This window comes from Chelonia mydas, chromosome 12, assembly GCF_015237465.2.
Source record: "Chelonia mydas isolate rCheMyd1 chromosome 12, rCheMyd1.pri.v2, whole genome shotgun sequence".
Taxonomy (NCBI): Eukaryota; Metazoa; Chordata; order Testudines; family Cheloniidae; genus Chelonia; species Chelonia mydas.
Window position 1 is genome coordinate 25,714,761 of NC_051252.2, and position 576,716 is coordinate 26,291,476.

A 576,716-nucleotide genomic window follows, 5' to 3' on the forward strand; every position below is an offset into this window, starting at 1 on the left:
GAAGGGAGGGCTGGGAGCTAGTGTGTGAAAGGGAGACTGGATGAGAAGTCATCAGGGCTGAATTAAGGTCCTTAATTCTCTTATTTCCTAACTTTTGAATGCTTGACTTTGCAAAATTAATAATGTTCTTTTGGACACATATTTTGTGCATAATATAGATATAAAAGCTGCCTCTGACATCTGGATTCTGATGGTGTTTTGTTTCTGAAACTACTCAAAGTTTGGATCCGGGGATTTATTTGGGCCTATCTCTGATTCAAATATCTGCTAGCTGAGGTAATGTGATTTTTTTGAATAAAGGCAGTTTCAAAACCAAACCACTGCAGTGTTAGTAATAGATTGTACCACTGTATTCTTTCAAAGTTTTTTCTGCATCAAAGGAAACAACAAGAGCTCATCTTGAATGCCTGTGAGCACAAGACTTTTGTCAATTGTCTTAAGTTACACTAAACCCTAGTTCAAAAAAATCTATCTTGGGCTGAATGTTGCAAAAATCTTGTCACAGCGAGAGGCTAGTATTTTAGCATGGATCTTGCAATCCTCTACATTACTTAATGATAAGGAGATATAACTACTACAGAGATAGGCATTCTTATCAAGGTTGTTTTCATGTCTGTAGATGAATGGTAAACATATATTGGAAAACCTCCTCTAGTGCTGGGAAGAGCAGATGTTCGAAGGAATTATAAAACTCCACAGAGAAGTCTATGTTACAGGCTGATCCAAAGCCCATTGAAGTCAATGAGAGGACATCGTATCAGACCTATGGTTACCTTTCTGGGCACGAGAGTGTAATTGCAGAGCTAAGGTATGTACAGTGGTATGGCTGTTAAATCAATTTAGATAAAGGAAATCATTTTGAGCACCTATCTATATCATGCTTTATGATGCATAACCAGAAAAATAAATCTTTGGGGGGAAAAAAGTCCCTGAAAGGTTTCAAGCTACTTGTAAATAGCTTGATTGTCTAAGATGCTGAAAGCCTTTTGGGAAATGCTGAATTCCTTCAATTCTCATTGATCCAGCACCTTGCAACACTAGGGCCAAAGAGAGGGAGTTATAAAATAACTACAGCTTGACTCTGTTCATTTTCAATACTTGGGGTATAAGCTCAAATGGTTTATTTTCCCCTCTGATGGTCATACATCCAACCTTGATTATCTTGATGTCCTGGGAAGCATGAAATACATTTGAATAATTGAGGGACTATTCAGTGTAAATGAAAGGAGTTTCTTTAGGAGTCTGGCAAGCTGAGTGCTATTCAAATGATTACTTTAATGCTGATGGGATTTTATTGTATCATCAGTGATATGTTAGGTTACCCAGAGCCTGGATAGGTGTCTCATTAAAAAAACTAAATAAACAAAATAAATACAAATCAAGGAACATGACCCTGCTTCAGTTAAATTAGTTTGGGAGAATCACAACTGTACTACATATTATTTGAGATGTGCCCATTAAAGTGAATTAAGTGGCATTTTCAAGAGGTTTGAACACAAGTTTGGTCTACATTAAAGCTATTACAATCCAAAGTGGTGGTAGGAGTAGTGGAGAATGTCACTGTAGTCTAGATGCCCACTTAAAATTAATCCATTCTACCGCCAAATAAGTTGCCAAAATAAGAAAAATTTGTAGTTTCCTCAAGAAGTTAGGGACCAAGTTTTCTGCAGTGCCTGTGTGAATTAGTGTGTGCATTTTTAAAAAATTTGGGCCTATGTTTTTTGTTCCTTCTGTTGCTTAACGGTGCAGGTAACTAACAAGAACTATATAAGACTCTACTACTGCTATTACTTTTATTATTACCAGGAAAGGAGGAATCCGAGTCAGTTGACACACTAATTGTGAGGACAGTAGTAGCTCAACTAATCAAAGCAATGAAAACTGAGTGGGCAAACCCAGAGGATCTGTAAGGGCGAGATAATGTGGTGAGCTTAGAAAGTGGAGAGCATAGGAGGTGCTGTTGATCAACCTTCTTCTTTGCTGTCCTATGTTCTAGCACATTAGTTTTGATACAGTGAAAATGGGCGAGGTACCTCTTCTTTAGCTAAACTCCTGCAGAGAGGACAGACTCCTGCAGGAAATACTAGGGCTTTGGAAGCAAGAATCTCAGTAGGAACCAACAATAGGTTTCATTGACCCCACTTCCTAATCATGTGGGGGAGCCACCTTTTGAAAGATAATCTGTGTTGTATGTCTCAGCCTGGTAACCTGGGTCCACGGTCGGGTGGCTAGCCTGAGTCTCCACTAGTGCAGTACTGTCAACACTGCTGTTTTTAGCATTCTAACTCGAGCCCCGCAAGCACAAGTCACTCTACCGAGGCTGGGAAGTTTGCTCCCAGCTGTGGGGTAGCCCCACCCAAAGAGGCTTAACTGCTGGGGGCTCCTGGATGGTATTATCTCTTTCAGCATCCCAGCAATGATATGAATGAAAATCCCATCATCCCACAGAAACTAGATGAAAAGAAAAAAGGGAATTGATGTCTTTTCCTCACTGTTTCACAGATCAGCCTCATTCCTGAAGGCATATGTTAAAGGGGCAGGTTATCCTCTGGGAACTTTCCAGATTCCTTTTTAAGTCAACAAGGTACTTAATACATAGAACCAAGCAGAGTTCTTCAATCTGTGGCTGTTACCATCATCACTAAAATGTAATCTGGACTAGATCCTCAACGGGTGTAGCTGGGCTTAGCTCCATTGAAGTCAATAGAACTATGCTGATTTATACGAGCTTGAGGAGCTGGTTAAATAGCTGTCTTTCCAATTAATAGCCAAATATAGTCCTGTGGCAAGCATGACTCCCATTGGCTGAAATGGAAGTTAAAGGTCATGACAGTGATTAGGCACATGGAAACACTCTCACATGAAGAGAGGTTGAAAAGATTGGGGTTGTTTATCTTAGAGAGGAGATGAATAAAAGGGGACAAGTTACAAGTATATAAAATAATGAATGGTACAAAAAATGTAGATTGGAAACTTCTGTCCTCCCTGTCTCATAATCAAAGAACATGGGGACATCCAGGCTATGTCTACACTACCGCTTATGCCTGCAAAATGTATGTTGCTCGGGGTGTGAGTATTCCCCCTCCTCCCCGAGCAACATAGGTTACGCTGGCATAAGCGCTAGTGCGCACAGCACTGTGTTGGCGGGAGAGCTTCTCTTGCCAACATAGCTTCTGCTACTTGTGGGTGTGGTTTTTTCCATGCCAGCGGAGAGCTCTCTCCCATTGGCATAGAGCATCTTCACCATACACACACTGCAGTACCAGTACAGCTGCGCCGCTGCAGTGCTGTAAGTGTAGACATGCCCTCCATGAAATGGAAAGATGGCAAACTGAAAACTGAGTGAAGAAAATACTTTTATACAGAGTGTATGATTAGACTATGGAGTTCATTGCCACGTGATGTCACACGCACTGTGGGAGAGCTATCCAGAGTGCCGTGCTCCGTGTGTCGATGCAAGCCCTGCTAGTGAGGATGTACTCTGCTGACACAACGAGCATAGTGGGGACACACAAGATCAACTTGCTTAAATCGGAGGGTCAATGTCGACTTTAGGCATGGTCTTAGATTGGTGGAAGGGACTCGGTAGTGTAGACAAATACATTATTCAATCAACTTAATATGGCTTGTGTTGACCTAAGATTGTAATGTAGACCTGGCCTAAGTGATTTGGATTGCTTGGTAAACTGGGCTTACACAAACATGTGTTTTCATGTGGCTAAATGTAAATGTATACATCTAGTGACAAAGAACATAGGCCATATTTACAGGATAGGGAATCTATCTTGGGAAGCAGAGACTGAAAAAGATTTGGGTTTCATGGTGGATAATGCAATCCTTGGGTGCATAGACAGGGGAATCTCAAGTAGGAGTAGAGAGGTTATTTTATCTCTCTATTTGGCATTGGTGTGTCTGCAACTGGAATACTGTATTCAGTATTCATATTTAAAATGATCTTAAAAACAAGTAAAGAAGTAGAACAAGCAGCATGCAAAATTGTGTAGTTGGTCACTGGGAATAGTAAAATGAACAGACATCATGGCATGACAATTAGGAAGATGGCCAGGTAAGCAAGGTAGCCTTGCTTTCCATTGCCATGTTGCAAGTTACCTGTGTAAACCTGCAGGTAAATACATGAATTAAACCTGGCTTATTTGTCTTCATCATGTTCTGAAACGGTTTATCCAAAGTTCTTCCATGTTTCTATCCCTCCCTTATGCAGGTTGTCAGTTTAGATGTATTTCTTTCTCACACTTAGAATTTGTTCCTACTATCATTCACTAACCTTTGATTACCAGTATTTTTAAATATGGAGTTTTGGAAGTGAGGGTAATTGTACAGTATTTGAGATTAGTAACAAAGAACTGACAGTTTGTATATCAGCTACATAATTACCACTTTCTGATGTAATGTCATCCCATTTGTTTCAACAACAATTCACATTATTTTGTTGTTTTATTATTATCACATCTTTCCATTAGACAGGTTAATAATAAAATGACAAAGCAGAACATCAAAGGCTGTTGAAGGAAATGGATCTCCATTATACAGAAAATAAATTCTTCAATGACTCCTAAATATCAATGTAACAAAAGCTAGGAATTACACAGAGCATATTTCCAATACAGTGAAAATGCTATTACAACTTTAAGTGATATACCATCTCTAACGATAGACCCACTCTGTGCCTCTTTCTCTCCCAGACATACAAATCTCTTAATTGAGTTCACAGGTAACATACCTTTCATCCTTAAAGGGATAGCCATCTACATTAAACTATAGCACAGAATGGATGAACTAAGGGTGAGATTTATTCTTCAGCCTTAGCTCCGAGACACATTTTCTTCCAAGGCTCCTTTTTGCACTTAGCTGGGGGAGGGTAGTTCTTTCCTACATCCTTTTTCATATTTAACATACTTACCTTCCTACACCCAACCGGTTTCTGTTGGCCAGGTTGAAAGAGGAGAGTGGAGCCATGTGTCTAACCACTCAGCATCACCACCTATTCCCTACCACTTGGTGGCGAGAGTGCCCAGTACCGGATACACAGCACGTATCACCTCACTGAGCCTGAAGGTGAATTCAAGCAGGTCCAGCATGGTTGTGTGGAGGACTGGGGAGTGGTCTTTACTCGTAAAGTCATCAGTAGTGGATATTCTAACTGCCTCTATGTTGTTATTGTAGCTCTCTTTTTTTAATCAGCTCTGAACCCTTCCTTTGCAAATGGCTTTACATCTTGGATCTGTTTGACTTTCGTCCTCCTCCTTTTACCTTCATCCCACATCTTCCTGTTTTCATTCCTCAGTGCCAAGATTTTTTACAACAAACTTGACACTATCCAGTTAGAACTCACCTTATCTTCTCCTTCATCTCCCCATTCTGCCACTACTCCTACCCACTTATCCTTCACCTCAGGCTCTCCCATGAACTTTCTCTTGCACCTTATTCTGTCCTCTTGGCTTCATCCTCTCAGAGTCTGCTTCATTCTATCCATACCTATCTATTATACATCCATGCCTATCCATACATATCTATCTCAGAAAATATGTTCCAATGCATTGAATGAGAAACTCAACATCACTTTAATATGTAAGAATGTGTGGTGCAAATAGAGTGCTGGAAAGTTGTTAGTGAAAAACCCTTTATTATATTTAAACAAACAAACAAACAATCCCCCCCCCCGCCCAAGTCCATAGATATAAACAAAGCCCATTTAAAAAGACATAAATAATAGGGCTGTCAAACAATTAAAAAATGAATCATGGTTAATTGCAGTTTTAATCCCACTGTTAAACAATAATAGAATACCCTCCCCATTGCCCCTGGTCCCCACGGGCTCCCCAGGCTTCCCAACCTCCCATCACCTGTGGGCCCTGCTGCCTTTCCCCAGTGCTTAATTTGTATTGAAAGCACAAATTAAGCGCTGGCTGGATGGGCAGTGCTGGTCAGGCACCCAGCTCTGAAGGCAACGCCGCTGCCAGCAGCAGCACAGAAATAAGTATGGCATGGTATGGTGTATTGCCACCCTTACTTCTGCACTGCTGCTGTGGCTCCTGGTGGCTGGCACTTGGCCTGTGGCTCAAGGCGAGCTGCATGTTGTTGCATGGAGTCTGCATCTTGCCGGAGCCGAAGGCCATCCCGCAGCTCTTGGGCCACTCCTGTCTCATTAGGGGCGCCACGTCAGATTTTGGTTTGGTGTGAGAGAGTGTGTTGAGGGGAAGTGTGTGTGTGTATGTGTGTGTGTTTTGCGGGTTTGCTGTCTCTTTAAGCAGAGCACTGAGGAGCCTGAATGCTTCTTCAGCCAGCAGCAGACAGGCTCCCCCTGTTCCCTGACCCCAGCTCAGCAGTGACCGGGTACACAGGCCTGGGGAGGGGCGACACCCTGACATCAGCGCCCCCCTCTGCTCTGTGCAATAGGCAGGAGTCATGCTCCTGTCTGGAGTAGCTTGGTCAGGGGCAGCTCCATCAGGGTGGGGAGCAGGCAGGAGCTGCAGTGGAGCTGGGTGGCAGGAGGACGGGCACTTCTGCCCAGAAGGCATGTAGTAGCTCCCCATGAACACGGCACCCTGGGTGGTGGCCCCCCTCGTTCGCCCCTAAGGCCGGCCTTGTCCAGCAGGGAGGGGATGCTACAGGTGGTGGGAGGATGGGCTCCTTTCTCCCCCCTGAAGGTGTTTAACTGGCTTTCCCAAATCTCCCACAGACTATGGGATAGGGTCATGATCAATTAGTGCTGCCAGCTGCTGCCTCCCTCCTTACCCAGCTGCCGCTGCGTCCTGTTTCCAGAGGTGTGCGACTAATGCTCGTTAAAAAAATGTTAATTTGTTCTGAGTTAATCACATGTATTAACTGCAATTAATTGAAAGCCCTAATAAATTATTTGGCCAAAAGTAAATAGATTTTCACCAAAGTGCTGAAAAGCACATTTCTGACTTAGGGAAAATTTCAATTTTCCGCCCCATGCCACTGAAACGTGAGAGTTCAAATAAAAGAATGTAATCTTTATTTTTAATGGCAGAAGTCTATTATTTGCACTGTCTTCATACTCCGAAACAGCTGAATCATTTTCAGTCAAACTTTTCATAAAAATATCAGCTCATTAATTATAAATGTAGCTATACATGCTGCACATATGTATATAGGAGTGTTTGTGTGTGAGAGAGATTGTGTGTGTATGGACATACGTTTGACTATTTAATATTTAACCCTAGAATTTAATACTGAAACAGGAGGTAAAAACGTAATCCTATTTTATTATCTGGCATCTTGGCTCAATAAAGACTTATAAAAGAAAATGTAATAAATAAGTTCAAGTAAATGTCTGCCTGTAATCGCCATGGTTCCTACCAATGATGATAATCTATTGTTGCTATAATGTAAGTAATATCTGGTAAACTGGAATTATGGTTTCATTCACAGCTGTGACACAGTGCTGTACTTTACTACAAGCGCAATTGTTTTTCTTTGGAAAAAGGCTAAGAACACTGGAATGTCCATTCCCTGCAGGCTGCATAGCCTAAGATAATAAAATCATGGCCCATTACGTACCAGGGAGTCTACAAAAATAAATTCCCTGCATTCAAAATGACATAATATTTACTTTTGAAAAGCTACATAAATAGAATTTGCACTGGAATATATTGATGTAAGGAGTTTTATTTTCTGCGTAAACATAAGTACACAATGGCTCAACTGTATTGATTTTACACAGATCATAAACTGTGAGCAAAGGTCCCCCACGTTTTTAAAGAACAAATAGGCTAAAAAGGAGCTACCATAGTTGTTGTTCCAAAAAATTATAAACACATTTCCAGCATTTTACTTGTACATGATCATTGCATCTGGCAGAGGGCAGGTTATAGGGGAAAAAATTTAAAGCAGGATTCATACGCTTCCTTTCTAAAAGACAACATTTTCTGATGAATAGTTAGACTCATTTAATTTAATGTAGCTTTCCTTTAAAAGGATTACATGAAACAATAGTTTATTATTTTAAATCTATGAAACAACTAAAAAATTAATAAAAACACAAGCAACTTTTGTGACGCTAAGTATAAGGTGACCATTTATATCACTGTCGTTACCACTGTCAGACAGTTTCCAAAAGTCTTGTACAAAGTATGTCATGTAAGGTATCAATGGAAAAGTTATGATTTGCTAAGTATGATTATCCTGTTTATGTGCATCCTGCTACCCTTTCACTACCCATCCATTAGGTACCCATATAGAGAGTTGCAGGGGAAATATCCACAAAGAGAATATTTCTATACTGAAAATAAATGGATTGGAAATTTATATGCTGTAAACTGTACCTCATCATGTTTACATAAGCATATGCTTCTTTCTTTGTTTGGTGTTACTCTACACTGCTCATCTAAATCTCCATAGAAGTGGAAAATCCCAGGAATGGTCCAGGCACAGACATAGCTGCTAGGACTGAGATTTTCAAAGGCGCATAAGAGAGTTGAATCTCAATAGGTGTTGGGTTCTTTGAAAATCCCAACCTAGAATATTTTCTTAGGTCAAACACTGGCATAGCATGGTAGAAGGCTGCTGGGGAAAATGACCCCATGGCGGCCGGATGATCAGCCTCATGCACTCCAGCATTCACTATTGAGCGTTCCAATAAGCCCTCACTTGAGACTGAACTTCCTGTCTGTATAGCAAAATATTTTGTACTGCACATAAAGGAAACTCATTAATTACTGGTAACAGCTTCATAGATGCATGATCATCATTGTGTGGGAGACAAAAACTGTAACCTTACAGAGAGCTATAAGTCATATGAATAGAAGAGTTAACTCCTTTACTGATCTTGACAGGGAAACACAAGTGAGACATTGCAAACAGAAAACTTCAGAAATGATAATTGTGCAAAATGGCTTCACCACTTCTGTGTTTTCTCTAGCCATAGAGAGTGTCATGTTGAGAGGACTAAAGTCCTGATTCACCAAAGTGTTGATTTAGGCACATGTTTAAAGTTAGATATGCGCTTAAGAGCTGTGTGAAATGTGCCTGAAGTATTTACTTGATGAAGCCAAAAGTTTCCTTGAATCAGTTCTGGTCACAGGGGTGTAACTGAGAGTAGAATCTGGCCGCTGTGTAGATGCAGGACCCTGTGTCACTCCCACTAAACAGAGCATTTTCAGGAGTCAGATACTTGAGTTCAGATCCTCTCCTTCTACAATGTAAAGACCCCTCTGTGGTCAAGCATTCTGTTACATTCCTGATAGCAATTACCCTCCTTTCAGGAATTGAGTATATTCTTTGATAGAAGCACATATATTCCCATAGTAATTGCCTTTTTCTGGGTTTGTTTTTAAACAATCTGAACTTTTGGAACATGAACTGAGTTTAAACAAAGCCAAACTGTATACAATTGTTTTGGCTCTTTCATTTGTGCAAGCTTACAGTAAGCAACAACTTCAGCAGGTGAAATATGTGAACCTTTAATACCGGAGAAATAAGGAATTATTGTAGAATGGAGATGCATACGCAGAGGACTGAAGTATGACAGTTTAATTGTTTAGCTTCCTGAATGTCTGCTGTAAAAATAGAGCTGTTTATAATTATGTACACTTTGTACATTGCAAATAGGCTGTGATTTATTAGCTAATTTGGGAGATCAGTGACCTTAGCTAATTTAAGTAATAGGTATCAAAGGAGTGTGTATAATCCATGAACACATCAACATTTCTGTGTTATCCACTATATAGCACAATTAGCAGTTAACTCTCTTGTTAGCATAACCAGTCACTATTCTCAGGAAATAAACAACGTTTCTGTCCAGTACATGATCTGAATTCAAGGAATTTGCTTGGTTTATGCATGCTGAAGTTGAAGATGGGAGAACCTTAAAATGTTCTAAAATATAAAGTATTCTAGAATTTCAACTTGAAGATTGGTGTGTTGTTTTTCAAACCAAATATATTATTTCACATCTTATGACAATAAAAATGAATGCACATAACAGAGTGAAAATTTTCTAGAAAAATGGCCCAGACTCTCAGCTGATGTAAATTGACTTTGCTCCATGGAAAGCAGTGTTACTGTGCTGATTTGTATCCTCTGAGGTTCTGGCCCAGGGTTCTCTCATTCAGAGGTGGGTGAATACAGCAGAAAATAAATTATGAATATTCTTGTGAATAATCTCTGCTGTTTCACTTTGCTTTCATTCACAAACATTTGAATGGGTGAGATTTGGATAGGTGAGATGGATGAGAATGTCTGAGGAAAGCTAAAGCATCACAGATACCATGGTCAGCTGTGTATTCACATCAAAATTACACACCTGGCCCATTTACAAAGTTATTTTCATTAATTGTGCAATAGTGTAGAACAATTACAAATGTTCATGAATAATTTGCTAAGAGAAAAATAAATTCCTTCTATTTATAAAGTTTAGTTCATCCAATCAGGGACCAGGAGCAATATTATATGAATTAGATGACCTGTCACGCCACTTGACTAACAGGTAATGAACAGCAAGTACTCACAGCAATCAGTTATGAGCTAAAATTTATTTGCCCAAACTATTTGTTGAAGGATCACCAATAAAATATTCATGAAACTTTTACAACTTGTTTGCAGATGATTTTCTGACGAAAGATATATTTGTAAGATGAAATTCTTCATTGCCAACCCTTTTAAGAGCAGTACTCCAAATTATAGATTCCTCAGCAATTCTTTTGGGGTCAGCTCTCTCTTTAGTTGCTTGCTGACCCACCTTTAGTTTATATAATACCACAGCTCTATGCACATTTTACCAGATAAATCTAAATGGACACAACGTCAATAACATCACTTTTGACTGATGACAATGAAGATTTTCTTCATGCAACTCTCCCCTATCTGCCTTAAACGTTTGGGTAAAGTCCAACTCTATAGAACGAGAAGGAAGTGAACATCAGAGTTGAGGGCCCAATCACTGAGAATGCCTTGTCCCCAGACACAGAAATCCAGGGACCAGCAGCTCAAATAACTTGGCTGATCACATTTGCTGTGAGAGTGAGGTGATCTCTCAGATACACAGGAACTCATACCCCACAAACTCGTAGGTTAAGAACTGTTGTTGTTCCCCACTTTTCACACAAACCCTGACATCTCTCTTTCTCTATGCACACCTTAACACACTTAAAACCGCCTCCACCAGAGAAGCAGATTACATCATGGAATGGGCCACCCAGATACACTGAGAGAACATATTACATTATGGAAAAAAAATCACCTCCAACATCGCAAGCCTAGTTGTCACCTATCACCCCATACTGGAACCCATCTAGAGTATTGTTAAACAATTGCAACCCATACTTGATGGTGACCAGATTGCCAAACAATCTGTTTGATCTTGTATTTAGCTGACACGCTCTGAGTACTTTTCCCAGACCTGAAGAAGAGTTCCGTGTGGCTCAAAAGCTTGTCTCTTTCACCACAGAAGTTGGTCCAATAAGATTTTACCTCACCCATCGTGTCTCTCTGTCTCTCTCTAGGCATTTAGGACAATATTTTTTTAAATATAGGCGCCTACAGCTATCCTCTGAAGTGCATATATTAGGCTCCTAAATAAGTAGCTAGATTTTCAAAAGTACTGAGCACCAAGCAGGTGCTGCTGACGTCAGTGGGTGCTCACTACTTTTGTAAATCAGGCCACTTGTTTCAGGGGCAAAGAATGGGTTTAGGAGCCTCAATTTAGGCTCCTGTGCTTTAAAATCTTGACCCTTTACGGCATGCATCACTGCAGTATCTGAGCACATGTATGAGTGGCTTTGACTGAAATCATTTCTTGCTTTCTGATTCAAAGACTCTTCTCTGCTTCTGCAGGCTTCTCTCTCTCTAACTAATATTCTGTGTTCTAAGACCGTTTTCCATTTCCCTGATCCTCTTACCTCTGCTGCATACCCTTCCTTTCTCTCTCTAATTGGGAGTCATTTTGGGGCTCTAATACAAGTCGTACAAGGTCTGTTTAACTGAATGTATAGTCAGATGGATTGTGGGAGAATTTGTGTTCTGATCTGTAGTGTAGTTCTTTTTAGAAGGTGCTGCATATCACCAGTAAAGGTTGTTCACTGCCTGAGTCTCTCTGACTGGAATCATTAGATAGATGCAGTGCTGATGCCTACAGGACTCCAATGCAAACGAAGGGAAAAATAAGTTACATGGTGTCAGACACATTACACTCCCCAGCTCTGTTTTTCTCCAGGCCTTCTCTTTAACCTGCCTTCCGTGTGCTATCTACCTCTCCTCTTGGCCTCTTTTTTGTGCTGACAATGCTCAGCTTTTTCATTTTTGCAACAATATTGCTTATTCAAGGGAAAGAGGGAGAAGGTCCTAATGTGCTCTGTTGATCTCCAGTGGCCTCAGCACATAGAAAGAAAATATATGGAGAAAGAGGGATCTTGGTTCCGTGAATGTCTTTGAATAGGTTTGAAATAAACGGGGATTTATTTTCCCATTCTTGATCAAAGTGAAGAAACAGATGCTGATTGTAAATATAGAATTATATTGTACATATACTAACAGAATTTAATTGTACATCTCAAAACCACTAGCTTTGCCTCATTTCTTTGTCAAGGAGTATAACATCTACAAAATCTATTAATCATTTTTTTCCAACTAAGGATACAGTTGTTTTCTTGGTTTCCAGTCAGAATGGACTGCTCTCCCCCATTCTTTCATCATTTCACATTTTACTGCCTGTCTTTCTTGGCTGGCGAGAGAAGAATATTTCTGGACAGTCCAGGGTTCTTAGCTGACCCAGTCTGTCTCCTATAATGAATGCACAGTTCTAAGACTGGTGACTTGGAGACGGCAGTCTTTCCCTTATGCAATAAAACGAGGAGGAAGAGGGAAGAGGAACATCCTGGCCATGTGCCACGCCAGTTCTCCATTCTCATTTACCTGCTCATACATAATGAGCATTGGGAACGGAATAAGATAAAATGACCTAAGTCATTTCCGTTTGTTATGATGTGATAAAACAAAACTGTAAACATCAGTTTGTGCAAGTTCTAACTTGAAAATTTGTGATAACTTCTAATATATTTGTTTGAGTAATGATATCTACTTTCTTTAGATTTCTCTAATGGACTCTGTCTAGCTTTTACAGGTGTTTAAAATATACAGATATGAAGGAAATTACTTCACGAAGAATATGCTATGAACACCAAACCAGAATGAAATATTTGCTAATCAAATAATAACCACTTACACCTGATCCCCACACATCCCTCAACCATTCAACAAATGCTTGAGCAACTAGATCAGTGGTTGGCAACCTGTGGTGGGCTGTGAGACAGTGTTTACATTGACCATCCTCAGGCACGGCCACCTGCAGCTTCCTGTGGCTGTGGTTTGCCGTTCCTGGCCAATGGGAGCCGTTCCTGGCCAATAGGAACGTTCCTATTGCACACCACTGAACTAGATGAACTTTGTCATGTGCCTAAAGGTTAACAAATCTGGGCTCTGCTTGGTATGGGAAAGGAAATGAGTCCTAAAATGAAAACCCCCTTATGATTTTTACTCTTGCCCCTTTTAAACCACAAGATCGTTAGCCTGGTGCCTCTGCTGATTGCAGCTGCAGTGGTATCACACAGGGGGCCTTCTCAGTCAGGCCCAAACCTTTAACAGGTCAGAAACAACAATTTAAACTTCACTTGGAATTCTTAGGCAGCCAATGCAGTCTTCAGTACTAGTAAAGTATACTCAATGTGTGGTAATCCACATGGGGGGCCATTACAGATGTCCTATCTCCTGGTGATAAAGGTATAGTAACTAACAAGGGCTGTATCGGAAAGAAAAGGTCTTTCACTTCTCACCAAGATCAGAAGGATATGAGTAAGTCTTGAGCAACGCTGCTACCTGCAGTATCAGAAACAGCAAGGAGCATCTAACATAACACCTGAAACAGAGGAGATGAATAATCAAAGGCAGGTGCACTCCTTTATCAAGGGATAGTTAAATTTCTACCATTCCTTCCAGCTGCTTTCCCCAGTCTCCGACCATTACCTCAATACTGCCAGTGCTGAATCCTAGCCAACAAGCTGTCATTTAGGTCCAGTCTTGATCTGGCTCTTGGTTAGACGTTCCACTTCACTAACTTGGTCAAACAAGATAGTGACGTAGAGTCTCTGGTTTCATGGGTTTTATCAGCCATCTGAGGACTCTGTAGCCTATACCTTCTCATTAACCCTTCTGTGAGGGGGTGTATAGACCCAAATGGACAAGGAAGGGGCCAGAGGGGCCCTGTTGGTAGGAGTAGCCCCACCCCTCTGGCCCTGTCAATCATGCGTGATAGGGAGGAGGCCTTTAAAAGGGAGGAAAGTGCAGTCAGTGGTGGAGAAGGAGCAAGATTGTTCTAAGCAGCAGACTGCAGGAGTGACTCCTGAAGCAGTGGCGGGAACTCCTGTCAGGACTTAGGGTCGCCAGGTGTCCAGTTTTAACCCAACACCCAGTCGAAAAGGGACCCTCCCCAGCCTGGTGAAAATGAGCGAGTGAGTGAGAATGGGGGAGAGTGAGTGAAAGAGGGAGGGAGGAAGATGAAGTGAGTGGGATGGGGCCTCGGAGAAGGGGCAGGGCAAATGGGAGTTTGGTTTTGTTTGGTCAGAAAGTTGGCAATCCTGCGGAGGACACCTTCACCCTGACCCTGGGAAGAGTACAGTGTATTCTCAGAGAAAAACAGACAGGCTCAGCCTGTCTCAGAGACCTAGCCAGAATGATTTCCCCAGACCAGTTATGATGGGCTGAATCACTGACAGCACTGTAGACTTGTCACCTGCCTGCCTTTGCTGGTATCACAAGGAGAAAGAATCCCTGAATGTGTGGGTATCCATGACTTTCATTTTGATCCCCCAGATGGAGACACATGAGAAGGTCCACAAAGGGCAGAAACCCCTTGCAAATAATAGGGAAGTGGGGCCTGTGTTGTGACCACCTAGTGTGGACACCTGGGCACATGCAGATTCCCACACCCACTAAGGGAGGAACCATCAAGGACTCTGTCACACCTTCCAATGGCTTTGTAAGTACTTTGAACAAGAAGGGTGAACCTTATTAAAATACACACAAAAAGACAACTCCGTCTACCCCAGCAAGGGATCACAGTCCTGTCATTAATACCTCATGGTCACCAAAGGTGTAGATAGGGAATTCTGGTGGGACCTGGCAGCTTCATATTTCCATGACCCTACCCAATTTGGTTGTGAAGCCTGCATGTGGTACAGAAATTGCTCTGGCGGTTCTGGTTGACAATCTCCTTCTGACAATAAAGAATGATCAGGTGTTCATATTAATTATTTTAGAGCTGTCACTTTCACCTGCCTCTGAACTCTGGGTTCAGGCTGGGGCCACATGGGCTGGTCTTACAGTATTTTCAGCCTAACCAGAAGCTAGGAAGTTACCAACAAGAAACCTCCACCAAGATTTTATTCTTGTGAGACTTGTGGCCCACTTTTGCATTGTTAAGAAATTCAGATAAACAGCAATATATCCAAACCAAACCTTGAACATTTGAAGGTTTGCCCATTGCTGGTTCTTAACTGATATTCAGTGACATCGCACCCCGTTCAATTGGCCAAATACTGATCCTGCTGAAATTCAGAATGAGTTTTGACATCGCCTTTGGTAGTATCAGGTTGGCATTTTAAAGAGTGGCTTTGAACTGAAAATGTTCCCTATTACAATGAACTTTGCTATAAAATTACAGTTAAATTAGCTTTCTTTGGAATAATCCTCACGTTAAAAAAATTTATAATGCTCAAATATCCCTTGATATTATTGTATCGCTCAGTTGCCAAGTGTGTGCTAGGCACTTTGCACACATGTAAGAAGACAAAGATCTCATCTGAATTGTACACAATTGGAATACACCTCACTGTGTCATTGTACAAGTGACTGAACATATTTTATCCTTCAAGATGGAATTTCCATTGGAAAAATGACAAGGAAAAGGTTTCTTCTGAACACTGCAGTGCATGACACACACTGCTTGTTTTGAGAGAACAAAATACTGGAGTATTGTTATATTATCAGTTTCTGGCAGACTAACAGAATAGTCTTAGTGGGATATTTATTAATAGTCCCCCGTGAAAGCATTTCAAACATGCACAATCATAAAATGACTACAATTTAAATGTTTTAATGTAAGACCCTCACCCCATATGTCTCAGTCTTTTTGTGTCCTATCTTCCCTCCTTTTCTGCATGCCATCAGTGCCTATAACTCCCAGGTGTCTTTACTCTGGGCTCTTACATGGCCTGTCACTGCTGTTTCCACTGCTTCTGTAGTAATAAGTTGCTTATTCATCTCATGAGTATTCCCAGGCCCTTATTCTATTTGTTTATCCAACATGTTCCTCAGTGTCTCTCAATACCTCTGGCAATTTGAATGCTTCTCTAAAATTATGCTTAATATTCGATGCCATTATGAAGTCAACCTGCTTTCTTTCAGTTCCAGGAAAAAACAGTACTCTGGCCAAGAACATCTTGGGACTGAGAGCTGTTTGCATGTGTATTCAGACAACACTAATGATCAGCAAAATAAGGTCACACTCTTCATTTTCCCTCTAAACTCCCCTACTGTTACAGCTAGAGAAAATTGTTAAATAGGTAATGAACAATTTTGTTGAATAAAAGATCCTATCAATAATCAAAGCCAGGAAAAGGATTTTTTAGTGAAACACTGGCAACCCATGGCTGATTGTCAGTGGAATAATTGAAAATGTATCAGTTGGATTTTTGCCAGTTGTAGAAGAGTCTTTTTGAAAAGACTCTCTGGAGAGATTGCCTTCTTTTCCTCCATCTACTGTATTTGAGCGAACAAAAGAATAATGCAAACAGTTAAAGATAATATTTTATATGCTTACTTTGGAGAAGAAGGGAGACCACCATGACAATAGTTCAAGTTTTTGTTTGCTTTCCTCAGTGGCCCACTGAAGAAAAGCAAAGATACAAAAGGCCAATACCCAATAGTAATAAAACAAATAAAGAATCCATAGCTAGAAAGAGGTGCACAGAAGTTGGGAATATGTTGTTCAGCTATGCAGGAGTCCAGTAGTAGAGGAGCTGTATGTTCTTTCAGCGTCCTGCCAAACGTGTAGATCAGCAGAGTGAGGGCTTGTCGTCACTACTGGGGTAAGTCAACCTAAGTTACACTACTCCAGTTATGTGAATAACAAAGCTGAAGTCGACATAGCTTAGGTCGACTTACCCCAGTGTCTTCACTGCACTGCGTCAATGGAAGATGCTTCCCGGTCAACTTCCCTTACTCTTTTCAGGGAGCTGGAGTATCGGAGTTGTCCAGAGAGAGCTCTGCCATCAATTTAGCTGGTCTTCACTAGACCCACTAAATCGATACCTGCTGCATCAATTGCAGCAGCATCGATCTCTCCGCAGTAGTGAAGTCAAGCCCTGATTCTCTTCACTCTCTGGGGAGAAACATATACACACAGTTTTTCAGTACCATCACTACTGTAACAAAGTGGCTTGCCCCAGGGGTTGGAGAGCCTGGGGCTAAGCCATCTCTGATTACAGGAAGAGTCGTGTCTTGGTTGAATCAGATGATCCCAGGATAAAAAGGACGGGACAAATTAACATCTCAATAAGAATGGGCAAGATAATGGTTGTTAACATGTATAAACCACCAAATACAGACTGGCCTTCTCTCATATTACCTACAGCCTATCACTCGGCTATGTACGTTAGTGATTTCAGTAGCCACCATATGATGTTAGGCTATAAAAACAATGATATTGCCGACAAGATCCATGCCTTCATTTTGATGTGAAAGACCAAGGCACTTTCCATTCTGAATCCCTCAGGTTCCATCCAAAACCATTCTTGGCAACTTTCCACATAGCATTGACTGGTGATAATCCACATTGTGATGGAAAGTTTACAAGACAAACTGGCGAGGATTGATTTCAAGAATTGAGGCCAGCATCAAAGCAATTCCACCGAAGCTCCTCTCTCATTGTTTACCTCAACAGTAAAGGGCAAAGCCTAGTCACTTATGAAAACCAGGAAAGCCACAAGACCTGATAGTGTCTTTCTAAAATTTATAGGACCTTGGAGCCAAGGGACAGAAATGGTTGGCAGCACTGTTCTCCAATAGCCATTCCTCAGGGTTTGTCTTGAGGATCTGACATGAGGCTATGGGCATTGCAGTTGCCAAGCTCAAAAAGCCAACCAGTAACAAGGATATTTCCAATACTTGAACACCTAAATAACATACAGAGATTCTGATTCAAATCCAGAAAACCTTTTTAGCTTGCAAGGCATCAGCTCAAAGTCTTGGGGTTTTCCCCCAGAGATCAATGGTGAGGAAGGTGGAAAACCACCAACATCCTGAACAAAAATCTCATCAAGGACCCAACCAAAGAACCCACTTACTTTTCACTCGCACAGAAATATGGCCTATTTTGAACCACATCCATGTATCACCTGGCAGATGCACCTACTTCATCCATAAATGAGGACTGAGAAAATCCCATTTGTGACTGCAGAAACAGATTTTAATCAATGGAACACCTCCTCAACCAATGTCCCAAAGGATCATATCCTGATGGTATCTCTGCTGTCTACTCTGTGTCACCTGAGGCAATTGATTGGATCACCAACTTAGACTTGGGCATCTAGCATTGCTGTTTTTGAGCCATACAAAGGAAGAAGACTGGAAAACCATATTCTTAAAGAACTTGAATATCACTTTCAAAGTGCTTTTTTCCCTGGTTTCTTTTCATGGCAGAAAATATACTTTAAAGTTTCTTCTTCTTTTTTTTCTTTTCTTCCTGTTAGGAGCCTGTGTTCTCCTGTGGCTTTTCCTATTATGGTTTACAATTACTACTCTGATTAGAGCTTGAAACCTTGAAAAATTACTTTAAACAGTGTCTGTTTTACTCAGGTCTTGGTATTTCAAAGTTCACACAAGTTGGGTATTCTCTGTAGACTTGAGTAAACATCTTGCTTGGTTTGCTTACTGAATACCTTTGCCCAAAAGCTAGATAGATCCGATTCCTTTTCTCTTGTTTTTGTTTTCTTGCCCTCTCAGTACTAAGCCGCTCAGGGTTAAAGCTATTACAAACCTTTAGGGGTAAAGAAACCTGTTGTCATAGAAAATGGGTAAGAAAATAACTGAAAACTGATTATCCTGTTTTGAATTTTGAAACTAGAGCTACAATACATTGTTCAAACTATTTTCAATATTCTAGGGCTTTTGTAAAATTTTTCTTTTGGGTATTTTAACTTGACTTATTTCATCAACTTTAGACATCAATAAATAGTACAATTTGGTTTTACAAGAGCCCCTAATTTAGTTAATGGCTTCTAGTTTCACTGGTGGAGGAGCTTCACTGATCTTAAATTAAGTCTTGGAGTAAATTTAAAATTAATGAAATTTAAAGCTGCAATTTGTTTAAGGATCCAGAACATTCATTCTTTCATCTATTCATAAAACTCTTTAATTACCTAGTATGCATGAAACCTGTATTGTCTTATTAAGAGATTAATTTGATGAAAACCTCTGAGTGATACATAATTAGAGTGACTCTAGGATAATGTATAGTCTAACCTTTTATGCTAATCCCACCACAAAGGGAGGAGAGAGTGAAGATGACAGCTCTTCACCAGCTTTTCCTTCCTACTGTTCCCCTTCAGAATGATCAATTACGTGGGATTGTCTCTCCTACTCTTTTAATTTTGAGATTCTCAGCTGTGTGGTAGCTGTTCATCACTTTCATTCTGAGCTGTGTGTTTGTGCAGGTACCAGTGGAAAAGGAAAACTATATTCCATTATAGTAGTATGTAGAGACCCCATTGTGCTGGATGCTATTCAAACTCCACTGCAATCAGAGGTGTGACTGCAGCATGTGTAGACATACTCAAGCTAGTTTTAATCCAGCTAGTGCAAGAACCGATAGCAGTGAAGCCATAGCAGCATGGACTTCAGCACAGGCTAGCTACCTAAGTAAGTATCCAGGATCCTGGGTGGCTTGTACAATCTGTGCTGAAGTCTGTGCTGCTACAGCTTCACTTCTATTGGTACTTGCACTAGCTACACAAAACTAGCTTGGGTAAGCCTACATGTGCTGTAGCCACATCTCTGATTGCAATGTAGACATATCCTTTGTAAACCTGAGACTCTGCTGCATAGAGTGTAGTGTCTAAATAGACAAGACAGACAAAGGGACAGAATCCCCCATTTTACAGAGAAGGGAATTGAGGCAGAGAGAGAGAGAGACTTGCCCAAAATCACACAGTAAGTCTGTTGTAGAGCTGAGACTTGAATCCCCTCTCCTGAATCCCATTCCAGTGCTGTAACCACACCACTATCTTTTCTCTTCCAGTTTGAATAGTTTGCAGCATAGAAGAGAAGCCTTCCCTTCATATTAAATGCGTTATCATTTTTTCAATAGCAAGTAGAAAGTAACATACTTAGTAGGTGGTTTCAAAACTTTACCACTTCATTTATTTCTTAGGTTATAAATTTGTACTATTTACTATAGTTGGTACAGTGTAAGTGAGAATCAATAAATACCCCTTTCATATTTTAATTATAGCTACCCAGTTGTTATACAGTTTGAAGATTATCCAGTACTGTACTGTATCAGGTTAATTACAGTGTCATCCACTAAAAGTGTTCCATGCCTTCAATGCAGTTGGTATGATCCTGGAGGGCTTCCAAAAGTGTACCAAACAGGCATTTTGCGGAGTACCTTGTTGGAACTAGTGTATACAATTTTTGTATGTCCATCAGCACTATACATCTTCAAAACTAAATCTTTCATCTTAAAGGCACCTAGAATCTCATGGAAAATGATGGAAACATGTTTATTTAAAATTCTGATTTTATGCCATGTATTCCTTTTCTCTTCCCTTGCTCATTAGATCAAAAACATTTTGTGTGGCAACAGGATTTTTGTTTCTTAAGCATGTAATAATCCCTGCTGGTATTCTTCACCTGGATTCACAAACATCACCGTATCACAACAGTGAGTTGTGGAGTCACAAAACCTTAATTATAACTCCAGGTGATGAATAATCAGCAAGACAAGATGAACTCTGTTACCAAGACCCTTGTTAAAGAATATGTCCTTAGTGATAAACAACAGGAGGAGAGAAATATACACACACTATATATGTATAATAGTTTGAATTTAACACACACACTTGAAAAATTATTTCTAAATAGAATGTTTTTCAGAATTTTCCAGGAGGCATCAGTTGCTGTTTTAGCAAAGGGCAAGCTATTTTAGCACACTTGCTCTATTTAAGAGGAAGGCTTCCCAAAATATCTTTCTTTTGGGCCCAATAAAAGGATTTCTAAGGTCTGTATGATAACTGTGGACATTGCATGACACATACTTTGGATTTCAGAGAGAAATCAAACCTTTTAGGAAGACAAAAAGATTGTCATTCAGTCCAAATGACCTGGTTAACAAATGCTTCCAAGGCCTGATTTCCACTTAGATGGAATAATTAGAACTGATTGAGCATTTTGATAAAATCTATCCAACCACTTAAACAGGATACATTTTCTAAGTGTTACACAGGGATTCAACTATGGTATATGACTCCTACAGAAATTTGTATGAGTCATGTGGCTAAATCTCTCACGTATCAGCTGAGAAATTTATCCCTTAGAGTTTAGAAACTGCAGCCCAAGCTTAAGGGAACATTATGAATTCTATGTCAGGTGAATGGAAATATTGATATTGTTTGCCCTTTGTGCCTGACACCTGGTAATACTGATTACCTAGATTGTCCTGGAGCATTCATGTTGATATGCTAATGTGATTAGAGTACAAGTGTAGTTGTTGGTAGAAGTTTTGGTAAGGAAGAAGTTAAGTATTATGGTGATGCTCTTTCCTAATTATTGTGTATTTTAGTGATGAGAATGACTACACTATTGCATGTATGCTTCCTGTGTTTGTCCTTTATTATTTATAATTATTTTATTTTACGTATATTACAGTAGAATCTAAAGGCCCCAACTCAGATTGGGGGCCCACTGTGCTGGCTTCTTTACAGGCACCTAGTGAGAGACAAGTCAGTTCCCCAACAGATTTTGCAATCAAAATAGGACAAAACCTACAAAGGATGGAGGGGGAAAAGAGGCACAAAGAGGTGAAGTGATTTGCCTAAGGTCACACACAATGTCAATGGTAGAGCTAGAAATAGAATCCAGATCTCCCTGAGTCCCAGTTTAGTGCCCTGGTCACTAGACCATACTGTCTGGACTGACTTTTATAAACTGGCTTAGTATGTTTGACTACTAGATTCTGTTAATGGGGATGTCCTCTAAGATACTAGAAAGTAGGAGTTTCAAATTCACTGTGGTGGAGACCAGAATGTATATATTAGACTTTTCCATGTCCTGTTATCTGCATGTTGAAGCTTCCTTTTTGAAATATGTTTTCATGCCTAAAGTTAAATGTGATAGTAGGAAAAATACAAATGTAATCAATGAGTATAGAAAGTGGGTGAATCTACTGGCCAAAATCTTTGCTACTTTATGTGCTACCCACATGCTAGTACTGGGTTACAGCTAATATAATCATTCAAAATCAGATCCTGGAGAGAACAGCCATATCATACATATTTGAGTGAGTACTACTTGAACCAGAGCTAATTTTAGAGAGAGCTGTACTTGCTTCTTGATAGAATATGTCTCAAAATCTCTGATAAGTGTGAATTGCCCCAGTCATTTCAATGGGGTGTTAACTCTTAAGCACAGTGAAAATCAAATGGCAACATTTTTAACTGTTTCACAGTTGGTTGTTTTTGAAAAAACACCCAGCTACTCTGGCATTCAGGAGAGATTTGTGTTTTGAGTGTAGACTAGTATCATCACTTTCCCCCCTAGCAAATTCCATTCCATAAAACTGTGCTTAGTTTGTGGATCTAAGATGTATAAACCCAACAACAAAGCATACCTTGCAAGAGATGCTCATTGTCATATATAGAGCTAAATGCAGCATACACATGACTTTTCTTTAATCACTTTCAGCATTTTTTTTCTGTTAGCACTGTCAAGGTTCCTTCCCCACTCTGAACTCTAGGGTACAGATGTGGGGACCTGCATGAAAACCTCTTAAGCTTACTTTTACCAGCTTAGGTTAAAACTTCCCCAAGGTACAAACTATTTTACCTTTTGCCCTTGGACTTCCACTGCCACCACCAAACGTCTGACTGGGTTTATTTTTGAGAAAGAGTTGTTTGGAAACACCTTTCCCCCCAAAATCCTCCCAATCCTTGCACCCCACTTCCTGGGGAAGGTTTGGTAAAAATCCTCACCAATTTGCGTAGGTGACCACAGACCCAAACCCTTGGATCTTAAGAACAATGAAAAAAGCATTCAGTTCTTACAAGAAGAATTTTAATAGAAGAAACAGTAAAAAAGAATCATCTCTGTAAAATCAGGATGGTAAATACCTTACAGGGTAATTAGATTCAAAACATAGAGAATCCCTCTAGGCAAAACCTTAAGTTACAAAAAGACACACAGACAGGAAAATCCATTCTATTCAGCACAGCTTATTTTCTCAGCCATTTAAAGAAATCATAATCTAGCGCATATCTAGCTAGATTACTTACTAAGTTCTAAGACTCCGTTCCTATTCTGTCCCCGGCAAAAGCATCACACAGACAGAGAGAGAACCTTTGTTTCTCCCCCCCTCCAGCTTTGAAAGTATCTTGTCTCCTCATTGGTCATTGTGGTCAGGTGCTAGTGAGGTTATCCTAGCTTCTTAACCCTTTACAGGTGAAAGGATTTTTCCTCTGGCCAGGAGGGATTTTAAAGGGGTTTACCCTTCCCTTTATATTTATGACACGACCCCCAAATCACAGCTAGGGTGAAACGCTGGCTGGGATTTCTTCCTGAAGCTCTTGGAAAAAACAGAGTTAATAAGACACACGTACCTCTAAATATACTACCAAGTATATAAAGACTAACAATATTTTCCACATCTCAAGGACGATTTTAAACAGTTGATTCTGGGAAACTTTCACGGGAGAGTGCATCAGCCACTTTGTTAGAAGGTCCTGAGATGTGTTGGATGTCAAAATCAAAATCTTGGAGAGCTAAACTCCACCGGATAAGTTTTTTGTTATTTCCCGTGGCGGTATGAAGCCACCGTAGCGCAGCATGGTCGGTTTGCAGGTGGAAACGCCGTCCCCAAACATATGGGCATAGCTTTTCCAGAGTGTAGACAATGGCGTAACTTTCTTTTTCACTGACTGACCAGTTGCTTTCCCTCTCAGACAGTTTTTTGCTGAGAAACACTATAGGGTGGAATTCTTGATCCAGTCCTTTCTGCATTAAAACGGCTCCCACACCACGCTCGGACTCATCTGTGGTTACTAGGAACGGTTTGTCAAAGTCTGGGGCCCTTAGTATAGGGTCAGACATGAGTGTCGCTTTAAGCTGGTTAAAGGCCTTCTGACACTCTTGGGTCCACTGAACGGCATTTGGCTGTTTCTTTTTGGTTAGGTCTGTCAGTGGGGCGGCGATTTGGCTGTATTGCGGTACAAATCGTCTGTAATAACCGGCCAAGCCTAAGAAGGATTGAACCTGTTTCTTTGACTTTGGGAGAGGCCACTTTTGGATAGCATCCACTTTGGCCTCTAGGGGGTTGATAGTTCCTTGACCCACCTGGTGTCCAAGGTAAGTCACTCTGTTTAGGCCTATTTGACACTTCTTAGCCTTAACAGTTAGTCCTGCCTCCCTTATGCACTCGAAGGCTTTTTGTAGATGTTCCAGGTGTTCTGCCCAGGAATCTGAAAATATGGCCACATCGCTAGGAGACCATCTACAAGTCTTTGGAAGGTGGCGGGTGCATTCCACAGTCCAAAAGGGAGTACATTAAATTCATACAGCCCGACATGTGTGGTGAAGGCTGACCTTTCCTTGATGACCTTTCATCTAGCGGTACCTGCCAGTACCCCTTGGTTAAGTCCAAGGTAGAGATGAACTGGGCCCATCCCAGTTTCTCGAATAGTTTATCTGTGCGTGGCATTGGATAGTTGTCTGGGCGAGTTACAGCATTTATCTTGTTAGTCCATGCAAAAACGTATCTCCCCATCCGGTTTGGGAACTAGAACCACTGGAGATGCCCATGCACTTCCAGAGGGGCGGATTACACCCATCTGTAACATATCCTGGATCTCCCGGTCTGTAGCAGTTTTAGCTTGAGGAGACACCCGGTAAGGTTGGACTTTAATTGGGTGAGCATTACCTGTGTCAATGGATTGGTATGCCCGTTCAGTCAGTCCTGGGGTGGCTGAGAACATCAGCGCGTAGCTAGTGCACAGCTCCTTGCTCTGCTGTCGCTGCATACGCCCAAGGGTCATGGAGAGGTTCACCTCTTCCACACCACCAGCACTTTTCCCTTTGTAGTAGACAACCTCAGACCACTCCCTATTACCGGGGGCTGCCCAAGGCCCCGCCTACCCCCACAGGAACTCCCCAGCCACCTTATCGTCCCTCCACACCGTTGTCCAGCAACCCACCTTGCCTTTACCCTTCCCTTTATATTTATGACAAGCACCTTGTCAGCAAGGAAGATATGTTTCTCTCTAATATATTTGTGTTGCTTTTTTAATTGTTTGTGGAATAATTTCAGCCAACTATTCTCGATCTGCAGATTGGACAGAAGCAGTTTATTGCTAGTATTCAGATACTTTTGACCATACATATAGGTCACATGTTTTCTGACCCATGACTGGGTGACTGTACATCTTGTAATCAGGTTTCCATTGTGAATCCTTACTTTACTGGAAAGAGAATTCATTTTTTGCAAATACTCTCCAATATTTTCTTAAAATGTGCAATTTAAACAGACATTTGGCCAGTAAACTTGTTTGCTAGAGTATTCGTGAGATGTCAATGTAAAATAGATTCAAACAGTCAAAGCAAACATATTTACAAGTTCAAGGTATATTAACAGGGTTTTTTTTCCCTTCCAGAGTTTGCCTACCCCATATCCCATGATATCAAAAGGCAGCACATGCTAAAGTGTGCTGCATTGCTCTCTGCAAGTATTAGGCACCTGAAATCGCCATCCCGAGTGTTACTGTGCTGTGTATATATTATGATTGATGCTACAGTGTGTATTGGTTCAGCTGTGACAGCACTGCTTGGATCTACTTTGCTTGCAGTATTTTTGTGGAGCATAAATTATAGTCCCCAAACTGTGTGTGTTGCCTTACTTGAAGAGAACGGTCACTATATTTGGTTCCATAATGAACTGATGGCTCATGACACTTTTATTTTGTACCAGCAGAGTAGTATATTGTGAAAACAGAACCTCTGGTCTTGAAATGGACCTTTAAACTGCTTAAAACCTACACATTATTTTGGATGCATTTCATTCCCACCTGAAAAGACTGACACTGTTGTTTTGGTCTATCTCCACTTTGTTGGGTCGCCCTCAAAGTTCTATAAGTATGATAGAATTATAATTATGTAGTAGTAGAAATAAAGATAGACAAAAGAGTTTATAGGTATTGTAAAAAGGTATGAACATCAGTTCCATGCTGTTGAATTTCACTCTGTAAAAATGCAAGGTCAATGTGCTAAATATTTCAGGCCGGTACAGGACAAAGAGTCTGTGCTGGAAAGTGATAAGAACTTTGAGAAAACAATGCTGTTCTTTGAAACAACACCCTGATGCTCTTCCCCTGCGGGGCCCCCTTGTCATGCCTATGTAAATCTTGGTATCGAAAGAGGGAAAAATAGATAGTGGGATAAAACTTGTTAAATGAATCAAGAGTCATAGATTGTGTTGTTAAGTAAAAGAATGAATGATGAGTGCATGGAATTGAGAGCCTGAAGCAGGGAAATAATTGGTTAGTAAATGGTGCCAGCCTAATCCTAAGAATTTCAACCTTGGTATCGATGGGCCGAAGAATATGCAAAGGGGAGATAACCGGATGACCCAGAGAGGGCGAACCGGAATCCACCCAAAACGCATCAAGGAAGAACAAGAAGATAACACCTAGCCATCATGGAGCCATCATGGATGTACCACCTGCTGATTGAGCTGATTGATGGTCATCTCAATTGTAAATTCAGCATGATGAAGCAACTTCCATAGACTTGTATTGAACCAGAGACGTATAAAAATTGGGTCCAGGGAGTCTGGTTCTATGACCACCCTCCAGGAGCATCGGATGCGCATCTGACAACGACTTGGCTCCGCTCTTGTGTCCAGGCCACCTGGCCGGTGACTTGGCATGAGCAACGTCTAGGCTGGTAACTATAACAACCTTTTTGTAGAACCTGTGTATGAATGTCTGTGTGTGTGAATGGATCTATATAGACATTGCATACAGGAATATTTTGTTGTATTTACAATAAACGTGGCAATTTGCCTTGTCCCTCTTACAAGATCCTGTTGGTATCATTTTTATTAGTGTAATAACTTGGGCATATGAAATTGCACTGAGTCAGACACAATGGTCTGGACAGCTGCATTTGTGAATATGGCAAAAGTCGGAAGAGCTATAGACCTATTGCAATAGAAAGTGAAAGTATTTGCCTTGATTTGTGGGATAAAGTGTGTCCCAAGAACTACAAAAGTTAAGACTTGCAGAAAAAGAGACAACACTATTCAGCAAAATAGGGTGCACAAAAGTAGCTCAACAAAAATAAAATAAAATAAGAGTGCGCGGATACATGCTATAGTGATACGTACCCAGAATTATAATGTGGTCCTTTTGTGTAAAAATTAGTAAACCATATTAATAACAGACCTTAATAAATCAATCTAAATTAAGTAATTTCAGACTATGGAATAGAAAGACCCTCACTGTAAATTATTACATGGGAAAACATTTGTCGGTGTGTGTTTACTACCCAGAGCTATGGGTAGTAAACAAACATCACAGATCTAAGAACAGCTTAATCCTCTGTTCTTATGGAATATATCATATGGAATATACCTTGCCCCAGTACATCAGGAACAGAGGATCTAAGCTATTCATTCTCTTTTGACAGACAGGACTCTGATGCTTGTTTGCCATCTATAGCTGTTCTCCTGCAAAATGAAGTTGTGCCAAGTTCCTGCAGCAATATAACACAAAGATCACTTGTTTGGACCAGAAATTATGTGCTGTAAAAATACATATGAACTCTTTGGTTGCCTTCTGTGTTCATGTTGACTTGTTTTATTATGATTCTTTAATATGTCAAATTGTTATTTTGGTTTACTTGTGTCTATATGTAGGACTTCGATACTTTTAAACAAATCAAGAGATACTATGGAACACTTTTATTTCTGTTATTGAAGGGGAGGTGTGTGATTGAGTTACTCTGGGAGCCAGCTAGATGGCACTTCATGCTTCTTTGTTGCTATACTGTGACTGTTTGAAGTATTAGCCTTGTTGCAGCTTAGAAGATTCTGGAGAAAGGAACTGTTAGTTGATAATTAAGTCTTCTCTCTCAGGGCTACATCCTCAGATCCTTGGTGTGAGTTGTCATCTATCTGTAGCTGGCAGCATCAAAGCTGATAGGACAGCCAATGAGGGACTAGCCACCACTGTCCAGAGACCCCCCTCAGTTTTGTTCAGTCTCCTGTAGTTATTAGCAGGGCAGTGCAATCCACAAGTAGCAGGTGAGACCATTTTGGGTGTGCACCCTCCCACAGTGCAGGTCTCATCCCCCACCCCTGCCCCTTATCTGATTGAGCAAATTTGTCTCCTTTCCTTCACCCCAGGAGAAGTCAAGAATTCTGCATGGAGGTTAGAAAAATGGCATCTTCTAGGACTCCCCATCTGACTCAGGTTCCCAATCCCCACCTGCCCTAAAGAGTAAAATTTTAAAAAAGGGAAAAGAGATTCAAGAAATTATCTCAGAAACTTACGAGAAAACTGGCCTGTTCTTCAGGGGATAATAGTTCCTTTGGCTCATCACCAGAGTATTCCAGAGCTAAAGGCTCTGCCCGCAAGGTCTTCATACATGGAAAGAAAAAGCATAACAAAAGGAACAGAATTTATTGTATCTGGTTCTTCATCATCATTTGACTCATCTTCCTGGGCGTCACCAAAGAAGTCTAGGAAGTCTGCTCAGTCTAAGTCCAGGAGAGGAAAAAATAAATCAAGAGGAAAGTCAGGATCCTCCTCACAGAAGGAAGGTGAATCTCAATCTCAGAATCTGAATCATGGGATGAAGTAAAGCAAGAAAATATTTTCCAGCTGAATCATTGGAGAAGATGTTATGAAAGGTGATTAGATACTCGGGATTCCGTCGGATGAGACCATTAGAAAAGATTGTAAGGAGGAAGGTGAGAGGACTGGTACAGAAATTACAAAAAAGTATTTTCCGGCTGGTTTAAAATCTGAACCTTACATTCCTCTTCACATCTTTTTTGAGGAAGTAATTAAGACAAAATCGGAAACACCAGCAAAAGTTAACGAGGTTATCCAAGAGTGAAAAAAAAAATTATACAACATACAGTGTAACAAAACAGATTTCATGTCTCTTCTCAAAGTGAATGGGGCAGTTTCAGTACTCATCAAAGACACCAGTATCACAATGGAAAGGGATTTTTCCCCAAAAGAACCCATTGGGTGAAGAATGAAAATATCACTGCACCATATGTTTTCATCCTCATCTTCCGCTCTGAGGACTTATGATGTGGCAAAAAAAAAAAAAAAAAAAAAGACCATAAGAACCCTCCTAATGCCAAATCCAGGAAAAGGGATAATTGGCCTTATTACAGGTCTAAATATCCTTTTTGTGGCTACTACTCTTAGTACAGAAGGTGAGACTACCACAAAAGAAAATGGAACAAATCTAAGCCCAGAAGGAGGACAGACCAGTCTTCCTTCAAAGCAAATTCCAACACTTGAAACAATGCTTGCTGCAGTCAGGAGAGCTTCAACAACCAGAACCTCGGAGGGAGACTATTAAAATCCAAAGACCAATATCCTCTCTCAATGTCAAACAGATGAGTCCTGGATGTCTGCCATAGAACTTCCAAAGATTCTGAATAGTTGTTTTTTCCTTTCTCCAGCATCCTCAAATCCTCAGAAAAGGCAAAATATGCTAAAGGCCTTAGATCAGCTTTTGTGAATCGCTGGTTTTTGGACTTACATCCGTGCGTTGAGTGCTTATGAAAGTCTGCTGTTTTGGTGGCTTTTCTCAGGCAGAAGGGATGACATTCTTTCCTGGATGACATTCTACTCCATCTAATGAGAGGTCCACTCAAGTGACTCATTCAATGATCCAAACATTGCAACAGCATGGATTTATGGTAAATTTTGGGAAAAAATATCTTCAGCCATCTCAGTGCCTAGTTTATTTTGGGGCGTTGATAGACACAGAGCCCCATAAAATCTTCCTGTTGGCCAAAAGATGGGACAAGATCAGGTCAGCAATTACCCTCTTGAGAAGGTGCCCAAGACATCAGTAGGCACCCTAGTAGGTGTTCTAGGGATGATCATGTCCCATACTGTAGAGATAGTGCCTTGGGCAAGAATGCATACACTAATTTCCCCATTATTTTCTGACTTTTTTTCCATCTCTGAAAGTGAACTGTTGTTCAATCACTTGTGTTGAAATCCTTGAATTGGTGGATGAGTCCAGAAAGATACCAGGGAGGAAGGACCATTGTGGAGCCGAGAGGTCTGTCATAACAGATGACAGTCTGGAAGAATGGGGAATATTCTCTGAGAAGTTGGTGGCTTAAGGGACATGGTCCTTCTTGGAATAAAAGAAAAACATAATTTTTCCAGAGCTAAGGGCAATAAAATGTGGCCTTCAGCAATTGGCCTCAGCACTGCCAAACAGTCATATTCTAGTAATGACGGTTTGTGTACACACATTGGCGATGGTGTACACAAACCATCTGGGGTGTACAAGATCAAGGGAACTACAAAAAAAGAAGCAGTGTCATTGACGCAGCGGGTAGAGTTACATGTTTGATCTGTCAGGGCCTTGCACGTCAAGGGCACTAGCAATGTGAAGGCTGACTGGCTGAGCAGAACGAAAATGGATCAGGTAGAGTGGAGTCTTCACTATGCACTGGTCATCAACAATTTCAGTGTTCCAATTTTGAATCTTCTTGCATCAAGACAGGAAGGTTCACCAATACTTTGCAAGAAAAAGGGAGCAAGGAACCCTAGGCATAGACGTCCTGTTGTTCAAGTGGCCAAAGGGCTTACTTTATGCTTTTTCCCCAGTGTTCATAATCACCAGTGTAATAGAGAAGATCACAAAGGAGGAAGTGGAAGTGATCTTAGTGGATGCTCATTGACCCAGAAAGCTTTGGTTTCCTGACCTTGTGAACACGTCAGTGGAGCCACCGTTTTTCCTGAATCCAAGGCCAGATTTGTTATCCTAGGATTCAGGATTCAAGTAAGTTAAATGAGGCAGCTTGGCATTTGAAAGGAAATGTCTAAAATGAAAGGGTTACTTTGTTGGTCTCTTTGAAACTCTGGTAGCGTTTAGGAGAAAATGAACACACTGGGTTTACATAAAGGTCTGGTGTAAATTCAAAGCTTGGTGTGGAGAGAGACATATTCAGCATCAAATAGCCAAAGTGTTCTGGAGGTTTTACAGACTAATATCTTGAAAGTACACATTTATTCAGTGTCTGCAATTTTGACTGTATTCAGAAAATCTTCCATTCCCATTATAAGGACATACGTTAATTCATTAGAGCAGTTCAGCTATTTTGCCCTCCTAAGGTGCATAGAGCACCATCTTGGGATTTGAACATTGTGCTCAGTGCCCTAATGAGTCCTATGAACCAGTGAAATCAGTTTTATTGTATTACTTGACTATCAAAAGTACCTTTCTGATTGCTATCTCTTTATCAAGAAGGGTATCGGAGTTGTGAGTTTTGTCAGTTGATCCATCCTGCTACATCATTCACAAAGATAAGGTCATTTTGAGAATGGATCCCATCTTTATTCCAAAAGAAAATTTGATTTTTCATTGACTACAAGATATCTCATTGCCTTGTTTTCCTCCAAACCCTTCTCACCCAAAGGAGAAGCTCTGGCATTTGCTGAATGTAAAGCAAGCCTTAAAGTTTTACTTGAAAAGAACCGAGAAGAAAAGAAAAACAGATTTATTGGTTTTATTTCATCCAAGAAAAAAGGGGTGGTAAGGCCTCTAAATAAGCTCCCAGTGGATATGCTCGTGCGTTGCTGAAGGGTATAGATCAAAAAGACTCAATCCTCTAATGGGTACCTGAGCTCATTCACTATGCGTGGTTGAGGCATTATGGGCTGAAAAAGGGCAGGCCCCTTTACAATGAAATCTCTAACCCGACAAGTTGGTCATCTTTGCATACATTTTTCAGGTTTTACAAGATAGTCTTCAGTCAATGCAGCCTTGGACAGGAGGGTCCTGCATGCTGTAGTGATTCCTTAAGGAAGGAAATCCTCTCTTTTAGTGATATTTTGTTTCCTCCTTAGAAATTTTGTCACTATTGAGGAAATTCCACACTGAGGACCTGTGGATCTAGCTTCTAGAGAAAACGGGAGAATTTGTGTTGCTCACCTGAAAATTTTCCCTTCTTTGAAGAGATAGGTCCCTAGATCCGGCCTCTCTGAAAAAGGGAAATCTGTTTAACTTCTAGTTACAGTTCTCTGTAGTAGTTTATTTTTTCTTGTTCACAATGTTCTCCTTGTTGAGTATTATTTTTGCAAGGTGCTGAAGCAGATGAGAGATTTTTTTGTTGGTTTCATAGTCCGGAGTGGCTAGTCTTTGGGGGTTTCTGGAAAGTGGGGGCATAGACACTCATCAACCGTCCAATCAGCTTTGATTCTGTGCCCTACCGCTACAGACTGATATGACAACCCACACTGAAGATCTGTGGAATTATCCCTTCAAATATTGAAAGAAGAGAAAATTTTCAGATTCTCCCATTCTATATAGTACAGTTAATACTTCTAAAGTCGGTGGGATTCTTTCCTGTATAAGGACTATAGGATCGGGGCCAGCAAGAATGTAAAATGCTGCAAAGACCATACATTTTAAATGATTTTACTGACACTATATTTGGTTGTTTCTCTGGGCAGTAAATACTCATCATTCCTGTCTCGCTGATCGCAACCTATGTGTTTACTTTTTTGACGGGTTCTTTCTTTCCATCAATACATCATTAGGGCTGAATCTTAGTCTTTACTCACAAAATTCAGATCACCATTGACTTCAGTGGTAGTTTTGCCTGAATACTTAGTCAGAACGACTTCAAGAACTGCCCTGAAGTGAACAGATCTTAAAAAATTCTGTTGCAATGCTACAGCCTGTATGGTAGCATGCTGAGATTGTATAGCAGGCCTTGGGGACCTCAGCACTAGACTCCTGGAATGTTATTTAAGTGGATGCCAGGTAGTCCCTGCCTAAGTTTCAGCTTGATCAGAAAGCTCTGGCCAGAGGTCATACCGATCCTCTTTATTCAGAATACATTAACCCAGATCTTTGGTCTCTGAGACAGTGCTCATTAAAATGTGCACAACTTAAAAAATTAATTAAAAAGGCACCATTAACTTTCAGAGCAGTGCATGGAAATGGCTTGTTTACCACATAGACCTATCATTTTAAATCTGTGTCTGGTCAACCTCTAAAGGTGTTGCAATGCTGGCTCTTGACAACTAGCTGGAAAACTGAAATTTTTTGGATACTATGCCTTGAGTCTCTGTGCCCCTCAAATCGGGCATGTATTGCCTGTGGCGGTTTGTGATGCTCGATCCATCTCAACTATTTAAAAATGAAGGCTCAAATCCTTCTTATTTTCTTTGGCTTACTCTAACTGACAAAGCTTTTCTCATGTGAAAGCACCTTGACACGCACATCTGGAAAGGCGCTATACAGTGTAAGCACCATTTGTGTTGCATCGTATTAAAGTGATGACTGATTTCAAGTGCCCTATTCCTGAAGATTTCAGACTGAGTAAAGTTGTAAAGGATTCAAGTGCCATCCTAAACCAAACCTGAAGATTTCCCTGTCCGCTCTTGTTTGTCTGCATTATCTAGCAAAATTGCTGGTGCAGCAAAAATGACTAAAATTTGAAATGTATGATTCGTGAAAATGATACAGTTGGTTTGACGCTAATGCAGTGACTAGGTCACATAATTGTATTCACTGTCACATTTGTAAATCCAGATATTATTCAAGAGCCTCGTGTTTTTAGATTAGGGTAAAGGTGAAACGACATCATTACAATTGTTTTGCCAGTGGCCTCTCCTATTAGGGATTTTTGTAGGTGAAGCTTCGAGGTTTCACAATTAGATTCCCTAAAATGTCTTCCTCCAGAGGTAAAGGACATAGGTAGATTAAAGTAAGTGTGGCATGTTAAAGTGGTTTCGGTTTTCTGTATAAGGATCACTTTATTTTCTGTGATACTATAGGCAGCAACATGAGCTGAAGGAGGCTGTATGTTCATCCCTCTAGTCCCAGTACATTTGCTTTACATTTTATAAAAAGTTTATTCTAATATCAATTGACAGGTTTCAAAGTAGCAGCTGTGTTAGTCTGTATCCGCAAAAAGAAAAGGAGTACTTTTGGCACCTTAGAGACTAACAAATTTATTTGAGCATAAGCTTTCGTGAGCTACAGCTCACTTCATCAGATGCATGCAGTGGAAAATACAGTGGGGAGATTTTATATACACAGAACATGAAACAATGGGTGTTACCATACACACTGTAACGAGAGTGATCAGGTAAGGTGAGCTATTACCAGCAGAAGAGCAGAGGGGAGGGGTGTGTGTGTGTGTGGGAAACCTTTTGTAGTGATAATCAAGATGGGCCATTTCCAGCAAGAACATGTGAGGAACAGTAGCAGGGGGAAATAAACATGGGGAAATAGTTTTACTTTGTGTAATGACACATCCACTCCCAGTCTTTATTCAAGCCTAAGTTAATTGCATCCAGTTTGCAAATTAATTCCAATTCAGCAGTCTCTTGTTGGAGTCTGTTTTTGAAGTTTTTTTGTTGAAGAATTGCTACTTTTAGGTCTGTAATCGAGTGACCAAAGAGATTGAAGTGTTCTCCAACTGGTTTTTGAATGTTATAATTCTTGACGTCTGATTTGTGTCCATTTATTCTTTTACGTAGAGACTGTCCAGTTTGGCCAATGTACATGGCAGAGGGGCATTGCTGGCACATGATGGCATGTGCCAATATAATAAATAAAATCCTTCTGCTAGGGTGGTGTTGGTAGGAACAGGGGCTGGGTTCAATATCTAGGGGATCCTCTTACCATTGCAAATCAAAACTGATTCAATCTCCCTTTCAGTAATCTGGGAAAACTAGACCCCACCCCTGGCCACTTCTAGGAGGCAATACTTTCCCACTTGCAAGCACTGAATCTGTGTATAACAAAAGAAAACTTTTATTGCAAGGGATAGGGAACTGAGTACCAGAACAATGATTCAAAAGCATGTAAACCATAAGTAAATACACACCCTGCTGTATGTTGGGCAGTGTGAAAGTCCATTGGATGAATGTTCCTTGAACATCCAGCTCTCAGGGTTCAGAGTAGCAGCCATGTTAGTCTGTATTCACAAAAAGAAAAGGAGGACTTGTGGCACCTTAGAGACTAGCCAATTTATTTGAGCATAAGCTTTCGTGAGCCACAGCTCACTTCATCGGATGCATAAAGTGGAAAATACAGTGAGGAGATTTATATACACACAGACCATGAAAAAATATACATTGTAAGGAGAGTGATCACTTAAGATGAGCTATTACCAGCAGGAGAGTGGGGTGGGGGGAGAGAAAACCTCTTGAAGTGATAATCAAGGTGGGCCATTTCGAGCACATTTCCAGGAGTTAACAAGAACGTCTGAGGAGCTGTGTGTGTGTGTGTGTGTGTGTGTGTGGGGGGGAATAAACATGGGGAACTAGTTTTACTTCGTATAATGACTCAACCACTCCCAGTCTCTATTCAAGCCTAAGTTAATTGTATCCAATTTGCAAATTAATTCCAATTCAGCAGTCTCTCGTTGGAGTCTGTTTTCGAAGTTTTTTTGTTGAAGGATAGTCACTTTGAGATCAGAAATCGAGTGACCAGAGAGTTTGAAGTGTTCTCCGACTGGTTTTTGAATGTTATAATTCTTGACATCTGATTTGTGTCCATTTATTCTTTTACGTAGAGACTGTCCAGTTTGCCCAATGTACATGGCAGAGGGGCATTGCTGGCACATGATGGCAATATATATCACATTGGTAGATGTGCAGGTGAACGAGCCTCTGATAGTGTGGCTGATGTGATTAGGCCCTGTGATGGTGTCCCCTGAATAGATATGTGGGCACAGTTGGCAACGGGCTTTGTTGCAAGGATAGGTTCCTGGGTTAGTGGTTCTGTTGTGTGGTGTGTGGTTGCTGGTGAGCCAATCTCTCTGGTCACTCGATTTCTGATCTCAAAGTGACTATCCTTCAACAAAAAAACTTCGAAAACAGACTCCAGCGAGAGACTGCTGAATTGGAATTAACTTGCAAATTGGATACAATTAAGTTAGGCTTGAATAGAGACTGGGAGTGGTTGAGTCATTATACTAAGTAAAACTATTTCCCCATGTTTATTCTCCCCCCCTCCCCCCACTGTTCCTCAGACGTTCTTGTTAACTCCCGGAAATGTGCTGGAAATGGCCCACCTTGATTATCACTTCAAGAGGTTTTCTCTCCCCCCGCCCCACTCTTCTGCTGGTAGTAGCTCACCTTAAGTGATCACTCTGGTTACAGTGTGTAGGGTAACACCCATTGTGTCATGTTCTCTGTGTATATAAATCTCCTCACTGTATTTTCCACAGTATGCATCCGATGAAGCGAGCTGTAGCTCACGAAAGCTCATGCTCAAATAAATTGGCTAGTCTCTAAGGTACCACAAGTACTCCTTTTCTTTCAACTCTCAGGGGTGCATTCATGCTGGTTCGCCTCCCATCCCTTAAAGCGGGGGTGACCAGCAATGACTTGGCTGCTGCTGCTGCCGCTGCCTGCAGTTGCTGCCGTGGCTGGCTGCTTACTGCTGCCTCTTCCCCTGCTCACCGCTGCCACTGTTATCTCTGCTTCTGCTTGCTGCTGCCACTGTTATCCCTGCCACTGTTGGCCAGGGCCAGCTGCTGTCATGGTTGCTCACTGCTGCCTCTGCTGCCACTTGCTATTGTTGCCCCTTTTGGGCACTCTCTGCCAGCTCTGTGACGCAGTGCTCTGAGGCTCTGTCATGAGGCCCAGTTCAGGGTGCTTTCAGCTCTCCGTGGTTCCACTGGGTGGCGGGGAGCCTCACTGCTCGTGTAGCCTCTGCATTGGTTTTCACTGCAACACTGCCCCACATCTAAGGCTCAGTCCACAGACCTGCTCATCTGTGATTTCAGCTCTCCTAATCACGGTAGAAACAAGGACTCTTCGTTGAGTCTCATCAGCTCTGACCCTTTAAACACTGCAGGGGCAAGGATTAAATGGTCTTTAAGACCCTTTAAATGCAGTCCTTGCCACCAGGGAGGAATACCTTCATTTGAATTTAGCATCCCTACAGCCAGCTTAGTGAATGAAGTTCAATTTCGGGTGACCTCTTCAATCAGGGTAGGCAAAGTACCGTTCTGCTACCCTTTACTTATACAATAAGGATAGCAATATTTCATTACCCCTGCATTTGATAGGAAAGGGAATTTTAACGCAAAACAGCCAAAACTGATTGCTTTGGCAAAGCAGCTCTGTCACCTAGGCAGAGTAGGTGTGTCTATGCAAACTGACACACTGTTCCTGAAGTCTTTCCCCCCAATTCATCACTAGATGGCAGGGGAGAGCTCATTCACATCCTGGCTTATATCAATAAAGGCCACATTTACAATTTGGAAACTGTTTTTGTGCTAAAAATGGGTCACTTTTGAATAATTACCCTGTTTGCCTTGCTACTAATGCTGAATTATGTTAGTGGTTCACTTATAGTCTTGTGGCATAGGAATGCTTACGGTTGACTGCTGACATTCTCAACATTAAAAGAAGAATTAGGTTTCTTTTTAGCATAACATAAAATGACACCACACTTTATACTTATGTATTTGATTTTTCAGGATATGGTTTGCAATGGAAAGCTCCTGTGCATCTGATTTTAGAATCCTGCCTTGTTTAAGAACATAATCTGCGGCGTGGACTGGCAAGGATGAGAACTGTTAACTAGAGAATCTTTGCTGAGGAAGGTTTGGGCACTGATAGAATGTTAGTTTGACAAAAGAGGAGCTAAAGTATTTCAGGGGTAGGTGATATACCACATGGGATTTAACATCCTAGTTTGTTATTCATTTATTGCCTTTGTTGCAAGTGGCTTATTGTTGTCTGTTGAATTGGCTTTGTAGACCCTGCCTTTATTTGATTAGATGTTTAAGCATGCAAGGCCAGATCCTCAGCTGATATTAATTGGTATAGCCTCGATTTAGACGAGCTGAGGAGCTGGTTTTCAATTTTTAAAACAAAAATTTGCACCCTCTCCTTCCAACAGATCTGTGTTTAAAAAAGGAGGGGTGGGGGAGGAGAAGTAATACAGAAATATTTTTCATCCATTTCCTTTATGTATTTTCTTAGATGATGAACTTCTTGGAGTAGGAACCATCTTTTGTCTTCTTGGAAAGCCCTTAGCACCTAGTAGGTGCAAGCATTAATAAATAGCAGTAATATACGAAGAGATTATAACAAAAAGAAAATGAAACGTTTTCTGTATAAATATGTTATGGTGTCAGTATCATAATCAAATAGAACCTATGGTCTATTGAAAACATATAAAGATGAAATTCATAAGAAATAAACAATTATTTAGTCATATCACACACACTCATAAGCAGTGGTGCAAGTAGAATCCATCTACTGGGGGGTCACCAGCTAAAGGGGGGCACATGACCTCCCCACGTGACCCTCCATGTGACTCCTCCCTGCTTTGCCCCCACGCTCTCCCCATCCCATCCCCATGATCCATCCCATGTTCCCTGCGGGGCTGGGGAGGGATGGGGGCTCTGTCCTCCTCCTGCTGCGCTGGAGACTTTGGAGCCGCAGCAGGGAAAGGAGCAGAACATGGGGCCACTGGGCAGCCCCACTCTGGCAGATCCTCTGGTGCGGCTGTACCGTCCCAGCCCCACCCCTGACCCTTCCACAGAGCTGTGTCTCCTCCATCTGTACAGCAGCCCCGCCGGGGGACATGGCGGGGGGGGGTCTGAGGGTGGTACAGCTGCGCCAGAGGAACTGCTGGTGTGGGGCCGCCCAGCGGCCCCACGTTCTGCTCCTCTTGTGTCTTTCCGGTATGCTGTACTGGCTATAAATATCCTGCTGGTACGGCGTACTAGACCGCCATACTTGCACTGCTGTTCATAAGTAAGAATGATATGCTGTTTTTCACTCTTACAGTGAACTTCTCTCCCAAATGGTGCACAATTTGCAGATATACATAATGGATTTACTAGACAAAATGTAGCTATTAAAAGTCTGTATCTCCATCATGCAGTATCTAGAAAACCAAACAGACAATTAAGCCATGTTAACAACTGATGATTGGTGTCAACATACTGATATAAGGACAGAAGCACTGATCGTTTATTCAGGGTATGACCCAGCTGCCATTAAACTCAACTGAATGGACATGAGGGGAATTGGATTGGGCCTCATGCTATTTACCTCACCATCAAATATTTTGAGTCAAGTGGGAAACTTTACAAATACTCCACATGAGTCATTCATGGCAATATCCATTGAAAGCTTGCTGAGCATTGTATTTTTAAAGCAGCTTGATACCCAGACAACTTCAGGCAAATGCTACCTAGCTGACATCTCCCATCAACAACAACAGAAAAAAAATGCTCAACATTTTACAGAGTAAAGAGAAAATGACAATACTACCTGTTGTGACAATATGTGTTAGGGGCAATCAAGCTCAGTTTCTAAAAATTAAAAGAACATAAAACTTTGATTACTGCTGTTATCAAGCACATGAAATCCTGTTCTCTGCGACAAACAACTGGATTTTGGTTATTTCTCCATATTGTAATCTGCATCTTCTTTCAGTTATGCAAAATAAATAAGGACCTGCAAATCCCTAGACATCAGGTCTTGGACCCACTGTTGATTAATGGAGAGAATGGCATGATGAGTTCTGAGCTTAGGAGTGTAGCAGGCTTGGCTGACTTGCAAAACATGTATGTACTTAACATGATACAAAGACTTCAACTTTGATCACGGTTCCTCAATTAAGTTTTTGAAACACTGGTCTTAAATAGTTGTCCACAGCATCTGATGAAGTGAGCTGTAGCTCACGAAAGCTTATGCTCAAATAAATTGGTTAGTCTCTAAGGTGCCACAAGTACTCCTTTTCTTTTTGCGAATACAGACTAACACAGCTGCTACTCTGAAAGCTGCAGTGTGTTGTTTAATTCCCCGATGACAGCTGAAGCTGCTAACACAAAGGTCTAGAGAGAAACATTTTTTTCATAAATTCATTTTTGCATTAATATTAGCAGTGTTATTTGTTTTTAATTCGTTCTTTAACCTTCAGTTTTTCATTGTGCAATGCTGTTTCCCTTCATTGTCTCTGCACAGTAAATGTCGGGAAACTAATGCAGTCACTTTTGAAAACTTTTAGCTGTACAGAGTAGTAATACCTTCATTCTACAGATGAGAGAAACTGAGGCATATAGCAGGGAAGTGACTTGTCTAAGACCATGCAACAAATAAGTGGCCTGGCCTGGAACTCAAGAGTGCTGAGTTTTCAACCATATGCTCAGTCCACTGGATCACAATACCCCCCAGATAGAAGCTGAATAGGTTTTATGAGCTAAAGTTTTTTGTCTGTGAAATTTAGAAAATCTTATCTCTAATGGATAACTTAGGAAAAATATACACTTTGCTTAGTTGTTTGAGAGAGCTGTTTGTCTCCCTCTAGGCATTAATGCCACACTCATCACTGTAGTATCTAATCACCTAATCTCAGTCTACTTTAACAGAATTGAAAATAGTGGGGAACTCATCATAATGTGAAATGGGTTGGGAGTTTGGAACTTGGCACCAGTAAGATTGAATATACTGTAGGAAAGTTCAGAACTAATTTTGTAAATCTAACAACAACAACAAATCTGACAACAAAAATCTTTCCTCACCAGCAAAGTATTTAGACCTGCTACTAGTCTTACTCAGCACTACAATCAAAACAACAATACAGTTAAAATGTATAACTGCCTATACCAAATCTGAGAAAGAGGAGGCTTTCTGAGATATGTTAGGAAAAGTATACATTAGAAATAGAGTTCAACTGGGACTTGCCCAAAGTTGTGTATATCACAGGTATCTCCTTGGTTTTTTCTAGAGGGTTAGAAAAATCACAGCTTTATTGCACCATCCCTATATTACCTTTCTTCAGAGCAATGTTTAGGATTCCATAGTTATACGATAATAGTCAGAGCCTTTGGTCTCAACCCCAAGTAAGGGGTGGCCCATAGCTGCTTCACCCAAAGAGGAGCAATGGGAAGGAACTCTAATTCACAGAGGCCTGATCCCTCCTTGGTTCTCTTGGGGAGGAGCAACTTACTTCACCCGTTTTTGGAGTGTAGGTTACTTCCCTCATTTTCCCGACCAGCTACTCTGACCAGTTAGTAGGCCAAGGCTCCTCCCACTCCCACCCACTTGCTCCCAGGGGAATATTGGGATAGCAGCTCTGGCTGCAGTGTGAACAGCCCTTCCTCGACTGATCATGGCTTAGTTCCTCTGTGATCAAACAAAGGTTGGGGATAATATAGCCCACAGTGAGAGAAATGCATCATTGCAGTTAAAGAGGGAAAAGGATATCTATGTCTGTCTGAGCCTGTGTGGGCGGGGAGGGGACAAAGGTGTATGTTGGACTATAAAGTTTGGTTTTACCAATTTGTGAACTTTAAGCTCTCAGACTCATCCTATATCTGAAGCCAAATGGCATCCAATTTGTCTTGTTTCCCCAGATCTGCAATAAGTGTGACTATTAGAAAGTAAAATAAAATAAAATAAAATAACCTCAGCAATGTGCTTTATCAAATAAGTTTTATAACTATCAGGGTTCCCTCCCCACTCTGAACTCTAGGGTACATGAAAGACCCCCTAAGCTTATTTCTACCATCTTAGGTTAAAAACTCCCCAAGGCACAAATTCTCCCTTGTACCTTGGATTAGGTAACGCTGCCACCACCAAGTGATTTAGACTAACTCAGGGAAAGGCCCACTTGGAGTTCCTACTCCTGCCTAATATCCCCCCAAGCCCCCGCACCCCCTTTCCTGGGGAGGCATGAGAATAAAGAAGATGAGCACAGACCAACCTTGGGTTTTTTTAGGACACAAAAAAATCCCCAATCAGATTCTAAAAGAAAGAGAACTTTATTAGAAAGAAAAAAGGTAAAAGAAGCACCGCTGTAAAAATTAGAATGGAAGATAATCTTACAGGGCAATCAGATTGAAAAACACAGAGGATTTCCCTCTGGGCCAAACTTTAAAGTTACCAAAAGAAAAACCAGGAATACACATTCCTCTCAGCACAGAGAAAATCACAAGCCAAAACAAAAATAAGCTACCACATTCCCTTGCTAGTACTTACTGATTCTAATGGAGTTGGATTGCTTGCTTCCTTGATCTGCATCCGGCAAGCACTCAGAAGAGACAGATCAAAACCTTCCGCCCCTCCCACCCCCCGATTTGAAAGTATCTTGTCCCCTTATTGATCCTTTTGGTCAGGTGTCAGCCAGGTTACCTGAGCTTCTTAACCCTTTACAGGCAAAAAGGATTTTGTGCCTCTGGCCAGGAGGGATTTTATAGTACTGTATACAGGAAGATTGTTACCCTTCCCTTTATATTTATGACAATAATGTTATAGCTCATCCCATAAATGCTTCAGTAGAATTTTTATTTGTATCAGCTGAAAATATTTAGACCTGTTTGTTGTTCAAGATTTCACTTCCCTGCTATAAAGTATGGCTTAATTGAAAGTAATACAATTAGAATGTCAAAACAAATTCATGTCAACAGACTAAATCGTCCCCTTGAGGATTCTAGACTATGTATGTTGTTTTAGTCTTGACGTGCCTGGGCTCTTTAGGAAGAAAGAACTAGCTATCAGTAGTTACACGGTGCGAGCTTCATCCGCTTAGAGCTTAGATATGTACATTGGGCCTGAGCCAATGCCCGCTGAAGGGAATGGGAGTCTTTCCATTGACTTCAGTGACGTTGGATCAGGCTCGTGGTGATATATACCAGTGGATATCCATGACATTATTAAAGAAAGCAAAGCCTTACTTACATTTCCTGTCTATTTCAAATAATTTTACAGTAGAGAAATCTTCAAAGTTTGTAATGTAGCTGAAAGCGACTTTAAAAATGGTATGGTAAGCGCCTATGACTATTGTGTCTCAGTGATTTCCCTATTAAATATGCCAAATTTACAAGTAAAAAAGATACTTTATTTTTTAAACTTCTAGCCCTTCGAAATCAGGGCTAGATCCTCTGCCAATGAAAACAGATTTAACTCCATTGTCTTCAATACTATTTTTTTAAAATCAACTTCTATTTCAGGTCACAAATAAGCAGCCATTTTATTTCAGAAATATGAGTATTTTCATCTGAGTCTCAATGTTAGCTTGTAACCATCTACCATCATATTTTTTTTTCAGAGTGAGTGTCTTTAATTTAAATGTACACTGCCCTACCTTTTTTTTAAGGTGGCAGTGGAACACTACCTTCCAGAAGGGAGTCTTTTTGGTAGGCCTAAACACAATTATTATTTTTATGAATGTTAGAAAATGAAAAAGATCTATATTGATTATAAATCACTTCTCAAAAAGGCATTTTGTCTCAAAATGCAGGGTTTACTCAATATTCTTAGTTGGTTGTAATGAGCTGAATTCACTGGTTAAATTAAAATGCTATTTTCCCATATTCCATAAATGCAGTGTATATGTAATTGAACTAAAATAAAATTAAAATTTACATTTTCATCAGATGAATAACCAGCATGCTGAGGATTGTTCAATTGCAATTTATGATTATGTAAATGAAAAAGGTTTTGCTACTTGAATATGTACAGTAAATGGAAGTTCCATTATTATGCATCAAAAAAGCTATTAACCTTGAAAATTATATACAATTGACATGAATATTTCTAAAATATGTTTAAAAGTTGCTAAAGCTCTGTCTTTCCCTTTCATGTGTGTGTGTGCTATATAGTAGGTCTGGGAAAATAATTCAGAGTGAATAATTTATTAAATGAATTCTGCCACTTTTTTGGTTTATGAATCATCCCCAACTTGCAATTTTCTTGGGTCTATTCATTATTTAAAATCAGTTAATTCTCTGAATAATTTTTAGTCTGCAGACAACATGAACTACAGAAGCAGTTAATCACGGGTATTTGCTATTGAAAACTTGGAATGGGTGTTTTGACTGGACAGTGGGATACACGGTAGCTTTCGGTTCTCTGCATTGGAATCAACTTTCAATTGTGAATACTTGCATATGAATTCAAAATTTGCTTTCTATGCATAGTCTCCAATATTTGGTGGTTCTTGGATAGATCTTGCTACCTTTACTCATGCTCAGTGGTCCCAAACTGTGTCAGTAGCCCTATTGAAACCACGTACTGCAAGTAGGAATAACAGAATCTAGTCCTCTTGCCAATAATCCGATTCACTAGATTATTTATGGAAAGTGAACACAAGAATGAGCATTTTTGTAGTGGTAACCCAGCAATACTGCATATATCATGTAAGCTTCTGTTCAGTTCCGAGATAGACAGACACGAAGGCAGAATTAACTTTTTCTTTTTTAAACATCAATTAAAGTGAGGCAATGTAAAGAAAATTTTCTGTGGTTTTCATCTTCAAAGACAATAATTTCCTTGGTACGTCCAGGGGTTTAATTTGCCTGTCTCGGTTGGCTTTTGAAATGAAACCACCTCATCCGGACATCAGGACAATCAAAGTAAAAACTTAACTGGACAATTCCAGTGTGTACCCACATTCTTGAAATGTGTCCAGCAATTACCCGCGTTCAGCAGTAGTGCAGTAGGCTAAGTTCACCGCGGTTGCTGTATATACTTAACAGATGTTGCACTTTTTATTCAACATCAGTGTTATTCTGAGGTTTCTGTAAATCTCTTTGACACATCTAACTCACTGCCACGTATTGTCAATCAGTGCCAAAAGTTTGAAGAGAAAGAAACAAATATTAACCACACACACACGAAATTGACATATAATCTAGTTTCTTCTATGTCTTTCTCAAAGTGAATGTGTTCTTTTGATGATTTTTTATTAGGACTGGTGTGGTGGAAGTGACACACTTTTATCTCTGTGTTTGCTCACAGTAATAATTCTACAGGGATCTAAGGGACAGATTGTCAGCTCCTTACCTATGTTGGATCCCATTTATTTCAGTGAGACTGTTCATAGAGTATTCTATCATTCAACAGCAGGAAAGGGAATCAGAATTTGGTCCTAAGAGATTGCTCTGCTTTTGAGATTTGATCTACTTCAACTTCACTCTGAAATAATTTTTAAATCCTTTTCTCAGCATCCATTTAGATGGCAGAGGAGAGTGGCAAAAAAGACCACTCAAAAAAACAAACAAACCACGAACACTTTTTTATTATTTCATCTTCATGTCTAGCTGTTGAGTGACCTGTGTCACCCTACATTTAGCAACCATTTTGAATAGTTCTCTTCTTGCCTTGTCTATTTTTCTTAAGGAATTGTAAGTGTTTTGTTTGTAAGTGAAAACCTTTGCCTTTGGAGTCTCAGCAGGGTTTGCTCAAATCCCATTGCCAAATATCAAGAAATTTGTAAGGATCTTGTTAGTAAAACAATGGAGGGGCCAAAAAAGGAAGGTAACATGCTCTGGAAGAAAGGATGACCCCAGAGAAAGCGTTGCAAGAAGGATTGGTCATCCAGACCTTTCCACTTGCATGAGATTCTGAGAATGAAGGTACTGGTGCATGAGAATTCAGCTGTTCAAAAACAGATAAGTAAACTACAAATGATTACTCTTTAAATTCAGAAAGGACCATCGTGATCATCTAATCTGATTTCTTGCACATCACAGGCCACAGAACCTCACCCACCCACTCCTGTAGTAGGCCCATAACCTCTGGCAGAGTTACTGAAGACAACAAATCTTTATTTAAAGGCTTCAAGTTACTGAGAAACCACAATTTACTCTAGTTCAAACCAGCAAGTGACCCAGGCTTCAGAGGAAGGTGAAAACTCAGGCTCTCCGCCAATCTGACCCCGGGGAAAATTCCTTCCTGACCCCAGATATGGTGATCAATTAGACCCTGAGCATGTGGGCAAGACTTGCCAGCAAAATACCTGGGGAAAATATTTTTGTAGTAACTCAGAGCCCTCTCTATCTAGTGTCCCATCTCTGGTTGTTGGAGATATTTGCTAATAGTAGTCATGGAGGGGCCGTATACCATTTTAGGCAACTTCATCATATCATCCCCTCCAACCTTATCAAGGTCAGTCTTGAAACAAGTTAGGTGTTTTGCCCCCCATTACTCCTCTTGGAAGGCTGTTCTAGAACTTCACTCCTCTGACAGTTAAATAATATTTGTTACAAAGGCAAAAGACAGTGAAACCCTACCACAAAGAGCAGCAGGAAAAGAGGAAAGATATCCTAACTGTTCAATATGTGCTTTTCAAAACTGTGTGCAAGGACACAGCTATGTGCCTTTATTAAGGAGTCACACAGTTAAATCTTTCTGCCCCACTTTCAAAATCTCCCCCTGAGTACTCTTCACTTTGATATTCTAGGGGATGGAGGGGTGGAATTTGTGGACCTGCCTTCGGATTTGGAAATTACATCCAAACTGCATAGCCTATTGGTGGCAAACATGGGGATATCGTCCCGCCATGAATTCCTAATTTTCCAAACTTTTCCTAAACTAGTATTACACGCATTTAATTGTCATTTGCTACATATTCAAAGTGTTATGCTGTGGATAAGAACTACAAATAGATCCTTTAGGCTTGGCAATCTTTCTGTTTTTTACTGCAAGGGTGGTTGAAAGTTGTGTTCTACAGTAGGTGTTAAATTAGGCAGAACTTTAAAACCAATTTAAACCCTTTATACAATATGTATAGAGTACACAGCAGAGGGCATACATTTATTTGAAGTATCACTCTGGCTTCATAAATGGTTTCAGCAGCTCTGCAGCACTTCTCGGGGTCAGAATTTAGGTAGTGTGAGCCTATCTAGATGACATACCCATGACAAATTTGTTTTCCCTTTACTGCTTGATCCAGCACAAGGACACAGATGAGAGATCTAATAGAATGATGTCTGCCTGTTTACTTGTAACTATGAAAAGAAGTTATATTACAACAGTTCTTGCCTAAGTTACAAAATAGAAATAAACATTTTTGAAAAGCAATATTATTGTTTTTAATCTCTTTTTACTCCCCCCCCCAAGATTGTCACAAAAAGAGTATGACCAAGACGGTTGTTCTGTTGTTGTTAAGTATTCCAGAGAACAGAAAGCAAGACAAATGTCTTATTTCTTGATTGCCTTTTTTAAACATTTCCTAAATTAATCTCATTAATAAATATCAGAAATGCTAATACATGGGCTTTGTGTATAGTTACAGTACTTATTTAGGTCACCTATTTGGGGAATAGATGCAGAGGGTGGATTGTCCATAATTTATAAAGAAAAATCCCTTTTTGACAACTTCAGGATACATTTTTAAAGCAATGTGCCATGGTTTAAGTATATAATTCCCATAAACGTACATGGCTACATTAACAATAAATAATACATGCTCAGAAACAAAATGGACAACATATCTGTCAGGTAACCTCTATGCCTGAAGCATGGGAGCTAGGAGTTGGGAACATCTCAGTGCTAAAATGGTGGAAAAAAAGAGCAATGATATGTAACCCACATGGCTGTTAGCTCATGCGGTAGAGGCTCATGCACTAAGCTCCAGATATGCCCCAGGTTTGATCTTGCCCGCCAACGATCGGGGTCCATCAGCGTTATAGATACACTTCCAAGCACTACCCAGAACCCAATTTTTATGAAATCATGATGACAAAATAAGAAGCTAGTCAGAACAGATTGTGCAGATCTTCTATACTCATCTCTCTCCTTTTTTGAATGCTCCAGTCAGCAGTGAAATAAATTAATTATATTGACACTTAACTGCCAAGGCAAATTATGATAAATGAACAGCCTGTTTAATGAATAGGAGAAGTTCACTCAAGGAGCTATTGTTTTAACTTGTCTGCAGACTCCGGCAGACATGACTCCAAGGCTTTACACTTGGTTCAGTTTACTGTAAATGATATATTTGGAACCATAAAAGCAGACTTTGGGGCAGAAGATGTCAGTCTCCAAAAAGAGTATTCTTATGCGTAGTCACCACAAGCTGGCCTGGTTCAATCGTTGCTTTTGCTCCAAAAACAAAGGGCCGCCCCACTTGATCAAAAAATAAAATCTCTATTAGTCTGAATAATATTAGAGTTTTTATTCTCAATAACTCTCCAGCCACTAGATGGTGAAAAAAATGAAAACTACATGAAGACTGATTTGATCCAGCAGCTATTGGTACACATACAGATGACCCAGAATACTGTATGTTGTACACTGCTTGGGAAGCTGTCGCTTGACCAGGTCTCATGGGACGTAATGGCAAAACGCCGAATTGACTTAAATAAGTACAGGATTTTTACCTTTGGGTATCTTTTGCAGCCCATTGTGGAAGAGGAAGTCTGCACCGATTCTGAACAACATTTATGAATGTAGGAGCAAATCTTTATTCCAGTGTCCATCTGAAATAGCTTGGCTATTTCCTGCGTGGACATTTGGTGGTGAGGGAGGAAGGCTGACTTAAAAATTTTATGTCAGGGTTATCGCTCTATTACATTTTATAGGACTATTCCATAAGTCTCTGTGTCTCTCGAATCCCCTGCTAGTACAGATTTTTCTGCCTTAATGTGAGATTTTTCACCTCACAACCAAGTTCATCTTCCTGTTTCATCTTGGAATTAAATCATAATCCCGTCTTTGTGACACTGGAAGCCTTCTGACAGAAATTACTGTGTTATCACCGGTTAATTGTTAGGGTAACGTCAATGCAGGCTTTAGGAGCAGGACAGTACAGTAATACCTTACATTTGTGCAATGCCTTTCATCCCAAAAGATCTCAAAGCACTTTACAACTACAGTGAAACCGTGCTGAGTTAATGGATAATTTGTCACAGTCCTCACTGTAATATTTAGTAAGCAGTCAGAGGGAAAACTGATTGGAGAGAAGGCACAGCACTTTGAGGTACTGTTTGTGCAGTAAATTAGACTTACTAGAAACATAAACTCATTAGCATGAGTAGAGCTATTAACTTCAATACAACTCCTCATAGCACTACTTGGTAGTGTTTTCATGACCTAGCTCTTAATCTGTGTATATATGGGAATCCATTTACCCATCACTGAAATGCAGCCACCTCTGGAATGGAAAGTAGCAGCTGTTCAACAGCATACAGCAGCACTACTGAGCAGATTGGGACAAGAAGAGAAGATGAATACTCTACCAACCTAAAGCTGCCAGGAGAATTTTGGTACCCAAATTGTAATTTACTCAGGATGCTAGAGGCAAACATCTCCACTATTGTGAAAAGTGCTGGGGGAATTGTTAGTAACAACAAATATTCAACACTTTACTCTACCTCATCCGACATCTGGGTTATGAAAGAGAAAACTGACACTAAGATTCAAATAGCTTTGGTAATTAGCAGAAACAGGGGTAACAGAGAGTAGGGAAAAAATGAAAGGTAAACAGATTGATATTTGCAGAGTTGCTTTCAGGATTATTCCAGTGTGAAAGTTCTTTTTAAATTACTGATTGTGATCACATATACATTGTCTCATGTTATGTACGCCCCCTTGTTCTTTTCTCATGCCTCTTTGTTATTGTGCTTTTAAACCTTAATCATTTTCCCACAGAAATGAAAATTGTTATTAGCATCTGTTATCTGCAGAATTATTGTGCCTGTTAAAAGGCTTATTTCTATTATTTCCACGTCTTTTCTGCAAGTCCCTCCATTGATAATTAGCGTATCTTTCAAATACCGGTGAGGGACAAGGGTCATGAATTTGCAGCATAAGACCAGAATTGTCCTCTAATGGCTAATACTGTAGCAGGTACCATTAAAATACAAGTATTACAAAAGAAGCAATAATCCCAGGCTGTGTTTTATTGTACATGTTGCCGAGGAGATCTGACTTTGAGAGTGACTTTGGGACCTTTGCCCCTTGTAATGGCTACAGCAGAAGTTGTCCAGGAGGTGCACGTCTCCTTGTTAACTCTATTGCTTTAACACTGAGCAGTGTGGTGAGACTGCTGACTTCCCATCTTGGCTAAGTCTTGGGTGACAGTGGGTGGTGGTGGTGGGCAACAGTGGGTGGTGGGGCAACCATCTGGGAAGGATGGAGAATTACGTAGGTGATAAAGTTATTGCTTAGGCAAAGCAGAGCAGCCAAAAGGCTGAGTTTAACCAGAGCATGGTAGAATCTCTTGTGGTTCAGAGCTGCTACGGCGGTTCTTATGAAACTCTTCCTCCCATCCCAGCACAGGGGTATGGCTTGGAGAAAGGGGATCTGGACTGGGCATCTCCACACACCAGTGATCCCTAGCTTTTGGAACAGTCCCTTGGAGCCTTTGGCAGCTGGGCATAAATTTGAGCAGCCCTCTGGAGTAGTTTGAAATACCAGATTAGGCTCAATGGTGTACAATGGCGAATACTGGAGTCAGTGGATACTAATGCTATCATTAAGGATATGTTATCCTTTGTAATCCTGACTAAAGTCATGTAACTGGGCTAGGTGTTAATTTGGTATGTTACCAGCACTCCTTAAATCTCACCCCATTATTACATTATTCACTAATACAATCCAGGTCTTAGGAAAACAGCAATCATGAGAGGCATTGGAAAGGGAAATTTGAATATCCGAATGTAGCTGTACAGTTCAGAAATACATGTTGATTGCTTGACTCTGGTGCCACAGCTAGAACTCATGGACTTGACACATGCAGGTAAATGAATAGAAAAGGCTCATATAACTTTAAAAATTCAAAAGTAATTATTTTGCTGGCAATTCTGCAGGTACAGATGATTTTCCCTGTTGTTTCTGTCTCTTTATTTGTATTAGCATTTCCAGGTGCACTTCTCTAGTCCATCTCCACCGGTTTCATCTGACACCTCCATATGTAACTAAACTTCAGAGTGAAATTGCCTGTCTAAAGAGAATGTTTGTCTTTTTTAACCCATCTTTCCCAAGAATTAAGATCAAAATTAGCTCCTTCTCTGAGTGGGTATAATATCTGAAACAAGTTTGAAAAGGACTGAGAAAGCTGCTCTGGGAAGAACTACCTAAAAAGTGTCTATGTTTCAGAGGTATGATGAAACCCCATAATTCATATAAATAAAATTTGTTTTTCCAGAACACAAGTTTTTGGGTCTAAAGGGTATCCCCTGAGAGAGACAGTGGGAAACAACCCATTATTTTTTTTATTACCTTTGTGTTTAGTTTTTTGCTTGTTTTACTAATTTTATGCTAATAACTTTATTCCTACATTAAGTTTTACTTTATGCTGCATAAACTAATGAGTAAAACAATATTTCTCAAACATAAATATTAAAAGCACTGTCAAGATTTTTAGACTCTTCTTATAATTATTAGGCTATTTTATCCCTAAATTATAATTGTACTACCACATCACAATTCAGAATTGAACATGGCACGTAAATGGCAAAATACCATGATTCTATTCCTTAATACTAGTAATTAATCACATAGGAAGCCTGTCTGAACAGAGAACTCTGTCTAAATTGTTGCTACTGCAAAGATAAGATTTACTCTTTTCTGTGGAAGTGTTGAAGCTTACTTATTATACCACAAACATTAAAGAAATGTATTGTCATTTTGATTTAAAAAGACAAGTGAAGTATGTACATGTGATGCGTCTCTGGTAAATTCCATATGCTGAGTGAACTCCTGAAGGCTTCATTCATGCAAGTAATCCTATGGCAGTAAATGAGATTACTCATGTGACTAAGGTGAGTAGGCTTTGGCTTTTTTTGATGATTTCAGATAGTTCACATATGGGGACAAGTTACATCCTCAGTTATACCTATGCACATTGGCTCCAGTAGGGTTACGTGAGCATAATGGAGAGCAGAATCTGGCCCAGTGTTTACAGAAGGACTGATTAAATAGATAGATTTTGTTAATTCACACCCCAATCCTGCAAACATGTGTTCAGTTTAAGCATGAGTAGTCTTAATGGAGTTAAATGGGACTACATGCCTAAGATTAACCCTATGTATAAGTGTTTGCAGAATCAGGGCCTTGATTTGTGACAGTTTGTGGTCTCATAGGTGCAGACGCCATGGTCAAACCTGATGGAAGAAATAATTATTAAAATCACAATATGTTTTGGCAGTTCACAAAAGTGTTGTAGTATTATAATTCACACCTCTTGTTCCCCTTTCCTAAAATACAAAATTTTCTCTGAAAATTGTGGGGTTTCAAATAAAGTTGCTTTCTCTTGAGCAGACATCTGTGAACTTAGAGTATTAGAGACACAAGATGGTGAGGTAATACCTTTTATTGGACCAACTTGATGTAAGAGATGAGCTTTCGAGTTTACATAGAACTGTTCTTCAGGTCTGGGAAAATACTTGAATTCTGACACTGAATACATTTCCCAGACCTGAAGAAGAGCTTTGTAAGCTCGAAAGCTTGTCTCTTACATCAACAGAGGTAGGTCCAATAAAAGATATTACATCATCCACCTTTGTCTCTCTAATATCGTGGGACTAAAATGGCTACCATAACATTGCAAACAACTTAGGCAGTGGTTCGCAAACTGTGGGTCGGGATCCCAAGTGGGTTGTGACCCTGTTTCAATGGGATCACCAGAGCTGGTGTTAGACTTGCTGGGGCCCAGGACCAAAGCCGAAGCCTGAACCCCACCACTCAGGGCTTCAGCCCAAGGTGGCGGGGTTTGAGCTTCGGCTTTGGACCCCCTGCCTGGGGCAGAAGGGCTTGGGCTTCGGCTTTGGAGGAGGAGGTTCTTCAGCAGGAAAAGGCACTGATTAACCAGTGCCTGGAGCAGGAGGCATGCCATAGAGAACAGGAGCATTCCCTAATGGAGAGGTTCATTGAACTGGTGACCGAGCGAGTTCAGGGTCCACCAGCTGCTTCATGCATGCAAGCCAGGATAAATGAAAGTTCTGTAACTAATAGCTCTGGCTCAATCTCCAAAAAGCTCCATGCCAGTCAGACCGTGTTGGGGAGTTTTTGTGTGATGATTTCTCTATTTGGTGCCTTTTTAAAAAAACTGGAATGAAATCACTCTTATAGATTCATAGCCCTGGTCTACACTAGGACTTTAGGTCGAATTTAGCAGTGTTAAATCGATGTAAACCTGCACCCGTCCACACGATGAAGCCCTTTATTTCAACTTAAAGGGCTCTTAAAATCGATTTCCTTACTCCACCCCTGACAAGTGGATTAGCGCTTAAATCGGCCTTGCCGGGTCGAATTTGGGGTACTGTGGACACAATTCGACGGTATTGGCCTCCGGGAGCTATCCCAGAGTGCTCCATTGTGACCGCTCTGGACAGCACTCTCAACTCAGATGCACTGGCCAGGTAGACAGGAAAAGAACCGCGAACTTTTGAATCTCATTTCCTGTTTGGCCAGTGTGGCAAGCTGCAGGTGACCATGCAGAGCTCGTCAGCAGAGGTGACCATGATGGAGTCCCAGAATCGCAAAAGAGCTCCAGCATGGACCGAACGGGAGGTACAGGATCTGATCGCTGTATGGGGAGAGGAATCCGTGCTATCAGAACTCCGTTCCAGTTTTCGAAATGCCAAAACCTTTGTCAAAATCTCCCAGGGCATGAAGGACAGAGGCCATAACAGGGATCCGAAGCAGTGCCACGTGAAACTTAAGGAGCTGAGGCAAGCCTACCAGAAAACCAGAGAGGCGAATGGCCGCTCCGGGTCAGAGCCCCAAACATGCCGCTTCTATGATGAGCTGCGTGCCATTTTAGGGGGTTCAGCCACCACTACCCCAGCCGTGTTGTTTGACTCCTTCAACAGAGATGGAGGCAACACGGAAGCAGGTTTTGGGGACGAAGAAGATGATGATGATGATGAGGTTGTAGATAGCTCACAGCAAGCAAGCGGAGAAACCGGTTTTCCCGACAGCCAGGAACTGTTTCTCACCCTGGACCTGGAGCCAGTACCCCCCGAACCCACCCAAGGCTGCCTCCTGGACCCGGCAGGCGGAGAAGGGACCTCCGGTGAGTGTACCTTTTAAAATACTATACATGGTTTAAAAGAAAGCATGTGAAAGGATTACTTTGCCCTGGCATTCGTGGCTCTCCTGGATGTACTCCCAAAGCCTTTGCAAAAGGTTTCTGGGGAGGGCAGACTTATTGCGTCCTTCATGGTAGGACACTTTACCACTGCAGGCCAGTAACACGTACTCGGGAATCATTGTACAACAAAGCATTGCAGTGTATGTTTGCTGGCGTTCAAACAACATCCGTTCTTTATCTCTCTGTGTTATCCTCAGGAGAGTGAGATATTATTCATGGTCACCTGGTTGAAATAGGGTGCTTTTCTTCAGGGGACACTCAGAGGAGCCCGTTCCTGCTGGGCTGTTTGCCTGCGGCTGAACAGAAATGTTCCCCACTGTTAGCCACGGGGAGGGGGGAGGGTTGAGGGGGTAGCCACGCGGTGGAGGGAGGCAAAATGCGACCTTGTAACGAAAGCACATGTGCTATGTATGTAATGTTAACAGCAAGGTTTACCCTGAAAGAGTGTAGCCACTGTTTTATAAAATGTGTCTTTTTAAATACCGCTGTCCCTTTTTTTCCTCCACCAGCTGCATGTGTTTCAATGATCACAGGTCTTATCCTTCCCAGAGGCTAGTGAAGATTAGAAAGAAAAAAAACGCACTCGTGATGAAATGTTCTCTGAGCTCATGCTGTCCTCCCACACTGACAGAGCACAGACGAATGCGTGGAGGCAAATAATGTCAGAGTGCAGGAAAGCACAAAATGACCGGGAGGACAGGTGGCGGGCTGAAGAGAGTAAGTGGCGGGCTGAAGAGAGTAAATGGCGGGCTGAAGACAGGGCTAAAGCTCAAATGTGGCGGCAGCGTGATGAGAGGAGGCAGGATTCAATGCTGAGGCTGCTGGAGGACCAAACTAGTATGCTCCAGTGTATGGTTGAGCTGCAGCAAAGGCATCTGGAGCACAGACTGCCACTACAGCCCCTGTGTAACCAACCGCCCTCCTCCCCAAGTTCCATAGCCTCCACACCCAGACGCCCAAGAACGCGGTGGGGGGGCCACCAGCCAACCAGCCACTCCGCCACAGAGGATTGCCCCCAAAAAAGAAGGCTGGCATTCAATAAATTTTAAAGTTGTAAACTTTTAAAGTGCTGTGTGGCCTTGTCCTTCCCTCCTCCACCTCCCCTCCTGGTCTACCTTGGTAGTCATCCCCCTATTTGTGTGATGAATGAATAAAGAATGCATGAATGTGAAGCAACAATGACTTTATTGCCTCTGCAAGCAATGATCGAAAGGGAGGAGGGGAGGGTGGTTAGCTTACAGGGAAGTAGAGTGAACCAAGGGGCGGGGGGTTTCATCAAGGAGAAACAAAGAGAACATTCACACCGTAGCCTGGCCAGTCATGAAACTGGTTTTCAAAGCTTCTCTGATGTGTGCCGCTCCCTCCTGTGCTCTTCTAACCGCCCTGGTGTCTGGCTGCACGTAACGAGCAGCCAGGCGATTTGCCTCAACCTCCCACCCCGCCATAAACGTCTCCCCCTTACTCTCACAGATATTGTGGAGCACACAGCAAGCAGTAATAACAGTGGGAATATTGGTTTCGCTGAGGTCTAAGCGAGTCAGTAAACTGCGCCAGCACGCCTTTAAACGTCCAAATGCACATTCTACCACCATTCTGCACTTGCTCAGCCTGTAGTTGAACAGCTCCTGACTACTGTCCAGGCTGCCTGTGTACGGCTTCATGAGCCATGGCATTAAGGGGTAGGCTGGGTCCCCAAGGATACATATAGGCATTTCAATGTCCCCAACAGTTATTTTCTGATCTGGGAATAAAGTCCCTTCCTGCAGCTTTTGAAACAGACCAGAGTTCCTGAAGATGCGAGCGTCATGTACCTTTCCCGGCCATCCCACGTTGATGTTGGTGAAACGTCCCTTGTGATCCACCAGAGCTTGCAGCACTATTGAAAAGTACCCCTTGCGGTTTATGTACTCGCCGGCTTGTGCTCCGGTGCCAAGATAGGGATATGGGTTCCGTCTATGGCCCCACCACAGTTAGGGAATCCCATTGCAGCAAAGCCATCCACTATGACCTGCACATTTCTCAGGGTCACTACCCTTGATATCAGCAGATCTTTGATTGCGTTGGCTACTTGCATCACAGCAGCCCCCACAGTAGATTTGCCCACTCCAAATTGATTCCCAACTGACCGGTAGCTGTCTGGCATTGCAAGCTTCCACAGGGCTATCGTCACTCATTTCTCAACTGTGAGGGCTGCTCTCATCTTGGTATTCATGCACTTCAGGGCAGGGGAAAGCAAGTCACAAAGTTCCATGAAAGTGCCCTTACGCATGTGAAAGTTTCGCAGCCACTGGGAATCGTCCCAGACCTGCAACACTATGCGGTCCCACCAGTCTGTGCTTGTTTCCCGAGCCCAGAATCGGCGTTCCACAGCATGAACCTGCCCCATTAGCACCATGATGCATGCATTGGCAGGGCCCATGCTTTCAGAGAAATCTGTGTCCATGTCCTGATCGCTCACGTGATCGCGCTGACGTCGCCTCCTCGCCCGGTATCGCTCTGCCAGGTTCTGGTGCTGCATATACTGCTGGATAATGCATGTGGTGTTTAATGTGCTCCTAATTGCCAAAGTGAGCTCAGCGGCCCCCATGCTTGCCTTAGTATGGCGTCCGCACAGAAAAAAGGCGCGGAATGATTGTCTGCCGTTGCTCTGATGGAGGGAGGGGCGACTGATGACACGGCTTACAGGATTGGCTTCAGGGAGCTAAAATCAACAAAGGGGGTGGCTTTACATCAAGGAGTATTTCAGGCAGGACTTCACGGAGGGTTCCAATGAGAAATGGTGCACCTAAGTTATTGTTCTTATTGGAACAAGGAGGTTAGTCTGGTCTCTGATTGATACATGGCTAGATTTACCTCGTTGCACCTTCCCTGTGAGTGACTACAGTGTGACTTAGAGGAATGAGTCCCCTAGATGGGGGGGGGGGGAAGCAAATGAGTACAAAACAAATCTGGTCTATTTCTTGTTTTGATCCACTCCATCTATCTTTTACATCTTTGGTTGGCAGCAGACGGTGCAGAAGGACTGCATGCCATTCACATCTCATGGCTGCCCGGCAGAAGATGATGCAATACGACTGCTAGCCATCCTCATCTCTTGCCTGCCCGGCAGAAGACGGTACAGTACGACTGCTAGCAATCCGTAACGCCTGCATGCTCACCATAAGACGGTTCAATAGGACTGACTGCAGGACTAAAGAGAATGACCTGGTCATGTCACTCCAAATTTAGTCCCTGCGCCCATGTCTGTCCAGGTGCTCCCGGCCGACGTGGCCAGGAGCACCTCAGACATGATGATGACGGCTACCAGTCGTATTGCACCGTCTGCTGCCACAAGGCAAGGGGTTGCTGCTACTGTGTAGCAATGCAGTACCGCGTCTGCCAGCACCCAGGAGACATACGGTGACGGTTACCTGAGCGGGCTCCATGCTTGCCGTGGTATGGCATCTGCACAGGTAACTCAGGAAAAAAGGTGCAAAATGATTGTCTGCCCTTGCTTTCACGGAGGGAGGGAGGGAACGGGGGCCTGACGATATGTACCCAGAACCACCCGCGACAATGTTTTAGCCCCATCAGGCATTGGGATCTCAACACAGAATTCCAATGGGCAGCGGAGACTGCGGGAACTGTGGGATAGCCACCCACAGTGCAACACTCCGGAGGTCGACTCTAGCCTCGGTACTGTGGAAGCACTCCGCCGAGTTAATGCACTTAATGCACTTAATGCACTTAGAGCATTTTCTGTGGGGACACACACACTCGAATATATAAAACCAATTTCTAAAAAACCGACTTCTATAAATTCGACCTAATTCTGTAGTGTAGACATACCCATAGATACTAAGGTCAGAAAGGACCATTATGATCATCTAGTCCGACCTCCTGCACAACGCAGGCCACAGAATCTCACCCACCCACTCCTGCGATAAACCTCTCACCTATGTCTGAGCTATTGAAGTCCTCAAATCGTGGTTTAAAGACTTCAAGGAGCAGAGAATCCTCCAGCAAGTGACCCGTGCCCCATGCTACAGAGGAAAGCAAAAAACCTCCAGGGCCTCTTCCAATCTGCCCTGGAGGAAAATTCCTTCCCGACCCCAAATATGGCGATCAGCTAAACCCTGAGCATATGGCCAAGATTCACCAGCCAGATACCGAGGAAAGAATTCTCTGTAGTAACTCAGATCCCACCCCATCTAACATCCTATCACAGGCCATTGGACCTATTTACTATGAATATTTAAAGATCAATTAATTACCAAAATCATATTATCCCATCATACCATCTCCTCCATAAACTTATCGAGTTTAATCTTAAAGCCAGATAGGTCTTTTGCCGCCACTGCTTCCCTTGGAAGGCTATTCCAAAACTTCACTCCTCTGATGGATAGAAACCTTCGTCCAATTTCAAGTCTAAACTTCCCAATGGCCAGTTTATATCCATTTGTTCTTGTGTCCACATTGGTACTGAGCTTAAATAATTCCTCTCCCTCTCCGGTATTTATCCCTCTGATATATTTATAGAGAGCAATCATATCTCCCCTCAACCTTCTTTTACTTAGACTAAACAAGCCAAGCTCCTTGAGTCTCCTTTCATAAGACAGGTTTTCCATTCCTCGGATCATCCTAGTAGCCCTTCTCTGTACCTGTTCCAGTTCGAATTCATCCTTCTTAAACATGGGAGACTAGAACTGCACACAGTATTCCAGGTGAGGTCTCACCAGTGCCTTGTATAATGGTACTAAAACCTCCTTATCTCTACTGGAAATACCTCGCCTGATGCATCCCAATACTGCATTAGCTTTTTTCACGGCCATATCACATTGGCAGCTTATAGTCATCCTATGATCAACCAGTACCCCAAGGTCCTTCTCCTCCTCCATTGCTTCTAATTGATGCATCCCCAGCTTATAACTAAAATTCTTGTTATTAATCCCTAAATGCATAACCTTACACTTCTCACTATTAAATTTCATCCTATTACTATTACTCCAGTTTACAAGGTCATCCAAATCTTCCTGTATGATTTCCTGGTCCTTCTCTAAATTGGCAATACTTCCCAGCTTTGTATCATCTGCAAACTTTATTAGCACACTCCCACTTTTTGTGCTGAGGTCAGTAATAAAAAGATTAAGTAAGATTGGTCCCAAAACTGATCCCTGAGGAACTCCACTGGTAACCTCCTTCCAGCCTGACAGTTCACCTTTCAGTATGACCCTCTGTAGGCTCCCTGTTAACCAATTCCTTATCCACCTTTTCAATTTTCATATTGATCCCCATTTTTTCCAATTTAACTAATAATTCCCCATGTGGCACGGTATCAGACGCCTTACTGAAATCTAGGTAAATTAGATCCACTGCGTTTCCTTTGTCTAAAAAATCTGTTACTTTCTCAAAGAAGGAGATCAGGTTGGTTTGGCACGATCTACCTTTTGTAAAACCATGTTGTATTTTGTCCCATTTACCATTGACTTCAATGTCCTTAACTACTTTCTCCTTCAAAAATTTTTCCAAGACCTTGCCTACTACAGATGTCAAACTAACAGGCCTGTAGTTACCCGGATCACTTTTTTTTCCCTTTCTTAAAAATAGGAACTATGTTAGCAATTCCCCAGTCATAAACCCCTGAGTTTACAGATTCATTAAAAATTCTTGCTAATGGGCTTGCAATTTCATGTGCCAATTCCTTTAATATTCTTGGATGAAGATTATCTGGGCCCCCCGATTTAGTCCCATTAAGCTGTTAGAGTTTGGTTTCTACCTCAGATATGGTAATATCTCCCTCCACATCCTCATTCCCATTTGTCATGCTACCATTATCCCTAAGATCCTTGTTAGCCTTATTAAAGACTGAGGCAAAGTATTTGTTTAGATATTGGGCCATGCCAAGATTATCCTTGACTTCCACTCCATCCTCAGTGTTTAGCGGTCCCACTTCTTCTTTTTTTGTTTTCTTCTTATTTATATGGCTATAGAACCTTTTACTATTGGTTTTAATTCCCTTTGCAAGGTCCAACTCTACTTGACTTTTAGCCTTTCTCACTTTATCCCTACATGTTCTGACCTCAATAAGGTAGCTTTCATTGCTGATCCCTCCCATCTCCCACTTCCTGTATGCTTTCTGCTTTTTCTTAATTACCTCTCTGAGATGCTTGCTCATCCAGCTTGGTCTACAACTCCTGCCTATGAATTTTTCCCCCTTTCTTGGGATGCAGGCTTCCGATAGCTTCTGCAGCTTTGATTTAAAGTAAGCCCAGGCCTCCTCTGCCTTTAGATCCATAAGTTCTTCAGTCCAATCCACTTCCCTAACTAATTTCCTTAATTTTTGAAAGTCAGCCTTTTTGAAATCAAAAACCCTAGTTGCAGATTTATTTTTGTTAATCCTTCTGTTCAGTTTGAACTGAATTAGCTCATGATCACTTGAACCAAGATTGTCCCCTACAACCATTTCTTCTATGAGGTCCTCACTACTCACCAAAACCAAATCTAAAATGGCATCCCCTCTAGTCGGTTCAGCAACTACTTGATGAAGGAATCCATCAGCTATCGCATCTAGGAACATCTGAGCCCGATTATTATTACTTGCACTCGTCCTCCAGTCTAGATCTGGGAGGTTAACGTCTCCCATGATCACGCAGTTTCCATTAGTATTTACTTCATTAAAAACATTAAAGAGGGCTCTATCCATATCCAAATTAGATCCCAGTGGTCTATAGCACACCCCAAACACTATCCCAGGGGAGGCTCTAATAGTTTTCTTCCCCAATGTAATTTTTGCCCAGACGGACTCTGTCTTATCCATTCCATCACTTCTTATTTCTTTACATTCTACCTCATCATTGATATACAATGCTACTCCACCAGCTTTACCTTTATTTCTGTCTTTCCTAAACAGCACATACCCTTCAATACCTGTAGTCCAGTCATGACTACTATTCCACCATGTTTCTGTTATCCCTATAATATCTGGTTTCACTTCCTGCACCAGTAGCTCTAGTTCCTCCGTTTTGTTACCTAGGCTCCTCGCATTGGTGTACAAACATCTTAATTTTTGCTGTTTGGCCTTGCTCACATGCTGTACCCTATTAGGCACGGTCCCCTTCTGGGATGTTGTAACTTAAGAGGCAGGTTTAGCTGACAAGGAAATCTGGAAAATAACACTGTAGTCAGCCAAAAGATCTGTTTAAAAAGAAGGGAGCAATACAGCATATGGTACTATAGTACAAAAAGATACTGATAGCTAAGAATTTGAGAAAGACAGTCAGAATCTGATCAGCTGTTTTGTGGGGCTGAATAAATGACTGAAGGGGAGAGGGATGGTGGTGTTGTAAGAGAGGCAACTGAGTAAGGGGTTAATGAATGGGCTAGGATTGAATATAGCTAAAGCGGTAGGAGAGGCAATGGTTGTGAACTAGACACTGACGGAGTGGTGAGGGTTGGAGAGAAAATATGGGATGGAATAAGCAGAGGAAGGGGAAGAAATATGCTACAAAATCATAAATTCGGCAAGGTACATGCCAAATATCACCTCAGAAATATAATCTTTCTTCTGTTTCCTTTGTGTTTCAGCTGTTATGCCACAATTCTTCGAAGGAGTGCATATGTGCTTAACTTTAAGCAGGTAAGTCGTCCTGTTGGAGTCTCTAAATCTTTTGCCTAAGTCTTTGCAGGATGACGGCCCTTTACACTGTAAGTCTGTTGTCCAATTTCAGATCTATAAATTGCCTAGCATATGTTGGCTACTTAATTAATAATCAAGTTTCAGGTGAAATAGAACAGTTTTAAAAAGGCAATACACGTCACTTCTGCATGTTGGGATCTAAATGATAAATACTTTGATGGCTATTGGAGGTATATTATAATTGCCAATTAAATGTTTACAATTAACAAGAAAAGATTCCACTATGGAGATTAAAAATCAGGTGGTAGGGGTTACATAACTAGCTGCAAACTGAAATCATATTTTTGTTGACAACCAACTTTTCTTTTCACCCATGCACACATTGATTGTATATATGTAGCTGGCATTCACACTGACCTTCATTCCCTGATGTCGTCCCTTCAGCTCTGTTTATAATGGAATAGCACAGAGGAAGAGTATGGGGAGACATCTGTCACCTTCCCCCTGCTCTACCAAAGTCCCACCACACCATTCTATCAAATGGCATTCACTACTTCTGAGATTTTTCTTATTTATAAAACTACATCATGCAAATGAAGTAAGACCTTTAAAATAAATCAAACAAGAATGGAGACAGCAATATTTACTCTTCATACCCACATGTAAGGGAACCACTACCTCCTTCCACCCAGAACTGCTAGAGAAAACACCTTCCAAGGGCAATTCCATGGTCCCTAAGTACTAACACAATTTGTAGTAACCACTTCATGCCTTTTAAAAGTAAATATTTTTATTAAAATATTAGTAGCCCTCATCCCATGAACAGATGCTGTAAAAGGAAGCATTAACTAAGAGTCAAAGCTATAGCATTATAACAGTACAGATTGCAAAGACAGATGAATTATGATCATTTGTCTCATGGTTGCAATCCAATGCCTTTAAAGGTTCAATTGTATTTTATATATGAAACAGAGGAATTCCTCATCTAGATGACCCATGCTTAATTTAATAAATCCTATCTAACATTTTACTTTTTGAATATTTCTTGTTAGTTTCAGAACCGAACCAAGCATACAGATAAAAGCGACCCTCAACAAAGACACTGTGAAATCAATTAATATTTCAGTAATTCTGAGTTTTGGAGTAACCTACCAAAATAAAAGGAAAACAGAATATATTCAATACAAGCCCTTAATGAGCAAAACATGTTTTTGAATTCAAACAGCTTGATAACAACGATATAACAAGGTTAAGAGATCACATCCACAGATCAGAGGGAAAAGGTTATGAAGAGAAAAAAGAGGTATAGACAATATACAAGTAAGTATGTTATCTTTTCAAAGGCTTGCATTCAGCCCATGATTTGCATTGTGCCTTAATACCATCATCATATTCCTAAACATTTAGACCCAAACAATGCTTTTTTTAGTCCTGTGAATAATTCTGTAGATACCTCTTGAAGTTAATGGTGCTAATAATGGGAGTAAGGTGAGCATTATTTGGCTCTTGGTCTGGGACTTACTGATTTAAATTCCTGTATTAGAAGGATCAAGTCTACTATTGGATTAAATGTTTTGGGGTATGTTTTTAGCTGTGTTAAGGCCTGGCCTTTCATTTTACAGGCAGAAGTTGCATGCACAAAATTCATGCAAGTATTTTGATACAAACAGAATGGATTGCTGGTACAAATCTCAGTATTTGGACCTCTAGTTAGCTGCACAAGGATTGAGATTTCCATTTTAACTTTGGACATGCATTTTGCAGGCATAACATGTTCCCCAAAAAGGGAAGCAGCCCTTCTGATTATGTGCCCCTTTGTATCACTCAAATAGTCTATATTATTATTTGCAATTACTTTTGTCACAAATGTCTTATGTCATCTCCAAAGCTTTTGCCATAAATTGCTTAGGTCCATTTCATTACCACTCATCGAGCTGGCCATAGCTGAATTTTTTGTAAACTATCTAGTTGTGTAAAGATAACTTGGCAAATTATGCAGCCATGGGGAAAAAAATCCTCAAGGAGCACTTTTTATCATTTGCGGAAAACACCCATTTTTTCATGGTTTGTGTGTATAAAAACATCTTCTGTATTTTCCACAGTATGCATCCGATGAAGTGAGCTGTAGCTCACGAAAGCTTATGCTCAAATAAATTGGTTAGTCTCTAAGGTGCCACAAGTACTCCTTTTTTTTTATGAATACAGACTAAGACGGCTGTTACTCTGAAACCTGTCAATATAAGACAATGATGATGTTTGTTATTATTGTTTGCTTTACTACAATTCTTATAATAAAAACTAGTTAGAACTCTTGTTTTCTCAGTTGAAACACTCACCACATCCCTGTAACTTAAAGGGGAGGGGGCAGAAATAATCTTTCGGAAGACACTGGTGAAATGGGATAGTTCAGACTTTAGGAATCAGATTCCCAGTGTGTTTAAATGCATTAACAATTCGGAGTTTCATTTTATAGCTAATTTTACCATTCACAGAACAGGAATGAACTTCTTTTGTATAAATGTAATTTGAAGCCACAGGCTTATAATTAAACATATATAACCACTTTAATGGTCAGTAAATGACTATATTAATGTTCAGATAGGCAATTGCAGCCAATAACAAATGAAATGCAAGTACTAGCTTCACCTCAGGCTGCTGACAACCAAATTAGTTAACTGCTGGTGGTAACCGATTTGTTGAGTATTTGAGCGCAGTGTTGTTTCTGGGCAGTTTACTAAAAGCGAGATTAAGCAGGAGATGTAGGATATGAGCCTGATTCTGAGAAGTGCTATCCATTATATCTACAGTTTTATGCTTGCATTTTTTGTGCACATATATGCTTTCATCCACCTCATCTCATTTAATATATTTATATGGCCCCCTATTGTGATAGTATCTGAGTGCTTCCCAGCTATTTAAAAGTAGACATATCAATTACAATTTCTCTCTTGCTTTCTTCTTTCCCAGTCTTCAGGAGAAATAGCTCAATTCATGCATCAGCTTTCATTGATCCATTTGTTTATGTTTATCTCCGTGAGTGTGTGGGTGTGTTGTATAAAGATGAGAATTAGGACTAAATTATTGAGGGAAAGCTAAGTTAAGTGATTAAATTTGAATTTAGTCAGACAGTGTTGAGGTACGCGGAGGGTTTTTGTTTTGTTTTAATTGCTTATAGGAGTGAATTCCATAGTCTAGCACCAAGTCAAGAGTAAGTTCTGTCTTCAGCACTCATTAGATTCTTCATATTAATTGACAGTTTTATTACTCTGTGGAACATATCTGTTGTGGTCCTCTAATCTGAAAAACCTAGAAAGTGTTGATTATATTAATATGCTACACTTGTAAGAAAATCTGCAGACTTACAGGCTAAATGTATAGCCATTTGGCCTTCCTCAGGAAAATTATAGTAGTATATATGCAGCCCAACACTTCAACAGGAAAATATGTGTCTGTGACAGACAGCTGGCAGCTAGCTGGTGAGCCAGCACTCTGATCACTTAGACACCAATCAGTTTCTCTGGAGAAGGCTGATTGAGGTTACGCAGCTAATTAGCTGATCAGGCTGGGAGGGCTAAAGAATCAATTTAGCCATCAGCTGAGGGTACAAAAGAAGACACAGGAAGGAAGTGAGGAGGGGAGTATCTGGGCAAGCCTAACCCAGTATGCACTGAGATCTCAAAAAAGGGAGCCCTTTGTTCCTTCCTGGCCATGGGGAAAGGGTGAAATGGGAAGAAGCTCAGTAAATACTTTGCTGCATGAGACTGTATTAGTGTTGGTGATGGCAACTCCGGGGGAATTTATTTATGTTCCTACTTACTGGACAGAGTCTGAGGGCTTGGCTACACTTGTGAGTTACAGTGCAATAAAAGAGCCCCGGGCGCACTAGCTCACAACCCGTCCACACTGGCAAGGCTTGTAGAGCGATCTTACTCCGTGGTTACAGCGCTGCTGGTACTCCACCTCGGCCAGTGGAATAACGTTTGCTGCGCCCTCGCTGGAGCACCGTGGCGTCAGTGTGAACGAGTTGCATTGCTGCGCTCTGATCAGCCTCTGGAAACGTCCCATAATCCCCTTAACTCAAGTGGCCACTCTTGTCATTGTTTTTGAATCGCTGCAGGAATGCGGATATGCCCTTTTAAAGCTCCATTTCTGACAGCCGGCTACTTATCTGCTCCGAGACAAAGCAACCATTACTGTGGAATGCTGTGTGTGTGAGAGAGAGAGAGGCGATGGGGCAGGGGATGGGGGTCTGCTGCTGTCTGAACTTACAAGACAGCATGCTGACATGCTTTCAGCCCCCCAAAAACCCACTCTCTCTCCCCCTACATACACACAACACACTCCCTGTAACACTCCACCGCACCCCCCACATTTGAAAAGCATGTTGCAATCACTTGCATGCTGGGATAGCTGCCCACAATGCACCGCTCCCAATGACACTGCAAGTGCCGCAAATGTGGCCGCACCAGTGCGCTTGAAGCTGTCAGTGTGGACAGACTGCAGCGCTTTCCCTACTGTGCTCTCCGAAGGCTGGTTTAACTCAAAGCACTCTACATTTGCAAGTGAATCCATGTCCTGAGAGGTTTCTGGGGCACCAGGGAATGGGGATGGAACATGCTGTGTTACAGCACCATATATGTAACCCTGTGATTGACTCCATGTCCTTGAATGTGGGCAAATTTTGTGATTCAATACAGTGAGGGGCTCTTTCGTGAATTCCTATTGCTTTGATGACTTACTCAAACCGTTTACAAATGGATTTTCAACAGCAACAAAGAATTATGGGCATAATGTTAACCTCACCCATACTGAGGTGATATTATTCTCAGTCCCCTCCATGTCAGACAATCTTCACAGAAAGGTATTCCCTGTCTTCATGGCAGTTGTAGGCAGACCAAATCTTTGCTCTGGGACTGGGCTTAGTGCTGTCCCCATCAGCCCCCCCAGAGGAACTCTAGAATTCTCTGCCTCCAACAGCACACACATTAGACTCCAGGTCTCCCTTTGTAGCAGAACTTTCACAGGATTTGTAAAAGATTTGTAACTAAATCTCTTCATTTCTTCATTGGTTTCCAGGTTTCTCTCAAAACTGCTAAATTCTGAAAAAAATGATGTTGGTTTTCTGAGGAGAGTTTGACTCAGAATGACAGATGGATGACAGCAAGAACACCGCTCCTAGCTGGTGTGAGGGCCAGGTACACGCTGAGTGAGTGGACAGGCCACAGCGAACTCAGCTCCCAGCCAGTGAGTGGGTGAAGCCCATGCTGAAAGAGTGGAGCAGGCTGCAGTGAACCCAGCCTCCCACCTGGCAAGTGGGAGAGGTCCATGCTGAGAGGGTGGAGAAGACTGTAGTGAATCCAGCTGTCAGCCAGCATGTGTCTCAGGTCCATGCTGAGAGAGTGGAGAAAGCGGCAATGAACCTTGCTCTCAGCCGGTGTGTGGATGAGGTCCACCCTGAGGTGGCTCAAGGAAGCTGTCTTCACTGAGACCAGGCCAGAATCAGTGGCACAAAACTGGGGGTAAGTAGCAACCTGAAGGAAGAAATTTCTGCTTCTAGCCAACAAGTGTACAAGGTGTCCATGCTGGGGTGGTTCAGGTTACAAAGCATCCCCCAGTCCCTGCAATGCCTCAGCTACCATGAAATGTGTCAGCATCTGTGACCTTTCTGATACCAGTGAGTCTGGCTCACTCCTCATTCTGTGCACTCCATCCCCACTCAGCCCAAACCCAGCAGCAAGGAGCATGGGGTGAAGTGATTCAGAACCCTTTCCTTGGGAAAGGATTTCTCTCCTCTTCCAGCCTCTAATGGATCCACAGGAAATCATGAAGTGGCTTCTGTTTTCCTTAGGGAGACATGCAAGATACATGCCTGCAGACTGTCCTTTTAGTGTCCCGGGTCATGTACTCACCCCCTCATAAGACCCCTCTCCCATTCTCTTGGTGATTTGGACCATGGAGGATATTGCTCACAGTTAACTCTTACAGGGGCAGCACAAAGTCTTAAAACTTTTTATGAGAGTCTCCCCTTTAGATTCTCCAAAGAGAAAAGGAAAATTTCGAAAGCTGGGGCTTTGAGCAAGATATTTCTGACTCTCAAAATAAGTTTCCCAGAATTAAGCACAAATGAGAGTTTAACTTCACAGGTCTTTATGTTTTTAGAAAATGAAACACCAAAAAGAAAGACCCCCCCGCCCCAAAAGAAAACAAAATAAAACAACTCCCCCACCTTCTTCCACCCTAGTTCTGCTGGAAATGGTTTGAATTGAATAACACTTTTAAACTTTTAATTTGCTACTGGCCTATACTAGTAGCAATTCAAAAAACTCCCCCAGTGCTGGAACAACTGGTTGGCATGTTGGGGATCAAGGGAGTGGAGTGAAAGCTGCCTAAATGCTCCTAGGGCTGATATGCCTTATGCATTTTTATTGTAACTAGTGTAACTATGGAATGTAGCAATATAACTCTTCTTTAGATTTCACTGGAGCAGTTTCAGGAGTGTGAGCGTCTTCAAATTTTAGTGTTCTATGAACCTAGACTTCAACAGATTCCTTTGCCATAACTCATTAATCCTTAGACACATCAACTGATTTCAGCACTTTTCTCAGTGTCTACAGTTACAAACACAGAGCAGAAAGGATTCTGATTTCAAATGGTGGACTCGGATAATAAAGCATTTCTTTAGTAACTTATTCAGTGCTTAAAAATGTTTGCATTTCATGTAGCAAGAATTTTGTTCATGGCATGTTTTGTTTCTGTGAGAGGTTAAAAGTACAGCCATGTTTACCCAAAGATCTTTTGGGTCTCATGAAACTTTCAAAACAAGGTTTGGGTGATTGGGAAGATCTTTGAAGGGGTTTGAAGAGGTCACTAGCTGCATTCCCAGCTCTGGAGAGACTGTCAGAAGGCTTTACAGGATCATTTTATATCTGGCAAAAATCTGGGAGACATATCTATGTTTACTTAACCTGACTTTGGCAAACAGATTTTGCTAAACTATAAAGTGTTGCATTTATGCCAGTATTATTAATAATCCCTTACATTAAAGACCTACATGCCAGTTTGGAGATACTGAACTTTGTTATTCATAATAAAATAGGGGAGGAGAGAGGAATGCGGAGGAGGAGTTGAACTATCTGATGGCACATTTTCTGTTGTCCCATATGTCTTGTTTTGCTTACTATCCCTGCAGTTAATATTGCAGTGACCAAAGCTTTAAGCTGATAAATGTGGTTGGAGGTGGAGGAATCTCACTTTCATGAGGACCATATGTCATCCCATCTTAAGCCAAAGAAATTAAAATGGGGCGAACAACATTCCTAGTAAAAATAGCTGCTATTCCTTTAACAGAAAAGAAATAGGAAGACATCACTGCTGACCTGCCTCCTTGGAAACTGTGAACATATCAGTTCACTCTCTCTGCCAAGGCAATTGGTAGCTGTGGCCTGAGAGTGTACAGGCAAGGCCTTCCACAAAGAAAGAAAAACAAGTTTTTGCAGACACAGACTCCCCATCTGATCACGGTTTAAATAAACAAATACTTCTGTCAGATCTACCAGTGCTACAGTTGGTTTCCCACTCTTGTAGAAAATTCTGGTCAGCTATATTTATGTCCCTCTGTCCAGGTGGAGATAGATCTTAGAATATTTTTGAAGTTTCACTTTTATAGTTTTTCCTTTTATTTAGTCTATTTTCAGAAATAGCTCAGTTCCTATGGGAATCAATATACAAAGTATTATTCTTTGTAAAGTACACTTCAAAGCAGAAAGTTCAAGGCAAATATTATGTTAAAAGGTAGAAAGACTTGGCTACTTTAGTAAAGAGGACAGTATGTGGTTTGAGCAAATTGAGGTGGAAATTAAACTTAAATTGACCTTTATTTGGCAGCCATTACATTATAAAGTAACAAGAAAATATAATCTACCCTGGAGTCTTATGTTGGCTACAGATGAAGAGAGTACACTGGATCTTAATAATCTCAGTGTATTTTTGCCATGGGACATTGTAAATACAGATGTTGCGTCTTCGGTATCAGATAAAGTAGAGTGGAAAGATCAAAATAGTTCTTGGATTAGATGTGTGGAATGGTCAGCAATGTGATGGGCATTGGATACTACATGACTACAGGTTTCAGAGTAGCAGCCGTGTTAGTCTGACACCTTACAGGTGCCACAAGTACTCCTCTTCTTTTTACATGACTACAGTACAACATGACCAACAGAGCATAACTCGGACAATAAGGAGGATGGATCAGTAAGTAGTTGGAAATCTCAAAATCCTATATCTACTCTATAGCAGAGGCAGGGGACCATGCGGGTGATTCTGGTGATAATGTGGATAATGATTTTGTCAAGTCAAGTACACATGCTGGCTGGGTCTGAATGAGTTATCAAGGCTTTGTTAATAATGTTCTAGTGATAAGCCATAAATCAAAGTGCAATCATCAATCCATCTGTAGAGGGAGACCCAGAATAGTTTAGTAGTAACCTTCTAGTTGGAACACATGTTAATATGAAAAATAAGGAGCCTGCCAAGTTAAAGTAGGGTTTGCCATGGATAAACAATCTGTTTAAATTTGGGAATGCTGAATAGTAAAGCCAACTGACAGATTTGTTTGTGATATCCATAAATGATATCCAATCAGTGCTTTAGAAAAACTGGCCGTCCCTTGTCAATGATAGCAGGTCAGCATGATAGAGAATATATGTTACTAGCAACAACCCAGTATAATCATAACAGTTGAGAGAAGGAGACGAGGAAGTGATTGCTGGGGAGAACCAAAGCTGGGGTTAGGCAGGGCTGACCTTGCAATGGGAAAGGAGCAAATAAAAGAGTCAAGAATGGAGGAGTGTGAATTCTGGAGAGAATCAACAACCATATCAATGGAAGACAGGGATCAGAGGGCTGAACACAGACAAGAAGTCATCAGTGCTGATAGACTGGAAGTCACAGAAAGGCCAAGTGAAAAGGTGGAAAGAGCGAGAGCTCAAAAGGAAAACTTAAGCCGCCCAAACTATTCTGGAAACTCATCTGTTAAATCTTGGACTATGGACCTTTTCACACTCTACAAGATGGTGGTGAACATTTCCCCACCATGGGACTGATTCTTCAAACCCTTACCTGTTTTTTCTCATGGAAGTAGCCCCATTGGCTTTACTGGTGTTTGTGCCACTCTGACAGTGAGGAAGTGTCATCATAGGACTCCACAAACTTCATTAAAACAAAACAGCAAGGAACCTAGGTGTTGGGAGTTCTGTTCCCTGAAAAGTAATTGTTAGCTCCAAATGGTTTTGTTCCAAATGGTCTAGTGTAGGCAATCTTCTAAAAATAAAAATGCGTTGGCGGGAGCAGAAAATAAATACATCCTGCAAATAGACTTTTCTTTTAAATTTCTTTTGTTTTTCTTTCCATTTGTTTTTATTATGGAGAACAGATTTCTGTTGCCTGTGAGGTTACTGCATTGAGGAAATTACTGACTAGGCACTATAATTACATTAGGAGAATGCCAAAAAGGACTGTTTCACATTATTTAGACAATTTGATTACTCTTACTCATGATTTGAGAATGTGATAATCTAAGTGTTTCTTTAACTTTAGTGCTCAACCATCCTCCACAGTCATTTATACAAATAAATGAAATGTCAAGTTGAAAAGTCCCAGTTATAGAATTCCTGAAACTCTGTGTTGGTGCCCTTTGCTAGAGATACCATGTAAACCTCCTTGTCAGCTAATGTATACTATTGCAACTGTGAGTAAACTATAAGGTATCTGTATTGTCTCTAAATTTAAACCAGGATCCTTATATACAACAAAAGAATTCACAAGAAAAGTTGACTTCATCAAACCATGTACAAAAACACCTGCAGCTCTATTTTCTTCTTTAAAAAACCCAAATACAAATTAATTTAAACAATAAAATCTCTGCTCAGGAGAAAAAGTTCTACAACCTTTCTTTTCCTAAGGAAAATTATCTTAAATCATGGCCGTGAAATAAATGGTTGCATGTCAAAATGTTATAATGAAACATGCAACTGAGAAATTGGGACAAGGCTGTTCTGTGGTTAAAATATATGAATGAAAAACAAGAAAATGCTTGTGAGCAAAAAAAGGCAGTTGTGATGATTCATGGGTGAGGAGGTTACGTGCATCTTTTGTTATGAAATTGAGCCTTGGAGCCCAAGCTCTGTGGTTCCCAGATCTTCTAGGCTGTCAGCTCTGGGGCGGGGAGCCTGGAAGCCCTGGAATCCTGGCTCCAAGGCAGTTCATATGACAGGGCTTCCCCAAAGCCCCTGTAAACCCTGGCATCCCCCAACTCTGCATGGTGGGGCTACCCTGGATATGCACACACTGGAAGCTTGGGCTCCTCAGTAGCTTGTCAGACAAGCTGGTAGGAAACCAGGCAGGTCTCCTGCTTGCATTTCATCAGAAGTTCATTGAAACTGCTTTGATGAACTGGGATTTTTCTATGAAAAACTTTAGTCAGAAAGTTTCTGAGCAGATCTACAGCAGACTTATCAAAGGAAAAAACAGAGAAGGAGAACCTCAGAGACGTTGGTGAAGTTTGTTCTGATGGAATGAAGAGTATATATGTCAGACTAGGGGACTCAACAAGGGAGTGGGAGGAGGTTAAGTCCAGGCCATGCTTCAAGGTTTGGGGATGAAGGGTAGAAAGTAGTTAGATAGGCAGTTCGGACTGAGAGAGGCTTTTTCATGATGGGGACTGTGACAAAGTTCCTGCGCTACCTTGGTGGGTCTTGCGCTTATTGGTGGATTTGCTCACCTTGGAGCTTCACAGTAGCCCTCAGCTTGGCCGTTTTTCTGAATTCACAGTCCAGGTTGACTCCTCCTGTGTCTGACCAGGAGTTGGGAGGATTTGGGGGGAACCTGGGCCCACCTTCTACTCCGGGTTCCAGCCCAGGGCCCTGTGGAATGCAGCTGTCTAGGGTGCCTCCTGGAACAGCTGTGCGACAGCTACAACTCCCTGGGCTACTTCCCCATGGCCTCCTCCCAACACCTTCTTTATTCTCACCATAGGACCTTCCTCCTGGTGTCTGATAATGCTTGTACACCTCAGTCCTCCAACAGTCCGCGTTCTCACTCTCAGCTCCTAGTGCCTCCCAGCTCCTCACATGCACACCACAAACTGAAGTGAGCTCCTTTTTAAAACCCAGGTGCCCTGATTAGCCTGCCTTAATTGATTCTAGCAGCTTCTTGATTGGCTGCAGGTGTTCTAATCAGCCTGTCTTAATTGTCTCCAGAAGGTTCCTGATTGTTCTGAAACCTTCCCTGTTACCTTACCCAGGGAAAAGGGACCTACTTAGCCTGGGGCTAATATATCTGCCTTCTATTACTCTCCTATAGCCATCTGGCCCAACCCTGTCACAGGACATAAACTCATTCTTGCAGACAGAGAAACAAATCAAAGCAGTTAAAGATGGAGAGTAAGAGAGGGAGCAAGGGAGAACAGAAGGTGGGAGGGAGACAGGTCAAAGTTCATAAATATAAAGGAATCAGAACTATAATAAATAGATAGGGTGCAAGGCAGATGGAAATTGAGAGATCAGTAATAATCTGATTACTAATTTCTCCAATCCAATGTAAATATATCCTTGAGAGACCTGTGTATGAGACATTTTCCTTCCAAATTGCCTCTTAGGACAGAGTGTCTGAAACTGGATAGGATTTATCTAACAGTGGTTCAGATACTGTGTCAGGTATTAAATGAGTTAACATGTCAGCATTGCATCTTCCTTTCTAAATTAACTAAGAGCACGTATATTTTTTTCCTACTAATGGAATGTTTAATTTGTTTGTCTAAGGCTACTGATAGGTCAATAAGAGGGTTAGTAGTAGATATTGCTTGTTTCCTCCAGGGCCCTGAACCATCCCTTGGTTTCATATTTCCTCAGACTTGACTCATTTCAAAATTATTTTGTAGACCGACAGATGAAAGTATGTCTTTCATTATTAGGACAAAAGGGCAAACAAAAGGTTAGGAAACTGATGGGTATATACAAACTTTTTCCTTAGGGTTCAGAAAAAGAGAAATCAATGCACTGTAGTCTTTCTAGTGCAATTAGTGGCTTTAATGGTGTGAAAATTGCTGTACATAGTTGCTTTAAGCAGATACAAATGAAATGCATTGCTCTAGGATACAGTACTTGCTCTTTATAACATTCTGAGGGAGCTCCAGGCTGGCTTGAGCACTTGAACAATGGGAAATGGGTTAGGGTTTACAGTGTCCATGGCTTTGGGGAAGCCCTGTCATATGTACTGCCTTGGAGCCAGGACAGTTGAAAAAAGGTATTTAACGAGTCGCAGATTTAGGACATTTTGCTTTTGAGCTAGTTGCTTATTACTGTTAGTCTTGTTTACTTAGAATGTAAATTCTTGAGTGGAAGTGGTTGGGAATTTTTTGCTGGAACCAAAATATTTCACAGAAATTGATCAGTTTTCCAATTTCCAGTCCTTCCCCTAAATCAGGCATCCCCGTGAGTGCACTAGCTATCAGGCTATTAGTTATTCTGGGGCTGGAATCTCTCTATCCTATTTTTTGTCATTTTTTTTAAAAGTCTCGGTTTAATTCTGATGAGGAACAAAAACAAATTTTGAAACCGTGAAATTTTTCACAATATGGAATTCTTGTTTTTTAGCCAGCCCTAATATCGAGGATTGCAATTATGGGTAAAATTTTTAAAAGGTATTTAGGTGCCTAAAGATGCAGATAGGTGCCTAATGGGATTTTCATAAGTGCATAGGTGCATAACTCCCATTGAAATCAGTGGGCATTAGGCTTCTAGGCTCTTCTGAATATCCACTACGTACCTAAATGCCTTTAAAAATCTGGCCCATAGGCTCTTAGGAATCTATGTCCGTTGACTTTGAGACACATTTAAAAATGTTACCGTATGTCTTTTATATGATTGTATCTAATGAAATGGAGGCACAAGGATTTATGATTGAGAGAGACAATGGAAGAAAACAAATCAAAGAGAAAACAGTGAAATATACTATGCTCGTATAAAATGCCAACATTTTATTTCTGATCACAATTATTGAGTTTGTGAATAAATCTAACTCCAGACAAGCTCCTTGAAGTTTTGGATAGATTAATTGGACAATCATTTATGGACTCAAAGATACTAAACTACAAAGGACCTCCATAGTGCTGATTTCTGCCCGGCTGCTGTGAAAAGCATTTGTAATGAAGCTCCAAAGAATGAGAAATCAATGTGTTCTGGATTTCTTTACAAAATCAAAATGTCTAGCCAGGTTTGTGAATCCCCTGGCCTTGCTCCCATCCCTTGAGAATTCCCTTACCAACTTATACCACCCTCAGCTGACTTTAGCATCCTGCTTTCCTTCACTTCTCATCCAAAGACCCTAAATTGCCTCACTTACACAGTTGTTTCTTGGGGAGTTCCTTTAGCCTATACTCCTATGTCCCAAGTTTTTCCATTCTTGGATCCTCTGGGGTGGCTGGCAGACATGGATTAAAAATTGATTTACATCCCCATTACAAAAATGGCTTTGTGGAGTCAAGGCACCTGCTTGCCCTTCTTAGCCCTGCAGCAGTATGCCAGGAAGCACATTCTTGCTGCTGCTCCCTATACTGATTCTTGAGCTTCAGGTGCCCCAAATTTCCCTGCAGTTTATCTATGCCTATTACTAGTAATGATGATATGAGTTCCACACAGTAACATCAGGCCATCTGGGTCATCTGAGCCCCAAGTTTCAGTGCCAGCAGAATCAGCAGTGAGCATAGGACAGTTTCCTAGCTATGGTGCAAGGGGTCCTGGGAAATTTTTCAGGCCTAAAGCCCACAGAGTCTCCTGAAATTTCTTGCTTTTGCTGCTGCAAGAGGAGGAGCTGTAATAGGGAATGCTGGCCCTCTGAGGACTAGCCCCACATCCAGCATTCCTCATCCTGTGTCAGCCCAGGCATTATAAAGGTGGTAGTTCTCAGACGGAATGGGGGAGAGCCCCACCAGCTATGTAACAGCTGCTTATCACTCCTTTTGTTGGGCATAACCTCTGTGTTTGTGCTGCAGGACACACTTCTTTGCTGGACAGACAGCCATATCTGCTGAATAATCTCTGTTAAGGGTCCTAGGTAAAGAGCTTCACAGAGGAATCCATTTGTAGTGTAAAAGAAGAAGAAGTGTCACTACTTTTACAAATCCCAGAATCCATGCTGTATATCTACTGCACCTTTATCTATTAACTGTTTACTGACATAGAGCATTCCTGTAACAACCTTCAAGCCTGCTCACTGCCATTCTGTGAGCTGCTTGCAAAACACACTGCTTCCTCCTTGGCCAGCTTCTGCTGCTGCTCAGAATCCTCTGGCTCAGCCGCAGCTTTATCTCCACCTCTTTCTTCAGCTAGGAGATGAAGCTGATGGCAGCTAGCTTCAACTCAAGGAGCTTTTCAGTATCCTTCAGGCTGCCACCTCCTCCTCCTGCTGCCACTGCCTCTTGGCTTCTCCAGCAGGGCATGCAGCGGTGCCACCTTCTCCGCAAGCTGTTTGAGATTGCTGGTCTCCATCTCCTCCATCCATCCCAGGCTGCTCTTCAGAAGTCCTGCTTGCCTGCTAACCTTCTGACAGGGAAGCCCCTATCTCTAGAAACGGCTCTTCCCAGGTCTCTCTTTCTTGTGAGGAAAGGAAGCTTATTTCTATCACACTTCCCAAGGGGCCTTGCTCTCAGCCAATAGTTCCTATCAGTCCCTCCAGGAACTCCATCTTAATTGTCTTGTATCTGGGATGAGATAATAACAGGAGTCCAGGGACTGGGCCCTCTCCTTAAAAGGCCAGCGTGCCCTTTTACAGGAGTAGGAGAGCACCGGGGAGTAAAGGGGAAGGATTGTAGCCACACTAGTTGCCTTTACTTGGGAAGGTCTCTGCAAGAGTAGATCACCCATCTGAAGAAAAGAACATGGAGGAAAGGGGTTTGCAGGACATTAGACAGCTCCTAATTACTTATCTGGATTGTTTTGGGTGGTTAAAAATCCTTCTGTGTGAAATGACCAATGTAGAGTTTTTTTGTTTCCTCTATTATTTCCACTGTGGTTACACTTTCTGGAAGTGAAATGTACCAGAACACACAGGGCAATACTCTGAGAAAAGGTTCTTTTAAAAGGGTAATCTAACAAAATGTGAAGGCCAGATATGTTTTACAGGGTTTGATTTACAGGAAATGTCGCATTACTTATGGGGCAGATCCTTGAAAAGGTTCAGTGGCATTTAAATAAACTAATAGATGAAGGGTCAGTCCTCTAACCCCAAAGCAAATGAAAGGCACAATGACAAATGAAAATTTTGTGCACTACAGTGAGAATAAAGTGAAGATATTTCAGAAGAATAGAAGGAAAACCCGAGACATTCCATCAGTTAAACAGTGAATCTTTGTATGTTCCTTGCTGTAGGAGAATGGATTTATGACTTAAATTAATTCATCTCAGGGAGAACAATGATAATCGAGACCTCTTTATATGTTTTATAGTCTGAACACTAATGTAATTAAATGCTTACAATTAAGAACAGATAAAAAATTGATCTGACAGTAATAACTCTGTAAATACAAATTGCAATGCACATAGCCAGTGTATGAATTTGCTATTTATGCGACTGTTTATAATGCACTGAATAGCAGCATGCTAATTATTATGAAAAGAAATTGTGTTTATATTAGCATATCTGAGGTGATTATTGAGTGCAAATAAATTATCTGAAGACCAATAGAGAGCATAATGAATTAATAACATTTATTCCTGGAGCTGTCCAATAAGTTTCAAAATGAAAGTGATACTGGCAAATTTTGGTTTTTATTGATTAAATGGAAAAACAAACAAACAAAAAGGTCTCCTCAGTTTTGATCAGGGCGGTTTTCTTGTTCTGGTCATAAACAAATAGCCTCTTTTATAAACTAAAAACAAATGTGTTACAAAGGTATGGAATGGAAAATGAAAGAGGAAATCCTTGTTTGTTCTGAAATGATTTCATTAGCTGCATTCACATTCTTTAGAAAGGAAGAAAAGAGAGAAAGGGAGATTAGTGGATAGTCAGGAAACTCCCCTTTAAAAACTACACATTTGCTAAGAAGTGATGTTAAATTGAGCACTTAATATACATCTCTTTTGTTGTTCATTATTCCCATTCAAGATATACAAAGTAGTGTGTGTTGCACATTGTTTAAGATTTTATTTTGCTCTTGTTAACTTCTGAGAGTCTGTTTTAGTGGTAAATATAGTGAGTGAAGTTGCAGTTACTTTTTATTCTTAAAAAAAGTAAAATAAAGTGTTATTTTTGAAAGGTCTATAGTTGGCACCTGAACAATATGGGTTGGGTAAACAAGCTGTCAGTCTTGTTTGGCTTATTAAACTGGGGGATGGGCCTGGTATCTTTTGTTCTCTTTTCCTTTTGGTTTAAATTTCAAGACCTCATGAGGGAAGTAGCAGACCCACACCGCCATTTTATTCCTTATTTTAAAAAAGATAATGCAGAATTCTACAGTAATGCCCCCCAGCATTGTGGTATCATGATTGTGAGATAGCAGTGTACTTGACCATTACTGTAGAACACTAGCAGTACTAATGGATCCTAAGAGTGTGGAACAGTTTTCTGAGGGAAGTGTTGAAAGCAGTGGTTTGCTATTGGGAAAACAGAAGCACTCAGAAAACGTGAGGAAAATAACATGAATAAACTACATTCGTTTTTGTTCAAACTCTCATACACTACTCATATCTATTAAGTTAATGTCGTAGATCTCCCATGTGATGGTCAACTGCTCAATGGTCCTGGTTGCTTAGTACGATGGGTGTATTGCACTAGAAAGTCTCAAAGCAGCAGGAGGGTTTCATTTTACAAGTTGGCAACCACAGCAACAATGGCAAAGTGATAGTACCCCCTTTCCCCGGCCCCCAGAGTGTCAACATAGAACTCCCATTAGGTGAAAGCTCAATCTCAGAAGACCAAAGGCTGGTCAAAGAACTAGAAAATGTATTGTAGGGGACAATTTTGTATGGGCAAGCAGATGGACTAGAAAACAATAATTGGCCTGGTTGTGTAAATGAGTTTCAACCTGGTCTTTTATTTTCTTGATGTAATGCTTTGGTCACAAACCAATGTACCAACAGTTTATTGTGATAACCCTCAGATCAAGTGATTAAGACATAAATATCATCCTTTACTCAGCCAATTATTCATAACTAAAATGTACACCACCAAAATCAGATACCATGTTTCAAAATCAGGCCTAGTAACTCTTTTTTTCATTGCCAACTGCTTTGATTATATGAAACACTTTTGGGGGGCATTCAGTGGTCCTTCCTCCAATGAAATAACACCACAACCTAGGTTAAGGCAGTACTTTCTAGACGGTTGTGGCTTACCTGCCTAAAATTTGTTTGCTCTGGATACTATTTGCCTCTCTTGCTGCTCCAATAAACAAAGATTTGAGATCAAATCACATGCTCCCTCACTTAAGTGTCAAACCAAAAGGGAAGAGGTGAGTTTCTTTAGTCTTGACTGTAGTTTACAGTTTTCTGAAATAATCATCTAAGTTTGGAAATTTCTTGCTCTGACAATTTTGTCCTTAAGTTTTGAGGAGGGAGAGTGGGAATTAAGGGAGAATTTCACTTTCTCCCTTGTATTTTCAATAAGCAAGACACAGAAGTTTTGTACTGCTGAAGTGCTTAGCTCGGAAGTGAAAAAGCACGTTTTTGGTCTTTGATTCTTAATGATTATTTTAATTGAAAACTGTCAAGAACTGTACTGAGACTTCAGTGTTTTATCTCTTTTGGTATGGTTGAAGAGATGGGATAAAAGCAACCTGCTATGCAACACAATAAAATGTAGAAAATCACAGAGGAAAAAAGACTAAAGCAGTATGCAATAATCAAAGGAGCATGGAAATGCAGTACCACACATAAATATCTCTGAGAAATTTGTTAAACAAACTCAAACCCTCATATAATTAGATGACAACATTTACTTTAAACTATGAAGTAGAATATGACAGCACTATAATTTATCTTAAATAATTTGTTCACACCCAGCAAGTCAAGATGCAGTCTTCAAAGTTCAATCTTATTTTGGTTTATTTTATATTTTTTGCATCTAAATTAGGAAAGTAAACTCTGAAAGGAAGCTTGCTACAAGTCAGATTTGTCATTTCCTTGTGAGATTAAAGAGGTTACTTGATTTGTGAGATAATTACTCATCTTTTGCTACCTGATTTACATGAATGTAATATTTTAGCAGCTCCTACTGTATTTTACCTTGAGTAGAGGGGATAAGTTGTACACATAGCTGGCTTAAGCATTTTGGAGCAGGATAGCTAAACAATTTTTGTTCTTCCCTCACTCCTAATGTAACCCATCCCTGTCCATCATAAGTAGTACAAAGTGAAGAATTCCCCCTGGGTAGGGGGAAACTCCTCTGTTATAAAGCTAGCAGAATCAGTGTAGGTGAATCCTACACCATCTGCTCTCCTTACCTGTGGCATAAGCATGTTGGGGGTGGGAGGGGATTTGGTGCAGCTGAACTCTACTCTGACTGATTTCCCACTGGTGTAAGCTCCATTACGGAAGTTGGAGTAGGCCGCCTGCTTCTTTAACTTCCACAATGGCTGAGTAGCGGGGGATGAGGGAGCTGCTATCTACCATGTTGTCTCCATCCAGTACTTGGATTTAGTGGACAACTGAAGCCAATATAACTGATTGTGGAGAAAGGTGCTATTGAACATGAATAGTGGTATCAATATCTGACCCTTGATTCCCAGATCAAGTTTATCATTAACTGTTTCTCTAGTTATTTATTTGTATTGCGGATGTGCCCAGATGCCCCAGTCAGGAATGAGACTCATTCTGCTGGGCACTATATATACTTATAAAAAGGCACCAAGACAAATTTTCATGAGAATATAATTGTTTTTGTGTTTTTTGCTTCTTATAAATTTAAGTGTTTGCATGGTTTGATACTTGTTGTAGTTTCTTCAATTCCAGAACACAAAGTGATATTCAGTTAGTACATGAACCCATGCAAACCAAAATATGAGAAGCCCTTAATGGAAACATACTACAGAATTTCATAGTGAATTATATTCTTATGATAATATAATAACTTTGAAGGATAATTAAAATAAAAAAGTAAGGAAGGATCTCACTCTCTACAACACACATAAGATTTTAGAGTATTTGTTCTATAACCTTACAGGTTTCTATTGTTGCTAAATTCTATAGGTTATTTTATAGGATATAGCAAAAATAGATGTGTGTTTTACAGCACAACTCATTCACAAAATTACCATAGATTTAATTATTTTTTCAATAATATTTTATTATAGGATTTTGAAAATGTAATGGTGTAAAATGAAACAAAAATAAAAAAGAGTGTTACTGCTTATTCAGATCTAGAATCTCTTGTTAGCTTAGCTGCATGCTGCACAGGACTAGAGATAAGGAGAAGCCTATATTGTATTTCATACTTGTGATTATTCATACAAGTTACAAGGTGCTGTTTCTTGACTGTACTTCTTCTAGGCTAAATATCCATGCATACAAATGGAAAGGTTTCATTTTCATGGCTCTGCAATTCACTTTCCATGAACATTCATGCTAGTTTCAGAGTAGCAGCCGTGTTAGTCTGTATTCGCAAAAAGAAAAGGAGTACTTGTGGCACCTTAGAGACTAACAAATTTATTTGAGCATAAGCTTTCGTGAGCTGCTGTAGCTCACAAAAGCTTATGCTCAAATAAATTTGTTAGTCTCTAAGGTGCCACAAGTACTCCTTTTCTATTCACGCTAGTGAAATTCAGTCTGTCAAACATTCATAGATAGATTCACCTTTTGTAGTTGCTATGTGAGCAAAGCAAATTCCTATAAAAATGAGTGAATATAGTAACTTTTTTCAGTATTCATCCAGCTCTAATTGTGCAATATGACCACAGATTTCATGATATTGTGGACACTTCTGGTTTGTTTTCTATTGTTTCTAGACCATGATATATTTTACACAAAAATACTCCTTGGCAGCACAAAAGAGCTATAAGTTTTCAATGATCCATTTGCCATCTAGAATAGTTTATTTAGGTTCAGAGTCTTAGACTCCCTTTTTTGTAAGCCAGTTTTTCCCTGTATAAGCTGTAATGAGCTTTTTCCTTCTCCCTGTGCTTTCATTCTTGCCACAAGGTCTTTTAAAAATCCTGCATCCATCACTGATATGTCATCAGGAATTTGAGATTTCATTGAAATGGAAGATAATCAGCTTTATGTTGTTTATGTTTTGTGTGTATGTTTTATCCTTACTGGGTAGAGCTGTTCTGAACCAGTGCCATCCCCCAGGAAATCATTTTCTCTGTGGTGACATTCTTTGTGTAGACTTCCTGACATAATACAACATTACTGTTCTGTGCTTTAGCTCTCTGGAGCTGGAATGCATATTCTCAGAGCTAGAGCTGTTATATATTCATGAAGCTTTGAACTATTCATTAACCATGAATCTGTTGCCTTTTCAAGTCTCTTACTAAGAAACCTTGAAATTCGGCCAGAGGGCAGGTGTTGTCATCCTCCTCAGATAACAGAGAAAATAGCCAATCTCTGAATTTCATGATCAGTAAAGATCAGTACGTATTAAGTCCATTCAAATACCTGCCATTCTGGTGGCTTTGCTGAACATAGCTTTCCCACTGAACTAGTAATAAAGAATTTCTCAGCTGCAACTAGTAAATTTCAGTATGCCAAGAAGGGCTTCACAAATCTCATAACTTGTAGAGTGACATTCCCTCCTATTTTTTTAACAGAACCTTTATTGAAGGGGCAGCAAAATTTCAATGACTATGAGAGATTACCCTAGGATATTCTACTTCACAATAGGATAGTGATAGGTTAATCTTCAGTCTCCCTTACTCCATGCTCATACTGAACTCCAGACAGACCCTGTAAAGGCAGACTCGGATACCTCACTTCAAAAAGCATTTTCAGCACCAATTATGGTGATTGATTCAGCTGTTTATTAATCATTTAGAGATCCTACCTATGTACAGAACTTTTAATAGGATCTCCGATGTTACTAAGCTCATCTATACACATCCTTTCAGATAGCACACCCCAATCATAGCATATTTGAGCAAACATCTACTTTAGATATTATCCTCTTTCATTGTGAAACAATTGTAGTCTCAACAGATTTGGACAGAGAATTCTACATGTGTTAATTTAGTGTGAAACAAGCATATAATGTAATGTTACATAGAAAAACAAACAAAATACGATGTTTAAAAGAACATGAAGTTTGCAAAGTCAAACATGCAAAAGCTAGGAAATTCCAGAATTCAGGTTGCCTGCATATTAATATGCATTATGATACATGATATATAATTAGACTGTAATGCATATGCACAAGGATCTAAATTAACCTTAATTCTACCATTTCCTAACTTTTGGTTGCTTGACTTTGCAACCTTAACTTTCTTTTAAAGAGAGATTTTTTTGTATGTAATTTCCTAAGTTTTAAAAAAAAGCAAACTGGAAAAAAAATCAAGAAACCCCATCACGTGGGAACCTATTGACAGTCACATTAGTTATCAGCAGTGTTACAACTTTTAGATCCACCACACAGACCTCTGCCACTTAAGCTGATGGAGTAACTAGTAGTAACAGGCTGTTAGCCTATATGTGGACCAACCACTAGAGGGGGATGTGATAAATATTTTGCCAGTGGGTTTCACAGATATTTTCTGACAGCAGAAGAATATCGAGACTCAGGATTTTTTGGTTCAGTTCCAGGTACTGGAGAGGAGTTTGCTGTAGTGTTTACAGACACTGGAACTGACCTAAAGAATCTTGCCTGATCCTTGCCTTCTACCTCCTTGGCTCTCAATCCAGTCTCTCCCCCTTCTCCTCCTCCCTGGCTCCAGTCTGTCTCTTCTCACTCCCCCCAGGTCTTTACCCCTGTGCATTCCAGTCAGGGTACATCTTTCTCCTCTATGGTGCCTGGCACAAGCAGCGGGGCATTGAGCACACAAGAGAGACTAGGAGTACTTGTGGCACCTTAGAGATTAACCAATTTATTTGAGCATGAGCTTTCGTGAGCTACAGCTCACTTCATCGGATACATACTGTGGAAACTGCAGAAGACATTATATGTATCCGATGAAGTGAGCTGTAGCTCACGAAAGCTCATGCTCAAATAAATTGGTTAGTCTCTAAGGTGCCACAAGTACTCCTTTTCTTTTTGCGAATACAGACTAACACGGCTGTTACTCTGAAACAAGAGAGACTATCTACCTGCTCTCATTTCTGGTTCCTGGTGGCTTTCAGTTGCTGGGAGGATTAGTTGCAGAGAAAGCCCTGCAGACCCAGGATGGAGTATGCTCAGTTGATCTGGGAGTGGGACATGTAAGACATGTGTAGGACATGTAAGAGCTCTGAGGAGGTGGAGCATGATCAGTGCAAGCAAAATCTTCTGAGAATGCAGCTACTAAACTATAGCATGCCTCCACTGAGCATGTGAATCATGCACTTTTCAGAGGCTCCTAACTTGGCTAAATTTGGGTGGATTTTCACAAGGGTGGAAAAAGGCACATCCCCGACACAAAGGTCATCCACAACCAAATTTCCAGTCCTTGTTCCAAAGCATGGAGGTGCTAGAGCTTTTCAATGAAACAACGGTAGGATATCTGTAAAGGAGCAGAGAGACTGCAGCAGAGGTTAAAGAACAATTGTGGGTTCAGCTAGCCCTGCCCCGTTATACTTGCAGCCAAAGCCAGGCCTGGAGAGGGGAGAAAAGAAGGGAGCCTGGCTCCGTCAGTGACTGACTGGTAAAGAGGCAGGAGCTCTCTCTATGCCTGCTGGAAGGCACAGATCAACAACCAGCCTGCCAACGCGGCTACTGGAGGCAAGTAAATCTTCCCCTGCCAATGGGAACCTACTGATAAGCCCCAAGTGTGGGGAAACTGGACTTGCAGGGCCATGCCCCAAACTAAAAGGAATTGCATAGGGAGCTGGCCAGGAAAACAGGCCCTGAACCTCCCTTCACGGCTGGGAGAAAGATCCATCTCCCCAGTTTAGGGGCTGAGTGACACAGGACTCTGGGCTAGGACCTCAGAGAGAAGGAGGGGTCAAGTCCCCCTACAGCCCCCCTAACTAACAATCTAGCTACTAGTCCCTAACCCCCTACTGCAGCCTCTGAAGGCCCTATCACAATTCTTTAACAAGAATACAACAATGTATTTTCCTCTCCTCTTCTTTTAAATAGATGAAACATTTTTGCTGAAACTTTTACATTCTATCGGTTATTGTATTTTTCCTTAAATTAAGAGAAGAGATTATCCAATTTCAACTAGATCAGCCTAAGATTAGTGACTATTGCTACTGCTTTACAGCTATATAGTGTTTTTTTCATCCCAACTGATGGTCCTGCAAGCCTCACAAGTGTGGAACTTCTTTTGAGATTGACAGTTTGAGCCTATAAACCGATGATGAACCCCAGCTAAAATGCAATGAGTTCTGGATTAAATGTGACATTTAACACGTCAACGTTAACATTATGCAACAGTTTAGGACAGGAAGTGGTAAAAGATATTGTGTACAACTTAAAATTTATACGTGCCACAGCAAATGGAGGATGAGGGGATGGGTATCTAGGCAAAATGATCAAGTTGGGACAGGGCCAAGATGCCATAGTTAATGCTCAGTGTTACAGAAGATCTATAGGATATTTACCACAAGGGGTTTGGACCTCTAATTTATCATCTTTTTATCATCTTAAAAAAAAAAAGGCACAATGCTCCTAAGGACCATGCTGGTTGATTGTGGCATACATTTGAATAATAATAAATATACTGGAGAAACATGAAAAGGAGCTGGGATAACAACCTAGAGTACTCCATTCTGTGCAAACTTATACGGCGAAAACTGAAGGACAACTTTGAGAACTTCTGGAAAAAAAAGCTCCTCAAAACAGCTGAATCACGCAAGAGCTTCAGGACATGCAAGCAGGAATTGACGCAGTATATATTGAGCATAACAGCACTGAAGAACAAGGACAGAGAGACAGTAATCAACAGAGCAGGGATGGAGGGGGTCTGCAAGGACTTCTATATAGAACTGTTCAAATCAAGAATCAACGTCCCTCTCCCAATGCTCCAAGAGTCAGAAGAACGCGTACCCCCAATAATTGTCAGCGAAGTCCGAAGCGCACTACACCAGATGAAGAAGGGAAAAGCTCCAGGCAAAGATGGAATAACATCAGAAATGATTTCTGCAGAAGGCGAAAAACTTTGGAAGGCCCTCACTTTAAGATTTAGTCGATATCTTGAAGAAGGAAAAATACCATCAAGCTGGAAGGAGTCAAATACCATCTTGCTGCACAAGAAGGGTGATGGAGAAAATTGTAAGAACTACCACCCTATATGCCTGCTCAGTCACATCTACAAGTTTTTTACAAAAGTGATAACGAACCGACTCTCGCAGAGCCTGAATGAACAACAGCCGAGAGAGCAGGCAGGGTTTTGAAGAAATTTCACCATGATCGACCATATATTTACCCTTAGCCAGCTCCAGGAAAGAGCTAGGGAATACAAACTCCTGCTGTGCATTGCTTTCATCGACTATGAAAAGGCCTTCGATAGCATCGAGTTTAACGCAATATTAAAGGCGCTCGCAGAGCAGGGCATTAACACGCAGTACATCAGTTTGTTGAAGGAAACGAATACTGGATGTACAACAGACATTACTCTCCTCGAAACTCCCCTCCGCATCCCAATCGAGCAAGGCATAAACCAAGGAGATACGATTTTGCTGAAACTATTCACCGCCTGCCTTGAAATGGTTATGAACAAGATCAATTGGAGGAGTGGTGTCAACATAAATGGAGAATGATTATCGCATCTCAGATTCACGGACGACATCATACTAATTGCCGAAAGCACCAACCAACTGCAGAGCATGCTACGAAGACTCGACAAGAAAACCAGTCAGGTTGGCCTGAAAATGAACCGCTGCAAAACAAAATACATGTGATCAGACATCTTACACAAAGCCTGAATAACGGTAACAGGAGAAGAAATCGAGGAAGTGGAACAGTACATATATTTGGGCCAAGAAGTTAATATGTGCCAAGACCTGAACAGAGAACTCTCGCGAAGGATTTGGGCAGGATGGTGTGCGTTTTATTCCATCAAGGACATCCTCAAAATCGACAAGACCACACGTACAAATATCTTCAATTCAACAGGGCTGCCAGCCATGCTGTATGGCAGTGAAACGTGGGCACTGACGAAGAGAGAAGAACAGGGGCTGTCGGTAGTTGAAAGGGCAATGGAACGAGCTATGTTGGGCATTTCCCTTCTGGATCACATCCCAAATGAAATGATCAGAGAACGCAGCGGTGTGAAAGATATCATGGAAAGCAGACATAACAAGATGCAATGGGTGGGCCACACAGCACGGCTCATGGACAATAGGTGGACTGCAATCATTGCTGAGTGGTACCCGCGAGAACAGAAAAGACCACCCGGTCGGCCTCCAAGAAGATGGGAAGGTGACGTTATTAAACGTTTCAGACAAAAGTGGAGAAGAAAGGCAAGAGTGCGAGAAGAATGGACGTGTTGTGATCGGCGCAGTCTTAACGACAGCTGAAGACCGATCAATCCAGGTGATACTGGAGTAAATTGCTGCAATCAGCTAAGAGAGATTCTCTGAGCACAGAAGGAGGATATATTGTTTGTTGTGAATTATTTGCTTAGTTCTATTATATATGCAATTTCCCCCGCGAAGCAATGTAGGTACAAAGCAAGTTTTATACTTACCAAGTTGTTGTTCCTGTATTTTCTGGTTTATAGATTTTTTTTTTCCATTACAAGTGTAAAAACGGGAGAAATATCTGGTGAAACTGTACTGTTTTAAAACTGACTACGTATTGCCAGTCGAGGCAGCAATTAGGAGATCTTACAAAAAAGCCTTGTCTCAGCATTAGAAGTGTTCTATTTAAGCTCCCCAAGAAATTGAGTCCATAATTAGTACTCTTTTCAAACCATGCACCTGTCAGAGAAAAATGTGGCTCTTCATCATACCTGTAATCATATTCTGTGTGAAAGTGGAATCATATTCTGAAGTGGAAACATGACAGGCCAAGCAGTTATTCAAAAATATTTAGAAATTGAGTATAATTGTGGGGAGTCCAAGTAAATAAGGCTTTTTCTTCCCACTTTCTTCACAGATATGATTCCTCTTGATGTGTAATTATCTCTTTGACTAGTACTGTACCATATACTGAAATAAACCTAGATATTTAATAATCTAAAGGTGCTCCCTGCAGAAGAGGTGATAACTGTGTGTATGCTGGCAGAATCAACTCTAGTGCCAAAGTCTGACTTTTTTCTCACTGCTTTCAGTGTTGCGTTTGTCTAGACTAAGATAAAAGGTGCTTTTAAAGATAGTTAGCTATGCCGATATATGTTTTAAATGTTGATCAGGTCTCAGCTATGTCAGACAGGGATTTGAAAAAAACACACCCCTCGTAACATAGCTATGCTGACAAAAACCCTAGTGTAGATGAAGCTATGCCGACAGAGGATGGCTTCTGTTGCCATAGCTAACTCTGTTTGGGGAAGTGATGTTACTATGCGAGCAGACCACCTCCTTCTTTTGGCTTCTAAACTAGGCGGATATTCTGGCATAGGGTCAGTAGTTTAGACATAGCCTAAATCCAAGTTACAGTAGAACCTCAGAGTTATGAACATCTTGGGAATGGAGGTTGTTCATAACTCTGAAATGTTCGTAACTCTGAATAAAACATTCTGGTTTTTGCTTTAAAAATTTATAACTGAACATTGACTTAATACAGCTTTGAAACTTTACTATGCAGAAGAAAAATGCTGCTTTTAATCATCTTAATTTAAATGAAACAAGCATAGAATCAGATTCCTTGCCTTGTCAAATATTTTATTTTAAACTTTCCCTTTATTTGTTAGTAGTTTATGTTTAACACAGTACTGTACTGTATTAGGTTTGTGAGGGTTGGTTTTTTTTGGGGGGGGGGGGGGGGGGTGGGGGTGGGATGGGGGTGGTCTGATGCTGCTTGATTGTGTACTTCTGGTCCCAAACGAGGTGTGTGGTTGTCCGGTCAGTTTGTAACTCTGGTGTTCCGTAACTGAGGTTCTACTGTAGTTAACAGGATACGTTACTTCCCTTAGTGCCTAGTATGCTCAGTTTAATGCTCTAATGAACTTGAGAGCTTGTGTTGTTGCCTAGGCACTCACCAACGTCCCAACATAGACAGCTAACATAATTGTAGAGGCATTAAACTGTGTCAGCGCTAAACATTAAATAGTATTCACATCATGTTAGCTCACTCAGTTTAAAACAGCACCTATTTCCTGTTCTGTTCCTACTTTATGGCTTGTCTATACGGGGAATGGGGAAGCTGTTGCAAAACAAGCTAGGGTGTGAATTTAAAGCTCAGTAATTATTCTGCACTAGCTCCCGATGTGGACACTTTTATTCCACACCGAGTGCCTTTTTGAGATTTAATTTAGTGGATTAAGCTAAACTACACAAAACCATTCTTAGTGTGGAATAGGTGTGGCCATACAGGGAGCTATTGTGCAATATCTATTCTGTGTTATTTCCTCTCGGCAAACCCCTTATGCAGTCAGTTACATTTGTGCAAATTGAGTTTAAAAATGCTGCCAAAATCAGTCTTTTCCATTCGCACTGCTGTCAGCATTATACATCCAGTTTTCATCAATGTAAAAATTACCACACAAGGTGCAAAGCAGTGTGAATCAGGCCCAAAATGGTTACAGCAAACTCTAAGGCTGGAGGCCAAGATGTTGATCAGCCCCAGTTATTTTCAGTTAAGTTAATGGAAAGCACATTCAAATTTTTCTTCTTATATGGAAATTAGCAATAAATATTCTGATTTCAAAGAAAAGAGAAGCAAAAAGTAAAAAAGATCGGCCAGTCAAACAGACCAATGGTAAATTGCTGGAAAACAAGTTTTAAAATATTTTTTGCTCTTCCTTCTTCATTATTTTCCTCCTTCCTTCCATCTTTGCAACATCTCCCCTCCCAGCCCTTCTTGTTCCTACACTGTTCTCCTCAGAGAGTTGCAATATAGATCAATGGTGGATAATCTGCGGCCCATGGGCCGCAGATTTCCCACCACTGATATAGATTGTCTAGCTACGCTGGGAGAAGGACAGGATGTGGTTTAATTAGGTCGCAACTTTAGCAACCACTCTCTGGGAGTACTTGGCAGATAGAAGTGTACAGTGCAGGTAATTCTATGATCATTTCAATATATACCTGGGGGGCTTCTGTCAGCCCTCCCCCTTTCCCATCCTGGTCCCCAGCCCACTCAGTGCTGGGACCTTACCATCCCCCACCCCTTGAATGATGGTTGAGGTGGGCTATAAAGGAGGGAGGCATTTTGGCTCCCTGCCGTGCCACTCATAGGAGCCCTAGCACCCTCCCCCCTGGTTTCCAGCTCATTTCATACCGGCTTCCTTTAAATCCTTTACCAGTCCATTTATCTGATCACTGTATCTCTTCCTTATGGAGTACCTACACTGGACATGCATCACAAGGAGGCACCAGCAATTAGCTTGTCTGCCTCCTGCCCCTCTCCATACCCAGTGGGTACCCAGATATCTTCTAATGCCCCTTTTAGTATCAGCCAAAAACGTGTCAGCCCCCAAGTCTGACAAGTGGACTCCATCGTCCCTGAATAGTTCTGGTGCCCCATATGCTATGTCTGGATGTGAAATTGCCAAGTCCCTTATAATCCCCATGAATTTGGACACCTCCCTATTCGCGTATCTCCTACCCTTGTCGGCCCGAGAGGGCTTCACAACTTCCTACCGAACCCTGTGTTGCAGCATGTCTGATCATACAATTTTTACTCCTGGAAGAAGTTCCAAGATCTGCCACATGTCCCTCTTAGCTCTAACAGGTAATGCTAGCCCTTTATATGTTTCCAAATCACTTTCCCCAAGGCGAACCACAATTATATCCGGTGTTCACTCACAGGCCCCCATGGTGTACAGAAGGGGCATTAGCTGGTCCCATAACATGCCCATCTTTCCATGCCAGCTCAGGAATGTTTCACTACTGAGGCCCAGCTGTGAACCTCCAGCCAACCTGGAAGCCTGCTTATGCATCCAGTAAACAATATTGTGCACACAGATCCATACCACTGTCTGCCTGGCCCCTCTGATGGCATCTGGAATGAAAACACAACAGAAAATGAATCCTGATTTCTCACCTGGGATCTCACATATGTTCGGTATGTTTCAGAATGTCAATGCCCAATTACCTGAATTGCCCCAGACCCCATACCTAGCTGGGTGTCCCAACCCCGTCATTCCCCATCTCAACACTGTAACAAACTGGTATGTTGTGAGGAGACCTCTGCCGCTGTGAATAAAGGGCCCATCCCTCCGTGGTCTTATCACCATGTATGCCCTCAGAGCCTCCACAGGGCAGATCCCAAATCCGCTACCCACCTATAGAATAACGGATTCACCCTGGCCCCTTTGATCATTTCTTGACCTCAAGTTTAATGTAACTGCTCGCCCCTCCCTGTGTATATCCTTCCATTCCAAGGCCCTTCCTGAAGAATTCCTACATGACCCAGATACTAGATCGCCGATCCTAAATGATCCAAAAAATGCTACCATAAATCCCACTTTGAACCAGCCACCTCCTGTCCACAATGACATATGAGGTCCAGGAGCCGCACCAGAACCCTGAGCCTGATGGGATGATGTGTACCCTCCCTGGGATCAGTGCTTTGCCACCACCCTGCTAGAAACCTTCAAACTAAAACTTAAAAACTACAAAAAAAAATGCTGTAAGGATCTGGGTAACCATTCAGCCTACTGGCAAATGTAAGGGCTGATACTCGATTGGAGATAGTTGACAGCAATGGTTGGGTTGCTAACTACACCATTTACTGCAGCACACAGTCCCCTCTAATGAGCCATATCAGTGACAGGCCTTCCGTATCCTGAAATTGCACAAAATCATGAAAACTTCTCTCATAGCTCTGCAATATTCACGGAGCCAATGACCTCTGTGCTCAACTGACAACCATCATATGCCAAGGTTCCATAGCGCTCGTGACATCCACGCAGGTTTTTTGCTGGCTTCTGGTGGCAGCTCCCAAAATCTGTCCATCTGAAAATGAGACAATGAATCTGCTATGGCATTATCAACCCTGGGCACATGCCTGGCAGAGAAACAGATGTTTCAAACATAAACAAATGCCCTTACCAACCTCATAACTCTGTGTGATTTGGAGGCCTGGTGGTTGATCAGACTAAAGAAAATACAACTTGTGGAGTTTTCTCTGTTTTACATGGATTATTTTCATACTGGGGTCATGGGAGCCCTTAGACTCCAATTGGGCAAAGTGTTTAAGCACATGCTTAATTTTAAAAATGAGGAGTCACAAGTCAATGGGTCTGAAGCACATACTTAAGCGCTTTGCTCAATCTGGGCCCTAGTTACTATGAAAAAATGAATCTTTTACAAAGTATTGCTCACAAAGGAGTCAATCACCAATTATTCTTTACTTTCTTCTAGATGTAATAGATAATGGATTTCTCTTGCATCACAGGTATAATTGCTCATAGAGCCTAGAGTTGGAAAAGGCATATTAGATCATTGGTTTCAGAGTAGCAGCCGTGTTAGTCTGTATTCGCAAAAAGAAAAGGAGGACTTGTGGCACCTTAGAGACTAACCAATTTATTTGAGCATAAGCTTTCGTGAGCTACAGCTCACTTCATCGGATGCATAAAGTGGAAAGTATAGTGAGGAGATTTTATATGTATATGTGTATATATAAAATCTCCTCACTGTACGTTCCACTTTATGCATCCGATGAAGTGAGCTGTAGCTCACGAAAGCTTATGCTCAAATAAATTGGTTAGTCTCTAAGGTGCCACAAGTACTCCTTTTCTTTATATTAGATCATCTAATCCACCCCCAGAACAATTTGAGAACTGTTATTTATTATACATTAGTAGGCTTTCACAGGTGAAGGGTCTTCCTCCATTTTCCTGGTGAGACTGTTCCACAATTTAACACAGCCATGTTGGTAAATGTAAATAGTACATATATATTCAGCCTAAATTCCATTTCTTCATTTCAGTGCATTACTCCCAGTTATAAAATTATTTTACTATATTACATAATTTCTCCCCTCCTTAGTGTTTACAACCTGCAGATGCTTGCAGACTCTTATCATATTTCCCCTTAGCCATCACTTTGCTAGGTAATATATTTAATTTCCATAATCTTTGCATTTGTATGGTCTAATGATTAGAGCAAGAGACTGCCACTGACCTAACATGTGACCTTGGTAAATCATTTAATAGCTCAGACCCTGAGTTTTCCTATCTGTGAAGTATGTACAGTACTACCTACCCAGTTCCCAGGGGTGTTGTGAGTAGTAGTGTTTGTCAATCTTTGATAGCTTTGGAGAAAATGCACTATATACAATGGGTTTTTAAAAGTCTGTGTCCATTTTTGAGCTTGTGACTTGTGGGTGTATGTAAGGTCACTTTGCTGGCTTAATCAGTTGCTTAGATATCCAAATGACTGTACATGCATTTACAGAATTGCAGATGCAAAAACAGATGCAAGCCTGAAATACAATACAGTATGAAACCTCATAAAATATTTTTCACTAATCACTTATTTTGTTAATATCAATCACATTTAGGTATAATGTGCATTCATGAACCTTAATTTAAAACATGCTATTTAACCTGGTGAGTCAGTAGGACTGGCACTGAAGATTTACAGGGTAATGATAATGTCATCTTGAAGACATTCCAGATGATATGGAAGATACTTGAACAGATATTAGTTTCCCACTGTGCTGAGTTGGTACACAGAAGCTAATTAAAAGGCATTTGAGAAGCACATAAAACTGAACAGACAATGTTTGCTGGAGTCCCAAGCAAAATAGATAACAACTCGAGAATGCATTTAGACCCAAACATTTTGACTGTAAATGGTTAATAAGATGTCTGTTGAACTGGCATATTCAGACATATTTCTACATAAAGTAGTACATGGGCAGTTAAACTTTTCCCCTATGTAATAAAATTATACAAATCTAAATTATACACACATTCCCAAGTTCCTAGACTTCATTAAATACTAAGGGATTAAAAACTTGTATAAATTAATCAATGTGCTATAATCCTAAAAATTATAAAATAAGCCCTTGAGGAGGTAATGTAATACTGGCTTTTTAATTAGCATGACACCAGAGATTCATTGTTCTATAATGTAAGTCATATGTTTATGAATTACTTTATCATTTTAAAATAGAAAAACCTACAGCATTTGTACAAGTTGTGAGTAGCTGGTAAATGCATTGGGGCTCCATCCTGCAAACATATCTACATGAGTAGCTTTTACTTAGGTGGGTAGTCCCATGCTCAAATAAGTAAAATTACTCCCATTGGTAAATATTTGCAGGATTGTTCCCAGAATGATTCCTGGGACCATGTTCTGAGTTCTTCTTATTGAGCTCAGTCCTGTAATCCTTACGCTGGACTGAATCCATATTGATTTCACTGGAGATTTTTTCCTTGTTAAGTACAGATTAAATGTGTCTATTTGTTTTAAGAATAACATGGGATGGTTTTTATTGGGTCAAGTGGTGAACTTGAAATGGGTATTTGAGGAGGGTTACAAGTGTAATTTTCTTCCAGAACAAATCACAATAATTCACATATGACCTAATCCTGTAGGGTGCTCAATATCTTCAGTTTACAATTGACCTGGGAACTGAGGGCAATGAGTACTATCACATAGAATTGGGCCTATATGCAAAACTCATAGAATCCTGGAAATGTAGCTCTGAAAGGATCCTTAAGAGGTCATCTAGTTGATCTGAAACAGAACTAAGTATACCTAGACCATTTCTGACAGATGTTTGTCTAAGTTCATAAAAAACTCCAGTGAAGGGGAATTCCACAACTTCCCTCGGTAACCTCCTCCAGTGCTTAACTATCGTTATAGATAGAAAGTTTTTCCTAATATCTATCGTAAATCAGAGATGCCAACCCTCCGTAATATTCCATAATCCTCCCACTTTTGAATGTAATTATGAAATTACTAGATGAGGCTTAAAGCTACAAATTTTGCAATTGTGTCACTCACCGCTGGGGATGAACATAGTGCCACATCTGCAGGAGGTGTTCTTTTCCACTGCCAAAGCCCCTGTTCAGCGGTGTCCGTAGCCCAGCCATACGCACGTCATGCATGGTCCATACCATTTGATTGGTGGAGTTGGGGAAAGCTCATGGAGCTTGGTTGCATTGGTGAGATCCATGGCAGGAGGAGCTGGTCCCAGGCAAGTGCATCTGTGTGGGGCTGGAACATGTGGCTGGCTGCTGCGCAGGGAGCAGAGGGCTGGGTCCAAGAGCACGAGCAGCAAGTGACGAGGATGATGCCCTGGCTCCCTGCGCCTTCTCCCCTAACATGGCTGCTAGTATCAGATGCCTTCAGCTCTGGGACATGCCGAACAGTCACCTGCAGCATCACAGTAAGTATTGCTCGCCCCAGCATCACCTGCACTTGTTGGTGCCTGATCTCCCCAAATCCTGCCATGAGTTTAGGAAGACCCAGCATGACACCCCACCCCCAAGGCCACATCCAGGAGGACCCAGCACAACTTTCCCCATCCCCTTGGGCCCAAGAGGGATGTGGTATGACACCCCGCTCTGGCATGACACCTCTGCTGTAGGCCAGAGCTGCCTTTCCCTTTCCTGGCATACAGTGAGAGAAATTTCTCGGGATGTCCCCGGAGCACACATGCAAACTGTGCAGTGAGGGGCACTCTGATAGGGGGTAAACCAGGGCAGTTTTGAATGGGTTGGGGTGCTGGATCATTGCCCAAGCCGCAGGCTGCATGCTGCACTCTGACGGCTCCGTGTGGACCTGCTGGCATGCTGAAGGTAACTAGAGTGTTTATGTGCTCCAGCAGGGTCCACACAGAGCAGTTAGAGCACAACATATAACCTGTGGCTTGGGTGTTGATCCAGCATCCCAAACCCCATGGACAGCCCCAGCTTGCCTCCTGTCAGACCCTCACTGTGCAGCCTGTGGGGCAGGAGAAGCCAGAGAGTGAAGAGAAGGCAGCCACTGAAGAGGAGGAGAAAGGGAACTCTACAGAGGAGGGAGAGGATGAGGAAGATCATCCTGGGAAGGACGTCTAGGCCCAGGACTAACCAAGGTAATTAAGGGCCCAAGGAGGCAAAGAAAGGCAAATTTCTCAAGACCAATCCTCCCCTTCTCCATGTTTTGGAGTGGGTGTCAGGGCCATAGATGGGGAAGGGAAGGAGGAGAGTTCCCAGTTTCAGAGGGGGGAGAAGAGAGGTTTCTGTGAGGAGGGGGGAGGGGAGGGGGACTGGAGTCAGGGAGGGGTGACACTGGTGCCATGGGGGAATGGGGCATGATATATATATATATATTATATATATATATATTGCTAAGGCCCAATGACTTGTCCCAAAGTTCACCAGCCACCACCGTCAATCAAAATGGCTGATACAGGTTATAAAAAATGAGTCAGATATGCAAAAAAAAACCCCAACAAAAACAAACAAACAAAACCCAGCCCAAATGCAAAATGAATGTAGAAGTTCAAAATAGACTACACAAGCAAATTGGAAGTGATTAAAATGTCAAGAAAAGGTAAAAATTATGTGTACTATGAACTATGTTGCATGGACATATCCATCGTGCATGGTGGTCATAATGACATGAAAATTCACATTGGCATGAAAAAGCATGTTGAAGCTGCAGAAACCAGCAGGGAGCAGCATGCAGGTAAAGTAGTTCTTCACCACACACATCAACAATAGTATGATCTATGCCAAAATGTTAGTAATGGGATTCATCATTGAGCATAACTGGCCAATTTTAGAGAGCAATCATATCTTGAAGCTGCTGAAAAGTCCTTTTCCTGATTCAGAAATCATCAGGAATCACGCATGTGCATGCAGAAAGACAACAGCCGTTATCAAATAGATGACAGCATGAACCATATAGTAGAAAGCATGCGTTGTTTGTTGTTTAGTCTAGCCATTGACGGCAGCAATGATGAAGGCACCAGCAAGCTGTTCCCAATTATCATTTGACATTTTGATGGATCAGAGGTAAAGTGATCACTTTATTGTTGTTAGGCCCCAATCTGAACAGAATATTTTTCAGCTTCTGAATTCAAAAATGGAGGCCAGGCAGTCAAACTGTTTGACTATTGGAAGTGACAGTGCTTCTGTGACGATGGACTTGCACAAGGGTGCTGTATCGTTTATTCGAGAGCAACATCCATCTGTTTTTCTCATGGGCTGCCCATGTCACTTTGTGCACGTCATGGCTGAGAGAGAGAAGTGTGAAGTGCCTGCCCACTACCGTAGATGAGCTCCTAATTGACATCTACTATTATTTCAGCAAGAGCACCGAGCAGCACCAGGAACTCAGCATGTCTCAGAATCTGTGTGATGGAGGAGTCTGTAAGATATTGAAGCACACCGTGGCTGTCTCTTGGACTATGTTTGACTCAGCTCATCCATCAGTGGGAATCACTGATCATATTCGTCAGGGCTGAAGTGGCAAAGGTGGGAGGATTTAATTCATACAGTACCAAGAACAAATCTATGTCTGTCTGTCTGCATGGTCCTCCTTCACAGCAATGTAAAACTGACACATATGCCGATAAGTTGCAGGTTAAGGTGACAGGCCAGCAAGACCAGACCATAAGTGATAACCTAGTGAAAATCAAGATGGGCCACACAGAGCAGAAATCAGTGACATCAGCAACAACCAAAAACTGAACCAGGTGTAGCAGTGACCAACAGCCAGTCATCAGCACTGAAACTGGGCGTTGCAGCAAAAACAAACATCACCCAAAAAGCATTGTGACAGAAAGCAGACAGTTCAATTTGCTGATGCCAAGTGTGACAAAGCAACTAACCCAACATCAAACATCATCACTGTTCCAAAACAAGTTGCAGAACTGGTTATTGAAAGTTGTTGTGAGCATAGGAGATGCTTACTGATTTCTCCACAAAATTATATTTTCCTGATCCATGAGTTCCAGTCCCTCACTGTAATGTGCCTCAGATAGGTTAATCATAGTTATTTTCTCTATTTGAGCAGGTAGGATGTAGTTCAGTGAACACTACAAACAAAACTTTAGTTAGCAAAGTACATCAGTGTACCTTAAAGTTAGACAAGTGAGCACTGTCTTAGGTTACCTGTTTCCTCAGGGAAAAAAAAACAATGGGATGGAAAATTTTGGGAGGATCCCTGGCAGAATTTCCCTGGCATTGTCTGGTCTGGAGGGAAGGGCTGGAAATGTCCACAGGTTTGTTTCCTTTCAAGTCTTATGGATCTATAAGGAAGAGGTAAGTGCCAACTCACAGCAATGGCTCCTGCCTTCCCCTCCCCTTTAGAAATCTTGTCATGATAAAAATAGTCTAGTCATCTATCTGTACAGAAGTCAGCAACATTTGGGTATATTTTATGTTTGTTTGTTTTTATTTACTGAGCCAATCCTCAGCTGGTAGAAATGTGCACAGTTTCACTGCCATCAATGGAGCTACACCCATTGACACTACCTGAGGATTTGGCCTTTTATGTTCTATATTTGAGCAGTGGAGCCACTATTTTAACAGATTGAAGCAATAAAAGGCCTTTAATCTTTCTCTGTATTGGCTTTATAGCACCTAAGTGAATGCTGTATAAGAGAACTGTCACACTGGTAAGAATGCAATTCTGGGGCCATTTCCTATCCTCATTAACAGCATTAGAAGCAGAGCCGTAATTATAGAAAAACATATACCATAAACTAACATCCAGTCATAAACAGGTTTCTGACAACATAAAGGCCTATTAAAGTCAGATACTGCTCTGTCCTTTCAGTTCAAATAGAATTTGTATCAATCATGAAAAGTAAAAGATTTATAAATTAGTTACATTTTGTGCCCACAAGCTGATTTTCATATTAGACCTTTTTTGTTCAAAATACTGGAGGGGATAAGTCAGCCTCAAGTTTTATCTTTGCCTGCAAGACTGCATTTCAAATATAAAAACGAACCTCTCACAATCTAGTGATTGCTGAAAGAACACTTGAAGGAAGTCCAAATTATGATTTTTTTTGGCATTCTGTGCTCAAAAATACCCGAGCAGAACCATTTTTTTATAAGTACATAAAAGATTGCTTCTAGACTACCAACTTGTATTTTACATTTCAGTTCAATGCATTTTGAAGCAGACGAGACAGTAAATCATGAAAAATAGTGTTTAGAAAAGTCAATTTTACTATAAGTATAATGTCTGGTAGAGTATATAAACAGGGCACTGGGCATATCTGTGGCCGGATTGTGACAAGGTCAGAACTGCTCCATAGCTACTTACTTTTAGGAAGAAAAATACAACCAACTTTGAGCCAAAAGCCACATCCAAAAATTCAGGTGACTCATCTCAGTAGACCTGAGTGAATACTATGTTTTCCCAAAATATTTGTTGGAATTTTAAGGAATATTCATGGACTTTTTTGCCTTTAATATTCATGAAAAATCTAGTGAATTTGCTAGTAGGCATATTCACTGAAACATGAGCTATAAAGAAGTAGTGCAGAATGTCTGTGGGAAGTGGATGCCAAAGTTTTATCCTTGAATATTCACATCAGAAATGTGATTGAGATGCACACTCACAGAGTTCAACTACAGAAACAGACCATGTGGACCTCTGTGTGATCAAAATGCCTTGAGTTTCAAATATTGAGTATTCACAGTGAAGTACTTGCAGATGAACGACAGACCAATAGATGTTCAGCAAACAATATTGATGACAATTGTTTTCAGAAATAAAAAAGAAATTCACTGTCTGCTCACAGACAATCCCACAGAGAAAAAAATAAGTGAAATGAATTAACTAAGCTGTCCATTGTGAATTTTTCACCAAGTGAACTACCCTACTCCCTCATCCCTAATTAGCTTATTTATATCACAAATGACATGGAGAATTTTCCAACATAGTTTGAAGAGGTACTTGACCTTTCACTTGCTATATTACTACTTCTTTAATCTTCAACCCCCAGCATTAACTAAATACAGACTTATTTCAATTTTTCTATGAATGTTATTTTAATATAGCAGCATCCATGTCTTAAAATTTACTTAATATCACTTTTTGGCCACTGATTAGAATATGAAATCCAGATTAGGTGTGCCTAGAATATAATATATTCTATTCTGTATAGTATATTCTGTATAATAGCTGTTGGACAGCCCACAATGAAGGTGACATGGTGTGCTCAGACTGACTCCTTGATTATAGAAGTCTGCAGAACAAAAACATCACTTTAATTAGTGGTAATTAGCCCTCTTGGCAGCTCAGCTGAGGAACAAACGGAGAGTGCATTATTGGAGGTAATATGTCCAGGTTTAAATGACACTGGTAAAGTTAAGGAGAAGTTACTAACAGTGCTGTGTGGATAAATGGAGGACTTCACATCTCAGTGCCATGAAGCTGTCAATTAGGACAACAGGAGATAAAGTTTCAGTGTTAACATGTCCCCAGCCCTGGCAATAGCCTGTGATTTCTCACTTTATACACTTCATTTTGCTGGCAATTGCATCTGATTCTTTGGCTATCTTCCAAGCCAATATTGCTGACCAAATTATTTTTGTAACATGCAGATGCTAATAAAAGGTTGCCAGGTGTTGTTTTTTTGTAATAAAGATGTGCAAACCTTTGCATCTCACCAAATTATTTACCCACTTAAATCATCAGGATGTTGAGCTCCCTGTCTTGCTTTAGTAAATTTTAATAAAAGGCATCAGCTGTTCTCAGTATGTGCCCTTCATTTTACAGCATATTTTGCTTTAGGCTTATCTGCCCTACTATGACCCATAGGGGCATTTACTGGGACCCCTTTCTGATTTAAACAATTACTGAGTGATGGGAAGTCCAGATGTTTAGTGGCTTATTTGCTAAGTGCTGTCCTATAAAAGAAAGTAGGCAATATCAAAAGGGAGGTTTTTATTGTGTATAAATCATATTGGTAAATTGGATGTAAACAGTGCCACTTAATGTATTTCTTAGGCGTGATCCTCAGGCTATAAGGTTGGGAAAATATCAACTGGTTTCACATAACATCATTTCCACTGACAGGCTCATCACAAGTGAAATATATTGGTGTAGGTGGACTTTTAGTCACTTGCATAGAGATTATGATGGTGAAAGGAAAACTGGGTTTTTTTGGTAGTCCTATAAATTAGAGTCACTTTAGCAATTATTTATTTACTTGTAGGAGCCCTAGTCATGGACCAGGACCCCGTTGTGCTAGGCACTGTACAAACAGAACAAAAAGACAATCCCTGCCCTCAAAGAGCTTACAATCTAAGTAAAAGACAAAACATAACAGATAGCGGAATACAAGGAAACAATATTGGTCAGCATGATAGACAGTGGTATGAGTGCACCAGCAACCAGACTATTGTCAAGTTTTTTGTAGGCATCCTTCCAAAGCAGTAATGTCCTGTAGATGACAAGGACTTAAAATAATCCAGCTTTAAAATCACTAATGTGATCTTGTGGCCTTTGAAAAGGATAAGGACTTTGATGGGGTCAGGATGATGCTAACTTCTCCTTGCCCATGCTGTCACTGTGGTGTATTATAAGAGAACTTCAATACTAGGCAATGATTCAGCACCTGTCCCAACTCTACAGTAACTGTGGTTTATTTTTTAGTGCTTTCTTTAATTTAGTTTATATGTAAACATGGGAAAATATCCCAAGCAAGCCAGAAATGACCTGCAAATGGCTAGTCATGTACAGTCAGCATTCAAATATAACTTGTTCTTTGCCTTCTCATTCAATGCCTATTAGGACTGCTAACCTCCCAGTGTTACCTCATTGAGGATTCAAATGGAAGGAATGAAATTTTTGTGAATACTGGTCAGCTCTCAGGAGTTCAATCAAGTCAGCGTTTTTACCATTGCTGTCAATAGACACAGCTTTTTCCAGTGAAACAAGTAACATTCCACCAGAGACACAAACTGTAAATATGTCACAAGTATGGTGTGAGCAAGGAGTGCAGAATCAAGCCCTCCATAAATACAAGTTCAGTATCATAACTGCTGAATTTCTGTAGTGTTGGTCAATATTATGATTTTTTAAAAAAAGTTTGTAAATGTGCCAACCAGTCTCATTTATTTAAACTGATTTTGCTAATATCTTATAGTTACTTGGAGCATAGACCACCTGCATTATTCATTAACTGTGATTCCCTAAAATTGTCCTCATCATGAAACCAACAGTTTCTATTTGTATTATATTAGTTTGCAGAATAAATGACACTTCAGTAGGGCCCTTGTGGGAATTCTAAGGGCATGATGATTCTATCTCAAAAGGATGTGGACAAAGGGTTAATTAACGTCTATAACATTTTTTGCAGACAAGCCACGCTAACTGAGTCAGGCAGATTGCAAAATCCAATTTAAGCTTTAATGATTATTGTACCTCATGAAATTACAGACTTTCCTGAGTTAATGCATGGACTGGTCATCCCCTTTTCAATCTATCTCTACCCTAATCACTCTCATTGTCCCCCCCCCCCCACATACAGAGAGAGAAAGGAAGGCTGAAAGATGACTCATTACTAGTCACAGCACATTGCTCTCACTGATTGGAAGGCAGTCACACTCCACCAAGCATTTATTCTGTTTACTGAGATGTAACACTCAGGAACAGCAATTCACACCTGCAGTGAAGCTGTTATACTTCCCATTTCTTTTCTTTATTCTATTTTTGTCCTTGTTCATTTATCTTTCTTCCCCCCATCTTCTCCTCTGATGGGTGCCTGAGTCTCATTCATGACACCTTCCTTAAACCTGTAGTAAAGAATACATGGGGTGGTGGCTTTTTATACACAATGCTGAATGTAACTGACTGAAACTGACACGCTTTTTATCTATGCTTTCTGGCCAAGGCATGCAGTACTTCCAAATCAAGTACTCCGTAGACAGTGATGCCTGTACAAGAGATGTCCCTTTCTAGGCACCATCTCATTGTAGGAAGTATTCCCCAAAGTACTGTGTACTATTTGGCTCCACTTTATTGGAAGGCCGACTGCATGAAATAAGGCTTTTTTTGGTCTCTTGAGTGGTTGCTTTGAACTGCCTAAATGGGTATATTTGTATTCTGTCTTTTAGGTTAGAGATAGGCTGTGTGCCATGTGTGTCTTCCAAATCTGACATTATTAAAATTAGCTTGAGTAACGTGAGAACCATTGAGCCAAATATTACCTGTGAATAATTGAGCCATAGTTTTTGTGGAAATAGTTCCATTAAATCATGGGAAGTGTTACTGACAAATGTGAATCTAGTGTAATAACTTTGGGCCTATTCTTTCCAAAAGGAGGGTTAAATACTTTGCAGGATTGGACCCTTTAAGTAACAACAATTTGAGACCTAAAAGGTACTCTGACATTTTTGTAACTGTCTTACAAAAACCGGCACAAACAAACAAACAAAACCCACAGAGCATAAAGAAAATTATTCTTGGTTTTATTATCAATATGAATTCATTTGGCTAGGCCTGCTTCCTTGGAGAGAATTGGGACTTTTTCAGGGAAAATAATGGGGATGCAGGGCAGTAGGAAAATAGTGTGTTTTAATTGGCCTCAAGTATTAAATAATGGATATGGGTGTGTGGAGTAGTCAAATGTTTGCTGATTTTTTTATGTTGAAGATTAAATTTTCCATTAGTATTCCACCTCTTCAGTTTTGCCTGAGGACTGTTAATTATATTTCTGAAATAGCTACCAAATAATAACTCCACAAAAAAGTAACAACTAGATAAGATTATAAGTAGCTGATTTTTACCCCAAGCAGTTTATCAACTATACACTCCTGGCCTAAAAATGTACATGTATTACACATGTAAGTCCCACACCCTGCTTCACCCCCATCCCCCCCCCCCCCCCACATTGTTGAGCAGAAGAGCCCAATTCAGGGAGGTGGTGAGCACCTACTTCAAAATTCTGAGGTCATGTGATGAGCCATTCTAAGTTTTGCTGAGCCATTAGTTAATAGAATGAAAGTCATTTCTTTTGAGAAAACTTTCTCTTTAATATTTCACTCTTCTAAACAAAGCTTTTATATTTGTGAGTGTATTTTAAAACCTGACTGACAAGGTGGGTGAGGTAATATCTTTTATTGGACCAACTTCTGTCGGTGAGAGAGAGACAAGCTTATACAGAGCTCTTCTTCCGGTGCAAGCTTGAAAGCCTGTCTCTTTCTCTCTCTCACCAACAGAAGTTGGTCCAGTAAAAGATATCACTTCACCCATCTTGTGTCTCTAGTAAAATAGTTGGAGAATTTTTTTTCTTCCTAACCTCTAAAGACAGGACAAGAAGCAATGGGCTTAAATTGCAGCAAGGGAGGTTTAGGTTGGACATTAGGAAAAACTTCCTAACTGTCAGGGTGATTAAGCACTGAAATAAATTGCCTAGGGAGGTTGTGGAATCCCCATCACTGGAGATTTTTAAGAGCAGGTTAGACAAATGCCTGTCAGGGATGGTCTAGATCAGGGGTCAGCAAGCTTTGGCATGCAGCCCATCAGGGAATCTGCTGGTGGGCCATGAGACATTTTGCTGATGTTGACTGTCCACAGGCACAGCCCCCTCCCTGCAGCTCCCAGTGGCTGCGGTTCACTGTTCCCAGCCAATGGGAGCTGCGGGAAGCGGCAGGCTGCAGGGACATGCTGGCCACCGCTTCCCACAGCTCCCATTGGCCAGGAACGATGAACTGAAGCCACTGGGAGCTGCAGTGGACCATGCCTGTGGATAGTCAACGTAAACAAAATGTCTCGCGGACCGCCAGCAGATTACCCTGATGGGCCGCGTGCTGAAGGTTGCCGACCCCTGGTCTAGACAATACTTAATCCTGCCATGACTGGATTAGATGATCTCTGGAGGTCCCTTCTAGTCCTATGATTTTATGATTCTATCCTGGGACTGACATGGCTACAATAACACTGCATATTTTAAAATCCAACATTTTAAACAGAAAATTCAGGATATTATTTTATCTGAACTTTTCTTTAAGAGTATCTCAGCCTGATTGATGTCTGGAATTCAAGACTTTTTCTTCACTACAAAATGTAGTACCTGTTTTCCAGCATCAATGTGACTGCGCCAGTGCAAGTCAACAATGTAAGTGCTAATGTGAACTGGGGCTTGTGACATTATGCCATAAAATACTGAGCCTGCCCTATAGTCGTGCTTACACTTTGAAGCTGCACCTGGAGAATGGTGGGAAATGTTGTGGAGTCATCCAGCCTGGAATGTGGTGTATGGACATAACTTCTCTTTTGGAAGAACTCATAAGAAGGCATTATGGAGTGTGGTAGAGTTAGGCAAAAAATAAATTCAAATCCAACTAGTTTGCTTAGGGGTCTCCTCCTGTTGGCAAATTGGGTCACTGTACAGCGTGGACTTCATAGAGTAGTCTGAGCACCAGTCAACCCAGCTTTGAGCCAAATGACATCTTCATATAATTTAGTACTTATGATGCGACACATTGATAGATTCTAATGGTATAATTGCCTAGAACGTTAATATTCCTACAGCAAGTTTATTGAAAATATTAATCACTGTTTTGAAAAGTTTGGAAAACAGATTACTAAGGGTGGGATTACTAAGGGTGGGCCAGAGGGAATCAGGCACCCAACTCCCTTAAACCCTTTAGAAATCCTAGCCTAAATGTTTTTTTTATCTAATAAAAATACCAGCAGCAAAAATATGCATAAGGGCTGGTGAAGATGACCGTGGACCCAGAAGTATTACTGGACTTTTTTTGCAGCTAATGCAGTGTTTATCTGCAGTTTAGCTGCAGTGCATTTTGTTGTGATTTCAATAACCATAGTTGTGCTTTATATTTTATTTGGCTACTTCGTGCCTTTATAAATGGGCTTTTTTAATTGCCTTTATTAATATGCCACTGGTTGCCAACCTGAAGCAATAATGATTTACCTTTGTTAGTTCACTTTTTATTGATGCTAAGTAACAAAAAACTCTTCACAATGACCCACATGCCCTTTCAATTGAATGGGACTTAACATTGTCTCTTCTGTTTCATAATGATGTTAATGTAAGTCCATGGGGAAAACTTTATAGTGTCAAGGTGAAATGAAACAACCTGAGTGCAATCTTCTGGAAATTGTTCAGATTTCAAGGTCTTGTCAAAATTATGCCAGAGTAGGTCTTTAAAATCATTACAATGGTTAATTGCAGGATGAAATGAAATTGTTTTAGGGCAGCTACATTAATAATCTTAGGCCACTATGATATAACATTAAAATAGTGTCTGTACAAGCTTTTGCAGACAATATTAAAATGAATAGCGCAAACAAATCTCATCGGTGTAGGTTTACAGATAAAGTAATGGTTATGTAAAGACACTGGCAAGGCATTATCAGTGCAGTTCCCTAGAGGTAACATCAGATATACAAAAAAATACACCAGGAAGCTGTCAATGTGTTCATAGAAAGAATAAAAATAGTTTTAAGTCTATGGACTCTGAGGTCCATTGGGGATTTAATCTGCTTTCAGCCACTGATATAGCTGGACCTGGACAACCCCCTAGTGCTATTTGTCCTGGTGGAGATTTTCTCAGTTTCAAATAGGCTGGTTACACTAGAGATTTGCACAGGTGCAGTACACTGGTTGCTGGTCACTAATAGCTGTTGTTTAATATGTTTTTATTATTCTGAGTTTGTGTGCACTTTGGGGAAAGGAGTTTAGTAGAGCTTGTGATTCTCTGATATGTCACCTTTTTCAGTTATTAGCATTATAGCCAACTAAAGTAGTCCACTGTTATGAACTCTTCTGGATAGACAGCATGTGCTGTAGTAAATAAAACATCTTGAGTTAAGTAAGGGTTGGGAGACAACCTTATCTTAAAAGTGAATTTAATTCTGAACTGGTACATTCAAGTCTCATGCTTCATTTTACTGAGATTTTGCATTTGATATATTTTGGTGCTGGGAATGATCTCAGTACATTCACTAGAAATTATTTTTTCTAGGTTTCACAATGAGCAACCAGTGTGTATCTTTAAGTTATAACCTACAATGTAGTGTTGTAGAAACTAATTCAGCGTAGAAGCATTCTTGAAATGTCTGACCTTTTACCTTAGGCAAAGGTTTTTCCACTGTGGCACAAACAAACTTGGATTCCAGTAACGTGATAGAAATAAATAATGACTGGTACTATTATGATGCATGTACCACTTTCAAATAATTTTTTCCCTTACAGACTTTAACAGTATAATTCACTTCACCCATATAGAACTTGTGTAGGCAGGCTTTGTGTGTGTGAGGTATGTGCTGGGAATCTGAGGAGAGGGTAGAATCCTTCCTAATCAAGGGCCAGGATTCGGGTTCAGGAACAATTTTTATAGTGTGGGTACTGACGATGGAAACCAAGCCGGTGGTGCAGTAGCACCCCTATTCCAGCACCAGTGGCCAGGATGTGGGTTTACAGTACAGTCCCATGCAACTTCTCTACCCTCTGGGTTAGAATAGCACCCACAGTCACTCCATGTCACTTGTGCAGATTGTCAGGGCTCCAGAGGCACCCTGCCCCAGATCTGAGCCCAAACTGCCTTCCACAACAACTTAAATAGGTCAGCATGTAGACGCCCTCCAGTGTGCCCAAGGGGCCAGATGCTGTGCTAGTATCTGTCTTCTCTGCACAGCTCTGCTGCTGCAAATGAGCCCCAAAGCAGCTATATTTTCCCCAGCTGGCATTCTCTCAGCATGGGGAAGCATCAGCAGGTGCAGATGCAGATCAGTAGGAGCAGCTCCTATGCTTTCCTCTCCACAGTTGATGACCTAGAGGATGTATTGGATTTGGGGACGAGTTTAGGCCACTGCACACTGCTCTTCAGCTCTCCCTGGCTGGCACACAGCATCTTGGAGGCTGTTACTAGCTGGTGTAAATCTTAGACCTATGCCAGAACCACAGCTGTCTCCCTTGCACTCTCAGCAATTGGTTTTGCTCTCAGTCTGTACTGTTTTCTGTCTTCAGCTGACAGATGGATTAATAATTTTCTTCTATCCATTATTGTGAAGGGGGGAAGTAAATTTGAGTTTTAATTTAAGCTTATAATATCTTAAATTCCTCCCATGCTACATTGGCCTTAACTGCTTATCCAGTTTACGGAGACATAAAACAAAAGAACAATTATTTTCACTAGAACACATCTGCGATAATGGCTCACAGAGTTTAATTTTTCCCTTGGTTTCCTGGAAGGCTTTGTTTTGACACCTGCAAACCACCTTTTCAAAATCAAAGTGAGCTTTTCTTGTCATGTCATTCTGCCACCCAAGTAGAGCCGACAATAAAATCCAAAGTAAGAAACAGAGCAATTATAAACACGGTTTCCTTCAGTGCTTGTGCTGTTTTTAGCTTTGTTATTCTCCCTAGGAGAAACTTGTGTCTGACGTTTGAAACTTAGCATGCAAAATTAATAAAAACTGACAATTAGACTGAACAATATAAAATACAACCAAGGGATCCTTTTCTATGTGATCTGTCTTGAAGACATCAGTTTATTCGTAAATTACAGACTCCTTGCTCTCGAACTCCATTACTAATTTATTTAACAAGGTAATGGTAAAATATTTACCTGGAATTATTTACAATAACCAGCTCTGAGCCAGCTTTTTTCCCCAGAGAAACCAAAACCAAAAATAGTTTTTATACTTCCAATAAGCACATGTTGTACGATGAAACTCCATTAAGTACACAATATTCCGTAGTGAAAGAGAAGCATGAAAGAGACCAAGTTGTAAACTGGGTGTGGGGGAGATTTAGTTGTTCTTCTGTATGCATGTCCACATAGGATCAGATGTTCCCGATGTCAGGACTGGGATGTGGGTGGTCTGGCTTAATGGTTGGAGCGAGAGCAAGGAGGGGACAGGAACTAGAGCTGAAGAGTCAGAGCTGTAGTTTGGAGCCAAGGAACAGAGCCAGAGACAGGAGCCAGAGCTGGTGTAAACTGGGGCAAAGCAAGAAATCAGGCTGGGAGCTCAGCAGGATACATCTGAAGCTGGGTTGGAAACAATGCAGGAGCAGGGCAGGCACAGAAGCTATCATAGCTGCAGGCAGAGGCATTGAGCTGCCAGCAAACTATTGCTGGCCTTAAGAGCCTGCCTGCTGGCTCCCTTCAGCCAGTGAGTGGGTCAGCCAACCAGGCGCTCCTGCCGCATGCCATCTGTGCTCATTAGTCCACCTGGAGACTGAGCTAGCCAGTCCTGTGCTTAGCTGCAGGCCCTCATTCTTGACACCAGACATATTGGGGGAAAACTATGGATTGATTTAAACCCAGTGCAGTTTCGCAGAGAACAGTGGAGTCAGATGAGATGTAAATCAGCACATAATTTAGCCCTTAGATGGTTTGAGAATAAATTAAATTTCTCTGGCACTGTTTTGAATGATCTTCTGGTCCCTTTCTTCATTTGCAATGTTAATGTTTACAGTATTCCCAGTTCTTAGCCTAATATAAGTGGCTCGCTGGTAGTTTGGCATTCATGGGTTAGATTAAGTTCACTGGAAGCGTATTGTTCTGTGGGCACTGCATCAACTGCCTTTACTGTTTCCACAGCACGGTGCCACTGAAGTAGTCCCACAAGGTTAAGTACTTTTCAGGAGTAAGACGTTTCATCAAAGTAGAAATATCTTCTTTTTTCGGTTGTTTTTCTTTCTCAATAGTTACTAGGAAGCTAACATGGTGATAATTCAGATTTAGAGCCTCAGTAGTATTTTTAAACTGGGAATTCCTTACTTACATTTTTGTTCTTTTTACACAAAACAATATATAACACCCTGCAACCAACAGCTGCAGAATTTCACCCAATTTATAGAGTTTTAGGAGTTTTGTTTTTACTTTTAAAGAATGATTTTGATGCACTAAAGTAGTATTACTGTCAAAGAATTGGTCACATGATCACTAACCACATTGTTGGATTTTATTGTATTTCCAAGCCATTTGCTATAATCATCAGTAAGCTATTGCTGTTAAAGTATGTTTTAAAAAAAAGTAAAGAAGAATATAATTAGAAAGGAAAAGGAATAGATTTGAGATTATCTATTACAAAACCTTTTCTTCAGAGACAAATGTGTTGAAGAATGATGACAACCTTCCATTAGTTCAATTAACTGATTCTATCCATGGCTTGTTTGTCTTATTGTAACAAGACAAAAACAAGTGTAGATTTCCTTTGAAACAATTCTTATATCAGTTGTTTCTAAAAGAAGCAGTTGTTCAGTTTGACAAATAACTATTTGGATGTAGACTGAACACAGGCTAGAAGACAAGAGCAGAATCTTTACGACAACTTAGAAGACTGTCTGGGAGTCTTTAACTCTAGGATAGATGGAGTTCATTCCAAAGCCCACTGCAGTTGATGAGAGTATCTCTCCTGATTTTGGTGGGCATTGGATGAGGTCCATGATGAGCAAAGCCTAAGATGAACTCCACCTTTCCCACATGTTCTGTGGCTGGTGCAGTGAAACATTAAAAATATAGGATGGTGAGCCAGAGTGCAGCTGAATTGCTACTGGAAAGGGTGACATTTCTTCTGTTCTTGGAGACTGTTCTTTGTGACTAAATCATGGTTGATTTAATTGGCTTTAGTGAGCAGAGTCCCAAATGCAAAGCCTGTTGGTCACGCTTCTGTGAAGAGCTCTGAGCATTTAGGAAATTTATAGTGGAACCCTAGCAACTTTTTAGAATTAATAATATCAAAAGACATTTACTGAAACATTGTAGAAATGCCTGGAAAAAAACGTGTATTAAGTGTTGACTTCAACTGCTCAGACAAAACATAAATAGTTGTTTGAAAAGAATGATATGGTCAGCTAAGAAACAAATTCATATAAGTAGTTCAAATGGTTGGAGGCTGAGTCATGCAGTTTACCTTGAATGGGTGTTCATTTGACTATAAGGAATTGTTTACACATACACTTATTTCTTGGCAAGCTGGTGTGTAAATCTAACCTTCCCTAGCCTGCTTGCACTAAGGGTCCATGCAGATCCTGCTGCTGTATACTAAAATTTGCTATGATCTACTTTTGTTTGAAAGTGGTGTAACCACACACTTTCTGGGTGTGGTGTTCTGTCCCATCTAGTGGCACCAAGACGACTTAGAGAGAGAGATTAATGAGTCTGCTCTACAGCCTTAGCTAACAGCCATGTGGGTTTTAGCTCATGCGGTAGAGGCTCATGCACTATGCTCTAGAAGTCCCAAGTTCGATTCTGCCTGCGGACGACTGGGGTCTGTTGGTACCACTAGATGGGACAGAACACCACACCCAGAAGGTGTGTGGGTTACAGTGGAGTAGATCAAAGTGCACTGTGGAAGTTTTAGTGCATGGCAGCTTGGTCCACAGAGACACTTAGGGCTTGTCTACATGGTGGAGTGATGCACATTACAGCACTGTGATGATTAAAGCACACTAGTTTGTTGTGCACTATTTGGACGATGTAGACTCTGCTGGCATGCATTAAATCTTCCCTAGTGTGCTTTAATGCAGCACTATGTTAAATTGGGCTAGGGAACATTTAGTGTGCAACAGCAGGGTCTACACGGATAATTAATGTGCAACACGTTAGTGCAGTGTAGAAATCACACCCTCATAGTGAGCATTTCCCCTCCATGTAGACAAGCCCAAAGTACGCAGCAGGCTAGCATAGGTTAGATGTATACTCCAGCTAGCTACAAACCAATTGTTCATGTTGACAAGGCCTAATAGACCAGTCCAACCAAGCCAATCTCAAGACGTCACCTATAGGGATCAGCTCAAATCACAACCTTATCTGTGGGTCAGTACACATACAATTAATACTGGAGAAAGAAGAGACCAGGAGCTCGCGCTAGATGAAGGCAGAGCCAGGGTAATCATTGTCATTCTGGGTTTGTTTGGTTGGGACAATCTGAAGCCATATGGACTTTGAGATGTATCATGTTTTGTCCAACTGCACTTGTTATACTTAATATAGAATGGCAGCCACCACTAAGTAATAAAAATAGATGATGTTTTGCTGGCTCACACTGGTATCCTTAACATGTAGTGTGCATTTAGGCACTGCTTGGACCAAATACAAATGACAACTTTTCCCCAGTAATGTTTTTCTGGTTAAAAATGTATAGAAGTCTTTACTTCTTTGTAATTGCTTTGCCTAGAAGTAGCACATTCCTGTTCCACTTGGAAAATACTTTAACTTGTGACATTATAATATTTTCTCTGTTCACAAACTTTCCATATTTTAGTCTAGAGCCTGCACACCTGAAGGAGTGGTATATTTCTGAGCAATAGTTTGTTAGTAGTAGTTTAAAAGCTGCACTAATCATCAAACACAAACATTAGTATCTCTGGGACTGTAACAGTTGCTGTACTCCAGACATAAATAGTTCTTTGTACATTGCTGAGCTTGTTAGTTTGTTACTCATGGGGTGATATGAATATTTGTATATTTGATTTATAAGTTCTTCATTAAGAGACTTGTCACTGAGGGAAAGCAATTTTTTCAGTAATGCGGAGAATACAATTTTCTCCCTCTAATATTTAACAAATACCAATGTTCTCAATTATCCCATCTTACTCCGGTCTTGGATCCTAGTTAAGAATTCATTACAGACTACTAGTAATAGTTGTTTTCATTTATATAGCACCAAATATTCAAGAATTTCAAAACACTGTACAAATATTTTTGCCAACGAAACACTCTTGTAAGGTAGATGGGGGAAATAGAATATAGAATGAAGTGTCACTTCATGCATCACTGGGGTGCGATGTAAAATACTACAAAATAGGTTAGAACAAGAATTGGAAAAGCAGTTGATTACTGGGTCTAAATGAAATTTCAATAATTAGCTGAGCTGGAATTTGTCCATGCTGAATGCCTCAGCTCTTATGAACAATGCTGTGAGATCTTTTTGTAGCCACACATAGTCAGGAACTCATTTTTAATATTGTACCTAAAAGATGGTGCCCCTAGCAATGCCACAGCACCTATATCCATACTGGGGCACAGGCCCATAGCTGACCATAATCTATGTGTTCCTTTTGGGTCATTAGCTAAATACGCAGCTGATGAGATCTATCAGGGTGCAGTACAGGATGTTATGGTGACTAGTTCCACAAAGTCCCTCTCCTATGTTATTCAAAAGCAAGGGAAGGAAGCATTGGACCCAAGATGAGTCAGACAGTTTGGGTGAAGAAAAGCTATGGTGAGTCAGAAAACTGCAAAGTGAGGAAGGGATAGGAGAAAGAAAGGAGGATTGGTGATAAGATGACTGGAAGCAGAAAGAAAAGGCTTTCTGAGAAGAGTTTTAAATGGAATTATTAACATGCACATATAGCTATAAAGCTTTGAAAATACAGTAATGCTGCAAAAACCCACCCATTTGTCTTACTGATCTAACTTACCCTAAAACAAAGGGGGAGGTAGAGGGAACCAGAGGTCGGATGTTGATGATTGGGTCTTGTCTACATTAAGAGTGCCATATTTTCCAGTGCACCATCTTGACAGCTGATAGCAGCTGGGATGTTCTTGCTGACAATCCGAAGCCTTAAACTCTGGGGAGGAGTGGGCTAGGAACAGTGCATTCCCACAGGAGGAACATGACTTTCAAATTTGCCCTCCCCGTTCATTCCACAGAACCTGAGTGGTGATTTTAAAATGTTGTGACTGCACCTAAAGGTTGTGTTGTGCATATATTGTATATATTAAAAACTTCTATTTGGGGCAGAAGTGGGGAGCAGAATTTAAGGGACTCAAAGTTGGTGACTCACATTATTGTACCCACATCCCTTTTTACTTCTTATATTGTCACTACACAACCTTTTCCCCATTGAGTGCTGGAAAAATAGTAGGTTTTGGTGGAGTTTATTGGGCCTGGACTTACCCCATGATGTTCCGCTTCGGGCTGTGCTGGATTCTGTGGCATGTGTTATACAGAGGTCTGATTAGCAGATCACAATGGTTTCTTTGACCTTGGAATCTATGAATCAATGTTAGTAGATAAAAGTTTGTACATTAGAAACATTCTGCTTGTTCTAACCATTCAATAAATTTTGACTGGAAAAAAATACGTTGGAAAATAAGTGTGTCCCCTTTCTGCAAGCTAGTGGCTCCTATTTTAAATGTACAGTGGAAAGGCACCACTTTATTGTTTATGTGCAGCATGTTGCTGTTTTGCACAACATAACCACATGCCTGGCCCAGCTCACAAAAACAGGCTCCCCGCTGAAGATTTAAAATAAAATGTACTGTGCATTTATTTTTAGACAGAAAAGAAAAAGTTAATTCTTCTCATTCACCAGGTGTTTAATAGAGCAATTTTTTCTGGTAGAAAGATGACAGATACTGTAAGGCAATGGAATGAATGATATATGGGTAGTAAGATTCTGATTTTGAGAAGGGAACTACCTAAAGACTGAGTGAGATTTTTGAGTGTTCTAAGCACTCACAATGAGAACCGGATTTTTAATAGTTCAGCTCTTATTTAAGTACCTCAGATAAAGTGGCCAGATTTTCAAATTTAATTGAGAATGGGAGTTGCTGGGCAGCACATTGAGCATTTGTGAGAGTCTGGCTGCTTTGTTTAGAGGTGAAAATGGGACCTGAGCTCTTTTTAAAAACTTGGTTGCTTATTTAGCTGCTTAAATGTTATTAGATGCTGAGGTCCTTTGAGAATCTGGCCCTGTACATTGAGTATTTAAAATCTTAAATAAGGTAGAAGCAGTCTGCCTGTTAATGTACATCCCATTAGAGTGCTAAAGCTTGACTGGGTTGGAACATTTGTTCATCGCAAAGTCCAGTCTTGAGGATATGGTAATCCAAACTTTGGACTGTTTTTTTCCTAAGGACTGTCTTACTGTCTTGTTTCTGATAAAATTTTTTGGTATGGTTACTGACCATTATGAGGCTGTTCAGCTGAAGGGGTGGTATACCCAGTAGGTCTGGTATCTGTTTATTGGTCCAACTTGACGTTCATATATTTCGTCTTGAGTTTACATTTTGTTAGATGCTGAAGGACCTTTGGGTATGAACACCTTAGTAGTTAAAATATATTGTTTTATAATAAAAAAAGGTATAGTGAGAGTGATGGGGAGCACACAGATTGAAGAGCTGTTTGTCCTCATCAGAGCATGTTTGCTCATACTGGCTTATGGTTGAAATGTCTCTTTTTAAGAACAGTTTGTGAAATGGGCTCTCTGACACACTTGGCGATTCCACTCTCTTTTTATCTGAAACAAAGATGTAAAAAGTACCTGACAATAAAATATAATTGAAGACACAAGATGCACGGTCCGTTTTCTACAATGTGAAGATAGAGTCTGGTTCATGTGGAGGCTGTTTGTCACTCCAAGTTCTCTTGCAGCCTAACAACAGCTGTATGTGCCAGAAGAAGGGAGTGAGAATACTACAGTTATTTACCATCACTACTTGCCTCACCAGCCTCATTCTCAGAAGTGTAAAGGAGACAAGCAGATGTGTGCTCTGAGATATTATCTCTCTTGGTGTGAAATGTTTTATAATTCTCAATGGTAATACAAATCCTGATCTGTTCTGCAAATGCTGTATTCATCCAATTTAACCATTCTAGCATGTATTATATTTTAAGCAACGTGTCATGAAAACATAGTAAACTATGCCTCGAGTAATATGTCTCAAAAGATAAGGTTCCACTTTCACAAACGCAATACTTTGGGCCGATTCTTCTACCTTTCCTTTGTTGCATAGTAATTTATTCTGAAAGTAGTCCCATTAATCTGAATGAGCATCATTGTATACATCTGGGCATATCTAGCACATAAGTGTTTGAAAAATTATTATAATATCAGATTAGCTCTACTGTTTACTGAAGCTCTAGCTTGAATCTAGAAATGTGTCAGGAATACTCATATTTCCTTACTGCATAACAAAAAGAAAATTTGATACACTGATAACTGGGTTTACTATTAATCTTAATTTGTAGATGTTCATTTAGGTTAAATTTGATTTTTGATCAGGTGTAAAAAGATTTTACAATAATATTTAAAATGTTTAAGTTGACTGTTATCTACTGTCCTTGTTATTAGTTGCAGATGAAATTTGGCCAAACATTGGCAAATCATTCCTAACCAAAGGATACTAGGATACTTCAGCAAAATTACACTGAATCTTTCTTTTAAATGCAGGATGGGACAATGGAAAACTTCATGTGATGACAGTTTATGTTCATCCTGCAAAACCTTTCCAAAGAGCCATTTAAAGGTTCCTTTCCCACTTCAGCTAAGAGAATCAACACATCGTTGGTCCTTGCTTCTGAAGGTATTGTACCATACCATGACTGTAGTGCACATGAATAAAATATCCTTTCCTAATTTTCTTTCCTGCTTTTGTAAACATTTACAGTTCCAATAGGATGGAAGCATGGTTACATTAGAATGAAATTTATGCTTTTTCATATGAGTTTTACATAATTCCCTTAAATATCTTTGAACAGACAGTCTATGGTAAAATAGATTGGTTAACCATGGCCACCATTTAGACACACAGGTTTACTATTCTGTACATTAGATTATGCCCCATTTAACTTTTTAACTCGTTTTTTGTGTATCCTATCCTATCCTAAACTACCTCCTCTTCACCCCATTAATGTGTATTATCTTTAACTTCTGCTAGCTTTCATAAACTGCCTTTCCCAACTTGCTCTAAAACAAATTTTGCACACTGTGTAAACTCAGAAACCCTTCCTTGTTTTATTATTATCAGTAACAGAACAGAGTTCAACTCAAACCCTCTTCCTGGGTTAAGTCGTTCTCAAGGTTCCGACAGTCTACCCCAGGCTACATCCTCTCTCTTTAATAACTCACTCTCACCTCCCTTATTTCAGGATAGGTTGAGGCAATGACCAGGCAATGAGTCAGAACCATTTAACCCTTTCCCAGCACAATCAACACTTGCTAACATAGTGGTGTGTTTCAGGCTACAAATATCAGCTTGTTGCAAATACATTTTTAATTTTCTGATCGTTCTGTGGCATAATATATGCTCTCTTGTGGTTTGTAAAATTTGATATTACTTTGTGGAAAAATAAAATATGCCAATAACAAAACATTATAACAATAAAGCAAGATGGTAGAAATGCCATAAAATTACATTGATGAACCTGAGAAAATTCCAAACAGCAGAAATCATCTTGTTAAGAAGTAAATCATGAAACATATCCATCAGCTTGTAAGAGAGTATGACTCATATCTACTAGCTGCAAGCTCTTCATTTGTCCTTCATTTTGCTGCAGTACTGTTGATTTAGAAATTGCTTTTGAGCAATTGTCTTAATTTAACTTTTAAAGTCTCTGGGTTATAAAAATGACAGTAATAGGTATATATAAAAGTTACATATTTTTGTCTCCTTCTTTGTAACAAACTGCCATCCAAGAACATTTGAAATGATAGCATACAGCTTCATTTTTTCCAATGAGCAGTAAAAATGACTAAACAGCAGAACAGTTAACATTATGAGTTGCAGTTAGGTATTGTGGTCCTAAATTGAGAACATGATAATAACTTTTCAGGATGTCCAATGTAGCTCTCAAGCCTGCCATAATGCATACTTTCATATAGTTTATCGCTTTAATATTATCCTGCTAGCTAGTTCAAATCATAGTATGATAAAATTCCTTTCAAGGAAATTCCAACAACATAATGAAGAACAATGTTTATATGAAACTTAATGATACTTTCTTTGGGCCAAAACTGAACATTTGGGCTGTTTACATTTCGTTAGCTGGTGATATACAAAGGCTAATCATTTTGGTCACGAAAAACAGCTTGTAACTTTTTAATTTATGTACATGTGCCAGAGGGCAAAACTGAAATTCTTTGCATTTCATTCTAAAATTGCACACTACAAACAACAATAAACAGTTTATTTCTGTGGGACTAAGAGACGCACCATGCAAGTTGAAATACCATAGTGCATAATTTCTGATCTAGATTTTCTTTTTTTTACAGTAATGGTGGCACTGGATTCTTACGAAGTTGGTAGGCATTCTTCACAGTCCATTCAGGATGCTGTAAACTTGAGAGCAGGTTCAGAAAATTAGAGATGCTACACAACCAAATGCTTCACTTAGTACATTTTAAAATAAATGAAGCTAGAGGGACAATCTAGCACAGTGGTGAGCTTACAGTATTGTTCATCTCTTCACTCATTCAGACACTTCTGCACTCTCTGTACTTTCCATACAAGGCTATTATGAAATCTGAAGGAAAACTGCACCCATTTTGCTTAGCCCCACAGTCTAAATGTTCACTAGGGAACTTGTGAAATCGATTTGGCTTAATAAATTTTTTAATTACAGTTGATATTTCTGAGACTACTGCTGAAAGAAATCATTGTACTGTAAAGAAATGTCTTGGTGAGACAGTGCAGGAGCCCAATGGAACATATTTTAAAACCATGTCTGCAATTTCAATAATGGTTCCCCCGATAACTGAAATGTAACCAACAGTGTTTAAATATCACAGATCTTTTTTGTTAATAACCAGTGCTTGGATGGTTGGCAGTGATAGTGTGTTCCAATTTTTTCTCCTGTTTTTCAGTCAGCAGCAATGAGAAGTGTGGGAAGCAATGAGAAGAAAAGTTATTGTTGCAAACAGGAGTTTTGAGAGAGAATTCTCATTAGACGGCTCCACAAATAGGTTCAGTGCCATGCTGTCCACCGCTCCCACCTCAAGGGTCCAAGGAAGGGTCTGTGGTCATACAGCATGACTGAGCTATGTAGCTCTAGCTTTATACCAATGAGTGGACAGGGCAAAGGATTTTGGCTATTAGTGTATTTACTGAACCTACATTGTTCTTGATATTATACTGCATGTAGTTGTCATTAGGTTTGAGAAAGATAGTTTCTTACTGTTGGATGCCAATCAAATAAAGTCTTTAACAGCTAGTCAATGTGAAAAGAATATTAAATATCCTCTCAAGCCCTAATCATGTAATCACGTACGCACATGCTTAAACACTCAAAGAGACTCACTGAAGACAATGGAACTTGTGTTTAAAGTTAAGTTTTGTCTAAATGTTTGCACTTTGATCAAATGCAATTGATTTGTACTCAGATGCATGTTTTTAGACTTTACCTTTTCCCAGGAGTTACTAATTAGTTTTTTAGGATTTACTCAGTTGTTGGTACTCAGCTGTCCTAAGAAAAATATTAATCTTTAGTTCAAATATACATTATTATTACCCCATATATCATGCTGGCAATTTAGCATTCTTGAACCAGAAAGATGAAATTAGAAACATCTTGAGAAGAGCCTTCTTGTTATCAATCATGTCATCTTGAACATGTTTAGAAGCTTGCTTCTGGCACCAGGAATGGATGTTTTATTCAAAAGAATGTATTTAAAGAAAGTGACAGTGCTTTTCAATTTCAACTTTTCAAACCCAGGAACTCTTTCAAGTCCTCCATGCCATGTGGATTCCAGCATTCCAATGATTAAGACCATTTTCAGTTATACCTGCTTTTTTCATTATTTTCTCATAGCTTTTTGGTAAATTTTCAGCACCCAGTGTGGGAAATTAGACACACAAATCCCTTGCAACTATGAATTAAAACTGCACAGACAGTGGGGGAATGGGCACATATCAAGAAGAACCAATACAAACTAGCCAAAACTTGAACAAAAGCTATTACAAGCTATGAAAAATGTAGACAGCCGTCTTTTTTATTGTTGTGAACCTCATACTTCCTACTTGCAGCCAGGGAAGTGAAATGCCCAAAGGATAAGAAGAAAAATTATTGTTGCAAACAAGGGTTTTGAGAGAGAATTCTCATTAGATGGCTCCACAAATTTCATGTATCCAAGAATTCCAGAGTTGTAACTGGATTTGGATAAACACGCAGACTCCTGGATTCTTGGCTGAAGTGAACGCTTCAATCTTTCCAACTTTGCATTTACCTAGTGCCCTTTAATTCTGATCTGAAATTCTCCCTCAGCTTCCAGTACTGGTTGTCAACACAAAAAAGATTACCATGGTCTTAAAATTTGTACAAACAAATTATCATTAGTAACTGAGACCCGTTTAACTCATTCAGATTTGATCTAAGTTTCATTTGGGCTTCATTCTTCACAGAATTCAGAATCAATTCATACAAATGGGAAGTGTTACTTTTCCCACCCATCTCAAATCTGAGTGTTTGCTCCTCTAACAATCTGATTGCAAGCCCAGGTGAAAATATGTTTTCAGTGTTTTGATACCATAATTGTATTTGGTTTTTTGCATGGCGAAAACCTGTAGTTAGCAGCTTTGCTCCTCGGAATGAATTCAATCATATAGATTCAGACTGAGAAAACAGACTTATGCTGAGTTTCTGTTAAACAAACAAACAAAAAACAAAGCCCTGAACCATAACTGACAATAAACATTTCTCTAAGATCTAAGTAGTTATACAGCCCATTAAGCAGAACTTAGAAGGCTGTCTGCAATAGTACCATCTGATGACTCACCATAATGTGCCACTCGCTACACCTTTCCTGGAGAAGAAAAAGAAACGTTACCAAGTTTACTAGTACCAGAGATATGAAATTTATTCTTAGTACTGAAAAAGTTGCCATTTAACTTCAAACCCTATTGAGATCTGAGTTTCTGAGCAAATATATACAGATTCAACCTCTCAGGTGTTTTTACAACAAGGTCATTGTGGATGTCATAATGATTGCCTATGTCTTTTATTTTCTCTGGGGATTCTCACAGTGAACCTTCAGTTCTGGTAAGCAGGTTTTGTAAACTTCTACTTGTGAAAAAAATAAACTGGTGTCTTGGTCTGGAAAGGGAGTTTCTTGAGTCATAATCAGAATTAAACTTGGCTTGCTGTAATTTGAGCCAATGTATTTGATTTTGCATTAAAATTGCCTGCTCCAGATAAGCTCTCATTGCAAGTGGGCTCTGATTGTGCCAGGTTGTCATTGCTGGCCATTGTGATTCTGTATGCGCACTCCACAGATCCACATACCCATGGGATCCAGAGTCAGAGTGGGCAGAGTTTAGAGTGAAACTCCTCCCAGTTTAGGAAGAAACAACTCTAAGCTGTATGGAGAACCTCTGTCCCCCACATAGAAATAACACATGATAGGCCACAGAGGTGCCCTTTTACTAAGAGGTGGAAGACACAGCTGGGAGACATGGGAAGAGAACACCTGAGAAAGGGAATTCTCACTCCCTAACCCAGCAGCTGGTGAAAGTGGTCGAGCTCAAGGGAGCATCTTCCAAAGGGTGCTGTACCACTTCAGCTACCATGTGTGCTGCCCATGAGCCCTTGGAAGCAGCCAGAGTAAAGTCCAAGTCAACCAGAATTCTTCCTAGTGTGCCCATTATGGTGTGACCCCTTCTCAATGTTCACAAAGCAGATATGTATTAAAGCGAGGTGTGTTAGTATGCTTTGTCTAGTTAGTTGTGTTCTGCAAAGGAAGATTTTTCCCAGTTGTCTGTACACGCATGTCAGTTAGAGAACTGAGGCAGGTGCAGATGTTTGAAGGTCAATGTCTGTCTCCTTAAGCAGCTGCACAGATGGCAAGTTCTACCTGTGAACCAATCTGAATTAACCTCATTGTTTTAAAACAATTAAGTTTCAGGAGCAATATGTGGCTAATTAACAGTACTGAAGCTTGGCATGGGAAGAGACTAGCTGTTCAATTTTCATTAAAAAATATATCAAGCTACATGACACAGTGTTAGATTGCTGTATATCAACTCCAGACAATGACATTGCTATAAATAGTATTAACAGTCTGACTTAGGAAAAAGCAAGAGAATTTACGAATGAGGTAGCAAATCATAGCTCAGATTTCAGCCTTCACCCATCCTGTTGTCAGAAAACATAGCTAATTAAGGGGAGAGGAAAGCTCATTAGCATGACATAAAATGGAGCTTCCATCCCAGATATTTAACAGGTCCCAACTTTTGACATACCCCGTAAAACTGCTTACTGATATCTCACGTAAAACGTTTTCAAGTGCTATGACCCCTATCCAGTAGCCCTTACTCAGGTAAGAAGACCCTTTACTTTAATGGGGATATTCACCTGAATAAGGATTGGAGGATCAGGCCCTATATTTGGAGAAAATTCTGCCTCTACTTTCCGTTTATGGGGGCAAGAGGGGTGAAAATAGAGGGAAGGAACTTTTCCATAAAAAGGCAGATCTATGTGATTAATGATCGGCTGCTTTAACTGCACGAACACCCCACTGGAAATCATAAGACCCAAACTTGGTGCCATCTATGGTATGTCAATGAGCATCGAGCTTTGTCACCATCTTATAGCTTCTTTCCCTTAGCTCTCTCTAGTCCTTCCAGTTCTCAGCTAGCCAGCAGCTACTGCACTATGAGGCTGAGTGCAGGCTGCAGGCACAGAGAATAGGAGAGAGTACGTCCTCCTTGTCTCCTACCAAGTTTATGCTCCACCCAGTGAGTTCTCCTACTCATCTCTATTGAGCCGTCATACCTGTAGAGGAGGATCCAGGACTTGGTAATGGTTAGAACCACTACCCCACCAGGTTAGTGGTTAGTAGACACTTAGACGTCAACTTTGTCATCCTGGCAAGGAGTCATCTCTTGGTGACCTGAATCAAGAGGGGTTACATCACTAAGCACAACTATCTCAGACAGCGTATGGCTCATCTGAGTAGGTCAGCCATACCCCTTGCTCTGTACACCTACAGTATAATGGCCACAGACCTACTGACAACCACATGAGATATGTATAAGGACACCACAGTCCAGGGCCTCACAAAAAAGTAAAGGTCTTAAACATGGATCTGAATTATGGAGGTGGCTCTGTCTGGGTCTAGTGAAAAGGAGATGTAGCTGAGTGTCATTAGCGTATTGAGGACATTGTCCAACAAATGCATTACAAACTCTTCTGCTAGCTTTACAAAGATTGACAGGACTTTGCCCTGTAGCACACCACAACTAAAAGCCCTCATGGTGGTGGAGCAGTCACCCAGAGCCAGTCTCTGGCCTCTGCTCCCTCTGCAAGGCATGAGCAAATTAGTGTTTGTGTACTCTTGCCCTGACATTTAGGGATGGGGCCTTGTGTGTGGCCAGAGGTGTGACCTGCTAATTGGGCCAACCCTGAGTCTGCTTCACTAGACATTGGGCTTGATAGGAAGGTGTCCCTGTCCCCAGGTGATTCTGCCTTTGTTTTCACATCTGTTTCCCAGATGTGAGAGTTGGCCATTTTAACATTCTTTTCCTATTAGCAGAGGCAATAGATGAAATGCTTGCAATTAGACTTTAAAATTAAGCTCCTTTTTGGAGAAGTACTAGAAAATAAATTCTGCATTTGTCTTATTATTGAAAAACAATAGCTTATTTTTCAATTGTAGATAAATAAAATAGATAAATTTGACAGGAATGCTGAAAAGACCTTCACTAGCTTTATGAATCATATCAGAAAAGTATGAAAACCAGAACATCTTTAAAAGTAGTATGAGGAGCATCAGACACTTAAAAAAATGTATACATTACTCAATCCAATTTAAATCAAATAGGCTTTATGTCTTTTCAGGTAGTTGCTTTCTAATTGGAACTGCATCCATTTGAATTATTGCTTTTAGAGGAAAAAGGATGAGAGACCACCTTGATTTGTAGCTTGATTTTCCCCACTGGTTATATGAAGAAGTGAGAAGCAGTCAATAAAGATAGTACTTTTAAGGCTGAACTGAATATAGAAAGCTAAAGCCAATAATTTGTCACTAATTATGTCTGATAGGGATAATTGCTCCCATTATATAACACCCTTTTATTTATCACCTTTCTAAAGCGTTACCATAGAAATCAGAAGGTTACACACACATATTTATTTGAGACACACTTATAGCTGCAAAAATAAATAAATAAATAAAATAAATAAATACATCCACATTTAATTTGTATTGCAAGTATGTCACATTTCTTGTTTTTATGAAGCTTTTAACTTTCCAAGTTATTGTAATTGAAGTTCCTCTTCTGACATCTGAAATGTATAGTAGTGGCATTGAAACGATTTCAGAGAGACTGTTCATAAATTTTGCATGGAAGTTTTTATCTCTGACCCTAACCACTCAACATCTATCCTTGTTTTATCCTCAAAGCTTTAAAAATAAACGCTTTTGATTATATGGGAAAAAATTATTAAACTGTGGAAAGTGCTGGTTCTTCATGTGCAGCAATGACCCTTCTACATACCTAGGTATATAGATGATAAAAATGCATAGATTCTAGTATTACAAGGAAGTGCTTGAGTCATCGACCAGTGCTACTCAAAGTGGTGGTCTGCGGACCGGTGCCAGTCCGCAAGCCATCGGCTGCTGGTCTGCGCGCACATTTGAAAAAAAAAATTTGCCGGTCCGCCACATCAGATAGCTTGAGAAGCACTGATCTAGTCTACCTTTCTACAAAAGTGAAGCACTGGAATCCTTCTGCCATCCATCTGAAAAGGGCAAATTGTCCCCATGGATGCACACATGGAGCTCCAACTGCAATCAGTTTGAACCCCAGGCATTCATCTGAAGGCAGATTTTGGTCACAAGTTTTAACTTTCTTTGGAATGTATCCAGTGATGTTGTGTTATGGTTCTTTCCCTGGGGGCATGATTCCTGTGCCTGAATGAGCTCTCTCTTTAAAATGTGTCCCTGGTTCCTAGTGTGAACTTTTTTTTTTCTAGCTGCAGTCCAATTACTCTTGGGCTTTCCACAGCTGACTATCCTGAGCAATTCCTTCCTTGTGTTGTTTTCATATTTACAACACTTTGCCATATCTCCTGTCTGCTGCGTCTTTGCGCTGCTACCTAGCTCCTCAAATACAATGGCCTACATCCTCAGCTGGTGTAAATTAACTTAGCTTCACACTGGCTTGGTGTAAGTCAGTGGAGCTACCACAGATGTACAGCATCAGAGGATCTAGAATAGTATCTTTAATTGTTTTTATAGCACTTCTCCAGGCAATCAAGGACATTACTGTACTGCAGAACCTCAGACTAAGTTGCAGTCTTAGGAGAAAATTCAAACTTTGGTTGCATGGAGACTCCCATGGATTTAAATAGATGCTCTGTGCACACATGCAAGGGTACAATGTAACCTTTCCTGAGACTGAATAGAGAAGAACGATCATTTATCTAGGCTTATGAGATATACCAGGATAACATTTGCTTTTTTTGGCAATAGGTTAATGCTGGATGTCAGGTTTATTTCTTACTTTCCCTACCCCCCAATCAACGTAACTAAGGCAGAAAAATTAGAACAGCTAACAGTAAATAAATAGATTAAATGAAATACAGATGAAGGGGTGGAGAGAGAGATGCATTAATTTTGTTCTTTAAATGCTACCAGATTGCATCTAGTTTTCAAATGTTTTCTGGGGGAGGGTTTCCAAATCTGTCAAATTAAGCCTGTTTCCTTGGTAACTATCTCACTCTCCCAACCTTCTGTAGGGACAATTACTTCTCTTTGCTATGCAAAAGGAAAAAAAAGAGAGGGAACAGGAGAGCCCAAGTGGGCAAATACCATATGGCTGAGGGGGGCTATGGGCCTAGAGCTCAGCATGGTTGGGCCTGAGTTAGGGAGCAGCCACTACATATGCTTTCCTCCTAGTGGCTATGATGCTGCTCCATCTGGATGCAGGTTTCAGAGTAGCAGCTGTGTTAGTCTGTATCCGCAAAAAGAAAAGGAGTACTTGTGGCACCTTAGAGACGAACAAATTTATTTGAGCATAAGCTTTCATGAGCTTTTGCATATACCATAAACTGCAGGCATAAACAAAATAATATGGATGTCTTATTTTCAGATATGGGAGTTCAGACAATATTTACTACATTCTACCCTTTGTGACTGCAGTTAATCACATAAATTTATGCCTAGAGTTCAAGTGGAGGCTCATTTGAAGATGTGGCCCTTAGAGTTCAAAAGTGTTCTTTACAACAAATATACAGCCAATGCTTTCTTCTTTATTGTGCCAGAAAAGTAGAATTAGGCAAGGCTTCAGTGTTCTAAACCTCAGTAAACTTCTACACCTTGGTAGACTTTTCCTCCATTTCTCCCCCAAACTTTAGTTAGGGCTTGAGGCCTTTGGGAGCTTTCCATCGCAAGTTAAAATCATAGTTTTCTTTCTCATCTGTCATGACCAATTTAGAATATTGCTCTGAAGACCTTCTCCACCTAAGTCTGGCAGGATAGTCTGAGCTTTACAACACTAATGGCAGTCGGCTGTCCCATATGATGATGTGTATCCTGCACATTATATCTCACTTGGTTGCTTTTCTGTGTGTAAAGAACCAGTTTGCCCATTTCTAATTCATTGAGATAGGCTCTCTCATGAGTCTTTCTTACTGCAACTGTAATGCCTATAAAAAGTGAGAGCCTATTATAACGGAGAGCCTAAAAACTATTCTTCTCTCTTCTCATCCCAGCAGCTGAATCCTGTCCGATTAACAAACAGATTTATTTATTTAAAGGAAACAGTTATTGTCTTCAACCTTCCCTACCTTCTGAGCTGCAGATTCCTGTAATCCCAGACCTAATTTAGTTATATTTTTTATATAACGGAAATAGATTTTTGGTAGTGCACCTCTCACATAAGCAGAAAAAGAGTGGGTGTCAGAAATTACAAGGTGCAGTAATACAACAGAATGGGGGCAGCATTGGTTATGTGTTAGAGGAAGCATGTGCTGTTGTTATAAAAGATATATCAATGATTTCTTTTTCTGTATTCTTCCTACTTGATCCATCTTTCTTCAAGTTCAGTTGTTCCCCCTGGTTGACAGAAATGTTTCATATAATGTTATATAAAGCTAGGAAACTGACTTGTCCTCAGACATTTCCCATATGGATTGCCCCGTCTTTCTGATCATTTCAGACTATTTCTTCTTCTGGGCGTGAATCAAGACTGAGGTGCTCAGTGATGGAATCATCAGCAGTGCACTTATAGAAAGAGCAACTCCATATTCGTGACGCATGATCAGTCAGACATAAATCTAATGAGATAAATGTTCGTGAACTTGGTCATCAGAGTTTGTGTCTCGAAAGGTTTACTTAAAAGCCACAACCCTTTGTTTCTTGAGATCATCCGAATGCTTTATCTATAGCTAAGAAGACAAACTACAATCCAAAAGACTACGTAGAGAGTAAACGGGAGGCTAATGATACCTCCAGTGTGCATATCACATTTACTTTGACTTTTATAAAGAGGTAATTTGCAAGAGTGGAGATAATCCCACTGTATTTTATAATTTAAATGTCAGTTGGAATGTATGCTGACATGCAACTGATTAACAGCAAACTTTGGTGGCAAATTAATTAGTATTTAATCCAGAGGCTGTATTAAGAGGCAATGTGATAAAAATAACTTTTTTTCTCCCAATAGTTGTTCAATTCAAATGCACAAACTATCTCTGTAATTTTTTGGAGTTTTGTATGTTTTATTTAAAAAACTAAATAATCATCTCTAGTTTATATAAAAATAGGCGTAAACACAACAAACAGTTACAATATAACTTGGATGGGAGTATTTTAATGGATTTAGAAGTGAAGTTCTTATGATGAAGGAGTAATTGTAAATTTTTAAAAGAAAAACAAATGCCAATAAACGTGGCAAAAATCTGGCTTTTTATTTGTTGATCTGAGCATCTTTTTTTTATTATTATTTATTTTCCTCTCTCTCTTCATTTCTTCCTGCCAAGAACAATGTGTGTAGTATTTAGAATATCATTTATCGTTCAACACCTCTTTGTTTCCACTTGGAAGTGTATGTGACTGTAAAAAAGATTTCTGTGCTCCTACATGGATTTTTGTGTAAATATTTTATTTTATTGCTTTCCCTTCTTCCTTCAAAATCCTTCCATTTGATTCTATCTTACTGGAACCCATAATGATATTCTCCTTTGCTGATAAGGTTTATTCTGCTTCATGCTCCCTGTTGGAAGAGTTGTGCCACTGTGGAAAGAAATTAATGTAGATTTCTAATGACTATGGCCTCTATTCAGCAGGAAGGATCTCCCAATTTGGCATTTTGGAAAAAAGCAACTGAGCAGAAAATGAGAGTGGACAATGGAGCTATCTGTCATCAGTGTCCATAAGTATCTGTCTGTGTAAGAAATTATTCAAAGGCATTTTTTTTTTATTCGATAGGACCACACATTTCTATACTGATGGCCAGGGTCACTAGTATGTGCCTGTTTCCCTGGTAAGCCAATTTGGCAAACTTTTTTTTCCAACTACTTAATTCCTTTCTAGTAGCATGCATTCAGACAAGGACATTATGCCTTAAATCAACAGTTTAACTTCCTTTTCAGTTCATTATTACTGATCTGCTTTGTTATTTCTAAAGCATGTTTCCCAAAATATCAGGGTGCTGCCCACGGAGAACAACAAACACAGCAATGCGCACAACATTGAATCAGAAGCTAGTATAAAAGAGAGAGGTATCACAATAACCCCACCCACCTTAAACCAGGAAGAGTGAAAGTAATGTAACCTACACCAAAACTAATGATCATAACAAACCTTCCCTCTGAAATAATGAGAAGATAGACTGAAAAACTGAAAAACTGTCTAGGCTATTTTATATGTTCTGGAAAACTCAGTGTAGTAAGCAAGATTGATCCTCAAGAACAATCAAAATTTCATTTACTGTGACTTATTGGGTTGCATAAGATGTGGTAGCATTTTAGGTTGCATATACCTGGATTGAGGGGACTTTTGTGAGATCAGGCCATTGTGATTTGCTTTTCAGAGTACTTGTCTACATGAGAATGAATCTTATCAAAATGTAATATGGAAACTTAAATGACGAGGTTGGTTTTGGTCCTTAATCTCAAGCATGTGTTTTGTAATTGCCTGCATGTACTATTATGACATGCCATCATAATCTCTGTAGCTGTGTTATAGTGCTTTGTATAGATCAGGGGCGATTCTGAAAATAGATTCATATCAGTGTAATTCTTGTAAACAAATTATTTCTAATGCTTGGACATTTGTGATTTTTCTTGAAAATCTAATAAAATTCTAAGACTAGATCCTTAGCTGTTGTAAATCTGTACAGCTCCATTGAAGTCAACACGGCTGACTTCACATCACACGATTTACACCAGCTGAAGATCTTGTCTGTACACTGGAGAACAGTAACAAAAATTAACTATGAATAAAAGCATGATCCCCTCCACCCCGCAAATGAAGTTATCCCTTAGAAAGCATGGAGGGATGTCCCATGGTTTATGTTGTCTGTACCGACTGACCATTTAAATAGCTAATGCTGTATTGCCCTTAATGATATTTGTACTCTGTGACTCTCCTCCTCTTAAAAATATTTTTCAGATATTGCAAACTTTCTTCTGAGGCTGCCTGGCCTATTTTCAACAATCCAAGTCAGACCTACTGTTGCTAAATGTCAGCAATGCAATCACGCACACTAGGAATCAACACCTCCTCTCTCTCTGTCTGTCTCCTTCCTCCACATGGCAAATGGCAAGTTTGCAGGAAAAGCACAACAGTCTCTCTCGTTCTCTCTTGTTCTCTCTCTCTCTTCCCTGCTCCCCCAGTACTTCTTGTTATTTAATGGATGTGAAATATCCACAGAATATCCCTCTCATACCATTTCCAGTGTCAGCCAAGCCAAGAGAGACACGTTATTTGAGAAAAGATCATTCAGTCCAAACATAAGCTAAAGCTTGCCCTGAAGTCAATGGACACTTTCCAGAGTGTGAGCTCTCTTTACAGGCTTGGTTTCAGTCTGAGGTAAACGTTTTAGAATATATTTTTATCTTACTTAATTTGCCCTGATGCCTACCAGGGAAAAACTGTCCTGAACTTTTACTCCACACTCCAACCAAACCTTTTATGGTCATTTTAAGGTTTGGTTGATTCCAATTACTTGTTGTTTTCCATTTTCAGACTGCCCTTGTACTCTCTAGTGCAGTTTCCAGCTTGAAGCAGGAGTGTCAAAATACCAGGAGGAAGCCTGTCTTTGTGAGGTCTACTGCCCAATTCTACAGAACCAACAGGTGTGGATAGTTCAGATAAGCATCCAAACGTCCCTAATATATAAGTTTTGCTCATTGCTAATGTCTACCATAATGGTGAATGGTTGAGGGTTCTGACTTTTAAGTGTGCTGGTGAAATCTAAGCTGAACTGAACTGAACTGTCAGGAGACAGAAAGTGCTGCCTTATGGCTTATCCCTGTTGCAATTTCATGCATAATGTTCCAAGCTAATTATCCAAAAAGCAAGAAATAGTGTTGTAGCATACACCTTTAAAAACTGCTAGGAAATCTCCACCTAATTTGAGACTTTGTTCTGATTCAGATTTATGGCATGGAGCAAGACATTCAGAATCACCCCAAACTTATGCTGGCTGGGAATTTTCAATCTTGGAGCACTGTCAAGATGTTTATTTTACAGGATCTCATCCTTTCATAGTACGATACTGCTCAATTAAATATTTAATGAACTGTTCACTAGTAGGATCTCTTTTATGAAACAAAGAAAACCCTTGCTCAGGTATTCAGTAGGGCTGTCAAGCGATTAAAAAAATTAATCTCGATTAATCGCGCGATTAATCGTGCTGTTAAACAATAATAGAATACCATTTATTTAAATCTTTGTGGATGCTTTCTACATTTTCAAATATGTTGATTTCAATAACAACACAGAATACAAAGTGTACAATGCTCACTTTATATTTATTTTTGATTACAAATATTTGCACTGTAATAAACAAAAGAAATGGTATTTTTCAATTCATCTAATACACATACTGTAGTGCAATCTCTTTATCACTAAAGTTGAACTAACAAATGTAGAATTATGTGCAAAAAATAACTGCATTCAAAAATAAAACAATGTAAAATTTTAAAGCCTACAAGTCCACTCAGTCCTTCTTCAGCCAATCACTCAGACAAACAAGTTTGGTTACTATTTGCAGGAGATAATGCTACCTGCTTCTTGTTTACAATGTCACCTGAAAGTGAGGACAGGCATTTGCATGGAACTATTGTAGCTGGCATCGCAAGATTTTTACGAGCCAGATGTGCTAAAGATTCATATGTCCCTTCATGCATCAACCACCATTTCAGAGGACACGTATTCTGCTCGATAATGATCCAAAGCAGTGCGGACCAACGCATGTTCATTTTCATCATCTGAGTCAGATGCCACCAGCAGAAGGTTGTTTTGTTTTTTGGTGGTTCGGGTTCTATAGTTTCCGTATCTGAGTGTTGCTCTTTGAAGACTTCTGAAAGCATGCTCCACACCTCATCCCTCTCAGATTTTGGATGACACTTCAGATTCTTAAACCTTGGGTCAAGTGCTTTAGCTATTTTTAGAAATCTCATATTGGTACTGTCTTTGCATTTTGTCAAATCTGCAGTGAAAGTGTTCTTAAAATGAACATGTGCTGGATCATCATCTGAGACTCCTATAACATGAGATATATGCAGAATGCGGGTAAAAGAGACCAGGAGACATATAGTTCTCCCCGAAGGAGTTCAGTCACAAATTTAATTAACACATTATTTTTTTTTAATGAGCATCATCAGCATGGAAGCATGTCCTCTGTAATGGTGGCCAAAGCATGGAGGGGCATTGAGGTATAGAATCATAGGACTGGAAGGGATCTCAAGAGGTCATCTAGTCCAGTCCCCTGCACACATATGAATGTTTAGCATTTCCAGCACATAAATACCTTGCAACGCTGGCTACAACAGTGCCATGCAAATGCCTGTTCTCACTTTAAGGTGACGTAAATACGAAGCAGGCAGCAGTATCTCCCGTAAATGTAAACAAACTTTTTTGTCTTAGCAATTGGCTGAACTAGAAGTAGGACTGAGTGGACTTGTAGGCTCTAAAGTTTTACATTGTTTTGTTTTTAGTGCAGTTATGTAACAAAAATCTACATTTTCATAATAAAGAGAATGCACTACAGTACTTATGAGGTGAATTGAAAAAATACTATTTCTTTTGTTTATCATTTTTACAGTGCAAATATTTGTAATAAAATCATAATTTAAAGTGAGCACTCTACAATTTGTATTCTGTGTTGTAATTGAAATCAATATATTTGAAAATGTAGAAAAACATCTACAATACTTAATAAATTTCAATTGATATTCTATTGTTTAACAGTGCTATTAAAACTGCGATTAATTGCGATTAATTTTTTGAGTTAATTGCATGAGTTAACTGCGATGAATCGACAGCCTTAGTATTCAGATTTTAAATTTCACCCTTATTACGATGCATATAGGTATCAGGAACATCATTTAGTTTAAGTAGGGCTATATTATTCATCAAAGTACAATCTTGTAAAAGGATTTTCATTGAGTTGATCAGTTACATTTGACTTTACTGACAGACTGAGTCGAGTGTCTTTTCATTTTGCAGATTGATTGGAATGTAAGATTAATTTAGTGGATTCAGAGTCACTTTGCTATAAAACCTTTTATCTGTATACTTTTTTTCCTGGAAAATCGTGAAGACTGATGCTATCTTTTTATAGAGAGCGTAGTAGAACAATATATGGTTATCCTGTATTCCTTTCTGATATAATTATTAAAAAACACAAATTATTATACTACAATTAAATTACCAGTAGTGGAACTGCAAAGCCCCCACAGATAAAGATGCTTCATCGACTGTTTATCTGTGAAATCTAAACCAGGAACAAACAGCAGTTTTTCCTTTTATACGTTGTTGAGGCACTTTTGTGTGTTGTTCTGATTTCAGTGCTATTTTAGAGGAGCCGTCCTTCTGTTTTTGGATGGAATCAAATAGTATCTGCAGGAGAATGCAGACAAATAAAGCACACGACCCATCTAGTATGAGTCAGTTAACATTTCACGTAGAGCCTCACCTCAAGATATTAAGCTGCAAGCAGATTTATGTAACCAGAGTCTAAGATCCTGTAGAAGGCAATATTGCCAACCTGAAGTGTTCAGAATTATGAATCAGGTCTCCTAAAATCAATTGATTGGCTTAAAAATAATGATACTTAAAAAAAACATTTTGAGCTCTTTTTATTTTCCTTCTGGTTTCTGAATCTTTAGGCGGTACGTGCTTCATGTTTCCAAGCTTTTTTCTGCAACCAGGCTACAGTACTTGGGAAGCAATAACCACAAACAATGGGATCCTAAACACTGTGGGATTGGATTATGCCATCCAATTCCTGTCTATTCCCCCTTCCCACTCCTTACCCCCATCATATTTCAGGGACCCCTCTCACAAGTCACTGCTCCTTCAGTAGATCCAGACTCTTTGCACTTAAACAGGATAGAAGAAGTGCCTCTTGAATATCAGCAAAGGGATTCTATTCCCACAAGTATTTGATCCACAAGTTCAAGGGAGTAGGTTGGGAAGTGCATCTGGGGACATTAAAAGTTCAGGGTTTGAGAACAGAACAGGAAGTATCTCTTCATATCAATGCTCTGGAGCTTCAAGACATTTACAATATGTGCCATGTCTTTCAGGCACAGATCAAGGGCACAGCAGTTCATATCCTCACAATCAATACAATCACAATGTATTTTGTAAGCAAGGCGGGAGGAGCCTTTTCCAATTAGCTTTGTCAGGAAGGAGTAAAGTTTTGGCAATTGTGCATTATGGAAAACATCATTTCCACAGGTTCTCAGAATCATTTGGCTGATCACCTCAGCAGGAACTTCTCCAGACATTGTGAGCAGTCTCTGAAAAGCAATTTTTAAGGAATGGGGGCATTCTGACGGTCAACCTATTTGCAATGAAAGCCAAAAAGAAATGAAGTCAATATTGCTCTCGAATGGGCTCTTTAACTGATGCTTTCTGTTTGAATTGAGGATCAGTCCAGATGCATGACTTCCCCCTGATCCCGCTCATCCCTGGTGATTCTCAGACTGAAGCTGGATCATGCCAAGTTGATACTCATTGCATTGGCTTGGCTGAGACAATGCTGGCTCTCTGAATTTCATGGTCTGTCTGTTGCATGGGTGGGCAATAATTTTTGCAGGGGGGCCACTCCACAAATTTTGGTAAGTTGTCACGGGCCGCACATTTCTACTGTATTAATGGAGAGGGTGAGGGGTCTTGGAGGGAGTTTGGGTGCAGGATGGAGCTCTGGGCTGGTGGAGAGTGTTGGGGTGCAGGAGAGGGTGAGGGATGTGGACTCTGGAAAGGAGTTTGGTGCAGGAGGGGGCTCCAGGCTGGCGCAGGGGATTGGGTTGCAGGTGGGGGTACAGAGTCTGGGAGGCAGTTTGGGTGCAGGAGGGGGTTCTGACCTGGGGGAGATATACAGATTCACTATAGCTTTTTTCTTACTAGTGCATGTCCAATTTGCTGTTATTTCCATTGGTAAATCATGTTATGTAGACCTATTCATAATGGACCAAATTCTCTGGTTTTGAGTGAGCAAAACTCCAGCTTGGCCCAATGTTTGCAAAAGATTAACACAACAAAAAGGACATTTTGGAAGACTTTCTTGTAGTTTTCTGCACACTATAATTCTCTAATTTGGTTCCATTGTTTTAGTTCTTTAATTATTTCTGCTAACACTTATATCCCACATCACCTTTGAGAGGAATGTATCTATATTAAGAAAATACATAAAAGCTGGCAAATAAATTGTCTTTTGCGGTTGTTCAGTTGTACAGGAAATGATTAGTGTCAATAATGGAGGAAGGAGACTTTGAAACAGGACTCTGTGCTTTACCGTTGTGATATCTTGGAAAATCTCACCTGTTGAATGAGTCTGAAAAAAACCTGGCAAGCATAAATCAATAGGGAATTTAAAGACGTGGACACATTTTAATAAAAAAATGATGCACTAGAGATCTTTGCTGTGTAAGAGAAGATGATTTGGAGGAGAATTATATGTCTTTTTGGGGGGAAAGGAGGTTAAATAACAGTCCACTGTTTTGCAAAAGAAGAAACAACATTGACAGATAGGAATTGGATTGACTCAACATTGACAGCTCACTCATAAGATGACCTAAATGCCTGCACAATAAGAAGGTGTAAGGCAATGGTTCTCAACCAGGTGTCCGGCATGCCCTGGGGGGCCGCAAGCGGATTTCAGGGGGTCCGCCAAGTAGGGCCAGCATTAGACTTGCTAGGGCTCAGGGCAGAAAGCCACAGCCCCATGGGGCTGAAGCCCAGGGCCCTGAGCCCTGCCACCTGGGGCTGAAGCCTGAGCAGTGTAGCTTTTCAGGGGCCCCTCTGGCATGGGGCCCCAGGAAATTGCCGTGCTTGCTACCCCCTAAAGCCGGTCCTGGCTTTTATATGCAACCCTCCCTCCCCCAGTTATTGTGATACAGGTGGGCCATGGAGTTTTTATAGCATGGTGGGGGGCCGGCTCAGAAAGAAAAAGGTTGAGAACCCCTGGTGTAAGGCACTCCTTACTTCCCTTTGCGGCTACTTGCATCATGGGTCACAATGAGGGGGTGAGGAGAGTGGCCAATGCAGAACTCCGATCCCCCTCCTGCATAGGTGGGCAGGGCAAGATCAGAAGTGGGTGGAGCCAAGGAAGTGGGAAGTAAGCTGCATAGGCACGGGAACTAGGGCTGCAGATGGTGCTGCAGCACCCCCACGTCCCCCGGGATTCCTGGCTGCCACCCCCGCACACCCAGGGTCCCAGCTGCCAGCCCCATGCCCAGGGCTTTGCTCCCAGCCTCAGTTCTGGGTGTGTGGGTGTGGGTGGGTGGACCGGGGTAAGGGGCTGGCTTTCAGCACCCATACTATTAAAAATGTTCCAGCGCCACTGATAAGCTGTGCAGGAAAAAAGGTGAGCACATCATACTTCTCTTACAGAGCAAGGGGGAAGCAAGGACTGACCCGTGACTTTCAAAAGACAGTTTGGTCCCTAGTCCAATCCTGCACAACTACTTGCTGCCCCTTAACTCAGGGGAGATTGTAAAATACTGCTACCAGCTAACGGAGGTGCTCCATTAACTCAAGTGGTAACAGCCTGTGATTTGCAACTAAAACTTCTAGCTCTGCTAATGATCTGTGGTGAGGGGAACCATTACACCAGCAGTATTTATCTGATAGATTAGAGGTTTTTGCTGTCCCCATTTGATCTGCTTCCAGCCTCTGGTGATTTACTGAACAATCATATGCTAGGGAACCCTGCTTTTTGGGAGCCACAATATCTATTCCCTGCCCCTTCTCCCCCTGCCTTCTTGGGATTATCAGAGGTGACCATTTCTCAGCAAGGTTAGATAATTGTGCCATGGTTGGCACTGTTGTCCTTTAGGATTTTTGTCAGCACCTGGTCTGACTTTTTCATCTGCACTGTTTTAGAATTCCACTTTCCCTATAGTGGATTTCCTGCTCTGCAGGATGAATTCCATTGAAGAACACTGAGATCCTGTACAGAAAAGACTAACTTCTAGAATATTTGCATTGTTTGTAATGTTCAAGTGGTGGGGTGACAATCAGTAAGGAATTTAGATATATAAGTTGAGCAGCTGCGAATAGTCAGCACAGCACATAGGTGCAGCAGCTCTGAGGATGGAATTGTCAGCTGTGAGTAGTTGTTAAGTTGCTAAGATCTAAAAACTATAAAAAGTTGAGCTTTGCTTTTAGATGGATGTTTTCTTTGCCTGAATTAATCTTCCTGGTTGTTTCAACATCATTTAGTGAGAATAAATAATGAAGAGAAAGAAGAGATGCTTTTAAAGCCACTTTACTCTTTACACTTTACTCTGCTTTCAAATGTGTGTGTTTGTTTGTATATGAACTTAACCAAACATTTCTAGGCTTTTTCTGGTTTAAGTATATTTCAGTTTTTTCAGAGAAGCCTTCATTATAATTAATTATTGTCACAGGCTTGCTCAGGAGAAATAGATGGAGTTAGAATAACATATTTTCTAACACATCTGATTTTGCATAGTTTGTAAAAAGTTATTTCTGAACATCACTGTTTTGAACTTATGAACAGTCTAGCTTTTTGTTTTTAAATAGACACCAGCTGTGATATTTTCTTTCATTCATTCAGCTAATTTCCCCATATTTAAATAGCTTGAGAGTTATGTTAAGGTTCTGGTCTGTTCAAAAATCAAATTAAAATTCTGATTTCTGCTGCATCTGGCATTTCTTACTCACATTTAGTGACTAGCTCAGATCTTCTTACATGATAGTTGCAATTCTAGAAGTAAAAACCAAACCAAAACCAAACAAACAAAAAAAAGAAAAAGACAAGAAAAAAGAATAGATAAAGGCAAACTAACAACCATTTCCCTTTTACATTTGCAACATACAACACAAAGTGATTTACTTTTTCATGTTGCTGGTATGGGCATGCAGTTCTTTCTTCCTTTAGGTAATTAGGAAGCATGAGATTTTATGTAATGTTTGAAAAGAAATATATTTTGGTGGGTTTTTTTGTTTGTTACATTGTTCATTGTATAATATGTTTTTGGAAAATATGGTATATGTCCACTCGAAAGAATCAGTTTTCCTAACTGCTAAGTACCCTCAGTTCAGAAAAAAATGGCATGTTTAATATGCCTGAATCCCTCACAGTTCTAACTGGTTGCTGTCAAACTAGTCAAAGAAACACCAGGCTTTCAAAGTGAGGGAAAGCAGCCTTTTTGAAAAGCTAAACGGCCTATCACAACTCCCACTGAATTCTCTCTATTAACTTCAATGGGACTTGAATCAGGCCAAAAGAGGCCTGAAAATAATGTGCCTGAAATAGGAAAAATCAATCCTTATCCTGCACATTTGGAAAATTGTTTAAACTACTGAGCCAAAGCAGTGGCTAGAAAGCTGTTTTGGATCAGAGTTGAAGATTTAATACTGTAACTTCAACTCTTCCAAACATCTGCTGTAGCAGGTTATATATTCTTGCCCTAATAAAGGGGAAATGATCTGCTCGCACAGATATTAGAAAGAAAAGATTCTTTAAAACTATCATTTCTTTCTGGAAGATGGAGAGGTAGTTCAGGTTAAGCGAAGACTACGCTGTTGGGTTAGGCTGGGGATCCACAGGGCTGTAGCCAGAGCGTTTTGTGGATTGCCAGCCTCCATGGACTGGAATGACCCTTTCACAAAGTTTTATCGGATGTTTGTGCCTCGGTGGCAAAGGAACTCTTGGCCATTTCAACTAGAAGGACAATTCACTAGTTTGTTGCAAGTAGTTGACTTCAGTATAAACACCCTCACAACATCAATGTACCAACCCCCGAGGGAACTAGTTAGATTTCAGCAGCTTTCTTGGTATACACATATACTAGAATGGAAGATCAATGAATTATGAAGTATGTTTACCAAGGGATGCTGGTACACAGCTGGCAAACACATGGTCACCAGAAGGTCTGTGGGCATGATAAGACTGCCAATGATGGACATATTCAGCCAGACGACCTTAAGGATCTAGCTTGAGACCAATCCGCGTGGCACTTGATCTGCAAGGAGATTATGTCCCTTTGCAGCATGATGATGGCCTCCTCAGACCCATTCCTTGTGTCTCACCGAGGGGATGAAGAAAAGGCTGTGAGAGCTTTGCATTATTTTAAGTAAATTTTTCACTGCTGTGGGTTTCTCCATGAAAGAGCTTGATCTCAGTCTTTGTTGTTCATTTGTGGTTAAATATAATATAATTGTCTCTGGAATAAGGTAGTATCATTCTCGTGGCACACCTATCTACTTTTTAAAAAAGATCTTGGGAAGACTATACTGTTAAGGCCCTACTTAACTTGCAATATTGTGGACTCTGCAAATTAGTCTTCCACTGCCCTGTTGACAGTGGGAGCCCCAGCTGCCCTGGGGCTGAGAGCGGGAGCCCCTGCTGTCAGCCCCAGGAGGCCTCTGTCAGCTCCGGGGCCCTGCTTTCAGCCCTGGGTGGCTGGCGGCGAGGGGAAAAGTCATAAGGGAGGGCACTACTGCAAATAATAAGGCCCATTTTTACTTTTCTGCAATTTTCCACGGCTTGCCTGCAATTCAGCCGCAATTTTTTGACAATCATCCCTCAGTTCAAGTAGGGCCCTTATATACTGTCTTATTTCAAACCAGGAATGAAGGTCTGTACTACTGATTCAGGCCTTCCTGCCTTCCTGTTAGATTTCGCTATTAGCAACCGTCTTGGTTTGGTGCTTAAAAATTACCCAGAAACTGAAGGGTGTAAATTCACAATGAGAGTCACCTTTAAACTTCCCAACGCCTGAGCCCATCCCGTTCCCAGTTCCACATGTGGCAGCTCCATATCTCTGGTAGTTTCCCCCGCTCCACTCCTTCCTAACTCTTAGCAGTTTACAGCATCTTCTCTTCCCATCTTCTCCACTGCATCCCCAACTCCTCCTGTATGAAATAACTGATTGCTTCTCACTGGTGTGACTGACTGTCATCAGGCACACTAAAAATCCAGTCATGAGAGTTGCTAGCTTCCATTGCTGGAGTGTTTTTCTAGTTAATGGTGAAGGATGGTCAAGATAAGGATTGGGACCATTTTTTTGGGCAAATTGTTGGAACGCTTGTTCTTCTCAATCCATATTATGAGCCCAGCTACCTTGCTGATAATGTGCACCACATCAATAAAACAGACTTGTAGAATAGCAAATATACGCTTCCTTAGTCTTAGCTTATCTAGTCTGATATGATTTTCCAATTAGAAAGAAGTGGAAAGGACAGACCAAGGGAAGACAGAACAGTTACCTGATCACAATATAATATTTGAAGCAACTGAAAAAACAATTTGGTTCCATTCTTCGGCTGTTGTGCCTGAGTTATTATTTAACTTGTCCAAAGAAGAGAGAACATTTCGGTGATGGTGCCTGGTGGATTAATCTAAAATATAAACTTTCCATCTTTTGTCTTAGGTTTTGTTTCCAATATAAACAATGACGTTTGTTTTAAGTAAAAGAGGGCAGGAACCAGAACATTCCACATCTCCATGTGTGGACTTCAGGTTTGTGTTTTAGTTCTTTCTCTTCTTTTACAGTTAAAGTGCAGCTTGTTGAACACCCCCCTTCCCCGGCCCCCCTTCTCAGCTTCCCAGGCTGGTGGTGGGGGAGCTTGGGGCTTCTGCTCGGTGGTGGGGTTAGGGGCTTCTACCAGAGATGACTGATGCCTGCTGAGAGTGGGCACAATTTAAAGGTTTGTCCCCACAACCAACAACTTGAATCAGGCCCCCCCCCCCCCCCCCCCCGTTACTCTTCACAGCCCCTCCCAGCATCTCCCAGGTGTTAGCTCTTTGTGGAGAGGCAGCTGCAGACAGCTGGGAGCTGCAGGGCGGGGCTGCTGCCTTAGCCTCACAGGGAGAGGCAGCAGCAAAAGCAGCAGCTCTCCCTGAGGCTCCCAGCCGTTTGTCACGGCCTCTCCCCACGGCCACAGCTCCCAGTTTGCTGATTCCAGCAACTGCTATACAGAGAGGGGACTCGGCAGCACATGTGACCGAGCAGGGCTACCAAATCCTGGCAAAAATCTGGGGGGGCGTGTGACCCTACGTATGCCCATAAACACTGCCTCTGGCTTCTGCTCAGTGAGGAGGGGGGTGTTGAGGCTTCAGTTCCATGAGAAACACCTGTTGGGGCTTGGGGCTTCAGAAGGAGTGGGGCTGAAGCCCCAAGCCCTGGCAGGTGGGTCTTGGCTTTCAAACTTCTGTGGTCTGGAGGGTCAGTACGTTTGGCCACCCAATAGGAAATGGTGCTTAAGGGAGGAAAAGTAAGTATTTTGCATAAGTTTTCTATCAGCCACCAGGCTTCACTGTCCCTTGAAATTTCACCTTATAGATTGCAATTTTTAGTACTGTACACAGGGGACCAAATATTTTAATGCTTCTGCATTTTATTTCCAATTCCCTCTACCTGGCTGAATAATTTTGCAAGAAGCTGCGGAAATATGTATTTTGCAGATGGGTAAACCATAGCATGAAGTATTCAAGTGACTTGTCTCAGGTCACTGGGAAAGTTAATGGCATGCAGCCTGATCCAGAGCCTACTGAAGTCAAAATGTTAAATTTTGATGAAAAAATTCAATTTTCTGTTGGGAAAATCAACATGACAGCTCCCTACTCATCTGCTGGGAAGACTGTTTTAAATTTCATCTTCCCCTTGCTTCTCAGCCTTGCAAGCTCAGCCCACGCCCAGCTGCCCGCAGAGCCTTCTAAACTGGGAGCTGGGAAGCCAATAAAATTCCATGGTGATTCTCCTGAAATACATTATTTTCTGGAAATCCCTTCTCATGAAAAATTTTGCAATTTTGACTTTTTATTCTGATTTGGGACTTCCCTTCCTCCCCCGCCCCAAAACATGAAATTTTTTGCAGCAAGGATTTCCATTTTCTGTCCAGCTCTAATAAGTAATTCCCTGTTTTGACAGTGGCAAAAGCAAAAGTTGAGACCAGTACCTTCACATACGTTATTTCACTTTCCCTACTGTGATCTACCACTGCGATGGTCAGCATGTTAAGTTCAAAGCTTCAATTTTTAAATTCATTTTATTTTACAAAATAGATGAAGGAAATGTCAGGGTTTGGAACAGCCTTGACAACATGAGCAGCACTAAAAAAAAAAGAAAGAAAAAAGCATCATTTCGGAGAACTTGTAAATACCATGAAGTTCTAAGCTTTTGCAGAGAGGGATACATCCCTACCAAGATAGAGGCAATATGTATTTATGCTAATGTTTTTATTAGCCACGGTCTTGTGGCAGCTCAGTCTACTTCTAGCATATAAATGCCTATAATTTTGATTCATTTTGACTTTTGCCTTTCTCCAGTAAATTGCAACTCTGTTTGGTAGTGTGGAGTGAATATAAACCAGTTTTTACCTTCTGAACTTATTTTCCCTATGAACTCAATATTGTGTGGAAAGGGTTCTTTCCAAGAACTCAGTAGTACCACAACTGCTAACCACCTATGTCCATCTGTGTCTCTTTCTTGGAGTGCTGCTGTAATGAGAACAAGCAGAATGTATTTTTGGGTTGCACTGTTCTGCTCTGCTTTATTGCTTGCAGTGAGCTCCTTACTTAAACAATCAAATACGTTTGCCATTTTTTAAAAAAGAGATTTTTGAGGAATTAAAGAGTACCATAAAGAAGTCTACAATAAACAGAAAACTCAAACGATGAAAGTGATTTAGGCCTGATCTAGTGAAGCACTTAAGGACATTTTTACCTTTAATTGGAATTCAGTGAGACTTAAGTAAGTGCTTAAGTGCTTTTGCAGAATCAGGGCCTCAATACTTAAATAAATTAAAAGCAAAGAAAATGGAGGTGACCAGTCACAGACTTTTCATCAGAGATTCACCCTCTCCCCACCCCAAAAAAATTGATAATAAAGAAATACTCAGCCACTGAACAAAATATTTTAATCCTAATTATCAGGCTGAAAATCGAAAACTGGTGGTATTGTTCCCAGGAGAAGTTAGTGTCGATGGTTTATTTTTCAATGAAATTTAGTCCAGAATACGTCAAAACCGATGGGCTGAAACTCGCAGGTCATTCACCTTGCTATGGTAAAAGGGAATGACTTGGACTCCTATTAGTTAACTAGGCTTTGCAATTTTGAGCATTCAATGCCTTCTGCTCTTGAACTTTTGATTATCAAGCGTGGCTTTAATAGATGCTTGACATGCTTATCCTGGCAGGTAAAATTATTGTGATATGTAGGTCAAGCCAAAAAGTAATGCTAGGTGGTTAGGTGAAAATTTGGAAGATTATTCACCATGCCACAGTTCTACCTGATAATAGCATTGTGCCATTTTCTGAACCTATGATCGCCTATTATTCTACTTTTTAGAGAAACAGTTCTTGGTGACTTATTCATATCTTTGTGTTATGTATCCAGGTGTTCAGCATAACAAATTCCGCACATGCTGTATTGCCCTGATCCGGATAGACACACGTAATTTGGAAGCTATACTAATTTGGAGCTCATTTTAAGACACATCCCTGTGTTGGGCATAGTAATTCACATTGCTGGAGTGAGAACTCAGGACAGATTATTCCTATAGATGTGCACTGTAAATCTGGCTATGGAGTTAGTCCAGTTTTACCCCTAAGACCAGGATTTGATCCCTGATAATAATTGATTGATGAATTATATGGAGAAAAGGGTAAATGAGATGCTATTTTTCTGATCATAAGGCATTTCCCGCTACCATATTTTTGTTTTTACATAACTGCTAAACTCATTACTTCAAAGAGCCATTGTTCTGTCTTCTGTTGTATTAAAGTGAGGATCCATTTATTGCATATTTCTGCCCATCCCCTCTGGTGCCAACTTCATTTCTGTGTACCCTGCCTGGTTATTCCCAATACTTTTTAAACCTCTTCATATCTTTGTGATTGTTCTGTTTTCCTTTATGGATTTATTAAATTGTCTCTTCTTTTGCAAAATGGGAACACTATTTGATTCCCCAATACAAACAATCCTCCTGTAAGCAGTCCCGTCCAGCATATAAAAGCTTCTCTGATATCGTATGGTAATATTTTCATTCATATTTTTCAGAACTCTTGTTTAATTCACATGTTCACATTCCCAATTGAATTTAGTTATGTTTTCCAACCATTTCTTTAAGAACATCTTCAACATCACAGCTTTAATCGATACACTCCTACTTAGGTGTTTTCCTTCCTACACTAAACACATTTATCTTTTCCTTTCCAACTGAACAAATTAGTAGGCTGCAAACATTTGATAAGACAATTTAATTGCTAGCATTTACTTAGTATAGCTACAGTCCTTGTAAAGGGGGCATAGAAGTGTTAGCAGAAGCACTTAATTATATAACTAAACAATGGGAGCAGATTGGAGATGGTATGCAGAAAATGACAAGAAATTCTTTCAAAGTTTCCTTCTTATGTGTTAAACTTTAAAAAATCACAAATAGTGTAGATAATACTATTTATAAATTGAAGGAACAAGAAAGTGAACATGCGTATGTGGAAAAAATATACCAGATTGCACATATTATATTAATTGTCAATCAATATTTTGGAGGTACGGTATCTTAAGAATGCCTTAAAAAGTTTATTTATATAATTATTACTATTACTTTCATGTGGCAGCCAAGAATGGTCATATGAGCTAGTAATTCAATTTGCTTTATATGAACCTATATACATCATTTATACTATATTTATTTAAAAAATAAATGGATTTGGTAACAAAATAGAAAAATAACGTAAAATGTACTGATATACACAAAATAATAGAAATCATCACAACACTCACTTTCTGTAATGTGGAAAAAGTCCCCAAACTATTTTAATGAAAAATATGATCATATTACATAACTCAAGTCAAGCTGAAATGCTGAACAGGAAGATTCAATTCCTTCTGATATTTCTTAAGCAGGAAATGTGGGTGAACTCATAGACATTAACTAGGCCAAAAGGGGAAAGAAAGTAAGGTACTGCAAAAATAAATGCTGGGTTTGCTTAGAAATTCTAGAAGCCAATCAGAATAATCTCTTGAGGCAAAGTACAATCTATGAAGAAATATGCAACAGCATATCCAGTGGCGAGGTTCTGGATTGACACAGCTGGAACTCGGATCCGAATCTGGCATGGGGTTTCTTGATCCAAGGTGTGAAATTCTGACTATTGAGGTCAATGGGAATTTTGCCATTGACTTCAACAGGACCAGGATTTTGCCAAGGTCTACAAATTAATAGATCAAAATCAATATAATCAATTCCCACCCACCTGGAACTGGCTGGTCATCTAAAATTGCTGTGGAAATTGCTCACATGCTGTTGAAGTATTGGTTTGGTATTAAAAAAAAATGGTACATCAGAAAGTGGTCATTACAGATGCTCAGCAGTGTATAGCGTAGAGTTCTCATCTCACCAGACAGTTCAAAGTCATCGTTGTTAGCAAAACTGTTATTAGTAGAAGACTGAGTATATTGAAAAAATGTAGAGCAGTTCATGATTTGAGTTTTTCTATTTTTCATGATATAGGTTTGAATATAGAAAACTGCTTCAAAGTGCCATGGCAATCTTTTACAGTCAAATTCATGAGTAATTGAAATTGAGTGCCCTTTGTAGCTAATTTTTATCTGGCTGCATCCAGCTATCAAACAAATCTTCCCATTAATTGTTAAATCACAATGACTTCAGAAAGCATTTCTTACATTACTGTTAATACTCTGATAACCTAATCTCTATAAGCCACTGTGGTTGCATTGAACAAGGCCGTCAATAGTCTTGTCATCTCTGGTGACTCACCATACTTGTGTAAGTCAGAGATGCACTCTCACACTTGTGTTGAAGAAGCTAACAATTTCTAAAGCATTTCTGCAGATAAAACTTTAGCAGATACAGTGGATTCTCAATAATATTACAGACACAAAATACTATCTGGGCCAGTCTGTTGTAATGTGTGTAAGTACAATAGGAATGAATCAAGGTTTAATCTGTATTTTTTTTTGTGGGAGGTACAGACTAGAAACCACAGGGGGCAAAGATATGTTATAGTATGTTATTTAGGAATTGTAGATTATAGGTGGACAAAGACGGGGATGATAAGCAAACACAACGCAGTGCATATGGGAGTGTGGGAAGGATTTAAATGCAGAACTTCTGCAGTATGTTTATACTTGCTAACAGAAATATATAGGTAGCAAATGTGCTTCTTGTCAGGATCCTGTATTCTACTAAGATGTGCCTATCACACTGTTATGTGACATCTTGATACATATTAATTTGATAGGAGCCTTTCATTAAAAATTACTTTTTTGAGATCATTTGTTTTAACATTCAATTCAGGAGTCTGACTTCATTTAGCTAAACCCCCTCTTAAGTACTGCATTCAACTGTGTTTTGACTTTTTTTGGTTGAGGGTGTTATTTAAAAAGTAACACAAGCAAAAACAAAACAAAAAACAAATGTGTTTTGGTACAATATATTTGATAACAAAGCAGTTGTGTCATTTGGAGAATATCCCTTTCTCTCTATTGCCTACATGAAGTACTCTAAGGATCATAGTAAAGTGAACTCTGAAAGGGTGCATCAGCTTGACATTGTCAAGATAATTATTTTAAAGTTTTGTTTGCAATTGTTGCCATGTGAGTGTCTCTCTGGCTGTGCCTCCTTTTCATTTATGACATTCAGTCGTGGTGCTTTACTCATGCTGAAATCCCTGAAGATGCAAAAAACCAAGAGATTTTTGAGAGAAAAAACAGCTCCTGTTCTGTTCCCTAGGCTCTCTGCGTAAGAGCCCTATTCACTTAAAAACCTTCCCAGCTTCTGAAACACTTGATTAAAGTCAATTGGCAAAAAGATAAACTCTTAAAAGTGCTAATTTATGGCTAGAAAACTTGAATAAGTCTAAATATGAAATTCTCAGTTACTCCGGATTCATGATTAGGGGGCTTGTTTGGAGAACGTTTTAACATTTCATTGCACGATCTGCATTCCTACTTCTACAGTATTTCATGCACTTTTTTACAGCACTCATTACTGTTGTTTTTCAGTTCAACTGTATACTCCCGCCATCTGTCTTTTGCCTCTTACCAGCTCTGGAGCTTTTTAAAATTCTCCTAAAGGTCAGAATTCATATACTCTCTTTCCATTGTCTTTCTTTGGTCACCCAAACACAAATACATTCTTCCTCAAAAGCCAGCCCTTCATCCCCTCTATATAATAACTAGTCAGTTAACTCAATGCTTGTGGTTAACATAATTCTACTTACTTCTCAGTAACTTCAGTGCTAAAGCCACCCTCCCCTTCCACACCCTTTTTTTCCTGCTTCTCTTGCAGGCAGTAAGATGTGTCTGATCAATCCATTCCTAAGATTCTTTTTGTGGAAAAAAAATTGCAGCACTTCCCTCCGACAGTCTGTATTATTCTCTCTCTCTGTGCCTTCTACTTTCAACTCAATTTCTCTCTTGGTGCATTTGTGCAACTCATAATATTAACAGGAGTTACATATTCACAGTAATAGGAGAATTTATTCTTTCATTGGACACAACTTTCAGCCTGCCCTTGGGCTGCTATCATACTCACATTGTACAATACATATTCACTCACATATAGATGCTAAATCACATTGAGAAAGTTATGATTCATTGACCTCCTTCTACACATTACTTCACATTTCTGCAAGTCTGTTTACTCCCACACTTAGAAAAGTTAATATTTCATATTAGCTCAGAGGTGCAACTTTTCATCTGTTCTTTTGTGTTCTGGTCATTGTGAAACTAATAAATGCATTCAGCTTTGCAGAGAAGAGTGAGCTCACAAGATTAACTGCAATAAGCTCTTGAGTACTTGAAAGCTTTTAAAAGGCCCTCCAAATGAATATTTAGTAATTCGGGGCCCCTTCTTCCATCCACACATATATCATACATCATATTAAGGGCTGCCCTTAAAATGGTCACTGCATTGCACTGATTCTGAAAATGGTTTTGCATTTTCCTCATCCAACTGGTAATGGCAATCCTTCTGCTTCCATGTCAAAGCTGCACTGAAAATCTTGAAACTTTAATTCTTGACTGTGTATTGACATGACACTAATGCAGATGTGGTGACACTTGAGACTACCAACTGCATGGATTAACTTTCTGAGTCTCTAAAGGTGCTAGTAAACACACGCATATGGCACCCAAATTTATAAAGGCCTGCAATGCCTTAAGAAGAAGATCTCCTTTGTGGAGCTCAAAAACATCTCTCTTTCGCCAACAAAAGTGGGTTCAATAAAAGATATTATCTCACCCACCTTGTCTCTCTACAATGCCACAAGGGCAGTTCAATGAATCTAGCTGCTTGTCTTTTCTTCTACATTTCAATGTAACCCTTTTTTCTATAAAAAGACCAATGACATCATTTAGACATATTTGTGAATTAATTACTGTACAGAAACTCAGGGCCACATAAATCACAGATATCTTCAAAATGATATTTAAAGGTAGAGGGACTGCTGTTCACGTGGGTGTTTCCCACACTCCAAATAAGTGCAGGGCCAACAAGCCACCAGTGTTCTGCATAACATGTGAACAAATGAAAATGTGGTCTTGATGGATGTTATAAAACTTCTATGTTCATAACAAATTCCAAGGTGCAGTTGGGCATTTGTTTATGAAAGTCATAATTTTTAAAATAGTTACTTAGGCTCTGCGGCTACAAGGTTCTCAATCTGCCACAGTCACATTGACTAAATACGGGAGAAATGAGCATGCATTTTCTCAGTGGCATGCCTTAATCCTAGCATATATATTAAGTAGCCATTGTTAGGGATTTGTCTGGATAGCAAGCACAAGAGCCATTTCTCCCCATATGAGTAGTGGGGACGGTGACATGCCAGAAATTGATAATTTCCTAGGGCTCAGGAAATCAAGATGGCTGACTTGACACATTTCTATTCCTTTGATTACACTAGACTCTTCAAAGCATTGGCCTTTCCAGAATATCAGCCCATTTGATATATTATATTAGCTACATGAGGAGAACAATAGTTTAACATCTAAAAGTAATGAGAAAAAAAAGCAGATACTATAATCTAGTAGCAGAGAATCAGAAAACAAGGATATGATCCAAAGGACTGGAATATTTTAAAGAGACCAAATACTTCTAAGAAATTACTATGGAAAATGGAAGGGAGATGACAGTTCCTTTGAAAGACAAAGGCTTCCACAGACAAGTAATAAAAACTTGGATAGTAGCATGACAGGAAACAAACTAGTAATAGCAACAACAACAGAAGAAACTTACATACATGAAACACTCAGAGAAATGTTATTTTATTGAATTATATCCAAAATACATGTGCATTTATTTCTGTGTGTTTTTTTTTCAAATAAGCATAGGACAATAAACCACACTGAACCCACTGTAATGTTTATCGATTTCTTGTGACCTCAGTAAAGACTTTGACACAAGATTTAACAACGTCTGAGCATAGTGACATGGCACTTAGCAAAGTTCTTTAAAGTACGTTATAGATTAACGGTCCCAATTTGGCAAAGTGCTGAAACTCTTAGCTCCCAATTGGGCAAATATGGGGCCTCATGCAGTGTCTTGATGGAGCATAAATCAGAGTGCATGTAAATATCAGGACACTAGCTACATTTCAATCCCTTTTGTGTAAGGATGGGCTAATCAATTCCAGTGTATCATTATATTCTAAATATTTTGTATTTTATGATAACCTTTTCTCTCCTTTACTGAGAAAAATTTTCCCCACCAAAATAATTGCTATGTATTATCTCTTTCTAATTGCAGCAGCCCTTACTTGCTTTGCCTAGCACTGAATCCTCTAAGCTTTCCCATTGATTTGAACGAGCCATGTTCTCTGATCTGCTAAGGTCACATTGTGTAAGGGGCCTAGTTAGAGGATCTTTGCTGATTTAGCAGTTTCCTGTGCCTTCTGGCCCTACTGCTGCTATGAGGGGAACAAGACGGATGGAGGGGGGCATGCTGGAGTGGAGCTCCATTATACCCAGTCCTCCACTGGCGTATGGCCCCTTATGGAAGCGAAGGGCTGGATTTATTGGAAAGCACCTATGCCAATGGTGTAAATAAGAACTACTCATTGGCAGCTCTAACTTGATTTGGAGTTCAGTGGCTCAGAATCAGAGAGCTGTAGCTGCGTCTTTGTCCTCACCTCCATCACTACTCCTTCTGAGCAAAGGTCAGTGGAAATGGGGAACTGAGCCCAATGCGAGTTCTTGTGTAAGCACTAATTGATGCAAATTAGGGTTGTAGAACTGGGTGCTTGTAATATTAATACAAATCTGCATTTCCTTTTCAGTAAATCGTTATTCATTTTAAAAAGTATCAAACTTCATATCTAGGCTTGAAAAGATTCAATTTTTGTAAGTAAAGGTTGATTTTACCATATGCACAGTAACCTGAAAAATATTTCCATTGACAATAATCAAAATTTACAGATTGACAAAGAAATAAAAATGCTGATGGATCTTATTAGAATTTGATATGAGGATATTTACTTTGTATATTTTGACATGTGATGTTGATAATTTGTGTTTTAATGATTATAAAGCTTTTAACTTTTTGAATCTCAACTTCTACTGTCATTAAATAGTTGTCTGAAAGACCCATAATTTCCTGCAACTGTGAACATTTAAATGGATAAAAATTAGAAAAAAATGCTTAAAATGAATATTGATATTATCTGTCAAAATTATAAATAAATAAAAATTGAATTCTGCCAAGCCTAATTATATGTGTTGCAAAACATTGAAGTGACTAGATAATATAACCAAACTGTAAAAAGTATTCTATCCTATTCTAGTTCTTATACCACCCTCATCACTGTAGTATCTGAGCACCTTCCAGTAATACGTTAAGGGCATATCTTCACTAGCTTTGTAGTTGCGGTACCAGTGCTGGGAGAGAGCTCTCCCAGCACTATAAAAAACCACCTCCATAAGGGGACTAGCTACCAGTGCTGGGAGTGTGGCTCCCAGCGCTAGTGCGCTGTCTACACTGGCACTTTACAGCGCTGAAACTTGCAGCGCTCGGGGGGGGTGGGTGTTTTTTCAAACCCTAAGTGATATGACTAATGTGTCAGATGCAGTCCATTCTTTCTCTCAGGGGGCAAATGGTGTGTGCAGTGTAGAGTTTTTGTTTTGGTATTCATTTTTATTATAAATTATACGCACACACCATTGTGTGTTTATGTTAGGGAAGGGAAGCAGAAGAAGAGCACCCTGTGCTCACGCAGAATGTGGTGAGGTTAATGATTCTTCGTTCCTGTGGGAGCTCCTTCCACAGTCTTGGACTGGTTCCAGAAAAAAGCTCTGTCTCTTCTACAAATGAACTCTACTCCCATGGTCGATAGCTCCATTGTTTGTAAGGAGTAGAGTGGTTGACCATGGTCCTCATCTTACAGTTTTAGGAGATCTTATTGGTATTCTGGACACAGCCCATTGATTGCCTTGTAGATAAGGACTAAGACCCAGGTCCTGAAAGGTATTGAGGTGCCTAACTTCCATTGAACCAATGGGAATTGGGTTCCTCAATACCTTTCAGGGCCTGTTCCTAAAATGTTGAACATCATTCAATATGCTATGGCTATTCTATCCAGCTCTTTAGCTTTCTGCAAGGTTTCACTCTTGGAGAATAATATCTCACAGAGATTATTTTTGGCTGGTTTCACCAATTATTATTTTTTCTCCTTTAGAGAAGCTCAAGGATTAAATGCTTTGTTTTAATAGTTAAGCGTAACTGATCCCCCATAATTAGCTGTCCCAGAACTACATTATGAGAGGGCTACAAGAAAAATGTCTCTATTTTCCATCAACAAATAAGGGTACAGGTATAATCACTATAATCTGCAAGAATAATGCCAGTTTATTCTAGGGCTTCCTTTTCTTAAGCAAAGGTAGAAAGATTTATTCCCATATGAATCTAGAAGGATTATTAGCAGAAACTTCCAGGATGCTTTAAAATGAAGCAGCTAGTTGTAAGAATGTAAATCATCTTCTATGGGAAGAAAAAAAAGTCAGATCAGTCTAGGAATGCAAATCATATTCAGGGAAAAATTCAGATCAAGATAAGAATCTGCCTTGTGACTGTAATAGCATGGTTATGGTTGAACAAAATCTGGTTTGTGGTCAGCACAATTAGTTTAAATTAGGGCTGTTGATTAATCGCAGTTAACTCACACGATTAACTCAAAAAATTAATCATAATTAATCGCAGATTTAATCGCACTGTTAAACAATAGAATACCGATTCAAATTTATTAAATATTTTTGGATGTTTTTCTACATTTTAAAATATATTGATTTCAGTTACAACACAGAATACAAAGTGTACAGTGCTCACTTTATATTATTATTTTTTATTACAAATATTTGCACTGTAAAAATGATAAAACAAAAGAAATAGTATTTTTCAATTCACCTCATACAAGTACTGTAGTGTGATCTCTTTATTGTGAAAGTGCAATTTACAAATGTAGTTTTTTTTGTTACATAACTGCACTCAAAAACAAAACAATCTAAAACGTTAGAGACTACAAGTCCACTCAGTCCTACTTCTTGTTCAGCCAATCGCTAAGACAAACAAGTTTGTTTACATTTACAGGAAATAATGCTGCCCGCTTCTTATTTACAATGTCACCTGAAAGGTATTCGCATGGCACTGTTGTAAGGCATTGCAAGGTATTTACGTGCCAGATATGCTAAACATTTGTATGTCCCTTCATGCTTCAGCCACCATTCCAAAGGATATGCTTCATGCTGACGATGTTCATTTAGGAAAAATGGCATTAATTAAATTTGTGACTCAACACCTTGGGGGATAATTGTATGTCTCGTGGTCTGTTTTATATGCATTCCGCCATATATTTCAAGTTATAGCAGTCTCGGATGATGGTACAGCACATGTTCGTTTTAAGAACACTTTCATTGAAGATTTGACAAAACACAAAAAAGATACCAATGTGAGATTCGTAAAGATAGCTATAGCACTTGACCCAAGATTTAAGAATCTGAAATGCCTTCCAAAATCTCAGAGGAATGCGGTGTGGAGCATGCTTTCAGAAGTCTTAAAAGAGCAAGTCTCTGATGCAAAAACTACAGAACCTGAACCACCAAAAAAGAAAATCAACCTTCTCCTTGTGTCATCTGACTCAGATGATGAAAATGAACATGTCAGTCTACGCTGCTTTGAATCATTAGCAAGCAGAACCCGTCATCAGCATGGATGCATGTCCTCTGGAATGGTGGTTGAAGAATGAAGGGAAATATGAATCTTTAGCGCATATGGCATGTAAATATCTTGCAACGCCAGCTACAACAGTGCCATGCTAACGCCTGTTCTTACTTTCAGGTGACGTTGTAAACAAGAAGCAGGCAGCATTGTCTCCTGTAAATGTAAACTAACTTGTTTGTCTGGGCAATTGGCTGAACAAGAAGTAAGACTAAGTGGACTTGCAGGCACTAAAATTACATTTTTTAAATTTTTGAATGCAGTTATTTTTGTACTTGATTCTACATTTGTAAGTTCAACTTTCATGATAAAGAGATTGCACTACTTGTATTAGGTGAATTGAAAGATACTATTTCTTTTGTATTTACAGTGCAAATATTTGTAAGTATACTGTACTGTACATTTTTGTATTCTGTGTTGTAATTGAAATCAATATATTTGAAAATGTAGAAAATATCCAAAAATATATACATAAATGGTATTCTATTATTGTTTATCAGCATGATTAATTGTGATTAATTTATTTAATCGCTTGACAGCCCTAGTTTAAATCACTAGCCAAACTGGGGTAAAAATGTTCATGAAAATTTGGATGCAGAATATTTTTTGTATATGTCAAGTATATACTTATATTATGATGATGGAAGTGAGGAGCATGTAATGTTGAGGGGGGAAATAACTTGATTATTATACTATACACAGGAAGCCAGATTTACAAAATATCTCAGCTCCTATTTAGGAACCAAAATAAATGGTCTAAGTTTCAAAAAAGCTCAGCAGGTTAGGTGCTCAGCTCTTTTGAAAGTCTGGCCACAAATATCACAATGGGAGTTGCTGGGGGCCAAGCACTTTTGAAAATTGGCTTATACTTAGGACTCTAAATGGTAAAGGAGGTATTTGGCAAATCTATCGCTAATATAGTAGAAAGACTCTTTCTAGCCAGTTATGTGATATGACTAGAGTTGAGCAATTAATTCATAATGAATAATTTTATTTTATGAAAATAGCCTTTATTTCTGCTCATTAAATGTCCACAAAGAGGTCATGATTTCGTTGAATTTGAAAATGAATTTAAAATTTGAATTCCACAAATATTCTTGCATGGAAATTGAAAATGCTCTTCCATGACCAATCTTGCAAATAAAATTTAATGGCTTGAATGTTTGTGGGAAGAGTGGGTTGCGCTAAAAAATGTGTTTTTTAAGAAATGAGCAAATATTTTCTGAATACATTTTGAAGTAATGTCCAACCTATAGAAATGACACGAGTAAATGATGAAATATGCACAAAGAGGGAAAGAAAATTAAGAATTCCCAGCACCTTGGCTATTTTGTAATACACCACAATTTGCAAGAACAGTCACCAAAATTGTGCATATAAAATTAGACATATTTTTGGCTACATTTTTTTAAGCAGACCCTTACATTTACAGTTGGAGAAATGAAAATAAGTTTATTTTGGGGATGAAATATAATAAAAATAAAAGTTCTATCCAGCAGACTTCACAACATATGCCGCATCTGCACCTATGCTCCAGAACTCATCTTCTCTCATTTTTCCATCACTGTTTCAAGATCATTTCATTTCAAGGTCTCTACCTTTATTCATACCCATCTGTTTCGTCAACTGGAGACAGAATGATGAATGAATTGAAATGTTTACTTCAAGTTGGACTTATTGCACAAATAGACGGTAACTACTCTATATACAAGTATTGTGTATGGACACTCAACAGTGATCAGAAGTAGAGGTGAACAAGATGTTAGTGGCCAACAGTGAATTCAGTGGGAATAGATTTAAGTCACTATTTAGTGCTTTTGAAAATCCTACCCCAGGTTTACAGCTGGCCTCAGATTGCGCTCTAAACTTTGTTTGTACATAACTTGCATTTGTACATTTACACTGAGAAGGTAGATATGCAATTACACAAAATGTGTATGCAAATTTCAGTTTGCATGCACAAATGTGTCTATTTATACAATTTTTCAGGTTCAGTCAAGCCAGAAATTCCTAATTGCACATGGATATACTCAAATATATGGCATGTTTCAGAGTAGCAGACGTGTTAGTCTGTATTTGCAAAAAGAAAAGGAGTACTTGTGGCACCTTAGAGATTAACAAATGTATTTGAGCATAAGCTTTCGTGAGCTACAGCTCACATCACATCCGATGAAGTGAGCTGTAGCTCACAAAAGCTTATGCTCAAATAAATTTGTTAGTCTCTAAGGTGCCACAAGTACTCCTGTTCTTTTTACTCAAATATATGATATTCTATGGCTCTTAAAGTACTCAGAGTCTAAGCCATCATGTCTGACACTGAAAAGCAATACTTCTGGGAATAATATCAGAATACCAGCAAATCAGCATTTCCGTGGTGCAGTGTCATTTCTAGAGCTACCTGTAACATGTGGGTGGGAATAAGAACTAGTTGGAATGACTGAAAAACTTGGTGTAAAACTTGATACGTATGTATCTGTGTATTTCATATACACAAGGACATGGGCTGCCAAACATCAACTTCACCTGGTAGCTTTCCTAGGACCCTTCTCCTCAGCACATTTTCAGTGCAAGCATGCCTATATGCAAATGTAAAAGTCCGTTTCTATGAATACTTATGCATGTGACTTTGAAATATTGTTTCCACAAACATTCATGACAGTGATCCAATGTAAAAGACACGTGAGCGTGGCTGAAGCAAATCCATTTGTAAATGCAAGCAGCTGCCAAGACCCCAGTCTAACAAAGCACTTAAGCATGTGCTTAATTTCAAGTACATTAGTACTTCAACTACTCCACATGCTTAAAGTTAAGCATGTGTTTTGCTGGATCAGGTCCTAATGGACTATTAGTTTGTAATATTTACCCAGCTATATAATACATACTATTTAAAAGTTAATTTTGCTTGGCAGATCACTTACATTCATATTTACAAGAATTACATATGCTCCATAATTACAAATGAACATCAAACAACGAACTCTGTGTCTAATTGGTGCAAAGGTAAATGTGGTGAAGACATACACCTTGCATCAAGGACTCTTACATAAAAAATGTACATTATGTTTCTATAGTCTAACAATCCGTACAAAACTTCCATAGAAATTATGGTCAAGACTGCGTATGTTACTATGTTTTAACACTCTGAGACCTTTACCTAATCCTCTTTGTCACTGAGGGTAAGGACACTTGACAGCATAAAAGTGCACTTCTCTCAGCGTTAACACAATTAATGGATATACTCTTGAAATGAATGAAAGAAAGAAAGAATAGCTCATCTCTCAAGGTAGTTTGATTCATCAAATGAAGTGAGATGTACAGAGAATACCCTTTCTCCCCCCCCCCCCCCCCCCCCGATTCATGTACATTTTCTGTTTTTTAAAAAATCATTATTTGTATGGGTTTAATAACAGTCAGATTTAGAGGCCTACATTATAGGGCAGCTAGGTTATCTGCAACCACAGACTTGGATTTCATCTACATAAAGTCCATAATAGCTATCATCTGTTTAAATGGCATCGATGGGACGGGTGCAAGTCAGCTACCCGCTGAATGACAGAAAATCCAGCTCTCAGGAGACTTTGAATGTTTTGTGTTGGAGGGTGACATTTCTTAGTGAGGTACTCATCTTTGTTCTGTTTTGTTTTTTAGGTTCCTAAGGTCCCAAGATGGATGGAGCTAGAGTAGAGAGAAATCAAAGGTACTGAATAATGGCAAAATGCCTGAAAAGTTTTGGGTGATGAGTTCTTAGGTTTAAGAAATCACATCTTGTTTATTGGTATTTGTATGGTTTGTGGATTTCTTTGCTTATTTTTTCATCTAGCCACCAATTTTCCTTTCCGCCTTAAATAATTCTAAAGCTATATTATCTTAGGCCTGATTTGAAATGAGCTAGGCCTATTCTTGGGGTCTGTTGTAGGAGAAGACCAGAGGAGGCAAAGTAAAACTTCTTCCAAGGAGGAGGCAAATGTTATGTACACACAGAGAAGTTAGATAAAAACATAAAATACTCTTGCTGGAAGGTTGTAATGTAACACTACTTTATTTCTTAGAATTCAAAACAACACACAAGAACCCAAAAAACAGAGAGAGGGAGTAGACTGCTTTGTATAAGTTAGAGATTTGCATGCCTCCCTACAGAGCCCTCTAGCCTGCAACCAAGACCAGAAATCCTCCCCCCCGTCCCCCCTGCAATCATGGTTTGCAATTCCCAGACAGCCCTCAATACACCACACCTACTTCCAAACATTTTGAGTATAGGGGGCATTCTGAGGCAGAGCTAGAAGATGCTCCTTCCACTAATATCTTGGAAGGTTGCTATAAAACCTGTGATTGATCTTCCTTAGCCTGTCATAAAGAGAAATTAGCTGTGTTCACAATCACTTTTAATTGTTGTCATATTGTATGTAGTCCCTTTAAGGGCAGAACAGGCCAGCACATTCCTGATCCAATTTCTGGCCCTTTAAGGATGGCCATTCTTGGAATAGTTGGTCCTGGAGAATTATGTGAGTGTAAGCAAGAAATGGCAGGAAGGGAGTTCCAGGGAATATAAGAGGGGGCTCTGAAAAAGGCATGTGACAAGGCAGGATATAGAAGGATCCCGGGGAAGAGTGAAGCAAATGAAGGGAAAAGACCTGGTGGCCGGGCCCTGGCACCTGACCTTGTTTAGGGTCCAGAGAGGCAGGAAGGAAGCCCCTGCTTCAGATCCCTGCGTCCAAGGGAGATACCAGTGAGGACATTGGCAAAAGAATTGTTGTGTGCAAGGAGGGCCATTTATTTTGTTTGGACTCTCTTATTTGCCCTGGAAGGGAAAATGTTTTTGATTTTGCAATAGGCCAAATTGCAAAATAAGGTTTATCAAATCAGCCTGGGAAATTCTGCCTCCAATGGGAAGCCGAAGCAGGAGATGTATCTCCGTGTTGGAATGGTAAGCTGCGGGTTATGTATTGCTGCATATTTCTGTCACAGGTTGAAGCTGACAAATGTTAATGAATTTTAAATTTTAAAAAAGTGTTTTCAGGTATAGCCCTTAGTCTTCACTTTCAGTTTAAGCATGAGCTTTTATCGAGCATATCTCCTGAATGACCGTGATGCCATTTAATTTTTCACCCATCTATGTATTGTGGAAGTTCTAGCGAGTGACAGTAATATGGGCATGTGAAACTGCAATCAAGCATATTGATACAGTCTTGTTCTATGCCAATGCCACAAATAATGCATGTTCGTTGGGGAGGTTCTGATCTGGTTCTGCTAAATTGAAAGCTTCTCTGTAGGTTTAAATGCTATTTTCCATAAACGTTCTAGGTTCCATGAGCTTCTCTTGCTCTAGTTGGTCTCCAGTAGACACTTAGCCACATTAGAATCGATATACAGTTTGGCAGCTTCTCTTCAAGAAAAGTCTTATTTTAGAATAGCATTGGTGATATAGCATAGGACCAAATGTGTGTTTTCAAGACTGTGTAGCTATAGTAGCTCACCGCTTGGGCTGATTATCAGACAGCCAGGAGATCTAAAATTGATTAGATTGATTCAAAACAATTTTAGAAGCAGTTTCATGGAAGAGTCACAAAAGATGTGGATGGGAAGAAGATATTTTATATCTCACAATAAACAGGAAAATCTCTGAGAATGTAATCTCATTTATTGGGAGAATCAATTACCTTTACTCTTTGTGAACTGAATATGAGTGATACAGAGTGGAGATGGGAGGAAAAGAGACAGTGCTGTGGAAGTGACAATAGTTGAAGTAATACTCCACTGATCATTCAGTAATTTTAAAACATGAGTGAAAACTTACCAGCTGCTCCTCGCTCTGTGCTCCAACTACACCATGTAGTGCCCTACTGCTTTACTGTCTGCTTACTTCTACACATACATGTAAAAAGACTGAGAACACGCTCACTTTAGTGCATTTCCCTGACTATAGCTGGTTGTTTATACTAGTGATCTGCTTCATACTTAATCATGCACAGGGAGGTGAACTTAGGGAGTTACTGTGCACAGCCTGCATTGACATCTAGGACAGTACAACATACTGTATCCAGGGCGCTCAGTTTGCTATGTGGATTGGTATGGAAGGGGACAGGGACAAGGTTGCTCCTACCCACTGCTCCCTTTGGAGAATTTATGTGGCCAGATGGTTCACAGAGTATCTGTGTGCACAGGGACTGTACTTATGGCTGCCCTTAGCTAGACAATAAGGTCAGGAAGATACCTCATGCCCTCTGCCCACTCCCTGTGTCCCTGCGCAGTCTGACTTATGCTGATTGTCTGATTATCTAGGTCACAGTATAGCAAACAGCCCTGTTCCTGGATCCCCAGTGGCCCCAGCTGGTAACATATCTCTACAATCAGAAATGCATGTGGAGATGGGGTTGGGGTTCAGACTAAAACAATAAAATAATGGAAATGGTGAGGCAGGAAAATTATTAGCAGGTCCCGCACAGACCATTGCTAGTAAGGAACCAGGCACATATCCAGGGATGCCGCCCGCTGCGTTCCGTTGTTCCTAAAGAAGACTCTGATAAAATAAAAAATCACTACAATATTTCTGAAAGCCTAATTGGGCTGGATTCTTTACAGTGCACCACTGTAAATCCAGGAGTACTTCCATTGAAATCCATGACCTTACTTTGGTATGAAGCTGGTACTAGTGAGAGGAGAATTGGGTCCATGATCTCTGGTATCTTTCCATCTAATTTTCCACAAGTATACACAGTAGGAAGATTATACTCTGAAAATGTGGACAATTCCCATGATATAAGCCTCAGGTTATTTAAAATCAAGGAGCCACCCTTTCTTTACTAAGAGCACAGTATAATATAGTTACAGATGAGGTGTTACTTTGAAGTTAGGATCTTGTCTTTGATCAAAAGCATACAGCCTCCCTCATGTCTCTCATAAAGAATCAGTAGTTATATTGCACTGGTGTGTTTTTTAATGTTTAGGACAGCAAAAATGACATTTACATGAAACAGCAATCCTGAGAATGTATGAGATAAGACAATTTCAGCTCTGGGTTGTGGAAAAGTTCTCTCAAACAGACTTTAAATCAAGCACAAGTAATAGCATGTCATACACACTTTGCCTCCCTTACCTGCTGTTAATTAAAGCACTGATAAAGGAGGTCTGTCAACATTAATATGATGAAAAGTAAAACATGTTTTTAAAATTTTCTAGATGAAAGTATGGTTAATCAGTATTACAGAAAAAGGTTTCTAGTAAGTGCCTCTAATTTGGTTTGCTTGATTCAAGAGTGTAAAGATGAGATGATAGTGTGGCTTTACAATCCACAATTGTGTAAGGGCATGATGGTGCAGAAAGACACTCCAGCAGTGTCTGTTCTCACAGAGGATAAAGTAGAGGATAAAGCGAGCAGAATGCTGCTGGAGGCAAAGGCCCTGAGTAGTGGTCCCTACTCCATGCACTCAGTCCACCACTGGACTTGGCAGCAAGCTATGACACTAACCACAATAGCCCCAGCAAGATCCATTGGGGTGCTAGTGCCACCAGTGGTCCTGATTTCCCGTTGCCTGTGCTCACCACATACATGTTGAAAGGCAGTTGTCTCTGACAAGTAAATAAAAACAATGCCTATCCCAGAGGTAGGAAAAACATGTAATCAAATATCAAGTTTCAGAGTAGCAGCCGTGTTAGTCTGTATTTGCAAAAAGAAAAGGAGGACTTGTGGCACCTTAGAGACTAACCAGTTTATTTGAGCATAAGCTTTCATGAGCTACAGCTCACATCCACTGAATGCATCCGATGAAGTGAGCTGTAGTTCACGAAAGCTTATGCTCAAATAAATTGGTTAGTCTCTAAGGTGCCACAAGTACTCCTTTTCTTTTATCAAATATCAAGGCATCATTGAGGAGGACCAGTCATAGTATCGTGTTTCACATTCTCACATGACATCAGTAGAAGACAAGTGATATTGACAAAGCTCAGTGATTTGAGCATTGGCCTGCTAAATCCAGGGTTGTGAGTTCAATCCTTGAGGGGGCCATTTAGGGATCTGGGGCAAAAATTAGGGATTGGTCCTGCTTTGAGCAGGGGGTTGGACTAGATGACCTCCTGAGGTCCCTTCCAACCCTGATATTCTATGACATTGTTACATAAATGGCTTTTACTACAATGATAAAACTAACATGTGCACTATTAACACTAATGAATGGAGCTGCTGTGCTGCGGAAGGGGTATGATGTTGCACTCTATATGTTCTACAGAAATATGCTTATGAGTGTGAATATGATGTAACTGGAATATATCTTATGCAAAAGGTCTCTTGTAAGGTATCATAATAAAGGTTATAACCTACTGAATATATTCCTCCTATTTGTATGCACATATCATTCTTTTATCTGAAGCTAGAAATATGAAGTATAACTCTGAGGTCCTATTGTAATTATGCAAAGTGTGGGCCATTAATGGTGGTTTAGAATCTTGATAGCTCCCACTGACTAGGACAACTGGTTGTAAATGACTTATTTACCTGCAAACCTTCCTGTGTATGTGTGGGCCAACCCAGGAAGAATGGAGACTAGGGGGTCTTACAGTGACATGTGACCATGTCACATGATACTGGAATCCATCTTAACCCTTGTATTTTTCCATTGATGGGATGTAGGTGGGGACAAGCACAGACAAATAAAGATTCCTGCCTTGTGCCAAAGCTATAAAAAGGGGTGCAGCAGGACAAAGTGGGTGGCCAGTCATGAGAAAACCCCTGCTTACCACCTGAGATGTCTGCTGGATCTAACAAAGAAAGAATAGTGATTCAAATAGAAACAAGTGTGAATGATGAAAATAAATGGTTATGTATAAAACAAAATAATAAAATATGAACTAGGGCCTACACTTTTTAATAGTCACCTTTCCTATCTAATAAAGTAGATTCTCACCCCAGGGTGTAGTCTTTTGCAGCGCTTGCTAGCCCCAAGGAGCTAGGGCCCAGTCTTTCATAAAGCACCCCCACTCATCAAGGGACCTCTCAATGAATGGATCCAAAGTGTCCTCCTTCACCATGTGATATATTGAATCAATCTTTTGTCTTTATTCTCAGACAGGGTGATCCCCTTGCTGTCATATCCTTCCTTTTCATTTCCAAGTGATTTTGATGTTTTATAGTTTGTCTTCAATGGCTTTCCATTGACTTTTCTGGGTTGGTGGAAAAGTGGACAATTGAACAATAAATTACATATCAGATAGCTAGAGGGAGAGGGAGTGTTGAGAATGGGCTCTCACTTAAATGTGCCATCCCTGAGACACATGTTGACTCCCTTTCACTCTAAGACCATAAGGGCATAATATTCAATATAGTTACATTATTCCTCAAATATTACTCATACACACATCTTGCAATGATTAGGAGTATTGATAAAATACAAAGTTGCAGGAGAGACCTCACATGCTACCCTTTATGGATAAAGACCATGAAAGCAGTGTATTACGTGTATTGAATCTATCAGGTCTAAGTCAGGAGTTGCTTGTAAAGAACAGTGACCTCTTTGCCAGTTGGCACCAATGGGGCCTCTGTGTAACACACTGGGTTCATGTGTTTTGACATTTTCTACTTTTGTTATAACCTTTCTCATGAGAACCGTGTTTAAATGCTCTCTATATTCTGGAAAAGATAACAATAGATGTCTTTAAATTAATACTGTTTAAACTTGTTCTTCATAATAAAATATTATTGACACAACTTTATTTATATGGCCGTAGTGATAAATTACATGACGTACTCTCAGCATACATTAGTTTAAAGAAAAGCCAAGAAAACAATTACATGGTTCAAAATTGTGTCCTGGATTGCTGTCCCGATTTTCAGAAGTGCTGAGCGCCCATAAATCCCACTGATGTCAACTGGAGCTGCAGGCACTCAGCACCTTTGAAAAATCAGACAATAGATTAACATTTTGTTTCATTAACAATATGAAATGGTAGAATAATTATGATGCATAATGAACTTCTCATTTTTATAAGACACTGTGTTTTAGTTGAAACAAATAAAACCATTGCCATTTTTTTTAACCCTTGAAGAACGGTTTTGACCTTTCAGTATTCTGTTTCAGGAATATCTTGCCATTTTATTTTTTCCCCACAGAACACTCAGGTTAGCATGGGGGAATGGGAATGTCTATCCATTCAAATGATGGTATATTGAAAAGGTCAAAGTAATACATAATCCTGTAATATTAAAAATGAGCCTATGAATATGGCATTAAAGTTCAGATACTGTACTTAATTTCTGAGAAAAAGGCCCTGTCTTGCAAACAGCATTTGGATTCTTACTTTCACCTGGTGTGTTCAGTGGGACATAGTGGGAGTAAGGGACTGCCCATGCAAATCATGCAGCAGGATTGGGGCATGCTGCTTCCAAGACCAGGGAAAGGTACATTATAGAACACTGAATAATAATACTACTCAGCAGCTAAATAAAACTGCACAGCGGGAACTTACTGAACATTTTAAGGTATTGCAAAATTCACACAAAACCACCTGCTAAGTGAATCTGAGCCTTCAAAGAGCTTAGGAAAGACACAGTTTTTATTTAAATAATATAATTGTATGATTACTTGAATGATGAAAGGGACTAGCAGTTATTTTGAGGGACAGGCTGCAAAGCCATGTGACTTTGTCACTGGAAATGATATTCAGGTGGCCTGTAACTGGTTTTTACTTCAAATTGTAGATAATGCACCTCTTCATTTTGGAATGATATCATCTAGTATTTTCCATGTTTATCTCTATCTACTGCAATGTGTGATATATAAATTAATTTAAGCCTCTGCTGTGACCTCCCAGTGCCGGTTAGTCTACTATGAGCTAGGAAACAGCAGCACAAGTTTCCTGCAACCTGTGACTCTTCCCTGGAGCCAGCCAACACATACCCTAAAGAGGGTAGGGCTGGGCAAAGAGGGGGCCTGGCCAGAAGAGTTGAGATAGTACCATATAATAATATGACAGCTTTTGCTCTGGATATGCTCTATGCTGATTGGCTGATCGCTCCATCCCTCTCTCTGTCTCTTTGCCTCAGCCTCACTTCAGCTCTTCTCCGTGCTCCCTTTTTTTCTTCCCCCTTTCTTCTTCTCTGCCCTACCCCTTCAATGTTCCCACTGCCTTACTTTGTCTATGTTCTGCTAATCCGTTGCTAACAATCCCATCGAAAGAATTTTAAAAAGACCCCAATCCTCCCCAGTCGCAGTTTTTGGCACTAACTCTCCTTGTGTTTTATATCCCTTTCCCTTACCCTTTGTCTGTTTTGTCCACTTAGATTGTAAACTGAGGCAGACTATCTGTTTGTACAGTGCCTAGCATAATGGATCCCTCTTCTCTATTGGTCCCTGGATGCTACCCTAATACAAATAACAACAACTTCAGTCTTATGACATTTTTAGCATTAGATCTCAAAGCAACTTTCAAAAAAATTAGGTATCATTATCTGCATACTATACATTGGGAAACTTAATGTTCTGCCTTCTCTGTAAGGACGAAGGGACTAGAACATGGGTCTGCACAGCCTGGGGCAGCTGACGTTCTCACAGTACCACCATGGAGCACTGTGGGGAAAAGGTGCCACAGGAAGAACCACCCAAGGGACCCAGCATGACATACCCTGTGGCCCTCTGATTGGCTAACCACCCTATTTAATCCTGGAGGGTGCCCCAGGAAGTTTTCTGGGTGACAATACAGACTTTGGGCCTGCTGCAATTCCAGACCTCATGTTGTCTCCTGATCTTCAGTCTCCGATCCCAGCCTGACTCCAACCTTGGCTCTTGCCTCCTGACTCTAGCCTGGTACTACCTCTGGTCTCTGACTCTGGCCCTGATTCCTGCCTTCCCATTCCGGCCTGGTACTACCTCTGATCCCTGGCCTGACTTTGACCCCGACTCTTGCTTATTGAACGTGGCTCTAGTGATTCCTCTGACCCCTGCTCACTGACTACCATCCCTCATGTGTGGATTCCAGCCTAGCTGTGACTACTAGGCCAGACCCTTATATCCTACTCCCATACGTTCTCCTTATTATTGCAGAATCAGAAGCCAAAGATTTCAATATCATGCTTCCCTCCTACATTGTAGCATCCTCTTAAGGAAGTTTGGGATGCCCTGAACCACCTATGAAGCCAGAAATAAAGCTGAGATTAAAGCTGATTTCTCCTTGAAATCACACTGAGTTTTGGCCCTTAGATAGAATAGAATAATAGAATAGAATAGAATAAATGAATAGAAAAAATGTCACCCCAAAGTTTTATTCTTCATTAGAACTATTTGCCAGGAGATTCTGCAGTAAAAGGAAATAGTTTTTGATATTTTCCTTTTCCACATGAATCCCCTGTCTTTGATTTTCTTCAGATGCTGGTTTCTTATCCTACTGGTTCCGCTGGAAGTGAAGAATGTGAGAAGGAAATGTTGGAAGTATTTTAACAAAGTAGATTTGGTGTTTTCCAATCTTCCCCTCAACTGTCGCTGACTAGACACAGCAAACTCTCCCCATCCCCTTTTTCATTATTATCATGTTATGGAATTTATAGCATAACTACACCCTAAAATGAAGATTGAAAGTAAAATTCTGTACTTACCTAACCAAGTATAAATCTCAATGAAGTCATGGCAGCGGAGTTATTCCTCATTTATACCAGTGCAGAATTTGGTGCTGTGACAGGGTCAGGCCAGATGGCTATAGGAGAGTAATAGAAGGCAGATATATAAGCCCCAGGTTAAGTAGGTCCCTTTTCCCTGGGTAAGGGAACAGGGAAGGTTCCAGAACAATCAGGAACCTTCTGGAGACAATTAAGATGACAGGCTGATTAGAACACCTGCAGCCAATCAAGAAGCTGCTAGAATCAATTAAGGCAGGCTAATCGGGGCACCTGGGTTTAAAAAGGAGCTCACTTCAGTTTGTGGTGCATGTGTAAGGAGCTGGGAGCAAGAGGCGCTAGGAGTGAGAACGCATACTGTCGGAGGACTGAGGAGTACAAGCATTATCAGACACTAGGAGGAAGGTCCTATGGTGGGAAGGAGTCCATGGGGAAGTAGCCCAGGGAGTTGTAGCTGTCGCACAGCTGTTCCAGGAGGCACTCTAGACAGCTGCATTCCACAGGGCCCTGGGCTGGAACCCGGAGTAGAGGGCGGGCCCAGGTTCCCCCCAAACCTCCCAACTCCTGGTCAGACACAGGAGGAGTTGACCTGGACTGTGGGTTCATGAAAACGGCCAAACTGAGGGCTGCTGTGAAGCTCCAAGACATGCAAATCTGCCAATAATCGCAAGACCCACCAAGGTAGAGGAGGAACTTTGTCACAGTGCTTAATCTAGATTTGGTCCTAAAATGAAAATCTTCTGAGGCTTGTCATAACATCAGAATCTTTTGAGATTTGTCCATCTCTGTATCATATTAGATAATAGAAAAGGAGTACTTGTGGCACCTTAGAGACTAACCAGTTTATTTGAGCATGAGCTTTCGTGAGCTACAGCTCACTTCATAGGCTATGCATCCGATGAAGTGAGCTGTAGCTCACGAAAGCTCATGCTCAAATAAACTGGTTAGTCTCTAAGGTGCCACAAGTACTCCTTTTCTTTTTACGAATACAGACTAACACGGCTGTTACTCTGAAACCTGTCATATTAGATAATGCCATCTGAAAAACTCCAAATGAACCTGTGGCTTAAAACTTATGGAGAAGTGTCCTGTAACTGTTTATGGACTAGAGATTCATGCTACAACATGCTTTGCATATACTCAACAGGAACAGCTGCTGCTGTTCTTCTTATGGTTGCATTATGAAGAACATAAGCCATAACTGAGTAGATTCTAGTATGTGAAAGTGTGTAGAAAAGAAAGGATAACTCTCTTTCTACTCTCTTTCTCTGGCACGCATCAGATGTCTCTGATACAATGTGTAGCAAATATATGGTTACAAGTTGCATGTCTGATAATGCTACTGACCTTTGCACACCTTAAAAATTAGTACAAGGCAAATTGCGGTGATTGCCAAGGGTGTTCCTTTTCAAGTGTTTGAGAATTTATAAAAGGTGCTGAGCATGTGTGTGTATACAAATGTGCATTATATATAATATATATACAGCCAGTCAGCATTGTTCTCTTTTAAATCCAGGGTACTATAGATATATAGTTTCTTCATGTGTAGAGACACTTTGAAAATTGCCATTTTTATAAAATAAATATAGTTCATGTACTACTTAAATCAATTGCTTCATTTGATTTACATTTCAATATCCAGAAGGTTTAAGCAGAACCAATGTTTGGGCCCTTAGGCATTTCCCTTGACTGCTTAGGAATGCCTACAGCAAAGTACTGTCTTGCTTACAAATCTGAAAGCACAGTTCATATGAATACTGCAGGTGCTGTTATTTCTCAAGAATGAGCAGCAATTCCAGAGCTAATTCTCCTAATGCTGATTTTTTAGAACAAGTCACACATGGACACAACCAGAAAATTTTCAAAGGAGCCTTTCACCATTAATGTAGACTCATGGATGGGGACACCTATCCTGAACTGGATTTAGGGAGACTGGCCCTTTTCCTTTGCAAAATTGTTCATTATATACCCTTGGGGAGGGCTACTAGTGGGGAAGGCTGCATCTCTTAGCACATATTCAGTTATAAAAAGTGCACAGAGAGCTGATTAATCTATGGGATTGCTAATAATTGATTCTGGATATTTTCTTCAAATGTTTTTCAGTGATACATGAAACCCTTATCAAAATTCAAAAGGCACTTCATGAATCAACCAGGAGCTAAAAAAATTAGCAGTAATGAGCTCATTTCCATAGAAATGGGACTAAGCTCACTGATGGGTCAAACTGTTTGCTGTACTTCTACTTCCCCCTCTCGTCTTCATTTCTTATGCTCTTATTTCACGCATCATTATCTTCCATCTTCTCTATATCTAAAGCATGCCTTTCAACTCTTTGTTCTCTAACCAGGAATTGCAACTTGTAGGTATTTCAAAATGGTGGTGAAAAAGCTTAAATATTTTCAGCTTTGAAACCCATGATGCAACCCATAACAAACCATAGTGCTAAGCAAATATTTATAGTGTACAATCCTCCCCATTCCCACTGAAGTTCTAATGGTACTGCATTTTTATTCTTTCTTCCACGAGATATCAAAGAAGCTAATTTGTGGTGTTTCTTTCATATGCCCCAGCAATTTAGTGTTTTCCATTCCTAGAGATTCACCACTAACAAAGATGAAAGCTGTGGGTCTAGTGAAACAAAACCTGATGCATCTGAAATGAAATGGTATCTCTTTGAGTTTCTCAATTTGTGGGACAGAAGGCATTAGCTTAGTTTTAATATACCATAGGGTGAGACTTTCTCTTTCACATTCCACAGAAATCATGATGCACTTACGCACATTACAGATTGGTACAGAAGGCCATGCTCCAGTGCTGGAGGAGCCCAGATTATACTGCAGGTTTCCAAGGGAGGTTGTGGAGGTTTTTAAGGGCAGGTTGGATAAACACCTGTCAGGGATGGTCTAAATATACTTTGTCCTGCCTCAGCACAGGGGGCTGGATTTTGTTGACATTTTGAAGTTCCGTCTAGCCCTACATTTCCAAGATTCTGTGCAGGAGCTAAAGAAGGAGCAAGAAAGGACACTATCTAGAAACAGTACATGCAAAGAACATGCATTTTATCAGGGAGAAACAGCTTATAGCTATAATAATTAGATATAGCAAAGCTGGCCTATGTTACTGTGATAATTAAAAACACTAATGAATTACAGAATTTGGCTCTCTCTCTTTCTGTGTGTGTGTGTGTGTGTGTGTATATATATATATATACACAAACACACACCTAAGTGAAGTATTACATCTTATAACAGTAAGTTGGGGTATAAATGTTGACTTTAAATACAATATTTGTATATTTGTATGCAATATTTGTAATAGGTATATTTTATATGTACTATATATAAATTGGGAATGAATCACAGAAATGTTTTAAGAGAGCACATCAACACTTCACAGCAGTTAGATTAGGAAATGAAGACTATCTGAATACCTTATCTATTTGAAACAGCATCTCTTCAAGAAGCACCACTTCTAAAAGGTCATACTTGCTGGACTAATATCTGAAGGAGAATTAATCAAAGGTTGCTGACACTGATGCTGTTCTCAGAACTACTATCTTCAAAGTAATATGTCAATAAAGAAGGCATGCAGGGAAATAAGATATTGAAATATTTCTAGCTATTTGCTGCTTGGCCTGCCTGCTGTTCAGATTTGGAGTTTGCTAGACTACCTAAAATGAGCGAATTATTGCAAAAAGGCTAATAAACTCAAGAGTCTTGCATGTACATTGAGATCAGAAAACAAATGTTGAGCGTGGAGTAGGAAAAACTTGTTTCAGAAAAATCTAACATAGTATTAATTTTACTTTGCTAAGAAGTCAGAATATTTATTGTATGTGACCTCATTATACAATTTATGCTTTAGAAATTTATTGTTATTCAGGAAGGACACTTATGCCCTTAAGTGTTTTCCTGAATTTGGGCTGTTATTTGTGAAGACCCAGTTTGCTTTTTAAAATTCTCCCGTAGATGATCTGAGCATATGTTAAATCTCCTTTTTGTTATACTATTAATACACATGAAATGATTAGGTAGTATACAAGGCCTCTGATGGCTTTTTATTTCATGGACAGAAATGAAATAGCAAACTAAGATAGGAAATGACACACAGAAGCAGTAAAGTTATATTAGAGATGTTACTGGTTACTTCAGGAAAGAGGCAAGGGAGTATTAAATATAGAATGGAATCATCAAAGTGTAGGTGGAAAGTACACTTAGTGGTTCACTACAGATTGGGGACTGTGGAGGGAAAATAAAACAAAAGTGTTAACGCACGATTGCAGCCGTGCTGGAACAGTTTTTATGGTGGGGGTACTGAAGGCAGAAACCACGTATTTGGGTTGTTATTATTACTTCAATGTGGCAGCACCCCCAGCACCTCTCGTTCCAGCACCCATGCATGATTGGCAACGCAGAAATAGAGTGCTCAGATCATTCACTGTGAGAAGACAGCACTTGGCAGACTACCACGGAATAGCATATATTTATATTCCTTTGTCTTACAGGGGACAAACTTTGTTTCCCAAGTCAGAGAAACATAGTGATGCACTTGGCATTAGAGAGTGAAGGGCTACTTTATTCCTATGGACCCCAAATCAGAATTCAACATATTTATTTTATACTAATACACTTTATACATCGTTTTAAGAAAAACACCTGTGTACTAATTGTATGTTACTTGTTAACCTGAAATCATGGGCAGAGACATTATGTAATCTTTGACTATTGGCTACTGTGCTTGTCTTGTTGCTAGACCTATCCAGGGCCTCGGGACCACCTACCCCATCATTTCCTTCCGCCCATGGAAAACCCATATAATCCATTGTAATCAATTGATTGGCAGTGTCTCTGAGCCTTATAAGCAAGGTGACACTCCACCAGCGCTGTGCGTAATAAACCCACGTGCTTGATTCTACACGGTGTCCATTTTGTTCCTTCAGAGAGCAATGAAAATTAGGGCTGGGTCTGCTGAAGTGCTATGTAACTCATAATATGGACCAAAATAATTCTTACTATAACTCCATTGAGGAGATTTAATCTCTCCTCAGATTTACACTGGGATAAATTTGAAATAAGAGCAATAGATTTTTCTCCATAGTTTTTCAGCAGTGATAAAATTACTTTGCATGAAAATAACACCTGTCATCTAATAAAGTATAAGAGCCAAAAAGGCAATCAATGAAGCAATAATAATAATTAGAGATGAGACTGTCTTCTCCTCTAAAAATGGCTGAATTAAAAAAATCACAAATACTTTTTTAATAAAATCACCAAATTTGATTGAAACTGATGCCCCTGTAGCCCAGCTATCATTGGCTGCCATAATGGTCCTTGGGGCTATTCGCAACTTTCAGGCTTGGTGAGAAGACCCCAGGGATGGGGTTTAAAGTCACTTTTGTACTCCATCTTTCTGAGTTGCACCAAGTGCTCCCCAGTAGGCCAGTTCAGTTCTGCACTCATTTTAGATGTTTGTAATTCCTGGCACAAACACTGATGGAGCTGAACTTTGTTACTAAGGGCAGAATTAGACTTAAAGTTTTAGGTGACCAGCTAGTTACTTGAAGTCCAGCTATAGCTCAGCTGAACGTGAATTAAACTATAATAAAGAAATGACACTCTCAAGTAGCACATCAAAAGACAGGACAAGATTAAGCTTTATAAACTTGTCTGTGGACAATAACTGGCATATTTGATCCTTCTAGTAATTCACTCTACTTACTGTAAAATTTGGCATGTAAGACATTAATGTTACTCATATTCAGATGTCACTCTGAGTCATACTGTCAGAAAGGATTTAATTTTGCTTCTTCACTTTCTCCTTGTGTAGTGCCAGAAACTACATATCACAACTCCCTTTACTTCCTTTGGAGCTCAGGGCACTCAGCATCTCACAGATGGAGTTTTGCATCTTACAAGACCAGACCCTCTACTTCTTGTTTTCCTTTTTTCCCTGTTAGCTATTCCATTTGCTGCAAAGTGTCTTTCATGCTATTTTCTACTTTACTGTATATCTGAGCAAGTAAATGATACTATTCTGCCAAAGTAGAATGCCTAAAGCAGTGGTTTTCAACCTTTTTTTTCGTTTGCAGGTCCTTAAAAATTTTTGAATGGAGGTGTGGATCCCTTTGGAAATTCTAGATATAGCCTCTGTAACTCCAGGGGTCTATGGACCACAGGTTGAAAACCACTGACCTAAAGTATCATTTTCTTTTCCTTATGCAGTAACTAGCCCCAACACACATTTGGTAGCATTCTTGCTTCTGGAGCGGAGGTTGAGACTTGAGGTACTACACCTTCTTTTGAGATTACACTCAGTGCTGATGCTGCGGGGGGATGCTATAGTATTAGAAGTGGGTTTCTTTGGATAAGATCTTAGACATCCCTTTTGGGGGAATGGAGTTGTTTATGACTGCTAATTCAGTTTGCCTAAGCGAAGACCTGTATTTCATTAGGGATAGCTTAACACATTTAGATATAATAAGATTTGACCTACACTTTCACATAAAACTCTAAAACTAAATGTAATAGCTGATAGTATTTATAAAAGGAAAAATGAAAAGCTTTCAAATAATTCAGGACCATCAAATTGTAACTGTGTGTTATTATTACTCTCATTCTCTTTGTCCTTTTCTCTCCTATCATGTGTTCTGCTCACTCATGTTTGCTTCAAATTAGATTGTAAACTCTACAGAGCAGGGGCTGCTGTGGGTATTTTTACTGCCCTACAATAACACAGTGGAGCGCTGATCCTGGTTGAGGTCTTGGGAAACCATCACAATACAAATCAACAACTATTGAGATTAAAAATAATTTGCTTAACTCTCTATATGCCAATTATTTTTACCCTATTAACTTCCTGGTTTCAACCAGGACAAACAGGCATACTGGACTTCCAGTCCACTATCCAGATATGCTAGGTTTACGTACCCTGGATAAGATTTGGATACTTGTATTAAGTAGCAGAAGGTTTTTCCAGAGCAAATCTTGCAAAGGTTATTTGTGTTCCATTACATCATAGGTCTGGCAGCTATTTGAGTTATGGAAATAACTTTAATCTCTGTAAACAACATGGAGGAATGAAAAAAAATATACACCAGGTACACGGGCCAGATTCTTGGCTCCTATGCTGGCTGCTTTGCTCTGGCTGCCCAAAGCAGATGGAAAGCTACCCTGAAGAGACAGTCAAAAATTCTCCTAATAGAGAAAACGTGCCTGGGGCAGGAGGTGGCAGGATGGAAAATTCAGTGCTCTCTGTGAGACTAGTACAGCTGCCATAATTTAAAGCAGCCCCTGTGCTGGCCCAGAATCAAGGAAAAAGGAAGGTAGTTTACAGCCTTTCTCCTTTCTCTGCTTAGCTGCACAAAGCATAGACACTGCACATCTGATAATCTGGCTCATTGTCTTCTGTATTGCCCCTCCTGTTAGAGCGGCACGTTGGGACTGATATTGATACGTACTTCAAAAGTAATCAGAGGATAACGTGAATTCTCCCTAGGGTAGCGTTCCTTACAATGATATCACATAATACGGCAGAGTCACGGAGCCAAAGTACCCACTGGTAAATGAAGTATTAATAGAACATATGGTCCATATAACAAGTGAGTTCTTAGGGAAGAAGAAACCTCGTCTTCATTTCAAGATTTATGTAATTAAAATAATCAGACTTTTGCTGGGGAAGCATAAGAAAAAGAATAAGAGATCTCACAACATAAAGTATGGATAGATGTGATGGGATGTACTTGCCCCACACTGGACAAGGAGGGGTTAATCCCATGCCCCCTCACCCATACTGGGCATGCTCCAATTGGAGCATCAGTATAAAAAAGGGAGCAGCTCAGCTCAGTCAAGGCTGATCACCAAGGTGAGAGGATGCTTATTGCAGGCTCCCATCCAGGAGCTGCTGGAGCCCCAGATTACAGAAGCCAGTCATGCCAACACCCGGGCAGATATCTGGCTACCTATGTATGCCTGAGAGACATCAGAACCATTCGAAGCTTCACAGGGTGAAGATACCAGAGACCTGTGGACCAAGCCACTGGAAGAAGCCTAGGGAGTAGCCATTGATCCAGTTGTAGAACCAAACAATAAGTCAGTGTGTTTTGGCCAGATCCCAACAGACCCAATGGGCCACCCCCCTCTGGTCAAAAGGCCATGCAGCCCAGTTCAGGAGAGCAGTTATATAGTCTCTGGCCACGAGGCCACGTAGCCCTGTGAGGGAGGGCAGCTGTAAAGATTCTGGTCACTTGGCCGTGCAGCCCTGCAAGAAAGGGCAACTGTATTGACTCTGGCTGCTGGGAAAGGCAGCCATATTGACTCTGGCAAATGGAACATACTGCCCTGAGGCTAAGGGTGGTCAGGTGGACTCAGCCATTGGGCTATAATGCCCTTTTCTCTGCCCCAAAGGATGATGGCGTGTACTTGCCCTGCAACAATAGTACATTAATTCATCATCATCATCATGTTCTTATTACGCCTCTGGCATTCAGGGCAGTGACGAAGCTCCTCCATGCCTGCCTGTTTCTGGCAAGTCTTTCAGTGGTTCCCCAGCTGTGCCCCAGGTTTTCAGCTTCCACAGCTCTTCGCCATGTTGTTTTCAGGCGGTCTTGTTTTTGCTTGCCTTCAGGTGTCCATCTTATTGCTATTCTGGTGATGGAATCAGTTTCCATCCGAAGCACATGACCGATCCATCGCCAATGCCTCCTGGCAATGATGGTGCTCAGATCTTCTTGGCTGCACTGTGTGAATAGATCTTGGTTTGAGATTATTCTGGGCCAAAAGATATGGAGGATTTTTCTGAGGCAGGTTGTATAGAATGAAGACAGTTTGGACATGTCATACTTTCTCATTCCCCAGCATTCTGTACTATAAAGTAGTGTTGAAAGTACACAGCTCTGATAAATATTGAGTTTGGTTTTGGTATATTAATTACACAGGACATAATTCTGCCACCCTTATTTGTACTTGTTTTGTAAATAGTTTCACTGAAATCAGTGGTGCAATGTGTAGAATAAAGTAATATTGAACATGAGTAGAGGTATCAGAACCTAGCCCATAACATGCATATGTATGTATGTGTAATTTCTGTAAGTGATTCCTGCTGGAAAGGATCTTATACTTGTGGGATGTCCTGAACTGATAGTAGAGGGTGTGCAATAACCTTTTAGAGATGGATTTTAATTGGTCTGCCTTCTCTAAGCTACAATGCAGGCAGTAAAAGACTTGAGCTAATAACAGAATGCCAATAAAATAAATCCAACCCCAAATAATTAGCTTTATTTTTGTTTCATTTTACTTTGTTTCCTCTTGAGAGCAATACAGTAGAGACAAAGAGCAATCATGCAGGCTTGCTGTAGTGCCTGTAGTTGGAATTAAGGCAGGCTCCTCCCCACTACATAACATCTTTGGTATTACAAAAGAGAAAGAGAATTCTCCTGTTAAAACCTTTCTGGTAATGGTTAATTGTTGGCCCATTTTTGTCTATGAGTAAATTGTGATTGAGGATGCCTTCCTGAGCACAGATGAAGGAAAGTTTCCTTAGCAACAGGAATAACATGGGAATGCTAAAAACCTCTCTTGTGACTCTACTTGTTTCTGTACAGTACAAAAGGCTTTTTCTATTTGTTTCTGTACAGAACACAGACTGAGAGGCAACAAGACAACCTGTGAACAGTTTCATTTTTTCAAGCAAGTTAGAGTCAAAAAGTAATATTTAATTCTTCAGACAATTCAGAAACCATCACTCAAATAATCCTCAGTGTAGTCTGTGTGTCTCTGATTCCTTCAATAGTTAATTTGCAAAACGCTTATGAGCATGTTAGCAAATAAAGCCTCCTGTCTTAGAATCATAGAATCTTAGGACTGGAAGGAACCTTGAGAGGTCTTCTAGTCCAGTCCCCTGCACTCATGGCAGGACTAAATAATATCTGACCAGAAATATTGTCTGACCTGACAGGTGTTTATCTAACCTGCTCTTAAAAATCTCCAGTGACGAAATTTCAACAACCTCCCTAGGCAATTTATTTCAGTACTTAATCATCCTGACAGTTAGGAAGTTTTTCCTAATGTCCAATTTAAACTGTCCTTGCTGCAATTTAAGCCCATTGCTTCTTGTCCTATCCTCAGAGGTTAAAGAGAACAATTTTTATCCCTACTCCTTCTAACAACCTTTTTGTGTCCTTGAAAACTATCATATCCCCCCTCAATCTTCTCTTCTCCAGACTGAACAAACCCAATTTTTTCAATCTTCCTTCATAGGCCATGTTTTCTAGACCTCTAATGATTTTTGTTGCTCTTCTCTGGACTTCTTCCAATTTGTTCACATCTTTCCTGAAATGTGGTGCCCAAAATCGACACAATACTCCAGCTGAGGCCTAATCAACATGGAGTAGAGCGGAAAAACTACTTTTAGGGTCTTGCTTATAGTACTCTGGCTAATAAATCCCAGAATGATGTTTGGTTTTTTGCAACAGTGTTAACTTGTTGATTCATTTAGCTTGTGATCCACCATGACCTCCCAGATCCTTTTCTGCAGTACTGCTTCCTAGGCAGTCATTTCCCATTTTGTATGTGTGCAACTGATTGTTCCTTCCTAAGTGGAGTACTTTGCATTTGTCCACCCTATTTACTTCAGACCATTTCTCCAGTTTGTCCAGATCATTCTGAATTTTAATCCTGTCCTCCAAAGCACTTGCAGCCCACTTCCAATTCTCTTTAAGTCCTCAGTCTACTGACATGTGCTCCACATGTCTTCCTCTCACTCAAAGTGGACAACGCTCTGGGAGGCAGCCAGGGGTTCCCAAACATCTTACTTCACACGTGACGCTGTGAATCTTAGTGCCAGACCTATTTAAAGGAAACTATTGGTATTAGCAAAATTTTAAATTACTTAAGTGTGAGTTTTCCCTGAGAAAGGAATTCTGAACCAGGATTCCTGTTGGCTGGATTCCTTGAAACTAGCTCTTGTTTTGTTTTTATTTTATTTTATTTTATTTTTGTTTTGTTTTGGCTTGTGATCTATTCACTTTAACAATATAATGAAGAAACAAACTGGATTATAAAGCAGCTATGCCAAAAAAAGAGAAAACCTTTGGAATACGTATAAAGTGCCAGCTGATGTGGTGTGAATTTACATAACTTGCTCCTGATTGTATTGTAACCTCATTAATTCTATATATTGGAAAATAACATCGTTCAGCAATTTAAGTAATACAGTTATCGCTAAAGCTAAAAATATTTATGGTTTCTAATACCTGAAAATAATTTGGAATCAGTGAATGTTTTATTAAATGGGAAGCAAAATAGATAAAGGAAAGGAAAAAAAATAGAAGTCAGCTGTTGGATGCTAAATCTTTATTAGTGTCCCACTGTGCTATTTTGCTGCCAATTTCCATTACCAAAAGACAATATTTAAAAGCGTTTAAAACAAATTAGAATCCCTGGTTACATTCTCATATGGAATGTACATTTATCTCTACTTTTCATTGTGCAATGATAAAAAGGGCATAACAGGCACAGCATTAGGGTCACGAGATCTAAGAATAATGAAAATTTAATTACCATGGTGACTTACAACCATATTATTAATAATACAGTGCATTTAATATTTTTACATCCTTACAGTTTATAATACCATGCCAGTAGCTGACATACTGAATTATGGCTCAGAATAGAAGGTGGAGGTATTGTATCTCGTTGTTAGGCAGTGGGCATTCAGATGTATAAACCACTACAACAGAAAGTTAACACATTCTAAATCCAATTTCACGTGTTGGGCTGGCATTTTAAAAATCTTAATTTCCAAGTGACGTTAAGAAAAATAAAGGAAAAAAAAAAAAGAAAAAACAGTGCAAAAGCCCAGGTAAAGAATAAGGATTAAATCCTGGCTTCATTGAAGTCAACGGGAAAATTCCTATAGGGTTCTTGAAGGGTGACTTTAATATGGTAAAAATATTACCCTCAGAGTCTCATTTTTACCTAAGCATTGTGTATGTAGGAGAAGTTCCCCATTCAGTAACAAGGTACAATCACGCCCACAGCAAGGCCATGAGTATAGGGGTTACTCCCTCCCAATACTCTGTAACAGGGAGTGCTGGCCCTTTACAGACATGCATGTGTTGCAGAAAGGTGTATTCTTCACTTGAGTTAGCTAACGTGAGTTAAATAAAGAAAGGTAAAAGGCAAGGCAATTTGTAGGCTTTGCATGAGTTAACCGGTCATGTGAAAGACTGTGAGGGAGGCTACTCTTTAACTCAACTTGCTAACTTGTGTAAATATTATCAACTTCCTTGTCTTCACTAGGACTTTACTGCGAGTTGGCTAACATAAGAACATATCTTTTTCTCAGTGAAGACAAGGTCATCAAGTCCAAATTACACCTTTTACAGATGAAGTTAACCACTGCACTTAACTCTTGTTGCTGGTCCTTTTTTGAGGAGGCAACTGATAAACCAGGCTGCTGGTGCCATGTCTATAAGGTACCTATAAGTCCAGGTCTCTTTCGTGATGATGGATCCTCTTGGTATGAAAGGCTATCTCCCTTTCATTGATGATGGCTCTTAATGAGACTTTGGGCCTGATCCAAAGATTGTGTTGAAGTTGAAAAATAATTATTGATTTCAATAAGCTTTGAATTGGTACCTTCTTCACTTCCTATGTGTTTTTTTTTCTTCCCTGTTTTCAGCTTTAAGTTCCTGGACAGTCTGAGTATCAGGACATTGATCCCTTGGGATACTTAAATGTCAAGAACTTGACAAGGCCATCAGTCAAAACAGTGGCTTTTGAGTATTTGTACTGCCCATTTACTTACTTACAATCCAAGCATATATTCAATATAGCACTAATGCACACAGGCCCTGTTCAAAACTGGAATTAATATTGGAACTTCTAAATAAAAAAAAAATCATACTATCATTAGTGGATTGTAGTCTGTGCTATTTAAATCTGCAGCAGAAGATATATCAGAAGTGTAATATCTGTGGGGTCATCACTCCTTAGGAATGAATTAGGACACAGCAGAGTCCAGAAATTTTCCATAGCACATTATGTTGCATTATGATTCATCATGCATACTCTGATTGATTGGGACAACACACTGGCATAGCCTAGTGTTGTTTTTTTCCTAAGTGCTCATGGAAGGCTTTGTGTGCTCAGTGGACATGGGGACAGACCTTGTCACAGTTCTGCTGCTTACATTTCTTTTCATTGTGCTAACCTTTTCCGTCTTCATGTCAGTATGTGGTAAGTGTTATTTATTAATTATGCTGACACTGGCAGCAAAACCAGAATGTTTTTGTAGCTTGGAATAGAATGTGTGTCTTGGTTCATCATGCATCTAAACTGATTCTCAGCTACCCTGCTTTTAAATTTTGTCTGCAAATTTCTTTCCTCTAGCTAGTCATAAGTAACATACCCACATGAAGGAAGCATATATTTGATTGTTTTAATTTATTTCTTCTGAGCCTATAGTTTCACTCATTCAGCAAAACACTGACACATGCACATGATCAGGATCTGCTCTGCACAGTCAGGAGGGAGGACTGGATGTTGAGCTGGAATAAAACATAGGCATCATGGGCTCATGCCTTGGGCCCCAGCTACTGAAGACACATGATGAGATCAGAATCTTGGCTTTCATTAAAAAGGCGTGTCTAGCCCTTATGAATGCAAAGAAATGCTTGAAAATGTGACCTAAGTTTGCAGAGCCTGCAGAGTTTGCAAAGCTGTCGCTTCAGGAGGTGTGAAATGTCCCATTCATCTTAACTGAAACCTGCAACCATTAGAATTGAGCAAAATTTGGAATTTCTGTCCCATGGGAAATTCTTACATCTTTGCATTTGTTTTCATCCCAAATTGTGACCAAGAGTTGGAATTTTGAATTTTTTTGTAGAATTGAAATTCTGAAAAATTTCAGTTCAAAAACATTCTTTTGACATTTTCAATCAAAATGAAACATTTCGACATTCCTGAAATCACTACCTCTGGTGTTTTGTGTGAATCCCAGTCCAGTAGGGAGACTCTGAAAATGTTTACGGGATCAGGCTCTATGAGGAGCTAGGCAGAGCAACACTTAGTTTGAGGATGGAAATTTAGGTGCTGAGAGAATTCAGGCACCTCCAGGGTTGGGTGAGGATTCTCAGGTGAGGATCAATAGCAATCATATCAGACTCCTGCAACCTGGGTTCAGGAGCACATTTTGACAAATTGACACTTTGTGGCCATCTGAATTCCCAGTAATGGCAAAATTACACCTTATACCATTGCCAAACACTGTGGCTGGGCTACATCTCCTATGATGCACATACAGTTACATGACTCCCTTGATAATCCATGCAGTTAAATTGGTCCATATTGTATTGTGGAAATGTAGTCCTCCCAGGAGCCTGGCATTAAGACTACAAAGTGTGAGAGAAGATCCAAATCCTAACTATGAAACAGGTTTTCTTTTATTCTATTTTCCCTCAGTTTAAATTAATAATCCATTGCCTTTAGCTATATTCTTGCTGCCATTTTAAGGGGTAAAATTCTCTTCTAGTGTGAACTCATGCAGCTCCATTAACTTTAATGAATCTGAGCCAATTTGCACGTGCAGAGAATTATCCCTTGCTAACCATCTCCCAGTTCTAGCATTTATTCTGTCCAAGTACTTAATTTTTTAAGAGTAGGGCAAGCTCTACCCTTATTATTCCTGATAGCATTTTAAAGATTTCCATCATATCCCTTCTTAGCCTTCTTTTCTCCAGTGAGTACAGTCAGATTTTTGCTGAATTACCATCATATATTATACAGTTGTACTACATCCTCTTTCCAGCTAGGAGGAAAAGCTACCTCTTTTGAGATTCCAGCTAATGCCATATTGTGAGGTGTATTGTAGGAATATTCCAACTCCTCCTCCCACACCTAGTACACATCAGTCTGTCTCATACTGTGACTCTCAAGCTTAATGCCTACTTTTACAAGGCTCAGTGGCCTACTTATTTTTTAAGAGGTATTGATTTAAATGAGTAACAATAGATTCCTACCCAGATTATAAACATTGCCAACAGGAATGTTGCAATAAATGTATTTAAATGCCTACTATCCCCCCAAAAAGGATCATATGATTTTTGTGTATCAGGAAAGGTGTGTATGAGGATAAAACCTAAAATTATACACACAAGATCACAATGGTGAAAGGTAGTGCTTCTTCTAGAGGATGTAATATGTTTTAAATTAAACTGCAGGTGACCAACAATTATAAAATGCCATTTTTGAAAAACTGAATTTAAGATTTGCACTATTTCTGTATTGAGCCTTTAAGCTATCTCTGTAATAAGAGGTTAAAGGGTGACTTATGCTATTTAAAAAGGAGGTTATTGCAAAATGAAGATAGAACTATAATTGGGTCTCCTGCTAATGCAAATGAAGAAAAAACAATTAGTGGAACACTTAAAAAAGGCTAATCTAAAAGAGTGGCTGAATAAAAAGTTCTTTCCATTGGCACACTGACACTGATAATGCTAATCAAGGCCACTTCTGCTACTACAGTGATTGCAAGAGTAGACAACACTGTATTTACCCCTGGCAAGATTCCACGAGAGACTTCCTAATTGCAACATGCTTTTGTTTGCATAATTTTGTAGTGCACACATGTCATTGTACAGGACAGTCCAGATATTAACCTGTCAAATGCAATGTATCAATTCATTAATTAGGTCATCATGCACATTTGTGAGTTTTATGGTTAAAAAATTTGTTGAAGTACCATGATTTCTCACAGAAATTGGATACTTCAATACTCAATTTTGATAACTGCACATACTACTTTAAGTATTTGTCCTCATAGATCACACTGTAGGTATGTTTGCACACCATGCATGCAAGCCCAGAATCTTTTAGCCAGAAGTGTCTACTGGGGCTGTGCATGCAGCGTGCACATCATTATGCCTCATACAACAAGTGTATAAATGGTAGAGCAGCCCCACCCACCACTCAGGTCCTTCTCACTCCCTGTGATAGCAAGTTAGAGCCCATAGTGTCCTCCTACATATCTGTAGCTCTTAGATAGTTTAGGGTTTATAATTAGTTAGTTTAAATATTAGTGTAGTTTTTTATAAGTTTTCTTTAAGTCCTCTGGCTTTATTTTATTTTTTTTAAAAAGGACGTGTCATGGTTTGAGTCTCACCTCACTACCAAGAAGTAGGTCTGATGTCTCAGAATGGATCTCCAGTTTTAAAATCTGCCCCTTACTTTAAGACAGCTATGTCTGCCCATGGTGCCCTTTTGAAATGTCTGATTTGTTTAGGAAAGTCTTCTACCTTGAACAAGTGCAATTTATAGTTCTTTTTCTAAGCACACACAGAGAGCTTGCGATGTCTGTTTAAAGTTATTTTTGGTACAAGGATGGTGTCTCTGATATTGACATCCGTCAGAAGCAATCTGACCCTGCTTCAAAACCAGTTTCAGCAATTGCCCTGCCTATGACAGACTCTGAGGGCTAAGAGATCATTTGACTCTAAGGGTACATCTACACAGGGATAAAAAACTCACAGCACGCCACTGCTGGCCTGGGTCAGCTGATTTGGGCTCAGACTGTGGGGCTAAAAACTGATGTTTAGATGTTTGGGTTTGCAGGGTCGCAGAGCTTGGGTTCCAGCTCGGGCCCCGAACATCTACATAGGAATTTTTCAGCCCAAGAGCCTGAGTCCTGTGAGCCTAAGTCAGCCGACCCAGGCCAGCAACCAGCCACGAGTTTTTATCTTGTGTAGACATACCCTGAGAGATCTCATGCTTGTGTCAAGCGCTCTGAGCTGTCTTGTCAGTCTTCATCTGGTTGCTGTTCCCAGGAAAGACCAAGGTGGTGGCTAAAAGTCATCATGCTGACTTGCCTATGGTGAATCCTTTGAAACCTCATTGGTACTGTGAGGCTTCAAAGACTCGGGGAGGTTATGTTCTTCTGCTATAGATCCTCTATCTGTGATGGCTGACATCACTTCCCCAGCACCACTGGCAGCAGCACCTCACCACAGAGTCATCAATACTGCATCCTGATAAGACTTCTGCTACAACTCTGGCATCAGCAGACACAGTTACTACTTCCTTCATTTGCTAGGTCTGTTTCTACATCTCCTGCTGCCCCTATTATTACTCCAGAACCAGAGTCCCCCTTGTTGGATGTCTCTCATTTGTCTGTATTATCCAGGTGTCTGCTGGGTATGGTAGCCCAGGTACTTAAAGTCTCTCTGCATCCAACCTCTATGGTACTGGTCCCTGCATCTCATACAGTGAGAACTGAGTATATTCCTATTTCTACACCTCAGGAATCAGAATTCTATTAATCTGCATCCCCATCTTGAATGGCAGCTACTCCCAGACATCATTTGCAGAACCAGGGGCTGGTGCTCTACACAGGTATATCTGGTATATCTACATGTGACAACTTGGAGGCTATCTGGCTAAGTTCTTCAGATAGACGCTGTTCAGCAGCTGTATAGGAGGTGTTGAGCCGAAGCAGAAAAGCCTCTTCTAGAGAGGCATATCATGCAGAGTGGTCCATTATGGTCCATTCAAAGATATACTTAGGCCTTGGGTTCTTTTATCGCTCCTATATTGTTACAGTTCATCTTGCTGCTATTTCTGCATATTGCCCACCTATTGAAAATCAGTCATTTTTTTTCATCAGATGAAGAGCCCTTCCCTACCTGGCCCTTGAATGCAGTGCTCCTCTCTTTAATGGACTCTCCCTTTGACTCCACATCATGTTCACTATATCATCTCTCTATTAAAACAGCCTTTTTGGTAGCAATTCAGGCTTTGCTGGCAAGCTCTCCATACACTATTTTTCTCAAGGACAGGTTACTCCCAGAGCACATCCAACATTTTAAACAAAAGTAGTTTTGGATTTTAATATAAATCAGTTTATACACTTACAGGCATTTTCTCCTCATGACTCTTCTACAGAGGCTAAACTCCACATACTAGATGTTCTTAAAGGTCTGTCCTTTTATCTTGCCAGTACAAAGCTATTTTGTAAAATCATCCAGAATCTTTGTGGCTTTTGGTAATAAGTCTCGAGGGCAGGCTGCTTCTCCTCAAATGCTCTCTAAATGAGTTACAGTCTGCACTAAGATTTCCTACCCATTAAATAAACAAGCCCTTCAATTTTGAGTCAGACACCCTCTATTATGGTTCAGTCCATATTTGGAACTTGCTTTTGGGGAGCCTGTTTTTTTTTGAGATCTGTAGAGCAGCTACTTGGAGTTCAGTTCATATATTTACCATTATGGCAGCTGCTAGAATAGACGACCAGTTTCGAAGGGATGCCTGCAGTCATTATTTAGATAGGACTCCTATCATCAACCTTCTTGAGAGGTAACTGCTAGTCACTCATCTACCATGGGATCCATGTGGGCAAATGCTCAAAGAGAGGCTTGTGTGTGAGAGAGAAACAAGAACCAACTCTGTGTGTGTGTGAGAGAGAGAGAGAGAGAGTGAGTGAGTGAGTTGGGGGGAGAGAAAAGAGACAGAGCACATGCAACTGTGAACACTGTTAATTTTTTTGTATTCAGAAGAGAAAAATGAAAAATTTTAACTTTTTTCCCAAAATATGTTGAAAACAAAAATGAGTCCATTTTAAACCGTACAAAATGAAAATACATTTGAAATTTGATTTATTTTTTACAATATAATAGTTTGTCCATTTTTCTACCACTCTGGCTATTACTACTTTCTTACAGCTCACTCCTCCTTTTTGTTTTGCGGTAGTTCTTGGTTCAAGCACTGCTGACGTGGATTAGCTGTGGTCTATCTGCAGTTTTAATCATTTTACCTAATGCACTGCTGAAACCGGGGAACTACAGCCTCACCTCAGTCCCTGGAAAAATCATGGAGCAGGTCCTCAAGGAATCCATTTTGAACACTTTCAGGAGAGGAAGGTGATCAGGACAGTCAACATGGATTTACAAAGGGCAAGTCATGCCTGACCAACCTGACTGCCTTCTATGATGAGATAACTGGCTCTGTGAATATGGATGTAATATATCTTGACTTTAGCAAAGCTTTTGATACTGTCTCCCACAGTATTCTTGCTACCAGGTTAAAAAAGTATGGATTGGATGAATGGACTTTAAGGTGGATAGCTGGCTAGATTGTCGGGCTCAGTGGGTAGTGATCAATGGCTTGTTGTCTAGTTGGCAGCTGGTATCAAGTGGAGTGCACCAGGGGTTGGTCCTGGGGCCGGTTTTGTTCAACATCTTCATTAATGGTCTGGATGATGGGATGGATTGCACCCTCAGCAAGTTTGCGGATGACAATAAGCTGGGGGGAGAAGTAGATACACTGTAGGGTAGGGATAGGGTCCAGAGCGACCTAGACAAATTCGAGGATTGGGCTAAAAGAAATCTGATGAGGTTCAACAAGGACAAGTACAGAGTCCTGCACTTAGGTTCTACAGAAAAGGACCTGGGGATTACAGTGGATGAGAAGCTGATATGAGTCAGCAGTGTGCCCTTTTTGTCAACAAGACTAACAGCACATTGGGTTGCATTAATAGAAGCATTGCCAGCAGAACTAGGGAAGTGATTATTCGCCTCATTCGACACTGCTGAGCCCACATCTGGAGTATTATGTCCAGTTTTGGTCCCCCCACTGCAGAGGGGATGCGGACAAATTGGCGAGAGTCCAGCGGAAGGCAACGAAAATGATTAGGGGGCTGTGGCACGTGACTTATGAGGAGAGGCTGAGAGAACTGGGGTTATTTAGTCTGAAGAAGACAAGAGTGAGGGGGGATTTGATAGCAGCCTTCAACTGTCTGAAGGGGGGTTCCAAAGAGGATGTAGGTAGGCTGTTCTCAGTGGTGGCAGATGACTGAACAAGGAACAACGGTCTCAAATTGGCATGGGGGAGGTCTATTGGATATTAGGAAACACTATTGCATTAGGAGGGTGGTGAAGCACTGGAATGGGTTACCTAGGGAAGTGGTGAAATCTCCATCCTTAGAGGTTTGTAAGGCCTGGCTTAACAAAGCCCTGGCTGGGATGATTTAGTTGGGGTTGGTCCTTCTCTGAGCAGGGGGTAGGACTGGATGACCTCCTGAGCTCTCTTCCAACCCTAATCTTCTATGATTCTATGAAATGGAATGCAAAAAAACAAGGAGGAGGAGGCTTGGTCTTGTCAGAAGGATATTTTAAACCTATAATATCCCAATGAGTTTAAAATTCCCTTGAAGCATATTGCCACCTTGGACATTGGGAAAGACTATTCCTGGCTCATAAACAATTTTGATAAGCTCTTTCCTTTGAGTACTTTGGAAACCCTTTTAAATATAACCTGAACTTTTGCATGAGCTTTTTGTTGGGTTTTAAGACTGATGGGACATATATTTGTAATGTCACATTTTTCACTACATTTTAAATGTATTGCTTTATTTCTCATGTATAGTGTTTGAGGATTATCAGATAAAGCCCGTAGTCCCTTTGCAGAAACCAGGGATGATGCACTGTGAACCAAAGTAAAGTTTTAGCAGCTTTTAGCACCTGTATTTCAAAGATGTGCTTTTGTTACACTCACAGATCATTCGTACATAATGTACAAGTACAGATGCATATGTCACTGGAGCTGTGCAGAGAATGGAAATTCTGTTTCACAGAGGATTTTTAGTTTATTTCTTAAAACTTTGACAAAAACATGATTTAATGAGGGATTTTGATGGAACTGGATTTTCCAACAAAAAGTGGTCCGATCAAAGCTTTTCTGACAGCTCTATATGTCATCCTAAATAGGAAATAATACACATTTCATATTTTACATAAATCTATATGTGAAAAATTCACGTTCTTAGGCCATAGTCCTGCAACTTGTTATCTCTGGGTGAATCCCTGCATTGTTGCAGAGCCCTATTGATTTCACTGGGGCTCCATCCACACTAGTAGAAGGATCTGCCCAAATGCAACACAAGCTGGAAGACTGAAACCCTCACTGACAAAATTCTTCGTAGTATGCCAGTTTTTGAAAACTATTTTCTTCAAGGCAGAATGTTTGGAATTATGCTCCTTCAACAAAATGGCCAAATACAATAGCAGAAGTCCAGTTTAATATCAATTCTATGGCAGAATTAAATTTCGGAGCCAGACACATTACATTGTTTACATAGTCATACTTTTCTCATCCTTTTAAAATAACTCGTAGTTTGCTTTTTGGTATTCAGGTTCTGTGATCATTTTAATGCATTAAATCATTTCTTTGTTCAAATAGCAGCAAAGCAAATAAAAAGTTAAAACACTTTATATTCAGACCTTCAAAATGAAAAAGGTGGGGGTGGTTAGCAGAGGTGAGGTCAAAGCTAATTTTGCTATATTCCTCCTTCACATCCATTCATTGTGGCTACAACTTACAATATTACTACACTGTGAGGGAATTAAAGGAAACTCTCAAGTAGGAGTAGAGAGGTTGTTTTACCTCTGTATTTGGCACTGATGCAACTGCTGTTGGACTACTGTGTCTAGGTCAGGTGTTCACAATTCAAGAAGGATACATTGGAGAGGGTTCAGAGAAGAGCCATAAGAATGAATAAAGGTTTGGAAAACATGCCTTATAGTGATAGACGCAAGGAGCTCAAGCTATTTAACTTAATGAAAAGGTTAAGGGGTGACTTGTTCATAGTTTATAAGTACCTATTTAAGGAACAAATATTAGAAAATGGGCTCTTCAGTCTAAAGGTTTAAACTGATCCAGAGCTGGATGTTGAAGCTAGACAAATTCAGAGGTGTACATTTCTAACAGTGAGGGTAATTAATCATTGGAACAGTTTACCAAGGGTTGTGGTGAATTCTCCCATCACTGGCAATTTTAAAATCACGACTGGATGTTTTTCTAAAAGGTCTGCTCTAAGAATTATTTTGGATAAGTTCTGTAGCCTATATTATACAGGAGGTCAGTCTAGATGATCACAATGGTCCCTTTTGGCCTTAGAATCTCTGAATTCTCAAGGATTTGAGTTAAAACTCTCAGATGCTTAGTATTGTGTTTCTGACCCATTGCATTAAATAAACAGAGCTGACATGACAAGAATCCTCTGGGACAAGTGTATTAATTTGGCTGTACACCAAGCTTCACATCCTCCACACAAATCCTAGATACAGAAGACACTGGCATTTGTTCTGTTATTTAATACTTATCTTCAGTGACAAAGCAGGATATTTAGCAACAGAACTAAACAAAGGTTTCCGGGCTCAGACTGGCAGAAGATAAACTTGGCTCAGAGATGCTATTCCTTATGGACTAGTGGTTATTACTCTACTACTTATAAGGGATAGACTCAAGAAGTGAGATTGAAATCCAGACTTGGAACACCACAGAATGAAGAAAAAGGTCACTTGCAGAGTTGGAATCTGGATCTTGGTTTGAATTTTGAGCACACGCAAAATAAAAAACCTATCCCCCAGGATTATAATAAAATCTTTCTGTAATCTGCACTAACCAGGCCCTACATCGTATGGCAAAGTTCATAGATTCATTTTGATGGGAAGTCTTATTTCTGTGAGAACTTTGGATACACTTAAAAAGCAGAAGGTTTTGTAAAATTAAATATAAAAATTAATAATGCAACCAATGTGGTTTTGAATTTGATATTTAATTCATTTTATTTTGTTGTTACCACATTTTCAGTTTTAGTTGTATTGTAGGTTTCAGAGTAACAGCCGTTACGAAAGCTTATGCTCAAATAAATTGGTTAGTCTCTAAGGTGCCACAAGTACTCCCTTTCTTTTTGTGAATACAGACTAACACGGCTGTTACTCTGAAACCTGTCATTATGCAAGGCACTGCATTTAGCTGTATGGAGTGGAAATCTATCAACTGCAGTTGTATTGTAGAATATCATCTTTCGTTTCCAGAGTTAACATCCCATTAAGAAGAATGGGCAGCTCGTACTTCTCAGAACTATTGGTTCAGGCTCTCTGCGAACTCAGGGAGACAGCACTAAATCCTATTGTACTATAGGCCACTTGAGGGTTTCTTTATAACCATGATGTTTCTATAGCAAATGGGGTGCTCAGATGGGTGAGTCATAATTGGAGAAACAAAAAGGTACTGATGCTAATATACCATAGGATGATCTGATTTTATGGAGCTGGACTTCTTAAAATTATTTTTCTACTTTGCTTTGGATTTCAGGGGATTGAGGATGTTATGGCAGGTTTTGCAAAAGAACTGTTAATCTGATTATTTATTTTTATTAGGGTATATGCACCATCTATTATAATAATTGGGCCTACACATTTACCCTAATTGTGAGCTCAACTGTAAAAGCTAAATGAAAGTCACAAGAACCAATAACAAATACTGATGGGAAAAGGTGCAAAAGAGAGACTGAATTAGTCCTACTGGTATAGCCCAAAGATCATGCCTGGTAAGCAAGAGAAATGGAGGACTGAAAATTAATAAACCCAAATTGATAGGTTAGATATTAGACGTAACTTGTGAAAAAAATGAGGAGATGAGCTTTTCCACCCATCACTCCCTTTCAGGGCCCTTAAGAACAAGACTTGGGGGGCAGAAAAAGTGGCTACTGGAGTGAGCCTCACCATCTTGGCTGCCACCTCCATTGTCCCCAGGGATCCCAGATCAGAAGATGTCCTGACCAGACCAGGCCAGAGAAGGGGAACCAAATGACATTGTACCTCCACCAACTTCAGCTGAATCCTGAACACCGCTAGGGATGTGAGACTTTGTCCCATATCTCTTCCTTGTGTGTTCTTTTCCTTCCCAGCTATTTCTTCTCTTTCTTATCCCTCTCCTTTTGCCATCTGGCTTTGCCAACCAAGGCTGTATATCTTGGTATAATGCTGCTGTAAGTTTGTGACCAGAAAGAGGCAACTAAAAGCAATGCCCTAAACAAACCGATTCTGGTACCAGTTTGCCAGGTCACAGAGTGGCTGATTAGACCATGTGCTGTGCCTGTGTTTTTAAAGCAGTGAGGTTGCAAGCCAGAGTCAATGCCAGAGATAAAAGCTGAATTTTCTATTTTTGCTGTTCTTTTCTCTTCCCTCTTTTGTGTGTGTTTGTCTTGTTTTGTCTTCTAGGAAATGGGATCTGACTTTAACAACAGCAACAATGACAGCTCCAGCCCATTTCAACTAACTTCTTCTCTTTTCCCCCAAAAGGACAGTTATTACATCTTTAATACCATCTAAGAGACTGTCAAACAAGAGGTTTCTTCCTTCTAAAGACTCTCGCCAGCTAAAGGGAAAGGGAACAAGAGATACTGTTAAAATGAAAGCCTTATTTAATACTTCACATTTCAAAAGCTTCAGCTGTTTTCCCATCTTTTCCGTATCTTTAATAAAAAGTTAAAGGGATTTTTAATGGTGTATTTGCCATGGTACTAAGCAGGCTGAGGCCTCTGTATACCAAACCCTGAACCTTGTTTAACATTGTTTAATGTAGGATAGTGACTGGGTTGTCTTAATGCCTTTGATTCTTTGGGTCCCTTTATTCCTTCTAAATTAATACAACTTGATCCACTTATGCACCACTGAATTAACCTGAGCAATTTTTGACCACTAACTGGTAGCATGTAAAAGTAAATACACCTTGAAAACCTTTTTCATTTTATTTTATTTTCGTGCTCTAAGTATGATACTTTTGCTGAAATCCACTCATATCCCCCAGAACAAAAACAGTTTTTCATCTTTCTTTAAGAAAAGCCTTTCTCAAGTTTCCATTTTTTCATTGAACATGCCAGTGCAGACACAAGGGAGACAGGAAAACACATTTCTTTTAAGAAGAATGCAATAAATCAGAAATTCACAAAATCTCCAAGGTACAGTGTGCAAAAAAAATCTCAAGGTTTTGTCTGGGTCATGTGATTAAAAACCACCATCTGCTCTACTTTTATAACAGTACTAAAATGCTACAATGTGTTTATTTTAAAATAATTTTGCTTTTACTCTGCATTTTATAATTATGTATAAATAGGTAGGATTCAGTATGCCCAGCAGAGAGAAATTGAGTGTTTCTTCCCTAATATTCAACTTTGAAATGACTATCTGTAAGGTTGATTTTTATATTTATGGATATGGGGCCAGATCCTTAGATGGTATAACTTGTGGTAACTCCATTGACTTCAATGGTGCTCTGGTGATTTACACTAGGTGAGGATTTGGCCAGTTAGACTCCTGACCACTTTTGTGCATGTGTGCACTATATGCTGAAGCCAATGGCAGTAAGGACAGAATGAGGTTATCAGGATTTGGCCCAGAGTGCTTGCTGGATCGTATATGAAATCCTTATGAGAGCAGTTTGCAGAAGCCTGAATGATATAAAAGAGGCCAAATCAGATGCTACTAGGGAAAGGAAGACAATAAAGAATTTCTCCAGAAAAGAACCAACTATCTTTGGGTCCATAGCCCATAGTTGGGTGCTTGGGAAGCAAAGCCCTTATTCAGCAAAGCACTTGAAACATGAGAGTAGGTCCCACTGACTTTATTAGACTACTCACATACTTAAAGGTAAGCTTGTGCTTAAATGCTTTGTTGGATTGGGACCCAGGTAAGGAAGGGGACCGTTTGTCCATAACAAAAGCATTTCACAGTGAATGAAAACCATACCCCAGGTTTAATTTTGATACTTTAGTGAAGATATTCTGTATCTCTCAATCAAACATTCTGCTAAACTATGCAGTATAAATCTTTTATGCTTGCCCTTCTAGCTATGCCTTTTAAGCCCAGGAACAACCTCTTTATCTTTTCAGGTGTTACAACATCACTTTACAATGTAGCAATCAGCACTGAACATAAATTCTATGTGAGTCATACCAGCTGTTTAACCTTATAATAATTTTCTTAGATTTATCCTATGCTCTTAAATTACCTGTTGCAAGCATGCTAATTTTTATATATATTTTTAAAACACCACCATATTGCTCAGAGATATGTTCAGTGAACACTTTCCATTACCTTAGAGTGCTTTCCAGTTAAATTCCATTTATTTTGTACTTGTATTTTTTGATGTTGTGCCAACATGTATCACTTTACATTTGTCAGCAATGAAATGTCCAGTAGCATTAGCTTTGTTAGTACAGTTTGCTGCAGATGCAAATACAGTAGTTTCTTTTATGCATGTGTATATCTTTTTTTAGTTTCCTCTGGTCTGTGTTGTGTTGCATTATGCTGAGATGTTCAAGCTGTGGCCTGTAATACCCATTTCAGTTTGATGGGCAAATATGGTATGGTTCCATAGCTGAACTGCAGGATGGGGTTTAGAAGGGGACCAATAGGGGTTTATGCGTCCTTTGCATGGTATGGAGTCAATCTCCAGTGGAATTATCTGTGAGCATCACACAGGAAGCATTTGGGGGCAGTGCTGGAGTGTTTATTACTGTGTAGATCCTTCATTGCTAGGCTGCCATCTACTGTGCCATAGAATGTGCCATGGATGAGGAGGTTACTCTAGCCATTACTCTGGAGTAGACTTGAAATTGTAGCTCCGCTAAAACTGTGATTTGTGTGTGTGTGTGTGAGAGAGAGAGAGAGAGAGAAAGAGTGTGTGTGTGTGCGTGTGTGCGCGCGCGCGAGAGAGAGATTTGTCTCCTTAACCTCTCCTTCTCCAATCTCACCAGCAGACATACCTGAGCTGATACTATGGATTTGTTTTGCCATTGTATGGTGAATGGAGCAAACCTTGTCTCACAGCTGATTTGAACTCTAAAAATTCAGTTTAGTTATATCAACCTGAGACTCAGTAGCATTTAAGTTGCCTTTGCAAATTCCATGCAATCTCTCATTGATATAAAACTCACATGACTGTTTGATATGAAATGCACAGCTCTTCATATCTTTTATCATTATCATGACAGCTCTTCTTTCACACATTTTATCCTTCATTTTATGAGACCTATTAAAGACTTTTAAACAACTCTTGGTTCCTTGAGGAATATTTATGCTTCTTACAGGACTCTTATGACGTGAAGAAACAGTTACCAAGAGCATGCAGGGAAATGTTATATTAAGGACATTTTAGGATGCTGTTCCTACATGATAATGACTGTGGAGCTTCATGTTTTACACACTAGTTTATGTACCTGTCTGAGCTGTTTACTTGTGGGAAATGAAGAAAACCTGTAGAATTCTAAACAGAATGGAAAACTGGACTCTACATTAGATCAGGTTAAGTTAGCATTCTCTGTAACATAAAATTCTACTGACTGGGAGGTATAATTTGGGGTGGAAGGGGAGATCTTTCCATACTACAATTTAGCCTCTAGGATTTTAGCACACGGAATTTTTGAGATAGGGTTTGTGTATAGGGGAGTCTTATTCAAAACAAACTGTTGAAAATCAGCACTGCTTTTGTGTGAGAGATGAGAGGAATCCATTTATTTCTGGAGGCTTGTTACAAATGAAGGCCTAAATGTTGTGTTGGTCTCCTTCATTTTATTTATTAATCTTTTAGGGCCCATTGATGGAAATTGAGGGTAAAAACACCTCAAGAGACTGGGTCCTTAAACTAAAACATAAAAAGGGGAAATATTTGAATGAAAAGAACAAGAGAATGTACAGACCAACAACTATGCTAATAAGCTTAAAACAAATATATATTCAAGGTTAAACTTGAATCTTGTTCCATAACATCCTTATGAGGGAGGGGGTTGAGGGGTGGGCGGGAGAGGGGAACTAGGCAGATTTCTGCTTTTAGGGAGTATGACTACTACTTTGTGTCTTATTATCTTCGTTGTCTAGCTTGATGCTTGCACACATGGCTTATTACTAAGTCAAAACTCCTTCTGAATGCCTTTGGAGGGAAGAACTTTTTTCCTCACATACAAAGCTAACTTTATGTATAATCAGCAGTATTTTTTTGCATGACAATCAGGCTGCAGTGAAAAGACAAGGAAGAAAGGAATCTTTCTTTAAACCAGCTCTGTGAAAAACACTCATTTAAAAAAGCCAAACTAGTAAGAATACACTTAATATTATTTATAATTTACTTTATGGTAGCACTTAGATTGGGACCCCATTATGTTAGGCACTGTACAAATTCACAGTAAAATAACTGCTGCTCATCTTGAATTGCTTAGACCCTAAATACACAAGAAGAACAAAGGGTGAGAGGAGAAACAGGGCACAGAGAAGTGAAGTGATGTGAAGGTCGCAAAGCAAGTCTGTGGCAGAGCTGTGAATACAATCTAGGTCTCCTGAGACACAGTCCAGTACCTAGACAAACCTACTACCCCTAATAAACTGAAAGGAATAGTTGACACAAGATAGGCTTCATGAAGAAGAAGACATATTCTTGCTAATAAAGGATTAGCTTGTGAATATCTTATTCACATTGGTGCACATTTACATGAATAATCCCATTGAGGTCATTGGAACTATTGGTGTGAGTTAGTGCTGAGCAGTGCGAGCTTGTACAAACTAGTCCTAAGAAAGCAGATATTATTTACAAATATTGGGGGGAAATAATCCTTCCAGAATAATAGTTTTAAGCTATTTGCTCGCAGACATCACATGTCATTCCCTCTCTATTTTACTTTAATTGATTTAGAATTATTAATGTTTTAGTAAGTATGAATTTATCTTTCACTGAAATCAGTCTGCTTGCTTGCTTCTTCTTTAAAGTCAGCTAAGTTCTGGCTCCACAAACTAAATGGCTCCAGGCTGAACTAGCATTCAGTTGATTACATAACACACTAACAGCTCAAAAACATTGCTGGTGTAGATTGATCTCATCTGACCTGGAAATGCCAATCCATTAAAGAAAATAGGGCTTGTTGCTTATAACAAATAAATTTTAACCCGCACACTAGAGTGGAACAGAAGAGAAAAACAATGAAGCCCTTTCCCAGAGTACTAGCACTGCAATCTGTGGGAAAACTATTTAAAAACATCCTGTGTATTAAACTAGTGAGTAATTGTCATTAACATGGATATAGGTTATGTTTTAATAATACCTTTCTCCCACAAAGGAAGCCTCCTGTACAGCCTGTAGTGTAATTAATGTGGTTTGTTTGCTTTCCTGCAGTATTTTGCCGTTAAAAAAGATATTCTGAAAAGACCTTTTCCAGCTATATACTTTACAAAAAATGTAAATTAATTAACACATCTTTCTGAGGGTGACAAAATCACTCTCAACCTGTTGTCTACAGTTTGTAGCCACATACATAACTTTTATGGGTGGCAAGAAGATCTCAAACACATGGATCAAAATTTTTGAAAATAGGAGCCTAAACTGGGGCCTGATTCAAAGTCAATGGATAGATTACTATAGACTTTAGTGGGCTTTGAATCCTAAATAAGTGGCCTGACTATCCAGAGTTCTGTGAGACAATTGATTTTAATGGGAGTTGCTAGGTGCTCAGCACTGTAGAAAGTTAAGTGACTTTTTTATTGCAGCCTAAATGTGGCCTTAATAGCCTCCGGGTATGTCTACACAGCCCGCAGAAGTGAGCATCCCAATCTGGGTCTTTTTTTTGCATTTCTTTATTAGGTATGCTGACTACGTTGGGTAAAAACAGTTCTTTTTAAACACACCCTTGTGATACCTTGAACAAAAGGTAACCTGTGTCCAAAAAGTAGAAAATGAAGGTTATTTACTTGTAACTGGAGTTCTTTGAGATGAACTCTGCATATTCACGGTCTTTGGACTCATGCCAATCAGTGCAGCAGGATGGTAGAACCTTCTAGTAGCAGTGCACATTAAGCACCCATGCTCCCATGCCCTCCTCCTCTAGCGCTCAAATGTAATCTGAGTGTGAGTACAAAGGGGGTATGTCGCCATTGCTGCTGCAGGTCCTTTCACTGCTAGTATGGAAAAACCAAGATACTTTAATTGGGACTTTGCAGGAGCACGGAAGGTGTGTGGGATGTGTAAATATGCAGAGTCCACCTCAAAGAACTCTGGTAACAAAGAAGTAATGAGTGATGAGAAGAGAGAGCTTTTTTCCCCCTCAGTGCTTTTCCAGGTAACAAATTAGTAAGCATTCTGTTCCCCTTTTCCTTCTATAGACAAAACTAACAGTTTCTTCCATGAAGGGTCTTGAGGAAGGGTCCTATTACCCCGTCACCATTATGTTATTCTTGTAGCCATTTTCCTTCTGACTTTCTTACTAACTTAACAGGTCAGGAGAAGTGTCTCCATTACACCAAAAGGAAGTTCTGCCTCCTCAGTATACTGTGTAACAGGGTAGCTTACCCCTTAAGGGCTGCGGCTTGCCAATCGTGATTTCAGAATGAGCTACACCTGGGAGAGAGCAGGGTGATTGCCGTATAAAGATCAGCAGGAGAGGGCAAGTTCAAGAAATAAAAGCAAGACTGCAGAGGGTATGATAGGCACCTACAAAGAGATCAAAGGAGCTGTGACAGAGAGGGGCTGCAGTGGGCAGGAGGACCCTGACTGACAGAAGGGTTTGGGGACTTGGAAGCCAGAAGGCTGAGCTATAGTCAGGTAAAGCCCAAGAGAATTGGGACATACCTCTGGGAAGAAGTGCTGGGGACTGCCCAGCTAAAGGGAACGAGTGACCAAACTGTGGCTTAGAGTGCCAGTAAATAATGGGGAGGGGAATGTTTTAATTACCTGTGGGCTGTCAGTTGTTAAGAGGCCCTGAAGAGGGGATAAATTGATAGCACAGCCCCGCAGAGGCACCTCCCCCGCAAGAGGGGCACTCGGGAGTCAGCCAACTATCTTGCATACTATTAGAATACTGTGTACTAGCCCTGTTAATCCATCCTGCACAGCTCTCCCATCTAGCAACCAGATCTATTCCAAATACTTCATCTTATGTGAAACTTTCTGTCATACTAGTTTCACGAAGTCCCTGTGCCTTCTGAGTAGAGAGGGGTGAAATTTTCAGTTCAAACTTGGGCTACCGAAACCTTCTGTGAACTTGTGTAGAATTTGCCAAATTGTTTTAGTTAAAGAAAAAAAAAAAACCCTGAAAAATCAAAAGATTTCTGTTTTGATGTGTGTGAAGTTAAACTTTTCAATTTTTTTATTTGATACTTTTGCACTTCAAACTTTACTTTAGTTTTAGTTTTAAAAACATTTTAAAAGCTCAAAAAAGCATCCAAATCAAAAAATCAGTTGTTCACACCTCCCTGTTCTGGAGTGCCAGCTGCTTAATAGAGATGAGAATTTGAAGGAAGAAGCCGCATATTTCTCGAGTAAGGAATTATATCCTTATAAGAAAAAAGTTAAAATAATTATTGTGAATTCCTGCAAATTGACTTTAAAGGGTGTTTTGACTTAGTGAGGACTGGTGAATCTGGCCTACAAACAATATTGTTTCTCCAATACTGTTATACTTTAGTTATAATTTATGGAGTACAGGATGTGCACTACAGTCCTACTTATTTAGAAGGATATAGATAAGAAGGCCACATGAGAAGTAAACCTTTATGCTATCATCTGCCTCTGAGCTCACATCAAGTTACATAGTGCACTTTAATTTTATGGCCCATCAGATACTATTAAGAAAATATTTGCTTTTCTACCTCATATTTCATTTTGGAAGTGGACAGAAAGGAAGTTGGTCCCCAAAGAAGCTTCAGTGTGTCCTGGACATCCTTGAGTAATTCTTCACATTCCAACCAGCCTACCCCTATCCTCTTCTTTCTCAAAGGTGCACTTGGCTTTGACTTTCATTTAGCCAAGGTGGAAGAGAAGGATTCCACAATTAAATTATCGCATCAGAAACTCCAAGGTTCATATATGATCCCCAATGATTTCCTCCTGGCAGCATGGACAGCCATTTATCAAGATTAGTAAGTGCTACACAGTTTGCTTTTTATCATCTCTTCAATTCAATTCTGCCTCTTAATATTAAATCTCTAAAGAAACATTTCCATTGGCATTTCAGTGATATTTCTGAGATTGGAACCAGTGCAGCTTAGGTATTTACATTGCTTTGAAAAATCCCAAACTTTTCCAAATGGTGAAGTATCTGCATTTTAATATTTTTTTACTAATTCTTTTAATTTCTAATTTGGAGAAAGAAGTGTGTTCTTTTCCCCTTGTCTTTATTCTGGCACATGCAAGGGAACCCAGAGCACAAACAGGCCTTTACACTGTAGACAACTGCTAGGCACAGCTATGGTGTGTTTGATGTGAAAATGTTGGCGCACCCCAATGAACAGATGCAAGTGTGAGGACTGCATTGCGCCTACAAAGCATTCATTCCAAGATGCACTTCTCTGTTCTGTGTTTTAGGGCTAGACTGTGCTTGGTTCTCTGTGTGGATGTGCAAAGAGAGGGAGAAGGGAATGAAGCCTTAATCTTCTTGCACCCTTCACCAGTGCAGAAGCTGGGCATAATGGAAGAACCTTGCAATTGGGACCACAAGGGCTTCAGAGAGCCAGTGCCCCCACCTAGGCAGCCTGTGCAAAGGGGAAGGGATGGAGTGGGGCCATGGGGCTGCTCCCACCTCTTTCTGCCAGTGGGCGGGCGGGCGGGCTGTCTATCAAGGGGGATGCATTCTCAACCCACCAGGAGGATTATGTAGTATCTGTGTACCCTGGGAGATCAGGAGTGCTGGTAACAGACTATGTAATGGTGGTATGATGTGCAATGGTGCTGGAAGGAGAATGATCTGTATTTCCTAGCCCCAGTCACTTAACTTGAATCTGGGTTACAAAAGGGGATGATATGAGCAGTACCTGCTGATTCTAGTGACTATTGTTACACCATCCTCAGCAGCGAGCTGTAGCTAAATGTCATGGACCTAGGTCTTACTAAAGTCATTGGGAGTTTTATCATGGACTTTAATAAGAGCTGGATTGGGCTTTAGACTGTACAGATATTTGTGTGTTTCAATCTAGCTGAGTTAGAACAAGACTCCCATGACAAAAACACTGAACTATCAGAGGGTGCAGCATGCATTGGCCACAACAGAAAGAGCTGAGCACAGCCCCTGTATATTTCTTACACTGTATTTACTTAGTTACTAGCTGGAAAAGAAGCAAATCTTACTTTATAGCAAATATTTCGAGCAAGTGACCAGCCGAGACTGGCCTGGAGCATTAAAATTATGTAATGCACATGTATGGCCAGCATCCTTTGTGCTGAAATAAACATGCACTAAAATAAACAGTTCTACAGCATGTGTAGGTCTAGACATACATACACACATATTGTTATTTATTCTTTGTATTAGAGTAGCACCAATCGATCCTAAGATTGATTGAGATCAGGGCCCCATTGTGGTAGGCAGTGTACTAACAAAGAGTAAAAGACAGTCTCCATCCCAAAGAGTTTATAGTCTAAATATACAAGGCAGACTAAGGATTGTGGGGGAAGGGATATAACGTATGGAGTGAACCACATGGCAGTTGCAAATGCCATGTTAGTGCCACAATAGTTTTGTTGATTGGTTTCTTTTTTTGACTGGGTTTTGTTGGGAGGGAATTAGCTTAATAAAGAGATAAAGATGGCAGTGGGGACTTGAAGGAGAGAGGAAAGGAGAAGGATTGAAGGGAAATATGGAGGGCATGTGGATTGAGGCTGCAGTGAAGAGAAGTAGTTGGGGGAGTTAGAGAGAACAGGAAATCAGCAGAGGCAGAAGGATGTCCACAGTGTATATTGACCCATATGCATATGTATTCCTGCAAAAACCCAGACAATAATGCAAATTTAAACTTGAGAAATTTATCACAGGACAAGGATGTATGTACCTTAGCTGGTACAAACTAAATCAAGCTAGATTGATTTACCCCAGCTGAAGATTTGGCCATTAGAAAGTAAGGAACCTAAACATTGGTCATGGTGCATATGTATGAAAGTAGTCATACCCATTCCTTTATTAGTTTATATTATTATATGCATTTTTTCTGTCTTACACAAGTATCATGTAGTACAGAGCCTAAGTCAGATTCTGGTCACTAATAAGGCAACCCTTTATGTCACCCTGAACTCACAAAGAGGCTGTAAAGGCAGCTTAAAGACCATGTCTAGAATTTTCCTGGCATAGGGGAATCCCTCCCTCAGAGACCCCAGCATAGGGAGCATGTTGAGAGAGGTCATCATAGCCACAGTGTTACTATGCTCTGGTCATCCTTGACTGATGTTACAAATTCTTGTGGGGCAATCACAAGTGGGCACAAGTTAGAGCAACCCTGAGATTCTAAGTTGCACCACACCTAATGTTCAGTGAGAAGTGGAGATAAAGGTGACATATACTACCTTTGTGTCTCCCTAGTACTCCCTTCAATCTGGTTCTGCATGAGCAGAGATTTGCTAGAGTAGGACTGAGCCCTAGGCATTTAAAATTAAAAAAATAGATAATTTGTATTTTAATGGGGGTGGGGGGGAAAACAGAATAAAGAAGAATCTGGTAATTCTTACAGCAAAGTTCCTCTTTAATGACAGACATTTTTAGTAATACATAATAGAGTAGGCAACACAGAAAATATAATCTATCTCAGCTTAGCCAGTGGAATATTTTCTACTCTTTTTTAAAATTATTTTCCATGTCTGTCTTTCTTTAAATTGAAAATAACTAAACCATTTTTGCATTTTGGAGGAATAAGTTCTTATTTAAGAACTTGATGCCTTAATAAACAAAGGATTATTATGATTTAGAGGAAGAATACAGCTGAAGTAGAACAAATATGGTGGGAATAACTAGATCTTATTTTACTTTTGTTTGTCGGGAGAAAGTGATTGAAATTCTTCATGGTAATGGAATTCTGAATGTTATCTTGTGTGAGTATGGAATCTTGAAGCAAAAAGATTAGCAGTTGGCTGAATCAGCTTGCTGGCATAGCTGCAGAATTCTTGAACTTTCAATATCTAGGCTGTTTCGGTTGTGTGCCCAGAGGAGACAAATTCCATCTGCAGATTGGGAGGAAGTCAACTGCCCTGAGCAACTGTCCTTTCACCACCCCAACAGGCCAAGTTTATCAGAAAATGATGGCAAAAATAGTAGGTTTAAAAAACAATAAACCTCACCCCGTATCAGTAAACTTTCTGCTCAGATGAGAAGAGAGTTTTGTTTTTTCTGAAAAAGAAAAGGAGTACTTGTGGCACCTTAGAGACTAACAAAGGTGCCACAAGTACTCCTTTTCTTTTTGCGAATACAGACTAACACGGCTGCTACTTTGCAGGTCAGCTACAAATCTGCTCTCCCACAAAAAATGCCTGCTTATTCCAGAACTAGGCGATTCTTGGCATTCTCAGGGAGATTGCACTTGTCTGCTTAGTACATCCCTTGAGCAGGAAGCAATGCCTCTCCATATGCTTTATGCAGACGGTGACCTAGACTGATGAATAAGGATGAGATGTATTCTGAGAAACTCACAATCCATGTCAAAATGATGGATTTGAAAGCAATCTCTATGGTCCTGAGAGGAATTCCAGGGAAGGACATGACCCCTTAAAGTGGATGGTGGTATGTGCTAGTGCCACCATGAAAGTCAAGAGAGCAAGGAAGATTGAAGGGGAACTCCACAGTTCAAACAAACAAAGAAAAGTGGGTAGCTCAGAGGTGAGAAAACTAAGTGCAGTTTTTAATGTCTGTCAGTAAAACCATTCGGTAACCTTCAGGAGGTAATAGGATGGGGGCAAAGAGGAAAGTTTGAGTTCTGAAGCAATAAATGAAGCCTATCGCAAAGATGGACAGGGCCTGTGAGAAGCTAGATTTGAACACAAATACAGCATCTTTGAGTCTTTAGTATTCATATGCAAACCTGAATGTTTCTGTAAATGCTAGAGAACTAGCATATTTAATCCACAGTAAAATGGATTACATATGCTAGTTCACGGGCACTTACAGAAACATTCAGGTTTGCACATGAAATTGATATTGGCACCAGCAGCTTTTTCAGTGGAAATAGTGAAACTCCATCTCTTTTAAACCAGTATATTAACCGATACGGAAATGAGATTATCCCCCCTAGTCATGTGTTCACCTCTTTAGGGGCACTCAGTTTGTGGCTTCTTAGCCAAAGGCTTGGTTGTAATTAAATTATTAAAGATGTAAATTCATTTCTGAACCTGGGAGTCATCATCTCTGCCCCCACTTCCTGTAACCAAGTACAAAGTTAACACACTACAGATTCACACACTACCAACGACTTGGCCTATGCTGCCTCTGTAGTAGGATGAGTGCTAGTGATTTGACCCTGTAACCAGCCAAAGGAAGATCCATAAAATTATTATATAGTTCTGCAATATTTTTTATTTGCTTTTGTGGGTGATAAGGAACAGAGCAACCTTTCCTGTGGGGCAAAGGGGCTGTGAGAAGGTTTAAAATTGATTTCCAGACTCCGTAAATGTCTAGCTTTCTTGATCATCCACATGTTCATATCACTTTGGAGTTCTTTAGTTTTGTTTCTCTTTTTAGCTCACTTTACTGAAAGGAAACCATATGAAAATAACTTTAACTTCACAGACTGATCACCTCAAAAAAAATCCTGGAACTTGGACAATGGGCTGAATTCCCATTAATTTTTGCAAAAAAGTCATTTTTGCTGTAGAATGCAAACTCTCAGCCATTTTTACAGGTAAAAGTAGATGTCTGCACAGGATCAGCAGGGAATATTACTGTGAAATGTGCGATGGATGTGGCAGGTCTTGACTTCCTGCCGAGTTAGTGGGGAAAATCCATTTTTTCATGAGATTCACAAATTGTGAGAATTTCACACATTTCTGTATAGTAGCACTAACAAGCTGCGGATGCGTTGATTCTGTCCCATCTCTAATTACAGTCAGCCCTCAGGCACACATTTATACCCAGTAAATCTTCTGTCAGATTATAGAAATCTTTGCAGTAATGGATTGTAATGAAGATTAAGTTGACAGGTACATGAGTGATTTATTATAGATTACTGTGCAGTAGAAAGAAACTTTTTCAACAATCATCACTGTATAATGAGCCATTATATGGCTGTATTCTTGCAACACTCTGGGTTAACAATGAGAACAAAATTAGCCAAAAAGCAGTGAGGAATATATGAGTGTAGCATACTTTGTATATCTCCGGTTCTCAGAAAACTGACTGAAGTAAGATCCTGCTAATGCTAGGAGGTGGAGGTGTCAGGGACTGTCTGCTTTGGATAGTACTGGGTTCTAGAGATGCTCATGCCAATGACCCTGTTCATTGCTACAGCTCAGTCAATGGCTGGGAGGAAAGGAATCTCCATGGAGAAGTAAAGGAGCAGCACTATGGCCATAGTAGCCCCTATTTCTCTCATGCCCCTCTGGCATGGGTGAGGGAATGGCTGGTGGACCTTTGTAAACTCAGATCAAAAAGCTCCATGTCATCTGTACATGAATGTAATGAGCCCTCCGGCTGACCTCTTCAAGGTGAAGGGAATGTAGGTTATTATACAGGCTCTCTGAATTCTATCCTTCTCATTCCATGTTGACTGTCCACACTGGTTTTATTATGCCAACATGCCTCCATAGCCATGCAGCAGCTAGGAGAACTTGCCATTAGGATGGCTTCATCATCCTAATATTGTGTGTGTGTGTGTATGTGTACATAACCACTTTTGAGAGTGGATGCTGTGGTGATATGCCAGTCAGAAATGCATATAGATAAAGACTCAGGTCTTGACTTGTATATTTTCATTGATTTTTTTTCTTTGTTTCAAAAGGCCAATATACCTCATCTCTTTTATGAACCAGTAATGACACTAACATGTCTTAAGAGACACTTTCCAGGTATGCACCTTTGAAAGTTTCTAACCCTTTTCACAAAACACACATTCATCTCTGAAACTGGTAAGTACAAACATATAATCAATTAGATGATTTCACCAATGCTGCTTTGATATTGTACTTTTTTCAGTGCTGAGTCAGAAAGTGTACTGAGTTATCATGGAACACTTAGAGTGCAATACTGTTTCATGGACAGTCATAATTCACAAATTTCTCTAACACTTTACCTGCAGGCATTTCACCATTTTGATCATGCTTGAAGGTGGAGGGGAAGAGACAGTTCTCCGATAGAGCCACCAATCTCCTATGGACTGTGCTTAAAAACGGATTGCAGCAAAACAAGAGACATGTACAAGTGGAAAGTAATACTAAACTGGAATAAACAGGTAAAAGTAACATTGCTATTTTGTGAAGTTAGAAGGATGTCACGCCGTTGTCCAACGATTCTTCAAAGCATCCCTCCTTGGTCTGAGAAATCTATAAGCATTGGCTCAGCTCTTCAGCTGGTGCAATTGGACAGCTCCATTGAATGCACTAACCTTGTTATGCCCAATTTGCACCAGCAGAAGATCTGGTCCCTGCATTTGTAAAAAAGTATAGTTTTGGTTCTGGCTTCTCTCACAGTCTCAGTGTCTGCATGGCACAGTTATACAGATGATGCCCGGTTTTGATTTGCATATAAAATTGTCAGCTATGGAACTCCTTAGCTTACTAATAATAATGCACAAAGGACAAACTGGAAGTGAATATTTAGTGCAGTATATGAAAGTACAGTATATCCTGAGTACTGGCATAATATATTTCCATACAGTGAAAGATTTACCTTGTTGTTGGTCCTCCATCTTCCAAGTTATGGGTCACTTCTTCACCATATTGCTATCCATCACTCCAATAATATGAGAAATTATTCAGCTAGAGACACTGAAACTGTTCTGGTAGCTTGTTTAGAAAACTCTGGAAGCAAAAAAAAGATCTAAATTCAAAACTAATTTGGATATAATTTGTGACAAAGATCATTCTCCATTTTAAATGGAGGTAGTCAAACTTTTTCTGGCTAAAGGTCCCCATGTTTTCTTAACCCTGTGATAGATATTGTTGTATTTCCTTAATGAGGGCATTAGTCAGGTTCAATAACAAACTTTCTAAAATTTGAAGATTTTGTGAAAATTGTGAACACAAAAAACTTGAGGATTTGGTTAAACTTAAGATAAATGTTTCATTAGTCTGCTATTTGCAGAATTGCATGTGGATTATTAAGCAACAGAATGTGTCTATCTGATCTTCTATAGTATAATTTGATTTTCTCTATCTAATGCAGAAAGACAAAACTCTCACATACACATGGATAAAATGAATCCCCAGGCTAGCAAATTAATGTAAGAACTGAACAAAACTTTTCTCCTGGATTTTGGATTTAATTTGAGTTTTCTGCATTGGAGTGGGGTGACCAGCAATGCTACTTTAGCTACAGCTGTGCACACCGTTCAATTATAAACCCTCGTTCTCAAGAGTTTTATATAATTTGATGACAAAAATTTCTGCTTGGCATATAAAAATTTCATCCTGAGAGTTTTTTTAACTCTTGTACAAAATATATATCAAAGTGTCTGTTAAAATAATAGAGAGCTAAATGAATTCAGATATTTTAGGGCCTGAGCCGGAGTCCATGGGAGATCTACCATTGACTTCAATTGACTTTGTATCAAGCCTTTAGTGCATCCCTATAACTTAAGAACAGGCTTGTTTTAAAATAATAAATAATGTAGAATAATCCCTAATAGAGAATGGACTTTAACTGTTGCAAAACCCACAAATTATGATGATACTAGGTATGACTTGCTTCACTGAATATTTTTATTATTTGTATTGTGGTGGTCCCTATGAGCCTCGGTCATGGGACCAGAACCAATTGTGCTAGATGCTGTACAAACACAGAACAAAAAGACAGTCCCTGCGCCAAAGAGCTCACAGTTTAGGTGCCAGTATAACTCCACTGGAATCACAAATGTACAATTGGTGAAGCAGAGTGAAGAATCAGGCCAAGTGTATTTATTTATTTCAAGGTCTGCTTAATGGTATGACTAACAATTGGAAAAAGTGTTAAAAACCCACAAGGAAATTCACAATGGGGTAGACTAAGGCACAGCCATCAGCCAAGGGTTGTGTGTGAATTGCCCCACCCCAGGACTCACCCAGGGAGTCATCATGCCTCAGACAGCTGAATTACAGTTCCCCCTCTGTTGTCCCCTGGCTTCCTGGGGTAGTAATTTCCTGCAAGCCTATACAGTCGTAGGTCATTATTCCCCACTCCCCTTTACCCACCTTCATTAAGCTGACCAATAAGCAGGGGTGTGGAGCAAAGGTTCTACCTATTCCTGTGCAGTCACTGCCCACCCATTCAGGGGCAGGAGTAAGTGTCCGTGTAGCTTCGTTTGTGCAAAGCAAGTTCTGGATAGTCCATGAAGGGGTGTAATAGGAATTATTTTTCTCTAATACAAGTGTATAGTCCAAGTCACAATCTGGCCCAATGAGGTGTTTTGTTTTGTTTTTTTAAATTAAGGCATCATTTAAGAGTCCTAAGCAGTGTAAACAATGTAAGTTAACAATGGAAAGATTAAGTTGCTGCTGTATGTAATAATTCCTGTATTACTAGACTTGCATAGTGGTTGAAGTTGTGCTTATTTGCAGCATTAGCCTGCAAAAAACCTGCTTTGGAGAAGATTAATATTTGTGTTCTTGCATTTAATTTGATACCATTTTTAATAAAATGGGTCAGTGGCCTGATGTACTTATTCTCCACCACTAAGAGGAATGGTGACTGCGACAAAACATGTTGGTTTTTTTGTTTGGGGAAACTATTTCCTGCTTTTCCTGGTTTAAAGATAATAAACTTAGTTTGTGCCTTCCTCAGAGACAGGCAAACTTGTGGTTTGGCTCCAAGCAAGACAAGAAATTTCAACATACCTTTCCCAAAATATCTGAAGACACCAGAGGTTGTTGCTGTGCTATTGAGCCAACTTGGGCACTACAGACCCCAGTGGGGTACTGATATAGTTATGGGTTGGTTGGGCATCTCTTCATTGTACTGATCGAATGCCTGACATAGCTTCTATTAAAGCCAATGGGAATCTTTTAAACTCATTTTCATTGGAGTTACAGTGTGACCTCAGTGAGCAGAAAAAATATATAAATTGGATGTTAAAGAACAGATGAGGTTTGTGGTGAGACATTTTATTGCAACCATGCCAGCTAGGGCTGTGATTTCGTCAGTGAAGAAGGGTCAGCCTCTGCATGAATTTTCTGATGGAAGACCTGCAAGGAATACTCAGGTTCTGTAGGAGCTGCTGCAGTTGAATCAAGGTTTTATCCTGCAAGAAGATGAACTCTTTGGCCCTGATTCATCTCTTAAGCATTTGCTTAACTTTAAGTCAGTGAGTAGTTCCATGGAAGCCCTAATGAAAACAAGCTCAAAACTCTCAGAGAATTCAGACCCCAAACCTTTCTCGTTCAAAAATGTTTGGATAAACTCTGAGAGCCAGATTTTTCTTAAACAGCCTAAATGAAGTGGCTGGAAAACAGTTCCTGTCAGTGACAGCTGCTGGAGGGCTGTGCACTTTCAAAAATCTGGTTCCAATTGTGGATGCTGAGCTCTCTTGAAAATCCGACAGTATGTGAAATATTTATTTCCTTTTCACAACTCTCTGCTCTCAAGAGCAGGAAGAGAGGTGCCAGAATACTGTGAGGGGCTATTCTTTGCACAGGTTTTATAGACTCAAGAGGTTCATGTATTTCACATAAATTCTGGATCAGCATCTGATCCAGTAAGTATATATCCCAGCTGAACAGAACTATCCAAGTCATTTGAGATTTGCCCATTATATAAAATGAAACAGGTATCAGTTTGATCCTGGATTACTTCTACTTAGAGGCATTGGAAATGCACTGTATTAGATCTAGCACAGGATTTTGTAAAACCAAAGAATTGCTGAGATCCGATGAAGTGAGCTGTAGCTCACAAAAGCTTATGCTCAGATAAATTTGTTAGTCTCTAAAGTGCCACAAGTCCTCCTTTTCTTTTTGAGATTAAGTGATTGTGTAGTCTCATTCTGGTGTGAGCTCTGCATTCAGGTGCTTTTTTTTTTTTAACATAATATTTCAAAATCAGAAATAACATTTGAAATAGCACAGGACACACAGTGAGATCCAAAACTAAAGAAAACAAGCTTAAGGCAAAAGCTGGTCGTGCTTAGGCAGAATAATTGTGTGGGCAGCCAGAGGAGGAAAGAAAGTACAGGCAACTCTCCAGGGTAGGATTGAATTGTGCAATAGAGACTGCTTAGCTTGTATCAACATGCAATGCATAAAAGTTCATCAGAGAACTTTTGATCGCTTCATCCTTCATCACTTCTGCTGTTTTATCTCTCTCTCCCCCCCCCCACCCTTCTGTTTACCCAGGAGTCTGCTGCTGCTCTAGATGCTTAAATGAAAATCAAGATGAATGCTGTCTTTGTTTTCAAGGGCTACTTGAACAACCTGACCCCCTACGGTTGCAGGGCAGAGGATTCATGCCTTCGACAGGGGCTGCCAGTATACTGCAGCATCAGTCTCTGTATAATAGCAGTTGTCACTCGGTGCACAGTATCACTGTTCTAACCCAATTCATTTTTCAATGACATAATTTAAAAGAGTGCTATATGTTGCTTTTTGCCAAGTTATCTATAATGCTGTGATAGTTAACTTTAAATTAGCTAGTTCTTTCCAAAGTAGTAATATGCAGTTGTGCAAACCAACCAACAAAGGCAGCAGCACAACAAAACTGACCAAGATGCATACGCGTGTTGGCTCTGAAACATCTGATAGTTGGGAGGTTCTGACTGATGCTGAAATGGACACTTAACTGAGTTTTTAGGAAGTTGTTTTTTTTTTTAAGGCGTTCTGTCTTATTAAGATTTAAGTTCTATTGATAAGGCTTCAATCATGTACTTGGTCAAGGGATGTTTTTATTCTATTGTTTCTATAATATAAGGTAGGCATAAATGAAAACTACCTACCTAAATACATATGAGTTCATTAAATCAAATAAAGCTGAATGTTCACTTTCTATGAAGGACTCAGGGTTGCATTTCTGCACAGAATATATAGGGGTCTAGGGCTTTCCTGAATGTACAGAAGAGTCATGGCTCAATCCCTACCAATGTGCAGCCACTGTGCAGTTTTAACTGCCAGTGGAATTTCAACCGTAAACAGAAATCTGAGCCTTCAGTGCATAGTTCAATACAATAGGCCGAAATCTGCCCTTTTTTTAAATGCCATGCAATAGTCCTGAAATCACTGGTGTAGCAAAGGGTGCAAGTCAGGGCAGAATTTGGCCATAGGTACAGTATTATGAGTTATTTGTTAGGCTCTCTGGACTAGATTTTGTTCTCACTAGACTTTGTTCTCTTACAGTGGTGTATATCTCGCGTGACTCCACTGAAGTTAATTTGAGTTCACATCAGTGTGACTGAGAGCAGACTCTGGCCTTCAGAATTCGAAATATTCCCAGTTTGCAGCAGTACAGAGACAGGAGGATATATCCCAGTAAGTTATTTAACATATTTTAAAAGTTTTTTAAAATAGTACTGGGGGGAGGGAGTTAGTGCTCGACACTGAAACTTTATTTTAACCATCAGTGCACTATGTCATCTGAGACTCAGTAGTTCCCGTTCCTTCACTGCTTCTCTGTAAAAGTTTTTTAGATTTAATCTAATTTGCACAATCTGTACCTTATGATATATTGGTGGTGCGAGCAAAGCTTGCCTAGCATTTTGGGAGCATAGAAGTGCTGCTGTGTAAAGTCTGTTTTAACTCCCAGATTTATCTATTTTAGGGGTTTATGTAGCACCTAGAACTGGAGCATCTTAGTGCTTAGGTGACACTAAGGTGATTTAGCCAGTTTATCAGAAATAAACTAGAAGGCTAACTTTTCTGAAATATGCCCAAGAAGTAAAGAACCATTACCAGATATTCACTAGCAATGTTTTCAAACTATTCACAATTAGCTTCAGAGAACAATACTATGCACTATCTTGCTCCCCTCCAACCATTCTGCGCATGAATGGTTTGCACTCCTTACTGGATGGACTTGGTAGCAAAATGGATAATATGGAGTTGGAAGTTGATCTGCTGGTCTTGAAAGTGAATAAATTGGGCTCCAGGATAAAAAGCCTGGACTCTAGAATGGGAAACAATGAACACTAAAGGTGCTTAAAGGTACAGAATAGCATTGACATTGTCCATTTCATAATAAGGAGCATTTATTGTAGGGAACAATGTAGGAAAAAATATACGTGGGTTCTTCCATTTGCCAACTCACAGCAGTACACAGATATGGTTACTTTGGCCGTTCTTATGTTATCTTCCTTCCAATTCTCACCATAAGCAATGATATCTCAAATCAATCCTAATAAAATTTTCCATTGATGTTTCCATTTAACATTTATATCTCAAGTGTGCTAAGTTCAATTTTACAGTTCAGATTATAAATGCCAGACAAAGGCATATATTTATTTTTCTAAACTACTTAATTGGCTTGGGGAGGCTGTCTTTAAAGATCATCTCCAACAAGGCATAGAAGAAAGCATCAAGTAGAGACAGAGCTAGCAAGATGCGAGGTGGATTTGTGCTCATAAATTCTTAGAGGAGCAAAAAGTATCCAGGTTTGAATCAAACTATTCAACATCTTAACGGGCTCTAACAGGTTAAAAAAAATAAATTCTAACCAATCAAAACAAAGCAGGTTCAAAATAATCTAATCTTGAATTGCAAACATAATGTTACTGCAGTTTCTAATTTAGATTCTTTACAGTATCACGGAGAATCCAGAATGTTTTCTGTCCATATCTGGAGTCTACGAGAAAACCTTACTTATAATAGAGATGAGATTCACCCCTGTGCACTGAGCCTGCCAAAGGCCAATTCACCACTCAGCTCCTACTTAAGCTATTGGGCAAGAAAACTGGGTAAAATGTAATTTGTTTTTTAGTGTAAGATTGAAGTGGTGCTCAAGTGGTGCTTAGCTCTTGTGTGGTCCCACTGCACAGGAGTAAATCGCACCCATACTGCATAAAATAAAGTTTTCAAAGTATATTGAACAATATCTTGATATGTTAAAAGTACTTCTTGAAGTTAAATGCACCCAACTGATACGATCTCTGTGTTAGCAGTATCATTACATTGTCAGCTTTGGTGTGGCTCAAAGCATGATATTTTCCAATGTCTGCATCTGATCTGAAAGGAGCCCAAAGGTTTATTAATTTTCATGGGAATCATCTACTTCAGTGTGTCCCAACTGTAGGGACCTCACATGAACTAGATCACCTGATAGTGCCCAACAGCTGAAAATCAATAGTGCAAAATTTCAGTTCTATTTTTGGTGGTTGCACTAACAACGTAACGCCAACCCACTAAGCCCTGAGACTCCAACTAAAGAGATGTGTAGGATGAGCTAACTGCCCCTGGCGGAGTCCTCCAAACATTTGATGGAGTTCAGAAGTCCCCAGTATTTCCACACTTAAATCTGTCATCTATTGATGCTCCATATAAACAGACAACCTAACTGAACACTCTTCAGTGCTTGTTAGTTTCACACTGTAAGATGTTAGTGGTGTAACCTTTGATTTATGTATTCACAATTAGTAGCTTAAAGATAAGGAATAAAACTAAACTGAATTCTTTATGGTTTGAGCCTCCAGGGTGGCTACAGATAATTTAATTTAGTGGAGGACTGTGAATGACACGAGTGATAAAATTAAAGAATTCATTTAAAATAAAATAGTGAGTTAAGCAAACAGGCATTACAGTGCAACCATACACTGCATTGATACTCACATGCTAAGATGAAATGATGCATCCAGAGGTGATCAGTCCTTGGATGGGAAGAATGGGCATAATCCTTTCTCTACTGGTACCTTGAGAGTGGATGGGTGCTCCTAGTCTAGGTTAGCATGCTACCCTTTTCATAATAATTTATAGCACCCCCTAATTAGTTAGTATTAAATCCACCTTTTACCATAGCTACATTTCTGCCACCATAATTAAATATTTTCTACTTTCTTATTGGCTACTTAACATTTAGCATAATCTTAATATCTGCATAAACCCCATACATAAGAATGGCCATACTGGGTCAGACCAATGGTCCATCTAGCCCAGTATCCTGTCTTCCAACAGTGGCTGGTGTCAGATGTTTCAGAGGGAATTAACAGTACACTGCTATTATCAAGTGATCCATGTCCTTTCATACAGTCCCATCTCCTGGCAATCAGAGATTTAGGGACACTCGGAGCACGGGGTTGTGTTCCTGACCACCCTGGCTAATAGCCCTAGATCGACTTATCCTCCATCAACTTAACTCATTCTTTTTTGAATCCAGTTATACTTTTAGCCTTCACTGTATCCCCTGGCCATGAGTTCCACAGGTTGAGCATGCATTGTCTGAAGAAGTACTTCCTTATGCTTGTTTTTAACCAGATGCATATTCATTTTGCTGGGAGTGTCCCCTGTTTCTTGTGTAATGTGAAGGGGTAAATAACTCTCTTCACTTTCTTCACACCATTCATGATTTTATAGACTTCTACCAAATCCCCCTTAGTCCACCTTTTTCTTAAGTTGAACAGTCCCAGACTTTTTAACTTCTCCATATATGGAAGCTGTTCCATACCCCTCATCATTTTTGTTTCCCTTTTCTTTACTTTTTCCACTTCTACTATATCTTTTTTTTTACCAGAACTACCATGGAATTATATAGTGGCATTATATTTTCTTTCTTATTTATCCCTTTCCTAATGGTTCCTAATATTCTGTCAGCTTTTTGACTGCTAGTGCACTTTGAGCAGAGGTTTACGGAGGACAAGCCATGATGACTCCAAGATCTCTTTCTTGAGAGGTAACAGCTACTTTAGACCCCACCATTTTGTATGTATAGCTGGGATTATGTTTTCCAATGTGCATTACTTTGCATTCCTGAGCACTGAATTTCATCTGCCATTTTATTGCCGTGTCACCCAGTTTTGTGAGATCCCTTTGGAACTCTTCACAGTCAGCTTTGGACTTAACTATCTTGAGTAATTTTTTATTGTATGCAAGCTTTGCCACCTCACTCTTTACCCCTTTTCCAGATCATCTGGGAATATGTTGAACAGCACTAGTCCCAGTACAGATCCTTGGGTAACCCTGCCATTTGCCTCTCTCCACTGTGAAAAGTGACCGTTTATTCCTACCTATTGTTTCCTATATTTTAACCAATTACTGATCCATGAGAGAACCTTCCCTCCAATCCCATGACTACCTACTTTTGCTTAAAAGCCTTTGGTGATATCAATAACTATCAGTATAGGTAGCATTTTCCAAACCATTAACATTTTATCTAAAATACTTGTTACAACTAGGTTAAGACCAAAACACGTTAACAACATTACCTGGGTTTGTGCCCTAACTTATATCTAACTTGTTTCTGAATAGTCTTACTTCACTTTACTCATATTTTACCAGGCCTTACTTTGCTATTGTTGAGCTTATTTTTAGAAAATAGATTTTTGGGCCTACTTATGCTTCAACACATTTCTATATAACATAAGCCAGCATCATGTTTCTGAGCTACAGTGGGCTGCTGTTCCTCAGTGCAAAGTGTTGAGTGTGTTGCCTTCGTAGTACTTCCAGCTTCTGCTGACCTTTGGATATATGGATAAACTGGCTATTAGATGCAAGCTAAGGTCCCCCACATAGTAGCAGGATGTTGGAGTATTTTTTTTCAGCTACTTTTTCACATTGGATGCTAAGTGGCTGTAATGATGTTTCCTTTTTCTCAGTGAAAGTAACTGAAAGCGCTTTCAGGATATCAAAGAAAAGGCAAGGAACAGCAAGAGCGACTTCTGAAGTAAAGTGAAGAAGCTTCCCTCTGCCAAGGTCATCTCCAGCCAGTGGGCAGGTAGGAAAAACACCCACCTTTTGAGCAGATTGGCAGGTGTTTGCAGGCATTTGATCTTTTCTAAACCAGTTTAGCCATATCAATCCTTTTCTATTATTAACTGTCTTTGCTTCAGATAATTCAGGATAAGCAATGTCAAGCTGCTCTGTAATACTGTTTTGCTCACAAACAGGTTGTATGCCTACAATATTAAATTTCTAGCAGTTGCAGTCTAATTGGCTGGCAGTACAAAAGTATTTTGATGGCCTGGCATTTCGAAGGAATTCTGTTTCAACACTTCAGAGCTACCTTTTGCCTTGAAACATACCAGAGGAAGGCTTGCATCCTGCTGTAATCACACAGCCTGTTGCTTGCTCTTGCTTACATAAGGCACAATTTATTGCACCTCAATGCTTTAATGATTAATGAGTGGATGCAAATCTGAGCAAGGGCAAAACAATATTTCTGAAGTAATGCGTACGTGTATATACACAAGTAGTGTCTCTGGCACCATGCTATTAATGTCAGTTACTTGTGAGGTTTAGCGAAAGGTGGGATCTTGGCAGAGACAAACTTAGACTAAAACTATACTAGTTTTAATACTTTATCAGGACTCTGTGTCCAAAGTGCTGAATGCCTTCAAGAGCTTAAGCATTGGTTTCTCTTCTCCAGGGACTTCTTCCAGACATAAAGTGCATATTTTGGAAGTGGTATTAAAAACACGCAATACAAAAAAAGAGAGGTAGCAACAGTGGATTCATTGACTTTTTGTGAAAATGGTCAGGTAGAAAACTACTTACACTTTTAAGTGTAGGATGTACTGTCATCTCCTGTGGAACTGACTGAAAGCATTGTGCTAATTGTCTATCAAACTTTGGCTATGGTTGAAGAGAAAGCTGTACAGGTCAGGGGAGAAGAACGCTCTGCATGTCAAGGTGGGGATGGATGGGATGATGCCAAGCTGGCGTAAAGCTCATTTTTGCCCTTCTCTGATCCTGCACTTGCTATGTGCAGGGCCACTTTGTATGCGAAAAGTACATCAGCCTGGGAGGAAATGTGTGCATCCACACACATACATGTACATAGTCAGTCCATGAGCCAGAATTAAGGTCGCATGAAACATGCATTTGTTTGTCCCTTGTAAGATTAACCTGTTTCTGCTTATGTGGGCAGTGCATGTTTTATGCTGGCCTTAGCTCTTCATTTCTTTGATGTTAAGTGTTTGGCTTTTGTGAATGATCTGGGTAACTAGTTTGTTGCCACTTAGCAAGCTTAGCTGTCTTTTGAGATGAAGTATTGTTTTTTATTTAATATATTAGTCAGCCCTGTGCAGAACTGGACAAGACCTAGGACCCAAGCACTGCTGCTTTAGCAATAGGCAGCAGCACAGCTGATTACTGTTGATGAACTGGTGTAGGTTGAGCTGATATACTTGGGGTGAATGTCAAGGAGTCAGAGGAAGATGAGTATACATCTGGGGATGCTGGGGGAGGAGTGTGTGTGTGTTTGCACTCTCTGGAAAGAATAGCCTGCCAGGAATGGAAGGAAGCACAAAGTGTAGGTTGTAGTGGGAGCTGTTTAGTTTTAATTCTCCCCCTGTGCAGCCTAGAGAACTTCATAGTCTTTAGATTATCTTTTGGTTCATTTCCTCAGTGTATCTCCTATTTGGCTTATCTGATTTTTCTGAGAACAAAACGATTGCAACAAGCCAATCATTAAACACCAGCAGTTTTTATTAGATCTCAGAATATCTTCCTTGCAGCAAAGGACCCCTGCAGCTTCACTCCCATACAAGATGCTTGTTGCTATAGTGTGAAGCCTACTCTCTGTAATTTGTATATTCTCTCATATAGTGGGCAAAACCCATAGAAGGCAATGAGCTGCACCCACCTACCCAAAGAAGCTGAGCCAGAAATTAAATGCACACCAGGAAAAGACTGATCAGCTAACTGCCTTTCCCAATACAAGATGAAATACTCTACAGCTGAGATTTGTGTGGGACAAATAAACAGTTTGATGACCATTGTGCCTGATAAAAAGCTGATGAATACAATCAGTTTTACATACCTCTGATAATCTATCACTGAAAAAATAACTGATATTTTATGCATTTAAAGACAGAAACATAGAAAGGATGCAGACAACTAATTATTTTTTAAAGAGTGATATATATCTCTATAGATATATTTCTTAAGAACCCGTAGTTCCTGGTGTTCTGCAGAGCTGTGATTGATTCTTTGGAAATCCATGAATTATGTAATGCTCTTCTCCCCCTTTACCTACCTTCAGACCACATGACTTGAAGGTTCAGGCCCCATGATAAGCTCTTTATCTGAATATTATGACAATGCCTGACTGAAGAAAAGAAGCCTTGCACCATCCTCTGAACATGGCAAGATGACAGTGAATCTAATCTCTGGTGGAAGAGACCCACAGTCGTGGGTTCATCACTAAGATTCTCTACCAGGTGTTCCTGGTCCCTGCAAGGTGTGGCCTGCCCCATCAACTGAAGTGTCTGTTTTGATTGAAATCATTGCTCTAGGGCATGGAGAGAGGCAGTCTGAGACAGCCAGGTTTGGGCTTTGTAAACGAGGTCCAGGACTTGCGTTCTATACTGGGTAGGTGAGTAGTGTGGTGCACAGTTAGCAGATAGGCTGCAATGTGCTGTACAACAGCACTTCCTGGCTGGCTGGGGATAGCCAAGGTATAATGTATGACAAAAATCTAGCCTGGAGGTGATAAAAGCATTCCGATGATATTCTCATTCACCCGGGAAGAGTTTTTTCTCTTGGACAGTCACAGATAACTAGGTAGCCAAACAGGCCTCCTACTGGGAGTTCAGGAGCAGAGACAAGTCCACCAGATCCCTAAGGTTGTGCACTATAGTCACTATCAAGGGAAGGATGCCCTCAACTGAGATCAAGTTTGCCAGTGTTCTCCTCTGCTAACGAGCATCCCTTCAGATCTGTGACGATTGAACCAACTGCTTTCTATCCATTGGTGAAACCCTGGCTCCGTTTATATTAATGGCAAAACTCCCATGGAGTTCACTGGATCCATGATTTCTGTCTATGTCCCTATTTTTACTCAGACTGGAGACTGGACTCAGCAAGAGAGAGGCATAGAGTTGGGTGTCATCAATATATATCTAACAAAATGGCTGATTTTTTTTGCTGTATAAAGATTAATTGCTAGTATATGCAGTCAGCTCTGGGAAATTAAAATCCATACCATGTGCCTTACTTTGGGTGCCTGGACAGTTTTAAATTCTCAGCCTTGTTATGATTTGTCAAAAAAATCTCAACCACTGTGTCGATTTATTATCACAATTCAACTAAATGACTATGTTTCTGTTGGTTATAAAAGCCTTGAAAAGCATTTTAGAATGGTACTGAGCACTTTTCCTGCATGGAGCCTAGACCACTTTACAAAACAGTAAGAATCATTGGGCAGTCTGGTTAAAGGCCTAGTTTATATTTTTTTTAAAAGTATGTTTTCAGTTGCACATTTACTTTACACACTTTTTCATGCCTTACTTGTTTCTATTGTTATTGCTGTTGAATGTACAAATCAGTTAGTTGAAAGTACAAGTGGCCGGCTTAACTCTCTATTTATATGTAATTAAGGGCAAAAATTTAGACAAATTACCTGCACATTTTGTCCACGCATTAAGTGCATTCGGAATGCCAGCCCCTAAGTACCTTGAGCACAATCAAACTCAGACTAGAACCGAGATCTCCCGACTTTCATCCTTATGCTGTAGGACCAAGGAACTTTATAGTGGAAACACAGTGGTATATGACAAAGGGTACCTATTCTTTCATTTAGCCTTAAACCAGATAAGACCTTGGTTTAGTCAAACTCTTATTGTCTTTGGCCTGATCCTAACTACATAGGCAAAATGTCCATCAATACAAAATTGAATCTTGATTTTTGGCTAGTCATTGACTTGTACATCAAAGTTTGGTAATGATAAAATCTACACTTAAAATGAGACATACAATAGAAGGCCACTCATGTTAATACAACAAAATAGGTCAAAGTACTAGCAACTGCACAGTGTCCACCATAATTTCCCCAATACTTCCTTCTGGTCCTTGCCCATTTTCTCTCCCTATCATCATCATGTTCCCATTACACCTCTGGCATTTAGGGCAGTGATGAAGCTCCTCCACTTCTATCTGTTTCTGGCAAGTCTTTCAATGGTTCCCCAGCTGTGCCCCAGGTTTTTCAGCTCAGCTTCCTCAGCTCTTCGCCATGTTGTTTTCGGACAGCCTCATTTTTGCTTGCCTTCAGGTGTCCATCTTTTTGCTATTGTGGTGATGGAATCAGTCTCCATCTGAAGCACATGGCCAATCCATCTCCAACACCTCTTGGCAATGATGGTGCTCATATCTTCTTGGCTGCACTGTGTGAATAGATCTTGATTTGAGATTGTTCTGGGCCAAAAGATATGGAGGATTTTTGTGAGGCAGGTTGTATGGAATGAAGACAGTTTGGACATGTCATACTTTCTCATTCCCCAGCTTTTTGCACTATAAAGTAATGTTGAAAGTATGCAGCTCTGATAAATATTGAGTTTGGTTTTGGTGTTGTATTTTGATGATTTCCAAATTGTATTTAAGCTCCTGAAGGTGTTCCTACCTTTATTGATTTTATTCTGGGTGTCCTGGCTTGTTCCACCATCCTGGCTGATGGTGCTGCCCAAGTATGTGAATGTTTCTACGTTGTCTCTCCCTATAATATCTCCCTATCCATCAGTCTGCTCTCCCCATTCCTTGTCCACCAAAATTATACTCCTTTGTGCAATGTGCTGCTTTCCTTCTGAGCTCTGAACAGAGAAATGTCTAAACACTAGGGATGTAGTCAGAACACTAAACCAAAATTATTGTTAATTTATTTTTCAAAAGATGTTTTTTCAACTGAAATTTAACTGAGGGCCTGTTTCCTCAAATTTAGCTCAGACGCATAAGATTTGAATGGATAGGTGATGGATGGCTCTAATTATGCTGCTTCCCAAAAAAATAAAATCAGTTATGGTTTTTCTTTTTGTTTGTTCTCTCTTTCCAAGGATTCTTCAAATCCCCTTAAAGAGGGGGGAAATCATTCACTTCTCTTGTTTACGTTTCGTACAGGTTCTTCAGTGTTTTTCTATCTTTTGGGAGCAAACAGTCTTTTTACATATGACATTATCATCACTTGCTGTGCCCTGAGTACTGGAGGCACAGTAGGATCCAGAACATAGACAAGCACAGACAGACTATGCAGGGAACTTAAAACCTTTTTTTTAAAGCAATTAGTTAGCAATTATTTCCATTTTTATGCGCTTTTCAAACTTTCATCCCTTCCTGGAGTATGTCAGCAGAAATATTCTAGTTTACTAGCCACCATTTACAGGGAAATTAACTATCTTTGTTTCTCTTTGTCTGTAATTTAATTAGGAAATGAAACTGGGGGGAAAATAGCCAGAGTTAGAAGACGGCAATAGTTTGACCTGCTCTCGTACCCTATGGATAAACCAGACACTTCAATGCTGAAGGTTCAAACCTTTTGAAGTTCATTGCTACCAACATAAAATATTTAATGTTTTGGAAGGCTTATTTTTGACAATGACTCATGCCTCATTTGCCTCTACTTAGGTTTAAAGGCAGACACTGCACTATTCCTAGTAAAGGGGTCAAATACTTTGTTGTTATGATAAACCAGCCCTTATCATTATACTGTGTGTTCAAAAAATAAAGCTTAAAATACATTAGTATAGCATTTATTTTTCTTTAATAGGAAACTGAGTCCTAATTCCCTTCTCAGTACCCCCTAGCCCCCAGGATGTAAACCAAGAAATTCCTAATTGGCCTCAGTGTTTCAGCCTCAGTAATTTCTCCTGATGAGCCTTCTATACATTTATAATCTTCTGTATGAAAAATTGCTTCCTGCTGTCTATTATAAATCAATCTCTCTCTAACTCTCTACTTATGCCTCTTTGTTCTATTATCTTTGTAGGGCAGCAAATAGTAGTTCAATTTGATGTTATCTGTTCCATTTCAAATTTTTATATGATTCAGTTTAATTGCTCCACAATCATCTCTTTTCTAGGTTATATAAAGCTGTGCTCTCCCTCTGTAAACTGACATTGTACTATAGCCAGTAACTTACTGTACCTGCTGCACTGTTTAGAAAAAGGTCAATTTACCAATACTAACCAGATGCTCATAAAAGGGATCATCCCATCGCTTGCGTGACTGCACATAGATCTGGGGGTGCAGGAACAGGAACATAGGACCTTCTGTTGCACAGACCCTTCTGTGCCTGTTTCGATCATGGTAAATATTTGGATCTTAGAGCCACTTCCGCCTTTGGACTGTAGTAGTGTCCACAGGAAGGCTCTACAGTTGTTGGGGGTGGGGCACTTGCCCCCTTGCATCCGCCTACTACAGGGCTGATCATGGGGCTGAGGATTTAGCCCTAAGTAATGTCTGAAACTGAGCTGTTTCTGGCATGGATAGCTTAGTCATTGTGTTTAATTGCTCTTTGAAGGATGGCAGACAAGTTCCAGCTTAGATTTCGTCCTCCCTCTTTTGTTCCAGAGTTTAATAACCAGGATGACATGCTGAACGGTACCAGTGCATCTTAGAATAACTCCATTTTCTTCTACCTCCAACCATAATGATTCTTTTTTGTTTTTTCCTCTGCCACTTCTTTTCACAGCTTGTCTGTCTAATTTGTTGTCGCTCTGTGTTTTAATTTATTGGATATTTTTCTCTTTCTGCCCTACTCCAACTCCCTTTCTGTTGATGACTTTGGAAGGTCAATTCAAGTGCCAACATTGTTTTGGGAGGGTGGGGGGCATGCCCAGAGATCATGAAGAAAATATCAGAGAAGGATGAAGAGAGAAAAAATTACAGTGGGAGGGTGGAGTCAGGCACACCAGAGTCTATTTAATCTTTGGTCATTGACACTGGAGCCAAACCCTGGTCCCACTGAACTCCCATTGACTTCAGTGGATCTAGGATTTCACTCTATGGCTATGTCTACACTTGGAGCAAGAGGTGTGATTCTTAGCTGGAGCAGACATACTTAGGCAATGTGGTAAAAACAGTAGCGAGGTGGTGTAGTGTACAGCCAATTGGAACACACACAATAAAATAGATCTCTCGCAAGCTCCTTAAGCACTGAATGATCACTGGACCCAACAAAGTCAACTTAAATTTCCAGTGAAAGCCAATTACATGCAATAACTAAAGACTGTAAATGTTAGAGGTAGGCCCAAGGGACAAGAGCCAGAGCCCACTCTGGGTCTGAATTTTGTTTACATTCTGGGCCACCAGTGAAATTCTGATCTGGATCAAGATTCAAACCTTTCCAAAATCCTGTGGGATGTCTGGTGTTTTGACTACTTGAACTCTTTGAAACAGCAGGATTTGGTAACAGATTGACTTCCATAATCAGAAAATACAGAGTTAACAATCTGTCCTCGAAAACACAAAAGGCATTTGCTATATCCTGACAAAGGCGTTAACGTCTCCATATAAAGTAGTGCTTTCTAAGCAAGGATCTTAATCTGGCAATATTACAAAGGTGATAAAAGAAAAATTTAGTAACAGATACGTTTCCTTGGATTTATCTCTTATTGAACATTTGCAGCAACCGAGACTTTTATATTAAAGGATGCTAAAACTGAATTATTGTCAGAATTAATCACCAAAGAAGTAGTCATGCCTAGCAGGTAGCCAGGACCAATCAGTAACATTTCAGTCTTGCTCAGGTTTAAATCTCATAAAATTCCCCATCATCCATGCCTGAACATCACACAGTCTGTTAACACTGTTGCAGTGGCAACAGAACTAGATAGCACTGTTGTATCTGTGTGTCATCTCCATAACAGTGAAATGCTATCCTGTAACTGAAAACTGTTTAATATTATGTGTGTTCAGAAATATGCAGGATACATTTTATGAACTGTCCTTTGTCAAACTCTGTATAAACTTGTCTATAAACTAAATAATTGGTTTAGTTTTCCAGTCACTATATGGGAAGTTAGTTTATAAGTGGGTCAGTCTTCCCAGGGGACATTACAACACAAGCAAGAAGCTGCAGAAGAGAGACAGTATCAGAGCACAGCTGACCTTGTGAGGACAGGAAACCCTCTGGAGACAGTGGGGGGAAGGCTATGGGGCCTGTGGTACTGCTGCAAGTCAGAGAAGCAAAAGGCCGCCAAATGAGTTGAGACACAGAGAAGCTGCCTGGGGAAGAAACAGCAGTGAAGGAGAGGTACAGTTGGGGGCTCAGGGCTGCATTGTTTTTCCCAGCTATGAGACACACAGGAAAGAGGGAACTTGCTCAGATCTATCATTGTCTGCCATCCTCACTCCACTGTCTCCCCTCAGCCATTATGAAAAACAGTCTGACACAGGTGAGGGGTATAGTCTAGGACGTGCAAACCCTTAAGTTTTACTCATAGAGCCCTGCAGGGATCACTTATAACAGTTGGCATAGGATCAATATCTTCCAGTCTGCACCATGTTCAGATGCTATAATGACCCAAAGTTGCAGGAAAGAAATATCTTCACCCCTACCACCCATGCTACCTGCTATCATACCTCACCCCCCTAGTTATTTTTCCTCTTGTGGCCCCAGGGAAGGGAGGCAATGTGAACTACTCAGACCAGACACCCTGTAGCTCCGGGATGAAAGAGCCTTAGGCACTGGATCCAGCCTTCTGTCATGAGTTAGGCCTCACAAAATCATGACATTTTATTATTATTTATACAACAATAGTTCCTAGTATCTTATTCATGGACCTGGTTCCCATTGTGCTAGGTGCTGTAAAACACACCAGAAAGACAGTCCCTGCCCCAAAGAACTTACAATCTAAGTATAAGCCAAGAGATGACAGATGGATACAGACAGACCAATTGGTGAATACATGGAGTAGCGAGACGACATTGTTTAACATGATAGGCCATTGTCTCAGTTTAAAAAAGAGTGGCTTAAAAGTCATTGAATTTTTTAGAAATAATTTCTTGTTTCTTTTATTTGCCTCCTGTATTTTGATTCTTTGAGTGGGGAGGGGGCTAGGCTGGAAAAAAGTATCTTCACAGTGAGGGTTTTTTTTTTATTAAAGTTTTGATTGTCAGGTAAACCCTTGATGGCAGGATCTTGGGCTTTCAGAAAAAAACATTAAATATCATGAGTAGTGATAAAAACATGAGAGTTAGTGACAGTGTGGAAGGGACTCTTTCCCTCTCCCTCCCCCAAAGGACTAGGGGTCCCTCAAGGAAGGAGGTGGGAGAAATTCCACAGGGGATGTGGCAGGAAGAGAGAAAATGTAGAGGAGATTAAGGCCCCAAATGGGGCTGCAGGAAGGAGTCTGACAAAAACTTAATGTAAGAGAGAGGCTGAAACCTCCTGAACACGATCCTTGTCTGAACATTAGTTGGCCCCTTTGACTTTCTGGAGGTTGGCCTACAATTGCTAGAGTCAGGATGTATTTCCCCATCCAGTAATTTAGGTTCAGAAATATACGCAAGACAGTTGATCACCCATCCTTTGTCAAACTCTGATCCAGTGCCAGAAACAACCCAAAATCTAATGAAAAATGTCTGTTTTTGTTAGCTATTGAGACAGGATGGTGGACATTTCTGCCCTTTTGGCCTAAAATTTGTGAAAACAGTTCACCAAATTTTGGTTCCATTGTATCAGAGCCTGAGCCCTGATTGAGGCTAGGGTTTGGAAGCAGGTTCAAGAGGCAATCTAATCAAAACCTGCACACCAGCCACCTCATTGGTGCATTTCTGCTTAATATAAAGAGATTCTTAGCTTCAGGTGAAAAGATTTTATTACACCGGTCCCCACTTTGGCAAAGTACTTAAGCAAGTGCCTAATTTTAAGCACACAATTAGTCTCATTTGAACTAATGTGCTTAAAGTTGGGTGAGAGCTTAACTGGGGTCATAATTGTTAGCATCCAAGCTGTATAATTTGTTTCCCTCACCCCCGAAGTCCCTTGCATGCCTTCCATGCCTGATCTCAAGGGAAACTCAGACTGGACTGAAATACCCATGAAATATAAAAGCCTATTGTGAAATTCATTGCACAGTATATAGACCATAGTACATAGTTTCTCTTCTGTAGGAATACCCAGGGACTTCCTGAACTGATAACTGAATTACCAACAAGACTTTAAAAATATATCTACTAACTACATTCTTTCTAAGTGTATTTTGTACTAGCATTGGTCTGTGTTTGATGTATGTTCAGTTACAAAGATTGTTCAGGGATTAACCATGGTGAAAGCCATTTAATATTACTTCAAATTAGACATACTGTAACATCACTTTTCACTATTCACTGTTTTTCAACTTTTTATGTACTTTTTTTTTACCCAGTTCTAACACTTCCCCTAAATCCCTGAGGATTAGAGCATCAAATGAAGAGCCTAATCACTGTTTTAGGGAGAAAAGAATGAAAAAGAACATTACCAAGATTATAGTAAAATCTTAAACTGACACAATCGAGGTGACTGAGAATATAGGCAGGAGCTCATCTGTCTGGTTTCTGAGGAAATTACTCATAAGAAATACTGTTCCTCCTAATTAAAAGTAAAGAACAAATTTAAAAGAGTAGACAAATGCTTCAAAGGATCCTACAGAGAAATCTATAGGGGCACATGTTGGCCATTCTCCAGGTAGAGCAAAGTGAAGTTGAGATGTTAGCCAGATTTATCCCTTTTATCTAGTTATTTCATTTGCTCTGTTCTTAAACATTAAGAATCCTTGCTGTTTGGAATGGCTGACTTGAGTATCCTGGATGCTATGTTAGATGAAGGAAAGAAAAGAGCACAAAGAGTTATCTGTAATGAAACTGCCCCAGCTGGCTTGAAGGTTAAGAAAAAGATGAAACATTTGATAAAACGAGGTCCTTGTAGACTAAATATATTATGGAAGATAACAGGGTCTCATTGCAGTGAAACAGATTAAACCCATCAAGTAACAATGTAAACATTATCAGGATTTCTAATACATTAGTGTCACTGATATCATTGCAGACCAATGGCCTGGCCTGTGTGTTGGATTTACTCCAGTGGTTTTCCTGTATGCTAAAAGCTTTGGATAGTTTTGCCAAGTTTACAGCTCTAAAAATGTCATTTTAGGAATAGATATGAGAGGAGAGGAAAAGCCAGTCAAAATTATTTTAATGTGAATGCAGATGAAGTAGCGCTGAGGAAACAGCACTTAGGCCTGTCCAGCAGTTTAGACAGGCATATATGAGGTACTAAAGCATAGGAGACTGGTACACTCTTTTAAAATACATAATAGTGTTATCATGAGTAATGATCTGAGATTTGAGTTAGATCCTATATAGATAGATGTCACTGCAGTCTTAATTTATGAAGGTCTAGTAGTTATTTGCCACAATATTTTGAATTCTTCTCTCTTTATCAACACTTCTGTAAGTCATTTCAAAGAGAATGCAGAGAATAATTAGTATGCAGAGTTCTTGAAGAAACAATATTTATTGTCTTGCTCTTTATTTTATATCTCGTCTCAACCGTGCTACAGCTTCGTGTGTCGTGTTAGTGTTTAAGGAAAATGTTTAATTTTACACTTCCCACCCCCTCAACACATGAAATATTTTGAACATAGATGTAAATTGGTGGAGTGGGTCAACTGGTTCAGCAATAAAAGGACAATCCTTCATTCAGCAAGATTTCCTATTCAAGGTTTTTTTCTTGAGAGTTTAGAGTGCATTGTTTTGCAACAAGCAAATAATAAATAATAACTAGCTCTTATAACTAGGAAATAAAACCCCATGGGATACAATACAGGTCTCTGCCAGTGGCAGCAGACACTATCTTTGTATCTTTTCAAAGATCCCTGACAATTTCTGACTAGTAAGTGCAGTCTTGGATCCTCAAAATTCCACCTTTGGTCCAGGAAGCATTCCATTGAATTACACTGTCTTCCTGTAAAAAAGACACTCCCTTCCTTGTATCTGCATATTGGAAGTCTAGGGCTGAAGTTGTTTTGGTTGAGTTTACTGATGGGCCTTCAGTGCCCAGTCTTGCTTCATTATTCCACACTGCGCACTTGCATGAGGCATAAAACAGTGTCAGATCTCTGCTTCCTGAGGATGAGGTGGGACCTTCATAGGCTGTCAAACAGGACTAGGATTATCAAGGAGAAAGGGTTACATTCAGTACAACCATTATACAACCCATATACAATAAAGAACAGATATATTAAGAACATGCCTACTATTTAAAATATGGATGATGGCAGCTCAAAACAAATTTGAGAATATTGTAGCCTATAATTTTTTCAGACATTATTATGTTAAGTTTGGCACTAAAATAAACCAGAAATAAATTTATTGTATATTTAATTGTGTGACAATAAAGAAAGATATACTTTAAAATGGCTAATGGTCTGGAGCTTTTAGGTAGGTTTCAGCAATGCTCCATCAGGTCTTAAATCTTCTGTAGTAGAATGAATCATGAAAATCTATTCCAGTCCTGACAAGGGTTATGAGCAGCCAGGGTCACCTTTTCATGCATGATAGGAATAACTTGTAACCCAAGCATTGTGAAAAAGTATTAAATGCTTGTGACAAAGATATTAGGACTTTCCTAGAAAGGATTACAATCCAAAGGATTTCTGTGGACATGGACACTGGAGAGATATGAAGAGATATGAAGACTTTAAAACCAGAGGGAGGTTTTATCTCACAGATGCTTCCAATGTACAATATCATTCTTTTGGAAATCCCCACGAGGACTGATATGTGGAGGGAAGCAATAAAGGACTCTGCTGTTTTAGAAAAGCCAACATCTGGTTTTCAGGGGAAATGACAAGAATTTGAACTCTGATCTTATCTGAAATAATCTGAATAGTTTGTAAGAGGACACACCTCCAGGAGAAACCCTAACTTTGTAGACTAGTTTACATATAAATCAGACATTGCACTGGAAATTGATATATTTATTGGTTTCTTGTACAGTTTTTGTTCCTCAAGCTTTTGCTGTAGTATTCTGTATATATGCCCTGTTAAGGCAAGGTTATGAAAGTGGTTAAATGGCCCCACAGGAGGGGAAAATGCAAAATGCTTTCTCGGGTGAGCAACTCAACCAAATGAGGTCCGGAAAGGGTAGGGCCATCATCCCACTCTTCTCCACACCAGCTCATACAGCAGGGGCAGCATGCAAAGAGGCAATCTGCTCTATCCTAATGGATGGAGCAGTAAATGAACTCCTGTGCTCAGGAAGGAACAACTCCCCCAGTGCGATGTGTCTCCAGCCCGATGGACAGCTTTGGCATATATGTCACAATGTATTGCTTACGGCAGGAGAATACAAAGCACTTGCTTTCACTAATACAATAAGTAAAGAAAAAAGGGGCTTGTGGCCCAGAAGGAGAAGTACAGTGCAAGCTTATTACATGTTGACTTTATAACTGGGCAGAATAGGTGTTGAATAACTGGTTCTAAGTGGCAGGTTTCAGAGTAGCAGCCGTGTTAGTCTGTATTTGCAAAAAGAAAAGGAGTACTTGTGGCACCTTAGAGACTAACAAATTTATTTGAGCATAAGCTTTTGTGAGCTACAGCTCACTTCATCGGTTGTATCCGATGAAGTGAGCTATAGCTCACGAAAGGTTATGCTCAAATAAATTTGTTAGTCTCTAAGGTGCCACAAGTACTCCTTTGGTTCTAAGTGATATACCTGAATTAAATGTCTAACTGCTGGCAACTAGTATATTCCTTTCTCTTTAGGAAAATATGTAATCTCCCCTGCTTGTCCAAAACAGACTCCCCTTGGAAGAGGAGAGTAATGATTCTCTTGTTAGTATCCTTGCTTCTTCCATAGGAGTAGATGTAAAGCCTTATGAACGCACATGTCAATATAAATTTGTAAAATGGTTTTAAAATGCCCCAAGCAGTTGATAGTTAAATGTGCAAAACTTTCCTCTTGCTGTTTGGCTGCTTTGTCACTTTTAGTATTGGGAGCTGGCCCCTGAGGTACTTGTTCTGTCAAAGATACGACACCTGAAATTTTATCCTGAAGTAAGTTTTACTGCTAGAATGTTGGGTGATGGGTTATACAACTCAGACCAAAACATTTAAAGACACTGTTGCCTTTTCTTCAGAATTCAGTTGAAATACTTCATTGTTTATATTAAATGGGCCCGCTTTTGTCTTTGATTTAATGTTATGACTTTTTCAAGTCTACAGGGTCAGAGGTCACATTTTTACACTTGGTCAGGAATTGAAAATGTAATAATGCTGTGAACTCCTGGATCCTATTGATTCCTAGTGTTTAGGGGTCACCTGCCTTCTGAACAGTTACAGTGTGTGACCTCCATATGCAATATCTGGATTTGTACACTGGTGAATTGAAACTTCAAATTGGGACTTTTAAAAAAGTGACAAACTATATAGCTAAATCTACCACAGCTTTACCATTGTGATTCTTAAATTTCAACGTCCTCACCCTACATAGTCTCTAACTACAGTACTTCCCCACTCCTTTAGTACCATATTTAGTACATAATGGTACATAAAGTTTGGTTTTGGCTATAAGAGGCACTCTTCAAGCAAGGCTACCCAATTTTTTCTTGTATTTTCCCGCCCTCTTCTTAACAACAGAGTTCCAGTTCAATGATATGTCAAGCTTCAGAAACTCATTTCAAACTGTTGTGGCTGCAGCATCCAATCTGACCTGTGAAGATTATGGTCTCTATAGAACAGCAAGGACTTTAACAATCTCCTAGCTAATGTGTTGAGTCACTTCATTCTATGCCTTATGAAAGTAGTATTTTTAGCGATATCTTAAATATACTTAGTACATTCATGGTATTCTATAAAGCATACAATGATTTTGAGAGAACTTTCCAGGAAACTTTCCCTATAATGTATACACTGAAAAGCAGCTACTTAAATATTCATAATCTGTTGTTTGAAATATCTTGTGAATAATGTGCAGATACTATAACAGCAAGTATCCTTAAAATAACCTTATAGTATATAGCAACCAGTAATACTGGGCCATGTTACTTCTGGGAATAACTGCAAATAGCAGAAATGTTGGTTAGCTGTCCCCGTGTCCTTTCATTGCTGGCTCACTGTAACTCTTGCTCAGGTAAAGTTCACACTAACGTGAATTGTTAATGTGCAGAGAAGATATGGTCAAAATGTGAGTAATTCAGAAAGCAGTAACTACCCAGAAGTCTGGATGCATGTAGCTCTGATATATGTCAAAATGCATTCTGAACTTCAGGGAAATTTGGCTCCAGATCGGATTTGCATCTGAACGTTGTCTTAGATCCCTCTATATCATCAGAAAGTGTTAGGTGCTGTACTTTCCCCTTGCCTTTTTTCAAAGGAAGCAAACTTACAAATGCAAAAGCAGATCTTTTCCATTACTTTCTTTTTAACATCTGTACAAGTTTTTTAAAATTATTTTTTCACACTATTACTTTAAAACAATTCCCCATCTTAAAATGTCCCTCACTAATTTTCTTTGCCTTGTAGAACTTAGCAAATCTAGAAATGCCAGAAGTTCTAGTTGTTGGTCTGCAGAAATAACCATAAATGAAACAAGTTTATGAAAACTCAACACACGTCCCTGTCAGTGAAGTATGAACATGATGTAGCCCTGGAAATTGAACCGGGGTCCTTAAAAGCAGGTCGTCTTTCAGGCTGCTGCACATCTACAATATAAAATAGACAGTGAATAATAAGACATGACGGGGCATGTGTTTTGTTGAGTTATACAGTGCCACTGCTTGGAAAAAGTGAGAGTCACATGGACTTGCCACATGCCATTAAGTGGCATTGTCCTTGCTTAGAACATGCCATCAAGAATCTTACAGATTTGTACAGTTTTGTTTTCTAAAAATTCTCTCTCTGTATAAAGAAGTGTATTTTGTAATTGGCTTTAGTTTTTCTTCAAACAAATCATCTTGACTGCTAAAATCAAGTAATGATAAAACTATAATCACTATAATTATCATAGTTTTCTAAGTATTACTGTGTACAGTTTTAATTAAAAAGTCAATTTTTACCAGCAACTATCACACAGTGCTATCAGATTTCTAAATACAGTTACGCCTCAGTTTTAGCATATCCTAATGTATAGTTGGAAAGGGAAAGCAAACGGGAAAGGTTGCAATTATAGCTTTTGGTGGCTGGTTCTCTGGATTTTTCTTTTTAAAGCAGAGAGCTTGTTTGAAACCTTAAAAATTTCCTGCTTACAATGCCACCATATATGACTGAAGAATTCCCTAAAACCCCTGAATATTTATTTCGTGTCCGCTGCTCAATGAAAATAAAGTCAGTTCCTCCCAAATGCCACAAATCATTGAGAATATTGATATCCTACTACCAGCAAACACATTCTAAATAAGAGTGCATATTACTCACTTAATTGGACTGCTCACAGGTGCAAATTTGAGCATGTGCATCATATATTTGCAAAATCATGGAAGTAGTTCAAATGTTTGTGCCTCAGTTAAATTATGCACCTAATCTCATATTTAGGCACTTAATTTAGAAGGCTAACGTTCAAAGGAGTTGAGCAACCACATTGATGCTTTGGCCATTATGTGTAATATTGTATAATGTAGTAATTGATTTTCTTGATGCTATTTACTTAGGGAAAATGTAAATTTAGTTGCACAGTATGTTAAAATGATCATGTGTATGTTTAGTATATTTGGGGCATGTATATTAGCCTAAATTCATTTGATAAAATAGTGGAGGCCTTGCAAGACTTGTTTGAACGCTTGAGGTGACACTTGGAAGACTCAGTCGTATTTATTGGTATTCCTCCATGACTGCAATTTTAAAAGAATAGTTCACAAGATATCCATACCATCTAATATGAATCTGAACCCTAGCTCTGATTTAGTATAATACATGAATTGATCACTCTAGCCCAGGGATCAGCAACCTTTGGCACGTGGCCCATCAGGGAAATCTGCTGGCGGGCCGGGACAGTTTGTTTACCTGCAGCATCCGCAGGTTCGGCCGATTGCAGCTCCCACTAGCTGTGGTTCGCCGCTCCAGGCCAATGGCGGCTATGGGAAGTGGCGTAGGTCAGTGGGAGCTGCGATCCCTGCTCTAGCCTAATGCTAATCCAAGAAAAGATAGACATTGGAATACCTGCTTTCCAAGCCCATTTCTAGTTAAGATTTTGGAGCAAATTTTCAAGATTGCTCCCTTTTGTGGGTGCAGTTTGCAGCTGCAGAACGTGGGTTTTCTTGGAACCTGCAACCAGGGGTGAAAGTAACTTAAAGGACATGCCGGTACTCCGGAGTCCGGAGGAAGGGGCGGGGCCTCAACTGGAAGAGGCGTGACCTCTACCGGAAGAGGTGGGGCCTTTAAATCCCCAGGCCCCTTAAATCAGGATTTAAAGGCCCGGGCTAGGGCAGTGGTAGCAGCAGCTGGGAGCCCCGGGCCCTTTAAATTGCTGACGGAGCCCCAGGGGTCCAGCAGCAGGGCCCGGGGCTCCGGCTGCTGCTAGCCTCCAGGGCCCTTTAAATCATCCCCGGAGCCCTGGGACAGCAGCAGCGGGGATCTGGCGGCTATTTAAAGGGCCCAGGGTGGTAGAGGCTGTGGGAGCCCTGGACCCTTTAAACAGCTGCCGGAGCCCCACCATCACTACCCCAGGACTCCGGCAGGCTCCGGGGGCTATTTAAAGGGCTCCCTCTGCCTCTACCGCCCCGGGACCTTTAAATCATCCCTGGAGCCCTGGGGTAGTGGCAGAGGGACTACAGTGGGAATTTAAATGGCCTGGGGCAGTAGCTGCGTCAGGAGCCCTGGGCCCTTTAAATCGCCACCCAAGCCCTTCTGCCACTACCCCAGGGCTCCAGCAGCAGGGCTCTGGTGGCAATTTAAAGGGCCCAGGGCTTCAGCTGCTGCTGGGAGCCCCAGACCTTTTAAATTGCCACCTGGGGAAGCTGATCCACCCCGGTACGGCGCACCGGCTCTTGCCAGCAGGGGTGGCAGGTTTATAGAAATTTTGGTGGTGCCCAGAACCTGCCCCTGCCCAAACTCTGCCCTCCAGCCCCCCACCTGCCCAAGGCTCTGGGAGTGAGTTTGGGTGGGGGAGGAGGTCTGGGGTGCAGGCCCTTGGCTGGGGCAGGGGTTTGGGGTGTAGGGTGCAGGCTCTGGGAGGGAGTTTGGGGATGGGAGAGGGTGCAGGGGTGCGAGCTGTGGAATGAGGCTGGGGATGGGTCTGGGGTGTGGCTGGGGATGAGGGGTTTGGGGTGTGGGAGGGGGCTTAGGGCTGAGGCAGAGGGTTAGGGTGCGGGGCAGATGAAGGCTCTGGCTGGGGATGGAGATGGGGGGTTGGGGTCTTGGAGAGGCTCAGGGCTAAGGTAGAGGGATCAGGGCTCTGGCTGGGGCTATGGGCTCAGGGGTAGGGCAGGGCTCGGGATGAGTTTGGGGTGCAGGCAGGTTGCTCCGGGACTGGAGCCAGAGAGGAGGACTTCCCCCAGCCCTCCCCCCGCCGGCAGCAGCGAGCTCTGGGGTAGGGGCCCCCCCTCTCCACGACGGCAGCACACTCACTCCCACCACTGTCACTGCACATGCTCCTAGGGCCCCTCTCAGGTCCAGGAATCTCCCTCGCCTTCCCTGTGGTGGGTGCCATGGGGCGGGGGCTGCCATCACGTGTGCACCTCATCCCCTGCTGCTGCCCCTCACTGTAGCCTCACTAGGGGTGGAGGATGGGGCTGCCCCTTGCCCAGGGTGGGGCAGGAGCAGTGACTGCGGGCAGGGGAGCGGCTGTACTGGTAAAGGGTCCCACCGGAAAATGAAAGGGTCTGAGGGGGAAGGGCAGCCTGCCCTGCCACTTGGGGAAGGCGGGCACTAGGACCCTGCGGTGGCAGTTGGTGCAGGGAGGCAGCATGGAGCTGCAGGGGAGAGACAGGGATGCTCTGCTCCGAGATCCAGTGAGGCGCATGGGGGCAGCAAGGGGGAGGGCAGGGGACACTTGGGGAAGGCGTTGAGGGGCAGCAGGTGGGACTGAGCGGAGACCTGGCCCCGAACATTGGTGGAGCTGGGACCCTGGGCCCTCAATACTGCTGGAGCCACGAGCCCATATAACTCACCTCTGCTGCTTGCCGGTACCCCGTACCGGGGCGTACCGGCTTACTGTCACCTCTGCCTGCAACTGAATAATGTGCTGAAGCATAGGTATGTTCACCGCTACCACATTTCAGGTGCAAATCAGGGTCTCAGTTACAAGTATTCCAAATTGTACCTGTAATTCATTTTGCCACTGAAAAATTGCCACTGCAATAAGTGGCTGGACCGTCTCCAAAATTACCACAGAGAGTGTTGCAACAGAGAAGAATACTCCTCCTAAAAAAAAGAATCTACAGATAAAACTTAAGAATGGCTTCTGAATAAATCTGAAGGAAGTCTCAGCCTTTGGGAGCATTGAGCATTGAATCTTCTGTTCTTAATTTTCTTAGTATTTCATTTGATCCCACGTTCATAACTATCTGCTAAGACATCAGAGCTTGTTCTGCTTTTTTTTTTTTGTAGTACAACAATCTCCCTGAAACAAAGCATTTAGAAGAATGGCATTTTCCAACCTCCTAATAAGGAAAAGGTGCAAGGTGTTATTTCAGGACTCTACTTGTGCTGAGTCCCCTGACTGCAGAAGTTCTAGTTTAGTGATGAAACCAAAGCACCAAGGGTAGGATTTTCAAAAGTACCTAAGGGAATTCGGTGTCCAGCTCCCACTGACTTTCACTGCACTTGTTAGGTGCCTGGAAAGCACAAAAGCTACCTAACAGGCAAACAACTTTAATACAGCAAATTAAAACCCTAGTGGGGGTGCCATTATAAGATTACACAAAATAAAGAGGGAATACTTACTGCAGTGCTAAGAAAAATGTAATAGGCTCCATTGAAGTAGCTATAAGGAGGATGGATGCAGTACAGTTCCTGTTGGATTGCATATATCCTAAAATAATCTCTTATTACCACTATGTCTTCTGTGTCATCACTTCTAGCTAAATAATACAATTTTTCATCCACACCTAGGGAAATAAGCTTTCACATGTGCACTGCCAGCTTTGTGTCCTACAATACACCCTCATTTCACGCTGCCAGACACAAAGAGCAAATTACAGCAGGTGAAGGGATCCTGCTATCCTGTGCTTTGATTTGGTGTGGGTTTTTTTGTAGAGACAACTGCTGTTTATTCCCTATCTTGCGTAGTGCAATGTTCTCATTCTTCCTCCCACACTAAACAGTATTGTTGTACTAAATTTAAAGGGCATTTCGAAAGCAGTATGTCAATTCACCCATTACTGCAATTGTGTGTTTTCCCGACTTGCAATATAATCTCGAATGCATTTCTTATTTGGATTCATAGATCTAAGGCCAGAAGGGACCATTTAAATGTAGTCTGACCTCTTGTATAACATAGGTATATTATGTCATCCAGGTATACCCGTATTGAGCCAAATAACTTGTGTTTGACTAAAGCGTATCTTCCAGAAAGGCATCCAATCTTGATTTGAAGACTTCAAGAGAGAGAGAATCTACCACTTTCTTTGGTAGATTGTTCAACTGGTTAATCACCTTCACCATTAAAAAGGTGTGCCTTATTCTAATTTGAATTTGTCTGGCTTTCACTTCCAGCCACTGTCTGAACCATTAAATTAAAAAGCCCTTTAGTACCCAATATTTAGTCCCAATTAAGGCACTTGTACACTATACTTAAGTCCTCTTGATCTTTCGATAAATTTAATCGATTGAGTCTCTTAAGTTTCACTATAAGGCATTATTTTTCCAGCCTTCAAATCAGTTTCTGGCTCTTCTCTACATCCTTTCTAATTTTTCAACATCCTTTTAAAAATGTGCACACTGGAACTGAATGCAGTGTTCCAGTATCAGTCTCCCCAGTGTTTCATAGAAAAGTAAAAATCACTTCCTAACTCCTACTTGCTGTTTCCTTGTTTATATACCCCATCAGACCTTTTTGTCACAGCATCTCACGGGGAGCTGGTGTTCGGTTTATCTACTGCGATCCCTAAATCTTTACAGAGTCACTGATTTCCAGGATATGGTACCCCAAGCAAAGTTTTTTCCATACCATCAGAATTCAGAAGAGGTTTCTCCTCTGATAATTCCCATTTCTGTTAGAATTCTGATCCAGAGATTTCTTGGGCTCTTTTTAGACTACCCCTTTGTAGACTGGATGGGGTGTTTCATCAGCCCCAACTCCTCTGTAAGGCCTTTTCCTCAGCATGGTTTATTGTGTTTGGCCTTTGTTATACATAGTACAAAATAAATACAACTGCTCAACTGAAAAATTCAGAGGCTTTCTCCTGCCCCAACTAGCCAGGGAGAAAACACCCCCCCACCCTTCCCCTCAAACATGTTCCCAACCCGGATCCAACTTCCTCTTCTAGTCTTCCTCCTGGGTTGTGAGTGTCAACTCACTCCAACACCCATCTGCACTGCCCTGTCCAGATGCTCCTCCTAGAGATCTCATTCCTCAGAATCTCGTAATCCTCTGGTTATCAGGCTTCTTCCACCACTCTCACTTCTTGCATCAGGCCCTAGCTCCCTCGCAATTTCCAAGGTCCCTCTGTGCAATAGGGGCATAACCTGCCTGGCTCAACATCCTGTTCCTCTTTGCACTGACCCCCTCCCAGGCTTTTCCTAGTCCAACAGCTCCTGCAGCAGCTTCTCTCCAGCTCAGCAGGTTCCCTCTCATAGGAAGCACCACCCAAAACTACCATTAAATGATGTGTTAAGTGCCCTAATCACTGGCCACATGGCGAGCCCTAGACCAAATGGTGCCTCAGGTGGGGAGTGTCTTTGGCGCCTCCCTCCATTTGTTAAACTTTTGAATACCTTATTTTTTATTGCATTTGTAGCCCATTTCTCTGTCATATAAGAAGACAAATTTTCACGCTAGGATCTGTAGATCTGTATATATTTATGCTAACAACAAAAACAGCACCCCAAGCCCAGTGCCCCCCAACTCTGTCACCCCAGGTGGTAGCCTGGGTCACCTGCCCCCAAATCTGGCTCTGCCTGCTCAAACCAAAACCCATCACCCCCATCACCTTGGAGGCAGATAACTGGGCACAGGTAGGGTTCTCCTAAAAGGATCAACCCACTCTGACTCCCTGTCGTGTTAGAAATGCTGAAATCTGATTTAGAGTGAATAATTTTTTTCCCCCTATGACCTGTGTACACAGAACAGGTAGCAACAACACTGCCTAGGGTAGAAGAGGAGATAAGATATTGCTACTAATTATTATTTCTGAGGCCTAGGCATTACAGCTGGTCAGGGAATAGTTTTCCTCTTCTAGGAAAATTCTTTGAGATTTTTTGAAAAATGTATTTGTCCCAAATCAGAATGAAAAGCTAATCTTGAAATTTTTCACAAACCAACTTTTGATTTGAATGAATCAAAATGTTTTATTTTGACATTTTCAGAAATATTTCGATTATGGTTTTTTAAATTTTGTATGACAATTAGCTTACGTTTCAAAATAAAAAATATTTTTCAACGCTTTCTCGCCCCCTCACACACGCACATACACACAAAAACACACCCAGAAGTTGAGTTTCAAAAATGTCAAAAAGGGACATTTTGACACCTTTGAAAGTCTTTCTCTCTCTTTTTTTTTTTTAACTGCACTGGGAAATTTGTGTAAATTGATCCTTTTCCAGAAACAGTTTTGGTTTCAATGAAATAAGATACCAGAATGTGCTAAAATAGCAGCGTTTCACTAAAGAGCACCTGAGTCGGCTGTAGGTATGCTACCAAAGCTGTTCTAACCCTGAAGCAAAAGGTGTCAAACAGATCTGGCTGCCCAGATGGCTGGCTTCTTGGGTTTCCCATCTGAGGGGTGAGTAGGCAGACAGCAACCATGGACACCTGGGAGTTTGGCAGCTTGCTGGGGAGAAGGGGATTCTGATGGTATTTTTAATTGGGAAAAACCACAATGTTCTTGATGCCCAGGCCGTTGGCTTTTGAAATTTCACTCCTGTGAAAAATTTTGAGTTTTTGACCTTTCATATTGAGTCAGAGCACTTTTATTTTTTTCAAAAGCTTGAATGTTATAGTGAGCGTGAAATTCCATTTCCTGACCAGCTCTACTCCAATGCCTGCCATGCATGTGCACAAACAACTCAACTCACTCAAATGAGCTTTTACCGGTGCACAAGGCTCTGAAAGTCTGGATCTAAGTAAATTATTAGGGCAGATCCTTAGCTGCTGTAAATAATCATAGGGATACCAATGTCAAAAGGCATCTGACAATGTACACCAGCTGAGGATCTGCCCCATTATTTCCAGAAAATACATGCTATGTAGATTGCTGGGGCTCATTGTGGAGATTGCATTATTGTCTGGGGAGGGGTGGGGAAGCTAGCTATTGAATTGTGCTGTAACCTCTTTTAAAATGCGTGGACTGCTTAGGAGTCTAATCATTTGGTTCCAAAGAATGGGTAGTGACTCACCTTTGTATGTCTGCCTCATGGCAGGACAGCTTTTTATTATTCTCTAAACCATCCCTAATATAATTTTTTCTAATCTAATTTAGACTACTCCAGTGACTTTGATGCAAAAAACTCCCTTAGCAGCTTGCTCTGTTTCTTGTGTCCTTATAAAGCTTTTCGTAATATATAGTCTTCCTTCAGACTGCAGCTCTTATTTTCCAAGCCTTCTATCACTGTAGTTGTTTTCCTCTGAACACTCTCCAATCTGTCTGTCTCTTAAGTGTGCTGCTCCAAACATATGCACAGCTCTGACTGAGGTCTAATCGTGCTGAGTGGGGTTGGATAATTTTGCTTATTTTACATGCTTACGATGCGACCCAAATGGCATTTGCTTTTTATGGGACTGTATCTCATTGTTGACTCATATTCACTTTATCATTCACTATGACATGCAGATCCTTCTTTGTGGCACTACTGTGTAGACAGCCTATTCATGGCAAAAGTCCTAAGGGTCTTCCTCAATTTTAACTCAGTCCATACTCAAGCAAAATCAGTGGATTTCGATGGGAGTTTTCCAGATTAAGGATTGAACAAAGACTTCTGGATCTGATTCTTTATTTGTGCATTTGTTTATTCTTTGCTACATCAACCATTTGGCATTTCTTTCTATTGAATCTCACTATATATAGATTTGAGTGAATCATTCCAATTTATCAAGATCTTTAACATATTTTGCACTGTGTTTAAGTAAGCTAAATGTCATAGCAGGCTATTCTTTCCCCATTTTCATGAATAAAAATTGTGAAATTATACCTTTATTTTAAAAAATGAACAGAATATACATAGTAGCCAAATTGTGTCATCTTCCCCAAGAAAAGTTGTCTGAAGTGCTAGAGTTGGCATGTTGGACAAATTCTTGAAAAAATCATTTTACATATGCAGATAGTCATGGAGAGAAATTTGGTACTTTGGCATAGATTAGGACCAATGTGTCACATGGTTTTCAGTTAAAATGAAAGGAGCAGGCCAAAAAGAGATAAGTCTGAAAATCTAATCAGATACCACCTCTGTACTTGTACTTGAATCAGATGATATACTGTATCTTATTTCCCTGCAGTACTTGCATGAAGCCTACAAATATTTGAACTGATTGCGGTTCAGTGCATGCATATGTGCAGCAATGAATCATTGTATGATAGGATGAAATTAAAATCAATTGAAAATGTATTCAGGGAAGCTTCCAAAATGAGCTTTGGGGGAAAAGTCCCATAAAACTACAAGGTGGCTGCTGTAGCTTTATTGGCAAAACTAATTGTGTTTGAGATAATTATTTTGCAGATTTTATTTTTGCAAACATCTGGGGCAAAGGGTTGAGGCTCTTCTTGGGGATAGTGTATACCCAGGTGGTGTTTTATCAGCATGCTTTTTTCTTTATTAAATGTGGCTCGTCACAAATAAACAGATGTACAAAAATCCTCTGTGTACATAGATTGCAAAGGAAAGCTATAAAAAGCATAATCAAACGGTTTCAAACACTGTCTTCCTGACCATTTCTCTTAATAAGTTCTAAAGTCAAGAGCTCAAACTCATCCCTGATGTAACTTTTTTTTAACTTCATTGATTTCCATGAAGTTACTTCACAGCTGAATTTGACCCAAAGTGTGTGCTCTAATTAAGGTGTACTTCTCTTTGAGTCTTTTATTGGTCTGGTACAGTTGTATTTGGAGGAACTATATGGGGAACAAAAATTCTTACCACAAGTCAGAGTGTTTTTTTGCTGAGCTGAAAAAACCCCCCCAAACCCTGTTCATGCCTTCATTTAAAAAAAAAATCATCATTTTGAAGGCAGAGAACCACTGTTTTGCTGCTAATGGGTATTTGCTAAACAATAACACCAAATCTGAGCCACAGTTGCTCACACCAGGGCCCAGATCCTCTAGTGCAGTGAGCTGACCAGCAGCATGTTATGGCCCATAAGCCAGCATAGCTAGCTATGAGAGGATGGTACCAGTGCAGGGGGATGTTCTGGTGGCTATAGTTAGTGTTTGCCTATTATGTCACCACCCTGCTGCCAGCTTAGAAGTCAAGGCCAGATAATAGGGGCTATGGCAAAAGAGAGCTTATGACTGGATGTACCCCTGCTGACACAGCAGTTGCTTAGGCCATTGACAGGGAGAGTAACTTAGAGCCAATCTTGAAAAACATCTCTGGCTAATAACTCTACCATTTATCCATCGGCAACCTAGTAAACTAAGTGTTATACCATTTAGGTACAAAAAGCTTTGAATGTACTCATTTATTTAGCATTATACAAGGTTTCCCCCCCACCATATACAATGGTACTTTGCTGATGTGTGGTATAACTCAAACAAAATACATATAATTATGAAGATCTGGGAATGGTTAACTGGCAGCTTAAGTAAATATAAGAGCAGAGAGAGAGAGAGATGGTGAGCAGTTTGAGTAGAGTATACCAGGTGCTGAAGACTAAGCTACTGAAAGATTGATCATGCATAATTTTAGCAAAATTTCAGGGTCTCATCCTACAGCTCTAAAGCTATGTCTACACTTAGGGTTTTCTTAGGCCTGGTCTACACCTAAAAATTAGGTTGACCTAGCTACACCACTCAGAACTGTGAAAAACCTTACAGTGGGGTTGACCCTATTGTGGACAAACCTAGGTAGATGGAAGAATATTTCTGTCAACCTAGCTCCTGCATCTCAGAGAAGTGGAAGACATACACTCACCCCCCCCCCCCCCCTTCTGACAACGTAAGTAGTATCTGCACTACAGTGGCAGAGCTGCAGTGCTGTAGCTGTGTCACTGTATTGTATACTTACCCTTCATTTTAACCATCATGCACCCCCACTACTGCAGCTCCCCTAGTGGAGCACTAGTATAGACAAGACAGCAGCACTTTTACCATTGGGTTGTCTGACCAGGGTCTGAATAAATATTAGATGACACAGAGGTAAAAACACCATCAGCCGTCCAGCAACTGAGCTGCACTAAAGTGCCCATCATTACTGTCACCGGTGGAGCTGCAGCAGTGGGAAATCTGAAGTGAAAACTCAGTATGGACAAAGTATCAGAGCAAGTTTTCCTGCTTAGAACTGCTGCAAGTTCAGGCCTTCAGTTACCCTCCCAACCCCTTGATGATTTTTTTTTTAAATCAAAATCTTTGAAAAACCTTAAACTCAGATTAGATTTTCATTAAGGTTTTAGAAAATCTATTGCACAAAGTCTCATAAGAAACAGGAACACAATTCATGGAGAGGATTAACAGGTCGACTTAATGAACTTGGCCTTGAACCTCTTAAACCCACCGTGGAGTTCCTCCTACCTTGAAGTGCTAGAAAGAAACAGATCTAGCATGACAGCTCAGAACAGTGTAAGAAGTAAAAAATGAGATCACATGATCTCAGTCGTGTTCCTACTTTTCTGAGAGTGTACGTCAACAAACCATACTGTATTGTCACTCATTTGGCAGCTATAGCAATCAAACGTCCCATAAAACCAGAATAAGATACTGGGACTAGTGCCAATTGAAGGCAGTTTTACCTTAAAAAACAAACACTCACTCTTTCTCTAACTCTGGGCTGTGTGATTGAACAAGAAGTCTAACATGGATAAGCTCTTAGTTCTCATTTGCATAGGAACTAAAGAGAAAGCAGCTGCTTAGTTCCATTTTATTATTTGTTTACAGTAGTGTAAATATCAGAATTCTAATACTAGATTAATCTTAAATTCTGCCAGCAGAAACCCAAATCAAGATTAAAACTCCAAAACAGCGTGCATTTTCAAAGATTAACTGAATTAGGTTACTCTAGGGCAGGGGAGAGATAAATTATAGCTTTCGTTTTCACATCTGCATGATGTGAACATTTTTATTTTTTACAACTTAAAATCTAGAATTTGATTTGGCTTGTTATACATAAGGTAGCTGAAAGCACGTTACATCCCTCCACAAAAAGCTAGATAATGGTGGGGCTGTGAATTTAAATAAGCAAATGGAGCTTACCTAACTGACAGTGGAGTCTGGGCCAGTAAGACAAGATGGCTCACATCTAAATGTTGTATCATGTTAGACTTTAACAGGCTCTAGGAAGGCAGAAGATGTATATGAACACACAATCATCTAGACATACTAAGCCCCTTGAAAGTTGAATTTTTAAAGGAATACTATTCCAGTGAGATACAGGATCCTTGTATTCCAGGCAAGATCACTAAATGGTTGAAAGCTAGAAATGGAGAGAGCTAACTGAGAAAGCAAAGTTGGAGATTTCAGCTAATGGGTAAGAATTAGAGCAGGGCTAGACTTTCCCTGATTAGTGAAGCAACTATTTGGCCCCCTGTTTCTATACTCGCCTTTGGCTTTTCTCTTTTCTGTTGTAAGCTAAAACCTTGCTAATTTATACATGGCTAATTTGAATTTGCCCATACAGAATGATGGTTTCTCCGCACTTCTCAGTAAAGTAACATAAGACCTCAGTACATGACTCCAGTTCTTTAATAGATTATTATACTAAGGAGAATGATCTACAGCAGGGATTGGCAACCTTTGGCACGCGGACCACCATGGTAAGCCCCCTGGCAGGCCGGGCTGGTTTGTTTACTTGCCGCATCCACAGGTTTGGTCGATTGTGGCTCCCACTGGCCGCGGTTCGCCATCCCAGGCCAATGGGGGCAGCGGGAAGCGGCACAGGCTGAGGGATGTGCTGGCCGCCACTTCCCGTAGCCCCCATTGGCCTGGAGCGGCAAACCATGGCCAGTGGAAGCCGCAATCGGCCGAACCTGTGGATGTGGCAAGTAAACAGACCAGCCCGGCCTGCCAGGGGGCTACCCTGGTGGGCCGCATGCCAAAGGTTGCCGATCCCCGATCTACATCGTCTGAGTTTATTTGGTGTGAGTATAGAGAGGGGTGGGTAACAAATACGGTAATTACTGTGGTGTTGGCACCTTTCAGTTTGCACTAAGAGGCAGCAAGTTGTGCCAGATTGTGACTCATTTACAATTCACTTGCTGCTTCCCATTTACTCCATAGGGGAACTAAGCATCAGTATCAGCCCTTTCTCTGGCATGGCTTACTTCCTATTCCATCTGTGCTGGCCACATACTGAGGGGATAGGACTTCTGCTGCCTATGGGGGAAAGGGAGTAGCAAATGCGCCCCCCATCTCCACAGCTACTTGTGGAGTGGATGGGTAGCAAATGCAGTGGCGTAAGGAAGCACCTTATGACCCCTTACTCCCATACAAGGGCTCCCAGAGCAAGGATCAGAATCTGACTCTATATTATTTCTGTATTTTAAATCTTGTCCTGGTCAGCTATAAGTCTTTCTCTTTTGACATTTGCAGTGCAGCTCAAACATTTCCAGTGAAGCAAATGTTCTCAAGCTGAACACAAAACTTTACAAATATTTTATTAAAAATTGGGCTTCTGTCTCCTCAAATGATAGCAGCTAGATAGGCTGTCTGCCTTTTTAATTACAAAATTCTGAAGCAATACCTTGAATCGATATGTCTCTGTCAGTTGTTAACACGTATTCCAACTTTCTTTGAAGTATTCCACACCTCTCACAAGAATGAAATCTAATACCTTGAGCTCTGTGATTTGTCCATTTCTGTTCAGTTTGGCCAGGGTTCACCTCAAGAACATCAGTGTCTAAAGGGTATAGAAAGTCCTGTGTGCCATCTATATTGCTGCTGCAACAGGATAGCGCTTGAATGTAGGTATTTTCTGTCTCCGAAGCATGTTACAGAAATCTATAAAACATTCATAATATGACATCCCAAAACTCCACATTAGAAGAACATTAAGGTTGCAAAGTCGAGCACTCAGATGTTAGGAAATGGCGGAATTAAGGCTGCCCATGTAACCTTAGTTTGAATCCTTTCTGCTTATGCAGTACTGTACAGTCTTTAGTTATACTAGAACTATCTTCGCTGCATTACTGCATTTCAGCAGGGTCAAGAAATTGCCCTGGAGGAATCAGGAACAGGGTATCTAGGGGTTTCGCTGCTTGAGAGACATCTGCCTACCCATTTTAATGATGATTAGTTAGTCAAATAAATTTGACTTGTTCTTCCAGTGCTGTTTAAGTTTAATGCTGCACTGAATGTAAACATATGTGATGTAATATGTCCCTACAGCATTATGCACCATTTGTTCATGATACTTAGCCTTAAAGTAAATAAAATTGTTTGTGGTTTTGAGGGGGGAGGGGAGAAAACTGTAATGATGGAACACCCTTTTATGAACATGCAGATTTACAGGGTGCCCTTATGTATTGCTCTTCCTATTTGTTGATAATGATTACTTTGAGCCCAGTTCTCTGTGTGGGTGTGCCTCAAAACTGCAGCAGCTTCCCAAGAAAACATTAAGATACCATATAAATGGAGCCCTGTGCCCCTAACCTCCTGTATGCAGGCACAAATTAGGATATTAGTAGCACAATTCCTTTTGCAGATGCAAAATCACATGCTAGGCTAACCGTGCAATGAAGACATAACTTAAGACAGTGTTATACAAGAACGGTGTTATCGGAATTCAGGCAGTTTTTACTGGCAGTTTTTTATCTTGATAGCAGGATGCTAAAAATGTAATTTAAAATTGGATATCAATGTCCCAAAGACACTTTCTAAGAAGAAGCTTGCAATTTCACAGCCCCACTTTCCTTGATAGGAGCATTTATGTTTGTACACTACAGTTCTAGACATCAGTGAACCAGATGTTCCTTTGAAAAAGTGGCAGCCAGCGTAGTCAGGTGTGTAAAAGCCAACAAGATAAAAATATTGCAAAGTTCTTTTACCACTTTGAAAACTAATCAGTAAATTTTAAAATGGTTTTTTATTGCTCGTATCTCTTTTTAATGGGAAAAAAACCTTAGGATTTAACCATACACTTATTGTATCTTTTGAATTTGTTATATATTATGATCTCTTCTCAGTCTATTATCCATTAACAATAAGCAATTCTTCAGGCTTCTCTGCCTTTTGAAACAATTCTCATTAGCACAACTACACCTCAAATCATGATTGAAAATTATATCACATTTCTTTCACAATGATTTACTATTTGAAAAAAACAGAAAACCTCTGCTATTGGCTATGACTATGCTTTATATCGCAACTTGTGTTATTGTCATTTGTATTTATTTAAATTTGCATATGTACAGTACATCTGTATCTATAGATATAAATGTGTATTTATATATGTATAAGATAATATGTAATGAGAGCAGAGTGAGTAATTTATCTGAAGAATTTAGCCTCTTTTTCTATCTACGGAATATCCATGAACTGATTGATTCCCTAGAATATGTTAGTTGTTTAAATTATTAAATGACTGTCTCTTAGAAATGTTTACTCACATTGATGTTGAGTAGTGCCTAGCTGTGAGTGGTCAGATAAGTCACATGATTGCTTGAGCAAACAATCTCTTCCAGCCCAAATACTTGTATGCTGAAATTAAAAAATTGTTTTCTGTGGCATCATGAACACTAGGAATTTTTTTTTCTAAAGTTTCCATCTCTCACTGCTATCAGTGCAACTTCACCAAGGGTAGCAATTGCGGAAGTACCATTATAGACGAAGCACTGGCTGGCACTGATGTTTTAAACACCATGACAGGTAGCCCTGCTTGGAGCAAAATTAGATGACATGGTGCTTAAAATGCTAGCAACCATCTGGAGTCCTGTCTGTGCTAGTGTTTTTAATGTTCCTATTACTGAGCTGAGCCAGTGATAGCAATATAGGGATATTTTTGCTTTAGTTCTGCAAGGTCTTAAATGTGACATATAATCCTAATAGCATGCACTGTTAGTGTACATGCAGGTGATGTAGGCAAACATTTTGTTGGATTTGCTCCTGTTTTCTTCAGTTAGAAGTTGAAGGTTGTACTCTGTCACCTAAAAGGGTAACTTTCCTTAGATTCCAAATAAGATGTCTGATCTAAACAATGCAGATTGTGGTGGTATGAGGTGTCTCTCGAGATAAAGAACCAAATGTATGAATTTGTATAGCTTTGTAGAATTGTGTAGTGTTTGCATATAACAAAGGTAGTCTCAGTTAATAGCCTTCTACCATTTCTAGTACAGAACATATTCCTTCCATGGACAAGTAGGTGAGTCAGCATAGTGCTTTGGCAGCTCTGCTGGTGGGACTTCTATGGAGCTAGCACTGGAAGTTGAGGATTAGATGCTGGGTTCATAAAAGTCAGGGACAAAACTTCCATTGACTTCATTGGTATAGGATCAGAACCTAAATATGAGAATTTCCCAGTAGAGTTACCTAAGAATGACCGTACTGGGTTGACCAATGGTTCATCTAGCCCAGTGTTCCATCTTCTGACAGTGGCCAATGCCAGATGCTTCAGAGGGAATGAACAGAACAGGTAATATTAATTGACCATCCCATGTTGTCCATTCCCAGCTTCTGGCAAACAGAGGCAAGGGACACTTTGGAGCACGGTTTTGTATCCCTGCCCATCCTGGCTTTTCACCATTGATGGACCTACTCTTCATGAATTTATCTAGTTCTTTTTTGAACCCTGCTATAGTCTTTGCCTTCACAACATCCTCTGGGAAAGAGTTCCACAGGTTGACTATGTGTTGTATGAAGAAATACTTCCTTTTGTTTGTTTTAAACTTGCTGCCTATTAATTTCATTTGGTAACCCCTAGAAAAACAAGCCAGTCTTCATTTATGTTTGCTCCCAGTGGAAATGCCTATCTCTAAAATTGGCATGTAAAACACTTCCAATTTACTAAACCAAGGAACTGAAGCCATTTTCCTTCTTCTGTTTTGTTTATGTATTGCTTTATGCGATTACCATTTGTGACCAGAATCAGACTATGGCTGACCATTATATGACCCAGTAGCACAATATTCTACAAACCATGTACTGTGGATTCTTAGCTGGCTGTGCAAAAACCATGCAGCTTGCTCTGAAGAGATGTGTAGTGGTAGCTAGTCTGTTCCTAAGTTAATTAAAAGACTTTTGAAGTAGAATCTGACAGCTATATAATATCACTCTTTAAAACAGCAAATTGCAATTTAGAAGCCTGTTAGACATAGTGGGTTTAAATTCACTCTTATTGTCACAGGGAAAGATGCTAGTGTTTCAGTGTGGACACTCATGACAGTGATGGGAGGGATTCTCCTATCTCAGTAGATAATCCCACCTCCCTGAGCCCGGAGTAACTGCCAGTATAGCTATATCTCTCAGGCATGTGGATTTTTCACACTGCTGAGAGATATAGTTATGCTGATGTAAATACCCAGTGTGGACCAGCCCTCATTCTCCATTCTAGGAGCCTGTCACAGGTAGGCTGGTTCCTGATGCCCCTGAAAGGACCAGCCCTGTGTGATACACCCACTTATATCAGGGACTTGTTTTGCTCTCGATCTTCACCGGCTTATGGAAGAGCATTTCAAGCTCAACAGGAAATATTGGCCTAGCAAATTTCCATGTTCAAAAGTATAAAGGTGGGGCTGGGAATAAGATCTTGGATAAAAAAAAAGAGGTTGTGCGCATTGGGGCACATGCGGGTATTTTGTCTCCTGTAATATCAGTTTGTTTTGACTGCTTTCCATAATTATTTAAATTAATTCCACCAGAGGTAAAATGGGAACATTAAAATGTAAAAACTTACCTTGTTCCACAAATAGCCTTGTACCTTTGTTACATGTCAGTTTGCACCTTGATCTTTACACTGCTTTTGGGAGTTCTTATTATATCTATTTTGCCCAATCTATCTGTTTTTTTCCGTTAGCCCGCACCAAGTGTAAAGTGTGTGTAAAATGTTACCAACTCAGAATGGGACCATTTTAATTTCACTTTACACTATTGTAAATGATTGCACAAGGCTGAAGGAAACAGAGAATTAAGCTCACTTTATCTTTAAAACCTAGTTTGATCCTAGTAACTCCTTCAGCCCCAACATTCTTTGAAATTGGATGCAAAACCACCATATGTGCAGTTCCAGATTTAAGAAGTAACATTTGGTAAATATAAATGTATATGGGAGTTCCAAAATAGGTTTGCCTTTCTAGTTTACTGAAATCCCTTTAGAAATGGGAAAATATTTAATTCTTGTTACCCTGGTTCTAATGAATATAATCAGAAGTCAGAAAGTAAAACAAAGTAGCTTGGGATGACAAGACACTGGTGGTAATGTAAGATGGGTTCCAATTAAAGTGACTAGCATGGTAGAATGCATGTTAATGGATTGGAAGATTTTTCAAATAACACAAATAATTCTTTCACATGAACTTAGACCTACCATAATAATCAATATTCATTCATCCAATCCAGATTTTATGGCTCAAACCTATAGTAGCAATTTTCTCTGCAATGTAAGTTGATATTACGGCATGGCATTTGGACTTGTGGAAAGTCCATTAAAACTGTTGGGGTGTAAGCCAAATGAAGAGGAAAAATGCTAGAAATGTTCAAAAGAAATCTAGTAGCCCCACAGTGAAGAGAGAGTTCTTACATTGGTCTTTTTTTTGTCCCATTTCAGTCTCATATTGCTAGTCACATGCTTAAGGTTCTTAGATGAGTCAGGGCTTGAGCAGCTAGCAGAATGTAATGAGCTGTGATTCTCTATGTGGAATAAGAGCAGGCAGAATTCCCATGATTTCATCATATGCTGATTTCTTTGATTGATAGAAGTTATTCATTTTTGCAGAAGGATTGGACAACCTTGCTAAGAATTTTTCATCTGTTTTCTGTAAGTGCAATGTTAAAAGTATTACAGTAATTCAGAGCATGAGCCTTGTCATGCTTGATTTATACCCTCAAAAGTGAAGTACAATTATTCTGTGTTGTTTTTTTCATTTGCTGCAGGCCTGGAACCCATGCTGTAGGGAAATATACATTTGGTTAAAATTAATTTGTAAGTATTCTACTCCTTTAATTTATAGTTTTGGATAACATTTGCTTGTGTTGGATAGCATGATTATTTACTCATTAGAAATGGCAGGTACTGATTATGATTTAGTAAGACAGAAATGCCATTTAAATTGAAATTTCCAGAACTTCACTGTGGTATAATCTACCATATGCAGAAAAGTTCATGTCCCTAAACAGGGTCTGTTGTCTCAGTTTATGAAAGACTAATAGAGACTGTTTTGTTCTATACCTTTTGGGCACTTCTTCTTACATTAACATTAAAAATCACAGTACAACTCTCTGGGTGGCACAGTGGATGTCTGTAGCAATAGCAGCGAGCGCCTCTTTAAACAATGTAAGGATTCTCTGGTGCTTGACTTTACAGCAATGCTACTTTTCCCCTTGGAGTCCTGAACTTCATGTTCCACTTCGAATGAGTTTCCAGCCCATCACAAAAGTAACAGCTGTGGACTGGAGCAGTGAGTGTTGAATGATAACTGGTTGTAATAATTTATTGTTTTGTTATTAATAAGTAGCACTCATGATTGGAGGAGTGAAGGGTGGAATATGGAGTGTTTGCCTCAAGAGTGGCTTCTGCTGGCAAATTCATCAAAAATAATTGGAGTCATCCCCAAGAGGGCAGCTCATCTATTGTAACATTATACCAAGAGAAGCTCTGTTTCTCCGAGAGAGGACAAGGGCATATTCTGGAAGACAAGCGTTGGTACACAGAATAGAGGAATGGGGTAGGGGTGGTCTTCAGTGTTGTCCCATCCAGAAGAACCATTGTTCAACATCAGATGTGAAAAGGAGGACACAGAGAGAGCACGAGAGAGAGTCAGGATTCTGTCCCTACAAATTCCTTTCGACAGCTACACAATATTCATTTCATTTATTATTCCTGTTTGTGTCCATCATCGTTCAAGTTCTTTCAGTGGAAGTAAACTGCATTTGAAAAGGTTAAATTCTTAAGAACTCAGAGCAGTATTTTTTAAAAACTCTGAAAGGGGAGAGAGCAATTCTGCAGAGAGAGGTGTCCCCATCTCCCATCATTAATACTTTTCAGCACTTGTGCAGGCTAACAAAGGGATCAGATGGGTTTAATTGTTAGAGAAATACAATGTTTCATTTGCAACACTAGGTGCTAATAATAGGTCTGTTCTTTGATTGATTTGCCACTGCATATAGTACATCAGGTCTTAAACGCTAACCCTTAATTTTCAGGGACTTAGAAGAAAGTTCCTATGTGCCTCAAAAATTAGCATGTTTTTGTAAAATTAAAATATTAGTTCAGGGCTGGGTTTTTTGTTTGTTTGTTTTTTTAGGTACACATCTCTCCTCTTCCGATGATTTTACTTTTTTTAAAACCAGAACTTTTAACAACAAGAGCAACAACAGGAAAGAAACACATATACAGATACAATCACATAATTACTTTTGCGATTTTGAGTACTTTTTTGCCATTCAAATGAGTAATGAAACAAATGCATATGCAGTTTGTGAGACAGATTGCAGGGCCTGGCTATGCTGTGTTTGGTGCAGGACCTGGGTTGCAGGGTGGAAATGTGGTTCTAATCCTAGGAACATCCAGGGACTGAACTTGCTCCTAAAGTAATCTGCTAAAGTGTGACAATCAGGGTCCAGCAAACCCAAGGGGAGAACAGAAGATTTAACTCCCATAAACAACCAATTAAACCAACACTGGATACAGTGTCATTGTACTATAAAAATATATTGAGTAAGGTCTTTTATAAAAGCTTGTACTGTTCTGAACTTGATGGTCACTATGAGATATGTGTATACAGCATGGCTATGAATGTATGTATTTGTGTATATGGAAAATAGTGCTCATTAACTTCAGTTAATGAGCACATTTCCACTTCATAGCAGTGTAGTAAGCAGTCATGCAGGGAGGGGCACCTCCCGAACCAGTTGTTTACACAAAGCTAGCTGCAAAAAGCTTATGCTCAAATAAATTGGCTAGTCTCTAAGGTGCCACAAGTACTCCTTTTCTTTTTGCGAATACAGACTAACATGGCTGTTACTCTGAAACCTAGCTGCAAGTAACTACCCATTGTGCAGCCCAGCAAAGGACAATGATGGGCCACTAGACTTAATGCAAAGACATTAAGACAACTGGAAACTGAAAAGAACATCCAGGCTACCAAACATCAAGTCAGGAGGGAATTTCCCCACTCTGAATAACCATGAGTCACCATGGAGTGCAAAGGGCGGGGGCGGGGGTGAAGGGGGAAGGAAAAAGCCTTTTAAAAGCATGCTTGGAACTAAGGTTTTTCATGCAGGACTTGGGGACAATCTTGAGACAGAAAGCTGTCTGGGAACACTGGATCCTTGCTATAGCTGGGGGGTATGCTGGGGAACTCTTTTAAGGCTATAGATAACTCTAATTGGAACAGGGATTTTATCTAATATGAATGTGTAAAGCCTGAGGTTGTGTCCTTATGTTTATTTCTTGTGTAACTTGTCAACGTTTGCTTTCCCTTGCTATTTCATTTTTGAATCTGTGGTTTTTCTGTTAAACTTTTGGTTATTTTCATCCCGAGAAAATATCTGGTGTGTAAGTTGTCTGGAATGCGTATGCCAAAGTAATCTGCTATCTGGAAGGCTAGCTTCATGCCTTCGAAGAGTGACAAACCAGAAGGGACTAGTCTGAGTGTCTGGTAATTAAGAATGTTCGGAGGATGTATTTGGGGAGACTCTGGACTGGAAAGGCCATTGGTGGTACTCTGCAAGGTGTAGCTAGGCTGGTAAAAGACCTGGTAAGACCTTATGGTGGGCAGGCTGCTGGTGTCAGAGAATTGAACCATAGCTATACAGCATAAAGTTACAGGGCAATTGCTTACAGAACCCCTTACTGGTCTGGGTGGTCCCCAAAACATACAGTAGTGTAGTGAACCCAAAAGATTGCACACAATTACCAGACTGACTGCACCTCTGACTCCTACTGCTCTCTTTGAGTCTCTCAAGCTGTCACCACCCTCAGGGTGGAATCATGTGATTCTCCCACTCTCTGCCTGGGCTTTGGGCCGTAGTATCTAACTGTTATTACCTCAGAAGGCCTGAGTTCGAATCTGCTCCTCCAGGAGCTATCACCAGTAGCATCCAGTGACCAAACATAATTTTGGCTTCTTCGAGCCAAACATAATTTATTTAGAACTAAAGCATTTCAGATCGAGAGATTTTCAACGTTTGGCTGGAATTTAGCAGGAGCATCTTCACTGCTCATAACTTGGTCATTGTCTTGTAATAGCTCTCTAGAATTTGTTTAGGAGCCTGCTTACCTATTGTCTTGCCTTCCTGCTTCTTTTTTCAATAGCTCCCTATTAAGGTAAACCAATACATTCATACAAGAAACCCTAATAATCTAATATAGCTATACAGTGACTTTTTCACTGACAAGGTCACACACAATATTCATATTATTATTACATAGCAGTTTCATGTCCACCACACACAGCACGTCCCAACCCAGCCAATTCCCTGGTCTGCCTGGGAATGCATCTTTTCCCTGTAAGAGAAGGGGTTGTGAACTTTTTTGCGTAGTTCTGACCATCCTTAACTCCTGTGGGACCAATGTGAGTGAAGGAAGCGTAGCAACTTCAAGTCTAGAGCCCTTAATCAGCTAATAAGAGATACTACAGTATTTAGCGCTACAATGACAGCACTCCTCACATGATTGATGCTGCATGTGGGATTTAAAAAATAGCAAAGACCTAATTGAAATCAGTGGAGTTACATCAGCATAAAACTGGAGTAATGAAGTGACGAATCAAGTTCCCAAAGTGTAACTATAACCCAACTAGCCAGAGACATGATTTCCAATGACACTGTAATTATTGCACAGACTTTAATAAAAAAAAAATTCTATAAATTTTCACACTTACTTCTTGGCTTCAATTATCTATTTATTTGAAACTGAAAACTAATTATGATATTTTCATACGTTTTAAACACGACTAGAGTTAGCTGTTGGGAAATGAGTAATTGATGCAATAGTTGACACGAGACAGAGTTGACACACTATTTTTATACATCATTATTTGAAGAAACATAGAGAATCAATTAATTCGTCATTAGTTCTGAATTATTTCAAATGCTTTGAAATACTTATGCATTTAATGTTTAATCAAGGAAATGTGTCTTCTAATGGTGTTAACTTCAGGAACTTAAACACGCTTGCATGGGGCTCATTTCAATAAGATAAATATCCTCCACAGCTGCTAGGCCACAGCAGCTTTCATGAGCTTTTGAGGGCTCTGCAGTAGTACAGGCCATTCATGATTCTGCTCATTTTCCCAGTCCTCTGCAGAACTCTACATTAGAGATTTTGTTCCGCCACACTTACTGGAGTGGAGCTGCTAATCTATGCAGCCTGATTGTTATATATTCTGCCTTCTCTAACAATTACAGGTATTTAGTCACTGTAGCATAAGGCTGGAGCAGTTCTGAAATATATGAAATTTACTGCATGGCCATATGGAAGGTGGGTGTTTTAAAAATTATATTGAATAGGAATTGTGTGAGGATTGGTAACTTTTGCTTTAGGCAAGATTGCTGATGTAGATCTACCATTCTATTCGATGGCTTCCCATCTAGCCAGGTTCTGAGATTTCCAAAGCAATACCCCACTTCTGTTGACTTTCATCTTTGACTTTCAGTAGGAGTTGGGTGCCTAACTCTCCTTAGGCTTTTTGAAAAATCTCAGATTTTGGTAATGTAAGATGTTAAGAGCCACATAACGCTCACCCAACTAAAATGAGAATGAGGAAGCTTAGACACATTAAAGGTATGAAAGAGTGAAGAAACTTAAAATCATTTAGCCCAAATATTTGCCTACAGAATAACATTCCTTTTGCTTTATTCAGGTTAGCAACTGCGTGTTTTTCAATGATAATTACAGAGGGATGTCCCAGGGCATCAGACGATTGTATATGCAAGATATAGGTGTGAAATATAGAATAATGGAATAAGAAAAGTAATGAAATAAAATTAGTCTATTGGAATTACTCATATTTTTTCCTTGCCAATGAAACATTAAAACTGAATGCTATACAACAATCAAAGGGAATCACATTGAATTCTAGAGTTGTGTGAAACTTTGTCTATAAAACCGAAAACCATCTGTAACTTATTTGGTTTTAGGTTTGATTACAAATTTTAAACTCTGTCCAGATTTAGTGAAAGGTTCACTATGGTTTGTGTGCTTCCAAATGAACTTAAGCAAACTTGGGCCAACTGACAACCAGGAGACAAGAACCTATGTGACTAAAAAGATGAAGGAAATCGTCTGAACTGTTGTGAACTGAACTCTGCCAGTTCAGATGAACAGTTATGATAATTAGTACAACTGCTTATTATGTAAGTCACAGTGTGTGCAGCACTGAGCTAGCCATAATTAAAGAGTTTATCATGTTAGTCTAGTTCATTGACAAATATGTCAGTTATAGGGTTTAGAATGTTCTGATCTGATTTACTTATTAGGTAATAGGAATTTGTTGATACTTGTTTAAACTAGGAGTTCATTTGAAATGCTGAGGACATCATCTTTTTGAACCCTGAAGAGAGAAGCTTTTTAAATCTTCTTTCCTAGTAAATTTCTAAAACTGCTGCTACTCTCCTGAGTGCAGAGGAACAAGTTATCTCATGAAAGAGCCTTTTTCTGGGTCTCTGTTTCTTACCATTTGGCTTTGTTTGGGATATTTAGATCCCATGGCCACAAGCAGAGCCTCTATTTGCACATGTTCTCTGGAGGATTTACATGCCTAAATTGGGCATGTACCCATTTGAGTCTGAAGTCTGAAATTTTTCTTTCCTCTACCTCAGGTATCTCTCTCTTTAGAAAACTCTGATCTCACTGAATACTTTCCATGTCAAAAGTTTAATCCTCCTTAAGTCAAGGCTACAATTCATAAAAGAATGCTATTATGGGCAGCTGTGTGCTATGAATGGTAAAAGACAGTGTCACCCCTTAGTAGTGACCATTAGCTTAGAAGTTGGAGGACTTAGGGAACAATGTTTTTCCAAATGCAGATAACATTTATTTTTACTTAGGATTTACTGTGCATTTGTAAAGCTTTAACTGATTTCATATTTAAATGGTTACACACAAATCTCAGGCCAAATTTGTGCTGATACACCCCCCCTCCCCCAACCCAACCCAACCCATTAACGTAAACAAGATTATATAGGATGGTAAATGAGCATTGAACTGCTATCTTTTGTATCTTGCAGAAATCCTCTCCATTTAGCTATAAATGTACATAACCATTTATGGCCAGATCCTCAGCTGACATAAATCAACTGGAACTAGACTGATTTACAGCAGCTGAAGATGTGGCCCTTTGAAACAGACAATCATAATACCTCTTGTAATGGGGTGCTCAGCCCAACCCAGCCCTGAAGTGTTTAAGGTGCAAATAGGGCCCATTAACCTTATAGGCCACACCTGGTGGAGAGTCTGGCTGTACTGGAAATAGCTGATAAAGCTCAGCTGGGGGAGAAACAGGCTTAAAATATAAAACCATTACATTCCCAGTAAAAAGGGGCTGCAGTGTGGAAGTCATTCTCTGGCCATGAGGGAAGGGTTCACCCACAAGTCTGGAAGAAAAAGTCTGTGGGAGGTAGAGTAGGAAGTAGGCCAGGGAAAGAGCACTGAGGTTAGAGATTGCGCAGAACTTGGCCGCTGATTATTGGATAGTGGGTGAAACCCAGGATAGTGGGTGGGCCCCAGGTTCTCCTATCAGCCCCGGGGAAGTGCCGTAGTACTGCAGGAGATGCCAAAATCATCTGATACTCTGGAAGGGGGGGATACATAATGACCTACCTGGAGGGCTGAGTCACAGAGAAAGGCTGCAGGGTAAGTGAATGGTGGAAGAGGGAACTGGACTGGTTGAGAGCTTCTTCCCCAGATGGAGCCACATCACAGCAGTGAATAGAGAACCCTGTGACACCCCTTTATTATTTTTTCAAAATATATATCTGATGGGAGGGCAACAGACCCCCACACTGGCAAGGAGGGTTAATGAGGGCCTCAGGACCCAGCTGTCCCCACCCTGCTGTGCCTGTAGCAGATGGCAGGTGGGGAGTTAAAAAGAGATGGGCCTGCTCAGTTTAGGGCTGGTCAGGAAGGAGAGCAGAGCTTCCTTGGTGAAGGAAGGAGGGCTGCAGCCAAGAAGTGTCCAACAGCTTGCTGCCATGATGAGCCTCCTGGTGTACAGGACAACCTGGCCGAGGAAGACTGGCTGAAAGGGCTGGCTTCATGGAAACAAGCTCTGAGTAGTAGGGCAGGGTTCTGCCAAAGACTCCATGGACAACCCCCATTTTGAGTTTACAGTATTCCTTTATTTTTGGATTTTAAAACCCTGGAAGAGGTGAAACTTAAGTGTGCCTTGTTCAGAGGGCCAAAGCATCACTACACTGGACCTATGAGAAGTGGAGACCCTGTGACAGGGTGAGTAGTGCCCCATGGGATGCAGTGAAGCACCACTGACATGGTTCCTGTCATAGTAACTTCTTTAGTGTTGTTGACATTCCTTTTAAGCTGTCCAACTGCTATGTAGTGTTTGACTCTGTACACCTAATGCTGCCAGGAAAATGAACACTTAGCTTGGAGTATTATGTCTTCAAATGCACCTTTTCTCCCCCTACTTCCTACAATGCATTTTTCCACATGTTGAAAAGAAAAATGTTTGAATATAGTCTTTGAACTGTGGTGAGCTGTTGATAGTAATGAAATATCACTATACAGTACTACAGTATTCAGATATTCAAAGGCTGGCTTTGCAGAAGTGTGCTTGCTAGGGGTGTTTGTTCAAGTTCCTTTGAGAAATAAGGAAATAAAATTCAGCTGTGAGAACAGCTGTACTCCTCGTAAGTGAACAACGTTAGCTAATTCTTCTTTCCAGACACATTGGGAAATTTAAGACCCCCACTTAGCAAAGTTATTTTCACAATGTAAAGAGGAGTGGCAGTGTAGAAATTGCATGCCACATTTTAAGCTGCATGAAGCTTTTCTCCTACAATTTATTTTCACTCTGAAACAGGTTGAAAGCTGTGTATACAGATGAGGAGTGAAGGTGGTAGGGTGACTAAGATGCAGAGGTCCATGGGTGACTGTGGAATTAAGAAAATACAGAAAGACAGGCATCTTGGTGGCTAAAAATTTGGCAGCCTGCCTGCCAGAAGAACCGTTGAGAAATATTTAATGCATAAGGTTCTATTGTGATCTTTCATATGCTAGTCACTAATCACTACAGAACCCTACGCAACTAAAAGGGAAAAGAGGCCTGACATGGGGCAGTGCGTTTAAATTATTGAAGTTGAAGCATTTTGTATAGTTGTTGTTTGTGCAAACGCATAGAATTATGTGTGTGTCAATGTTAGGGGGATGAAAATTACAGAACCAAGGCACTCAAATACTACAGTGCTAAGAGCTAGGAAACTAGAAGGTATGCAAATAGCTATGTAGGGACTGATTTCAGAGTAGCAGCCGTGTTACTCTATATCCGCAAAAAGAAAAGGAGGACTTGTGGCACCTTAGAGACTAACCAATTTATTTGAGCGTGAGCTTTCGTGAGCTACAGCTCGCTTCCAGTAGTTATGAAAAGGACTTTGTGTCAGCTTCCTATGTTCTGTTGCCTGTAGGAAGTTAGTGAGATTGTTCCCCATTTCCCTGTGGCATTGAGCAAGTCACTTAGGCCCAGATTTTTAAAGGTATACAAGTATTGCTGCATTCAGGATAGTAAAGCTTAAGCCACATTTTCAAAAAGTGATTTAGGCACTTAAAAGCCAGAATTCCATTGACTGTGAATAGGATTTGGCTACCACATGCCTAAAATCCCATTTGAAAATGGGACTTAGGCTTTGCTATGCTGAACGCAGCAATGTTTAAATACCTTTAAAAATCTGGGCCTTAACCATAATGCCTCACTTTACCCAACTACAAAATGGATATTCTAATTAGAGCTGGTTGAGAATTTTCTGATAGAATGACTTTCTAATGGAAAATGTCCTCTTCACAAAACCAAAATTTTGCAAAGGAAAATTTCAGTTTGGCCAAAGAACGTGCCTGACAAAGTCGAAATAACTGTTCTCTGGCCGCCTGCTTTGAAAGCTCTTGATAATTTCACTTCTATGCTGAAAGTGAAGGGGACAAGAACCTTCCCGGTGTACTGCCAGAGGCTGAGCAGATTGGCACTCTGCTTTTCTTGTAGCCTGATTGTCTCTCTGGCAGCTGGGCTGGGGGCAGATGGAGAGTTGAAGAGCTGCTGGAGGGAGGCGGAAAGTGAAATTTACCAAGACCCTTCCTGGCAGGCAGCTGGCAAACTGAAAAATTCCATTTTGGTTCTCCCGAAACACCATCTTTCTGGAAATTCTTTCCCACATAAATCTTTGCATTTGACTTTTCATCCTGATTTAGGATTTTTTTCCCCAAAAGATGTTAACTTTTTCATGCAACAAGATTTTCCAGCCAGCTCTAATTATAATCCCTGAATAACTCATAAAATGCTATAAATCTTAATATTTCCAAAATGCTTTGAGATCCTTAGATGACAAGTACTATGGGGATGCAAGCTGTCCTTCTTTGAACTAGAAGAAACTGCATTACTTCACATTACATTACCAGACAAGACCAGATTGGAATAAAGTCATCCAGACTTCTGAGGCAACTTCTAATTTTTCTCTGGAATGAAGTCATCAATCATGATTGTCTGCTTTTTATAGCTTGCAAACACCTTCGGTTTTGTTGACATAAAGCTTTTATAAGTTACTTTTGTAAATTGTGCTCATGATGTCCCTTCAGTCACTTTGCAAGTAGTAAGTAAGCTAATATTTTAATGTTTTCTCTTAAAATGTTCTAGGGAGGAAAAATATGTTTTTAGAGCCCCTTGCAGCTGTCAGATGGTTGAGACAGCTTATTTGATGTTGAATGACAAGCAGTATTACAGACAAAGATAGAGTGAAAATATATGTGAGCAGGAGAGCAATCCTCTAAAGGTATTTTTAAAAAGGGCTCTCTTGTGTGTGTTTATAATTGAAGTCAATGGTATTTGAGGGTGCTCAGCACCATGCATGATCAGACCCCTTTTGTATGTGTAAGGGAGGCTAACTTTTAAAGGATACAGTCTTACTCCTGCCTGCAGGATAGTTGTTTGAACAGTCTTGGAAAAGATATTGTTACAGTAAGCCCTCTGCTATCCAGTCCCTTCTATAGTCTGAAGAAATGAGAGGCATTTGAGTGGAACTGGCACCTGAAAAACTGCCCATTTAAAAAAATATGCAAAATTCAAACACACAAAAACAGGAAGCCAGTTTTGCATCACTTAGTAGGTATTTCCTTCACAGTGCTTTACAGGCTTGGTCTGTTGTTTCTTTATTAAAAAGGCATTGTCCATCACCTGACAGGTTACTTTGGTGTCATGAAAGGGCAGGTCGCTTGTTAGTGATGCATTGATATATCTTGTTAAATTAAAAATGAAGCTTTCTGACTGTGTACAATCAACTTCCTACTTGTTCTTCCTGCCACCCTTGTCTCCCCCCACCTCTGTTTCATTCCCACTTGAAAAATCTTGTCCCTATTTAAGCCCAGAGCCTACTACCTGATCTACATCTCCGAGGGATCAATCTCAGATTCTCATCCATATGCAGCTGAGTTTATGTAGGAACAAAATACAGAGAAATCCTTCAGCATCTCCAGGGATCCTGTAATGAGGGAAGGGAGCTTTTTATATACCCAACTCCCTTTCCCAGAAGGTCTTGCCAGAGTCCCAGACTTCCAGTTGCCCTGGGGACTACATCTGCCTGCCTGCCTTGTTCTGCGGGGAGGTGTAGTCTTGTTGTGCTCTATCCCCAGAATATTGTTCCTGGAATGGGGTAGCTCAGGAGGGTTCACTCCTCAACTGTAAAGGATTGAGACATGCCATTGTAATACCATAAAGATAGCATGCTAATATTATGATCATTTTTAAGAAAGGGGACAAGTCAATGTGTGAGAATTACCGAGGCATTTCTCTCCTCTCCATTGCTGGGAAGATTCTTGCTCACATCCTTTTGAACCATCTCTTCCCTGTAGTCAAAGACATCCTTCCAGAATCCCAGTGTGGCTTCAAACTATCTTGGGCACCACCGACATGATTTCTGTTGCACAACAGATCCAAGAGAAGTGTAGAGAACAACAGCAGCCATTGTTTATGGCATTTATTGATTTAAATAAGGCCTTTCATTCCATCAATCATGAAGCATTATGGAAGATGCTGTCTAGGTTCAGTTGTCCATTGAAGTTCATTTGTGTTCTGAGGCTATTTCATGATGGGATGACCACCACCGTCCTCTGTAATGGGTTGGAGATGGACCTGTTCACAGTCTGTACTGGTGTCAAGCATGGTTGCATTATCATCCCAACCCTTTTTTCCATCTATCTTGATTCTTATTCATGACTGCCTTTCTCTTGGAGTTGGGATTTAGTATCGCTTGGATGGCCAGCTCTTGAACCTGCGGTGTCTTCATTCAAAAAATAAAGTCACCAGGACTGTTGTTACTGACCTTCACTATGCTGACAAGTGTGCTATCTTAGTGCACACTGAGACTGACCTTAGATCTTTTCTCAGGCACCTGTCATAGCCTGGGACTCTTCCTCAACATCAGGAAGACTAAGGTGCTCCATCAGCCTGCCCCAGCACAAGTTGCCCCCCTTTTCCCACAAATCGTCATTAGCGTTGCCAATTTTGGTTGGACATATCCCTGGAGGTTTCATCACATGACATAATCTTTCATTAAAGATTAATCTTTAATTCCTGGACACTTCAGGACAATCCTGGAGGGCTGGCAACCCTAAGATTCGTCATCAGTGATGAACTCCTGGAAAACGTTAAGCATTTCCCTTACCTTGGGTAGCCACCTCTCCCAGACAGTCAACCTTGATGTGGAGATCGAACATAGGATCCGTTGTGCCAGCGCATCCCTTGGAAAGTTGCTTTGTCGTGTCTTTGTTTACAGAAATCTGCAGATGGAAATGAAGATCCTAGTTTACAATGCAGTAGTCATTCCCACTCCTCTTTATGGGTGTGAGACATTGGTGACATACTGAAGCCATCTTAACAGTCTGGTGTGGTCCCAACAGTGCTGCATTAGAAAGATTCTCCATATCAGATGGCAAGACCATTGCACCAATGCCAGTATTCTCTCTGTAGCTAACATCACCAGTGTTGAGGCGAAGATTATGAAACATCAACTTTGCTGGGCTGGCCATTGTGTGAGTGTGTGTGTGTGTGGCTGATGCTCATCTTCCAAAGTATCCTCTTTTCTCAACTTAATCATGGTAAGAGGACCCAGGAAATGCTACAAGGATACTCTGAAAGTATATCTTACTAAGGGAGGAATTAACCCCACAAATTGGGAAGAGCTGGCTGGCAATAAACTGCAATGGCAGTTTCATACATGAACCATCAGCCCATTTTGAGGAGAATCGCCTTGCTCAAGAGGCTGAGAAATGGCAGAGGAGGAAGGAAAGTGTATAGCATTCTGGCCAGCAGTTGTGCTCCCCCCAAGCAGCTACCTGTCTCGTGTGTGGAAAAATCTGTAGAGCATGGATTGGACTCATCAGCCATTTTAAGACTCATCAATGACTTTTCCCCTGGCAGACATCATCCTCATATTGATGAATAGCTGATGGCCATAAAGATAAGAGCTTCCATAAAATGTTTGAGAATGTTGCTTGCTGGAACTATCGTTAGAGCAAGAAACACTTGAATAGATGGTGAAACTTCATATGCTGTAGTAAATAATTACATCTAGTGCCTGGTTTTCAAACATTTAGATGCAAACACACAAACCATGCACCTAATGAGTGTGTGCAGCTACTATGACCGGCTATGTACATGATTAGCTAGGGACACGACTCTCTCTTTTATGTGCACAACAGTAGGAGCACAAATATGCATGTATTTGCATACCTAAACTTTTGAAAAATCAGGTCTTAAGTTCCAAACGCTTCCTAGATTGCCATATTGTTAGAACATATTAATAGACTGTATCAAATAAAAGCATTTGACACATGCAGGTATAGGACACAAAACTATGCAGGAGAAAGGACAAATACTAATGAGTCCATAATGCACATATAAGTGTTGCTACATTTATGGAAACGGTGAACCTTGTAAAAATATAACACAGCTCTAACTCTCTACAGAAAATAATTACCGCAGTCTCCTGCATCAGCTTTTACAGTTTATTAACATTAAAAGTGCACCTAAATTCTGTTTATTAATATGGGTTAAACAACAAGGAATGGAAAAATCACTTCCTATACTGTTCTTAACAACAAGGATATCTATGTAATTTTAGAAAATGTCAACAGTGCTCTTGTAACATGAGAAGGAAACCACTGAGTGTGTGGGTGGGGAGGGAGGAGGGGAATAGAGCCAAAGCTAATGCACACAAAGGTATACAATGAAAAAATATCTTTCCCCCCAAAGAAGTCTTTTGTATAGAATGAAATACCATTGTAGGCTCCTTTCAAGGCACAGTGAGTTGGTGCACGCAGTTTCCTTTTTAAGTAAATGGGAGGAGTTGTTCTGCATAAATTTCATGTGTTGCACATCAGAGTGCAACTGCCTTTGAGCCTGTCAGCTGCTCTTGGGGGAAATCTCTCTGGGGTCCCAATGTGCCTACAAATAGACCAGTCTACAAATTCTTAACTTAAATTGAGTCTATCAGCACTTAAATTCCAGGGGTTGCAGTCTTGTTGTCTCCTGCCCAGTTTCTTAGAGCAGCCTGGCATGGGACTGTTGCCCCTCTGCTATCCCAGACTTCGTCTCCTTTTTTTTCTCTGTCCTGTCTCTATTATAGTTGGGCTTGTTTTCTTTATTGGTCACAGCTGTGGGTACGTGCCTCCACGACTGGCAGTTCTGTCAGCTGAGCAGGAGTGTGTTCAGCCTGGTTGCCTGTAAGCAGGGAAAGCTCTCCTCTCCTTTCTGCCTGTGTTCAGTATGGGGCTCTCACAGAGCTCTACATTCACATACTGGGAGACGCGTCCTACCCTTGGAATGGTGGGCTTTGGCAGAGGGTCAGTACAATAATTAAGCTTCCCACACTGTGCTCCTCTGCAAGGTTCTGCAGCTGCTGTCCCCTAGGAGGATCAGGCAATTGCAGCAGCAGCTCTGGTACCTCCCCTGTCTGCTCCACAGAGGGGAGAGAAAAGGAGCAGCAGCCAGGACTTCCTTGAGGGAAGACGCTGTGGAGACCTTGCTGAAGGAGGGTGGGAGAAAGGTGGGGTGTGTGTGTGTGAGAGAGAGAGAGAGAGAATATGAGTGAATTAATCGTAATGCAGGCAGGAGCAACCTGGGCAAAGACTGAGAGTGGCTGGGGGCATGTAATGGATTAAATAACTTGTTTAACTCACACAGTGAGGAACCAGCCTTAAAAACAGGTTCTGTAGTGAAGAAACCAGCTGTATCTTGATGTGCAACAAAACTTGGGTGGTCCATGCTCTTTGACAGTTTGTCACATCACATATTCCAATGGTTTCTCTTGCACGTTGGCAGGTTTGAAGGTTGAGAGTAGGGCTGATCAAAAATTTGGTTCCCCTGCCCCTGCGGAACCTCTAAGACTCTTCAAGATCCAGGCCAGGGTCACACTTTCCCTCATAATTGTCAGGAGGCCATAGCTGGATCAGTATGGTTACTGAGATTGGCACCTTGCTCACAGCTGGGGCAGGGGCTCTTGGCCTGGTGCCTACTGGCCACTAGTACCTTACTGTAAACCCAGTTGCCTCCTTGGGATGCTCCTTAGTCCCTGTAGTCCTATTCCTCGACCTGTTTCAGAGTGATATCTAACAGTGTACCTCAGGAAGAATGGAATTCATATCTTTTCATACCTGGATGATGAGAGGCAAGTCCACAGAAGAAATTCTCTCTTGTGTTCAGTTTATGTTACACTTTCTCAATCATCTGGACCTCATCCTGAGCAGCAGAAGGTCAACACTGCTGCCAACTTAAAGAACCGAGTTCAGTGGGGCCCTGATAGACAGACAGCATCTCTGCTGACTGACCAATTCTAGGCTACTGAAACTGGAGTCTTAACCCTCAATCTCAGGAATACTTGGGCTAGGTCATATGGCTGCTTCGACACAGGTAGTCCAATTTGCCAGGCTGCACATACGTCCTCCTCAGATATGGCTGAACTCAGTCTATCATATAAATCTACTGGTCTGATATACCCTACTGATCCTGAACTCCTTATGACGATGGATGGCACAGGACAATGTGTGCCAGGACATTTCTTTCACTTAGTCTCCACTGACCAGGACTATTGTCACTGATTCCTCCTTACTGAGTTGAGGAGAGCACCTCGGGTGGCTGAAAGTTCAAGGCCTGTAGTCTGAACAGGAAGCTTCTCTGCATATCAATATCCTGGAGCCTTGTGCCATCTACAATGCCCATCAGACCTTTCAAGATCACACCAGGGACTCAGCAGTTCTCATACTCGCTGACCGATATCTCCACAAATTATATGAACAGATGAGGATAGGACATTGCAATGTGTTGCAGTGTTCAGGCTCTGACAGTTTTACATTGGGGAGAACATTGCCCCCCTGTGTAATCTCTTCCTGGGATGTCCTCAGTGGAAAATTTTCCCTGAACCACAAGTGCTCTCTGAAGCCCAGCGTCCTGTTTTCCGCTTCTGAGGTTTGGGACATACCAATGATTGACCCATTTGCCACAAGAGGTGAGATGAAATGCCAGCTGTTTTGCTCCTGTGAGGGTCTGAGTCTGGCTTCCCTGACTGATGCTTTTCACCGAAGCTTGGAATCAGCACTCCTGTATGCATTGCCTCCTATCACAATCATCCCTGTTTCTATCCCCCTGCTCCCCGAGTTATTCTCAAGTGAACATTGTCTCAGTCATGCTGGGGCATTCAGAATGAACTTGAAATAGTCCAATGTTGGTTCTTTCTGACCTCCCATATTCCTTCCTCTTCATCCCAGTCTCCTGACTCGGCACCATGGTCAGGTTTTGCATCCAGCTCCATGCATCCTACAGCACGGATGGCTAGATGAAGAGGAGGAACAATGTTCGGAGGCAGTCTGACAAGTCCTGCTCATTAGTTGGAAACCCTCCACCAGCGTGATCTATTTGGCCAAGTGAAAGCAGATTTTGATGTGATCATTGGCTGAGGCTTACATCCAGGACGTCTAGGAGTACCTGTTACACTTTCAGCCTCCTGGACTCATACTAAGTTAATAGAGAGTGCACCTGGCAACAATGTCATCATTTCATCCATCCATCCATTCAGGGGAAGTCAGTGTTCTCAAATGCCATGGTAGTGAGATTCTTGAAAGGAGTCTCTCGTCTCTAACTGCCAGAGAAAGAACTGGTTCCCTTTGTGGGACCTTAATCTTATCCTGGCAGCCTCTGGCAACTTCTTCCCTCTCTATGTCATAAACCTGCCTTCTGTGTCAGAAATTTGGTAGCAATAACCTCTGCAAGAATATGTGAAGAGATGGCAGACCCTCCTTAAATGCAGTTTTCCAAAGACACCCTAAGATTTTTGCCTGAAGTGGGTTCTCAGTTTCACTTGATCTAAGTGTTGTATCTATGTGAGGTGAGTTTTTTGTTTTTTTCGTAAGCCACATTTAAAACTGGAGGAGCAGTGTCTTGACATGTTGAATGTCTGGCAGTGTCTAGCTTTCTATGTGGATAGGACTAAACTGTTCCTCACCTCATCTGTTTTGTCATAGCCAGATAGAATGAAGTGTCGAGCAGCTTCATCCCAGATCTCCAGGTGGATAATTTCCTGCATCATGACAGCATATATAGTAGCTCAAACTACGCCCCATCCCCAGGGCACAAACTCATTCTACAAAAGCCTAAGCAATGTTAATTGTGTTTCTAAATGACATTCACACTTTAGACATTTGCAAGGCTACTCCTTGGTCTGTCAGATATATACGTTTATAAACCACTGTCACTACTACTACTACTCCTCTCGCTGAGACGCAAATGTTGGGAAGGCAATCTTGCAGTCCTTGTTTACATAGACTCAGAGCCCCACCTCCTGTCACCTTCCTGGAAGGCACAGCTGCATGAACTTGAAGGAAACACAATTACTTAAATAATTGTTCTTCAAGATGTGATGCAGACATGTATTCCACAACCCACCATCCATCCCCTCTGCACTGGCATCTCTGCTTCTGATGTTGGGTGCAAAGGAGCTGATGGGGTGGGGGGGGGAAGGGGGTTAGGGCAACACCATCCTTATACGGGTGGGGGCTAAGGTCATGAGATGTGAGTGCCGTCTCTGTGGGTACTGCTAGGCAAAATTCTCTGACTCTGGCACACTGGGTGCGTGCACACCTACGTGGAATTAACATATCAAAGAACAACAGTTACAGTAAGTAACAGTTTTCCTCTGTTTCTAAAGGAAAACAGCAGGAAAACTATAAGGAGAGGCTCCCTAGGGAAAAGGAGTGTAAACATATGAGATTTTGAGGGAACATCTGTCATAGGAAACACGTGATATGTAACTATGTAAACAGAATGGGAGATCCTTCTGCATAACTTATAACTCAGAACATCAAAATCCATGCAATAAGAGGAAAGCACAGAGAGCCATGATCAAGACCGAGGGCATAGGGATCCTACAGAAAAGCATGGTATAAAGTTACTGGGTCAAATTCTGCTCCAAATATTTGGAGCCTCTTTTAACTACATGTATTGGGCCAAAATTCACCACAGGTGTAAGCAAGTACAAAGCAAGTAGTGTGTACTAGAGTGAGGAAGGTAACTAACTATTTTTCCATCCCAGAAAAGTATTTGAGGTATCAACTTTTTCCTGTCCAAAATTAGGATTACAACTCAATTGCAAGATTTTTTGCAACTGACAAATGAAAATAACCCTTCAGTTCTGGTTAATCAAAAATATTTCACCTGGATAATTTTCAAACACTTTGTTTCATTTCTGACCTTTTTACTTCCTTAAATTCTGAAAAGTTGTTTAGAAATAGAAAAACTAAATTTTTTGGTTTCAAAACTGTCAAAACAAGATGTTTTGGCAACTTTGGAACTTTTTTTCAACTTTTTTTTTCTCTTTGGGGCAAGAAATTATTTTGAAATGACTTTGTCGTCTGCAGTTTTGATTTTGATTGACCTATTTTTAAAGGAAAATGTTTAATTGAAAATTTCCTGACTGACTCTAGTACTGGATAGTGGAGTTGACCAGTGTATATAATGCACGTGAGGAGAGGAAGGGCAAGCACTTCTGAGTTGGATACTTGTATACAAGAATTTAAAATTCTCTCTTATAGCTTAAAACTTGTTTTCTGTGAACACTTTCACCAATAAAACTCAGTTTCCCCATGATCATGGAAACCAAAAGAACTCAATTAAAAACTCAGTTGCATAAACTGTCTCTTTCAATACTTGCTCACTTCTACTTCACACTGGGTTTGCAAGTGGTTATTTATGATTTCCTAATCTAGAAACTACTGGCCACATCACACAAAGCCGATGGCCACGCAGAGCTTGGGTACTGGAGCCCTTATTCACGTTTGCACTTACTTGTGCAAGTAGTTCCATTTACTTCAAAGGGATTCCTTGTACGTTACCAGCCAGAATAATTGCAGTAGAGGCCCTTTATAGGTGTCTTTAAGACCAGATTTTCAGAAGTCCTCAGCATCCAGCAGTTCTCACTGAGTACAATTGCAGCTGCTGGGTGCAAAACACTTGGAAAATCTGGCCACTTTATGCAGATGGCTAAATGGGAGCTGAGCTCTTTTGAAAATCTGACATTCAATGTTTACACTTTGTATCTATTCAAATAGGTGGTTCTGATCAGGTGGAACTCCAGATTTCATATTACTGAATGACACATTGAGAAATGCAAAGCCAGCAGTGACTCAAACATTGCATCTATCTTTCATATTAATAATATTCTGTGAACATGTAATATTGCTCACTTCGAATGCTTAAGTTGTGTTATAGACTTGATGCCACAGAAATGGAAATGTCAGTCATGCTTGTATCAAATGTTGAAACCAGGACAAGGAGTAACGAAAAGTTAGACTCAACACCTTAGGCCAAATTTTATTTGCAGTGACATTGTTAGCCCATAATCATTGTATCCTGAATATTTATAGAAGTAGATATGGTGCCTATGTTGAAAGTTAAGGGTTAAAATCAGATGAAGGAAATTTGCAATATATATTTTCTAGGAAAATAGAATAACAAGGAATTTTTCTTTGTTTTTATTGTGTGTTGTAGGGACTGTAGAGATTAAGTGAGGTGACTCATTTTGTTTTTGTTTTGTTTGTTTGTTTTGTTTTTTGTTTTGGTAGTGTTGCATGCAATGGTTCTGGAGTCTAGTACTCTAATCAGAGGTGATCATTTTGTCTTGGAATCCTGTTCGTGTAAAGGTGTACTGCATTTATTTTGTGGTTGGAAGAGTAATTGGCTAGTAATAGTTGCAAAAGGTTTGTCTCATCTGAATAAAATTGGTATAAATGAATTTAATAGGTCAGATTCTGCTCTCAATTTCAGAAGTGTAAATCTGAAATAAAGTCAGGTTTCAGAACAGAGTCTGTCTGGGCCATTGTTTGAGATCAGTGGTGAGCAGGATTGCACCTCTTTCATCTCATGAAGCTTTGTTAGCACTTCTAACTTACTCATTAGTCAGGCAAAACTGCCAATGAGGTCTGCCGAGTGTGGCCCTTACTGCATATTCTAGAGGGTTTTTAAAAATACAGCATATCAATAAAGAATTCCACCCCCAAAGTCTAATCATTTTAAATTGGGTCAGCTATTGTACCAAAATAACCCATCTTTGGCCATTTAGTAAGGCTTTCTCCATTCTCTGTCATAAAATTGTGGAGATTACTGGACTTCACAGAATTTAATACCGACAATGGACTCTAGTTAGTGAATCATCCTCTAATAAAAGTGGGAAACTTCCCCCAACAGGAGGCCAAGTACTTCTCCCCCTCTTCGAACAACGTGTGGTATAACTTTTAATCAATCCAGCTGACTCAGACATACAGACTACAGAATGTGTGGTGTCTTCATTGTAAAAAGCACGAAGAGACAAAATTGAAATTGGTTGCAATGTAACACACAAAGAAATATAAACTCACATCTTGTCCTTTTTTTTTGAGTCTTAATGTTAAGCCAAATATCTAATGTTCTCAAGTTCCTGGTGGTCACAAGAAAATTCCAGGAAAGTGAGATATAGCAGCAGATGGAGAGAACTCTGTATTTAATCAACCGTAATACCACTAGCAAGGCTAGGGACTTAGGTGCAGCCTTGTCCTACTCAACGTTTTTATAGTTAGTGTCTTTGAATGGAGTCTCAAAGAGCCACAAGAATTTTAAAAAAAAATTCTTGTAACAAGTTTCAGTTACTAAAACTAATTTCCATTACCATAGCTACCCTGCATTGCAAGGACATTCTTGCAGCAAAAACTTCAGAAGTTTTCACTTTGCTGGGCTGCCACTATGCACACAGATGTAACTTATTTCTGTGTGGTGGGTTTTTTTTGTTTTTTTTTTTAAACAAATCAAAATACTTTAAGGCAACTTCATTGTCAGACATTGTGTGATCCAGAAGGAGAGCCACATTCATGGCTATATGAGGAGACTGATATTGTTCAGTAAATGGTAGCGAGAGAGACTACATCTGATGCATTCTCCATCTCATGCCCTCTTTTTGCCACCCATTAGTTCTCTGTCAATCTATGCTGCCTTTTCCCTTTTTCACCGCTAATGTTCATTCCAGCCTGGGGCTGTAGTAGAGATTTTTAGATGGAGGCAGAGTATAGACCAAGGAGACAGCCTTATTTGAGTGGTTTTTGAAAAGCAGTGAAGGAATAAGAAACAGAAGCAGCCATTGAAGTGAACAGAGAAGACTCTTCAATGAACAATTCCCAGGCCCAGCAAGGTACATAAACTAATTATTTTCTACTGGTCAGTTAAAACTAATATTGAAAATGATGAGGGTTCTTTCTGTCCTTCTAGTAATCCAATTTTTCATATCAACTAGGAACTGCATTCTCCTCACTTGAGAAAGCACGTGCACAAGACATAAGAACCAATCAGTTGGCATGCTGAGTGGCTTAACAGAATTATTAGCATGTCTATTAACATAATATTATTTGCATAGTCACTCCAGTACAGATAACTTGGAATTTGACTCAGTGCCTATTGTATTGAATGGAAAAACTTCCGTTTGTTCAGTAGTCTTTGAGTCAAACCAGGATTAGCTGAGGTAGGGTATTCTGGTCTGTAAGAGTTAGTATGTTTGAGAGAGAGAGCAACACCAGATCAAATTCTCTTTTTGGTTGTAAATCCAGAATAACTCCATTCTCTTTAAAAGTCTTAGAGACAAGGTGGGTGAGGTCATAGACGCTGCCTCTGTGGGTGTTCTGGGGCTGAACACCCCCAGAAAAAAATAGTGGGTGCTCAGCAGATCAGATCCTCCCCATTCCCCCCAACACCTCCCACCTGCCGGTGGGACCAGCCAATCAGCTCTTCCCTCTGCCTTCCAGTGCCTCATGCCTGCTGCGCTCAGCTATCCAGTGGAATGCAGGGCGGAGGGAAGGAGGAGTGGAAGCAGGAAGAGGGGTAGAGTGTGGGCAGGAAGAGGAGGGGAGGGGTTTGGGGGAAAAGGGTGGAGTGGGGGCGGGCCTGGGGTAGAGTGGGGGTCCAGCACACAAAGTTGGAGCCTCTGAGTGAAGAATATCTTTTACTGGACCAACTTCTGCTAGTGAGAGAGACAAACTTTTGAGCTACACAGAGCTCAGGTCTGGGAAAAGTACTTGGTGTCACAGCTAAATACTAGGTGGAACAGATAGTTTAGAATAAGTAGTTAACACACATTCTAAGGGACCATCCAAGGTGATGTGGCCTGTTAACATCCCTGTGGTCGGGGGAGGGGTTAGTGGGTTACAGATTGTTGTAATAAGCCATAAATCTAGTGTCTTAAGTCCATGATTTTTGGTGTCTAGCAAAGTTATGAATTTTAAGTTCTCATTTTGAAGTAGTTGTGCAGATTTCCTTTGAGGATGAGGGCTGAGAGGTCAGATATGGAGTGATCACTTTGGGGTGGGGGGGGAAGCTTGTTCCTAGGTGAAATGATGGCTTTTGTCTTTCATCACTTTTCTGTTTTGAGTTCATTTGAAAGAGTGGTGACTTTGGGTGAAACCAGACATAGTTGTTGGGATGTTCAGTGCACTGGATGAGGTACACCACATGTTGTGATAGGCATGTGCAGGACCCATGGATCTTGAAAGGTGTGTTTGGCATGTGGGGCAGGGAGGGCGCTGATCATTGTAGCAGTGGAGATAAGTCTGCAGGTTTTGAATCTATTTTGGCAGGGTCTGATCTGGTTTGAGTTACTGGGTTCTGGCCAGTGGGAAGCTTGCTTCTGATGATGATTTTTCACAGGGTTGGGGGAATGTTTGAAAGCCAGAAGAGGGCTTTTGGGAAAGATTATTCGGCATGTGGACCTCATTGAGCTTGAGTTTTAACTAGTCAGTGATACCTCATAGGGTTCCAGGTGGTATGTGACAATTAGGGACGTGTACCCAGAGGCATTTTTACTGTATTGAAGCAGGTTTTCTCAGGGTATTTGGGTAGCTAATTTTATTATATGATCTACTTCTTTGGTGGAGTGTTCTTTATTTGATGAAGGGAATTGAAAGTGTGTTAAGGTTTGTATCTTGGACTTTCTCATTAAAGCATGTTCTGTGGTATATGAGGGCCTGCCTGTAGATAAAAGATTTCTTGATGTGTGTGGAGTGGTTGCTGGCTATGTGAAGGTAGGTGTGGTGATCTATGGGTTTCTTGTATATCATTGTCTGATCAGCTTTGACAATGGAATCCTACAAAGTGTCCAGGACTCTGATGCTGGAGCTGGAGTATTCTGGAGAGAATTTGATTGATGGGTGGTGGTGGGAAATTGATGATGGCATTGAGGTCATCTGTCCAGAGGATGACAATATCATCAATTGCTTTTGTGGTACATTTGCCCAGAAATTCTTCCTCAAGTGGGCCCATGAAGAGGTTGGCATATTGAGGAGCCATCCTAGTACCCTGGCGGTTCCCATGGTTTGGACAAAGTGTTCAGAAAATGTAAAATTGTTCTGGCTAAGGATCGAATGTGTGAGTTTGGCAATGAGTTTGGGGGTGGATATCTTGAGTGTTGTCCCTGTCTTTGTAGATATTTGAGGCAGACAGTGATGTCATCATTGTGGGGGATGTTGGATGTCACCTCCCTATATCCCATGGTGGAAAGGATGTTGTTCTGAGGGAGGTTTTAATGTTGTGCAGTTTCTGGAGAAAATAGGCTGTCCCCTGGGGGAAGCTGGCTCTTTGTGTGTTTGAGTGGTTTTGAGGATGGTTTTTATGAGTCTTAATATTCTGGGACTAACATTGTTATAACCACACTGCAAACTTCAAAAGTCTAGTAAGATTCCATTACAGCAGAATTATACATGGAAATGGAAGCTCTCCAGCACAAATAATCTTGTTTTGTGTTATGTAAAATAATTTCTACCTGCTGAGCTGGGCAAGAGCTACCATTATGTACTGTACAGTGATACAACGTTCTGAAACTGAATTTCTAAAGAAAGCTTATTAAGGGTCCCGACTTACATGGGCTTCAGTTGTTTTGATTTGAAGTACGTAGCTGACTCATCTCAGCTTTGGATTTTCCCAGAATATAATAAATCAGTGGTTTAGTACTTACACATAAGAAGACACAAACCAATTCTTATTTAGCAATCTTCATGCCTTATGCTGCAGTTAGACTAAACAGTCTTTAATTTTCAGTCATCTTAAATGTGAAATCTTTGCATGAGAAAAGACTGCAACTGTGAATTCCTAAAAAAATAAGTTTATAATGAATATGTCTGAATAAACAGATTTAGTAATTTATATTGTCATCCTAAAATGGTCACTAAAAGTATGGGCTAATAAGAGAAGAAATTTAAAAACACCCACTCATTTTGTGTTGAAACATGAAATCAGAGTAGCTTAAGGCCTAACAATACAGGCTACTTAGATTCACATGCAGAAACACTACTGAGAGGGGGGAAATGAATACTATTCTTTTGTCTGTTAGCTGTTTCACTTACTTCATTTAACATCAGAACTGGGGCAGTGGATAAATACACTAACTTTCCATGACTGCACAGCTGGGTTCAAACATATGAATTGATTATAGCCCTGATTGTGTGGCTATACTAATTACATGCACAGGTGGCTACTTAGATGTCCATTTCTTTGTGCATGCCTTCATTGAAATTGTATGTGCAATTGCAGTAGCTGTACATGGAAAATCAGCTCAGACAGTTTTGCGCTCAAAAATATGAGCTTGCACGTCTAAAAATCTGGCCTCTAGGTCCTTGTGGACATTTGTGCATTAACAAAAGCTAGTATGCAATTTGGCAAAAATGAGGAATGACTCTATTTCTGTTTAGAAAAAGCTTAGGTTTCCTAATGTAGCATCTCGTGTAGAATTAGGCCCAAAGAGAGGACAGATTCCTGTTTAAATGCAAATAAAGAAGCCAAGCAGACAAAAACCCAATTTTAAATCATTAACTTCAAGCCGAGGATACAATTCAAATTAACTTTAATTTCCAGATTCAGAAACTTGGATTACCATTAATTTACCTGGATATATACGGGAAAGACAGGTGAAGCTTTACTTTTTACGAGCCATTGTTTTTTCTCATCAAAGGCACTTCTTAATACTGAGATCAAATAACTGGTTTAACCTTCTGAAGCATGTCCTCCAAAAACCTGAATTTTAAATGAATTATACCTGTAACTTCAGAACTTTCCAATGTGATCTGGTTTCCAATAGCATGTATGTTTTAAACTATTTTTTCTTTCTAATTGTATATTTATGTGTATATGACATACATGTGTATGTTTGAAATATATTTTATACTGCATGTACAACAATGTGATACTATATTTCTTAAATGCAGCATCATTTAGCACTAAAAACTAGTACCAAATGATAGGTAAGGTCTGACAACAAAGCATTGTGATGCATTGTTTTATCATAGATAACGAAACAAACATCTTTGCTGAGTTGTGGTTATATAAAAAAATAATCAATCAGAACCTCCCACAACAATTGGGTAGGGCATCCTTCATGCACACACAGAGGTCAGTGACTTGCCCAGTCCAGGTGTTTGCAATGTTAGGATAGATGCTTTTAGAGATCAGGTTTTTGATCTATGACCAAATCATCATGGTTAGTTTAACTAGTGAGGTTCAGTGATGGTGCTGTATCTTCATGTATTTTAAATTAAAATAACTGTATGTGGACATCTCTTATTTTTAGCTCCTTCTTGTAGGTGAAACTCCCATTGTCTTCAGTTACAGTTCTTGCCTGTGACAACTTTGTGTGCGCATGTTGTATAGATTGGAAATGATGCTGCTTTTCATTTTATAAATTTTCAGATCAACAAGCCAATAGCAAATCTTAGTTTCACAAAGTAATTTTTTTTCTTCATCTTGGAACATATAAACAGTTGAGCCTCAGAAATTAATGGAACTATCTATGCTTCTTGGGTATTCAAAACTGGGCTAGAAATCTTCATAGAAGGATTTCTTTGGAGCCGGGATCGTCTCTTCGTTCTGTGTTTGTATAGCACTTAGCAGTATGGGATCCTGGACCATGACTAGTGCTCCTAGTTGCTACTGTAATACCAATAATAATTCGTGAAAAAACTCTTTCTACTTGTGCTGGCAATATCACAAGAACCGCCGCCCAGCCTTTCCTGCAAACAGACTCAACCAAGAATGTCGTTGTTAAGTAAAGATATATAAAATTGTTAAATTATATATAGAACATTTTTCATATCTCAGGTCATTGGGTTGTATATGTGCCTAACACACATGCCTTCAATCTTACGTTATTTTATACTACTGTCTTTGTATTAACAAGCGTGTATATCCCAACACTAGTGTCTGAGTAAAAAGTATTCAAGTTGGTGGAGTTACACTGAAGCAAAACTGTAGTGAATAATAAGATAATTAGGCCCCCTGAAAAATGACTCTCGGGGGTGAAGAAAGTCAGTTTCTAGACAAAACTCAAGAAGTGAGAGCCAAAAGGAGTGACACACAAGATTTCTTCTGTATAGCAGGATTGTGGGGGGAGGGGAGAGATCCCCACCCCCGGCCCCCAAAGATAGCTCAGACTTTAGATGAAAACCTTTTTGTGTAAATCCCTTGACTCTTCTGATATTATAGCAGGGATGAGTTTAACCCAACAAGGGAAAAACTCCAGCTTTGAAGAAAGAAATCCAGAGATTTGTCCGCTTTCAAGAATCAATTCCTACATTGTTGTACCTTTTCTGCATGTTAGGACTCCTTACTAGGAAGACCCTGAATTTGACCACATTCTGTCAGCCAGTCAAGATAAAAGGACACGGTTGTTTGAAGGCTTTGCTAAGGAGTGTTGTACAAAACCTGACAAGAATTGTCCACTTTTAAGATGACCCACATTTAATCATATAGCTAGAGCTTTTTAAATTGAGCTTTGGGATTTGGAATTGGATGAACCCTGCAATTTTCTATAATAGCTTTGAGAATTTGAGCTTTGTGACCTCATAGTTATTTAGAATTGATGTTGCATGTCTGCCAATGTGTATGTATATACAGTCTTGCATAGCAGAATACACAATGACAATTTGAGGCAAGCTGAAGTCCTTTGCTAGCAATATTTACAAGTGCAATATATAGATGGCACTAAGAGAATCTAAAGGTTTTATTTTATACTGTGGCTGTCACTGTAGTGGAGTTGAATGGAGAAGAGTTTAAAACACTGCAGTTAATGGTAGCAAAAAAAGCATTCAGCAGTCACGGTGCTTGGTTCCAGATGTTAACCCACAGAAAACTGACAAGTGGGGAGAGTTAACTCCTACACTATTATGAGAATAAGCTCCTATATTGTAACACTGGGGAAGATAACATGAGTCACTGTGGTAATAGTTGAGAACTACTAAAATGGAATGTCCCTGATGAAGTGGAATTTATGTGCAGTAAAGCACTTGATGTTCTGATCTTCTTTTTTTAACCTAGTTTCCCACAATCATCACTATTTGTACATGTTTGGTAAGTTATTTTGTATTATTTGAATATATTGGAGAAATACATTTCAGCCTATGGACTGCTAGGAAATTTCCCTGTGAGTATTTGAGAGTATTCAAAATTGCTCAAGTTTGGTGAACGGTTATGTGAGTCTGTGTTTGCTCCCTAAATGGAGGTTCTAACTTTTTATAAGCAAGCATGTCTAAATAACTCGGGGGGGCTATGACTCTCTCAATGGGGAAAGGAGGAGTTTGTACTTCTACAATAGAGATGTAGTAGATAAGCAGGCCTAGGCAATTTTGCAGGATATTTGAAACTCTCCTTTTCCATAGTACTATATTGTGACCAAGTACATGGACCCCAGATTGTAAATTACTTGGGTTTCTTCCTGGCTGAGGGCTACAAAGACACAAACCCCTGAAAGCAAGATTTATTAGCTGTTAACAGCAGACCTTTCTTTATTAGCTGTTAAAACCAAAACACACGAGATTGCCAGGCAAAAACCAGTATACACTTACATATTTGCAAGAATAGAAGCGCCGCAAATATTCATTCCAGCAAAACCTGCCTACACTAATATTTACAGTAAAGCAAATGAAAAGGGGAGAAAACTTAGTGGGAGTGAAATGTAATTTTTGAATTCATGAAATGTTCACAAGTACTCCCCTAAACACCTATCTTCCCAGGAGACTGAGAACTAAATATGCATGCACCGGGAGATGGAGAGAATATATATCTGAAACCAAAATGAAATGGAAGAGCAAATGTTGAACCTCTCCCACTATACAGCCATTGTCCCTGATTGTGCATGTAAGATTCCCACCACCTTTTCATTGGAATTTAGTGTTGCCCTCCAATATATATGAACAACATGGTCAAAATAATTATAAACCAAAATAATACTTAACAGCTACATTGTTTATTGAGTTTGAGGAAGCTAGGGAACCTTTTTGGAAAGGAGGAGCCTATACAGGAAGGATGTGCTCCACCTAAATGAAAACCGAACCAGATTGCTAGCATGTAAAATTAAGAAGATGGTAGAGTTTTTAAATTAAGGCTGGGGGAAAGCTAATGGGGGCAGGAACAAATAGTTTGGACAAACATCCCTTAGGGGAGGATTTATTAAAGTGGATATGCTATATCCTAGTAAAAAGGAGAGGATGATAAAGTACCGACAGATGAAAAGAAACAATCAGATGAAAGAGTTCAATTACATCTCATGAAGGCAGACAACTAAAAATTCACCAATTTTTATCAATTTGTCAATACAAATGCAAGATGTCTATATGCTAAGATGGGTGAAATTGAGTGCCTAGTGTTAAATGAAGATAATAGGTATTTTAGAAACTTGGTAGAATGATGACCATCAATAGGACATGGTAATACCTGGGTACAAAATATATAGAAATGACAGATTATGCTGATGGGGGAGTGGCATTGTATATGAAAGAAGGCAAAGTTAAATAAAGTAAAAATCTTAAATGAACCAAATAGTACTATATAGTGTCTATGGATAGAAATTCTGTGCTTGAATATGAGTATAGCACAGGGATCAGCAACCTTTGGTACGCAGCCCGCCAGGGTAAGCCCCCTGGCGGGCCGTGCCAGTTTGTTTACTTGCTGTGTCCACAGGTCCAGCCGATTGCGGCTCCCACTGGCCACGGTTCGCCGTCCCAGGCCAATGGGGGCTGCGGGAAGCAGCGTGGGCTGAAGGATGTGCTGGCCGCCGCTTCCCACAGCCCCCGTTGGCCTGGAGCAGTGAACTGCAGCCAGTGGGAGCCGCGATCAGCTGAACCTGCAGACACGGCAAGTAAATGAACCGGCCTGGCCCTCCAGGGGGCTTACCCTGGCGGGCCACATGCCAAAGGTTGCTGATCCCTGTTATAGTAGTAGGAATGTACTACTCATCACCTTAACATGGATGGTGAATGGAAAAGGCTCGAGGAGATTAGAGAGGCTACAGCAAAATAGCTGAAATCCCTTACTCTTGGATTTTCTATCCCTGTATAGACTGAGTATATGTCACCTCAGGAGGGGCTGTGGAGATAAAAATTCTATACCACATTAATGACTGCTTCCTGGAGCACCTAGTCCTGGAGCCCACAAAGGGAGAGACAATGGTTGTTTTAGTCCTTAATGGCATACAGTATCTGGTCCAAGAGATGAATATAGCTGAACTTCTTGGTTATAGTGACCATAATGTAATAAATTTAACATCCTTGTAGGGGTAAAATTCCAAAGAAACCCATGACAGCAATACATAACTTCAAAAAGGGGAACTACACAAAATGAGGCTAGTTAAACTGAAATTAAAAGGGACAGTTAAGAGTAAAATATCTGCCCACTGCATGGAAACTTTTAAAAACAGCACAATAGAGGCTCAAACTCTATGTAAACCCTACATTAAAAAAAAAGAAAAAGAGGACAGAGTAAAGGTGGTTAGAAACAAAAAACATCTTTTAAAAATTGAGGTCAAATCATACTGAGGAAAATAGAGCGGCGCATAGACTCCGGCAGGTCAAGTGTAAAAGTATAATTAGGCAGGCCAAAAAGAATTTCAAGAGCAATTAGCTAAAAACATAAACTAACAGCAAAAAAGTGTTAGGAAGCCTGCTAAACAAGCATGGGGCCACTGGATGATTGGGGTACGCCAGGAGCACTCAAGGAAGACAAGGCTGTTGCAAAGAAGCTAAATGAATTCTTTGCATCGGTCTTCACTGCAAAGGATGTGAGGGAGATTCCCACACCTGAGCCATTCTTTTTAGGTGACAAATCTGAGGAACTGTCCAAGATTGAGGTATCCTCAAACATTTTGGCCCAAAATTTGTACCTACCTATACTCTTTGCTCATGACAGAAATATGCCAAACAAAACAAAAACCAACAACAAAAGCTCAAACAAATGAACAACCCTCCCCCTGAACGCAAAACAACAACAAAACTGTAGAAGTGTGACAGGGCTTCCCTCACCTATGTTTGAAACTGGTTAAAAAAATCTAAATGTGGCAGCTGTGCTTTATATACAGTGGGACAAATTCTACTATCGGTTGCATCTATGCAACCTTTACTGTACTCAAAGGGATTGCCTATTTTTTAACAATAAACAGAACTGGGTTCATTAAACACTATTTTGTTGAGTGTGGAAGAGAACTGTAATGACTCTATTAGATGAACTTTAAACATTTGGGAGAGCATTAAACAGATTCAACAACAGGAGAGAGTTTCTATATGTGTTCTGTTGGTGAAAGTTCAGGGCCAACCAAAGACAGCTGAGGTAGCAATTTTGTGAGCAATACCTCTTTACTGGCAGGTAGTCAGGAGGACTTCCCACACAACCTTGAATGATTTCACAGCCAATCATCTATGGGAAAATGAAATGTATGAGGAAACTCGCTAAGACTAAAGCAATAACTATAAATGCCACAATCCTACCCTTCTTACCGATGCACAATTTCCTTTAAGTGAAAGAGTTGCGGCAGAGTTCAGCAGCAGGATTAGCCCTAAAGAACATACTTAGACCTGGGAAGAAGGCTTTTCTCTCCCCGCCTCTCCAAGTTGTGGTTTAGGATATTTCTTGGTGAGTTTTAGGGGTTGTTTTGTATTTGTAAAGTACATGCATTTTACTATATGATAAGTAATTTTTGATTTTTGTTTTGCAATTTTAACTTAGCCCCCATGTTCTTCATTTAGGAGTGTTATGTGTTCGTAGTTAGACTACATTACACATAACAATCTGGCATATGAAACTAACAAAATGTCATTCCCCCCTGAAGTTTTCAAGTGGAGAACATTTATCTTTAGCAGAGGGGGAAAAACATTATAATTTCCTGCTGTGATCCCCAGCTGTTTATAGACAACATTTTAAATATGAACTGCACATTCTGTACTTGCCACAATAGTCTCTTTTGAGATATGTGGTATCTATACTTATTGTAACATTTTTTACTAATCTAAATACAAATATTAGAGATGTATGGTAGGTCATGTTTCCTTGTTGCTTTGCATGGCTGATGTAGGATTAATAATTTTATTAAGATAATGTTGAAGTAAAAAGAAAACGGTACAGAGTTTAGGCATGGAAGTTTCTGGTTATCCGGGAATAAGGTGCAGATTATCAAGGGGTGCGAAATTCGGTTTAGGAGCGGATGGCGTAAGGAATACATAATCTGCAATCTCCCCAATTGGGAGTAAAAGTTTAACGGGTCAAAGTACAGACATTGAGCTATGGGGGTATGTTGTCCATATAATGGCTATATTCAGGTGTGGAGTATAATGAGCGGATACGATGATGAGGATGGATCTACCCTCATTTGGTAGGATTTAATGTTCAGTGAGTTTATGGTTCCAGTTCATATGGTCCAAAGGAAAAAGTCTCTCAGTCCCTTTCCCATAGTTGACGCACGATGTTGTACTGGCTCACACCTCCTGGTGCTGTCGGTGGCCGGTGATGTGTTCGATGTAGATGTCCCTGGACCATCGGATGGTGTCAGAGACCATGAGGCGCCGCATGAGCCGTGCGTAGCATCGACGAATCCCACAGGTCCGCAGCACACGCTCGTTGCAGGGGTCCCAAGCGCCCAGGGCTCCGACGATCAGGGCATCCATCTGCACCTCATAGCCTTTCGCTCTCGGGTGTCGGCCGGGGGGCGTATTTTTCCAGCTTACGAGCTCGGATTCGCGGAAGGCTGGGGTCCTGTTCTCAAAGGAGACCGTGATGTCAACGAGGATGATCTTTTTCTGGGCCTCGTCGGTGACGACCACGTTGGGTCGCAGCGGGCTGTCGGTACTGGGGATGGCGCAGTTCACAGCAACCTCCCCCAGGCGCGGTGCGATGGCTTTCGCCAGGCGGTTCTGGATGGCGTTGTGGCGCAGCTGCCAGGCTCTGGAGTGGGGCTTGCAGCTGCACAGGATGTGGGGCAGGGTCTCGTTGCTACTAATCTAAATACAAATATTAGAGATGTATGGTAGGTCATGTTTCCTTGTTGCTTTGTATGGCTGATGTAGGATTATAATACAGTCTGGGTTAACCCAAAAGCAGAGAAGGCCAGGGCTCCTAAAGTAGGCGGGAGGGAATCTAGCCTAAGGGAGAGCCAATCTTGGAGTTAAGTGCCAAATACACCAGGTTTTTCCATTCCTGTTTTACTCTTGTCAGGTTCCTACTTTATATATGACATTACGGTAGCTCTGTTTAGCACAGCATCCCATCCCTCTCCCGCTCCCTCCTCCCCCCACTCCCCAAGGTAGCAGAGAATAATGCATTGGTTATGGAAACAGCACTTCTTGGCTTGTGAGGGCATTGTCAGAGTGATGATGAGAACTGAAATGCCCATGATGTAGGGGACAGATTATATGGGCAGGGAAGGAGAGTAAATGGAACCCTTGCCTGCTGCCCTTGAAATGCAAAAGGGGACACTTGGGATAGGTAGTAGATGTCCACTCTCAGGCGTTCTAAATGTTCAGTGGATCTTTTGTCATTTGAATATTACAAGACAAAAACCCAACAGTTGTCTCCTGGAAATGGCGGGTTTTTATTTCTAAAGCCTCAGAACCCCATTTACCTTTAATATTTTTGTCAAAGATCTGAGAAGAAAAAGCTCACAGAATAATTCCAATAATACCTGCCTTACAGGTTCCTTTTCAAAACATCTTGAGCTCCATATGTACTGTCTGACCATCCTACAGCAGAATTACCCATTCTCCTCTTCCTTCCTCCCACTGCTGGGCTCTTATTTCTCTTCACTTTGCTAAGCTTATCCCAGACCCCCCTTGCATCTTCTCTCTCCATTGCCACCTGTCATCTAGTTTCAACTTGCAGGGAAGTGCCCTCCCTGACAGAATACTTGAATGCTGCCTTTGCCCTAAGTGTCTGCCCCCTGTAGACAGTTATTTTAAAGCAGCATCTCCAACAGCCTCTTCCCAGTTTTAATAAAGAAAGAGGAGGCTACTCAGTCGCCCAAGGGATCCTTAGTTGTGCTACATAAAGTGGCACTATATGAAATCAGTTGTGATGCATGGGATGTAAATTGGCATGGTTTTTAGCCCAATATGTTTGAAAGGAATCTGCAAAATCCAACATCCAACAAAATCCAACAATCCAAAATGAATTGTTTTGTGTTTTCTTGATCTGATTTCATAAGGTGTAACTCAGCACAGATTTGGCCCCATTTGATATGACCTTACTAGACCTGTTTTATGCTGACTGCAATTTAAAGGACAATAATGTAGGAGGATGTTGTTCTATGAAAACAGACACCAGTGTTTAGAATCCCGCACTAAATTTTCCTTATGGTCATTTATGTTCTACATATGGACCATCAAACGCCTTCTGCTGATTCTCATATTAGGAAAGATATGAGATAAGGATAGAAAGGGAAAAACAAATCAAGAAAAATGTATGGTGGTAATTTTATTTAAATTCCCATTTTAAAAATATTTTGACTATTGGATAGCTAGAGTATAACTCCGTTATAATACACTACATGAGGGCCAAATTGCTACACAGTGCAACGGATTATGCTATAAGACGAAATGCACTATAACACAACTCCTCCCCCACCCTTATTTCTCACCAATTAAATTCCCATTGCCTTAATCTTGAGTTTCTTCCTTTGAGTTCAACTTGGTTCTTTGTTTGTCTGGCCCAGTAATAGGCAGAGCCCCAGACATTGAGTAATAGTCAAGTTCACATTTGGTATGGCAGAATATAGGAGAGAGAAAGAGCTCTAGTCCATCTTTCCACTCCCTGTAGCCATTGGGATTCAGTGCAGCCCTGAGCATTATTTAGAGTAGAATAGGTGCTAAGGACAACTCCAAGTTACACTGACTGATGTGGTTCCATTCCAGTTAAGAACTGAGAAGCTCTTCCCCTAGTACATTTCCTCTCTGTTCCCTGCTCTGGAGGTGGGAACAAGGACCATCAAACTGAGGATCTGACCCGGATCTGACCCATACTGTGTGAACATTAGTATAAACAGAGCCATAGCAAAGGAGTATTTGTCCAGGTCTCTGAAGGAAGTCAGTGTATATTTTCTTTTGTCTTTGTCTGATTTTGTGTCCTCTCCTTAATGGCCATCTCAAGACTTTGTACCATTTAGGAAAAAGTTTGCATGTGCCACAGCAAACCAAGATCAAGAATTTGTTATCACAGTGCTCCAAATCCTGAAAATAATTCCCATAGTCCATGGCACCAAAGTCCACTCGTCTCCACAAAAGTGCAGAGGCGAATTCTAAACCCTGTCAGTAGATACAGTAAGAAGACAACCATGCCACTGACCCTCATTTTAACTTGGGTCATTCCTCACAGCACCAAGGTTTAGGGGCCAATTCTTTCCTCCGTTACAAGGACACAATCGCTATTGACATTAGGTGGGAGTTGCACTGTATAACAGGTGGGCCCTGCAAACTTTATTTTGTAATCCCTTACTCACCTGAGCAGCACTGCTGATTGTTGTTGGGCAGCTCAGATGTGTAAGGACTTGACATTGCAAGATGCTGAGTGCTCTGGCCCTGATCCAACACAGCATTTAAGCTCATGATTAACTTCAAGCAGAGGAGTACTTTCAACATGTATTTAAGTGCTGTGCTGGATGAGGGCCATGTGCATTTACAGGATTGGGCTCAAACTTGTACCATACAAACATAAGAATGAAGTGACAATTGAAGGACAGGAGAGATTATCAATGAGGAGGTAAAGGGATAATTGGCATTATCACATTATTTCAAAAGTCTTTGTGAGGACTTTTCATTAAATCCTCATGATTTCTGAATCCATAAGCACCCTCAAAAGTTTATTTTTAATTTCCGAACTATTTCATTGTTCTCTAATGCTACATAACACTTCATCTCTAAAGTCAATAGAATAAACTAGAAACAATAACAGGCAGAATCAAAATAAAGATCCACATTCATTACTCAGAGCCAGATTAATGAAAGAAATTGTGTTTGTAAGATTTAAATAAGTGAATAGAGTCTCTATTTGCTATTATCTGCATAAATAGTTCTAGTTATAATTATTGAATATCTCTGTCTATACAAAGTTGGAACTTACTGTATAAAGCTATTTCAAAACAGTGCATATGCAATGATCTACAAATATACAGTACAAAAGCTCTAATTAATTTTGATTAGACCCTTTTGCTGAAATGCAGACATAGATAATACACAGAAATGCCATCTATTTGGTGAACTTCCACAAAAGAATATTACTTAGTGCTTATGCAGTGCTGCGTTTCATTTGGAAATCATGAGTCGGGTCTACTAGCCTTTAGGAGGAAATTTGCACCATTTCATTGTCCATGACATCAATCCACCAATCATAGCAATGGTAGGAGTGTTAATGTAAACAGACTACTAGTGTCTTTAATAGTCAGGTACCCCTGCTCTGAGCAGGTCCAGACATACTGTGGTAGCATTACGCTAGCCCACCTGCCATTGCTGTCACTATGCTGATGGGGCAAGAGTGGGAATTTCCAAAAGAAGTTTAGAGTAGGCAAGAGTTCAGAGATCAGTACAAATGTTAATTAGCTATACCTAAAATAGATTTACTCCTTCTCACCTTCTATTCTTCTACTGTAACAAGAGAGGTGTGGGCCAAAAGGACCTTGGCAATCAGGCACACACATGGCATATTATGGGGCTGAGGGGTGCGTCAGGTAACTTCTCATGGCTCTCTAATTCTCTGCCTGTCCTCAGGAGCTGCTCTAATAATGTGCCGTCAGCCACTTGATTAAACTCAGGGCACCCCTTGCTCTGACCACATATGCTCCACATCCTGATGTTGTTCTGCCTGCTCTTGACACAGGGTTTGTGTCGTCATGGCTCTTTGAGCGAGCAAGCTAGAGTAAGGTTACATCCACAAGAGCTGCAAATGACACTCTCAGTTACAGTGTAGGTGTAGCCTATGAGAGGGAGAATGCACCCAGTCTTTGCACCGCCAACATAAAAGCTGGGTAGAAAATCTACCCCTATTGCCTTTTTGCTAGTTGGTTAGCTATTATTGTCATTCTTGTTTGGCTTAGTTGTGGGTTTTTGTTTTTTGTGTTGTGGTTTTTTTACCCCCTCGTGGGGTTTCAGATTTTTAAAGTGAACATATTGTGATGTAATCGTTTTATATTTAATATAATCACTGACAACTGTTCCTCTTGTTTTCATTTGTACCAGCTAAGCTCAGCACTTCCTGTTATAAGTGCTACTGTCAGAGAACAAAGTTCTACAAAGAAAAGGAGGCTGAAAGTAGAACAATAACACCAGCTGCATTGTGCCTTTGGTTGCATTATCCAATAGACCCTTGATGAATGTCTTTAGAACAATGCTGATCCCCCAATATAGATGATATTCTATAACAAGGAAAGAAGAAGAGCTTTGAATCATCAGTTGGTGTAAACACTTTGCAAAACATCCTTTTCTCCTCTCTACTCTGCCCCCCGCCCACTTTCCCCCGCTTGGTGATGCTGAATAGAGCAGCTGAATCCCCGTCGAATAACTTTAGCACACCGTTTTGGTCTCTGTAGCAAGGATGGCAGTCGGACCCTTTTAACACTTAACTCAGTGGCTTCTGCAAGACAAGGTGCAGCATAGAAAAGCAGAATCGAGCACTGGGATTTTACAGTGAACTGCATTGCTTTCAATCTTAAATGCAGTGGGTACTGGAATAAGCTTGTAGGTATAAAAAACCCACACTGCATATTTCAGTCTTTCTGATCAGATAGGTAAGGCCCTACCAATTTCACGGCTGTGAAAAATGTGTCACGGACCATGATATAAGCCCTTCCCTGCAAAATCTGATCTTCCCTCTTGTTGCTGGGAGTGCCCCAACCAGGGGGCTCCTAGCTGTGAGTCCCTGTTGGGCTGGAGAGGGACAGGACATGTCCTTCCCTTGCATGGCATTTGTGGGGGCGGGGGCAGGAAAGTGGTCAAACCCACTTCCGGGTACCTCTTGGTTTGGGACCCCCATAGTTACAACACCATGAAATTTCAGACGTAAACAGATGCAAACGTGAAATTGACCAAGTTAAAAACTCTATGGCCGTGAAATTGGTCAAAATGGACTGTGAATTTGGTAGGGCCCTACAGACAGGCACCAGATAAGTGAAAATGACTTAGTGAATGAAAGCACTAGTTGTAGTGAATAAATGAGTTGGTGTCGCAATCCAAACAATGACACTTCCAAGAAAAATTGAAGTAGTCCTCCAGTCAGTCTTTCTGTAAGCCTAATCTCGTGTCACATAGTGACTGTGTGTTGTTTGAAAAGAGAATTGTTCCTGTGATTTGTTAAACTACTCCGCTATATGCAGACATGGAAATATTAAATCTGAGCAAGTATATTAAAAAGATATGCTGATATTCATGCTCCCTTGCCACTGAAATATTCAATCTCTCTGGTCACTCGATTGCAGACCTAAAAGTTGCAATTCTTCAACAATAAAACTTCAAAAACAGACTCCAATGAGAGACTGCTGAATTGGAATTAATTTGCAAACTGGACACCGTTACATTAGGCTTGAATAAAGACTGGGAGTGGATGTGTCATTACACAAAGTAAAACTATTTCCCCATGTTTATTTCCTGCCCCCCCCCCCCGCCCGCATTGTTCAACCACTGGAAATGGCCCCCCCTTGATTATCACTACAAAAGGTTTTTGTTTTTGTTTTTTCTCTCCTGCTGGTGAGGTAAGCTCACCTTACCTGATCACTCTCGTTACAGTGTGTATGGTAACACCCATTGTTTCATGTTCTCTGTTTATATAAAATCTCCCCACTGTATTTTCCACTGCATGCATCCGATGAAGTGAGCTGTAGCTCACGAAAGCTTATGCTCAAATTTGTTAGTCTGTAAGGTGCCACAAGTACTCCTTTTGTTTTTGCGGATACAGACTAACACAGCTACTGCTCTGAAACCTGAAATATTTGTGCACTTTGTATGTGCTGATTTATGATGGGCTGTGAAGTAACAAGTTGAGCAGCACCTTATAAGACACATTTATTTGCATCATTCAGATATTATCACACTTTTTATTTCAACCAAATACTTAGGTTCATAAATATTTTATTCTTAAATAAGAAGAGAAGCATACAATTGTTGAAATGCCTTTAAACCATTAAAGTATACAGATTGTTTAAGGTCCAATTATTTTTCCCAAGTACATGATTATGTCTAACTTAGCACTTGGGATTGTCGCAATATTTCCAGTAATACAAGTAATGGGACCCGTTGGTTATATCAGGACAAAGTTGGTAGTAAGTTCACTATTGATCAATATGACATAAGTGGTGGGACATAAACAAACAATAAAATGCAAACTAATGGCTGTACTAAATACTGTTTAGGACTTTTAAAAAACTTAGAGAAATTCACAGAATTACTGCATTGTGCTCTAGCAGCTAAAAATCTAAATAGCTTAAAAGAACTGTCTGCATTATCTTCAGAAAATGAGGTTGTCTTTAATGTATACAGTCTAACTTTTTATAAATATTTCATAAGATCTAAAGCAATTTTGAATACTGGGAGGCTTAGTCATCTTGAGTCCATCAATTTACAGTCATTGATAGATGAAGGAACTAAAGAACTTCATACAGGTCTAAATCAGTTCTCACTGTACAAAGCAATACTTATGACAATGATTTAGAATTGTGACACTGATGTGTTTATGTATTGTCCCAGGAAAAAAGTATAGGAACACACACGTGAGAGGTGAGACCTAAATGGATATTAACTCAGTTCTAATACTTTCTGTTCTAGCGGAATGAAAAACCTAACTCTATATTTATTTTGGTTTTACCTCTTTCAGGCCTTTGTAATGCCAATTAACCTAGTACAAGAAATGATATATTCTACTTTCCTAAATAATCCCAAGAGTCAGTGTTCTCTCTTTATTCAGAAAACTATCCAAATGTGTTCAGTTTTCAGATCTCTCCTTGTTATAAATATTCCTTTGAGTTTGTTCATTTCAAAATAAGTTCATATATTCAGACTCTATATCATATTCTGTTGCTACATGTTATATTTATTTGATGCCTGTTCTTTTCAGTTTAACTGAAGGAACATCTGGCTTTTTTTATCCGCCAGTAGAGGCTCCAAAGTGTACAAAAACCTGCTAGACAAATTTTGTTATGAATTCTGATTTAATAAACGTGCATTCTAGGGATGATTCATGGATTTCATAAATGCATTCAATTATTTTTCAAACAACTCATGTTTCATTTTTGTCAAGAATTTCAATCAATGCCAACTGCTCAGTTATCATACTGCTAGTAGCCTTTTGTTTAATGAACATACATAATGAACTTGTTCAGTCTTGGCCTATATCAATGTCACCTGTGTACCACTGACAATGTATGTAATATTCGATATGAGGTGCAAATATGGTTTATATCTGCCACTGAGTAGACTGTGGACTCCCCCCCCTCCCCCCGCAAAAAAAAAAAAAAAAGAAAAAAAAAAAAGTTCTCGGTAACACTTAAGCCAAAGAGACGGTGCCAAATTCTTCACTGAATCCAGTGGTGAAATTGTATGGATGCCTCAAAGGGCACTGATTAAATGAAGACACAATTTGGACCATTGTTGTCATTTGTCATCTTCAGTAACTTGCACCACCACTTGACTTCTCACGTCACTTTCAGTAGATTTTTCTTTAGAGCATTAAACAGGATTTTTTTTTCACGGTTTAAGTGTCCATCTACATTCTTACAATGGCACATAAACAAAGGGAAAGAGAAATACTTAATTCCATCAAGGGATTTAATAAGACCATGTTAGTGGCCTCTTCATGTTTAATCTCTGAAATAAAGAATATGTATCACAAAAATAAGAGATGCCGAATGGTTCAGAAATACTTTGGACTTATATCTTAGACCTCCCATTTTATTTACGTTGGGAGGAAGTGGATAGTACTAACCACTTGTATATGTGAATTGTATATAAGACTTTGGGACATGGTGGCATGTTTAATGTTTTACAGTGGCTTAGTTGATTTAGAACATACTACTCCATTGGGATGGAGCATGGTCCAACAGATAGAAAACTGGCCTGGGAGTCAAGAAGCCTGTGTTCTGTTCTCAGCTCTACCACAGACTTTCTGTATCACCTTGGGCAAGTCATTATACATTTGTCACAGACTGTACTGATCACTTTCATGCTTGCTCATGATTGTTTACTCACAATTGCTGTATCAGTAAGTAAATCATCTCGGCACAAAACACCTCCTTTCTTTTATTCTTCCTTGTCCACTTTTTTATTGACAGTGTAGAGAGTAAATAGACCCTTCCTCAAGGAGTATACAATTTCTATTAAACAGAGAATGGAGATAGGGATATTTATCTGGTCCCTATATGTATTGATTACATGTTCCATAATTCTGGATACATAATATGGTGTGGCAGTGATAGGTTCCATACAAAAAGCCTAAAATAGATAATACAAATATGGTCTCAAGCGGCAGATTGCAAGATCAATGGAGCCATAATTAATATCCCCCAAGATAGATATGTGCTTAAAAGACTAAAAGTGAAAGCAGGGGTGGGGAAGAAAGAGGGAGAGGGGACCACCATTTAGTTAAAATATAGAAAATCACACATTTGGGAGCCAGGAACCTGTGCTGGAGGAAAACCAATGTTTTGCACTGTAGATAAGTGAGGTCATAATGTGGGCCCTTTTTTTAAACTCACTGGGATGGGCACTTGGTGAATAGCACTGTGTTTACATGGTGAATTTTATATCTCAGCTCTTCATAGGCGGAGGTGTCTGAAACAATGTGAATAACATTTGAAGTACATTTTTTATGCATTGACTTTTATGTTTATGTTATGTGAAAGGATAAAAGTGCAGTTTTTATTAAGGTAGGTAAAGAGAAATAATCTGTTCGGCTTTGTTAGATGGTTTGCTAGGTGCGTATGCCATATAATATAGAACACAAATGAGTTTAAGGCTAACTATTACCTACTTTCTTTTTTTGGTTAAGCAGCAGTATTGTAGCTAGCCTGTCAGGTGCTGCTGTGCTGAATGGAATTCGATGTTAGGACTCATCAGGGAGCCTCTTGCACTGTATAATGTGCAGAACAGGAATTTTTCACATCAGCAGTCTATCCATACCAAACACCAAAAAAAGAGAATATTGCTGACTAGAATCTAGCAGGGGCGGGAAAGAAGGAATAGGAAGGAATAAGTATGAAATTGCACATGAAAGTATTTTTGAGAAGTGTAGTGAAGAGATACTGCTGTGATGTAGACTATCCAGGATAAGCATTTCATTTTAGGGGCAAATCACCCTTCACAACAGACACAAATGTTAGAAAGTCTCTGAAATGGATGGCATGTCTGCTCCCCAACAGAATTACAACTGTGTGAGTTTTCATCCATTACCCCCACATTTTTTGTAATATATGTCACTAAAGATGGGAGAGTAATAAAGCAGATGAAACATTTGAGTATACAAATACCCACTGACGTGGACAGGATAACAAAATGAGGACAGAAGCATGAAATTAAGTGGCAGGCCACAGCTCTTATTAAACACTGGTGAGGGGTACTACCTGCCCATCTCCCATACTCCTATACCAGGCATTTAACTGGTTCCAGTACTGGGGTTATAGGGCTCCTTATCATGTAACCCCTAACTTGGGGTAGGCTCCTTTCAGCCTACGCCCAGGACTCAGCTCTGAGTTTTAGCATCTTCCCCCTGAGGGGACAGAGGGTTCAGAAGGGTGGGAACCTCGGCCTATGAGGGCCACAAGGTCTCATCCTGTCCCATGACCCCAAGGCCCATCACCAAAATCACAGGTCTTTTACTTCTGAGTCCCATTCATTTTATTCTCTTAACCACACTGGAAACCAGCTGCAACCTGCAATGAATAAACAGCTCAACTCAAGTACCTCAGTTAGGTACTAAATGCATTCCTACTTAAGCCACTGTGGCTTGAAGGTGGTGTGTCTTGAAGTCAAAAAATCCCCTGGTCTTCTGCCAATTGGCTAATGGGAGAAGAAATTCCTTCCTGATGTGCGAACAGCTAGACCTGAAGCATCTGTCAGGCTGGATTCCCATTCCTAGTTTGGGGTGGGTAGGGCTGGGCTTCTGGAATGGCACCATAAGAAACTCCACATGGCCCCCACTCCATGTTAAATGCTCGGAGCTGGGGAATGCTTGCCAGTCAGCACTCTCCTCCCCCAGCTGGCCCCGGGAACCAGAGACTCCTGGGGGAAGCAACTAACTAGTGTCCCTTTAGCAAGTGTCTCCCTCCCTTGCTGCTGGGACTGTTTCCGGTCACTGCTGTCTTCATCAAGTTCCCCCACTTGTTGAGGCAAGTTGCATATGTGCTATCTAGTAAAATGACCAGATTGTAATCTCAATAAGGAAAGTCAAACTTAAAAAAAAATACACTATATTGTAATGGTCGAATATAGCTATCAATTTATTGCGACCTGTAAAGTTTCAGATCCTTAAAATAAACTACTATAGTATTTCTTAGTTTGGGCAGGTATCTATTAAGAATTTATCAAGAAATGGCCCAGTGACCGAACAATTACTCTTTAGCTTTTACATTTGCTGACTTTAAGATATTACGAGTGATATTTAGACTTCTTTCCAGAGTCACAATGGTTGTCTGAACTTAGCTGAACTATTTGAACTGCCCTGACCATGCAAAATTGAGTTAAAAAAAATAACAGTTTTGTTTTTGTTTTTTTTTCCTCTTTAACTCAGGATGGAAATAGGAAAAGTGAGTTCACATGAAATAATAAAAAGGGAAGGGGAAGGAACGGAAATGGTAATCCATATATTTTAAAAAAATCTTTAACAGAACTGACTTGAAATTCCTCCAAACTATCTGTACTGGTTGAATCAGTCCTAATACATATCCTATGCTTTTATTTATATATAATTCATAAAGCATAGCTAGTTAGAATAGATCATAGTAATATGGGCCATTATCTTGTAATAAGATCTGTGCAGGGATGCATGTGAACATATCTTGTTGCAGGATCAGGGCCATGGAGTTGAAATGAATTGCAAGGTTTTTTTGGACTACAAATAACTGTCAAATAAGTAAAAAGAAAAGGAGGACTTGTGGCACCTTAGACTAACAAATTTATTTGAGCATAAAATTTGTTAGTCTCTAAGGTGTCACAAGTCCTCCTTTTCTTTTTGCGAATACAGACTAACACGGCTGCTACTCTGAAACCTGTCAAATAAGTAACACTTTTTAAAGGATATCTGACATTGGTTCTATATGCAATTTATGATTTATTGAAATAAATTTGAGTCCAATATGACAAGAAAAAAACTCCCTTCTGTGTGGTATTTTGAATTACACTGAAGTACATTATGGAGTAGCAGTATGGGTTTGTCTTCTGTAAGATCTGTAACATGCAAGTGAAATGGACGCTGTATATGCCCAAACTTTCAAAAGTGAAGCGCATCAAGCCTATTTATTCAGATTATGATGTGCAGAACAGTTATGTTCAATTTGTCCAACTTTCCTTAAGAAAACATTATATTGAGTGTCATTTTTATCGATATGACAGATATGTGGTTGTTATAGGATTTCATCATGTGCATCTTCTGAAGTCCTATGCATGTATGTACTGATAACAATCTTGGGATTCCTGCCACAAGAGTTGGCAATCTAGGTGACTGCTCTAAAAGCTTTGGCTTTGGTTTTGAACACTATGGGCCCTATATTAGGTTGGACAGCGTTTGGGCAAACAGACTGGCATTTAGCCATTAGGCACAGTACCTCTCCTAATTCTGTTGAATTCACAGGTATGTTTAATATAGCTTGCCCTATTGGTTTTAAAATGGTTCTAGAAATACGTATTTCTTCTTTTGTGGAAAAAATATTTTACATGTACGGTATGATTCTACCATCCACCGCAGCTATATCAGTTGTATCAAAAAAGTAATATGCATATGAACTACAATCATATCTAAATGAAATAAAAATTATACCTTAAAACATATGATGTTTTATTGGTATTGATAAATGAACCACAAATGTGTCATACCATAAACTAACTTTGTCTTTCTGGCTTGTAATGAGCTCATTAGTAAAGTATAATAATTAGAAGGAATTGATATTACACTTGTGAAAAACATTCAAATAAATAAGACTGCAATCTTTCAGAATATAGACAGATTTTTCTTTACGTATAATAATCTGTTTGATTCTCACCAACCTATTCCTCATTAACAGACATGCATTAAGTCTGAGAAATGAAAAATATACTTAAGTGAAATGTTGATAAGGAATTAAACTGGTTGGTGCAAATATGGTAGTTGTACAGAAATAAATCTTAGCTCTTTTAGTAAGCTAATTTTTTCATGTAGATTACTTTAGTAATGTGGTAAGTATGAAAAATTGATTATGGGAATAGTATAATCATTTTGGGGAATATAATATAGAGTTTGTGTATTGGCTATATGCTACTAGGTAATTGCTGCATTCTGGGTAAGAAAAAAAAAGACACTGTACATTTTTTAGTTAAGCAGCACTTACTAGACAGAATCAATTAAAAATTGACTTCAAGCTCTGTCTTAGACATAGTTTAATTCATGTCTGAGTGCTTTAAAACCCCAGTTTATAAATAATTAAAACACTTAGACATCAGGTATGCCACAACATATCTACCATGACATCCATTTGACAGTTCACAGTTGTATTGACAGGGTGGAATACTTTGAGATGGGTAAATATCAAATGGCCTCCCATCAGTTATGCTGCTATATAATGGAAAAATGAAACTTTGTTAATATAACTTTGTTTATATATGTAAGATAACCTTGGCCAATCACCACTAATTGGCTTGCTTACTGTGAGATGTGATACTGAATCGAGTGCGTCATAGGACATAAAATGTCATCGCTATTGCTTTGGGACCATTCACAATTAACATTAATGCTGGCTTGGATTCATCACCTGAAATAACTATAATTATAGGCTGATAGCTGTAATCCTTGCTCTCTGTGCTGTTTTACAATGAGGAAAAATAATATAATTGTCTGAAAGAAAAGAATCCTCATCATATTGTGTCCAGTTCAGAATTTCTGTTAAACAATGAATATCCTAGAACCACAGAAATGTATGGCTGGAAGGGACCTCAGGAGGGCACCCAGTCCATCTCCCCATGCGCAGGTGGCACCAAGTATACCATCCCTGACGGGTGTCTGCCTAATCTTTTCTTAAAAATCTCCAAGGATGGGAATGACCTCCCTGGGTAACCCATTCCTATACTTACCTATCCTTAGAGTTAAGTAAGCACTGTGGTCTGAAATCTTAGTGTGTAAAGAGACTTCTATTGTCCCCTGTTGGTGAAGTGAGAAGATTGGCCAGAGCTGCTTGAGAACCGCAGATGGAAGGGGCTCCAGTGCGGAGGGAACTCTCTCAGCATATGTTGGAGCGCAAAGGGAATTGATGGACTGGCTCAGGCATCATTTGCATTTTAGGTAATTGACCGTTTGGGGCACTTTTTTGTTAAAAGGCAGTTGAATTTTTGAGGTTGGGGGCAATAAATTGCTGTTGACCATTGTTGGGAAATACAGAAGCAAGACACTGACATGGAATATACCTGGGATCGCCCTGACAGAGGCTGCTGTCAGGCACAGTTGGGTAAAGGAGCCTGGGCAGAGCTAAGAGGGAAAAGAGGTAAATATCTTCTAGGGCCTCTCTGGAGGTGAAGTCTCAGTTAAGCGTCTTTGCTGCCACTGAGTTCACTCTAAAGAGCTGAGCTGAGACTACTGCAAAACAGCAAATAGTGCACAATGGTAGCATCTCTGAGGCGATGGACAGCATAGAGGAGCAGTGACAGAGTGGCAGTGGCTGATTCAGAGCTAGGCAGCCTAGGCTGAAGCCACAGAGAGATCAGCAGCTTACCTAAGGGACTCTGGCGTAGGCCACCCTACCCAGCAATTAAAGCTGAAATTGTCCTGGCTGACCCAGAAGGTAGAGTGCCCACAGCATCCTAGTCAGCATTGGCCAATCAGCATCCTTGGACGTCTCCAATGCAGGACAGCTAACTGTGAGTAGGGAGGAGGGAAGTGCCTAGAATGTACCAGCTAGTCTTAATTTCCAAGAGTACTGAGGCTGGGACTATTATGTCCCCATGCGGGGTGGGAGTCTTATATCAAATACTTTAATGGATTAATCACTGGTTTTTCCAAATTCATTCTCTTGCCCCCCTTTCTCCCTCCCCAATAGCATTCTCTTTGTTTTCACCCCTGGATTCAGTGTTTGCCAAGTGGTGAAAGTATTGCCCATCAAGGGTTCCCAGGACAGTATATAGGGTTTCCCAGGTTTCTGGGTGGAGGCTTGAGCCAGTGTCTTTAGAAGGACCCCTAGAAAATTGAACCGGTCCCTTTTTGCTGCCAACACCTTCAGAAATGTTAGTTATAAAGGTTTTCATAATATTTAACCGAAATCTCCCTTGCTGAAAATTAAGCCCATTACTATTTTTCCCACGCTCAGTGGACCTGGGCAACAGTTGATCACTGTTGTTTTCCATAATAGCCCTTAACATATTTGGTCTGAAGACTGGTATGGGGTCTCCTTTCAGTCTTATTTTCTCAAGACTAAACATGCCCTGTTGTTTTTCCCTCATAAATCAGATTTTCTAAACCTTGTATTGTTGTTGCTGTCCTCTGAATTCTCCCCAATTTGTCCACATCTTCCTTAAAGTGTGGCATCCAAAACTGGACAAGTACTTCAACTGAGGCCTCACCTGGGCCAAGTAGAGTGGATTAATTACCTCCAGTCATGTTACATAGGACACCCCAGAACCTTAGCCTTGTTGGCTCATGTTCAAACTGTGCTCCTCTGTAACCTCCAGATCCTTTTCAGTAGTACCACAACCTACCTACTTTGATTTTTTTTCCTTCCTGATTGTAGTACTTATCTTGCTTCAATTTCATCATGTTGATTCAGACCAAATCTCCTATTTACCCAGGTTCTTTTTAGTGCTGATCTTTTCTTCCAAAGTACATGCAACTGCACCCAGCGTCATGTCATCCCATATCTTATTAGTGTACCCTCCACTCCATTATCCAAGTGTTAATGAAAATATTTAATACCAGATCCAGGACAACACCTCCTGGGAGTTCCTATTATATATATCGTCCCAGTTTGTCAATGAACCATTAATCACTACTCTTTGTGTAAGTTGTTTTTTCAAACAGTTGTACACCTACTTTATAGTAATTTCATGACCACATTTGTCGACCATCCTTCTTCAAAGTACTTTAGCAAAAAACTTGGGAGTGTCAGAATAGTGTAAAACAGGTTTTCCAGATACATTTTATTCCGAAAACTATAGTTCGGGGAATGATTTAAAAAAAGAGGGGTGTGTGTGTGTGTGTGTGTGTGAGAGAGAGAGATATTAAGGACGAGTTCATGCATGGATATGGGGAGGAGTGTGCAAGAGTAGGCAATAAATCAGGAGAGATTAACATTAAAATGAGTTCTGGGAAAGGTACTAAATATATAATATAAAAACATTGATGTCATATAGTTCCACATTTGACCATCTCAGGTTGGCTATGTTAACCCCTAGAAGAATGGTGGTGGTGGTGGTGTAAACAAAGTTCATTATATCGTCTACTACTTTCCCTCTACTCATAAAATCATAGAGATTAGACCTATCAGGTCACTTGGTCCCCCCCCAAACCATTGTGGGATTGCTTTCTATGGTATCTTCTCAAGAGCTAGGTTCCATTTAGTTTTCAGTTGGTGGCCCATCTCCATGCTCATCCCGGACAGTAAGGTGCTCCTGTGAGGTGGATTGGGGATTGGGTAGAGCCTTCACTCTGTCCCCACAGCACTCTGAGTAGAGCAGCTGTGCTGGCACACTGGTGTATGTATGTTGTGTCAGGTGTAGGAATGGCATAGGATGTCTCTCCCTGGAGCAGAGGGATACCAAGAGTCAAATTGTGATTCTAGGTCACATCCTGCTTCCTGGGCTGCTCTTGGCATGTCGTAGTGCATGGAACACTTGTGGCAAACACTTCCTTACATGGAATTTGGGCAAAGTCACAACTGAGCTCGCAATTAGGATGTTTTTCTCCAATATGTAGCATAAAGTTACCTTTTCTTTATTTCATTCCATTACTCCTACTTTGCCTTCCATTTCCCTTCTGCTTCTATTTGCAGGCCAAGTACATTTCATGAAAAATACCATTCTCAATCAGAATATGTGCAAGTACAAGGAAAAAATATTTCAGTTTACAAAAGAGGAATAAGGGAATGATTCCATAAACAGCAACTGTAACACCATCACTACCACAAACTGTTAGTGCTCCATTTATGAGAGCAATTAAGCATATGGATAGCTTAGCTTTTGTCGTCAGCCCAGAATGGGACAGCACTATCAAGGCAGATTCAGTCTAAATCTATAACGGTAAAATTGGTCTAAGATGTAACCCTTTAATATGCTTGGAAATGAGAAGTTGTCTGAGTGTTGCTAGGTTTGGTAACATTTGCTAATGAATGAATGCTGGTTAGTGCTGTTAGTAGAATTATCACTGACTAATAGACCTGCTCTATGAAAGACAGTAAATGCCTCAAATTTTATGAAAAATAATCTATGGGTGGGGGGGGAAGGCAGCACTATACTTCTGACTGAAGTACCCCTTGGAGGATGAGGCAGAAAATGAAGGGAATAATTATGTTTACATGATTGGAACAAATTCTTCATCAGCTGCATACACAGTAAATGTTGAATGGAGGGATTCCACTAAAAATATCAAGTGCATAAAATTAATAAATGTACAGTATTAATGGAAATCAGCGTTTGGTCCCTAACAAGAATTCTGTCCTTCTTTATTCCAATGCAACCAATTTGGCTTGTTAAATACCGATAGCCCACATGAATTTTTAAAAAGAAAGCGTTGTCTTTGAGGAAAGGCATAACAGAACATAGCATCTTCAGTATGCTAACGGTTAGTAATTTGTATCTTAAGGTATAAGTAAGTAAATAGAAACCCTTTTCCACTCATTAACTGATTTCTTAACTCACTTTTTTTAGTTAAAGGTCTTGTGCTTTTGAATGCTAGTACCTCATCTTGGCACTGTTGTTGGAAAAAGGCAAGGATCACCTTGAATTAGCATGTTTAATTATCATATTTCTGTTTACTCCATGCTCCTCTTGCTATAATCATATTTAGCAACTTTAGTAACTGAGGATCAGATTGTGTCAGAGAACATCTATGGGGGTGAATCCTATAAAAATTTGCTGCTGGCTGGAGTAGAAAAGTAGTATAATCAGCAGTAAGATTGTCAAACACTGGCATATCCATAGAATCATGGGTTCAGTGGGTATTCTGTTATGATCACCATCCTTTGCAATAAATCTAGGGCATAATGCCTTTCAGGAGCAGTATTTTCCAATCAGCAACATTGAAGTGTTGCATATAAACAGATAATTTTGTGTTTGTTTGGTGCTCTACCCCTAGATTTTCAGATCTGTAAAGGCCAATGTTCAGTATAATAGTTAATAAATTCTCTGGTTGGTAGCCAAATTTGTTCAGTTATCTCAATTACTCTTCAGCTAATTTTATTTTTTCTTGCCATTGATCCACATCTCATTTGAATAAAAAATCATTCTGCTCAAATTCACTGCTCTCCCAGATACATATTTGAAAGCAGCAATGGACAGATTTTATATCAATATGAATCAGAACCATAGAGAGGCCAACTGGATAGCAAAAAAACAAAACCAAAAACCACATCAGTGGTTCATTAGATGACCAGATAATTTGTCAGAGGAATTCAGTAGATGTGACCAGAATAGAAAGTCAACATTTAATAAAAAGACAGCCTGTTTCAGTACTCTCCTTCCTGATTTTCATAGCATGATCACAAGAATCTATAAGATAATGAAACACTTCTGGTTTCAACTAGCTTAATAATGATGGAATCAACAATGCCATCATATTTAGGCAATGGTGAACTAGTTGAAATGGTGTATCAGTGCTTTTAACCACAGTGCACAGAATACTAGAAGAACATAACAAACATATTTAATCATAGTTATAGGCCAGGTCTTCTTCTTTTCTTCTTCTTCTTTTATATTTACATATCAGAAATGACTTTGGTCTCTAAATTTGTACAGGTGGAATGTCTCTGTTTTTACTGTCAGCTTTTTTTTTTTAGTAGTTTGTTCACTTGCTCAAATTCTTTTTTCAGACTTGTCCAGTGTTTTGCACTTCTGAGTCATCAGCTATAACAGAGTCAAGAACTCAGCTTTGTCCGTGCAATGAATTAAGATGATTCATGGAAGCAAGGTGTTAATATTTTGTCTGCACAGTGGAAGAATCATTGGGAATCTAGCTCAGTTGATATGAAAATGGATGCATTCAAAGACCGTTTTCATTTGCTGCAATTTGTAACTAATTAATTATATATATAAAATCATATAATTATGTAACTAATGCGTGGGCAATAGATTAGATTTGAGTTGTAGGTTTAAGTGGTAAATTACAAATAGGATTACACCACAAGGAGATGGGACTAATAAATAGTAATAGGACTAATAATAAATCACTGATGAGTGTGTATTAGATATCTAAGTAAAATAAGGCTGTAATACAAGGTCTACAGGCTTGGGGATGATGTCCCCATAAGATATGTAGTTTGGCCATAAAAGGCCTCCGGCCTGAACAAGATTGGCATGACTAGTTGACGAGAGAGAATCTTGTACCAGTAAAGTGTAAGATCACAGTAAAAGATATGTTAAGTGCTGATGTTCTGCAAACTGTGCAACAATAGACTGGAAAATATGCTGCAATGTACCAGTTCATACCACAAAATGCCTGATAGTAATATTTTGGGGGATTCTGTAATAACCTCAAATTGCTCTGGTAACTCATTAACATAGATGCTATTGAGAATATGGAAAACTAGGGCAGCCTATGAGAAATGGGGCACCCTAAAATTCATGGGGCGTGCAAGTGCAATTAAGGAAAAAGGGGTTAACACCCCTATGCGTATGTGTGAACCGTAGTAGGCATAAGTGTAACACTGGATAAAAGGTGTTGGCCAGCCTGGGTGCTGGGGAGAATGCATGGGAACATGCCAGGATGACAACCATGGATGATGATGATGATGATGACGACCGAGATAATGACAAACACTCGAGTCCCTCAGCAGTAGACATGAAATGTGAGTTGTAAGGTGATACCAATCATAGGACTAACCACTTTGTGCTCTTTCTCTCTCTGCTATTGTATTTTAGTGTTTGTGGGGTTGTTTATCTGCATAGTAAATGTGTAAATTAAGTGACCTGTGATAAATTGCAACTGTTTCTCTTGTGCTTCTAGGGTTTCTCATTTTCAAGACACTGATGATGATAATCCTGAGGCTTGTAGCCCACAGGAGATTGAACCTTTGTTGACCACTGCAGTCTAAAAGATTATCAAGAATCAATACACCAGTTCATCAGTAAGACTACAGACTGGCAATGTTTTCTTGCCTGAACTTTGCTAAAGGTTTGTCTATGCATGGAGTTATTGCATATATATGTACATGGGTGTGTTATTAATACTTCATGGATTAAGTTAAACAGGAACGAGACATTCTTACTGTGTCCACACGTGGAGTTATTCAGGAATAGCCATTGTGCTTTAAATTCATACCCTACCTCAATTCAAATTAAGTTTGATGTGTAGACAATTCTGAAAGAAATCCCTTTACCTCCCCAAATCCTATTATCTAGTTCACAAAGCTATAGTCAGTTGTTTGTTCATTCATTCTAAAATAATTTAATTCAGAAAATAATTCATTAGCCATTTATAAGGACTGAGAGTTGAAATATTGAGAACTTTTTTTAAAAAAAGAAACCACTAGCATTGCTCTTTTCCCAAACATAGGCATTATGGTTTTTTGCATTTCATAGGAAATCTGTAAGCTGGTGAGCCCAGTCCTATGGTCTATAGTCCAAGAACCAGATTTTCAAACTCAGGTCTTATTTAGGAAAGTGGCCAGATCTTCAAAAGTGTTCAGCCGGTCCCACTGTTCTCAGTAGCAAGTGTTAGGTGCTGAGCATTTCATTTAGGCTCATAATGGGAGGTAATATTTTTGAAAATCTAGCTATGTTTTTAGGGGCCTAACTGGCAGCTGTAGGTTGCTGAGCTTTTGACAATTTTGGCTACAGTATCAGGTATAGCAACAACTACCTGGGAGAGGTTGCTACTATAACTGAGGTAGTTGAAGTGCTACAATCTCCCTAGAGTGGATGCAACTATACCAGTATCAAGGTGCCTTGTACTGGTATAGCTTAGTCTTGCAAGAGGAGGGGACTAAGGCCTGGTCTAGTTAGACTGACGTAAGTCACCTTGCATCGACCTAGCTGTGCATGTGTCTACACTTAAATTTGTCTCCCACTGATGTAAGCGCCCTGTTACACTGCCCTAGTAACACCACCTCCCCAAGCTGCAGCGTTGAGCCATGATTGATGTATTGAGGTTGATGAAGTGAGAGTGTAGACACAGATCCTAACAGTCCTCCAGCAGCTGTCCTGTAATGCCCACAGCTGTGACCAGAGCAGTCCATGTTGAACAATGCTGCTCAGGTTTGATGGAGACCGGAAGGCACCACTCCCCTTTAAAGCCCTGCACATTTTAAAAATGCCGTTTCCTGATTTGTCCAGCTTGCTGAGCACGCCTAGCAATTTGCCATTTTTGTGCCCAGCTGAGCATGCCAGCTACATGCTCCAGACATGCTCTGGCTTAGAGTAGACAGGAGATATTGGATCCTCTGGGCCTGTGGGGAGAAGAGGCTCTGAAGGCCCAGCCATGGACCTGCTGTAGAAACATAGCCATCTACAAGCAGATTGCATGGGGTGGATGCAGGAACAGGGGCATGACAGGGACCAGCAGCAGTGCTACATGAAAGTGAAGGAACTACATGCATCAAGCGTATCGGAAGGCCAGGGAGGCAAACAGTCCATCTGGTGCCAAGCTGCAGACCTGCTGCTTTTATAAAGAGCTGCATACCATGCTTCATGGAGACCGTGGATACATCTCTGATCGAGTCACAAGCCCCTGGTTTGAAGGGGGAAGGAGAAGGAGGAGAAAGTGGAGGAGGAGGAGGATGGGAGACATGTGAGGGGGTCTAGCTACGCCACAAACCAGGACCTGTATGAGACTTCACCGCAGTCCAGTCAGTCCTGGCAACCAGGCACGGGTGAGCCCAATGCAGGGGAAGGAACTTTGGGTGAGTATGTAATTGCATTCCCATTACAATGATGTATTGACGATGTCCCCGACTTAACAGGACGCAGCTACTGACTTTTCATTTAATTACTTACTAGACGAGCAGGGGGTACAACAAAGAGGTACAGTTATCTGTTTTTCATTCCCCTGTAGAGTTAGGTGAGGGGAGGGCCATGTGGAGCAGTTTGTTCATATACACAGTGATGTCCCTTGAATCCTCCTGGCATCTAGGGATGGCAGCCTTATTTCTCCCTCCACAGTAGGACTTTGCTCCACGCCAGTTGACAAAAACTTCAGCAGGCACTATTGCAGTAAACAGGCTAGCAACATATAGGCCTGGGCAGCTTCAGGATGCCAGAAGCAGCTGTGCCCTGGTTAACCTTAGGAGTGAGGTACCAGCTAACATTGCCACCACCTGTGGAAGATGATACCAATATTCAGTGTCATTGCCCTATATTCATAGTGTCATGCAACTAAGAAATTCCCTCCTCATTTTCCTCACTCTCCACTAGGGCTGGCACTGTGAGGGGTGCCATGCACAAGCACTTCAAAGCAGAAGTGTCACTAAGCATGTCTTGCTTAAAACTTTAGGGGAGCAAGTGAAGGGAGTTCTGAATCTTACCTCTCACTTTCTGTTGTGACTGTACTGATGGGTAAGTCTGTGTTTTATCTGTAGCTGCTGCAGTAGCAGCCTTAAGGGGTTCCCCCTCCACACCTAAGTAATGCCCGAGCCACATAAGGAGAAGAAAGAAGAGGACTTGGGATGACATGTTCAATGAGATCCTGCAAGCCAGTGTTGCATCATATCATGAACAAAGAACTTGGAGGGTGAACACTGTAGACAGTCTGGAGAAGGAAAGAGAAGACAGGAGAGAGGCCCATTAGTCGCAGCAGGAAAAGAAGAGGGAGATGCACCAGGACATAACGGGGCTTCTCCAGTGGCAAACACAGATACCGTAGACTCTTGTGCGCATACAAGCTCAACAGGCCTGGGCTCAACCTCCTTTTCAGTCCATGGAGAACTCCATTACATCACTGCCCTACACCTTCCCTCAACATTCCATGTGGCATCCGAGGAACAGTAAGGACAAGCACAGCTTCACATACACTGACCTGTGAAAGCCACGTAGGTAAAGCTGTATGTGTAGGTAAAATGGACGTTATTGTTCTTTCACTTTAAGTTCTTAATTTATTAAGTTCTGAAAGCACTGACTGACTTGTTACTGTACAGTGTGACACAATATAGTAATCCTAAATGTATAGCAAGCACCACAAAATTACACACATGGGGCGAGGGGAGGGATAGCTCAGTGGTTTGAGCATTGGCCTGCTAAACCCAGGGTTGTGAGTTCAATCCTTGAGGGGGCCATTTAGGGATCTGGGGCAAAAATTGGGGATTGGTCCTGCTCTGAGCAGGGGGTTGGACTCAATGACCTTCTGAGGTCCCTTCCAACCCTGATATTCTATGATTGATTCTATGATTCATAGATATACACCAAGCACCACACAATTCCTAACAGATCCCAACACAACAAGGCCAGATAGAGCAGAGGACGCCACAATACATTATTGTGGCTCACTGTTAAAGTGCTCTTTCAAAGCCTTCCTGAGTTCATAGAATCATAGAATATCAGGGTTGGAAGGGACCCCTAGAGGTCATCTAATCCAACCCCCTGCTCAAAGCAGGAGCGATACCCGACTAAATCATCCCAGCCAGGGCTTTGTCAAGCCTGACCTTAAAAACTTCTAGGGAAGGAGATTCTACCACCTCCCTAGGTAATGCATTCCAGGGTTTCACCACCCTCACAGTGAAAAAGTTTTTCCTAATATCCAACCTAAATCTCCCCCACTGCAACTTGAGACCATTACTCCTTGTTCTGTCATCTACCACTGAGAACAGTCTAGAGCCATCCTCTTTGGAACCCCCTTTCAGGTAGTTGAAAGCAGCTATCAAATCCCCCCTCATTCTTCTCTTCTGAAGACTAAACATCCCCAGTTCCCTCAGCCTCTCCTCATAAGTCATGTGTTCCAGTCCCCTAATCATTTTTGTTGCCCTCCGCTGGACTCTTTCCAGTTATGTAGCTCTGAGTTAAGCTCTTCTAATCGCCCATGCATCTGGGTTTTCAAACTCAGCAGACAGCCACTCTCCCTTTGCCCTCCACCCTGGCAGCTGCTTTCCCCCCTTAACTTCACAGATATTATGCAGGACACAGCAGGCAGCTATAACCATTGGATGTTTTTTTTCACTGAGATCTAATCTTATGAGTAAACAACACCAGTCTCCCTTCAATCTACCAAAAGCACATTCAGGTGTCATTCTCCACCTGCTGAGCCGGTAGTTGAATCTTTCCTTTGTGCTGCTGAAGTGGCTGGTGTACAGCTTCGTGAGCCAAGGGAGTAGTCTGGGTGCCCCAGGATCACTATTAGCATATCAATATTGCCTATGGTAATTCATCGGTCAGGAAAGAAAGTCCCTGCTTTCTGAACAGTCCTGTGTTCTTAAATAAGTGAGCATCATGATGTTGGTGAAGCAGCCCTCGTGATCCACCAATGCTTGCAGAACCATAGAAAAGTAGCCCTTTCTGTTGAGGTACTCTGTGTCAAAGTGGTCTGGTGCCAAAATAGAGATATGCGTGACATCTATTGCTCCACCACAGTTCGGGATCCCCATTACTGCAAATCCATCCATTATGTCCTGCACATTGCTTAGATACAGTCCTGCATAGCAGGAGACAATTAATGGACCTGCACACTTAAATGACAACAGCCCCCAAAGTGGATTTTACAACTCCAAAATGATTTCCCACTGACAGCATTGCCAGTTTCTACAGTGTGATCACCGCTCACTTCTCCACTGTCGGAGCAGTTCTCATTTTGGTGTCCATGTGCTGGAGGGCTGGGGTGAGCGTGGTACACAGATCCAGAAATGTGGCCTTGCACGTCCAAAAGTTCTGCAGCCGCTGCTCATCCCAAGCCTGTGTTACGATGCAATCCCATCGGTCATTGTTTTTTGTCTTGGGCCCAGAAGCAGCACTCCGCCATCTGCAGCTGCTCCTTGAATACTACCGACATCCTTGAATTGGTTTTCACTATGTCCCACACCCAATACGTCCTCCAAGAAATCACTGTGTTCCCCACTGATTGGGTTCCTCTTACAACTCTGTAAATACTGGAGGATTGTGCATCCTGTGTTTGCAACACTTATGACAATAGCACAGAGCTGTGCGGGCTGTATCCTTCTGTCAGAGAGGGTAACAAGCAAGGAGGGGAAGGTGGGTTTGTGGGATTTTTTTAAAAAAGGGGAAAATTGTGGGGTGTAGATGACATCATGGGATGGAAACAGTTGCATGTTGGGAAGTTGACCTTCTCTTCCCAGTCACCCGTGTGTGACTCATTTCTGCCCCACTGTGCACTGGCATAATTTCCCAAAAGACAATGCACTATAAACAGTGGCAGGCTGAACACTGGGATAGCTACACATCGTGCACCACACTGTACGTTGACACAAGCATTTCTGGTGTGTACATGCTGTGCCGACCCAAGGAGCCAACTATGTGTGCACACAAGCAATATACTAACTGCAGAGGCCTTATATGGATGTAACTTGTCAACCAAAGTTTGTAGTGTAGACATGGCCTAAGCACACTTGTACTAGTATAACTGCATCCACATTAGAGGGTTGTACTGATGTTAACTATGTTGGTTAAAAAATCATACCCCATATTTATGCCAGGACAAAAATGTGTAGTCCAAGCCTTAGTGTGCCAAACACCTACCTTAGCTATTGCAAAGCTCGCAATAATTCTAGTTGTATATGTGGTCATCCTTTTCTGAAGTATGACTTCCTGAAATGCATCCTTTCCTTTTCCCTGGATGAATTACATGAGTGCCTTAAAATTACCCTTCTTACCCATTGTAAGGATCATTAATATTTCTCATTTAAATTTTATTCATTTTTTTAGCTTTCTAATTCTTCTATCCACTTGCATGGTCTATAGTTTTATTCCTCACCCTTTAGAACTTCTACAAAAGTAAACCTGAGGAACTAGACCAAAAAATTAGGATAATGGTGCTAACTTTAAAGGGTATGGGCATAATTCTAGGTCTTAGTTTAGTTTCTCTATATTTATTCTGGGGTAACTGTGTGTGGAATATTTCCCCCTTCTCCCCACTTTCTCTCCTCCTCCCCCCGTTCTCTTCTTTGACTGGGCTCCTTCTTTCCTTCCTTCACTCTTGAGGTAGTGGGTTTGCTGATCACACACACAACCAGATTGATACCCTTCCTCTCATTGAATGGTCTCTTACTCTGCAAGCAGCCCTAGTCACTTCACTGGGACTATTTGTGGAATCAGGTGCTACTCAGAGTGAGTGAAGGTGGCAGCAGGGCTTGCTCTAGGTGTTTTGCTGAGCCAAGCAAAACATTTGCCACCTGAAGCTCTGAGAGAGCAACTGCCCAAGCCAAAAAAAAAAAAAAGATGGCCAGAATGCTGCCCCAAGCACGTGCTTGCTTTGCTGGTGCCTAGAGCCAGTCCTGGGTGGCAGAACCTGCTCATTAGATAGAATTTAAATGGAGATCAAATGAGCAAAAATAGAAGGCTGCCTTTTCCCCTCTCATGTTTGTTATCTAGCTCAGCTTATCTTGTTCAGGGAAAGCCCCTGGCGGGCTGGACCAGTTTGTTTACTTGCCGCATCCTCGGGTTCGGCCGATCGTGGGTCCCACTGGCCGCGGTTCGCCGCTCCAGGCCAATGGGGGCTGCGGGAAGGGCGGCCAGCACGTCCCTTGGCCCACGCCGCTTCCCACAGCCCCCATTGGCCTGGAGCGGCGAACCGTGGCCAGTGGGAGCCGCAATCGGCCGAACCTGCTGACGTGGCAGGTAGACAAACTGGTCTGGCCCACCAGGGGCTTTCCCTGAACAAGCAGCAGACCGGCTTTGAGAACCACTGATCTACCTGACCTGAGCCTAAATGGGACTTTTCACCTACCCATGAAACTGATGAAAAGTGAAATGTCACCATTTTATGTATGAACGTTTTTACACACCTCCACTGTGGGGAATTTTTCCTAATGTTTTTTTGCATTAACACTTATGACAGGAGCTCTGCTTCCAGCAGCTTCAACTGGCTGAATTAATAATAAAAAATAATTTTAAAAAATATAATCCGCCCCTCACCCCACCAGCTGAACGTTCCATACCCAGGATGCAGATGATGTATACGAACACATAATGGTGGGCATAAAGTTTGAGGTTGAATCTCTTTATCTAAAATTTTTGATAAATATCTGAAGATTTATTTATTAAGGGCAAAAGTATAATCACACACATGGTGTGTGCCCATATGCTAGCAGTAATGATTCATTACCTTTGATGAAAGGAGTACTACCAATATAAATTGGCAGTTGATAATTTGACATATGCAGATAGGCAATACATATGTAGAGTGTGGATTTTTTGCATGATACCAGATAAATAAGAGCAAGTGTAAATAACTTGGTAATTGTACTGTTATCACAAAACAATGGATTTAGAATAACAACTTGTCTACCTCAGATAATTAGCTTATCAAACTCTGTAGAAAAAGTATGCTTAATTACAAGGCTTAGTGTCTCAGTTGACAGTAGATCGAGCATGAATCAAGGGTGCTGTCTAGGATTACAGCTGGACCGCTGGGGCCTAAATTCTCAGTTGTAGTAGTGTAGTGTAATTCATAGTGTAGCTCCATAGAAATCACTGGAAGCTACATAAGTTTACACCATCTGACTCTGGGATCCTATTTCCCACCCTCATTATTTCTTCACAGAGCAGTAAACTTGGGTGATTGGCACCTGAGTTAGCTTAGCTCCAGTGTGATCAGCCACACTGGATAGCCTGACCCAAGTAACTGTGTTCTCACTGGTGCTGCACTCACCTGTCTGTTTCTAGGACTTCTGGGGATATATCCTATGGTTCTTTGTGCTTTGGTAAGCTGAGCTGCTCTCTGTTTCTATCCCAGTGAATTGTAGGAGAACTTGTTTGCTCTTGTGATCACAAGGCAGTTTTGTTGGAAGGCATTGGAGGACTATCTGTACTCAAGTGATTTAGCTTGCATCCTCACTGCAAACTGGATGGGTTACTAGCCCAAGTGAAAGCAGCATTCAGGCGCTTGCCTAGACCTCCATCTGGGCCAGGGTTTAAAGCACTACCAAACTCAGGTGAGAGGTTTTTGTATGTAGATGGGAGGGGGACAACACCATAGTAAGAGCTTAAGTTAACTCTGCAGGGAAGACATATATTCTATTGGTGACTTATATGATATAGGTCAAATCACTTGACCTCTCTGTGCTTCAGTTCCCCTAGGGTAGCATATGGATCTAAAGGGCTTTCAGATCATCTCATGAATGGAGGGGTTCTAGTACATCAACATATTTGTTGTTGACGTTTTTTAAAAATAAATCCCTTTGCAGTAATACTGCTGAAGAGATTTTGAATGTGTTCAGTCCAAACTTTGTTCTAAAAGATAAAGAAGACTGGCTTTTTAAATGTAGTCCCTAGATGAAGATCACAGCTTAATGGGGCAGAGGGAGTCAGAAATAATTAAGGACAATAGCAGATTACAGCACCCCAAAGAAGTACACCTTTTGTGAACATCTCCCAGTGGAGAGATGAAAATCAATCTCAGTTCATGTATTCCCAATCAACTTCTGCCAACCTCAACCCCCGAACAGAACTTAAAACAAAGAAATGTATAATCATGCTCACCTTTCTGATTCACGTTGTAGGGAATGGAGACAGTTTATAATTCCATCTAAAGCACAGTTCAGGTCCTTTCTCATTGTATACATCTTTTCATTTTCTAATAAATTAGGAGGTTAACTGGCTTTTCATCTTTGCCTTTATCATTCAAATAAGTTTTCATTTTTATAGAAACTAGCAATCAGATTCCACCAAGGGAAAGTCAGTATCTCATCTGCTTTCTATATCTCCTATATAGTCATGCATGGCTTTCTTCTGTTCAAGGAATTAGTCAAGCATATAATAAGTAAAGCTAACAATTTAAAACTTTTTTTTTTCTTTAAATGATATATTGTCAGATTGGGGACAGCTCATTCTGGATTTCTTTCATCTTGCCAATGTCTAAAGCCTCCCTCAAGTCTAAAGTCCATATCTAGTAAACATTTTAGTGTTACTTTTCACATAATATTTTTATTTGTAAAGCACCTCCCCCCGCATGCACACAAATGCCCAGGGTGCTGAACAGCAATCACAAAAACAATTTCTCATTGTGTAAGAAAAACCCCAGCTTTGACAAAATTACAAACAAGGGGGGTTGGGAAAACAAAAAGAATAAAACAATGAGTCAGATTTAAGGAAGGAGTGAATTGGAACGTATGAAGGGAGACTATGCCAGGCTGGGGAAGATGCTTAAGGAAATCGAGGCTCAGGTGATCTTCAGTGGGATTCTGCCTGTTCCGAGAGAAGGGCAACAAAGGTGTGACAAGATTATGATGATCAACAGATGGCTCAGGCAGGGTGCTATAAGGGCTTTGGGATGTGTGGCCACGGGGAAGCATTCATGGACAGAGAACTGTTTGCTCGGGATGGACTTCACCTGAGTAGGGAGGGAAATAGACTTCTAGGATGAAGGCTGGCACAACTGATTAAGAGAGCTTTAAACTAGGAATCTGGGGGAGATGGTTGGGAGATGTCCAGGTAATCTCCACGCCAGATTTTAACATTGAGAGGGAAGAATACGAAATAAGAAAGGATACAGCCGAGGGTAGGAGAATGGACGTAAGGAGGAAGGGTAGTGTAGATACCAGTCTAATAGGTGATACTGGTGATAGAATGTCTGTGCTCAATCGGGTAAAGAATGTGAGCGAAGCCAAACAGCAAAAATTAAGATTTTGTACACTAATGCGAGGAGCCTAGGTAAGAAAATGGAGGAACTAGAGCTACTAGTGCAGGAAGTGAAACCAGATATTATAGGGATAACAGAAACATGGTGGAATAGTAGTCATGACTGGAGTACAGGTATTGAAGGGTATGTGCTGTTTAGGAAAGACCGAAATAAAGGCAAAGGTGATGGCGTAGCATTGTATATCAATGATGAGGTAGACTGTAAAGAAATAAGAAGTGATGGAATGGATAAGATAGACTCCGTCTGAGCAAAAATTATATTGGTGAAGAAAGCTACTAGAGCCTCCCCTGGAACAGTGCTTGGGGTGTGCTGTAGACCACCGGGATCCGATTTGGATATGGATAGAGACCTTTTTAATGTTTTTAATGAAGTAAATACTAATGGGAATTGTGTGATCATGGGAGACTTTAACTTCCCAGATATAGACTGAAGGACGAGTGCTAGTAGTAATAATAGGGCGCAGATTTTCCTGGATGTGATAGCTGATGGATTTCTTCACCAAGTAGTTGCTGAACCAACAAGAGGGAATGCCTAATAGATTTGGTTTTGGTGAGTAGTGAGGACCTCATAGAAGAAATGGTTGTAGGGGACAACCTTGGTTCGAGCGATCATGAGCCAATTCAGTTCAGACTAAATGGAAGGATAAACAAAAATAGATCTGCGATGAGGGTTTTTGATTTCAAAAGGACTAATTTTAAAAAATTAAGGAAATGAGTTAGGGAAGTGGATTGGACTGAAGAACTTGTGGATCTAAAGGCGGAGGAGGTCTGGAATTACTTCAAGTCAAAGTTGCAGAAACTATCAGAAGCCTGCATCCCAAGAAAGGGGAAAATTTCATAGGCAGGAGTTGTAGACCAAGCCAGATGAGCAAGCATCTCAGAGAGATGATTAAGAAAAAGCAGAAATCCTACAAGGAGTGGAAGATGGGAGGGATTAGTAAGGAAAGCTACCTTATTGAGGTCAGAACATGTAGGGATAAAGTGAGAAAGGCCAAAAGCCATGTAGAGTTGGACCTTGCAAAGGGAATTAAAACCAGTAGTTAAAGGTTCTATAGTCATATAAATAAGAAGAAAACAAAGAAAGAAGAAATGGGGCCTCTAAACAGTGAGGATGGAGTGGAGGTTAAGGATAATCTAGGCATGGGCCAATATCTAAACAAATACTTTTCCTCAGTCTTTAATGAGGAGTTTAGGGATAATGGTAGGTTGACAAATGGGAATGAGGATATGGAGGTAGATATTACCACATCTAAGGTAGAAACCAAACTCTAACAGCTTAATGGGACTAAATTGGGGGGCACAGATCATCCTCATCCAAGAATATTAAAGTAACTGGAACATGAAATTGCAAGGCCATTTGCAAGAATTTTTAATGAATCTATAAACTCAGGGGTTCTACTGTATGACTGGAGAATTTCTAACATAGTTCCTATTTTTAAGAAAAGGGAAAAAAAGTGATCCGGGTAACTACAGGCCTGTTAGTTTCACATCTGTAGTATGCAAGGTCTTGGAAAAATTTTTGAAGAAGAAAGTTAAGGACATTTGAGGTCAATGGTAATTGGGACAAAATACAACATGGTTTTACAAAAGGTAGATCGTGCCAAACCAACCTGATCTCCTTCTTTGAGAAGGTAACAGTTTTTTTTTTTTTTTTTTTTTTTTTAGACAAAGGAAATCCAGTGGATTGATTTCAGTAAGGCATTTGATACAGTTCCACATGGGGCATTATTAGCTAAATTGGAAAAGATGGGGATCAACATGAAAATTGAAAGGTGGATAAGGAACTGGTTAAAGGGGAGACTACGACGGGTCACACTGAAAGGTGAACTGTCAGACTGGAAGGAGGTTACTAGTGGAGTTACTCAGGGATCGGTTTTGGGACCAATCTTATTTAATCTTTTTATTACTGACCTTGGCACAAAAAGCGGGAATGTGCTAATAAAGTTTGTGGATGACACAAAGCTGGGAGGTATTGCCAATACAGAGAAGGACTGGGATATCATACAGGAAGATCTGGATGACCTTGTAAACTGAAGTAATAGTAATAGGATGAAATTTAATAGTGAAAAGTGCAAGGGGATTAATAACAAAAAAAAATTTGTTATAAGTGGGGACACATCACTTGGAAGTAACAGAGGAGAAGAAGGACCTTGGAGTATTGGTTGATCACAGGATGACTGAGCTGCCAATGTGATATGGCCGTGAAAAAAGCTAATGCGGTCTTGGGATGCATCAGGTGAGGTATTTCCAGTAGAGATAAGGAGGTGTTAGTACCATTATACAAGGCACTGGTGAGACCTCATCTGGAATATTGTGTGCAGTTTTGGTCTCCCATGTTTAAGAAAGATGAATTCAAACTGGAACAGGTGCAGAGAAGGGCTACAACGATGATCTGAGGAATGGAAAACCTGTCTTATGAAAGGAGACTCAAAGAGCTTGGCTTGTTTAGCCTAACCAAAAGAAGGCTGAGGGGAGATATTATTGCTCTCTATAAATATATTGGCGGAATAAATACCAGGGAGGGAGAGGAATTATTTAAGCTCAGCACCAATGTGGACACAAGAACAAATGGATATAAACTGGCCACCAGGAAGTTTAGACTTGAAATTAGACAAAGGTTTCTAACCATCAGAGGAGTGAAGCTCTGGAGCAGTGAGGGCAAAAGACATATCTGGCTTCAAGACTAAGCTTGATAAGTTTATGGAGGGGATGGTCTGATGGGATAGCCTAATTTTGGCAATTAATTGATCTTTGACTATTAGTGGTAAATATGCCCAATGGCCTGTGATGGGATGTTAGATGGGGTGGGATCTGAGTTACTACAGAGAATTCTGTCCTGGGTGTCTGGCTGGTGAGCCTTGGCCACTTGCTCAGGGTTTAGCTGATCGCCATATTTGGAGCTGGGAAGGAATTTTCCTCCAGGGCAGATTGGCAGAGGCCCTGGGGTTTTTTGCCTTCCTCTGCAGCGTGGGGCACAGGTCACTTGCTGGAGGATTCTCTGCACCTTGAAGTGTTTAAACCACGATTTGAGGACTTCAATAGCTCAGACATCGGTTAGGTGTTTATTACAGGAGTGGGTGGGTGAGATTCTTGTCCTGCATTATGAAGGAGGTCAGACTGGACGATCATAATGGTCCTTTCTGACCTTAAAGTCTATGAGTTCCACACTGGCAGGGCAGCCACAGCAAAAGCTCCATCGCCTGCTGGCTTCCAGCACAACAGGGGTGCCATGTGAGCACAAAAACCTGGCAGGTGGGAGACTCTTGGAAGAGATCTCAAATATAGCCAGGACCAGTCTGATTTACAGCTTTATAACCATTAAAGCTAATTTAAAGTGAATCTGCCACTTCGTAGGCAACCAATGTAAAGAGCAAAAAGCAGATGGCTATGTAAAGAACACAAAACCTCTGAATATGATCACCGTAGCTCAATCCCATAAGCAATCATGCAGGTCCGCTGAACCAGCCGCAAGCTGCGGATCAGCTCGCTGATAAACCAGCATGTAAGGAATGACAATAATTGAGCCTCCAGGTCACCAGGATGTCATGAGATAAATAAGGGCATGATAAATAATCTGCAGATTGCGTAGCGGCCAATGCTCAGCATTCATTAGATAGGGCATGGTCAAAAATGATGCTAAAATTTATCTCAAATTAAATAGTGTGTGAATGGTGGTATATGCATGTGACTCTTTTTAATGGGACGTTTTATAGATCCGCCTTTACCTGATACAAGGTTAAAAAAGCAGAAAGAGACTGGGAAGTAACCATATATAGGACTGTATCCTGAACTTTGGACTAGTGCACTAAAGTACATCTAACTTGGGCTTGTAAAGACTGCTTTGAGCCCGGATTACCCTGGTCTTTCTGGGGAAGGATTATCCCCAGGTCAGATCCTTAGACCAGTGGTCCCCAAACTTGTTCCGCCGCTTGTGCAGGGAAAGCCCCTGCCGGGTCAGTTTGTTTACCTGCTGCGACCGCGGGTTCGGCCAATCGCGGCTCCCACTGGCCGCAGTTCGCTGCTCCAGGCCAATGGGGGCTGCAGGAATGTGGGTTCGCTGCTCCAGGCCAATGGGGACTGCGGCCAGTACGTCCCTTGGCCCGTGCTGCTTCCAGCAGCTTCCATTGGCCTGGAGCAGCAAACCGCGGCCAGTGGGAGCCGCGATTGCCCGAACCTGTGGACGCAGCAGGTAAACAAACCGGCCTGGCCTGGCAGGGGCTTTCCCTGCACAAGCGGCTTAGGGCAAGTCTGGGAACCACTGCCTTAGACCATCCCTGTGCTTCATCACTGGAATCCTGGGGCTATGATTTGGGACGGGACTACATAGATTTGATTCTCATATTGTAATTAGAGCTGTTTATAGAGTGGTGGTGTCATGTCATACAGGTGTGTCTGACTTTTTGATTCATGTACTGGTGGCAGGTAGCCCCAAGCCACTCCTACATTTTCCTAAATAAACTACCCGTTTTCCCTTCATGTAAACATTGAATGGGAAGGAAGAAATAAAGGGATCTTGAAGTATCCCACATAAGAGAGCATTCTGATAGGAAGGAAGTCTTATGGCTAAGGTCTTGGTTTGAGGCTCAGAAGATCTGTATTCAATTCTTGTAAGTACGTGTGTAACTTTAAGCATGTGAGTAGTTCAGCTGATGCAACAAGACTACTTGGGTGGTTGAATTTACACAAATGATTAAGTTCTTGGCTGGTATTTTATCCAGCTGTTGTCTTTCATCATATACATAGTTACTGCCCCAAAGGGCTTTAGTCTGTCTCTTCATTATATGTTTCTACATTGCCTAGCCCATGTCTGTTTGGAACTTTCTGGTGCTACCATAATTCAAACAAATAATAATAAATCTGTCTTGGATGGCATCAGCACACAAACAGGTATCGGAAACCAGAGGAATTGTATATTTTTTTGTTTCCTCTGAACATTAAAATAGTTAAATCACTTTTTTTATTTTTGACGACAATAAAGTAACAAATCTATATGTATTATTGACTTTGCCAAGTACTGACTAACAGTAATTTTTGGTTGATGATTTGTAAATCTTTAAAAGCAGTGGAGCTATATGGATTTATACCAGATGAGAATGTGGCTCAAAATTTTAGGTGAAGACAGTACAGATGAAATATCAAGAGACTATCTTGTGTGTGTGTGTTGGGGGGGGGGGGGGAGGGTACCTCTATAATTTTTCTGCAGTCATTGTTTTATGTAAAATTACCGAGCGTGATTAAAAAGAAAGTGGTACCATATACGTTTTCACCAAAGGAAGCAATCATTTTACCATACTTCAATCTTTATTAAAATAGTTATCTGTTATCTTTATTATTTATCTGTTTTCTGAAAAGAAAAATGGATTTGCAGTGTTAAAATATCACTCACTGTTTCTCTCCTCCCACATGCAGAATCCTAAATATTCTCTTGTCAGCCACTGTCTTAACATTTGAAAGAATAACATACGCAGTGCAGTCAGACCTGGCTAATCTGAATTCCTTTGTGAAATCCACTCTTAACATCTATTAAATAAACACTTGGAAAGAACAAATTTATTCTGATTGGTACTGTGAAATGGAACATTCATTGGTTCCATATTGTTATAGTATAGGGCTCTGCAACGAAGCAAATGCACAATTGCCATATCTGATAGCTATTTTCCATAACACAATTTTATTAAAACACCCCTGCAGTTCATGTTTAATGGTTTTGGCACTAATGAGGATCTCAGATGAATAACACATTCAAGTAGATTAGTTCTCCTTAATAGCAAGGGATTACAATTCACACTCAAGCAGTATGTTTCAACTGTTGTGCATTACTGAGCCATTGGGGCATACTTTGATGTGTTGAGAGCTAAATGGTAAAATTAATGGTGCTGGCCACTATCTGCAAAGATTTAAATAGCCTAGAAAGTATTTTAAGTAACTTGGTCTATTAAGGATTTCCTTTGCAGAAATGCAGTCTGCAACCTAGCACACCATCTGAGTTGTTCACTGGATATACTTGAGCTATCTGTCCCAACTCCTGTGAGTTGGAGCCTGGACACTCCTGGCAACAGACCCAATCCCTTTGAAATTTCATCCTTTTAATATCTATTTAAGCCCCAGTGTGGCCACATCTAGAACGGGGTCAGGGTGCAGGGTTTCTTTGTCCACTACTGGCTGTTTGCTTTTCTTAATATCTTTGGGAGGCCCCAAGACAGGAATATCTGTAAATGTTATAGTTTCCAATACAAGCCATGTAAATAGCTCCCGGATACTATTGTGATGGACATCCCATATATGCGTGTGGCAGCACAGGGGGAACCTACACCCACCCTTTACTATGGCCTCCCAGCTTTGAGCCTCTAAACAATTGGGCTGTCTGCCACCATAATGCAAACTGCCTTGTCTTTTCTTCCAGTGGCTCTTTCTCTGTGTTCAGCATGGCTTCCTCACTTATCCTTTCCTGACTGTTCTCCTACTTTTTAATGGAGCATCTCCTCCTAAGTTTGTTCTCCCTTAAGTCTCTGCCCTTATATTTCCCAACAGGCCAGGTTTCTGGTCACATTCTGTCTCTTGCTATGTACCCAATCCCCTTAAAGGACCAGTTGTCCCTGTGACACATAAATAAAAGAGAAAAATTACTTCTGTCTGAACAGTTATTTGCTATGACTGTGTTCGGTGTGCACCTAACATCATGGAGCCAAAGAGTACTATTTCCTAGAAAAGAAAATAAATGAGCTCTTATAAGAAAGTGGTCCTATGCAATGCAATGCAGTGTGTGTGTGTGTGTGTTTTCTCCACTAAATAAAACATAGGTAACTGATGGACTTTTAATTTCTCCTTGCCGTGCAAACTCTACCAAACATGACTGAAAAGAATAGCAAGGGTTGAAGTTACACTAGTGTTTTCCAGTTTGATTTAAAATCTTTTCAGTGATGAGGCCCTCGCTGTGCAAAGTTGGAAATGCATGGTTGTGACATCACTAGCAAAATACGTACAACCACTGTAGGTTGGATACATGGCTTTGGACGCAGGTTCAAATTTTGAATGGACCTTGTAAATTGCTCTGTCTGTATTTTCAGATACCTATATCTACATACAGAAAACTCCACATCTGTGTATGGAAGATGGTTAATAAGGAATGCAGGTACTTGATTTGTGTAGACAAGTGTGAGGTTTTCTGAAAACACATATATGGACCTGCAAATATTGTAGGCACGACCAGAGAAACCTGTTGAAAATTTTGCTCTTATACTCAGCTGTCTCTCAAAAATCATATTCTATTAGGCAATACATTGCTATAAGCCATGTGATGGACTGACTTTGGATTCTTAAGTATTAAAATATATTCTTAAATCAGACACTAGCTAGTAATATGTGACTGAATTTAAATTTTAATGCAAACTTGATGCCCATATTTTTAAGATTTTTGCTTATAGTCTGTTATGGGGAACTGAAAATTTCTTGGCTTCTCAGCACTAATACAATTTTCTTTATCCTGAATGATATTCATCCATCACTTTTTAAAAAGTCTGAATATCTTGGAGCAATGTTTCAAAATGGATTAATAACCTAATCTTTCCTCCGGATATGCAAGTTCAAACCTGTCACAGGCGACAACAGCAGTCAATATGATATATTAGTAGGCCAACTTGTAGGAATGGACAAACAAGAGGATGCTGTGATCCAGATGATACCTGTGTTCAGAAGTCCTCTTATTTGGAAAATATTTGGCTTGGTCAGAAAAGTGCAATAGAAAAGAAAGGAGACTGGAGATGTCACATGCAGTACCTGTGACAAGGTTGTATAATTGACCCAAGTCATCCCTAAGAATGTCAATCTGGTCATGTGTACTGATTTCAAAGGGATACCCTCTTCCCCCTCCCCCCCCCCCCCCCCCCCCCCCCCCCCGGTTGAGACGGATGTATGGCTTTTGGTTAAACATAGGTTCAAATCTCAAACTTTGGAAGTTTTACTCTCATTTGGATCTAAAGTTTTGGTCCATAACCATATCGAGCCTTTGTGATGGCACTGGGCAGAGAACTATAGTAACAGCAGCATAGTAGTGGAGAGAAGAGGCAGTGAGTGCACAAGTGACAGCAACATGTGTGGGGAAATATTTAAAATACTCCAGTGGGTTTTCAAAGGATCCATGAAATTTGACTGAGCCACAAATGAGTGGTGCAGCAAAAGACCCACCAAACAGACTCCGTGGAGTCCTATTCTAACTACAACACTGATCAATAAAAGAGAACACTTGTGCGACTCTCCTATTTAGATTATAAAAAAAAAACAACCATCAGGCAGCTAAAGACCATATCCTCCAGTATTGAGACAGGTAGCAGTTAGATCCAGTCCCCTATTAACTAAGTAACTGAATGTGAAAACATGAGAAGTACATTTACTCTTGGTGTCTCAAGACTGTGATTGGGCCAAGAAGAGGCGTTACTGCCATTTCTGGCTTGGCTTGGCTTTGTTTCTTTCTGTTTGTAGCCATGGCAAAGGAAAGAAGAGAAGACTTAAGTGTCCAAGTGGTGGCACTCCCTTGAGAGGTGGGTGTCGCTACCAGTAGCTAGAGTAAGAGGCTGACACAGAGGAACAGGAGGGACAATCCATGTCTGTGTCAGCCACTATTGCATGGGAACATACGCGGCATGAACCAAACAGAGGTATCTGTTACAGAGATGATTGAAAACAGAAGTGGACAACACATTTCAGGGGACTCTACCCCCCCTCAGTACACTTCCATTGTGTGTGAATAAGGTCTCTGTGGTATCAGCTGTGCAAAGCTGAACATGTGGTTTTGATCCCAGCCCTCAACAATACAGTGGCACAGCAGTGGTATGAATGGGCCATTTACTCTTTTTTTTTTTCCCTTTCTTTTTTTTTAATTCCTTCTGTGTTCATGTTGTCTTGCCCTGTATTATGTGTAGCTGTTGTTGCTTGCTGTTGTGTGTTACCCCTCTCTATGCTAGGGCAAGGGGGCTGCAGGTTAGGTTGCTTGAGTTTTAATTACTAATTTATTTCTAATCAATTATTTATTTTTTTATTTACAGAACATTGTTTTCTTACATAAATATTAGATGAGAAGGTCTTAGATTTGGTGGATAAGACATTACAGCAAGGCTGAGACAGTATAGGTTATGGAGTTTGTGTGTATATATGTATTATTATAAAAATCATGTATATTGTTTTGATTTTCACTTCATCCCAGTTGATCCATTTTTCCTCACCCAGATCAGTTATTGATGAAGACAACCAGTGAGTTGTTCCATTTCTCTTAATTCGTTTATTCTTGTTAAATTTATTTCTAGAGCAAGGATTTATTTTTTATTTTTACAACTATAAATACACACACACGCACAGGCTGCAGTTACACAGGATTCTAAACAGATATTGTCTTTACTTAATTTCAGAAAATCAGGACATTTCTCTAAAATTAGGCTAATAGAAAATTGGTGAATATGTGTCTGAAATAACTCTTGCTTCATCCTTCTAACCTCTGATAAGAAACCTTTCAATATGGGACAATCCCAAAGACATGATGGGGATTCCTTATCCCATTGCATTACCTCCAGCATTTAGCTGTGAATTTTGAAGCCATTTTACTTTGTAAGACCAGTGTGTGAAAATATCTAATCATAACTTTCCTCTTGCATTCACTCCAGGAGAGGAAACTTGTGCTTACCATTATATCCCACCAATCCAGGAGATTTGCTGGTTCATCTCTTTTTTTTCCAGACAAGTTTCACAATGCATTGCCCTGTACTGGTTTCCAGTAGAAAAAGATGTGAATACAATACACTTTTTTTTGTACTGTACATCTAATTATCTATAATTTTCTTTCTTAGACCCCTGCCCAGCAAAGTACTTGAGCGTGTGCGTAGCTTTATGCACATGATTAAGACCTTAAAGTCAACGATTTTCATCATAAAGTCTGGCTTCAGACAATGATGGCTTTGAAAAAATCTCAACCCTATCTGGGGGATTTGGGCCAACAATTCCCATTCATTTTAATTTGGTTTAATGATTAATTTTAATGGAAATTGGGTGTCGAGATCCTTCATATGCTTTTGAAAATTTCAACCTAGGTGCCTGGTCCAAAGCCCAGTGAAGTCATCCAAAAGACTCCCATTAACTTCAATGGCCTTTGGAAAAGGCTATAGAATATTACTGGAAAAACAAAAGGGGAGGAAGAGAGCAAAATAGTTTATCACTTAATGCCGAAATTACTTTTGACTGGGTAAATTTATCCTTCCTATTTTCAATTTTTAGGAAAAATGTATTTCCCAGTCAAATGGATTAAAACCTCATATTCCAATCCTGAAACTTAAATCGGGGTTAAAAATTGTAGCTCAACTGCGGTGCTCTGAAAAGAGAAAACACACCAGATTTGCCCATTTTCATCCTTTCTCTTGGACCACTGGTGGCCAGAAGCACAGAGAATGAAAAATATTGGGGATAACGACAGAGGATCCCCTGTGTGTGGGTGGTAATTTATTATGTATCTTCGAATCAAACCCAGAACTATCCAAAACAACAAATGTTTATGGCCAAATTTCTACTGTTGAGATAAACACAGAAACAGATGCCATAGTATTAAGTTGCAGAAAACCAGAGGATATTATGGGTATATTTAAATGCAATGAAATTGGAAACAAATAGTGTTTCGAGTTTTTAGATGTGTACCCAAACCAAAGCCTGAGATCATCTCTGATAAGAACATCTCTGAACTCTGGAGAAGTAAAGAGCTAGATGTTCATGGCTTTTACCTATCTCTAGGGCTTCCCCCGCAAGGAGGAGGAGCAAAAACTTCTGGTGGATGCTCTTTGTAGCATAAAAGAACCTTTATTATTTTGTTATGACATTAGGATTTAATTATTACACAGGTAAATTGATCAAATGACGGAAGTATTCATCCTGGAGACGACATGGTGATCTGAAAGATTGCTGCAATTCGGGTACTGTGTTTTTGCACGTACGTCCCTCATTAACTTTCATATGTGTTTCACATAGTCTGTGGGGGGAGAATATGTAGTTATGCCAGCTTAGTAATACTTACATAGCTCTTTACAAAGGGAGAATAAGTGTCATTATCCACATTTGATATATGGGGAAACTGAGTCACAGATGTTAAGTGACTTGCCCAAAGCCTTACAGTGAGTCAGTCCAAAACCAGGATGAGAACCCACGTTCCCTGATTCACAGTCCAGTGAACTATGCATTGTACTGCCATGCTTCCTCTTGTTCCTGTTTGTGATGTTTTTGGGGATGTTTTCTATATAATTTGACAATAACATAGCTAGACAGTGGCATGACCAAAAACAACCATCCATCTACCCCAATTTAGTTCTGGCAGGGCTCAACCTTTATTCCTATTTGCAGGCTCCTGGAACTCTTTTGACTGTGCTGGCATTTATGATCTGGGAAAAAAGAATGCTTTATAAAGCTCTTAGTGGTTTAGAAAACAAACTTTTGCCAGGACTGTAAACAGTTTATTAACTGAACTCAACAGCAGGGGTTCATGTAATTGCTCACCTCTTCTCTGACCAGAGCTTGTGTTGCTGCCATGCAAGGAAATAGTTTTTAGAGGTATTAAGAGGGAAGCAGATAGATTTGAACATAAACAAAGTGGCTAAAAGTATTCAAGCAGAAATTAAACAGCAATATTTTAAATTATTTCCGCAGGTGATCCATGAGAGATTGCAGTGTTGTGGCCAAATGCCTATTTCACTTTCCAGTGTAGAAGCAAAGATGTGAACCTTAATGATGCAATTTTATCTTCAGGCTCAGTGGTCAGTTGATAGCCTTTCCAGGGTATTGTGTTTCTTCCTTTTCTTTCTTTGCTTTTCCCATAGAGAAATTGTAGCTCAGAGCTGACCAAATATACATCTTTCAGAGCAGAGAGCATTAACATGCTCTAATGGTTTGCTTAAAACTGAGATGTGTAGGTTGTATGCCTATGCTGGTTAACCCAAAACAAAGACTGAGTAAGGGTTCTGTATATAAGGGGAAAGCAGAATGTGAAATTAAAATGTAAATCAAAAAGTAATTGGCTTTTTTGTGCATAGTTTAGATAAGATTTACTTTTGAAGAATGACTTTGTGTTTTTACACAGCAGGCCAGGCGCCATGTGGCACACTTGCATTTAATAATGGCAACCAATCTAGGCCATAAATATTGCAAACGACGCAATTTGAATGAGGAGCCCTATGAACCGTAATAAAACCCCTTGTGATTAATTCTAAAACTGCTCTGTTCATATTAGACCTGCAGTGGCCTCCCTGATGAGATCAATACAGCGTAGCAGAGTGATTCTAATAGAAGTGTTATTATCTTTTAATCTTCAGGAGAATGCCAACTTTTAGAATTTTTCAACATTCTGGCTGCTTATTTCCACGGAGCAGCCTTGGAAGCAGTTGTTTTCTGGAATGAAGATACATTAGGGTCTTCAAGGATTTATCAATAATGGGACACGGTCACTGTTTGTGGAGCCAACAGCTAAAAGGCACATTTGTGTGCTGGGACTTACAATTGGTCACAATGACCTTCCCTGTCAGCCTCTATTTTCTCAGCAGACAAATGCCTACAGTGAATGAGTAGCAAAGGACAGAGATTTGGAGAGGTGCGGGGGGGGGGGGGGGGGGGGGAGAGAAAACAATATAGTGTCTTTCAGGCAACTAAAAGCATCATCTTGTGCATAAATTTATGCCTAGGGTGCATAAATTACGTTTAGCCCCAGCTTTTGTGTACACGCACTGTAAACAATATTAAATAGAATGAAATGTCAGTAACCATTTTTCTTTATCAGTAGGATGATATAGAAGCAGCATGTGCTGGAATGAGGGATACTATTTTAATTTGTAGACATTTCCAGAAGGAATCAAAAGGCAGAGTGTTTTTTGCTGTCTCTCTTGCCTGTTTTTATATTAAAAAATAACAAAAATGACCCCCTATCCATTGCTAAAGTAAATGCTGCAAGGTAGCATAAGGGAATCATTACATATCTGTAAGCTTTAAATCAGCAGTGAGAAGAGACAGTACCAGCTTGCTAGATCTGAAACTAAACCTCCTTAACCATGGATTTGCTTGAAAGTGTTTTACAAGATGTCTTTCCTGTTTGCTTGCAGCATTGTCAAATATATATATGGTGTGTCACTACTACATAATGCAACCTGCTGGGAAGTAATTGAACATCAGAATAGGAATTGAGACAGACAACATCAAAAAATGAAAAGATGGAAGTCCTTGTAGCTGCTGCTTTTGTTAGTTAAAAAAAATTTGTGTTTAAAAAAGTTCAGCCTCTGGTTTTCAGGAATTTAAACTTCAATATCACTTAATTTGAGGTACTGTGTCTGGGTTGTAATTGTGGTTTCCACAGAAATCCCCTAGGAATAGGATATGCACTATAAAGATTAAACAGGTCAGTAATAAAATGAAAAGGAGAGCTCGACTCCTGTGGTGTGTTCCTTGCATGCCCCAGGCCACATTTGACTCAGGGAAGTTATTAAAATCAGTGAGTGTTACAGTGTACCTGTGAAGAGGACTGTATGCATAAATAACCTTTTATTGAAGGTATGATAAGCTGTTCAGAAGAAAATGGCTTGAATGAGGATATAGTGCTGCTCATGTCAGATCTGTAACTGGGTTAATTATTATTAAGGACAGAAAACAGGATAGCTGTTTTTCTATTGACCAGGCTTTTTCAACCCCTGGTTTCCCTTTGTAAAAAGCACATTGTTCACTTCAGTGCCTAGTAGTTGTAAAACTTATGCACACAGGTGTCTTTTTTTATTTGGTATGTACAGTAATTGGAAAATTTTGACAGGCTAATCTATTTTACAGATGTTTTTGCTGTTTCTGTAGCTGCCTTTGGATACGTACACGAGCTGTTTCTGAAATTGGCACCAGAATAAACTTTCAATATCTTGGAAATAGCACAAATTCAGACACATGCTTCTGTATCTGATACCATTGCTCTGTGATCTCCGGCTTTCTTTTGCGTGTGCTTGGTGAGCTCATTTGCATGTAAATACCCAAAGTGCTCCTCGAGCTTACAACTATTTCTTAGCTGTGCTGGTGTCTGAGTTCTGGGAACAAACCAAACGGTTTGGGAGAACTTTTGTTTTCACTGAGTTTGTTTTTTCCTCTCTTTTTCCTTCTTCAATAACCCCCCCGTTTTTTTTTCTAATCCTGAAATCAAATGGCAGTCTCAGTTACAAAATGCAGAGGAAGTAATAATCTTGTAAGCCTTGGAGCTTGTTCAGAGTCAGAAACTATGGCACCAAGCTCATTACAGCTGTATAAATTATACTCTGAGCCCAAAATTCAAAATGTAGGCCCCATTCACTACTTTTCTGATGATTTTAGTAATGCAAGTTTACAAAATTTGTTGGGCTATTGTTGGCTCAAGCTAATTTTGAGATTGCCAAAAGTGACAGCCATGGATGGGAGATCAATGACTCAATCACATTATTTTTATAATTGCTTTAAAAACCTATGTCCAATACGAATATTTTCATCAAATTCACTCTAAGAATTCTAGTGGAAACATGGGGACAGATTCTCAGTTCTTATCAATTGGCCTAGTTCCAGTGAGGTCCACGTAATTAGGCAAATATATAAAAGTTGACTATCTGGTCCCATATTTTCTTCAAATAAATAAATATTTTCCCACAGAATTTGTGACTTAAACATTGCAGCATTGTGCTAGAGTGCTGTAACTGAAAAGAAAAATAGCCCAAATTTGTAAAAATCCTATGAAATGCTGTGGATTTTCCCTTGAATACAAAATCACTTTCGGTGAAAAGAGTTTCATTAATTCATTTTTCACACTCTGTCACTCACTAAATTCTATTCTCCTGTTAAAAACTTTGTAATCCAATCAAGGATCAGAAACATTAAAATATGACCAATCACATACTGAATAAGAAATAACTAATAGTGAGTATTGGAGTGAGCAGTGCCCTGATTCTGAGGCTGAGGCAGTCTGAGTTTGCTGGGGGACAGTGCTCAAGGAAGGGTCTCCATCCATAGTCCAAACATTATTACACCAAAATATTTGGTGAATACTTAACAAATCCTGTATAAATTTGGAGCTCATGGGAGTGATTAGCAAACGATTCACAAACCTAATAAAGACAAAAGTCATCACATTTTATTGTGTAAGAAATGCGAATTGACCCATGCTAGTGGTAATGTAAACACTTATCCTGCAATGAGCTCTGCTTGGTTGTACTCCTGCACTTATATGGAGCCACCTGGAGGTAAAAGAGAACCCATATGGACACACAGGGCCATACATACAGAGCTCAATGTAGGCTGGGGACCTTAAATAAGACTTTTTTTATTTTTTTATTATTGTTTATAATCTGATCATTTAATTCTGGCAAATCATTATATAAATATAGTTGTATATTTAAAATACCACTAATGAGGAAACATCTGTCACTTTAACAAGAGAGAACTTCCGTCTCACTGAATTCTCACTTTAACCCAAAGCAACAAATCCCTCTCCCATTGAAGTTGATGGGAAAACTACAATTGACTTAAACAGGAGCAAGTTTTGTCTTTTAGTGTTAGAGGGAGCCTTGCATGAGATTTCTGCACTGGGTGAATTTCACCTTAAATTAACATAACCCAGAATTAATTTCTGTAATCTTCATGCATATTTATTTGATTAGCAGTGTGTTAAATTTCCATTGCTATGGGGGAAAAAGGGGTGGTTGGGAGAGGGAAAGATAATCAGGGCATGCAGGAAGACTGAATTAAAAATCCTTGCATTCCTAGTGTTTCATTTTTCTTTCAGCAATGTGTGTGTGTTGTTGCTATTAAAGTAGAGCCAGGTATCTGTGTGGTTAAATTCCTCAGTAATGGAATTCATAAACTGTTTGTGGTTTGAAATGTTGCTTTATAGTTTTTCATTAGTCAATTCTACCCTTTCTATTACAAAGACTGAAAGTTTGAAAGGCCATGCCCTTGTTTCTTCCTAAAGAAATGCTTTCTGGCAGACACTGTTAACAATGCTAAATGCCTTTGCAAATGTAATCCCCATCTTAGTTTTGTTCTCATTTAATTGAATTAGGAAGGCATAACAAACCAAAAAGGTTACTTTCATGTCCTTAACTTTGCATAATAGTGAGGTTGCGGTATGTATTTCTCACATAATGGTTTTTGTATATGTTATGCTTTACTTGGCAAGGGACCGTTTTTTGTGCATAATAACTGTAGTTCATATTCATGTTCTTACTTCACATCTTAAATTTTAATCGGTGTTAATTAAAATATATTTTAAGCTTCCCTTCATGTAACCTGCTAATATGCAAGCTGTTAGACAATAAGAGGTCCTTTTGAGAGATGTTGCTTGCAACCCCATGCTGATTCTGAAAAATAGGAGCAAAGTATTGAACTGTCTTCTGAACCATGCTCAAGGGGTTAATGATTGTTGGCACCCGTCAGGGTTAGGATCAGAGCACTGTCAAATATCCTCCATAATTCTTTCTCTAACTCTTGATTAACCACTCTTGAGAATTACACTGAAGAAAGGAAGTTGCACAGCTACTAAAACCAGAAAGTAACAGAAAGCCACTAGCTGTCACCTTCAACCCTCAACTAAAACCTCTCCAGCGCATCATCAAGGATCTACACCTATCCTGAATTATGATCCCTCACTCTCTTAGATCTTGGGAGACAGGCCAGTTCTTGCTTACAGACAGCCCCCCAACCTGAAGCAAATACTCACCAGCAACCACGCAACAAAAACACGAACCCAGGAACCTATCCTTGCAACAAAGCCCGTTGCCAACTCTGTCCACATATCTATTCAGGGGACACCATCAAAACACCTAATCAAATCAGCCACACCATCATGTGCCAGCAATGCCCCTCTGCCATGTAAATTGACCAAACCAGACAGTCTCTACGTAAAAGAATAAATGGACACAAATCGGATGTCAAGAATTATAGCATTCAAAAACCAGTTGGAGAACATTTCAGTCTCCCTGGTCACTTGATTACAGACCTAAAAGTCGCAATACTACAACAAAAAAACTTCAAAAACAGACTCCAATGAGAAACTGCTGAATTGGAATTAATTTACAAACGGGACACCATTAAATTAGGCTTGAAGAAAGACTGGGAGTGCATGGGTCATTACACAAAGTAAAACTTTCTCCATGCTTATTTTTCCCCCTACTGTTTCTCACATCTTCCTGTCAACTGTTGGGAATGGGCCATCCTGATTATGACTACAAAAGGTGTTTTTTGTTTTTTTTTCCTCCTGCTGATAATAGCTCACCTTAACTGATCACTCTCATTATAGTGGGTATGGCAATAGCCATTTTTTCATGGTGTGTGTGTATTTGTATCTTCCACTGCATGCATCTGATGAAGTGTGTTTTAGCCCACAAAAGCTTATGCTCAAATAAATTTGTTAGTCTCTAAAGTGCCACAAGTCCTCCTCATTCTTAAAACCAGATAGTACCTTTAAGAAAGGAAGCACTATACAGGATACAACTAAAGCTATAAGCTCTATTAAAGGGAGTTCCTGGTCAGTGTTTCACTACTCATAGAATCATAGAATCATAGAATATCAGGGTTGGAAGGGACCCCAGAAGGTCATCTAGTCCAACCCCCTGCTCAAAGCAGGACCAAGTCCCAGTTAAATCATCCCAGCCAGGGCTTTGTCAAGCCTGACCTTAAAAACCTCTAAGGAAGGAGATTCTACCACCTCCCTAGGTAACGCATTCCAGTGTTTCACCACCCTCTTAGTGAAAAAGTTTTTCCTAATATCCAATCTAAACCTCCCCCATTGCAACTTGAGACCATTACTCCTCGTTCTGTCATCTGCTACCATTGAGAACAGTCTAGAGCCATCCTCTTTGGAACCCCCTTTCAGGTAGTTGAAAGCAGCTATCAAATCCCCCCTCATTCTTCTCTTCTGCAGACTAAACAATCCCAGCTCCCTCAGCCTCTCCTCATAAGTCATGTGCTCTAGACCCCTAATCATTTTTGTTGCCCTTCGCTGGACTCTTTCCAATTTATCCACATCCTTCTTGTAGTGTGGGGCCCAAAACTGGACACAGTACTCCAGATGAGGCCTCACCAGTGTCGAATAGAGGGGAACGATCACGTCCCTCGATCTGCTCGCTATGCCCCTACTTATACATCCCAAAATGCCATTGGCCTTCTTGGCAACAAGGGCACACTGCTGACTCATATCCATCTTCTCGTCCACTGTCACCCCTAGGTCCTTTTCCGCAGAACTGCTGCCTAGCCATTCGGTCCCTAGTCTGTAGCGGTGCATTGGGTTCTTCCGTCCTAAGTGCAGGACCCTGCACTTATCCTTATTGAACCTCATCAGATTTCTTTTGGCCCAATCCTCCAATTTGTCTAGGTCCTTCTGTATCCTATCCCTCCCCTCCAGCGTATCTACCACTCCTCCCAGTTTAGTATCATCCGCAAATTTGCTGAGAGTGCAATCCACACCATCCTCCAGATCATTTATGAAGATATTGAACAAAACCGGCCCCAGGACCGACCCCTGGGGCACTCCACTTGACACCGGCTGCCAACTAGACATGGAGCCATTGATCACTACCCGTTGAGCCCGACAATCTAGCCAGCTTTCTACCCACCTTATAGTGCATTCATCCAGCCCATACTTCCTTAACTTGCTGACAAGAATGCTGTGGGAGACCGTGTCAAAAGCTTTGCTAAAGTCAAGAAACAATACATCCACTGCTTTCCCTTCATCCACAGAACCAGTAATCTCATCATAAAAGGCGATTAGATTAGTCAGGCATGACCTTCCCTTGGTGAATCCATGCTGACTGTTCCTGATCACTTTCCTCTCCTCTAAGTGCTTCAGGATTGATTCTTTGAGGACCTGCTCCATGATTTTTCCAGGGACTGAGGTGAGGCTGACTGGCCTGTAGTTCCCAGGATCCTCCTTCTTCCCTTTTTTAAAGATGGGCACTACATTAGCCTTTTTCCAGTCATCCGGGACTTCCCCCGTTCGCCACGAGTTTTCAAAGATAATGGCCAAGGGCTCTGCAATCACAGCCGCCAATTCCTTCAGCACTCTCGGATGCAATTCGTCCGGCCCCATGGACTTGTGCACGTCCAGCTTTTCTAAATAGTCCCTAACCACCTCTATCTCTACAGAGGGCTGGCCATCTCTTCCCCATTTTGTGATGCCCAGCGCAGCAGTCTGGGAGCTGACCTTGTTAGTGAAAACAGAGGCAAAAAAAGCATTGAGTACATTAGCTTTTTCCACATCCTCTGTCACTAGGTTGCCTCCCTCATTCAGTAAGGGGCCCACACTTTCCTTGGCTTTCTTCTTGTTGCCAACATACCTGAAGAAACCCTTCTTGTTACTCTTGACATCTCTTGCTAGCTGCAGCTCCAGGTGCGATTTGGCCCTCCTGATATCTTTCCTACATGCCCGAGCAATAGGCATCAAATACCCTACCCAGGTAAAAGGTTTTTTTGTTTTGTTTTTGTTTTTAAACATTTTTTCCCTTTTAAATTATGTTTCAATAGGCACTTGAATCTTTGCAGAGTTCTTGGCAGTTTCTGCAAAGGGGACAGAAGGAAAAGTGTGTGTGTATAGTGTAAACAGAATCCAAAGTTATCTGACAAATTGAATATCTTCAAGGTTAGATTTCTCAGAGCTGTTAAGTAGTCATTAATGTGCGTGCCCTCAGCATTGAGTACAAAGTGGTTGCAGTTCTTTGGTATAATGGAAAGCAAAGAATATTTTACAATGTGAAGAGACCTTTGTACTGCTGGTTAAAAGATAGAATTCCTCATGCTCCATTGCCAATTTCCATCCCACTTATTGAAATTGATGGTAATTTTAAAATAAAAAGACCTATTTCATATACTCCGCTTGTTGTACGTGTTTAAACTGAAAGTGTCTGTGTGACAGGGTTGCTGGTATGCTAATACAAAATTATTGCCCTCTGGGGGAGTTTTGACATGGGGCATTGTTGCAGAGACAGACCATGTGAACAGCACCTCGCCTCACTTTTTTCCCTTTCCCTTTTATGCTTTGAATATCTGTATTTAACTGGGCACTACCTTCTCTTCAGAGAACTTTGATTTCTTTAGAGATTACCTAAATTTGTAGCTGAAAGAAAAGGTTATGTTTATAAACTGCAGGGGGGAAAGATCCTTTTTTAATGTGTTCTTTTTATAAAAAAAAAAAATTCAAATTACATAGCTCTTCAAAAGAAAGCATATCTGGTATTGCACAAGTAGAGGGTTGTAATTGTAAAGAGCAGTCTCCAGAGAAACGCCTTGCCTACCTCAGTGGATTGTTTCAAAGAGAAACAGCTTCACACTAAGTGCCCAGGTTGATACCAAGATTAAACTCTTTTATTTCTCTACAAGCAAAAACCGCTTTCAGAGGAAGCTGTGTCTGCAGAACAGGATTCAGGAAAGATGCAGTAAATGTCCCCCTTCCTCCTTGACAATGTCAAAAATCATCAGGGGAACAGCTCCAAAATGTTGAGTCTGCCTGTGAAATTCTGTTTCTCTCTCTTTCTGGAAAATAAATCCTGTCAAACTAACTTGAGATCTCTTCTTTTGATGAGATATGAGTTTGGCTGATAAGGGCAATAGTGCTGATCTAATGTACTTAGACTTCTGTAAGGCAGTTTGAGTCATATTCACAGACTTTTTAAGGCCAGAAGGAGACACCAGATCATCTAGTCAGACTTCTTGTATATCACAGGCCACCACCAACACCCAGCACTTGCACACTACACCCAACAACCAGTATTAGACCAAAGAGTTACAACCCTCAGGACACTAAACTATTGTGTGCCACAGGCAGAGAATAGTTGGGACTGACAGGCAATGGCAGGAAATTGTTTGTGAGATATACCCAAATGATCCCCACAAGTAACCTGCACCCCACGCTTCAGAAGGTGCAAAAGTCTGACAAGGAGGAAAATTTCTTCTTGACCGCATATCAGTTAGACCCAGAGGATGTGAACAAGAACCACCAGCCAAGCACGCAAGAGGTAGAATTCTTAGTACCCACCTGTCCAGTGTCCTGTTTCCAGCTGTGGTCATTTCTGATGCTTCAGAGAAAGGGGACAAAAAACCCACCACCACCACCAGGATGCATTGGGACAAGGAGTGAGGAAATCCCTTACTAACCTCTCCAAGTGACTGACTGAAGCATGAATTTTAGGAACATAAGACATTAACTGGAAGGGACCCCCCAGGGCTGCTGAACCCTGCCCACTATAAACAATCCCATCATATAATCCCTATCATAAATTTATCAAGCTCTCTTTTAAAACTAATTAAGTTGTTTGACCCCACAACTCTTATTGGGAGGCTGATTCAGAATCATTCTCCTGTGATGGTTAGAAACTCATCCTAATTTCTACCCTAAACTTATTCATGGCCAGTTTATACCAATTTGTTCTTGTGCCAATGTTGTCCTTTTAGGGTAGCTCTGCACCCTCCTTGATGTTTACCCCTGCTGTATTCATAGGGAGCAGTCATGCCTCCTTTCAGCCTTCATTTTTTTCTAGACTAAACAACCCAACTATTTTAGTCTCCTATCATCAGGCAGCCTCTTCATTTGACTCTGTACTGCTGGATATTTTGATTAAAAAATGAAAACGATACAAAACGAACAAGGCACATGTTCAGTGGATGAAAACTGGCTAACTGATAGGTCTCCAAATGTAATCATAAATGGGGAATCATCACTGAGTGTGTTTCTAATAGGGGCCCACAGGGAATGGTTCTTGGTGCCATGCTATTTAACATTTTTATCAATGATCTAGAAGAAGACGTAGAATCATCACTGATAAAGTTTGCAGCTGACACAAAGATTGAGGAAGTGGTATATAATGAGGCAGACAGGTCACTGATGCAGAACCATCTGGATTACTTGGTAAAGTGGGTGCAGGCAAAAAATGTAAGTGCCTAGGAACAAAGAATGCAGGCTATACTGACATCATGGGGGACTCTATCCTGGAAAACAGTAACTCTAAAAAAGACTTGGGGAACATGGTGGATAATCAGCTGGACATGAACTTCCAATGCAATGCTGGGCCAAAAGGGCTAATGAAATCCCTGTATTTGTAAAATACAGATGTAAAAAGGGGAAACTCAAATATTAGTCGGGAGGTCATATTATCTCTGTATTTGGCACTGATGCAATGGCTACAGGAATATTGCATCCAGTTCTGGTTTCCACAATTCAAGAGGGAAGTGAATAAACTGGGAGGGTTCAGAGAGAAGCCACAAAAGTAATTAAAGGAGCAGAAAACATACCTTATAGAGATGGACTCAAGCAGCTCACTGTATTTAGCTTAGCAAAGGCTAGAAATAAGGCATAAATGTTTAACAGAGAGTAGTTAGCAATTGGGACAACTTTACATGTTTTCCCACGGAATTGGGCAGGAATCTTTCCACGGACTGCAGTGAGACCTGCCAGATCAGATCCTAAGTGCTGAGATTTCCCACCTATCAGAATTTACATCCATGGTTCACAAAGTGCTTTACCCTCTCGGGGGGTGGCAGGCCTTTCAACAGTCTCGCCTGTCCAGCCTGTAGAGAAGCTGATGGATTGGCAGCAGGGCACTTAATGATCACACAAAGATTTCTGCAGTGTTTGCTGTGGCTTTTAGGGTGGCTGAAATAATGACTGTCTTTCTGAAGGCAAGATGTAGGCTTCTCGTATGATGGGAATATTAATGGGATATGGGTGCTTAACTTCATCAGGTTCCTTTGCAAATCCCAGCCAAATAGTTCATTGTATGCAAAAGCAATGTGTTCTACCAGTCATTTCCAGGCAGTGCCTTTAATTTTCGGTCATAAAGACAGGGAAAGCCAATACGAATTTTTGGCATGTAAAACTTTCTACTGCTTTGGAAAGATGCTTACATGGCTATTACAGATGAGAAAAGACCTATAGTATGGCCAGATTTACCTGGTTAACCAAAACAAAGCTGACTGTAATTTGGTAACCTGGCCTACTTGTTACCTAAAATAGTGTAAGTTGGGTGACAAATAACTCAAGAAATTATAAGAAAAAATGAGCGGTAAAGTTGCACCAAGTTTTGTCTCCTCAGCATTTTGCTACTGCCTCAGCATGAAGGAGGAAAAAGTATTAGTAACATGAATAGATAAGAGAAGTGAGAAGAGAAACACGTTTCTTACTTGAGCTGAACAGAAAGAGGAGAATTATGTGGTTTGCAGCCTCTTGTTTATGCTTTCCAAAAACATTTGCATGCGAGTGAAAATTCATATTTTGCCTGCTTACAATTGCAAATGATAGTATTTTTCACCAGTATTTATTTTCCTGAATTGTTGTCAAAAACATATTTTCTTCCCCCACCTACACTGAAATGGGATGACTTGTGCATCCTTGTGTATGTGCAAGTTGGAGGGACAGGCAGATGAAAGGGTACTTGGATCAGGCTATCTGTCATAATGTCTTGATCAGCATGTGGCCACGTCTAGCTGCTGCAGAAGTAGGTAATGAATGCCAAAGCAAAATATAAATGTACTGTATTAATTTTCCTCTCGAATATGCTCTTCCTGCAAAAAGAAAAGGAGTACTTGTGGCACATTAGAGACTAACAAATTTATTTGAGCATAAGCTTTCGTGAGCTACAGCTCACTTCATCAGATGCATGCAGTAGAAAATACAGTGGGGAGATTTTATATACACAGAGAACATGAAACAATGGATGTTACCATACACACTGTAACGAGAGTGATCAGGTAAGGTGAGCTATTACCGGCGAGGCAGTGGGGGCGGGAAATAACCTTTTGTAGCGATAATCAAGGTAGGCCATTTCCAGCAGTTGACAAGAACATCTGAGGAACAGTTGGGGGCGGGGAATAAACATGGGGAAATAATTTTACTTTGTGTAATGACCCATCCACTCCCTGTCTTTATGCAAGCCTAAGTTAACTGTGTCCAGTTTGCAAATTAATTCCAATTCAGCAGTCTCTTGTTGGAGTCTGTTTTTGAAGGGTTTTTTTGTTGAAGAATTGCCACTTTTAAGTCTGTAATCGAGTGACCAAAGAGATTGAAGTGTTCTCCGACTGGTTTTTGAATGTTATAATTCTTGACGTCTGATTTGTGTCCATTTATTCTTTTATGTAGAGACTGTCCAGTTTTGCCAATGTACATGGCAGAGGGGCATTTCTGGCACGTGATGGCATATATCACATTGGTAGATGTGCAGGTGAACGAGCCTCTGATAGTGTGGCTGATGTGATTAGGCCCTATGATGGTGTCCCCTGAATAGATATGTGGACACAGTTGGCAATGGGTTTTGTTGCAAGGATAGGTTCCTGGGTTAGTGTTTTTGGTGTGTGGTTGCTGGTGAGTATTTGCTTCAGGTTGGGGGGCTGTCTGTAAGCAAGGACTGGCCTGTCTCCCAAGATCTGTGAGAATGATGGGTCGTCCTTCAGGATAGGCCGTAGATCCTTGATGATGTGTTGGAGAGGTTTTAGTTGGGGGCTGACGGTGATGGCTAGTGGCGTTGTGTTCTCATAGATGTTAAGGTCAGAAGGAACCATTATGATCATCTAGTCTGACCTCCTGCACAACACAGGCCACAGAATCTCACCCACCCACTCCTGCAATAAACCTCTCACCTATGTCTAAGCTATTGAAGTCCTCAAATCATGGTTATTTTCTTTCTCTTCCTGCAACTCATTCCTGGAGGTACAGCCATCTCCCTATAATTCCCGGGAGCCAGCGTGTGTCAGAACGTCCCCTGCAATGAACAGCAGTGCTGCAGGGACAAGGCAAAGTAGTGGCAGCTCTGCTCTGTGGAAGCTGAATAGAGGGTGCTGCTGCCAGGAAACACTGAGCTGCTGAATCAGTGAACGGGAGCGTGAAATAAGTTACAGTGATCGTATGTACAGAGAAGGCAAATATCGGTGTTCAAAGCAAGATGTTTCCGCTGAGCAGGACGAAGGATCACAGAAGGAAAGCGGAGACTAAAGCAGGGACCAAGAGAGAAAAATCAGCATTCCCTTGCAGGTCTGGGAAAGGGAAAGGTGGTTGTATGATACCAACTACATACACTACAAGCAAGCAGCCTGTAAGAAACCCAGAACAATGCTGGCCAAGTGATGTTTCTCTAGATATTAAAGGACGGTAGTAGCCAGCAAGACAATTTGTTGTTGAAGAGAAAAGGTGTCAGCAGGAAGAAGGACAGTGCACATACGGATCATCTCTGAGGAATAGCTTCAGAAATAAGCTTAATACCATGGGAGAAAAATATGCTCAGTGTGCAGAAGACAGTCAGTACTGCACAAAAAGAATGAAGTGGGAGGAGGTGTGTGAGTATGTTCAAGGTCTCTGGTAGTGTACCGTTCTGCAAACCTACTCTCCTCTGTCCAAGGGCAAGGGAAGCAGCAGCAGTGATGGAGCAATACTAATGGCAAGAAGGCATGTAGTCCAATTGCCCTTCAGTTGAAGTAACCTACTAATGAAGACGAATCTGAAACATTTGTGAAAGTGATAAAACTGCAAAAATCATAGGCTTAAGCAGGTTTAAATATCCAATGGGCTAAAATGCTCCAAGTGCACTTAATGGAAGCCATTGCTCTTTTCTCTTTCTTAGGGGCCAGAGATTTTTGAGAACTCATGCGAGACTCATTTCTGAAGTGGGTTCACCCGAACCTACTTGATACCATAGCGGGACTCAGCAGTAGGTTGTATGTTCCAAACAACAGTGCCCAAAGCTTTGAGAGATTCTGAGGTGAAAGGAGACTATTGCTGTAACTAGCTTGGTAAAAATGCAGTGGAGTTGTGCAAAATGTTTCTTGTTAAACCATTTCAGGTTTTATCAAATCAACATTCAGGCTAGCTTTCTACATAGATTTTCAAGGTGAAGGTCTGAGTAAACCTAAACAGATTTGTGGTTTTGCATTGACATTTTGTAAAATTCTAATTTTTCTCATGGTTTTGATGTGAAAGTTAGTGGAACCTCAGTTTTCAACTAAGTACTGCATTGCTCAAATTCAGTTTTGGATGAGTAACTACAAGAACTAGCAAATCATGTGAAAGAATGAGTGAAAATGATAGCTGTGAACATCTCACAGAACCAGATTGTGTTACTGCACAGGAAGCAAGGGGCATCAGGTGCTTAATCATATACATGGGTTACCTTTAATGAAGGTCATGGCACAAGGAGCAGAGCAGCTTCCCTGGGACTACTACTCTTCCACTTGCACTGGTGGACAGGGTTGGATCGGCAGGGGTGTGTGGTGAGCAGTGTCTTAACTTAGCATCCTGACAAGTATTGCTCAGCTGGCACCTGGGGGGGGGGCGAGGGGGGGGAGGCGGGGAAGTAATCTGCACTAGATATTGGACTGGCACAGATTACTTCCCCCTGGAACAATGGGGCTGGTGTGGGGCAGGTAAGCAGGCATCAAACCATGACTTGCTGAGACACACCTGATTCTTGGTCTGCTCCTGGACTACACTCACTGCCTCTTAGTCAGGACTTGTGGCAAAACCACAACCTTGCCCTTGTGTGGAGTGGAACCTTATGCTAGGACTCCTTATTCAATTATTTCATTCTTACTAATGGTATAGGCAACTACACTACATGAGTGAGTGTGACAGAACTGACTCAGTTTTATGACACTCATTGCCATATGGTTGACATTTTTTTAAACAGAACTTTTACTGACTCTTACAGCTGGCATAGAAGAGGAGTTAACTCAGTTCTCCATACACACAGAATTTATGAAAAATTGAAATGACAAGGGTGTTGCTGAGATGCCATTTTCAAGCTAATATACTAAGGAGGACTAGTTCAGGTGTTTTGTGAGTCAGTGAAATGAAGTTTGCCTACTAATCTGGTTGACACCACCGGCCCCTCCAGCACTGGGAGACAGAGCCTGTCACATCCACAATATTCTTCACCTTCAACAGCCCAGGGAAGAGGACTCCCAAGGTTGCATTTAAACAGGGTAATATTAGGCTCACCTTCTCAATTCTTGCTCATACTATGAAATGCTGAATGTGGGTCTGAATCCCAACTATCTGGCACATGGTGGTGTCATTTACACCTGGGCAAAGTTGGTGTGAAACTCTATTCTATTGGAATGGTAGCATTTTGCACTGCTGTGTAGAAGTGTGAGTGCCTGCTTCAAAGCCTGCTGAGGCCAATGGGAGTCTTTTAACTGACTTCAGTGGAACAGACCCTAATGATGACTGCTTTGGGCCTAAAGCAGTCAAGAGAGCCAGGCCCTCTATGCCTAGTTAAGCTCATTTGAACAATTCAGATGCCTGGTTTACCAGATCTTTGACTTATTCTTTGTGTTACCAATATTTCGTAGTATGTGAACCTTGTTCAAATGTGGCCATATGTAATTGATTTCTCCCAGGAGAGCAAAATGTTTGTTTTTTGTGATATCAAGAGAAGCGCATTATGCCTTTCAAAAATATCAGACTGATTTTCACTCAATTGTTTCATTACTCTTACGATAATGTGTTAGCGGGGCAAGGTCTCCCTCTGCTCTGATATTCAACATTTATAAAATTAGAGCATTAAACTGGTGTAGTGTTATCCAAAAGCCTCATTGACCTCTGCATTTCTCATTTTCAGAGGCTTTTGTATTTGTTCTGATCTTATTTGCACATCTCTGCATACAGAATTGATTTCAAATTTCTGATGAACACTCATATCTTTCATGACCGCAACATCAGGAATTTCATTAGGCCAGACCTGGAATTGTTGTTGTAAATGTTTACATATCTATAAATTATTATTAAGCAAACAGTAAAAGGTCACCCTTAATCCTTAAGGGCACTTAGAGTATACTATATGCAAATTTCCAACTAGATTAAGAAATTGGTTATAGATTAATTATATACTAATGGTGTGATAGTGACAATGGAGATATGAATGTGGCCTCAGGTAACAAGGTATACTAGTCCTTTAAGGCTGGTGAGGGCCAGAAGACCCTGTTCCAGGGTAGGCTGGAATAAACAAAGATCCTGGAAGTGGCTTCATGGCAGGGAGAGAGAGAATGGTCCTGGAGAGTTTGTCATTGGATGGGAAAAACTAGGACACTGTTCCTTTCAGGGCCTGGAAGCAGGGGCCCTGTAGTATAGGATGGGGCATGGCTTCCCCCTCTCTCAACCAGTTGAGAGAGAACCCCTGAAGGAGGGCAGTATAGATGCTGTCTTCTCCCTGAGAACAGGGAGTGAGCTGATAGGGCAAAGGAAGTCAGAGTCAGAATGCTGAGCGCCTACTAGGAAGAATAGGACTGGCAGCTCTGGGAAGAACAGTCTAGAACAGAATGAGAGCTCCATATGTGAGAGAAGAGCCAAAGAGGAGTATGAAATTTTGTTTTGTCGTAACGCAATTTGGTTTGGGGACACTGAGGGCTATTTTGAACTGCTTTTGGCTGTTAACCCAGACCAGCACGGTGGTTGTTGATAGTCCCAGGAAAGACCGTGGGAAGTTCCTAATCACTCCTGAAGAGGAACAACAGAATGAGGGTGCTGCAGAAGCATCTCTGGCTTCTCAGGAAATGGCAACCCTGCTACCGCTAGCTTTATTTTAAAATGCTACACATTTACGGAAGTGCTTCTGATAGACACCTAAGTCCCTTTGCATCTGTATTTTATTTGCATCTAAAACATGAGATGTGATGGTTAATAGATGAGTTTTATAAAGTGTTCCATCATTAACTCCACCCCCCTCAAAAGAAAATAAATAAATAAATAAATAAAGGCAAAAACTGCCAAACCAACCACCAAACAAACAATCATAGAACTAACATGACCTTTGCAGCCCATCACAGTGTTCACTCAGCTTGTGTGTGATATCCCTTCTTCCCCTGCCCATTATCGGACTTCTTTATAAAATCTTTGGGAGCAGGGACTGTCTCTCACTCTGTGCCTAGGTCAGAGAGATCCCACCCCAGTCTCAGTCGGTCTCTAGCATTACTGTTTATAAAGAATAAATAATAATTTTAGATGACTGAAGGAAATAACTTTTCCTTATGGGATAAAATGAAAATGACTATAAAATAAGATTACTATAAAATAATGCATTTGAAGCTGATTCTAAAAAGTACTTTAAAGTAATTTAATACTAAATGTGGGTGTCTGGTGCTCAGAGTAAACAGTGCAAAATGTTATTTTCTATTTACCATTTGAAGAAGTCACAATAAAAGAATACTTTGAAGGGTTTTTTGGTCCTGTTCTCATAAACGAGTATGGCAATTTTGTTCCCATGAGGTTCTCTTTAAATGTTCGAATTGCTAAAACTATAAGGCCTTTTCTCTTCTCTTGCTTTGCTTCTCCCAGTAAAAAAAAAATTCACCTGTGCAACGTCTACATGAAATCTTACCATATCCAAACAAGATCTGTGTGGGTGGCCCCGTGAACCTGTAGGCAGGTTAACAGTCCTCTTTTTGGATGTTTTGTCCCCTGTCCAGTACTGAGACAAAACCGGATGTGGTTTTGTCTGGTAAGGGACAGGGGATGCCATTTTGAAGAACTCATCGCTCCACCTCACTGGTGTGACTTCCAATGGGGGCGGAGTGGCTTGCCCTTCAAAATGGCATCCTCAGTGCAGTGACCTTGTATGCACCAAGTGTGCAAGTTTCTGCCAGTGGAGATAGGCCCATGCCATTCCTGGAAGTAGCAGAGTGCTTGATATTCTGGGAATGCTTGAGTGGCTACCCTCATGTGAAGCTCATTATAGGATCGGGTTTTAGTGAGACTACTCTAGCGTGGACTAAAACTGGGATTTTCCACCTCCTTATAGTGTAGTCATTTATACCTCTGTGCAAAGTAAGTGTTAAATGCTATCCAATCAGACCTGAGAATCCAGACCTACTGTGTATCTAAACACACAATTTCTATTGTTTTTACTCTACCAGTCTAGCTAAAGCAGTACAACCCATCTAGTATGGATGTGTTATGTTAGTATAAAAGTCTCTCTTACTGGTATAGCTTATTCCTGTAAATTTAGGGGAATAAACTCTATTGACATAGTTTATTCTGTAATAACTGCATCCACAGTAGGGTTGAACCAGTATAATGATTCTGGTAAAAAATCACCCCTAATTGAAATAGTGAAATCAATCCAAAACTCTGTGGACCAAAACTTAGCTACACTAGCTCCCTTTTACACCACTCTGGCAATGTAAAGGAATCTTAGAGTGCATATAAATTATGTTTATGTCCATTTAAGGCCCCTTTATGCTGCCAGAGTAAATAAAAATCAGCCCAAATGTGTTTTACGCTCATTTTACACAGGTATAAATGACTAGTTCAGTGTAGAATAAGGCCCTTGAGACTGTCCAGAAAGAGGAAGGTTACAAACGAACATTTTCACAAACTCTGGGGTGTCCTAGTAATTCTGCTGCACCACAATATCGTATTAAACAGTTTTTCACTGTTAATGTTTCTGATCAAATTAGTAAGAATGCAGGATACGTAGTTCATAAAACCTGATAGCTGAATCAAATTTTTAGCAAAATGGCTTTCAAACACAAGACAGTCATTTTTTTCATAGGAGGTTAATCTTCCCTAATAGGTATCTAAAAAAATCTGTTTGTAATGTTAATAAATTTGTCCAAGAAATTTAGTAATGTCCATTTCAGGAGCTATTTTCTTCATACAAGTAAGATGGTTTTTAATGTACTCCTTTTTGCTCCTGTTAGAGCACATTGTAATTCATTTTTGTCCAGCCTATAAAAGCAGCTCCGTATAAACAAAAAATTGCCTTTTTTTAAGGTTCTCTTAAAGAAAAAGCCTGAAGCAATCACCAAGTGAAAAGATGCATGAATTTTAATCCACTAGGAAGGAACACCTCCTAACTTAAAATAATTTATTTTAACTCAGAGGTCCAGCCAAGCATAACAAATGATGCAATGAAGTCTTAAGATAGAGCTTCTGCAAGCTTTTTTCTATAAGTTTATATTCTTTTACTTAAAGATTTGGACTGGAAATAAGTTGTATATAGTGCAAGTAATATGACTTACAGATAATCACAACTTTAGTACCATAAACCAGAGTACTTTGTTCTTTTCAATAAAAAAAGACCTATTAAATTTTTCTTCAATTACTGTACAACAATTTCCTGTACTGTCTAGACATTAGAATACCAAAGCAGACTGTTTATATGTCTACACAGTCTAGATAAACATATACGTTTTCAGCAAAACAACAAAACACCTCATAGACTCAAGAAATAATTTGTTAGCAACTATCGGGTAACCTTTACTCACATTTCACAGTTTTAGATATTAATAATTTCATTTTGTAAGTATGATTTAGTGACTCGTGTCTCACCCGGCTCCCCCTCTCCTTAGACCTGTTTTGGGCTCCAGTCCTGTAACTTGTTCCGTGTGGGTGAATGTCTGCACCCATGTAAAGCCCTTTTGGAATTAGTGGGGATCCATGCAAATAGGATCCAAAGTAAGGACCTTACCTGGCTACCAAAAAAGTAAAGGAGTTTTTTTTAGTCTATTTCTTTGCCCTGTTCCTAAGCATTTTCTGTCAAAGAATTGTCTGACTACCATTACCAACCAATTAGCAGACCTCACAATGACACAAGAACTGCTAAAATCAAGCATTCAGCTACTATGGTGATGACGAGCACTGTATAGATGTAGAAAGTTTAGGCATAGGGGAGCGTGAATACAAATTCACTATTGCACCCTGGTGAAGGGAACCTGATAATCATCCTGGAAATCTATTTCTGGAAATCAGACCACCCCTTGAATTATTTAAAACAGAAGGCTGCCAGCATCTTCTGAGAGATCTTCAGCCCATATTCTATGTGCATGGAGAGCTGCTTTATTTTGTTCAATAATGGCTCCTCCATCATTTCTGGAGACTTTAGGCCAGATGCTTGATCCCCTTTTCTTGATGTCAGAGAGCTTTCCCTTGCATAGAGAAATCTCTAAAATCGGCCTTTGCCATCTGCTGCAGGCTTTCCCAGTGTAGCGAGCATGCTAAGGACGGCCAGGGGCTTAACTGGAAAGTACCACAGTCAGGCCATGATCTAACTTGTTTTGGGGACTGAACAAGATCCCAGAATCCTTAAGATTGAGGGAGAGGAAGGGAGAATGCGAAAGTGTACAATAGCCACCGATTCCTCTGATTTGTGTCTGATGGTGATTTAAATGGGCAAAACTTGATATTACCATGTGTTCTGTACTAATCATACACATCTGAAATCAAAGTCAGGCTTTCAAATAGATTATATATGGGTGCTCTTGTTAATACCTCATTCTCTGTCTTTCTAGAACAATAAATATCTTAGTAACAGGCCAAACATTGATTGACAGGAAGACAGTTATTGATTGTAAATCATTTACTATATAGCTTGATACTGATTTAGAAAAGTAAACTAATGGACACTTGAAAAAGTACCATTGTTTAATCACCAGAAATTGAGGAACAATGTGTCCTTGTTTAGCTTAAATGTGCAAAGAACACAACTATCAGATAAACAACTTATTTCCAGCCTTTGGGCCCTTTCTGGTAGATCAGTCATGCTTTGGATATGAGTAATTTACATGTTCTAGAAAACTGTTACAATATAATTTTTGCTTATAACATATTTATATATAAATTGTGCTGAATTCTGTCTTCACTTACCACCACTTGGCTTCCATTATTACTTCATTGTGGTTTCACATGTGTGACTGAGGGCAGAAAATGGTCCACGATGTGAAGGGAAAACAGGTGTACCATGATAGTACAGTGGGCAAATTCAAAAGGAGGCAGTTAAGGAAAATAACACAAAACTTAGAAAGTTTCTGCAGTAATCAAGTGTGCTAGCTAAAATATCCTCAACAGTGCATTCCTTTTTTAGTAAGGTGATGTATTCCAGTAAGAATTTCAGGAAAATTATATTCAGTAACTCTAATGTGCATTATTATGATAGGTAAGAGTGTGCCTTAGAAATTCCATCTGAACACAGGGAATTTCAGAGGCCCTGGGAGATTGGTCTAGTATGTATCCTGCACAAACTCACTCTCAGATTAGTGATGCCGACATCCTCTTGATTTAGACATCTAGGGCAGTACCTTCCTCAGATGCAGGATGTTTGTCCTCCCAAGAAATGAAAACAAACATGGCAGTCCTATTAGCTTCATTGAGCCTGACTCTCCATTGCCTCGCTCCTTGCATGGTCATTTTCATCTGCGCACATTGCAAATTGGGTGTAAAATGTTTCTGTTCTAATTTGGTAGCTTTATACAGCCACTTTCACAAGAGGAAATCATTTTACAAAATGCAAGTCACTGGAGGTTGTCTCCTCATCCTAATATTTTGGAGTAGGCTCACAGCTACCAGATGTTTTATGGTTCACCCACCTTTAGCTAGTAATAGTTCCTAGTGAAATGAAAGGAAGATTTTGTTAGATCACCCAAGATTCCTTTTATTGAGAACTTTTTGCATGTTGTTAATGCTTCCTTGAAATTAGAGAGCCCAGATTTAGACTAGAGCCATGCCAAGCCAAAAGACATATATCCTCCACCAGCAAAATCTCATGACTGAATGACAGCAGGACTCCTTTGCCAATTGTTGTAAATCCTTATGTCATGGAGGTGCTCACCCCACACTTGCCTGAAAAGGGTTAATGGAGGCCAGATGGACCAATTAACCTATTAGACTGCAAGATGGAAGAACTAAGGCTGAGAGGAAAGCCCTAATGAGGGGAAGCTCACCTGTGTGGGGATGGACAGGGCTTCTATAAAGCCAGGGAGCTGATAGCAGAGAGGGGCTGCAAAGAAGTAGGCTGAAGTCACTCCCTGGGAGAAGGGAGATGTGTTTGGGGCTATAGAGGAAGGTAGTCTACAGTTACTCCCAAGGAGGAGGGAAGTTGTGAGGCTGGCAAACCCAGAGAAGGGGGAGTGCCAGATGGCAAGGAAAGGACTCAGGGAAAGGCAGTAAGGTCGAGGAAGGAACAGACCTTGGCTGCTGACTACAGGGTTGCTAACCTGGAGTAGAGGGTGGGCCTTGGTTCCGCTGCCAGCCACTCCGGAAGTAGCATGAGGGGGTAGTGAACGGGAAGACTGCCTAAGACGGAGGAAGTGGAAGTAGAAAATGCACATAGTGACCTGTCTGGAGGGCAAGTCACAAAGAGGTGGCAGCGGCTCCTGAACTGAGAGAGGGGCTACAGACTGAGAGAGAGATGGAGTGCAACTGCAGGGAGAGACATGGGTTTTTGCAGAGCTGATCCCTAGAGTGGCCAGGAGGAGGCACCATTCTAGTTATGAGGGGAGCACCCCGGCACACCTTAGTAAAGGACTTTTGAGTGACATCAAGAAAGGGAAGATTAGAGACACTGATTAAACTGCAGGATTGGGGGCCTCGAGTTCTTGTGTGTAAATAATCTTACTTCAGATTCTTCCATGTTCCTACCAGCGACTTTGTACTTTTGGTGGTTGTTTGCTGATGCTGAGAATTGTTTTTCACATAATCATTGGCAGGGTGTGGAGGACAAATAGTCTATCTTTGAAGACACATCCCCTGTTTCGACCTTGTTGTCCCCGCTGATTTTAATTCATTTGCATAATATTCCTTATGGGAGTATTTTTGAGTTTTTTCTGGAACTAGAAGATGACAATACAGTTGCTGATGGAGTCCATATTAGGCTTTCTATAAACAGATACGTACATATGGTTATTAAAATGTGTCTGTCACAGGCTAGCTGGCCTTTTAAGGTAAGTCAGGCTGCCTGTGAGCTACCAGCTAGCTGCCAACTGATGGTGGTAGGGCAACTTGATGATTAGTGACCCCAGCTACAAGGAATCAGGAAGATTATACAAAAAGAGTGGAGAACTCAGATAGGGAGAGAGAAACTGCAGAGACCCAGAAGGAAGTAGGACACTTCCCTCCCCCTGGGAAAGATCTGAAGAAGAAGGTAGGAAAACTCACAGGGAGCAGGGACAGGCTCCAGTGGGCAATGCCCTGAGGTAGAGTCAATAAAAGCACTCTAGTGGAGGCTGAGGGGTGTGGAGAAAATTATTAGTTCAGCAGAGAAGGGAGAAGCCAGAGGCTGGCGGACCAAAGGGAAGCCATGTTAAGTACAGGCTGCAGGAAAGTAGCACAAGGGACTTAGAGGTAGGGAACAGATCAGAGAAATAGCAGCAGACCTAGCTGCTTAATACAGGGTTCCTGGGCCAGAGCCCAGAGTAGAATGTGGGCCTAGGTTACTGCTCCTTGAGGAGTGGGCATGAAAACCCAACAATAGGATCTGAGGGAGGTCAAATAAGAACACTTCAGTGGAGCCTGAGAGGGGTGAAAGAATTATTATTTGGCTGTTTAGCTTATACGTTCAGTTGGATATTTTGTTACCCTGGAATGGGACTGAACTTTACATGACTTTGCCAGTAGGCTGAGCCACACAAGACCTCAGGAAAGACCATCAGGAAATGCTGGAGGCAAGGACCCTTTGCAGCATTGGACCCTGACACAAGGGGGTGCTATGGATGGTGAGCGGCAGTGTAATGTAGCATAATCTCTTTTGCAGAGGAGGAAATTACTTCTTTGTTTCCACTTTGTGCATTAAAAAAGAGTAAAACAGTTTGTGATATATACACTCACACAGACACTACTAAAATAGGAGTGCTTTAGCATTATCCCACCTTACACTGTTGCTAAAAAACCAAAGCTTGCTGTACAAAAGATAACTGATTGATACAAGTAGACTAGTTTTACAATTCAGAGCACTCGTTGCAAAACCCAAAATTTTGAGAATAAAATGAGGAATATGAAGATTTTTTTGGCTCTACAGGGCCAAATATATTTTCACTGAAATGGACTCACATGCAGGGTAAGTTGGGCCCCTCCAGTCAAAATCTGCTCCTATTCATACCTGTGAATCATCTCTGTCAAGGGAGATTCAGAAATTCAGGCCTCACTTACAGTACTTTCATTTTCTCTTGCAGCATTATGACTCCAAATTTCAAAAGAGCTTTGCTCATCACAAAAAGCAGTGATTCATATTTATTTCTTAATCAAATGCAAGAAATAAAAGCAGTGGGAATGTAGCTGAAACCTGTGGATATCCTGATGCTAGTAAAACCAAAAATCCTTTACAACAAATCCCTTGTTTTTCAGCTTTTTTTGAAACTGATATGTAAAAAAGGTTTAAAAAAGATAAAACAATAGGATTCTTCAAGCAATCAAGAGGTACCTAAAAGCTTATCAAAACCAAAAGTCTTCCAAATGAAAAATTAGAGAATTCTCCCAAAGCCAATGAGTAGTTGCTGGCTTCCTGATTTTAGAATACAAATCCATTAACAGGCTTCTGAAAATCTGATACATTCAGATCACATATATACAGTCATATTCATACATGTAGCTAATGAATGGAATAATAGCAGCCATGACTGGGAAGAGTGTGTATATATACGTATATATGTGTAAACAAAGCAAATAGTTGGGAAAGATCTTATTAACTATTTCTAGCTTTGCCATAGAATTCTCATGTAGTCTTGAGCAAGTCAATTCTTTGTCTTCCTGTCTCCATCTGTAATGTGGAGATAATACTTACCTGCCTCACAGTGGCTAAAGGGACAGATTTACAAAAGAATTCTGCTCCTCTTTAGGCATGACATGGCTAAATTGTCAAAAGGGCTCAGCCCCTTGTTCTCAGTGGTTGCTCCTGCATACTGAGATCTTTTAAAAATCTCACTTGAAACTATTAGTGCTGCTAAAATGCTTTGAGATCTGCAGCTGGGATGCTCAACTTGAATGGAAAATATGGCACTATAGTCATACTAAATTAGAGTAATAAAACATTTTATGCTAAAATGTAAGTCTTATCTAGAAAACTTCCACTATATGTCCTGGTGGGTGGGTGGGTGTGTATGGGGCAGGGTGCGGGTTAACTGAATGGTATCTTGTATTCTGAGATACAATTACAATTTATTCAATTCTCAGTTTGACAATTTAACTATAATTTTGTCTGTGTTCTTTGGGCTGGATGCAGTAGCCCCCCCCCCCATGAAACACCCTTTGACTTCAACAAGATTTATTGGGATTTCTCTGGGAGTTCAGAGCTTGTAGGATTGAGCCCTTAAATGAAATCTAAGCTGAGCTATTAAAATTCCATTGCTTAGAGTTTTGATCCGTTGCTAGAGCCAACCAAGCTTTTAGACAGCAACTTGCAATTTTTGAGGCTCTTTAGCCTCTGGAGAAGGGTTAAAAGTGCAGTAAAACAATCTACTAATCAAATTTAACATTTTGTGCGAGGGATCTCTAACCTATAACTGGAAGCAGAAAGTATTTAACTTGGTTTTGATCCAGACTGAACTGTGGTTTTCACCAGGAAATAGCAGCATCTGATTACTATTACAGAATTATCATGAGTAGAAGATGAACAATATTGTATTGTCAGGTGCACTTCTGTAATAAATGTGACTACCATTACAAGGCAAATGGAGAAATCTGCAAAATTAGGTGCATCATAAAAACAGTAGGCACCCACTTTACAAAGTAAAATGACATCAAGAAATCAAATTAATCTGTTTCCAGATTTTATTTTTTAAATTTAAGCCTCTACTTTCTATTCCAGAACACACACAACAAATTTTTCTGCTTTATAGGTAAGTTCTGAACAATTATTCTTCTATTACTGAGCTACATGAAACAGCACGTTTTAAAAACATTTTTGGTGATTAAACTCCTTCATACATGCCCAGTTTATTTCATAAGAACATAGAGCCAATCCTTGAACATTGCCTTGAAAATTAATTTGGATTTGTGAGCTAGAATGACCATCACTTGTTGAAAATGCTGGTGCTTCCATATATAAATAGCTGTTTTAATGAGCCCATTCCTGAACTCCTTTCTTCAGTTAACAGGAATTTTTAGTAAGTAAGGAATTTGATATCAAGCTCTATATATTATGACAGGGTTGGGCCAGATGGCTACAGGAGAGTAATTTTTTTTTTTTTTTTTGGAAGCAGAAAAGAATTTTATTTGTGTAACACTTACAAAGAATCACCAAAAAGGATAAAGCAAAACTATGCAACAAAACAAAAGCAAACACAAGGTATAACACAGCAGCCTTCAGGAGGGAGAAGTGTTCAGGCTAGCCTGGGCCCAGAGCGGGGGGGGCTTCCTCGACACTCATGGTCTTCCACCCCCTCGAGTTACCTAGTGCCATGCCCAGTGTCACCGATTATTCCTCTCCTGAGAGTGCCCGACAAGATGGGCATGGCTGCGGGGTGGGCGGTTTGGTGGTGGGGGGGACGTACACCCACGTGTGGTAGGACCCCTCCTAGGTGACAGTGATGATAGTATCCATAGCGGCAACGGCTGGGGCCTCTCGCTCTTCCCCTCAATCAAAGGGTCAGACAGAGGGAACCGGACGGGGTCACCGAGCAGAGAACCTCGGACAGCACCCACCGCTCCTCGAAGGCTTCAAGGGAGTCAGTGAACGCCGCCCAGAGGAACTCCGCCCGGATACGTGAATGTACTGAGGATCGGAAAACAGCCCTACAATCGCAGGATGCTTCATTAGCCAACCTCCCCTCTCTGGTTTTATAAATGGCTGTTTTAGCTAGGGCTAGGAGGAGGTTAACCAGGAGATCTCGCGATTTTGTGGGGCCACGGATGGGGAGTGTGTAGATAAGAAGGTGAGGGGAAAAGTGTAGCCAAAAGCATAATAAAATATTCGTGAGGAGCCGGAAAAGGGGCTGCAGCCTGGCACACTCTAAGTATACGTGCGCCAGGGTTTCCCTCATGTTGCAAAAAGGGCAAGTATACGGAATGGGGGTGAACCACGTCAAAAACACGCCCGTGCTCACAGCTCCGTGAAGGAGCCGCCAACTAATGTCCCCGACGGGCCTCGGGACCAAGGTGGAATACAGGCTGGCCCACCAGGGTTGCTCACCCTCCAAAGGTGGCAGGAGGTCCCGCCACTTTGTATCGGGGCGGGACACCAGGGTGTGGGCGTGGGCATGAAGGGTCTGAAGCGTGGTGTGTATAGATATTTCCGTGGCGCGATTTGAAAACTGACAGGCTGCAGTTCATGCAGCTGGCTCACAGTGAAAGGGTGAGGGGTTTGTTGGGATCTACGGGGTAGGGGCCCAATTGAAAGGTCCGGCGGGCCTGGGGTAGAGGGTGGGCGGGGTGCGCCCTCACGCAGGGCTCGCTTAGCAGCAGGCGTCAAGGTGGCCTTCACCTCCTGAAGTACGTGCCCAGGGGTACGAGGTCTGGAGAGCCCCATGCGCTGAGCAAGCGTCAGGGGATCCAGCCAGTCTCCCCGGTCGTAGTCCAGGAGGTCTCCGACTCTAGTGACTTCCGCCAGGACCAAACTCTGGCGCACCGAGCGGGACTCCGCCACCTGCACACGGAGCTGGGGGTTGTGTAGCAGGGGCTCCCCGAGGAGATCTGCTCCCACGGCGGCCGCCATGGACCTGGTCCTTGAAAACAGTTTCCAGGTCCGGAGGCGGTCCTGGTAGAAGACCGGCAGCCCGGAGAGGTCTCGCGGAAAACCTCTCGGACAAAGATAAAAGAGCTGCCGGTCGTATTGGAGCCCTTGGAAGTGGCGCAAGAAGGCGTGTGCCAATATGCTCCACATCAAACTACCTGCACTATAACTACCTGCAGGGCCTGGAGATGGAAAACACGGACCTGAGTGTGCAGACACTTCAGGCCCTGCCCTCCTTCCTTCAGGGGTAGATGAAAAACCCCAACGGGCCCGGTGCATTCCTGACCAAAAGAACTCTAGAATCGATGTCCGGAGGTTGGTCAGGAAACCCGGGGCCGGGACCAGGGTGTTGAGCTGGTACCAGAGCGTGGACAGGACTAGTTGGTTAAGCACCAGTGCTCTCCCTCGGAGGGAGAGACATTGGAGTAGCCTCGTCCATTTCCGGAGCTGCTCTATCACCCCGCCTTCTAAATTTTGCCAGTTCTCCGGCGAAGAAGGGTGCGTGGCAGAAAGGTAAACGCCTAGGTAGAGCAGTGGACCCGTGCTCCACCGGATGGTCTGAAGCACGGGTGGGAGGGAGCTCACCTGCCACCAGTCCCCCACCGCCAAGCCAGAGCTCTTGACCCAGTTGGCTCGGGCGGAGAAGGCTGCCGAATAGATGGCCTGGCAAGCCTCCACCCACGCCAAGTCGCTCGGGTCCTGGACCACGAGGAGCACGTCATCGGCGTACGCCGACAGGACCAGCCGCAGCTCCGGCTCCCGCAGCACCAACCCTGTCAACCTCCTTCGGAGGAGACAGAAGAAGGGCTCGATCACCAGCGCGTACAGCTGGCCCGAGAGGGGGCACCTCTGCCGTACTCCTCGCCCGAAGCTGACCGGTTCGGTCAGGGTCCAGTTGAGCCTAACCAAACACTCCGCGGAGGCATACAGCACCCTGAGAAAACTCACAAACTGAGGTCCGAATCCAAACGCCTGCAGAGTGCCCAGGAGGTACCCATGGTCCACTCTATCGAACACCTTCTCCTGATCAAGAGACAGGAGGGTGAACGACAGACCGTCTCTACGCCCGAGTTCCAAAAGGTCTCAGACTAGAAATAGGTTGTCAAAAATGCTGCGGCCCGGGACAGTGTAGGTCTGGTCTGGGTGGATCACGTCCGCCATCACGGGCCCTAGCCGCAGCGAGATTGCTTTTGCTACGATTTTGTAGTCCGTGCTAAGGAGCGAGACGGGACGCCAGTTTCATAAATCGCGGAGGTCCCCCTTGTTCGGCAACAAGGCGAGCACCGCTTGCCTGCACAAAAGAGGGAGGACCCTGCCCTGCAAAGACTCGGCCCAGACAATGGCTAGGTCTGGGCCAAGGATGTCCTAGAACGCGCGGTAGAACTCCACGGTCAGCCCGTCCATGCCCGGAGATTTATTGGTGGGTATGCAACGGAGGGCTTCTGAGAACTCGGCCAGGGTGAAAGGCAGCTCTAGTCGGTCTCAGTCACCCGCGCTGACCGTGGGGAGTTCCTCCCAGAGCACCCTGCAAGCGCCAGGATCGGTCGGATCTGGGGAGAAAGGGCTTGTGTAGAAGTCACGGGCCCTCCCACACATCTCCACTGGATCCGTGAGGGGGGTGCCGTCTTCTGCTAGAAGGCAGGTGACGTGTTTCTTGGCCCCCCTTGTTTTCTCCAGGACATAGAAGAAACGGGAGCCGTGATCCATCTCCCGAAGGAGGCAGATGCGGGATCCAACAAAGGCACCTCGGGCCCGATGGTCCTCGAGGGCCCGGAGCTCCTCCCGCTTCTCCCGGCACGCTCCGCAGAGGAACGGGTCCTTGGGGCTGGCAGACAGATGCCTCTCCATCCTTAAGACCTCCTGTTCCAACTGCTCTATCGCTGCATTTCTCCGTCGGCTCGTGCCCCGGGTATAGTCACGGCAGCAGAGTTTGGCGCGCACCTTCCCTAGATCCCACCATCACCGCGCCGAGGGAAAGGCACACCGCTGCTCTCGCCAGGCCAGCCAATACTCCAGGAAGGACGTCACGAAGCCCTCATCCTCCAACAGGCTGTTGTTAAAGTGCCAATAGGCCGGCCCCGGCCTCTCTGCACGGAGGGAGGTTGTTATGGTGGCTAGATGATGGTCGGAAAATGGGGCCGGCCGAATGTTGGAGGAGTGGGCTTGTGAAAGATGGAAACGGGATAAATAAATACGGTCCAACCGAGAGTGGTGTGACCGATGGGCCTCCACCCGGACAAAGGTGAATGTGGAAGTGTCATCTGGGTGGTGGGCACGCCAGACGTCCACTAGGGAGTGATGTTTGACTATTTCTCGGAGAATGTTCACAGCAGCCGGGCTCAGCTTGGCCCCTGAGCGGTCCTGTTAAAGTCCCCTCCCAGGACTAGGCACTCGTGAGAATCTAGGGTGCTGAGGAAGTCGGACACCCGCTGATCGAATTGCGGCTGCTTCGGGCTCGTTGTCGGGGCATAGATGTTAACGAGGTTGACCACGAGCCCCTCCATACAGACTCGGAGATGCAGCAGGCGACCCGGCACGGCCTCAGTGACCCCTAGCACCTCGGGCCGTAGGTTGGGGGAGAACAGGGTCACCACTCCAGCTTGTCGAATCGTGAAGTGGCTAAAGTAGACCCCGTCCCCCCACTCCAGCCGCCAGCTGTCCTCGTCGGTCGGATCCGTATGGGTCTCCTGCAGGAAAACCACAGAGTACCCCCCTTCCCGAAGGTAAGAGAGCACCTGGGACCTGCGGAGAGCCATCCTACAGCCCCTGGTGTTCAAAGTTGCAATAATGAGAGGCGTCATGCGGAGGGCTGGGGGGGTGGGGGTTCCTTGTTGGCAGGGGTGTTTGCGGCCCCCAGCGGGTCGCGCAACAATCCGTGACCCATCCCGTAAGTGAGTATATCGTCACTGAAGTTGCGGGCCCGCCCGTAGGCCGCGGCACCGTGCCTTCCTTTCCCTCTACCCTCCTTTATAAGGGCCCTTGTGGCCTGGAGGATTTGATCAAAGTCCCCCCATAGCTGGAGAGCTAGCTGTACCCTGTTGCGGGAGCCACGGATGTCTTCTAAAAACTCCCGCAACGCTTTTCACAGCTCATGGGGAGGTGGGGTTGCGATTTCCGGGTTATTCCCTGGTGGGGCTCTTGGTGCAGCCTCGTGGTCCACTGAGGCGGGCAGGCAGGGTGCGGACCACCGACAGGGCGTCTGACAGGCTAAAGTTATTAGGTCCGTCTCAAGCCTTGGGGTAGAAGGGGACGGCGGAGGGAAAATTGCAGCTCCTAATGGGTCGCGGCAGGAAAATGCAAAGGCTGCTTCTTGGGGGGAATCCGCAAAAAATGGAAAGAAATAACCCCAGGGGCGGCAATAGCATTTCAGGAGGAGGTGGATTGGGCAGGGACAGGGGTGGGGGCGGGGGCAGAGGCGAGGCTCTGGGCTTCAGGAGGCAAGCAGCTGAAAGGTGGCGCCTCCTGAGCAGATTCGAGGGTTAAGAGGGGGAGGGGGCTCCCAGTGATGCTAGGCGCAGGCTCTGTGGTGGATCTGGCAGCCACGGCCTCAGGTGGTGGACCTCCTTCTGTAGGGTGCCCGCCCGGGAAGGCGGTTAGGGGGAGGGAGCATGGGGAAAGGGGGACTGGGGTGAGGTTGCCCAGATTGAGGCCGGCCGGAAGTAGGTCATCCTCTCCCTGGGTGACTGGGGTCAAACCTAGGGCCTCGATCTTCTCATACATGTAGAGAGATTGCCTTCCGCCACCCCGGGGGTCTCCCCTCTGGCGTCCGCTTCGACGGTCGCTTCGGGGTTCGCGGGGGGTTCGGGTGATATTCGGGCAGAAGGGGCTTCCTCAGGGGTCTCGGAGGGGAGGGTCTCCTGTGGAGGGGAGATCCTACCTTTCAATGCTATTGTGTCTTCCCCTCCCGACATCGGCAGATGGATCTCACTCGTGGGCATAGTGGAAGGCTCAGTATCAGCCTCCCTTCCTGGTCTTCCGGGGGGTCTCCACATCGGATGGGTGCAGCGGAGCTTGAGCCTTCCGCTTGCCTCACTTTCCCTGGACTAGGGTCCAGGCCTCCATAGCATCGTTTTGGGGCTGGTTAGCAGGGGTCGTATTGGGGGGTGGAGTCAATGGTTCAGGGGCTCGGGGGGGGGGGGGTAACGGTGAGGCAATATGGGGGGGGTTCTCCTTGGGGCGGGCCCTCTCCTATGCCCAGTAATATCTTTGCTGCACCCTCCTCCATAGGCTCTGCTGGATTGTTAACAGCAAGGGCGGGGCTCCCTCGCTCGTCTGGGCGTTGTAGGGGAGGTGTCTCTTGGGCCCGGGCGGGAGCAGCAGTGGATCGAGCAGGAGGAGAGGTGGTTTCAGGTGCCGGGCGGTCAGGGGCGTCAGAAATGACGGAGCCGATGTCCTGCCGGGTCTTGGGGGTCTCGGGTGCCCCTCCCCACCGGGCCAAGGGGCAGTCTCTTCAGACATGCCCCGCTGATCGGCAGAGATAGCACCGGGCCTTTCCTGTGGAATAGTAGACCCGATAGCAGGCTCCCTGGTAGGGGACTAGGAAGGACCCCTTGAGTGCCTCTCCGTCACGTGCCGGCGGCGGCGGTAGAAGCTGCACTTGCCGGCAGAACGAAAGGACATGACGGATGGTGGGGTCCTTGCAGCCCAACGGGAGAGGGCTGATGAGAGAAACGGGTTTCCCCAGGGTGGAGAGAGCGGGTAACAGGGCGGCATTGGGTAGAAAAGGAGGGACGGAAGGTCAGGACTAGGCGGACGCCCAGGTCCTCTAGTGGTTCCAGGGGAACGAACAACCCCCCCAACCGCCAGGCCCTTCTCCACCGCCTCCTGAGCAGCAGCCTCCGATGGTAAGAAAAAGACGACCTTCCTGTACATTTTGGAGGCCGCCACAATAGCCATGGGTCCTACCACCCTCGCCAACGCCTGCACGTATGTCTCCACGTGGGGCGAAGTGGGCACCAGGAGGCAACGGATGCCGTGCTTCCTGGTCATGGTGGGAAAGGGGCCCTGGCCACTATTGATGGTAGCGGAGGCGGTGGGTGGGCGAGATGATGAGGCAGCAGGTGGGGGGGGGGCTGCTACCACCCGGGCATACGCCCTGGGGGCCGGGGGAGGGACGCTTGCAGAGCTGGTGGAGGGAACAGCGGGGAGGGACACCATGGTCGATGACGAGGCCACAGCCATGGAGGGCCTGGTGGTTGTAGCGGGGCCCTTTCCCTTCTTCACACCCTGGCCTTTCCGGCCAACTTGGGGGGGCTCTCCTAGAGTCTGGAGAGGCGGTGAGCGTAGCAGCGGCGTCTCCCGGTGCCTCCTGCTGCCGATGCCCCAGCGGGGGTGGTGGCAGGTGTTTTGGCAGCAGGGGGGGGCTTGGGGGTTGGGCAGGGGGGTAGATGGGGGAGGGGCAGCTGAGGTTGTTAGAGGGGCCTCACTCCTCTCATTCCCCGCCATTGTGAGCAGGAAGAGATGGGGAGGCACCAGAAGGAGGAGGGGGAAGGGGGAAGCAGATTAACCACTTCTCCCTGCTGGGCTGCAGGCGGGGGGGGGGGGCGCAAATGGGTCGGACTGGACGGGGGAGGAAACAGGAGTTGGGATCAGGTAATAGGGGTAAACTGTGGGGTGAACAGTCCCGGGGGGGGGCATGGACCCACGCGCGTTTGTCCAAACAGTCTCGTTTGGTTGGCTGTTGTGTCTGGTCCGGAAGGCGGAATTCAGAGCAAGCAGCTAAATCCAGAGGCAGATGGCAAGTTGCCAGCAGGGACGGACAGCGGGGGGACCGTGACGGTTGTAGTAGTGTTGGGGGGGGCACCGATGGATTGGGGGGCAGCTCCGTGCCACACCCCCTGTGCCCCTACAAACACAGTTAAGACACAGTCAAACTCCCCCCACACGAGAGTACAGTTCAAAAGTTACTCAGTCTTACGGCCCCCTCCACGATGATTTGTAGCTTCCCTGGGCGATTCCTCTGTCGGCTGTCTTCTCTCCCGGGCTTTGTGGAGCATTCCAAAAATGCCAAGTAGATAAGAAGAAAAAAATAACTTGTCGGTTAATTATAGGTCCACAAACAAACAGCAAAACGGTTGGGTCTGGGGGCGTCCACTCCCCTCCTCTGGGGAGCAGGTCGGCAGTCCTCCCCCCCTCCTCCGGGGGTTGCAGCTGAAGCAGTAGCAGCGTCCGTCCGAGGGCAGGCGTGGGGGGCTGGCAGCAAGCTGGCAGCCGACCAGCACTCGAACGGCAGCAAAAAAACAGCAAAAAAAAAAAAAAACGAAGAAGAAGCGTCTGGCCTGGTCGGGGGGAACTGAAGCGGGGTCAAAAAGTAAGAAAAGCCCAGGCCAGGGGGCTTTAGGAGAGAATAGAAAGCAGATAGCTGAGCAGCAAGCGAAGGAGGTCCCTTTCCCCTGGGTAAGGGAACAGAGAAGGTTTTTTTTTTTTTTTTTTTTTTTTTTTTGAAACAGAAAAGAAGTTTATTTGTAGCAGTTACAGAGATTACAAAAAGATAAAAAGAAACTTAGCAACAAAACAACGCAATCAGAAGGTATAACACAACAGCTTTCAGGAGGGAGAGGTGTTCAGGTTAGCCCAGGCCCAGAGCGGGGGGGCTTCCTCGACACTCGTGGTCTTCCACCCTCCTGAGTTACCTGGTGGCCTAGAGCGGGGGGGCTTCCTCGACACTCGTGGTCTTCCACCCCCTCGAGTTACCTAGTGCCGCGCCTAGGGTCGCCGACCCTCCCTCTCCTGAGAGTGCCCGACAAGATGGGCACGGCTGCGGGGTGGGTGGTTGGGAGGGAGGGGGGTACACCCATGTGTTATAAGACCGCTCCTAGATGACAATAATGATGGTATTCACAGCAGCTAACGGCTGTGGCTGGCGTCTCTCGCTCCGTCCCTCAATCAGAGGGTCAGACGGAGGGAACCGGACGGGGTCACCGAGCAGAGAACCCCGGACAGCGCCCACCGCTCCTCGAAGGTGTCAAGGGAGTCGGTGGATGCCGCCCAGAGGAACTCCGCCCGGATGCGTGAATGTACTGAGGATCGGAAAACGGCCCTACAATCGCAGGACGCCTCATGAGCCAACCTCCGCTCTCTGGTCTTATAAATGGCTGTTTTAGCCAAGGCTAGGAGGAGGTTAACCAGGAGATCCCGCGATTTGGTGGGGCCACGGATGGGGAGTGTATAGATGAAGAGGTGAGGGGAAAAATGAAGCCAAAAGCGCAAGAGAATATTTGTGAGGAGCCGAAAGAGAGGCTGCAATCTGGCACACTCTAAATAGACGTGCGCCAGGGTTTCCCTCACATTACAAAAGGGGCAAGTCTCCGGAATGGAGGTAAAACGTGTCAAAAACACGCCCGTGCTCACAGCCCCGTGAAGGAGCCGCCAACTGATGTCCCCGACGGGCCTCGGGACCAAGGTGGAGTACAGGCTGGCCCACCGAGGTTGCTCACCCTCCAAAGGTGGTAGGAGATCTCGCCACTTTGTATCGGGGCGGGACACCAGGGTGCGGGCGTGAAGGGTATGGAGCGTGAGTGTATATAAACATTGCCGTGGTGCAACTTGAAAACCGACCGGTTGCAGTTCATGCAGCCGGCTTGCAGTGAAAGGATGAGGGGTGTGTTGGGATCGGCAGGGTAGGGGCCCGATGGAAAGGTCCGGCGGGCCTGGGGTAGAGGATGGGCGGGGTGCGCCCTCGCGCAAGGCTCGGCTAACATAAGCCCGAGCGGCGGGGGTCAAAGCGTCCTCCACCTCCTGAAGTACGTGCCCAGGGGTACGAGGTCTGGAGAGCCCCATGCGCTGAGCAAGCGTCAGGGGATCCAGCCAGTCTCCCCGGTCGTAGTCCAGGAGGTCTCCGACTCTAGTGACTTCCGCCAGAACCAAACTCTGGCGCACCGAGCGGGACTCCGCCACCTGCACACGGAGCTGGGGGTTGTGTAGCAGGGGCTCCGCGAGGAGATCTGCTCCCACGGCGGCCGCCATGGACCTGGTCCTTGAAAACAGTTTCCAGGTCCGGAGGCGGTCCTGGTAGAAGACCGGCAGCCCGGAGAGGTCTCGCGGAAAACCTCTCGGACAAAGATAAAAGAGCTGCCGGTCGTATTGGAGCCCTTGGAAGTGGCGCAAGAAGGCGTGCGCCAATATGCTCCACATCAAACTACCTGCACTATAAAGGAGCCTCTGCAGGGCCTGGAGATGGAAAACACGGACCTGAGTGTGCAGACACTTCAGGCCCTGCCCTCCTTCCTTCAGGGGTAGATGAAAAACCCCAACGGGCCCGGTGCATTCCTGACCAAAAGAACTCTAGAATCGATGTCCGGAGGTTGGTCAGGAAACCCGGGGCCGGGACAAGGGTGTTGAGCTGGTACCAGAGCGTGGACAGGACTAGTTGGTTAAGCACCAGTGCTCTCCCTCAGAGGGAGAGACATCGGAGTAGCCTCGTCCATTTCCGGAGCTGCTCTATCACCCCGCCTTCTAAATTTTGCCAGTTCTCCGGCGAAGAAGCGTGCGTGGCAGAAAGGTAAACGCCTAGGTAGAGCAGTGGACCCGTGCTCCACCGGATGGTCTGAAGCGCGGGTGGGAGGGAGCTTACCTGCCGCCAGCCCCCCACCGCCAAGCCAGAGCTCTTGACCCAGTTGACTCGGGCGGAGGAGGCTGCTGAATAGATGGCTTGGCATGCCTCCACTCGCGCCAAGTCGCTCGGGTCCTGGACCACGAGGAGCACGTCATCGGCGTACGCCGACAGGACCAGCCGCAGCTCCGGCTCCCGCAGCACCAACCCTGTCAACCTCCTTCGGAGGAGACAGAAGAAGGGCTCGATCACCAGCGTGTACAGCTGGCCCGAGAGGGGGCACCTCTGCCGTACTCCTCGCCCGAAGCTGACCGGTTCGGTCAGGGTCCAGTTGAGCCTAACCAAACACTCCGCGGAGGCATACAGCACCCTGAGAAAACTCACAAACTGAGGTCCGAATCCAAACGCCTGCAGAGTGCCCAGGAGGTACCCATGGTCCACTCTATCGAACACCTTCTCCTGATCAAGAGACAGGAGGGTGAACGACAGACCGTCTCTACGCCCGAGTTCCAAAAGGTCTCAGACTAGAAATAGGTTGTCAAAAATGCTGCGGCCCGGGACAGTGTAGGTCTGGTCTGGGTGGATCATGTCTGCCATCACGGACCCTAGCCGCAGCGAGATTGCTTTTGCTACGATTTTGTAGTCCGTGCTAAGGAGCGAGACGGGACGCCAGTTTCATAAATCGCGGAGGTCCCCCTTGTTCGGCAACAAGGCGAGCACCGCTTGCCTGCACGAAAGAGGGAGGACCCTGCCCTGCAAAGACTCGGCCCAGACAATGGCTAGGTCTGGGCCAAGGATGTCCTAGAACGCGCGGTAGAACTCCACGGTCAGCCCGTCCATGCCCGGAGATTTATTGGTGGGTATGCAACGGAGGGCTTCTGAGAACTCGGCCAGGGTGAGAGGCAGCTCTAGTCGGTCTCAGTCACCCGCGCTGACCGTGGGGAGTTCCTCCCAGAGCACCCTGCAAGCGCCAGGATCGGTCGGATCTGGGGAGAAAGGGCTTGTGTAGAAGTCACGGGCCCTCCCCTACATCTCCACCGGATCCGTGAGGGGGGTGCCGTCTTCTGCTAGAAGGCAGGTGACGTGTTTCTTGGCCCCCCTTGTTTTCTCCAGGACATAGAAGAAACGGGAGCCGTGATCCATCTCCCGAAGGAGGCAGATGCGGGATCCAACAAAGGCACCTCGGGCCCGATGGTCCTCGAGGGCCCGGAGCTCCTCCCGCTTCTCCCGGCACGCTCCGCAGAGGAACAGGTCCTTGGGGCTGGCGGACAGATGCCTCTCCATCTTTAAGACCTCCTGTTCCAACTGCTCTATCGCTGCATTTCTCCGTCGGCTCGTGCCCCGGGTATAGTCACGGCAGCAGAGTTTGGCGCGCACCTTCCCTAGATCCCACCATCACCGCGCCGAGGGAAAGGCACACCGCTGCTCTCGCCAGGCCAGCCAATACTCCCGGAAGGACGTCACGAAGCCCTCATCCTCCAACAGGCTGTTGTTAAAGTGCCAATAGGCCGGCCCCAGCCTCTCTGCACAGAGGGAGGTTGTTATGGTGGCTAGATGATGGTCGGAAAATGGGGCCGGCCGAATGTTGGAGGAGTGGGCTTGTGAAAGATGGAAACGGGATAAATAAATACGGTCCAACCGAGAGTGGTGTGACCGATGGGCCTCCACCCGGACAAAGGTGAATGTGGAAGTGTCATCTGGGTGGTGGGCACGCCAGACGTCCACTAGGGAGTGATGTTTGACTATTTCTCGGAGAATGTTCACAGCAGCCGGGCTCAGCTTGGCCCCTGAGCGGTCCTGTTAAAGTCCCCTCCCAGGACTAGGCACTCGTGAGAATCTAGGGTGCTGAGGAAGTCGGACACCCGCTGATCGAATTGCGGCTGCTTCGGGCTCGTTGTCGGGGCATAGATGTTAACGAGGTTGACCACGAGCCCCTCCATACAGACTCGGAGATGCAGCAGGCGACCCGGCACGGCCTCAGTGACCCCTAGCACCTCGGGCCGTAGGTTGGGGGAGAACAGGGTCACCACTCCAGCTTGTCGAATCGTGAAGTGGCTAAAGTAGACCCCGTCCCCCCACTCCAGCCGCCAGCTGTCCTCGTCGGTCGGATCCGTATGGGTCTCCTGCAGGAAAACCACAGAGTACCCCCCTTCCCGAAGGTAAGAGAGCACCTGGGACCTGCGGAGAGCCATCCTACAGCCCCTGGTGTTCAAAGTTGCAATAATGAGAGGCGTCATGCGGAGGGCTGGGGGGGTGGGGGTTCCTTGTTGGCAGGGGTGTTTGCGGCCCCCAGCGGGTCGCGCAACAATCCGTGACCCATCCCGTAAGTGAGTATATCGTCACTGAAGTTGCGGGCCCGCCCATAGGCCGCAGCACCGTGCCTTCCTTTCCCTCTACCCTCCTTTATAAGGGCCCTTGTGGCCTGGAGGATTTGATCAAAGTCCCCCCATAGCTGGAGAGCTAGCTGTACCCTGTTGCGGGAGCCACGGATGTCTTCTAAAAACTCCCGCAACGCTTTTCACAGCTCATGGGGAGGTGGGGTTGCGATTTCCGGGTTATTCCCTGGTGGGGCTCTTGGTGCAGCCTCGTGGTCCACTGAGGCGGGCAGGCAGGGTGCGGACCACCGACAGGGCGTCTGACAGGCTAAAGTTATTAGGTCCGTCTCAAGCCTTGGGGTAGAAGGGGACGGCGGAGGGAAAATTGCAGCTCCTAATGGGTCGCGGCAGGAAAATGCAAAGGCTGCTTCTTGGGGGGAATCCGCAAAAAATGGAAAGAAATAACCCCAGGGGCGGCAATAGCATTTCAGGAGGAGGTGGATTGGGCAGGGACAGGGGTGGGGGCGGGGGCAGAGGCGAGGCTCTGGGCTTCAGGAGGCAAGCAGCTGAAAGGTGGCGCCTCCTGAGCAGATTCGAGGGTTAAGAGGGGGAGGGGGCTCCCAGTGATGCTAGGCGCAGGCTCTGTGGTGGATCTGGCAGCCACGGCCTCAGGTGGTGGACCTCCTTCTGTAGGGTGCCCGCCCGGGAAGGCGGTTAGGGGGAGGGAGCATGGGGAAAGGGGGACTGGGGTGAGGTTGCCCAGATTGAGGCCGGCCGGAAGTAGGTCATCCTCTCCCTGGGTGACTGGGGTCAAACCTAGGGCCTCGATCTTCTCATACATGTAGAGAGATTGCCTTCCGCCACCCCGGGGGTCTCCCCTCTGGCGTCCGCTTCGACGGTCGCTTCGGGGTTCGCGGGGGGTTCGGGTGATATTCGGGCAGAAGGGGCTTCCTCAGGGGTCTCGGAGGGGAGGGTCTCCTGTGGAGGGGAGATCCTACCTTTCAATGCTATTGTGTCTTCCCCTCCCGACATCGGCAGATGGATCTCACTCGTGGGCATAGTGGAAGGCTCAGTATCAGCCTCCCTTCCTGGTCTTCCGGGGGGTCTCCACATCGGATGGGTGCAGCGGAGCTTGAGCCTTCCGCTTGCCTCACTTTCCCTGGACTAGGGTCCAGGCCTCCATAGCATCGTTTTGGGGCTGGTTAGCAGGGGTCGTATTGGGGGGTGGAGTCAATGGTTCAGGGGCTCGGGGGGGGGGGTAACGGTGAGGCAATATGGGGGGGGTTCTCCTTGGGGCGGGCCCTCTCCTATGCCCAGTAATATCTTTGCTGCACCCTCCTCCATAGGCTCTGCTGGATTGTTAACAGCAAGGGCGGGGCTCCCTCGCTCGTCTGGGCGTTGTAGGGGAGGTGTCTCTTGGGCCCGGGCGGGAGCAGCAGTGGATCGAGCAGGAGGAGAGGTGGTTTCAGGTGCCGGGCGGTCAGGGGCGTCAGAAATGACGGAGCCGATGTCCTGCCGGGTCTTGGGGGTCTCGGGTGCCCCTCCCCACCGGGCCAAGGGGCAGTCTCTTCAGACATGCCCCGCTGATCGGCAGAGATAGCACCGGGCCTTTCCTGTGGAATAGTAGACCCGATAGCAGGCTCCCTGGTAGGGGACTAGGAAGGACCCCTTGAGTGCCTCTCCGTCACGTGCCGGCGGCGGCGGTAGAAGCTGCACTTGCCGGCAGAACGAAAGGACATGACGGATGGTGGGGTCCTTGCAGCCCAACGGGAGAGGGCTGATGAGAGAAACGGGTTTCCCCAGGGTGGAGAGAGCGGGTAACAGGGCGGCATTGGGTAGAAAAGGAGGGACGGAGGTCAGGACTAGGCGGACGCCCAGGTCCTCTAGTGGTTCCAGGGGAACGAACAACCCCCCCAACCGCCAGGCCCTTCTCCACCGCCTCCTGAGCAGCAGCCTCCGATGGTAAGAAAAAGACGACCTTCCTGTACATTTTGGAGGCCGCCACAATAGCCATGGGTCCTACCACCCTCGCCAACGCCTGCACGTATGTCTCCACGTGGGGCGAAGTGGGCACCAGGAGGCAACGGATGCCGTGCTTCCTGGTCATGGTGGGAAAGGGGCCCTGGCCGCTATTGATGGTAGCGGAGGCGGTGGGTGGGCGAGATGATGAGGCAGCAGGTGGGGGGGGGGCTGCTACCACCCGGGCATACGCCCTGGGGGCCGGGGGAGGGACGCTTGCAGAGCTGGTGGAGGGAACAGCGGGGAGGGACACCATGGTCGATGACGAGGCCACAGCCATGGAGGGCCTGGTGGTTGTAGCGGGGCCCTTTCCCTTCTTCACACCCTGGCCTTTCCGGCCAACTTGGGGGGGCTCTCCTAGAGTCTGGAGAGGCGGTGAGCGTAGCAGCGGCGTCTCCCGGTGCCTCCTGCTGCCGATGCCCCAGCGGGGGTGGTGGCAGGTGTTTTGGCAGCAGGGGGGGGCTTGGGGGTTGGGCAGGGGGGTAGATGGGGGAGGGGCAGCTGAGGTTGTTAGAGGGGCCTCACTCCTCTCATTCCCCGCCATTGTGAGCAGGAAGAGATGGGGAGGCACCAGAAGGAGGAGGGGGAAGGGGGAAGCAGATTAACCACTTCTCCCTGCTGGGCTGCAGGCGGGGGGGGGGGCGCAAATGGGTCGGACTGGACGGGGGAGGAAACAGGAGTTGGGATCAGGTAATAGGGGTAAACTGTGGGGTGAACAGTCCCGGGGGGGGGCATGGACCCACGCGCGTTTGTCCAAACAGTCTCGTTTGGTTGGCTGTTGTGTCTGGTCCGGAAGGCGGAATTCAGAGCAAGCAGCTAAATCCAGAGGCAGATGGCAAGTTGCCAGCAGGGACGGACAGCGGGGGGACCGTGACGGTTGTAGTAGTGTTGGGGGGGGCACCGATGGATTGGGGGGCAGCTCCGTGCCACACCCCCTGTGCCCCTACAAACACAGTTAAGACACAGTCAAACTCCCCCCACACGAGAGTACAGTTCAAAAGTTACTCAGTCTTACGGCCCCCTCCACGATGATTTGTAGCTTCCCTGGGCGATTCCTCTGTCGGCTGTCTTCTCTCCCGGGCTTTGTGGAGCATTCCAAAAATGCCAAGTAGATAAGAAGAAAAAAATAACTTGTCGGTTAATTATAGGTCCACAAACAAACAGCAAAACGGTTGGGTCTGGGGGCGTCCACTCCCCTCCTCTGGGGAGCAGGTCGGCAGTCCTCCCCCCCTCCTCCGGGGGTTGCAGCTGAAGCAGTAGCAGCGTCCGTCCGAGGGCAGGCGTGGGGGGCTGGCAGCAAGCTGGCAGCCGACCAGCACTCGAACGGCAGCAAAAAAACAGCAAAAAAAAAAAAAAACGAAGAAGAAGCGTCTGGCCTGGTCGGGGGGAACTGAAGCGGGGTCAAAAAGTAAGAAAAGCCCAGGCCAGGGGGCTTTAGGAGAGAATAGAAAGCAGATAGCTGAGCAGCAAGCGAAGGAGGTCCCTTTCCCCTGGGTAAGGGAACAGAGAAGGTTTCAGAACAATCAGGAACCTTCTGGAGACAATTAAGACAGACAGGCTGATTAGAACACCTTGCAGCCAATCAAGAAGCTGCTAGAATCAATTAAGGCAGGCTAATCAGGGCACTTGGGTTTTAAAAAGGAGCTCACTTCAGTTTGTGGTGTGCGTGTAAGGAGCTGAGAGTGAGAATGCATATTGTTGGAGGACTGAGGTGTACAAGCATTATCAGACACCAGGAGGAAGGTCCTATGGTGAGGATAAAGAAGGTGTTGGGAGGAGGCCATGGGGAAGTAGCCCAGGGAGTTGTAGCTGTCGCACAGCTGTTCCTGGAGGCACTCTAGACAGCTGCATTCCACAGGGCCCTGGGCTGGAACCCGGAGTAGAGGGCGGGCCCGGATTCCTCCCAACTCCTGATCAGACACAGGAGGAGTTGGCCTGGACAGTGGGTTCACGAAAATGGCCAAACTAAGGGCTGCCGTGAAGCTCGAAGGCGAGCAAATCTGCCAATAAGCGCAAGACCCACCAAGGTAGAGGAGGAACTTTGTCACAATATGTATGACGCATTCTACTTGAGCAAGGATTAGATTACATACATTACATCATTTACTGATCAGAGGTCTTGAGGGCAGCATGGTGAGGTCCAGCACCTCCTCAGTTTGTTTGTAAAAATAAAGGACCTGATATTACAGTCCTTACTCACACTAGTAGTCCCACTGGGGTAATGTGAAATTAGCCACATAAGTAAATGTTGCAGGACTAGTATTTCTTATAGTATTACCCCCTTTTTCTCCCCACACACAAATACAATTCTTTGCATGTGTAATAGAATAGAGGAGGTACGCAACTGAAAAGATTTACTTCTGTCAATTGTGTTTAGAATATTACTCAAAACTAAACTGAACTGGTTTCAGGTCTGGCAAAAATTTGGGTTTAGTTCATATGAACCTTATTGCTATGGATGCAAAATGAAAAGATTCAAGAAAAAGATTACCTCAGGCCAGCAGGTTTATGAAACTGACTAAAATCTCCTGTCTTACTTCCAGTGAATTTGAAGCTGAGGTTTTAGTTACAGATGAACCTGAAACTTAAAGCTATGTCAGGGACTCTCAAAACTCTTGGAATCAAAACTGCTGGAAAGGTTTGGTGTAAACTCCTGCAAATGCCAAAAATGGGCTTTACTCAGCTCCAGTTATAAAACCAGATCCTGCAAAGTACTCTGCTGCCCCTGTTGAAGTCAGTGGGGGAGTAGAGGGTTCTCAGTCCATGAAAATGGTGGTGTGAAAGCCAGCCTGGATTATTCTTCTCATCTCAAGAAAGATCACCGTAATTTGTGTCAGAAAAGCAACATGCATAGACCTGCTCAATACAGGAACTACAGGATATTCGTGGCTGAGCTATTAACTTGCTGGAAGCCCTTCACCCGTTTATCTTACACCAGTTCCTAGAGAGATTCTTCCCTTCAGCATTATAGTGAAAATCTTTAGCAGAAAAAAAGCTCTGTCTAGAATTTTGTTCTTTAAAGAATCACCTTTTCTACTGACTTTTTTGGAAAGCTTCCAGAACGTTAATTCCAATAGGTTTCAGAAAAGAGAGAATTAGGACTGTTCTTTTCAGCTTTGAACAAATGGGCCAACTATTTACTTCATCGCTAACAATTTCACCCAGTGTCTCATTTAAAATCTAGTAATTTTTTGTTAATGTAAAAGTCCCTCATGAGCTCAGCAGCAGAGTCCACATGCAGAGGACAGTCAGGATGAGGCCCTAAAATTTCAAGAAACATTTACATTCACTAGATCGACAGCAACTTCTTTTAAAGGTGATCTGAGTTCAGAAAACATATCTGCTAATGATACGGTCACTGAAAACCAAGGCCAGTTATTTAACTATCAGGGCTGGAACATAAGGTATCACATGCCTCTGGGAGTTGCGCACACACAATAGTTAAGAGTTCTGCCCTTTGAAGGCCAAACTTGATTTTCTGTAATGGAGCCCACAACTTCTAACCTACTATGACACAGACATACCGATCTTCTCAGTATTTCACAAAAGGGGATAGTGTGGTCTCTGCCAAAAGCAAAAAACTGTCTCATTGTCATGATGTTTATATGGGATTTTTGTATTGAGTGATATTTGTATGGGAAATCATTTTAGAGTTATGTAATATGTAGGACATGGGTTTCAAAACTGTTCAAGTGAAACTTGTCACCTGAGGCGAGGTGGGTCTCAGTACTAACTAAATTAACACTGAGAATGATGGACAATCTGTGGAGCCAAGCTGTATGTTTACCATCTGGACAGCACAGGCTTGATGATTTACAAAGAAAAGAGAACCCAAAAACACATTTCTGAATTGGGGACAACCTGGGGTAAGAGACAATAGTCTGTAGAAGAAATGAAGAAAGAACACACGATTTCATTCATTATGGAGGATACATTCTTCCAGTGGGGTTGTCTTATAAAAGATGGATCCCAGCTTTCTGGATTGGACAAGCACAGTAAGAACTAACTATTGGGTGAGGAAAGTAACTTGTTCGTAAGAATAGCCATAGATCACCTTTTGCTTTTACCTGTAGCCTTGTTTCCAAGCCGTTATACTTGCTTATTTGAATCTCTATCTCAAGCTCTTACATAAACTTCAGTTTGGTTTTAGTAAAGACACATCTAAGTGTTTTGTGCTAAGGAGAGTGTTGAACTGAGGCGAAGCCAGTGAAGTGGGGTGCACTGCTTCCGCAGGCAGTGGATCAGTGTGTATTGCATGTGTCCAGAAGATAAGGACCTGTGCACTCAAGAGTAACAAAGGGGGATGTGTAAATTGCTAGCCTGCATTGAGAGAGCACGTTGTTGGGGAGGGTTTCCCTTCATGGGCATAGACAAGGCTTTCTACCACTGTAAGCAGGTGGTAGTGATTCACCCTGGACACCTCCATTAAAAGTCACACCTATTCGTAAAGTGTGTTAGTATCCCCAACATTTTATGAAATCAGAAGAAGGGGAAATTGTGGCCAGTTACGGAACTATCAGCCCCACCCACATGCTTATACTCTCAGTACCTTGTTTAATATGGCTTGTTAAAAACTCTTCAGCTAGGGAAAAATATGATTAAAAGGGGCTTAGCATGTTCTGAAAAGTACGTTATTAGTCCCATTATAAAGATGCAGATATCTGTCCCCATGGTACAATGAAAGTTAAAGAAAATACTGTTTAGAAGCTATTGATAACACTTTATTTCCCTTTTTAACAGAACTGAGAGAATCAGTGACATACTTCATATTGTTTCAAGGGTTTAGATGAACAAATTAACATTAAAGCGTAAGTGCAGTATAAGCGTGGAGAAATGGCTTTATTCAAGGATGCTCTGAAACGGGTGATGGTCTGAAAGTAAATTACACATTCTCCCTGACCATGTTTCCTAAATAGTCTACTAAAATAAAAATCAGTCCATCAGTTATGTCTGAACACACTGGAGACATAATAGAATGTGCTGCACTGGAGAGACTTGCAGCTCCAGTCCTATGCTTAATACAGATTCCTGTGGCATATGGAAAGAATTTGTGACGGAATGTTGTTTAAAAATCTAGGCCTTGTATCTGTTCCACTAGGTTCCTTTCTGGGAGGCACTGCACTGTGAAAGTACACAGTATCCTTTTGTCCTAAATTAAGTCACAAGAGTGCACAAGATATCCTTAAGTGAGAGTGTGTGTACATTTTTGCTGTGTTCTCCAGATATCTTAAGGTTCTTGTAGAAAGGATGCATTATCACTGTTATGCATTTTTTTCATAGATATACAATTTTAATTCTTAAAATAAAAGTTGATTTTTACAAAATGTAAAGCACAGCAATGCCCCTAGCAGTGTGCCACATACAAAAATGTTCACTTTCCATTGAGAAGAACATTTTGTGCTAATCCTCAGAAAGCGTTCATCCAAGGTCAGATTTTTGGCCTTGCTTTAGTCATGTTGCCCCCCATATCTGGAGAATTCTCCTCACCCCCGTCTGATCATGGCAGTTTTATGGTTCCCTTGCACCAACAGAGTGGCACAAAATGACTGTACTGACATGAGGATCTTGCCCAATGTGGCTAGGTAATCAACCCTAGAGGTCATTGGGCCTGTGTTGATAGGAAGGCAGTGCGATTTTCTGACCAATCACAGACGAAAGTGGGCATTATTTGCTATTGTGGAGTCCTAAAGGACCCCAAAGCTATGTATCACTTTGAAGTCAGATGCCCACATCCGGGGAATGTTACAAAGGCAAGTTCTTAGAAGTGCTTCCCTCTTCTTACGTACCTCAGTCAGTCTTGCCTGGATTCCGTTTTAGCCAGCTGCTTTTCATATAGGTGCTAGGCATTAAGGAAGCTGATGGTTGGTGCTGTTTCTCTTTGGTGTAAGCAAGATATGGAGTTGGGTGTCATCTGTAGGCTGAATTGTCAGCAAAAATGTTGTCTCGTTAGTTCTTTTGCAGCTCCATGAATATCTGAGCAGAAAAATAATATCAACACTTGTACTTACAGCTTTAATGTTGTATTTTTTTTTGGTGGGGTGCGTGAATTATGCCTCCTGTAGGACTTTTAAAATGTCTTCCTCCAAATTCTGAAGTCACTTACCCGAGGCAGCAAGTTCTTGGCAGATTTGTTCTAACTGATTAGTTCACATGACATTAGCTGAAGCTTTTAAAAAGCAATATTTGTTTCCCTATGAGACTAGTAAACTATATTTTTTGCTTTTCCCTGGATTAAAAAAAATATTCAGATATTGGCTGTCACCCAGAGACTGTGACAACAGATCAAAGCTAGGTCCATGGCCGACATTTCAAGTCAACACATGGTCATTGTATTTTAAATGTGGGTCAATTTGTAACTTGAAGTAAACAATAAAGAGAAATGAACTAATATGCAAAATAGCAAGATCTCAGTTTGAGATGTTTCAGGACTGATTATGTCTTTAGTTCAACAAGATATTTAAGCACAAGCCGAAGGTTAAGTACATTAGTAGTACAGCTGGGTAAAATTTTTCAGATGGAATGTCTCTGTTCACTAGAACTGCCTAGATGGGCACAAATTCATCAAATTATCTGGCTAAGAACAAATCAGTCTTTGTTGTGCCATCTTTGAAATGAACCATTTTGACTTTTCATTCAAAATAACTTTAAAACGTAAGTAAAATTAAATAAACTTCAAATGAAGCCATACCTTACTGAAAAACTTGCTTTGGATAAACCTGAAACAATTTTTTTTCAGGTTGGTCACTGAATTGGAAAAAATCATACATACAGCTCTAATTAGTAGTCTACATGTTTGTGAGGTGTTCAGTTACTATGATGATGACAGCCATACCATATAGACACATTTCTGCCTGTTGTATGAGGCAAATTTTTCCTCACCGAAACAAACAAACCCTGTTCTGTACATCCGAGGCTAATGCTTGACAAAAGAGATAAGTCTTGTGCTAAACTTCACGCAACTCAGCCTCTGTTAGATCAGTTTAGGACCGAATTTAGCACAAATTCCCCAGCTCAATTCAAACAACCATGGAAATGTAGGGCTGAAAGGGACCTTGAAAGGTCATCAGGCCTAGTCCACTCTGCTGAGGCAGGACCAAATAAAGCTAGACCATCCCTGACAGGTGTTTGTCTAACCTGTTCTTACCTTTTACCTTTTCTCAAAGTTCAGGTTTTCTAAACTTTTTATCATTTTTATTGTTCACCTCTGGCCTCTCTCCAGTTAGTCAACATCTTCCCTAAAGTATGACACCCAGTGGACACTGTACTCCAGCCGAGGCCTCGCCAGTGCCAAGTAGAGCGGGATAGTTACCTGTATCTTGCATGTGACACTTCCATTAATACAACCCAGAATATTTGCCTTTTTCACAACTGCATCACACTGTTGATTCACTCAATTTGTGCTCCACTATAATCCCCCTTATCTGTTTCAGCATTACTATCACCTAGTCAATTATTCCCCATTTTGTAGTTGTGCATTTGATTTTTCCTTCCTAAGTGCAGTACTTTGCATTTAATTTGTATTTAATTTCATCTTGTTTGTTTCAGATCAATTTTCCAATTCCAAAGGTCCTTTTTAATCCTGTCCTCCAAAGTGTTTGCCTCCCAACTTGGTGTCATCCGCACATTTTAAAAGCATATTCTCCATTCCATTATCTAAATCATTAATGAAAATATTGAATGGCACTGGACCCAAGATAGACTCCTAAAGGACACTACACGATATGCCCTCCCAGTTTGACAGCACACCATTGATAACTACACTTACAGTACCGTCTCTCAATCAGTTGTGCACCCACGTTATAGTAACTTGCCTAGTTTTCTTATGAGATTAATACAGCCCCACATGACAAATTCATCTGCCATGGTGGGTCACAGGAAGAAAAGGCAAAATCTCAGACACACACACAGTTTAGGAGACCAAAGTCAACACCCCAAACTGTATCTAGAAGCAGGTGGTGAACCACTACAGTCATTGATGAACTGGTGTAATGTGGCCCCGTCTGGCAAGCAGTTGCATCTGTTCTAGTTTTATTATAGCATTTTGTTCCCCTTCTCAAGCCCTTTCCTGGCTTTCTGAAGTTCATGCATGAAGAGACATTAAGGCTCTAAGGCTCTGCCCCTGTCTGCATCTCATTTCATTCACCCCATGCACAGTCACAAACTTCAGTCTCAATGTTCTGAAATTAGGTCATGAAAGGAAGATACTGTAATGATTAGTGTAGACAGCACCTCCACCAACAGATGGTGCTATATCTTTATCTTATTATGTTATCTTGTTTGTTATATTGTTGTGGTTCTGACCTGGGAGGTAGGACTAGCAGGAAATTAAGTGTTCCAATAAATTTTTATTCTATAAGTGAGTATTACAATAGTTTTAGGTAACAGGTTTTAGCAGAGTTTCTTGCAACACTTTGTGTTAGAAAGTCTCTGTAGACTCAATGATGAAAAGAGAGTGCAAGGTTCTTCCCAGCATTGCTGAAACAGGAGTAACTAACAGGTATTTTTATTGGGCTACAGAATAGCCTGCTGCAGAAAACCCACACAGGAGAGCTAGTGACATGGGGATTTCTATAGACCTGATTAACCCCAGGATCATCACCATTAGTATAATTTATTATTGTTTATTATTTGTACTCTGGTAGTACCCAGAGGCCCCAAACAGGTACAGCACTGTCTGAACACAAAAATATACATGGTCCCTGCCATGAAGAGTCTAAAAACACATTCATTTTGTTTTATGACTTTCCACTTGTGGAATTTGCAAGGAATCAGGTTTGATGGGGAATGGGGTTGGCCTATCTGGAAAGAGGGTCATGTCTTCCAACCCCACAAGTATTACAAGATCTCTGGTGACAGCTGGAAGGGCTGGTACATCCACATGTAAATCTCACCTATGTTATTTCTTGAGGCCCTCTTCTCAACAGCCATGCTGCCAGTGCCACCTCTTCCCAGACAGGAGCCAATGAGGATTAATATTTTTAAGGTCAGCAGTAAATTCCCTTAAGGTATTTCCACGCTGAGCTCCCCAATAACAGTGCTGTACAATAGCACTGGACCCCAGAAATTCTGCCTTCTCACTCTAAACCATGCACCTTGAATCTACAGAACCTTACTGTGTAGTGGTCACTTGGCCCGGCTTCCATGAGTTTAGAGGTTGAGGTGGAAAAGGGAACGCCACCTCACTGGCTTCTTCTGACACAATTTAGGCCATATAGGAATGTAGAAATTGTCTCATTAGACCACAGCCACATTCCATCTGATTGAGTATCTGGTCTCTTGACAGTGGCCAGCACTAAATACTTCAGATGAGAGTACAAGAAATCCCGCTGTTGGCAGATGTGGGAAAATCTATCCCCCATGAAAGTCCCATCCTAATCCCGAATATTTAGAGATTGGCTAAAACTCTGAAATATGAGACTTTACCTCTCTTACAATACTCTTTTTGTTAGCATGCTCTCTCATATGGTCCTATATCCCTTTGTAGAGAGTGATTTGTAATTTAAACTCATACAGAATATTTTTAACAAGCATTTGCGTTTGCTTAGATATTCTGGAATTCGCTTGAAAGGACTTTATGCTGTATGTGCAGCAGTAAAGTGATACCTATATGATGATGCTAATCTTCACCAGAACATTGAAAAGTGTGTTGCATTATGTTAATTTTTTCTATTTAATATAATAGGATCATTCATGTCATTTATTTGTGTTTGTTTTTAAAAAATATGATCTACAAAGAAAAAAAGTTGTCCCTTTATGCCTTTTTAGAAAGGTAGCCTGAAAGTTCATTTAAAAGAAAGGTGTCCTCCCCCCAATCCCCTGCCCTTTTTTGGCATTAGAAATTCAAGTCTTATCTAGCCTAAAAAGCTTTACTACAAGTGGAAGGAATAAAATAATAACATTACACAAATCAAGAGACTGAAAGCTGAGCCGATAAGAGAGGGATGGAGAGATTTTTAGTCAGGCTGTTCAAAATTTCAGTAATTAATAAACATTTTGATAAGTGGCATCTTTCTTAAAGACTAAACTCCTTTACTCCTTCAGTTACAGTGCACAAGAATACCAGACATGCCGTGAGACACCCAAGAAGACTTCTAGCAAAATCAGAGAGGAAAAGACATGGCATTCTGGATATTTGTAATGCAATAATGAGAAAGAAACATTGTGGGAGAATAAAAGCTTTAAAGACTTCTTTAAAAATTATAAGGAAGCAAAAAAGGGCACAAGCCCCATTTAAAAGTAGTCTTCACAGACTTTTTAATATAGGTATTATTATTATTTGTATTGTGCATTGATCCAGTCCTGGGTCAGGACCCCAGAGCAATAGGTGGTGTACAGACAGAACAAAATGATGATCCCTACCCCACAGATTTTATAGCTTAAGTATCAGCTTTGTTTGTATGTTGCTGCCATGGCTTTTGGGGTATCCTAACACAATGAGATATTCAAAATGTCATTGCTATTTGGGCATTCAATCTAATAGCAGCAGGGATACTCTGACTGTAAGACTTTTCTTGTCAACATGAACATAATGAATTTGAGAAATTTTAGTATTCTTTTGTTCATCAAAAGTTTGTGAAAAGATATAATTCTGATGGGTTTCCCCCCTTTAAGGTGCCACCTGATGTACTAGGATTCCACTGAGCCCACCCGTTCTGCCAGCCTGGCCCCCTTTACCCTGTCTTGTTGAGCCAGGCTCTTCAGCCTCCTCTAGCACACACACACAGGCAGGGCCCCACCCAGCTTCAGAAAGACACAAACACTGTGATCAGCTCTGGGAAGACTCATCTTAAGGGACTTGCCCCATCACTCAGGTTCCCACCTTCTTTGGAGTGAAGACCCAAAGGTATATTGTCTTGTACTGTATAGAAAAATCTGCACAGCGCAAGCTCATAAAAATTTGCCCTCTCTCTCAATGTGAAGGGAGATATGCACAGTTTCTTGTCTCCCCCAGATATGGATTACACAAACTGAGTTATCTTATAAACAAGAAATAAGTTTATTAACTACAAAAGACAGATTTTAAGTGATTATAAAGGATACCAAACAGAACAAAGCAGATTACTAAGCAAATAAAACAAAACATGCCAACTAAGCTTGATTCACAAAATAAACTGGTTACAAAATGTAATTTCTCACCCTAAATGTTGAATTAGGCAGGATACAGTTTCTGTAGTTTACAGTTCCAGTTATCTCTTCTTATATACTGGACCCCTGCCTCAGTCTGGACTCACCCCTGCCTTTCCTCTCAGGTGCTTTCAGCAGTCTTTCTTCTTAGGTAGGCAATGGAGGAGAGTCCCTCCCCAGCCTTAAAAAGAATTTACTTAAGGCGTGAAACCTTTGTTTGATCACCATCCCCCTACAGAGGAAAAGTACCAGCAGTGTCTAAGGTGGTATTTTCTATCAGGTGATCTTATCACCTGACCTGGTAGTGTCACAGCTATATCCCAGGATGCCGCTCAGGAAGGAGAGAGATTAGTATCTTCACAGTCTTATTGTTTCTTCCTAACGGCCCATTAAGGCTGTGATGGCCGGTTGTCTGGTGGGTGTCTCACAAATACATACACAGTTGTAATTGTTACATAGTTAATATTCCTAAATTTAGATACAGAAATGATACATGCCTACAAACAGGATAATTACATTCAGTAAAACCTTCCCAATGATACCTTACATGAGCCATCTTGCAGAAAGTATATCTTAGTTATTCCATATTCATCTCATAACCATATTTCTATGGAGAGTATGGGGTGTAACATCACAATAATTACTTATGATTGCTTATGTTCTGTTAAATGGAAATAACCTGCAGAAGAAAGATGTGCTTGGAGAATCAACATGAAAAGTGAAAATTCCTTCCAGTTCTGTAGAAGAGATGTCTGGAGACAGTCTAGCTGTTTTCTTCTCCTCACTGAAAACAATCTCTTACTTTGGAATCCTCTGAGACTTTTCCATTATGACAGCTCTATAAACAAACCAACTTTCAGACCTCCTACCCCTTTTCCTCACAAGAGCCCAGAATATCAGGTGTTGACTAAACAAAGACTGACTGAAGATCAATGAAAACTCATCTGGTAAAACTCCAGATGGCACAACCCTGTCTTTCTAGGGAGAGCCTTTTTTTTTTTTAATAAAACTGAAGGACATATAAATAAATCCAATAAGCTGAAGCTTCAGATGTAAAAAGAATCCAAACATTTGTTTAGCAGGAACATCATTAAAATAAATGAAAACTACTGTGTTTTCTTTATTTAATACAGTGTTGAGAAATAAGGATATAGGATATTTGCACAATGCAAAAGCTAATATACTATACACACTGATCTGAAATTGCTACTTTCTTTGGCTTCTTTTCTCTATTTGTGATAGACTACTGAAACCTACTGTTATACAGTTGTCATTTTCCTATGCATCTTTTCAGTGTAGTCAAGATATTGTTCTTAGTGTTAAATAAGGTCCTGCTTCAAAGCCTGTTGGAGTCCATAGAGAGACTTCTCTTGATTCAATGCACATGTACTTATACATGTATAATAGAAAAACCACAAAAAAGATTCCTTTGAAAATGTATATTGCATTTTAGAATAAAGAAATGAAACTAAATTTGAAAATCTACCAATATTTGTCTTTGAACTTGAAAGTGCCTTTCCCACCCACCTTCAGTCCTCCACTGCAAGCAGCTCCTAGGTTCAAGCACTGACCTCCATTGGCTTGCACCTCCCATAGTTATTTTCACCTATGCAAAGCAGGTGCAAAATGGTACCATATCACAAATCTCTTGCATGGTAATGGCATTTTAAACTTTCTACTCACTTTGCAGAGATAAATGAGTACACAAGGTGCAAGGCAATAGTGAATCAAGCCACTAACATGGACAGGATCACTATAAACTATAAGTAATTCAGGGTTTCATGCTTTCTCTGCTCAGATATTTAGGAGGAAAGCATGTGAACACAATGTTGTATTCTTTAGCTCTTTAAGAATAAGAGAGCTTATCTCAAGAACCAGCTTGTTGCACTACATAACATACTGGGAAATGAAAGCTTTGGAGGGGAGTTGTTTAGAAAGGTGACCATGCCAAAAGCAGGAGAGTGGGGGGAACAGGTATAGAATGGTAAATGTGAACTGTGTTACTGTGAATAAAAAAGTAAAGAGAAGAAGCCATTGTACAGAAAGGATGGGAGCACTGAAAATTGTCTGCAAGGTTTTGGTGCTGTGATGGATTTCAAATATGGGTAAAGGGTGCAGTAGGTTTGAGGGTCTGATTGGATGTAGGAGCCCTGTTTCTATTCACTGGCAGGCAAATGGTTAACACAGACCCACCTTTTTTTGCACAGGTGCTCAGCAGAGGATAACGAGGCAGGGCTGGAGATTGCTGCTCAGGCAGTTCCTTAGGAAGAAAGTAGTACTCAACAACCATGGCTGTTTGGGAAACTGGAGATGGTTGCTTTGAAGGAGCGGTTGCTACAGGGGGAAGCAAGAAGCCCAGGGTGAGTGTTTGCTCTTATTTTCTAACCATTTGAGATCAGTTTGGTTTGTTGCTTCTGGTGTAAATATTGCCCTCTGGAGATAAAAAGGAACGTGGGCAGCTTGAAAAGTAATATCTGGGGGGTTCTTTGTGACTCCACCTGCTCACAAGGGGCAATGAGGGAACCTCCCTTCTATTTGTTAGGCTAGGGAATAATGATTGGCACTGTTAATTTCAGTAGAATAAATCAATACGGGCTCATTATTGTGCTGCAACAACTGTTGATGAGGACTTAGTGGAAAAGGCCAGGTAGGCTTTGGATGAAACTGAGAAAGGAGAAAATGGAGGAGCTAGAAAAGCAGTAGAATTATCATCATCATGAATGGTTATGTGGTTACAGTATTTGAAAGTGACTTTGTGCTGAGTTTTTGATCCATTTGGCCAACATGAAGAACTGATGAAAGCAGAAATAGGTACAAAGTTTTTTTGTGGGGGAAAAAATTAGTAAGTGATCAGAACCTTTAATTACATGAACCCAAATTGAGTCATAAAAGTGGGACTGGTTAAATCAAAAACCTTTTGAGAACAGTGACCTGGTGTAGGAAGAAGTGAAGGTGAAGGGCAGAGTGGCTTTTTTGTGAGCACATCTGTGACTTTCCCAAAATGTGTGTGAATGACCGTCACAAAAACATCGGTGCATGTTCTCTGAGAGATGCTCTGCTAGCAGCATTCTTATGAGTAATTTGCATAGCAAAGTGTCCTATAAGCTGAAAGCAGAAAAATGCGTCCTGGCCAGCTGAGCACTCTGCAAAGTGTGTGTGTCAAGGCAGGCTGTAGGGTGCTGAGCATCCATGTGTGACATCCAGGCTGTGGTTGTAGGCAAGCTGCATTTTCAAGATGTGGTAGTCTTTGCAATTCTTGTGTCTTGACTTTATGAAGAGCCACAGTTTTCTATACATGCACAGTGTACAAAATGGCATTATTTTGGAAGGAGCAAGATTGTAAAAGAAGCTAGCTTTCACTTCTTGTTTCTGTGGGAGCGCTTCTGAGAGGTGAATGGGCTTATCATATTAGAAAGCCACTACATTCAGGATGGTTAGGCCTTGTAAATGACACTTGTCCATCTGGTTCTTCTTTCATTTTCTCTGATGCCTGAAAAGATCTTGCAGTAGACTATAAAGTAACTTGATGAGTACCTTGAGAGACTTCCTTTAATTTTATTTCCGTTGCCTGCAAATGTTCACAGCAATTTTCAATAGCTCTTTATTAAGCCAGTAGAGAATAAAGTATTTGAACTTCCTTTAATTTTATTTGAGTTTTACTTTGTCTCTTTATTACCCTGTGAAGTGCTTAGCTCATTTGAACCCCATGTTTTAAAAGTTGTCTTTAATTTTGGGTGCCTCTGAGTTGGGATGTCCCACTTTAGACAATTGGGTAGCCCAGATTTAGATACCTAACGCTAGGGGCTACTTTTGAAAACATCAGCCTTTATAATTAATAAATTGTTGGTTGTAAAGATCAGATTTGAGTCCATTGAAATCCGTAGCAAAATTCCCCTGAGCCTCTTTGGTAACAGGATTTGATGCTTAATCCCTCGGGTGACATTTGAATGATCAGTACCTGTAATATCTCCTTACCTCACGCATCTTTCCTACAAGATTTAAAATTAGGGTCAGGAGATCTTACAATCTCACTTTTTTAGACTACTACCAACTTGGAAACTGTTATCCACTTAGCCCTACTTTGAGGGGAAAAAATGCCTTTGTTCTGTGTATCCAAGAACTTATGACTGCCATTAGTATAGCATCTGAGTTCCTGAGTTTGAGTTAAGGTTTCTAATTTATTAGTGACTCTAGTTCATAGGTGATGTGGTTAAACATTGTAGTATAATATGAATTCTTCCTTTTACTAAATAAAGAGCTCTTCAGCAGCACACATGATTTATAAAGCTCTGTACATCTTCCTTGCCATCCAGGTACATACAGTGTATTGTGCTATTCTGCCTTAATGGGGGTGGGAGTGCAGGTACACTATCTGAGTGGAAAACAAATATGACAACATAAGTTATAAATGTGGTGTATTTGTTCTAGAAGAATGCCTAAAAACCTCTTAAATCATTAGAGACACAGGGTGGGTGAGGCAATATCTTTAATGTTTCTCTCACCAACAGAAGTTGATCCAATAAATCTTAAGTCATTAGGCAGACAGAGCTTCTAGATCTCACTCTGGTTTGCAGCAGTACCCTACTGAAACTGGCATGCCACTTTTTGTGGTTAGGCACAGTGCCATGATAGCGCACATACACGAGTGTCAGCCGCAGAAGGAGCTGCGGTATGCCCCAAGGTCAAGATTTCCATCCACAACTTTAAATACAAGGTTCCATAATCTGCTTCAACATCTATAGTGAGGGGGATTTGCCATTCCTACTCAAGGATGGATGAAGTCTGGAAATTGAATAATATTTTCCATTACCAGTTAATGCTGGAGAAATATCCACCAGGGAGTGGAGACCTCTTCGCTCCCTCTCTCCGTCGTCTTGCTGCAGGAGGATTTATATAGAACTTGGTGTGAAACGGTTCATTGAGATAGTTACTTATACATAATGAAGCTGATGGGATGTAAAGAAAACAAATGCAGTGTTCCTGCAGTGCAGGGGCCATAGTGATTTGTGATATGATTTTGTTTTAGTTTTTTTGTGAGCTTATAAACAGGTAGAAAATAATGACTGAAAAAAGAAGTGCATATTAATCATCCAGTTCAAGGTATGGTGTGGAATATACACAATACACATTGCTCCTGGCTTACAAACAGTGTTGGTCAGGCTTTGAAATGTGTTCAAAATATTCTTCAAATTATGGAGCATTCTGAGGGGAAATTATTTTTTTCCCTTTGGGATTGACTAACACAGAAAGGCTGACCTTGTAGACTCTCTCAAATGAGGGGAAAATACTTCCAGTGCTCTTGTGTTTAAAAGCTAACGGAGAAACCTTACTGAACCAAAATTGCATTATTTTGTTATTCACCCTGTTATAGTAGCATCTGGGGACCAGCTCAGATTGGTGCCTTGTTGTGCTAGGTACTGTACAAATGCAAAATAAGAGAGAGTTCCTGTCCTGATAGGGTAACCAGACAGCAATGTGAAAAATCGGGATGGGGGTGGGGGGGTAATAGGAGCTTATATAAGAAAAAGACCCAAAAATCGGGACTGTCCCTATAAAATCGGGACATCTGGTCACCCTACATCCTGAAGAGCTTGCGGTCTAAACTGACAAAACAGGGAAAGGGGTATAACGCACAAGCAAAGTGATAGTTTGCAAATGCCATGCTATTTCCATAGGTTTCATTTTTTTTTGGTCAGGTTTTCTGGGAGGGGATTAATGGGGACTCAGGAAGGGAGAGGGGGAAAGGGGACAAGATGCAGGGGGAGGAGGGAGTGACTGAAGGAGAAAGGTGTGGACTGAAGCCAAACTGAAGAGTGTAAGGGAGGAACAAAAAGAGAATTTAATAGGCATCTCCCTTTCAGGAATTGGCTAGTGCTCTGTGGTCAGGGGGCCCATGCATTCTTTGGAACCGTGGGACCAAATTACATGGCACTATTGATTTATTCTACTGTTCCCCCCCCCCCCCACACACACACACACATTCAGCTATGACTCAGAGTTAAAAGTGCTCATGGATGTCAATTCATCAATGATAATCACTGTCTGAACTTATTATTGAAGATGAAGGTTTTTTTATTGTGTTTTTCCATTGTGCTCCCTTCCATTGGCCTGCTCTGTTGAAAATGGAGAGGTTTCAGCCCCAACAAAAGATAAGGTGTGAATTGAACCCTTGTCTACTGTTACTACGTTAAACAGTGAAGTGCAGTACGGAGTTTTATGTCAAGTTATCACTGGCTTACTCCCATTGTAACAACCACTATTATCTCTTTCATTAAAGATCCAGAAAAAGGCAGGGGGACATTGAAGTATTTGAAATAGAAAGTATTAAGTAAGACTTTCATGGGTACAAATCCCGACATTTCAGGCCATAAACCAAATGCACGAAACTTTTCATTTGGGAGGGCTAGTCCATAACTATTTACTACATGTAAATTCATATAGCATTTCTTGCTCCTTCCTCCAAAGTATTGGGTCACCTAGAGATGGGACACTACTTAGTGTGCCACTGGTCTGATTTCTTGTGCAAATTCCTATGCAGGCCATGTGGCTTTGTACAAACCACTTAATCTTTCTGTGCCTCAGTCCACCCATCTGCAAAATGGGCCACCCCACCCCAGCATTGGTTCTGTTAATCTTGAGGCTTTCTGTAGCCCTGGGTTATGTCAGAAGATTTAGCCTTAACTGAGAGATGATCATGCTACTAAATCCCAGATGGATTTTTAATCATTGCTACCGTACATTTGAGGGCATTGTTGAATGGAGAATGGAAACACATTAGGGAAAGGCTTTAAGAGGTCAGTAATGCATTGCCATTCTAGAGAATTACATTCTATGTTTCTAGCTATTTGGCTTATGATGATAAAACTAAATTTTGAAGTAGCTTTTTATTTCTGCCACTTAGAGAGCAGCTTATCCCATGAGTGAATATTTTTTCCCAATAAGATTGATTTTTATTTTTTTTAGGAGAACTTCTGCATTTTTTTTAAAATGCAATGTAATTAAGTTGAAACATGATCTAATAAAAAATGGCAGGGTTAGGAAAATACCAAATTCATCCCTGATTTAAGTGGATGCAACTCCCAGGGAGGCTGGTAGGCCTAATTTAGCTGATAGGAAGTGTTGTAAAGTGCAGTTGGGATGTATCTAATAAAAGAGCATAACCTGCACTAGTCTGGCATTGAGTCAATATGCCAAAGAGTGCAACCTACATGTGCCAAGGAAGAAGAAGTAGAGGATGGATAGCAGGAACAGCATTTACAGTAAGAGAAAGGAACAAGATAAATTGGTGGTGGTGTGGACAATACTTAATCCTGCACTAGTGACAGATTTCAGATTTGACCTACCCTGACTCTCCCCAGCCACAAAGAAGCCCTTTACATCACTGAGAAGTGGAGATTCTCTCCTTTCTAATGAGAGATGCAGCACATCTGTCCTTGGGAAAAACCCCAAGTTCTCTGACTTTAAAATGTCACAATTGTAATATATAGAAATACTGTGGACTTGACATTGTTTAATTTTTCTGGCTCTCTGAGGCCGGTCAAGTTGGACACATGGTGGTGAAGGGATACAAAAAGTTTTGTTTAAAAACTCTCAGATGTTTATATGTGCTACATACGGGGCATATGGAGAACACATGATAGTGTGGTATAAAGATGTATATAGGCAATTGTTTGGGAGGAGCTAATTCCTATTCTGGCTGCTTCTCAGTAGGCAATGTGGGTATCTGTGGATAAATTTTCAAACTTAGCTTCATTCAGTTAGACTCCTAAATCTACAACTTTAGGCACCCAGATTTGAAAACTGTGGCCTATCCTTGCCTATGAACATGTTTATATCTAATGGATATAAACTATGGGAGGAGTACTGTGATTTCGTGGTAAATCACTTAGGTCTCCTAGTGGTAATTCTTAGTGCAGGAAACCAATTGTTATACTATGCTACATAAGAGGTGTGGCATGACTTTGTTTGGACAGTGGTTGATTGTTAGCAGCAAGCCTTCAAATCCTTTCCTTTTTATTTAAAAAAAAAAATGCACATGTAAATTATACCACATGACACAGTCTAAAGGACTTGAAATGCTTTGCAAAAAAAAGTAATACGAGACTGTTGTGAGACCGTGTGATCCATATTCCACATACAAGGGAAATTAGGCTCAGAGGGCATAATTCTATCCTTATGTGTGCTGGTGTGACTCCATTGACTTTGACAGAGTTACACTTGATTTTACACCAGTGTAACTTCGAACAGAACCAGGCACCAAGTGGTTTGCGTGACTTTCCCAAAGTGACACACCAAGGCAGTTGCATAGCCAATGATAGAGCTCCAGTCTTCTGCCTCTTGGCCCTATGCATAGACCAAACATCCATTATCTATAATAATGAACTAGTAAACATGTCGATTGCAAGCTAAATGTAATTAGTGTGGCTCAAATATCTGCTTATTGTTGTATGCCATCTCAAAATCTGGGCATTTCTGAAAAGCCATTGAATTTGGTTTTAATTACTAAGTTAGTTGCTGCCATGAATGTCAATAAATGATTTATAAACCACACCAACTGAGACCAGTTTCAGAAGGATTTTTCCATACAAGTTCTTCAATGCTCTGGGGGAAAGAAAGGCATTAAAAATCAGAGTGGGACTACTACCAAAAGATTCTAATTAGAGCAACAGTTATATTGCACTTTCTGTAGCAGAAATATCTTGTGGCACCTTATGCAGCCAACAACTTGTATTCAGAACTGTGATAGTAATGCTATTGCAAATTAATTAAAAATATTTGGTTGCTCTGTGATACTGAGCTTTTACCATTGATCTGTGATACTGTGTATCAAATATAGCAAGAGGGAGAAAAACCATCTAAATTTCATGAGTGAAATATAATGCCACTTGCTGGAGAGGTATTATGTTTTTGAATTAAATTTTACTGAATATTACTGTTTCAGAACCAGCAAGAGATTTTTGTTAGTGAGACAGATTTAGGGTCACTGTCAACAGAGGGGCTGCAGTTTGCAGTTTTAAGGGTACATAAAACACAGGCTGTATTCCATAGCATGCACTACTAAACTGCAGACAACAGTAAAATTTCCCTGTTGCAGTATAAATATGCTATGAAAGTCGATTAACCAGTTTTATGTTATCTGAGCCTGCAATCCATCTGGATTCAAATTACAAAGATGAAAGCTGAGTTTTAGCCACAGCAAAATAATAAAAATCGAATAGACAAAGCAAAGAACTACAAATTGAAACTTGTAGCAAACCAAACTGGGCCTTCACTATGTATGATACCCCGCTTAATTTTTGTGGAATAACTGTCAGTCTCTAGCATGTAGGATTGAGAATGACAGCATTAAAGAAGAAAAGCCTATTTGATTTCCCCATAGGCATGTATAAAGTATGTTGTTGTCTTTACACATTCTAGGCCTGGGTTTGTGTTAGTGTTTATCTGAAGTGGTGGGTGGGAAGACAGATTCTAACATCCAGGATGAGACGAAATAAGCCTGGGTGTAGAATATCTTTGGTTGACTGTTCGTAATGTTCTCCAAAGTGGGCCAAGATCATGAATCAGGTTCTTCATAAAGTTTTCCACCTACGATATATTTTTGGCTGTACTTTTCATGGTGCCATTGTATTTGTATTTTAATTTTGAACACCTTTATATACTACTGCAGCTTTACAATCCAACCTGATATTGTTGTCTGAAGTTTCGACATTATTAGTTTGCATCTTTTAAAACTGCATATTATGTCAGGAAACTCCATATTTTAAAGTCTCCTTTTAAACCCAAATACAAAAGGGGAGTGGGAAACAAGATTACATAAAACTGAATTTGTCTCTATCACCAGTGTTTTGAAAATGGGTACAAACAAATCCACAGGAACAGAGCCACACCATAAAACACAAAATACTTCTTTTTATAATTTATGTTGTATGGGTCTAATCCTGAAATCACACATGAACAATTTTGTCCACATGGGGCCTGAGTCAGCTCCCACTGGAGTCAATGGAGTCTTTGCATTGACTTGAGTGAGCTTTGGATCAAGCTCATGGGTAGTCCCACGGATTTACTTTACACGTTTGTATGATAGGGCTTCAAAGTTGAACCTTGTAAGGCTATTTAGAAACACAGCTCTGTTACTGACTGAAAGTTTGGGGCTAACCCTGTCTTGAAATTTAAATATTCCATGAAACGCCAGATCTTGTCCAACACATTCAAGTGCATACATACCTTCTGTGGCACTGCTGGGAAGATAGCACACATCTTCTGCTTCCTGTCTTATACCTTAAACATAAAATCTCCTTTCTCTGCAATTCATGAGCCATATCTCTCTCTAGTTCAGTTGAGTGTGGCCTAAGACCCCCTAAATGAAACTTTCAGATGTCAGTCACCTTGATTTGATAAGAAATACCACCTCCTATCTCTGATTAGATAAATCTGCTTCCATGGTCCAGTTGCTCTCCTGATGCATACGCCTACCAGCCAAAGCTTCGCCTCTTCTGAGTAGCATGAGTTCTTCTTTTAATCAGTCAGATAGAATATTTCTTGGATTTGGGTTTTATCCTTAGTTCAGCAACACTTTCTTTGTAGCATGCCCCCTACTTACAGAAAACAGGCACAGCAACACAGTGAAAGTGCCTATTTTAAAAGAGCATTCTCTTTTATAGTGCAGAGTCATAATCATGAGTATTAGCAGAATCCCCTGTTATCTACATTTATTGCTGAACTGGCTGGTAAATAATATGCTCTTGATTTCTTCTTACTCTCTGAAATTAAGCCTATTTATTCAAGATTGTTAAGTAATTATAGCTGCATAATTCTACAAAATACGAAAATAAAATTTCTTCTAACCAGAGTTCATATATCAGTAGAAATGGAGATTTAACTCATGCCAGCAGGAGTTTTTCCATGAAATTCCAAAGAAAAAGAGCTTGGTCTAAAAATATGAGAATGATTCTCTTTTCTCCCATAGTGACTCTGTGAGTATTAATGGAGAACTTCAAGCAGACCAGTTTTGCACTGAGAACATAAAATCCCTATTTTTTTTTAAAGATTTTTTTAAAAGATTTTTTTAAAGTTAAATTAAACACACGTTGTTACATGCTCGTGAAAATTGAAGTCCTAACAATGAGACTGTGTTAGACATTACACATCTCAAGGTCACAAACTGTGTATGTAGAAATAGAAAGATGCTATAATGATTTGTTATTATTAAACAGGCATCCTGATGGTTTTCTAACCAGAAGAATCTTAATAAAAAGTATTTACATAAAAGCTTCATTTTTACTTCTCTGTTTGTCATTTTACTAGACAAACTAAAAGTAATGCAGGCTTTGCAAGGCACACTAGAAATTGAATCTTGTATGCTTATTTAGGGAGAAAGCAGTTTGTATGTCTAGTTACTGAATCAGTGCTGTTTTATGCCTGAAAGAAGGGAGTGAAGCTCTGATGGGGGTAAAAACTGTTTGCAGGTTGCTGTTTGTTTTTTATGGGAGTGGGAGACAAGATTACATATCACAAAGAAAAGGTATTTGCATCAAGGAAATTCTGATTCAAGTTTTAAAAACAAGGCAGTTGACACTAGCTATTGTGCACATCATTATGCCATGCTATTGTAGTTATACAAAATGTTATTTCAAGAGTACTTAAAATGCACTGCGTGCTAATATTTCATTCAGGGGACTGGTTCTAAAGTGACTCTCTGAAACGCGAATCTATGGAATTTCTTTTAAAAGAGAACATGTGTTTGTAACACTGTCTATAGCTTGTGAAGGGCGAAAAAAGACTATTTCCACTCCATGAAGACAAGACAAAGATGTCTGGAAGGAAGTTCAAATAAACAAAGTGCTGGAGGTCCTGTTATCATTGCATCTTGCTGCTGCTGTTCTTGTATCCTTCCACTCCAAAGTTTGAGTCCAGGATATATGTCCTTGCACAGACAACGAACTGCTAATTTCCATGTAAAATTGTTGAACATTAACAGATGTATTAATAACAGTTTCAGAATAAAAACATACTAAATATATACATGCACACATTCGTTTGGAATTCAAAGGAGCACAGAAACAGCCCGTCACTGTGATATGGGTTTATAGGTGTCCTGGATATTTTGGGAAGGCTTATCCAGACTAAGTTCATTCTGTAGTATGTACTTAGTTAAGATACTTTGTATATTGCACAACACCCACACATACAGCTTGGGCTATTCAGAACCAATGGGCTGGGAGTTTTGATTGACCTCTGCACAGATTGGAGTCACCTTCTTGGCTGTCATTATTTCCTCTTAACTCTGTGTACCCAGAAATGACATCCCACCCCAGGAAATGATGTGGCCTTACTATATGTAACTGATGGAACAAAGAAACACATTTAATAATCTGAATTGTAGTAATTCAAAGGCCAGAGTCTTAACAAGTGGCTCATCTGACACTTTTATAAGGTGTCCAATGCTACAAGTACTCATGTTTGCAATAACATAGGGGTTGTGGTTGTTTGTTTGGTTTTGTTTTTTGGAGGTCTTTTTTCCACAGAACACCCTTTTCTTCAAGAAGGCAACATAAAGGAAAAATGGGAGATCTGGGGAACATCAGAGGTCATTCCCCCACTAGGCACTTGTAAATTACAAGTCTGAGGAAATAATGAGTTTATGAACTTATCATGAACTCTGAGTGGTATGGTGCAAAGATCTATTTTTGGGAGGAAGTGATGGATGAATATTTCATCCCATTAAACAATGTGTGTTATGTAATGTAACTGAAAAAGTGATCACATTGATCATGAAGACAATATTATAGTGGTCTTGTAGCAGCAGAAGAAATTATGAAAGGTTCTGACAGCTATCTAGATTTTCCAACATTATCTATTGACCAAATCAGTATTGAATATTGAGCCAGTTTCGGGGGGGGGGAGGGGGAAGACTTCAGTGCTCACATTGCTTGGGGCCAATTTTCCATATTGACAGCTGCACCTTAGTCACCTGACTGAAGTGGCCAGTAGAGGTAGTCAGGACTTCTGACAAAATATTTCCTTATCTGAAAATCCCCATTGGTCAAAACGGAGACTTTTTTGTGGTTTCTGTGAAAGTTTCTCAAGTTCAGGATGGAATTTTTGGTCAGAGAGAGATTGAGGTAGACCTGAGTAGTTAGGTTACTCACCTGGGATGTCTGATTCAAGTCCCTGCTCTGAATCAAGAAGAACAGGGATTTGAACCTTGGTCTGTCTCATCTCAAGCGAGAGACTGAGCAATTAGCTAGTTGTGTGTGTGCGCATGCGCGCACGCTTGCATGTGTGTTCATTTTCCCAAAATTGTTGGAAAGGTCTAGTTTTTGTTCCAATGTGGAGTGAAAAAGAATCTTGGAACCTCAAAATTTCTCCCAAAAGAGAATGTTTGCTTTCCAGCTAGACTTGTGGCCAGATCTTCCAAAGTTATGAGCACCCAGGAACTCCCATTTAGAACAGTCTGAACAAAAATTAAATATTTACAGTGGAGGAATGACCTTCTTTTTCAAATCCCCTGAGTCCTTTGTTCTTTCAGCATCTTGTCGTCTTTGGAAAAATGTGTTCTGTGGGATTGATCTCAAGCTATTTACAAGGGCTGATATTTATAGTTGACTGTGGTGGTTGAAATGCCACTGACTTCTCAAATTAATTGTGCTAAAACAAAATAAATCCATTTTTATTAATCAGGACATTGTTGGCTCATACCATTCCAATGTATGAGTATGTTCTTTACAGAACACTCATCAGATAATAAATCTTCATGGCAAGGAGAGTCTCTGATCATGCATATGTACTATAGCGAGGACAAGAGGGTTCCAATTTGCACATAAAGGCACCAGATAATGTAAATATTATGTGCAACAACACAAGAGGACAGTCTGCCACTGAACTTACAAGTGTAATGGGATGAATTCTTGCAGTGGATGGGGTTGCAGCAGGTATAAACTTGGTGCAGACGTCTATGAAAATATCAAAATAACAATCAAAAATGAGAGAAAGTAAACAGCTTGAGGAGAGGAAGAAGAATAACACTGATTCCTGCCATTGTATGTCCATTCATCTCCACTCTAATTTAATACATAATCTGTCCTCTCATTTACTAGCAATATCTGGCTCCAAACTACCAAATGGCTAATAAAAATTTACTCTTGTTGGCCAGGAGTCCTAGTTACTATCACATGAAAGCCAAGATTCTCAGAAATGATGAGGAACATCTTAAAGAGGCCTGACATCCAGAAAGTGCTGAGCACCCACACTGGAAAGCTGGTCCCTAATTTGGTGTCTCCTGTTGGGCACCCAAAATCATGGGTCCCTCTTAAATCTTGTCTCAAATGGTTATGGGAATGATCATTTAGCTTTCCAGACACCTTTTTTCCTTGCTCTCTTGTGAGGATATCCTCAATACACCAATCCTGTCATTTGTTAACTAAAGCTAATAATTTTCATTCAGTGATGTATTGGTACTGTTGTAAGATTTGTTGTGACTTCTCCTGGTTCAGCTTACTTCCACGGTTCATACAGATCAAAAGAAAGATGTACCTATGAAATTATAGTTAGTGATTGCTGTTTTATGTCATAAATGACACTAATATGTCAAGTTTGCAGCAGGGTAATGAATAAGAGATCTTGTAGGATTGTTTGATCTTGTAGGATTGTGACTATAATTGATTCCTCTCAACTCTTAATGCCAGGCCCCTGGCAAGTGAATAAGTTATGGTCAGTTCTTTCACATGATGAGACCTTTTTATCTGCCTGTATAAGAATATTAATAGAATTGCAGCTTTAAAGCCATAAAAACCTTTACAAGCATAAATAAGAGTATAATTTCATTATAATAAATGGCACCGCTGACAAAACATATATATATATATATATACACACACACACACACTATTAATGATTATTATTTTTATTTATTATAATATTTCTAAATGTCAGATTTGTCTAACAAATCTGAAATCTTGGGAAGGGAAACTGAAATTCTTGGCACTACTTATCTTCTTTTACTTTTATAGTTTGTTTATTAACTGTAGGCTATCATCCATCACTGAGGGAATGTTCTGTTAACTACCCAAAGAATGATAACTGGTGGAAGGGAAAACAGACGGCAGGACACTTGAAAGGGAGAAAAGAGCATCAAAGGCTTGGGATGATAAAGAAGGTGATGCTATTTTTACAGGGATATTACTTTTCATCCCCAAAGACCTCAGGGCTTCACACACTATATACAACACCATAATTTCTTGGGTGGAGGATAGCAGCTAGCCAGCACTCAGCATGCTTCACAACACTGGTAGAGCAGCAAGAGAAAGGAAAAGTAGAAAGAGGATATGTTATCTTTTAAGGTGTATTCAACAAGAGCAGACAGGACCTTGAGGTTTTTTTAAACCTTCTAAGGGTATAGCTACAGCACAATTAAACAGCTGAGGCTGGCCTGTGTCAACTGAGTCAGGCTTGCGGGCCTTGGGCTAAGGGGCTGTTTAACATCTGTGTAGGCGTTTGGACTTGGGCTGGAGCCTCGCTCTGGAACTGAGGAAGGGGAGAGGGTCCCAGAGTTTGGGTTCCAGCCTGAGCTCGAATGTCTACACCGCAATTATGCAGCCTCTTAGCCCAAGCCCTGCAAGCCCAAGTTACTGACATAGGCCAGCTGCGGCTGTTAAATTGCACTGTAGACATACCCTAAGTGGTAACCTGCAGGGAACTTATTTTTTTCCCCCTTTTCAGAATGAAGGGCCTGCCTGAATTGCAAATTGTTTCAGTTGGGTATTCCAGACTTGGTCCTTGCAAAACTAAGCAATCACTTTGAATGAGGAAATATAAAGGGAAACATCACATTTAAGAAGGATGAAACCAAAATCTTAGAGGAGATTTACAATAACAGAAGTAAATATCATTTGTGTGATCCATTCCTTACCCCCACCATCTCTCTCCTCCCAGACTACAAGTATTACTCTTCTCCTGTCTCTCGATCTTTATTTAGGTTTCTCTCTTGTTGTCTCAGCTCTGCCTTCTGTGGTCTGTTATTGCTGATCTCCTATTCCCTCCTCTTTGCAGTCAGTTGCTATCGATATTCTGATCCCAACTTCCCACAGCAAGGTCTACTTGACATGGTTATTTACAGCGGACTTTCACTTGTAAACATAGAGTTTAATTGTTATTCTTGTTTGGTACACTGCCTTCGGAACAGCACTGCTGTCTAGCTTTTAAGCCTAATACCATGGTGCATTGGACAATAAATGTGAAGAGATGCTATTTTTTTTTTTAAAAAAGGGTCTCGTTCAGAGTATATGTATTTGTTCAAGACTTTGAAGGGAAAGAGGTTTTTCCTCTAATGTAAAGTCTTAGGAGATAGTAATAGCAATTAGCTTCTCTTATAAACGGTGCAGTGTCTTGGGGTGGGGAGAGTTCTGCTATATGGAGAATTAACTCAATTTGTTCATAAAAATTCAGCTGCAGTATCTTCCTTTGAAAAGACTCAGTGGTCTAATTTTTCTTTTTTTACATGTAATGAATGAAACAGGGTAGCACTTGGGCTCTCATTTGTAGTGAACCATTGCCTTCAACGTGAGTTGCGCCAGTATAGTTCAATGGCAATCTGCTCCAAAAGCAAGGAACAGAAACAAAGAATCTTGGTGCCCAGTGTCCTACTGCTGGCTTACAAATACTTGTGTAACTGCACTAGCCTTGTATGTATTGTCTCTCTCCATATGGGCTATGGTACATAGAGAATAGCAGCAAGCTTTCCCCATTGACACCTACCATTTTCTCCTACAGCGAATGTGGAAGGGGACTGAAGGCTGTTGGGTCAAACACTGTTAATGACCCATGTGGATGTAGGGAAAAAAATAGGTATAGAAGTTAAGGTAGGGGCCCTCAAGTTATTGTCAGTAATTTTGCTGCTTTTCTGTTGTTCTTTACCAAATATATCCTATGCTGCACTGAACAACTGATCAAATGTCATCTCATTTTTAAAAGGCTACAAGTTAGTGTTGCTGGGGGAGGGGAGGTTTATATTTATTCTTCAGTGTCCTATGGATGACTAATGCCCCTATAGTACAAATAGCTCTGTGCAGGCTCAGGAGTCTGCCTTCCTGGAGCCCACTGCAGGACGGGGGCCTAGGTTCTTAAACGGTAATTCTGTTTTATGTAAGTAGACACCTTTGCCAACAGACTCTGCCTATATCGTCCATACGCTCAGATGTCCAAACTCCTCTCCTTCCTGGGCTCTGGCTTTAGTAGCCAAGAAAGAGCCCATAAGATGTCATGTCCTTGTGTCATTTTAACATTCCCACAGGTTGCTTTTTCCTTTCTCTGTATGGGTGGCATTCATTAAAGAGTCCTTATGGCTCCCAGCACATGGTAAGAAACTCCAAGGAGTCTTTGGTAGTGTCTGCTTAAAACTTTGCTAGAACTTGATAAGGACTAAGAAGTGACCACTTTATACCCTTTTGCTGCTGGGACCCCCGAAATGCTCTTATACATTTAAGTGGACATTCCATGGAAACAAGATGGATAGACATGGACTAACATTTTCAAGGGTGCATATAAGAGACTGATATATCTGGAGTCTCCTCATAAGCAAAGGTCAGTGTTGCAACAGACCTGAGACACAGGGCCATTGATGACAAAGAGACAACTGAAGTTTCTCTTCTCATGTGAATGCTGGAGCCAGCAGAAATTTTCCAATTTTTGGCAGAAAATTGAATCAGAATTTTGATGGGAAGCTCAGATACTGAGCTCCTCTGGTGACGTCCCACTGAGTTCTAACATGTTGCGCACAGAGCCGAGCTGAAGCTGGGAGTCTGTTCAGCAAAGAAGCCCGTCTACCATACTAATGTAGCTCCCAGGGCTGGGGAACAAACCACAGGAGACAGCTCTCATACAACCACAAGCAAGTTTTATTGCCACCCTAGTAATCCTCTTGCTGCTCCTCTCTTCCCTCATCAGTCCTCTGAGGATCCCACAACAATGCTTTCATCCTCCAGCTCGCTGCTCTTCTCAACGATTCCCTCACTGCTCCCCATCACCATTCCCTTGGTGATCTCTCATTGATCCTGTCTCATCCCTCTCTGCTTTACAGGGAGCCCTTACCACTCATCTAGATCGTCTGCTTCCTGAGGCCCGAAAGTTACAGGACTGCTAGGCACCAGCTGAGCAAGGATGCTTACGTACCAGCAGTGGTGCATCATCTCCTTTTATGGGGTTATGTGGGACGTGAAGGTCTCCAGCTTGTTTCAGTTATTCCCTTTAGTGTCCCAGCTCCCTTCACATGTTGTTGATTGTGGTAGAGAGGGCAGTCTAGTTATTAGAGAAGGGGCCTGGGAATCGGTGCTCTCGGATGCTATTCCAGTCTCTGCTGCTGCTCACTGTGAAGCCTCGAACAAGTACTTTCCCCTCCTTGTTAGCCCCATTTACAGATGAGAAAAACAAATAATTCTGACGTCCAGTGAAGTGCTTTGGCATGGTGCAGTCTAGAGCAGGCAGTATTGGTAATTGGGTCAGCTCTCATGGCTCCCTGTTGATGTTCTCTAGGCTACTCTCCCTCCTGTTGAGGTGTGAGCTGGTGAAAGATCTTGCCAGGCCCTTTATTGGACATTACAGCTTCATGAGGAAGCAGAAGGGTGCACTAAACTGCAAGCCTGGAGATCTTTATCATCTGGGAGCATCAAGGTCATCTCCCTTCTGGTTTTTAAAACAGAATGACTGAGTCTGTCACAGGGCATTTGGTGAGACTTTTCACACACCCACAGGAAGCAGAATGGACTAGAGAATGGAGTCTGCACAAAGCTATTTGTAAAAAATCTACAGCTCATTGAGGAATAAATATAACTTCCCCTCCCCCAGCGAGACTAACTCATTAAAAATTACACATTTTTGTCAGCTATTCATGCAGTCTTTTTTGTTCCAGCTGTGGTAAACAGCAAAAGGAAACAAGTTACTGACAATCAGTCCAAGGTCCTGTGTTAACTTTGTGTGCATGTGTGTGTGTATATTTATTTGATTATTCACCTCCTCTCCCCACAATAAGTGAGAACAGAAAAAATAAACTATTTTCATCCCTTCATGAGTCATCTCTGCAGTGTTTGGACCAACAACCTTCAGAAGCACAGTACAGACTTCGGTTATAGGAGAATGGAGGAGTGGGGTGTGGCAGCTAAAAAGAGTATTTGTCCTTAACATTTGTACTGGCTATAAAAAGGCCCATCAACTAAACGTTTTACTTCCCCTGACTTTGTCTGAGTTCAAGAATCACGACTGCGTTAAAGCCATCTTCATTCTTGATGAAACCTCAAGGATCTCGCCCTAAACTGGAGCTGCCCCTATTTGCAGCAGGTCTGAATTGTGCCCCTAATGTGTACGTTTTAATTCTACTGTGTGTAAACTCTGTATTTAAAGAGACATATTTAAACTATATAACATTTGGATACAAATGCTGGTATTGAATTTAGCCAAGCCATAAAATATATGCCAGTTCAGGACTTTAAACAAATGTGCGTGCATGAAGAAAAAAATGTTACCTAGTATTTCAGAAATGTCATATATATTGGCTTAACCATGAACTGTATGGAAGCATAATCATAGTAGGGAACTGACTAACCCTTGCAGACAGCTGCTGTTTAAAAGTAAGATACAGTTTCACTGACCATTAAGATTGAATGTTACATTACATTATTGAATAAGCTCTCTAGAACAAGATCATAAATCCATGTATGTATTTGGCCTAAATCTTGGTCCCTCTTATAATTCCCAATGATAAATACCAGAAAACACACACAGATAGGTGTGTAGGTACTTCAAAGGGCCAGGATGGGGTGGAGGGTGGGGAGAACTTGGCTTGCATACATTAAATTTTCATGACATTGTTTATCCTTCAATTACACCACAAAAGAGAAGATGAAGGGGAAAAATAAAAAAATCGAAATATATTCTTCTAAATTACACTCGGTACTTAAAAACCCTTCATATATAGCATCATTTTATTGTGGATGATTGGTTTATATTATGAATTTTTTTTGCCAAGTTGGCCAGGTCAGCAGTAATCAACTGCAACCATAATACTATGATGGATTCAGATTTCTTTTGTGACGAGAACAGAGGGCTTTTATGCTTCAGGAGTCTTTAAGTTAGTCCAATCTGAGTTCCTAATTTTGCTACTAAAGAGAGGTTGAATTTCTTGCCCGGTATTTGCAGTAACTTGAACAGTAACCTTTTAAGTCTTCTTAATTGAATCGATTCACAGAAATATAATATTGGAATCCGCAATAGAATTTCCTGACAATGGGAAGGGCTTTCTTTTTAGAATCCCCCGATTAAAATTAACGTGACTGGCAATGCATCATTCTAAAATTGTCACATCTTTGTGAAAATATGCCTAACTCTCCTAAAATTAAAATTGGTTACCCTGTTAAGAGATGGGTAATCAAAGCTCACACTTGAGATATCAAGCTGATCAGTCTATGGATCAGAAAGGAATTTTTCACCAGCACCAGGTACAACGTTGTGAAATGTCGGATAGCAGTAACAGAATACCAGGCAAAATGTATAAATGATCTGTGATAACACCTTAATTAACAGCATGCTTTAACAATCAGTTGGCGGTCAGGACTTCATTCTCCCCTCTGTTGTATGTTTTTCTCTTTCTCTCTCTCTCTCTCTCCTCTTCCTAATCCTAATGATGTGGCTGACTGGCTTTGATGGAGTTACTGTTGATTTACACTGGTATAAGTGAGATGAGATTCAGATCTTTACTCGGAGTCTGATTTTCTTCATTGCTCTATACTCACTTGAGTGAGTGTGCAAGGTGCAGAACACTACTGTGCTGATTGTATTAGCATTTTGCACTCACTTTGCACTGGTGTAAAGTGATATACACAAGATGTAGAGCAATGGAGGATCAGACCCATTACATTTAAATCTAGATGGGACCAAAACTGCAGAACCAAACACTCCTTGTACTTTTGAACATGTACAAATTTCCAGATCCAAAATTAATAGTTTAAGGCAACTGTAGTCATATATTTCCAATTAGCTACATATACTCACATACTTCCATGTTAGGTCTATAATTATAATGCTTCTGGTGATCTAAATATAGACGCACATTACTGTGTAGCTAGTTCAGGATATTTTCTGTGTGTGTGTGTGTGAAGAACTACAAGTTTCTTGAGACTAGTAAGCTTTTTTGTGCTTCGCAGTATCAATTTTGGTTATTTGAAGAATTATTGTGTATTGATTTTAAACAATTTAACATGTTTTGTATACTGTCTGGGATGACGTACACTGTAGGTCTGATCCTGCAGTCCTTACTTTGAATTTTTGCCTAAGTAAGGATAGTATATTTTTACAGATCCAAAAGTAGGTGAGGTTGTAGAATGACCACTTGTAGAATGACCTGGCACCAAATCGTTGTTGTAAAGTGGCGCAGCTCCACTGACGCCAATGGCACTGCAATAATTTTCACCAACAGAGAATTTGACTTAGTCCTTGCTTACAACCTACTTTTAGACATGGCGCTCCAAATGGGGCTACCAAACTGGAAGGAGGAAGGACAAGGATTTCAGCAACGAGACTGTACTCAGTTTAAGGCATGTACGTTTCTTAGAGAAGCAAATCTCTGTGGAGGAAGTGATCTTAAAAATGGAATAGGAAAGAGTAATGGTTTGATGGATTAGCATTGGAAGGGGCATACGGGTGAAATCACGATCCAGGTGAAGTCAGTGGTAAAATTCCCATTGACTTCAATGGGATCAGGCTCTCACCCTCCATGTGTAGAGGGTGGCATGGCAAAAGGCATGGACAACGTTGAAGGAGAGCTGGATGAAAGGAATATAGAGGTTGGAATCACTGACAGATCAAAGAGGGTGATATGATAAGAGAGTCTGTCAGATATTTAGGTGAAATGGAGTTATACAGGGCTTACGTAGCTTCGTGATGAGGCTGTCTGTTTCGTCTTCATGCCAAATACAATAACCACTTCGTAATAAAGGAACTTTCACACACAAAAAGAGAGACTTTAAACATATATAATTTACTCTGCACAAAATATAATTTACTCTACCAAAAAAAAAAAAGTCTGCTCTCTTTGCTAGTGCTACCATATGTGTTGAACATATTTGGGGCTGGGTATGAGTTTCCTTTATAATTAAGCTTTCCCTTACCCTTGATCCTCCACAGAGGCCATAATCTTGTGTTGGATAGTCTGCTTCCATGGAAACATTTATGATGCCACACATTCTGGGGGAAAAAATGTTCACTGTGGACTAGATCCTGAAGTTGTTACACAGGCTCTTATTGAATTCCACATGAGGTTTGCCTGCATGGAGATTGCAGGGCTGGACTCTCGAGAATCAAATAAGAGGAGGAACAAAACCTTTGTCTAGCAATAGTTTTCTCTCTCTGATTAGCAGCGGTAAAATAAATTTACACAATGCTCACTGAATACAAGTTGATTGTAGTTTAAAAGAACATTTTAAAGATTTTTTCCCCCCAAGTATAAAAGGCCTTGTTTAAAAATACATAATTGTTTTCACAATAATAATTTATACATGTTGAGCAATGTATAGCACAACCCTGACTTCACTGGTTTTGCATGGGGCAAAGTGAGGCAGAATTTGGCTAATATATATATATATAAATCCTAGAGTTAAAATGCAGCTAGTGTGGGCAAAATTCTACCCTTGCTTTTACTCCCTGTGCAATCCTCCTGAAGGTAATGCAAGTGCTTTGGGTGTATCTGAAGGCAGAATTGGGTTTTATAGCGCTGAGAGAGAAATGTGAATGTCTGCCTGCTTCTGCAAACCCTATAACCTGGAATGTTCCCAAACAAAAATCTATTTCCTTTTTAAAAGTTAAGGTTCAAAGTGTGTTTTTCAAAAGAATCTTGAGTACTCCTGAGAAACTGCACTTAACTTGCATTGTTAAGTGGAGAATTTTTGTAAGAGTCTGAAATGAACCTTAAGGTAACTAGTCAGTTCCCCATTGCCATATAATCCTTCATTGCTCACTACCACCCTGTCCAGCTCCCCAGCTGGGCCCTCCCTTCGGCTGCTTTCACTGTCTCCCCTTTATAACCCTGCTCTAATGAGTCCCTTTTTTGACGCTTCCACTCTGAGGCTACATTCTTACAAATGCCTCCACCAGGGAAGATCCCTGTTCAGTCACTTGCAAGATTGCAGCCTTGTATATGCAGGAGGTATAAGGGGCATGTCTAAACACCCTCATTTTAAGGTCTTTTCTGATTTTTTTCCTCCAAACTTCAAGCAAAACTATGTCCTGGGGTGTGATGCCATGTTAAACTTCAGGGCAATTGATGCATTTTGGGGGAAGTTGGGGATGGGAGGAAGCCCATTGAAAATTGGGCATGCCACAGGAAACTAGTTTCAACAGCAAAGTATGGAGCAGCTAGTGTCATTCCATAATAAACACATCTTAATAGTTATGTTGCTTTACAAATGTGACTGTTCGGCTTCAGAATATAATACAAATAGCCAAAGCTCATATGTCTCCTATCTCATTTTTATCAAAGCACAGTATTTGCATTACGTGGCAAATTCATGAGAGGATGTTCCAAACTGAAATATGCTACTTTTAGAAAGATCACCATTTGCATTTGCACTCCATTTACTCTAAAACTCTGCTTAATGTTGTTATAAATGACTCTGCCTCCAAAAAGCACGTTAACATAGTAGCTAGAAAACTTTTTTTTATTACTTGTCACTAATATTCAGAGCATGACTTTGTCAGAGAGGAAAGATGTTTATTACCACAAAATAGTCTATGGCTCTGATCCTGCAAATGCTTACTCATATGAGTAGTCTCTGCTCATTAACCTCACTGGGATTACTCTTGTGAGTAAAGATGACTTGTATAAGGGTTTGCAGAATCACATCTTCTATTTTTGAATAAAAGCCCACATCACCATAAAATGGCAAACCAGATTTCCAAGAATAGTGAAATAGTCCTACTGCAGTGCAGAAACAAAGCAATTTACTTATTGCTCAATATATCTATAGAAAAAGAAAAAATAACTGTTTTACATATCGGCCAAAGATAAAGATATACACACTGTCCTGTTATCTGCATCCATTAAGCATTTCTATTCAATAAGCATTTTTCTTTAAAAGAATGCTCTACCAGGAACAATTATTTTAGCTTAATATAGCATGAATACTGGGGGAGTGGGGGGCTAGAGGAAGGAGGAGATAAACTCAAGGACATTTCATGGCACTGTGACATAGTCCAGAGCAAAGAATTAGCATTTATATTTTGAAATATGTTGGTTGAACAACTTAAAACTGAAAATATTGAAAAATAAAATAATTGTGGGTCATTCAGTTGCTCAGCAATTATCCTGTGAACTTTGACTGTTACAAGGCAATGCAGACTCTAATCAAATCCAGTATAATTTGCTGGGAGCATTTTCTGTAGTTCAGTTTTAAAAGCATGTTAATGGTTGAGAATTTTAACACACTAAAGTCAGGATATTGAAAATTACAGTTCCCTGTGTAAATAAAACTGACTTCTTGTTGTCTATATTAATCTACACACTTTTTAGATGTCTCTATTAATACATGTTCAACTTGGCTGATTTGCAGTGGCTGTCATCTCTGTTACTGATTTTTTTGGGGTTGTATATTTGAATTCTCAGTCATAAGAATATAACCTTTTCCACTGAGTTTCCTTTTTTAAAGGATAGAATAAAAGCACTGAAAGATTCAACATTATCATGAAGCCTGTGCAGTTGGAACGATAGAACAGAGGGCAGAATTTGTCCTTAAGTCCATTTCAAGGTCAAAGTCCCCCCCCCCCCCCGGCCCCAAGCTAGTTTTGAGAGATAAGTGGTAGCAAGCCTCCTGAAAGCATGAACTGTGTTAAAAGCACACTCAGTCATGTCCAAGAATAATTTTATCAAACTGTCCACAAAAATTCACCTTTTGTGCACAGGAAATTCATCTGCATAAGAAATCTCTAATAAATTGATGCTTGTTTAAGCTTATGCTTTTGGAGTCTGACAGATATTCTTTATTTTATCTATGGAACAGGTACAGCACAAACAATGGTGAGTGAGAGCTTTCTGATGCTAAGAGCGAAGTTTGTTCTCCATGTCTGACCTCTGTATTATTTCTACTGTTAATGAGAATTATGGTTAGTAATGAGAGTAATGTTAATGAGAGTTCTGCAATGGTGGTTTTGTGGAAAAGGTTACTAGCATCTGGACAGAAAACACCTATTGACTTGAGATGGTGGAAATTTTTTCATTTGAGTGATTTTTTTTTTCTACAATAAAATTTTGGTTTTGCCTAAGAATATCAATTTCCACCCCCAGCCTTCTCCTGGGAAAAAATTAAAAATGACGGCTGCCTGCCTGGACAGCCGACAGTTTGACAGTGAAAACTGACAAACTTCCATGTTGGCTCTAGAGACTGAGCCCACCCCCCGCCACCTCTTGCTCCAATCCCTATGCTCAAGGAGATGGAGAGGTAGACAGCCCTGGTGCTCTGCATCTCCCAGGGTTGTCATGGAAGATGGACAGCTGGGCTTTCTGCCTCTCTGGCAGCTGGGTGGAAGGATAAGTTGACAGTTTTCTAGGTGCAAACCAGAAAAATTCCATTTTGGTTATCCAAAAACCAAATTTGTAAAATGTGTCACCAAAAAAGTTTAAGCCAAAAAATTCCTCCCATTTCTACTTCTAACAATGTCACTGTTGATCTGGTTTTCGTTAGAGATTACTTAATAGTGAAGGGTTTCTTTTTATACATTTAGCAGTTCCATAAGACATCCACCATGCCCCCTTTCATCATTGAGTAGTTCTCCCCCCCCCCCCCCCGAAAGATGAGTCTTGCAACAGTGGATTAAAATGAGTGCTTCCTCAACCATAATTAGTGTGTTGCTACAGTGATGCCATAATAAAGTTTATGGGAAACTTGAATATTTGCTCTCATTTATGTATATCTAAGTTTACTCTGTCTCCCTGACATCTAATTAATGCTGCACTTCATGAGAATTGGCCTTGTTTTTCATCAGCATTCAATACATTTTTAAAGTGAAGTCGTTTCTAATTGGCAGGAATGAGATAGTAGAATTTCTGTTGGATTAAAAAAGACAGAAACCTACAAGAACTTAATCAGTAATATTCTAGTCACAAAGTTTCATTGTTTCAGTTCAGATAACTGGCACTGCCTCACAGCCTGCCTCAGGTGGTAAATCTGATTGATTCTCCTTCCTTCATGTCACTCCCAATAGTTATGTACTCTGTAGCACATTAACTAGTGATATACCGGACTAGAAATAGTCACCACTTCTACTCTTGCTATTTAAATGCTGTTTGTTTCTTCTAAGTAACTTAACTAATTAATTAACCACAAAAGTTCACATTTGTTCTCTACACAAATGAACCATAAAAGAGGCAACATATGCCTGGTTTCAGAGTAACAGCCGTGTTAGTCTGTATTCGCAAAAAGAAAAGGAGTACTTGTGGCACCTTAGAGACTAACCAATTTATTTGAGCATAAGCTTTCGGGAGCTACAGCTCACTTCATTGGATGCATACTGTGGAAAGTGTAGAAGATCTTTTTATACACACAAAGCATGAAAAAATACCTCCCTCCACCCCACTCTCCTGCTGGTAATATTTAGATAAGCTATTACCCCAGCAGGAGAGTAGGGAGGGGGAGGTATTTTTTCATGCTTTGTGTGTATAAAAAGATCTTCTACACTTTCCACAGTGTGCATCCGATGAAGTGAGCTGTAGCTCACGAAAGCTTATGCTCAGATAAATTGGTTAGTCTCTAAGGTGCCACAAGTACTCCTTTTCTTTTAACATATGCCTGGATATTCAGTATTCTGTGATTTCCTGACGAACTTGTGAATTGTTGTCTTACACCATGATCCTATCAACGTTTTCAAATGGTCTCAAGGGGAAGGCGATGCAGGGTAGGGGCCTCAGTGAGATTTTCGGGACATATTTTCAGCTGGTATAAGTTCTCCTATGACAATTTACAGCAGCTGAGGATCTGTCCCAATGACTTAATATCCTAGTATTTGGTCATTGCAGAAATATGTGGGATAAAAAGGAACATGAGGACAGGGTTTAGACTAAAAACAAAACAAAAAATTTTAGGAACACATTTTGTAGTAACACATGTGATATGTCACATTTGAAACATCTCCGTCCAAAACTAGGACTGCCCCACTTCCCAATTTGCAGGGAAAATGTACAATACTACACTAGACAGGAATGGACACTTTTAAAAGTACTCCTATTAATCATGTTTTGATTAAAAATAATATTGTGGGAGGAGGAGGAGGTGTGCGCCTAGACTTAGGTTGGATTGGTAAATGTTTGACTATAATTTTCTGCATAATTTTTGTCAATGTTAATGACACGAGTGATCAAATATTGTCAGTAAATAATAATGCAGAAAATTGTAGGCAATATCTTTCACTTTTTAAAATATTGAATAAAAAGTTAAGGAAGTTTTCCCACGCGCCTTGTGAAGCAAAGTAGCAAAAAAATTCTTAGTGAACCAAAATATTCTCTTCTGATTATACCTACTATACACTTGTCAAAAGTGAATACTTTCTCTATCTTGACTTTGGTTTCATGTTGTCTGAAGTGTTCACCACCAGGTAAGATCAACCTTCCTTTATCTGAGATTATAGACTTGCAATTGTAAGATTCTTTAGGGAGACCTGTCTTCTATATTTGTAAAGTGTATTCTGATGGAACTGTATAAATAACGCTAAAGGAAGCATTCTTAAGAAGATGAAGGGAAGAGACAGAAGAATAGGATATGGAGGCCATATAGTTTAGCAGTTAAAAAAATATTGAACTTCTCTCCCTCTAAGCAAATTCTTGCTCATTTTACTCACATAATTTCAGTAGATATACTTAATGGGAATACTCACATGAGTAAAATAAGTAGCATTGGGTCATGGATGTCACCTTTGGCAACTATTGACCACATTATATCTGAGTTACTTTTATCTAAAATGCATAAACTCACTCTGAACAGGTGTCAGACCCTTTTTAGAGAAGATTGGGTCTACATACACTATGTGGATCAGAAAAGGGGTAACAACCATCCTTTCCTAAGGTTTGGCTTGATTAAAATAAACCTATTATACACAAATTTTAGCCCAAGCCTTTCATGTGTACTTGGCTGCTCCTAGGGTTCCTTCTTGGGGACTGAGATCTTATTCCATCCCTGCTCAGAGAGCCAGGAGTTAGTACACACCATCTGCTACTTTGGTGCATCATGAATCCATCAACCCCTTCGTACAGTGTTCCAGCCTCTGCTAACAAGATAGGATTCTTCAGTTGATCTATCGACCTGTTACACCCACTACAAACACTTTTGAACTGAGCTTCAACACTAATAATTTATAGTGCAGCTACCTCTGGGTAAATTGGAAGCTGATGAACCTCATACAGTAAATTACACAATATTTTACAGCAGGAAGTGAAGGCTATCAATAAAATTGCAGGAGGAATTTAGGTTAACAGAATCTAATTACCTGAAATTGAAGTCCATAACATGCTTACTCTTACAAAAAGTTCCAAGAGATTTTTTAATGATGATTGGCCAGGGCCTTGGTTTTATCTCTCTTAAGAAAGATGGCTCTGACAGAACCTCCTAAAATCAGGCTGGGACTTTCTCCCTATAATGACTCAAAGACTACCACTTCTTCTCCAATGCCAATTCTTACAGCATGAGCATCTGCAGACAAGTGTTCCCATCCAATTACTGATGTAGCCCCAACTTGCTAAATTGGTAAGATCTGACAGAAGCAGAACAGTAGGGAATATGGATGTAAGCCATGGGTGGTGTTTTTATTTTTAATGGCATATGCTGCAGTACAAGAACATACTTCTATCAATCAGTACATGTACTGTATGCATAAAGAGGATTAGTTTCGTCCTTGCATCATGGGTCAAGCAATATTGGCAACATATTACTTATTCTGCACTCCTAAAAATAACCTACGTGTGTTATTGCAATGACGTCACCTTCGGTTTCAAACTTGAGTTCATGCATGCTATATGCAGTATTTGTGATGTAAGAGATAAAGTTCTACATACAATAAGTGTAAGCAAAGTTACCTGGCAATAGGATTCCAGTGAGCTGAGGTCAGAGCAGCATGTACCTTGTCTAATTATTACTTGCCTGCATCAGCATGAACAGCTTTCTGCAATTTTCAGTTGGTAAGTTTTCAGTTCTTTAAATGCAGCTTGCTGCTAGTATTATTAAACCATGTGTACGGAGATGTCACACTGGTAAGAGACCTGATTCTGGCAGGCATATTTAACCAGCAGTTCAAAATATCCTAGGTAATGTGTGTGGATCCCCCTTGATTCTGTTCAGTTTATGCATGACTCCTGTCTGTACAACTTCATAAAACTGTGAAATAGATTTTGCACAGAATAAAGTCCAAGAAACTACATGGCAACGTGGCTCGGTGCCAGCAATATAAGTGATCTCTTGAAAGACTGCAATGAAAAAGCAGCAAATAGGTGATTAGCCACCAATGGACTTCTGAAATGCACTTTATTTAAGGTGCTGTGTGATTTGACATTTGTTTTATAACTATCATAGGTATTATCAATTCCTTTTTCAGGCAGAGGTGGCCCCTGCCAGCCTATTGATTTAACGGATACTGTTAATGGGGAAGTACTTAATAATAAAACCAATATTATTGCTACCACATACCATTTCAAATTTTTGAATAATATTCCTCATTCTCTCTGCACCTTGGATAATCTGTTCCTTCCTTTTCTGTTCCCTGTTGAAACGGATCTTTAATGGCCAACAGCTGGGCAGATTGTTACTGGTACCAGTGAAAATTCGGAAAACAATATGCTTAATGCATAGTACTTTATTTGAGAGAGAATCACACAAGCAGTAAAGGTTATATGATACACATCTCCCTAATAAGTAGCGTGACCAGATGTCCTGTTTTTAAAGGGACAGTCCAGTTTTTTGGGACTTTTTCCTATATAGGCACCTATTACGCCTCCACCCCCTGTCCCATTTTTGCACAGTTGCTATCTGGTAATCCTACTAATAAGCCTCAATTCCACAAGCATAAACCCTCAGTAACTATGTTGGTCTTACACAGAATCCTGATTGGCAAACAAAGCAGGTATAGCTACCAATTCTAGATGGAGACTTCTTTTTCTTCTCTTCTTTCCCCCTCTCAGATATTTGGTCTGTCAAATGTCCTCCAAAGCAGGGTCTTGGTTACCCGAGGCCTTCTGGTTCAAAAGTCCCACAAAAGTCCCTCATCACAGGGTCTTGGTTCCTTTGAGCCCTCCTGTCTAACAACGTCACGGACCTCTTCAGATGTTAATTGGGGAACTAACTAACTAATTTACCCTCCTTAATATTCATACCTTTTTATTCTCAAGGAGTCATATGTCCCGGAAATATGCCCTGTGGGTGTTTCATTACTGGCTTTTCAAATTAATATTTTAGAAGGGAGCTGCAAAACAGACAGACCAAAGCTCAATCAACATTTACCTTCTCATCAGTCATTCACTTGAGCTCTTAGTTTGATGCCATCCAGAGGGGTAAGCCTGTACCAGCCCGGGTCAGCCTCTACCAAGCTCACTGTTTACATGTTTCTATGTTTTCTTTATTTTGTGAACTGGTCCCCTGGCTGATGTATTCCAAAGTTCGATGTCGAAACATACACGCAAATCGAGCCATTTTAGTACTTCCAGTAAATTTCCATCTGTCTAATGCTAAGAGAATCCTGCTCCCAGAATCCTCCAGCAAATTCAGACATCCCAAGCCACACCAAACTCATGCTTACCACATTCATTTATATCAGCCACAGTAATTCATAATAATCTGGCACCATCCCAACATTGCCCATTTCTACTGATGCTTTTACTTTCTCCAAAAGGTCCCTAGATATCTGACCTTATGACTAGTATTAATTTTTTATCCAGGAGACTAAATGCATCACAAACATTCTGTAAATGTGTTTGGGGAGGGGTGCCCAGTTGTTACTGTTTCACATCGACTTCCAGGTTTTGTGCTCTTACTTTGCAAGCAAGTTTTTCAATCTCAGGAAGACATGTTGTGTAACTATAAGGTTTTGTTAGGCACGTTTCTGTGTAGCGGCAGAGGTCCTTGGTAGAGAGAAACTATGTAAGCAGCAAGAGAGTTTTCACTTTTGCCTTGGTTTCTGATTAGATTGGATTCAATTCTGGAGGCAGAGTTGCTCTCTGGGAACCTGATATTGGTGTTGGGCTGAGATTCTAGAACTGGGGTGTCAAGGTTCCTTCCCCACTCTGAACTCTAGGGTATGGATGTGGGGACCTGCATGAAAAACCCCCTCAGCTTGTTTTTACCAGCTTAGGTTAAAACTTCCCCAAGGTACAAACTATTTTACCTTTTGCGCATGGACTTTATTGCTGCCACTACCAAGCATCTAACAAATATATAACAGCGAAAGAGCCCGCTTGGAAATGTCTTTTCCCCCCAAAATCCTCCCAAACCCTACACCCCCTTTCCTGGGAAAGGCTTGATAAAAATCCTCACCAATTTGCATAGGTGAACACAGACACAAACCCTTGGATCTTAAGAACAATGAAAAAGCAATCAGGTTCTTAAGAATTTTAATTGAAGAAAAAGTAAAAGAATCACCTCTGTAAAATCAGGATGGTAAATACCTTACAGGGCCATCCGATTCAAAACATAGAGAATCCCTCTAGGCAAAACCTTAAGTTACAAAAAGACACAAACAGGAATATACATTCCATTCAGCACAGCTTATTTTATCAGCCATTTAAACAAAACAGAATCTAACGCATATCTAGCTAGATTACTTACTAAGTTCTAAGACTCCATTCCTTTTCTGTTCCCGGCAAAAGCATCACACAGACAGAGAGAGAACCTTTGTTTCTCCCCCCCTCCAGCTTTGAAAGTATCTTGTCTCCTCATTGGTCATTTTGGTCAGGTGCCAGCGAGGTTATCCGAGCTTCTTAACCCTTTACAGGTGAAAGGGTTTTTCCTCTGGCCGGGACGGATTTTAAAGGTGTTTACCCTTCCCTTTATATTTATGACAAGGGGCGGGCAAACTTTTTGGCCTGAGGGCCGCACTGGGTTTCGGAAATTGTATGAAGGGCCTGTTAGGGGAGGCTGTGCGTCCCCAAACAGACAGACGTGGCCCGCCTCCTCCTCCCCCCGTTTCTCACCCCCCCCGAGGCACCCCCCCGGGCCTCCTGCCCCATCCAACCACCCCTTCCTCCCTGTCCCCTGACTGCCCCCTGCTGCCCCATCCAACCCCTCCCCCCTCCTGACTGCCTCCCCAGGACCCCTGCCCCCATTCAACCACCCCTTCCTCCCTGTCCCCTGACTGCCCCCTGCTGCCCCATCCAACCCCTCCCCCCTCCTGACTGCCTCCCCGGGACCCCTGCCCCCATTCAACCACCCCTTCCTCCCTGTCCCCTGACTGCCCCCTGCTGCCCCATCCAACCCCTCCCCCCTCCTGACTGCCTCCCCGGGACCCCTGCCCCCATTCAACCCCCATGTTCCCTGCCCTCTGACTGCCCTGACCCCATCCACACCCCCACCCCCTGATGATCCCCCCCCAAACTCCCCTGCCCTCTATCCAACACCCCTGCACCCTTACCACGCTTTCTGGAGCGCTGGTGGCACTACAGCTGTGCCGCCTGGCTGGAGCCAGCCATGCAGCACAGAGCACTGGTCAGACCTGGCTCTGCAGCTGCACTGCCCCAGGAGCTCGCAGTCCCGCCGCCCAGAGCATTGCTCCGGTGGCTCAGTGAGCTAAGGCTGCGGGGGAGGGGGAGAAGCAAGGGAGCGGGAGGGGGCTAGCCTCCTATGCCAGGAGTTCAGGGGCCAGGCAGGAGGGTCCCGCAGGCTGTAGTTTGCCCACCTCTGTTCTAGAAAGAAGAAACTGCTAACATGCTAGTTGACCACCTCTGTTCCAGGATGGTGTATATGAAATAAAATAAAATCAAGTTACAGTTAGAATATATCCACACTTCATGTCTCCTCCACTGGCAAGCTCACCTGCAAAGCCATGAACATCTGCTACTGCTTGGCAAAAGGATGACACTCAGAACAGGACTCTAGTGCTTAGAAGAAGGGTCAGTGATATGTTACCAAATCAGCAACAACTGCCCACTACCACTGATGTGGTTTTGATGCGTTTGCTTGCTTGTTCATAACATTTACCATGCTTGCTTCACATTGGTGGGAGGGCCATTGTAAACAAGATACCACCAATCCCCAGCATTTTAAACACTACATGGTCAGAACTTGTCTAGACAAAGATCACAAGACAATGATTAAAGCATCGGCAACCAGTCTATGCTTGTGTTCACACCTTCCCTACTTCTAGTGAAACAGCACCAGTCAAGGAAATCCTGGGAGAGTGCTCTAACCTCTGGTCTAAAGATCATAAGAAGGATACTGCCACCACCACCTTGTGTTCTCCTCCTCCTCATTTCTTATGTTTGTGTGTGTGGTTTTGTTTTTTTGTTTTTTTTTCCACTTTCCTCTCAAGAAATATTCGGCACATAATTCCAAGAGAGGCTTCATGGCTGTGAATCCCAAGCAGAGGACAGTGCATTCCTCTGGTCCTTGTTTAGGTCCCTAATTGCTTTGAGGGGTGGGGATTAGGTCACATTCCTCTGCTTGGCATTTCCTTTTGGCTAGCTTAGGTGGTTCCCTGCTTAGCATGCTGGCATTTTAGGCATCTAACTCCCCCAGGCTTTGCATAGGGAGCTGGACCTCTAACTCAGGGTTGTGGATTCCGCTTGATGGCAGGGTGCCCAAACATTAGGTATCACAATCCTGAGTCTAAGTGCCCTTTGTGGGTCCTGCCCTAAACAAAATAATAATAAAAAAACCACACCAGTCACCACGTCTCCTTTCTATACCCCTGTGAGAGACCACAAATATGAGTAAGCCATGACAATAAACCAGGGAGATGATCACGATCACTTGACTGTGATAGTCTCAGATAAACAGAAATATAACACGTTGATGTGCATAAGCCACATTTCTCTGAGTTCCATTTTATGGACCTGATTATTTAATCATTCAATAGAGCCAGAGGGAGCGAAGTAGACTTGCCATGAAGTAGGGCCAAATCCGACTACCTCTCCCTCACCTTCTCTGAGTGGCTTTGCTATGGACAAGTTGGGAAGAAGACAGGGGACCATCATCCTAGGTGCTCTGTGGGTGCTTATTGCAGCCCAGCACAGGCGGGTTTTTAGGATGGGTAGCAAAGAAGCTGGGATGGGATTGGTAGGTCCAGCACTAACAGTGTCTATTAGCCTTCTTCCTTGCAGGGTGGATGCACAGGTATCTATAGCCCTGTGACTGAAGTAGCTGGGGGAGAGGGAAGATGGGTGTCAGTTTTGAGGGGAGGATACTCTTCACTTCACTCATCCCGCACATAGAAAACCCCAGCTAGTAATACTGTTGCTAAGGGCTGGGTTATGGATTTGGCCTCATGACAGAGATAAAATTAAGAATTACTTTATCTTTAACTCCAGGCTTTTATATTATGTTTGAAACCTAGATCAACATGAGCCAGCATCGCAGGTCCTGTTGAATTTATTGAGACTAATTGCATGGGGAAAGTAAGCAGGATTTGATCCATGGTTCAAATGAAATTGCCAATACTCAGACTAAAGAAGTGGGTGGCATTGTACAGACTTCCTACAGTAAGACATGCTTCTGCATTAAATTTAAAACTTAGCAGGGAAGATGTATTGACATTCTAGTAGCTACAAAATAGCTCTCTAATGTACCAAACATATTTATAAACCTTCTAATGGAGATAACTGTAGCCACTTTATTATTTCAATGAGCTCTTAAAATGTTGGAGAGGAGCAGTGTTTCTACCACACAAACTTAGCACTGAAAAATACTGCTTTTGTGTATATATTTGTGAAAATGCACTTCTTTGCCATTAGAGAGACAAGGTAGGTGAGGTCATATCTTTTACTGGACCTTTTTCGGTTGGTGAGAGAGATGTTAGTCGTTTAGCATTTTTTCAGAAGCTTGGAGTAGGCTCTCTAGTTAAAAGGCAAGTTTTGAATCTTGTTGACATAATCGTATAACAAACTCTGAGCTGCTTAGTTTGGATGCCGTTTGACTGAAATAAAATTTATAATTACAATAATTAAAGTTCTTATCATATGAAGAATCCTGCTAAATGATTTCTATCTGAAAGCAAGCTTGAATTAATCAAAACACTTCAAGGCAGTTTAAAAGAGAACTGCGATATATGTATTTCTTGTCTCGATATTAACCGAGCTCAAACTGAAGGAACAATCTATTAGTGCTTTGTAAATATTTCCAAAGCAGTTACTCTATTTAGAAATTTTCATCTGTAGATCTCAAAGTACTTGACAAAGGTGGGTCAGTTTTTTAGATGGAAATTTGAAAAGTGACGTGGAATCAACAAGGTAGAGAGAGAGGAAGATCATTTCTTATATCAGGAGCTGTAAAAATGACCCTCTGGTACCAGCACCTATGAGGTTTTGTGGAGGAATAGTGAAGAGGCCAGAGACAGATGAATGGAGGTAGCGGGAAGGGCAGTAGAAAGTTAAGGTCCATCGCATGGGCATGTGCGAGTATGAGGAGGAGGAAAAAGAGGAGGGCCCTAAGGAGTACTTGAGTTGAAGATATAGAGATAAGCTCTCTCTGTCTTGCATCCCCCCTCTCTTTTTATCTATGTACACATCGGTTACTTTCCAGCAAGGTTAGAGTTTTTGCCTCTTTTGAAAAGTAACAAAGCCAGTAAAACTAGGCTTTCGTTGGAATACATAGTGTTGGTTTCAGGAAATCAAAATCCATTAAATTTGGGCAAATGTGACTGTTTAGACCTAACTAGGCTAGGCTGAGTTTAAGATAAAGATGCTTTCAAAAATCACATTAAGAAAATATATTGTAATATTTTAATTAGGGTATAGTTTTTAATACATTTTGCATTCATGTATAACAATGACCAGAAGTGAAGGGAAATGCAGGTAAAAGCTAAAGGGATAGAAAGCTATTGCTCAGCACTGGGGGTTGCTGCAGAGACGGCTTTCAGTAGCTGCTGTACTACCCTTAAAGAGGGTGCAGCATAGATCCATAGATTTTTTTTTTTTTTTTTAAAGGCCGGAGGGACCATTATGATGATCTAGTCTGATCTCCTGTATAACACAGGGTATAGAATTCCATCCAGTGATTTCTCCATGTAGCCCAACAACATGTACTTGAACTACAATATATATTTTAGAAAGATATCCAATTTCTATTTAAAGACTCCATGTGATGTGGGAAATGATGGTCATGTCACTTGGTAATCTGTTCAAATATTTAGGTAATCTCACTGTTAAAAATATGCATTTTTATTTCCAGTTTGAACTTTGCTGACTTCAACTTCCAACCACTGGATCTTGTTGTTAGAGCTGGATGGGAAATGGCTTTCCTGTTCCATGAAAGTGTTTGAGATTTCAGAAGTTTTCCTGTTCCGCATTGGCACTAAACCTAGACCTTTACAAGTTTTTTTCACAAAGCAGACCAACAGCCCTCCTCTCCCCCCCGAATATTCCAATGGTGAGAGCACTCACAAAGGATGGAGGACACCCAGATTCAAAATGACTGCTGTGCCTGAGTCAGACCTGGGTCTCCCACATCCCAGGTAAGCGTTATAACCAGGCTAGTGGTTGCTATCTGATTGGGAAAGGTAATCAAAGAGAGACAGTTTTGTTAAAACCGGTACATACCCACAAAAAGTTTCATTTTTGACATGTTGCATTTTTGGACAATTTTGTCAAAAAATTCCCAACCAGCTCTATTAGTTATGCCTTTATATGTTGGGTTTAAAGAGCTCTCTTATGTTCAAAGATCTTCTCCTTGTGTGGGTAATGATTATACCCAGTGATCAAGTAGCTTCTTAATTTTCCTCTTCAATAAGCTAAATAGATTGAGTCCTTTGGAGCACCCGTAACGTTTTCCATGGGTGACTAGTGCATGCTTTGGGGGAAGGAGGGTGTCATGGTAATGCCTTGCTCTTTCACCTATTTTGGGTGTCCAGTGTCACTAATGTTGTTTGTGTTTGGGCCAGTGCGAAGATCATGGTTATCCCTTATGGGGCTGATCTGAAGACAATGGGTGTATTTCTATTATCTTCAGTGGGCTTTAGAGCATCCTCTCTCTATAGCAGGGGGTCCTGAGGTGAGAGACAGACGTATTCCCACTCCTATAGTCTCCCACAGCCTCTAGATAACCCCACGTGCAGTGCTCACCTGTGCAGAGGTTCACCACTTTCTGGCCCCTATATTTTCGCTTAATTCTCTTAAGGGGAGATATTGCCAGTTCTTTCAGCATGTTCAGAAAAAATGGCTCCAAACTCACTCCATTCAAATTATTTTATAGTAGTTACCATATTGTATTACAACTACATGAGCTTGTATTATAGTGGGACATAGCATGTAATTTGTTTGTTTAAAATTACTGGTCTGCATTTGCTGAGATAAAGCAGAACTCAATTAATTAATTAATTGCAGCGTATCACAGCCATTTCTGTGTATAATCATATTTTATGCACTAATAACAATGATGGGGGGGAAATAGAATATTGTGAAGGGCACAAAAGGACTGGAAAGCCCTGGAACTCACTCAATGGCTTTAACAGATGTGCTGGAACACCATATTACATTGCTCGGGAAAGCCTGATGAAGGCACAGAAAGGGCATTATACAGCCCTCAAAGCTATGACAAAGACGACATCACAAAATTAAAGACAATAGGAAAAGGTTACTGATGCTGCTCTGCAGAGACTACTTAATGCAAGGCAATTACATGTATGGAAAGAAACCATGGTGAAAGACAATGAACATAAAACCTTATAAAATTAATTAAAATAAAATATAGCCCACCAGTATTTAACGGTCAAACTGTTGCAGCTAAGAAGGTTGCTAGAAGGAGAATTCCAATCATATCTCGAGGTAATCCTGAAAGCACAGTTTTGCACTGATTTGAGTTATCTGACATTGTGAATTTGGAATGGATCCCAAACAAAGGATTCTGTATTAATAGCCATCTCTTTAAACACCTGTGGAGTGATTGGAGTGCTTGAGGGGGACGGCAGTAATATCCCCCACACCAGAAAGAAACTTTAACATGTTATGTTGTTTCATAATTTTGAGTGGCACATCACTGAAAGTCGGAATGATCCAATGGAGTTCTCTAACTTGCATTACCAACCACTCACCTCCCTATCCTCCATTTAAAAAGTTACAATAATGAAGCTAACCTCCTAGATAATGCAATAATTGTACCTATTATGACATTTCAATACTGGATCATGTGAACCTTTGATTACTAATTTCAGAAGTGCCTCAGGATCTGATATGATAGGATATGGCTCACTGTGATCATACCAAATGGTCTAGTTTCTCCTATAAACATTGTCTTCAGTGGGAGTCCAGTAAGAGCTCAGTGAAAACTGCAATGAACAAGGGACAAATCCTGGTCCTTTTGCAGTCAATGGGAGTTTTCCTATTGGTTTCAGTGGGACTCAGGTGTAGAACATACACGGTTTAGGGGTGTTGCATCGATTTACCTGCTTAGCATGGAAATTTAACCCATGTCAATTTCTGTATAAAAAGCAGTATTTAACAATGTTCAAGAAGGCATAAAGTTAACGTCTTCAGAAAGTATGTAGAGCAGATATAGCTGCCCCCTTAGCAACATGCCAATGCTGCTGCTGATTAATTTCTAAGGAAAATTGAACACCCTGAATAAGTGGATTTTTAGAATAGGTGATACAGTGATAAATGAAATGAACATTCTTCTATCTGTAGCAAGCTCTGTTGTAGAAACACCATGTATGTCAGGAAACTTGTTTAGGGTTGTACGTAGATGACTGTATTGCAACTGTATTGTACCCACCTCAGTGGTCATTTCCAATTTCTTTTGAAGGGGGGAGTGTGGGGGACAATTTACCTGTCCATACACCAAATGAACATTGTTCTGGTGGAAGAAAAACGTTATTTAAAGTGTCCATAGTACCATAAGGCTATTTTTAGCTTCCTGTTCTGAACTTTTGTGTAGTTTTAAAATGTTGCAAAAAGAAAATACAGACTAACACGGCTGTTACTCTGAAACCTTTTAAAATGTTGACATTGCTTTTCACAAAGAACTGGGTAGAGCATGACTGCTGTGGTTTAAGGCTTTCATGAAGGTTTCTATTCTAACCCCCTGCTTCCACACTCATGTCACTTTCTGACAGTTGTTTTCTCCCTCAGGGCTGATGTATTCCAGGCTTGATCTCTGCCTAAACATGAATTATTATTTTTGTTTTTTAGAAGTTTGAGCAAAAATTGGTCCGCCGTGTTTGAGTATAATGAGGATGAAACAAATACATGTTTCCCAATTATAAAACAATTAACGTGACCTGTTTTGAACAGCTGTCAGCTGGAGTATCAAGTACAAATTTGTCATGGAATAGCACCCTCCAAGAAGGGCCTTTAAGCGTTCAGATGAAATTTGGTTATAATATAATGTAATTTGTACATGCAAATAATATTTCCCACTGTTTTCACTAAACTAAGAAAAGACATAGCCAAGGAAGGGTGCCCTGTAACTCTATATAGCTGTGAAGTGAACCAAGGGTGTGAATGAACAATGCACTACCCTTTGGCTCAGTCCCTCTGGACCTTAAGTATGAAAAGGTTTGGAAAGGCGGCTGAGTGCTTTGTAAGGTTCATAGACGGCAACTGCACTCTGATTTGTGACAGAAGCTCAGCAGCTACTTATGTTAAAATTCACTCCTCCGCATAGTCTGTTTGCTGGCCCTAAGCACAGGGATGCATTTCACCAAAGGTATGTGTCATAAATATAAAGGGAAGGGTAAACCCCTTTGAAATCCCTCCTGGCCAGGGGAAAGCTCTTCTCACCTGTAAAGGGTTAAGAAGCTAAAGGTAACCTCGCTGGCACCTGACCAAAATGACCAATGAGGAGACAAGATACTTTCAAAAGCTGGGAAGAGGGAGAGAAACAAAGGGTCTCAGTCTGTCTATATTCTGTCTTTGCCGGGGATAGACCAGGAATGGAGTCTTAGAACTTTTAGTAAGTAATCTAGCTAGGTACGTGTTAGATTATGATTTCTTTAAATGGCTGAGAAAAGAATTGTGTTGAATAGAATAACTATTTCTGTCTGTATATCTTTTTTGTAACTTAAGGTTTTGCCTAGAGGGGTTCTCTATGTTTTGAATCTAATTACCCTGTAAGGTATCTACCATCCTGATTTTACAGGGGGGATTTCTTTATTTCTATTTACTTCTATTTTTATTAAAAAGTCTTCTTGTAAGAAAACTGAATGCTTTTTCATTGTTCTCAGATCCAAGGGTTTGGGTCTGTGGTCACCTATGCAAATTGGTGAGGCTTTTTATCCAACATTTCCCTGGAAAGGGGGGGTGCAAGTGTTGGGAGGATTGTTCATTGTTCTTAAGATCCAAGGGTCTGGGTCTGTAGTCACCTAGGCAAATTGGTGAGGCTTTTTACCAAACCTTGGCCAGAAAGCAGGGTGCAAGGTTTTGGGAAGTATTTTGGGGGGAAAGACGTGTCCAAACAGCTCTTCCCCAGTAACCAGTATTTGTTTGGTGGTGGTAGCGGCCAATCCAAGGACAAAGGGTGGAATATTTTGTACCTTGGGGAAGTTTTGACCTAAGCTGGTAAAGATAAGCTTAGGAGGTTTTTCATGCAGGTCCCCACACCTGTACCCTAGAGTTCAGAGTGGGGGAGGAACCTTGACAGTATGCAACGGGGGGTGGGGTTTACTCCTGCAAACCTCTGAATGTTTGAGAGAGAACATGTTCCTGTTGCGTACAGCCAAAGAGTTACAGATTTTGATAGCTTCATGAGCTGTTGCCGGGTCTTTTGCAGACTAGCAGAACTTCCTAGTCCTTAGGTGAAATCTGGATCCCACTAAACTCAACTCCCATTGACATCAATAGAACTAGGTTTTGCCCTCCTGTCTTTTTGCCTCGTGCCTCCCCCCCCCCCACCCCCCCCCCCAAAAAAACCCCTAAGACCACAGAATATATAAATTGCTAGTACAATCAATTTTAATTACAGCAAGGACTATAATAATGATTGCTTGGCAGTACTGTGGAGCTCATATACACATCATTTTCTGTTAGACATTCTATTGTAGCTAGAGATGGACCAAAACCAGAACTTTTAATCTAATTTTTGATGGTTCTGATAAAAAGCAAACCTGGAAAAATTAGTTTGTTTTGCCAAAGTGTGATTTGACACGGCTTTGCAAAACAAAAACTGTCCCAGTCTGCCACGTTACTGAAGAGATTCCTTTACAACATCAGATGTTACAACATCAGATTCTTTCCAGTCTGAACTTTTAGGTTCAGCGAAAAAGTACCCCATATCCCAACTACACCAGGTTTTGGTCTGAAAAAAGCATCTGTATGGTATCTAATCGGTAATGAAGCACTGTAGATATGTTCTGTTACTGATGTTTTGAGAAAACTATTGACTTTTCTGTATGTATTACTAACACGTGTCTATAAAGAAACATTGGGCTACACAACAGCATAAGAAGGAGAAACAAATATTTACCCTTCAGTTGAATCTTTGAGTTGAGATTACAAACGTGCTGATAAAACAGCAACAAAACCAAAGGTTTTTCCTCTGACCTGTGGTGTCCGCACGTGTATTAAGGTGTTTTGACCAACAACAAGTATTACTTCAGTTAGCAAAGTCTGGAACCAAACCCCACTACCTGCCAGGAACAGTTTGTTATGCAAAGAGAAAGTAGCAAATAAAAGATTAGGAGTCAAAGATAAAATCTTGTTTGTTCTAAAAGTTCCACACTGGTCTCTCTTTACCTGTTTAAAAAAAAGTCTGCTAAGCTGCAAAATAAACTTTATCTGGGAAACAGCATGCTTCACACAGTGAGACCACCACAATCAAATTTTCTCTTATTGGTGAGCTCTTTTTATTGTTTCTTCTCCTGTGGTTTTTCTATTCACGCTTCATGACAACTTTTCACTTCTCCTTGCTCTCAAATGCATCTTTTTTTACAATCTGATAACCAGTGGACTGAGCTGACATCAGGGTTTAGCAAATCACCATGTTAAAACATGCGCACGCACATGGACTTCTGTCACAGTTTCATGGCAACTGGTCCTGTACTCCCCCTGGCATGGTCCATCCAGCGCACTCACTTTTAAGTTTCCAGCTCCCCAGCCATTGACTTTCTTGGGCAGAGACCCACATCTCGCTCCTTTCTGCCCAGAGATTTTTAAGGATGCACAGCTTCCTGCCTCCATCGTGATACCCCAGCAAGCCAGACTACCTAAAAGGCTAGTGTCTGTGCTTTTCTTTCTTCCTTTCCAGAGGCTATGACCGGTGTATTGCTCAGTTATAAGTTATCACAGAGCTCCTTCTAAGTAAGCACATTTATTCTTAAGGTAAAAGCATTACAAAGAAGACCTCAAAACAATAAAAGTGCCTACATTCATACTAAACACCTTACCTATCTAGGGCCCTGGTATGTTCTTCAAAACTCACAACTGGGTTTTCCCTGTGGTTACAAGTTCATAAGTCTTAGATCCAGAACAAAGGCTGGGCAGATGAGCAGTTTCTTTGTATAGCTTGGGCCTTTGATTTAGGGCTTCTGTAACAGATAATTGGAAGAGGATAACCCTCTCCTCATGGCAGATCTTTAAAAGGCTGCATTTATGCATATCCAGAGTGTGATGCCCAGTGAGTCTCAAATTCAAGCCTGCCTAGCTACCACCAAGGCAGCTATGACTGGCTTATACTCCTCTACTCACAAGCCACAGCAAGTGCCACCTCAAAGGGATTGCCAGGCAGCAGCCTCATTGCTTCTAATGGGCTCCCTGCCCTATATAAACCCAAGGGGCATTTCAGGAAGTGTCCGGGCAACAGCATGGATCTCCTATAGCTACCATTACAATTTCTGCTCCCTGTTGTTGAACTCCTGGCTTCAACCTCTGCTTGCTTTGGACCTTGTCTCCTGAAACCGACCCTGAAATCTGACTTAGACTCCAATCTTTGGTATCGATCCCTGCCTGGAACTTGACTACAAACTGCTCTGCTACTCTCAGTCTCAGGTTTGACCCTTCTCTGATCCTTGTTCCTTCACTGCCCTGGTCAGGATCTTGACACAAAGTTGGGGGATTTGCATTAAGTTCTGCCTAAGTGGATTTCCTGAGGAATCGGAAAAGTATGGTCTTTTGCGACATTTTTCAATATAGTCTCTTGAACCCCCAATGTCACATCTCTCCCCTAGAGAGATTATATGCAATCCTGGCCCACAATAATACATAAACGTAATACAATAAAGTCTTTAAAATATATCGCATGAAATTCCCATATCTGTCACACCTTCAAGTGATCAAAATGCAAGAAATAAATTCTGCATGAAATCATTGAGTGAGAAGCTGTTTGGTTGGCAGAACAGTCAATTAACCTAATTGACTCTACGTATGTTGCTAATGAGAGACAAATAGACATGCAAATAAATTATTTCCATTAAATATCATTTGAAAATAATTAGTAAAATACAAACTAGTGTAATGATTGAATTCAACATCTGGAGAGCAATAGCTGTGATGCTGCTTTGCATGTAGGGCTCCTTGGTGTCTAGCAGAATACACGATCCAGCTTTTGTAATTGATGTGAGTCTGCTCATGCCAGTTTAATACGTCTGTTTATATGTCTGTCATAAATATCGGATGTGTAAGAGTGGAAGTCGAAGGGCCAGATTGCAAATCCATTACTCACATGAGTATCCCATTGACTTCATTGGGTCTGTCCATGTAAGCAACTACTTCACAATCTGCCCCCAATGATTTCGAAAATCGAAGCACTCAGGTACGCATACAACATAGTATATAAGAAATCAGTGGACAAATATGAGATCTGAAGACTTTGCAGAGGCTCCGTTTATCTCTATAGGGGAATTTATGCACTAAATTTGCCTCATGCTGATGTAAATCAGGAGTAGCTCCATTTGAAATCAGTACAATGAAATCATTTTAAAACTGGCATGTCAGGAGAATTGAGCTCTCTATCAGAATTGTGCAACCAAATTAGCATATTATCTCTTACATGGTCTGAGACCATGGTTTTAAATCACTGTTTAAATGTAAAATGGACTAGATACATTTTACATAGACTATCAACATGATCTAGTGGTCTGAGGATATGCCAAAAACTGCTGAGTTCTACCTCAATTTCCAGCATTGATTCACTTTGTGGTTTGGGCAAACAGTGGCTCAATCAGTGGGTCTGGTCAAAAAATTTCAGTGTTTTTTTTTTTAATACAGAACATTGGGTTTTCAACCAAATGAAAATTTTACAGAAAGTGTCTCCACCCCATATATACACACAAACCTTTTTAAATTGAAAATGTTGTCGTTTTGGCCTGCTGAACAGTAAGATATTCAGTTTTATGACAAAAAGCTGAATTTTTCCATGAGATAATCTATCAATGAGCCAATTATTTATCTAGGTCATTTTTCCATCTTCAGTGTGAATTTGATCACTGATTTATCACACAGCATAAGACCCTCAAACCTTCGGTTTCTCTATCAGTAAAATCAGGATAATACAGTAAATATGGCTGCTTTTTTGGTCAAGTCCGGCATGGTTCGGCAAGAGGTGGGGAGAATTCAATGAACCTTCCCTTCCACTTCCCTGTTGAACACCTGTTTCACTCCATTACCTGACGTGGTAACAAGCTCCTGAAAGGCAACAGGAGCAGGACTATTTTCCCCCTCCCACAGGAGCCAACAGAGCTGGGTCATTCACCGTGGGTGGGCAGCACACCCTGCTCACTGTCAAAAGGTGAAGCTCAGCCTGTTTTCCCCTTGTCTTGTGCTCATCGTCTCTGGGGATGGCTGCCAGTACAAAGCTCTTCCTAGCCCTCTACCCCCATCACGCACACTAACACAAACAGAAGCTTAAAGCCACAGTGTTGTCCTATTATGAGCCATTCATTCAGTCATTTATTATGCAGCTTATACCACAGGACTCTCGTGGTATTTAGAAGCTGTAGGTCCAGCTTTTCCAGCCAGGGCACAGCCAAACCCTGTTGAGATAACCATTGTCTGGAGCTTGTTCATTCCAGAGGGTGACACAGATCCCAGTTCTGCAACCAGCCAACCTATCGATCAGAATTTTGGCTGAGACACAGGGTCATTTATGTTGTCATGCAAGTTGGGCCAGAGAGATGAATGGAGGTGGAGGGCTGATGTAAATAAGTCTCTCCATACCCCATTCATCTCTCACTTGATTCACGAGGGCTAGAAGTCTGTTACTTGCTGGCTGCAAGAAACAATTTTTAAAATAAGCAATGACGACAGTTCTCTGATGGATTAACTTCCTCTAAAGCCTTTGATCTCCAAAGTGAGAGCCTGTACCACGTTACCGGCAGCTAAAGTAATTCTACCTTTTTAATATACTACCTCCATGCTACAAAGAAGGCTTTAGCTCATCCAGCTGAGGGCATCATGTTCTCAGTCTCCTTCTGCATTTACAATCAACATGTTCTCTTCTGTTATGCTTCTTTTTCTCCAGCCCTCCTCCCCCCAGCTGGTGGCATAGGATGCAATTTTACAACACAAGAAGTGCTTACTGCTCACAGAATGAGTCCCACAGAAGTTAATGGGACTTCTACTGTGAAAACTATTCAGGTTGTACGATCTAGTGCACAAAAAGTAGATGTCTGCAACCGAAGGACATGATCCCTGCTCTTGCTAAGCCCAGGGAAAAACTTCATGGGAACAGATTCAGGTCCATTACTCTGTGATCAGATTTCAGAGTAGCAGCCGTGTTAGTCTGTATCCACAAAAAGAAAAGGAGTACTTGCGGCACCTTAGAGCCTAACAAATTTATTTGAGCATAAGCTTTCATGAGCTACAGCTCACTTCGTCGGATGCATTCTGAAGTGAGCTGTAGCTCATGAAAGCTTATGCTCAAATAAATTTGTTAGTTTCTAAGGTGCCACAAGTACTCCTTTTCTTTTTTTTCTCTGATCAGAGTAATTTAAGACTAATTTTTCCCATCACATAGAGGGAAGGCCATAGTCCTTCAGGAGCACATGTGATTTTAACCTCTGTAAGTGACAACTTGAAATGTTCAGCAATATGTTCATGCATGCAGAAGCATTATGATAGAACTTAAAAGATCTTCATTGTGATTCAGTCCTGATGGTGCATATGTAGATCAATACTCATAACTATGATATTTCTTACACTTTGCTTACCAGTTAATGGCTTGTCAGAATATAAAATAATTAATGAAGTGTATTAATTCAAAGGAATTGAGATGCCCTGGTTTTTTTTTTTTTTTTTTTGGTAAATGTTATCTCATATGCCTTATCACAACTAAAAAGTGAAAGCAATCAATTTCTGAAACTGGTATTCAGCTACTTTTTATATATATATATATATATATATATATATATATATATGAATGACAGACTAAATTCCAACAGGACAGATAATTTACCAGAGAATCCGCTGGCGTAAAAGCTATATCATGCTTATGCTGGTTTGCAACAGTAGTCAGGGAGCTATTATTGTGCCATGCTTTTCTTCCTGGTCCCAGTCCCCAGTGCAGGTCTTTGGCATCTATAATGAACTACACCAACTGACTGCTGATTCTATGGTCCCACAGCACTCTGGTGATTGCTTCACTGCAACTCTACCTGAACTGCTCCCACTGGCTTACTGAGCACCTGGCAGGATCAGATCTCCAGAGGGACAAGACTTTCAAAGCCCCAAAGTTTACAGCCAATCATGAAGTAAATTTACCACAAGCCTGAGTGCATCCATACTAGGCCTTGGATGAAGATGGAGCCTAAAAAATAAAGCCAGAAATTCTGCTCTCATGCCACAAGGAAATTCAAATGGCTTAGAGTATAGGATTGAATTGAGATGCTGAGATGAGTTAATCCGAGCAAGATCACTGCCACGTAATGTTTTTTGTTGCTTAATGTATGTGAGGTATTCCTCAGGCGGTCTATTGTGCATTGCTGAGCAGGTGTGGAACCAGCATGCACTGAGCACCAAAAAGGCAGTTATTTAAAAAAACAAACAAACCAAAAAAACCTGTCTCCCAGAGAACACAAGTGAGGAGGGCAGATTGAGTGATTACAATGTGAGTGATTGAACGTTAACAAAACAAACCCCTTAAAAATAATTGAATTTTTCATATTCTGATTCATTTCAGTTTCACGAGTCCCAAAACAGCACTTCCCTAGTGATTAATGTTTTCTTCATTGATTGAATCTGTGCTTGAGTTAAGGCCATGTTTCTTAGCTTCAAACAAAGAAACCCTTTTTGAGTCACTGTATTAATGGACTGATCTAGCCACCCTTTTTATAGCTATCCAGTGTGCCAAGTAGATCCTAACAGGAAATAATACCACAATGAATGCTATAAAAATCAATCTGGTAATCCACTTCTGGATCTAAAAATCTATCTCAAACTATGATGATCTTAAATGATTTTTGCATCCTTGCATTGGTATGACTTTCTCTCTCACTAAGCTTTTTTTCTGAATTCTCTTATTTTCTTTCTTTCTTCTTGCCCACCATCACAATATTGAAAATAGCCAATTTGAGGTGTTCTGTAAAGTGACATAAATTGCATAATGATAACTGGTTGTTAAGGTATGAGACCAAGTGAGCAAATTCTCTTCACATTTACACTGTGCAATCAACAGCAGAATTTGACCCACATTGTCTAAGTGTAAGAGAATGTATGTTGGTTTAACTTAGCCCTGGTCTACACTAGGAGTTGAGGTCAAATTTAACAGCATTAAATTGATTTAACCCTGCACCCGTCCACACGACGAAGCCCTTTTTTTGACTTAAAGGGCTCTTAAAATCGATTTCCTTACTCCACCCCGACAAGGGGATTAGTGCTGAAATCGGCCTTGCCAGGTCGAATTTGGGGTACTGTGGACACAATTCGGAGGCCAATACCGTCGGGAGCTATCCCAGAATGCTCCATTGTGACCGCTCTGGACAGCATTCTCAACTCAGATGCACTGGCCAGGTAGACAGGAAAAGGCCAGCGAACTTTTGAATTTCCTGTTTGGCCAGTGTGGCAAGCTGCAGGTGACCATGCAGAGCTCATCAGCAGAGGTGACCATGATGGAGTCCCAGAATCGCAAAAGAGCTCCAGCATGGACTGAACAGGAGGTACGGGATCTGATCGCTGTATGGGGAGAGGAATCTGTGCTATCAGAACTACATTCCAGTTTTTGAAATGCCAAAACCTTTGTCAAAATCTCCCAGGGCATGAAGGACAGAGGCCATAATAGGGACCCGAAGCAGTGCCGCGTGAAACTTAAGGAGCTGAGGCAAGCCTACCAGAAAACCAGAGAGGCGAACGGCCGCTCTGGGTCAGAGGCGAAAACATGCCGCTTCTGTGATGAGCTGCATGCCATTTTAGGGGGTTCAGCCACCACTACCCCAGCCATGTTGTTTGACTCCTTCAATGGAGATGGAGGCAACATGGAAGCAGGTTTTGGGGACGAGGAAGATAGCTCACAGCAGGCAAGCGGAGAAACTGGTTTTCCCAACAGCCAGGAACTGTTTCTCACCCTGGACCTGGAGCCAGTACCCCCCAAACCCACCCAAGGCTGCCTCCCAGACCCGCCAGGCAGAGAAGGGACCTCTGGTGAGTGTACCTTTTAAAATACTATACATGGTTTAAAAGCAAGCATGTTTAATGATTAATTTGCACTGGCATTCACGGCTCTCCTTTGCAAAAGGTTTTTGGGGAGGGCAGCCTTATTCCATTCACCATGGTAGGACACTTTACCACTCCAGGCCAGTAGCACGTACTCGGGAATCGTTGTAGAATAAAGCATTGCAGTGTATGTTTGCTGGTGTTCAAACATCATCCGTTCTTTATCTCTCTGTGTTATCCTCAGGAGAGTGATATCATTCATGGTCACCTAGTTGAAATAGGGTGCTTTTCTTAAGGGGACATTCAGAGGTGCCCATTCCTGCTGAGCTGTTTGCCTGTGGCTGAACAGAAATGTTCCCCGCTGTTAGCCGCGGGGAGGGGTGAAGAACTAGCCATGCGCTGGGGGAAGGCAAAATGCGACCTTGGAATGAAAGCACATGTGCTATGTATGTAATGTTAACAGCAAGGTTTACCCTGAAAGAGTGTACCCTTTGTTCTATAAAATGTGTCTTTTTAAATACCACTTTCCCTTTTTTTTTCTCCACCAGCTGCATGTGTTTCAAGGATCACAGGATCTTCTCCTTCCCAGAGGCTAGCGAAGATTAGAAGGTGAAAAAAATGCACTTGCGATGAAATGTTCTCTGAGCTCATGCTGTCCTCCCACATGACAGAGCACAGACGAATGCGTGGAGGCAGACAATGTCAGAGTGCAGGAAAGCACAAAATGACCGGGAGGAGAGGTGGCGGGCTGAAGAGAGGGCTGAAGCTGAAAGGTGGTCGCGGCGTGATGAGAGGAGGCAGGATTCAATGCTGAGGCTGCTGGAGGATCAAACTAATATGCTCCAGCGTATGGTTGAGCTGCAGGAAAGGCAGCAGGAGCACAGACCACCGCTACAGCCCCTGTGTAACCAACCGCCCTCCTCACCCAGAGGCCCAAGAACGCGGTGGGTGGGGGGGCCTCCGGCCATGCAGCCACTCCATCCCAGAGGATTGCCCAAGCAACAGAAGGCTGGCTTTCAATATGTTTTAAAGTTTAAACTTTTAAAGTGCTGTGTGGCCTTGTCCTTCCCTCCTCCACCACCCCTCCTTGTGCTTCTCTCCTCCACCACCCCTCCTGGGCTACCTTGGTAGTTATCCCCCTATTTGTGTGATGAATGAATAAAGAATGCATGAATGTGAAGCAACAATGACTTTATTGCCTCTGCAAGCGGTGATCGAAGGGAGGAGGGGAGGGTGGTTAGCTTACGGGGAAGTAGAGTATACCAAGGGGTGGGGGAGAAACAAAGGAGAAATAAACAGAACTTTCACACCGTAGCCTGTCCAGTCAAGAAACTGGTTTTCAAAGCTTCTCTGTTGCGCACCACACCCTCCTGTGCTCTTCTATCCTGGTTCCTGGCTGTGTGTAACCAGCAGCCAGGCGACTTACCTCAACCTCCCATCCCGCCATAAACGTCTCCCCCTTACTCTCTCAGGTATAGTGGAGTGCACAGCAAGCAATAATAACAGCGGCAATATTGGTTTCGCTGAGGTCTAACCGAGTCAGTAAACTGCGCCAGCGCGCCTTTAAACGTCCAAATGCACATTCTACCACCATTCTGCACTTGCTCAGCCTGTAGTTGAACAGCTCCTGACTACTGTCCAGGCTGCCTGTGTACGGCTTCATGAGCCATGGCATTAAGGGGTAGGCTGGGTCCCCAAGGATAACTATAGGCATTTCAACATCCCCAACGGTTATTTCCTGGTCTGGGAATAAAGCCCCTTCCTGCAGCTTTTGAAACAGACCAGAGTTCCTGAAGATGCGAGCGTCATGTACCTTTCCCGGCCATTCCACGTTGATGTTGGTGAAACGAGCCTTGTGATCCACCAATGCTTGCAGCACTATTGAAAAGTACCCCTTGCGGTTTATGTACTCGCCGGCTTGGTGCTCCGGTGCCAAGATAGGGATATGGGTTCCGTCTATGGCCCCACCACAGCTACGGAATCCCATTGCAGCAAAGCCATCCACTATGACCTGCACATTTCCCAGGGTCACTACCCTTGATATCGGCAGATCTTTGATTGCGTTGGCTACTTGCATCACAGCAGCCCCCACAGTAGATTTGCCCACTCCAAACTGATTCCCAATTGACCGGTAGCTGTCTGGCGTTGCAAGCTTCCACAGGACTATTGCCACTCGCTTCTCAACTGTGAGGGCTGCTCTCGTCTTGGTATTCTTGCACCTCAGGGCAGGGGAAAGGAAGTCACAAAATTCCATGAAAGTGTCCTTACGCATGCAAAAGTTTCGCAGCCACTGGGAATCGTCCCAGACCCGCAACACTATGCTGTTTCACCAGTCTGTGTTTGTTTCCCGAGCCCAGAATCGGCGTTCCACCTCATGAACCTGCCCCATTAGCACCACGATGCCCACATTGCCAGGGCCCATGCTTTGAGAGAAGTCTGTGACCATGTCCTCATCACTCTTGTCACCATGCTGACGTCACCTACTCGCCCGGTTTCGCTTTGCCAGGTTCCAGTGCTGCATATACTGCTGGATAATGCATGTGGTGTTTAATGTGCTCCTAATTGCCAAAGTGATCTGAGCGGGCTCCGTGCTTGCCGTGGTATGGCGTCTGCACAGAAAAAAAGGGCGGAACGATTGTCTGCCGTTGCCCTGACGGAGGGAGGGGCGACTGATGACATGGCTTACAGGGTTGGCTTACAGGGAATTAAAATCAACAAAGGGGGTGGCTTTGTGAAAAACAGTATGTCCCCCTCAAGGATAGAACTCTAAACCTCAAGGATAGAACTCAAAACTGGGTTTAGCAGGCCATTGATTTCACGGATGGAGGGAGGAGAAAATGAGTACAAAACAAATCTGGTCTATTTCTTGTTTTGAGCCACTTCATCTTTCTTTATACATCTTGCTGGCAGCAGACTGTGCAGTACGACCGCTAGCCATCGTCATCTCCTGGGTGCTCGGCAGAAGATGGCCAGCAGTCATACTGGACCATCATCTTCTGCTGGCTGCTGATTAAAAGACAGTGCATTGCCGGTAGGACTGAATTGCCATGAGACGAAACTTAAAAGGGAAATGACCTGGCTGAGTCACTCCCATGTTTGCCCAGGCGCCCCTAACCTCATCGAGGTCGGTTAAAAGAGCACCCAGGACTACATCGACGACAGCTACCAGTCATACTGCACTGTCTGCTGCCAAAAGGCAATAAACTGCTGCTGTGTAGCAATGCAGTACCATGTCTGCCAGCACCCAGGAGACATATGGTGACGGTTAGCTGAGCGGCCTCCATGCTTGCCGTGGTATGGCGTCTGCACAGGGTAACTCAAGAAAAAAGGTGCAAAACGATTGTCTGCCCTTGCTTTCACAGAAGGAGGGGGGGAAGGAGGGCCTGACAATATGTACCTAGAACCACCCGCAACAATGTTTTAGCCCCATCAGGCACTGGGATTTCTACCCAGAATTCAAATGGGCAGCGGAGACTGCAGGAACTGTGGGATAGCTACCCACAGTGCAATGCTCTGGAAGTTGATGGTTGTCTCGGTACTGTGGACACACACTGCCGACTACATGCACTTAGAGCATTTGTGTGGGAACACACACAATCGACTGTATAAAAACGCTTTCTACAAAACCGACTTCTATAAATTCGACCTAATTTCTTAGTGTAGACATACCCTTGGACATCCAGGACTTTTAAGAAAACAATTTATGGTTATTATTCCCTCTCAGCCTTCTGTTAATTGCCTTTCCTTCTGTTTCCATTCATTTCAGTCCATTGGTGTAAAGGAGTTAAGATTAATTTAGACTCCCTTTTGAATTGGCCTGAACTTTGTAAAGCAGTATCTCTTTGTCAAGAGTAGAGCAGGGAATGGTTAGCAAGAATTGACTAGTGGGTGGAACTCTGAACTGGAACTTGGTAGACCTGGGTTCTGTTCCTGGCACAGGCTTCTAGTGTGATCTTGGGTAGGTCACTTAATCTACCCTATGCCTCAGTTCCCAACTTCCTGTGAGATAACTAAGAAAGATAAGTCTATTAATGGTCCTGAGGTGTTCAGGTACTATGGTGATGAGGCCGTATAAATGTGATAAATAAACTGGATAAATGTGAGGCCCTATTGTTGCATTTTGTACTTTATACTCCGATTGTTACTTATGTAGGCTTGGTTGATGGAACATTTACCTGAAATGTTACTTAAAACAAAGTGGGGGGTAGGGAGAAGAGGTCTTGTAGGTATTGAGACTATGAGAATGGTTTCATTTGTGAAAATATTAAATAAGTCAGCATTGGGCTCAGAGGAAATGGAATCTAGAACTAAGCTAGACACATGGTGTGTGAGAGAAACTCATTCTTCAGCTCTCATCCCACTATTTACCAGAAAGTATTACAAGCTTTCCCACGTCTCCTATAATCTGGTAGGGGTCTGATTATCTGATCACAATCACACCTCACTAAGACGTTTTGCTACTATTATAAAAGTCATCACTTTATTTAGAAGATTTTCATTCTCCTGGGCCAAAATCCTGAGCAGTGAGTTTCTGTGTGGTTTCTAATACGTTTATCTTTCACCTTAGAATCTTCACCAACCTCAAAGCTTTCTTCACGCAAACTGTTTTATAACAGACAATAAATTGTTCCTGGCATTTACAAGGTAAGAAAAGTTGCCATTAGAATGGGAGATAAGAGAGATGTACTGAAGGCATGATGTTTATACCCATGGCAGCCTTCTCTTTCCTTTGCCCTTAAAAAAAGTGTAGCACAAAGTGGTGAGAGAATCTCTGAGAGAATGCTAGATTTAAAAATACTTGGAAACTTAAACAGACCCCATAATACATATGTCATCAATGTTGCAAAACTGTCATGAAAATGGACCAGCTTAGGCACAAAACCTTTACTATCAGGAATGATGGTGATAATGAAAAACCTAATGACATTTTACTTGCCTGTCAATGTTGCTTGTTCTGGATGAATGGGCAAGTGTGTGTGTGTGTACACACACACACAGGGACTACAGTTTGGGTTGGTCACATTACTCCTGTGTGGTATAACCATGAATTATTCAGAATGTTTCATGTGAGCGTCAATACAACTTTTATACCGCACTGTCAGGTGTGCTGTATGTGCTACATATTCTGTGGGAAATTTTAGAAATGGTGTAGTGTGTTTTGAAGAAATGCATTAGAGCTATTGTTTTTGTACCTGTAATGACAGGAACTCCAGCTACTTCAAGACCAACTGTACGTGACTGAGCAGGAGACACAAAAACCTCTTACATAACCTAAAATAGCTTTTGTTTACACAACAATATCATTATTTTAAAGTCTAATCACTCAGCTATACGGAAACTGGAAACCTCTCTTTTCCAATGGTATAAAGGTCCCACTTCCTGTCGTGAAGGACCACGAGACAACAGACCTTACACTGGTCACTTGATCCAGAACCAAATAAAACCTATTGTAGGTTTGAGAGGAAATTCCATGTCTGGAAGGAAAAGGGGAAATGCATTTGTGGTATATTCAATTTTTATTTTCATGGCAGCTATTTGAAAATTCTTATGGAAGTAGGGGTGTGTGTGTGTGTGTGTGCACATGCATATATATAAAAAATGTGTGTGTATAAATGAGAGAGAGTTATCTGAGGTAGGCCCTGATTCAGGTAGACACAAGTTTGAAATTCTTCTCTTTTGATGGGACAGCTGCATTCACTTAACTTTATGCACATGTTTAAGTGCTTTTCTGAATAAGGATGCCTTCCTGAATCTGGGCCTATGTTGGCCATATCTCTCACTAATATACAGTCTGTAATGGATTTTGGTCCTTCACAATGAAATGCACTGTATAAATTATGCAAGATGCTGTTTTTGCATTGTCTTGAAGCTACCCAAAGAACCAAATTTCAAAATTGTATTTTGTGTATAGTTCAATTCACTAATGTGCAAATACGTTGATTTTATTATCTAGTGCTGTAAGTTTGCAATCTCCAAATATGGGCATTATCCAAGCCAAGTACACACTGAAGTACCTAACTTCAGTATATGATTTTTTTAAAGTATTTGTGCATGATTTCCATATTTTTTTTGTATGTAAATGGAGATAATTGGAAATAAGTATTTAAATCTTTGGTTTACATTAAAAAAATAAAGCTATGCAAACTTTATAAAAATGAACAGACTAAGCTTGTCTTACTATACGGTTTTCTTTAAAAAAAACCAACCAAACAAAAAAACAAAACAAAAAACAAAACAAAAACAACCTGAGATTGACATCATGTTTTAATACAGTAATTTTGATTTATACTTCAGAACTCAAGCCTTTTAGATCTTTGACAGTGTCTTGAATTTACATGCTGAATTCAAACAGATTGCTATTGTTTTACTGCAATTAGCGGTGGTGCTTAATAGAGATGAAAACATGCTGAAAAAATTGAGAATTTAACCTTCAAATGAAAAATACTTAGTCTTTAGATTTCTTTATAATCAGCTTATGTAGTCTTACATGAATTTAGAAGAATTTAACTTTTTTGCTATTTTACTTCTGATTAATAAAACAATGGCATTTTTGCATAGGCTACTTAAGATATTGTATGAATAATATTTATTATCCTCCCTGAATAGCAGGATTTTCAAGGATCCTTGTTTCCATTTGCTAAGTGGATGCATAACAAGATTAACAGCTAAGTCTTTTCTTTTGAGACTTTCAGAACAAAAACCAATCATCACTTCCACAAAAGTTTAAGATTTTTATACTTTCATTTTACATATTGTTAGCTGCAAGCTGATTCCTAATGTTTGTTTTATTTCCCTCTGTCAGAAGCAATGCCAAAATATATTTTGTTTGACTTGAATGGGCTCAATTAATCCTTAGCTGGAACAGTTTGTCATTTTTTGTTAGGTTAAGGGATTTGATCCTGAAATGCACATACCTCAGCTTTCTTCATGAGAAAAATCTGAGGTATATATTTTAATAAACCTGTTCAAGTAGGATCCATTTGACTTAAAAAAAAAAATTCAGTAGATGGTTTTTGTTGGGAGCACAAGTAAAGAATAATGGAATATGTTGTCATGGGGTTTGCTACTCAGCACTGTGGCACCTCACTGTGGCTCATATCGGGGTTAGCTCTCAACTTGTATGATGCTCCTGCCTGCAGTTGCTCACCCCATGGCATGACTCTCTCTCTCTCTCTCTCTCGACTGAATTGCTCCCTCTTGTAATTCAGAATGCTCCCTCCTTGTGGCTTGGCTCTCCAGCCAGGTCACTGTAGTTCCCCCTTCCAGGGTATCAAAGTCTCCCTGGATGATTTGCCTCAGGCAGTCTTCCACTCTATTGCCCAGACTGTGTCACTTCCTAGTGGCTGGTTGGGGAACCTGGGCTCACCCGCTACTCTGGGTTCCAGTTCAGGGACCCTCAAATCAGCAGCATAGGTCTGCACTATCCGAAACTTTGAGGCTATTTCCCTGAGCCTTTTTCTACTCCACCTTTGTCTGGCTTCTGCTCCACCACCCTTCTGAGTAAACCCTACCTCCAAGCCAGGGATACCCAGGTTTCTATTCACCCCACGTGTTTCCTCCTTTACCTTTCTAAGTCCAGAGAGTGAGTGCTAGCTTCTATGTTGCAGCTCTTTCTGTTCTCTTTTCTTGGCCTTATACCTTCCCCACCTGTTCCTGCTCAGGTGGGTTCTGTCCTCAATTAGAGATTGCTTATCAAGCCTAATTGTCCCTCAGTTGTGGCCTATCAGGTTGATTGGTCCTTTCTGCTACATGTTAAACCTTTTCATGATAGTGTGGGGGTGAACACCCCACCACATATGTATACATGGAAAATATAATGTGCTGTCAAACATTTGTCTTTATTGGGTTTTTGGAGAGTGTGTGTGTATAGAATTAAAAATATACATTTACTTTAAAGCATCTTATCAATAAAAAGTGAATCCATGCAATTAAAATTAAAAAAAATCAGAGCATATGTTTTTTTCCCCCTGAAATGGAATATGTTGGCTTTAAAAACACCTAGTATATCATCTTAACTTCCACTAGTGCAACCAGTAATAAAGATCAGTCTGCCTTTCGATTATAGATCCAGCTGTGAGTAGAGGTGAGCCCAATCTTCAAAGCGGCTATCTGGTGCTGGATCCAAAGTTCTCCAAAATTCATTGGGTTTCAGACCTGCAGGATGTCTCTCTGACCTTTATTTAAGGGGCATCTGTAAAACTTACATCCTGCAATCCTTCCAAAGTTGAGAGGTGATCAGATCTGAGATCTTTGTTTAGGCCTATTGCTCATGCTGAGATGCTTAGAACTCCTGAATACAAATGTGCAATAAACAGGAAGTTAAAATTCTCACATCACATTTTTGTTCTAATACCTAGTGTTGCAGCAACCAAGTTTCCACTTGTATCTTTCTTTCAGAGAAAAGCTTTCTAGTAGAGATGAGCAAAAAAAAACCCAGAATTTTCATCCGATGAGAAATTCCAGTATTTTGAAATTGTGGTTTTGTGCCAAATCAGGAAGAGAAGTTGAAATGTCAATTTTTTTTTCTGGAAAATGTTTGATTTGGAATTGCCGAAACAGTTCTGGCCAACACATCCTGACATTTGCTTAGTCAGTTTAATATTAAACTGCATCTGCTTTTAGCGGCTGCATTGCCTTGGGGAAATTGTAGTTCAGGGAGCTCATGTCTTTGTTCTCCTCTACGGGCTGGGCTTCCTGACCAGACTACATCTCCATGATGCACCATAATAGTATCCTCTATAATGCACCATGTGGTTCAATCAGATGCATAATAGGAGATGCAGTCCAGCTGGGATGCCCATCCCATAGAGGAGAAAGGGGTTTGAACTATTTAGCCCAAGCTGTTTCAGAGTTACAAATGAACAAGGAAATAGTAGTATAATAGCCATTTTTTTTCTAAATCCCTGTCGTGGGGTGACAACTCACCACTGTGGCACCTCCCGCTGGTTGTCCAGGGAATTAGCTCTCTTCAGCCAGGAGCGCCCTCTGCCGGTCGGCGTCTCACCTGCTGCTGGCCCCATGCCCCTCCCAGACCCCGGTGCCCTTCTAGATTAGGATTCTGCCCCCTGACAGTGCCCCCTCAGTCTGGGTCTCCCCCCCAGGGGAACACCCAAGCCCCTATCCCTCCCTTGTCTCAGTGGCTACTGTCAGTCACTGTCTAGCCCCTGCTCCCTGGGGCAGGCTGCAATCTGTACCACTCTCATCATCGGCAAGGGGGGTCGGACCACCTGCCTCTGTCTAGGTCTGGGCTGCTCCTCTGCAGCCTTAGTACCCTTTCATGGGCCTGTACCTCGGCCTGCAGCCTGGGGCTCTGCTAGGCTGGAGCTTCCCAGCTCCCTCTACCCTTTCCCAGCACTGCTCTGCCCTAGGTACTCTCCTCAGATTCCCAGGCAGCCAGATCCTCCTCTCTCCATGTAGCTAGAGAGAGTGTGTCTGTCTCAGCTCCTGGCTAACAGCCCTCTTGTAGGGCCAGCTGTGGCCTGATTTGGGGTGTGGCCCCACCTGTGGCTACTTCCCACAATCAGCCTAGCTTTCCTCTGGCTACAGCCCTCTTTTAGGGCTGTTTTAAGCCCTTCGAGGCAGGGCGGGGTGACCACCCTGCCACACCCCAAATTCAAGTTATTTTTTCAGTTAACCTCAAGTTACTCCCCCACTCCCTCCCATTCAATTTGGGCCTAAGGCTAAATATACAAAAGATCCGGACAATAGGAGTAGAGCAGTCCCACTCTGGAGTCGTTCCAGGTTGACACTAGTGTAATTGCATACAGAATTTAGCCCATCTATACAACACTTTCCAGTCTCCACTGTGTATTCTGTGCGTAGCAGAAGAGGTTGGCAGTGTTGTTACATGCTGATTTTTCTTAGTGTATTTTTTTTTTTCAAAATGAAAGAGAGCAGGCTTTTTCATCTCTTGCAAGAGTGGTTGTTAACTCTAGGAAAATTGTCTCAAATAGTAGGTCAATTAATTACTGCATTTTTATGCTCCCCCTTGTAAAATAGCAATTAATTTAACTACATTTCAGTGGATTTCTTCCTCTACACTTATCAGTTTGAAATCACTGTAACTCTAGGCAGATATCGCTGCTTTATTATAGGTGACAGCTTTTCAGAAGATCGTATTTTCTTCTTTAATGAATGTTGGGATTGAGTCTGTCTTTAATTAGCTGTGGCACCTTTTTATTATTAATAGAATCAAAAGGCAGCAAAAGCAGGGAATATGAAATGAAAAGGGACCAGCAACCCCTACTAAAAGTGTATGTTAAATTGAATGGATCTGAAGATCCAAATATTATGTGATGAGATAAAAATTATAAACATTTGCAGTTGAAATACAACTTGGCTGCAAGGACTTTAGCAGCTTTTTTTTTTTTTTTTTAAGCTGCCTTTTGTACATTTCCATTCCGAATGGATATGACTGCTGTGCTATTTAACTCAGTTGTTCGGTATCGTGAAGACTTGCTGAATAAGGCAGAACTGACAGCATTGTGCTGTAATATCTCATTGGGCATTCAGATAGACATTCTTGATATATATTTTTTTTTCACGGTCAGGGGCTGCTCTTTGACCCACTTAAATGAGGTTTTTTCATCATATAGTTAGCAGTGTGCAAGAAGGGTGGAAAGCACCAGTTCCATTCAGTTACATGTTGGACTAAGATGGGTCAGATTTCTGTGCTAGTGGGAGGGAAGTGGAGTGTCTCTTCTCAAGTACAGTGGGCCTGGGAAAGGAAATCTTCATGCAGTTCCCCTGGATCATTCTATGGGCCCAGCAGACCAGCCTCCAAACTTCCATGGATCTCCTAAGATCCTCTAGAGTCACAGGTCCCTCTGTCCCCCGCAATCCAATTCTTTCTCTCCAACAGTGCAGCTCTTTTGGAGCCATCTGTGTCACTCCCATGAGTGGGGGCTGGGGAGTTGCCCCATTATGGACAAAGGATGCAGACTACTGCATTAACTTCTTAGCAGATTTAGTGCTGGTGGGAATGAACTGCATCCAACTCCTCTCCACCCATGGCTTCACTCACTCGCCCCTCTCTTGCGCACACACACGCCTGGACCATGAAGGGCTTGTCACAGTCAGAGGATGGAGGGAGGGAGGAGACAATGCTGTAGAGGTGGCTGACTCTTCTTTGAGTAGAAGCTGGATTGGCATATGGGGGACCCCTGCATGGGATTATTTAAATTTCATTATTTATAATGCACTCCCAATGCATTAGTAAAGAACAATGTGAGCTGCAAAAAAAATAGATGAAGATGAGGGAATGTCATAAAAACATACACGCTAGCTGACCAGGCTGATGGCACAAGTGCAGTTAGTTCAGTGGATTTTTGTTTGTTTGTTACTTGGGTAATTTTTTGCAGGTCTTGCAGTATACATGGGGAGGGATGCAACTGATGAGGTTAGTCCAAGGAGGGCTTTCCATACATAGGGAGTGTGGAAAGAAGCACAAAGAGAACTGTGGGAGAACTGGACAATTGAGGGAATACGGCTGGTATAATTGCCTGAGCAGAAAAAAATGATAAGACACGAAGGTGGATAAATTGGAAGAAAGCTGAGTTCTGCAAGGCGTTAAGGGCAAGGATGACAAACTTAAATTTGATGTGGAGGAGCTGGTGGAGAGATTCAAAGAGAATGTGTGAAGTGGTCCAGTTGATGGGCAGGAAGATAATATAGAGAGGTGTGTTTTGTACAGTTTATAGAGGGGGGGTGTAATGGATGTCAAGGAGGCCAGAGAGGAGGAGGTTACAGTAATCTAGACTGGAGATGACAAGTGGCAAGATCAGAGATTTTGCAGTCTGGAGAGAGAGAGAAAAGGTCACATCTTACAGATGCTGAGGACAAATAAGCAGTGGGATTTGGATTCAGGTTGGAGAGTTAATTTTGGTAGCACATTATATCCAAGGCAGTAATCTGTCTCAGTCACATCTGGGATGCAGTATCAAAGTATGGTTCAGACTCGAGTGCAGAGTATATGGGACATTATCCTTTTGAGTTGCCAAATGTAGGGCACCAAATGTTTGCTTGCATTGAGGCAAACTGATCAATGGAGTAACATTTTTTTTAACTTCAGGCGAATTATGTCAGGGATAAACTTGGCCCAGTGACCCTAATCAAACTGAATAAGATGAAAGGGTTGGGGGGAAAGAGCTCAATCTATCCATAATAAGATCTTTAAAAAGTATTATGGGATTAGGCCTTTCAGGAAAGAAAAAATATAGCAGAGTTTTAATCAGGCACATCATGGTTGAAGGAGACATACAACATCTCATTTAATGAAAGGATTTTCATACTCATCCTGGACTACTGATAAGACTAGGCAGTATGAAATATGTCACACACATTTAGACTATAATATGATTTGCAAGGGAGAAATATCTGATACCCCAGCTTTAGATAAATTATACCTCTCTATTTCCACTAGCCTGTTCCTTTTATATTGATTTTGAATTACGATGAAACCTGTACTGGACACCACCCTTATTCGGCAGCATCCTATATTAAAAAGACTACCCCAAACATACTTGCTACAATTCTTCATTTTTATTAGAGGGCTACATCTGCTAAACAAGTGACAATTGTCAGTCCCTTGACCACTTACTAAAATCTCCCCTACATTTTTCCATTCAAATTAGGGATGGCATGTTGTGTATCCATCTCAGTGGCTATATTTTAGAGCCAGGGTGAATTCCCAGTGTGAGCCCCCTGCTAGCTCTCATCGAGCTAGTGTACTCGAAATAGCAGTGTAGCTGTGGTAGCATGGTCAGTGACTAGTAGTGGCATGAGCTAGCTGCCCCAAGTATAAACACACCTGGACCTTGTGGGTACATACGTGGGATGGCTAGCCCATGATACAACAGCTACACTTCTATTTTTAGTGTGCTAGGTCAGTGAGAGCTAGTGTATCTCTACTCAAGCTGAGAATCACATCCCCAGTTCTAAGTGTGAATGTACCATTGAGAGATTAGTAACAAGTGCCTTGTTACATTGTGGGGTTCGTGTTTATGTAATCCACATGTCTGGGGATTAGGTAATTTATCTAGCATGGGACAGGTAGGAAAATATCATAAGGGTAGTGAATGGAATTTTATCTTTCTGATTGTACATTTTTGTCCTCTTTCCCCATCTCCCCCCATTGGATAGTGAGGTCCTTATTGATAAAGAGGTCCACACACAGTTGGGTCAATACCCTGTTTGCCAAGCATGCAGAGCTGATATACAGGATTGGGTTGTCCCTGTCCCTCCCCTTCTTTTAGCTATCTTAAGGAAGACAGAAATAGTAATATTTAAGAATAGCTGATGATTCATTTTGAAAAGTATCTCACATAATTAAATCATGGGTTCAGTTTTAAGCGTGGTCAGTCCTTTCATATTATAATCTTTGTTTCATAGTGTTGTTCTCTCTCAGAAATGCTGACAAGGGAACAAATACTCTTTTGGTTTTGGTCTGCCTGTGGAGTGGAGTTAGGGGTGGAGCCCCTCACAAGACAGAAGATGCTGAGTTTTCTCTGCTTACATCTTTCTCATCTTCTGCCTGCACACAAGATACAAAAGGAACCTGAGAACCCTGCATTAAAAAGGGAAGAGTCGTTCTCATCAAAAGGGGAGGATAGAGGGAAGTGCTTATCCTTTATTTGGAGGAGGATGTTTGGGGTGGAGTGCATGGTTCACGATGCACAGACTGATTATGAGGAGTAGTTCACACCCAGGGATCATGTCAGCATGGTGGTGGTGAGCAGCCAGAGGGCAGTGGGTCTCCTTCACATTAACAAGGTCTGATATGCTGGGTTATGATAGTAATTGCTCCACACTTTCCACTTCTGACAGAGAAAATCACACAGGAAGAGGGGCACCTATATGAGCTGGAGACATATTTTAGCAGCCCCACACTTTTTCTCTCACCATATCCTCTTGTTCTCTGTATATTTAGCCATGTAGAACAGAAACTGAGATCCCTAGGTGCACTCAGGGATCTCAGAAGGCATCACAGATGAATTGGACACCATGTCCTCTGTGCAGATTTCCTGTTGTTGGCACACTTCCCCAGGACACAGGTGCCAAAAGGATTTAGCTCCTAAGTCAGTACAATGTTTCTATATTATGAGGCCTTGGATGTTGGGCAGGCCACCTTGTTACCTCTAAGGCCAAGAGGCCTTGGCCCAATCAGCCCTGTTCAATTAGCACTGCCCTGCTACTCCTGTTCATGCTTGGACTTAAGAGGCAGGAAGCCTTGCAATGGAGGATTGGCTGGAGGGGAGAACAGATGATGTGAGGAGCCAGAGGGGAGCCCAAGGCAGAGAGAGGCCTGTGGGAGGCTCCAGATAGGAAGGCTTAGGAGTTACTGATTAGGAAAGAGTAGGGGGCAACACAAAAGAGCCCAGGAGAGGCTTTGAGAAGAGACAGAAAGGATCCCAGGAAGGGTTAAAACATAGGCCAGAGGGTAGGCAGAAGAGTGTCTGAAATTAGAGGAGAGGCAATGGCCTCCTTGGGAAGGAGGTGCTGGGCCCAGTTGGAGATTTGGGCAAAGATTTTGACTTTTGTTTGGTTTGTACTTGGATGCCATGGGATGTGGTGGGATTCAATGGAAGTGGTGGGATTTTGTAAGTAGCTTGGCCAGAGGGCCAAGTCATATCTATGGCAGAAAGTCATCACTACAGCAGGAATAGGCCAAAGACTGACTAAAGGAAAATGAAGCCAGGATACAGCAGAGCCACCTTATGCCACAAGAGGGTACTCTGGAGGCAGCAACCCTGTTACAGTATTTTGAATCAACTCAGAAACGGTGCATGCCAGCAACTGAGGGACGGATGCTGTGTCTGTGAATCACAAGAAGGTGGATGGAGCCCTGGCTTTGGAAGTTAAATGCATGAAGTCAAGATAGAGGGATGGTTTGGTGGCAAAGTCTGTGTCTAGCTGGAAAACTCTTAGTGATCTGCAGGTCCCAGAGGGGAGTCCAGTTAACTGCTAGATTCTGTCAACAGGAATTAACAGAACTCATCTCATTAGCCATGTTTCTACCATCCAGTGCAAAGGTACAAAAATGTGGGAGAAGAGCCGTTTTACTCTACCAGGCAAATTCTATTGGGTCCCTCATTCAGTACTCTCTGTGCATTGTGTATATATAACAGAGCTTTTGTTATCCTTTGGCTTCTGTAAGATTCCCTTGGTTTGCTGTAGTGTTACTAAAATTGACATTAAGGAATGAGAATAAGTTACTAATAAGAGAAAATACTGGGTGTTTGGGAGCAGAGAAGGGACGGTTAATGCTGAAAGAAATGAGTGTTTATTTACTGGCAGTCAGCTGAAATCACCTTTATTTTAGAGCGTGGGGAGGAACAATTTTTTCCAATGACAATTGTCCTGGCACGTCTCCTTTATACCATAGGGATCATTTCATGTAATTGATTATTCTAATCAGCACCAGCTAGGGGGTTTATTATTAGCCTTGCTAGAGAACAGCCTGGGTTCTAAAAAGAATCTCCTAGTTCTCTGGCACATCAGGAAAGGCTTTAGGGGGAGTAAAGCAGCCACTAATGGTGTTTGTCATCATTCTGCTCATTTGCAGTCAGAGCCATAAACAAGGGCCCATGAAGCTTTTACATTCTCTGCCTTAATGTGCCTTTTTCTAAAGGGAACTGAAGTTTTTCATCTTCCATGTAACCGTTTAGCTGAAATGAGACTGATTGGACAACTCTAGTGACAGACTAGAAACAAAACCAGAAAGAAATTCACACTCTGCCCGCCCATTAACGTTTCCAGCAGTCAATTCTTCACAGTGCACAGAGCTATAGATTGTTTTAGTTAGGGAGACCTGGGAGGCATTCTGAGTGCAAGACTTCCAACAGCAGAAACATTTTGATTTATATAAAAAAAGGAGAGCAAAGAAAACAGTATTAAAGTCAGTGGGGTGAGAGGAGATCATGTAAATCAACCTTTAAACAGCAGCCCTTCTAGACTTCTTATCTTTAGAAGGACTTGCCAGAATCATACAGGGTTTTTTTTTTAAGACACTGTGTTTACAATAGTGCTTAATGTGCTCTGGGCACATTTTAAACGCTCCAGAAAGATAGTCCCCGCCCTGTGTGCTATCAGTCTAAGGACAAACAGACAAGTGGACAGAGGTTAAGGGAAGGAAAATAACAATTTATATACAAGTCGACTCGATTTGCTGTAAGCAGCAGGGGTGGGGGCTGTGGATGAGCTGGGAGAGATTGTGCCATGCTTTGGGGATGTGGGGACTGCTTGGAAGAAGGCATGGAGGTGATTGTGCAATAAGCTGACGCTTGGGAGGGTAGTGCTGAGACCATAGGAATATGGTCCCAAATTCCCAAATGCTTAATCACTGGGTTGATTCTCATGAGCATATTGCACTGTAGAAATATTCAAACACATTATTAGGTTCTCAGGTTTGTAGAAGTTAACTATGTAAAGAAAAAAATTATTAAAATAGCATCTAGCATTATATATTAATATAGATGTTCTATTTGTTGTGGTCACTAATAAAAAAAAAAAAGTGAGTCTAACAGAAAATACCAATGAAAGAAAAGAAAAGAAATGGTCCCATGGATCACAGCAGGTCATAAGTATCATGTGGGATCTTAATAAGGAGAAAAGTTCATGAACTGTTGCCATTTAATCCTGCACCAAGATTCAGCATGAGTGATAAAAGGCATTCATTTGTTCAGATATCGGTTGTATGAATTGATCTTAGGGCTAGTAGTTTTTTATATGGCTAAGACTTTCCAGTTTTGTATAAACCATCTGTGAAATGAAGAGAATTTTAGATTGTCAGACATTTGTTTTCCAAGCTCTGTAAAATGTTAGCTAATTAACCCTCACTTTGCTTACCTCGTCAGGGGGTTTTTAAATGAAGATTGTTCTCCTCATTTTACAGATGAGGAAGCTGAGGGGAAGAAGATGGACGACTCGGTCCAAGCCATGCAGCATGACTGAATGTGGGGTTAGAACACAGGAATTCCTGGCTCCCAGCCCTGTGGTTATGCCACTGAAAATTACCCATCCCTTCATAGGTAAAGGTAAGAGGAAGCTTTGATTCTGCTGATCAATCATTAAAGTAGATTGAAATAAGAGAAGGAGTTCTTATCTTACCAGCGCGCGGGGGGAGGGGAGCTCTGCAGACAGCTCTGCAGACAGATCTGCTTACTTTAACTGCAGAGACTTGAGGGAGAGGTGTGCTCCCCTCACTGCTGCTACTGCTCAACTGTCTTTCACAATTGCATAGGATGAATTACATTGCATTTTGGCTGGGAAACTTTCTCTTGCACTGTTTTGTTCAAAAAAGTTTGCTAAAAACTCAGCAATACTGAGAACGTTTAATAAATACAGTGAACAAGGTAGAGGGTTACAGTTTGCCTTGTAAACCACAATTGGTTAGTCATAATGACTTTCTCAGTGCTTCCAAAGTCAGTTAAAGCTTTCTAAAAACTGGGCTGCACTAGCCTTTTCTAGTGTTTAAATTCCTTTTGCTAAGGAGCTGGAAATCAAAACAGTTTTTTTTTTTTTAAAGACAGTGGTGATAATGTAGTAGAAATGGCTTTCCAGTAAAATCAGAGCCTGGTCCAATAAGTGCTACTAGTGTGATAATGGCTACAGTAGTGCCTAGAGACCCCATCTGAGATCAGGGCCCCATTGTGCTTGACACTTTACATATAGTGAAAGCCAGTCCTTGTCCAATTTTGATTGATCCTGTAGGCTTAGCCTTGAGTGAGAGGCAGCATGTAACTTCTCTACCCTGGAGCAACCCTCATAGAGCAGTAACTCCTGCCTGGTCCCCCCTTTCGCCAAAGAGGAAAGCTAAGTTGCTGTAGCCCTTGAGAAGGTGCATTTTACTTCCTGTACTCTTATCAGGCCAACTACTCTGTCCAGGAAGTAAGGGAGTGGTTAGCGCTAAGACTCTGCTCCTTTTTGCGCTCTCTTCACCCACTCATTGGGTGTTGTCTCCAGAGAGCAGGAGGCCTTTTTTCCATGCAAGGCCTGGACCCATGATCCAGAAAGGGCAAGGAGGGGGTTGACTCCCCTGCTTCTCTGCATAAGACAATCTAGCCCTAACGTAATAGCTTAGATTTATAAAAACATAAAGAAGCACCCAGCTCATGTGCGGGGGGCCCTTTGCTAAGATAACTTTCCCACACAAATGTCGAAACACTGTTCATCCACACATGAAGAAATACATATAAGTAGTGGCAGGTGTAATGGTAAAAACAGTGAAACACATTGCCAGTGAGATGTGCTGGTAATACATTGGGCTAGGCAATGCCAGCAATTAGGCCGTGTTATAATGGGTTAGCAGGATCCTTTCCTCAATCCTCTCTGTTAACAGGTATTAGAGTATTTTGCATGTTGTTGCCGGTTCACTGGGACAGGTGCAACTCATTCATGCCACCCGGGATATAAGGAAGGGGGGAGTGACTCTAGAGAGCAGGAACTGGGGCTTCTGGGATAGTGAGGTCTGTCAGGTTCCATAGGCTTGTGAATCTTCTGTGGCTTCCCCTCTGGTCTTCCTTCGCTGGGGCAGCAAGACTGGGAGCTGGAGGAGATGGGGGTGCCCTAGCTGCTATTGTGGTTGCTGCCTGTTCAGCAACAACCACAGCTGCCTCTGCCTGCCCTAGTGGGAAGCCAGTTATGTTCTGGCTGTCCCGGGCCTACCTCTTCTTCCACCACAAATAGGGCTTCCAGTATGGCAGCACTGGACCTGAACCAGTGGCCCTCCTGACCCTTGGCCAGTCTGGAAGACCCAAGCTAATCCTTTGAGCCACCACTGCAGCCCCAGCCTGGGCCAACACCAGCATGCTTGTACTAGGTGTAGCAAGAGGACAGGAGTTGAATGCCTCCCTGCTTTGGCTATAAAAGACATGCCACCTCCTTAGGGCTAGGGTGCTGGAGGGCTAATGGAGAACCAGTGACATCCAAACCCGCCAGCATAAACTCATCGAGGACAACAGCAATGTTAGGGGTGGTCTGTTTCCTTCCTGGGGAGGACCTGCCAAAACTCTTTCCCAAGGAGGAGTTGTGTAGTAACAATGATGAGCTGCAACATTATTTATGGCATATTGTACAAGAACCCCATGCTGCAAATGGTTGTCATCAGCTATTGCAAAATGCGGCAAATCATCCCTATTTTACTTTATGAATTGTAAAATCTATCCTACATTTCACAGATATCTCAAGGCATGATGGTAAATTTCAGTTTTTCCATGAATTTATAGCAAAAGTATAGAGAGAAAAAAAATCAGGTGCTTATACAACTGGCAAAAAAAAAAACCCTCCTCTCAGCTCGTGAGGGTCATACCTTATCTTCAGTTTGTGTGCACAACTCCCAGTGACATTGAGGGCAGTGTGTGGCCCAGGAAGTACATTTTCATTGGCATGTGGAGGGAAGTATACAGGAGAATTTGTCAATGGAATAAGCTATTATGAGCATTTAGGAAAGGTTGTTTTTTTTTTTCCTGGTGTTCGTTGTTCTTCAGTTGATATTTTCATACAGCACCATCACCAAAAATCACAGTTGCCATATTGTTTTGGATTGTTTTAACAATAATGTTCTCTTCAGTCCGGTCACCTTCTATTTGTTATAGGTTTACTCTCAACTTGCTCAAAATAAAGGACATTCATCCTCCTTGTTACTTTACTTTACTTAGTTTTAATGCCTGATTTTTTTTTTTTAAATCCACAGTTGTTTGCACAAATTTCATGTGCAAGTGTATGTTTAACTTGTGTGTGTGCGCGCACACGTACACGCAAATACACACATTGGAAATTTGCATGCAAATTTGGTATTTGTACAGTAACTGGAAATGGACAGTTGGAGCCATAACTACCTGATTTGCATATGCAACGAAACCACAGGCACAATTAGATGCATAACTGTGAGCATAATTTTGAAAATTAAGCCCTTATTATAGAAATTCCAAAAATAAAATGTAAGTTATACTAATATACAATAAAAGCAGCAAGTACATAAATCAACCGTCTCTTTGTTAAAGATATCTATGGTGTTCTACCAAGTCAGATATTTTGCCAAAAAGCGAAACTCATTCCCTTACAAAGAAGCTAAATGCTGCCCTCTGAGGTGGGCACATCTTTATTTAAAGTAAGTGCGTGTTTCTCACACATTTCCAGACAGAATCTGACCCCAAAGTAGCAAGTAAAATAAGAAGAAAGTAGCAAATAAAACATCATAAGCACGTGTTAGCAATTGAGAGTCTGTATGATTGTTAATCTTTCTCCAAATTGCAATCTGATCCTACTTGACTGGTTAGGTTCTGGGACAAAATACTAAGGCATTGTTGTTTTATGTGGGACCAGATGGCACTAGGTATTTGACCATTTCAAAATTTAAAATATTTCTAGCTTTACAATGAAAATGAACCCTGTTGTTAACTCTCTCTTTAAAACCTTTCTTGCTCTTAGATTCATCATATTAAAATAAATTTTAAGACTCGCCTATTATTTCCAAAAGAGCTTAGGCAAATAAAAACTTTTAAGATCTGCATGCCATCTCAGTGTAGAGTGGGGGGGAGAGGGGGGAAGAGGAGCGAGGTGAGGCTGCAAAGCAAATGTTAGTCCTCTTTTCTGTGACAATCCTAAATCATTTTTGTGTGAATTTTTCCACCTTTTGTCTTTTTTATGTGATCCATGATCTTTACATTTCGCTCACAGTCATGGAAAGTAATAGCATAATTTTCATGCAAGGACACAGGCTTGTCAGCTGACAATGGTTAGCAATTCATATTACAAATATGCCTTCTAATTCTCTTGCTATAAAGCATTTTTATAGTGACATTGAACTCAAATATCTAAATTGTTCTGATCTTTACACAAAGAAAGCAAAGGTTTGCCAAGCAGTTCTCAAATAATGTACAGTATCTAGAGTGCAGATAGCTAGCACTTTCCTTTTACTACAGATGAAGAGTAGCTTGTTGATGAATACTAAAATTGAACATTTCAAATAAAAAATGAACTGAACTATAAGAAGAGAATGTTTAAGAACTTCCTAGGTGGTTTCTGTTAAGGATGTGCTGGTGTCTACACTTGCAGCATAGCCCTTGGCAGTTAAAAATAGAAGCAAATGCATTTTGTTTCCTTAAATGTTCAAAGTTGAAAGCCTGTTTTCATTCACAACTGCAGACTTTGGCAGCACTGTAGCAAAGGGTGTACATGAAATTTTATTTTTAGATGAAAGGCCTAATAAAATATACAACTCAATTAGGGAAGATTAATCTATGAAAACAATGAGCGCAGCCAGCAGATGTTAACAGAGGAGATCCAGAAGCACATCCTCTGCTGAGGCTTCACTTCATACTGCTGCATCCTTCTGTCAATTTCAAAGGACGTTTCATTCGCGGAGTAGTAATCAAGGAAAATAATCCAGTAAAAATATACATTTTTTTTTAAAACATCCAAACATTAATTCAACATCATCGTGAAAGAGAACAATGAAACCTTTAGCGTTGGATACAAAGCAGGACGGAAAATGCGGAAAAAGAGAACAACACTCCCTGCAGCCACAGCTGAAACAGTCTTTAATCAGGGCCCCTTACAAAGTCCCATAAAAAGGTACAAGGGGCCTGATGCACCCAATGCTTGCATCAAAATAATATTCAGAAAGACAGGGATAAGTTGATGAAAGGATTGATAATACAACATCCAGTTGGTTTGAGAAAAAAGATTAATGTATTAAAAGTAAAACAACAAAGGAGCCAGCACTTGGATTGTGAAACCACATCATCTCCTGGGGTTTTCCAAAAAAGAGAAAACCATCTCATAGCCCTGCACAACTCCCAACACTCCTCTAGATCAAAGATAAGCACAGGGAGGAAATGCATACTCCTCTCCTAGAGAAATTGGCTCATGACACTGAGCAATAGAAGGAGAAATACTGTATATCACAGAAAAGCTGAAAGGCCCCATTCCTTTGACAATTTTTAAACTAGCTTGGATGGAGTCCCAGATTCAAGTATGAGAGGTCCTATCATGACTATGTTGCATGCCTGCCTGCCTGCCTGCCTGCCTGTGCCCCCATTCTCCTCCCACCCCCCACACTTTTGCTCCTTCACACATTGGTACTGGCATTGTGCCTACCCCCTTGTCAGAGTTTTTACTGAGAAGTGTAAAAGGATCTTCCCCCCACCCCCACCCCATGAGTAAAGATTCCCTGAATGCTGTTTCAGCAGAATAGGGATGGCACAGATACAGTACTTATGGTCTCTGTGAGAAATAGGACTGATACTTCTCCCTAATCTATCTCCTGGTTCTGATGTGAACTGAGGGCAATCTCTGACCCTACATTTGCAAAACCTGGACAATCCTGGAGCAAGGCCCCCTACCAAAAACCCTAAAGATTTTGTTCAAGAGTTATCACTTCTGGTAAACTACTTACTATAGCACTTGCCTCACCTTGCCTTACCCTGACTCTATTTTTGAAGATCAATTTGTCTTTGATGTCTTCCCTCCTCAGCAACATATTTTCATTCATTCACTGAATAGCCATTAGCTTTTGGCAGCATTTCATCTGAACCAGGGATTAATGCAGTATCCTGTAACACTTCCTCTAACAGGGTACAAATCACAGGCAAAATGCAAACAGTCCAATCCTTTTTCTTTTTTTTTTTTTAAAGAAGGATCCAATAATTCAGATGCTTCTTTCCAAGTTTGCTAATGCAGACTTATACTTTTCAACTTTCATTTTGTCGTCATTAGGCATTTCCATGTTCAGAAAGAAATAGCTTAAATGACAGCTTTTGTTCAACACACAGATCCAATTTTAGGCAAACAGTTAATAACGCAAATTGTTTTGCCACCCTTGACCCAAATTTTGCTGACAAATTTCAGGTGGCAAAGCTTGTTAAAAGCAAGCAGCAAGGAAGGATGTGCTGCTGGTGCCTCATTGTAGTTGGAAACAGCCTAGAGAGTTTCTGGCAAACTTTAGTTGAAACCTACCCATCTGTAGCGGCACTTTTGCAACTGAGTAATTGACCATAATAAGAAATCCTTGATTAGCTTTGCCAAGAAACACAAAAGAGAATATACTATCATGTGTGTCTTGAATATAGACTCCTGGGCTGATGCACTCCTTGCCTGGAGTGCTGTACACAGCCTGTTAATCCTCACTCACTATTCCTTTAATCCATAGTGTCTAGGCTAAATATATTTAGGGTTTCTTTCTCCAATCAGCATATCATAGATAAAAGTGCGGCACATGTTGCTACGCAAAGAAATATACTATAATAGTCTATTTTATTTTGCAGAATGTGCTTATAAATTCACTTTGACCCCTCCATCAAGTTGTTTGGTTGGTGCCCCTCATTATCTTTCTCTTTTAAAATACATTTCAAACATCTCCACATCCTCTGATCACTGATGTTTGGAAAAAAGTCTCTCTCCTTGGTGGTGCAGAAGGGTGTTTCTGCACATTGCAATCAATTTATCAACTCCCCTACATTCAGAGGTAATTATAAATCAAGTCCTGTTTGCTTTAGTACCTAGTGGAAGTCATTTCCAAACCTGTCTGTTGAATAGCATTGTTTTTTGCCAAATTTCCCTTGTGTTACCTCTACTGTATTTATCCCAGTAGAAGTATATTGAGATTATAATCTCCCCTGCAAAAGTGACCTGGCCCTTCTGGCTTTACAAGATTTTTAGCAACACATGGTATTCCTTCAAATGGACTGCCTAAATAATGCAGAAATTTCTGTTCCTATTGTATGTTACATTGGTCCAGCTGTTTTAAGCTTGTGTACTGTTTCACATGCCCATCTCTCTTAAGGGGGAAAAAAAAAATCAAGAGCTTCTTGTATCATCATTCTGTGAGCCCAAGTCCTGTTGCATACATCTGAAAATCTCATTTAGGTGTTTTTAACGTGCTTTAAGTGCTCATGGAAGGTGTTTGACAGCCTTAGAGACACATGCCCTCTCTTCATCTACAGAACATGCACAGCACAGACTCTCTAAGCTTGATCATATCAACCCCTCAATGCTGATCTGATTGAACTCTTTAAAACCCAAGCTAGTTTAGTAACATGGTAGCAGTTGCTCCACAGACTCCTGGTGATGGCTAGTAACATAAAACAGTGGGTTGGCTTCCAGGGTGTGAGGGCTGCTCATGCTACTAGGTCAGTGCTCCTGAGTTGTGAATTTTTTTTTGGCAACAGTTTCAGAAAAACCCAAATGATAAACTTTGCTAGCAAATGTAAGATGCCATGTGAACAGTGCTTACAGGACAAAATGCAGACTACAAAAGCAGGTGAAAATATAGGCACAGATTTTTTTTAAATTATTAAATGTTGGCCTAATTTTTTTCCCATTGAAGTTGATGGTCAAACTCCTATTGTTGTAACTGGTAGCAGAGTTAGGCCAGTACTGAGCACTTTTGTGACTGAGCAGGTAGTTTGAAATTTTCAAACGTGTGTGTGTGTGTGTAAAGTTAGAGTACGTAGTTACCATGACTGCGTGCACTTATTGCGTGTGTAAGTTGTATGTGAATTTTTGTGTACACAGTTAGAAATTTTGGTTCATGATGACAACCCTAGAGCAACAAGGAAACTGGGCAAATGAAGAAGAGCTTATGCTCTGATAACCAGTCCCTTAACATTGATCCAGTCTTAAATGAAAAAATCCTCAATTCACTCCACATTATTAACAACACCGTTTACATTTAATGGAGCTATGGTGGACAACAGTGGTGTTTAAAAAGCAATAAAATCAGCTAATGCTTTCATTATAATAATGATAACTACATCAAAGGGAGATATGTACTCAGCAAAAACGTCTCCTGTAGCGCATAAACATCACCACCACAGGAGATGTTTATTGCTTTAGACATGCTCCCTTTGATGTATTTATCAGTTAAATGTATTAGTTCTACTTCACAGTTGTGTGCAGAAATAGTGCTAAGGAAGATCATATTTTACATAGAGGGGTATATATAACATCACATTCTTTGGATACCAGAAGCAATAAATAAAATTTGGTCACAATAAATACCTACTATTGTTGGATATTTTAATTTGGAAATAAGAACTTGGGTTTTGCACCTATCTGTGACACTGGTGGAACTCCAGTGGTCTTCATGGGTCTTTTCTGTGTCAACTCCAACAAACACAAGAACCTTAGCAGTGTCCAAGGATAACAATATTTGATTGCACTGAGATGTTTTCTCTTACTGGAACAATAAGCAGTGAGCCAACAGAAGAGTATTTTGCACCATAAAGATGGCCACCAACTTGGGTCTTTTCATCTGGTAAAAGAACTATGAGTCATGGTTCTAAGCTGGATTTATATACTCACTTGGCTAGCCAAGTGAGTATATCAACTTAGACCATTTTTTACTCTGGTGTTCACATGAGATGTGTGGAACATTGACTGCTTTGCAGTAGAACTTAATAGAACAGTGGATTTGTTCTTTAATTGTATTGTGGTCTTACTAGTTTTGTGTCTGTGTATGTGTTATAATCATGGCTGCTGTTTCATGTATCTCATACTGGGTAATAACATTAGGACTCATGGTTTCTGAAACTAAACTGGGGTCTTTATTAGGAGAACTGTTTGCAAAGGTGCTGAAACTGCAGCCAGCATTCTAGTCATATGTACACAGACTGCCTTCCTTGTGCTCCCTCCAAACTCTTCCCTCCTGCAATCTGTGCTCTTCCCTCCACATTTCATGCAGATTGCTACAGATATTTTTTTGGATTGAACTTGTACTATAAGCTCAATTACTTTTTCAGCTATTTGATAGCCTCTTTTGGATCAAATGATGAGTTTATATTTTTGAAGTTCTATTCCCAGTTTAACTGTGAATTCCTTGCGTAGAATCTGTTTCCCTCCCACCTCACATGCCTGTTGCCAAGGGATAAATTGTGTCCATTGTCAGTAGGAAGAAATTTAGAAGATTCCACTTGCCCAGTCTGTGTGAGTTCACCATGAAGTGGCAATGGCATCGCATGGGAATGATGGTGCTAGGTGGAGCTAGGATGGTAAACTGTAGCTAGGGGGATAAAAAAAAATGCTTCATAGGAATTATTTTGGGGAAGCTCTCTGGCCCGTGCTATGTAGGAAATCAGACTAGATGATCACAACGATCCCTTCCGGCCTTAAAAGTTATGACTAGCCAGAATTTATATGTTCGTGCCCCATCACTTCGGACTGTAATACCATCAGTTATGCTGGTGTTCCCCTTGGACTCCTATTTGTGCTAAAACCTGGATTCTGCCTGGCCCTGTATGCGGTGTGCAAGTGGGAAGAGGGTCACAGGAAGAGCCTCAATTTGACCTTCTATGAAATATAGATGGTAGGGATTACTCAGCCACATGTGAAATGCAGCTATGTCTGGAATGGAGTGGAAGCCTAGTTTTGCACCAGTGATACCACACAACCGTTTGTAGAAGAGGGAAGAGAAAACCAGCACAACTTCATCTGATGCTACAGGGGGAATTTAAGTTGGCAGAATGTATTGTAATTAATTATACAAGTTGGAGTTTGGTCAGGACATCAGGGTTAATTTACTATCCCGTTCCTTGCAAAAATGTCATGTGATGTTTAATTACTGAAAAGGTCATCGACCTGCTCCTACCTTTCATCTGGAAATGGTGCCTCTTGTAGCGCAGTACTCTAGCACCATGCTAAGGTATTGACTTCAGTTTATTTCAGGAGGGAAAAGTGAGCTTTTATAGCACTTTGCCTTTTCTGAGAACTTTTACTAATTACACCTGTATCTACATCTTGCAACAGCCCTCTTTGGTAGGGAAATAAGTATTATCTCTATTTTTCAGATGAAGCCAGAGAAGGAATCCATGTCAGAGCCAGGATTAGAATTCCTGGCATACTGTATTCCATGTAGAACACTACATAATACTATCCATTATTACCACTTCCTAAAACGGTACTCGAGCTGGTCAGAAATTGAGGGTGGATAATTTCAATATTGGGTGGGTGCAGAGGTTTTTATAAGTCTTGTTTTAAAAGCTTCCAACTTCCTATAAGCAACACCTTTGGGGGTACTACCATGGTGCTGCTGACTAGGGCCAGATTTGCTTATTATGTGAGATTTGATCACATCCGATTGTGGTCCAGCTGCATTTCTGAGTATCCTTCTATTCTGAAGTGTGAATTTGTGAAAAGTCCTGTCAGCAAATAGTAACAGCTTAAACAAACAAAAAAAAGTTTGTGAAATTAATTAAATAATGTACTTACTTTAATTTTCTTAATGCGTAAATATTATCCCTGATCTTCTTTTTTTTTTTTAACCAACACCTTTTTCACCTACATTCCAAATTACATGCTTTTTACTCTTTGTGTTAATAGATATGCTAAAGCTATTTCCCCTCCCCCCTGATATCAGGTGACCTTTGACTATTCCATTCTATGTGATGCAATGTACTAGCCATTGTATATGCAATAATTGATGGAGTTTTCTCCACATGTTGTATCCCATTGAAATAAACTGTTGCCAATGAACCCTGCTGGAGTACTTCTTGAGTATCTACTAATAGGTAATTAACAGACTAAAGTGCCACCATACGGAATGGTTTTATGACCAGCAATGAAGAAATATTTAAAATACCTTTAGCCCATCTGTCAAATGGAATTTATTCAGGAAAACATGTCAGTGCTCTTGGAATTATTGTGACAAGCACAATTAATAAAAAAGGAACCATTTACATTACTGGATACTACTCTTATGTACCGAGATGGCTATTCTACAGTGCATTATCTTTGTGGAAGGATTTTGATGATGCTAATAACTTGACACTTATTCTCATGCTGTTTTTTAACATCAGTATGCAATTTCTTGTATGGGAATGAACTGTGTGATTTACAAGGCAAAAACTACAGAAGATACAATACGCTATCCAGGGACAATCTCCGTAATTATACCCCTTTCAATAAACCCGTATTTGCTATTTTTACACTAACTATTTAATTAATTAATTTATTTAATGTTATACATTGAGTAATTACTGGGTAATATTGATAATTAATTAAACATGATTCTTAATCTTGTCTTGATGATCACTTATTTATACCTAATTAGAGATTTAAATTTTATGGGTGTATGTTTTTTCATGACTAATTACTCGGTGTAGGACCTCAACCCTTGGATAGAGAAAAATCTTCTCTGAGAAATCAAACATGCAGGAAAATCTTTTGTCAAAAGCATGGATAGTTTGGAAGTTAGCAATGCTGTTCTTAGTTCAGTTCATTTGTTTCTTGCAAGGTATTATTCTAGTTGAAACTTTCCATAAAACATATTCAAGCAAAATACTGGTCTCATGAGATCTCTGGATGCTTTTTACAGGGCAGAGTGAGAGCTCTGTAGGTCACTTACTGAGAAATTTTCAGGGACATTGTTCTCATTATTCTATTGATATAAATCTAATGGGTGTTCTCTTCTGGTTATGAATCACTGTAAAATCACTGTAAGCTGCACATATTGATTTGGGCTTTATAATACAAAAATTTATAACCCTAAGTGCACATCACCTACTTTTTTCAGTTCCATCTTTCAGGGAAACTAGTCTATATTTTGTGCAAAGCTTTTTCTGTAGCTAGTTTGTTGTCACTCAAAACAATCCTTTATAGTCTTGAAAAACCATGCCCAAAAGTGAATTAGGGGTGATGCTTCTATAAATGCTTAGAATCCAGGTGAAATCCTGGTCCTATTGAGGTCAATAGCAAGACATCCGTTGATTTCAATAGGGTCAGGATTTCACCCTGAGAACGCAGAGAAATGTATTGGGAATGTCATGAACAGGGCAGTGAAGCCCAGTAACTGAGTTAAGACAACTTGGAGTGGGTGTGCTAAAAAGTTGTTCTGTTTCTTCATAGAATTCTATCTTGTTGCTTACCGCTGTAGCATTGTATGTGATATAAGGGAAAGGAGTTTCAGAAATGCATTTCTATGTCATTCTTTCCACAGCCATTCCATTTTTGTGCACCAGGTAGCAGGACTAATACCATTTCATACATATCCCTCCCTTTCCTACATATCCCCCCAGCATCCTGGGCAACCTGCATTTCAGATGCAAATACAATGGTTGTAGTGGTATTCCCTTCAGCTAAGTATCCAGTCAAAAGTGACCAGATACTAGACAAGAAGGACTTTGTGTAAATCACTTTGAGTGGAGAAAATACACACAGGCCTGCTTGGTCACAATTAAGCTAGAGAGGGGTAGGTTTAAATGATCAAAGCCATCTAAGGGAGATATCCACCTGAGTCCCACTGACTTTCATGGGCACCTCATTCCCTTAGCCCTAGTCTTCACTACAAATGTATACTGGCATAACTACCTCTGAGTGATGTAGTTATATCGACCTAACACCCAGTATGTTGATGGGAGGGCTTCTCCTGTTGACATAGCTACTGCCTCTCGGAGGAGGAGTACCTACACAGACAGGAGAAACTGCTTTGGGATGTTCAACAACTGGGAGGCATTCACGGACAAAGGACTGTTTTCATGGGATGGACTCCATGTAAATAGGCAGGGAAATAGACTTCTGGGATGGAGGTTGGCACAACTGATTAAAAGTTTTAAACTAGGAACTCTGTAGAGACAGCTGGGAGATGCTCATGTAATCTCCACTTCTGATTCTAATATTGAGTGGGAGGAAAATCATGAAAGAGAGAACACAGCAATAGAGAAAGGAACATCAGTGGGTAGGAGAATGGACATTATGAGGAAAGATGGTGCCCATACCAATGAAGCCAACAGTCAGCAGTACAGTGACACAGCTGCACCCGTAGATCAGGCTTTGAAAAATCTTAGTGTAAATGGCCATGATTTCTTCTGGGAGGCATCCAGGTTTTCAGATGCCACTACTGTTGTAGTGTTGAATTTTCCCTTCCCATCTTAAGAAACATTTAATTCCTTGTATCTCCTCTCACTCTCTTTCTTTCATTCAGTCTCCTGACAAGTGGTACATTGAGGGTGGGGAGAATTTTTAGCACCACACTTTTGATTCCTATCCCAAAATATGGTGTTTGTCATTTTATTAAACCTTTTGGCTTTCAGACAACAGAGTTTTCACTCTGGCCCAATTAATATTTAATTATTTATACAAAATTGAACAGCTTCATCAGGAGAAATTGAGAGATCCCTATAAGATTATCTAATAGCCCAAAAAGAAAAGGAGTACTTGTGGCACCTTAGAGACTAACCAATTTATTTGAGCATAAGCTTTCATGAGGTACAGCTCACTTCATCGGATGCATACTGTGGAAAGTACAGAAGATCTTTTTATACACATAAACCATGAAAAAATGGGTGTTTACCACTACAAAAGGTTTTCTCTCCCCCCACCCCACTCTCCTGCTGGTAATAGCTTATCTAAAAAGTGATCACTCTCCTTACAATGTGTATGATAATCAAGTTGGGTCATTTCCAGCACAAATCCAGGTTTTCTCCCCCCCCACCCCAAATCCACTCTCCTGTTGGTAATAGCTTATCTAAAGTGATCACTCTCCTTACAATGTGTATGATAATCAAGGTGGGCCATTTCCAGCATAAATCCAGGTTTTCTCCCCCCCTTCCTCCCCTCCCCCACACAAACCCACTCTCCTGTTGGTAATAGCTTATCTAATAAGAAAAGGAGTACTTGTGGCACCTTAGAGACTAACCAGTTTATTTGAGCATGAGCTTTCGTGAGCTACAGCTCACTTCATCGGATGCATATGCATATGCTATGCATCCGATGAAGTGAGCTGTAGCTCACGAAAGCTCATGCTCAAATAAACTGGTTAGTCTCTAAGGTGCCACAAGTACTCCTTTTCTTTTTACGAATACAGACTAACACGGCTGTTACTCTGAAGCTTATCTAATGTGATCATGATTTGTGCTGGAAATGGCCCACCTTGATTATCATATACATTGTAAGGAGAGTGATCACTTTTTAGGCAAGCTATTACCAGCAGTAGAGTGGAGTGGAGGAAGAGAAAACCTTTTGTAGTGGTAAACACCCATTTTTTCATGGTTTATGTGTATAAAAAGATCTTCTGTACTTTCCACAGTATGCATCCGATGAAGTGAGCTGTAGCTCACGAAAGCCTATGCTCAAATAAATTTGTTAGTCTCTAAGGTGCCACAAGTACTCCTTTTCTTTTTGCGAATACAGACTAACACGGCTGTTACTCTAATAGCCCAGTGATTGATCAAATCCCTTCTTATCAGATGTGTGGGTGGGAACTGAACCAGTGTCTCCTACATCCTAACCTACCCTAACCACTCGGTTAAAGGTTATAAGGGAGGGTGCCTACCCCACCTCCAGCCATTTGGTGTGGAGTTGGGCATAATATAGTCCTACCATGAGTGCAGAGGACTGGACTAGATGACCTCTTGAGTCTCCTTCCAGTCCTATGATTCTATGCTCTGAACATGCCTACTGGATTGGGCCCTGCAGGTAAATAGCCATTTCCCCACCTATCTTCCCCAGAGGCTTAAGTAGGAAATAGGCATCCAGGGGCCAGACCAAGGCAGCAGTGCGTATGCCCAGAGCCAGAAACTTAGGGTACACCTACAGTGCAGCTGGCAATTAGCTCTGATTGAGCTAGTGCATCAAAATAGAAATGTAACCACAGGTGCTCAGATGGTCAATGCTTTATTTATTTATTAAGCACCCAGGACCTTAGGTGCTTACTTGAGCAGTAAGCCCTGTCTACAGCAGATGCCACCATGTCGACACTTCTAACTAGTGAATGTATATCTAGCCAAGCTGGAAATTACACCCCCAACTCCAAGTGTAGACATACCTCTTCGTGTCTAGGGGAATTTTACAGCAAATATTTGGTTGCTGAGTGAGTTTAGGCACCTACAAAGCTAGGTCGCAGCTGAGCAGGGGTTTCGTAGATCATAGGAGTGGTCAGGGAAACACTAACACAGGCTCCAGTGGTACTAACTTTCTCCCCATCTTTCCCCACAGTGCTTGGGAGCAGATGAATGATGCGCTTTATTGACAGTCCACCCCTCCCCAACCACAGGTTGCAGACTTGTAAAGGGTTCTTGGTAGAGTTGGGCCAGGAAGGATGGTAGTTGCATGTCTGATCAGGCTCCAGGAGATAGTCACAAAGTCAAGGGAGATGCAGCAGATGGTGAGGGTAGCTAAGAGAATCGCAATGTCTGGGGGAGTCTTGAGGGTTAATACAGGGGAAACTGAGGGGCTTTGAATTCAGAAGCAAACTTTCCCAGAGCCTGATCTGGAGTAGGAAATTTCCAATACAAAGTTGCATACTGAAGGTCAGGGCCTGGGCACATCCTCCAATTAACTGAAAAGAGCAGCCTGTCGCTTTGTTTTAATTGGAAAAGAACCCAAGCTTTGCATTCCCATCACTCGTGAAATGAGAGATCTGATTCAGATTCGTATCAGAGCTTGATAAAGCAGCTTAAGAGCTCAAATCTCATTTAGAGTTTGCTTCCATGCTCTCCAAAAATGTCATATCACTAAATTGTTATGTTTTTTTCCCCAGGTGTTAGAGACTATAAAACACGTTAGATGCCTTTTCCGTAATGTGAAAAGTGATTTTTTCCAAGATTATACTGCAAAGGGAAAACGTTGGAGTTGAAAAGAATTTTTAGATGGAGTACATGATTCTGCTACAAATGGGATGAAGGGAAATAAAACAAAATGGATTTATAAGCCATAAAAGCACTGTCAGGTTTTTAAAATGTGAGTGCTCTATGCCAGCTTTAAAGTTGTACAGTGAATTTTCTTAATACTTCTTGACTCTGTGGTGCTGTTCAGGTTCCTGACAATGTTTTGCAACACTTTTCAAGGCTTGTACTCATTGTCATGCATATCTGTGGGTGTTTTGGTACATGTGTCTGGGCATCTTCAGCGGGTTTCTTGCGGGGGCTGGTGCTTAAAGCATAACTTGCCTCTTTCCGTAATGGGAGACATGTCTGTCACCTGTTCAGATCTAATCTAGGACACAGAAGACATGATCATTACACTGCCTATATGGAATGAGTTGGGGTGAGTACATTTCTTATTGGAAACACCTTATAACCCCTCAGCCCTAATTAGTATCCTTAATGGCATTCATTCAAGGGTTAATGTGCCCAGAAACTGAACTGACCCTTGTGTTCTTCTCAAGTGGAAAAATGCTCATGATGGGGATTTAGTGTAACAATTCACCAAGGAACTGAAAGGCAGCTGGTAAGATGACTTCCCCCTTTCCCACAGCCCTTTGTGATGTCAGTAGGAACTCTTGTTCCCCCATACTCTAATTCTGGCCTGCCCCGAGCTTCCTTCTGCACTCTCTACCCCAAAGGCAGTAAAGCTGCCCCTGGCCACTGATCTGCTGGCTTTTCACCCTGAGCCTCTGCTGAAAGGAAAAGCAGAGTATGTAAAATTAGCACCAGCAACAGTAGTTTTTGGGTTGAATAATTAACTTCAAGGGATACCACTTAGTATGTCACCTTCTACTCCCAGTCTCTGGTCCTATCTTCTTTCCACGATGCCTGGCTGCTGCATGGATTTCCTGTAGAAGGCAATGAAGACAGTCCGGTAAGGGCAGAGTGCCTCTCTCCTCCCCATGGATCACATCCTCATTGCAGTCTTGCTTTTCTCCACAATGCACAGCTGCAGAAGCTATAAGGGACGATGTATCTGTGTAATCCACACTTAAAATCTTATTGATCTTAATACTGGGTCTGTAGGATCTGATAAGGTTAATCTCTGACAGAGGGAGACTAGTACTGTGGTTCAAAGATATAAGATGGGTCAGATCTTCTTTCTTGTTTTCCTTTACATTAGTGAATAACATTTTTTCTTTCTTTCTTTACTGCAACCTCCCCTTTTCCTGCACACCTTGGGAGCTCTCAATTCACTGACATGCTTAGCAACATATGGAAATAAAGAATGGTCCTTAAGTATAGCATTTTCTACCTTTCTATCCCCAGAAGGCTGCTGAAAACAACACAGCTCATTGTCTTGAATACAGGTAGTGTAAGCAAGCATTAAAATTCATATCACTAATCAGAAATGATCATTATGGACAATGATGGATTTAACGCTTGTTTAATAAATAACATTATGTTGTGTTGTCCTCTTAGCAGAGTAAATGAGGAGTCATGTTAATCTTGAGTGAGGGGAAAAAAAAATGTCCATTAGAAGTACAATTCTTAGTTCTTTGGAACGTAAACTGAAACTTGAATACTTCTAAACCAAGTTGATACTAACATGGACTCTACACACCAATGGCATGAGTTTGCAATAAATGAAACATTTCACAGTTTAGAAGATATACTACCCTCCAAAAATCCATTTTCTCCCCTCTAGATTGTTAGCAAGGTCTATGTCATGTCTATTTCTATTAAATTTCTGCCTGGAGAATTCACATTTATTTATTTATTACACATTTGGATTTTGCTAGTTACCCTTTTTTAGTCTTTTATTTTAATAACACCAAATATGGCACTGCACAAAGCAAATCCTTGCTCTTATATTACATAAGTTTGCCATATTTTATATATCTAGAATAAGTTTCCCTTAACTTGACATTTCATAGCAAAGGAGGGGAGTAATCATATACTCATTAGCTTCAAAGAGAAATACAGATTCCCGTCCTCCCCCTCTCCTCCACCATTGGCTGGAGATTTAATTTAGCTTAAAAGTAACACAGTTGACACTGAGACACTGATGTCTTAGTTTGCATATTAGATGAGATAAATATTGTGCTAATTAACACCTAAGATGCATTTTCATTGGAGTCTACATGATTCCACAGTAATATTCAATCTACATTAGAAACCTTAAGTGTGTCCAATTTGAGGGAAAATTCTGAACATAAATAAAGCATTTAGACAAGGGGGGGGGAATAGGGTCTGATTTTTTTTAAGTGCTGTAGTTAGGTTTGCATTTATGTGAGAAAGCGTAGGCATGCTACATAGTCACGTGTTCCTAATTTGTGTGTGTCAGGGCTAGATAAACGAATATATAGTAATCACATTTAAAACTGGGAATATGTTAATGCACAAAATCAGTGTGCAAATGTGTACCTACAGGGACTCAAGGTCAGTCATGGGATCATAGAAATGTATGGCTGGAATAGACCTTGAGGAGTAGTCTAGACCAGCTCCCTATGCTGAGGCAGGCTCAAGTAAACCTAGAGCGTCCCTGATAGCTTTGTGTCCAACCTGTTCTACAAGGATGGGGATTCCAAAACCTCCATTGGAAGCCTATTCCAGAGCTTATCTACCCTGATAGTCAGAACGTTTTCCCTAATATCTAACCTAATCTCCCTTGCTGCAGATTAATCCCATTACTTCTTGTCCTATCTTTCATGGACATGGAGAACAATTGATCATAGTCCTCTTTATATCAGCCCCTAACATATTTGAAGACTGTTTTCATGTCCCCCATCACTTTTTTTTTTTCCTCATGACAACATACATAGGTTTTATTTTTTTAACCTTTCCTCATAGACCAGGTTGTCTAAACCATTATCATTTTTGTTGCTCTCCTCTGGCCTCTCTAAAATTTGTCCACATCTTTCCTAAAGTGTGGTGCCCAGAATTGGACACAGTGCTCCAGCTAAGGTCTCACCGGTGCTGAGTAGAGCAGGACAATTACCTCCCATGTCTTACATATGACACTCCTATTATTAGACCTCAGAATTATATTACCCTTTTTCACAACTCCATCACACTGTTGACTCTTATTCAATTTGTGATCCACTATAACCGTTTCAGCAATACTGCTGCTTAGCTAGTTATTCTCCATTTTGTAGTTGTACATTTGATTTTTCCTTTCCAAGTGTAGTACTTTGCACTTATATTTACTGAATTTCATCTTGTTGAATACAGACCAATTCTCCAATTTGTCAAGATCCTTTTGAGTGCTAATTCTGTTCTCTAGGGGTATGTCTACACTACAAAATTAGGCCGAATTTATAGAAGTCGGGTTTTTAGAAATCGTTTTTATATATTAGTGTGTGTGTGTCCCCACAGAAAATGCTCTAAGTGCATTAAGTGCATTAACTCGGCGGAGTGCTTCCACAGTACCGAGGCAAGTGTCGACTTCCGGAGTGTTGCACTGTGGGTAGCTATCCCACAGTTCCCGCAGTCTCCCCTGCCCATTGGAATTCTGGGTTGAGATCCCAATGCCTGATGGGGCTAAAACATTGTCGCGGGTGGTTCTCGGTACATATCGTCAGGCCCCCGTTCCCTCCCTCCCTCCGTGAAAGCAGCAGCAGACAATCATTCTGCGCCTTTTTTCTGTGCGGACGCCATACCAAGGCAAGCATGGAGGCTGCTCAGCTCACTTTGGCAATTAGGAGCACGTTAAACACCACACGCGTTATCCAGCAGTATATGCAGCACCAGAACCTGGGAGAGCGATACCGGGCGAGGAGGCAATGTCAGCGCGGTCATGTGAGTGATGAGGACATGGACACAGATTTCTCTGAAAGCATTGGCCCTGCCAATGCATGCATCATGGCGCTAATGGGGCAGGTTCATGCGGTGGAATGCTGATTCTGGGCTCGGGAAACAAACACAGACTGGTGAAACAGCATAGTGTTGCAGGTCTGGGATGATTCCCAGTGGCTGCGAAACTTTCGCATGCATAAGGGCACTTTCATGGAACTTTGACTTGCTTTCCCCTGCCCTGAAGTGCATGAATACCAAGATGAGAGCAGCCCTCACAGTTGAGAAGTGAGTGGCGATAGCCCTGTGGAAGCTTGCAATGCCAGACAGCTACCGGTCAGTTGGGAATCAATTTGGAGTGGGCAAATCTACTGTGGGGGCTGCTGTGATGCAAGTAGCCCACGCAATCAAAGATCTGCTGATATCAAGGGTAGTGACCCTGGGAAATGTGCAGGTCATAGTGATGGCTTTGCTGCAATGGGATTCCCTAACTGTGGTGGGGCCATAGACGGAACCCATATCCCTATCTTGGCACCGGAGCACCAAGCCGGCGAGTACATAAACCGCAAGGGGTACTTTTCAATAGTGCTGCAAGCTCTGGTGGATCACAAGGGACGTTTCACCAACATCAATGTGGGATGGCCGGGAAAGGTACATGACGCTTGCATCTTCAGGAACTCTGGTCTGTTTCAAAAGCTGCAGGAAGGGACTTTATTCCCAGACCAGGAAATAACCGTTGGGGACGTTGAAATGCCTATAGTTATTCTTGGGGACCCAGCCTACCCCTTAATGCCATGGCTCATGAAGCCGTACACAGGCAGCCTGGACAGTAGTCAGGAGCTATTCAACTACAGGCTGAGCAAGTGCAGAATGGTGGTAGAATATGCATTTGGATGTTTAAAGGCGCGCTGGCGCAGTTTACTGACTCGCTTAGACCTCAGCGAAACCAGTATTCCCACTGTTATTACTGCTTGCTGTGCGCTCCACAATACCTGTGAGAGTAAGGGGGAGACATTTATGGTGGGGTGGGAGGTTGAGGCAAATCGCCTGGCTGCTGGTTACGCGCAGCCAGACACCAGGATGGTTAGAAGAGCACAGGAGGGCACGGTATGCATCAGAGAAGCTTTGAAAACCAGTTTCATGATTGGACACGCTACGGTGTGAAAGTTCTGTTCGTTTCTCCTTGATGAAACCCCTTGCCCCTTGGTTCACTCTACTTCCCTGCAAGCTAACCACCCTCCCCTCCTCCCTTCGGATTCCAGTTTCCTTCCTTAGTGTCCTCCTTCCCAGCTCTGACACCACAGAGCCTTACACCTGTGTCCCTGTTCCCATTCCTGCCCTTAGCCAAACATTATTCCAATTTCCGTACTCCCATTCCCTGTTCCCATTTCCCCCTTTAGCAAAACATGATTGCAATTTCCTTACCCCATTCCCTGTTCCCATCTCCCCCCCACACACTCACCCACACCCTCCCACCCACGCCCCCTCACTTCCTCATTGACTACAGATTATATAGTAAAACTTGAGTTCTGCTTAGCTATACCTTAACCAATCATTTTCCTGAAATTTAACTAACCAATCCTAACTTATTGTAACATGATTATGTAATCAATTATATCCCACCACCTTAATTAGTTTACACCCAGCAAAATTAATTATACAGCAGACAGGAACAATCACAGAACCAGACAGAGATTATACAGACAAACAATAGCAAAGTGGGAACTATAATGACAAAACAATACAGAAGTGAGGATTTCACATCCCAGTATTGATAAGTGAGTTCTTGCCAGACAGGATGCTATCAAACTAAGTTTCCTTTTACATTTTCTAGGCACTTCCCTTTCTCTGGAGGTGATAGGAATCATCAGGACAGGATTGTATTCCTAACAGCCCAATAGCACCTTCTTTCAATGTGACTAGTTTGGAATGTGAGGATGTGACCGGTCACTTCCCAGCTTATGGCTGCCTCTGCTGCTTAGCCAAAGGCCTTAGCCTAAGCACAGGGCCTCAGACTGTCACAGTAAGAAGGCCCTTACACCGGCAGACAGTGATTTTGATTCTCTTTTGTACCTCTATAACTAGTCAAGTGATAAAGAATACACCTAAATTCTTAGAGTGTAGGCCTTTACAGACAGGCCTGAATATCTATATCCTAACAGTGACAATGAATGATATCTCACTCTCCTGAGGATAACACAGAGAGATAAAGAACGGATGTTGTTTGAACGCCAGCAAACATACACTGCAATGCTTTGTTGTACAATGATTCCTGAGTATGTGCTACTGGCCTGGAGTGGTAAAGTGTCCTACCATGGAGGACGCAATAAGGCTGCCCTCCCCAGAAACCTTTTGCAAAGGCTTTGGGAGTATATCCAGGAGAGCCGTGAATGCCAGGGCAAATTAATCCGTTCACATGCTTGCTTTTAAACCATGTATAATATTTTAAAAGGTACACTCACCGGAGGTCCCTGCTCCGCCTGCCGGGTCCAGGAGGCAGCCTTGGGTGGGTTCGGGGGGTACTGGCTCCAGGTCCAGGGTGAGAAACAGTTCCTGGCTGTCAGGAAAACCGGTTTCTCCGCTTGCTTGCTGTGAGCTATCTACAACCTCATCATCATCATCTTCTTCTTCATCACCAAAACCTGCTTCCATGTTGCCTCCATCTCCCTTGAAGGAGTCAAACAACACAGCTGGGGTAGTGGTGGCTGAACCCCCTAAAATAGCATGCAGCTCATCATAGAAGCGGCATGTTTGGGGCTCTGACCCGGAGCAGCCATTCGCCTCTCTGGTTTTCTGGTAGGCTTGCCTCAGCTCCTTAAGTTTCACGAGGCACTGCTTCGGGTCCCTGTTATGGCCTCTGTCCTTCATGCCGTGGGAGATTTTGACAAAGGTTTTGGTATTTCGAAAACTGGAATGGAGTTCTGATAGCACGGATTCCTCTCCCAAGACAGCGATCAGATCCTGTACCTCCCGTTCGGTCCATGCTGGAGCTCTTTTGCGATTCTGGGACTCCATCATGGTCACCTCTGCTGATGAGCTCTGCATGGTCCCTCTGCTGATGAGCTCTGCATGGTCACCTGCAGCTTGCCACGCTGGCCAAACAGGAAATGAGATTCAAAAGTTTGCGGTTCTTTTCCTGTCTACCTGGCCAGTGCATCTGAGTTGAGAGTGCTGTCCAGAGCGGCCAGAATGGAGCACTCTGGGATAGCTCCCAGAGGCCAATACCGTCGAATTGTGTCCACAGTACCCCAAATTCGACCCGGCAAGGCCGATTTAAGCGCTAATCCACTTGTCAGGGGTGGAGTAAGGAAATTGATTTTAAGAGCCCTTTAAGTCGAAAAAAAGAGCTTCGTCATGTGGACGGGTGCAGGTTTACATCGATTTAACCCTGCTAAATTCGACCTAAAGTCCTAGTGTAGACCAGGGCTAAGATGCATGCAACCTCTCTCTTGGTGTCATCTGAAAATTTTATAAGCATATTTTCCACTCCATTATCATTATGACAATACTGAATTGTACCAGAACCAGGACTGACCCGTGCAGAACCCCACGAGATATGCCTTCCCAGTTTGACAGCAAACCATTGATAGCTACATTTTGAATACAGACTTTCAACCAGTTTTGCACCCACTTTATAGTAAATTCACCTAGACCACATTTCCCTAGCTTGCTTCTAAGTATGTCATATTGGGTCTGGGACAAAAGCCTTAATAAAATCAAAATATATCATGTGTACTGCATCCCCTCATCCACTAGGCCAGTAATCCTATCAAAGAAGGAAATTAGGTTGGTTTTGCATGATTTGTTCTTGACAACTTCATGCTGGCTATTCCTAATCCTATTATCCTCTACGTGTTTACAGACTGATTGTTTAATAATTTGCGGTATCTTTCCAGCTATTGACTGGTCTATAATTCCCAGGGTTCTCTTTGTTCCCTCCTTTTAAAGATAGGTACTATGTTTACCCTTCTTCAGATATCTGGGCCCTCACTAGTCCTCCATGAGTTCTCAAAGATAATTGCTAACAATTCTACAATTGCTTTAGTTTGTTTCTTAAGTACTTTGGGATGGATTTCATCAGACCTTGCTGAATACAACACATCTAAGGTATCCAAATATTTTTAATCTGTTCTTCCCATATTTTGGCTTGTCCCCTCCCCCCCCCCCCATTGTTAATTTTAATTGTATTCAGTGTGTTCAGTATCTGGTCACCATTAACCTTTTTTAGTGAAGAATGAAGCAAAATAGGCATTAAAGACTTCAACCGTCTCGACATCAACAGTTATTAACTCTCCATCCCCACTAAGTAGTGGACCTATCCTTTCTTTTTTCTTTCTCTTGCTCCTAATGTATTTAAAGGACCTCTTATTATTCCCCTTTATGTTGCTAGTTAGGTGTAACTCATTTTGTCTTAGCCTTTCTGATTTTGTCCCTACATGCTTGTGCTATGGTTTTGTACTGCTCCATAGCAATTTGTCCATGTTTCCACTTTTTGTACAATTCCTTTTTAATTTTTAGGTCATTACAGAGTTCCTGATGGAGCCATATTGGCCTCTTACTGTTCTTCATGTCTTTCCTTCACATTGGGAAGGGATAGTTCTCAGTTGTGTCTTTAATACTGTGTCCTTGAGAAACTGCCCACTCTCCTAAACTCCTTTTTTCCCCTTAGATTTTCTTCCCATAAGAGCTTACCCACCAGTTCTTAGACTTTGTTAAAGTCTGGCCATAGGGCAATGGCTCAGGGTGGAGGGCAAGATGCCAGAGTCTTTCCCCAGTGTCTCCCCATTGGCAGAGCCTTTCACTGCTGTATGTAGCCACATACTGCAGTGGATATAGCCTGCTTTTCACTGCAGTGTGTAGGTACGCGTACCCCATATGCTGCTGACAATGTAGACAAGACCTATGTGTATGTCGAATACAAGGCGGGGACTAATTTCAATCGGGGCCTCTGTGTGTTACAATAAATGATAATGTTTTCCAAAGGAATTTGAAAAGAATTGGAAGAGAATAAAATGGCAAGGAAGAAGCAGATGGTTCTAGCAAGCAGGAGCTGCAGAGAAGATGGTTCTTACGCCAACAGTTGTCAAATACAAAGAAAGAAGGAAATAAGGAAACAGCCGTCCTAAAGCAGTGAGACAGGCTGTTTTGTGTATTTCTGTAAGCTGTTTACTGTTCTTTAAAGACATCCATATCTACATTAGTTCAAATGGTTTAAATATTTTAAGTGTGCTCTGTCTTCTATTTCAATAACTTTTTGAAGTTTTTAGGACTGTGTGTCTTGTAAGCCCTGTATCCCTGTGAGTGATGAACTGAAATAAACAAAACCACTTTTATACACTGCAAAACTGGCAGCTGTAGATGATTTTTTTTAGTGGAGCACAGAAGGAGTGCAATCTTTGTTCCTCTTGGGGTTTGATTCTGCATTCCTTGCACACCCTAGCTCCCAGGCACCAATGCAGGAGGTATGCAGGAGTGGAGCCATGGTCTATTAACTATTCAGTTTTACTATTTAATAGTTGAGCAGATTTTTCCATGGGGAATACAAAATTCCGAATGGTAACAGCTTGCAGGGATACAATGCCTGCACCTGTGGGGGACCCGCCAGACAGGCATCCTCACATGGAGGCTTCCACCCAGGCCCTGGCCTTGACTTAGTGGGAATGAACACTGCATGTCCCCACTGATAAAAGGCAGGCAGGAAGAACCACTGGGTGTGAAAGATGTCTGTTGGTGGAGTCCCTCAAGAAGTAGGTAAGGAAGCTGCAGGAGGTGGCTCATCTGCTTTGCATCCTGGAGCATGGCGATTTCATTGACAGGATGCATATGGAAACCTCTGGGATGGAGGATGCTCTCTGACTCCTAAAACAAACCCATCTGAATTTGGGAATGAAAAAGTGACAATATGTAAAACAAGTCAGGTAAAGAGGTCACAACAAAACACAGCTCCCATCATAAAAGATTTACAAAGATATCAAATTGGTCGGGACAAAACTAAACAAACATAAATCACCCTCCTTAAATGAATACTGTTTTATTTCCCTACTCGCTAATATTCACTGAGAAAAAGCATCAAGTTGAAGAGGGACATCGGGAATTTTTCCAGGCTACATCACAGATGTCGCAGATGTCACAGACTATCAGGGACAGCTGAGACTGATGATAGAAAGCATGGTAATAGCTTTATGTTGCTTTTATGTTGCTCCCCATTCCCTAATGTACTTACTTTCTGTTCTAGAACAAAACTGGCCATTGCCTTAAAGTGGCGCTTGCATCAGTTAACACAAATGTTACTCCAGTAATTAAATGGATTATTGCACACTAATGTTTGTGGCAAGCTGCAGAATCTGAAACCTTATAAAATCACTGTACGCTATTTAGAAATAAATACAGCAATTATATGTATAGAAGTAGAATCAGAATTTCAGATAGACTTATTTTCTAAATTAAATATTAAAATATAAAGATTAGTGGCCAGACTGTCAGCTAGTGTAAATCAACATCCTTCCATTGTAGACAGTGGAAACACACCAGTTTGCAACTCCTGATGCTCTGGCCCTTTGACGTTATCAATGGAAAGTCAATGAAAATCTGTTCAGGTGAATTTCACACTCCTGTAGAAAGAAAAGGAGTACTTGTGGCACCTTAGAGACTAACAAATTTATTTGAGCATAAGCTTCCGTGACCTACAGCTCACTTCATCGGATGCATTCAGTGGAAAATACAGAGAGGAGATTTATATACATAGAGAACATGAAACAATGGGTGTTACCATACACACTGTAACGAGAGTGATCAGGTAAGGTGAGCTATTACCAGCAGGAGAGCAGGGTGGGGTGGGGGACCTTTTGTAGTGATAATCAAGGTGGGCCATTTCCATCAGTTGACAAGAACGTCTGAGGAAGAGTGTGTGTGGGGGGGAATAAACATGGGGAAATAGTTTTACTTTGTGAAATGACCCATCCACTCCCAGTCTTCATTCAACCCTAAATTAATTGTATCCAGTTTGCAAATTAATTCCAATTCAGCAGTCTCTCGTTGGAGTCTGTTTTTGAAGTTTTTTTGTTGAAGAATTGCCACTTTTAGGTCTGTAATCGAGTGACCAAAGAGATTAAAAAGTGTTCTCTGATTGGTTTTTGAATGTTATAATTCTTGACGTCTGATTTGTGTCCATTTATTCTTTTACGTAGAGACTGTCCAGTTTGACCAATGTACATGGCAGAGGGGCATTGCTGGCACATGATGGCATATATCACATTGGTAGATGTGCAGGTGAACAAGCCTCTGATAGTGAGGCTGATGTGATTAGGCCCTATGATGGTGTCCCCTGAATAGATATGTGGACACAGTTAGCAACGGGCTTTGTTGCAAGGATAGGTTCCTGGGTTAGTGGTTCTGTTGTGTGGTGTGTGGTTGCTGGTGAGTATTTGCTTCAGGTTGGGGAGCTATCTGTAAGCAAGGACTGGCCTGTCTCCCAAGATCTGTGAGAGTGATGGGTCGTCCTTCAGGATAGGTTGTAGATCTTGATGATGTGTTGGAGAGGTTTTAGTTGGGGGCTGAAGGTGATGGCTAGTGGCATTCTGTTATTTTCTTTGTTGGGCCTGTCCTGTAGTAGGTAACTTCTGGGTACTCTTCTGGCTCTGTCAATCTGTTTCTTCACTTCAGCAGGTGGGTAGTGTAGTTGTAAGAATGCTTGATAGAGATTTTGTAGGTGTTTGTCTCTGTCTGAGGGGTTGGAGCAAATGCGGTTATATCGTAGAGCTTGGCTGTAGACAATGGATCGTGTGGTGTGGTCTGGATGAAAGCTGGAGGCATGTAGGTAGGCATAGCAGTCAGTAGGTTTCCGGTATAGGGTGGTGTTTATGTGACCATCGCTTATTAGCACCGTAGTGTCAAGGAAGTGGATCTCTTATGTGGACTGGTCTAGGTGTCAAGAATTATAACATTCAAAAACCAGTCAGAGAACACTTCAGTCTCTTTGGTCACTCAATTACAGACCTAAAAGTTTCAATTCTTCAACAAAAAAACTTCAAAAACAGACTCCAATGAGAGACTGCTGAATTTGCAAATTTGCAAACTGGATACAGTTAACTGAGGCTTGAATAAAGACTGGGAGTGGATGGGTCATTACACAAAGTAAAACTATTTCCCCATGTTTATTCCCCTCCCCGCCCCCCCCGTTCCTCAAAAGTTCTTGTCAACTGCTGGAAATGGCCCACCTTGATTATCACTACACAAGGTTCCCCCCCCACCCTTCTTCTGGTAACAGTTCACCTTACGTGATCACTCTCGTTACAGTGTGTATGGTAACACCCATTGTTTCATGTTCTCTATGTATATAAATCTCCCCACTGTATTTTCCACTGCATGCATCCAATGAAGTGAGCTGTAGCTCACGAAAGCTTATGTTCAAATAAATTTTTTAGTCTCTAAGGTGCCATAAGTACTCTTTTTCTTTTTGCGGATACAAACTAACACGGCTGCTACTATGAAATGCTCCTGTAGAGAATCTGCAAAGGACCTTATGCTCCAAAACTCTTAGGGCAAAGTCCTGGTTCCACTGAAGTCAATGGAGCTTTTAGCATTGAAGTCAGCGGAGTCAGGGTTTTTCCCATAGTGAAGAAATTACACTCTGGCCTAACTCTGCTCTCAGAGAAGTTACAAGGAGGTCTGCTGCTGATTCCAATGGAAGTAGTGTTAGACCAGCACTAACTACTGTTGAAAATCCCACGCTTGATGTTTATAGCTTCAAATATAACCTCTACAATTGCAAATACTTTTCATCCACTCTGTCAGTTAATCTATGCATCCTGAGATGCATGTGTGCAATCACATGACAAAGTTGCAGTGAACAAAAGTAGCAGGTTTGTTAATGCAGGAGGAGGTGTTTATGCACGTAGGTGTGCACAGGGCCAAATTCTGCTCTCAGATTCTGTTTTCTAGATTTACACTGGGTCAGTCAGGAGTAGAATTTGGTCCACTGAGTGGAAACAACTGTGAAGTTAAAAATATTCCAGGACGTTCTAATGTGTTGAGTGTGACTGTAGGAGCTTGATTTGAGATTTAATCCTGGCTCTGAGTTATTGAAGTCTGATTTTTTTTTTCCAGAGGTGATGAATACACACAGCTCCCATTAGAAATCAGGCTATTAATCTATATGTACTTTGTAAGGACAGATAAAAAGCCATTACAATGGGAATGACCTAAACTAATTTAATGGGGTGTTGTAAGGGTGAATTAATTAATGTTTGTACAGTACTTTGAAGATGAACAGCATGTAAGTGGTAATTGTTACTCTTCTTACTTGGGCATGGTACCTGTGACACAGAAAATTGTTGGAGATAGTGTGGGGGAAGGGGGGAAGGAAATGCGCAAACACCTTCTTTTCCATATATGCCTTAAATAAACAAAAACAAAACAAACACCCTCCACCAAAAGGAACAACATTTGAGTTAAATGAGACATTACCGCAGAGATAAAAGCTATCAAAGAAGGAGATAAAGACTATTGAAGGATACTGTTTTTGGAAATTTGTAAGAGAGATTCAGGAGGAAATTCAAACATTTCCATTTGGCAGGAAGTAAAGCAACTCATGTTGCAGGGTATAAAATGAAATGGTCATGGAGAAAAGGCTCATTTTAAGCACCTGAGCCAAAGCATTGAGGGATAATTATATATTAATTATCCACATAATTCTAAAATGGCAATCTAAAACATGGGAAATAGTAATAGAAGAATGAGTACATCATCTTTCTATGTCACCTTTGTTTAAAAAAAAAGTTTTAAAAAGCTTGTGACATTTTTCAACAAAGCATATGGCAAGATCTTCTAAAATTCACCTTTTGGAAGAATAAAGAAACCCCTGATGATTCAGGACAGAAAGCTTCCATATATATATTTATTTGAGCTGCTTAACTTGGCCTTGTGAAGAAAAATGAATCTAGTAATCTAACATATGATGGTATAATACCTTAGGTTTATAGCCTATCCGTTGTGAAGGTTAATAATCGTAATGATGTGCATATTTACAGCAAACTGAAGTGCTTTTTATTAAGGTGTCTGATTATTTGGCTTTTCATATAATTAATGAATATCTTCTACCTTCTGAATCATGCTAGTTATAGTTCCTATGCTTTGTCACTGCTCTCTTGAAACTTAATATTTCCAGTTTTGTTTCTTGCTTTACAAATATCTCAGTGCCTGAAGCACCAGATGGGGAAAAAGTTGCACAGTAATATATGTGGAAGTTATAGCATTTCTGTCTCTATTTTACATTTAAAAAATCACATATCATAAAGCCCCCCTCAGCCAGAAGAAATGGAAAAAACAAAAACAAAAAACAACACTGTCCTCCTTCATTAATCACTTAACTTTCAATGAGAGATAATATTCTAGGAGACTCACCTATGATTCATTCTTTCAGACCCAAAGTTTAGACAGGTTTCAGAGTAGCAGCCGTGTTAGTCTGTATCCGCAAAAGAAAAGGAGGACTTGTGGCACCTTAGAGACTAACAAATTTATCTGAGCATAAGCTTTTGTGAGCTACAGCTCACTTCATCAGATACATTCAGCTGCATCCGATGAAGTGAGCTGTAGCTCACGAAAGCTTATGCTCAAATAAATTTGTTAGTCTCTAAGGTGCCACAAGTCCTCCTTTTCTTTTTAAAGTTTAGACAGTATCTCAATATGTACTGCACTGTGATTCCACACCGAAGTTTGTAGCTTATTCCCTATTTCCAGGTATGAAACTGAGTCTCAGATTTATTTTCTTGTGGCTGTTTCACCTGATGAGATCCATGCATTTTGACACAATCTTAATGTTTTATTATCTTGAGCTTGCAGTGATGTATTTCCAAGATTTTCAGTAACCATGATTGTACAATTGTTTTAGGTCTTGTCTGCATTAGAAAGCCCTCCCCCCCTCCAAGTTATACAGGTGTAACTATACCAGTATAACACCATCCAACCTTCATGTGGACACTTATTTCAGTATGAAGATGGTTTTCTTTTGTATCGCTTAAGACCATTCCCAAATGACATAAGGTAAAACAAAAAAGGCACTTATACCAAAGTGTGTTCACACAGCATAGTTATACAAGTATAATTATATCAGTTTAAATTCACACCTTAAATTACATGGAAAATCTTTTCTGTGTAGACAAGGCATTATTTAATTGGCAAGTCCACGGGGAGGTGCATGGAAATATGTTACCCTTAAAATATATGAGTTTACTGGGCAGGGAATATCAGAGTGACATCCATGGAAAATAAATTTATCTTTTTACTCGCAGAAGTAAATGTAAAACATTGGTTGTAGTAGAGAAACTCCCTCACAAAACCCTGTCAATATGCTCAAACCCTTTGTCTATTTGGATCATTTTTAGGAGTGAGCTGTTCTGTCTTCATGCCCACTAATACTGGCCCTTCCTGCCCACTCTGATATGGCCAACAAGGTTGGCAGTCAATTCGAGTGATTGTACTGCTTTTTGTGAAATGGACAACCAACACACACTCATTTTAACAGTGAACAGCCACCCGCTGGAAATACTTTGTCTTTATCTCCCCAGAAAGATGAACCAGTGACTAGAACTGTGCCAAATGTTTCTCACAAACTCTGAACTCTCTTAAATTCATCTTGGGAACAAAGTTAGATGGGCCTGTGAACCTTGACCTATGGTTTTGAAAAACTCCCAACTATTTGGTGAAGTTCACACTGAGGCTTCCATTAGCCTGTTTTCCCAGTTAGTCTGCCAAGTCTCTGAATAAATTTGCCTTTCTCCTACAACAAACCTTACCAGCCTCTTCTTGCCTTTTGTGGTCCTTGAGGTGCCTGATCCTGGTTCAGATGTTCTCATTTGTCCTTCTCCATCTTCAGAGACCTTCCTTCAATACCATTGACCATGAAGTTGTGCTTGCTCTCCTGAATACCCTTTGGGCTAGATGGGACTGCCTTTTAATGGCATGGGGTACAATTTTCAAAAGCATTGTATTCAAAAGCCAATGGGATTCTTTTGAAAATCTCCTTTCCCCCCCTGCACTTAATTTTTTTTTTCCAGAGAAATCCCAGAGGATAGTTTGGGATAGTTGCTTTTCTATCCCATGGACTCTCATACATGCTGTTTTGCAAGGCTCCTCCACTCTAGTTTCAGTGTGTCTATGTTGGGGGGGTTTATTGAGGACATGAGTTTAAGTGTTGTCAGTATGTTGCCAATATGGAGTTCTAGCTCTTCACTCACTTCATCCATCCTTGAGGGTGTGGTTCAGTCTTTCTGATGGAGATTGGGTCATGGATGAATGTCAGCTGGCTCGCTCTAGAGAAGACTGAAATGGTGCTTGTTGCTTCCAGCAGGCTACGAAATTATGTGACAAAGATGGTGTCAGTCCCTCTGACTGAGGGTGAATGTCCACCATTTGTCAACAGAGCTTTAGTCTAGCAGCAGCAGCAGAGTTGGGAGTCTATAACAATACCATTTGCCAAATGGCTTTTTTTCCATCTATATCTAGCACGTGACCATTTCTCTCTGATGTGGACCTCACAAAAACCTCATTCATACTTTTGTATTTTAAGATTGGACTGTCACAATGCACTCTACCTGAAATCAAATTGAAAAATGTAGGCCGATGAAACCCGCTTTTTCACATGGTCTTTCTCATCATTATTACATGACACCAGTGCTCCAGAATCTGCATTGGCTATATGTTAAGTTTGAAGAGGCATTTAAAGTGCTCATTCTGATCTCTCTTATATAAAACTGTAAATGGCTGAGAACCTGCCTGTCTAAGAGATCATCCTTTTCCCATAATGCTACAACTGAGTTCAATCTGGTTGATTGGTATTTTTGGGAATCAAAGCTGATGGCAGAGTGCTCTAGTGTTGAGGGGCCCTCACACAGAACTCTCTCTCCCCTCTCCCCCTAGCACAGAGGTGGCTCTGATTTGTTTACCTTTAGAGCACACTGCACAGAAAGTTGTGATTGATTTGCACAGGCGTTTGAGAGAGGCTGAGTTTAGAGGGTTGTTATCAGAGTGTGGATTTTTATTTATCAACATTCTGCAGAGGGGAAATTTCAGTTTAATGGACTGGATTATTTTGTGTGAACAAAGGTTATTGGTTTAGCCTTTGTTGGATTTTACCTTTTAATTATTTTCCAAGGGCACTAGAGTCTGGGACAGCTGTTCTTTTATATGCTGAAATGGAAATAAATACAAATAATTAAATTAAACACACGGTACTAGGGTTATGCCATTTGTTCGGCATGTATTGGTGTGATCATTTTTTTTTTTTGGAGATTTGAGTTTACAGCGTTCCGACTTCTTAGTAAATATGCATGGACTGGTTTGCTAGGACCTCTGCAGATAAACCTTAAAAGGTTTCACAATCCCTGCAGTGTTCATACAGCTCAACCAATGACCAGAGATAACAGGTTTGCTATGCTGTTACCATCCTCAAGAGCCATCCAATCCCTCCCCAAAACTTGATATATTTGAACCACCTGAAAAAAAAATAACTGTCTCATTAGTGGCGACTGGGAATTTAAATATGTTCTAGATCTGAGGGGTTTTTTCCCCTCTACTCTTTCAGATAAGGAAATGACTCTGGCTATAAAAATACTGGCTTCCCTTGGTGGTGGTAGGTTCATCACAGATGGAAGTTAAAGCCTCAGAAAGCATAGTCAAGGAAACTGTGGAATATAGTTTGTAGGACTTTCTGCAGTTGCACAAGGAAACTTCATTTTTTGTCTGTATATTGAAAACAATTAAAGAAAAGAGGGATGAAAAAAGAAAACACGTTCTCTTTGGAAGACTCACCTGACAGGCTTTGTCAAGGTTCCTTCCCCTCTCTGAACTCTAGGGTACAGATGCGGGGACCTGCATGAAAAAACCCCTAAGCTTATTTTTACCAGCTTAGGTTAAAACTTCCCCAAGGTACAAACTATTTTACCTTTTGCCCATGGACTTTATTGCTGCCACTACCAAGCATCTAACAAATATATAACAGGGAAAGAGCCCGCTTGGAAACGTCTTTCCCCCAAAAATCCTCCCAAAAGCTACACCCCCTTTCCTGGGGAAGGCTTGATAAAAATCCTCACCAATTTGCATAGGTGAACACAGACCCAAACCCTTGGATCTTAAGAACAATGAAAAAGCAATCAGGTTCTTAAAGGAAGAATTTTAATTGAAGAAAAAGGAAAAGAATCACTTCTGTAAAATCAGGATGGTAAATACCTTAAAGGGTCATCCGATTCAAAACACAGAGAATCCCTCTAGGCAAAACCTTAAGTTACAAAAAGACACAAAAACAGGAATATACATTCCATTCAGCACAACTTATTTTATCAGCCATTTAAACAAAACAGAATCTAACGCATATCTAGCTAGATTGCTTATTAACCCTTTACAGGAGTTCTGACCTGCATTCCTGCTCTGGTCCCGGCAAAAGCAACACACAGACAGAGAAACCCTTTGTTTTTACCCCCCTCCAGCTTTGAAAGTATCCTGTCTCCTCATTGGTCCTTTTGGTCAGGTGCCAGCAAGGTTATCTTTAGCTTCTTAACCCTTTACAGGTGAAAGGGTTTTTCCTCTGGCCAGGAGGGATTTAAAGGTGTTTACCCTTCCCTTTATATTTATGACAGGCTTGCTAAGCTTTATGCTGGTCTACCTACATTCTCAATTTACATCATCATTATAAACCATTTTGTCATCCTTATATGATGCTAATGTCCTGAAACCTAGTGCTTGTTGATATAAAACTTATTTGTTTACAGATATCCCCAAACTCCTGCTGCTGGGGTTTTTTTTCCCTGATGCAGTAAAGTGAATGGCTAGGGATTCACTCATCGTGTTTAACTTCTGGAGAAGAATTTCCTTTAGGTCTCATGTCATTGTCAGCAAAGAAGGAGCTCTGTAGTTCCTCTCTGCACTGCAACATCTGCAGCAGACAAAACTCTAAACCCCTCAATTCCCAGTCATGAATGTACTATAAAAACAATGTGGCAGAAATGAAAATTGTTCCATCATAATTTTTCAGAGTTCTTTTCCACAAAAGCCAAACAGTTCTCATGAATACACATTTTTCTATAACCTTATACATAATGTATTAGGCTATACTAGGAGAGTTGGGAATTACTTGTCCCTAGTAAAGGGCCTTTGAAAGTGCACATTTGGTAAACAAACCAAACCCTATGAGTGACGTGTACTCCTAACATACTATATTAACAACTGGGGAGTGTGAACAGAGGGCAGGCACAGCATTGTTTAACTATATAACATCTTCTAATGTAACACGATGAGGTAGATCACTTTCTCTTTGTAGCCTGCTCTCTAATTTCGTACTCTCCAAGCTGTCATTCTAAGAGAGCTGAATAAATTCCTACAGGAGAATGCACTAGGGGCTGGTTTCACAAGAGGACTTTGACACCTATCTGCCACCTTAAGCACCTAAATTCCAGAATCGGGTCTGACTGAGATTCACAAAACCCCTGTTCAGCTGCCACCTAACCTGTGGGTGCCCAAACTCACGCAGTGTCTACATTCTTGCAGTCAAAGTTCCCTAGGCACCTACGTTTCTGCCTCTGGAATGTATGTGCTGCAGCTCCATGCCACACATCCAACCACCTAAGCCTCAGAGCGATACATAAACTAGGGAAAGATAGGCCTAATACCATCTAACTTGCCTGTAGGGCTTGATCTGGTAGGCATGCTCAGAGCTTGCTTACTGGATTGGGCCCCTGTCTGCTTGTACAAAGTGATTGAGGGTGAGGAGAATTTCCTCCCTCATAACTTTTAGCCTAGTGGTTAGGGTACTCACCTGGGATATGGGAGATCCTTGGTTCCAGGCCCTGCTCCACCTGAAGGAAAGAAGGGATTTGTCAGTGATCTACTCCCTCTGAGGTAAGTGCTCCAGCCACTGAACTATAGGATATTCTGGCATAGGGCTCTCTGTCTTTCCTGGTGGATACTATACTGTGGATTCTGGGGTGGGGGTGCAGAGAGAGAGTGCACAAGTATGAGACTGACTCTGTAGCTTGGTGTTAGAGCGCTCACAGGGGAGACCCAGGCTTCCTGTGCCAATGACTTTTAAAAATTATTTATCCGCAGAGGAATAGCTTTAACAGGAGAGACTGAGGGAACCCCACATCAGAATATTCCCTTGCCTAGTGGTTAGAGCAGTCACCTGGGGGGAAGTAGATCCTTGTTCAAATCCTCTTCCTCCCCTCAGGTGGAGGGAGGACTTAAATTTGGGGTTTCCCACATCCCTGGTGAGTAGTCTACCTATTGGGGTAAGAATTATGAGGGAGGGCCTTCCTTTTGCCAAAATGGCATAGGCACCTAACTCCAAGAGAGGATTTGCAGCTGAGAATCGTGAGCAGAGGGCAGCCCCTCCCCGAGATGGGATTTAGGCACCTATCTGAGAAAGTGAGGGTAGACGGCTCAGCGCACACCTCTCATCTTAACACCTCCCATTGGCTAGCTTAGGCAAGGAGCTGCTTTGCCTGAAGTTTTTTTCTGAATCCCATTCTGAGGCTCTGATCTCTCCTCATTCATTGTATAGGGAGCCCAAGTGCTGGCTGAGAATCCTAATGATTTTCTAGGTGCCTCAAAGTTAGGCGTGGTGATATTCAGCACTGCCACCCCTAATTTCCTTTATGGATCTAGCCCACCATGTTGCTAGAATATGATGTCAACCAATGTTAAACAGCAGCATTTATGTCTAGTTGTTCTGTAGATTACTTGGTGCTTTTCAAATGGCAAACTTCTGAACCCAGATTAATGTTTTACTGCTTTTATTTGGTATAAGGTAGTGGGTAGTTTTGCAATCTCTATATGAAAGCTTTTCAAACATATTGATTGACAGTATGAAGATATTAGACATCTTGTGGAAAGAATTATTATTAATCTTTTGTGCGGAGTTTGTGTTCTACCTGTACATAAACATTAACAGAGATAGTAACAGGATGATTGATTTCCCAGGAATGGGAAATAACCAACCTAAGCAATGTTTATCTTAGACATCTGCAGCACTATGCTTCATGTCAAGAGGTTATAAAGAGTCCAGGGTAAGGATCAATTAAAAGAAGTTGCAGGAAAATCCTCATCGTTGTTAGTCAGTGAAGATTTATGGTGTTTGCCTCAATAATTTACTGATTGGTACTGCTTGACTAAGGCAGGCACATACCAGCTGAGCTCTAAGTTTATTTGAAATGATAAGGCAGTTTGTAACTGCTTTTCAGTGTCACTGGATAATTTACTTACGTGATTATGATTTAAGCTTTCTCCCCGCTGCCCTCAACCCAGCAGGAACTGAGAACATTGTGGAAGTGAAAACATAAATTAGCCGCAGACAAACTGCATTTGTCTCTACAATACTGTATAGTGAGACAAGGATGGAATGTACTTCCCTGAAAAATAAGAACTTGTTGATATCTACTTGGCTGTGGAAAATACACTTCAGTCAGTAAACACAGAGCTGCAGATTCTACTCCCGCTGAAGATGATGACAATTTTGCCACTGACTATTGTCAGAGCAGAACTGGATTAAGAGCTGTGAGCAGAGAACAAGACTGTACAGAAATTAGAATTTCTATTACAAAGAATTCCATGTGAAATTGGTTAGTGTTTTGTATAATTCTGATATTTCTCTCCTCACTTAGCACTTGGTTTCATGGGAAACATTGATTAATTCTCTCTATCTGCTCTTAAAAACATGAGGAGTTCCATATTTTTATATGAAAATCATTTTGCCTAAAAATATTTTGCTGGAATATGGGCTACAAAATGTGTACCTTGGCCAAAAAAAAAACAAAACAAAAAAAAACCCCAACAACGGGGGATGAGGAGGAGGGAGGAATCTTGAATGAGTCATAATGCATTCCATTGCAAATAGTTTGTTCACATATAAGTAAGAATGATCTGCATAAAGCAACAAATATTCACAGTTTATTATAATCCTTGTATATCCATGGAGGTTTAGCAATTGACTTCAGTAGAGTCAGGATTTTTCCACATGCATTTAAGAGTAATGGCAAAGATGGTTATGATTAAAAATTATGATGCTAGGATACCACAAAGACAGGCACCTTAAAATATGTAAGGCAGATAAATGTTTGGTAGATCTGGTTTTGTTGCACAACAGAATGCTATATTTGTATATTCTTGTATCAGCTTAGAAAACATGCCTGGTTTTGTGAAGTTTTCCATCAAAATGTATTCATTCTTTAGTTCATATTGAAAATCCTGGAATTTGACGTAGTTTCACATTTGACATAGTTTCACATATTCACAAGAATATGTTATCTCTCTCTAGTGACAGTCCAGAAATGAAACTGAAGTGTCCTAAAACAAAGTAGCTCTCTATGTGAGGTCGTGTGGTCCAGTGGTTAGTGCACTGGAGTTGGAGTCAGGAGACCTGGATTCTATTCCCAGCACTACTAGTGATCTCTTGAGTAGTATTACTAGCTGAGCTTTAACAAATAACATTGCCTGTGCTATTTCCCACTCTTTGTCTATTTTATTTATTTAGATTATGAACTCTTTAGGGCAGGAACTCCCTTTTGTTATGTATTTGTCCAGTGACAAACATGATACAGCCCCAATATCTATTGGGGCTGCTAGGTACTACCATAATATGATTAGGAACAGTCATTTGTAAAGTGCTTTAAACATGGAAAGCATAATATGAATGGTAAAGGCCAGATTGTGATCCCCTGACTTGTACTGGGGAGCAGTTACCCTCATGATCCCATTAAAATGTATAGGAATATTCAGCTGAATAAGTACTCACCAGTGTAAGTGAAGGGCACACAAATTTGTCCTAAAAAATTACTGTTATTTTTCCTAGAGGAAAAATCAGCTTTCTAATAGTAAACACTGCCTATTTACAACACTACCTGTGCTGAAAGGTCTGTGTGTTTCTGCAAATTCACTTCATTTTAAAATGGACTTCAAATAGTAATGTAACCTGTGTACCAATGAGAAGCAGGGAGAAGATTGTCTATCTTTGTTATGTGCCAGACAGTTCCTACAACTTACTGAAGACTTGCAGTACTGACTGTTCACTGCCAAAGCAATCAAAGCAGTAGGAAGAACCCAGGAAAGTGAACCTTTAACTTTCTATAGCTGCAGATATTTCAGAGGTCGGGGAGAGGAGGTAGAGAAACCAACAGGGATTTAACTGAAGGGTGTGAAGAGAGTATGAGTGATATGTGTCTTCCAGCAACTCACAAAAGTGGCAGGAGCATAACCAAGAATTTTATTTATCTTTGGCAAAAGGTATCTGGCCTGCCACTGTAGATTTTTCATTCTGTCAGAGCACATGTGTCAGATATAGAGAGTTCATCCTTTTATACACTAAGGAGTAAGAAAACAAGAAGTGCAGCAAGCTCATGTTCTCAAGGCAAACTATAACAAACAATAAAGAGGGCATCTGAGTACAGTCATATTCATTCAATTGCCCAAAGGTACAGGTAGTACTGATAAAAATGACTGTGGAAGACAAGTTCTTCTAGTTTTCTATCAAGCAAAGGCATTGGGTGATTTATGTGGAGTGAGTAGCAATGACACAGCGGGGCATGATTTTGTACTTAAGCAAAGCCAAAATTGCATCATGTCCTCTGGGCATGAATGACCCAGGTCTTGCAAGAGGCTGGGGAAAAACAGAAGCACTGGGTAACCTCACAGATCTGCACAGGTGGTCAGCCCCAAATAGCACTGTTTCTGTCTGGGAAAAGAAATATTTTAGATCACTTTCTGTTACCTCTGCCAGCATCAGTCATTTCTCACTTTCCATTAACAACCTGCACTAGTATTTATTATTTTATTTTATTTAAAAAAACAATGCAACACAATCTTTTACTGAAGTTGAACATGAGGATTACATAATGGTTAGTTGTGTTTTTTTTTTCCTTTACACAGCTGATATTTAGTTATATGTATACTGGACAGTTAAAGGTATTTCAACTCAAATGACTGGCTTATGGTGACATGCATCCAATACATGTCCAATATAAGACATACAAAACAATACCGAGACCTACATCAAAATAAAACCTGGTTGTGATGGGTTGGAACCCAGAAACCCCCTTCGGAACTGCCACCTGATGTGCCAAGACTACTTCTGCTCCTGCTTTCCTGTCCTGTCAGCTTAGGACTTCGGTGCCCTGCCTGGTTTGAGCCAGACCCACTAGTCTGCTGCAAACCCAGACCCAGGTCTGAACCATGTCCCCTAACAGCTGTAGGATTAATTGAAAGCAACTTAGGAAGTGTTCCTGTCTTTGACACTCAGATGCCCAACTCCCAATGGGGTCCAAACCCTAAATAAATCCGTTTTACCCTGTATAAAGCGTATACAGGGTAAACTTATAAATTGTTCGCCCTGTATAACACTGATAGAGATATATGCACAGCTGTTTCTCCCCCTGTCCCGGTATTAATACATACTCTGGGTTAATTATAAGTAAAAAGTGATTTTATTAAATACAGAAAGTAGAAATCTCACCCTTAGAGATGTTTCAGTAAGTTTCTTTCACAGACTGAACACCTTTCTAGTCTGGGCACAATCCTTTCCCCTGGTACAGCCCTTGTTCCAGCTCAGGTGGTAGCTAGGGGATTTTTCATGATGGCTGCCTCTCGTTGTTCTGTTCCACCCACTTGTATATCTTTTGAATAAGGTGGGAATCCTTCGTCCCCCTCTGGGTTCCCACCCCCTCCTTCTCAATGGAAAGCACCAGGTTAAAGATGGATTCCAGTTCAGGTAACATGATCACATGTCACTGTAAGACTTCATTACCCACTTGCCGGCACACAAATATACAGGAAGACTTACAAGTGAAACAGAGCCATCTACAGACAACTGTCCTGGTTAATGAGAGCCATCAAGATTCCAAACCACCATTAATGGCCCACATTTTGCATAATTACAATAGGCCCTCAGAGTTATATTTCATATTTCTAGTTTCAGATACAAGAGTGATACATTTATACAAATAGGATGACCACACTCAGTAGATTGTAAGTTTTGTAATGATATCTTACAAGACACCTTTTGTAATGAAGCATATTCCAGTTACAATATGAAGCATATTCCAGTTACATTATATTCACACTCTTTGCATATTTTTATAAAATCATAGAGAGTGCGTCACACTGGTATGTATGACGATTTTTGTATTTTCTTTACTTCAGTCTTTACTTTAAAAACAAGTATTTTTAACACTATGGCAAGATCCAGAAAAGAATTTAAGCAACCAAGTAACTTTAAGTACGTGAGCAGCCCTGTTGCTTTGCTGGATAAGGGACTTGAGGTGCAAATATTTACACACAATTATCGCCCCGCAGTGTCTCTGACATAATGGTTACTTTGTGGGCTAACTAGAGGGAAATGTTCTGGTATCTCAGATACAACTGTGTGACGATTCATGATATTCCTATAGTGCCGAAGATGTGCATGGTGCTTGACAAAACAGATAAAGATGGATTCATTGCCTCTGAGATTTTACAATCCCAAGGCTCAAATCTGAAAACTATTACTTACCTGAGGAAAATGTTTGCAGGATCGTGCCCTCACTAAAGTTGTGAACAATGGGAGGAGGCTACTGCGGAGAGAGATGGAAAGAAGTAGGGACCAGAAGAAGAATGAAGATGGGGGAGAGGAGATTGTCAAAAAAGTGTGTAGCACGTTTACTTGGCATCAGTAATGGACACCTGATATTTTCTACTTACCTAATCTGACAAAAATGATAGAAATCACCTTGTTGCAGGGGAAACATTGAAAAACTCCTGGACTTCCTTGGAGAAATCTAAATGCCTTTTGGACACTTAATAAATATTGGAGTTGCTGATTTAGGGCATTTGGGGGAAGGTTTTAGGCCTGGTAGCTCTTACAGAATATCCTATGTAAGAGAACACAGCAGACTGGAAATTGACCGTACGAAAATAATTCAATACCTGTTGGTAAAGTGAATTAAATTTATTGAATCTCTGTGCCTATGGTGATTATAACAGTCATGGATAAGTGAGAAGAGAAGGGGGAAATGCTTTCTGTGTTGTGTTTTGCATACACATATGTCAGTTAAGCTGCTAGGATTTGTCTGTTTAAGCTGAGGCTTAACCCTCAAAAAAGACACATTGGCATGGATGTCAGTGACATTTTGCCTTCCTGTGCAGCACTGATCAGTCATGATCTATTAGAATCTGCTGGGCAAACTAATAGGATTGATTTATTACAGTTACAGGGGGGCTGGAGATTGGCAGACAGATCACAGAAATGTAGGGATGGAAGAGATTTAGAGAGGTCATCTAGTCCAGCCCCCTGCATTGAGGCAGGACCAAGTAAACCTAGATCATCCTTCATAGGCGTTTGTCTAACGTGTTCTTAAAAATCTCCAAGGATGGGGATTCCACCTTCTCCCTTGGAAGCTTATTCCAGTGCTTAACAATCCTTATAGCTAGAAAGTTTTTCTTAATCTCTAACCTAAATCTCTCTTGCTGCAGTTTAAGCAGATTTCTTCTTGTCCAGACTTCAGTGGACATGGAGAACAATAGCTCATAGTTCTCTTTCTATAATAGCCCTTAACATATTGAAGACTTTTATCAGGTCCCCCCGTCTTCTTTTCTCAAGACTAAATGTGCCCGGTTTTGTTGAACTTTTCCTCATAAATCAGGTCCAGCCTCAATTTGATTTGTCTAAATCTTTTCAAAAATATGGTGCCCAGAACTGGACACAGTACTCTAGCTGAGGCCTCACGAGGGCTGAGTAGAGCAGGAAAAATACCTCTCATGTTTGACATATTGCACTGTTGTTAAAATACTTTAGAATGATATTATCTTTTTTTGCACATTGATGACTCATATTCAATTTGTCATCCACTGTAAATCCCCAGGTTCTTTTCAGCAGTGTGACTACTTAGGCAGTTATTCCCCATTTTGTAGTTGTGCATTTGATTTTTCCTTCCTAATTGTACTACTTTGCCCCAGTCTATACTAAATGTCATCTTGTTGTTTTCAGACCAATTCTCCAATTTGTCAAGATCCTTTTGAGTTTTAATCCTGTCCTCCAAAGTACTCTCAATCTCTCCCAGCTTGATGTCATCCATAAATTTTATAAGCATACTCTCCACTCCATCATCCAAGCCATTAATGAAAATATTCAATAGTAACATGAGACCAGGACAGATTGCTGCAGGACCCCACTAGATACACCCTCCTAGTTTGACAGAGCACCATTGATAACTGCTTTTTAAGTGCAATCTTTCAAACAGTTTCGCATCACCTTATAGTAATTTCATTAAGTGGTTCACTAACTGTGACTTTTATCACTATTACACTCATCCTCCTTTCCCCTCTTTACTTTGTATTGTTATACCCATTTTTTCATTTGGTCTTTAATTAAATTGTATATCCTTCTGGGAAGGATTGTGTTTTACTTTGTATTTTCACAGCAACTAGCACAACAGGCCCCTAGATACTGAACATGGAAAGGACCGATCCATGCCTAAGTAATCGGTACATTTCTGAAATATCCATCACTGTGTCATGACATAAATTCATAGATTTTAAGGCCAGAAGGGGAATTAGATCACAAATATTAGGATTAGATTATAACACGAGCCAGAGAATACCCAGATACCCCTGTATTGTGTTTGACTAACACACATCTTCCTTTTAAAGCATCCAGTCTCCACCAAGAGATGGTAATCTTCCACTTCTCTTGCTAAGCTGTTCCATGTGTGCCTGTATCTAGGATGCAGGTAGAGAAGGGATAGTTGACGAGACCATCTTAGGTTGGATAGGTAGAATGAGGCTCCATGAAACAAAGAAAAAAATCTGCCCTCAACTATCTCAATGTATAGGTCAAGGGTTCCAGCAGGCCTGAAAACACAGACTGAGCCATCCTTAACAAAGCCAACCTGTTACTATACATCGAAAGGTTATGCTGGCAAACTGAAGAATCCATCTGGTTCAAGCTGCAACTCAACCTTCCAGCATCACTTCTAAGTATTTTAAAGTTTAGTTTCCAAGCAGATCTAAATCTGTTTTTAATTTTTAAGTGTTTCATCATGTGGATAAGAATAGGATACATTTGTAAGAAGGTTTCTTGGGGTACAGCTCTGTGGGTTTAAAGTACAATTTTAATCATTTCTGAGAATTATATAGTGTGAAACAAGTATTCAATTTCTTAAAACTCTTATCTCTCCACCACTTTACCAAGGACACTGAACTGAATTCCAATCCTCAGATTTCACTCTCAGCAAGTGAAAAATGCTGGAGTTTATGGAAATTTAGTGTGTGTATTTAACAAGTGAATGTTATCTTATTATAGCTTTCAAAAAGGTCTTTACTTTTTTTTATTTTATTTCAATAAACCTTGGAATTGTAGACAAAACCCGGTCACATTTATGTCACCATTTTGCAGGAAACTGCTATTGTCATTTTAGCAGTCTATTGCAGTTAAACTTTTTTATTACAACTTTATTAAAAACTCTGATAGACCACACAGTTCCAACAAGACCTTAATCACTTTTCACTTATGCTCTAAAATGAAATGTCAAGTGGATTAATCCACTATTCCACCTCCCAGCCTTGCCTTGGCTTTGTTCCATATCATTCCTGAATACCCTGAGCTTGGTTGGCATGAGTCAGAACATAAGCAAGTCAGCTTGGCTATAGACTAATCATTTATGTAATGTGCACTCCGATGTGTACAGAGGGGAATTGGTAATTACATGGTATGTCTGCATGTGCAAAAGAGAATGGGACCACATGTCTATAGTTCCTGCAATTCTGAGATACTCTCTAGATCCTAAGAGACTTCACTCTCCCCATGTGAAGCCTCATCTGAGGTATTCAAACTAACATTACTCTCCTGGTGATTCTTGGTCTGCCTTTTAGTTTTGAGTATGTATAACCCCACTGAAGTCATAAGCACAATTCATGTGACTAAAGTTGCATACCTGCTTATGAGTTTGCAGGATCAGGACCTTAACTTTCAATATATGTCTCCCCCCCCCCCATAACAGCGAAGAACTGGTGGGGGAAGTGGTTTCTTACATTAATTAAACATCTGTTCCATCCATATTTACAAGTCTGAAACTTTGTTTAATTTCAGCACAGGTGTATAGCTTTCCATGCTGAAATAATCAGACAATTGCATAGTAAAGCTAATTATTTTAGCCCCATAATTCTTTTAAATGGAACAAAACTTTAAGTTCCCATCTGTTGGCTGTTCAGGAAAGTAGTTAGTGTTCTCAGTCCATCTAGCGATGCTGGAAAACCATTGCCATATTTGCCACTAATTAAACTGACAGCAGAGAGGGCATAGATTGAATGGTCATAGGCCATAAAGTATCTTCTTCCCCTCTAACAGGGTGGGGCACACTGTGGGGACAGAATGGGGAAGCTTGTACTTTTGAAACTCCAGTGTACCTGTGCTGTAGTGAACAGGTGTCTTCAGGACTTTCAATCCTGTGTCCTTCACCAGCTTGGAATTTACACTAAAAACTCTGGACTGTTTGAAGGGGTAGATATACTGAATTGACAACTGTAAAGACTTGTTACATGATGTGAAATACAGATTTCTGAGTATTCATTTGGCAGTAGGGCCATCGGTATATAGCATCTTGCTATACAGTAACAACCTTTCAATGCAACACCACATATTACCAAGAAAAAAGAACACAGCTTTTTCTGATTAGCAGTCAAATTTGTAGTGTGTATAATGAAGCAATTAAGTGAGCTATAAGATTGCTCACAAAATGCTGGAACAAAAAATTCTCTAGCTATAGTTTGTTTATTAACATGAACCAAGCCAGGTGATTAAGCATGGTATAGCTAAGAGTGCTCCAAAAGTGCTGCAGAACAAATCTGCTGCATTAATTGTACATCTTATCCAGACACTTTAACATTCTGAACACACATTTAGTGCTGCTAAAGCAACTGTGTCTGATAGAGGGAAATTCTCTGTCTACAGATCATGTAAAGCTGCTAATGATCATCTTAATTAACCCCCAAAACTTTATGCATGACTAGTATTCAGCCAACCTTTTGATATTAGGCAGGAACCTACTGAAGGCAGTTTGGATGATGAATAAATTGATAAAAGCTCCTACATCAATAGATGTTAAAAACTTGTTAAAGCTTAGTTGGTTTAATTGTTACAATATTTGTAGTGATCTATTATTCAATAGCAGTGTTAATATTACGAAAGCTGAGTCAAATTGGGGCCAAAAATTGGTGCTTATATGAAAACACAAGAAACACTAAAGTGAGACAAGTGTGCTTGATGATGCTTAGGTCTGATACAATAATAGTGGGGCACAGCAATTAACTTGATTACGTTTTTTATTCATTGTCATCCTGCAAGTAAACAAGATGGGAACAGGAACATCTGCTTATTTCTCAGTGTAGGGAACATTTATTACATGGTAGTACATATTTTTCTGCTGTTGGTTTAAAGAAATGCACACTCATTGTTCAGGGTCTTGGCTTACTCGATTTATTTTGAAGTGGTGATTATCCATAAATGTCTGTGTTCAAGATTTTTGTTTTTTGTTTTTATAACAAAGGATCAATTATTTTGTGTAGATTTAATACCAGGGAACTAATAGTTTTTCAATATATACCCTGCTATATATCTAAAGTTATTGAGCCTGGGACTGCAGAAGAGTTAATGTCTGAGCAGTGCTGTGAGGACTCTGCTAAACTTCTAATTGCTTACCTTCTCACTCTCTAATATTTCCTTCAGGGGTGCAATCAATTATTCTAAAGAGTGGTGTTTCTCATTTCTTTTCAGGCACGTCTTATACCTTACCTAATCCAGCCTTCTCTCAAAACCATGCTAGAAATCTTCTCAGACAGATCTGACATTCTGTAAATTCAGAATGGATATTTACATTGATAATTAGTTCCTTGAACATCATAGCCTCATAGACAGACTGGGCTTGGAGGATGAAAAAGTTTGAGCACTCTGATCATGATAATATAGAATGCTCGAACGGTAAAACATCTCCAGCATGCTGCCATAATTTACGCCACATATTACAAATTAAAAGTCTGTGATGACTCATTTTTATTGCAAAGATCATAAAAAGGACAGAAAGTGGGACAGATTAATCAACGGTTTAATGAGGATGGCAAATGGTACAAAATTAATCCATTCTCAATATACTATTAAAATTGTAATCTCCATATCCTTTGTTGAATGAGGAGTTTTTTTTTAAGCAGCAGCACTTTAACATATCAAATCTATGCTATGAGAGCAAACCGATGGTACGACTGCAGCACTGCAATGACCTTATTTCACTCTTTTTTCCCCTGCAATAAAAAGGAAACCTCCTTCAGGGAAATTTACTCTAAATATGTCAGGAGCTAAACAAATACTGTTCAAATCAGTGTACTGCCAAGCCTATTAGAGGCCCCTGTTTTGATTTTGGTTCAGTAGCTAAATCAATTCCATCTCCCTCCTCTCTCCACACCCTCAAAAATTGTTTTGCTAGAATGAAATCTTTCATTTAACTTAAAACTAAACATTTAGTTTTTGTATCAGAGGGGTAGCCGTGTTAGTCTGGATCTGTAAGAGCGGCAAAGAGTCCTGTGGCACCTTATAGACTAACAGATGTATTGGAGCATAAGCTTTCGTGGGTGAATACCCACTTCGTCCGATGCAAGTAGTGGAAATTTCCAGAGGCAGCTGGAAATATGCAAGCAAGAATCAGGCTAGGGATAACGAGGTTAGTTCAATCAGGGAGGACGAGGCCCTCTTCTAGCAGTTGAGGTGTGAACACCAAGGGAGGAGAAACTGCTTTTGTAGTTGGCGAACCAGTCACAGTCTTTGTTTAATCCTGAGCTGATGGTGTCAAATTTGCAAATGAACTGAAGCTCAGCAGTTTCTCGTTGAAGTCTGGTCCTGAAGTTTTTTTGCTGCAGGATGGCTACCTTTAAATCTGCTATTGTGTGTCCAGGGAGGTTGAAGTGTCCTCCTACAGGTTTTTGTATATTGCCATTCCTAATATCTGATTTGTGTCCATTTATCCTTTTACATAGGGACTGTCCAGTCTGGCCAATGTACATAGCAGAGGGGCATTGCTAGAACATGATGGCGTAGATTACATTGGTGGACGTGCAGGTGAATGAACCGGTGATGGTGTAGCTGATCTGGTTAGGTCCTGTGATGGTGTCGCTGGGTAGATACGTGGGCAGAGTTGGCATCGAGGTTTGTTGCATGGATTGGTTTCTGAGTTAGAGTTACTATGGTGCGGTGTGTCGTTGCTGGTGAGAATATGCTTCAGGTTGGCAGGTTGTCTGTGGGAGAGGACTGGCCTGCCTCCCAAGGCCTGTGAAAGCGAGGGATTGTTGTCCAGAATGGGTTGTAGATCACTGATGATGTGTTGGAGAGGTTTTAGCTGAGGACTGTATGTGATGGCCAGTGGAGTTCTGTTGGTTTCTTTCTTGGGCTTGTCTTGCAGCAGGAGGCTTCTGGGTACACGTCTGGCTCTGATCTGTTTCCTTATTTCCTCGTGGGGGTATCATAGTTTTGAGAATGCTTGGTGAAGATCTTGTAGGTTTTGGTCTCTGTCTGAGGGGTTGGAGCAAATGCAGTTGTACCTCAGTGCTTGGCTGTAGACAATGGGTTGTGTGGTGTGTCTGGGATGGAAGCTGGAAGCATGAAGGTAGGCATAGCGGTCGGTGGGTTTTCGGTATAGGGTGGTGTTAATGTGACTGTCACTTATTTGCACCGTGGTGGCTAGGAAGTGGACCTCCTGTGTAGATTGGTCCAGGCTGAGGTTGATGGTGGGGTGGAAGCTATTAAAATCATGGTGGACCTAACCAGATCAGCCACACACACATCGGCCAAACTGGACAGACCTACATAAAAGGATAAATGGACACAAATCAGATATTAGGAATGGCAATATACAAAAACCTGTAAGAGAACACTTCAGCCTCCCTGGATACACAATAGCAGATTTAAAGGTAGCCATCCTGCAGCAAAAAAACTTCAGGACCAGACTTCAACGAGAAACTGCCGAGCTTCAGTTCATTTGCAAATTTGACACCGTCAGCTCAGGATTAAACAAAGACTGTGACTGGCTAGCCAACTACAAAAGCAGTTTTTCCTCCCTTGGTGTTCACACCTTAGCTGCTAGAAGAGGGCCCCATCCTCCCTGATTGAACAAACCTCATTATCCCGAGCCTGATTCTTGCTTGCATACTTATACCTGCTTCTGGAAATTTCCACTACTTGCAGCCGACGAAGTGGGTATTCATCCACGAAAGCTTATGCTCCAATACATCTGTTAGTCTATAAGGTGCCACAGGACTCTTTGCCGCTTATTAAGTTTTTGGTGGGTTTCTTCTTTTTTGGTTACTTTTTAAAGTTAAATCTAGCTAAATTTCAAAACAAAATGTTGTTTTGAATCAAAGTGGAAACATTTCATTCTGAAAATGTCAAAGCAAAGCATTATGACTTTTTAAAAAAAATTTTTTGTCACCATTTAATTTTTTTTGCCAAAACTAATTTTTACCCAAATTCACAAACAGTTTTGGTCAACCCAAAACTGCCCTTTTTGGCAAATAAACAATTCACTGAAAAAAATTCACCCCGCTCTAATTCTGAAAGTGTTTGGCCTGGATTGAGGATGGCATGGTACGATGCCATCCCCGGAGTACCCAATGAAAGGAGCTGTAAGGCTCACTTGTTCCAGGGGGGAACTAATATGCTATGTCCCTTGACCGGAAGGGGGAAACTATTCACCTTTCCGCTAGCTCAGCCCCACAACTAGCTCGCATTGGAGGGGGCCAGAATCAAAGTCTTACCCACTCTCTACTCACATGCACAGGATGTGAAGGAGCAGCCTCATACAGGTTGCTGTCCTTGTTCCTATTGTGTGAGCTGCGATGGAGGTAGCCTGTGAAGCATAAGAGGTGCCTTACTGTATAGGCTCAAAGGGAAATTACTGTATTATTTTGTTGTAAAGAAAGAGAACTGTCCTGATGCTTTGGATTAATAGCAATACAAGAGGAAAAATAATTTTCATTTTTGTATGGTCTTTATGCTGCATTAACTACAAAGTGGCTTCAGTTTCAAAGGCATTGCAGAGGACCAGAACTTAACATTAGGGTTAGATCTCTGAGCTATTTTAGTAATCCTCACTTCAAATGGTTTCTTCGCTCCTGACCAAATCTTCTCATCAAATCTTGTTGCTTCTCCCTCTGTCATGTTTGTCATCCACTCTTCTCCATCCCCACTGTCACAACACGTTTCTCTCTAACACAAGGATGACTCTAATTGCTGCTTCTCCAACTTCTCTAATGCTCACCTTTCACCCTTCTAGTGGATAAAATAATCTTGTTTTCCCACCACTCTGCCTGCATTGCTTCCCTCCTCTTATTATATATGTGTTATCATAGAGCCAGCATCCATTCTCCTAGGTGCTGTACACACATGCAACAAAAAGAGTATCTAAGAGCTTACAATTTAAGTATAAAACAAGAGTGGACACAGCCAGATGGATAAGAGAGTATGAACAAACAATGAGACAATATTGAGAAGCATGATAGGCAGTGATCGCAGCAGTCTAACTTTTGTCAAATATTTTATATGCTCCACTGCAGATGAGAGTTGCAAGGAGGAGAATAAGTTAGTTTTACAGATGTTTATGGGAAGCATCTCCCAAGTGTGGGGGTGGCGAAAGGAGAAAGCACAAAAGTGATTGCTTGAAAATTCCGTAAGTGGGCAATGGAGGCTGGTATCGGGCCAATTGGAGGCAGGAGTTGACCTCTCAAAACTGAATAAGAGATGATAGGAAGCGTGGAGTTAGGCCATGAAGCACCTTGAAGGTGAACACAAGCAGCTTTTGTTTGGTGAGATAGAGAAGGGGGAGCCAGTGGAGGGATGCTAAGAGGAGGGCTGACATGGTCAAAGTGATGGGATAGGAAAACGATCTTTGCAGCAGCATTCTGAATGAATATGAGTGGGGCAAGATTGCATTTGTCAGAGAAAAACATTTTGCAGTAATCGAGACATGAGATAAGAGCCTGGGAAGAATTTTAGCTGTGTGAATGGTTATGAAAGGCCATATCTCAGAGTTGTTATGCAGAAAAAATCTGGAAGACTTAGTCATAGCCTGGATGTGAGGACCTACAGAGAAGTCTGAGCTGAAGATGATGCCAAGGTTATGGTCAGGGTCACAAGCAGGATAGTCGTGTTGCCCGCAGTGATCAAGGAAACTATCAATGATGCTGGTTGCCTGTCACTTTCTGCATAAAGTTCTGTCTTTTTATCTTGATTTTAAGGCTGTACATGGCTCAACCCCTGCCAACATTTCATCTACCATCACTCCTCACCTTTCCCTCTCCTTCCTTTCCATGCTGCTGGGCTGATTCCAAATAGGTTACAGTTTCATCCTGGGGAGAATTTTTGTGTCCCAGTTATGATCCCAAGAGAAGCAGGATTTATTATAAACAGAACTATAATTTTAACTAATGAAGTCCTAGCATGAGTTTTAAATTCAGAACTTCTTTTGTTAAATGCTTTCACTTATGTGTTCATATACATTTTTGTCTTGCTGTACCTGCTTAAATTTACTAAGAGGTTGCCAATCAAATGGTTGTTCAGTTGTCAGCAATAAACTTATGCTTAAGATACCCTTGGTATACACATGTAATTTAAATAATGACATCTGTCAGTAGTATCCACTTAAACAGTTATAATGTTGTCAGATTATTGACAAGTGGCATTAGTTTGTACATTTTTCTATCTTTATCTGTTTAGTAACATTATTTAAGTCTGCAAGAGATGCTGGCCTTTTAGATATGAATTCATTTCTGATACCTGACATGATGTGACTAATGGCATTTTACATCATACAAAGAAACAGTGCTGCAACTCAGTTATTAGCAAAATATATTGTCTCTATATATTAGACAATATATTGTATAATTGAAAACTTCAGTGAAAGAGGCAGGAAATTAGAGGCAGTCAGCCCAATTCTATCCTTAGATACCTGAGTTACTTCTGATTTTTAAATATTTAATGAAAGCACAGTTCTTGTCCAATGAAAGAAAGAAATTGCTTATTTTATTATTGTGTAATACTTAATTCAACTGAAGTTTTAGTAAAATAAAGCTGACCTAATTCTTTTAAAAGTGTCCATGCCTTCAAGTATGTGAGATACTGCTACCAGTCTGACTGCAGAGGAGGTATTTATTACATAACACTTCACTGGCAAAATGTCAGATACAATAGTTTGGACTGTAACCAAACAGCCCCCAGAGGCATTCATCTTAAATAAAGGCTTTCCTTGACTCTGAAGTGACTTCCTGGAGTCATATGATCTTTCAGTATCCTCCTAGCAGTGCTGTTGGCAAACATTGCTTACTGAGTTATCATGTTGTAACACTAAAATTATTGGATTACGATGCATTGGCTCTAGGAAAATAGCCTGTGAATCCTCAGTGAGTTGGACAAAGGTAGAGCTTAGTTTCATTGCTGATGGCAGCTGATAGTGTGCCTCCTAGAACACAAAACAAAAAATACAATGTGTTGTACAGTTTGGCTATTTCTATTGTAGCTGGGCTTGAAAGAGGCCCTGATTATCTTGCTGAAACTCCTCCTATTTGAACCTAGCAGAGACAGTTGAGTGTTTTGTAGAAGCACTAAAATCAAAAGGAAAGCTCGGCAGTAAAAAGCAATGGAAGAAAGCTCTGGAGAAAGTCTGGCAGAGACTTCTGTTTCTGGAAGATTCCAGCTGCTGCAACAATCACATCCAGGAGGTGCTTATTATTTGTTTAAATTTAAAAATCCAGAGAAGAAAATTCTGTCTTTTTACCACCCGGATGATGATCACTTCCCTCTCAAATTCCACACAATTGTTCTGCTAATCCTCACTGGGCTAGTGTTAATCCCTGATAAAACTGGCTATACCAGTATCTGGATACTGCCCACCTTAGTCTTTTTGGATATCTGGAACAAACCATTTCTCAAAGTTTTCAATTTTGGTAGTGTTACAATTCTCCATTGCTACAATTGGTAAAGAGCCAAGCCTTTTAACATGAAAAATAGCAAGGAGAGAACAGGAAGCTTGAGTATGAAGTAATGGAAAAGGGAAAATCAGTGGAGGAATTCAGATGGGTTATATGGTTACGATGAAGTATATGATGTATTATTCTGCCATGAAAAACAGTTCCTAATACAATAATAAGAGAAAATAGTAGGGAAAGATTAAATATAGCTTTTCCCTGATGCAATAAGTATTAATTTTTTTCCCTATTTTTCTTAAAATTTCTTGGACTATTTGGATTTCTCCCTCGTCTATCCCCTTATGATTCCAGATGTTGTTTTAGTATCATAACTCACCATATTAACTCACTTTATTAAAACTAAAGGCTCAAAGACCATTGGTTTCAGCAGTTGTTGGATCAGGTCCTATACAGTTCCTTTTTTACAGCACAGAGTGTGTTAAAAGGTGGGTAGAGACATCATACACTGCTGCTGAAATGGCTACATGGCACTCTGAAAGGAGAGATGCAATTTAATAATTTCTCCTCTCTCTCCCCCCCGCTTTATTTTTCAGCTTCCTTAAATCTATATACAGTCCAAATCACCTGTGTGAAGTATACATATTTTCACATACTGCTTTTGGTTCCTGATCATCTCATTAGCTATGTGCATGCATCTCCTATTGACTTCAGCAATCAGAAACCATGAAAAGGAGAAAGGAACTGACTTCAACAGAAGTTGCACACAAACTACATTAGAACATAGCATGTACCACGTTGTACTGAACAGTGTAGCAATAGTTGAGCAAGAGAATGTGAACAAGTCCTCACAACTAGTAAAAAGCAGTTTTATTTTTCATTGCTCTTCATCTAACTCATTCCCTTCTCTTTTTGAGCATTTTCCTTTGTTGTATCACAGCCATGAAATTGGGGGTGGCAAAGCTATTAGCTTCTCTAGTGCCTGCCAACTGGTCAGTGCGGAACAATTCTCTCCAGTATATTTTTCTAATGCATTGTCTACTAAAATTCCACAAGAGATGGAGTTCTCATGCTTAAGTTTGTTAAATCTTGCGGGTTTGGAATTCATTTTTTTCAATCATGTCTCTTAATAGGAAGCATCTGATGTGCATTTTTCTGCGTGTGTCAGACCAAAGTCAGGTTACGCTGTTAGTTATTTTGAGAGTTCTGGCTGTTACCTGAGCAGGCTGGGTATTTTGGTTGGCTGTGTCTGGTCTTATTTTCATTCTGGAAGTATTTGGCATTAAACACAATAACAAAAAAATAAAAAAAACATCATGGTCTTGTGATAAAAATTTTGTTTTAAGTAAAAAATAATAGGCATTCAGAGGAAACCAAACCAAATGGCACTTCCACTCCCAAGGTTCCCTGTTCCATTTGTAAGCCTTCAAGGCTGGGGTTTTATAAACAGTTTGAAAACCAACGTAAACATCTCTGAAATATTGGGTACTGGGACATGAAAACTGCAGAACAAACAGCAGATTCTTTTATGTCCGCAGGAGAGAATGTGTGTGCTCTCCACCTCATCTGCAAGTGCTGAATTTTATGTTATCTCTCCCCCCTTACACACACAACAGCTACTTTTACTTTATACGGTAAAAGAATGAAGCATGCTTTGCCTTTCACCTGTAGGAACCTGAATAAATATCCTTTGTATCATTCCCTGATAAAGTGAGGTATGGGGAAAGACACATAACTGGTCTCATTTAGAGTCAACAGAACTCCAAAGTGACCTTTCTTTTAAATTGTTGGAATTTATAGAAGGACTACACACAATGGCATCACATTCCAAATATGTCTAAATAAAGGTCTGAGAGTCATTAAGCAAATTTGAAGGGGTTCAAATGGCCCTCAAACTTATAGTGAAACTGCTTAAACTTCCAAGTTTGGAGTGATTACGGGGACAGGGAGGAGGGCTGAAAACCCTAAGTTCCCATGCTGAAACCACACATTACTCTAAGTTCACTCAAAACTCACTGAAGGTTTGCAAAACCTGATGAAACCCAAACCTCAATTATAAATAAAACCAAGACAGATGGCTCTATCCAGGCTAAATTCACTCCTATGGCTGCTGATCTGCAGAATTTTAGGAACTACCTGATAGTGAGGTGATGGGTTCTTCCCTGACTGTAGGATCAGGCAATAAAAGTATGTGTGAATGTGGGGGAGAGGAGGGATGTGAAATATGAGGGTGAAATCCTGGCTTCTTTGAAGTTAATGGGAGTTTTGGCATTGGATGGAGCCTGAATTTCACCCATGGACTTCAACCGCAAACAATATCTTTCAGACTTTGGCCAGGAAAATCGTACAGACCCTGTAAGCTAAAGATGTTGGTGAAAGTTTTCTTTCCCCACAATTGTATGGCTTCAGGGAATTGAGTTCCTTGAGTCCCCTCATGTTGACATCTTCATTAACTATTTTTTCCTACTGCAACATGACAGTCTGATGGTACTTTTCTAGTCTCCAAATGCCTATTGCAAGTTATCTCCATAATCATTCTTCATCACTGATGGCACATTCAATTTTACTTACCCTATAGAAGGTTCCTGAAGTTATGTCTACACTACACACTCCTGGTGGCATGGTGTAGGATGTGCATAGCTATATGCCTCCATAAAAAGCAGGCTGTGTCCATAATGTGTTGTGTAGCTACATGCAGCAATGAAAGGCTCTGGCAGGGGGATGTAGTGGGTAAAGGCTCCAGCAGTGGGGTTAGACTAGGGGAGGCACTGTTTGGTCAAATAAAAAGCCTTATAGGGTGTATACCCTCAGGGTTCAGGCATATCTTTAGTCACCTGAGCAGTCCTTCACTGTCTACACTGCCATTTATACTTGTGCTATGGGGACATGCAGTTTATATAAGCTCCACAATGGTGTAAGGAGTGTGAAGTGTAGATGTACCTCTGGTGTTGTCTTTCCAGTAGCTGAAGTGCACAAGCAGAAAACTCTACAGAATTCTTCAGATCTCTTTCTGGCCTTCGCTATGTCAATAATTCAAATGGAAATCAATGGATCTATTTCTGTGGGCTGTTATAGAAGGCAAGACTTGATGGAGTTTAGGTCTGCATGTGGGAAGCTTTGTTTTTTTATATTTATAAGGGATTAAGTTCTGCTTGTCAGAGGAAAGCTGCTTTTTTAATTTTAGTTTTGTTCTTGTGATTTGTGTCTGGGCCCCCTTTTCTTTTTGTAACCATTCAAATAAGTGGAAATATTTGACTGTAGCAGTTACGTGAGTTTCTTTGCTCATCTTTCTTTTTCTTTGTAAAGTTAAACATAGTTCTTCTTAACAGCCACTCTAATCCATATTTTTATTTTCATCCTCAGTTTGGCAAACTTTGTTTCTGACGTTCCAGTCTCTCTCTTGTTTGTTTTGTCTCTTCAGATATGTGTTCAAAATTGTCCAGTTTCCTCAGCTTACTCATTATTTTTTCCAAAACACCATGAAATGTCACATAATAAAAGGATAAACAGGTCTAACACTTAATACAAGGAGACTTTATGGACTGGGTGATTCTAGTAATGATATCCAATATATGAAATCAGTAAAAGATCGGTAGAACATAGAATACGATAATATGGCACATTTATATAGTTTAATACACAGTGAGATTAGGAAGTCTTTACCAAAAAACTCCAAGATTGATCCCAAAATAAATTACTGCTGGAAATCACATTCTTTCTAGTTTTCCATCTCAGTACAGACAAAACAAATAAAAACCTATTTAAAATAAAATAAACTCACTTCTAGTACAGAACGAGCTATCAAGCAAATTATCTTAGAAATGAATGCTTACACACTATTAGCTTCCAGGAAGCTCTAGCAAAAGTGGGAATCATACATGGCAGATATAAATCCTTCATTCTTACTACTTATGTAAGACTTATATTCACAGTTGGGTACTACTATGAAGTTTTTAGTCCTCCATTATGATTCCTTTCCCCACATTGGGCTCCATCCCGCAAACTTTCTAGGATCCAATTTAAGATAACAAACCAAAGAGTGTTCTTGGAAATTCAGAGCAACCCCATTAAAGGTTACTGTGGATTTACATTGGAATGATTGACACCTGAGTTTGGCACAATGAATTCTGAGCACATTAGGCTTGCAACATAAGCCTTCGAGTTGCCCATGTAGATTTGGGTGACTACTGCAAAAAAGTATTTGTGAATGTGTGACGTGTCATTCCATATTCTTTATAAAAATATGCTTATGATATGAATATGACATAACTGAGAGATACTTTATGCAAGATGACTCATGTGAGATATCATTGGAAAGGTTATGATTTACTGAATGTGATTATCCTATTTGTAGGTATGTATCATTTCTGTATCTGAAATTAGGAATATTGACTATGTATCTGTATTTCAACTGTTACTTTGGGTGACACCCCCTGCTAACACTTCAGGTACAACAATGAAAAAGGCAGACAGTGCTGATGGCCCGTCAGCAAGAAACAATGGACTGTAAAAGAGCTTAGTCTTCCTGTGAACGTGTGGGTCAGCCTGTGAAGAATGGCTACAGGGGCCCTACAGAGGCATGTGACCATGTCACTTGATAGTGGAATCCTTCTTGAATTCTGTACTTTTCCACGAGAAGGTGGGGTGTGTGTGTCAAACTAGGAAACAAAGGACTCCCTACTTATGCAAATCCTATTTAGGGGTGGGGAGTGAGGTAATCCAGGTTGTCAGTTCTCCCCTGATACCCCACCAAAGAGGACTGCTGGAAACAACTAAGACTGAACAGGGGGAAAGAACTGGACCCAGGCAGGAAGGGCATCTGGCCTGTGAAGAAGATTATTAGAATCACATTTAGGGTGAGAACTTACATGTAACCAGTTTCTTTAGTGTATTAAGCTTAGTTTGCATGCTCTGTTTTCTTTTCTTAGTAATTTGCCTTGTTCTGTCTGCTATCTCCTTAACTACTTAACATACACCTGTTTTATAGTTAATAAACTTATTTCTGGTTTACAATATAACCCAGTTTATGCGATTTCTAACTGGGGGGAGGAGGGGTGAGAAGTTGTGCATACCCTCCTCCACACTGAGGGAAGAGGTGAATTTCATATAATTTTGGGTTTGTACTCCAAGGGGGTGTGGACATCTGGGTGCTGTGGCAAGCCCCATAAGCTGAGCATTCTCAGAGCGGACCTCTGTCTCCCTGCCTGTGTGCTTGGTTGGAAAAGGCTGGAGAGCCTAGCTCTGCAAGACTAGGTAAAAGGGGGCCTCAAATGGCAGAATAGTCTGGCTCAGTGGGGTCCCAGCACACCAGGTGACATCCTAGGGGGTCCAACACAGAATGTTTGTATAAAAGTTTCAAATTCATTATCAGTGGTTTCTGTGCCCCCTTTACTTTGTCTTTTGAAAACATTTGTGCAACAAATTTTTAGTAAACAAATGTTTTGCAAATGTTTGAGAATGCTCAGAGTGTTTATTTGGGTCACCTGAAGTCTTTTTTTTTATTTGTTTGTTCCTCCCATAAAACTTTAAACCATCCCATCAGGGAGCCAAAAAGTCCATGTGACTAAGGTGACATGGCAAATAGTGAATATTCCATGAACAAACCTTGGCTGAAGTATGTTTGAGTAAAGGGTTTGTGAAACAGTTTTGAAGAATAACCAACACAATAAAATTGAATACGCCTTGTGAATAGCCAGTGTAGAGAGGAAAAAAAGTCAAAATTGACTGAATAAATTATTCAATTTGACTAGGTCACCCTTGCCTAATTCCACAGATGGACTGAAGTCCACAGACTAGTAAGATTGCAAGGTGTTTCAGTGACAAAATAATAATAAAAATGGGCTAATGGCTTCAAAGTGTTTAGGCACAAACTGGTCAAGATTTTCTAAAGTCACTAGAGACACTGAATGTCTCAGTTTTAGGGTGCTCAGTTTGAGAAATGTTTAAGCAACAGCATTTTATAATAATTAGGCCCATTTAATGAGTCTCAGGTTCAGCTCTCAAAATCACTACTCAAATAAAATATTGAAAAATATTGGTTTTTCCCTTTCTAGTAATAGCATTAATGTTACTGTAACCCTAATGCAAATTTTGTGGAATATTACCTGAAATGTTAACTTCAGGGAATTTAGGGGGGAAATAAAATGGTGATGGTTATATATGCATATATTTTTTCTAGTGCACTGATATTTTTCATATTAAGGTTCATAGGATCTTTAACATAAAAACATAAGGAGGGCCATACTGGGTCAGACCAAAGGTCCATCTAGCCCAGTATCCTGTCTTCCGATAGTGGCCAATGCCAGATGCCCGAGAGGAAATGCACAGAACAGGTAATCATCAAGTGAGCCATTCCTTGTCGCCCATTCCCAGCTCCTGGGAAACATGCTAACCTCAAAGGCCTCTATCTTTATTAATGCACTAACATATTTTTAAAAGTATCTAAAAGCAGATTTACATGATACATTAGAATACCCCCTTTGTAGAAGCTGGGACATATCTATTAAACAACATGAGTCTGGAGAAAGTCCTTAGCTATGTAATTGCGCTATAGACCCTAATATCTCTATTCCATTTTATTTGCACATATTTTTACTTTTTTTTTTTTTAAATAAAAGTGTGCAGACAAAACATTTGTCTCAGTAATTTTATGGGCCTGGCTTCAGCCCAAACATCTAACTTAAGACTGAGAGTCAGGTCCTCAGTGGGTATAAAATGATAATTGTCCATAAGATCGTACTCTGATAACCTCCTGTCTAGCAGACTGCCCCAGAAAAGTAGATCATCATGTGTGCCATGCATACCTTAGCCCTGAAAGAGAAGGCACAATTTCACATTTAGTTCTAAATGTTATGGCTTTGTGGGTTTTCAATGGGAGTCAGGTTCCTGTCGTTTATGCTTTTGAAAATCTCTCCCTTAAGCCCCACTTCAGCAAAGTGTTCAACATGTAGTGGACATTCAGCACATGAGTAGTCTCACTGGCTTCAGTAGAACTGCTTCCATGTTTAGTGCTTAAGTCCTTCCCTGAATAAAGGACCTAGTGCAGATTTAGAATAAAGGCCCTAGTACAGATTCACTATCATTTCTTGCCAGCTGGTATAAATTGGCATCATTCCACTGAAGTTAATGGAATAATTTATATTAGCTGAGGATCTGGCCCATTGTCTGAATAAATATTATTTATAATATTTTAATGTGTTCATGTTAATAGACCAGTATTCAAATGTGGGAACTTCTAATAAATGGTTTGATTCTTTCAGAGGTGCTGAGTACCTTCAGCTTCCATTGAAGTCAAAGAGAGTTGTGGGTACTCAACCCTCTGAAAATCAGGCCAGTAATTGAAGTCAGTGAGCGTATTCACTGTGTGTAAAGTTAAACATGTTTCTACATCTTTACAGACCAGGGCCCTACTTAACTAAACAACAATTTAAAGCTCCAACCTTGCAGTTAATTCACTGCAGGCAGACACTGCAGTGTGGACATGTGAAGCCCAGTTGATGTCAATAGGATCCATGCTGGCTCAGCTGTTTGCCCACACAGAGTGAACTGAAGGATCAGAATTTTTGTGCTTAGCTCTCGACACCCAAGTTTAAATCCATTGGCAATACATTTTAAGTAGTGAACAACAGTGGAAGTATTTTCTGTGTTGGTAGAGAAAAGTCTAGTGTTATTTCATAGCGGTGATGGAATAGCATGCAGTTATGAGATTAAGAAAATCTGCATTGCAATAATAGGAGCTAGAAACATAGCAAAAGATGTGTAAAGATTTAGTAGATGATGCAAAGGAAACCTTAATCTGTTAGGATCCAAATTGCATCTGATCTTCTGCAGTCTGTCACGCAAGCAGGGAAAGGTCAGAAAGAGCCTCCTTATGCACGAAAAATATACAATTGCAGTCCACCATTTAAGGACTATTCCCACAGGCTTTCACTGGACAAGGCACAATCTGAGCCTAAGAGCAGAATTTGGCCCTAAAATAACTAATTAGGAAATGTTAAAAGGGGAAAAGAAAGAACAAAACAACTTGGAATAGGGTTTTTGTTTTTAATTGTCTAGCCAAAGAGGCTGAGTAGCACTGCAGTGAAATCAACAAAGGAGTCTAAAAACCTGGGCTTGTGCCCATGATGCCGAGGAAAAACAGTGTGTGACCTGTATAATGAAATCTGCAGCTTAAGAAGTGGAGACTGTTGGCTCCATAAAATCAGATGTGCTCATAGTAGCAAATATTAATGCCAAACTTAGAATTTTATACATTGGGATCTTTCAATTCAAATTATTTATCTGGATTCAGTGGGGTTGTGAGGATTTTTGTTTGTGTTTTTGTATGTGTGCAGAAGTATGATTTATTGTCACTGAACTTTTTATATGTTATAATAATTCTTCAAAGTCTATAACACAATAATTAGATGCCTTCAATTTTTCAAAATGTATTCTGTGTATGACAGACTTCTCAGTTTATTGTTATGTCAGACAAAAAACACACACATTCATAATGTTATTGCACGCCCTCTGGCATTATTTATATACTAAAAATTCAAAAGGAATTGTGTTACTGGAAAATGTCTGACAATGGTGTATCTCAAACCTACATCTACATTTAGGTAATTTTCTTTTCAGTGGTTTAAACTTTAATACTCCAAGAGATATAAAGTGCAAATGTATCAAAATATTGCACAGGCTTCTTTGATGCAAAAATTAAGGAGGAATAAAATCTATTTTCTGTAGATTTCCTGTGTCCTGAGTTAAAATTTACTCATATGAGTAATCCTATTGATTTTACTTTATGACCTCTCTAATTTGTTATGCAGTAAGAGAGCCCTGCACAAAATGAGGGGAGATCTCACTCCTCAGTATTTGTCTGAATTATCTGCAAGCTTTTAGGCCCTAATCCTGCAATCACATATGCGCGTGAGTAACTTTCTAGATGTAAGTAGTCCCACTGAATTCAATTGTCTGTGTGTAAGATGAATCACATATGTAAGTGCTTGCAGAATTAGGTCTGTCTCCTGTAATGTTTCACAGCTGTTTTCTGGAAAAATCTTTAGCCCTCATTGACCTGATGCAGGAATTAAATTGAAATGGATGATCTTTTTAAAATTTAATATTACTGAGTCATGTTATATTATGGTGCACCCAAGAACCCCACAGTTTAAAAACTATCTATTCCATTGAGAATTGTGACCGAATCTTACTAAAACCCTATTAAACGCTGAGGATTTTCAGGCACATAGGAGGCTTTTGTTTCTGTTTATACACACATGTCTGCCACCTTTTTAAATTGTTGCTTTTACAATGTGTAGAGTGAAGTGCCCTAGTGTCCTTGTCCACCTTAAAAATAACAGAAACCAGGTGGCTTAAATTCAGAGAGGAAACTCAAAGGATTCCATTGCAAGTAATACATGACAATAAATTAGAAACAACTGGATCCAGACAAAAGACAAATAAAAAACAAAACTTTGACTGGATTTGATATCAGAAAATAAACTGATAAGGAATGTATTTGCTTAAGATGAATTTCACAACAAAGAGGTTAATAGAAGAAATTAAAGCTGGCAATCTGGGTTTCACTCCATACTGAACACTCTAGACTTTTACATAGCATTTCTTAATCTCTCTCATATGAAAAACTTCTGGGATTCAAGCATTGTTCTTGTGGATGGTAAGATTTGTGAAACTAGTTCTTAACAAACTAAAGAAAGTATTCCTTTATATTCATTTACATTTCTATACTAAATAATGTAACCGTATGTCAGTGTGTAAGATATAAAATAGAGTGCTCCATCTTCATGAAAGTCAAACTTCAGATGAATTATCAGTTGCATGTGACATAAGGCTAGCTTCTACTAGCCTTAAACAAGTTCTAACAGAAGGCCAGTTTAAATATGTGTCTCAGTATAAAGGAATGTTCCTCAATTGGATAAGGTCCTTTTGTGCCTTTCTGACCTATTTAAAATTGTAAATGACATTTCTCATGCTACAGTGCTGCCACTGTAAAAGGGAGATGTTTCCACATTGCGGCACGCTGGATTGTGCAGGATCCCCTAGGGAGCACATGAAACATGGTTTCAAAATGGCAAGAGGTGTCTTTGAACTGGCCTGTTGCCTTTTTAAAATGTCCAGTTTTTCCTTTTATAAAAAGGCATATTTGAACCTATGCCTCCATGTGTGTATGTTCATATTCTGTTTAAAACAAAACAACACCTTTTAAAAGCGGGCACACTCTTTTTGATGGTGCAATTTCAGAAATAGCCATTCAGGCCAACTGACAACATTTAGGGGTCAGATTATGCATTGCTTACAAGGGCAAAACTCCCATGGATGTAATTTTAATATCAGGGCATTTGTCTTCAAGTAGATTTCCCCAAACAGCTGTCTTTTATACACTGTTTGTCAAGTAGGAAAAAACCTTTCTTTTTATCCACCTCTGAATTTCTTTCAAACAAAGAGAGTAAACATTTTTAATACAACCCAGAAAATAGAAGGCTGTCTCCTGTGAAATGATGAAAACATTGCAAATGCCCTGATCAGAGAACACATAGTCCTCAGATCTCATTGCTTCATGCATTTCTGAAAGGTGCTCAGATACCACGATGATGGGCAGAGGCACAGCATGAGAATCTGACTAGAATATACAAATCCTCAGCTAAATTTTCTGGCATCATTGAATGTCTAGTCGCAGTTTACAGATGTTAACATTTTCAGTGATATACTTAGGGAGATTATCATATTCCTACACTTCCCATTTCTATTTTGGTCTCTTACTGTGGCATCACTCTCAAGAGTCACTATTGAACAATCAATAATACAGGGACAATGGAATAACTTCTTGGAAATCTAGCCCTGTATATTCCATACTTTCTGATGAGAGAACGGTATAAGCTGAAACTAGATAACTTTCAGAGGTGTATCCTTTTTCTTGGGAATGGCCAGAAGTGGCTAAATAAATTACAACAAACCCTCTTTAAAGGAGAAGAAGTGTTTTTCTACCATTTGAATTCAGTCTGTTCCTGCAAATCTAAATAAATAGTAGGTGTCAGTTTCACTGAAAGAAAAACAGTTGAAAAGTTTGAATCTGATTCACATACCAGTGGGTAGGCTGGAATCCAAGGCTTGAATTTAATATGCCCATGTAAGGCGTTTCCTGATCTACACTTTGTAGACAGATGAGTGCTGAGGGAGTTAGTCAGCTCTGTAGCCAGAGTGCAAGAGGATTTGAAACTTTCCTTAATGTAAAACAGATGCTTAACAATAATAACCTGGGGAACTGGGGCATTCACAAGGAGGAGAGTGGATCTGGCAATCTTACCAGTTACTGGTCCCTTTGTCATTCAACAAGCAACAATAAGACTGGAAGTGTAGAACTAACAACTCTACAGATTCATGGAATAAAGTGCAGGTATAGATAGGCCCTGATTCTACAATAGACTCTGTGACCCCATCATTGAAGTTTCTCCCACATGCATCACATTGGAGGATTGGGGCCATAGTGTTTGCCAATACAAATTCAGTATTTACCAGTAGTAAAGCTAGGTGATTACCTAATAATATTCTGTGAATATTTACCTGAAGAAAAACTGTAGCAACTGGCATCTCTTCTGTATTTGCTGTCTATGAACTTTCTAGTAAATGAATGTTTGGCTCGGATGTTCACATATCCTGTACATTTTTAGATAAATAGCAAATCGCTCTTATCTGCGGGTTTTGTACTGCTGCTCATCACTATTTTGTGCCCCTTCCACACACAATAAATTGGCAATAAGGAAGGACTTTGTGGAGTTTCTGGTTCTTCTTCTTTTTCAGGTTATAAATATTTACAGAAAATGAACCTGAAACTCATAAAGATGAATGTTCATACTGTAGACTTGATCCTGGAAGTTATGTTTCTCTCATCAGGAAACAAACGACATGTGACAGAAGTGTGCAATCAAAGCTAAATCACACTGCCCAAATTTTGAATATAGACTACTCATAATTAAATGTGTCCAAAAATTCTGTAATCCAAGAATAAAAATGGCTAGAACTTATTCAACTAATAACACTGAAGAATGAATATATATATATATTAAACTGTAAGCTGATTGCATATAAGTCACCACACAATGATATTGATACATTCAGTACTGCCAATTTTCACAATTTTATGGTGACTCAAGTGATTTTGGTGTGTCTATTACCTATCTCATGAAAACATGATGAAAAGTTGCCAACTCACGAATTTACCCTTATTAAAATGGCCACCATTCCCTATTGCAGTCAATGGGACTAAAGCCTGCAAGATGGCTGCCATTTCTCTCCTGTCTGTCTGCATGTGGAAGTAAGGCTGCTTTTAATAAAGTTGATTGCTACCTCCAATTGTTTTCAATTAGATTGAAGACATGCCCACAAGCAAAATGGCTGCCATTCTATGGTTTGAGGGGAAGACAGGATCCCTGTGAGGCTCAGCAGAGACACCGAATATTGTGGAATAGTTTTAATTACTATTATTTTTTGTATTTCTCCATTTGGAGACAGCCACCGTAGGGTCCTGATCTTGCAAACGCACTGCTGCACATGTGTACCTTTACCCACAAAAGTAGTCCCCATCAAAGTCAGCAGTCTACTTATGTGCTTAAAGTTAAGCATACATGTAAGTATTAGCAGGACTGAAGCCTAAAAATTCAGGCCTCTAGAAAGAGAAATGTTAACTAATACATTTTAGAACTCTTTAAAATGATCTTCACATTGTTTTCAGGTAGTATATATGGGAAAGTAACTGAAACAGGGTGGTCTTTAAGGGCTAGGGAATCTGGCGGTAGTCAGCACTTTTCAACTTATCAGACCCAGCTGGGAAGGGGTCAGGTGAATTCCTATAAAAGGCTGAGAGCATGTTCAGGTCAGAATGATCTGGACTAGTGCAGTCGGCTCTGAAGCAGGAGCATTGAAAGAGGCAAAGGGAAAAGTCTCTGGGTGCTGTAGCCCAGGGTGGGTGGAGAAACAGTTTTCTGTGATGGATGTTTTTGCCCAACTTCTATACTGGAAGAATAAAAATGTTCCTTCCTGGGCCGAGGGAAATGAGGTGAGCAGCCCACGTGTGGTGGATGACGTGAGCAGGCAATTGGCCCGGGAACTGAGGCAGCGGCTGAGCTGAAAACAGACGAGGTTTGTGGCGCTGCAGAATTAGTTTGAAATGTTTGCTCTTTGGTTTGTTTGGTTTATATCTGGTAAAATATGAGGTTAGGTTTAAAGTAATAAAACTCAGTTGCTTTCAATATTGCTAAACCTGTATAGGGGGAAAAATAACTTGTGGGGGCTCCAAACTGTTTGTTTCAAGAATCAAAAAGAAAAAGAGGATGCCCTGTGAGTTTGTGAGGGATGAGAGCTTGTTGGCAAGTCTGATTTAGTGCATGGTACAAACACATTTCCATGCTTCTGTTCTCACTTTACTGAAGCCCAATGAGTGAGATGATCAGATATTTAGTTAATTTTACTTGGTTGCTCAATTGCTGTAAGGAAATAGCCAGCAGGGTGGGAGACCAGCTGAATTGTGTCACAGATGGACAGTCCGTTAGAGAAATGCAATCAAGTTGAGTTTAGGACCTTGCTTTGCTTGCCCGAAAATGTCAACACAAATTGTGAAGAATTGACTAAATAAAACAGCGCAAAACTGCAAGGTGTAAAGTTACACATGCTCTTCATAGTGTGCCATAAAAGGTAAGAAATATCAGAGGACCTGGTAAGATAAGAGGAAAAGTACATATGATAAGGGAGGAGTGTGGGATAATGCTTTTATTGGGGTGGACCTCATTACTCCTGAAGGCTGAAGCCATAAATGAGTTATCCAGATGAGTGTTCTTTCACACTGGGAATCAACCCCTTCCTCTGGTCTGAAATGTCTATTTCTAGCCTTGCTTTTCGGAGAGGAACGTAGGAAATATTTACCTGCCAGCTAAATATTTTTTAAAGATGGTGGTGGTTTATTTGGGGGGTGGGAGGGGTGTTTTTTGGTTTTGCTCAGTGGTTTGGAATATTGGAGGTAGTCCTATTTAAATTAGGAGTCAGAGTGCAGGTGAAGTTATCACTGTTACCTGACGAACATTATTAACTGTTGCTTGACAAACATAATTTATCACATGCCTCTGCAGGAGGTCACCACACTTAGCCCAATGCAAAGTATATAAAATATCTGTTTTCTATACGTTTACCATTGCAGTTAATCTGACTTAAACTGTGCACACTGAGAGGGTGGTATATAACAGTGTGTATGGTAAGATCCGCACAGCATCACAAATTATTCCATAACACTTTTTTATGCTTTCCTTGAATCCACAAGGTCAGAACATTCAGCATTGTTCTACTATCAAAGAGAAATAAGATTTTGTTCTCTTTTGGAAACTTGCTCACAGATTTTGTTTTCATTGCAGACAGTTCAAAACACTATAACTAGCGAAGTAAAGATGAAATATATTTTGCATTTTTTTTAAAAGTTCTCTCTAGAGAACCAGAGGCACTTCACAAACCTAATTGTATACATCAGCACTCCCAACAAAATCTGTTTGCACAGCAGTCAAGGCTATTCTTGCCTGTATCCTCAGCTGTAGACTGATAGCACTCTGCAGCAGGGAAACTGCTATTTCTTTCTGCTCTTTTCATGAATTCTTTGCATCTCCCCCTATTTCCCCTTCATGTTGTCTTAGAAGATGATTATTGTTTGTTCTGGTAGCATCTAGAAGTCCAAATAATGACTAAGGCTCTTTGCTAGACATTGTACAAGGGTAGAACATGTTGTTGACAAAGACATGATCTAGTGGCATGAGCCCAAGACTGGTCGAGAAACTCCTGAGTTCTAATCCTGCCTCTGATACCAACATGCTTTGTGGCTGTTAGTAAATTACTTAGGGCCTTTACCCTCTTTGCACTGGTGAAGTGAATAAAAGTTTTCTCCTGATTTCAGTATGAGGTAGATTTGACAGCAAACCTTTGTGTCTCAATTGCCCCTCTGTAAAAATGGGCTAATGCTTACCTCGCAGGAATGTTGTGAGGATTAATATTTAGTGCTTTGACGATTTTTTTTTAAAAAGCTTGGTATTATTACAATGATTTTAGGATGTTTGGGGCTGGCTAATGACTGTTACATGATGGCTGTCATGGTACCTTTGCATGTCATTAGCTGCCTCTTTATCACAGTGTTTTGCTCTGATACTTGCCTATTACGGCTGCTGAAATCTTCAGGTATATTGGTAGACTGCACCTCTAATTGCTGCTGGATACATCAGAAATACTATGACTTTCCATTGACTTCTATGGACTATAAATAGCAAACGGGCAGCACAGCACTGAAAAGGGAGGACCAGCAGCAAAGATTTAAATACACTGTTGCTGCTCGGATTTGATGTTAGCTTGCTCTCAGACTGTGCCGTGGAGCTGGGGTGAGAGACAGACATACTGGAAAACACATAGGATATGAGCTATTATGTAACATACATACTTGTGCTGAAAAACGGATATTTTTAGAAAGTTTGTCCGACCTCCTTAAGTTCAGGTAATGTTTCTGTGTCTGGATCATAGTATATAAATTCTAAGGGAGAAAAACCCACATATTCTTCTTCTTTCCAGTGTAATGAAGACATTCCACTCTGTTTTGGTACAATTATATTGTCAAATGGAGGACTGTTCAAGTAATTAGTAACATAATTAGGAAAGTTTTTTCTGCTCACTCTGGCTTCAGTTGAAATACAATCCTTATTTCTAATGCGTTTTAGAGCAGGGCATATTTCTTAAAGAAGAAAAGCTTTAATGAACAAGAGAGCCATGGGAATCTGATACGTTATATTTTTATAACTGTCTCAGACAGCCTAAACTTGCCATCTTTAGCAAACAAAAGCCAGGTTATAAGAGACAATCACAAAATGTATCTTATCTTTTCTTCCCCCTCCCCCCTGGCACTTGCAGTTTCCAATGCCTGGTTCATGCCCTTATTTACTGACAAATGTTATATCAGCCATATACCGGGATATATTTATGTGTGTGTGTGTGTGTGTGTGTGAAGATCTCCTCTGGAATTACACTGGTATGACTGGAGAGTTTTGAAATAAGCAGACAGATGCTGAAGCTGTGTTAGGAATGAAACACTCATTGCACCAGGGAATTCTAGGCATTTTCTTAACTTTGGCATAATGCAACACTCCGCTACTCTGATACCTATATTTTCTGTATAAAGGCTATCTAGAGCTGCTGGTGACCCAAGTGGTAGTAGGACTGGGGTCAGAAATGGGAGAGTTTACAGATGGGTACATCTCTCACAAAGAATTAGGGTGACCAGATGAAATGGAGAAAATATCAGGACACATGGGGGAAGCAAAAAAAAAAAAAAAAAAGGCAAAGCGGCAATCTTGGGACAAATGGCGTGCATTGGTCAGGACGCGGGACAAAGAACTAAAAATTGGGACAGTCCCGATTTTATCGGGACGTCTGGTCACCCTACAAAGAATATATTCAAGATTTTGCAGTTCTGGGGAGAAACCTGAATACATAAACCATCATTAAACATGTTTGTCATGGATTTGCAAACATAGGGCTCAACGCTGCCGAGTGCTGGGCACTCCCAGGGAAAAGCCAGGCACACAACTTCAATGGGATTTGAGGGTACTCTTTACTTGACCAGAAGCTCTTGGCACGTTGGAGGATTGGGACCGTAGGGCCTCTCCAGTGTCATAATGAGATTTTGCAGCTTCCAATGAAATGAATTAATTGGATATTCTAAGCACCTCTCAGGGTCCCAGTCATGCAGTTTGCTGAGTGCTTCGTGCAAGGGCTACTACAGGACAGGCCCAACAAAGATAATAACAGAATGCCACTAGCCATCACCTTCAGCCCCCAAGTAAAACCTCTCCAACGCAGCATCAAGGATCTACAACCTATCCTGAAGGATGACCCATCACTCTCACAAATCTTGGGAGACAGGCCAGTCCTTGCCTACAGACAGCTCCGCAACCTGAAGCAAATACTCACCAGCAACCAGACACCACACAACAGAACCACTAACCCAGGAACCTATCCTTGCAACAAAGCCCGTTGCCAACTGTGTCCACATATCTATTCAGGGGACACCATCACAGGGCCTAATTACATCAGCCACACTATCAGAGGCTCGTTCACCTGCACGTCTACCAGTGTGATATACGCCATCATGTGCCAGCAATGCCCCTCTGCCATGTACATTGGTCAAACTGGACAGTCTCTACGTAAAAGAATAAATGGACACAAATCAGATGTCTAGAATTATAACATCCATAAACCAGTTGGAGAACACTTCAATCTCTCTGGTCACTTGATTACAGACCTAAAAGTGGCAATATTACAACAAAAAGACTTCAAAAACAGACTCCAGTGAGAGACTGCTGAATTGGAATTAATTTGCAAACTGGATATAATTAACTTAGGCTTGAATAGAGACTAGGAGTGGATGTGTCATTACACAAAGTTAAACTATTTCCCCATGTTTATTTCCCCTCCCAACCCCCCACTGCTCCTCAGACGTTCCTGTTAACTGCTGGCAATAGCCCACCTTGATTATCACTACAAAAGGTCCCCCACCCCAACCCCGCTCTTCTGCTGGTAATAGCTCATCTTAAGTGATCACTCTCCTTACAATGTGTATGATAACACCCATTTTTTCATGTTCTGTGTGTATATAAATCTCCTCACTGTATTTTCCACTGCATGCATCCAATGAAGTGAGCTGTATCTCATGAAAGCTTATGCTCAAATAAATTGGTTAGACGCTAAGGTGCCCCTAGTACTCCTTTTCTTCGTGCAAGGGCTGTCACCTTGCTGTGCTTGAGGAGTAATGTTCTTGAAGTAGTGCCCTTTAAATCAGTGGCTTAACTCCAGGAGTAAGGCACTACTTCACATGAATAAAGGCAGCATAATCTGGCTCAAGATCAAGCCCCATATTGAGTAGCAATTCATTTGTGAAGGAGAGTAAGGAGAATCCCAGTGTACTCACTCTTGTCCCAAACCTGTGCCTTATGCAGGGCTAGCACAAAGGCCAGTTACTTTATGTAAATTAAATAGCCACTCCAAAGACTGATGATGACAGTTAAAGAAATGCTGTTTCAGTCCCTGATTCAACAAGGTGCTTAAGCATGCGCCTAAGCTTAAACATATCAATAGTCCCACTGAAGTCATGCTCAAAGCTAGCATATGCTTAAGTGCTTTGCTAAATTGAAATCTCAATCTGTTCTGCTAGACTTTTCTTTCCTCTTACAATTGAGGCTGGTAAATTATTGCTTTTAAGAGAGTGCTTAACTTTGTCCTATTACTATTTGTAAGTGAGAAAAGTCTCTTAAATGTATTGATGTTCATATGGTGAATGGCTGTTTTTGAACGTGCAAGGAAAAAAGAACAACCCTCTCTATTATATTTTTATAGCATGCTGCAGAAATTTTATATAACAGCTTATCGTAAATTTTCATTGTCTTCTACTTTTATCAGGACAAGCAGATTCATCATCTTCACTGTTTTCTTTTATCTCAGCACTCCATAAATATCCATGTATTGGGGGATGCGGTGGTGGAAAATGACTGGTTTTTCCAAAATGGCAATTAGACATATCAGTTTGAAGGACTGTGTTGAGATCCATTTGAGATAAGAACCAGGTTTACCTGAAGACACCATCACTTGTTGGTGAATTTCCATTCAAAACCTTTTGATAAGGGTGGCACCAGCATAGAAGAATTAGTCTTTGAGTTAATTTGTCTGCTAAATACGGATTAGAAATAGTATCTGATATGCAACCATACTGCATATTTTGTATTGTATCACTTTACTCAAGTGCAAGCAGGTAAATTGTCAGAGCTGTAAACAGGGAAATACAGACACAATTCCCACTACACAAGTTAATGTTTGGTGCATTCAGCTCCTGACTGTATTGATATTTCCATCCCTGTCATAAACAGAACTGATCAAAATTATCTGTACCTAATATTTTTCTTTGAAAAATAGTTTTCTCAAAATCTGATGTTTCACAAAAAATAAAATTTCAATAACACTTTCATTGAAAAAAAATTGAAATTAAAGTTTTAGTTTTGTCTTGATTAAATTGACATTTTCATGATCTGGTTTTTGAAAAACAAAAGAAAATCTAAATGTCAACTTGAAATTAAACAATGTTTTGTTCTGTTCTAGAATACCTTTGTCAATTTCCTTTTTAACTTTCCGTGAAAATAAAGAACAAAATCATTTTCTTGGAAACATTTCACAAATATAAAATTTGATTTTTCTACCAGGTTTAGTCATAAACTAGAAATGCGGAGGTTCCAGATGTAATATTTATGGACATCAAGTACAGTTTGGGTAGTTTGTACATACACTGAGCCAGATGTTCACAATAGTTCAGTACATTGGATACAGAACTCTTAAAAAAGATCCTTATTTAAGTGCCTAAATAGGAGCTGAGGTCTTCTGAAAATCTAGCCCACGATGTGTCTAAAATTAATTGGTTTCTCTAGTCATACATTTGCCGAATTACATAGCAAGAGAGGCAATTTTCAACACATCAGCCAAAAATTTAAAGCTCGCTACTCGGGTAGGTTTCATAATCTTTAACAATATCCAAAACCTCTAGTGTTTACCCAGTACCACATCCCAAGGCTGCCATTTAGGTTGTGTGTCCAGCCACGTAGAATGAATATTGGCATAAGCCACCCATGGGAGTGCAGGAATGCACAGATGCAAGCAAACGTGCTCCCACAGGGAGGTCAGCAGCTATGGGTGGTGTGATTCCTCTAACAGAAAACTTACATGGCATTGCTTCTTTCATTTTACTGCACGCATGGGTCAGGGTGATCAGGGTTTATTTTTATTGATGATTAACTGTATTCATAAAACTTTATAGACCCATTTAGTAAAATGAGTTGGCTTCTTGTGGGGGTTGAACAAGGAAGAAGTCCTCAACTTACAGAAACAAGATTGGGGCTTGAGGTGCTAATCAATTTAGATAGTGCCAGCCATTCGATATCTGTCAGTATTAGGTGTCCATATGGCTTCAGCCTGCTGCTGGACATCTCTTCCTGTTGCTGCACTAGATAACAAAATAACAGCTGAAAAATATAGTTACATTAACATCTTCCATCTTAAATTCCCATATCTGCTCAACTCCTCCCCCTCCCCCGGCCCCTGTTTCACAAATGCAAAAAATGGGAAACATAAAATGAAACGTGACATTGAACCATCTCTGGAGCTGCAATCACAGTGGCAGCTGTGAGAAACGATAAAGTAGCAATATGTACTGCAATCAGATTTTCTGTCAGGAAATAGTAGCAAAATCTTTTTTTTATTATTTAAAGAGTCAGACAGGCACAAACCAATGTGCAGGCTTAAGCTATATAGTTTTGATTAACAGGCATTTTCTTACAATAGAAATAATTTTCAAGTGAGTAAAATCGGTTTCCAAAATGTGTCCAAACCCATGTAGGGTAAATTCTAAACCTGGAGATTGGCCAAAGAATCAGAATCTCAGCTAAACCAGAATCTCTGCTAAACTTTTCCATGCAGTGCTGTGTAAAAGTCAAAAAGTCTGCAAGATATTTTCATTTATTTGACACATATGGTGTACTTTTTCTTAAATGAAAAAGAAAAATAGGCATATGTGATCAAAATGGCCTCATTCTTCACAAAACTGATAAGGTTTTCCAGTAGCTAAATCACCTGATATAGCATATGAATTATCCATCCATATATTTGTGATGGTGTCATTTCACTTATGCAGTATCTATGGTTGTCTACATCCACAATGAATGTACAAGGCAATCTAATATACCATGCATGGTAATCCCTTAAACTTAGTGCTTCAGAAAGATCTGCAGGAAATTATTCTTTTGGTGACTCGAAGTCTCCTATATGTAATAGTTATATTCGTTGCCCACACTGCAGTAGAGTTGTTTAGGCCTCAACTCAGTTTCCAGTTACAAAATCCATTTATAGTGTACTTCTGTACTCTCAAATGCACATGTGCAGCTTTCATTGTCAAGGGCACAATTTGGCCCCGGATATTTTGGCAGGTCGATACTAACCTCAAGACCAATTCTAGGTTTAACTTGCAAGGATGACAGAAACCAGAAAATCAAAGGGTTTCAGAAAATTTTTAGGACTTCTTAAGTTCACTGCTTGACCAGCTACTGATGTCAATGATACAACTTATAATTACCTTGCTGCTTTTCCTTCTGGCTTTTACCCTTCTTCTGCCAATTCCTTATAATTTAATTGACTAGCAGGGGGAAGGAAAAAACATTACTCAAAATCACTTTTACTCCAACCAGTTTTTAAGAGACGAAGTGAGAATGAGGTTTGGTGTTGTCTGGAAACATAAAATCACTGTTCTAGAAGCTTCATAATTTCCTAAAGCATGTTCTAAAAAGCTAAAAAGTGTCGAGGCTTAGAACACATAAGCATTCTGTTTGGAAATGGGGGAAGCATAACAGATATGTCAGGAGCATTTGCATTTGAGAATACCAGTTTCACCATGGGTGGCTGCAAACAACTGGTGTGTTTTTGTTCATATTTTTTTTAAAAGCAGTATTTACCAAATTCATGTTCATATATAGTTAAATTCTGCCCTTAGATACTCGTGCTTGGTGCCCATTTAAGTCATTACAAATTGTATCTATCTATTTGACCTGAATAATTTTTTTTCTTCATCTCAGATTAGGAGTCATAGTGGTATCATAAAAAGTGATAGGAGAGGGTCATTTTAATGTGGAGTCCTCTCTGAAGAAAACATGGCTTTAGAAAGGCAGGTCATTTGAGTAGGATAACAAACTTGATCTAGAATGCAGGTCATGTCTAAATACAACTTGACAAATGAAATGTTATGGAGCACGAGTCACCACGCCATAATAAAGGTTGAAGATATCAGACTTTAATGGGAAGCTTTTTCAATCCTCCTAACTTCTTAAAAAGACATCAATCCGCTTGAGATGTGATATGTGAAATTTCATCCTGATAGGTTTTTTTTTTTCCCTAGGAAATTTAGAAAAACGCAGAAAAAGTATGTCCCTGTTGCTGATTCTCTCTCTGAAAATCTCTCATGCACTTTCTGGCTTATCCTATCTCCTAACTGGTTTGACCTACAAACATCTTTCCCCGCCCCCCGCCATCTTCTCCACCTGGCTAGTGCCTTCAAGTGTGTGTTTTCAGGAGTTAGTGGGAGATTTAGAAAGCAATGCAAGTATTGTGAGATGAGGAATATCATATCTATGCCACAATAAGCATTCAGAGAAAAAGTTAAATAGGGGTCATTAGAGCAGGAGTATCCTGTAAAGAGAAGGTGCCTGAAGCTAAGGGAGAGATACTCTGAGGAAGAGGAAGCATGCTCCTTACTTTCTCCCAGACGAGGAAATGGGAAACGGACCATCCAGTATGTTGCTTAAGAGATTTTATAAATTAAGGATTTATTCTCTCCCTGCCCAGGCTGAGATAAGCTTGCCTACAATACAATGGCTCACTGCTGCCAAACTCCAGTTCTGTACCAATGTTGCCTACTCAACAATACCAACACACTCTCTGTGCTGCGGTAATGCTGCACCATTACTCTTGGTGCATGGAGTATATCACTGTTTCAGCTCCATGGTATGCCTGCGCTCCATTGCTGCCAGTCTTTGGCTCTCAAATATCACAGCAACTCCCACTGACATTCTGACATGCATTACACTTCATTGAGACAGGAGCTCACTGACACTTGGGTTTCCTGGTGGATCTCTATGTCACCACCACTTGCTTTAAGCTTTGTAGCCTCTATCAGTCTTGTACTGAAAAAACTACCATACCTCTCCTGTGGACTGGAGATCTGAGGGAATATAGGAATATTAGATGCTGAGGGACAATTTATGCACTAATGTTTCTTCAGTTGATTCCAGTAGAGAAGAAACCAAAGCGTAGGAAAAGAAACGCTATGTACAGAGAAGGGGTCTGCAGGGATGACTGACTGAGATGGTTAAGGTGGATACTTCATCAAAGCATATCACACTGAGGGGAAGCTGATGCTATCAGTGAAGCATCAAGAATGCACTAAGCACTGAAAGAATATCAACAGCCAAAGAAAAGAGGCAGAGATGTACCAAAACTGACACATGAGTACCAGCATGCCCTGGTCAGCATTACCAGGAGCCACTATGGGGGGCCAGGGAATCAACATGGAAAAAGGCAAATCAATAAAAAGGCTTTAAACTGAAAGCTGTGGGGCAGTACAGACCCATAAGTAGACATCAGGGCAAGAGAAGCCGAGTGTTGGTGGAAGGAACTGAAGTGGGATATTCTGGAGGGAGGCCCTAAGGCTCTGGCCATTCATCTCAGAATGGAGCTGAACTCCTCAACCTCAAAAACCTTTTGAGTTCTAAGAGCGTTTCAGCCTCTCTCGTGCTAAGGTACCAAGTTCTGAGAGTAGGGATCCAGTTAACATAGGTCCAAAGCTCACAACCCAGCAGCTCTCGTTGTCAGCGGAAGCTGCTGAGTGCTGAGCATGTCTGAAAATCTGGTTGCTTCATTAGGTGCCTAAATGGGAACACAGCTGAAAATGTAGCCTGGATTGGGGTGCTGATCACTTGTACAAATTTGACCTGTAGTGTCTTTAGAGAAGATAAATTCCTGACTTCAGTGAGTTTCATGGGAAAGTCAGGTCAGACTTTGGTACTGCCTTTGTAATATTTTAATTGAAAAGCTGAGAAAAAAACATATAGTTGGCTAGACCTTTATGCTTTTTGAAATACAAACAATCTTTCTTTTCATGAAACATCTCTCAGATGGTCAATTTTTAAATGTGCTCTACAAATGACATTAATTAAAAGCTTTTAACTGTCACATTTTAAATGATAACTTCCCCAATGAACAATGCAGGACAAAAATGGCTATTTTGTTATATGTAAATCAAATATCTTCTTTGCCTTTTTTAATGTAAAGGAACTGCTTGAATTTGTTTTTCAAAGTAAACACACAACTGCTTGATCCACTAGATACTGTGCATCTACCCCAATGAGACAGTGATCTGCTGTACTGGGATGTGGGTTTTGTTTTCTTTTGATTTGTAGAATCTAAGGCTACAACTACTGCAGATTTTTCAGAAATGCCACAAGTCAGTTGTATCCCCTTCACAGTTCTAAATAAAGACCCAATGCTCATTCAAGAGAGGAAAAAACATTCTGTTGTACAAAAGTATAATATTACTATTTTTTTTTCTGGATGGCTGAGTCTAAAGAATTGGAACCCCACTGAGAGATGAAAAGTCCTGCTATTTTTATGTATAGTCTTTTTTTTTCTCCCCGCCCCCTACCCAACTCCTGAGTAGAGTTTAAAGCAGATGTATTTTTAATCAGTGGATTTATCTTGTTTTCAAACTCTGATACACAAAATGATGTATGTGGGCTTTTTTAAAGCACAAACGTTTCTTTGGGGTAAGACATCAAACTCCCCCCGCCCCCCCCCGCCCCCAAATCACTGGCATGCCTGTGGAGGAAGCTATTATTTATATGGGCTAACATTAGCTTTCTTGGGATAATTCAGGATTTCAGTATCTTCCTCTGGAATAGTGATAAACACTCTTGTTTTTACTAAAATCCGAGCTGGCAAACTACTAGAAGATTGAGGGCTTCACCTCCTAGTGGGAATAGGTAGGTAGGACTCCACTCAGTCTACTCTTAGAGAGCAAAAGTTTTGTCCTCTGCCGCCTCTTATGATGCACTGAAATGCCTTGCTTCATTAAAGGTTAACTGTTGCATTTCTTAGTTGGGCAAAACACCTGTTGACTTTGATGTTTGGGCTATTAAAGGCCTCAGGATCTGACTTATATCCAATTCTGCAAGCTGCTCCAGGTTAGCAAACTCCTGCATGACCCCTACAAGTCCACAGGAGTCTGCATGAGCATAGGCTTTCATGAGCATGGAGCAGCTTGCATAATCAGGATTTTAATTTGAAAGACAGGTTTGGGAGGTAGCTGGGGTGGAGGAAACTACCCTTTTTCCTCCAACCGCTGGCTGGGAATGGGACTCCCTCTTCTGCCTGCTGAAGTATGGAGATGCAGTCTCATATTATGTTTGTTTCCCCCCGCCCCCCAAGAGGCAGAAGTCCCTACCCTATTTGATCCACTGTTGTAGTACAACTGAGCAAGATCTAACAGATCTGTAGGTGTAGGCCAATACCGAGGTCTTGAAGCAAATGTCAACAGTAAATTAGAGACCACTGAATGATGACATTGGTAATGACATGGGGCCAGATTATTACTAGGTGTAAATCAGAATAGTCCCATTGCTGTCAATGATCTATCTCAATTTACATGAGCTGACAATCTGGCCCATAGCTTTTGAGGACAGCAGACAGTTTCTTTACACAGTATAATAAAACGTGTGCATCCTCTGGGCTGCCAGTTGTCTAACACCTTTTTCTTAGGACTTCAAAGTAGCATTGCCACTCACGCTGTAAACAAGTGACAGCACAGTTTTATTGCACTTCTCATGTGTCAAAACAGACCTGAAGTTTCTGTAGAACAACTGCGGTATTTTGACTTCTAAAAAGCCTCTTGCTAAAATATATTGCCCTATTTAAAAATATTTTAAACATTCATAAATGTTAAATTACTAAGTAACGAGATGATAGCTCTCAATGTTAAAAGGAAAAAGTAGCAATTTCTCTCAGTCCAACATGTTTTTATTACTTGTACAAACCAATACTGTTTTGAAACACCATGTGAAAAAAGAGAACCCACTATCAAATAATTGATTGAAAGACAGGTAGGTGTTTGAGTTGGTCATCCTCCTGGAAGTTGTGGGCTCATGATGACATTCAACCCACTTGAGATTGTTTTAGATACTTGGAGGTCCTAAGGCATGTTGGCTAGTTAAGTCCAGTCTCATCTGTAGTAGAGAGAAGGTGTGTTTGGCGGGGGAGACAGTTAATAGCTTTTTGCAGCAGCCAGAATGTGTGGTGCAGCTATTTTCTTTTGTGCAGGCAACTCTTGTAACAGAATACAGCTCAGCATGGACAATCAACACTTCTATAATACTGAATAGCGAACAATACATTATAGGTCTGAACATGAGGCCAATCTCTGACCCTGAACGTATTCCCAAGGCTCCCATTTATTTTTTTTCCTCAACATATACCTGATCATCTGATCATGCCAGCATATAGAATTCCCATTCGCAATGTGGAGTTGGCTTTTCACACCCTATTCCTTGGAGAACGTGGGGTAAACTGTAGGTTGTAGATTGCTTACGGTATTAAGCTTTCTTTTATGAGTCACTCCACCTATCCCAAGGAAGTATTGTGGGGTTTATGCAATGTGGCAGCCTTGTATGGGTCCTCCCTCTGCCAGGGGATTAATTTCACTCAATAGGTTAATTCAAAGTCAAAGAATTATATGCTTCATACTTGACCTAAAAGCGTGTTGTTTTTAAACAATCTTCACCATTAAGGCTTGCTTTGCAACCGAGTCTGTGACGTATGCTTCTACCTACCCGATTTCATGTTAAGGTAAGCATCTCACCATGGTCTCCCATAACATAACCTAATATATTTGCTAAGATGCTCCTGTTGTGCACACATGTTAAAATGTGTTTGAGGATAGTGCATCATTTTCCTTCAGTGGAACCAATCCTATTCTATAGATAGAGGCAAACTTTATTTGCTTCACTGTATCCCCTTCAATGGCATATTCCCCTATCTACACCCTCAAAGAAGTAAAATTAGCAAGGGTTTGAAGTGGAAGATGAGGACAATGAAGCATGCTCACTCTGAGTAAAAATAGTGAGCACTGTAAGAGGAATATAAATGGATTATAAAGCATTGTAAAGGTTACTAAGTCTATGGGTTTTTTTTCTCCTGAGCATTGTGCAGACTCCGAACCTCTACTCTTATGGACACTAAGCTGGCAAGACTACTTCTGAGTAGCAGTGAAGGGCTATATTTTCTTCTTGGCCCATTTCAAGCTGCACTACAATTAGTTTTGGGCTAACCACCTAGAGTTTGCTGTTTTCTTTGTTATTATTAGAGGAAGTTTTCTCCCAACAAACATTTAATTTGTGCAATCCATTGCATTTTGCGGTTGGGAAAGCCATTATAAATAATGATAGTGGCTTTCCATGCTGTATACCACTTAAAATTTTCAGCTGTGTGCAAGAATTTTAACCTTTAGATGTATCACAGTAATGACATGTCATCCCTAAATAATGAAATGCCAACTGCCTGCTGAAAGTAGTATACACCGATTTTCAGCCTGAAAACCATCGTCAGTTCTTATAGTAGCTTAACTTCTGGTATAGTAAATCCACTGAGGACTATACAACAGTGAATAGTATAAATGTGATGGAGGGACAGGGCCATTTTTATAAGAAGCCAAATTATTAATGAACCAAGCAGTTTGTGCAACTCCAAAAAAAATTCACGGTAAGTGAATTTAAACTTTTAATCATTTGCTGTTAGATTATTTTATAATAGACTAATTGTTAATCACAAAAATCTGAAGGGTTTTTTTCAGAATGAGTTAAATCACCAGGCACAAAGTTGTTGATGATTTTGCAGCCCTGCAATTACTCTAAACAATTCCAAAATTATGTGGGAAATGGTGGCACTTCCTGAGTGTAGATTATTTGAAGCCCAGCTTGTCTCCGTGCATGGACAGAAATGTAAATTTCTAAGTGAAGTGATCACTGTTATCCACCATTTTCTTCAAGTTCCTCTTTAAATACATTTGAGAAGTGATCTCTGAACTCTAGTTCACAATTTTCTCCCCAAAGGAATATTATATTAACAAAATTTACTATAGATAATTTAAGAATAAACACAAATAAAAGTCCCTGCACTAATTAGATCTCTGCTAATATTCACCACCAAATCACCTTTTTTCTTTTTGTTGCATTCTGTCTTCAATTCCTCTATCTTTGGTTGAACCTAAATAGACTTCACTTAAGTATGGTCTATTGACATCAAAGAGATTTACATTGTAGCCCAATCTATAGATTATGTATTAATTATATTGATTACTTAACCTTCAAAGTGATAACTGGGAATTCTTAACACGATTTTGTCCCAAGATCAGGCCCAGTAGTATTAAAATTACTATATAGTTGGGAACCCATTGTGTACGATTGCAACACTCACAACTCTTCTCTATTTATGTATAATTTATTAATACATTTTATAAAGTTACAAACACTCTAACTCAGTAAGGTAGATAGACTACAGAATGTAAATCTGAACATACATATACTCTCACTATTCCTTGCAGAGCAACCTGAAATTTGAGCCATCATCTTCCTCATCACCTTCCCTCTCATCCCCAGTGGCCATCATTTTGGCACCGTGCATTGTGTCTGATGCATATACAGTAGGGGTTTCTCCCCTCTTCCTTATTTGTATTTTCTCACCCTAAAATTGTTAAGTGCCCTTCACCTATAGGGTAGTATATCAATGATCTCAACTTATCATATACAACAATTTGTCGCCATGGTACTCTTGTGGTTGGATGTTCTTTCCAAAGTTTCCCAAAGCTGGTGTTACCTCATGTTTCTGTGGTTGGCTGATGTCATTATGGACAAAATTTTGCCTTATACTCTATTTCCAGAGGCTCCAAATGTAGGGGTTACCGTTGGGCTGTTTATCTATGCCAAAGCTCATAAACCTCAAGCCTTATGCTAACTGATGAAGCTAATGTCTTACAGGATACAGGCCTGTAGGTTCTTTGCATTGCTGATGAATATAATAAAGACAGTGAATATAATAAAGGCAAGCTAACCCTATGGTCTACAACATGCATGCTTTTCTTGTTCTCCAGGACAGACGCTTTGTCTTCTTACTGTCTGTAGAGACCCTACTGACGCACAGTCTTTGTGATAAATAAATAGTGTGTGTGTGTGTGTGTGTGTGTGGAGGGGATGTTTTACACATAACGTGTTTGTGTGATTAGCTGAAATGAAAGAAACCCACATGCTAGTGGATTTTTTTATATAACAAACGCATTCTACCTGCTGTTGAGTGGCATCAGCCTCGTCTATGTACTTTAATCTCCTACATAGTTTATGTAATACAGCTATATAATGATAAATTTATTCTTATGGGAGTTCAGAAAAATCTTTAATATGAAAACTTAATTCAGGCTGGGTTGGTATTCCTCATCTAGGTGAAAATAAAGAGCTTTCCTTCCTTGATGTTAGGCACATTTAGCTTTGATTTCAAACAAACATCTTCAGCTCTATCTGCTCTCTTTGAAATTACTTATCTACTGGGGAGATTCACTCAGGATGCAGAGTTAACGCTATATAATTGTGTTACATAGCACTGGTTCTGCAGTGGAGATGAGATTTAATGATACGACCAATAACCTATCCAGCCTGAGTCATCATGGCTACAGCCGTTGTTTCAAAGGTAAACAATGGCTAACAATAATGTGCCCTGTCATAGGGTCTGGCAAGGAGAAAAAACTTATCGATGTTTCTTACCACAGTATGTCTAAGAGTGCCTCACACTTTCCTGCAAAATTATGTCAGCTATCAAGGCTGTTGGATAAAGTAGGATTAACTGTATAAATATCTAGGAGTCTCTGCTATTGCCAGAAGTTATTATGGAGGGAGCAGTTGAATGGCCTGAGCTTATAAAGGCTAAAGTTATTTTATCCTTTCATAGACTGGTCTCTATTAGCCTCTAGAAACACCATTGTATTGATTCTTTTTTTAAAGAAGGCACCTATGTTGTAATAAAAATAATACTTTAGATTAATGTAGCTTTCTTCATCTGAGTATCTCAATTTCTCAAAGCACTATATAAACATTAGTTAATTAAGTCTCCCAACACCCTGAGGGGTAATGAATGGATACACAGAGATCACTTCTGCCACCTCCTGAGGTGCTCAATAGCTTTTTAACTGCACATCAATATCCTAAAACAGTTTAGGACAGGAAGCAAAGAAGAACAACTCAGGTGGAGTTAGAGCAGGCATAATTTAATAACCCAAGACAGAATTTGTCCAAGACTCTGGGAAAACACCCCTTATCAACTTTGGGATAAGATAATTAAACAACAAATGGTTTGTCACCTCAGTAAGAAGGCAAAAATCCCGCTGCTACACACTGGGGCATTGGTTCAAAACTGAGTTGGTGGGACTAGTGTGTCAAATCACTCACCAATGCCATATCCTATAGAAAGTGCACAATACAGCCTGAATGTTTTCCATTAAAACTGTTTTTCAATTGAAAACTGTTTGTTTATTTAGTATCTTCAAAAACCAAATTGTGCCCCCCCCAACCCCCCTCTCCCAAAAACCTGTTTAGTTTTTGGACGAATTTGAAAAAAAAAACCTATGTAGTTCCTCAGGGGAGTTGTAGTTCCCCATTCTCTATGGGCCAGGCTCCCCCTCTAGACTCTATACATCATGGCCATGCAATTACCATAATATACCACCTCCCCTCACTGAGAGAGAAGACTGTGGTGCATTACAATTCCCATGAGGCTTTAAAGTGATATTTCAAAATTAAAATAATTTGATTTTCAGCTAAAATATTTTTTGATTACAGCTTTTGGATTCAGAGTAGCAGCCGTGTTAGTCTGTATCCACAAAAAGAAAAGGAGTACTTGTGGCACCTTAGAGACTAACAAATGTATTTGAGCATAAGCTTTCGTGAGCTACAGCTTTTGGATTACAGCTCATTTTCCAGCCCGCTCTAATAATAATGTTCCTTGGTCACTTAAGACATGTATTTCTCAACTAACTACTATACTAGCCACTATTTCAGAAGCATTTATGCAATGAAAAATTTGGTTAAATTCTGGGAGTTTATGAACTCTGTAAAAAACAAAACAAAAAACAAACAAACAAACAAACAAACAACCCTGCATTATGCTATCTGTGCAACTATATGAAAACTTACCTGTCTTAGTAAAAAGTATTAGGATAAACCTTATAGCTTACTATAGAAGTCTATTCCTGAAAATACTGTTCTGCTTTCAATCCTGTCGAATCTGATGGGGATTTAGACTGGAATTGCTAAAGGAGACCTAAGTGACTTAGGCACTCAACTCACATTGAATTTCAATGTGAGGTGGGTCTCTGAACCTAGACAAGGTCTTGCCTTCCTTTGAAAATTCCAGCTTTATCCAATAGAATTCTATAGAAATTTAAGAGCAATTGAGAGTAATCTAAAATCCATTAGAATCCAATAAAGAAATTAGATCTTTCCTAAACATTTTCCCCTCTTTCATCGTGTTACAGAAATCTATGAGATGGTCCAAAAATGGTATAATTTTCCATTAAAGTGTACAGAGCTCTTCTATAAGGGGCAGTATTATAATATTACTGTTTATGCAGTACTACATGTAAGCAGAACTAAATAAAATAGAATAAAGTGTATATCCTGGCCAAAGTTCTTATCTAATCCTGAAATGGTACTGATCTCACTTACTTCAGTTAGGAGGGACTGCACTCAGGTCAATGGAAACATACTTCTGGAAGCAAGGAAAGAATAAGATACATTGTGATCGATACAAGAAATAGTACAAAGTGCAGCTATGCTACCACCGTAATCTGCTGCTCCTTGGGTTGCTACAGGTAAATGGGGTAAGAGGGTTTGGTGGGGGAGAGGGGAGTCTTTCTTCAGTAAATGGGTATCTAGCTCCAGCTTCAAAAATATTCACAAAGTACTTGGCTCCGATTAGAAATCAATAGTGTCTGGATAAGCAACACAACAGCATCTGTATGTGCATTCTTGTGACATAAGGAAGAATTCATCAAGCAGAGGTGAGGTTACACTAAATTGTCGACCCTGACTGGTGGGAATGGATTTGTCAGTAGTAGATACTGAAAGAGTTTATTAAGATTAAAGGATCTATTGTCACGTTCCTCAGAAATTCAGCCTTTTCAGAAAATTGGTTTCTAATTAGTCAGGTAATATGCATTATTTGGTCATTACTGAACTTCATGATAATGTCATAAGTTTAAAAATGACAGGAGCTTTCAGTGTTTTCATAGTAAAAAAAGGCCCAAATTAACTGATGCTGTAAAAGCCATATGTTTCAAACTTAAGCTGCTCTGCTGACTCTCCAGACTATCAAATCTGTACAGTCAGTCATGATGACCATGTGAATCTTTCATTTCTGTTTGCTAAGCTGATGAAATCCTCCTCTTCCCCCTCCCTGAGAAGGCTGGAGAAAGGGCCAGACCAGTGTAATTCCTGCTGTCAAATCTGGATAAATGATAGCACTGTCTTTATCTGTAAAATGTGAAGTATCCTGGAATGACTGTTCAGTCGGTATAAATTGCTGTAGCTCCAGAGATCTCCAGAGCTCACGAAAGCTTATGCTCAAATAAATTTGTTAGTCTCTAAGGTGCCACAAGTCCTCCTTTTCTCTTTTTAGAGATCTCCATGACACTGCACTGATTAACCCCAACAGATGATCCTGGCCACTCATTTCTCAGGAATCATATACTGTATAGTGCTTCAGATGAATGGTTATGAACAGTGATGGATGAACAGAATACCCAGTCAGTGGAATGAGTAGCAGTCTTGGTAGCCATTAGGAAGTCAGCAGTTGCCAATACTTTCCACACAGTGGTGGTTGCGGTACAATGTTTTTTTCTTATCGCTAGAATAGGAAACAACAGTAGTTACTGTATGGTAGTTGTTGACAAATGTTTAATTTTTGATGGTCCCCGCTGTGTGTCATCTTGTTTGTGACTGATAGTCCAGGGTCCTCCTATCTTCCTGAACGATGAGTCTCCGTATTGAATGTCTATATCCTGCCACTACCAGCCTTCAGCCATGCATTCGATAGCCTGAAAGGGGCAGCCCAGCTTTTTGTCTTTATCTAGTGTTCTCCATCTCATAGGGGTTGTCCTGTTTACCTTCGGCCACAAGACTAATGGGATCTGCTTCAATAAATAAAATGCAAAATTTAACGTGGCTTGAGAATAGAGAAAGTCTGAGTCTCAACTACTTTGCATTTTGTTTAGTCATTTTCATCTGTGCAAAGTGAATGTAAAATGTTACCAGTTTGGAGACTGGATTGTTTTATGTAATGTGCTCCAAGAGAGAACAGAGCACTAGGCAGAGACATGGATTTCTATTCCCAGTTCTCCAAATAAACTGCTTTTTGACACTGGGTGAGTCATTTCACCTCCCTTTAGAGAGGAAGGATGGTCCCATGCTTAGGGTGCTAGGAGCTTGAGACTTTAGTTCAATTTTCTGCTCTGCCATGGACTTCCTGTGTGACGTTGGAAAAATCACCTTGTGACTCTCACTGTAAAATGGAGATAATGGTACTCCAGTTCCTCACAGGGGTATTGTAGATGTTAGATATTAGAGACCGGGCCCATAACTTTCCTTGCTACATTATTTGGCTGTTGCCTTGCACTCCACGGTTCCCACAATAACTTGGTTAAATAGTGGAAATGATCAGATACAATAGAAGGTCTAAAGTTGAATATGGAATTTACTCTTGTACACAGAGATGAATTGGGAAGCTGTCACAGGTTTGTAAATCTTTCCCTTCTCATTTCATTTTTTCTCCTTCATGTTGACCTGTGTTTTTCAGGGACCAGTCAGGTCACATTATTGCAGGGCATCAGGATGGATTGGGAATAGCAATACTTGTCTGTCTCTATTGTAGAGTAAATCATTCTGAGATATGTGGGCATTATTCCCCCCTTTTACCTTTACCCCTTACATTTCTCATGCAATGCACTTCTGCCAGACAGCTGGAGCTAGCTTGCCATTGTATAACTATGCTTGACATTTAATTTAAAATCAAAGGTACCATTATGTAGTTTAAGCTCTATCTCCATCCTGACTAACATAACCTGTCATAAATAACACTCTCTTCAATGAAAGAGGTAATTCAGTGTCTAGGATATATTTTCAGAATGATTCCATTTCATGGTAGGAAAACTGGAAAGGTAAGACACCATTCTGCATTGCCTAAACAAGCTCCAATTGAGGTCCAATAGTTTGTAGCCATTGCCAGCACAACATAACTCCAAATGCCCTAATTTCTTGTTGGTGAACATACTGTATGGGAAGGAGGAAAGCAAGGAGTGACAGGAGACACCCAGGTTAATAGAAAACATCTCTGCATAATCACCCCCTCTTTACATCTATATGTGCTGTGTTTGCATCCATATATGTCAGTTATAGTTTTTCAGAGCAAGAATAAGGGAGTAAGGTGGGAAGAAAAGAACATGTAAAATACGATGTGTACATACACAGACGCCAGTTTCTTAATGCAGTTTAACAAAGGCCAAATCCTGAATTACTTACGTTTTCACGTTAGCCTCACTCAGACAAACAGCAATTTGGAATCAAATCTGTTTCCTCTGTTATACTTTAGTCATAAAGCTCTAGGATGACATATTATTAAATGTATTAAGCTCTTGTTCATTTGAAACATCTGTTCCAAGTCATCAGAACCACAATTCTTAAAAACAAAATAGTAGGGTGGGACTTATCTACCCAAATTCACTCAAAATCTATGGATGGGTTATTCAAACTCTGTATTAAAGGAGCATGGTGAGATATTCTAGGGTCAAGGGCGTGGTCTCTGTGTGACCCCCTGCTCTGACAAAGGTCAGTTGCTTTGTTTCCCTCTGCAGATTATTAGTACTTGTAGCAAGAACTGTCTGTACAAGGGCCTCTTGTCATTTAGAATATGGGTTGCATGTATTATTTTGTGGGCATTTTATGGGAAAACAATCTGTCCTATCATTTGTGCATTTGCTGTTTTAAAGGCACCTTTTTCTAAGCACTAGTAATGTATGAAGGGCAGTGTAGGAGACCTTGCACCTGAAACTCTGACAGATATTTTGGGAGCGTACTGCCTATTGTATAACTAAAGAATCATTACATCTAAATAACATGCATGCATCGTTATAAATAACTGTAAGAGTCATTGAAGCATAGTTTCAGTTATTGCAAACTCCAACAGTGGATAACAGCCTGCGTTGTGGGTGATGCATGATGACTGGAATATGAGGGAGAGTAATAGCAATCAAGATTCATAATCTCCCATTGCATCCTGCAGTGAACGGACATTTGCTTTTGAAGATGTTGCTATTTAAACACCGAACACAAGAGCTAGTGAATGTATTAAGGTTATTATTTAAAATGGGAGCATTGTGCTGAAGATGTGTATGGTACTTTATATGAATGAAAATGAAACATGCTCGCTATCCTGAAAGATCCATGCGCTAAATTGAATTTGACAAGAAATATTATGATCAGTTTTGTGACTGGGTCATTGCTTGAGGGATTTGGAGTAGTCTGAAGGAAGATGGGACGGAATGCCCTCAAAAACGGGGGAGATTCCAAGGTTGGGGGCAGTCTGAGGGAAGGTATGGCAACGCTTGTCGCCTCTGCCCACAAATAGAGTGTGAAGAAAATGTGACGCTGGCTGAGTGAAAGGCTCAAGCAGGGAAGATCAGGGAACGCTGAGTGATAACATGAGGAGTCTGTGGTGAAGTGGCCCCTTTCTGGGGCGGCGTCCTGCAACAAGCCACCTCACAATTCGGCATCACCAGAAAGTGAGACTACGGCCTCATTTTCTCCTTTGTTGATTTGGGGGAAATAGTCCAAACAACCTTTGAGAACAAATAGCCCTTGTGGGGTTAATGTTTTATAAAATAAAACCCTTTGACTATAAACCATAATGAACCAAATCCCCAACTGTGCATCAACATAAAGCCCTGGTGTTTCTTACCACTCTCAGACTCTCTGTAGCTCCAGTACTGTATCTCTTACCACGCTCACCTCCCAAACATTGCTCCTTCGTCTCTGACCATGTGTTACCCCAGCCTTCGGCCCTCTCTGGCCATCTGTCTTAAGCTCTCCAGCTCAGAGAGCCAGCAGGCATCTATCTCTGCTGCACTGTGCCTTCTCTGGCCACAGCTCTCTGGCTCAGGAAGGTCAGCAGGCGTCTCCCTCTGCCAGCTTTCTGGCATTTCCTCCCTCTTTCCCAGGGACGGCTTGCAGAACTTTCTGCTCTCTGCAGGCTTCTCCCAGGTAACTCTTTGCTGCTCCTTCTATCTCTCCTGTGGGCTCAGGCAGCTCTCACCAGCTCCTTCCTGTCCTAGTTCAGGGAGCCCCTCCACTAGGGCCCAGGTGCTGGCTCAAAGCCTATTTGGGGGAGGGGGTGTCACCTGATCAGGCATTGGTTCCTTCCCTCTTAAAGAGCCAGTGTCCCCTTGTGTGAGTCATATTGCTGTGGAGCCCCAGAATGGTGACTCCTCCACAGTTTCTCATGGAGCTCGGAGGAATGAACTCTCTAGGGTCAGCTCCAGCACTTTTTTTTCAGCCAGGACTTCTTAGCTTATGGGGAGGGAATGAGTGGTTGTACGCTTTGCAGCTGTTTCTAGGAGGCTAGTGTCACCAGTGGAACTAGTCGGGGGACAGGGCCTGTGTTTGGCCCTGTGCAAAGGAGTGTGTGAACGGGGGTAGCTGCTCATTTTGCCCTGTTCTTGCCTTGGGCATTAGGGTACAATCTAGCCCTAAGCTTTCTAAATTAGTAGATTTCTCTGCATAGAGTATATTCTCTCTTTATATTGACATATTATTTTTTACAACCCAAAGGACCACGTGGAATCTGAGTAAGAGAAACCAGAGTTGTGTGAAATGTCTCCAAAAAACCTCTGCAATTCACCTTGTTTTATGTTTTATTACAAACTCAAATCTCCAGCTGTGTTCATTGATTCGCTAAGGTCCACAAATCTTATGAGGGAACCTTGCCCAATTTATAGTTTGTGTCAAAAATTGTGTGCAATTTATCATTTCAGTGGGGAACTGGATGAAGCTCTGCAATTGTGGTGGCATTTTGCTTTGTGTCTTTCTTTTAAATTGATCCAAATACTCAAAGCAAGATGCTGTGGGAGGGGCCTGAAATCTTATGACTCACAACTGAAGAATTTTGGCACAAGCCTTTGTGCAGTGCTAATGCCATCTTCAACTCACTTCTGCTATAAATCCAATTGGCAGGTTTTCATAGTTTAAATATTTTTGGTTCTTTTGTTAGTGGGATAAAACAGGAGACCTTTGAAGGTATTGGCCCTTGGTGTTGGCCTTGTTTGAATGGCTACACTGAACTTTCCTAGCACCTCACTTACATTTGGCTCTCATAAGGTAAAGCTGTGCCACTCTCCACAAGAAGCAAACACAGTGGGTTCTTTGTAATGCAAAGTGTGTGGGGGATGAGGAATGATGGGTATGGCTAGAGCAAAGCTGGCCAATTAGTTGTTTTATTCTCATTGATCAGTCTAGACATCACGCTTTCAATCCTCTCACCGTGTTTCCCACCTCTTACCCTACCTTATTGTTTTGATCTCTCTCTCTCTTTATTTCCTCTTATACCAAAGAAATTGCATCTCCATCTTATAATAGCAAAAATGGTCTTACGACAGGATGTTAACCTACTGACTGTGACTGTGAAAGATTAGAGGCAATAGAAAAAATCGCAAATGAAAGGACACATTCTAGCTATCCTTTTCACATGGGGTGGGGGAAACACTCTACTGAAAGGAAATGGTGGGGACTATTGCTTATGTCTCAGTCCCAGATCTTCCTCCTCCTCCTGGAGCTGACAGGATGTGGGTGAAATCGTGTCCTCACTGAAGTAAATAAGGCCATCATATCACCCAATAGCTTCTCTTCACATACAATCATGGAGAGGCATTCTATGATAGGGATTAAGGATCTGGGTGTATGGGTTGAGTGTTTCCTCCCGGTGGCCCGTTCTCTGGGATTGCAGTTGTATTTGACATGGAGTTTTCTGTATAGGTGACCATATAGGACAGAGAGAGGACATATGGCTGGACAGTAAATAAAGGTAAAATAATGCTGTTTAAGAAGCGGTTATGTCATTTGCACCCATTTGGGGAATAATGCCAAAGAGCCAGAATTTGGCTCTAACAGCCAAATATGTTTTATAAATGTGGGTGGAAAGGTTTATTTTGCCTCTTGAGAAAGAGCATAAACAGAATAAATATCCAACTATTGCTTAATAGAGTAAAAGGCTAAATATTTTCAATTGGAGCTGAGCAGTAGTTACTTAATATAATGCATCACCACAAATGTTTAGCTTCCTGCTAATGAATGGAGATTGTTACAGCTGGTTTTCACCCCACCCCCAATAAGAATTACTTCCTTTGTATTGCAATAGGAAGCTTTCAGAAGACTTCAGGAAATTATTTTTTACTGCACTGCTGGCACTTACTGTACCAAAGTGATCTCATAGCCATCATTTAAAAGAAACCTTGTTTTTCACAGCAATTAATTCATGGAGACTTGATTTCTTTTTATGATGATGTATGGAAAATCATTGTAGTAAGAATCTAGCACAAGGAGTTTTTTTCCAGTGTATATTAGCAGCCCTGCAAAAGGATCTGCAAGGGCAGACCTTTTCAGCTCAGTCTACCTCTCTTTATTTAATGGAACTTTTGTCATGGCACATGCTCATCTCCTCCCTCCCCCAGCACACACACACACACACCCTTCCACTAAAAAAAATTTGAATAGTGATGGGTGAACCCCAAATGGGTTACAGGTTTGGTTAATTTCAAATATACATCCAACATTTCAAGTCTTATCTTTAACTTCTTTGGTATGGAATTTATACTGAAAATATGACCAGGGTTTTCTAGTAAATGATTCTGCTTCAGTCACATAGGCTACCTTTATGAGATTTTCTTTCTTGCATTTCCATTTGCAGTCCCAGAAGACACCAAAGGAGATACAGCAGCATACATGCACATGTTACTTTTAGACTGAGATTTTAAATGCAATCTAAATGATTTGGACACTTAATTCCTGTTAATTTTAATCAAATCTTTGGGCAGCTTTGAAAATCTGAGTCTTAAAATTCCGCTAAACTTTTCAAATGTCAGGGTGTTTGGATGTGAAAATGCCAGCTGGTTCTGTTTGTTTGTTTGTTTGTTTTTTACCCAGACCCATTTCAAGCATCCCTAATTTAGGTCCATGTAATGCCCTATGTACACACACTATTGAGGGGTGTGTATGTGTGAAAACTCTGTAACTTCTTACAAAAGCAACTGTACTTTTTAAATAAACATTTTAAACTTCTAGAAGAACAATAAAAAGCTTCTGAGACCTGTAAACAGATTATTTGCATACTTGCAAAATGAGCCAACACATTTTATTTTTCGAAATTTCAGCAGCAAACAAAATTCACTTTTGTATTTACCACATACAGAACATTAAAGTCAAGATCCAAAGCATTGGAAATAATAATACATACTGGAAATGCTGGGTGACTTGGCTTTAGAAGTATTAGTGGATGCTCCTACATAACTGTAAGTAGAATGAAAATCCTTTGGATTTATCATTAAAATACTATATAGTCAAATAATTTTGTAGTAGGTTATATTGCCTAGAGTGTAAACTGAAATGTTGCTATTGTTTTCCCAACCTACTAAAACTTTAATATTAATGTTCAGAAGAAATCTAGTGTAGCAATCATGGAGTTTTGGTGGATTGTGTGACATTTGAAGATGATGTCTGGAATTTGTTGTACCTAAACAGTTATCATGTTGTTGTGCTCAACAATGGACAGACTCATAAATGGAGGAGGCTTAATGATTTTTTTCATTGTTAGTATTAGTGCAGCTGCTGTCTGACCAAGTTCCCACAGGGAATATAAAGAGATTGGGCAAAGGGAGCTGGGGGATTCCGACTATATTCCAATTGTGATACAAACATAATGATAAGTGAGGGATCTGTTAACCTTTAAAAAGGATTCTACCTTATGCAGCAATTATGGTGTGACTCCCCACTTATAGTCATGGTGAGCTCTTGCCAGACTTTTTATGGTGAATCAGAGCTCTTCTTTAACTCTTCCCAGTTATAGGCCTTTAGGTGTAGGTATTCCTGTGTAAGTATTTCTAAAACTGCTAATAAAAATGATTTAATAGTAGATTCATATTTTAGATTCATAGTAGTGCATATTTTAGATGAAGTGTCTGTTTACAAAATCTGGGCAAAGATCAAACTCGTCACTAGGAGCAAAGGGCATAATTAGAACAGGACTGGTTATTAAATGTGTCATAGTTACAGAATCATATCTCTTACAAACCAAGTATGGTGTATACCTTTGGCTGTGTTCTTAGCTTATTTTTATGTTTACTCATAAGGGTATTTAGTGCTCCTCAAAGTGAAGATTTACAACCTTGTTCAGTGATTGTTAATTCACGGGGACTTGATTTTGATGATGATGTATAGAAAATCATTGTAAGAATCTTGCACAAAGAAGTTTTTTCCAGTGTAAATTATTAACCCTGATTCCGCATGGACAACCATGGTACAAGCTTCCTAATCTTCACAATGTCCCACCAGGGTACCTCATGCCTTTTTTAGGACCTCAGTTTCTAGGAATGAGAGGTTAATTTAGATACCTTACCTATAATTACTTGGCCTTCTGGTGAGATCACCAACAAAGGAGCCAAATGTGTTGGTGGACTTGTACCTTTATACCTGATCTCTAAGAACTGGATCTACTAGATGCCAACATTTGGTCCCTATTAACTTGGGAAAATTTAACTGGTACCATTAGAGTCAAAGCCTCCATAATCTAATATTAAACTTCTGAACCCTCTGGTTTCCAGCTTTATGTTAATGCTCCTCTTGGTAGCACAGGAGACACTACACATCAGCAAAAACCTTTCATCTTTCTCACATGAAAGGTTTCCTCTTAAACCTCAAGTGTGACATTATTTCAGTGAGAGATGGGATAGTTGCATGTGTATGTTAATATTTGGAATGATCTGCCAGTTCATGGTACGTTGTAGTAATGCTAGATGAGACTTTTGGAAACCGAAAATGCTTGGAGAGGGTTGCCAGTTACTTTTCAAGACTCATACAAAAAGACATTTATCTACATTAAATAAAAGATGATTATTTTATTAAAATGAAAGTTAAAAATGAAACTATCTTTAGAAAGGCAGTGCCCTAGTGATGCAAACTTTTCTGAAGGTAGGTCCGACATCTGAACGTTTTTCAAAGGGCTACTCCCATCCCAACAATGTGTAAATCTTCAAAGGCACTCCATCAATATGTAAGTCTTCAAAGAGGGAATTACACAATAACATGAAAACTCTCAAAGGGAGAGCGGTTACCTAGTGATGTAAAAATTTTAGTTAGGGACAGCTTCTCTGTGATTTCAAAGTTCTTCAAAGTCGAAATCACCTAAAGCAATGCAAATTCTCCCAGTGCATGGGAAATCATTGAATAAGAACACTTCCATGATGTGTAATCTTTAAAGTAGCAGTGCATGTTCACTTAAAAGTACAAACTGTACAGACTTTTGAGGAGATGGTACAGTATAATTACATTACTGACAGGATGCCTTGAGGGCCCACTACAAGGGTGGAGGGTTGTAAAAGTTTCATTTGACCAGCTCTGGCTATATTGATAGCAGTAAGTAATGGAGGTACCAAATAGTTCTTTGATATGGGAGTTACTTAGAGTTACTCTTGAGTTACTCATGATCTCAGATCACAGCTGATTTATGAACAGTTCTCACTTGTAACAGCTACAGGTGCATTGTCAAGGCTTGTATCAGGAGCAACTAAAACCTCAGTAACTCTTCTGTTCTGGAATAAATATTGATAATGCAACTGTAGTGTAGGCATGTCAGTAGCAGCACCAGCTGGAGTTAACCAGAGTCATGAGGAGTTAACTCCAGCTCCACTTTCCCCTCTTCTCTCCCAGCTGCTCAGGGAGAGAGCCAGGGGGATAGGAACTGATGGGGGAGGTCAGGGCTCCATGCTCAGCCCTGAGGTCTGGCTGATGCTCCCAAATGGCAGGGATGTTGTATATGTTTCTACTTATGGGTGCTCTTGGGATTTTTTTGATGATAAAGATTTGCTACTTAAGGAAAGCCCCGTTGGCTACATCTAATTCCTGAGGAGTTAATAACCCATTTTACAGTAACAGGTGTGCTCTGGGAACACTTGATTTTTGATACAGCACCAAACACACATTCCATTCCTTCTGTTTCAGGAGGGTTACGTATGGCTTTCACTCCATTGGTATCTGGCCTATTGTGAAAGTGTATGACCATTCAGCTCTGTAGGAGAAGGGCTGAACAACTGAGTCTCTTTGGGGGAAAGAAAAGGAAGAACATTGCTGGAGGACTAGGCGTTGGTTTCAGAGACAAATGAACACTGCCTGGAAAGTGGGTCAAGAGCACCCATATGCATAGGAACAACAGCTGAGCCACACATATAGTTACAGACTGGGTGAAATCTTGGCCCCGCTGAAGTCAAAGAGAGTTTTGCCTTCCAATAGCCTTGCTCAGTTTTTTCAGTTCTGTTAATCACAATATTTTCAAAGCACAATAATAAAAGCCTCTAACCTTTAAGATAGTTGCAGATGTTCCTAATATGAGTTTAAATTTTAATTATTATTTGTATTGTGTTAGCTATCCACTGAAAGTACATAAAGCAAAGTATGCTACTAGTCCTTTAAGACCAGCTAGAGATTCCTCCAGTTTTTATAAACCCAGGAGGACAGGCTTCTTTCAAGAGAAACAAAGGTTGTAACTTTTCACAAGTAGCTTGCATACATTTGCCAATGAATAGCTAAAAGCGAAAGGACATTGGAAAAACTCCTACACAATACCATTTATTTTATTAAGTGAGAAAACAAAGTCTTCAAGGTAATTAAAAAGGGACCATTATCTTCCAAACTAAAGTGTCTCTCTGAAAAAATATTAAATATTTCACCAATACTAAATGGCTAACGTGTGCAGTGTGAAATGTTCTTAAGTTGCACTTATTTTATTTCATAGAGTTGCCTAGTTTGAATACACCTCCTGTTCAAGCACATTTTTATTATTTTGGTAAGCTGTTTATGCATTATGCGTATGTAAAAAGACCTTGAGGTTAGCAAGTATTACAATGTCTTATTAAAGACTAGAGTTGCCTTCTATTAAAAGAAGCTATCATCCTAAACAGGAAATATGGGGCTTTAGCATTGCCATGCCCAAGAAATGAACCAGCCATTTCCTTAAACCAAACTCTAACATGATGATTTTATCCCTATGTGACTATATAATTTCTTCTTTTCTCTGAAGCACAGTAGTCATTGTGTGTACAAAGTTTTTATATTATAACTAAGTGTTCTGTGAAGTGGTTTGAGAATATTTCTTCAGTAGGTGTTTAGGAGAGAAAAAAGTGCTAACAAGAATCTCCACATCAGGTTTCAGAGTAGCAGCCGTGTTAGTCTGTATTCGCAAAAAGAAAAGAAGTACTTGTGGCACCTTAGAGACATCAGGTTATAACTATATTGAACACAGGGGTTGAAAGGCTGGGTGAAGCTGTTTAGCAAAAAAAAAAAAAATATATACTATTTAAAGTCTAGCATGCTACCGTGTCTCCAGGGCACTATGGAGTGGGGGGGGGGGAGGGGAGCGGAGTAGTCATGAATACTACACCGAGTAAGGTGTTCTTAGAACTCTCTTGGTTTTCCTAAACATTTGTTTAAAAAAAAAGTCCAGAAATTAAGAAGGAAGAAAGAAAAACAACTAAATAAAAATATATCCTTGTAACAGTATTAGTCCTAGATGAGCAGGATCTTCACATTTTTTTAAAATGAAGACAGTTTAACTGACTTGAGACCTGCATCCTAGAGAGACCACTCCTCTCTCATAGCATATGGCCACAGTTGTGGAGGTGCTTAAGCTGGATTCCCTTCATTATATATAAGAGGTGGGACAGCAGCAAGGCCTTCTATGTGTGGGCTTCAGAACCCAGGAACATTGTGCTCCCCTTGGCTCCAAAATAGCCTGAATCTGATGACCTTCAGGCTTGCTGTAAAATGCCATTTATCTGATAAGTGATTCTGTTGGTTTTGTTGTTGTTGTGTTGTTTTTTGGAGTGGGGGTGGGGAAATGTTGAAAGGTGAAAGAGGCTTTTCTATTGGTTAGATTTAAATTTTTCCACTGATATGGGTTTATTTGTTTTAATAAGTTGCGGGGTGGTTGCCAGTGAGTCATCATTTTCTTAAAGCATGGGTATTATTTCTTTGAAATTCAAAGACAGGTAGGTTTGCAATGAAATATATCTGAAACAGTTTTATTTGAGTAACTTTTGAATATTAAGAAAACTCAAATAGAACTAAATAAACCAGAGTTCTTTAATACAGTATTACTTACTAGGTCACTTTTGGGCTTCACCCATACATAATGCTGGATGTGTCCTCTCAGATTATGAGTATTTTCAGCTCCTTCCAACCGCCTTCAAGAACTGGTCCCTTTAAAGCAGAATGCAGTCACATAGAACAGATTGCAGATTCTGAGCGGAAAAGTTGATGTACAGGGTGCTTTCTTGACTTGTAATATCCTACGGAAAATCATAGTATATAATGAAATTAGTCTTCTCTAGAAGCGAAAACAGTCAGACTCAAGTGATATTTTTGTATTTAAAATTGATTTCATCAGTCGTATTAGCATTTTCCGAATTAAAAGCGAAGGTGGTATTCATGCTGAGCAAGCTATTTTGGCCAAAGCACTCCCACCTCCACCACTATTGTAGAAATACAGTCAGGATTTTTCATATGCAATTTGTTTCTAAATGGATAAAAATAGTTTTGTTGATCAAGATGTGGCACAAACCCTGGCAAAAAAAAAAATCTCCCTTTCAGTGGGAAAAAATGCTCATTTCCTTCTAACTTACTCTACAATTACTACTTCAGGGATAGAAGGAAAATTCTTGTTTTTGTTCGTTCCAACCGCACTGGGAAAAGGAGAAATTAAAATATGGCTTCTAAGAGGCTTTTCTATTTGGTCAAATAGTCATATGACCAAATTACTTGCAGACTTCTAGAACTTGAGGAAAATCCTATCCCTGCTTCCCTTCATTCAATTTGGACAAGAACCCAAAATGCCACAGAGAAGGTCTCCTTACAGGTGGGTATGGCTATTCAGTAGAATCCCTGCAGTGTATGCCTGAACCTCCAGTAGGCAATGCTACACAGCTCCTTTGGTGGCTTTGCACTGTTCACTGCACCTGAAGAACATGAGAGGGATAGGGCCTCTGTTGTCTTGTATGCCCTGTGGACATTCTGGTCCAATACCTTGCTTGGAGGGAGCAGTGGATCATATCTGCTCTTCCTTCTCATTTCCAGGAGTATTGGCCCCCCAGTTACACATATATCTATATTATTATTATTTGAAGTTTTTAAGAGGATTCACCAATCAGGCCTGAATCTGCAGGGTGCAGAGGAGGGTGAAAAGAACACCAGTAGGGTTGCTGGGTGTTACCCTTAGTGGAACATGAATAAGAGGAGGAGAACAAGTGCTGCAGGCTGGTGGGTTGTTAAGAACATCATGCCCAGTATGTGTCATGAAGCAGTGATTGCCTTTGTTGGGTAATGCCTTCTCACCTGTCTGATCTATTTCTGTGTCAATGGTTGGCAATCATGACTGTCCCCATCTCTATAACAGTTAAATACAGCTTTTAAACACACTGAATTAAACAATTAATCTTTTAACAGGAGATCCTTCAAAAGGTCACTATGTACCATTTACTGTACGGCATGGCCAGGGCAATGGGTATTTTCTCTCCACTCCTCTTTCAGACCAGTGTTTGCCCCTCAGCTCACCAGTTCTTAGCGCAATGTGGGTAAAGAGGTTTATTCACTTAGCTCAGCATTTCTCTGCTCTGTAGAGAAGCCTCTGCATAGGAGATTAGAGCTGATTGCTAGCACTTTCCCTCTTCTGCAGCCTGCATGATCAAGCTTGCAGTTCCTGCAGGCTAAGCCATTGTTCTATAGCTTGTGGGGTTGGCGTTGTCCCTTAAACAATGCATGAATGCCAAACCTTTATCATTTTAGTGATTCACATAATCTTTATTGTCTGAAGACAGACTTTCATTAGGTGTACCCAGAGGTTCTCAAAAGTAATAATGAAAGATAGCAGAAACTACCTTTGGGCTCATAGTCACATATATTATGGTACATAATATGTTGCTGATATATAGACAAATGTTCAGAAAGTAGAACATATTAAAATCATAGGCTTTTTTCAAAATATATGAATAAAAAGTATTGCCTATTCAAAAATTATATTGTATGAAAAATAATATTCATTGCACATCAGGCTAAGGTCTTTGTAGGGATCAGTTTAACATACTATAGAGTCCCTGGAACATTTAGTTAATGGTGTCTTCAGAAATACCATGAATATTTTGAATGGTTTAATGTGCTATTAGATTATAAACATGATATTATGCTTTTAAAGTCTGAATAGAATTATAAAATGTAAGATTCTATAATTCATTCAAAGTTTAAAAGAAGCATCCTGGATCTGTGCTGATTACTTTATGGTGTTGCAGGGTTTTTATTCAGTTTGGCTTTCAGGAAGATATATTGAACGAATCATTTTGAGATTTTTCCAAAAGTATAAGCTAAAGAAAACTAGTTATCATTTTTTCCCAACAGAAGATTATAGTGTAAGTGCTTTGTTGTAACAAGTTTGATTGAAAGCTTAGTATAATGCTTCAGAAGGAAGGAGAGTCAAGCCAAGGGCAAAACATAGGTGTAAAGAATTTTCCTTTCTTTTAAATTTCATATTAGCTTCCCAATTGCTATACAGAGCTAATGGGGAATCCACATTTGATCGGTACTGTAACAGCAAAAACATCCTTTTGTGGGCTTAAAATAGTTTTGCAGAAAAGAAAAAGCAAGTTGTTTGCACTAATAAATGGTAGTTCTCAGTGAGTTAGTAAATAAGTTATTAATTTTGTGTGCTGTGTGTACAACTGTTACATTAGAGATTCCCTGTCCTACTTGAAAAAGATGGATCCTACCAGTTTAACATTAAAAATGTTTTTCTTGAGGGCTCTTTTCTAGAAAGTCACTCCTGTTGTTTAAAAACCTGATCAACTACTTTGTGTGGCACATATGCATATATTTGTATGCACTTCTTGTTCTTCAGATTGACAATATCGTACATAACATAGGTGCAGTGTGAAGAACCAAATCCATGTATGTCCTCTGGAACACAGAACACTGATGTATGCTAACTTTACTCTTCTACTATGTAAATTAATCTATCAAATATTTGCTCTGGAGGGTTTCATTATTGTTTATAGTGCTGACATCAATCGGTGCATGGCAAGGTTATTAATTTAACATGATAGATAATCATTTTATTGTAATACGTAGCATTACTACCTTACAGTTGGTGGACCTGGAGCATCCGATTTTTAGCAATATAAGGAAGCCCCGCCCCATTAAACGTATACATTAAAGAGTTGTTTATGAAAAGCAGTTCTGTCTCTACCTTCAACTACTTTACTTGAATCTCGGCTATGAGTACACCTAATAAAGGATTGCAATGGAGAAAATCAAGAATCATGGAAATAATCATTTAGCCCTTTTTATTTTCTAAATTCTCTGGTTCCCTCTCCTCCCTCTTCCTTTCTGAGGGTGGAAATGACAAGTGCCTGGACTTCAGATGAATATTTTCTTTCTTAGATTATCTGTGCATATAAGAGATTAGTATTAAAGTGGTTGCAACGAGACTTTGTAGGCAACAAAGAGTGGACTTTTGAAAAACGCTCAGTGGTGGCTCAACCCTCTGTCATTGAAGTCAATGGGAACAGAATTAGGTCAGTGCTGGGTGCTTATGAAAATCCCATCCAAGGTATTTAGGGTGCTGGGTGGCAGAGTTCTCAGCTCCTTCTGAGTAATGATGTAGCGGGAAATAGGGCTTACGCTACTGTTGCTACTGGAGACCTTTTTCTGCAATGAGGAAGGAGCATGTTGGTTAGCATTATGAAGGTTATTTCTATAATGGACAAGGGTAGTTGTGTTTTTGAATTAAGGTTTGATTTTTAGAAAATGGATACATAAAAATACTAATTTAAAAAAGATCTCTGGAAATACTTGATTCTTATGAACTGTTTCCATTCAAGTATGAAACACAGGAACATATCACATCTGGAAATCCTGATTCTCAGTGCAGATCATTTAGCATTGGGTAGGGCTATGATAGGGAAAAGCTGCCTACTGCTGAGATCAACTAAACTTAATATGTGGTAAAAGTCAAAAATATTTATCAGCACACTTTATATGAGAATGTCCTATTAATCATGCTCTTGAAGTCTGAGGACACTGTGGGCATAGGGCTGAAAATGTACTGACTGCAGCTATTGACTTGTGTTAATGTTAATGATATGATAGTTTGTTATAAATTATCAGAGGTTAATGGGATAAATAATTGGTCTAAAACACACTCACTTAGGAATTGACAGTGCATTATTTCTTTAACTTTCTTTCATGAATATTTATTGGGAACAGTCTGGATATAAGCTGAGAGTATAAGACTTCACAGATACAAGCCAAGACAACAGCTATGCTACCCTCAAACAGAAATAAAGATTTTGGCTCTTAATTTTCAGGGGATCAAATACTGTTTTATATGGCATATTTGTTTTGGAAATCAGTTTGAAGCCTCTAATCTGCTGCTAATGATACATGTCAAGATGTGTTACTTGGTATGGAAATTCAGCTGTACTACCTTGGGCAGTGCACCTGTTAAATCTTTTAAGCTAAGCAGGATTTTGTCAGCTCAATATTTGGATGACAGACTTCCAAGAGCACCCGAGTGCTTTTGGAAGTGATATTAGTGGTGTAAGGTCAGTCTTCTAGCGGAGACAGTGCTGATTGTGGGGAAAATCTTCTGCTATTTCACTTCGCTTACTTTTGAGTACCTGGAATTTTGTGTGTGTGTGTGTGACATTGTGAGCCCGTTCTACACAGCCATGCAGGGGCCTAATGAGAATAAGACCCCTGCCGCCCCACATCATGACTACAGGCTTTGGAGGCAGGTGTTGTAACAATTGGGCCTACAGATTTCCTTGAATTGTGAGCTCAACTGTTTTAAAAAAAATGAGAAAGTTCATAAAATGTTACAGTAGCCTATAATAACAAATGTTGATTGGGAAAAGGTATGCAAGGGAGACCTTATAACCAAGACTACGATTACATCACAGAGATCACAGAAGTCATAAAATCCGTGACTTCCAGAGACCCCGTGACATTTTCTGCACCAGTGCTGGAGCTGTCAGCAGACAACCCTGCAGATCTCAACCACTGCTGGCGACGGGCCCCCAGCAGCTCCTAGCCCCTGGCAGCAGGGGTCCCCCTTAGCTTCCAGCCTCTGCGGGTGGTGGCAGGACTCTGTAGCTTCCAGCCGCCAAGGGCAGCAGGGGAAACCTGGAGCTCCCAGCCCCTCTGGGTGGCTGTGGGAACCTGCAGCTCCCTGCTGCTCGACTCTGGAGCTCCCACTTTCGGCAGGGCTCCCTGCAGCTGCCCAGCCACAGAGAGGGTCCCTAAGCAGCTGCCCAGCCATGGGGAGGGGAGGAGACCCCTCAGCATTTCAGCTGCGATGGGCAGCGAGGGGACCCCAAAGCCCCCAGTTGCTGTGAGTGCTGAACCCTCCTCCCTCCCCATTGTGTTTGATCTGAGATTTTTATTAAAAATGTCCCTGTCATGGGCTTAAAAATCACGGACAGGTCATGGGCTTCTGTGAATTTTTGTTTATTGCCCATAACCTATGTGTGATTTTTACTAAAAATATCCACGACAAAATCTGAGCCTTAAGAATAACTAAATTAGAAGTGAGACATAATAACTAAATTAGTCTGAACAAAAAGGCCAAGCGAATAGAGTTCAAGGACTGTGTTGGAATTATGCTTGTTAAAAACAGGCGATGTGAAGCCAGAAGTTAATGAGCCAAAATTGGTATGTTGGATGTTAGTCCCAATTGGCAGATGAAATAATGAGGGGCTGGGCTATTCCACCCATCACTCTTTTTATGGTGGGTCCTTTAAGAGAAAGAGAGTTTGTGGGAAAAGTTTTTTTTTAAAAAAAAGACAGAACAGAGGGAGGCTACTGGAGAAAGTGCCACCATCATGGCTACCAGCCAGTGGCGTAGCAAGGTGGAGCGAACAGGGGCAGCGGACATAAAAAAAAAAAAAAAAAAAAGGTGCCACTCGCTTGTACTCACTGAGCGGTGCCCTGTGTCCTCGGCGGCACTGAAGGCCCCCGCCGCCGAAATACCGCCGAGGACCCGGCATGAGTGAAGGCCCCCGCCGCCAAAGACCTGGAGCGCTCCCCCCCTCACTCCTCCCCTGGCTACGCTACTGCTACCAGCCCCACCGTTTCTTAGAACCCCAGGATCATCCTGGTCCTGAGTGGTGTCCTGGCCAGAAAGAGAGGGATCCAGATGACATCACCACCCTTGGCAGGTCCTGCTGAATCTCAAACTCCATTGTTATGACAGTTACTTTATACCATCTGAGAGACTCTCAAACAACAGGGGTGGGGGGGGTGAGTTTCCTTCTAAAAACTATAGCTAAAGGGAAAGGAAACCAGGAAGGAAAATAAAAGCCTTATTTAATCATTTACATTTCAAACGCTTTAACTGTTTTTCCTTCTTTTCTGTATATTTAATACAAGGTTAAAAAAAATTAATGGTGTTTTTGCCATGGTGTTAAGCGAGCTGAGGTCTCTGCATACCCAGCCCCAGAATTTGTTTAACATAGTTTAATGTTGGACAGTGACTGCATTCTATTAACACCTTTAGCCAATTTATTCCATCAAAATTAACACCATAGAGGGCAAAGCCTAAGCACCTCGTCATCACCCCTCCACGCTCTGCACAGAAGGGGAGGTGGCAGTGGGAGTATTGGATAGCAAGGGGTGGGAAATGTGTGGAGCTGACATTGTTGGGGGGAGGAAGTGGTAGAAACTTATCAGCCATGGATAGAAATAAAGAGAGCAAAGAGGAGAGAAGAAATCCGACTCTGAGATTACTAGCCTCATTCCGTGGTAACATTAGGGGACTGATTTTCAGTATATTGCATACATGCAAAATCTGCATATTCGTGTTCAGTTCAGAGATTTGTCTCCTGTGTCTGTGTGCAGATCCTGGACTTCTGCAAACACAGCTTTAGGAAAATCCATTCCTAAATCCCCCTCTTGAGGTGGGAGGGAAACAGGATATCAACATAGATATGTGCAGGCCAGATAGAATGAAATTCTCCTGTATTTTTAATAATTAACTGATTTGTTAAAGCAATAAATTTCTATCTGTATGTGTAATGGTGACAAATAACTAGAGTAGTTATTGCAAGATTACCCAATGAATCTAGGGAGTGGTGATTAATACTCTGTATCCCATATTAAATTCCAAATGAAATCTAATTAGGGCCCAAATATTTTAATAATATCATATTGTTTGTTTTTCATGCTAGAGCCTTCTGTTAATACAACCTAGCATCTTGCTGCAATACAAGTTTTCCATAAAGATTATCTTAAATTATTCCCACGATGGTCTGCACATCTCTGATGAATGCATTTTCTGACAGATACTGTAACTATTCCTGGTGGTGGTTGGAAAACTTTTAACAAAATATAATAGAAATTATGACAAATTTCTTCAAGATTAGGATATCTGAAAATTTTATACACTGCAAATGGTGTTTATAAATTGAACAGCAGCACTGAACCAGATAAAATATTTTTGCAGGGCTTGAGATGTAAGAATGGTATAAAAATATCCAAGTAACATAAGGTTCCTGTCGTTCGAGATTAGACAAATGATGGCATCTTAAAGTTATGAGATAATTGTAGTAATAAAGTTTAAAGAATCTCACAAATTCAGGAAAATATCTGTAACTCTTTTAATATAACTAATTCGTTACATAAAGGAAAAAAAAATCACAAGGTTGTGCTCAAAACCATGAGGCAAATGGGAAAAAAATGAACCTATTTCTGTTTGCTAGTACAGTCGTTGAGGGAAGACTTGAGTTTGATTGGATGCTCCTTTTCAAAGAGTAACAAGAACAGCTTTGGAAAAGGCGCTGAATGTAAAATACACTGTTTTCAGAATTGTGTGTAACACTGATGGTTTTAACATAGGTGAGATATATCAGATATTGTACCCATGGTGGTACAAGACTGGTCGCTCCCAGACACACAAACCATCCCTTGCAAATTGTTGAACATAGTATGATTTGAGGTTTAGCTCTTGAAGTCTGCTCACCAAAGTTAGCACGTTGTTCCTTTTAGCAGTGAAATTTGTGGGATCACATTGAGACTTGGTGTAAGGTGACTGCTGAATTCAATCCAGAGTTCAATGACATAAACAGGACTGTTACATGGCAGACATAAGCTGTTCAGAAAACAGATATAAGTGGTAAAAGACTACACAGCAACTTGATGTTTGGTGCTAGATTGGAGCTGGTGTCCCTTGCACATCTAATGAGATAACATTGCATGCGTTGAGACTGAGCATGGGACAAAATACCTTTTGCCTTTGAGTCTGAAATACAGAAGAAGTGCATTCATGAAAATTAACAGCTTTGAATCCAGGGATAAGGCCATAGTTGGTATCCTGAAAGTCTCCAGACCTGCTAGCAGAAAGAGCTGCTTAGAAGAGCTGTCAGAGACCCAGTCCAAACTGGTGATGAAGTTTCCAAGAATTGTCTAAGGAGATTTCATGTCCCATGTTGCCAACATCTCCAATGCTCCAGCACAAAGTTGTCTGTCAACTACGTGTTTCAAAAAGATAATGGAGTCCCCAAATAATTGGTCACACCCTAAATCTGATCTTTAAACTGAATGTGGACATAAGGGTGCATGAGAATATACATACCGTTTCATTAAATCAGTAGCAGAAAGACTGGCTGAGGAAGGTTTGAGGTAGGAGCCCAATAGTGAAGCAGAGAGAGAGACTGAGTTGCTTTAGAGATTATTCTGTTTTCCTTACTGTGATAAAGTTCCTTCTTCAGAGCTAGAAGAATATCGGAACACATGGCTGGATGGGACTTTCTGGGTTATCGAGTTCAGTCCACTGTTATCACAGGCAGCCACATCATATAATGACATTCATAAATTTATCAAGCTCCATTTTAGAGCTAATTAGGATTTTGAAGCTAGTTAGGTTATACACGCCCAATACTCCCATACCACTCCTCTGATAGTTAGAAACCTTCTAATTTCAAGCATAAATTTATTCATGGCCACTTTACACCCATTTGTTCTTCTGCCAAAAGTGTTCTTTAACTTGTAAACAGCTCTTCTCCTGTCCTAGTGGTTAGCCCGGGATATATAAATCTAGAGCAATTGTATCTCCCTCAGCCTTTGTTTTGCTTGGCTAAACATGACAAGATCTTATAGTCTCCTCTCATAAGTTAGGCTCTTTATTCCCTTGGTCATTGAAGTAGCCTTTCTCTGCACCTGTTCCAGTCTGAATTCATCTTTTTTGAACATAGATTTTATTGAGGCACAGGACAGCTTTGAAGATGCAGGCACTGCAAACAGTGCCTCAGGAAAAATGTGTCCTGTAAACTTTTTATAAGAGTCAAAAACGTCAAATCCTAGATTTTCACTATATTCCTGCTTGGCATCTAATGATGACTGCTGTTGCAGTTACGTAATAAATCCATCCTTGCCATTGCTGAGTCATAAAAATGCATGCATCCAAGGGATTTTTATAGTGAACTAGTACAATACAATGCATATTCAAGTAAAACTTTCAATCTTATAGTGTGTGACATGGTTGATAGCTGAGTCCTATTCCTTGTTATATTATTTGATATTGATTTTTAAACCTATTAAATATGGTTGAATAGGTAATAAACTCGTGCAAATCTTTTTAACTCTACCGTGCTTCCAGCGATGTTATATGGCAACGAAACATGGTCGCTGACAAAGATTGAAGAACATCAACTGTCTGTCACACAGAGAGTGATGGAATGAACATTTTTGGGCATTTTGCTCCGTGATCACATCCCCAATGAAATAATTAGGCAGCAGTCTGGAGTGCTAGACGTCATTGTTGAAAGCAAGCTCAGCAAAACACGGAGAGTGGGACATGTGGCCCGACTCGGCGACAACAGATGGACCACAGCTATATGCAAGTGGTATCCGCGAGAACAGAAACAGCCACACGGTCGGCCTCCAAAGAGGTGGGATGATTTCCTAACAAGGAGATATGGACAAGCACGGCGAAGGGCCAGAGCGAGAGAAGATTGGAAGACGTGTTGTGATCACCTCAGTCTCAACTGATGAAGGACCGACAATCTTCGCAGGTAATAAAACTTGAGGTGTTAAAGAATAATCAGAGCAGATACTGTAAGTCACCTACAGAAACAAGACAGGTTTACACAAACACTAATAAACTGAAAGCTCCCAGGTATTTCAGAGCAAAAAGTTGCTAAATAAGCATAATTGTGAATGCAATTGTTTGTAGTAACCGACTATATATATATCAGAGAGAGAGAGATTTACTGGTGAAAATGATTTAGTAAAGATTGTATGTAATGCTGAAAGGACATTGATACAGACCTGACAAGCCATACCTATGAACTGTGAATTCACATAAAATCCTGTCATATTCTTCTGTGTGCCATGAAAATTTTCAAATATTTTGATGTAAGCCCTTGTCTTTCAGGTCAAGTACATGTTTCTAAACTAAAGCCTCACTTTATAGGCAGCTGCTTCAGATCTTTTTCTATTTTCTGTATTTTTATTCAGATTTCATGAGTAAAGGAAATATAGTTGGGAGTTTGGTAACACCAGAGAGAGGCATTTTGCTTAAGAGATAATAGCAGGAGATTTCAGCTTGCTTATCCATCTATTTCATCTATATACTCAGACTTCAGTGTTTGTTTGTGAGGTGGTAAATACTGAATTTACAAAGGGAAAGGCATCTTCAGTAGCTGTGCTCAAATGCGTAAAAGTACAACCTAACATGGAGTGTATCCAGAGATTGTGATAGTGATGTCATGATCTGTATGTGGGGTAACTGACCGTATGGTTAGCATAGTCATTTCTGGAAGGAATACTTGCAAAGAAAAAAACATGACAGACAAACTGATCTCAGGGAAGCTTTTGTTTTTTCTGGAAGTACTATTATCTTGAGACACTATATAGAAAGCAACTCTGGGTGGATACAGTGTGTGTGATATATGTAGATAGATATAAATAATACAAAAATAAAAAAGTACAAACTTTCAAAAGACTTCCATTGTAAAACACCTCAGCCACTTTGGCAAAATGAAATGGATAAAGAAACTAAACGTAAGAAAGAACTCTTTCAAAGGGGAGAGGAGGTGAAGAGGTCAGAGATGAACTGATATGAACAAAATATCTACATATACAAACAGGACATAACCTGGGAGGAACTTCCCTAGAAGGCCTTTAACGCTTTCTGCTAATGGGATGAGATCTTGACACACTTATCCACCTGTTGAGCTATACCGACATTAAATGTTTGTGGGAAGGTAAGAAGTATTGGTTTTACAACGTATAGGGAACAGCCATCTGAGGAATTGTACAGTCATGTTCTTACTTCAAGCCTTGATATTATATTCCCACTGACAGCCAACATACAGTTCAGTATATCAACTTTAAATTGAAGTACAGAACACTATCGGGCTTTGGTGGTCTCTGTATTTTTAATATATCCTGTTTTATTTAGGTATTTTCTTGAGTTGTAGTTATTCAGATCAATCTGGAACAAAAAAAAGATGGAAACAGGACTGGTTGGTAGAAATATGGGAAATTATATACTACAGCAATGGCAATGTAATAGCTTTTCTATGCTGATAATGTGCTACATTTCCAGACAGAAAGAATCACTTGTATGGTGCATGTCCAAGCTTTTCAGTCATGAGGGTCTATCCTAAACCTGGATTTTCCAAATGTTTACTCACTAAACCATCAAAATATCTCTCCAGGTGTCTTTGAAACATGGTGAGTATTTCATTTTGTTGGAGAATTCTACATCCGAAAGGAGGGCATGTTCTGAAGACCTCCATGCTGGAGAAATTGCAGACTTTGCAGACTTTGACTCCCTCAGGGAACTGATGGGCAGGATCCCCTGGGAGAATACCACGAGGGGGAAAGGAGTTCAGGAGAGCTGGCTGTATTTTAAAGGATCCTTATTGAGGTTACAGGGACAAACCATCCCGATGTGTAGAAAGAATAGTAAATATGGCAGGCGACCAACTTGGCTTAACAGTGAAATCCTTGCTGATCTTAAACACAAAAAAGAAGCTGACAAGAAGTGGAAGATTGGACAAATGACCAGGGAAGAGTATAAAGATATTTCTCGGGCATGCAGGAGTGAAATCAGGAAGGCCAAATCACACCTGGAGTTGCAGCTAGCAAAAGATGTTAAGAGTAACAAGAAGGGTTTCTTCAGGTATGTTAGCAACAAGAAGAAAGTCAAGGAAAGTGCGGGCCCCATACTGAATGAGGGAGGCAACCTAGTGACAGAGGATGTGGAAAAAGCTAATGTACTCAATGCTTTTTTCCGCTCTGTCTTCACGAACAAGGTCAGCTCCCAGACTACTGCACTGGGCAGCACAGCATGGGGAGGAGGTGACCAGCCCTTTGTGGAGAAAGAAGTGGTTCAGGACTATTTAGAAAAGCTGGATGAGCACAAGTCCGTGGGGCTGGATGTGCTGCATCCGAGTGTGCTAAAGGAGTTGGCGGATGTGATTGCAGAGCCATTGGCCATTATCTTTGAAAACTCATTGCGATCGGGGGAAGTCCCGGACGACTGGAAAAAGGCTAATGTAGTGCCCATCTTTAAAAAAGGGAAGAAGGAGGAGCCTGGGAACTACAGGCCAGTCAGCCTCACCTCAGTCCCTGGAAAAATCATGGAGCAGGTCCTCAAGGAATCAATTCTGAAGCACTTAGAGGAGAGGAAAGTGATCAGGAACAGTCAGCATGGATTCACCAAGGGCAAGTCATGCCTGACTAATCTAATTGCCTTCTGTGATGAGATAACTGGCTCTATGGATGAGGGGAAAGCAGTGGACCTGTTGTTCCTTGACTTTAGCAAAGCTTTTGACACGGTCTCCCACAGTATTCTTGCCAGCAAGTTAAAGAAGTATGGGCTGGATGAATGGACCATAAGGTGGATAGAAAGTTGGCTAGATTGTCGGGCTCAATGGGTAGTGATCAATGGCTCCATGTCTAGTTGGCAGCCGGTATCAAGTGAAGTGCCCCAAGGTTCGGTCCTGGGGCCGGTTTTGTTCAATATCTTCATAAATGATCTGGAGGATGGTGTGGATTGCACCCTCAGCAAGTTTGCAGATGACACTAAACTGGGAGGAGAGGTAGATATGCTGGAGGGTAGGGATAGGATACAGAGGGCCCTAGACAAATTACAGGATTGGGGCAAAAGAAATCTGATGAGGTTCAACAAGGACAAGTGCAGAGTCCTGCACTTAGGACGGAAGAATCCCATGCACCGCTAAAGACTAGGGACCGAATGGCTAGGCAGCAGTTCTGCAGAAAAGGACCTAGAGGTTACAGTGGACAAGAAGCTGGATATGAGTCAACAGTGTGCCCTTGCTGCCAAGAAGGCCAATGGCATTTTGGGATGTATAAGTAGGGGCATTGCCAGCAGATCGAGGGACGTGATCGTTCCCCTCTATTCGACATTGGTGAGGCCTCATCTGGAGTACTGTGTCCAGTTTTGGGCCCAACACTACAAGAAGGATGTGGAAAAATTGGAAAGAGTCCAGCGAAGGGCAACAAAAATGATTAGGGGACTGGAACACATGACTTATGGGGAGAGGCTGAGGGAACTGGGATTGTTTAGTCTGCGGAAGAGGAGAATGAGGGGGGATTTGATAGCTGCTTTCAACTACCTGAAAGGGGGTTCCAAAGAGGATGGCTCTAGACTGTTCTCAGTGGTAGCAGATGACAGAACAAGGAGTAATGGTCTCAAGTTGCAGTGGGGGAGGTTTAGGTTGGCTATTAGGAAAAACTTTTTCAGTAGGAGGGTGGTGAAACACTGGAATGCGTTACTAAGGGAGGTGGTGGAATCTCCTTCATTAGAAGTTTTTAAGATCAGGCTTGACAAAGCCCTGGCTGGGATGATTTATTTGGGGATTGGTCCTGCTTTGAGCAGAGGGTTGGACTAGATGACCTCCTGAGGTCCCTTCCAGCCCTGATATTCTATGATTCTATGAAATCTCTAGGAAAACACAGCAGGCAAGCTATCAAGTTTTTGAAGTAGATTTCCCTTTGGGGAAATCAACTGCTCCACAAGATGTACTAAGAATACTTACTCTTAAAGCTGAGTATATCAAGAGTGTTATCGCCACCACCCCTTTAAAAAAATGCTGTAGTTGGACTGAAAAGTATTTTCATTTCCAATGTGACTTTTTTTAGTTAAGTAGTTTTTTAAAAAAAAAAGTAAGGCCTTACAATCCATCAGGATACACTTGACACCACTCTATTTAAATATTTCTGAACCCAAGAGAAAGACGTAGGATGTCACAGACAGAATGAACTATTGCACTCTCCTTTGTGGCTCTCCTTTTGACAGATTAAATCTTTATGCACTTGTTTTATGATTCACCATTAGCAACAGCTGATTAGAATTCCATAAACTGATCAAATCAGTCCAGAGGCATTGTTCTGTACAACACTGGAAATGGAATGACAATTTTTCTCTTTCATAAACAATCTCTAATATTATCTTCTTCCTAGATTGACATCAATCTTCTTATTAACTCATTCCATCCCTCATCCTTACTTGGGAAATTTTTGTTGCCTTGGGCTTGCCTCAGGCCAGTAGAGGTGAACAAAGAGTGAGGTCAGATCTTCGGCCAGAAAAATGTGAATTTATATTCCATTTTTCTGACTGGTTAAATCCTGGAAGAACCTATTAAAATTTGTAGTTATTTTTCAGGATTATAGAAACCCTATCTATAATGAGAGCAATAAATATCTTTATATAAAAGATGTTTCTCTTTTCAAGATACTTCCCAGTTGGGGGTGATTCCTGCAAACTTAAAAGCAACTGTAGGCTTATTCCTTAACTGAAGTTTTTCTCAACATTTTCTGAGATCACTGGGGAACATATAAAACAATGAGGGCTGGACAATTGCAGCTGTGATGCCATAAATACAGATATAGCCCACAATCTTACGAACAGTCCTATAAGAAGTGGTACCTGTGCAGATCCCATTGAATTTAGTATTGTTTGATGCAGAATGGAGTTCTGAGAAGGTGCATTTTGTATGAAGTGTTTCTTACCTGCTTGCATATCTGCAGATTTCCATTCCCTACCTTCACTCCCTCCCTGCCAAATTTCATGATCCTCGGATTTTATACTGAACAATGTGTACATTATAAATTTGCATATTTCAATATATATGTTGATATTTATTTGAACACAGTTCTGAAAGTTAGTTTGGAAGTAGAGGTTAGAAATTAGCCAGTTTTAGAGGGGAATGGGCTAATTTTCATTCACAAATGATATATAAGTAGAAAAGTTAAATTTTTCAACAAAATCCATAAACCTTAAATGTTAAAGTTCTTGCATGTGACCATAATCTCCTGCCTTACTTCTCTTCCATGTGTGGTTACAACCTGAAAATCATCCTCCTCCGCTCACTTTGCTATCTATCTTGTACTGAATATTACCTTACAACTCCTCGCTTGGAGTCATTTGAATGTTTCTGGTTTTGTGGCCTAGACTACTTCGGATTTCAGGCCCTGTGTTCAATGTGAATTTAGCAAGCAATTTCATATTCATGAAAAAAGAAGTTTTGGTGAACAACTCAATGCTGCTCTAATAAATGTTATTAAGTCTGCAGATATGACCAGAATTTTGTTTATTATAGATACATTTTTTTAGTTTTTTAACTTAGCTGTATCTGTAGTATTAACTGACACTTTCTTTAACACCCTACCGCACAGCTTACCAAAATGAAATGCATGATCTAATAATGTTCATGGGCCTTGGTTGTATACTGTGTTATCATGCAATTAGCATAACAGCAGGAGATCCTGCAAGCAGAATATTTCTGAGTGACCTATTATCAAACCGATTACATTTTACATGGAAATTAAATGAATCCTGCCAGAATTTTGGGGCCAGGGAGGGAATAAAGTCTCATTATTCAATTTGCATAGCTTGAAAGACAGCATGTAGAGAGAAAAAAACACTGTGTTTGTGCAAACAAGGCGTAGTGTTCCTGTTTGAAACAATACATTTCTTACACAAATGTATGTGTTGGCAGAAACAATGAGGAGGAGCAAACAAACCATTACTATGTATCTATGTAATATATTAGGACACTTTCCTGAGAGCGAATGGCCTAAAGCTTCAACTAACCATAACATTTCCATGGGTCATTGGGGAGGAGATGTATTTTTGCACAAATGAAGTATCAAACCACCTGCTGTGTTCACAGGTACTCTTAAATCTGTGTATGTGCATACTCATTTTAGCATAATTTAGAGAGTTGTGGATGAGGAAAAATGTGTCTCAATTAGAAATAATAATGAGGATAATTATAAATAATGATGAACAGGGATGGGAGGAGGGGGAGGGAGAATGGCAAAGCAGAATGCCATATGTTCTGCAGATTGGTACAGATTCATAGATTCCAAGGCCACAAGGCACCATTGGGATCATCTAGTGTGACTCCTATATAACACAGGCCAGAGAACTTCGCCCAAATAATTCTTAAAGCATTAGAAGCATTTAGAAAACATCCCATATTGATTTATAAACTGTCAGTGATGGAGAATCCACCATGAACCTTAGCAAATTGCTAATAGTAGTGAATGGTTAATTACTCACTCAGTTGAAAACATGACATACATGGTTCATTCCATCTTAAGAAGAATTTTACCCACCAATAAAGTGAGCTGTAGCTCACAAAAGCTTATGCTCAAATAAATTGTTTAGTCTCTAAGGTGCCACAAGTACTCCTTTTCTTTTTGCAAATACAGACTAACACGGCTGTTACTCTGAAACCAATAAAACAGGGTTGTTCATAAATGTAATTTTCAATGATTTAGCAGTGTGAAATAATATTTTGTGTTATATCATCCAAGAATTTGAAAGGACTTCACAACCATTAATTAATAAACCTTGTACCCTGTCAAAAATATAAAATTCCTAGATAGGGATTATAGCAGGCCAAAACCCAGTAAATATTTTGGTGAAACTTGTTAAATGTTTTCCCATTTTTCCATTGAAATATTGATGGTTGTAAAACTGTAAAAAATTTTCCCACACTTTTTTTCTCTTATTGTTGTAAATGAAATTTTAATGAATTTGAAATATTTCTGTAAGCTTTAATAAGGAATGCATTACCCACCTTTATTGTGGGCTATAATGGCTATTTAATAGCACACTAACACAACACAATGGTTTAAGACAGGAAGAGTACCATATCCAGTTGAAACTGCATGCATTTAAATTTGTCCAGTCCCTGAAAGGAAACACTCTAACTCTGAGAAAAAGTATTATGGGATTATAAATGGCTATTTATTTCCTAGGCAAATAATAATATAGCTTGGCTCTGCTTAGTTATGAGATCTAGCAGGGCTCATTCACAATATGCGCTGGCTGCAGATTAAACAATAACAGGAAAAATGCTTACCAAAATGTCATAATATGAATACACTCTGGTGGGTAGGACATACATTAGTCTCAGTGTGCTTTGGCGACAGCTACCATTATAGTATTTCTTGCAATGCATATTAAGAATGGACTAAGAATTTATTTGTGTATGTTTTAAGCTGAAGGGGGATTTCTCGGGGAACACGCAAGTAAATGAAAAGTTTCAAAGCACATACCAAACTAGGTCTTTCTGAGCTTCCTATGAAGTTATTTACCAGTGGGTTTACAGGATTGCTAATGTGCAATTCCTTGGCTCAGAACAACCCTTAATGCAGACCTACTCATGGGAGGAATTTGGGGTGTGGGGACCTCCCCTGAAGTTGTGATCGCTTCTCTGATAGGTCTTGGGCACATTCTGTCAGGGGGAAGGAGGCTGCCTGCCACAAATGGCTGTTGACACTGCAGTCAGAACTCGTGTATCTCTGGCTGAGGCACAATTGGAGTCTTGCTGTTAGGATTTTCCCCAGTTGCCCCAACTTCAAGAATGCCCTTTAAAGCACACACGTCCATCACAACAGGAAGGAGTAATATGTGCGGAGAGTCTTCTCCACACAGCTAATACCAATCAAAGGATCTGTCTCCTATTAGTGGACACTCTGGGTGAAATCTTGGCCCTATTGACTTAAATAGAAAAACTCCCATTCACTTCAATGGGGCAAGGATTTCAGTGGACAGGTCAGTATGGATTAGTGCTCGGACAGAGAACGATTGCTGACATGTTTGTGCTATGAATCCTCATGGAGAAGTTCAGAGAAAAGAGATGGCAACTGGGTATGGTCTCTGTAGACCTGGTGAAGGCATATGATTGGATACCATGAAAACTAGTTAGGTGCCATTTGTGACCAGGAAGTGTGCTAAAAGGGTATAACAGTTTTATCCAGGATATGTATTAGGGAGTGACTACCATAGTCAACACTAAATGGAGCTCCAGTACTGAATTTACAGTTGATAGCCTGCATCAGGCAGTCAGCATTGAGTCCCTTTTGTTTCTGGTTATCATGGGTGTAATAAGTGAGAATATATGAAGGGAGCTACTTTGGAACATACAGTTTGTTGATGGCTTAGTGCTATGTATGAAAGATTGTGAGACTGTGCAAGCCAATTTTGAACAGTTGCAACATAGTTTTCAGAAGGCCTTAGAGCAGGGGTGGGCAGACTTTTTGGCCCAAGGGTCACATCTGGGTGGGGAAATTGCAAGCCCATGAATGTAGGGCTGGGGCAGGGGATTGGGGTGCAGGAGGGAGTGTGGGGTGTGGAGGGGGTGCAGGAAGGGGCTCAGGACAAGGGGTTGGGGCAGAGGAGTGGTGTGGGGTGTGCGAGGAGGCTCAGGGAAGGTGGTTGGGGTGCAGGAGGGGATGCGGAGTGCAGGAGGGGGCTCAGGGCAGGGGGTTGGGGTTCAGAAAGGGTGTGAGGTGCAGCAGGATGCTCAGTGCAGGGGGTTGGGGTGCGGGGTGAAGAACGGGTTCAGGGTGTGGGCTCAGGCCCGGTGCTGCTTACCTGGACCAGGTCTGGGGTGGCAGCGGTGCACAGTGGGGCCAGGGCACTACCCTCATCTGTGGGTACGTGAACTTGGCATCAGAGGAATTAGAGAGACCAATTTGCATGACAGCCTGGTGTATGCTCATGAGTTTTGGAAGTGGAATATAAAAGTCACCAAACACAAATAGGGAAGTGGTAAGGAAGAAGAATAATTTGTAGATTTATTATAGTTTGCATAAGCATGACAATGAAAGCCATATCTGTATGATTGCAAGTAGTCATCTTTGGCTACAAAATACAAGTTTGTCTTAACTCGGCACTTTTCACTCTTTGTGCCTATTGTGCTTGTGATTCCCTCAAGAACTGTGCTAAATCATTTTTACAATTTAGAATCATGGGATGTTTTTTGCTGCTGTTCTTGTGGCAATCTACAGCTATGGTACTGTGATGGGTTGCCTCCCTTTAAGGTGCCACCTGATGTGTTAAGATACCACTGAGCTCGCCTTTTCTGCCAGAATGGGCCCCTTGTCTTGCTGGACCAGGCTCTTAAGCCTCCGCTAGCACATACACAGGCAGGGCCACACCCAGCTGCAGAAAGACACAGACACTGAGATCAGCTCTGGGAAGACTCAGTTTAAGGGACTTGCTCCAGCACTCAGGTGCCCACCTCCCTTGGAGTACACACCCAAAGGTATATTGTCTTGCACTGTATAGAAAAATCTGTGCAGTGCAAGCTCATAAAAATTCACCGTCTTCCTCAATGTGAAGAGAGATATGTACATCTTCTTGCTCCCCCCTCCCTCAGGTAGAAATTGCACAAACTGGGTTTAATAATAAACAAAACAAATTTATTAACTATAAAAGGCAGACTTTAAGTGGTTAAAGGGATAGAAAACAGAACAAAGCAGATTACTAAGCAAATAAAACAAAACACGCAAACTAAGCTTGATTCACTAAAGAAATTGGATACAAATCGTAATTTTTCACCCTAAAAGTTGTTTCAGACAGATTACAGATTCTTGAAAGCCAGCTGCATTGGCCTGCAGCTTGAAACTTCAGGTATTATTACTCACAGACTAGACAACCTTCCAGCCTGGGCTCAACTCTTCTCCCCTCAGTTGAGTTCTTCTTTTCAAGTGTTCCCCAGTGTCTCTTTGGGCAGGGACGCAGAGGAGAACCACAATGATGTCACTCTCCTGCCTTATATAGCTTTTGTGTATGATGGGAACCCTTTGTTTTCCAGTGGAAAAATACTGGCATTCCAAGGGGATGGGGGTGCGGGGTCAAGTAGCAGGTGACTCAGACCCATGTCTCTGCAGGGTTGTAGCAGTCATTACTCACAGGCTGTCTGGAGCATCCACAGGAAGACTAAACTCTTTCACAGTCCATTGTCTTTTCTAATGGGCCATTAGCCCCATCTGGCTTTTGATTGTTGTACCTGAAGGGCTAGTTGTGGGGGTCACCCAAAGTAGCACATTTGAAATAGATACATGGTCAATATTCCTAACTTCAGATACAGAAACGTTACAGGCATACAAATTGGATGATCACATTCAGTAAACGATAACCTTTCCAATGATATCTTATATGAGCTGTCTTGCATAAAGTATATCTCAGTTATGCCATATCTGTATCATAAGCATATTTCCATAAAGAATATGGAGTGTAAGGTCACAGGTACCCTCTGCACTAAACTTTACAAAGTCTTTCTTACATTAAGAAAATCTTGTTTTCCACTGTGTTACAGCAATACATATATTCTGTCCATTTCCCAAATGGAAAGTGGAAAAGACTGTGGTTACATTATAAGATGGTACAACTAGTTTCCACCATTACCTACGTCTTCGTATAAATCTTAATAAATCAATAATCATTTTCAAACGGTGTAATGTGTCATCTTTGCCTTAAACTGCATCTGCATTAAACTTTTAATAAAGTCTTCCATATGTGGCTAAAAAAATGTTTGACATTTCAAACTCTTTGTGTGACCTATATTCTTGCAACCCACATCATTGTGTGATTCAGAGAAACAAAAAAGATGTGTGACTGATTAATAATGCAGTTAATCACCAAACACTTTGGGCTAGATCCTTCTCTCAGTTACATTGACATAAATCTGTATTAACTCCACACATGTCAGTGGAGCTGCTCTGGAGTTTCACTGATGCAACTGTGAACAGAATTTGGACTCACTTTTGTAAAACTGCAAGCAAAACACTGCACATCAGTGAGGTTAGAGAATGTAAAGGAATGTGAAAACAATGTTTCACATACTCAGTGGTTCTGATTCTCCTTTAATTTATGTTGGCTTCACACCAGGATAAGTCTATTGACTTCAGTGTGATTATTCATTACTTTCTTTTAATCAGTATATCTCAAAGTAAATTTATGAGGTGGTATTATTATTACATTAGGACACTTTGTTTCTGATTATTTCAGTATGACTGTAAACTTATGTTCTTGGAGACCATCCGGTATTGTAAAGAACAATCAAATATGCCCTGTGGATGAGATCAGGATGGCCACTGCAGTCTTCTACCAGCAGGAGTTGCCACCAGAATCTTCTAATTGCTACAAGTTGTTCCCCTTTCTTCTTGGCTTTTTCCGAATAAATAGAATGCTTCTGTGACTGCCAAGCCAGTTATATTGGTTTCAGATCTCTGCATGTGAACAAAGATAGTGTTCATTAGGCATAACTTCAATGAAAACGCTGGGGCCTAAGTTCATTGTTTACAGCACAAAACATTTTTTTGAGGGAGAGTGCCATTTCTGAAATGGTACATCAATTGTTGTGGGTCAGGGTAAGGGCAGCAGGGAGAGACTTATTGCGCTCATTCCTTTTTCATGTTAATGCTGCAGAATCAGGACATTGTGTGAGGGACAAAGAATACAAAAAAACCAACAACAAATAACAATAACAATAATAAATTATAGACAGTGCATAGTGAATAACACGGTACTACGGTATATGCAACTAAAGGATCAGCTCTGAACCCCACTGAAGTTAATAGAAATCTTTCCATTGACTATTAAGGATTTTAGATTAGCTCTGGTATTGGTTTATTCAGATTGAGCAAACAAATTCCCAGTAACAATATGTAGTAAAATCAGTAGTCCAACAGTCATCAGTATAATATTCATGAGTTCTTAGGAAGGAGCCTTTGACAAAGCTGAGAGAGATGGTTCTTTATTAGAATTAAGTCTGGGACCATCTGTCAGACTAGGTGGAGCTGACTCCCAAGCATGGCTCTTTTAAAGAGAGATCCTCACATCTCACCTTTACAAATAAACATGAACATACATAAGACACAACAGTATACGTACAAATAAATAAAATAACTCACTAAGAATTTTCTATTAGTCTCTGAGGTGGCCTCAGTCTTGCGGATCTGGGTGTCATCCCTTCATTCTCTGTATAGTGATTCTCAGTTCCACACATTCTCATTCGGGCAGCCTATTCTGTGGATTCCTCCAGTCAAAAACTGGACAATCTGATATCTGCACCTAAATATTATAATTTAAAACAAAGCAAAAATGTCCAACTTGTAACCCCACTCCCTGGAAGAAATTTCTGGCAGCTTTGTCCCCTCCCAAAGAGAGCTCATATGCTGTATTCTGAGCATCTGACATCCCCAATTCCTCGTTACAACACCCAATACTTCTCTTTTGCAATCTACATCTTATCTGGAAGGAATATCTGGAACAAATTTCCATTGTTTTTAATTTGCTCTTGATACCAATGCAATGTTTACATTTACGTTATTGTAGAAAAAAACCTCTTACCCTTGTTCTGTTTTATCATCTTAGCTTTAAAGGATAACATTGTAGTATTATATCCCAGGCTTATGTTCATTGGCCTCTTGAATCAACCATTTGAATGTTGCTTAAAATAGATACTTAGATCAAATGTAACTGGGCCATAAATCTGACTTTCACCTCTTCTAGATCCACTTTTGGACAGGAATTTGAGAAGACCATGGTTATTTCTGTATTGGGAAGACCTAAAGAATTTCACCACATGAAAGGAAGACCAAAAGCTAGTAAGACAAAGAGTGGCCATATGACACAAGGGAGCAACCCAAGAATAACACAACAAAGGACAGCAAGGCCTTTCCATTTCAAGGTATGAGTTGTAGCCTACCTGATTATCCTTGTTCACTTTTCTTTAGACATGTTTTTGTTTTGTAACAAAAACATCAATGTTTTCTTTAATTAGAAACACTCTGTTTTCATTTGATGCAAAAGCTGCCAAGTGGTGAGATACTAATTCTATAAAGCTGTGGTTCTCAGCCTTCAGGTTATCACCCCAAAGTGGGTTGTGAAGTTGTTTTCTGGGTGTCATCAAAGTTCCTATGGAAACCATTCAAAAATTGTATTTTAGTCCTTTAGTTGTGAAGAAAATAGATTCAGTAATTAGGCTGACTGACTATATAACATTTGGAAGGAATAGGCAATTCATTAAACTTTCAGTAACAGTATATATATTATACTTTAAAATATATATTTTAATAGCATAATAATGTGCTAATTTCAATGTAAATACTACGATGATCACTTTAGAAAAGCCTTTGGTTAATAGATACTTCATCCTACATGGTACTGAAGCTTTAAGAACGAACAAATTATTATTCATTATGGCATTTTGGCTCAATTTTGTTGGCTAAAACAGCACAAGAGAATCTGGGATAGAGCAAAAATGAATTTGGTATATGGGGTCACTGGAGGAAAAGTAGGTGGGAGGGTTGGGTTGTGGGAGAAGCTGAATACACTTGATATACAGCTGTGATCATCTGCTCATAAGAGGTTATGTGAAATAAGCTAATGCCTCACAAATAGGAGTGGCAATATTGTATGTATGTTTTTTGTTTGGTTGTTTGTTTTTTCACATTGCTGCAATGAGATATCTTTGGTTCCCAGCCATTGTCAAAAGAATTTTAATTTATCAGTTGTGTGATTTCTGGAGTGCTTGTATATGTAAACCAAGTCTGAATGAGCTCTCCCCTGTGGTGAACTGTGGAAAAGGATTCAGGAGCTGATCTCGTTTGCATGGGTACACCCACTTTGGCTAGGTGCTCAGCATGATGGGATTGCTTGCCAAATGGTCCCTTTTGGCTGGTGTGGAATCCCCAGTCTCTTTGTTATTGGGGTAGGAGTAATAAAGAGTTGTTATCCTTGGGTGAATCAAGGGCAACAGAACTGTACTTGGCATACCCCGATGGAGGGATTCACCCTGAACTAAACTGCACTTGTTAGGCAGGGGACATGGGTTCCAAAGCCCAGTGAATTGAGAAAGGGTGGGGACAGGTACTTGTACCTGATGGTGTGGGCCCATTTGACCCTTCCTCTCTCCATAGTATAATAAAAGAGCTAATTTAGACTCAGTTGAGAGTCTTGTTACACTCTGAAGAGCTGAAATCACTGCTACCTAGGTCTAAGTATTAGACCTACTTTTGGACAGTGTCTCTATTGCAAGAGACTGCCCAGTGGGCACCAGCAGTGAGGCTCCCCCGCTAACAGCTGAAATCAGTGAGAGCTGTGTGGAGTCCTGAAGACATCTTGGCGAGTGGCCAGCCGGGTGGCTGGTGGAGAGGTGTGGCAAGCGGCCAGCAGTGTCAGCAACTATGAGTTGTTGGCCAAGGACAGCAACTATGATTGGGGTGCAGAGAAGGGTCGGGCACATTAAAGGGACTTTTGGGTTGCTGGACTTAAGAACCTGAGGGGTTTTTTCATGGTCTGTGTGTATATAAATCTCCTCACTGTATTTTCCACTTTATGCATCCGATGAAGTGAGCTGTAGCTCACGAAAGCTTATGCTCAAATAAATTGGTTAGTCTCTAAGGTGCCACAAGTACTCCTTTTCTTTTTGAGGGGAAAAGGACACTGCCCAACTTACTTGGGGGTGGGTCTTCTGATAATGGTTTATGTTTATAAACCCTAGTTGTGGTGTTTCCCCAAATTAATGCTGTATTATTTCCCTCCTTTTATTAAAAGTTTTTACTACACTCAGACTCTGTGCTTGCGAGAGGAGAAGCATTGCCTCTTAGAGGCTCCCAGAGGGTAGTGTGTAATTGTCCCAGGTCACGGAGTGGGGGCTCGAGCTGATTTTGTGTTGTATTGTTGGAACGGAACCCCTAGATACTGAACCCAGCATTTGTTGCTGCCAACTGTGACTGGTAGAAGGATTATATGTACATGAACATTTTGTCATCAAATTTTGAAAGTAGTCTTTGAAAGCGTGACTGCAAGATTTGTAAACTCCACTCAGATTTACACCTGTAAACATATAATTGTGTATGCTAACAGACATTTAGGCATAAAGGTTACCTATAAGCATGTCTAAGTGTCTACTTGCATGTGATATTTCCACTCCATGTGGAAAGGTGGGTTTCTTCTCTGCATGCAAACAGGTGCAGACCTGTTTTGCAAGTGATATTTTGGCAGTTATATAGACTGTATTTACTATGGATTAATTTGTATACACTTGGTTAGCTGGATGGTCTCACGTTTCAGAACACTTGATTTCGGTCTCAACAAAAGCTGAGCACCAAGTATTCCCTCTCAAATCAATACAAGTTGTAGGGTCTCAGTATTCCTTTAGGTCAGGCTCTTTGAGTGACACAAAACAATTAGGATGATTTTCAAAATCCAGAAAATGACACACTTCTTGGGCACATGACTCCAGTATATTTTAGCTATCAGTATATTTTGTTAGATGTCTTGCAGCCTTTACTTTCTTATCTTCCATTGTGATATGATTAGACAACGTACACGCAGCCAGCTGATCACAGGACGACCAATTCCACCATTGTGATATCCTAAGAAAACCATCAGTGTAAATTCAAGGACCCAAGAGGGAAACTTTTTTACACAACAATAATTATAATTTCAGAGTACTCACAACATTTTTACTAGCATATATTAAGTATTTTTCATAAAGAATGAACTGTAAAAGTGACACACAAGCATCGGCCAGCTTAAAAAAGGCAGCTTTGATTAATGAACATTGCTAATTAAAGTACAACACTATTCAGAGGAGCAGGGGAAGGGGAATAAAGTACTGTGTAACTTAATCTTTTAGCTCAAAACCCTGGTCTGTGGCATTTTGTCAAGTAGCTGTGGTGGAGTGGGGACAAAGCACTAAAGAATGTTATAAATTACTTGAATACTGTAATTAAGTTAATATATTCAAAAACTGCAAAAGACATATTCAGGACACAATACAGGAAATGGCTACAATCTTATTAAATATCACTTGTCTGAGGTTTTTATTACTATATGTTCATCTGGGTAGAAAGTATTGACCTAGAACTATGAATGTAAAATATTGTGTGTGCAAGTGCCACACACACATAATTATTTACTCCTGAGGGAATTCTGCACCACTGCACAATGGAGAATTTTGCAGAAATGGACTGCAGTGCTACTGGCCAATACAAGGGGCTGCTAGACCCAGCAGAGCCCCGTTTGCACATAGAAGACACTGCTGTGGGGAAGGGGAGAGAGCTATAGGATTCCCGGCAGCTGCAGTTCCAGCATGCTGTGATGGAAGGAGAGGGTGGCACCAGGAAACTGTGCAATCCTGGGACTGAGCATCAGGCTGTTTCTCCCTCTGGATTCCTGGGCTCTGAGAAGTAGGGGGGTGGGTGTCAGGGCTGGGGTGCCTCCACTGGGCTGGGGTGCCTCCACTGACTTCCTATAAGGCCCTGTATATATGAAAGAGCTGCACCAGTTTAACTTAAATCAGAACAACCCCCCTATGTGAACACATTTATTTAGGTTTTAAGAATGGCTTATTTTTGTTTAGTCAAGCGAAACTGATTGACTTCTTGTTCTGAAATATTTCATTTCAAAATTTATCTAGATTTAAAAAATATATAATAGTGAAAACAAAATGAAATCATGTGTTTTGTTTTGGGTCAAACAAAATGTTTTTGTTCTACCTGAACCAAAACATTTCCATTTCATGTCAGCTCCAACCAAATTTTGGGGAGGGATTTTTTAGTTCAGCAACCAAACTAGAAAATCAGTTGTTTGTTTGAGCTCTAGTTATGGGTTGTTTCACTGAAAAGACCATTTCTGGAATCTGTATGGTCACATTTCTGGAATGTGATCAGCAGGAACAGTTAAGCTACTTCCCCACAGCTGGACTAGAAGAGTCCACTGTTGGAGCCTAGTGGCAGTAGACACTCCAGACAACCTGTGTTCTTTAAAGTATGGGTAGGGTTCAGTTTTCTCAAGTCCTCTGAGTTGAGGTCAGCATTAAAATCCCAATGTCTCCTGCTGTGCTCACCCCTGCTGAGTAGTTAATGAAAAATTAGTTAAGTGTTAGCAAAGGCTACATGTGGCCAGCTACACTAGTCTGCTTTCTGAAGGTCGGACTGAGAAAAAATAATTTGCACATACGTTTTTTCCTTTCCTTTGCTGTATCCCGTTAGCAACGCATTTTGTTTACAAGAAGTCTCCATCTCTTCATCTTGCACTTTACATATTCTTATTCTTCAGCCCAATAGTATGTAGCAGTTTGACTAGTCCTTGTATTCTCCGTTGAGAGTTGTCAGACACAACAGATGAGAACTGAAGTTCAACTGCTGGCAAGTTTTGTTTTTTTTTCCTTTTAACATTGCAAATCCTAAACAACAATTGCTTTGTTTGTGAGCAAGGGATACTTTGAAATGAAACAGAAGAAAAACCTGAAAAAGAACCCTTGTGAATGCTGAAAAAAAAGGAGAAGGCCAGAAAAAAAAAAGAAAAAAAAAGTCTGGATTTCTTTTTCTCTCTCTCCCTTCACCAAATTCCCATATGATTTAATTCTAAAATGCTTTATGTTGTATGTCATTTGGGTTTGTGTAAATGTTGTTGGCAAGGCTTTTGCTGACTTAGTTCTAGAAATTTTAACCTCTCATTAGCCTTTAACTACCAAGCCAGGAAAACAAAGAGCAGTCATTACTTATTCACAGGGTTTGGCTGTGCCACATCAAACATGAAGCAATTTCCAGCTCTTGATTCAACTGTGTCATGTTGTCATGAGGGACGACAATGGGTTAAATCTCCCCCAAAGCCTTTCCCAAACACATAAGAACTAAACAAGAAGCAGACTTTAAATGCTTTAAGTATGGGTTGTAGTTAACTATAAACAGCTGTTGCAAGGTAACAGCCTTTCCATTGGTAAAGTGAGTCCACTTCCCCTCCCCCGCCCCAAAATGAAACCATTCTGAAAGCAGCATTCAGAGAGGGGCTGGTTCTTGTCTGGTAATAATCAGAATTAAGAGGTTGGGGGTGGGGAGTGAATTGTTGGATCTCTCAGCTCAAGCTGACATTTATATAGCAATTCCTATTTCTGCTACTGAGAGCCAAAACATACAAATGCATCTTATCTGGACTACTAAGAAAGAGAACAAATTTGCCTTCCATTCTCCCTTGTCTGCTACCACTGCTTTGCATTAAAGTTTATTTTGAATAATGAGGAAAGAGTGATATTAACTAAGCTCCATCTCTCTTTCCCAGTCGGGGAACATCACATTTGAATTAAATCCAAACAATACCTGGTGGTAAAATACTTCTGCAGAGCTACTGCTTATTTGAGAAAATCAAATGGTAAAATGTTAGAATTTCCTTTTGTTGTGCTGAATTTTTAAACCCCCATGAAATTTTAGATGAAATGTCATTTTGAAAAGAAACCTGAAAGCCAGTTGGTTCTGATCCAAATCAGATGTGAGAAGGTTATCAAAATGAAACATCGAAGTTGTGCATTTGTGGCAGACAGTATTTTGTTAAATGGTTTAAAATATTAATGATTTTCAAAAAGAAAAGAGAAATAATTCCTTGTAATTCATGTTAAAAAAATGTGGAAAATCAGGCTGTTAATATTAGACATTTATAGCGCAACTCACATGATCTCGACTACGGTACATGTGGCAAAAAGAGAAACAAAGAAACAGATGTGCAAACTTCCTACTGGTAAAAATCTCAGCAACTTTGTTAACAGGAGGGGACTGGTTCTTTGTTTCTCAGCTAGAAAATACTAGGCAACAACTTTGTAGAGAGATGTGGAATGGTCCCACAAAAAGGTGCCTTGCCATCTACTGAAGCTTTCTTAATCCATTGAGCTGGTTTAACCAGTAAAGCAATCTTCATAAAGTTGTGGGGGGAGAAGGGAGTGAAAAGAAAATCTGCGGCAAGGTTACAGCAATGTGGATGGGAACCTATATGAAGATCTCCTAGATGTGGGCCTTGCTATCTCTATGGCATCATCATCACTTATGCCTACGGTGACCAGATGTCCCATTTTTAGAGGGACAGCCCCTTTTGGGGGGACTTTTTCTTATATAGGCACCTATTACCTCCCACGCCCTGTCTCATTTTTTTCACAGTTGCTATCTGGTCACCCTCCTTATGCTCTCTGAGGCATCTCTACAGCTGGGGAAAGGTATATGCCCATTAGTGGAAAAACCCAGCAAAACATTTATGAATCCTGGGGCTTGGCTAATTGTTCGGCAGCTGCCTCATTGCTCGGCAGCTGCCTCCCTGCTGGGGGAAACTCCCTGGTATTATCTAAATGAGGTAGATGACAGGCTTCCAGTGGCAGCAATGGCTAGAACAGGTCCTGGCAGCACAACGGCAACTGCGCTATGATGGCTGGTGGAGGGCAAGTGGGTCTAGAGGGTCTAAAGCTGATGCAGATGCCCAGGGCCTCTGTGCAGCCTGAACTGCTTTTTTGTTTATCCAGCATCTATGACATTTGGGGGTAGAGCTGTGTAGGGCAAAGAAAATGCCTTGCTCCTCCCACACCACATGATGATCCTCAGAGTTTCTCTGTGTACTCCACATATGATCCAGGCCTACACTGCCACAAGCAGGTAGTTGTTCCTTTCATTTGCCTACTGAAAGACTAAGAATGATAGATGGTTAAAATAAGGACTTCATGCTCCCCTTGCTTCCTTGTTGAAACAAAACCCTGCACCTACAGTTACAATGAGTGGAAGCAAGTATTTCCTATGCAGTATGTTCCTCCCACCCCTCTGGAAACTCCTCCGCAAGGCCTCTGCAGGGCAGATGTGGAAGGCCCACCCAAACTATACCAGGTAAGTCACTGCATACAGACTCATTTTAGTGTCATTAGCCATACGTGAATAATGTAGCCACTGAAGCCCATGTGGATAAAACTCTTATGCCACTCTATTGAGTATTCCCTGGCATAATATGAAAAAGACACCATGGTCTTCCCTCATAATATGAAAAAGACACCATGGTCTTCCCTCATATTCATCAGCTGACTTGTAAGCAAACCACTTACTGCATTAACATAAACTTAGTTGAAATTAGATCTAACATAATTGTTTCCAAACATTATTTCTTTTTCATCTTGAGGTGGTTTTTGTGAAGTCTTAAGAATGTGCAATGCAATTTTAAATGGATTAAATTTGGAAGCAAAGGAAAACAAAAGCCACAGTATACTCTACTCAAGTATTACTCCTTGTAATAACTGAAAGGAAATAATGAAGAATATGAAAAGTTTTAAATAGCATGAATTTTTGAATATATCAACACAAGGTTTTCACTTGTTTATGTTGTTATCATAGATTGAGGCTGAATTGTCTTCAATGGCTGCCCAAATCACAATGATTTCAATAGCTATATGGCCAGTACGTCCACCAATAGACACAAATACTGTAAAACAAAAAATTCTTAAGCTACATTGTATGGAAGCTTGTATTTTTAGAACTAAACCTCAAGAACTCATGTGATCTTTAGAGGTTATTCGGATATGCAGTAGCTTAAAAAGTATTTAAAATAAAAGCCAAACTGATTTACACCCTGGTGATAAAAGTGAGAACAATTTTCTTATTGATTTTAAGCCATGTCCTGAACTGCTGTTAGTGATTCACATCACAGCTCTGCAATCATTAATCATTTAATCATCACAAAACAAAGAGCCCTTTTCATGGAAAACAGTTTCACATGCACACATGCAATATCATTCATTTTTACAGCAAAGAGGCTGTATATTGTTCACTTTCACTAAGATATATACAAGTCACACACACCTATTCAGGTCTGACTTTTAGGTTCACTTACAAGAAAACAAACATCGATTGTATTGATATATTCACATGGAAAGCCATGGAACTGTACCAGTTTACACCAGAGGAGCACTTGGCCTGGAGTTTACAGGCTGTTTTCCAAGCACATGTACCGAGTTACCAGGTATTGCATAATTTGTAGCATAAACAATTTCTCATCAAATAGGACTATTGTTTTAGCAGATCATGTGCTGTTTCTGGCTTGCTTGGCCAGGATTACAGCTCCTGCACCATATCAAATCCCTGGGTATCCTGAATCTTTCAAAACTGCTGGGTTTTTCTATACAGCAGCTCAGTAGGGCCCTTACTACTACTCTTTCTGAAACAGTGTCATGTGACAAACTAGCACATCTTGTCAGATCAATCCTGCTGCAATAAATGATTTAATTTCTAATGGAAATTTTTTGTTAATAAAATTTGGTATACTGCACACTAATACTTTTGGTTCCAGATTATCGTATCCTATATGGGACACAAAGATTTCTATTGAAATGTTTATGATTTCATATATGTGTTAGACAAAAAAATTACAGATGTGATAATGATTGTTTAGATTGAAAATACAGAAAATGAAAAAAACTTTACTCCATCATTGAAATATTAGATTTCAAAGCCACGGGGGGGTTTTTTGCAAAATTTCACTGGAAGTCTGGTGAACAAAGATTCAAAACTCAGAGGAAAGGAAGGCCACTTAAACTCTCTTTAGTTATGAGACAGAGGGCCCGATTCTCAGCTGGTCTAAATCAGTAGCTCTGAATCAGGTCCTGAATGTTTGAGAAATGTTTCTTTACTTTCTTTTTGGTCATATAACTTACAGATGTAAGGCTGGTTGGCTCATCTAGTACATTTCCCTGTAGTTACGGAGTGGTTTCCTATGATACGCTTTTCTAGTGTTTGGTCTAACTTATATTAACTGTGCCAAACAAAGGGGCTTCCTTCATCAGGGGGACTGTATCTTAGCCTGATGCAGCGGGTACACACACAGTTCATTTTACTTGTAGAATAAGTCTACACTGAAAAAAGAAAGGGGGTATTTCCTTAATTCAGGTTAGCTAACTTTCATTAGCAAACTGAGATTTAAATAGCAGTGAAGACAATTCTGCTTTTAACTCAAAGTAGTGGAGTGAGTTCAACCCATAGCTACCCTATGGGCTTGAATGTGAGCTGTGAATTCTGGTTAAAGTTCCAGCTGACATGTCATTACATTATTTTAACCTGAGTTACGAATACCTTTTTTTCCGTAGTGTATATGCCCTTAGAGAGATTACTGGTCCCAGAATATATACAGTGGAGACTATTAATAATAATTCTTCAATAATATTTCTAGAATCAGAATGAAGTAGTATGAGCACATCTACAAACCTCTCACTGTGAGAAAGGTCTTCCTTATATTCACTTTAAGTCTTCCTTAATGTTGTCTCATATTTCCTAGTTATATCCCCCATGCTCATCTCCCACAATAAAGCATTCCTCTACATCCTTGTGTTTATACCATATCTGTAGGCTAGTATCTTTCCTTTAGTCACTGCTTAACCAAAAGTACATATGTAGCCATTCCCGTCTTCCTTAAATGTCACTTCCTTCTGCTCTGATAACATTCTGCTCTTGCTGGAGTTAGGCTGCCATTTCTCCTTTTCTAGACTGTATCCTTCACTACAGTCTATTAGTGCTCAGTTTTGTATGTGTAGGGATGTTTATGGATCTTGAGGGGACTTCTCAAGATATCTGAAAGCAGAAAACTTTTAGGCTGGAGGACGGACCTTGCTGAAAGGCTTCTTCTATCTCTCTCTCTCGCTTAAGTACCAATGGAACTTGTGAACCTAAATCTCATTGACACCCCCACCCCCTTTACATATGTACTCTTTTCCTACATTTTTTCAATACAAACTTTCAAAATCCAAGTATGTTGTACATTTCCTTCAATTATAGCTGTTCTCAGATACAAGTCATTACAGCCACCTCTGTCTGCAATCTTTCAGCTATATTAATATGCATAATAGAAGAACAAAAAGCTACAGATAATAAGCTGAAGAGAAGTGAAAGAGAGAGCTGTTCTTCACGTAGGTCATCTTCCTACCTCTTGGGAGGTTAGTTGTTTGTAAGCCCCAGTTGCCATAGTGACAACACTGACTTCCAAGGACTTTGTTAGTAACAAAATAATTCAAGAATATATTTGAAGCAATTCCGATGCCATATTCAGAATTCTTCAAGCTCATGTTAACACTCTTTAGTCTTAGTGATTTTAGGCAGCCATCTTCCCGTGAACCATTATTTACGTGAAGACAGTTGAAAGACAAAATTTCTGATCCCACATCTGCCTTTCACACTCATGCACATACATTGTGTTTCTGTATCATCTGTGTGTGTGTGTGAGAGAGAGAGAGAGATGTTTGTATCTATATATAATTAGTATGTGTTAGAATCAACACACAATATTCCAAATAGCCTTTTGTGAACAAATTGTGCAACTGTGTGAGTGTACATTCAAATAATATACTGTTAGACAGAAGATAGTGAATACAGAAATAAGAGGAAAAGATTACTTAAGACTTTGGAAAAAGTCTTTATTATTTGTAGGTGGAGAGTGGAAAGTTTTTTAACAAGTGGAAACTATTTCCATAACATAAAATCATAAGAGTATCAGCCATACTGTAAGTACCTGGCAGCAGAGTAATCCTGTAAGTTAAACAAAATATTCAAATGTATTTGATAGCTACACAGCTCAACAAATTGTTGCTACATGTGTTCATAATTTATTTACTTTATTTTACATACTTGGCAAACTTTATATGGATGTTGCACCATTGGTTATGTCTGGAGTTCTGTTTGCACATAGAGAGGTTAAGAATTTTGGCAGTTAAAGTAGACCTAAGAAGCCACTGTTGTCTTTTAACAACCATTGAAGCCAGCTAGTTGAATTCTGTCTCCAAAATAGCTGTTGCAGAGACTGGCTAAAGATACTGAGGAAGACTACGCTACACTCTGTACAAACTGCATCCCCAAAAGAGCATATTTGTGGGCACACCCTTAACATATAAAGACCTTCTGTTAAGGCATGTGCAGCAGTTATCTGTTAAAAAGATAAATAAGCTTCCTGAAGAGTTGTAGGAATTCAATGGGATTTTTGCACTTGGTTGTTCCAAAACTCAATCCCATGGAGGTTTTATGCACATTATTTTCTTTCCTCATGTCTTGTTCCAGGCCATTTTAAGTTAAATGTTTGACCGTATTTCTGTGTAATAAGGAGTTAATATATATTTGAGATAGATAAGATGTTCCTTGTTAGAATCATAGAAATGTAGGACTGGAAAGGTCCTTGATAGGTCCAGTTCCTTGGGCCCACTCAACAAGAAATCTCACAGTGCATCCTTCCAAAGGAAGCATGCTTCTAACTTGCCCCTTATTTTGAGGAATATAGTTTGTTTTAGTCTGAGCTAATGATGTTCCACACAAATTTATCATCTCTTTTTTATTATTTAAAATCAAGTATATCAGAAATAAGAGACATGAAAGTGAGGTGGTACAAAAAGTTATTAACACAAAATACTGGGGGATTCATTCCTTCAAAATTTCATACATGAATCATTTTGTGTGGCTGTCAGTTTTGGTCGCACATTGATTGACTATAGGGTCTGGCTGGTTGAAAGGTATGTTTTTGGAGAACAGATCTCAAATGTCCTTATTCCTTCTCTGATGTATTTGTTTGAAGGTGAAAATACTTCCATATTTTATGTCCTCGTAATTCAACTTTATTTAGGATTTATGGGAAATTTTAAACATAATATATTTTAATAAGGCTTTTGTGTGTGTTTATTTCCTTGTCCTTCTCCTTTAGACAATACAAAACATACAGTGAACGTTGGCATATACCACAACACAAACCAGAACAGATACATCCCAAAATTTCTAGGACTTTGTTTCCAAAATGCCTGACCATTGAATATTAGTGGCTTTGAATGTCATTTTCACTTTATTTTGCCCAGTTCTGAAGAAGAGCTCTATGTAAGCTCAAAAGGTTTTCTCTTTCAACAATAGAAGTTACTTCAATAAAAGATATCCCCTCACCCACCTGGTCACTTTGACTGTAGACATATGTGCTGGGAATTCTGTCAATAGAATTGTTTATGATGATTACCAGTCGTATTTGTTTTAGGGGTGGAGTTTGTCATCCTATAATTGCTGATGTGAATCTGTATGTATTCTGACCTTCCTTGCCCTCAGACTGCTCCACAACTCTTTGGCTGTTTGGCAAGATTCCTTGTGGGCATCTGCAACAAGTAACCTATACTAAATAAATTGGCTCTTTGCTGAGACAACATAGACAGCCTTCCTCAGCTTCTCTGGCCCAGAAGGTCATGGATATTTTGTGCTGCATTGGCCCCAAATTTCTGATGTTTTGGATGTAATATAATGCTTAATGTTTCAAGGCTAAGATTAAACATAATAAAAAGTGGGATGAGTTGCTATTTTATCAAGATTTATTTAGGCCAGTAGGTACCATGTGACTCCATAAAAATATTATTAATATTATTAATAGTCACAAAAAAGACTGTGTGAAACTATTTTTTTTTCATGGTACAGTCACCAAACATCTTTTTGTGTTTGTTGAGGTTTCTGCAAAATTTACAACAGGACTTTTAAATTATTACCAGCTGAAATAACAAAGCTATTTCTGCTGTGCTGGATGAAATGCAAAGTAAAGGAAATGGGGGAGACAAAAGAGAACTTTTTGAGAAGATTTTTATCAAACCAGTAAATGTCTGAAATATTTTACTCAGTTGACTTCTTAGCATTTAATGCTTGTTGGAAAGAAAAGCTTCATTGGTTGTTTCGTGGAAAAATATCTAGGGCTTATTTAAAGTTGGGGCAATGTTTTTCATTTCATACAATGTATATTATGTAGACAGAAGTCTCCAGTGTGCTTTTTCTATTTACAGTGTATCATAAAATTATACTTTCTTTTTTTACTCTCACGTGAGCCCCCAGAGGTGTTTTTTTTTTTTTTCCTGTCCACTGGAAGCTTTGTATAATGCACTATTGATAGTGTATTATTTTGATACTTCAGGGAACTGACTCATCTGAATGACATGATCTTGAAGTCCTTTATATGAGGAATTATGCACTATTTCTAAAGATGCAAACCTTGCACATTTTGCACCAGACAACGTTAAAATCTTCATGCCAGTTCCTAAGAATTGCTGTTATAAAACCAATGAAAACTTAAGAGTTTGTTCCTTAGCATATTGGCAATGATATTGCCAGAATACTGGGCCAGAGGTTCTCAGCTGGTGTAAATTGGTGTAGCTCTGTGGGCTTCAAAGAAACTATTCTGATTTATGCCAATTGAGGAGCTGGCCCTGGATTTTTAGGGAATTTCTATATTTGCCTGAATGATTTAAGTCTCTCAAACTCAGGAAGTCATTGTCATATCTCTGCAGTGACTCACAAACCACAAATTTTAGCTGTGCTTTCTTCCTGAAGCTATTCAAGAACTACATGTTCACTTTTTAAACACAGTGGGAGTAGAGGAGCAACATTCAAAAGGAGAATGGCCATGCTAGTGCTTCCAATGTTGGAAAATTTACAGTAGCAAAGAAAAGCACATGATAAAATGTGATATTTGGTAACTAACAATGCATATTTCTATGTTTTTTTAATTGTCTCTTCATTAAAATAAAAAACTACCATTTTCCTCCAAAAGAGAGATCTACATCCACAGGGCCTAACTCTGATCAAATTTATACTGGTTTAATTGTTGGATTTAATCCCATGCAGGTGGTGTCAGACACATATTGGGCCAGTAATGAATCAAGGGATTCCTGTGCATAGTTTAAAGGCACTGTATTATTAATATTTATAGTATGAGAGATGGGTTTAGTCATATAGTTTTGAATCCAGCTAATTTTTTTTTTTTTTGGTGCAAATCTCAAGTATGTTTGGATCACTGTCTGTCTCTTCAGGTTCATCTCTGGATATGATTTCCACTATCTGATAAGGTGGGGGGAAGCTACTCGTGTTCCTTAATCATTCCCAATTGTGTTAGTGCATCACAGGTTCAATGTTCATTTCCTTGGACTAGGAGTAAAAACGGAAAGTGACAAAAAAACCACAGTAAACGAACATATACATCTGATCATAGAAAGACAAACCAAAATGGGAATAAAGACTCATCCATATAAACATTTAGTTTGCGGCAAGCTAGGGTGTGGATCTGCTTCAACTAACCTGCTGCACTGTGTGGACCATGCTGACATGCATTAACAGTTCATTAATGTGCTTTGACCTAGTCTTCTTTGACATGGGACTAGATCAAAGTGCATTAGCAAACTGCTAATGCTTGTCAGATGGGTCTACATGGATGGCTAGTGAGCAGCAGGCTATGGGGTGGGGGGAAGTAGTCACACCCGGTCTTGCTGCAAATTAATTGTTGAGACAACAGTATAATTAACAATGAACAAACATGAAAGATTGCTCATGCCTGCAGCCTAAAAACATACATCCAAGCACTAAAACTTGTCAGAAGATCGGCTCTGAAATTGTTCAGATTCCTTACAAAGCTAAGGAAAATGAGGCCCAAAAAATTAGTGTTTATGAAATCAGCAAACTACAGACATTTTGTAGTGTAAACTCTAGTTTGATGCCTCTTTCCATGACAGGAAATGTCAGTTTTTGCAGATGGAGCTAATAGTTCTTGTTATCATAAGGGGGATATCTGGGGCAGAGCTCAGGGTTAGGGTGGGTGCAGTACAGAGATTCTGGTCAGTATACAAATAGGTAGCTGATGACAGGGGTAGTGTAACTTGGGCCTATACTGTCCTTGTGCACCCAGAACCACTTCCTCAAGGTCTCCTAGGGATTCCTCCATAAGCTATGCTGTTCTGCTTTTTTTTTCCTTATAAAAAGCAGAGTGAACTCCTTATTGAATATTCTGAGATGGTTATGAAATATATGCATTTCCACAGTGGTATACATTTGAGAGCACTAAAAATATTTGCTTGATGGAGAGACCACCATATAGTTTATCTTGGTTTTTTGGGGGCGAGAATGACACATTTGCAGACATTGAGTTGCCAAAATAATATGAAATTCATGTGACAGATGAAAGATAGCAGAACACGGAGCCTTTTTTTAAAAAAAAATTACAAACACCAGCCATTGTTAATAAACTACACTTTAATCAAATACTTTCATTACTGCTACCAGGACAGCTACTTCTAATCTTGAATTTAGACCATATAAAATAAAGTTTAAGGCATATATTTTAAGACATTGGCACCGTAAATCTTTCCAGGATGCACACAGCATCTTTCCTCTGGCAGCATGTGCTTAGCAAATATTTATGAAACATTTGTGTATTATGTAAATGAGAGATGGATTTGGTGAGTTTAAATCTCTAATAATTACTAACTCACTCAAGTCTGCCTTCCAGACATGGATTAGGTAGCCTGAAAAATAGGTGGCTTACTCTGGGTTTGTCCGTTGGCCATGCCATGGCAACCTGCCTTACCCCAGTGGGCCTGGGAGATAGTGTCTTGGAAAATGGAAGAGCAGTGCAGGCTCAGCACCCATGCAGGTGTAACAGTGCTACCCCTTCTCCAACCCTAGCAGCATGCAAGAGCAGGAAGGTGAGGTGCCTAGATAAGTACTCTGCTGTATAGATCCTCCTGATGTTCATGCTCAGGTGGTTGGATAAGGCTTACTGCACTGAAGTAAAATCCACAGGGAGCAACTTGTTAGGTTATATCTACGCTACTACTTACGTTGCTATAACTTATGTTGCTCAGGGGTGTGAATAAGTTACCCCCCGAGTGACATAAGTTACACCAACTTCGGCGCTGATGTGGACAGTGCTATATCAGTGGGAGGGTTTCTCCTGCTGACATAGATACAGCCTCTCATTAGGGGTGGATTAATTAAGTCATTGGAAAAGCTCTCCTGTTGTCTTATTGAAGTAAAACACTTCATTCCTTGAGGCAGATAAACATTTAAATATCAAGAGGCATATTAATATGCAACAGTAATTTGAAGTACGTTTCAACTAAGCATTGATAAATCCATTTGATAAACGCTCAATAACATTTTTTTAAAATTTAAAGTGCTTAATGTGTTGTATGCATGAAAACTGATGAGTTGAGATAAATGCATTTTAGTTATTTTTCCTTGTTTACCGTCATTGACTAGAAGAATAAAAGACTGTTATAATTTCCTATCTCCTAAAGTTCTATTTTGTTTTATTGTGACATCAATCACGTAACTGTTCTATCTTCTTAGATGGCTTTCAAAGAACTTCCAGTTTAGTTGGTGATCTTGACATCTGGTACCATGGTGCAGCTTTCGTGCAGTGTATTTTTCTTTAAAACTGAAGTGCTCTTTGTAGGTGTTGGCTACTGAACAGAACTTTTGGGAAAGGGAACTTTTGTGGATTTGCGGGGTGTGGGGGGTAAGATACAAAGAACAACTTCACTGTATGCTGCAAGTTCCTATAACTTCTATTTTACATTAAGGGAAACAAAACAAGAATGAAGGGGCAGGGGAAGTAAAATCTCCACAAATGAGACATTGTGTGTCTCCTTTGTTACATGCTTCATTGACTTTGTCTCATAAAATGGCAGCTGCCCCTTGCACACAGGCTACATAAAAATGTAGCAGTGTCTGTAGAAAGCTACTTATGCCACTCTGGAAATTGTAGGGCTTGTGTAATGGATGCAGTTCCACTGAAATCAATGAAGCTTTACCATTTTACACCAGCAGAGAATTTGGTCCATATTGTGCTCCCCTCCTGGATCATTTGTTGTGACTCAAAAATTTTTGTTTGTGTTCTGTTTGAATTAGAATCCAGAAGACAGGTTGCTTGCTTGCCCCACTTGAGGAAGCAAAATTGGACTGGAAATTGTTTAGATGACTAACCATTCATTTAAATTCCAGAACTCCCACTTACATCACAAATACATCAAGAACAGCTTTTTTTTTTTTTTTTTAACAATATTGGTACTTCAGCGTTCTGGCTGAGATCAGAAGTGAATTGCAAAATATCAGGTGAAATGAAAAAAGAAACTCTCTCCAAACATCTCAGAACGTTAGAGGAGAAACAGTTTGAGATCACTTTTGAAAACAGACAAAGGTTCATGTGGGATAGGGATGGCAAGAGTGGGTTCTCATATTTTTCCAAATTGGGCCACCTGTAGTCTGAAACCTAGCAAATAAATCCACCAGGAATTGGTTAGCTGGAAGCAGCATAGAATATTTCCAAATGATTTTACAAGGGAAAAACAATTTAAAAAAAAAAACTAAAATAAACTGCCTTGATCAATGTATTTGACAAGCACAAGCTGATACTTCTTTAAGGGAGGAAGGTGATGATAATGGGGAGATGATGCATCATTGGAATCATAATAGGAAAGTTACAACCATTGCACACACTTCTTATATGTTCCCCTCTCTCTATCAAATTATATTCTGGTTTCAGAGTAGCAGCCGTGTTAGTCTGTATTCGCAAAAAGAAAAGGAGTACTTGTGGCACCTTAAAGACTAACAAATTTATTTGAGCATAAGCTTTCCTGAGCTACAGCTCACTTCATCGGATGCATTATATTCTGCGTCACTCGGGTCACTTCTTGAGTTGTATGTGAAGTATATTGTCTGAGAGAAAGGGAGAACTCTTCATCTTTAGTGAGGTTCCCAATCCAGTTATACATTTTCTACTTAAATGCTCACTACTTTTTATTAGTGATGTGCAAAATCCCTGGGTAGGTGACCTCCCAGCCTCTTGTTAACATTCCATATGAAGGAGTTCTGCTTTCTGGGGAGGATGAGGGACCTGCCTCACAGCAGTTCAGTGCAAATGCATGCAGGCTTTTTATTAATCCAGAAACCCAGTTATGTTAAATAAACAAAGACTCAAATGCAGTGTGATGAACCTGTTGACAGAGCCCTGTTCTTTCATGCTTCACATGGCAGCACCGTCTGTCATGCAGAAATGTGAATTTGATACTTCGAATTCTACCAAAGATTTTGCAATTACAAAGCCATCTGTCCTAATTAAGAGCAGTGTTCTCCCTTCTTTATGAGAGAAGTACACAAGAGAAGGAAATCTGACAGATCACTATTGGCTCTAAGGATACTGGAATTTCTCCTGTGTTCTCTCCTTTTTTTCTCAAGGATACTGTAACTGTGTACACTGGCCCTTGAAGGCCAGAGGGTGAAGTCTAGGATGTCAGACTACCCTGTTCTAGGAATTCTGGAGCAGACAGGGGCCTAGGAAATGACAGAGGCAGGTACTAGGAAAGAGAAAGTGGTCCTGAGCTGATAGACGGTGTCTGGGAAAACCCAGACACCATCTCTTTAAGATCCTGGGCTCAGGAGCCTTGTAGTGTGGGACACAGCTCCCTTCTCTCTATCAACCAGGATAAGTTCGGGGAAAGAGGTCAGCATATAACTTGCCTGTTCCCTCATAATAAGAAACATTAGCAAGGGAAGGACTGCATGCCTGCTTGCTGACTTCCCTAAGACCAGGGGAAGAAGGGCTAAGGTGGTTTGAGCTGGCCTCCAACCCATAGAGGAAGGATGGAAGACAGCACCCCATCAGGTGATGACCTGAATTTAATGGGTTAGTTTAATGGCTCGCCACTGATCGTATCTGACCAGAAGATTTATAGGTTCTTATCCAATTCAGACTACAGAGTTCATGAACTCAATGAGCTCTATAATGGGAGAGGATTCTCGGGGTGCTTGACAAGAACAAATACACTGAGGACAACACCAAATTGATAAAATCTTTATTGAAATTAACATAAAACTAAGAAATGCAATGAAACTTAAAACTGCAAAACAGTAAAAGAATTCCAAAACTCCTGGTGGTACCATTTCTATTATTAACCTTAACCTAACGTACTCACACCCTTCCTTGAGGACACGGTAACAGAAGGTGAAGGACCAGCCTCACTCCTTGCATGCCTGATTACGCGATGGTGCTAGTTTCCCCAATGGTTAGGAATGTTGAGTAGTTATACTATACTGCACATGCTAAGCTAATAGTGTGATAGACGATAGACTAGATAGATAGATGAGAAGATAGAGTATAGGAGAACTGAGTGAATGAATCAAAGGAAGAATTTTAGAATAGAGTAGTCTCCCAAAGAGCTCTCTTACAAGGTGTTTTATAGGATCCTGACCTATGTAATTTCGGCCCAACCTACTATACCCAAATCTTATTTCCATACCCTAAGAATTTATGGGTACCCTTCTCCTATAGGTTAGTGGATTATGACGCTTTCTAAATATATTAATAAGGATTATCTCAAGTTATTGTGTACCCTGCGGTTAACCAACTGACTGTAGAAGCCGGATAAACCTGTGATGTGATGTGGATAGTTCCTCCCTTCGGTTCCCCAAAGTTCAGGGACCATTCTTATCTGTGCCAAAGGTTGCCAACTTTTATGCTGACATATTTATAACTGATTATACTTTTTGCTATATAGCAGATCTTACCAGATCTTACAGACCAGTAGGCTTCTTGCATTTCAGCAAAACTTATTCTTCGGAAATACATGCCTCAACACATCTTAAATTCCAAATAATTAATACTGATAAAACATAAAAATGAAAGAGATTAATTTCAGAAAAAGAAACATATTAATTGATACTGCTGGTTGGATTAGTAGGATATAATAGCTAGCAAAATAATCCTATGGGCTACACAGGAAAGAAAGGGTTTTGTTCTGTGTGATGCTCGGTTCTGTTTTTTGCATTTTAAACATTGCTGTCAGCTCAGGT

At 40.8% G+C, this 576,716-nt stretch overlaps 3 long non-coding RNA genes across 5 annotated transcripts; all 3 read left to right on the plus strand.

The window, feature by feature from the left end:
- Positions 1–567: 567 nt before the first annotated feature.
- On the plus strand, positions 568–208,070 carry LOC122462525. The gene is made up of 9 exons (XR_006285112.1): positions 568–808; positions 61,942–61,993; positions 63,219–63,313; positions 67,070–67,512; positions 116,285–116,417; positions 130,019–130,128; positions 156,362–156,410; positions 203,167–203,319; positions 207,389–208,070. It is a non-coding gene; the product is annotated as an uncharacterized LOC122462525 (long non-coding RNA).
- Positions 208,071–208,090: 20 nt separating this feature from the next.
- On the plus strand, positions 208,091–247,082 carry LOC122462526. Of its 2 annotated transcripts, XR_006285114.1 has the most exons (4): positions 208,091–208,308; positions 208,382–208,513; positions 212,782–212,900; positions 247,040–247,082. It is a non-coding gene; the product is annotated as an uncharacterized LOC122462526 (long non-coding RNA). The 2 variants fall into 2 exon arrangements; XR_006285113.1 differs by having other exon boundaries at positions 208,091–208,513.
- Positions 247,083–292,654: 45,572 nt separating this feature from the next.
- On the plus strand, positions 292,655–320,215 carry LOC122462527. Of its 2 annotated transcripts, XR_006285116.1 has the most exons (4): positions 292,655–292,784; positions 298,647–298,814; positions 319,309–319,380; positions 320,108–320,215. It is a non-coding gene; the product is annotated as an uncharacterized LOC122462527 (long non-coding RNA). The 2 variants fall into 2 exon arrangements; XR_006285115.1 differs by lacking the exons at positions 319,309–319,380; positions 320,108–320,215 and having other exon boundaries at positions 298,647–298,904.
- The last annotated feature ends 256,501 nt before the right edge of the window (positions 320,216–576,716 follow it).